Source organism: Oryctolagus cuniculus, chromosome 1 (assembly GCF_051225735.1).
Source record: "Oryctolagus cuniculus isolate XC-2025 breed Fujian yellow rabbit chromosome 1, ASM5122573v1, whole genome shotgun sequence".
Lineage (NCBI taxonomy): Eukaryota > Metazoa > Chordata > Mammalia > Lagomorpha > Leporidae > Oryctolagus > Oryctolagus cuniculus.
In genome coordinates this window covers 234,064,819-234,509,002 of record NC_142867.1, presented here as the reverse complement: position 1 = coordinate 234,509,002, position 444,184 = coordinate 234,064,819, and the positions used below count along the sequence as shown (strand labels likewise).

At 58.7% G+C, this 444,184-nt stretch overlaps 8 protein-coding genes, 4 long non-coding RNA genes and 2 other non-coding genes across 76 annotated transcripts; 5 read left to right on the top strand and 9 right to left on the bottom strand.

The window, feature by feature from the left end:
• The first annotated feature begins 69,397 nt into the window (after positions 1–69,397).
• RAPGEF1 (Rap guanine nucleotide exchange factor 1) lies at positions 69,398–207,176 on the top strand. Of its 13 annotated transcripts, XM_051835417.3 has the most exons (27): positions 69,420–69,691; positions 143,991–144,130; positions 144,593–144,706; positions 151,510–151,688; positions 156,186–156,342; positions 165,148–165,236; positions 166,753–166,902; positions 167,269–167,389; positions 167,730–167,913; positions 169,541–170,026; positions 174,710–174,915; positions 176,839–176,994; positions 186,908–187,165; positions 187,911–187,991; positions 189,504–189,592; positions 192,960–193,071; positions 194,495–194,570; positions 198,385–198,469; positions 200,067–200,159; positions 200,875–201,060; positions 201,714–201,798; positions 201,876–201,970; positions 203,109–203,187; positions 203,296–203,397; positions 204,387–204,484; positions 205,086–205,214; positions 205,474–207,176. In XM_051835417.3, exons 1-27 carry the CDS (start codon positions 69,631–69,633, stop codon positions 205,622–205,624), a joined length of 3,762 nt encoding a protein of 1,253 aa, XP_051691377.3. In that variant the 5' UTR covers positions 69,420–69,630; the 3' UTR covers positions 205,625–207,176. The 13 variants fall into 13 exon arrangements, with proteins under 13 accessions (XP_089177963.1, XP_089177962.1, XP_051691377.3 ...); XM_089321858.1 differs by lacking the exons at positions 69,420–69,691; positions 176,839–176,994; positions 186,908–187,165; positions 187,911–187,991 and adding an exon at positions 93,549–94,001; XM_089321820.1 differs by lacking the exons at positions 200,067–200,159; positions 200,875–201,060; positions 201,714–201,798; ... (4 more) ...; positions 205,086–205,214; positions 205,474–207,176 and having other exon boundaries at positions 176,836–176,994; positions 198,385–198,731.
• A 6,693-nt stretch (positions 207,177–213,869) lies between these two features.
• On the bottom strand, positions 213,870–221,323 carry PRRT1B (proline rich transmembrane protein 1B). Its single transcript, XM_008249062.5, has 4 exons — positions 220,860–221,323; positions 216,941–217,401; positions 216,166–216,309; positions 213,870–214,926 (listed from the first exon to the last, which is right to left on the bottom strand). The coding sequence occupies exons 1-4, from the start codon at positions 220,867–220,869 to the stop codon at positions 214,777–214,779; spliced, it is 765 nt and encodes a 254-aa protein (XP_008247284.4). The 5' UTR covers positions 220,870–221,323; the 3' UTR covers positions 213,870–214,776.
• A 5,404-nt stretch (positions 221,324–226,727) lies between these two features.
• On the top strand, positions 226,728–231,088 carry UCK1 (uridine-cytidine kinase 1). Its single transcript, XM_051835397.3, has 7 exons — positions 226,728–226,934; positions 227,071–227,230; positions 227,731–227,827; positions 228,257–228,399; positions 228,892–228,986; positions 229,431–229,479; positions 230,067–231,088. The coding sequence occupies exons 1-7, from the start codon at positions 226,827–226,829 to the stop codon at positions 230,243–230,245; spliced, it is 831 nt and encodes a 276-aa protein (XP_051691357.1). The 5' UTR covers positions 226,728–226,826; the 3' UTR covers positions 230,246–231,088.
• Positions 231,089–249,551, bottom strand: POMT1 (protein O-mannosyltransferase 1). Of its 27 annotated transcripts, none has more exons than XM_089321683.1 (22): positions 249,443–249,550; positions 247,827–247,977; positions 246,049–246,198; positions 245,818–245,924; positions 245,623–245,673; positions 244,750–244,914; positions 243,972–244,118; positions 242,915–243,026; positions 242,578–242,643; positions 242,357–242,492; positions 242,092–242,247; positions 238,885–239,015; positions 238,594–238,689; positions 237,601–237,693; positions 236,461–236,557; positions 235,444–235,536; positions 234,881–234,995; positions 234,672–234,769; positions 233,701–233,814; positions 233,007–233,133; positions 232,447–232,624; positions 231,089–231,699 (listed from the first exon to the last, which is right to left on the bottom strand). In XM_089321683.1, exons 1-22 carry the CDS (start codon positions 249,522–249,524, stop codon positions 231,525–231,527), a joined length of 2,640 nt encoding a protein of 879 aa, XP_089177809.1. In that variant the 5' UTR covers positions 249,525–249,550; the 3' UTR covers positions 231,089–231,524. The 27 variants fall into 27 exon arrangements, with proteins under 27 accessions (XP_089177809.1, XP_069914362.2, XP_089177816.1 ...); XM_070058261.2 differs by having other exon boundaries at positions 242,399–242,492; XM_089321690.1 differs by having other exon boundaries at positions 244,750–244,869.
• A 341-nt stretch (positions 249,552–249,892) lies between these two features.
• Positions 249,893–335,136, bottom strand: PRRC2B (proline rich coiled-coil 2B). Of its 18 annotated transcripts, none has more exons than XM_051835389.3 (32): positions 334,846–335,136; positions 307,175–307,344; positions 306,397–306,574; positions 303,229–303,331; positions 300,898–300,970; positions 295,988–296,131; positions 293,858–294,099; positions 293,273–293,394; positions 292,687–292,829; positions 287,543–287,633; positions 285,153–285,339; positions 281,071–281,368; positions 279,797–280,005; positions 276,782–276,977; positions 271,234–271,450; positions 268,565–270,640; positions 267,242–267,447; positions 266,750–266,895; positions 266,248–266,389; positions 263,923–264,005; positions 263,253–263,444; positions 262,913–263,110; positions 262,449–262,535; positions 261,368–261,472; positions 261,038–261,230; positions 260,224–260,321; positions 259,371–259,498; positions 258,758–258,998; positions 256,540–256,698; positions 255,979–256,070; positions 254,110–254,191; positions 249,893–252,924 (listed from the first exon to the last, which is right to left on the bottom strand). In XM_051835389.3, exons 2-32 carry the CDS (start codon positions 307,287–307,289, stop codon positions 252,793–252,795), a joined length of 6,678 nt encoding a protein of 2,225 aa, XP_051691349.3. In that variant the 5' UTR covers positions 307,290–307,344; positions 334,846–335,136; the 3' UTR covers positions 249,893–252,792. The 18 variants fall into 18 exon arrangements, with proteins under 18 accessions (XP_051691349.3, XP_051691345.3, XP_051691344.3 ...); XM_051835385.3 differs by having other exon boundaries at positions 285,153–285,345; positions 307,175–307,340; positions 334,846–335,094; XM_051835384.3 differs by having other exon boundaries at positions 285,153–285,345; positions 334,846–335,086.
• On the bottom strand, positions 257,619–257,687 carry LOC127485976 (small nucleolar RNA SNORD62). Its single transcript, XR_007912799.1, has one exon. It is a non-coding gene; the product is annotated as a small nucleolar RNA SNORD62 (small nucleolar RNA).
• Positions 260,568–260,653, bottom strand: LOC127485975 (small nucleolar RNA SNORD62). Its single transcript, XR_007912798.1, has one exon. It is a non-coding gene; the product is annotated as a small nucleolar RNA SNORD62 (small nucleolar RNA).
• LOC100356501 (serine protease inhibitor Kazal-type 2) lies at positions 320,510–321,133 on the top strand. The gene has a single exon (XM_008249060.5). It carries the CDS (start codon positions 320,598–320,600, stop codon positions 320,850–320,852), a length of 255 nt encoding a protein of 84 aa, XP_008247282.1. The 5' UTR covers positions 320,510–320,597; the 3' UTR covers positions 320,853–321,133.
• Positions 335,137–359,758: 24,622 nt separating the features above from the next.
• On the top strand, positions 359,759–362,784 carry LOC138845430 (uncharacterized). Of its 2 annotated transcripts, none has more exons than XR_011382664.2 (3): positions 359,759–360,001; positions 360,430–360,678; positions 362,519–362,784. It is a non-coding gene; the product is annotated as an uncharacterized LOC138845430 (long non-coding RNA). The 2 variants fall into 2 exon arrangements; XR_016226165.1 differs by having other exon boundaries at positions 359,776–360,131.
• Positions 362,785–363,083: 299 nt separating this feature from the next.
• LOC149128912 (uncharacterized) lies at positions 363,084–366,609 on the bottom strand. Its single transcript, XR_016226163.1, has 2 exons — positions 366,503–366,609; positions 363,084–363,350 (listed from the first exon to the last, which is right to left on the bottom strand). It is a non-coding gene; the product is annotated as an uncharacterized LOC149128912 (long non-coding RNA).
• A 2,199-nt stretch (positions 366,610–368,808) lies between these two features.
• On the bottom strand, positions 368,809–401,736 carry PLPP7 (phospholipid phosphatase 7 (inactive)). Of its 3 annotated transcripts, none has more exons than XM_051835355.3 (2): positions 400,720–401,434; positions 368,809–369,046 (listed from the first exon to the last, which is right to left on the bottom strand). In XM_051835355.3, the coding sequence occupies exons 1-2, from the start codon at positions 401,168–401,170 to the stop codon at positions 369,018–369,020; spliced, it is 480 nt and encodes a 159-aa protein (XP_051691315.1). In that variant the 5' UTR covers positions 401,171–401,434; the 3' UTR covers positions 368,809–369,017. The 3 variants fall into 3 exon arrangements, with proteins under 3 accessions (XP_051691315.1, XP_002721986.1, XP_069914332.1); XM_002721940.6 differs by lacking the exon at positions 368,809–369,046 and adding an exon at positions 387,044–388,051 and having other exon boundaries at positions 400,720–401,736; XM_070058231.2 differs by lacking the exon at positions 368,809–369,046 and adding an exon at positions 392,128–400,195 and having other exon boundaries at positions 400,720–401,521.
• Positions 401,737–410,449: 8,713 nt separating this feature from the next.
• FAM78A (family with sequence similarity 78 member A) lies at positions 410,450–424,005 on the top strand. Of its 4 annotated transcripts, XM_002721944.6 has the most exons (3): positions 410,450–411,001; positions 411,484–412,401; positions 421,349–424,005. In XM_002721944.6, exons 2-3 carry the CDS (start codon positions 412,064–412,066, stop codon positions 421,875–421,877), a joined length of 867 nt encoding a protein of 288 aa, XP_002721990.1. In that variant the 5' UTR covers positions 410,450–411,001; positions 411,484–412,063; the 3' UTR covers positions 421,878–424,005. The 4 variants fall into 4 exon arrangements, with proteins under 4 accessions (XP_002721990.1, XP_089177694.1, XP_089177697.1 ...); XM_089321568.1 differs by lacking the exon at positions 410,450–411,001 and having other exon boundaries at positions 411,106–412,401; XM_089321571.1 differs by lacking the exons at positions 410,450–411,001; positions 411,484–412,401 and adding an exon at positions 413,177–413,913.
• Positions 413,920–421,342, bottom strand: LOC149128911 (uncharacterized). Of its 2 annotated transcripts, XR_016226157.1 has the most exons (4): positions 419,107–421,342; positions 418,554–418,687; positions 416,704–416,746; positions 413,920–414,197 (listed from the first exon to the last, which is right to left on the bottom strand). It is a non-coding gene; the product is annotated as an uncharacterized LOC149128911 (long non-coding RNA). The 2 variants fall into 2 exon arrangements; XR_016226156.1 differs by lacking the exon at positions 413,920–414,197 and having other exon boundaries at positions 416,598–416,746.
• LOC149128910 (uncharacterized) lies at positions 423,710–429,082 on the bottom strand. Its single transcript, XR_016226158.1, has 4 exons — positions 428,441–429,082; positions 427,624–427,836; positions 427,272–427,469; positions 423,710–424,846 (listed from the first exon to the last, which is right to left on the bottom strand). It is a non-coding gene; the product is annotated as an uncharacterized LOC149128910 (long non-coding RNA).
• Between the last annotated feature and the right edge of the window lie 15,102 nt (positions 429,083–444,184).

Below are 444,184 nucleotides of genomic sequence, written 5' to 3'. Positions count from 1 at the left end.
CAAGTGCCCCAGGCTCCCCGCAGCCCCCGCACAGTCCCCACCCCCACAGCAGAGGAGCTGGAAGTCCAACTCCTCCCCAGAGGGTGGGGGCCATCTGACTCCCAGCCTTGAGTCTCTCCCCACTCCCAGCATCCTTTGCAAACGTGTGTGGCTCTGGAGGGCGGGTCTAGGACCCAGCAGGTCTGCACCCCAGGAACCCCGGGCCACCTACAGCCACAGGGAAGACGCAGCTGTCCCTGGCGAGGTCTCTTCCACACTTCCGGAGCTTTTACAAGGTGGGAGGCGGGCGCCAGGTGCCGTCCACGCCTCCCTCTCACGTCCCGTCGGGTCCTCACGGCAGCGCAGGAGGTGCAGCTGCCCACGGCCGGCCGGTGAGGTGGCTTCGCAAGCCTCCTCCTTTCCCAGGAGCCTGGGTCCTCCCCTGGCCGCCTCCCCCGACGGCACTCTCTCCGGCCATCCCCTGACAAGTCTGCCTCCACCCTGCCCCACTCAGAGGGCACAGGCGACAGCTTTCATCCCCACCCGGCCTCTGGGCCCGTGGTGGCCGGTGGCAGTGCCGACCGATCAATCCTCTGGTGACGAGAGGCTGCAGGAAGGGCCACGGGCAGGAGCCAGGAGCCGGGCTCTGAGCGGCGCTGCTGGGGGCTCCAGGCCCCTGGCCCAGCTGGGCTTGGCAGCTACCTGCCCCAGTGAGACAAGAAGGAATGGGCGAGGGACAGAAGGACCCGGGGAGGAGGGGGGAACCTGGCCGTAGCCTGAGCTTCCTGTCCTGCCCCCGCTGAGCCTCCTGCGAGCCCCTGGCCCTGGGGCCCCAATGCCTGCCCCCCGCAGGGTGGCCAGACCCCTCCAGTGACCGCTCAAGGCTCCCAGAGACAGAAGTGGCCCAGCAATGGGCGCCGGGTCCTGGGGGCGGAGCCAGGAGCAAGCCTGCTTCCCAGAGTCGTGGGCTAATGCTTAGGGGAGTAGCAGGGCCCCTGGAGGTGACTGGGTTGCCGTGAGCCCCCCTGGTGCAGCCCCACCAGTGAATCGTGGTGGCTTTGTCCAGACAGCCGTGAGGACAGCTGGGCCCTCCCACCCCACCGTGCCTGGCCTTGCCGCACACCGGCCGAATGGGCCTGTCTGATCGTCTCCTGTGAACCTCCCAAACTGTGAGCCTAGAGGGGACTTCTTCCTTCCAAGTAGCTCTCATCACAGCCAGGACGGGCGACTCGCAGGCCGGCAGGAGCCTGTGGCCGTCTTTGCCCGGCCACACTCACAAAAGGCACAAGCAGCAGCCAGGAGAGACGTGACGCCCGCAGTGACTCAGCAGCCCGGGCTCAGGGACGCTCTGCGCGCGGTGGTTCCAAGGTGCGAGACGCGGGCACGGACAGCAGGGAGGACCACGCCAGGGAATTCTGTGGGCCAGGGCTGCAGGGTCCCCGTCACTTCCCTGTGCCTTCCCTGGCCTCTCCCAACTGCAAGGGAGGCCGGGAAATGTCCAGCACTGCATCTGGGGACACAGAGAGACACGGGGCCGGTCCCCTATCCCCTGGCGTGTCGGCGCCATGGGCCTCGCGGCTCCCCCACTGGCCACGGCTGAGAAGCAGAGCCACGCACCCACAAAGGGAACCACCATGGGAGCGGGGCTGAAAAGACGCAGTGAGAAGCTTGGGGGGTGCATCTGGGGAGCATGGAGGAGGCAGAAGCCGGGCGCTGGCCAGAGCGCTGTGGGGAGTGGGGCAGGGTGGGGGCAGCAGCCCCTGGCTCCTGGCTTCGCACTGGCACAGCTCCGGCCATTGCGGCCATCTGGGGAGTGAACAAGCGGATGGAAGACCTCTCTCTCTCTGTCTCTGCCTCTCCAGCTCTGCCTTTCAAATAAATAAATCTTGAAAATAGATTTATTTAAATCTTGAAAATAGATTTATTTATTTACTTGAAAGGCAGAGTTAGGGAGAGACAAAGGTCTTCCATCCACTGGTTCACTCCCTAGATGGCCGCAACAACCAGGGCTGGGCCAGGCTGAAGCCAGGAGCCAGGGCTTCTTCCAGGTCTCCCACGTGGGCGCAGGGGCCCAAGCCCTTGGGCCGTCGTCCACTGCTTTCCCAGGCCGTTAGTAGGGAGCTGGATGGGAAGTGGAGCAGCTTGGACACGACCCGGCACCCAGATGGGATGCTGGTGCTGCAGGCTTCAGCCTAATTTTCTATGCCACAGCAGAACCATCACTCTTGACCTTGACCGGCAAGCTTTGGCAGAAAGCCTGCCGGCAGCGTTGGCGGCTGCGCAGGTCTCTGTGCATCTGCCTGGCTCCGCGTCCCTGTGCAGCAGCTGTAGACAGCAGGGAAACCCACGGCTGTGGCTGCGTGCCAATAAAACTTTATGGGCACAGAAATTGTAATGGCACCAGATTGTCACCCATCTGATGACACTGTAAAACCCCTCCCTAGCTCGTGGGCTGCACAGCTGCGGGCATGACTGCGCTGGCTTCGGCCTCGGTGCGTGAGGGCCACCGGGGCCTTGAGGTTTGGTCACCAAACACCCGCGGAGGCAGAGGCCACCGTCCACCACCAGAGCTGAGCAGGGCCCGTGTGCACGCGTGGTGAGAGGCAGGTGATGGGAGTCGGTCCTGGGGAGGGTGGCGGTGCCCTGGGCGCCAGGCGTGGGGACAGCGGCGGGGTGGGGCCCTCACGGCCGCCACCGCGGTTCCGTGGGCTGAGGCGGGCCCGTGAGCCCCAGAGCCTGCCCGTGCTTTCCTGCCCTGCTCCCCGGCTGCGGGAGTCCTCTCCGAGGGCTCCCCAGTGACTCCCGGGGCAGCAACGTGCGCTGGGAAGTTCTCCCCGTGAGCTTGTGTTTGAAAAATTATGACGTCAATAATACACGCTTGCTCTTCCAAGAAGCTAGAAATGACGAGTAATCAGAGAAGAGGTAAACTTTCTCGCCACCATAACGCCCAGGGGCGGGCACAGTTCCTCCTCTGGGGCGGAGCCTCCCAGATGGATCCGCACACGGATGTGCAGGGTTCTGTTCTTACAGAAGTGAGGGCGTCACATCACACAACATGCACGCACATGCATGTGAGTACATGCATGAACACATACAGCGTGCACACACATATGTACTCATACCCGTGCAACACACATCTTCACATACACACATAACACACGTGTGTGTACTCACACACACAGCACACCCACAGTCATCACACACGCACACCCTTGCAACACACATAACATACTCTATGCACACATGTATGCTCACACATACAATACACATGTGCACACAAAACGTATGCACTCACATGCACACATGGTGCACACGCAGTATGCACATACATGCCCACACAACATGCACGTGCTCGCATACACACAACACACATACATACCACACACGACATAACGCACATACATGCACAGCATGTACACACATGTACCATGCAACATGCATTGCTCACATGCATACACGGCACACACCATGCACGCATGCACACATACAACACACACACAGAAGGAGTTGAGAAATGCACACTTGTAATTCCATTTTCCTCAAAGTTCTTGCAGTGCCCTCATACACACACACACATGAATACAGTGCATACCAGTCAGCTCGACATGCATGCTTGCTTCTTGTCGGACAGCTGCCTGCTCCGCCCCAGACACGCCCCCGGCTGCCGCACAACCCCCACTGGCACAGAGGCTGCTCTCGGCGTTTCCGAGAACAGGAACAGGCGTGGGTCAGTATGGGTGTGGCCTGAATCGCAGTGCCCTCGGAAATCAAAGCTGGAATCCCAGCCCCGGTGGGGGACCCGGAAGAAGCTCCTGGCTCCCAGCTTCCTCCTGGCCCAGCCCTGGCCATTGTGGCCACTTGCAGAGTGAACCAGCAGATGGAAGGTCTCTGTCTGCCCCACTCTCTCTGTAATAAAGAGATAGAGTGACGGGTAATTCTTGAAATTTGTTGCAGTCCTGTATCCAAAGACACTGGCAGCACAGGGCTCTCCAGGGCATTGGTGGCTTCCCCCTGGTGAGCAGGGCAGACTGGGAGACGCCCCCACCACCCCTGGCATCACGAGACAGCCTCGGGCTGGTCGGGCCAGCCCACGAGAACGCCTACGCCAAAGTCGGAGCCGGGGTTTCCGCTGAATGTGTGACTCTCGTGCCCAAGCGGAGTCATCTGAAGCCAGGGCGCCTCTGAGCTCGGAGATAGGACCTTTGAGGACAAGGGCAGAGCGAGGCCATGGAAGGTGGGCGACTTCCCGGGCCGATGGCGTCTGATAAGAAAAGGCTCGTAGGACCCAGACTCCAGGGGCAGAGGGCTGGCAGCGTGAGGACCTCTGCAGCCAGGGCAGGAGGCCTCGGGAGAAACCAGCCCTGTCCCCACCTCGGGCTTGGGCTCGCAGCCTCCGGGACCAGGAGAAAATTAATTTGGGTCGCTTAAGTCCCCCAGTTTACTGGGTTTTGCTGTGACCACCTGGGCGTGCTGCCCCTTTGTATACATTTTCATTTTACCTTAGGCTCGTATCACAAAAATGAGTTCCCTGAAATGAAGGGTATGCACTTAAAAAAAAAAAAATCTTGCATTTTGAAATCATGATAGAATCAGGGGAGTTTGCAGAAATACGCAGAGAGGCATGGTGCCTGTAACCGGCTTCCGCCATGGTGACATTTTTCCTAACTGAGGCGCCAGGTAAAGGAGCGTCGGGATGGTGCTGCTGTCTCTGTCCTGTTTGTTTCTGGAGTAGGAAAACAGGGTGGCCTGAACTTGTATCCAGCAGTCTCGCTGAGTTCCCTTATCACTTCTGGTCACTTGTAGATTCTATGGGAGTTTCAACACACACAACTTTAGCATCGTGAGTAACGACAGCTCTGTTTCTCCTTGCAACCTTTTTTGTTTTCTCTTGCCTTACTGCGTGGGCTGGCATCGCATTATCCATACAGGGTGACATTCCCCGGGATGCTCAAGGAAGTCCCGGTTTCCTCGTTTCACTTCCAGGTCGGACGTGGGTTGTCCCCCAGCATGTTGCGAGATGGTGGCCACTTTGGCAGGTGACCAGAGACACTGAATTAAAGAGGTGAGAGGGCGCTCAGGGGAGCACTACAACGCCTCCCACTGGCTCCACCCAGCTCCACCATGGCGTGATGCCACCCTCACCAGAACTGAGCCAGTGCCAACACCAGGCCCTTGAGCCCCCCTAAATAAACCTATTTTCTCTATAAGTTGCCTGTGTCTGGTATTTTGCAATAGTGACAAAAGGCTGAATAACACAGGCAGAGTTTTCTTTAATTTACCAAATTTACTATTTGCTGTGGATTTGTAGTTAAGGTCATTATCAAATTAAGGAAATTTCCTTCTATTACTAGTTTTTTTTTTTTCCATGAATGGTTTTGAGCTGCAGCAAGTAAACTTTCTTCCTCTAGGGAGGGGATTGCTTGCTGTTTCTCCTTTTGACTGATCTTTGGATGTTAAACCAACCTTGCATTCCTGAAGTAAATCCTGCTTGGTTGTGATACTCTTTTATGTGGTTTGCTGATACTTTGTTAAAGACTTTTGCTTCTGTTTTCCTGCAAACATTCATGCTGTCCCTGGGTTGTAATCTACCTGTCAGACTTCACTGTTTCCATGGTGCCAGCCTCGAGGAGTGCCTTGGGAGCCCCTCTCTGCACTCTCCAGGAGATTGGCATGGGCAGGGCTATTTCTTCCTTAAATGTTCGGCAGGACTTCCCAGGGATGCCAGCTGGGCCTGGCGTTTTCTTCGTCAGATACGTTCTAATTTTGGACTCAATTTCTTTAATAGACACGCTCATTTCTCTTTTAAGTAAGTTGTGCTTCAAAAACCCTTGGTCTGTTTCGTGTACATCTTCAAATGAAGCTCCTGTCTTCCTCTCTGTAACATGTGATTCTGCATGATCACAGGAGGTCTCTGTGTCCAGACAAGGGGCACACACCGCAGACTAGAGGCACAAACCTGCCTGCCCCGCCTTCCGCAGTCACAGCTCTCGGCTGGTCCTGCTGTCGTCGGTGTCAGCTCCCCTGACCCCGCTGTGCTGTGAGTCCCCCAGGAATAGCTGGGTAGATGGAACTCACCGCCAGGCAGTGGGTTGAACAGGGGCCAGCATTCCAGGGCAGCCTCCCCCTGGCTGCTGATGGCCGTGGGGGGGTGGCTACAGTCACTTTGAAATGGAGCTTTCAATCCGTCGGCTCCAAAGCATCTAAGGGCTCCCCACGTCTGCCCAGCCGGAGAGCGCCATTGATAGATTAGTTTGAATGAAGATTAATCAATAATGTATGCTGATGTTTTTCCACCAGCAGCAGAGAGGCCTGTTTTGATGTGGCTTGACAGGGTCGGGCAAACCTTGGTTTAATTAAACCTGATACAGAAAATTAAAAGAAAAAAAAAAACATACCCACCAACCCACCGGCAATTGCTGACAGAACATGGCCTCCATCTGCGATCGATGGAGAGGGCCTGGGGGCGGCCGGGGTGGTGGAAGCAAAGTCCAGATTCAGCAGATGCCCGAGCGAGGCGCACTTATTGGCATCTTCTCATAACATGGCCTTTGGGAGGCCGGCCGGGTGCACACGGTGATGGATGGGTGTGCCGGCGGGAGCCAACGCCGTGTCTGGGAGCCAGCATCATTGAGGCCTCCCTTGGAGGAGCCGGAACGCTACGCCGACGTCCTCGGAGCGGTCATCGGAGGCAGGAGCGGCATGAGTGATCACCGCGTTCCCGGCAGAGGGGAGGCATCTCGGATCCAGGGGAGAAGGGCCGCCCGGGCGGGCTCTGCCTGGACTCTGCAGGGCCCAGCAGGCTCCGTCTCCCTCCCGTCATTCCTTGCGGCCAGCTGGTGTCCCCGCCACGACCCCACCCCTGGGCCTGCCTCATTTGGTGCTGGATCACCACCCTCCCCTCCGGGCTCCTGAGGGGTCAGAGGTCGCTGGACCCCCACTCGAGAGCCCCTTCCCCGTGCACGCATACCCGCGCCGTGGCAACCCCGTGCTGCCAGCCTCCCCATGGAGGCCCTTGCCCCAGCTTGAACGGAGCCTGGGATCTGGCTGCCGGGGAGACAGGGCTGGACGCCAGAGCCCTGGAGGCCCCGGTCGAGTGACAACGGCGGTCCCCCGGAGCACGTCACCCAGTGATGCCACAGCCGTCAGAGTTTGTGCAAAGCACTCTCGAAACCACAAAATCAATGAATGCCACGTTTCTCAGGACGTGGCCCCATCACTCCGTGACGTCACTGCAGTCCCCAGTCCTGCAGCCCAGTTATGTCCCCCCGACTCTGCCTCACTGACTCCCCATGATGGATCCCAGCGGCTCCACCGGCCAGGGCACACGCAGGTCCCAGGGCCAGCCCGCCCGTGTCTTCTATGTTCCCCAACCCCCTGTGGAGCCCTCCCCTGGCCCGATTCCCGAGTCTCCCCAGAGGTCCCACCTGGGCTCCCAGTGAGACCTGTCCCCTGCTCCTCTGCCTGGGTCTGGTCCACCCCAGATAGCGCGTAGACCTCGCCGGGGCTACCATGTCTGCACCTGCCGGATGCGCTGACACTCCCACGGGGCTCGCTCCTGCCCCAGATCTATCCACTGAGCCCCTTGAGGCCAGGGGGGCAGGACCCTGACACTCAGGCCAAACCCGAAGAGGGCGGGGAGGGGTCCCCACACCTCTGCACCTGCTAACAAGACCCCTCACTAAGAGTCTGCTCAGCAGCCACCGTGGTCCCCGTGGCCGAGGACAGCTGTCTCACGACGATGACTTCCTTCCCCGTGGCCGGCGCGACCTGGCTCGCCACCCTGGCGTTCCCACGCACAGTCTCTGCTCCCCCTCGTGGTGCTCTTGGCCCAGTTTCTCGGGGCCCAGAGGAAAGTGGCCTGTTCCCAGGGGTCCTCAGAGCTGTCAGCTCTGCCCTCCGTCGTCACTCAGGTCCTCTCCCTCCTCTAGATGAATCCTAACTCCTGCCTGGGCCACCAAGGTCTCTTGCTGGGTCGGGCTGCTCCCCTGAGCGAGGGCTCCTCAGTCCCACCCACTCAACAGATCTGATGGACCAGGCCACACCCGGCTCTGAGCGGAAGTGGGTAAACCCCTGGGGGCAGACATCGCTAATCCATCCCTGCACGCTCTCCTGACGATGGAGAGGAAGTGACGAGCCAGAGGCCAGCCCTTCCTGCCCATGCAAACCAGAGGACGCTGCAGGTGAACAGGGAGTGGCGGGGTGTCCCTCTGTCCCCTTCTTGGACTTGGACCCCGAGGGCTACCAGGCACGGGTAAAGGAGAGGAACCCGGGGCCCGGAGGTATCTGTCCAGGTCGTCCCGGGCGCCCCCCGTGCAGTCCCCGCCAAGCTGGGGGCGGCCTTGTGAGAGGATACCTGGCACCTTTGTGGGGCTGGTGGGCTGCTCCACCCCTCCACCTGCTCCCCTGTGACCTCAGTGGGCTGCAGAGACCCCTACCTGCCTGCGAGTCGGTGGAACCCACACCCAGGTGGGGAGATCCTGTAGCTGAAGCTACAGGGGTGGTTGGAGGCCGGTGGCCAGGTTGGGGGCAAGGGGTGGGGGACACGGGAGAGCTGGGGCAGGGGGCCGGCCTGGCCAGAGAGCACCCACTGCCCTCCCTGTCCCTGCCCCAGTGACTGGGGCACAAGATCTCAGGGCAGAGCAAAGCAGAACCTCCTCTTGGTGGCTCCGGGTGGCCATCTGCCCACGGCCAGCTCGCCTGGTGGCCTGGACAAGGTGGGGCCATCCCATCGGTGCCACCGGAAGCTTTGACGCTGTGGCTGATCCAAGGTGACCCCGCACGGCGAGTGAGGATGCCGGCACTGGCATCCATTATTCACTCTGAGTCTCCCAGGATGCACTCGGAACACGCTGGGGGTCGTTACCCCTCCCCTGACGTTTGAGACATTTGTCAGATCTGCACCCGGCAGAGAAACACAGAGCCGGGGCGGGGGGTCTCGCACCCTCGGGCCTTGGCGGCCGCGCAGCCCCCTCAATGGGACCTGAGCCTGCGTCCCCACGGAAAGAGCCGCGGGCCGGCTGCCGGGCCCTTTGATTCCCGCCTGACGAGGCGCTGACGGACGGATCTGGCGCCCGTGCATAATTCATGAGCCCCTGCAGCTGAGAATTCTGAGCAGGTCTTTTCCATGGCACAGAAGGAGGCGGCCGGAGAGATTGGGGCGCGTCTGTCCTGTGTGGACCTGCGGCACAGGAGAGGGGGCGCGTCTGTCCTGTGTGGACCTGCGGCACGGGAGAGGGGGCGCGTCTGTCCTGTGCGGACCTGCGGCAGGGGAGAGGGGGTGCCTCCATCTGCTGCTGCCCCCGTCTGATGCTCCTTGCAGAGAAGGGGGTGTCTTGGCTTGGGGAGGGTGCTCCCCTTCAAGGCACCCCCACTGCCCCTGCTCTGTGGTCTTCGAGCAGGGCTCCGGGTGCAGCCTGGGTGCAGCCTGCCGAGTGGCCAACGAGATGGGACCCCCTGTGGCTGCAGCCCTGCACCTACCACCTGCTGGGTGGCCCCGGCACGGCACTTGCTCTGCCTTAGCCCCTAACGACGTCGTGCAGGGAAAGGCACTTTCCTTCCACGGGCGTCCGTGCTGTGTCCCTCTCACCGCATGTGGGCTCTCCCAACACTTCACCCCAATACCCATCTTTTCTTTTTGTTTTTTAAAAAATTTATTTGGAAGGCAGAGATACAGAGAGAGAAGAGACAGAGAGATCTTCCACGCGCTGGCTCACTCCCCAGATGGCCACAATGGCAGGGCTGGGCCAGGCTGAAGCCAGGAGCCAGGAGCGTCTTCCGGATCTCCCGCGTGGGCGCAGGGGCCAAGGGCTTGGGCCATCTTCCGCTGCTTTCCCAGGCAGGGAGCTGGATCCGAACTGGAGCAGCCGGGACTCGAACCGGTGCCCATATAGGTTGCCAGTGCCGTAGACAACAGCTTGACCTGCTACTACGCTGCAGCGCCGGCCCCGTGTCTCCGTCCTTTCTCTGGCTCCCTGGGGGCGGCAGCTCCATTTCTTCGTCACAGGCTGGCCCTCGGGACTTTGTTCACAGTCAGGTTTGAAGCCCAGGCCATGAACCACACAAACCACTGTGAGAAGAGCTGGCATATCGTCGAAGGAGGCTTCTCACACTCAGCTCCGTGCGGGCCGGGGCGTGGGTTCCAAGTTCACATCCACCAGAACCACCTGGCGATTCGGAAGGATGGAGCTGGGGCTCCCCAGGGATTCAGGTCTGGGGTCTGGAGAGGCCAGGAGCCATGCGGTGCTGCTGACCCTGAACCCGGCTACCGGCCCCTGCCGGGGACCTCCCACGTGCGGTGTGGCTGGACGCATTCTTGCCAAACACTTTGTCCTTTGTCCACCTCGTCTCTGGGGGATGACAGTGATTTTTTTTTTAGATCCTCCCAGTGTTTCTTGTTGACACTGTTTTTTGAATTGTAGAAGTTATACCGATATAAAAGTTTCATTATTCTCTGAGCTTTTCTGTATTTAAATTGTTTCCAACATTAAAATACAATATATATCACATGCCAAAAAATGTGGAAAATAAAAAAAAACAGAAAGGAAGCCCCGCCCCACGATCCCTGCCCTGGGGCCATCAGCCAGGAGCCCTGTGTCTGCCCGCCAAGGACCATGGCCGTGGGAACAGAGGCGTCGCCCCATCTTGTTTAATGAATCCTTTGTTGCAGTGAACTGCACACAACGGAAGGTCGTAATGATTCCTCGGTGTCCAGTTCAGTGGGGTTGAGTGCATTCCTGTGGTTGTCTGACCATCACCACCATCCACCTCCAGGGAAGAGAGGGAGAGGGAGAGGCAGAGGGAGAGGGAGAGGGAGAGGGAGAGGGGGAGGGGGAGGGAGAGGGAGGGAGGGAGGGAGAGGGGGAGGGGGAGGGGGAGGGAGGGAGGGAGAGGGGGAGGGGAAGGGGAGGGGGAGGGAGGGAGGGAGGGAGAGGGGGAGGGGGAGGGAGGGAGGGAGAGAGAGAGAGAGAGAGACAGAGAGGATATTAGCGAGCTCTTCCAACCACTGGTTTGCCCCCCAAATGACTGAGAACAGCTCATAAGCATTGTTCACTGTTAGGAGTTTGTTATAAAGGAAAGGACCCGGGGAGAGCCAGGTGGAAGAATGCAGAGAGGACGACACCCTCCCAGCACCTGCAGTGGGACCCAGGCCAGCAGTGTCCGTCACGGTCTGGGAAATCATCCGGGCGTCCCCCGCAGCTCGTGTCAGAGGCCTGGTCCCCAGTGTCCCCAGCTAACAGCTGCAGTTGTGGCTGATGGCAAGGGATTGGACGATATAGGCTGTTAGGGTGGAGCCCGTTTGCCCTGGACAGACCTGTGGGAGAGAAGGAAGTCTCTGCCTCCTGGCTGGCCACGCCCTCCGCCCTCCACCGCCCGCCCCAGACTGTGAACCTCCAGAGTTCACAGCAGCGCAGGCATCACCGGTTCCAGTCCCGGCTGCTCCTCTTCCGATCCAGCTCTCTGCTGTGGCCTGGGAAAGCAGTGGAAGATGGCGCAAGTGCTTGGGCCCCTGCACTCATGTGGGAGACCTGGAAGAAGGTCCTGGCTCCTGGCTTCGGATCAGACCAGCTCTGCCTGTTGCAGCCATTTGGGGAATGAACCAGAATATGGAAGACCTCTCTCTCTATTTCTCTCTCTCTCTCTCTCTCTCTCTCTCTCTCTGCCTCTCTGTAACTTTGTCTTTCAAATAAATAATAAATAAATCTTAAAAAAAAAGTAATGGAAAAATGCCGACCACAGTTTCTGGAGCTCGCTAAGTGCTGGTAGGGACACGCAGTGGATCAGATCCCTGGGCGCGGCTCAACATCCAGTCAGCCCCTCCCCAGAGATTGGGGCCTGAACCCTCACTGGTTCCCCTGGAACCAGGCCTCTCCTGCAGCTGTCCAGGGGCCCAGCCACCAGCGTCTCATCAGCACCAAAGACACAGGTGTCACTCTAGAGAGTCCAAGGGCATCAGAAGCTTGGTGCAGAGCCCGAATCCCTAGCTCGTGTTATGGCACAGTTATACTTAAAGAAAAGTAGACAAGGGAGCCGGCGCTGTGGTGGAGTGGGCTAAACCTCCACCTGCGGCGCCAGCATCCCACGTGGGCGCAGGTTCATGTCCCAGCTGCCCCTCTTCCAACCCAGCTCTCTGCTGTGGCCTGGGAAAGCAGTGGAGGATGGCCCAAGCCCTTGGGCCTCTGCACCCACATGGGAGACCCGGAAGAAGCTCCTGGCTCCTGGCTCAGCCCTGGCCGTTGTGGCCATTTGAGGAGTGAACCAGCGACGGAAGACCCCTCTCTCTCCCCCTCTCTCCCTCTCTCTGCAACTCTGCTTCTCAAATAAAATCTTCAAATAATAATAATTTTAAGAAAGGAAAGTAGACTAAAACATTTGGCTGGGGGACAGGGCATGGCTCTGGCTTGCTGCACCCCACCAGGGCCTTCTTCCTTACTTGTCATTGGGAGCCCTGGGGGTGACTGCTGAGGCCTGGGGAAGTGCACCTGTTCCCAGCCGCCACCCGAGCCACGCCAGCAAGCCGGTCCGTACTGGGTTGCCAAAGGGTCAAAGTGCCCCCGTGTTCCACCAGCTGCCCAGAATAAGGCGTCCTCAACAGAATTCCTGCGTGGAAAGCTAGGGCCAAGGAGGGGGAGGGGTGAGAGGGAAACGCTCCCAATGAGACCCACCCCGGCTCAGGGTCCCGCTCCCAGACAAGGGGTCCAGGAGGAACCACAGGAAGGGGTTGGGCAGCCCCCGCCCCCGGCCCCCCGGGAGTCCCCAGCCTTCTCCGCGGAGCCAGCGCAGCCCGAGCCCAGCACGGATGGGTTAAGGCAGGAGCCGCAGGAGCCAGCTCGGCCTCGGGCTGACTGCGGGGCCTCAGGCCCCTTCGCTGCCCTCCCTGGCCCTCCCTGCCCATTTGCGGCACCGGACTAATGGCGCGTGCGGACGGGGCTGTTGCAGATGTCACCTGGAACACATACAAAGCGACACTTAGCTCGGAGCCTGGACAGCCCCGGGCACGCGGCACCTGGCCCTGCCCCCGATGCCATCACCACCCCCGTCCTCAGGCCCTGGCTCCTGCCGACGAGCGTGTGAGCCTGTCTGTCCTCAGACCCACAGGGGTCGTCCAGCAGGAGTAGAACTCCCCCGTCTGAGAGGGACTCACTGCCCCCGTGCCCAGGCACCACGTGGCATGGCATTCACCCCTTCTGCGCTGCACACACGACCACGGTCACCCCGGGGTGGCAGCCACAGCCGGGGGTGGGGGACAGGGCCCGCCAGCAGGTCCACAGGGGTGAACAGATGTCTGCGGCTTTGGGACACATAAGTGGCCAAGGTCACTCCAAGGCAGCTGGAGCTCGCGTCTCCTTTGGCTCCGAGGAAAACCGTGCGCGGGTTCCAAATGTCCCTTCCTCCCCCGCCGCCGCTGGCCGCAGGCCCCCGGGGTCTCTCCAAGCTAACAGAGACCAGCTCCCAACGACGCGGTCTGGAAAGCTCACGGACAGCTCCAGCACCCCGCCCGCTGCGGCCCCTCTCAGACCCAGGGCAGGCAGGTCTGGGGTTGCACCGCCAGGAGCCAGCTGCACGCTGGGCCCTCGAGCTTGCGGGGGCTGCCACGGCCACCAAGTCCCTGAGACCCCCAGGCCTCCCACTCGGGGATAAATGGGTCTGTAAGGCTGTCGGGGCAAAGCAAACCGACTTCCCATCAGCCCAGGGCCAGACATTGCTAATCCATCCCTGCCCACTGAGCCCTGCTGGGGCCTCTGAATCCTTCTTAGTCCAGAGCTCTGGGCAGCAGGCCAGCCGATGGGCCTTGGCTGGCGAAACGGTACCATCCTAGGGTGGTAAGCATCAGGGTGCTCAGTGAGGGTGAGTATAATCCAGGAAGGCTCCCTGGAGGAGGTGGGGGGGCACTCTGCTTCGGACATGGAGGAGTGTGGCAGTGGCCGCTGTTGACAAGGAACGGGGTCACTTCTCCTATCAGGAGGGTAGCAAACCCCAGAGGGAAACGGTGTTGAGGGGGGGAAGAGGAGGCTGGGGCCTCGCATGGGAAAAGATTTGTTCAGTAGTCGTGACAGTGTGACACCATCCACAGTGACGCGGGACCTCTCCATCCCTCGCACCTCCCGGCCGCGGCCAGGACACAGGCCTGCCCCCTCCCCCGCTCCCGTCCTCCGTCTCTGTGGCTCTTTCTCCTGTGGGCGGCAGAGCGGGCTCAGAGGTGCTCACCAGCCAGGTTCTGTCCTCGGGGCCCGCTCTGTGCCCTCTCTGCCTTGCGGGAGGAGATCCACTCCCCCACCAATTCCTGGCCGAGTGTCCCCGCTGCCCCCAGACCGGGGAACCAGGACTCCAGGAGCCCTGCAGAGCCCGGGCTGGCTTCCCAGGGTCCCTGCCCAAGAGAAGCTGCCCCTGGGTCGGTGCCAGGCGCCTGCCGAATGCCAGGTTGGCCAGGGCCACGGCTCCCGCAGGCGTGGAAAATTCCTAGGCTCCCCTGGCCTTGGCCTTGAGATGCTGGGTGTGCAGTGAGCCCCCAGCCGCGGCCCTCCAACCCCACCTGGCACGTGCCTGGCATGGCAGTGTTCTCGGCAGCCCGGCCAGGGGCACGTGGGGGCAGATGGGAGGGTGGGGGGAGGCAGCTCGGCTGGTGGAGAGGAAGAGGTTCAGGGATGCGGTGACCTTGGCCGAGAGTCCTGGGCCTCCCTCCGGGTGCTCCAACTACTCACAGGCCTAGCCAGCCCAAGGACAACCAAGTAGGCGTGTCCTCCAAGAAGTGGGGCGGAGTCTGGGACTGCCTGCCCCTCCCCAAGTGGGCCCTGGGCAGGAGAGATGGGCAGTGGGGAAGAGGCACTGTGGAAGGTGCTGCCCCGGCGACACTGGCAGGCCAGGCCCCACGCTGAAGGCTGCGGTCCCCAGTCCAGCCCACGCTGGTAGTAACCCCCTTTGCAAAGCGGTCAGGAGGCTGGGCCGGGGCCACGCAGCCAGGCAGGGGGCAGCCGTGGCTGCCTGTTCTCCCTCCTCCCATGTCCCCTGCTTTGTTGGAAGCTGGTCATCTTGCCACAAGCACCAGGACCCGAGATCCCACCTGGCCAGAGGCTCCTCCCACTGAGGGGGGAGGGGCGGGGCCCTTTCTGCAGGTCCAAGAGCAGCTTCTAGAAAAGCAGTGGGGGGCGGGGGGGGCAGGAAGCCTCCGAGGGACCCGGCGCAGCACAGGCCCGCGAGGGGCCGGCATCTTCTGCCGCAGGGCCGTGGTCCCCAGGTGCAGATGGCCGGGTTGTGTGTGACTGTTGGGTCTCACCAGGGTGTGGTAAGGGGGAGCCCTGGGTTCCCGGGGGACAACTTTGGGGCAGGCGCATGCAGCCTGGGGACCAGGGAAGACAGGGCGCCCCAAGGGCTGTGCAGGGCAAGGATATGGAGCGGCTGGAGGGGGGCAGAGGCGGCTTCTCGCGGAGCTCACCCGGCTGGAGCAGAGCCGTGGCCGCCCACCGTGCCTGCAGCCCGTGTCCTGAACGCCATCCAGGTCTCCGCAGGGCCTCGCCTGCCCTGCCAGCGCGGGCGGCTGCTGCGTGGACGGCTCCAGGACAGCCAGAGAAAGTCCCTCACTGCGACCCCGCTGGGGATGGGGGCACCCAGGCCTGGAGCATAACAGACCAGACGGGGCTGGGGGGGGCACCTGCTCCCGGAGGCAGCTCGTGCAGGGCCACTGGGAAGCAGGTGAGTGCGGGGTGTAGAAGCCCCACAAATCATTGCATCCACTGTTAGGGGGTCCGTCCCCGGCCGGCAGATGGCGTGGGCCCTGCGATCAGCACCCCGCCCCCCTTCAGGGTCACTCCCATTTGAGACGGGTTTCTTGCGCTCCTCCCTGACCCCAGCCTCCTGTGAGGCTCAGGAGACAGCGGGGACGGCGGGAGACCACAGCCCCACTCCAGCCGGGCTCCTAGTCGGGTGGCCCAGAAGTGGGTGTGGCTGGGAGGGAGCGGTCAGGGCAGGCTCAGGTGGACAAGGCTTTGCACCAACTCTTCCGGTGCCCCAAGGCCCTTCTTTCTGGGACCCCCACCCCCCACACCTCTCTGGGCAGGAGGCATCGTGGGGCCGGGGGAGCCCAATCCCAGCGGCAAAGGCGGTGCCCCCAGCCCACGCCGCCCCCAGCCCGTGTGGAACACACGTGCGACCAGGTCTGAAGACAACAGATGCCCACGCGTTCGTTCGCCCTGTGGTCATGTCACTCCGTCCTCAGGGGGTCCCAGGGCCCCACGGGGAGGCACCGGGCTCACACACCACAATGCACCAAGCACAGAAACCGAAGGCGGCAGCCCCCTCCCGGCGACCCCGGGACAGACGGCTGTCTTTTATTTAGCCGGCGGCCCTCTCCTGCCTCTCCGCCTCCTGACGCCGGCTCAGACGCCAGCCAGGCTCTGGAGTCGTTGTCAAGACAAGGCAGAAGGGCAGGCAAGAGGCCCCTCTCCCCGCAGAGCGAAACCGAACCGTCACTAAAGCGAGCGAGGAGCGGAGTCGTGCGGAGCCAGCTCGGGTTCCTGCGTTGGCCGGAGGCCCGGAACTGTCTGGCAGGGACGCGCGGACAGATGGCATCCTATATGCAGCCACTGACTCATTCAACTTAGAAAGAGAAGCACCCTTATTAGTCAGTGACTCGAAGGGCTGCCACTTCACGGGATGGCCTCTCGGGCCCGGCCAGCTGGGGAGACTCGTCCCCACAGCCCGCACCGCCGGGCCTTGCCTGGGCCTGCTGGAGGCTCCCATGTCGCTGGCGTCACCGCTGGGTGCCTGTCAGACTGGCTGTCTGTGCCTCAGAGCCACTGCCTCCTGGGGCCCAGGGACCCCCCGTGGGCGCACCAGCAGCCTGGCCAGCGCTGGAGGTTGTGGCCATCCTGTAAGCCTACCTTGGCCTGAGTGTGAGGTGCCCTCCCCAGGAGGGCGGAGTCTCACTGGGCCCCACCTCCCGGGGGGGGGTCCGTCCGCCCGGTCCTGTGGGTGCAGCTTGTCCACCATGGCAGGCCACCTCTCCTTCCCAGTCCTCCGTGGGCTCCACGACCACCCACAGGTCCGAGGCTCCCGCGGCCATGGTCAACAGGAGGATCTGCCATCCGGACAGCTTGAGAGGCGGGCGTTGCGAAGACGTCCTTCTCTGTCTCATCTCCGAGCCCTGGCCACGGCGTCCTAGCCTGCCAGACGGCACCTGCAGGATGCGCCTGCTCACCTGCCGCCGCCCCGGGCTGGGAGGAACAAGATTCCTTGGGTTTCGGGAACTTCCAGGGTATTTGCTTCCAAAGAACACGTGGAGGAGACCAAAAAGCAGCCACGGCACAATTGCACGCCAGAAACACCAGCTTCCCCCTCCCTTCCCCTCCTCTGAGACCCCCGAGCGACCTCACTGACGCCCCCCAGCGGTCATTCTCATCCCGTTCTAGAGACGAGCGAGGCGCAGCTCAGGGAGCTGGGCGGCTTGCAGAAGGCGACACAGCTGCCAAGCGCCTGGGCAGCATTCAAACTTGACCTTGAGCTTGTGGTTCCAGCCCTGGCAGGTTCCCTCTGAGGTTCCCTTCTGAGGACGCAGAGGGAGGTGAGCCCCACCCAGGGGCACCCACCGGTGGGGACTTCCCCGGCCTCGGGCTTTGGGGTCCTCCATGCAGCCCCTCCCAGAGCACACACGTTTCCCGATTTTGCTTTCTACGAAAAAGCTGCCTTTTGCAGGCAGAACCGGGGCTTCATCTCACGGTGAGGAGAGCTGGCTTACGGGCTCCTGGCTGCTCCTACGCCGCCTGCCTCTGGTCGGCCTCTGGAAGTTGCCAGGGGCGATGTCTGGCCTTTTCCACCACCACCACCACCCCCAACACCCCCAACTCAGTGTCTGTGCAGACACGGATGGAGCAGGTGGGATGCAGTCAGGCAGCAAGGGTCCCCAGTCCCGGCGTAAGTGCCACGTGCAGCGGGGCCACCCCGCCCCCAGCAACAGCCCCCTCTCCCGGCGGAGAGCTCAGCTTAGAAGCCCCCCTCCTTCTAAAGTTCTCAGTGGAGAGGGGTTCCAGGCTGGGGGCGGCAGGCCATGGCTCAACCCTCCCCACTGGGAAGACAGGAAAACTGGAGTCCAGTGCTCCCAGCCGGAGGTCCAGGCTGGGCAGGTGGGAGAACTGGGTAGTCCCTGTCCCCCAGGGGCTCACAGCCAGGCCGGGCCAGCGCCCCATCTCACGAGTTCCCTTTCCAAGCTCCTGCTCCCCGCCCCACCCCGATTCAGGTCAGTCGGGTTTCAGGCCACGCAGAGGGTCACCACTAACTCGATGCTAATGGCAGGCCTGTCAGTCTCCCCTAATCAAGCAATCAATGCACACCACAGGTGTGTCCTGTCCTGGCTGGCGACCCAGCGAGGTCAGTGGAGGGGGCGGGGGGGGGGGCGGAGAGGAGGAAGGAGAGAAAGGAAGGAGGAGGGAGCAGGCAGGGGGAGGGGGAAGGGCCGCGCCCAGGCTCCTGCCTCCCTCTAAGTTTGGCACAAGCTGCACTGCTCCCCCCCACCCGCCTCTCCACCCCAGGGAGAGCCGACTGCAAATTGAAATCACTGCTCCGGGAAAGAACCAGGGGAAAAGGGAGGAAAAAAAAAAAAAGCCGGCATCTTTTTAATCAACGCTCAGAGCCATAGCCGCTAATGAATTCGAGGTGGCTCAGAAGCCCAGGGCGAGTCCGGGTGGAGATGCCCAAGACCGCCTCCCTGCACTGCCCTGCGGCTCTCATTAGCGGGAAAGGGGCTCCAGGCCCCTCTGGGCCGGCTGGGCTGCCCCTGCAGCTCTGGGAACGGTGTCCAAGGTCACGGCCAGGGTTTAGGGGGTGCTCTTTTTTTTTAATTTTTATTTGAGAGATAGAGTTATAGACAGAGAGAGGGAGAGACAGAGAGGGAGGCCTTCCATCTGCTGGTTCACTCCCCAGATGGCTGCAACCCCCAGAGCTGAACCTATCCAGAGCCAGGAGCTTCCTCCGGGTCTCCCACATGGGTGCAGGGGCCCAAGGACTTGGGCCATCTTCTACTGCTTTTCCCAGGCCATTAGCAGGGAGCTGGATTGGAAGTGGAGCAGCCGGGACTCGAACCGGCACCCATATGGGATGCGGCACTGCAGGCAGAGGCTTAGCCCCCTACGCCACAGCGCCGGTCCCTTTGCGGGGTGCCCTTGAAAGAGGCCTGGAGGGCTCCGGGTCTGGTCCCTTCTCTGAACAGCCCTCCTCCGCTCCTGCTGGCCCCCAGCACGCTGAGTCCTCCCACTGCCCCGTGTGAACCACTAACAGTCATCATACCCATTTTACAGCTAAGAAAACCAGGGCTCAGGCACGATCCAAAAATCTGCCAACCCCTCACCCAGGCTGAGGTTGTGGGGGTGGGGAACATGACCTCTTGCCTCCCGGTCTCTTCCCAGGAGCCCCACAGCGGCTCTGGCTCAAGGTCCTGGTTCAGGCCTGGGTTCCGCGCCAGGTGCCCAGGCTCCTCTGCTCCCCTCCCCACTTGCTACTCTGCTTTTCCCCTCTTCTGGGCCAGCGCTGGCTTCAGATCGCACCCGCGGGGGGAGCTCCTTCTTTTCCCAAGGTCTGGCAGCCAGGCGAGCGCCGTGCCCCTCACCAGGGGTGCGGCTAGGAGCCTGCTGCCCGCCCGTGTGGGCCCAGCAGGCGTGAATGCGTGCGCTAGTCCGCCCTTGTCATGCCCACTCACCCCCTCAGCTGAGACCCAGAGGCGCTAACCTCCCGCGGACAGGCAGCGAACCAGACTCCGCCGTGCTCGGTTATCTCCAGTGCTGGCCGCGGTGCCGGGAGCCCTGCGGGAGCCGGGAAAAGCCTCCTCCTGCGCCTGCTCTCTGTGCCACCCCCGGAGCTGCCGGACCGGGAAGCAACATGCAAAGCCGGTGGGCGGAGGAGCAGGGCAGTGATGCTGGTTAAGGAACTCATGGCCTGGGCAGCTCCTTTTACAAGTTCCGCTGTGAGGTGCTCCCTGCAGTGGGAGGTGCAAGGCCACACCCACCACGGGGAAAACCTGGGTCTCCTTGGCTTCTCCGCTGTGCCTGCCTGGCCCTCTCCCACCCCATGCACACCCATGCACACCTGCACACGCATAAACACACACAAACACACGCCTGGCTGCACATATGCATGCATGTGCCTGTGTGGGTTCACACCTACATACACACACACATGTGCAGTCATGTGTGTGAATGTCTGCCCACATGCGTGTACTGCCCATGCACCCAAATACACACCTGTACACATGTGTGCGCACATGGGCGTCCACATATACAAAGCCAGAGCCTCCGCGATCTCAGGAAAAAACCCCACTTGGGGTAGCTTGAGTCAAACGGGGCGAGAGAGCTCCTGGCGCCCACGGGCAGGAAGGCCCCGGTGCACACGTGTGTGTACTGAGGGCCTTGTGGGAGGGGCAGGTGGCGAGACCCTGGAGCCACACCGTGCAAGATGACAGCCACTTAGCGCTGACGTTAATTACGTCCAATTTAAATTTATTTCAATTCAATAAAGCCTAATCGCCAGTCTCAAGTGCCTAGCAGCCCCACGTTTAATCCACGGCCGAGTGCCAGAGAGCTGTGGGTCCACAGGTCAGCCGGCCTCGCAGGAACGTGGGCCTCCTCTCCCCGGGCCTGCCTAGCTCTGCTGTGCTCCTCCAGCACGGGACCCCACGGCCACCGCTCCAGCGCCGCGTGGCGCCCCCTCAGCCCACCCACCACCTCGACCCCTCGCAGGTCCTCATCTCTCAGTCTGCAGGTGAGCTCTCTGTCGTGGGGTGCAGGCAGCTGCGTCGGTGTCGGGCTGTGCCCGGGAGGCCAGGGCCGGGGCAGGAGCAGGTCCCAGGAAGCGCTCCGGGGCCCAGAGCGTTGAGAACAAGAGCGGGCGACACGGACAGACACTTGGCTGTTACGACGCCACTTGGGACACCTGCATCTCACTCCAGAGCGCCTGGGTTTGAGTCCCTGTCCCATTTCCGCGTCCAGCTTCCTGCTCACGCGTACCCCGGGAGGGGCCATGCCACCCGCTGGGGAGACCTGGGCTGAGTTCTGGGCTCCTGACTTTGGCCTGGCCCAGCCCCAGCTGTTGCAGGCATTTGGGGAGTGAATCAATGAATGGAAGAGTTTTCTCTGTCTCTGCCTCTGTCTCAGCTTTTCCAATAAACGTGAAAATAAGTAATTTTTAAAAGGAGCGAGCTCTGTGTGCGGGAGTCCCCGGAGGGCGGGAAGGCAGCTCTCTGCTGAGGATCCTGCTGCCCACAGCGACTCTCGCTCCCCAGCTCCCTGGGTCACGTTTCACAGCTGGGGAGGCGGAAGCCGAAGGGGGAAGAGACAAGCAACTCGGCTGGGATCGCAGCGCCAGCAATGCACCAGTCCCGGAGCTCAGGTTCCCCAAAGCCATCGGCCAGAGAGCGCGACTGCCTTCCCGAGACCAGCGGGCTGGCACCAGCACGGACGTGGTCCCGCTCTGGTTTCCTGCCTGCCATGCTGTGGGTGTGATCTCGCCGGGACCGTAGTTCAAGGTCCCCAGCCAGAGCTAAGGACTCACATCCCCTCTGCTGTTGTCTCCTCGGTGGTCCTGGAAGGCAGGCAGGGTCTAATGGGGGCGGGGGGGGGGGGCTGCAGCTCCAGCCCGGCCTGCGTCTGCACTTGCCACCACGTGACTGAGTGTCATTGCACTGTCACTCTGGACTCCACCAAGAGTGAGCTCGCTGGGATGTTAGCCACCGAAGCGAGCCGGGGCTCTCCCGTGATTCACCGAGGGGGGCTTCTCACTCTCGCACCTCTGGCATCACCATGAGAGCCCACAAGAGCCCCCCACCCGCACCCAGGGACAGCAAATGACAAGTCGCCCGGGGCACGCCCGCTGGCCGCCAGCTGGCCCCAGATGTGGGGCTGAGGCCTGCAAAGCTGCGGGACCCTGTCCCCCTCCACCAGCTGACTCCAGATGTGTGAGAAAGAAACGGTTATGGTTGTGTGCCACGGAGATCCCAGGGGTCGTTTGTTCTGCAGTGTTACCATAGCGATGGCTAACTAATACAGTCTGGTCCTCTCCCATTTTGAAGATGGAAAAAGTGAGGCTAGGAGATGCTGGCTAATTTGTTCAAGGCCTCACAGCAGGGCCCGGCTCTGCCCTGGTATCCCCTGACCACAGCGCACCCCACCAGGTTGCAAGCTCCCTGCAGGTCGAGCTTTGCCTAAAGATTTGACAGCTGCCGCCGGTGTCTGGCTGTGCACAGGTGCCAGTGTCCGCTAAGTAGGTGAAAAGATCCCACCGCTGAGCAGCACACGGGGGCTTAACTCCTGCAGCAGGGAGCGGAGGAAGCCGCTAAGCCAGCAGCCAGCACCCCTCCAGCCGCAGGAGCCCGGGGGCCGGGCAGACGCCAGGGACGCGTCACCACTCAATCATGCGCTTTGTTCTCCGGCAGGCCCAGGGGAGACGGGGCAGAATCAAAGGACGAGGCTCCTCACAAACCATGGGGCCTTTTGACGTGATGACAGCCCCTTTGGGCAAGAGGTAGGGGAGAGGATGCAGGGTGCGGCTCGCACCCTGGGCGGGGGTCTCAGAGCAGGTCGGCTGCTGCACGGCGCGGGCCAAGATGAGACGGAGAAACTGCCCAGGGGCGGCTCAGGGGAGAGTGCAGAGAGGCGTCAGCAGACTCCCTCTGGAAGCATCACCCCAACCTCGAGACCACAGGAGCTGCCCGGGGAGCCCCTGCTCTGCCCGGCGGGAGTCCCGGCAGCCGCTGAGAGAAGCAGCGCTCGCTCGCTGGATGGAGCTTCACACACGCACACGCACACACATGCACGCGCACACACGGGCACACAGAGCCGGGGGAGAATCGATTTTCACTTATCTCATTTCCCCACCACGCACCCGTGCTCCAGCAACCGTATCATTGCATCATGTCCCCACTCCTGTTCCTTGTCAGCATGAATCTATCGCTAATTGAAAAGCAGTGCAGAAGAGAGCAGGTGGGTGTGTGCACCGTCACCGCACAAAGCCAGCACAGGAAAGCCCTCCCGACGGGCCGGCTGACCGGGCGAAGCAGCCACCAAGCCAAGGATGTGGAAGCCTCACTAGCTCCCCAGAACTGCAGAGCCCCAGCCTCCCCACGACTGTCTCGCCTCTCCGGGAGTGCGTGCCATTTGCAGAACACACCAGGGTCTCTCTGAAAGCGTAGAAGCTGGTGCCACCTATTGGCTGTGCCCTGGGAATCAGACTGAGCCCTGGAGTACATTTCTGCTTCCCCAAACGCTTCTCTCACGGGTCGATTTGCAGGCGTGTGTTATATTTAAGAGGGTCTAATCCAGGATTCATTGCGACGCACGGGCCGTGGCGTACAGTGGGTATGGAGGAAGTGTAGAAATGCACGCAGCTCCTAAGTGATGAGAATGTTCTCAGAGGCAGGCGGAGGAGGCAGCCCTCTCTGCTTCGTCCCGGTAGAAACCCTCGTTGTCCCCAGCTCTTTGAGCCTCTGTGTTCTGGGGGCGTGGCTTCACCATAAGTTAGCAGTGGGGCTGGGCTGGCTGCGGGGTGTCTCTGTGAGGGGCCACTGCTAGGCGACAGATGGGCTGGGGAGCTAGGGATTAGGGTCAGACACTCCTTGGCTCAACCCCTGGCTCTCATGCATGTTTGGCTTTGGGTGAGTGGCTCAATCCCTCCGAGCCCCCACATGACGGTGGTGACAGCAGGACCTGCTTGGTGGGGTCCTTTCACGTCTTCAGTGACACAAAGCACGGGGAGCGCCTGCCTGCGTTAGTGCTCATTCTCAGTGTGGGGGTGTGGGCTGCAGCTGCTAACATCCCTGCGTGTTCAGACTGGGCTCTGCCCGGAGGCACTGGAGACAGCAGGAGCCAAGTCCCCTGGGAGGTCACAGCTGGGCAGAGAGAAGAAAGGTCCCAGGTGATATTTCAACAGAACCACTTACTAACCTCTGCTCCAAGTTCAGTAGGAGGTCAGGGGAGGGAGAGGCCACAGTGGGCTGATGTGGCCAGGAAAGGCTTCCTGGAGGAGGAGACACCGGAATGGGCCTTAAAGGATGGGTCGGATGATGGAGCGTGGGGAGATGCAAAAGGCCTGGGGCCGGGAGGAGCAGACAGTGCCCGGTGGCCAGCAAAGAGCTTCCAGACCAGACGTGGAGTGTGAGCACAGAGCACGAGATGGATTGGCGTGGGTGGGAGGGGCAGTGTTTTGCACCACGTGGAGACTACAGTGAAGTCTCCAGCACCCCCTCCCAGAGCCTGGCCCACCCGCCCCTCTGCTCCCCTTCACAATTCCTGGAGGAAGGCGGACAGCCTTCCACTGAGCCCAGGCACAAGCCGGACACGTGCGGGTCAGCACCACGGACAGCATCCAAAACGCCCTTCATTTCCGCGTGCCCCAGGAGCTGGTGAGCTCCCTCCCGCTGCACCCTCGCCAACCCCACCCTTGTCCTTGTTTGTTGTACCCCACGCTTCCAAGAGATCAGCTGGTGGCACCTGCCGCACGTTGAGTGGCCCGGCTGTGCCAGGCTCTGTGCTTTGTCCTCCAGGAACAGGGGCCACTGGGGGCCTCTCTGACACCAGCCAATGTGTGCCACCCTCCGGGGTCTCCTGGAACTCCTTGGGCTCCCTCTCCAGAGAAGCAAATCCGAAGATGTCAACTGGGCTCCTTGAAAGCCGGCCTGTGGCTGTCCAGTGCCCGGACAGCTGCTGCTGAGTGTACCACCATGGGGCAGACCCTTAGAGACCACGCCCTCCTTGCACAGCAGTGCTGGGGTAGGCCTGGAGTGTGAGACTGCAACCCCCAGGCCCTCAGCCTCCGACGGTCGCGTTGCATTGAGCTGCCTTTCTCACGTGCCCACAAACGGTTAGAGATCAGAAATGTCATGTTTCCTCTGAGAGCTTCCTTCCTGCCAGGGTCCTGGCCCCTCCCACCGATTCTGGGCCCGCAGTGCCCCTCCCCACCCGGGCGGGCTGGGAAGAGCTTCTGTCTGGGGGAACTGCCTGCTCCATGGTGGCCCGGCGGCACCAGCGCAGACTGTGTGACCCTCGCAGCGGCTGGTGAGCACAGGTCACAGAGAGAAAAGCGGCCTTAGAAATAATCCTTGCTGTGGGAGGCTGCCCGGCGAGCGCGCGGCGTCCTCAGAACTTTGAGGAGGGAATTATTAATCAGGAGGCTCGGTGCGGTCGCCAGCGGTGGGGCGGGCAGAGGAAAGTGGCAGGGTTTGGGGGAGGGGTTCTCTGTCCATGCTGGAAAGTTCTCTGTGAGTGCCAACAGTCTAAAGGCAGCCAGTGGGCAGAGGCGGGCCCCAGAACGCAGGAAGGCCCGACTGAGTGACAGGCGCGCAGCCCAGTAGGCATCAGCCTGTGCAGCCATGGGAAGCAGCGCCTGCCAGTGTGTGTTCACCGGGTCATTCGCTCCTGCACTCCCTCGGCAGTGGGGGCCCCCAGTGGGCCAGAGCCTGGGCCAGGTGCTCGGGCCGGGGCAGTAGCAACAGCGCCGCCATCACCTGCGTTCATGGGCTGCACTGCGAAGGGTCTGGAGTCGAGCCTGGGGACTTGGAGGCTCACAACCCCCTGAGTTCCTCCATCTCCCCAACCTCACATGGCCATGAGCAGTCACTGAGCCCAGGCACAGCGCTCTGCCCTGATGACAGAGCTTGGAGGGGACACAGGGTTGTGACAGTGCAGACAGAGGCAAAGGGACATTACTGTGACAGTACACAGGGGAAGGGGACACCATGGCTGTGGCAGAGGGAGAGGGACTTACCCAAGGTCCTGCAGACAGCAAAGGCGATCTGAGTTTCCCTGGCAGGTCAGTGGCCAGAGCCCCCGCCTCTGCCCCTCCGACCAACACTGCTGTCTCCGAGGAGCAGGGCTCACCGGGTTCACGGTCCCCCAGGGCACCTGGCGCAGCCTGGAGCAAGCACCTTCTGCCCTTCACAATCGTGCCCCTCTCCCTCCCTCTCAGCCACAGAAAATTTCAGGAAAGTGAGCAGATCTGAACGAAAACCACAATTCTTTGAAGACATGGGAAGAAGCCTCATGGCTGAGCATGTGGGCGTGGCTCCGGCCATCGGCACCCCATTCCTGGTACCTTGGGGCCCCACCTGCGGCCTCCCCGTCCTGTCCTCGGGGCTACCTCTCTGTTTCAGATCTGCAGGGCTGGGCAGGGACACAGGGTAAGGGACCGGAAGAGAGAGCGCAGGGCTGCAATGTGGCCGTGCAGTGACCTTCCGCAAGGGTCTTGTCCCGAGTCTTGCTCGCCCCCGCTGTAAACACGGTGGCCAGGCCAGCTGCCCCGTGGGAGCCCCCAGCTCTGGATGTCTGGGAAGGGCCTCCTGGTGCCGAAAGGGGCAGCCCCAGGCCGGGGGGGCCCCTCCTCCTGCCAGGCTTCCCAAAGGCCCACCAGCCCCAGCGTCCACCCTGCACTGAGCCACAACGCACAGGCGGTGGCCTTCGAAGCAGCAGATGTGCGAGTGGCCCCCGCAGCTGTGTCCACCTGGAACCTCAGAAGGTGACTCGTGTGCCATTAGGCTCTTTGCAGACATGGACAAGGGAAGGACCCCACGATGACATCATCATCCACCCCAGGCTGGGGCGGGGCGGGGCGGGGCAGGCCTTGGGTTCAGTGATATCTTCAAGGAGACTGAAAAGGAGGAACAGGAATTTGGCACAGTGGTTAAGACACTGCTTAGGGTGCCAACAACCCACATAGGAGGGCCTGGGTTCAAGCCCCGGCTCCTCCACTTCCCATCCAGCTTTCGCGCTGGGAGGCAGCCGGTGACGGCTCAGGTTCCTGGGTCTCTGCCACCCACACCGGAAACTCAGACTGAGCTCTGGGCTCCCAGCTTCGGGCCGGCCCAGCCTTGACTCTTTCAGGCATCTGGGGAGTGAACCCCTAGATAGAACTCTGTCTGTCTGTCAGCCTGTCTGTCTCTGTCCCCTTCCCTCTCTCTATGTCTCTGCTTTTCAAATAAATAAGTCAATTTCTGAAAAGGAGGAGACAGACCCACCAGGGAGAAGGTGGTGTGGGAACAAAGGCAGAGATGGGGTGATGCAGAGGTCTACTACAGGCAGGGCCGGCGCTGTGGCGTAGCGCGTAAAGACTCTGCCTGCAGCGCCAGCATCCCCTGTGGGCGCTGGTTCAAGTCCCGGCTGCTCCACTTCCGATCCATCTCTCTGCTGTGGCCTGGGAGAGCAGTGGAAGATGCCCGAGTGCCTGGGCCCCTACACCCATATGAGAGACCCGGAGGAAGCTCCTGGCTCCTGGCTTCGGATCGGCCCAGCTCCAGCTGTTTTGACCATTTGGGGAGTGAGTCAGCGGATGGAAGACTCTCTCTCTCTCTCTCTCTCTCTCTCTCTCTCTCTCTCTCCCTCTCTCTGTAACTCTGCCTCTCAAATAAATAAATAAATAAGTCTTTAAATTAGGGAAATAAGTTCAACTACAGACGCCGCCTGGAGCTGGGAGGAGGCCCGGAACCCGTTCTCTCGGCGCCTGCTGGGGGTCCAGCTCTGTGATGCCTCGAGCGTGGAGAATCAGCGTCTGTTGCTTTGAGTCACCCCGTGTGTGGTCCTTTGTCCCAGCAGCCCTGCAACACATTGGATCGGAGGCCTGAAACTGAAGGGTGTGTGGGAGCTGGCAGCAGAGAGCATTCTGGGCAGGGCGACAGCTGTGCAAAGGCCCTGAGGCAGCAGAGGAGCTGAGGGACGAGGGGGTCAGAGGGCCGGTGCCCTGGGGGTGGAGGAGGAGAGACCAGATGTGTCTCAGGAGTTGGGCCAGGGAAGACCCCGCGGGAGCCCGGCTGCTTGGGAGTCCCACAGATCTCAGCCCCACGGGAGCGAGCCCCTCTGGCCTCTGACCCCGCACCCTGAGAGATGCCAGATGTCATCAGTTGGCGGGCTTTGTTGTGCGTGCGTTTGGGGTGCTCACTGCCTGCCGGGACAGCGCGGCTCACCCTCCTTGTCCCTGCGTCCGTCCTGGGTCCTTTGTTACACAACCATCCCCTCAAGCTCCTGTCACACACACACACACACACACAGATACGCGCGCGTGAGCGCGTGTTTCGAATTCCTGTCCCCCACGCTCTGCGTCTTAACCGGCGACTTTCTCTCCTTTGGTCGCCCTCAGACTGAATTAAAATAGCATTGCCAGGGAGCTTGGCAGCTGCGCCCAAGGAATCCCGGGTCTCCGGTGACTTCATTAGCGCCAGCGCCTTGAGCCCCGCACCCGCGCCCACGCCCGGCTGCTCTCCCGGCCCGTCCCCTGCCCCCCACGGAGGGGGCCTCATTAGCTGGGAGATGGGAACCACTTAGCTGGTCCATTAGCGCGCGCCATTCATCTCAGCCTCTCTTTCTGCTCTGCCCTTTCCCCCGTCTCTCTGCCTCTCACTCATTAGCCAGAGGTGCCTCGCACAACCACTCACTCGCCCGTGCACCGTCTCCCCCCGCCCCTTCCCTTCCCATCTCCCCCCTCCCCCACCCCTTCCCTTCCCTGTCCCTCCTCCCCCCCCCCCATCACCCTCAGGATCCTCCTTCGGCGACTGCAGGACGCTCCCCTGACAGGCTGCGGACTTGCAAAGTGGGCATCACACGCCCCCGTGGTAGTATCAGCCACGGCTGACTATATCAGCCCCTGGTCCGCTCTCCTCTGCTGTCAGCCCCCTGGTCGACTCTCCTCTGCTGTCCAGGCTCCTGCCTGCACACCTGCCCCAGGACACTTGCACTGCAGTGTTCCTGCCCAGGGCCTACTGCCAGGGGCTCCCAGGTATCCTGTTTCCCGGGGGAGCTCTCTGGGTACCTTGGACTTCACAGCAGCACGGCAAGGGGGTGCAGAGGCGACCAGCTGACCCCAGGCGCCCTGCCTCCCTCTGCCCTCCCTCTGGGGAACTCAGCACCTGCCCCAGGGCCACCACCCTGCTCCTTCCACCTCGGAATCTCTCTCTTCCTGGTAATCCTAAAACAGAGGCTGCAGAGCCGCGGACAGGATGTCACAGACTCCCGAGTGTGGGGAGGAGGCCATTGTCACACAGGTGGCGACAGCCAGAGGCCCTCACGGGATGCTGGTGTTTCGGAAAACAGGCAGACAGAGCTGGAGGCTGGAGGGGGCCAACGGGGACTCCCGCCCCCGGGCTCTGCCTCCAGCTGGGTTGAATTGAGCCTCTATTTATTGAGGGTGTTTCCCCAGGCCAGGCCCTGTGCGAGTTGCAAGGGGCAAGGGGCTCTCTTCCTATTTTTTTTTTTTTTGTTTTTGTTTTTTAAGATTTATTTGTTTATTTGAAAGGCAGATTTACACAGAGAGGGAGATACAGAAATCTTCCATCTGCTGGTTCACTCCCCAGATGGCGCAACGGCTGGGGCTGCGCCGATCTGAAGCCAGGAGCCTGGAGCTTCCTCCAGGTCTCCCACGTGGGTGCAGGGGCCCAAGCACTTGGGCCATCTTCTACTGCTTTCCCAGGCCACACCAGGGAGCTGGATTGGAAGTGGAGCAGCCGAGATTTGAACCGGCGCCCACTGGGAGAACTGGCAGGCATTGCAGGTGGCAGCTTTACCCGCTATGCCACAGCAGGGGCTTCTTGGTGAGCAAAACGCTGAGCGTGAGCTCACGGGCAGACGGAGATGACAAGGGCGGATGGAGGGAAACCTCCTGCCGGGAGCCTTGGTCCCCCAACACTGAGTGGCCTCTGCTGTCGGGGAGCTGGGTGCTGAGTTCAGGAGGGGGGGTCCAACTATCTCCTCTTCCCCAGGGAGCTCCAGAGGGACTCACGGGCACCACGTCCCCCACCAGGGGCCCAGCCGGCCCTGACATCACTGCCAAGGGGGGCGGCGTGTCTGCACCAGGAGGGCCCAGGCTGGCGTCTCTCCTGCCGCTCACCCGCTGTGGGAGGATTGCTTCGCTTCCCAGGGCCATAGCGCTGTCCTCTGTACGATGGGAATAATAACAGTGCCCGACCCACCCCCAGCCGCCGCCTGCACCGTGCTGGGGTGAAGATGAGCTGAAATGGTTTAGGGCCCGGCTCACCACACAGGTTCCCGGAGAGAGACCCAGCACGTGGCGCCGGGGCTGGGGGGGGGGGCTGCCTGTGGCCTGGGGGAGGAGCGGGCATTCTCACCGCAGCTCCAGCACCGAGCAGACACCGCTGGCTCTGCTGCTTTGCAAGGTTGGGAAGTTTCCAGGGAGAGCCGGTGGAGACGGCAAGGCTGAGCATGGCGGCCAGGTGCTGCCGAGGCGCTGAGTCCAAGGGGTGCCACTCACGCAGAGCTGAGGTGAAGGGAGACCCCTGGGGGCTGCCAGGCAGCACCCCTGCCTGGGCCTGGACCAGCAGGGCCCTGGGGCCACCGTGAGGCACATGACGGCCCCTGTGCTCCCGAGCAGAAAGGAGGTGGGCGATCCACGGCCAGGGAACCCGCTCGTGGCTCTGCAAGACCAGGTAAACCGCGTGCCGAGTCACCACCACGGTCCGCGGCGCAGAGCGGAGCCAGGACCCTGGGTCCAGCACACACTCGTGCCTTCTGGAACATTTGCTTGTCAGGAACGCGGGCGGCCGGACCTCAAGAAGTGGCAGCCGAGGGCGAGTGCCCACCCATCCATCCACCCATCCATCCACTCACTCACACATCCATCCACCCACCCATCCATCCACCCATCCACCCATCCACCCACCCATCCATCCATCCATCCACCCATCATCCATCCATCCACCCATCCATCCATCCACCCATCCACCCATCCACCCATCCACCCACCCATCCATCCATCCACCCATCCATCCATCCACCCATCCACCCATCCATCCATCCACCCATCCATCCATCCATCCATCCACCCATCCACCCATCCACCCATCCACCCATCCACCCACCCATCCATCCATCCACCCATCCACCCATCCACCCATCCACCCATCCATCCACCCACCCATCCACCCATCCACCCATCCACCCATCCATCCACCCACCCATCCATCCATCCATCCACTCACTCACCCATCCATCCACCCACCCATCCATCCTTCCACCCACCCACCCATCCATCCACCCATCCATCCACTCACTCACCCATCCATCCACCCATCCATCCTTCCATCCATCCACCCATCCATCCATCCATCCACCCACCCACCCATCCACCCACCCATCCACCCATCCATCCATCCATCCATCCACTCACTCACCCACCCATCCATCCACCCATCCACCCATCCATCCTTCCACCCACCCACCCATCCATCCATCCCCTCACTCACCCAGCGGAGGCTGATGGAGGAGTCCCTCTGCTCCAGGTGCTGGGGACCAGCAGGGACAAGGACGCCGGCCTGGCCTGGGCGCCGGGCTCACTTCCAGAGGCAGGCAGCCGTGAGCCGAGAACAGAAAGCGCCAGCAGGGAGAGGAAGGCAGGGCGGCAGGCGTTGCGGTTGGAGGAGGGGGCCAGTGTGACCCCTCTGAGGAGCGAGGGCCCAGTGGCGGCATCAGGCGCGTGTCCGGGGCTGTGGTCCCAGATCGCCACGAACACGGCTCAAGAACCGGAAGTTCGCACCCGGGACCCTCTGCTCCAGGCCTCTTCCCGCCCGGGTGGCTCCCGGCACTGGGAGGGGCGGCTTCTCTCCACGTCTGCCTCCGCCCCTGGCTGGCCTGCCCACGCGTCTGTGTCCCTTGTCCCCTCTTTCGTCGTAAGAACACTGGTTGTTGGATTTGGGGTCCACTCTTGCCCAAGAAGACCTCGTCTTTTTCCCTTTTTAATGCTGTTGTTTGTTTGAGAGGCAGATGGAGTAAGAGAGGGAGCGTTCCAGTCTTCTCGCCCCCTCCCCAAACGCCCATGATGGCCGGGGCCGGGCTGGGGCCAGAGCCAGCCAGGGACTCAGTCCGGATCTCCCCAGTGAGTGACGGGGACTCGGCCACTGCAGCCGTCACCGCGGCCTCCTGGGCTTTGCGTTGGCAGGAAGCTGGAGTCAGGAGGCCAGGCCACTGGGGTGGGAGGAGGACACCTCCACCACTAAGCTAAGCGCCCACTCCCCACACAGCAGCAAAGACCCCACTTCCAAACGAGGCCCCATCCACGGGGGCGGGCTTAGGCCTGGAACTCGGCTCTGGGGGCCACAGTTCAACCTGCAGCACCGGCATTTTCTTTCTTTTGTTTTTTTAAAGATTTGTTTATTTACTTATTTGAAAGTCAGAGTTGAGAGAGAGAAAGAGAGAGAGAGGTCTTCTATCTACTGCTTCACTCTCCAAATGGCCGCAACAGCCTGGTCCAGGCCAGGCTAAAGCCAGGAGCCACTTCCAGGTCTCCCACGTGGGTGCAGGGGCCCAATTACTTGGGCCATCCTCTGCTGTTTTCCCAGGCCATCAGCAGGGAGCTGGACCGGAAGTGGAGCAGCCAGGACTCAAACTGGTGCCCATGTGAGATGCTGGTGCCACGGACAGCCGAGCTAGCCACCATGCCACGATGCCAGCCCCTGGATTTTCTCGAGTGTGGGCTCAGCCCAAGTCTGTCCCTGAGGGAGCTGAGCGCCCTGAGCCCCTGGCCACCGCCCAGCCACAAGGGAATGGTGAGGATGAGGACCATGGCCCGAGGCCCTCCCACGGCCAGGCCTGTGGGAAACTCCCCGTTCCGTGGGCTCGGCATTCATGGTCATCCAGAGTGGCCGGGAGGGAGGGGTTAACCCTGTGCCCTACAACACCAGCTCCTGGGTGGGCTTACGGAAGTCACCCCCGTTAGGCCTGGGCACGACCTTAATTACACCTCAATTATCGTGTGTACAGGCGAGGGTGTGCGTGTGCGTAGTGACCCCAACAGACCCCACCCCTCCCAGGAGTCCCTCCCACAGCCCCGCGCTGAACCCCGGGCTTCTTTGTCACTCTTCCCACACCTGCCCTATGGGACACACCTGTCTGGGCGCTCTGCATCCCTGGCCCGAAGGGCGCCCCTTGTGGCCACGGTGTGTGCTGCGTGTTCTCCACCCCGGCTCCCAAGACCTCTGAACGGACAAATGAGATCATGGCTACACCTTTGTAGCTACAGTCTGGGGCGGTGCTTCGTCTGAACTCCGTTCCCACATCCCCTCTGTCTGCATCTCTGTTCAATCTATATAATCCCTAGACTCGATTTCTAATGTGTCCGTGTCGCTGTCTCTGTAAAGTGTCCTGAGCTCCCAAGAGCTAAGCACCACCCACTCAGGGTCCCTGTGGGGTGACCCCCGCCAGCCGGCCCATTCCCACTGTGTGCGTGCCTCTCAAGGAGCACAGAGCACCTGGCGGTGAGGGGAGGTCACAGCCCAGACTCTGAGCTCAGACAGACCTGCTGTGTGACCTGGGCACGTCACTGTCCTGCTCCAGGCCTCAGTTCATTCTTCTGTGAGATGGGCTGACATGAGTGCCTGCCCCCAGGGGAGGTTTTGTGTGTGCGAAGCCCTGGGCCTGGTGCTTAAGGGAGACCTGCCAGCCCCGCGGACCCTGTGTGCCCCTGGAGGTTTTGCAAGTTGGGGGAGGGGTCTTCAAGCCTCAGCATCCGTCCCGACTCCCCCTGCACCCTGCACCCAGGCAGAGGCCAGGGGCCTCCCAGCAGCAAAGAGCAGGGTGAGCTCAGAGGCGGGAGGGGATCCAGGGCGGATTGATCGGAGGGCAGGAGCCGGAGCTTTGACAAGAAGCGGCCAGTGCAGAGCGCGGTCCTGGGCGAAGGGGAGGCCCTGCCCGGGGGCACCCAGGCCAGCTCTCTCTCCCAGCACAGGCGGCAACCTGGAGCCCTCAGCCTGGCCCCAGCATCCCGGCCGCCTGGCACTGAGGAGGGCCACAGAGGTGCTGTCCTCGGGCCTCTGGGCCCCACCCTCAAGGTCAAGGCTGTGACCTTGAGGAAGGCACTAAACTTCTCCAGGGCTCAGCTCCTCCCTGGGAAAGGGCCCGCCCCTCCCCCAGCACCGAGCCCCTGAGCAGCATCCTGGGGGTCTTCTCGCCCCTCTGACTCCCAGCACCCCCCCTCCACGCACCTCTCCCTGCCTGCCTGAGACCGACACGGAAGACACTAGAAATTCCAGGAGCAGCCAAAGAAGCGTGACAACCACCTGAATCCCACCACCCCGAGACCCCTGCCGGTGAGACTGACACGCAGGCCTTCCGTCCACAGGCCCCGTGAATCTGACGTAACTGGGACCACGAACCCCCAGGCCTGGACCCGGCGTCGTCCACACAGTAGCACAGTGGGCGTCTACGTTAATAAACCACACCCCGGGGGGCTGGCATTCAGTCTGTGGTGGAGAGGCAAGTTGGGTGCTGGCATTATGGCGTAGCAGGTTAAGCCGTCACCTGCAGGGCCGGCATCCCATGTGGGCACCGACTCAGGTCCCGGCTGCTCCACTTCCGATCCAGCTCCCTGCTAAGGCACCTAGGAAAGCAGTGGAAGATGGTCCAAGTGCTTGGGCCCCTGCACCCACGTGGGAGACCTGAGTGGAGACCCTGGCTCCTGGCTTCCACCTAGCCCAGCCCTGGGCGTTGCAGCCTGTTGGGGAGTGAAGCAGTAGATGGAAGACTCTCTCTCTCTCTCTCTCTCTCTCTCTCTCTCTCTCTCTAACTCTGCCTTTCAAATAAATAAACTAAATCTTTTTTTGTATTTTTTTTTTTGATAGGCAGAGTTAGACAGTGAGAGAGAGAGAGAGAGAGAGAGAGAGACAAAGGTCTTCCTTCCGTTGGTTCACTCCCCAAATGGCCACTACAGCCAGAGCTGTGCCGATCCGAAGCCAGGAGCCAGGTGCTTCTCCTGGTCTCCCATGGGGTGCAGGGCCCAAGCACTTGGGCCATCCTCCACTGCACTCCCGGGCCACAGCAGAGAGCTGGCCTGGAAGAGGGGCAACCGGGACAGAATCCGGTGCCCCAACTGGGACTAGAACCTGGTGTGCCGGCGCCGCAGGCGGAGGATTAGCCTAGTGAGCCACGGCGCTTGCTATAAATCTTTAAAAAAGAAAAAAAGAAGCGAAAAAGGGAGTTGGGCCGCTCACAGCCCATGTCGAGTGCCCGGGTTCCACAAGGTGCGCCCCAGGAGGCAGCAGGTGGGGGCTCACACACCTGGGGTCCTGGCACCCACCTGGGAGGTCGGGGCTGGGGTCCTGGCGGCTGGTTTCAGCCTGACCCAGCCCTGGCTGTTGCAGACATTCGGGAAAGGAGCCAGCAGATGGGAGCTCTGTTTCCCCTCTTCTCAAAGTAAACATACACGTATATTGCACGTGGCTGCTTGTTGGCTGTGAGACATCCACTGTGTGATGGATTCTAACTGGACCAATAAACCCCCAGGTGGGGCAGAGGGCCCGAGTGGTGTTTCTCCCACGAGGAGCAGGTGGCCCCGGCAGGCAGAGCCCGGCTCCTCTGAAATGCTCCTGGTGGCCGCTGCCTACGGTGCAGGGGGCAGCGACACCCCTTCTCCGAGTGGCTTAAGGGTCAGGCAATCCTTCCCAAGGTCAAGTCCGAATCTGCCTCCCGCGAGCTGCCCCACACTGGTGTTAATCGCGCAGACCGTCCACCCCTTGGCTCCCGTCTGCTCGTCTTCATCCGGCTGGTTTCCATCCCCTGGTTCAAGAGAACGGTGCCTCTCGGGGACTGCGAGGGGAACGTGAGATTCAAGATCTAGAAACCAAGAGCCTTGGCTTCGGGGCGGCCACTCCGGCCTGGGTTCAAATCCCAGCTCACTGTCTCCTGGCTCAAAGGCGCTGGACGTCTCTGAGCCTCAGTCTCCTCGTCTGTGAAATAGGTTTGATGACAGTGCCGGCTTCGTGGGGCTGCCGCCATGAGAGTCCCTTGGTGGAGGGTCAGCCCCTGGAACGCGGGCGGAAGGGCACTGCGGAGTGCAGGGAGCTGTCAGAAGCAGCGAGCAGGAGGGAGGAGCAGCGCGGGGAGGAGGGAGAGCTAAAGACTTAGAGTGCGATCAATACATTATTTAGCAGCAAGAATGCAAATGAGGAGAAATTAATGAAGGCGAGCCCTCCGCCTCCCCAGCTCCGCTCCGCGCGATTGCTGACAAATTCTCCAGAAAATATCAAAACAGCCTCCGGCTGGAACCCGCCACTGGGCTGCGCCGTTATCTATTATTGATGCAAACCTTGACAAGTTCTCCTTTTGAGGAAGGCGAGCGCACGAGAAATCTGCTAATCTGTGCTTAAAGGGGAAGACTCGCTCCCCGTCCCCAGGGCCGGCGGCCGCTGGAGCCCTTCTGCCTGCTCTGCTGTGCGGTGCAGCCGGAGGAACCGTATCCCAGCCACAAAGGGGGGGCAATCCTGGAGACAGCAATGAGGCGAGGGGCTCGTGTTTCTCATCTACTTCCCCCACCTGGGGCGTGCCTCAGTTTCCCCCTGGGTGCACGTTCCAAGGCCACCTTGGCTTGGGCAAGGCGGGAGTCCTGGTCTCTGCAGGGCAGGGACACGCCCCCGGGCAGCACCAGGAGGCTGGGTGCTCGCTGCTGCGGCACACCCGGCCCCTGGCACGTCCGGCACCCAAAGTGCACCCCAACCAGTGTGAGTGTGGGTGAGGATGAGGTGTGGGTCCTCCTGACGCACGCCCACTCGGGCAGGAGGTGCGGATCACAGGGGGGCTGAGCGCGGGGAGAGCAGGTGGGAGTGGCCGGGAATCTCTACACCTGCCACTCAATTCTGCTGGGAACTTACAGCTGCTCCCAGAACAGTTTATGGTGGCTTTGGGCGTGGTGGTTAAGACCCCCGTGGGACTCCTGCGTCTCGTATCAGAGGGCCTGGGTTCCGGCACCTGGTTCCAACTTGCTGCTAATGTAAAGCCTGGGAGGCGGCAGGTGACAATGGCTCAAGCAGCTGGGTCCCCGCTCTCTCTGTGGGAGTCGTGGTTGAGTCCTCACCTCCAGACTTTGGCCTGGCCCGACCCTGGGCATTGCAGGCAATCGGGAGTAAGCCAATAGTGGAAGACTTTCTCTCTCTCTCTCTCTCTCTCTCTCTCTCTCTTTCTCTCTCTCTCTCTTTCTCTCTTTCTCTCTCTCTCTCCCTCTCTCCCTCTCCCTCTTCCCCCTTCCTCCCTCCCTCCCTCTCTCTCTCTCCCTCTCCCTCTTCCCCCTCCCTCCCTCCCTCTCTCCCTCTCTCTCTCTCTCCCCCCTCCCTTCTCCCCTCTCCCCCTCCCCTCTTTCCCCTCTCCTCTCTCCTCTCTCTCCTCTCATTTCAAATTTTCAAAAACTTGGTTTAAAAAGTCTATTAAAATTAAGCAGCCCCCTGCGGGAGACATCTCAGGGTTGCACCGGTTCCTGCACCTGACCAGGGGTCAGCTCCCCGGGACTGTTACCCTCACGTGCGGCTCCTTCCTGAGAAGCGGGGGGGGGGGGTTGTTGTTTTCTTTCAGGCTGTTTCCTCCCCTGCTGACAGCTGGGGAGGGTGAGAGGGGCCCCGGGGAGACCCGGGCTCTGCAGAGGGCGTGACTAGACAAGAGGCCACCCACCAGGGAGCAGGGCGGAGGGCGTGTGGCAAGAAGCTGTGAGAACTGAAGCGGCAGGGCCCCCAGGGCTGCTTGGTGTAGGGAACAACGGCCTTCTGGGATCAGACAGTACGAAAGTCGGACTTACTTACGTTTAAGGTAATTACGGGAAGCACTCCAGAGACATGGCCTGTTTCAGGAATGCAAGATCCCCAATGCAAAGACAGAGAATCTGAGAGCACAGAACCCCACTCACAGGCTTCACCCCAAAGCAGGCAGCCCAGCTCATGCAAATAAGAGAAACAGGAGGGGTGGGCGATAGGGAGTGGTGGGGACTGTGGCAAACTGGAGGTCATAGTAGTCCCACTCTGAAAAAGGCAGCTGCTCCTGAGCGCCATCTGTCTGCAGAGGAGGAACTGGGCCCACTGTGGTCCAATTCTCCCACTTGCTGAGAAAAAGGTGCAAACTGAATTTTTTTTAAAGATTTATTTATTTATTTGAAAGTCAGAGTTACACAGAGAGAGGAGAGGCAGAGCGAGGTCTTTGATCTGCTGGTTCACTCCCCAGTTGACCGCAATGGCTGGAGCTGCACCAATCGGAAGCCAGGAGCCAGGAGCCTCTTCCGGGTCTCCCATGCGGGTGCAGGGGCCCAAGCACTTGGGCCATCCTCCACTGCTTTCCCAGGCCACAGCAGAGAGCTGGATCAGAAATGGAGCAGCCGGGTCTCAAACCGGCGCCCATATGGGATGCAGCACTGCAGGTGGTGGCTTTACCTGCTACGCCACAGCGCCGGCCCCAGGCTCGGTCCTTATGGTGAGCTAGGTGTGCCCTGCACCCTCTGTGCCTCGTGCAACCACAAGGGCTCCAGGTGGCTGGTGCCCTTCCCCCCTGGTCGGTGAGGAAATGGGGTTTAGAGGCACGAGGCAGTGTCCCAGCGCCGGGCTGGGGGCTCTCCTGTGAAGGCAGGGGGATCCACGGCAGGACCCTATGAAACGGAAGTAAAGGCAAGGCGGCAAATGCAGAGAGGTCCGCCCTCTGCCCCTACTGCTGCTGTAACAGAGAGGCGGCAGCTGGGGGCTTCAGTCAACGCAAATGTGAGACCAGAAGCCCCCAGGGCAAGGTATGGAGAGGGGCCTCACATTCTCCAGCTTCTAGAACCCCCTGCATTCCTCCGCCCCCACGGACCCTCAGGAGAAGCTCAAACCAGCTGGGGCAGGGGGGTGGGCACCCCAGATCTGAGCTGTGTTATCAGCTTTGTCTCCCACCAGCCCAGAGGGGGTTGCTCCCCTAGGAGTGTTGTAATGGCCGCCCTGGGTCGGAGGCCTCCCCTTGCTAGGGAGGCTCCGAGAACTTCCGGGACCCGGGCCCCCAGCTGCCTTCCGGCATCTCATCGGCTAACTCTCGAATTCGAGACCCACTGCTCAAGCACCACCTCTGGGCCAGGCCCCGGGCGGGAGAGAGGCAGACGGAGCCCATGTCCTTGTCGCACAGCTGGTGTGGCAGAAGAGATGGGTAACAAGCACACAACCACGCCAGGGTGGGCGGGAAAAGTGCCCCTGGGACAAGGGAGAGGCCTCACGCGGTGTGTGTCCCAGACAGCTGGAGGCGGTTCCTGGAAGGGACGGGGACCAGGGAGTGAGCCAGGCAGGAAGCAGAGGAGGAGGGGACATCCACTTGCGTCATGGCCCAGCCTTGGCCTCCGATTCCTTCTTGTTCGAGGCTGTGAGGGGCTGACTCCTCCCTTAGTTTTGGGCTCTGTCCAGTTTTGGGGGTCCATCTCTTTTCCCATAGTCTGGCCACGGCTACTACTTTTCCCAGGGGAAGGGGCCTGGCTCTTGGAGGGTCAGCCCCACGGTTCCACGGCTGCACTGATGCCCGGTGGGTGGGGGGCAGGGGCAGGGGCGGAGCGCAAGATTCATCAGGAACCCAGGCCTGAAATGGAGAGGGGGGGGGGGGGGGGTCCTGGGAGCTGTCCATGGTCCTGCACGGCACAGGCCCTGGCGGACGGGGGAGAGTGGTCCTGGGCCACCCATCTCAAAGGCCAGGGGTCTCCATGTGCACACGGGCAGCATGGATGGGATGGGCTCGCAAGCCTCCGCTGCGCCACCTCATCAGCGCTCCCAGGTTCTAAAAGGGCCCTTGTGCGTCTCGGGCTGGACTTGCTGGCACTCCAAGGACGAGGGTCAGCACCAAAGCCTATCGGGCACAGAGTGGATGTGCCACAAGAAGACTGGCACAGAGAGCCTGCGAGGCGGCTTCAGGGAGTGCAGGCTATGCCGACATTCTCAAATGATGCCCGCAGTGAGGCTGGCACGGGCCCAGTGGCTGAGGCCCAAGGCTGCAGGCACCCCCGCAGCCGTATGCCATCTTGCTGCTCCACAGGGAACTGTGGGCACTCTCTGACCTTGTCCAGGGATGGGAGGGAGCGGAGGCCAGCTTGGGATCCCAGGGCTGGCACCTTCCTGGATGCTGACTGGGCTCTCACACTGGGCACTGCTTGCTCTCAGTCCAGAAGGCTGGGTAGGGCAGCCTTCAGGAATGGCTTGCCTGAATCTAACAGCCTTGGGCTCTGGTCCTGCTCTCTCTCTCTCTCTCTCTCTCTCTGGCTCTCACTACCCAGTGACCTTGGGAAATTGACACAACGTCTAAGAGCCTTGATTTTCTCACCTGCACCAGGAGAACACCTGCTTTCTGGGGTCATTATGATAAGGGAGACCACAGGACCCAGTGGGATGGATACAGCAGCTCAACTATGTGACTGACGAATTAGTCCCCCACTACCCACCCACTCAGCAGCCTTGGAGAGCCCCTTTCTCTGGGAAGTTGGGGAGACAGTGTCCTCGTGGCCCCCTGAGCCCTTCCAAGCTCACAGTCTATGACCTACATGAGCTGGTACCCCCCTTCCCATCTCTTTCCAGCACCAGACTGTGGCTTTCTGGAAGGCCAGGGACACTGCCCCTGGTTGCAGCAAACAGGAAGTTCCCCTAAGGACTGAGCCGCAGAGGTGAGCAGAGCTGCAGGCAAGGCAGGTGAGTGGGGCTGAGCAGGGTAAGGGAGGATGGAAGCCCCACAGCCCCAGGTCAGAGGTTGTCTGTGCCTCAAGGTCGAGGACAGAGCTCAGCTCTCAATGAGCCAGGAAAGCTCCCTGGATTTAAGAGCTTAGGTGGAGTTTAATTAAAGAACCTCGTTACTTTTGAAAAAAATCCCTCTCCCTGCATTGATCCTCCTTTGAAAGGTGGTTTGCTCCAACCAAGCATCAGGGGAAGGGGCAGGGAGACAGAGGGAAAGGGGGGGGGGCAGGCAGGAGGAAAGGGGGTGATAAACGGGCTGCAACGTGACAGCCATGGACAAGAGGCCTCGCTTCCCGGTTCTCTGGCCCAGCCCTGCCATCCCAGAGAGGTTTGTCACAATGATACAGGGCCAGGGACCTCCTCAGCCTGCTGCAGACCCCACCGGCTGGCTGTCTTCTCCTGGCTGCCATTCTGTGGACCCCCAGTCCCAGGAGGAGCCGGGGCGGCTGGAGTGACACAGCAAACAGCGCAAGCCCCAGGCAAGGAGCTCGGGGCAGCCGGAGCTCTCTTGCCGAGTCCCCTGAGACATCAGAATCCGTGGAGTGCTGGCTCAGCAAGGCTGGGCAGCAGCAACGTGCTTGCTCTCCCCTGCTCTGTGGCGGGGTGTAGCTCCCAGTTACAGCCTCCGCCCACCTCCTCCCTGGGCACCCCTTCCCCTATAGTCCCCCGGCCCCCCCTGGGGCCCCCAGGCTCTGGGGGCAACCATTTAACCCTCTGTGTCTCGGAGCGAGGAGCTGTCTCTAAGACAGTGGCTTTTGTAAAACAGTGGGGAAAGGCAGAGACGCACCAGGAGGGGCCGTTCAGGTGAAGAGCAGGCCCCTGTGGGCAGGGGGACACTGTAGGCTACCGGGGTGTCCCCCACAACCCAGCAGCTGCAGGTAGCTGGGCCTCCAGATGGGGCAGAATCCCGGGTCTCAGAACTGGCCCCTCCCTTCACCACCTCCCTGGGAGGGGCCTCCCCATTCCTTCTGTATTCTCAAAGTCACGGGAAAAAAGTGAGCAGTCACCAGTCAGCCCCAAGGAAATCCTCGGTCCCTTCTCGGTCCCCTTCCAGGTACCTGAGGGAGGCAGTCGGATTGGTCCTGCTTGGGTCTCGTGCCTGCCCCATCCAATCACAGTCTGAACACCTGGCTGAGAACCCAATCCGAGAGTGAGGAAAGAAGGGGGTTCCCAAGGCCCGGGGTCCTTCATCCTCAGCCAGGAAGTCACTCCCATGAGCACCCCCATAAAGTGAACTGTGCCCGTGCTCTGGGAGTGTGGAAGAGCTGAGTAGGGGCAGGGACGGTGGCTTAACCCACTCAGCACCTTGGACAGAGTCACACCATATTTGAAAATCAGAGTTACGGAGAGACAGAGGGAGAGGGAGAGGGAGAGGGAGAGGGAGAGGGAGAGGGAGAGACAGAGGGAGAGGGAGAGACAGAGGGAGAGGGAGAGGGAGAGGGAGAGGGAGAGGGAGAGGGAGAGGGAGAGGGAGAGGGAGAGGGAGAGGGAGAGGGAGAGGGAGAGGGAGAGGGAGAGGGAGAGGGAGAGGGAGAGGGAGAGGGAGAGGGAGAGGGAGAGGTCTTCCATCTATTGGTTCACTCTTCAAGTGGTCACAGCAGCCAGATTTGAGCAAGGTTAAAACCAGGAGCCAGGAACTCCATGCAGTTCTCCCACATGGGTGGCAGGCCATTGTCTGCTGCCCTCCCAGGCACATTAGCAGGGAGCTGGATCAGAAGAAGAGCGACTTAACCAGCTGCACCACAACGCTGGCATATACCCTCCCCGTTTCTAATCTACCAGAGGGAGTGACGCCACCTGCCATGAGGTGCTACCATCCTCACAGTGGCATGGAGGGCACTGACTGGCCAATGGAGGCCCCATATCCTCAGACACTTAGGCCAGGCTTTCTCCACCGCCCCACACCTGCCAGGAGCTGGTGCTTCTCCCAGCTGTCCATCCAAAGCAGGGGTGATGCGGGCATTCATGTACACAGGCATTCTACAATGTAGGCTTTATTATTGCCTGGGTTTGGTGAAGCCGACAGACAAGAGGTGTCTGCCATCAAAGATGATCTGTCACACCCGAGAGGAGGGGCAGCCACACCGTGCTGGGCCACAGGGGAAGGAGGCAGAGGGAGCAAGGGAGAGATGTGGACAGAGCTCTCTGGGGGGTTCCTGCAGGAAGGAGTGGGTTGAGGCAGGGTGGGCACATCGAGGATATCAGCTCATCTGAGCCATTTCAGCAGCTCTCAGGTACGCGAGCTGTCTGTCCCTGCTTCTCTGGTGCCAGCCCCGGGCTGATTAGGGCACAGGGAGAGTGGCCCGGAGTCTGTGAGCCCAGGGAGAGATCAGGCCCTTAGCTGGGGGTGCAGGGCAAGGCAGCTCACGGAGGTGGCTTCACACAGCCTGGCCAGGGACAGCCTGGGCTGGGGCCTCAGGCTTGGGGTGGGCACCAGCCCCTCTGATTCACAGCATGGAGACCTGAGTGAAAGACCAAAGCCTTTCAAACCCGGGAATCCACATTCTGTCAACTTTTTCCTGTTTCATCTTCTGCAGTCCAGAGAGGTAGAGACACACCCAAGGCTGCACAGTGGATCGTGCTCAGCACAGCAGAGCCCAGCGCTCCACAGCCTGACACCTGCCTTTCCCTGTCCCCCACCGGTGCCCTTGGACCTTGCCGTGGAGCAGGGGGAGCCGGGCCTTCACAGCCCCTCACCCCCGCCTCCTGCTTGCTGCTGGTCTTGGGAATATTGATTGCATCCCCTGCCGGCACGCCTATTCGTCGGTCACGCTTTTGTTTGGAACAGTCCTCTCTCGAGGCAGCCTGGGGTCACCTTTGCATACTGGCCGCCCTGCCGGTGGTGGGGGGTCTCCTGGCTATAGAGAAAGGCAGGGAAGAAAGGCAGGACCCTGGAGAGACCCCAACCGATGGGGCAACAGTGTCCCCGCTGGCTTCCAGGCAGCAGTGGGAGGAGAGGCAGGAAGGGTCTTTGTGCAGCGGTGGCTCTGTAGGACAGAGGGGCTGACACCATCCCAGAGGGTTGAGCGGCAGCCCGGACAGAGCTCACTGAGGCCACCAAAGCCTCAGCACCTGCCAGACTGGAGCGGGGACCAGGCACAGGGCAGCGGCTGGCGGCGGAGTGTGCTCCCAGGCCTGTGCACCCACAGCCCCGTGCAGACTGCAGGCTCTGGGCTGAGGCGGCCTGAGCTGAGTCCGTGTGAGCTCCACCACCTCTGGAATGCATCTGGAAAGGGTGAAACTGTGCTTCCTCCAGGCTCTAGGATGGAGGCAGGAGACCACGGGTGCCCTGACGCGTTGTAAGGGCCTGATGATTCAGGCAGTTACGTAACATCTCGGCGGGGGCTGGCATTGGGCGTGCACGTTAAGTCACCACCTACTACACGAGCATCCCGTGTTAGAGCACAGCGGATAAAGCCTCTGTCTGTAGTGCCGGCATCCCATGTGGGCGCCGGTTCGAGTCCCGGCAGCTCCTCTTCTGATCCAGCTCCCTGCTAATGCACCTGGGAAGGCAGCAGAAGAGGGCCCAAGTGCTCAGGCCCCCGCCACCCACACAGGAGACCCGAATGGAGTTCCTGGCTTCGGCCTGACCCAGCCCTGGTTGTTGCAGCCATTTGGGGAATGAACCAGCCGATGGAAGACCTCTCTCTCTCTCTCTCTCTCTCTCCCCAAATTGCTCTACCTTTCAAATAAATAAATAGATCTTTTTAAAATAAAGTAACATCTGGGGTGGGCACTTGGCACAGTGGTTAAGACAGTGCTTGGGATGCCTGGGTCATGACCCAGCTCTGCCTCCCAATTCCAGCTTCCTGCCAGTGCACACCTGGGCGGCAGCAGGCAGTGGTCTCGTGCTTGCCGCCCTGCCATGCACGTGGGATACGTGGACTGAGCTCCTGGCCCCAAGTTCCAGCCTGGCCTAGCCCTTGCTACTGTGGGCATTTGAGGGATAATTAACACATTAACACATGGCATTGATCTCTCTCTTCTCTCTCTCTCTCTCTCTCACTCCCGTCCCACCTTTCAAATAATTAATTATAACATTTCCAATCTTATTTTCTGTTACTCTTTTTTAAAAGATTTATTTATTTATTTGAAAGAGTTACAGAAAGAGGTAGAGACAGCGAGAGAGAGGTCTTCCATCCACTGGTTCACTCCCCAAATGGCCACCACAGCCAGAGCTCACTGATCCAAAGCCAGGAGCCAGGAGCTTCTTCCGGGTCTCCCACGTGGGTGCAGGGGCCCAAGGGCCATCTTCCACTGCTTTCCCAGGCCATAGCAGAGAGCTGGATCGGAAGAGGAGCAGTCAGGACTCGAACCGGCGCCCGTATGGGATGCCGGCACCACAGACAGAGGCTTTACCCGCTGCGCCACAGCACCAGCCCCCTTTCCTGTTACTCGTGCTTGCGCTCTACACCCCAGCCAGATTTCCTCTCTGCTTCTGAAAGCTTCCATGCCCTCTCACGCCAGCTTGTGCCTCTGCTGTGCAGTTCCCTCCTGCTCCTTCGCGCCTGGCTGTATCTTATCCAGCTTCTAGGTCTCAATTTCATGTCACCTCCTCCAGGAAGCTCTCCCAGGCCAGGCTGCATGCCCTGTGGCCCCTGTGCGTTGTGCATCCCAGCACTCCTCCAGGCGGGGCCTCTCTGTTTAATTGTCCTGAGCTCCCTGGGGTTGGGGCCTGCATCTGTCTTGTGCATCCTGAGTCTCCAGTACCCAGTGCCTGAATGAATGAAGTTGCACCTGACAAATGAGTGAAGCTGGCCAGGGGCAGGTCCGTCCCAGGCGTCAGGGGTTATTGCTACCACACAGGCACAGACAGGGGATGAGACTAGGAGCCCAAAAGTCCTTTGCACCTGGGCAATGATGACTTCTCTGCTTGGAGTGTCCAGGGAAGGCAAGGCTCCCACAGGGCTCCAGCAGCTGCATGGTGTATAAGAAAGACCGGGTCTCCCATCCCAACTCACCCACTTCCTCCTCCAAGCCTGCTGGGCTCCTCTTTGATAAAAAATGCATAACACAGATGACTTTTCAGAGAATTAACTGTGATGCGCTAGTACCCAGCATAGGCGCTGGCACGGAGCAGGTGATCAATTTTTTAAAAGCAACAAATGTTAATTTTTAAGAAGAGACTATAAATCAAAAGCATGTTTTACATTTTCTCCCTGATTTTTTTTAGCCAATCCCCCACGCACAGTTCATAATTCCTTCCCTGTGACACGATGCTCAAAATAATGCTTTCAATTTATAATTTATTGGATTCTGCCCCCTGAGACAGACATCTTCAAGTTTGGATCTAAAGAATACAATCAACAAAATTAATTTTTGAATCTAGGAAAATCTAACTTTGGAGCCTGGTCTCAAGGGCTTGAGTTAACAGGAAGATACCTGGGCCTTCCAGGCTCTGTGGGGGCTTTGTATGTCACATCGCTCCCCCGGGCTGCGCAGGGCAGGGGAAGGTACCTTATCCCACCCCCCTAACTTTGGGGCCACGGTGCCCAACAGGGAGAGGGGTACTTGTAGCGATCACACTGGGATGCCAGCCCTAAGCCAGGGCAGTCCCCCGAGGGGCCCCGTCCTGCTGGCTGTCATCACCAAGGGCTCACAGCCCCCTTCCCATGGGGCCCACCTGGCCTCAGAATCTCTCCCAGGCTGCCAGCCTCACTCCAGCTTCCTGACCAGCTATGCCGGAAGCCCCTGCGCTCAGCACTTTGTCCGTTCTGCTCTCGGCCCAGAGCCACGCGTGGCCCCCGTGGGTGCCCAGGACGTGCGTGTTGAGGGAATGGAGTTGGGGTGCGTGTAGAAGCTCCTACCAGGCCCACTGCAGACCGTGATGAGTGTCGCTCAGCAGCTGTCACCACCTCCAGTACCCTCTCTGCTCCGCTCTGGGCTTCCCGACTTCTGCTTTCAATATGAAAATGGGTTCTACAAACCACTTGACAGGGGCTGGTGCAGTGGCGCAGTAGGCTAAGCCTCCGCCCGCAGTGCCGGCATCCCAGCTGCTCCGCTTCCGATCCAGCTCCCTGCTAATGCACTTGGAAAGCAGTGGAAGGTGGGCTCCTGCATCCCCGTAGAAGATCCAGAAGAAGCTCCCAGCTCTTGGCTTCTGCTCAGTCAAGCTCTAGCCATTGTGGTCATTTGGGGAGTGAACCAGCAAATGGAAGACCTTTCTCTTTGTGTAACTCTGCCTTTCAAATAAATAAAATAAATCTTAAAAAAAAAAAGCCCAGTTGATACATGAAACTTATTCCCTTTATATAATTTTTTAAAAAAAATTGAAAGCAAAGGGGCCAGTGCTTTTACTGCAGGTAGAGATTTATTTATTTATTTGAAAGTCAGAGTTACGTAGAGAGAGGTCTTCCATCGCCGGTTCATTCCTCAAGGCCACAATGGTCAGAGCTGCGCCAATCCAAAGCCAGGAGCCAGAAGCTTCTTCCACATCTTCCACATGGGTGCAGGAGCCCAAGCACTTGGGCCATCCTCTACTGCTTTCCCAGGCCATAGCAGAGAGCTGGATTGGAAGTGGAGCAGCCGGGACCCGAACCGTGCCCATATGGAATGCTGGCACTGAAGGCATCGGCTTTACCCGCTACGCCACAGTGCCGGCCCCAAATTGCAATCTTAACAGTAACCCAGGTGCAGCCTATCTGTTTCAAGCTTGAGCGATCATGCCAGGGAGTTTCTGTGCTCTGCTGTTTCTGTGCTGTTTCAGGTCACGGTTTCAGCCCAGAGTCTCACGTGCTTTCTCAAGATGGAGTCTCGGGTGCCCTAAAATGTCAAGTGTTACTTCCTCAGGAGCTGGACCGCGTCCTTCCGAACATCCCGACGAGGGAGTCTGGAGCCCCAGGACCTCGGAATGTGGCCGCGTTTGGAGACACAGTCTTAGCAGAAGGGCGTAAGCTTAGAAGAGGCTGTTATGGCGGCTCCAGCCCAGTGTGACCGGTGTCCCCTGAAAGAGAGAAGATGCAGATGCAGACCCACACAGAGGGGAGGCAGTGGAGGGCACGGGGGAGGAGTGGGGGGTGCGGGGGAGGCAGTGGGGGTGTGGGGGAGGCAGTGGGGGGTGTGGGGGAGGCAGTGGGAGGTGCGGAAAGCAATGGGGTGCACGGGGGAGGCATTGGGGGGGCGTGGGGGAGACGGCACCTGTGGCTGCCGGAGAGGCCCAGAGCAGGTCCTTCCCTCCCAGCCCTGCCAACATCTCCTCCAGGACTGTGCGAAGCCCGTCTCCGCCGTGTGAGGACCCAGGCAGACGGAGCAGCCACCGCCACGAGAGGTTGGCTCGCAGCTTCTGGGGTTTGCGTCGATGACGTCCTCGGAGGCGTGCTCATTCCCGACCTGGCTCCCTCGCTACGTCCGCTCCTGTGACTCGCGAAGCCACAGCTGTGGCTGCTGGGTCAGTTGTTTTTCTTTTGTTAAAGCTAAAAGCCGGAGAAACCCAAGTGTCCATCCCTGGCTGAACGGATGGCTCCTTGTTTCCCATCTTCCTCTCCTGCCTGGAAGGGGCAGGGCCTTTGTTTACAGCTGTAGCCAACGCTCCCAGGAATCAGAGCCTGGCACACAGTAGGTGCTAAATAATGCTGTTGGTGGGGGGGCCGGCGCTGTGGCACAGTAGGTCAAGCCTCTGCAGGGGCGGAATCCCATATGGGTGCTGGTTCGTGTCCTGGCTGCTCCTCTTCTGATCCAGTTTCCTGCTAATGGTCTGGGAAAGCAGTGGAAGATGGCCCAAGTCCTTGGGCCCCTGTATTCTCCTGGGAGACCCCGAAGAAGCTCCTGGCTCCTGGCTTCGGATTGGTTCAACTCCGGCCGTTGTGGCCATTTGGGGCATGAACCAGCAGATGGAGGACCTCTCTCTGTGTCTCTCCCTCTCTGTCTGTAGCTCTGCCTCTCAAATCAAAAAATAAAACTCTTTAGAAAATAAGGCCGATGGAATAGGTCACTTAAAGGTCCTTGCTGTGGAGAGGCCCCTCCTTGGCCCTCCTCTTCCTCCCTGGCCCGCAGCCTCCGTGGCCACCCTCGATGTGACCAGGACACCACCCTTCCCCTGGGGAGGGCTCCGCCCCTTCCTGCCTGCCATCACTCCCGCTCTGCCCCTTTCCCCTGGGGAGGGCTCCGCCCCTTCCCGCCTGCCATCACTCCCGCTCTGCCCCTTTCCCCTGGGGAGGGCTCCGCCCCTTCCTGCCTGCCATCACTCCCGCTCTGCCCCTGTGGTCTGGCTGCTCAGGGAGACTCCTCGGCTGAAGCTCTCATGCACTCAACACTCACTGGGCCTCTGGTGTGGGCACCACGCTGGATGCTGGGAATACTGTGGGCTGGGCACACATGGCGCTCAGTGAGACCAGCAGAAGGCTCGTAAGAGAACTACCCGTGGGACGGGCACTGGGGCATAGCGGGTAAAGCCACAGCCTGCAGTGCCAGCATCCCATATGGGTGCCAGTTAGAGACCCAGCTGCTCCACTTCCAATCCAGCTCTCTGCTATGGCCTGGGAAAGCAGAAGAAGATGGCCCAAGTCCTTGAGCCCCTGCACTCATCTGGGAGGCCCCAAAGAAGCTCCTGGTTCCTGGCTTTGAATCAGCCCAGCTCTGGCTGTTGCAGCCAACTGGGGAGTGAACCAGCGGATGGCAAATTTCTCTCTCTCTCTCTCTCTCTCTCTCTGCCTCTGCTTCTCTATAACTCTGCCTTTCCAATAAATAAATAAACCTTTTTTAAACAGAGAGAGAGAGAGAGAATTACCTGCTGAGATTGTGATCATTGTCTCCAAAGGAAAAGGGGTTGGGGCTGGGTCCTGGCTTCCACTAGGAGATCTTGCGACGACCACCAGGGAGAGACAGGGCTGAGGGGGAGCTGAGTGGTTGTGGAACTGGGGGCAAGAGGTTGGCCAAGTGGGAAGGGGGTTGCATGTTGCAGGGGGAACATTGAGGGGCAAGAGGTTGGTGAGTTCAGATTTGAGTGGCGGCTGTATGGCCAGAGAGTCCTGGGTGCAGCCCTGAAGGGACGCTCTGGGTTGTTTTTGAAGCGCAGAGAGAGAGAGAGAATACTTCCATCCACTGACTTGATCCCTAAATGCTTGAAACAGCCAGGGTGGGGCCAGGTTGAAGCCAGGAGCCATGAACTCCATCTGGGTCTCCCACGTGGGTGGCAGGGGCCCAAGTACTTGAGCCATCACTGGGTGCCCCCCAGGGTGGGCACTAGCAGGAAGCAGGAATTGGGAGTGTAGTTGGGACTCAAACAGGCACTCGGATGTGGGATGTGGGTGCCCCAGCAGGGTTATGACTGCACCCACTGCCCACGGCCCAGGTGTGGCCTTGCGGCTCCGGGCTTTATCCTGCCCCCTCCTCTTCTGCCGTTGGGCCTCTCAGAGCAGCGCTGGGAGCCGGGCTGACTCGCCCTCAGCTGTGCTTTGTCTTGCTTGTCGAGAGCTGGAGTTAGAGGCAGACGCTTTGTTTTCCTCCACTGAAACCTCACCAAATAGATCTTTCTTTTCCTTTTAACATTCTAATAAATAAAAGCAAACTACTGGGCGCGTGACCGACTACAGAGTCTGTTCAAATGGATAAATAATGCTTGCCTGTGCCTTCCAGAACCTGGCCTCGAGAAAGTCAGCTGTGGCCGCGGAGTAATCTGGCCCTCCCCAGCCAGCACGGCCGGAGGTTTGACTTTGTCATAACAAAATGCAAAGAGGGAGGCCAGCATTGTGGCACACAGGTTAAGCCACCATTGGCAAAGCCAGCATCCCATATGGGAGCCTGTTTGAATCCTGGCTGCTCCACTTCCATTCCAGCTCGCTGCTAATGTGCCTGGGAGAGCAGCAGATGGCCCAAGTGCTTTGGCCCCTGCTGCCCATATGGGAGCCCCAAATGAAACTCCTGGCTCCCAGCTTCTGGCTGGCCCCAGCCCTGGCCACTGTGCCCATTTGGGGGCTAAACCAGCAGATGAAAGATCTCTCTCTCTCTCTCTCTCTCTCCCTCTCTCTCTCTTTCTCTCTAACTCTGCCTTTCAAATAAACAAATAAACCAACAAAAACAAAACCCAGGCTGTCCTCACAAGCCAGGATGTGGTTCTTGAGCCACAGCAGTCTGCTACGCCCTCATCTATCACCACATTAAACCTTCTCTTCCCTTTCCCCTCAGACCCTGGGCTGGCGGCTCTGACTCAGCACCACGGACAGGGACCGAGCTTTCGGAAGGCTCCGAAACACTGGGAGGAGCTGGATTGATTGATTATTGATTGGCTGACGCTGACTGATTGATTATCCCATTTGTATGCAGAGGAAGGGAAGCCGTGGTGGTGAAGGTGCTGGGTCTTCCAGCAGCTGGGGACACCAGCGCAGGTCCCTGTGTTAAGGTCTGGCTCGCCTTCGGAGCTGGGCTGTGGAGCAGACTGGGAGAGAGTTTATTCCCGGCCCCGGTGCTTTGCCCCACACTGCTTGGTTCCCCAGCAGAAGAGCTGCTTCAGATACATGGGGGTCAATACTCCTCCCTTCTGATGCACCTTGAAAACTGCATAAAACAGGGACTTTATTAAGATAAAATGGATTGATGTCTGCTTTCAAAAGAGGGAAGCTGGGAGCTCAGAGCAGAAGACGATGAGAAAGGGCACCTTTGTTCCTTTGGCTCTTTCTCCCGTCACAGAGCAGCTCTAGCCTCTCACATTTGTTAATGACAAATTCACTTCCGCCTGACCCTGGCGACCTGGCCCTGGGACACCCCGTGGTCTTCCAGTAGCTGCTTTCTTTGAGAAATATCACAGATCTGATCTCAGAAGCAGCAGAGAGATCATGTTAAAGGGTGGTCGCGTGCAAAGTCCCAGAGGGAGCGGTCTGGGCGTAGCAGGGAAGGCGCCAACGCAGAAGAAACAAGCCAGCAGCCAGCAGGGTCGTAAAACAGTGGCAGAAGCAGGTGCGAGGGAGAATGAACAGTCCATCTGGGAGCGCCAAGATGGGGCTGGGGGCTGGGGAGCACCTGAAACTGGAGGGAGATGGGATTAAAAAAAGAAGAAAAATGCACCCAGTAGGAAAAAAGCAAATTGAACGCACTATCTAAAAATATAAATAGGTTCAAGAAAGGGTTTCATAAAATATTTAGGACAAGGAGGGGCCTTGGGAACTATCTAGTCTGGTGGTTTTAAACTTTTTTTTATTGCTGTTAATTTTAGCATCGTAACTGTTTTTAGGATAACCTTGCACAGTCCATGGAGCTGCTGTAGCAGGCACCCCCACCCCCACCCCACTGCCCTTCTGACGCCCACGACCCCCGGGGCCCCTCCAAGGGGCATTGATTGAAAACCACCAATTGTCTCCTGGCCCTCATACCCAGAAGGAGCAGCAGAAGTTGAGGGACACAGAAGGAGCTGACCCTGGGCTCACCAGACCTGGGGAGACAGCCACAAGCGAGGGGGTACATCAGAAAGTTCGCAGAGAGGTGACCATTTGGAGCAGAGATTAGAATGCCACTGGGGATGCCCCACCCTGCATGAGTGTCTGTGTACCAATCCCAGCTCCGCTTTCTGCTCGTGTGCACCTTGTGGGCAGGGTTCGGGGGCAGGTGGTCAAGTTGCTCCTTGGTGTAACTCACACCCCGCATCAGCGTGCAGCTCCTCCACTTCTAATGCACCTTCCTGCTGACGCATCCTGGGAGCTGGCAGATAACAGCTCACGTGTTTGAGCCCCTGCCATCCACGTGGGGGACCCAGATAGTGTTCCTGGCTCCTGGCTTCAGCCTCGCCAAGCTCTGGTTGTTGCGGGCATTTGGGGAGTGAATCAAATGATGGAAGATCCCTGTTCTTCTCTCTCTGACTTTCAAATAAAAATTTTTTTTAAAATTTCATGGAAAACAGAATTAAAAGATTGTTATTTAGTGTAAAAATTTTGAAATCCAGGGGCCGGCACTGTGGCGTAGTGGGTAAAGCCACAGCCTGTGGAGCCGATATCCCATATGGGCTCCAGTTTAAGTCTTGGCTGCTCCACTTCCGATCCAGCTCTCTGCTGTGGCCTGGGGAAGCAGCAGAAGATGGTCCAAGTCCTTGGGCCCCTGCACCTGACATGGGAGACCCAGAAGAAGCTCCTGGCTCCTGGCTTCGAATTGACCCACCATCAGCTGTTGCGGCTATTTGGGGAGTGAACCAGCAGATGGAAGACCTTTCTCTCTCTCTCTGCCGCTCTGTAACTCTGACTTCCAAATAAATAAATCTCTAAAAAAATTTTTTTGAATCAATGCATAGTTTTTTTTTATTTTACACATTTTCGCAAACTTTATTTTGAAGATTTATTTATTTATTTTGAAAGTCAGAGTTAGAGAGAGAGGTCTTTCATCTGCTAGTTCACACCCCAGATGGCTACAATGGCCAGCACTAGTCCAGGCTGAAGCTGGGAGCCAGAGGCTTCTTCTGGGTCTCCCACACAGGTGGAGGTGCTCAAGTACTTGGGCCATCTTCCACTGCTTTCCCAGGCCATTAGCAGAGAGCTGGATCGGAAGTAGAGCAGCCGGGACTCGAACCAGAACTCCTATAGGAAGCAGATGTCACAGGCAGTGGCTTTACTCACTATGCCACAACACAGGCCCCTCCATGAGCTTTTTGAAGACCCCTTGGGGGTCCACACTGGCTGATGCAAGGTGCACCAGCACAATAGGAGTCATCATGGTGCCTGCGGGAGTGAGGTGCAGGCTGAAGGCGGGAGCGAGGAGCAGTGCCTGGGAACACGCAGGGGCGTGGGCAATGAGATCACTGACATTAGCGTTCTCTGTGGCTCTTCAGAAGGTGGCCATGAGGGTTGAACGAGAGAAAACTTGGGAGTGGTGTGCAGCATAGACACATAGGCACTCAATAGATTGTGGTTACTGTCACTACTCTTTTATCTTAAGATGTATTTATTTTTACTTGAAAGGCAGAGTTACAGAGAGGCAGTTAGAGAGAGAAAGTCTTCCATCTGTTGGTTCACTCCCCAAATGTCCATAATGACCAGAGCTGGGCCAATCTGAAGCCAGAATCCAGGAGTTTCTTCCAGGCTTACATGCAGGTGCAGGGGCCCAAGCACCTGGGCCATCTTCTACTGCTTTCCCAGGCCATAGCAGAGGGCTGGATCAGAAGTGGAGCAACCAGGACTAGAACCCGTGCCCATATGGGATTCCGGCCCTGCAGGCGATGGCTTTACCCGCTACACCACCGCACTGGCCCCTATTGTCACTACTACTGTTATTATTACTAATCCTGTTACTAGCACTGAGGCACCAAGTGGAGCACTGTAATTATTGCCATTGTACAGGTGCAACAACTGAGGCATGGAGAGGTGGAATGCAAATCCCCAAAGCCAGTGAGTGGCAGAGGCCAGGTGGTCTCTGGACAGCCTCCCTGGGCTCAGCTCACTGCAGCAGGCTCCGAGGTGGGGGTACCGGGGCTCTGGACAAGTAAGCTGCAAGGCCAGCGACGTCACCCTCTGCAACTTTCCCAGTGACTGCCCAGAGGGAGCTGGGTGGGACGGTCCTTCTGTGGGACTGTGCCGCCCTCTAGTGGCCATGCCAGCAGGACAGTGGCCGGCAGCCAGGCCTGTCCAGAGGGAGCTCTCGCCCTAGACTCCAAGCCCGAAGCAGCGCTGAGGAGATTCAGCGTGGCCCAGGGATGTGTGGGAAGGATGGCACGATGATTTCCGCATCCAGAGCAGGTGCAGGCACTGCCAGAGCTGCCGGCAGGCTTCCCCGGGCAGTAACTAGAAACTGGCGCCACACAGCGGCTGGGTCGGGGGCACACGGAATGCCTCTGCTCGGGTGGCAGGTGCGTGCGACTGTGGGTGTGTGTCTCCGTGTGCTGGGACCACGTGGAGGCGGCATAAACAGCTGAGAAAGAAAACAAGAAGGCAGAATCCTAGCACCTGCACATCAGAAGCGGCACTTACATGGGGGCCGGGGAGATACCGGGACTCTTTCCAGGTGTGAGTTTTACAGCCACCTACGCCGTCCCTGTGCAGGAAACAGGCGAGAGTCTGCCTTCGTGCAGCTTCTCTGGGAAAACACGTGGCGGCCCCTGCTGCAGTGGACGCTCAGACTTCTCTGTGGCCTTGGCGCCCCTTCTAATACATGTTCGCCTTCCCGCTCCGAAAGCAGACGTTTCCAGTTCCTCAGGGTGGGCATCCTGGTGACCACCTCCCTTTGGGACAGGCAGCTCCTTGCAGTCTGCTCAGCTGACCCCACCAGCCCCACACCTGCCCGGACTGCACAGGTGCACCACAGTGGTCTGGCTCAACCTCCTGGACCTCGAGTCTGCTTGCTCTAAACCCAGAAACTGACTCCCACCAGAAACCTGCTCGGGAAATGCCAATAAGAGACTGGCCCATGGTGCTCGCTCTCTCTCGCTCTCTCTCTCGCTCTCGCTCTCTCGATCTCCCTCTCTGTCATCTCTCTCTGCCCACAAAAGTGGCATAGTGAACTGGTAGGGTGTGCCTCTGGCAATTCCATTTTGTTCTTTAAGTGGAGAGCACCTCTTGCATGACTGGGGGAGATACAAGATGGAAATCAAGACTTCATTACTGGGGCTGGCACAGTGGCAGAGCAGGTAAAGCCGCCGCCTGCAGTGCCGGCATCCCATATGGACACCTGTTTGAGTCCCGGCTGCTCCACTTCCAATCCAGCTCTCTTCTGTGGCCTGGGAAAGCAGTAGAAGATGGCCCAAGTGCCTGGGCCCCTGCACCCGTGTGGGAGACCAGAAGAAGCTCCTAGCTCCTGGCTTCAGATCAGCACAGCTCCAACCATTGCAGCTAATTGGAGAATGAACCAGCAGATGGAAGACCTCTCTCTAACTCTGACTTTCAAATAAATAAATAAATCTTTTTTAAAAAAAATACTTTATTACTTACAGGGCGAGGGAGCAAGCAGAACACCTGGAGTCCATACACACGAGGTCAGACAGCACAGGCAGAGAGAGGGAGGGAGAGACCCCCGGGTCTGCACCTTGTTGGTGCTATGTGAGCAGGTTTCCCACAGGAGTCGATAGGTGGGTTTAGAGCCAGCAGGTTCTGGTTTTCCAGGAGGCCACACAGAGCTGAGCAGGGTCACGGGTGCATCCATGCGTCCAGGCGGGGTCAGCAGGCCCCCTGAGCAGGCTGCATTGACCTGCCTGTCCCATAGAGAGGTGTCCACCAGGAGGCAGACATCTGAAGGCCCACTCTAGGGGACTGGAGAGAGCTGGAGGACTGCAAGCTGTCGAGGGTGTGTGCACTGTTTGTGTGTGAGAAAGTCCAACTTTTGTTTCAAATGCACATTGAGGCCGTATAAGGCTATACAGATTCACTGCACCTGCTAAAGCTAAGTGCACGTGTCCCCTAAGACCCAACAACTTCCTACGTGGGGCAGCTGCAAGTCTGGAAGCACACACGCTTACATCCCTCCGAGACAGGCACCAGTGTCTCCATGGCTGCTTTGTTAGGGACTGGCTGAGCACAGAGAGAACCGGCCATCAGCAGCCGAATGGGTGAATGAAGCATGGGAGTCCCAGACGTGTGCAGTGACAGCCCAAGCAGCCCTCGCAGACGTGATGTCCTCTAAAGACAGCAACCCAAGCTTCCTATTTGTTTGACGGGCAAAACAGGCTAAACAAAATGTGGGGTAGGAGACATCAGACTATGGTTGCCTCCAGTGGAACAGGGTGGGGGTGGGGGTTCTGACTGGGAGAGACTCAAGGAAGAGTTGGGGGGGGCAGGGAATGTTCTGGACTTTGGTTTGACTGGCAGTTCTGTAGGTGTAAAAACCTATCCAGCTGTATACTTAAGAAAATTCTGTTTGGGGCTGGCGCCGTGGTTCACTAGGTTAATCATCCGCCTGCAGCACCGGCATCCCATATGGGCGCCGGTTCTAGTCCCGGTTGCTCCTCTTCCAGTCCAGCTCTCTGCTGTGGCCCAGGAAGGCCGTGGAGGATGGCCCAAGTGCTTGGGCCCTGCACCCACGTGGGAGACCAGGAGGAAGCACCTGGTTCCTGGTGCTTTGGATCAGCACAACCCTGGCCACTGCGCCATTTGGAGAGTGAACCAATGGTAGGAAGACCTCTCTCTCTCTCTCTCTCTCTCTCTCTCTCTCTCACTGTCTGTAACTCTACCTGTCAAATAAATAAATAAATAGGTTTAAAAAAAAAGAATATTGTGGGTCCATTAAACCTTCAAAAATGATCTAGAAATAGGGCGCTGTGGGTTAAGCCACCTCCTGCGATGCAGGCATCCCACATTATAGCACTGGGTCAAGTTCCTGCGGTTTCACCTCCCATCCAGCTTCCTGCTAATGCACCTGGGAAAACAGCAGAAGACAGTCCTAGTGCTTGGGCCCTGCCATGCGTGTGGGAGACCCGGATGGAGCTCCCGGCTTCTGTCTGGCCCAGTGTTTAGGGAGTGAGTCAGCACAAGCTCTCTCTCTCTCTCTGTGTCACTCTGCCTTTCAAAAAATCAAATAAATATTTTTTTAAGCTGCAGAATGGGGATGTGGCTCCCCCCACCTTTTTTTTTTTTTTTGCTTATCTGTATTTTTTATATTTTTTATACAACAAATGTGTTCTAGCTTTTATAATAAGAACAAAGCATAAAAGCTATTTTAATTAAAGGGAGAAAAGCTGTGAGTGCAGATTCTGGTTTGTGGATTCTGCAGAAAAGCGCGGAAGTTATTGGAGGTGGGGGGAAGGGTGAGGGACTTTGAGCCTTTTTCGCCGAATCTGCCTCTGTCCGCCTCGCCTATCTAGGAGGTAGCAGCCTTTTTATCGATGCAAATGCAGAAACCCAGCACGCCTTCATAAATCATCAGACTGCACCCTGCCTTAATTGCTTACTCAACTCAATGCTCTACCTACTCCCCCTCCCTCTGCTTCACACCAACTCAGAGACAGGTGCCACTATCAATCACAGGCGGAGGATGAGGCCAGTGAAGCGAGGCACGGTGCACGCCACGCGACTAGCAAGTGCCTGGCTCAGAGGTGACAGTGGCTCCGATGGCCTCAGGAGGGAGTCGGGGCTCCACCCCAGGTCCCAGCCTTCGTCTGGACAAATTGCAAATTCCTCCCTTTCCTAGAGAAGTACTTGGCCCCTGCCTTACAAGCCCGGTCACTGCTACTATTATCTATTCTCTTTTCACACCCAGGTTTCAGAGCATTTACGTGCCTGGCCCCAGACCACCCAGCCATAGTGACAGCTCAGGGAGTCGCAGCCAGGCGTCTCGGTCCAGAGCAGAGCTCCCCACCCCTGAGCTTGGGCCCGAGCTGGACACGGCAGATTGTGAAAATCGACTTTCTCCTCTCCGGGAAGCAAGACGTCGCAGCGCTTATTTTACAGAACTGTAAAGTGAGCACAGAAAGGATTTTAAGAAGGCTTCTGTGAGAATCGAAGTTGGAACGGTTGATCTTTTTAAGTGTAGGGGCTGGGAACACAGGCTCTGCCCAGGAATTTGGCAAACAAAAAAGGCATGCCTTCGTTTCTTCTGGCTCCTGGGATTGGGGCAATGCAGAGACGAAATTAACCCAGGATTCTTACTGGCTGCGCCTTTTATTAATTTCAAGTGTCCAATAGCAGGGAGAGAAGGGATTGGGAAGAAAGTATAAATTGATACAATCTTCCTAGAGGACAAGAGGGTAACAGGTGTCAACATTTCACTTGTGGGCGATCCCTCACCCAGAAGTTTCACTTCTAGCAAAGGGATGCAGAAGCATGCTCACAGTACAGGGGAAAATTAGGAACGATCCAAACAGCCAACAACATAAAACTCAGCCCCATAAAGTACGGCACGTCCACGTGGTGGAATACTGCGCAGGTTTTGGAAATAAACATGCAAGATGGGCGTTTGTCCTAGCAGCTAAGACATCTGCAGCCCACATCGGAGCGCCTTGAGTCCAGTCCTGACTCCTGCTCCTCACTTTACTTTCCTACTAACACAGATCCCGGAAGGCAGCAGTGATGGCTCAAGTGACGGGATCGCTGCCACCCACTTAGAAGACCTGGATAGAATTCTCAGCTCCCGACTTTGGCCCCAGCCCAGCCCCAGTCCAGCCCCAGCCCAGCCCCAGCATTGGCCTTTAGGGAGTGAATCAGTGGGTAAATGGAGAGTGCTTTGTATATTTGTGTTTGCCTGCCTGTCTCTCAAACAAACAAAAATGGAGATCCAGAAACTGACAACAGTGGTTGCTCTCAGAGAGGATGGGAAATTTACATCTAAATACTTCAGTGATTTTTCAAAAGAATGTTTTATTTCGAAGACATTGTAGATTCCCATGCAGTTTAAGATCTTCTAGGGAGAGATCCCCAGCACCCCATATCCAAGAGTAACACCTTGCAAGATTGTAGCACAATATTTCAAATAGGATACTGACGTTGATACAATCAAGATACAAACGGTCCCTCGCTATCAATTCCATCCTTGCTGGGTTCTCTCTATAGCCACACCAACTTTCCCACTTCTCTCACACCCTCTTTTTAATTCTGTATTTATCCAAGAGGTAGAGAGACAGACGACAGTGTGCTCTCATCTGCCCGTTCACCCCCCAAATGCTCACATTTGCCTGGGCTGTGGCAGGAGGCAGGAACTCAATCCAGATCTCCCAATTACGTGAGCCATCGCTGCTGCTCCCAGTGTCTGAATTAGCATGTGGCTGGTCTTAGAAGCCGAAGCTCAAAATCGCATCTAGGCACTCTGACATGGGATGCAGGCATCTTGACCGGGGTCCTGGCTCCTGCCCTTGGCCATGGCCCTTGACCCTCAGCTCCGTAGTCTGCCAGACCCTTCTGGGTCCCCTCCCTCATCCAGATGTTAAGCCAGGGAAACTGGAGGGGGCACCTCGCTGGTGTCCATCCTCAGGATTACTGACCTTCACTGAAACTCATGGTTCAGTGTGCTTTTCTCTGGCTGTCTCAGGGATGGGGGGGTGTGGTCACTGCTAGTCCATTTTTATCTCCCCCATGTTTTTTATTTTTAATTTTTATGATTCACTCCCCAAATGGCCACAACAACCAGGTCTGGGTCAAGCTCAGCCAGGAGCCAGCAGCTCCATCCGGTTTCCCATGTAGGAGGCAGGGATCCAAGCCCTTGGGTCACCCTCTGCTGTCTTCCCAGGCACATTAGCAGGGAGCTGGCCTGGAAGCAAAGCAGCTGGAACTCAAACCAGTGCTCCCACATGGGATGCTGGTGTGGCAAGCAACTTACCCTTTGCACCACATTGCTCCCCTACCGGTGCTTTTTAAAGATTGAGGACTCGCTGTGTGCCGTGCACTATGCAGAGTGATCATGGACATCATTGTATTGAGCCCAGATCACTCTGATCGATGCACGAGGCTCACAGCCCCGTGTCAGCATCCTCATTGTGCAGATAGAACACCAGCAGGGGGCAGATGCTGATTCACAGATGAGTCTCCGGAGGCACTAATTGGGCTGAGGGCTAAGTGTGCTAGCAAGGACCTGGGCCAGTACTTGAACCTGATTCTTTCTCCAAGGGCCTTAAACACTAAACTCTGTAACCTTACCCAGTGCATGAATGACCAAGCAGAACTGTTACAGACCTTTCTCCGCTGCCCAGGTTACTGCATTCCTCATCTAAAACAATCGCACAGAAATAGCCTGCCCACCAGAAATGCTACAGCAAACGAACATCGTACGGTAAATGCACATTGACCCAAACTCACTGCACTTTTATTTATTTTTATTTTTTTAAAGTCTCACTTATTTATTTGAAAGGCAGAGTTACAGAGAGGGAGAGAGGCAGAGGTAGTGGCAGAGAGAGAGAGCCATCTTCCATCCATTAGTTCATTCCACACATGGGTACAACGGCTGGAGTTTGGTCAGACAGAGCCAGAAGCCAGGAGTCTCATGTGGGTCTCCCACATGGGTAGCAGGGGCCTAAGGACTTGCACCACTTTCCACTGCTTTTCTAGGTGCGTTAGTAGGGAGCTGGATGGGAAGTAGAGCAGCTGGGACTTGAACCAGTGCCATATATGGGATATATAACCAGTGCTATATGGGATGCCAATGCTGCAGGCAGAGGCTTAACCTGCTATACCTCAGTACTGGCCACACTTTTTTAAGATTTATTTACTTGAAAGGCAGAGTTACAGAGAGGCTGAGGGAGGTGGGACGGTCTTACATCTACTGGTTCACTCCCAATGGCTGGAGCTGCACCGATCTGAAACCAGGAGGCAGGAGCTCCTTCCGGGTCTCCCACATGGGTGCAGGGGCCTAAGGACTTGGGCATCCTCCACTGCTTTCCCAGCCGGTCCCATTTTTGTTTATAATCAAAACATTGCCTACAACCTATGCGCCCACCAAAAAGTGCTTAAATACATTTTAGCATATCCATACACTGGAAGACTTTACAACTGTAAAAAAAAAAATCCAGTAGATGTCTATGTACTCATATTGTTATGAAAAAGGTTCTCTCTCTCTCTCTCTCTCTCTCTGTGTGTGTGTGTTTATGTGTGTGTGTGTGTGCGTGTGTAGAGCACATTAGACTGGACAGGGGAATTACCATATCAAATTCATTTCGCGCTGACGGCCCAGCCCCATGCCAATCCATGGGAAGGGGTGTGGCCTGCTCCAGCCCATCTCTCGGGAACCAGCCACCTTCCACCCTCAACCCAGCACTGAAGCAGGAGAGGAGAGAGAGCAGATTGAGTGCTGGATTCTCTCCTGGGCTGGGCATCATTTCTCTCCACATCCCTTCCTCCAGAGTGGAGCACCCAGCATACGCAGTGGCGAGGGCAGGCTGGGGGAAGGGCTTGGGGGAGCCCTCGGCCAGCCTGCTGCCCACTGGCATTTACATAAAGCACCACGGTGTGTGCAAGGGGACGCCTGTGGCAGGGGACGATCTGGAAGGGCGTGCATAAAGCTGCTCATTGTCGCGAGGGAGAGTGGGACTTGCTCACTTTCTTTGTCGGTCGTGTTTTATTCTTTAAGCGACGAGCACCCATTTTCTTTAAGATCGAACAACTCACAGGTTTGTGAAAGGGCCCAGCGTGCTGGGTGCTCACTAAGGGGCAGAGGAGAGGCACGGCCAGGGAGTCTGTGCCTTTTGCTAAGGGCAGTTGACCCAGTTTCTTGCATCATCTCCCGTTCTTCAAGCCCTCTGCAGAGTTCGTGGGCTTGTTTAAGGAAGTGAGCGCCCAGGCCTCTCACACTGGCAGGCTTCAGCTGCGGGCCCAATAAACCCATTCCCCACGCACTCCCATTTCTTTCTCTTTCTTTGGTGGTAAAATACAGGTGACAATAACATTTACCGTCTCAACTACCGCTCAGTGGGCAGTACAGTGCCACCAGCTGCATCCGCCACGCTCCCCACAGCCTGTGAAACGGGAGCTCTGCTCCCGGTTCTGCATGGCCAGCCCCTGGCGCCCACCCTTCCGCTTTCTGTCCATGACTCTGACTCCCCCAAAGTCCTCCCCTAAGGGGGGCCCTGCACACTGTCCCTCACCGCTGGCTTTGTCATTCACTCAGCACAGACTCCTCAAGGTCCCTTCGTATTGTAGCAGGTGTCAGAATTTCCTTCAGTTTTTTTAAAGGCTGAATAATGCTCTATTACATGTAGAGATGACTCTGGACAATTTGGGGCTGGGAGTGTGGCACGTGACAACACCAGCATCCCATAATAGGAACGTGGGGTCAATGTTCCAGCTGCTCCATTTCTGACCCAGCTCCCTCCTGACGTGCCTGGGATGGCAGCAGAAGATGGCCCAAGTGCATGGGGCCCCGCTGTCCATGTAGGAGACCAAGATGAAGTTCTTGGCTTCTGTCTTTGGACCTGGCTCAGACCTGGCCGTTGCAGCCATTTGGGGAGTGAACAAGTGAATGGAAGATCTCTTTATCTCCCTGTCTCTGTCTCTCTCTGTTACTCTGCCTTTCAAACAAAGAAACAAATAAATAAATCTTTTTAAAAAGAAAATTTGTAGACAATGGAATTAAGAGGTAAATTTATTTTGGTGCAAAAATTTTGAAACCCATGCATAATTTTTTTTTATGATCTGCATTTTGCACACTTTTTGAAATACCCCCCACACACACACCCACACCATCTACACCACATTTTGCTTGTCTTTCCCTATCGGTGGACACTTGGGTGGTTTCTGTGTTTTAGATGTTATAAGTCCTTTTGAGTATATATTCAAAAGTGGAATTGCTGGATTGCTGGATCATATAGCCATTCTGGTCTTAATTTTCTTAAAATACATTATTAGTTTTTGAGGAATCACCATCCTGTTTTGTGCAGGGGCTGCACCAAGAGGGTACAAGGGTTCTGATTTCTGTACATGCTTGTTTTTTTTTTTTTTTTTAATTTGACAGATAGAGTTAGACATTGAGAGAGAGAGAGACAGAGAGAAAGGTCTTCCTGCCATTGGTTCACCCCCCAAATGGCCACTATGGCCAGAACTATGCCGATCCGAAGCCAGGAGCCAGGTGCCTCTTCCTGGTCTCCAACGCAGGTGCAGGCGCCCAAGCACTTGGGCCATCCTCCACTGCACTCCCAGGCCACAGCAGAGAGCTGGACTGGAAGAGCAGCAACTGGGACTAGAACCTGGTGGCCATATGGGATGCTGGTGCCGCAGGTGGAGGATTAGCCAAGTGAGCCACGGCGCCGGCCCCAGCTGTGCCTGCTTGTCAACCACTGGGATCTTGCTAGTAACAGTCACCCAAGGGTATAAAGTGGGAACTCATTTAGCTTTGATTTGTATTACCTAATAATTAGGGGTGTTAACCAACTTGGGTTTTGTTTATTTTATTTGATGGGTTGGGGGAGAGAGAGGTCTTCCTTCCATCCACTGGTTCACTCCCCAATTGGCAGCAGCAGCTCCGGCCAAAGCCAGGAGCCTGGAACTCCACCCGGGTCTCCCACGTGGCTGACAGGGACCCCACCACTTGAGCCATCGCTTGCTGCCTCCCAGGTGCACCTTAGCAGGAAGCTGGAGGCTCAGACCCAGGCACTCCAGCGTGGGGTGTGGGCATCCCACCTGGTAATTTAACCCCTGCCAAACGCTGATTCTGTGATGTTAAGCGTCTTTCCATTCATGTGCTTGTCGGCCATTCATGTATCTTCCTCAGAGAAATGTCTGCTCAGGTCTTTGGCCTCCTCCACTTGCGATGTTTTTGTTTTTGTTTTTGTCCTTTGGAGTTTTAGGAGTTGTCTCTATGTTCTGGATATCAATTCCTTATCAGATACTTGACTCGAAAATATTTTCTTCTGTTCTGTGACTCGATTTCTTAATCTGCTAGCAGTATTTCTTATTGCGCCAAAGCTGTAAAGTTTGCATAAGGTCCAGTTTGTTTATTTTTTTTTTTTTATTTTGCTGCCTGGGCCTTTGGTGTCATGCCCAAGAAATCATGGCCAAATCCAAGTCCAGGAAGCTTTGGCCATGTGTTTTCCCCTAAGAACGGGAGGTTTAGGACATAGCTCCATTGGGAGTAAATTTTTGTGTGTTAGGTCAGGGTCCAGCTTCTGTGTTTTGCCATGAGTATCCAGTTATCTCAGCACCATTGGTTGAAGAGACGGTCTTTTTTAAAATGACATATAATTTTTTTCTAAAAGAATTATTTATTTATTTCAAAGGCAGAGTTACAGAGAGAGGGAGAGAGAGAGAGATCCATCCTCTGGTTCACTCCCCAAATGGCCCAGAACTGGGCCAGGCTGATGCTAGGAGCAGAAGCTTCCTCTGGATCTCCCACGTGGGTCGCAGGGGCCAAAGTACTCCACCTGCTGCTTTCCCAGGTGTATTAGCAGGGAGATGGCTTGGAAGTGGAGCAGCCAGGATTTACACTGGCACTCATATGGGATGCTGGCATTGCAGGTGGTGGTTTAACGTGCTACGACACAACGCCAATCTCTATACAGAAATTTTTGATGGCTTTTTTTTTCTGTTTCTACAAAGAACATCACTGGATTTTGATAGAGATTGCACTGAGTCTGAAGATCAAGTGGGTAGCACTGACTTCCTAACAATGTTAAATCCCCCAATGTGGGAAGATTTTCCTTTTAGTCCCGTCTTCCTCAGTTACCTTTGGAAAGACTTTGTAGTTTCCAGTGGCTAGTGTTAGTCCTGTGTGCTTTGTTCTTTTTAGTGCTGCTGTAAATAGAATGATTTTCTTCATTTCTTCTTTGAGTTCCAACAACCCCAACACCTCGAGTGTTGCTTAATCGGCATTTACATACGAAAAGTCTTGCCCTCATTCCGTAACCTGGTTGGGTGAGTCCCAGCCTCTCCCTGGGGGCAGCTGAGGGGCAGTGCTCCAAGGAGGCTATTAGGAAACTCCGGGAGGAATTTTAGGAATTCCACACCCAGGAAGCCCTGCACCAGGGCGGAGAGAGGAGAAGGGGAAGGCACACACCCACATCCATAAAGACTCCAGCCAGAGTGCAGAGCGGGAAGATGTGTCTGCTTCATCCCAAGAGAGAGGCCAGGGAACTGACCTGCTGCCCCCCAGTTAGTGGTGGCCCGATGCCCCAAGCCTTTGGGAGGAGGTCTGGGGCCATCTCCCCACTTTCCCGAGCGCTGCCACCAGATGGGCAGTCAGCTGTTTGCAGGTCGGGCACGGCTTGTGGGAACAAAACCTCACTGTAGACGAACTCGCCGGTTTCATCGGCAGTCGCTAAAACGCAGCCTCCTCTGTTTGGACTTCCTGTTGCTCCAGGTTGAAAGGACCATCTGCACACCCAGACAGCATGGTGGGCCCCTCCCCCTGGAATGTCCATCACTGCCGGTCGCCTGGAGTTCCGGAGGGAGGGGGGACTGGAGCTTTCTCGCCCCGACCCCCTGGACGCTCCTGGAGACCAGGAAGCCGGTCTTGTTCATCTGTGGCTCTCAGAGGCAGTGCATGGAGACGCTTTTGGGCTAAGAACTTGTGGCACGGTGGTTCTAACATGGTGTGCTTTTCAATGGCTTCTTCCTGCCATCATTATTGAGTTTCTGTCTCAAACACGTGACCAAAGGCTCCCCGATCGAGACCCACCCTCCTAGAATTGCTGTGAGTGTTGCAGCGGTGACAGAGTGGGGACAGCCAAAGGCAGAGCTCACCACCCTGACTGCTACTTGCGACAGGTCCACCTCCGCCTCTGAGCTCCGTGAACACGCAATGAAGCCATCAACACACAGAGTCCCCAGGGAACTGAAGGCATTCTCTGGGAGTCAGACAGGTTCAAGCGAACTGACCCCCAACAACCTGAGCTGGTCTCTCTGAATTCATCCTGGTCTCTGAATTCCTGTTGCCCAAATGGCTGAGTGTTGTCGGCAAACGCCAACAAGCAGCACTCTGCTGGGGAAGAAGCCTTCAGAACTCGGCTCTGTGAGCAGGCTCCCGGCCACCTGTTTCCTCCACTCTGAAGTCTGGCAAGCTGCCGGATGGGTCACCTGGTTCATCGTTCCTGGGATGTTGGGAGAAGGCCCGGCAGCCCTCCTGCAGGTGTTAGCACGAGTCCATCCTGAGGCTGGACTGGATGCTGCTGCAGTGTGCGAGCCAGACCTGGCCGCTTGGATCAAGGAGGCGTTTCCTTTCCTGTGTCTTATGATGTTTTGTCATCTAAGAATCGATCGTGTGGCGTAAAGCCCCGGCCTGAAGTACCAACATCCCATATGGGTGCCGGTTCTAATCCCAGCTGCTCCACTTCCTATCCAGCTCTCTGCTATGGCCTGGGAAAGCAGCAGAAGATGGCACAAGTGCTTGGGCCCCTGCACCCACGTGGAGACCCGGAAGAAGCTCCCGGCTTTTGATTGGCTCCGCTCCTGCTGTTGCGGCCATCTGGGGAGTGAACCAGCAGATGGAAGACCTCTCTCTCTCTGTCTCTACCTCTCTCTTTCAAATAAATAAAATAAATCTAAAAAAGAATTGATCATGAGGCTGGGGAAAGATGACCCTTTCCAGGCCTGGCTGATTCTTAGGGATAACAAGGGGAAGACAGCTTTCCTAGGCAAAGCACCCAGCCCCAAGTCCACACCACGCAGGGCCCCGGCAAAGGGAGACTTCCCTGGGCTCTGGAGCGGGAACGCTCGACCTGGCCAGCCCTGAGCTCTTTCCCCTGCCTTCCCTCTCCCAGGGGAGGCCCAAAGTCGGGAAATGCTGATCCAAACCTGGTGCTCACCCTGCGGCCCTACCCGGCGCAGCAGGCCCCCTGCTCTCGGGAAGTACGCGCAATGAGTCTTCTCCGTTCTAGCCGGCAGGAGCAGTGTGGGGGGGCTCCATGGCGGGAGGAGCGAGGCTGCACCACTGGCTTGCTTCCTTGCCCTATGAGTGCTTGGCTATGGCCACACACACCTTGGATGAGTAACCTACGTTGAATAAGCTCCAGGACCCGATTTGCAATAATGTCCACTGGCAGAGTTGTTTGCACAGCCCTTGTCACGGGACAGGTCAGGATTTATCACACGTATTTGGTTTTGTTTGGTCCAGCTTTCTACCTTGCACCTGCGGTTTTGGACTTGGAGTACTGGCCTGTCTCAGCCATTTGGACTTGGAGTACTGGCCCGTCTGTCTCAGCCTCGAAGCCTGGCAGGGTTGGGGGCAGCACTGGGAGTGTGGGAGAGGTGGGGCCTGGGGCAGGGGTCAGCTTTGTCTGGCCATGCGGTTGTGCAGAGACCTGGCTCAGAGCAGCCATTCATCAGCTCAAAGGCAGAAATGAATTAGTCCATCTCGGCTTTGCCTTTGATCCCTAGCGGGCTGGAACTGGCAAAGTGACAGTTCTGGAAACATGGCTGCTTCTGAAGGGTTAAGCCTCCGCCTGCAGTGCCGGCATCCCATATGGACGCTGGTTCCAGTCCCGGCTGCTCCACTTCCGATCCAGCTCTCTGCTGTGGCCTGGGAAAGCAGTGGAAGATGGCCCAGGTGCTTGATCCCCTGCATCCATGTAGGAGATCCAGAAGAAGCTCCTGGCTCCTGGCTTTGGATCAGTGCAGCTCCAGCTGTTGTGGCCATTTGGGGAGTGAACCAGCAGATGGTAAATAAATAAATCCTAAAAAAAATCTGCCACCTGCATCGCCACATATCAGATGACTGGTTCGAATCTTGTCTGCTCTGCTTCCAAGCCAGCTCCCTATTAATGTGCCTGGGAAAGCAGCAGATGATGGTACAACAGTTAGGAGCTCCTGGCTCCGGGCTTCAGCCTGGCCCAGCCCTGGCTGTTGCAGCTATTTGGGGAGAGAACCAGCTGATGGAAGATCAACTTCTCTCTGTCACTTTGCCTTTCAAATACATAAAATAAATCTTTAAAAACATTTAATTTAAATGTATTCATTTAATTTCTTTGAAAGACAGGGAGGTCGTCTATCTGCTGGTTCACTCCCCAAATGCACATAACAGCCAGGGCTGGGCAGAGCGTGGGGAACTCAATCCAGGTCTCTCGTATGGGTGGCCAGGACTTAAGAACCGGAGGCACCACCTGCCACCTTCCAGGGTTCAGCTTAGCAAGAAGCTGGGATTGGGAGTGGAACTGGGACTTGAGCCCTCCTGCCTGGGGTGCAGGCGTCCCAAACGGCAGCCTAACTGAAATGCCTGCCCCAGGTTCTTTGATTGTTTAATGAGGGTTTTTTTTAAGTTATATTTATTTATGGGGCCATAATCCTCTTCCTGTGGTGCCGGCATCCCATATGGGCGCCGGTTCTAGTCCCGGCTGCTCCTCTTCTGATCCAGCTCTCTGCTATGACCTGGGAAAGCAGTAGAAGATGGTCCAGGTCCTTGGGCCCCTGCACCCATGTGGGAGACCTGGAAGAAGCTTCTGGCTCCTGGCTTTGGATTGGTGCAGCTCCGGCCACTGCAGCCATTTTGGGAGTGAACCAGAGGAAGGAAGACCTTTCTCTCTGTCTCTCCCTCTCACTGTCTGTAACTCTACCTCTCAAATAAATAAATTTTTTTAAAAAGTTATATTTATTTGAAAGAGTTACAGAGAAAGGGGGAGAAAGAGAGAGAGAGAAAGAGAGATCTTTCATCTGCTGATTCACTCCCCAAATGGTCACAACAGCTGGAGCTGTGCTGATCCAAAGCCAGGAGCCAGGAGCTTCTTCCAGGTCTCTCACGCGGGTGCAGGGCCCCGAGACTTGGGCCATCTTCTACTGCTTTCCCAGGCCACAGCAGAGAGCTGGATCGGAAGAGGAGCAGCTGGGACAGGAACCAGCGCCCGTATGGTGCTCTACCCACCATGCCACAGTGCCAGCCACTGATTCTTTAATGAGTTTTAGTGAAGTAACTGTCACATTAGGAAAGGCCCAGAGCTGAGCCCCAGGGTCCCCGTGGAGGGGTGGATGCAGCAGGGCAGGTGGCATTGCTGTGTCCCTGAGGGGACTGTGCTCAGGCCTTGGGATGGAGGCTGCAGGCTGCAGAGGATGCCCGGGCCCGAGTAGGGTCAGGCCCTTGGCACGGGTTTGGCCCAGCACAGGACTCTGAGTCCCAGGTGAGGTCATTCCCTGCTGTGAGATCCCTGGGCTGGTAGAAGGGCTGTGGGGTCACTCCCAGGCCTCGGTGTGGATGACCCAGTGAAGTTTGTGTCCCTGGGTGTGCATGGGGAGGGGGCATCGGGCAGGTTGCCAGCCGGGAAAGGATGTCGAGCCTGGTTAGGGCCAGTTTTCCAGGCTTTGGCGCTGACAGCCTGGTTCACCGAGGGTGCTGAGTCCTGCATGACGGACGTGGGGGCTGGCTGTGTCCCGGGCCAGTATGGAGCCCTGTGGCTCACGGGAGTGGGCTCCTGAGACTCTGAGCAGTGCAAGGCTCTCAGTCCCGGATTGGGGGGTGTCAGTCCCATGCCTTGGGGTGGAAACTCTGGGCTGGGTCGGGGTGCTTATGGAAGGCTCGGGACAGGTTCCCAGCGCTGAGGTCTGGGTGGGGTCAGCCTGAGGCCTTGGCCTGGTCACTGATGGGACTGAAGCACGGGGTCCGTCGGGACACCCCTGGCCGGCAGGGGGCGCTGCGTCTCGGCCGGGACGCTCCGGGCGGCTCCGGGCCGGCAGGGGGCGCTGTGCCGCCGGCGGCGCGGCGGGCTCCCGGCAGGGGGCGCTGCAGCCGCGGCCGGGGCCCGGCGGGCGGCGGCGGCGGCGCTGCGGCCGGCTCGCTAGCCCGGGAGCGGCGGCGGGCGCGCAGGAGGCGGAGCGGCGGCGGCCCGGGCGGGCTGGAGCGCGGTCGCCGAGCGCACGGGCCGCGACCGCGCGGGGCCCGCCATGCCGGCGCGGGACTGAGGCGCGGCGAGCCAGGGCCGAGGCGAGCGGCGGGCGCGCCGGCCTGTCGCTCTGCGGCGGCCCGGCCGGGGCCCGATGAGCGGCGGCCTCGGCCTCCGGCGCAGCCCGGAAATGTCCGGCAAGATCGAGAAAGCAGGTGAGGCGGCGCGGGCGAGGCGCGGCCGCGCGTCCCCCTCCGCGGCCCTGCAGCCCGGCGGGGCGCGGAGCTGCCGCCCAGGCCTCGCCGCGCGCCGGGGCGGCCGTGCGGGCAGGGGCAGGGCCATCTTGAGCCGCGGGGCCTGGGCGCGCCGAGCGGGCGCTGCGGGCGGCGGGGCCTCCGCCGCGGCCCCCACGCCGCCCGGGAACTCCCGAGAGCCCGGGGGCCGGGGCGGCCGCGGAGCCCGCCGCGCGCCCTGCGCGGGGCCGGGGCGGGACGGAGCCCGAGGCGGCCGCTCCGGGTGCTGCCCGGCGGGCGGGCGGGCGGGCGGGCTGTGCCGGGGCGTTTTGCAGGGCGCAGCCGGGCTGTGCCCCTGCGAGCGGGGCCTGCGCGGCGGGGCTGGCTGCAGACCGCGGCTCTTTGTGCGCGCCCAAGTCCTGGGTTTTGCCCGTGCTGGGGCTCGATTCGCGTCGTGCCTCGGCGGCCCGGGCCTCCCTGGGGTCCGGGAGCACGCCCCGGGGTCGTGAGCCGGCTGCCGGCTTAGCTCGGCGGCGGCGTTAGCCGGGGTCTGGGGCACCGATTTCGGAAGCTGCGCCCGGGGCTGAGGCCGCCCAGCTCCGCGGTGCAGCCGGGAGGCCAGGTAACTTTTGCACCCTGCTGTTTTAATGAAGCACGGAAGGGCAGTCCCCGTGGCCGGTTGTGGCGGTTTGACGGTGCATCCGACTCCGCGCCCCTATTGCTTGTTCTTTATTAAGAGGGAAGATGGCCCCAGTTTTACAGGCTTTGGGGGGGGTGCTGATTGGGCTCCTGCAGCCCACCCTGCAAGGGGGCAGCAGGCTGGCACTGACCCCGGCCCTGCATCTGGGCGCCTTCCTCGCGGGGCAGGGCGCCCATTCTGGGGCGCTCTCTTCCCCGCCGCCAGCCGCAGGGTCTTGGCGGAGTCCACGAGCCACCTCCCTGCACATGTGCTGCGCCAGAAATATCTCGGGCTCATCTGTGCGGCTTTGCTCCTTCGTGGCTGCTCGGAATGCGGCCACTATTGGGGGACCTGAATGACGCACAGACACAAATAACCGGAGCCGGGTTGTTCGCAAAGACTGGGCTAGCACGAGAGTCAGAGAGCAGGCTGGACCGGCCCGCTGTCCCTCGGGAGAGCAGGCTGGACCGGGCCGCTGCACCGTAAGCGCAGGTCCCCGGGAGGCGAGCCTTCCCCGGCCGATTCTCCTGCCCCGCGGCCGGTGTGCATCGGCACAGGCCCTCTGCTGGGGGCTGCGGTAGATGCAGAACCTAGCAGGTGGCCTGGGAGTGGGTGGGGGCTGGACCTGGGCTGCCGCAGTGGGCCGTGGTGGGCACAGGTGAAGAGGGCTCTGAAGGGGCGGTGTTTGTGGGAGGCCCGGAAGAGGGGGTGGGGGACATCCAGGGTGGAGGTGGAGAGGGAGAGGGAAAAGAGCTGAGCCCTAGGGGCTGGGGCTGGGGGAAGACAGGTCGGAGGGAGAGGCTGGGTGGGGGCGTTCTGAGGTTGGCAAGGCCCGAGTTGGCATCGCCTGGATGGCGGGTGTCCCAGCCAGCCCCCCCCCCCCCACCGCAGGAAGCTTCGCTGCTGCCCTGTGCACCTGCTGAGGGAACCGGAACACCCCTGGGACGAGGGCCCCCCTTCCTGGTGGCGCCTCCTGGTGCCTGTAGACGCAACCCATGTTGTATTCTGATGAGATTTCCCGCTAGAGTTTTCTTTTTCCTTTGTTTTAGATTTATGTATCTATTTTGAAAGTCAGAGTTACAGAGAGAGGGAGAGGCAGCGAGATCTTCCATCCGCTTGTTCACTCCCCAGATGGCCGCAGCGGCCAGGGCTGGGCCAGGCTGACGCCAAGAGCTTTCCTATGGGTCTTTCACGTGGGTGGCCAGCACTTGGCCAGACACTTGGGCCGTCTTCCGCTGCTTTCCCCAGGCCATTCGCGGGGAGCTGGATTGGAAGTGGGGCAGCTGGGAACCGGCGTCCATGTGGGATGCCGGTGTTGCCGGCAGCGGCTTTACCCGCAGCGCCACAGCGCCCCCTGCCACAGCGCCCCCCCCCCCCAGGGTTTTCCAGACAGACGCATCTGGTGAATCACCTGCGAGTGTTTGGGCCAGCGGAGGTTCGCCGTGCCAGCGACCCCTCTCAGCCGGCCTGCACGCAGCCAGCGGTTGGTGCTGGAGGTTGTAGTTTTTGGATGACTTGAAGAGCTGAAGGGGCGCGTGCATGTGTGTGTATGGTCTCTCTCTGACAATAGGAGGACCCGCGCCCTGACTTCTTGGGTTTTCGGGCTGTCTGGGCCAGCTCCGTCACACCCTCGCACAGCCCCGAGGCCCTTGTCCATTCTGCCACCACCGCCTGTGGCCTCCTGGGCAGGTCTTTGTGGGCATTCACCTGTGCCTGGCTGTGGAGGGGGCCCTGCTGTCCCAGGCACCCCTGGGCTCCCAGATCGAGACGTTGTGGGCCGCAGAGGGGCCGCTTGCTGGACCGGTTGTGGCCCGTTGATGTGGGCGTGGTGGAGGAGGGTTGGTCTGGAGTAGAGGGGCCTTTGGTGGCCATGTTCGGGCTCCCAGAGGTAATGACGAGGTAGGGGTAGAAGAGTGAGCTGGGCTGGGGTGCTCTGTGGGGGAGGGGCTCGTTCAGAACTCACATCCCCGCGGGAGGGACGTGGAGGACCCAGAGGCCGCCTTGGGGGACACACGGCCCTGGTTCTGGTCGTGCCGGAGGTCCCGGTGGTTTTGTTTCCTCTGTAGAGTGAGGCAGCCTGAGCTTTGGCGTTTCTAGAGTGCAGGCGCAGGCTGGGCCCATCCATCCATCGTGTCGGATCCCCACAGGTGAATCGGTGGTGGGTGCCGCCAGCACTGCCCTGCCTGCCCAGTCGCCGACTCCCACGGCCACTGGGACAGCGTGCGTTGGAGTTTGTGTTGCGTCCGCTCCGTGGGTTTGTTTGCTTCTGCTCTGGGCTCCGACATCCTCGCCCCATGGCATGGTCCTGTCTCCGAGCACTGTGGGGCACCTGCGGGTGCCCTCCAGCGCTCTGGGGGTCCGGGGAGATGGCAGAGGAGGTGACGGGTGGGGCTGGGGCGGTGGACTTCCGCAGCAGGCAGGAGGGGGAATGGTGCTGTTGGGCTCAGCCAGAGGTGGCGGCCGTGCAGGGGACCTGCACGCGGGGCTCTGTGCTGGAGGGAAGAAGGTGCTTCCGGTTTGCCGCCTGCACCTGTCAGTTTCAGTTGTCCGCTCATCAGGTGGTTTATCAGACTCCTCCTGAGGCCTGGAGATGTTGGAGTAGGTCCCTGCCTCCTAGGTTTTACCCTCTAGCTGGGAAAGGTGATAAACAGAGGAGAAAAAAAATTACACTTTTTTTTTTAAGTCTTTCTCCTCTCTGTGCGCCTGCACACCGCAGTCTTTCTAGAAGTGAGCTCACTCACCGTGCGGCCAGGGTGCCGGCTCTGCAGCCTCAGGAAGCTTCTTGCCATTTTGTATCTTAGAGTAGATTGAAAAATGTTGTCAGGTGGGGCTGTGCATTTTTATGGCCCAAGAGTTCTTTTTCGATTGGCCGTGAGGGTATTTTGATCAATTTTTTTAAAAAGAGATTGATTGATTTATTTATTTATTTATTTGAAAGGCAGAGTTACAGAGAGGCAGAGGCAGAGAGAGAGACAGAGAGGTCTTCCATCTGCTGGTTCACTCCCCAAATGGCCGCAACAGCCGGAGCTGCGCCCATCTGAAGCCAGGAGCCAGGAGCTTCTTCCTGGTCTCCCACACGGGTGCAGGGGCCCAAGGACTTGGGCCATCTTCCACTGCTTTCCCAGGCCACAGCAGAGAGCTGGATCGGAAGTGGAGCAGCCGGGACTGGAACCAGCGTCCATATGGGATGCCAGCACTGCAGGCAGCGGCTTTACCGCTACACCACAGCGTGGGCCCCTTTGATCAATCGTAAACCCCAATTTAGCATTTCCTCCCCCACCCCGCCCCAGCAGAATGTGCTCAGTCAGCCAGCACAGCATGTGGCAAGGCCTGCGCCCCCCCCCCCCCCCCCCGCCTCTTGCCTGCCTCTCTGACACTCGTGAGCCCCCTTGGGCTGGTCCCCCCGAGGTCACAGGTGTGGAGCACGTCTGCTGTTTCCTACGGTTTCCAGGTCACAGTCACGGCTGCCTCGCCTACTTCCTCCTCAGGACAGGCCGAGGGCAGGGTGGAGCATCCCTGCTCTGCACCTGGGGGCGCTGCGGCCGGGGAGACTCCGGCACTTGTGCAAGACCGCAGCCCTGGGGAAGTGAAATGGGGAACTGACCCCTGTGTGCCTTCATGGAGCCGTGTGTTGGTGGAGAGCCGGTCGCTCTCTGTCTTACTGTGGTTCACGCTTCCGAATTTCTCTTCCGAGCGGCGGGGACGTCTGCCGCTTGTGAAGGCGGCCCACGGCGGCCCGTTGGCTGCATATGGTGCTCAGTGTACTCTGTCACTAATACCGTTCTCGGCACTGCAGGCAGGTGACGCACAGCACTGCTGTGGGCCTGAATGGTTGGTTTTTTCCCCCTTCTTCAAGTTCTTTTAAAAAGCCCAGCACAGCAACGCAGTGTTTCCTGGTCTCCTGCGCAGCTGTTGGCCGAGGCAGTTTGAATGAGATTCTTTGTGGCCGGGAGACCTGATAGGAGGCCCATAAAGATGACTCACCTATGAGCTTGCAGGAAAATCACTTCCCAAATTAGCCGGGACTGCAGCTCGCCTCACATGCCGGGCTGGCTGGGTCCCACCGCGCGCGGACTGCGTGTGCTGCCTGTTGCCATAATAAGATGACACACTGGCAACACCGTGCCCGCACAGGGAGGCCGCCCTGCCGCTGGCAGAGGTGCCCCTGGCTCGTCACCCGGCTCGCCCTGAAGGCTGTCTTCCGAGTGAGTGAGTAAACCCAGTTGGTGACCTCAGGGATGTGTCATCCAGAAGCTTGTCATCCTGCTCCTGGTCATTTGTTTGGACTATCTGAGGCCTGGTGCCGTGTCCTGGGTGATTCTTTCCCTCGTTGGCATCTCATTTTCTCCATCAGTGTCAGGAAGGGGGTGGCCTTCCCACTTGCTTGCTGCTTGTTTTCTAAGGAACAGACCATTGGATAACTGCTCCTGGGGAAGCCCTGTGAGTCCTGCCCTCCCTGGGGCTCCTCCTGGGACCCTCACCGAGCAGTATGCAACGCACTTGCTGGGCGCCCACAGGGCAGATGGGAAACTCCGTGGAAGGGAGGCTAGTGATCATCCCACTGAAAAATCCAAACCCCGGTTCCTTTTCTGCTAGTTCACACTCAACAGATAAAGTCTTAAGTAGGCCTTAGCTCCGTGCTCCGTGCAGGAGTGGGCTGCTGGCTTGCCATCACCGTGCCCGGCACACGGTGGGTACTCAGTCAGTGTTTACTGAGGATGAATGAGTTTAGTCAGCGTTCTTACAGAAGGAACTTAGGCTTCCGATTCCGAGTCTCTGTGTAGCTCCGTCTGGTTTTATTTATTTATTTTTTTTTTTTTTATATTTTTGACAGGCAGAGTGGACAGTGAGAGAGAGAGACAGAGAGAAAGGTCTTCCTTTGCCGTTGGTTCACCCTCCAATGGCCGCCGTGGCCGGCGCGTTGCGGCCGGCGCACCGCGCTGATCCGATGGCAGGAGCCAGGAGCCAGGTGCCTCTCCTGGTCTCCCATGGGGTGCAGGGCCCAAGCACCTGGGCCATCCTCCACTGCACTCCCTGGCCACAGCAGAGAGCTGGCCTGGAAGAGGGGCAACTGGGACAGAATCCGGCGCCCCGACCGGGACTAGAACCCGGTGTGCCGGCGCCGCTAGGCGGAGGATTAGCCTAGTGAGCCGCGGCGCCGGCCTCCGTCTGGTTTTAAATGGCCAGTTAGGTGGATCGGTGGGACCAGTGCTCTGTTCAGGAGCGTGCGGATAGACGGGAGTTCTGTGGTCCATGTTTGCAGTCCTCTGAAAATGGAAGATGAGGCTCGGAGCAAATCCCCGGGCCCGGGAGAGGCGGGGCCACCACGCGCCCTGACCCCACACCTGTCCGCCAGCAGCCATTCCGAGCTTCCGTGTGTAGTCCGCTCTTGGTTCTGTGGCTTGCACAGGAACAAAGCACTCTTGGGCGGTGCTCGTTCTGTGCGGAGCGGTTGTAATTTTGCCTCACGTTTGCACACCAAGGCGCATGCCAGCTCTGCCCAGCCGGCGCCCATAATGAGCCCCGTAATAGGAGTCCCTGTCCTTTTTATTTATTTTTTTCACTTGACTCTCAGTGTTCTTGTGCCCTTCCCGGCACCAGCAGCTCTCTGTTCACTGACGGTTGTGCATGCGTGCCGTGCCGTCTCCCAGGCTGCGGGCCGTTGGCCGTCGGCGTTCCTCTGGCTCCCCTTTGGTTTTTGTCAAGGGGCACGGGGCCTCTCTTGCTGCTTTCTCCCCGGCGAGCCGAGATGCAGTGGAGAGACTTGCTGAAGGGTGTTAGCAGTCCGGCATCTGACGGTCCCAGTTCGTCTTTCTCACCCTGTTTTCTTCCAGGCTGAGAGTTAAGACACAAACGACATTGCCTGGAGCAGAGTGCTGAGCTGTAGTCGGGACCACCGCTTCCTAACGCTGTTCCTACCGGAAACAGCTCGGACCTCCCGCTCGGGACCACCGCTTCCTAACGCTGTTCCTAACCAGAAACAGCTCTGACCTCCCGCTCGGGACCACCGCTTCCTAACGCTGGTGCTGCTGCGGCTGGCGCACTGTGCTGATCCGAAGCCAGGAGCCAGGTGCCTCTCCTGGTCTCCCATGGGGTGCAGGGCCCAAGCACCTGGGCCATCCTCCACTGCACTCCTGGGCCACAGCAGAGAGCTGGCCTGGAAGAGGGGCAACTGGGACAGAATCCGGCGCCCCAACTGGGCTAGAACCCGGTGTGCCGGCGCCGCAGGCGGAGGATTAGGCTATTGAGCCACGGCGCCGGCCTATTTTCCATTATCTTTTAATTTACTTTTATCTACTTGTAAGGCAGAGGGGGCCAGCATTGGGCGTACCAGGTAAAGCCACCAACTGTGATGCTGGCATCCCATGCGAGTGCCGATTCCAGTCCCAGCTGCTCCACTTCCAGTTCACCTCCCTGCTGATGCACCTGGGAAAGCAGCGGAGGAGGACCCAGATTCCTGGACCCCTGCGCCCATGTGGGAGACCTTGAAGAAGCTCCTGGCCTCAGTCTGGCCCAGCCCTGGCTGTTGTGGCCATTTGGGATGTGAACCATTCAATGGAAGTGTGCTCTCTCTCTTTGAAAACAAAAGAGAGAGAGAGAGAGAGAGATGCCTACAATAGCCAGGCCTGGGCCAGGCTGAAGCCAGGAGCACAGAACTCCAACTGGACCTCCCGCCTGACAGAGCCATCACCCACCACCTCCCAGGGGGCATTAGCATTCTTCGATGCACACTCTAATACGGGATGCGGGCATCCCGAGTGGCTGTCTGACCTGCTGCCCCACAGTGCGTGCCCCTGCCTGGAATGGAGCCGTGGAGCACAGCACAGGGTGTGGGCCTCCCTGGGCTCATTTCGGGCATTTGCTTCATGTTAAATTTACACCATTGGACCTGATGGCTGTGGCTCCCAGCTGGAGTAGGAGTGTGACGCTAGTAATATTTGGGAGAGGGAAGAGTGAGCGAGGATGTGGAACGAGAAGAGAGGACAGTTGAAGTCCAGGGGAATGCGATGGCCCTGAATGGCCACTAAGCTGACCACAGACAAGCAGACGGACAAGCCCCTTGTGGGGAACACTGGCGGCATTTATTTGCTGGTTGTGGATAATCACTGGTGTCTGCCCTCCTTCAAGTGGCTGAGTAAGTAGACAGTCGATTGTGCTCGAGCCGTGGACTTGGCTACTCCAACCCTTCTTTCACTCATACATAAAAATAATAGGAGCTGGCATTCGGTCGGCACCGGCCACGTGCGGTACCAGGCTCAGGCCCGGCTGTTTCACACGGGTGGGCTTGCTTAATCCTCGCGCAGGAGAAAGGCGCCTGGCTGTTCTCGTGCCACAGACACAGCCGTTCTTTGAGACCCGGGCTAGCTGAGATCTGCAGTTCACGGCGGAGTCGGGCAGAGGTGGGGCTGAAGGCCACGTGACTTCATTTTCGTTGGTTCTGATGACTATTCTCTGTGCTGTTGTGACTTGGGAAAAAGGAGCCTCCACGTTGCCAGGGACCCCTCTCCACGGGGCCGGCTGCTCTTACAAGGCCGCCCAATAGTGTTAGGGAATCTTGGCTGTCCTGCTTGAGCTCACAGAAGGGGAGAGTGGTGGGGACACCAGGAAGCATTGCTTCCTGCTGGGTGACCTTATGCAAATTCCCTCATCTCCCGTGTCTTCTGTTACAGCCCGGCACGGTGGACAAGCCCGCCTCAGAGGCCTGGCACTGATTCTCTGTGAGTTGGAGACTTGGCCTATTGAGAGCTTTGTTGGTTGAAAACAAAATTATATATGAGAGAGAGAGAGAGAGCACGTGTTCATGTTCCCATTTATCCACTGGTTCACTCCCAGACGCCCACACAGGCTGAAGCCAGCAGCCAGGAACTGAATCCAGGTCTCCCATGTGGGTGACAGGGACCCAAGCCTGTCACCTCCCAGGGTGTGCATCAGCAGGAAGCTGGAATCAGAATCAGGAGTGGAGCCAGGACTTAAACCCAGGCATGCTGACGTGAGATGCCGGTGTCCCACGTGGTGTCCTCACCCCCCAAACCCCCACCGGCAGTGGGTTTAGTAGCACTGACTGTTGCCTGGTGCTTCATTCATCCTCAAAATCAAACTCAAATAATCCTTTGTAGCTTTCAAAGCACTTTGATGGATACGAGTTCTGTTGTCCTAAGTTTCGTGGATCGGCGTGCTTCTTCATGAAGTGTTTATACTGCATCTTCCCAGCTGAGGGAGAGGGCAGCTAGCTCTTTCTGAGTACTTCCTGGGTGCCAGGCACGGTGCTAGGAGCTTTGCCTTCAGATACGGGGGCGGGGTAATTCATCCTGTTCTTGTGGAGAGAGAAACGGTGGGGACCGAGCTCATCTGCCAGCCGAGGGAAAGGGGGCAGTGAGAGGGGAAGTGACCGGAACTCGGCCTGCGCCCTTCTCCCCCTCCTCCGCTGCCCGCGCCCCAGGGGCTGACGTGGACACACCACCCCTCCCTGGGGTTCCCCTGGGGCTTTCCAGCCTCTCGTGGGACTGATAGAGTCACCCCACATCTGCCTACAGATTGATGAAGCAGCCTCTGGTTCTCAGTCACAGAAGTGGCTTTAAAAGCAGATTTGCGAGGGAAAATCTGCCTTGGTGACCGTTTCATGGATGCACAGGAGTGGGAAGTGGTCTTTAGGAGTCAGAGGAGTTCCACCCACCCGCCCACCACTGAGTGTGTGAGTGCCAGGCAGCCAGGGTGGGGCTGGGCGGTGCTGGTGCTGCTGGGGGGTTGGCTTCACGCCCACGCCCACGCCCGCAGCAGAGGCAGCAGGACTCTGAGCTGGAGCAGGAGCCTCCCTCCTGGGTCCGGGCCCCCAGAACAAAGCAGCGACTGCAGGCATGGACCTGGGGTCCCAGGTGTGGTTTGGGGGTCCCAGTCGTGGCGCACCCTGCGCGAGTTTCCCCCTAAACCTCAGTCCTGCTCCGTCAAATGCAGGGAGTAGGAACAGCACCTGCTCTAGGGTGAGGAGGGGATTGAAGCATTTTAGCCGAGTCTCAACACCGAAGAAATGCTCAATTCCAGCAGCTTTTTTTTTTTTAAGATTTATTTTATTTTATTTGAAAGGCAAAGTTAAGAGAGGGAGAAATCTTCCACCTGCTGATTCACCCCTAGAAATGGCCACAACGACTGGGGCCGGGCCAGGCCGAAGCCAGGAGCTTCATTCTGGTCTCCCTGTGGATGCAGGGGCCCAGACACTTAGGCCAAAGCCACTAAACCACAACACTGGCCCTAGCTTTAATTTTTACCCAAGGTCCTTTTCTATTCTAAAATGTTCTTTTTTTTTTTTTTTTTTTTTTTAAATTTCAAAGACAGAGTTAGAGAAAGAGAGAGAAAAAGGTTTTCCATTCACTGGTTCACTCCCCAGATGGTTGCAATGGCTGGAGCTGAGCCGATCTGATGTCAGGAGCCAGGAGCTTCTTCTGGGTCTCCCAGGCAGGTGCAGGGACCCAAGGACTTGGACCATCTTCTGCTGCTTTCCCAGGCCACAGCAGAGAGCTGGATCGGAAGAGGAGCAGCCAGGACTTGAACCGGCACCCATGTGGGATGCTGGTGCAGCAGGCTGCGGCTTTGCCTGCTACAGCACAATGCCGGCCCCCATTTTTTTTTTTTTAAAGTTGTGGTTATGTGGCCAGAAAATTTAGACCCCAGCACGCACGGAAGAAAGGGCGGTCTCTGACTGTTGAGGGATTTCCTTTCAGAGTCTTGTTTCTGCATCATTTGAGAATGCTGAATGACAGGGAATTTTTAATTTTTTTATTATTTTTTAATTTTTTTTTTAACAGGCAGAGTGGACAGTGAGAGAGAGAGACAGAGAGAAAGGTCTTCCTTTGCCGTTGGTTCACCCTCCAATGGCCGCCGCGGCTGGCGCGCTGCGGCCGGCGCACCGCGCTGATCCGATGGCAGGAGCCAGGTGCTTCTCCTGGTCTCCCATGGGGTGCAGGGCCCAAGCACCTGGGCCATCCTCCACTGCCTTCCTGGCCACAGCAGAGGGCTGGCCTGGAAGAGGGGCAACCGGGACAGAATCCAGCGCCCCGACCGGGACTAGAACCCGGTGTGCTGGCGCTGCTAGACGGAGGATTAGCCTAGTGAGCCGCGGCACCGGCCAGGAATTTTTAGTTTTATAATTAAGTCATAAACCTGTGAAGAAGTCATTTATAGGAGGAGCAGGTGCCGTTTGATTTCAGCAGGTGGGCCAAGGAAAGTCCTGATTTTATTATTTCCTGTGTAGAATTGTGCCTGAGCTCAGGTGTGTGGAGTGTGTCGTAGCCACAGCAGGGAGTGTGATTTTACTCTGTCCCAGAGACACTGCTTTCTGGAAAGTTTCTCCCCATGGGGGTGTCTCGGGGGTAACGCGCCATCTCTGGCTCTGGCGGTGAAATGATTGCAATGAGCATCACTTTGTTCTGATCCTACAGCGGGGGCAGGCACTGTGGCTCTGGGCCCCCACTTGGGACACTACATCCCGTGTCACAGTGACGGTGTGTGTCCCGGCTACCCTGCTTCCTACCCAGCATGCATCCTGAGAGACAGCAGGGGGTGGTGCAAATGCCTGGGTCCCTGCCGCCCAAGTGGGAGACTGGAATGGAACCTGAGGACCCAGCACTGGCTGGGCATATGGGAGGTGAACCAATAGACGAAAGACCCCCCCCCCCCCGTGTGTGTGTGTGTGTGTGTGTGTGTGTGTGTGTGTGTGTGTTTCTTTCTTTCTCTGTAACTCTGCCTTTCCAAATAAATATAAAGAAACAAATGTTAACAAAAAGCACTGTAAGCCATTCAGGGCACTTAGGGACAAGTAGCAGAAGTTGTGTTGGGGCCACCAGCAGGGTGACCCCCCACCCTTTCTGTCTGCCGCCACCGGTTACCGTTGGTGGACAGGTTAAGCCCAGAACTGCCTGGCGCTGTCCACAGCCTTCCTTCGCATGGCTCTCCTGGGCCCTTCTGCCAGGAGACGGTGGGTGCGTGCAGTCTCCTTGCAGGTTTGCGTGCTGCTAGCACGAAGCCGGGTGGGTGCTGTTTGCAGACGCCAGAGCCCAGCAGCCCTGGGTGCTCTCCTTCCCCGCAGGGTCCTGGGGCCTCATTAGCATAACCACAGATTCGTGCTTCTGCCTCGGGAGCCCTGAGAAGGGAGACTCCTCTGGGCTCCTCACGAAGCCGCAGGCGCAGCTCAGAAGCAGGCTTCTCTGTGTGTTAGCTACCCTGAGTGTGCACGGTCTAGATGGAGTTCTTTGTTCGACAAGACAGGACTCGGGCTAGGGGGCCTGGACTCATTTAGTCCCACGTTGCCGGGGGCATGGCGGGGAGCACGGGTCGCTGTCACCAGGAACGTGTGGAACCGTGCAGCGACATAGAAGGAGTGGGCCTGGCCCTGCCACAGACCAACTGTGTCCTCTGGGGCCAGCCACAGCCCCTCCCGGGGCCTCCGGGTGCCCTGTGAGTTGAGGCCCTAGGCCTGGAGCAGTGGTCCCTGCGCTTTGTCGACATGAGGTTGGCCCAGGGCCTGCTGTCCCCAGGAAGAAGGCGGATTCTGCCAGCTGCAGTGGACCTGTGATGGCCAGGGTCCTGTTAGGTTACATCCAGTCGGATGGCTTTGGGGCTGTGTGTCCTGTCAAGTTCTGTGAGTGTTAACGTCTCCATCTGTGTAAGCACAGAACGACTCCTCCGTTGGCTTCCCTGTGCCGAGCCGTGACGGCCATGGCTCTGTTTCCGCCTGTGGGTGTGGGGGCCTGCCGTTTCTGCAACATCGTGAAGATGTAACTGTGTCTGCATAGCGAATGCTGATCGGCTGCTTTATCTCTTCAGGCAACCTTTGAGAGTCATAAGCTGTTGTTTTTATCAGAGCCTGTTCCTTTTCATGGCCGAGTAGTATTTTAGTACAGCCGTGGTGACTGTTTATATGAGAACTTGACCTTAGTTAACCAGGGCTGGTTCCTGGAAACAGGGTACAATAGCAACAGCAAACAACAACGAAACAAAACAGCAAAACCCAATTCTTCTTTTTCAAATACTTATTTATTTGAAAGTCAGAATTGGAGAGAGGATTTTCCATCCGCTGGTTCACTCCCTAAGTAGCTGCAATGGCTGAGGTTGGGCCAGGCCTAAGCCAGGAGACAGGCGCTTCTCTCACGAGTGTCGCAGGGGCCCACACACTTGAGTCACCTGCTGCTGCGTTTCCCAGGCACATTAGCAGGGAGCTGGATCCTAAGTGGAGCAGCCAGGGCTCGAGTTGGCGCCCATGTGGAATGCCAGCATTGTAGGCAACAGCTTAACTGGCTATGCCACAGCGCCAACCCCAGCAAAACCCAATTTGTAAAGATGGGCAAAGGACTTGGACAGACATTTCTCGAAAGAAGCTAGAAGGCCAGTAGCTACATGGAAATACGCTCAGCCACTAGTCACCAGGGCAGCACACGTCAGACACACAGGAGACACCACCTCTGCCCACGAGACCCAGTGCTTCCAAACACTGCAGCTGACAAGGGTTGTGCAGGAAGCCGTGTGCGCTCAGTCCTGGGGGAGTGTAAAACGGTGCGGCCACTGTGCAAGTGCACGCCAGTGCCACGCATGAAAATTAAAACTAATATTGGGGCCGGTGCTGTGGCATAGTGGGTAAAGCCACCACCTGCAGTGCCGGCATCCTATATGGGCACCGGTTCAAGTCCTGGCTGCTCTACTTCCGATCCAGCTCTCTGCTATGGCCAGGGAAAGCAGTGGAAGATGGCCCAAGTCCCTGGACCCCTGCACCGTGTGAGAGACCCGGAAGAAGCTCCTGGCTTCAGATAAGCCGGGCTCTGGGTGTTGAGGACATCTAGGGGGTGAACCAGCTGATAGAAGACCTCTCTCTCTCTCTCTCTGCCCCCCCCCCACCTCTCTGTAACTCTGCCTTTCAAATAAATAAATAAGTATTTAAAAAGAAAACTAATATTACCACTTGACCTGGCAGTTCCATTTCTGAGTGTCTGCTGAAAAGAAGTGAAAGCAACGTCCCGGAGCGTATCTGCCCTACACTGGCAGCAGCAGCATCGCGACAGCCGTAGGTGGAACCTGACGGTACGCCGATGGACGAGGAGGAAACGGAGGGCAGTCCTGGGCAGCTCTTGGTCAGGGGCTGTGCGGGAGCCAGCACAGCCGAAAACCGTGCATATTATTCAGCCTTAAAAAGGGAGGAGAAACTCTGCCGCCTGCCGCAGGGTGGGTGAGCTCTGGGGACGTTATGCTCAGTGAAGAAGCTGTCACAGGCAGTCTGCGGATTCTCCCTGTGAGCTCTCAGAGTTGTCCGAATCAGAGAGGCAGGAGGTAGGAAGGGGCGGGCCGGGGGCCGGGGGGCGGGGGTTACCGCCTAATGGGTCAGCGCTCCGGCTTGGCAAGGTGAGAAAGTTTTGGATGTGCACGGCGGTGATGGCAGCACGTGGTGTGTGTAGCTGTTACCACTGAGCTGCGCTTAGAGACGACCGAGGTGGTAAGTGTTGTGTTATGTGCATTTGGCCACAATTAAAAAATTTTCTGATACCAGATGCTTGTATTTACTTCTATAACCATATTATTTAAATATTGCAATAGGATGAGAAATATTAAAACGTTAACGAGCTGGCGTGTGAGCACTGTGTTTTACTAGGTGATATGCTAAGGTAAAAGTGACCTCCAGAGGAGCTAGAAATGCTGGCAGGACATCGTCCCGCGGCCTCCTGGGGTCCAGCGGCCCTGTAATCAGATGTGATTGTTGATCGGCCTATTGGGACAGGAAGCTCCTAAGCCGAGATGGATCCCAGATCTCATTGCCACAGACCTGCGCTTTTCAGCATGGTGGCTCCTTCAAGGACCTCACCAAGGAGCCACCCAGGGCTGCCCTCTGGCACGCGGCAGCTCCCGTATTCTGTCCATCGGAGCCAAGAGTGGCCGATGAACATCCCCGGGGTCTGAAGGTCCTGTTGAACCTGGCCCCTGGGGGGTGTGGTAGCCCGGCAGAGGGTCAGTGCCCAGTACATGCCGGCTGTCAAACCGCTCTCCGGCTCCCACCCAAGGACGTAGCCTGGGCCACCGTCCCATCATCGGCACCTACTGTCTGACTTGACAGCGCAGACCCCAGGCTATCGGCCGCATTCTTGAGAGAGTATTGCTGGCTTGGAGGAGGGGCAGATCCAGCGGAATTGGGCAAGGTTTCCTCTGGGGATTTTCTTGAACGGTGTCTCTGTGGGAGATTGCCACAGTAGTGTCTCTGGTCCCACAAGTATCAGTAACCTGTCCCTATTGAACGAGTGATAACCAATTATTGTGGGTTTTGTTTTTTTATACTAAGACATCAACACAAGTAATGCTTATTATTGATTTACTTACATTTCTCAAGAAATAAAAAGGAGAACACATTAGCAGGGTGGATTATGAAACAACACACCTTTGTTTCAGAAGTTTAACTGAGAAAGTATACAGCCGTCAAGTCGCTAAGAAAATGCCTTGTTGGGTGATTTTGTTATTGTGCCAGCATCACACAGTGAACTTACACGAACTGAAACGGCTGTGCCGTGATGTCACTAGGCCCTGTAGTAGTGCTGGGCGGGGCCACCCTGATGGACGCGATTGGAAGCCCATCACGATCTCAGATCCCGGAGCACCACAGGAGGCCTGCCCGACACAGTCCATGGCAGCAGGCAGGCAGGCAGCAGACGGCAGATGTCTGGGACGCTGAAGTCAGGGCTCCTGCCCCCCCAGAGCTCACCGCCGCCCCTGGATCCAGGCTCTCCCTCCAAGCAAGACGCAGCCCTTGAAGCCTTGCATTGAGGACTTGTGCTCACAGCCAGGTGTCTGGACCCGAGGAAAGTTACTTCCAGGCTCACTCTGCTCGTGTGGTGTCCAGCAGGTGGGGTGAAGGCCGCACTTCCCGGCTTGGGCCTGCTGTCCTGGCGTCATTCCTGGTAGCATCCCTCCCTCCCCCTCTCCGAAGAGTCCCAGTTTGGGTTGGAAAACACCGAGGAGTGATCGCTTACAACCGTTGAGTTCCACTGGTTTGTGTTGGAGAGAGTCCAGTTTCGCAGTGGGAGAATATTTCAGAAATAGGTCCCCCTGTTCCAACGCAGGTCCAAGCCCGTGGCATCCACGGGGAGGGCCAGTGGCATCTGGTTTGATTCCACTTTCTCCGTGGCATCTCCTGCGTCACGTGTGCCGGTCACTCAGGTTGTGAGAGCAACAGATCTAGGAGAGTCGGATCTCGGGAGCAGTCACAGGCAGGGATCTGGCCTAGCCGTTGGATGCTGCTGCAGACGTCGACTTCCCATTTCCTCGTGCGGCGTCCGGGCCCCGGCTGTGCTGCCAGGTCCAACTTCCGCTCATGCACCCTGGTAGACGGTGCTGGTGGATACATAACTGGGTTCCTGCCACCCATGCGGGAGTTTGCAGGGAGTTCATGGAGCCTGGCTCCAGCCTGCCCAGTCCCAGCTGGTGCAGGCAGAGGGGAGCTTGGTCTCCGTCTCTGTCCTTTTCTCTCTTCCTCAAATAAATACAATAAATTTAAACATTTTAAAAAGAAACAGTTGGGCTGGCATATGGCGCTGCAGGTTAAGCCATCTCCCACAACGCATCCCATATTGGAACACCAGTTCAGGTCCCAGTGGCTCCACTTCTGACCCAGCTCCCTGCTAATACACTTGGAAAAGTAGTAGGAGATGGCCCAAGTGCTTGCTCCCTGCCCTGGATGTGGGAGACCCAGATGCAGCTCCTGGCTCCGGGCTTTGGCCTGGTCCGTACCCGGCAGCTGCAGCCATCTGGAAAGTGAACCAGCAGGCGGGAGATCTCCCTGTTCTGTCTTTCCCTTCCTCTCTGTTACTCTGTTTTGCCTTTTTTTTTTTTTTTTTTTAAGATTTATTTATTTATTTGAAAGGCAGAATTACAGAGAGGCAGAGGCAGAGAGAAAGAGAGGTCTTCCATCTGCTGGTTCACTCCCAAAATGGCTGCAGTGGTTGGAGCAGGGCCGATCCAAAGCCAGGAGCCTGGAGCTTCTTCCGGGTCTTCCAGCCAGGTGCGGGGGCCCAAGGACTTGGGCCATCTTCTACTGCTTTCCCAGGCCACAGCAGAGAGCTGGATTGGAAGTGGAGCAACCGGGACTTGAACCAGCGCCCATATGGGATGCCGGAGCTGCAGACCAGAGCTTTAACCCGCTGAGCCACAGCGCCGGCCCCTCTGCTTTTCAAATAAATAAAATAACACAACAAAAAACTTCCATGTACTCATGCAAGAAGCAGTGCTACTTAGATTTCCTCTCCCCAGCAGCACTGAAGAAGGCCATGGTGACACCATTTTACAGATGAGAGACCGGGGAGCCTGGAGGGTTTCTGTGACTTGTCCAACTGGCATGTGGGAGACTGGGTGGAAGCCACCGCCAGTACTGAATAAACCCTTAGGAAACGGGGAAGTAGCCTGAAAGTATTCCAGAAAACACATTGCGGCCTAAAATCTATTCTAATAGCATAAACACGAATGAACAACAAGAAAGAGGCCACGTTGACACTTCTGCTGCTGGTGCGTGTTTTCTTTTTTTTGGGGGGGGGGGTGGGGTGGGGGTCAAAGTATCAGGAAAAATCAGCAGTGATATGGTTATCTCTGATAAGATAAAAGATGGTCAGGGGGGCAGTTATAAAGAAGCTTCGATGAATCTCCTATATGCATGTGGGACCTTGAGATGTTAGCTAATTAAATAGGATGACGCGTTCGTCATCATGATAAGGGAGACATTCAAAAATTAATCTTCCGGGACTTGAAGGTGAAAGTCTGAAATTCACATTGTGTTTAAGGCCACGCAGTCTGCTCGTGTGAAAGTGCGGCGTCCACACGCTTGTGTTTGTGTTTCCCTGTGTGTGAATGCCGTGTGGAAGGAGGCCTGCCTCCGGGCCCACCCTTTCCACGTGGAGCGTTCCCAGGGCCGAGAACTCCAGTCTCTGGGCAGCCTGGCCCCCTGGCTCTAAGCTGTCTAAACGCCGGTCATTCCCAGCGTGCGTTTGCCGGGTCTGAGTCTCCCCTGAAGCACAGACTTACCCATCAGTGTCCGCTTGACACCTCGGTCTCCTCGGGCTTCTTAACAAGACACCGTGGACCAAGTGGCTCCTAAACAGTGAGTGCTGACTTCTCGCCGTCCTGGCAGCCGGCACTGTCCGGTGAAGGCATCCTGCCTGGTTAAGGTGGCACCTTCCTGCTGGGTCCGCACGTGACAAGGGCACGAATCCCTCACCTTCGTGACCTCCTCCCCTGCCAAAGACCCCGCCTCGTGCTGCCCTCCACGTGGAGGCCGTGATCAGCGTGACGGGTGCATGCACGCGTGTTCAGGCCTGAGTGGTGCCTTCCAAGCTCTCAGACTTCGTGTCCCTGGAGCAGAGCTCTGGGCTCTCCCTTGCCCGCCGCGGCCCCCGCTGCAGGAAAGCGCCGTTTTTGACGCAGTGTTGGTCTGGGGTCATCCCTGACCGCTCTCTAAGTCCTCTCAGGTGTACTTCGAGTAAACCCCACCTGCCCCGCGGAAGCCGCTGCCTTCTCTCCCTGAACTGTCAAGGTTACCCTGTCGTCTTGGCTGCGGTTCTTGCCTCGCTAACGGGCATTCGTTCAGCAGCCGGAGTGTAAACCCCATCAGGTCAGTCCTGCCCAGAGCTGCCCAGTGGCCTCCGCCACACACGAATAAAATGCACAGTCCTTACCTCGGCCGGTGGCACCTGTACCCCCGGCCCTTAGCTCACTCCCAGCCTCATCTCTTTTTTTCTTTTTTTGAAGATTTTTATTTATTTGAAAGGCAGAGTTATAGAGAGGCAGAGAGTGAGAGATTGAGAGAGAGAGGTCTTCCATCCACTGGTTCACTCCCCAAATGTCCTCAATGCCCAGAGCCTGGCTTACCCGAAGCCAGGAGCCAGGAGCTTCTTCTAGGTCTCCCACGCAAGTGTAGGGGCCCAAGCACTTGGGTCATCTCCTGCTGCTTTCCCAGGAGCAGGGAGCTGGATTGGAAGTGGAACAGCCGGGTCCCAAACCAGTGGCCATGTGGGATGCCAGTGTTGCAGGTGGAGGTGTAACCCACTGTGCCACAGCGTCCTGCCCATTTTCTGGTCACTCTTTAAAACCAGTGCCTTGGCTGGCGCCGCGGCTCACTAGGCTAATCCTCCGCCTTGCGGCGCCGGCACCCCGGGTTCTAGTCCTGGTCGGGGCACTGGATTCTGTCCCGGTTGCTCCTCTTCCAGGCCAGCTCTCTGCTGTGGCCCGGGAGTGCAGTGGAGGATGGCCCAAGTGCTTGGGCCCTGCACCCCATGGGAGACCAGGAGGAAGCACCTGGCTCCTGGCTTCAGATCAGCGTAGTGCGCCGGCCGCAGCGGCCACTGGGGGTGAACCAACGGTAAAGGAAGACCTTTCTCTCTCTCTCTCTCTCTCTCTCTCACTGTCCACTCTGCCTGTCAAAACAAAACAAAACACCAATGCCTTTCTCTCAGTCCAGGGGGAATTGATAAAACTGGGGGAGTGGGCTTTCTCCCCTTGATGTACTGGGGGCTAACTCAGTTGCCGGCCCAGGCCCAGCTTTGACAAGAACTGTGGTGAGCAGCTTCCTCAGTGCGCTCTCGTGGGCTGTGGGCGCGCTGGGAGGTCCAGAGCCTTGGAGCGGCAGAGGGTTCAGTCGTGAGCCCCGTCCCCGGCAGCTCAGCCTCGGTCAGCCCAGGCGAGGTGCACTGGGCTGCTGTACCCTTTCTGCCGCGCGCCACTTGTGGGCCTGCCCGCGTACGGAGACAAGGCTGCCTTGTTAGGGATCCGGTGTCAGTTGTCAGTGGGGTTGGAGTTTGTTGTTGTTGACACATCCCCTGCAGACGGCAGGCGGCTGGCTGACAGTGGAAAAACACTGGGCGGGGACGCGGTGGTGGGCTCCTGACCCCTGGGACTCCCTGGGAAGTGTCTTCCTGCAGTGTCCTGGACTGGAGGTCCCCACTTCGTCGGGATGAGTTGGACTGCCTCCGTGCTTCTTGGCCTTCAGAATCTCTTACCTTTGTTGAAAGCCGTGGCAAAACAAACCCAGAGCTTCAGCCAGCAGCTCAGGAAGCCACAGTAGCCAGTGAGATAACGCCTGGCCCTTTTTTCTAATATTTATTTCTTTATTTGAAAGGCAGAGGCAGAGAGAGATGGATCTTCCATCTGCTGGCTCACTCCCCAAATGGCTGCAGCGGACAGGGCTGGGCCAGGCCGAAGCCAGGAGCCAGGCCCTCCGTCGAGCTCTCCCATGAGGGTGGCAGAGGCTCACGTACTTAGGCCATCTTCCTCTGCTTCCCAGGTGCATCACCAGGGAGCTGGGTCAGAAGCAGGATAGCTGGGACTCGAACCGGCACTCAAGCAGCAGCTTGACCTGCTGCGCCACGACACTGGCCCCAGGGCCTGGGCCTCTAAGGGCCTGTCCCATCCAGCCCCACCTGCCTGCCCCGTTCCTCTGCTTCCAGCTACACAGGGCCTCTGCACGTGCTGCCCCTCCACCCAGAATGCTCCTAGCCTTCTACGCGGTGGACGTCCCTAATTACATGAGGGGACCCTAAAGATGGGCCTCCCGTGCTCTGAGCTGCTCTGCGCCCACCATGCATCTCAGGCGTGCTCCCGAAGCTCCGCACCGGTGCTCCTGGGGGCAGCCGGGCCCCTCCAGCTGGGACACGGTGAGTGCCATCAGCGGGTGTGCGAGTGTGTCCTCGGAGAATCCCTGCCTTTCCTGTGACACACCTCACACGAGATGCCTCTGCCTTCGATGGTTTCCGCCAGGGCCGGGCCGGGCAGCCACTTCAAAGCAGCGTTCAGGGGACACAGAGAAGTGGCGCTCAGAGTCCGTGGCTCGGCGCTCAGCCGGGCCTGACCTCCAGGCTGCTTGTCCCTTTGTTGACGTCCTGGACGGCACTGGGACTCCCACTTGGAACATTCCCACAGTGCTTGGCGCTTCCTCGTATTGTTGTATTTTTCTCCAGGCGGGAAATGACCAACCTCAGGCTTTCTCCTAGCAGCCAAATTCCATGCACAAAGCTGCTTGCCGGCTCCTGGTACCCGCCCGGGCCCAGCCCCTGTCTCCGCGGCGCTGGGTGGGTGAGCGGCCTTCCTTCTCCACTCTTCTGGCACAGAGTGAGCCGGACCGAGGCTTCCCAGCATGCACCAGCACCTTGCGTATGGTGGCGGCTGTCCCTGAAATGCTGCAGATGTTAGCAGCCACAGTGTCACCAGGGGTCTGTGTCGCTTGCCACAGTCCAAGTGTTAGTCCTATGGAACAGATGTCGGTGAGTGGGATTTTTAATCCCAGCAAGGGAGTGAGTTGTTTACCAGAATGCTGCAGCCGCTCTTACTGTGGTGTGGGGGGAGTGCTGGGGTGGGAGCAGTTACTGTTTCTTCAGTGTATTGTATCCAAAGCTTGGAGGTTTATAGGAAAGAACAGTAAAAGCGGCAACAGTAGCTATTTATTGAGTGACCATTTGTGAACACTTTTTAAAAAATATTTATTTATTTGAAAGGCAAAGTTACAGACAGGCAGAGAGAGAGAGAGAGAGAGAGAAGGAGAGGTCTTCTATCTGCTGGTTCACTTGCCAAATGGCCGGAGCTGTGCCAATCTGAAGCCAGGAGCCAGGAGCTTCTTCCGGGTCTCCCATGTGGGTGCAGGGGCCCAAGGACTTGGGCCATCTTCCACTGCTTTCCCAGGCCACAGCAGAGAGCTGGATCGGAAGTGCAGCAGCCAGGTCTTGAACTGGGCTCATATGGGATGCTGGCGCTTCATGCCAGGGCGTTAACCCGCTGCGCCACAGCACCGGCCGGATGAGCAATTCTTAAGAGAAGGCCGTTCCATTTATCCTACCCCCACCTCAAGCGTCTGTGTTGGGAGTCCCTTTAGGGGCTGTGATTTTCCCCCCAGGAAGCTTATCAGCATCCTCATCTCAACACCATTCTCTGAAGGATTTCCAGTTCATTTTGAAAGTTCACTATGTCAGTAAATTCGTGTTTGGAACTTGAGATGTGTTTGCTTGTGGAAGTGCTGTTAGGGATGCATTGGCTCCCAGCTGAGAAGTGGCGGAGCCCGACTTGGGCCCAGGCCCAGGAACTGTGACCTGTCACTCTGAAACTGCCACCAGCAGGTTTCCTGATGTCAAGGACTTTACAGACAGTGGGGAAAAGAAGGACTCGATGCACCTGCACGGCCAGGAGGCTGCAGGGCGAGGGTAGGGGAAGGTGGATGGCAGTGGTCAGCCCTGCCCTCTGAGAGCCCATTCATGGGTTAGAAACCCGGGGTAACCCATTCTAGGGGCTGGGGGCAGTGGGCTGCAGAATTCTCCTATGTTGATTCCTTCATCTGTCTACCTGTTATTCAACAGAGGGTTATTAGGCAGCCATGTATGCCAGGTATTCCACCGTGCTGGGCAGCGCCTGGGAAAAGCAGTTGATAAGTTGTTTGCTAATTGTGTGTAAAGTAAAACTTCATGTAGAAGGAGGCAGTCTAGGCGGGCTCTTGAGCAAAGCCTTTTTGATCTGCCATGGTTTTGAAGATGCAGGAAGCTCTATATCTTGTGGAAGGAATGAGGTCATGTCATATCTGGCATTGAAAACTTGCCTGAAGAAAACTGTGACGGTATTTAGTGGGAGAGATACGTGAACTATCTTTGGAATTTATCAAAAGTGTGGAGGGAGGTTCTGGCTGGGGCAGAGGCAGGCCCTGCGTTTGAGTTGGCTGGGTTACCACCTGTTGGGTTCAGTGCGCTCCTGGGGTGCTGGGGGTTGGTCCCTTGTGTTTCTGCAGTGTGGTGTTGCAGTTTGATTTGGGGGGAGCTGAGGTTCATGCGTTTGCTCTTTCCTGTCTGATCACTGCGGAGGTGAGAACAGGCGTACTGTTTAGCCACGGGGGGAATTTCACTGACTTTATAAGAAGGATTTCTCTACTAGTAGATCAAAATATGCAGCTTGGCCCTTGCAGAGGTGTGGCTTTGGCTTCCCTCATTTTGCGCATGTTGGCCAGGTTATTCCTCCTCCTTCCGAGCAGGCAGGGCTGCTTCACGCTGGCCCACGCTCCAGAAGCTGTAGTAACGCTGAGTGCCTCTTAAACTCGGGCCTCTTGGTTCTGGTATCCTTTCGGGAATGCTGTCCTCAGATCTTATTCCAGTTCTCTGCTTGGCTCTGTCCACCTTTGTAGAGCAAATCTGACTGCAGCCAGGTATTTGCTCATGTAGTCTCACAGTCTAAGACGGTGCAGGGATGGAGACGGGGTGGTTCTCAAAGGCTTCCTGAGTGTCGGGCAGCCAGCTAGGGAGTCATCGTCATAGCTGAGGAGGTGCGGCTAGAATTGTGTCCGCTTAGCAGGAGGAAACGGACACTACTGTGCTTAACTGGCAAAGCCAAGTGGCAGAGCCAGGATCTGAACCTATGTGTTTGGATTCCGGAACCTATTCTTACCCATTATGCTACAGGGCATTAGAGAAGGAGAGGCAGAGAGACAGAGACGGAGATGGAGACGGAGACGGGGGGAGAGAGAGAGAGAGAGAGAGAGAGAGAGAGAGAGAGAGAGGGAGGGAGAGAAAGGTCTTCCATTCGCTGGTTCACACCCCAATTGGCTTCAGTGGCTGGAGCTGCACCAATCTGAAGCCAGGAGCCAAGAGCTTCCTCTAGGTCTCCCACGCAGGTGCAGGGGCCCAAGGACTTGGGCCATCTTCCACTGCTTTCCCAGGCCACAGCAGAGAGCTGGATTGGAAGTGGAGCAGCCGGGACTCGAACCAGTGCCCATATGGGATGCGGGCCGTGCAGGCGGCAGCTTTACCTGCTGTGCCCTGGCACTGGCCCTTGCGAGCTTTTCTGACCTCTAACAGTGGGACTGAAATAAATCTGTGTATCCACCTTGACATTTTCTTCCTTTCTGCCAAGGAGCCTAATGGTTTCTTGAGCTTGTTTTCTACCAGGAAGTCCACGTTCAAGATTTAGGTGGTGTAGCGCCTTCCTACTGCAAAACCGAATGGAATGGAAGAATGGAAGCTGCGGAGTCACTTGCATTTCGATGTTTTATTTGGGTTTCCCCTTGGGGTCACGGTATTGATGATATCGTCACGTGGTGCACACTGGTCTGAGAGTGGCGCCCTTAAATAGAAGGTGTGACGTAAGAGTCCGTTTTTTGAGGCACACCCAGCATTGGCCCACTCTGAATTCCAGCTTTTGGATCATCTCGCTCCCCCTGCTCTCCCAGGGGGAAACGGTACTGAACGTGCCTGGAAAGACAGTCCATTCTCTGAGGCCGCTGTGCCCGGTGAGTAATGAAGTGTCAGAGGAAGCCGGGGAGAGAGCTGCTTATTATAGACGAGCACCGGCCTGGCCGGCAGGGCGGTAACACACCTTCCTTCTGGTTTCCTCCCTGGGACTGAGAGAGTCTGAAAGGCGGGAGGCTAAGACCTTTTGGAGTGGAGTTCCTCTGGTCCACCTCCTGAGAGTCCAGCAGGACCGCCGCTGGGTGGTTTGGGATGGCCGAGAGATGAGTGCCCTTTCACGCCGGGGACCCAGCAGAAGCAGCTGGGCTCCACTCCGCTGGCGTTAGGATGGGCAATGCCATTGAGAAGCAGAAGCCCCTCAGACGGAGCCCTCTGTGCCCCTGGAAACAAGGTAAGACCGCCCTGCGTCCCACGTCTGGGAAGCACAGAGGCAGCCTCTGTCGGAGCCGTGGCTGCGTCCCAGGGCTGAGACCCCTTCCAGCGCGGTTTAAAGAGAGTCAGCAGGCAGCAGTTAGGGAGCGACGGGTTCACATCCTAGCGGACGGGCTGTGCTGGCTGAGGATTCGGTCCAGCTCCGGCTGTTCTGTTCGGTGCAGCATGTGTGTGTGGGCTGAGTTTTTTTCGGTTTTTAAGAAATATACCAAGTCAAAGTTTTGACATCCGGGATTTGAGTCTTGGGACATTTTTGGTTTACAGATGATTAATAACTGCTGTTAGACTCTTCCCAAGAGTCCAGAGTGCTGCTGTGAAAACAAAACAAAGCCTCCTGTTCATCCGTCCTGGCACCCTGACTTCAGGGCACCTACTCTGGTCTCTTGGGGCTGGTGTCGGTGGCAGCGCCGAGGAGGCGGGGGGAGGAGACCAGCGGGACTGCTGAGCTGCACCGGGGCCAGAGGACCCCTCGTTGCCCCCAGCAGTTCAGCTCTGCTGAGCGGCAGGCGGGCTTTAGTAAGCACGGGACTGGAGATGGCGCCTCTGGTACACAGTTTCACCAGGTCCTCCCTCTCCCTGCTGAAAAACATTGTTATGACTTGTAACAAAACGGTTGGCAACGGTATGAGTAGATATGTGTTTGAGAAAAGAAAAAGTAAACAGGAATAAGATGCCTTGCAGTGATAACGGACAGTAGTTGTCTGTAGGGTCTAATTGCAGGATTTATTTTTTGTTTATAAAATGGAAAAGGAGGTGGGGTGTTAATTGACTGTGGTGCCTCCCTTCTGACTTTCCCTGTTCTTCTGTCTGACGCATTAACTTTGAAAAAGACACTCCTTAATTGTCCTTGATCGATCCTGGTTTGAACAAGACAGCTATCAAAGATGCTGGGAAGGGTTTGGAAAATGTGACTGAACCTGTAGGAGATTTTCGTGGGGGACTGCATGTGTGATGATGGCATTGGGCTTTATAGGAGAATGCCACTGTGTAGAAGAGTTACACTGGTTCAGCAAAATAATAAAGATAAATAAACAGGGATCTCAGTGAAGCAAAATAGGATTAAGTGTAACAAGTGTTAAAACCCAGTGTTGGATGTGTGAGGTTCTCTACACTCTCCTGAATGTTTATGCATATACATATTTATTTATTTGAAAGGCAGGGTTACAGAGAGGCAGAGGCAGAGAGCAAGAAAGAGAGAGAGACAGAGACAGAGGGAGATCGATCTTCCGTCCACTGGTTCACTCCCCAGATGGCCGCAACAGCTGGAGCTGGGCTGATCCAAAACCAGGAGCCAGGGCCTTCTTCCGCGTCTCACACGCAAGTACAGGAGCCCAGGGACTTGGGCATCCTCCATTGCTTTCCCAGGCCACAGCAGAGAGCTGGATCAGAAGTGGAGCAGCCGGGACGTGAACTGGTGTTCATATGGGATGCCGGCACTGCAGACCGGGGATTTAACTCACGGCGCCCCAGCACCGGCCCCCTGAATATATTTTTATGTATTTAAAGTAGTATTAGAGATCCAGTTACTGACTGACGCCATGGTACATTTCTCCTTCAGAATGAGCCTGGGCACTAAGCAGACCTGGTGTGCACCAGGCAGCATGCGGCTCCCTGCTGGAGGCACTACTGCCACGTGGCTGGCTGCTCCAGGCACCTGGAAGAACACTGGCTTTGATCCTGTAACTCAGACGTGCCACTCTTTAGCAGTAATCTAATGCATTACTTTTGTATTGTCTCTGTTCTCCTTAGAAAAATGTGAAACTTGATAAAATTTTCATTGGAGGCTGCTGGGTGTACAAAGAAGACAGAACAAAGGCTGTATTTGGTAGCGTTGCGTTCAGTCATTTAGATGAGAGCTGTGGCAGGACTGCTGCGCCCAGGAGGGGCTCTCAGACCCCCAGTGAGGGCTGAAGAGCAGGTGTCCACCTCTTCCCGGGCCCTGCTTGTGCCCCGATCAGTCATCTGAGGACTGAAAGCTGGGTTTTGTGATTCGAGTCGCCTTACCCAGGAGCCACAGTAACCCGGGTGTGGAGGAGTCCTCTGCAGTTTAGCTGTTTGCTTTTGTCTTTAAGTTGTTTGTATTTTGAAAACATTTACAATATTTGGAATTGGATTTAAAGATTCCCAGGGACGCCGCTGGCCCTGACCCGATGTGTTTTCCATAGTCCACGTTCAACATGGTTGTGAAATCTTGGTGGAGGAATGACGGCTGCGGGCTGCAGGCGAGCACTGGGGTCGGGGTCCGCCTCAGGGGCAGGTGCGTGGGGAACCACGGCAGGCAGCTGGGACAGCCCTGGTGGCTCCTGACGCCCGCCTGGCTGGTCGCCCCGTGCCAGCAGGTGCTCTGAGAGAAGCAACTTCTGCACTGAGGAAGGCGAGGCACAGAATACACCCTGCAGGTGACCTCAGGTCGCTGTGGGAAGTGGCAGAACGGTAGTGTGAGAAGCGCGAACCTCTCCCCGGCTGTCACCCTGAAGGGCGTCTGTGCCGCTGGAGAAGCTCGGGGCCACGTTTAAGCAGTGCAGCCAGCGAGGGGGCCGACCTCATATTGTCGCTTACTGTCCTGGTTTCTTTTTTACGAAGAAATCGCTCTCAGGACCCAAAACATAAGAAAATGTTTTCATTGTTTTTATGAAAATGGGGGTTTTCTGTGGTTGATAAATGTGAGGAGAAGGTGGGAAGTGGGGGAAGGCAGTGTCACCCCATGATCCCCGTTCCGGCCAGCGTTCGTTAGCTCTCAGACTTGCCGTGTGACTTTGCACAAAGGAATTCTGTGGTCCCAGATGCTCCCCGCCCTCACCTACAGGGCCTTCACGCGACTGCGTCTCTCGTTGCTTATTTTTTTCAAATCCAGGGGGCAGTTTTAAAAGTGTATCTGTTTCCCATCTGATTGTAAACCAGCTCCATGCCGTCTGCCTGGCTCACTGTTTTGTCCTCAGCACTGGTGCAGTGTGTGGCACTTGTGGCCCCTGAGTGCTTCCTGGCCCACGGTGTCCTTGGGCCAGGGCAGAGAGCCTGGTGGTGCCAGGTGTGCGGCAGATGTGCAGTACGTGGTGGCTACGAGGCTGGTGGTTCCCTGGGGGGGTGGGACCTGGACATCTTCCTTCGTAGCCTTTTTCTGTCCAGAAGAGAGGCTTTGGAGAATGGAAGTGGCTACGCCGTCCTCTGCCTCGCAGCTATTCTGATCTACAGAGTCAAGTTATTGGTGATTATTCACGTTGCAAAAGACGGCTTTGCAGAAGCCCCAGCACCCTGCAAAGACTCCCTCTCGCAGACGCCCGAGGAAGCCCGGAGGTTCTGCGCTAAACTGAGCTTCTCTGAAATAGACGTGCGGTTCTGTCCTCCCAGAAGGCAGCTGGCTGGCTTCTTTTCTCAGAGATAATTTGAAGGACTGCTTACAGTGTTCATTTTGGATCTTGGGAGTACAACATGGGGAGAAATTTCCTTGGGAATTAAAAATTGCAGCAGTAATTGCAAATTAAAGTGTTATCTCCTTCAAATATCCCAGCAGCTCGGGGCCATACCAGCCTGGTAAATGGAAATGTTAATAATTTGCATGTTTGTACACAGTGTGGGCGTGAGCGAATGAAATTAACACCCTCAGTGGAGCGCTGACTATAAAAAGCCTCAGCCCACAGCAGGCCTGACTGCGGGGTTTGCGTCGCTGGCAGGGGATTGGCAGCCGAGGCGGGACTGGGGCCGAGGATCTGCATCGTTTCCACATGCCAGGGGTTCCTCCCTGACGGGGCAACTTTGGAAACGCCTGGATTCCAGCCAGCAAAGGCGTTTAGACTTGCCTCTGCAAGCTAGGTGGTGATGCCCATGGGCCGGGTGGTTAACACTGATGCCCGTGGCCAGGTGAGAGTGTGGATCCCGCATGCACCAGGCCTGTCCCTGATCGTGAAGATTAGTAGGAGTGCTCACTTCAGAGGACGGTTGTGAGAAATGAGATAATTCATGGAAGGGGGCAGTTAGCCCTTAGCATACGGTACGCATGGAATGAGTTAATGGTGCTTCTTGTTGTCATACAAGCCCTTAGCATACGGTACGCATGGAATGAGTTAATGGTGCTTCTTGTTGTCATACGTTGCATGGCAGGAAGAGCCCTGTGTTTGCAGGGTCCATGGGCATGATCGTGGGCCTGCCCCTGGCCCAGTCCCAGCCAGGTGTGTGAGTTTGGCTAATTCTTGACCCATTTTCCTTCTCTGGGTTGAAGGGGTCACCTGCCTATAGGCCAAGGTCCCTGTGAAGGCTGTGAGTCCGTGACCATCAGCACTGGTCACTGCTCTCCATCTCAGGACCTCGTTAGAAAGCGTCGGTTCAGCTAAGGAGGTCGCAGGACTGCTTTTCGTAACGTTGGTTTCTGAGAAAATGCTTGCTGTAGGCTCACCAGAACTGAATTACTCTTAGTTATCTGGGTAGCAGACTCGCCAGGAGAGCCCATCGTCCCACGCTGTATACTGTGCCGTTGGAACTTTCTGTCACAGTTTCATGGCGGTTGAAAGTGTGAACTCTGGAGCCCAGGGCCAGGGTGGAGCCCTTGTTTGCTTTCTGGTTGGCTGGCCTCAGACACATTTCGGAATTCATCCGTGACTGGCGCCCCCCCTCCCGGGCTGGGAGCATCCCGGGCTGGCATGGGCATCGAGGAAAGTGGACATGGAAGGTGGCCTCAGTAAGTGCCTACTTAGTGTTTGGTATTATTTTTAGGTCAAGTGCAGAGTAAATACATTTTACTTTGGTTGAAACGATGTTACAGGTTAAAGGAAAAATTGACAAAATGAGAAGAAGGACACGCACACGAGTGTGTAAGCCTACGGACCTGCTGCGGGGAGCGAGCCGTTTGGGTGGCGCTGGTTCTCCCCGGAGCTGCTGCTGTGTGCGCCCGTTCTGTGTGCGGTTGTGGTCTTGTGCAGATAGTGCTGTTTGTCTCCCTTGGATTTCATGCTCCTGTGTGGTCGTCATAGCTGCTGTAATGACCGTGGCATGCCACCGTGTCACTGTCACTGTCCCATAACTCACGCAGTCCTCCACCTGCTGGGGGTGGGGAAATTCTTTTCCCTTGTTTGCCGGTAAGGCTTCATTAACATAGCTTTGTGATTCCGTTGGATGATTTCCTTAGAATCTGTTCCCAATGTAAAGTCCCTGCTCCAGGAATATAGGAATAACTTTAAGCATCTTGCCATGTTTCCAGCAGGGAGGCACATGTTAACATTTTCATGCATGGTGCATGCATTTCCCAGTGAGTCCCAAGCTCATCAGCGCTGAATCTCGTTCTAGAAAGCGTAATTACGCTTGCTAATGCCAGAGCCGTGAGTTACCTGACGGCATGGGGCCCAGGGGAAGGGTGTGGGAAGTTCAAAACCGTGATCAATGCTCAGGATCCGTTTTTACTGTGAAATTCTGTTTCCCACAGCCTTCTGCCCTGGGCCCAACTGACCTTCTTCGAGTGCTGTTTCTTCCAGACGTGGGGCTTTATGTTAGGGAACTCATTCGCCATCGCAGCTTTTTGTCCTCTGCCTCACGCGGCGCAGCGACTGTTGAGTACTTCAATGTCTTCACATGACCGAGGCAGTGTGAGCCCGAGTGTTACTAACCTGGTTAGTGTCGTGCTCGCTGTGGGCAGCGTGCCTGGTGACCCAGCCCTGCCTCCAGCTGCTGCTATCCAAGGCTGCCTTGCCTGCGTGTGACAATGCCATCAGCTCCCTTGTTGTTAAAATAGAGGGGTTGCTACCAAACAGCTGGTTGTGAGGGCAGTTTGACTTAGCAGGTGTAGAGGTTCAGGGTATTAAAAAAAAAAAAGGAGCAGAATGGATGAAGATACAATACGCTGTACATATGTCTGCTTGGTCATCAGTAAGGTTCCAGGCAGTTTTTTATGTAATCATAAGGAAATTTAGGGTAGGGCAAGTTTTAAATGTAAAAGGTTCTTTAACATGCTTTTGTTTTTTAAAAATTTATTTATTTATTTGAGAGGCAGAGGTCCAGAGAGACAGAGGAAAGAGAGAGAGAGAGAGAGAGAGAGAATCTTTATCCATTGTTCACTCCCCAAATGGCCTCAGTGGCTGGAACTGTCCCGATCCAAAGCCAGGAGCCAGGAGCTTCTTCTGGGTCTCCCATGTGGGTGCAGGGGGCCAAGGACTTGGGCCATCTTTTACTGCTTTCCCAGGCTACAGCAGAGAGCTGGATCGGAAGAGGAACAGCCAGGACTGGAACCGGCGCCCATATGAGATGCCGGCACTGCAGGCGGTGGCTTTACGCACTGCGCCACAGTGCTGGCCCCTAACATGCTTTTAGAATTACAGACATCTTGAGCTGGAAGGGTAAACAATCTCCTAAAATGACTCCATAATTTTACTAATGAAGAAATTGAGGCTTGGCAGAGTGAGGTAGCCTGTCTGGTGTCCTGCAGCTAGTCTGTGGCTTCGGGTCTGTATGTTAGGATAGCAGTTACACAATGACATAATAGTGATGTATTTAGTACAATTTATGATATGTATTTTATATTTGCATGTTATAGAATATGCATTCAATACATTGTATGTATGTTATGTATTACCTATCATGTGCATTATGTAATACAATAATACGTGTGACGGTGATACAGTAGTAATCTGTTGGAATGTGGTGTTGCCTGATGAGATTCGGAGGCTTTGAGTATTTCCTCCTTCCCCAGTAAGCGGGACGCTACGCTGATGTTACCGTACAGCATTGCTGTGTGCCCGTCCTGGCATGAAAAGATCTGCGTGCATTACAGGCTCCATTGGTGAGCAGTTAACATGTAACTCAAGTCTCCCATAAATTGGATTTTTATTAAGCGAAAGAGAGAGACAGAGATGTAGGAAATGGAAGCCATCAGTGTAAAAGAATTTTTTCTCGTGAGAAGTGTGGGGTGTTGTTTTGGGTGTGGGCAAGAAAAGGGAAGGAAACCTGCTCTGTCATCAGATATCTCCAGATTTAGAACAATATCTGTCCCTGGCCATTGGCGCCAGCGTGTGCTTCACCCTGGGAGCATGTGTACAATGCATTGCCGTGTTTGGCTACTTCTTTTCCAGCTGCGTAGAGGTTGTCACCAGGATTTAAGCTAGTAGCAAGGGCCGGTGGCCACTTCCTGTTTGATTACCTCCTGAGTTACTTTCCGTGGAACGCAGGTGAAGCGCTTACTCTCAGAAATGCCCTGGTGACTGTTTCAGGCGACCTTTCACACCACACTGAGGAGTTTGCCCAGGTCAGAGGTCAGTAAGTTTCTTAAAGGGCCAGGTAGTGAATGTTCTAGGCTTTGCAGGGCTAAGAAGCAAAATCAAGACTACTATGTAGATACTTAAACCGGGTAAAGTAAAATCACTGACAGTGATGAAAGCAGCAGCCTGCGCAGCAGACAGGTGACAGATGGGAAGTGGGCTGTAGGTCGGGGTTGCCGGCTCCTGACTGACAGCCCTCTTTGGGTTGGGTGTTGTCAGTAGTCATCCTTAGTCTGGAAACCGGGTCTTCAGGAGTCCCAGAAGGCCAAAGAATCTTCTGATTTTTCCGGTCAGAAGAGACTTAAATATCATCCTCCCAGCTGCCTCTTTCTCTTTCTGTTTTAAAAAAGATTCATTTATATGAAAGGCAGAGTGACAGAGTGAGAGAGGGGGAAACCCCTGGAGCTTCCCTCCATCCACTGGTTCACTCCCCAAATGGCCTCAGTAGCCGGGGCTGAGCCAAACTGAAGCCGGAGCCAAGAGCTGCATTCGGGTCTCCCATGTGGTTGGCAGGGACTCAAGCATATGGGCCGTTACCTGCCGCCCCGCAGGTGCATCAGCAGGGGGTGGACCTGAAGCAGAGTGGCTGGGACTCTGACCAGCACCTGGTGTGGGATGCGAGTGCCCTGAGCGATGGTTTCACCCGTGAGCCGCATCCCCACCCCTCATTCTTGCAGTGGGGTTTGTGTAGCTGGACTTCCTGGTTTCTAGTCTGCCACACATACGCAGGCCTTCATCTGTTACACGCTTCTTCTCATCACTACAGTGGGGGAGAACAGGTGAGGGAGGGTTGAAGCCTCTGATGCAATTCACTGTACGAACTTTGAATATTTTCCCTTTACCATAAGCGGGACGCTGTGCTAAAAAAATTCCATTGCTGGCTGGCGCCACGGCTCAATAGGCTAATCCTCTGCCTGCGGCGCCAGAACCCCAGGTTCTAGTTCCGGTTGGGGCGCTGGTTCTGTCCCGGTTGCCCCTCTTCCAGGCCAGCTCTCTGCTGTGGCCAGGGAGTGCAGTGGAGGATGGCCCAAGTGCTTGGGCTCTGCACCCCATGGGAGACCAGGAGAAACACCTGGCTCCTGGCTTCGGATTGGCACGGTGCGCCGGCCGCAGCGGCCATTGGAGGGTGAACCAATGGCAAAAGGAAGACCTTTCTCTCTGTCTCTCTCTTACTGTCCACTCTGCCTGTCAAAAAAAAAAAAAAAAAAAAAAATCCATTGCTTCTGTGCTTGTTCACTCAGTGCGAGGTGGATGCAGTTATCGGAGGAGTCCTGTCAGGCGCTGTTCTAGGCGTATCTAAAGAAATGCAAACATTGCTGCTCTCTAGAGTCTGTGCAGAGACAACCAAACCACAGTCTGCTAGGTGGCAGCTGTCATAGTGAAGGCAGGGAAGGGGCAGGAGATGCGGGGCCGGGGAGGGGTCGTTGTACATGGGTGGGTGGGTGGCACGCGCTGCAGGTGTCTGGATGTGAGCAGGACAGGAGCTGCGCTGGGTACAGACTGAGTTAGGGACCTACTGGAGGGTGGCCACTGAGCCCCTGAGTATAAAAATTCAGATCCTGGAAGAGATGTATAGGCTTTTTTTGAGTCATTGACATAAAGATGATGTTTAAATGGAACTGGATGGATGGGTTTGCCAGGGAAGTGGGTGACAGACCAGGGACTGGGCCCAGCCTGGGGTCCTGCGGCAGGAAGAGGAAGAGATGGGGAAGAATTAGCGGAGACCAGAAAGACGTCCAGGGAGGCAGGAGAGGGGCCAGGCTCCCAGCAGCCAGAGGAGTGCTCCGGGGAGGAGGGAGAGGGGGGCGGTGAGGCAGGTGCTGCCGGGCTGAGGTCACAGGAGGACTGAGACCTGACATGGGAGCTGGCGGAGTTCCAGGGGAGTCTCAGGGTCACCGAGTGTCCGAGAAGAGTTAGCCTGGGGGGGGGGGGAGGTTCCCTGGGGGGTTTGCTCAAGGGGAGCAGAGACCCAAGGTGGCGGTTGTTGAGGGTGAAGTTACAGCAAGACTGAGAGCTGATGGGATTGATCCTGGAGCAGGGGAGTGGCTGGACAAGAGAGGCGTCCCGATCACCCTGGCGGCTTCGCTGAGCTGCGTTCCAGCAGTCAGATGCTGCCGACAGGTCACACCAGGATGTAGTGTGCTCACGCAGCCGCCAGGCCGTTAGTGTCTGCTCTGCAGTCGGCAGTTTAGGCTGGGCCACGGGGCTCCTGCTTGGCTGGGTTACTCACCTGGCGGCTGGCAGGCTTCCCGGAGAGTGGACGGCATGCAGGGCCTCCCGAGGCCTGGAACCAGCACAGGATCACCTCCAATCCACTTCATGAGTTAAAGCAAGTGACAGGCCGGCCCCGGTCCAAGACAGGAGAGGCAGTCCCTCTCCCTGGCCCCACCTCTCATCGGAGAGTGGTGAGCCGCTTTGCGGAGAGGACTGGATCCGAGGAGGGGAGAGCTTGGTGGTCGTTTTGCAAGCAGTCTGCCCAGCTCTCCCTGGAACAGAGCTGTGTGGTGGGTGGTTTTATCTTCATTTCACAGGGGAGAGCAGCGAGTGTCGGAGGGGGGACCCAGACCTGGTCTCTGACGTCGGTGTCCCCTTCTCCCTCCACCTTCCCCACAGCCCGGGGGCCACTCCCTCTCTCCTTGTCAGGCGTGGGAGCGATGCGCTCCGAGGTGATTATTATCTCATAATTAGAATGGACGGAGAGAGGCGATTATCTTGTTGTGGCCTGCGTGCTTACTGTGTGGGAACTGGACAGCTGTATTTATTAGAATCCCAGTGAGGTCCCAGTGGTGTGTTTAATTAGGGTTTTTATTGAGACAGATCCATGTCTCCGCTCTCAGCTGACCCCTCAGTGTCTGTCCTCTGATAGTCTGTCCACTTGTCCTGGGCCAGCTGCCTCCCCTGTCCGGCCTCCTGGCCTTCTGACTTGGGTGTCTGCCTTTTTCCTGGCCTGGTTTTCTGTTTGGCCCGGGAGCACCCTGCCTGTAGCCCAGGTTAACCTCCTCTGCCAGGTCCTCCTGCCTTTGGAGCCTGTCCGTCGTAGCCTCTGCGTCCTCGGTGAATTGGGCCTCAAGTGTCCCAAGGGCAGGAAATCTGAATCAGCATCCTTCCTCCTGAGAACACTTCTGCACTCTGCTGGGCCCCTCTGAGTGGCCTGGGGCGGGTTGTCTCCCCACATGTGCCAGAATCCCAGAAAAGTCAGTCCCCCGGGTCATTCAGGTCTGTTATGTCCACTTTGAAGTGCGTGGCCTAGGTATGGAGGCCATGGTGTGTCCTAGGTCCCTACAGGGTGCTGCCGGGGCTGCAGCCTTCTCTGTGGCCCCTGCTCTGGGTGTCAGCACCTCGTTGGTCCCTGCCATGGAGCAGCTGCCGGCCCCTTGACTCACTAGGAAAGCAGCGGGAGGGGCGCTGGTCCTCTGTCGACTCCGCACACCCAGAAAGCATGCCGTTGGGCTGGACAGCAAGGACCCCGGGGAATGTGTGTTTTAAAGCTCCCTGTAGGGAGAGGGAGTGGACCAGGGAGTGGCTAGGTTAATCAAGCATTTTGAGTCTCTGTGACCTTGCTCTTCTAAGGAGCCTGGGAGCTTTGCCCCTTCTTCAGGCTCCTGGGATGGCGTCACCGCAAGCTGAGTGTCGGGGAGGGCTAAGGGGGGCTGGCTGGCGAGCTCCCCGAGAGAAGCCTGTGCAGGCAGGCTGCTGTCTGCCACGGTTCCTGCCAGCTGGTGTTTCGGCATGAGATTCTGGATCCAGAGTTGGTCTTTGTTTTCCTGTTCATTCCAGTAAGAGTAAATGGTCCTAGTGCTTACTTTTTCGTGTAACCTTGGGGCAGTTACTTGATTTCTCTCAGCCTCAACTTACTTGTCTGTGAGATGAAGGCAGCTCACTAAACCCCCTCCTGAGAGGAGCGAGCGCGAGCGCAGGGCAGCGCTTGGCGTCGAGTGAGCGCTGTGATCATTATTGTGTAACGCTTGGTGTGCTTGTGTTATACCTCGTTGGCCAAAGGTTTTTCTTCTGCGCTTGCTCTGCACTTCAGGATTTGTCCTTGTAGTATTGGCTGAGTCATTCCTGCTGCGTGTGTATTCATCGGGCACCTACTGTGGGCAAGGCCTGGCCAACTGCTCCTCCTCTGCCCAGGCTGTGGTGAGCTGCTCATTTCTCGGTGGTGCTGATCGAGCGCTGAGAGCCGCGGCGTCCTGAGCACCTGCTTCTGTAGGGCGTCTCCCTGGGGTCATCCTGCCACGTCCGGGCTTGAGAGCACAGTGCGGTCACCTGTGATGTGCGCCCCGCAGCAGGGCTCGGGTCTTAGCTGTCACAGGTCACCTTCCGGCTCTGTCACTCCCATGAAGGCACTCAAAAGAAAGGAAATGTGTGTTTTCATGAGTTTTTGAGGCACCCTCCTTTTCTTTTTTAAAACCCTTTCAAAGTGTAAAGAATGCCGTGTTGGTTCTGGTTCGGGAGCAAGCCTCGGTCCGCGTGAGCGCGCTGGCAGGGGCCTCTGCGGTGACCAGCAGTCCCGCCCCCTGGTGCGGGAGCCTCAGCGTGGTCCCCTTCGGTGGGGAAGGGCGGTAGGCACGCTTCTGCCCTGTGTCTCTCTTGGGCCCTGTGCTCTGGAGAGAACAGACGCTTTCTGGCTACGCTGTGAGGAGCTGAGGCCTCTGGCCAGGGCGTGTGGTGACTGAATGGCTTCCCCGGTCATGGCAGGCCTCAGGTGACTGCAGCCACGGCTGACCTCTAGACTGAGGACGCGTCGTGAGCCACCTTGGGCCGGAAGCACTGGCTTCACGGTGAGGTGGGATCCTGCGCAGTGAAAGGCAGCAGTGAGGAGTTTTAGAGAACGCCTGCTCGTGCACAGTTTAATCTTTACTTTTTTTTTTCCAAATTCTATTCTATTAGAAAAAACTTACTATTTTTAGTTTAGTGGCTTTTTTTTTTTTTTTTTTTTTTTTGGACAGGCAGAGTAGACAGTGAGAGAGAGAGACAGAGAGAAAGGTCTTCCTTTTCCGTTGGTTCACCCCTCAATGGCCGCTGCAGCCAGCATACCTCACTGATCCGAAGGCAGGAGCCAGGTGCTTCTCCTGGTCTCCCATGCGGGTGCAGGGCCCAAGCACTTGGGCCATCCTCCACTGCACTCCCGGGCCACAGCAGAGAGCTGGCCTGGAAGAGGAGCAATTGGGACAGAATCTGGTGCCCCGACTGGGACTAGAACCTGGTGTGCTGGCGCTGCAGGTGGAGGATTAGCCTAGTGGGCCGTGACGCCGGCCCTATTTTTAGTTTTTAAAAAATATTTATGTATTTGAAAGGCAGAGGACACAGAGAAAGATTGATCTTCATCCACTGGTTCACTCCCCAAATGGCCACTACATCCAGAACTCAGCGAGGCCAAAGCCAGGAGCTGAAAGCTCCATCCGGGTTTATTGTGTGTTAACATCGGCCCAAGTACTTTGGCCATCTTCTGCTGCTTTGATTAGCAGGGAGCTGGGTGGGAAGTGGAATAGCTAGGACTCCAACTCCAACCGGCACTCCAGTGTGGGGTGCCGGCTTCACAGCAGCTGCTTAACCTGCTGTGCCAGGTGCTGGTGCTGGCCTCTTTATTTTTGAGAGGCAAGGAGACACTGAGAGACAGAGATCTATCAGCTGATTCGCTTCACAGGTAACTGCAGCAGCCAGGGCTGGGCCAGGCTGAAGCCAGGAGCTAAGAGCTCAACCCCGGATGGCAGGAACCCAAGTGCTTGAGCCATCACCGTTGCCTCCCACGCTGTGTGCTAGCAGGAAGCTAGAACTGGGAGTGGAGCTGGCACTTGAACCCAGGCATGTGGGGTTCCCTAGCAGACACCCACCTGTGTAATTGGTTCATTTGGGGTTTTATTTTTTTTTTAAAGATCTATTTATTAATTTGAAAGAGTTACAGAAAAGCAGAGACAGACACAGACACACAGACACACACACACACACACACACACACCTTCCATCCACTGGTTCACTCTCCCAGATGTCTACAACAGCCAGTGCTGGGCCGATCCAAAGCCAGGAGCCAGGGGCTTCTTCCCGGGCTCCCATGCAGGTGCAGGGGCACAAGTACTTGGGCCGTCTGCTGCTTTCCCAGGCACATTAGCAGGGAGCTGGATTGGAAGTGGAGCAGCCAGGACTCGAACCAGCTCCCATATGGGATGTTGGCACTGCAGGCGGCAGCTTTACCAGCTACTCCACAGTGCCAGCCCTTGGAGTTCTATCTTGGTTTTTGGGCCCTTTACTGGTAAGTGTGTGAGCCAGTTATACACGTTAGCACGTCTGTTCTAGGGTGGATGGGGGAGCACCTGGGCTACAGCTCTTCTGGATGAACCAGCATTGGTGGACACCACCCAGTCCCCCCAGTGACCCCCAGCGAGGTCAGGATGGGGTCAGGTGTCTGGTTTGATCCAGCCGCGTTTCCGGCTCCCCTCAGCTCTCACTGAAGTCCGCTGTGGCGCTCTGCTGCAGGACAGCGACGTGCCTGTGTGCCGTGGAGAGCTTTCGCGGTCACACCAGATAGCTCCAGATGGCTTTGCTCTTCTCCCAGTTTGCCCAGAGGTCCTTCTGTACTCAATGGCCCGTCCAAGGGCAGCCGGCCATTGACCTGTGTAGATGGCCTGCTTTGGAAACACGAGCTAGGCCAATTGGTCCTGGTTCAGGAATTTGAACCAGAACTTGGAGAGAAGTTCTGATCACTGGTGTGCATTTGAGCTAGACTCCTGCAGAGTTGGGGGCAGCCAGCCACAATGCGCTTCCAAGGAAAGGGAGGAGTAGCTCAAAGCAACACATTTCATGCATTTATTTAACAAGCTTAGATTTGGCCCCTTCTGTGTGCCAGGCCTACTCATTGAGGTTAGAGATCTCCTCACGGGGAAAATAGACAAGCTCTATCCATTAGTAAATTAGATGTACAGGAATTGTGCGAGAAGGTGGTAAGAGCTGTGGGAAGCTGGGAACAGGCAGCAGGAGTTTCAGGGACCCCGGGGACCAGGCTTGCACAGGGTGGAGGGCCGCAGCCTCTGTGAGAATGGGGCTCAGGTGCAGGAGTCCAGGGAGAGCAAGGGGCCGGCTTGGCTCAGCAGAGTGGGCGTCTCAGCCTGGAGGGCCGTTGCAAAGGCTGAGAGAAAGGCCAGTGACTGCAGTGTTGAGCAGAGCTGAGAACAGCAGAGTCAGGTTGCAGAGGCGCTGTCTGCTGTGTGAGTGAGAGGACCCCAGGAAGAGGCAAGGGAGCCGTTCCCGGGGGCAACAGGAGAGGTGCTGGGAGGTGAGCGTTAGAGCCAATAGAATTTCCTGATGATCGTGAAAGAAAAAGAATTAAGGAGGGGCCTGCGCTGTGGCGTAGTGGTCCAAGCCTGCACTCAAGGTGCCGGCATCCCATATGGGCGCCGGTTCGTGCCCAGCTCTCTGCTGCAGCCTGGGAGAGCAGTGGAAGATGGCCCAAGTGCTTGGACCGCTGCACCTGCATGGGAGATCCGGAGGAAGCGCCTGGCTCCTGGCTTCCGATCGACCCAGCTCCAGCCGTTGTGGCCTTTGGGGGAGTAAGTCTGTGGGTGGAAGACCTTTCTGTCTGTCTCCCTCTCTCCATCGGTGGCTCTTCCTCTAAAATAAATGAATAGAATATTTTTTAAAAATTTAGAATGACTGAGGTCGAGGAGTTTGGCTTGATCGTGTTCAGCTGATGAATTAGGTAGCCAGGTGGAAATACTGAGTGGACTGTTAGGTGTGTAAGCTCTGGAGCAGAGGTGTCCGCTGGGGCGTCTTGGCACACAGATCGCAGGTGAAGCTGGAGGGTGCCTAGCCTCCTGCAGACAGTCAGCTGCGACGGGAAATGCAGCCGGGCGCAGTGAGGCGGAGAAGTGGGGAAGCCTGGCTCTGAGTCCTCGGCCACCGCCTTCTGATCCCTGGGCCTGCGGCTCCCCCGACTCCCAGCAGACTCCTTGCGTTTGTATTTACCTTCCACCTGCCTTTCAAGACATTTATTTTAAAATTTATCTTGAAGGCAAGGAGACACATCTTCCATCCACTCGGTCCCTCCCCAACAGCTGGCCAGATCCAGGAGCCAGGGACTCCATCCAGGTCTTTATGTGAGTGACAAGGCCCCTAGGACCTGGGCTGTCACCCCTGCCTCCCAGCGTGCATGCATTTCAGCAGGAAGCTGGAGTGGGGAGTGGAGCCGAGCAGGACTCAAACCCAGGCCCCCTCATAAGGGCCGCTGAGGATGCTAAGCCAAAGCTCTCCTGCTCGCGTCACCTTCGCTGCTGCAGAGACCGGTTCACCCCCTGCAGCCCGGGGGCGCCTGTGGCGTTAGGCTTCATTCTCTGCCTGAACCTCGGTTGAGAAAGGCAGACACCAAAGCTCCCTGGATAGATGCATATTCACAGACTGACAGATGCTAGGAAAGATCAGAGCTGCGATCTGAGGAGTCAGAACCAACTAGATGAAGTGGGAGCACGCCCTTGGCGAGGGAGGAGAGCTGCTGCACTTTGGGGGGTCAGGAAACCGGAGGTGAAGGCCCTGAGGCCGCAGGGCAGTGTGGGCCAGCGGGCAGGGATGCTCTAGCTTTGCCGTGAGAGCGCTGACAAACCGGATAAACCCTGACGTGTTCTAAGGGATTCGTGTTTGTGGAAGAGATCGTTGAGACAGAGCCGATTTGCGCTTTGAAAAAACAAGATTGCTGTGGAGGCAAGAATGGAATCCGCAGGCTAGGTAGATGCCCGGGAGATGCTGAACCTGTGTGAGGGTGGTGGCGCTGGGACACATTCCCCAGGCATCTGTGAGTTAAGCCGGAAGCAGGCCTGGGGGGATAGAGGGGATCTGGGCTTGAGAGGGAGGCAGAGGTGACCCCCAGGTGTCTGCTCGTGTTCGTGGGTGCTCACACCCACAGAGACGGGAGCACGGGAGGAAAGCTGTTTGTGTTTATCCGGCCTGTGTATCAACAGTGCATTGGGATTCTTTTAGGGATGTTCCATCTTTTATTAGCCACGAGAGTCCAAACTGTTAGCTTCCGGTGTTTGCAGACTTGGAGCATCATATCGGTTCCTCCTGAAATTTTTATCTTGTGGAACTTGAGGACTTTTTTTTTTTTTTTTTTTTTTTAAGATTTATTTATTTGTTTGAAAGACAGAGTCACACAGATGTAGAAGCAGAGAGATGGAGGTCTTCCATCCGCTGGTTCACTCCCCAAATGGTCACAACAGCTAGAGCTGGGCTGATCCGAAGCCAGGAGCCAGGGGCTTCTTCCGGGTCTCCCATGCAGGTTCAGGGGCCCAAGCACTCGGGCCATCCTCTGCTGTTTTCCCAGGCCACAGCAGAGATCTGCATTGGAAGTGGAGCAACCAGGATTCAAATAGGAGCCTAAAAGGATGCGGGCACTGCAGGCGGCAGCCTCACCCGCTATCCCCAGCACTGGGATTTGAGGACTTTTAGAGGGAGTGACCTGAGGGGACAGTGCTCAGGCCTGGAGAGGCCTCCATGCCGCCTGGTGGGACATCTTCAGTGCATCTCTAGGTAGCTGTGTGCCTGAGGCAGCTGCACGTGTACTAACCCCACAGAGGGGTGAGAGACTCATTTTTATTGGTTTTTATGGACAATTGGGCTCCTAATGAGACTGTCTCTCGTTAGGAGGTCCCAGGAAGCCTCCATCCTGAGTGACTCCCATGATCACAGCTGCTGTGCCAAGTGTCCTCCTGTGGGTAACCGACACCGGCACCAGGCGGCCCTCAGGGTGTTGTCATCAGACTGCAGGGGGCTGTGTGACGGTGGGAATCTAGATCGATGCGTTAACTTCCTGTCTGTATGAAATTAATTGTTTTAAGACCTGTGGGTGGGAGATCCTGGGGTGCGTGGTATGGAGGGTGAGAAAATAGGGTACTTACTTGGCACGGAGTGTTTGTCTGCTGTGTGGAGACCGCCATCCCTGGCACCCACTCGGGGCTGGGCAAGTGCTCAGTCCTAAAGGGCTTACAGATGGACTGGGAGGCTGTCTCTGTCTCTTTTGCTTCTTACCATTAAAAAAAAAAACAAAGGAGTGTCTTACTCTTGAGAGGTTTAAGAATACCAGATGCAAAGGAGACACAATCAATGGAGAACACGTCAGCTGGGAGAGGCAAATAGAAGTCCTAATCAAGTTACTCACTTGACTGCTCAGAACAGTTATAGATTGATTTTTTATTTTTATTTTTTTTTTTAGAATTTATTTATTTCAAAGGCAGAGTTACAGAGAGGCAGAGGCAGAGAGAGAGAAAGGTCTTTCATCTGCTGGTTCTCTCCCCAGATTGCCACAATGGCCGGAGCTGTGCCAACCTAAAGCCAAGAGCCAGGAGTTTCTTCTAGGTCTCTCACATGGGTGCAGGGCCCCAAGGACCTGGGCCATCTTCTACTGCTTTCCCAGGCCATAGCAGAGAGCTGGATCGGAAGAGGAGCAGCCGGGACTTGAACTGGTGCCCATATAAGATGCCAGTGCTGCAGGTGGTGGCTTTAACCCACTGTGCTACAGCACCAGCCCCTGATGTTTTACTTTTTTAAAAAGATGTATTTATTTAAAAGTCAGAGAGAGAGAGAAAATGTTCACTCCTCAAATGGCCACAGTGGCTGGGGCTTGGCCAGGCTGAATGGGTGTAGGGGGCATCTTCTACTGCTTTCTCAGGTACATTAGCAAGGAGCTGGAGCAGAAATGGGGCAACCGGGACTTGAACCAGCACTCATATGGGATGTTGCCTTTGCAAGCAGTGGCTTTACCTGCTGTGCCACAACACTGACCCTTAGATTGATTTTGAAAGGCAGAGAGAGAGAGAGCGAGCAAGCACGCATGCACTCTTAAGTATGCATGTCCATCTGCTGTTTCACTGCCCAAATGGTTGTAACAGTGAGGTCTGGGGCCAGCGCTGTGGCATAGCGGCTAAGCCTCCGCCTGCAGTGCGGGCATCCCATAGGGGCGGCGGTTCATGTCCCGGCTGCTCCTCTTCTGATCCTGCTCTCTGCTGTGGCCTGGGAAAGCAGTAGAAGATGGCCCAAGTCCTTGGGCCCCTGCACCCACGTGGGAGACCCAGAAGAAGCACTGTGCTGGGCACTGGGGATATCGCAAAAAACCATAGAGGCAGGCCGGCGCTGCCTGGTGGAGGGGGGCTGTGAACCGTCCCGCCCCATGCAGAAGGACGTCTCAGCAGGAAGCTCCCACCCAGGACTTCATCCAGGAGGCCAAGGAAGGCCCCAGGCAGAAATAGTGGCTAAGCTGAGACAGCAAGCCTGTGGAGGATGGCGTGGGCAGTGTGCTGACCTGAGGGCAGAGTGGCCACACTGTGCGGGTGGCCAGGTGAGCAGTGGACACAGTAGATAAGGCAGTGACTGTGTGCCGTCAAACCATCCTGGGAAGCCCTGCTGAGACCATCCAGGCCAGTCGTCTCATCAACAGTGGAACTGAATGCCATTTCTTTAGAGCAGAGATCAAAATCCACAGGGCAAATCCAGTCCAAGTTGGCTGCCTGTATTTGTGAATAAAGTTTTATTGGAACACAGCTGAGTCCACATACATGATCTGTGCTGCTGTCTCACTGAGGCACCAGAGCGGAGCCTCGCAGCGTCCTGTAGGCCCACAAGACCCGACGTTGTGTATCTCGCCCTTTGAAGGAGACGCTTGCTGCCTTCTGCTCCAGAACAAGTGAAGCAGTCCTGTGCAGACCGTCCCCTGGGGGACCCCACGCCCAGGCACCTTGCGGGGACCCAGCCAAGCTGTGCGTGGGCTCCTGACCCACAGGAGCTGTGAGTGAGGAACGTGCACTAGGGCTGGTGCTGTGGCGTAGCAGGGTAAGCCGCTGCCTGTGACACCGGCATCCCACCTGCTGCCAGTTCAAGTCCCAGCTGTTCCAGTTCTGATCCAGTCCCCTGCTAATACACTTGAGAAAGCAGTGGAAGATGACTCAAGCGCTTGGGTCCCTGCGCCCAAGTAGGAAACCCGGAAGAACCTCCTGGCTTCGGACTGGCCCAGGCCTGGCCATTGCAGCCATTTGGGGAGTGAACCAGCAGATCTCTCTCCCTCTCTCTGTAACCTTTCAAGTGAATAAAATAAATCTTTTTTTTTTTTTTTAAGCAACTGTGCTTTTTTTAAAAAATTAAATTTTTTAAAATTAAAAAATTTTTTTAATTTTATAATTTTTATTTTGACAGGCAGAGTTAGACAGTGAGAGAGACAGAGAGAAAGGTCTTCCTTTTCCATTGGTTCACCCCCCAAGTGGCCACTGTAGCCAGTGCTGCACCAATCCAAAGCCAGGAGCCAGGTGCTTCCTCCTGGTCTCCCATGCAGGTGCAGGGCCCAAGCACTTGGGCCATCCTCCACTGCCCTCCCTGGCCACAGCAGAGAGCTGGCCTGGAAGAGGGGCAACCGGGACAGAATCCAGTGCCCCAACCGGGACTAGAACCCGGTGTGCTGGCGCCGCAGGTGAAGGATTAGCCTAGTGAGCCGCGGCGCTGGCCAAAAATTTATAATTTTTTAAAAAATATGTTGTTATGGTTTTATGCTATGGTTTTGGTTCTTTGCTATGCAGCAGTAGAAAACAAAAAACGTTCAAGAGTTTATACCATTTGTTACTGGTACCTGCTTTAACATTGCACAAGTCAGGCTGGCGCTGCGGCTCACTAGGCTAATCCTCCACCTAGCGGCCCCGGCACACCGGGTTCTAGTCCCGGTCGGGGCGCCGGATTCTGTCCCGGTTGCCCCTCTTCCAGGCCAGCTCTCTGCTGTGGCCAGGGAGTGCAGTGGAGGATGGCCCAAGTGCTTGGGCCCTGCACCCCATGGGAGACCAGGAGAAGCACCTGGCTGCTGCCATCGGATCAGCGCGGTGCGCCGGCTGCAGCAGCCATTGGAGGGTGAACCAACGGCAAAGGAAGACCTTTCTCTGTCTCTCACTCTCACTGTTCACTCTGCCTGTCAAAAAAAATAAAGAAAAAGAAAAAAAACACGTAAGTCCAGCTCACTTCCTGCAAACCCGCAGGTGTTTTTGCTCTCTGAAGCTGTGCAGTGTGTGAAGGAGCAGGTTTCCACTTGGGATGCCGGCCATTCCGTACTGGAGTGCTGACTCACGTCCCAGCCGCTCACTCTGATCCAGCTTCCTGGTAACGGCCGGGAAAGCAGCAGACACGTGTGGAACACCAGGATCGGGTTCCCGGCTCCGGCTCTGGCCTGGCCCTGACCTAGCTGTTGCGGCCATTTGGGAAGTGAACCACAAAATGGCCATCTCTCTGTCTCTCTATCTGTCTTTTTGTGTCTTTCTGCCTTTCAAATAAATCTATAAGTCTTGTTTTAAAGTTTTCCTTAAACTATTGGCTCACTTAACAAAATTGGAATATGAATGGTAACTTAAATGAAAATGTTGCATCAATGATAAAGTTAATGAGGTTGATTACTGTGGTGATAAAAAAAGATGTGTGTATTCTTGGGAACTACTCAATGGATATTTATTTATTTGAAAGACAATGTGACAGAAGCAGGGAGGGGGGGGAGAGAGGGAGAGGCAGAGAGAGAGAGAGAGAGAGATCTTCTATCCACTGGTTCCCTCCCCAAATGCACACAACAGTGTAACTAGGCCAGGCCAGAGCCAGGGGCCAGGAACCCCATCTGTGTCTCCCACGTGGATAGCAGCAGCCCAAGTGTTTGAGCCACCATCCTGCTTTCTGGGTGCATTGCCAGGGTGCTGACTCAGAAGCAGAGTAGCCAGGACTCAAAGCAGGCACTCAGTATGGAAAGCAGGTGGCTAAAGCAGTGGCTTACCCCACTGCACCATGTGCCTGCTACATTGTTTACAGGAACACAGCAACATATGAGGCTCTCAAATGGCTGAGCAGATAAAAAGCATGATGTGCATATGTGAGTGAATTATACACATACGTACCTCCTTATGTCTCCTGGACTTTAAGCGTTAGGTCAGAGAAGGTCCAGAAGGCTGGTGCCAGGCAAACAGGGCTGGCAGGTGGAGGACCCTCCCCTCCCCGTGTGGTCACGTGTGTTCTCAGGAACGTGCTTACCGTCTCATTTACTACTTGCAACAGGCCTTTGCGGTGGGGGCTACAGTTCCTTCTGGCTCCATTTTGCCAGTGAAGATGCTAAACTAATTGTCCATTTATAGAGCCGCTCCATGGGGGAGCCAGGCTCGACTGATGGCTGCTCAACAAGGCTCTGACCCTGCCTGCTGACCGCCGGCTTGCAGGCCTTCTCGGTTTAGAAGCTCTGACAGCACGTGGAACCTGCGTCAGTTCACCTTCGGTGGAACCATCTGGATCACCCCCTGGGAGCCCTTCAGCTCCGGCTCCGTCTGCCTGTCCACCAGGCAGTGCCCAAAGTCGCTCCTGGGATCATTCTGGCTGGACTGACGAGGTCTTCTGTAAGAGACGCACACTGGTGATGGTTCCCCAGCCATGGCGGAGGGCAGGGTGCCACATGCAGCTGGCCCAGTGTGTGTTCCCTGCGGGACTCCGGAGGCCAGGGCTGGTCCCAGTGCTGTTCTTCCTGAAGCAGCTCTGGCTCCAGGGAGGTGGCACCCGGGGACACGCATCACTCACCCTTCCTCCAGCCCCTGGGGCCGCACTTGTGACGACTTCTCGTCACCCTTCCCTCCGTGCTGGCTCCTGGCCCTGAGTCCTCCCGCTGGCCTGTTTAACCACTGCCCTTCTAAACCCACCCACTTTCGCTCATGCAAACAAGAAGAAATGGTGGAACCAAGCCTCCAGCCCCTCAGTGTAGACCTGGCTCCCGTTGGAATGTTTTGGTTATTTGAAGGTGTGGGGAGGAGGAAGTGGGCTGCCCGTGCCCCTGCCTCCCCATCGTGGGGGCTGACCTCCAGAGGCCCTGCTAGTGCCAGCCGTGCACACGGCCTCTGGGGCCAGTGTCCGCTGAGGCCCCAGAACCCAGCGTGGATGTGACTGTGTCTCATCTCACTTCTGCCCAAAATAGGTGGGGTGAAATGTGTTTCCCTCAAGTTGCTTCTGTGTCGAGATGGAGCTTCTGTGAACCACACGCTGGACTAGGTTGGCAGCTTAGGCTTCTTAAATAGCTGTTGATATGAAGTTACTAGCCTATTGATTTTTTCATAGAGCACAGCTATTAAATGGTGTTTGTGGAGCATTGTAGAGCTCGTCGAGCCAGTTAAAGACCCGGTTCACGGTCACTTTGTCTCCTTGGAATTCCTTCCAGAACGTCGTACTGGAAGTCTCCCTCTCCTGTTGAATTCATGCCGAGCTACCCATCCTGTTCCCTTCTCACCTTGGCCTCTCCAGGAAACTCGGAGCCGTGTGGCCACAGCTCTGTTGTAGCAGATCTTGTGCTCCAAGCTTTTCTTCTGTTTGCTTTTCGGCTGTTTTATTTGTTACGCGTTGAGTGCTGCCTAAACAAACACCTTCCGCCCTGCAGCTCTGCACATCAGCCCTGTGGTTGGCTTGGGCGCTGCTGAGCACGGCAGCCGTGGGTGTGTGCGCCCAGCAGAAGGGGGCCCCTCTAAGTGGGGCGCGCGGCCGCTCGCCCACCTGTGCCCTGGGGAGAACTCCCGCTGCTGGTAGCTTTGGTTGAGGAGAATTTGGCTTCTGTTCTGGAGTGAATCTTCGTGGGATCGGTGCAGACCAAGCCCCGGTTAGCAGCAGGCTCTGTGCGGCCGCTGAGCCGCCCTGTCTGCCCTCTGGGCCGAGTTTTGTTTTCCCTCCCTGTCTGCTTGGACCGGCAGATGCTCTGAGCAGCACCTTAGGCGTAAGAGAGGAGTCTAATTTTAGTCATGTTTTTAACATCGAGGCAGTCTGGTTGCGTCTTTCCTCCTAGGGCAGAGTGCTTTAACGTTTGTTTTTGCTGTTGCATTTCCTGTGTGTACCACCTACAGCACGGCGGCCTGCTAAAAATGTCACTTGGCGTACGCTGCTTTGTGCCTAGAATAGCATTCAAGACCTGTGAGCCCCGTGAGTCGCTGAAAGGGTTTTTAGGAGAAAAAAATGTCACCCGTGTTACCCTCTTCTCTGTTTCCTTCTGTAACTTCTCCTGTTCGTTTTAGGTGCTCTGATTGGGCAAAAAGCATTGATTCTTTCCATCAGTAGCAAGACAGTAGCACCCTGAGCTCCGCGCGTGCACAGCACCTTATTTTTGAGAGTATAGCAGGTCTTGGAAGACTTGGAAGCCGTGCCCCTTACCCAATAATCAAGGCCCACACACATCCATTGTGATTGGCGCTTAATTAGGCATACTGGGTTCAGTACAAGAGGGGAGGGGTAGGCAGCACGAGAGGTCAGCGTTCGTCGTAATGAATCCACTCCCACTCCTGCCCGGTGTAGACTGAGGCCTTTGTGATGCTTGTCACCCTGTGGTCCGGGGTTTGAGGTCTGTCTTTCTGTCTTCCGTGCTCCACAGCACTGGCGCTGTGTCCATCCCAGTGTGTCCACCCCAGGCGCCGCATGTTTGGGACTATGTGCCATGTCCACCCCAGGCGCCGCGTGTTTGGGACTATGTGCCATGTCCACCCCAGGCGCCGCATGTCTGGGGGTTGTGTGCCGTGTCTACCCCAGGCACTGCATGTTTGGGGCTGTGTGGCATGTCCACCCCAGGCGCCGCGTGTTTGGGACTATGTGCCATGTCCACCCCAGGCGCCGCGTGTCTGGGGGCTGTGTGCTGTGTCCACCCCAGGTGCCGCGTGTCTGGGTGCTGTGTGCTGTGTCCACCCCAGGTGCCGCGTGTCTGGGGGCTGGGTGCCGTGTCCACCCCAGGCGCCACGTGTTCGGGGGCTGTGTGCCGTGTCACCTCCTGCAATCATTGTCTGCAGCCTCTGTTTCTCTGATGAGGGAGGGAACAGGCAGCCGGCTGGAAGCCTACTTCCCCTGTAGGGAGTCCTCTTCAGACTGGAGACTTCCCGAACCTGAGCAGGTGAGAGTGGCCTGGGGGCCCCGCCCGCCCACCCAGCCAGCGCCAAGCAGGGACGGTTAGGAGGAAAGTTGTTGCTGAACCAGGTGTGGAGAGCTCAGATGTCTTTGTGCCTGGGGAGAGGCACTGAGGAAGCGGGCCAGGCCCAGCAGGTACACAGAGGCTGACTGCTGCTTCAAGTCAGGTCGGCTTCTGTGGGTGAGGGGTTGGGTTTAAAGCCAGCCCCTGCTCGCTGAGATTGCCTCAAAGACGCTGCCTGCGTCAGCCTTTAGAACTGGCCTCTGTGCCTGCTTTCGGTTCATTGCCCTCGGAAGTGAACGTGGAAGATAAGTGACAGGCAGCCTGGACTTCGGCCAAGTCCCGGGACGCACAGTTCTATGCTGCTATTTTTGTTTTCATGAAAAGTTAAAAAAAAAAAAAAAAACACTCAAGTCGCCCCCCTACACACACACAAAGAATACAGAAATATTATTATAAAGAAACTATGCTTCCATGCTTTCTCTGAGTTGGGGCACCAAAATTTTTTTTAAAGATTTATTTTATTTATTTGAAAGGCAGAGTTACAGAGAGGCAGAGGCAGAGAGAGAGAGAGAGGTCTCCATCCGCTGGTTCACTCCCCAGGTGGCTGCAATGGCCAGAGCTGTGCCAGTCTGAAGCCAGGAGCCAGGAGCTTCTTCCAGCACTGTGGCTTAGTAGGCTAAGCCTCCGCCTGTGGTACTGGAATCCCATATGGGCGCCAGTTCAAGTCCTGGCTCTTCCTCTTTCAATCCAGCTCTCTGCTGTGGCCTGGGAAACCAGTAGAAGATGGCCCAAGTCCTTGGGCCCCTGCACCCACGTGGAGACCCGGAAGAAGCTCCCGGCTTTTGATTGGCTCCGCTCCTGCTGTTGCGGCCATCTGGGGAGTGAACCAGCGGATGGAAGACCTCTCTCTCTGGCTGTCCCTCTCTCTGTCTGTAACTTTACCTCTTGAATAAATAAATAAAATCTTTTAAAAAAAGCCATTCTGGGTGGATCTTCACGCATCTCTCCAACCCCCAGGCATGTTTCTGAGTTGGTGCCGTAGTGCCGGGGCCACAGTGCTGGCAGCCACCAGCTGCGGAGCAGAAGCTGTCTTTGAGTGGGTGCAGTGAGGAGCACGCAGCAGGCCCAGGCTTCCTGGGAGAGAACAGCGCAACACGCTTCTCTGCATCGTTGCTCGTGCCCTGGGGAAGAAGCCCTTTGGAACTTTCTCCGCCACTCCTCCCCTCCCTGTCAGGAGGGAGCGTCTGTCACCCCTCAAAGGCTGGGCGGGTCCTGAGTTGGCAGGATCGTCTGTCACCCCTCAAAGGCTGGGCGGGTCCTGAGTTGGCAGGATCGTCTGTCACCCCTCAAAGGCTGGGCGGGTCCTGAGTTGGCAGGATCGCCATGCTTCCGTCCCCCTGGGGAGGACCTGTGCATCCGGCTGCTGGAGCCTTGGCGAACTCCTTTCTTCCCAGGGATTTTTTCTCTTGTTTAGAAAATGCAAGGTTCTTCCATCTTAGGTGTGAAGTGTGCCTAGCACCTTAGGACCACGGCGAAGGCTTTGAAGATGCGTTGCTTTCCAGGGAGGATACAGGTGAGTCACAGGTCGTGTCCGCGGTGGGATTAGGCCGCGACCTCCAGCGTCTGGGCCTGCTCCGGAGCAGAAGCTCCTCCCTGCTGGCTTGCCAATTTCGACATGTGAACATTTCAGCACCCCCCCCAGCACCCCCCCCCCCCAATTCTGACTTGGAAGTCGCTGTGCCAGCCCTATCTTCCCACGGGGGAAGCAAAGAGCGTTTGTCCAGGTTTGCTTTCATGTGTCTGCAGACGTGAGCACTCAGTTCTGTGTCTGCCCGCTGTGTTGTCCCTGTCCCATCTGGGGGTCACTGCCTCAGAGCAGTCCCTCGTGGGCAAAAAGTACATTTTCCCCCCAGCACAAAGTGGGTGTCAAAGAAACACTGCATACAAGCAGACGAGACACGGAACAGTCGTGCCGTGCTGTGAGCACTGGTCCGTCAGCCCCGGATGAAGCAGGCCTGTTGGCACAGGCACTCCGCGCACAGTGGGTCTTCAGAAATGCTAGCTGGCCTGCTGCTGCTCCGAGTTGTGGACTGCAAGTGCTTGGGCCGACTGCCCAGCTGGAATTTGGTGGCTGGGACTGCTGGTCACTCTCCGCCACCGCCGGCCTCCAGCACTTACAAGGGTGATTTCCCAGGTGGGAGGGGCTTGTCCCACGGACCCTTCAGATCAGAGAGGAGCCACAGGACCCGGCCGGCTGTCGCTGTGTCTGTGCTGGGCTCCGGGGGCTTGTCAGCCCTCTTCTCACAGGGGCTGCCTGTGGCCTTGCACTGGGCGTGGGCCTTCCTTAGCTCAGACCCTGGGCAGAAAGCTCAACCAGTGACTTTTCGCCATGAGGCCAGATGCCCCACACGTCCCCTGACCTGCAGTAGCACCTCTTTGTCCCCAAGAAGAGGGTCTTCCCCCTGCACTCCCCTGGGAGAAGAGAGACGCCTCTCAATATGGCTGTGACTGAAGTCATTTCATGAAACAAAGTCATTTGGGCTTACAGAATGCAGTGCCCTCTAATATTTTCCATTCTGCTTCCTGCTTCAATCAGTGAAACTGATTTTGGAACTTGCCAAAGGGCTGTGATGTGTAGAAAACGTCAGCAGTGGGAATAACCCACACATCTGTCCGCCCACGTAGCCGGGCCGTTCTGCAGGGACTCGCTGGTCCTGTGACTCAGGGGTGGGTGCCTGGTCTCACGCAGCTCCGGCCCCCGCCTGACCCTGCACAGCCTGGTAGACACAGCTCAGAGGTTCCCCTCACAAGCTCTCCCCGCGTCTCTTAGAGGGCAGCCCTGGATGTCCCCAGCACTTGACTCGCTCTGCCGTGAACTGCAGCCCTGGGTGTCGTCCTCACCAGCTAATGAGCCGCCTGCGGGCAGGGCTGGCCCTGCTGTCCAGCCTCAGCCCCGCAGCAGCTGCCCAGTGTCTGGCAGGGAGGGGCGTGGCAGGTTGTGCCCCGTGAGTGGGCAGGCCGCGGGTTGAGCCCTGCTTCCCGCACTGTTGGGTGGGAACGCGCTTTCCAATCAGCGGGCTGAGGAGACTGGGCCCCGTGCAGGTCTCTGCCTTGCGCGTCTGCGGGGGGCCTCAGACAGGCGCAGCGGCCTGCCTCCTGCGGGAGGGCACAGTCCTGGAGGGTAGATCTTCAGTCCCAGGACCTGGGTATCGCCGCTGCGGGATCCCACACCAGGGAGGCTCCTTCCTGGACGCTCTGAGGAGTCGGTGAGGCAGGTGAACTTCCTAACCGCACTGCCTGGGTGGGCTGGGTCTGGGGGGAGTTCTGAAGGCGAGGTCGTCCGGGGCAGTTAGAGCAGTGTTGTGTGGCCGAGTCCAGGATCCAGGGAAGGCAATGACTGCCGAGAGCGCGTCACTGGTGAGCCTCTGTCATCGGTCCAGGAGGCCTTGGTTCCCATCATAGCACACACGCAGGGGAGCGGGGAGGCCTTTGCAGCCGGGCCGTGGCACTCCGGGCCTCGCTGAAATGGGTGTTCTTCCTCAGCCGGCCCTTCCAGGCTGGGCCTCACCTGTAACCTTCCTGTCCTGGTGTAGCTCTGGCCTGAGTGGGCCCAGCGCAGGTGCTAGCGCGGGGCCCGGGCCTTTGATGTGCTGCTGCTGTGAGCCGTCTCAGTCTCGGACTTTTCCAGGACGGTGTGATTCACTTTTACGAGCAGGCTGGCCCGAGAGGCTTTGCTTCTGCTCTTGCGGTGACTTGCTTCCCTGGCGATCAAAGCGGTGAGCCGGCTGGCGAGCGGGCTGTTGGGCTTTCCAGGCGGAGCCGGAGGCCTGCGCCCGGGGTGCCATCTGGGTAGGGAAGAGGCTGGCGGTGCCCTGCATGTGGGGGTGCTGGCTTGTCCTAGGTGTAACGCTGGCCTGGAGGAAGTAAGGAGATCCCCCCAGGGGCAGAAGCAGACACGAGCTCTCCTTCCCTGGACTTGTGAACCGTCCTTGGGGTACTTACCATGTCTCCACTACCAAACCGGGAGGCTGCGTGACGGGTGTGTGAAGCAGAACGGGGTTCAAGCCCCCAGTGTCACTTAGTCCTCAGCCTCAGCTTTCCCATCTGAAGTGAAGACCAGGGCCTCTCTTGGACGGGCGCTGAGAGTTAAGTGAAACCAAGCCTGTGAGGTGCTGGGGGCTCAGTGTGCCAGAAACGGTCCTGCCCGTCACCGGGCGGCTGCCGTCCTCAGCTCCCCGCAGGCCCGGCTGGGTGTTAGTGGTGCTCGGGGCCACGTTTGGCTGGGAATGAAGTGGGTTGCATTTCAGGCTCTAAAGCAATGAGATTCCATCTTTGCCTACACTGGTGTGACTTTGGATCTTCACCGCAGAATTCCCAGGGCCCCTGGGAGGCCCTGCGGGGCAGTTTGGCATCTGTGGCTATGAGAGGAAGAGAGCAGGTGGGCATGGCCATCACCGGAGTGGGCCTTCGTTGCAGTCTCCGGACACTTAGCTAACCACGTCAGAGTTGTCTTGTGGGGAAGAGAGAAGACTGTGGAGGGTGAGTTAATGCTTCCTTAGCCATAACTGAAGAAGGAGGCTGGCCTGGCCTTTGGCAGGAGGCTTGGCTGCAGGCGGGGGGCTCCTGACCCTGCACTTTGCCAGGGGGCACCTAGGTGTTTCCGGAATTCGAGAGAGAACAATTGAGGACGCTGGATGGTGCTTCCCTGCGTGACGGTGCAGCCTGTCCCGAGTGACCGTCCCTTCCAACTCGCGGCACTGTGGCTCCCAGCGCCTTCTCTCGTTGCCCTGGAAATCAGTGAGTGAATTTGTGCTCACTGACCAATGAAAACATTTTTCCTCTGGAACCCAGAGGGTGGCCTGGCGGAGGGTGAGTCCTCAGGGTCCCTGCGGAGGGCCTTGCACAGCAGAGGGGCAGGGTCACGGCCACACCTCCTCACCACGAGCACCAGGCCCTCAGCTGTGCCTGCCATGGGTTCAGGCTGGCTTAGAGTGGCTCATGGCACGAGTTGGGCTGCTCTCAGCCTGTGTGAGTGGAAGGGGGTGGGTCTGACTGTGCTGGACCTCTCTCAGCCTGTGTGTGTGTGTGTGTGTGTGTGTGTGTGTGGAAGGGGGTGGGTCTGACTGTGCTGGGCTGCTCTCAGCCTGTGTGTGTGTGTGTGTGTGTGTGTGTGAGTGTGTAAGGGGGTGGGTCTGGCTGTGCTGGGCCTCTCTCAGCCTGTGTGTGTGTGAGTGTGTAAGGGGGTGTGTCTGACTGTGCTGGGCCTCTCTCAGCCTGTGTGTGTGTGTGTGGAAGGGAGTGGGTCTGACCGTGTTGGGCTGCTCTCAGCCTGTGTGTGTGTGTGTGTGTGTGTGTGTAAGGGGGTGTGTCTGACTGTGTTGGGCTGCTCTCAGCCTGTGTGTGTGTGTGTGTGTGTGTGGAAGGGAGTGGGTCTGGCTGTGCTGGGCCTCTCTCAGCCTGTGTGTGTGTGTGTGTGTGTAAGGGGGTGTGTCTGACTGTGCTGGGCCTCTCTCAGCCTGTGTTTGTGTGTGTGTGTGTGTGTGTAAGGGGTGGGTCTGACCGTGTTGGGCTGCTCTCAGCCTGTGTGTATGTGTGTGTGTGTGTGTAAGGGGGTGTGTCTGACCGTGCTGGGCTGCTCTCAGCCTGTGTGTGTGTGTGTGTGTGAGTGTGTAAGGGGGTGGGTCTGGCTGTGCTGGGCCTCTCTCAGCCTGTGTGTGTGTGTGTGTGTGTGTGTGAGTGTGTAAGGGGGTGTGTCTGGCTGTACTGGGCCTCTCTCAGCCTGTGTGTGTGTGTGAGTGTGTAAGGGGGTGTGTCTGACTGTGCTGGGCCTCTCTCAGCCTGTGTGTGTGTGTGTGGAAGGGAGTGGTTCTGACTGTGTTGGGCTGCTCTCAGCCTGTGTGTGTGTGTGTGTGTGTGTGTGTGTGTGTGAGGGGGTGTGTCTGACTGTGCTGGGCTGCTCTCAGCCTGTGTGTGTGTGTGAGTGTGTAAGGGGGTGGGTCTGGCTGTGCTGGGCCTCTCTCAGCCTGTGTGTGTGTGTGTGAGTGTGTAAGGGGGTGTGTCTGACTGTGCTGGGCCTCTCTCAGCCTGTGTGTGTGTGTGTGTGTGGAAGGGAGTGGGTCTGACCGTGTTGGGCTGCTCTCAGCCTGTGTGTGTGTGTGTGTGTGTGTGTGTGTAAGGGGGTGGGTCTGACTGTGTTGGGCTGCTCTCAGCCTGTGTGTGTGTGTGTGTGTGTGGAAGGGAGTGGGTCTGGCTGTGCTGGGCCTCTCTCAGCCTGTGTGTGTGTGTGTGTGTAAGGGGTGGGTCTGACCGTGTTGGGCTGCTCTCAGCCTGTGTGTATGTGTGTGTGTGTGTGTGTGTGTGTGTGAGTGAGTGGAAGGGAGTGGGTCTGTCTGTGCGGGGCCTCAGCCTGTGTGAGTGGAAGGGGCTGGGTCTGACCGTGTGAGTTTTGCCCGGGTCCTGCACCTATCCCTTGACTTGGTTTCCTCTTGTGTCACATGGAGATTAGCATGCTCCTTTCCGGTGTCCGTGTGGGGGTGGGGGTGGGGGTGGGGTGGGCTGGGGTAGCCCGTGAACTCCCCATGTGCAGCCTGGCCTCTACTGGGGAGTTTACAAATGGTAGCCACCGGTGCTGGCGCCATGGTGCACTGGGTTAATCCTCCGCCTGTGGTGCCAGCATCCCATATGTGTGCCGGTTCGAGTCCCAGCTGCTCCCCTTCCGATCCAGCTCTCTGCTGTGGCCTGGGAAAGCAGTAGAAGATGGTCCAAGTGCTTGGGCCCCTGCACCCATGTGGGAGACCCAGAAGAAGCTCCTGGCTCCTGGCTTCAGATCGGTGTAGCTTCGGCCATTACAGCCATTTAGGGAGTGAACCAGTGGACGGAAGACATTTCTCTCTGTCTTTCCCTCTCACTATCTATAACTCTACCTCTCAAATAAATAAATAAAAATCTTAAAAAAAATAATAACAAATTGTAGCCACCGATTTAACCACCTGATTGGGCTCCGAGAGGGAAGTGGCCCCGGCCCCAGCTCCCCTCTCATCCACACAAGATGCCTGTCTGTTCAGTGATGAATGTTTTATGAGAGACTGAGAAGGGCTCTTCATGTGGATTTATTTCTTCAGCACTGCCTCACGCCTGTTCACGCGTGATAAGTTCACTTGGTGGAGGCTGGAGCCTCTGAATTCTAAGAGATACGTAAGTTATTGGCATTTTCCTCTATTTTTAAAGTCTCCTGGATCTACAACATGTCCACTGAGCGGTGGCATTCACCCCAAGGAGAAGTCTACCTGGGAAACTTGGTGGCATCAGGTGGCGTTTGTTGAATGTTTCTCAGCCCCGGGACTGTGCTTGGTGACCTTTGACCTTATGTGGAGTACATATGACATCGTCAGAGCAGCTGGGAGCCGCGAGGGTGGTTATTCCCCCATTTTACAGGTGGGAACAGTGAGGCCCTGGGAAAGGCTCTCGTACTCAGTGTCAGATCTGCAGGGGAGGTGGGCTGGGAACGCGGTCATGGACTGTCACCAGCCAAAAACATGGAGGTCACTGTCACTGCTCTGGCCCACATCTCGGGCAGCAGCCCCTGACAGCAGGGCCATGGCCTGTACCGTGGTCCCCACCTCTCCAGGAAGTCAGTTTACGTCACTGGAAAGCGGTGCCGTCAGCTCTGCGTTCTGCCTGCAGACGTTGGGCGGTGCCATTTCTCTGTCCACCGTCTGACGTCGCCTGTCCCTGTCCTGGAGTGAGATTGTGCAGTTCCTCTGTGGGAATTGGTTATGGGAAGGCTTCCTGGCCTGCCGCTCAGGCGCTGCCGTTGCGTTCCGCAGCCGCTTACTTGCTGCCCTTTGGGGGAGAACGACCCGGAAGCAGTCGAATCCACGCCAGCCCCAGGCAGTCTTTCAGGAACTGACAGTCCTGGTTCTGGCTGCTCAGTGCGGAGGGCGAGGGCCTGTGCCGTCCAGCCCAGGAGCCCCAGAAGTGGCCGGCGTGAATGAGGCGCACTGCAGTGCTAGGGGCACACCAGACTAGGGTGAAAGAGAAGGGGGCCATTCTTCTAGTAACTGCGTGTTGGAAGGATAATGTTTCACGTAGACGGAGCTAATTACTGCTCTAAGATTATGTCATTTCTCCCTGGTGGGTGCTGGCCAGAGAGTCCACACCCTCCGGGGAGCTGGAAGAAGAGGCTGGAGAGTGCAGTTTTCTCGCACCAGCTCCCTGGGAGTGGCGTGACCATTCTGTTAGCCCCAGAAGCCCAGACCAGAGCACCCCAGCAAAGGAGCTCCTGGTGAGTCACCCGCGACTCGTGTTGGTGCCCCTGAGAGTTGCATTACAAACCTTATAAACCGCCCCAGCCACGTGTCTGATCACTACCACCCGCTGGTGTAAATTGAATGCTGCAGTTGTTAGTTACTACAGAATTGATTCATTGATCTTTTTGTCTGTGTTTGATAACAAGCAGTTATTTAATTTTTTTTAATTTTTTTTTTTTTGACAGAGTGGACAGTGAGAGAGAGAGAGAGAGAGAGAGAGAAAGGTCTTCCTTTGCCGTTGGTTCACTCTCCAATGGCTGCTGTGGCTGGCGCACTGCGGCCGGCACACTGCACTGATCCGATGGCAGGAGCCAGGTACTTATCCTGGTCTCCCATGGGGTGCAGGGCCCAAGCACTTGGGCCATCCTCCACTGCACTCCCTGGCCACAGCAGAGAGCTGGCCTGGAATTGGGGCAACCGGGACAGAATCCAGTGCCCTGTACGGGACTAGAACCCAGTGTGCTGGCGCCACTAGGTGGAGGATTAGCCTAGTGAGCCGCGGCGCCGGCTTATTTAATTTTTTTAAAGATGTATTTATTTATTTGAAAGGCAGACCTACAGAGAGAGAGAGGGAGAGAGAGAAATCTTTCATCTACTGGTTCACTCCCCTAATGGCCACAATGGCCAGGGCTGGGCCAGGCTGAGGCCAGGAGCCCAGATCGCCATCTGGGTCTCCCATGTGTGTGGCAGTGGCTCGCATACTTGAGCCATCTGCTACTGCTTTCCCAGGCGCATTAGCAAGGATCCAGATCAGAAGCGGAGCAGCCAGGACTCCAGCTGGCGCCCGTATGAGATGCTGGCGTTGCAGGTGGCGACTTAACCCACTGTGCCACACTGCTAGCCCCAGTCATTTGATTTCACTGTGTACCAGTTATTACACTAAGTGCCAGATTCCAGGATGAAGAAGCATTGATGCTTGTTGGGATTTCAAGGGCCCAGTAAGTTGAACCCTTTTTTCTCCCCAGAATTCAGAAAATTAGAAAAGAAGACAGTATAGACAGGGACCAAAGTGTTCTCTTTGTGATGTAGCCTTGCTTGAAGAATGAAGTTTTCTCTGCAGGCCAAGTGAGCTTCCCAAGGTCGAGTCCCACCCCTCCGCTGTGAGCACCCCACAGTGAGACGCTTCCCCCGCAGTCTCACCTCCTCTTCCCGTCCCTGCGTCCCAGAGGTGCAGACATGGGTGGATTTCCCTCCCTCCAGCTACTCCTGTATGCCTTTGTTGCTGTGGATTTGTTTCGAGAGGAGGAGCGTGGTGGGGGCAAGAGGTGCGGAGTCACCACACAGACCGTGGGAGCTGGTCTGCAGGCCAGAGGCAAGCAGCCCACAGACTCATTTATTTCATTTGGTACAGCAGCTTATATAGCTGAGGCAGCCAATCCGGTCAAGGGGCGGTCTATGTTGTAACCAATCACTGCCTGTTGCCAGGCAGGCTCCTTTGCCAGGTGGGTCCCGAAGCCATTTCCTGAGTAACTGATGCTCGCTTGCCAGCGCTATCTTGGCACGGCCTTCTCGTTCCACCACATCTCTCTGCTTCCCTAAATAGCAGAACTCCTTGAAAGACGTGGCTAGACTCTGGCCACAATTCCCTCCTGTTTGTTCTTTATTTCCTCCCAGCATTTCATTTTGAGAAAAATGCAAGCCTATAGAAAGCTGAAAGAATTTTTTAAAATTTATTTGAAAGAGTTACAGAGAAGCAGATGCAGAGAGATAGAGAGGTCGGTCTTCCCTCCACTGGTTCACTCCCCAGGTGGCTGCAATGGCCAGATCTATGCCAATCCAAAGCCAGGAGCCAGGAGCTTCTTCCGGGTCTCCCATGCAGATGCAGGGGCCCAAGGACTTGGGCCATCTTCCACTGCTTTCCCAGGCCATAGCAGAGAGCTGGATCAGAAGTGGAGCAGCCAGGACTCAAACCAGTGCCTATATGGGATGTCAGCTCTGCAGGCAGCGGCCTTACCCACTACGCCACAGCACCAGCCCCCAAAAGAATTTTACAAAACAAAAATTCATACACCACATCTAGACTCATCAGCTGTCAGACTGCCACATTTGCTTCCTCTCCCTTCTTCCCTCTCAGTGATGCACACTTTTTTTTTATTTTACCAAACCAAGGGAAAGTTGTAGACATTGTAACACTATGTCTCTTAAGAACAAGGACAGTTTCCGGCAGAAGTAGCTACAACTTCATTATCACATCTGAGATATGTAACATTAACGTAATAGTGGCTCTGTGATCAAATTCCCCTAATGATGTTGTTCTAGCTCGTGTGTGTATGTGTGCATCAGAGACAGAGAGACATGACAGACATCCACAGTCCAGTGAAGGGTCACACACTGCACTTGGTTGTTGTGTCTCTTTAATCTATATTTTGAATGTTATCAGAATTGGGAGCGTGTATGCCAGGTATTTTCTGCAGGCAGCGCCCTAAGTTGGATGTGTCTGTTCCCCGTTTACTAAGAGGACAAGGGCGCTGTGTGCTCTCGACACCTTGTCTGTCGCTGGTAGTGATTGGCTCCATCAGGTGGTTAAGGTGCTGTCTGCCAGCTGTCTCCAGCGCAGTGCACTTTCCCTCTGTAGCTGGCACACGCTGTGCCGGGCAAGTTGAGGCTGGACACACCCCTTCCCTGATGGCTTGGGTGTTCTGTTCCGGGCGGGCGTAAGCTGTTGACTTTTTCTCATTCTTCTAATTTGGCTACCATTCCCCACCCCCACCCCATGCTGTTTTGGTGCCTCTGCAGACCTGGCTGTTGCTGTCTTATTCAGTGTGCTACAGCCCATTATAATCATTCCTTTTGATGTTTGGATTGTTCCGAGCTTAGTCCGAGGGAGCTCTTTCACATCAGCTTCCACGTGGTGTACGTGTCTCCTCAGTCCTCGGACATTTCTCTTTATCACACACAAGATTCCCCAGAATCACCTTGTACTGTCCCTGCCTCCGTCTCCCCAGGGAAATCAGCCTGGGGTCATCCATTTCTTGGAGCCCTGGCTCCTTTTGATGGGAAGTGGCCTTTAGAGACCAAGATCAGGGCACTAAAGTGGCTCCCCCCACTGGAGAGTCACTGTTCTCTGTCCTTTCGGTGAGTGCATCACGTAGCGTGTCCACACGTGCACCACGTAGCATGTTTCAGTCAACAACAGATGCACACGTGGCAGCCTAAGATTCCATTGCCTCGTGACACTGTGGCCATCCTGTCTGTAAGTACACTCCACGGTGTTTGCAGAATGACGAAAGTGCCTGACATGTCTCAGAACTAAGTGACACATGATGTATATTTATATGTTAAAATCTTAACTTCACGCTGATATTTCCCACAGCAACTCAGTACCGAGGCTTCTTACTTCTTCCATGGCTCCACACTTTCATTTCTCTTCCGTCATAACAAGAACTGTGATTCCTGACACTGCAGGTGCAGGAGGGAGGAGAGACTGCAGGAGGAGCCTGTGTCTGAGGGCGCAGGAGGGAGGAGACACCGCAGGAAGAGCGTGTGTCTGTGGGTGCTCACTGTGGGTGCAGGAGGGAGGAGACACCACAGGTGCAGCATGTGTCTGTGGGGGAATGGATTTACTTAAGGTGCAAATATTCTGTTACTTTGACCCTTGATAAAATTGTGTGGTTTCTTGTTTAGAAGAACCTTAGACCTTTGTGTCTAGCCTGTTTCCACTTTTTATTGAAATATATATCATTTACCAGAGAAGCACATATATCCTAACCACAGGTTGCACAGTTTCACAAATTGAACACACTGAAGTAGCCAACTGCAGATCAAAGAGCAGGCCTTACCCACCACCCCAGAAGCCCACTCCCTCGCATCTCCCACAGTTCCCAGCCTGCTGAAGCATAGCCGCTCTCTTGGTTCCCAAAATAATAGGTGGGTTTCGCCTGTCTTCACATATGTGGTGTCACTCAAGATGCACTGTTTTGCGTCTGGCTTCTTTCTGCGTGTTTGTGTAGATGCACAGAATCCCTCCCATGGCTGCGTTGTAGTCTGTTACGGGAAGATGCCTCAGTTTACCCTTCTGCCATCAACTGGAATTTGAGTAGTGCTGCTTTAAATATCCGGGTGTGCGTCCCAGAGTGTGTGCCTAGGAGTGGAGTCACTGGGCTTGGGGGAGACGGCTCAGTGGTGACAGGTGGCTGTCAGTCCGCCTTGCTCTTAGTTCACAGCCCTTGGTATCTGCTATGTTTTTCTTTTTATCTGTTCAGGCTTGTATTTAGCAGTATCTCCTATGGTTTTAACTTATCGTCTCCTGGTGACAGACGGAGTTGAGCACCTTGTCATATATCCGTGGCCATTTAGATACCATCTCTTGATAAGTGTCTGAGTTTGAATCCGTTGTTAATCCTCACCAGTCAGATGTGAACCTCAGGCCAAGGCAAATCTGATTTCTTCCCCAGATGGTCGGTCCCAATGGCCCGGCCTCTTCCTTGCCACCTACCACTGTCACCGCTGCCCATAGCCTGCTGCTGCCGTGGTCCCCACAGGGCGAGTCCAGCTGCGCACTAGGGCGGGTTGGCGGCGTCTCCTCAAGCGTCTTCTCTCTGACCGCACGTCCCACCCTAGGGACGGGCATTTGGCTTGGCAGTTAATGCATCGGTTAGGGCACCTGCGTCCCATTCGCAGCCCCTGGGTTCGATTTCCCAGCTCCAGCTGCAGCTGCTGACCCCGGCTTCCTGCCTTCACACAGACCCTGGGAGGCAGCTCCGGTACTGCCCGCCTGCCACCTACAAGGCAGACCTGGACTGAACTGCAAGCTCCCCGCTGCAGGGCCCCGGCCGCGCGCTCTGTCCTTGCTCTGTCTCTGCCTCTCGATAGATAATGGCAGTTTGCAAATAAATGAATCTTTAAAGTTGCACTCTATGCCACACGCGCACACAGAGTGCGCATGAGGGCGTCACAGTGTGTTTGAAGAGCAAAAGGGGATGCCAGCCTCGTGTGCCCAAGCCTTCAGAAGGCCCGTGTGGATTCGAACACTTCACTGCAAAACGAGCTCGTCTTTTATTTTCAGCCCGTGAATTTCTGAAGACGCCCCCCGCCCCGCCTTGTTCCAGCAAAACATTGCTCCAGCACTGCTTACGTGAGAAAGCACCCCTCAGTGTGTTGCCAAGTGGAGGGAAAAAAAGTAAAACAAAATTTCCGTTCTCCCACATGTGGAGTGAGGAGGGATTTTCAGTTTCTGTGGTATGTGTGTTTTCAGTGCTTAGATCTTTTAACACAACTGTTTTGCCTTTGTTTCTGAAAAAGAAAAGACACACGGGAGGTTGCACCAGCACTGGCAGAGCTGTCGGAGACGCTGTGAGCAAGCGGTAGCACAAGCAGACTCCTCGTGTCACAAGAGCCTCTGGTATTGCGAGACTTCAAATACTGTCTTCCCTCGATTTGGACATGAATAGTTCTAGATTAAGTAAGACAGAAGCTCTTTTAACGTGGAAATGGTTAGAAAAAAATGAAACATCAGGTTGCTTCTGGCTCTCCTCGGCTGCGGCTATTTTTAGCATCTGCCTTATTAAGTGTTGGCAAAGACTGGCGTTGCGATCAGATAGCGACCGTGGCTGCGTGCGTCCAGCGTGTGCTGCATGCCAGGCCCCTGGCTCCGCGCTCCCCGTGCACGCGGGCTCACGATCGGTCCTCACGGCAGTGTGGGGAGGAGGTGGGCCTGTGGTCATTCTGGAACCACACATGAGGAACTGAGGCCAGGCGAGGTGAGACGTTTGTCCAAGGAAGTGGCTGAGCTCGAGTTAGAACGCACGTCGCAGAGCCCAGCCGCTCCTCCCCTCCAGCTGTCGTCCTCACACGCGTGTGCGTTACAGGAGCCGTTCCGGGCCAGCACAGGCCGGGCAATGAGCCACTGCCGGCCACACGGCCACGCGGTTTGTCAGGATTACCCTCCGCCCTCTTGGCTCCTCCTCCGAGTGCTGTGCACCGTGACCTTGGCTTTGTGTGCTTGGTGTTCAGGTGCCCCCGTCCCCGGCGGAGCTAAGCCCTGACAGAAACCACTGCTAAGTTGGGATCCCAGCTGCTTCTACAAGTGACGTTTGAAAGGAGGCCAGCCAGTGTGAGCATTTGTCAGCAGCACGCAGAGCTTGTGTTGGCTGGGGCAGGGCGGGCTGAGGATCTGAGAGTGAGCTACTGGCATCCGGCAGAGGGCTTTGGTGTGACTGTTTTGTTTGGGGTTGTGCTGGGATGTGACTCTGTAAACAGGCTGTGAGGTCCTGCCCACCCTCTCTCTCTGCCAGGGTAGGGATGAGCCCTGCCCCTCCCTCCCCCCCCCCCCCCAGGGTACAGAGGAGCCCGGCCCATCCTCTCCTCTCAGGTGGAGAAGGGCATTTATCTGACAGCCGGATCTGCAGCCTGGGGCTGCCCCAGAAGCTGGCTGCTGTTAGCAGCGTCACAGCCGTTTATATAGAAATTGTGAGCTCATGCGAGCTGCCCTTCCTGTGGAAGAAATGACGAGCAGATGAGTCACTGGGCGTCTCTGAGCCCCTCTGGTGTGACGGCCACCGAGCAGTGGTCCGGGGCGCTGCTTTCCCAGATTCCTTCCACTTGACCTCCCAGGTGGCTTTCATTGGCCACACCAGGACACAGCGGCGTGCGGCACTTGCACGTGAAGGGGTTCTGTTCCCTTTGGTTAGCCGTGGCCGACGCGGGTAGGGCTGGCTCTTAACCGCACTGTAGGTTGTAAAGGGCACAGCAGTGTCTGTAAGGTTAGAGATGGCACAGCTTGAGTATCCGTCACGGGAAGTGCTGGCACCAGTGTTTGAGCTTCCGCGTCGTGGAATATTTGTGTATACATGAGATATCTTGGAGCCGGCACCCGGTTCTAAACAGGAAGTTCATGTGTGTCTCACACGCAGCTTCAGCTGAAGGTAGTGCTGTCCAGTGTTTTTCGTGCGTCTGCATTCTGACTGTGACCCAAGGTCAGATGCAGAATTTGCCCCTTGGGGCTTCGTGGTGGCACTCCGGTCTCAGGTCGTTGAGCTCTCCGATTTCAGACCTTCTGGATGGAGGCTTGTGAGCCTGCACAGAATTCTCCTGTGTCCAGGAGCCACGCAGGAGACTCACGGCAGCATTGTTTGCGAAGGCAGCAGCACTGGAGGTAGCCCAGTGTCTGCTGACGGAACCCATGGGATTTCAGAGCGTTGATAACACATGTATGTAACGCATGTTGAATGTCAGAGCTCCAGTTGAGTCCATGGCAGGAGCCTGAGAACTTTTGTATGTTATCATTTGTGTAAAGGGCACCGCACAGTCTTTATGGTCACAGAAGTAAAGGGTGCAGAGCATGGAAGTCCGACTGTGACTCCTTCAGCTGCACGGGAGTGCATGGCGGCTGCGGTGGAGCCCGCCCTGCTTCTGTCTGGCAGCGGCCAGCCTTGTGCGGCTGTTCACATCACAGTGGAGGGAAAACCCAGCTCTTCGGTCCCACTAAGGCACGTGCAGGTACTTGGTATCCGCAGGGGCCGTCGTGTTAGTGTAGACAGGGACCATTTCCATTTGCAGAAAGCACTAGCGGATAGGCCAGATGGTGGATACGTAGATTCGATTCATCCTCTCTAACTTATAGCAACATATTTCCTTTTATTGTGCTTTGCAGATAATTGCATACTTTTTAACAAATTGAAGGTTTATAGCAGCCCTGCATCTAGCACATTAAAAAAAAATGATTTATTTGAAAGGCAGAAATACAGAGAGAGGAAAAAGAAAAGGTCTTCCGTCTGCTGGTTCACTCCCCAACTGGCCTCCACACCCAGGCTGAGCCAGGCTGCAGCCAGGAGCCAGGAGCCGCTTCCAGGTCTCCCACGTGGGTGCAGGGTCCCAAGCACTTGGGCCATCTTCCGCTGCTTTCCCAGGTGCATTAGCAGAGAGCTGGATCGGAAGTGGAGCATCTGGGTCTCAAGCCGGTGCCCACATGGTATGCAGCACTGCAGGCAGAGGCTTAAACTATGCCACGGTGCTGGCCATTGGGCAAGTCTTACCTGCACCATTTCCCCGACAGATCAGATGATTATTAGCATTTTTGGCAATTTTTTTAAATTAAGACCAGTGTATTTTTTAAAGGACATGATGGTGTGGCACATTTACTAGGCTACAGTGTAACGTAAGCAGCACTTGTATACCCTGGGAAACGGAACAATTCAGCGTTGCTTTCTTGCAGCACTCCCAAGGCATGCTTGTATGTGTTTGCATGTGCTCTCTTAAAATGTTTGTTTTAATTTTAGTGCTAGAAAGTGTGTAAGAAGACACACGTTTAACATCTGAAGTGTGACTTCCTAAATGTGAAAAATCAGGGAGGGACTGGATGGTGGCTGGCAAAGGCCACTGAGCCTGCAGGGTGAGGGAGCGTCTCTTGGCATTGCCCTCCGCCCCAGAAGATGGGTGGGAGAGTGTGTGTGCACGCGTGTGTCTGCATGCTACCTGGAGCTGTCGGCGGGATGACCCTCACAGCAGTGCTCCTGCGGAAGCCACCCCTCGCTCCTCAACACTCAAAGGCGCAGCGTGAGTGACCTTGACACCCCACCCCCCCCCCCCCCCCCCGTTCAAGGAAAGGCGACAGAGAGCCTCCAAGCCAAACTCTGTCCTCGATTTCCAGAGTTGAGACTGTTTGCTCTGCCTGACTTACCACTTCTTGTGCTGAAGCTGGCTGTCTCGTGGCTATTAAAACCCCGAGGGCAGCGGCTTATTGGTGGGCATCTCACTGCCTGTAGATGCTGACCTGAATCCCCAGCTGCGCTCCAGCACAGACGAGAACTGGGGGCTGCGGCTGGCAGAGCAGAGACGGGAGATAAAGCACTTCCTGGGTCATGCTCATCGCTGGGCCGTGATCAGCGCCAGCCCTGCCTGCGTTCACAGGAAGCCCAGACGGTTTTCTGGTGACCACCACACCGCCTCCCTTGCCTGTTCAGTCCCACCGTGGTCTGAACGGCAGGGCTGTGCGTCTGGCCGGCTCCTCCGCCTCATGCCTCCCTCCCCACAGCTCAGGCCGGCAAGTGGTGGAGAAGGTGGAAGTTGGCTCACCCAGCCTGTGGCTGAGAAGATCTTTGACCACCAAAGTAGCCCCGAGGAACTGCATGGACTTCCTGTTTGTGTCTGCTTTTCTGTCGCTGCTGTCAGCCCTCCTTGGCAGGGCGGAAGTAGCACAGATTAGTAAGCTGCTCTAACACCCCATCTAGCTCGGGACCTGCCGTGCCTCCTTGCGGCTCCTAGAGGCCAGCATCAGGAGGGGTGGGACAGGGGCAGCGCCAAGCTCAGCACAGAAGGAGCATTTAAACCAAAGAGGGCGTTGTTGGCCAGGCCTAGGCCCAGGTGGAGCTCACAGTTCAGGCCAACAGTGGAGCAGATCAGGCACAATATTAAATTAGATTGTTGGTGCTACGGGGTAACCTGGCCAACCTCTGTGAGCAGTTGGGAAATAAGAATTTGGTCCACCTTGCTACCATCCAAACTGTATAGCTATGGGGCTGGCGCTGTGGCACAGCGGGTTAAAGCCCTGGCCTGAAGCTCTGGCATCCCATATGGGCGCCAGTTCTAGTCCTGGCTGCTCCGCTTCCGATCCAGCTCTCTATGGCCTGGGAAAGCAGTAGAAGATGGCCCAAGTCCTTGGGCCCCTGCATCTACGTGGGTGGCTCAGAGGAAGCTCCTGGCTCCTGGCTTCGGATCGGCGCAGCTCCGGCCATTGTGGCCATCTGGGGAGTTAACCAGCGGATGGAAGACCTCTCTCTTTGTCTCTACCTCTCTCTGTAACTCTTTCAAATAAATAAAATACATCTTTAAAAACAAACAAACCAACTGTATAGCTCGCTCCCTGTGTTGAGCAGTACCGTGTGCCAGGCACTTGGATAAGTGCAGTGTCTCATTTGATCTACATCACGTCAGCTACCTCTAGAAAGATAAAATCATCAGCCCCATTTTCCAGACAAAGACACCGAAGACTTAGGTGGCATCTAAGTTTCTAACTCCAGTACACCTCCTTTTAGGTACCACTGAGTGACGCCTCTCGCCGTAATTTTGGAGAAGGAAGTGTACACTGTAAATGGAACCACCGTGCCTGGGGGGTGAGGGAGAAGAGGCAGGGCGGGGGAGCGGGAGAAGTCACCCTCCCAGTCAACCTGCTGCCAGTCCCAGGGGTGGCTGTGGACAAACAAGGAGCTGGGGCTGAGCCATGTGCAGCAAGTGAGCCAGGTGCACCGGCCGCCTGCGGGTGTGTGGCCATGTGGCGCGACTAAGAAGGCCTGGCCAGCACACGGCCGCACAGCAGTGTTTGGTGTGACTGCGTGTGAATGAGGGTCAGGGCTGGGCTTTCTGTTGGTGCAGGGTGCAGTGGGCACACGTTTCTCTGATCCTGCCAGGCCTCCTGAAGGTCTTGGACAAAGGAATTGAACCTTGGCCTTAGTAGGTCACATGCAGCAGCGGCGGACAGAGCTGGCCCCGTGTTGTAAAGTGCTTCGTCATTTTATTTGGAGAGGTTGGTTTTGTTGTTTTTAGTATTACTGAAAATATTAATGAGGGAAATGGGTTTTTTTTCTTGTTTTTATTTTTAAAATGACAAATATGTTTTCCATGGCATGGGATCGTGTTTTACTCCTTCATTTTTTCATCTATTCAAGTATTTTCTGTGAATTTCTGCTGCTGGCATCTGACCTAGCAGTAAGACGCCCGCACTGGGGCAGTGTTGTGTTGCAGCAGGTTAGGTCGCCGGGCGGGATGCCTCAATCCCCCATCAGGGGGTGTGGTGGGGTCCCAGCTACTCTGCTTGGAATCAGCTTCCCACCAGTGCACCTGGAAGGCAGCGGGTGATGTCCGAGCACTTGGTCACTGCCATGCACATGGGAGGCCTGGATGCAGTTCGTGACTCCTGACTTTGGCCCGGCCTGGCCCGGCCCTGGCTGTCGTGGGCATCTGGGGAGTGAACCAGCAGATGGAAGATCTTCGCTCTCCTCTGTCTCTCTCTCCTCCTTCCCTCTGCATTTTAAATAGATAGATCTTTAAAAAGAAGGAGAAGCCCATGTTCTAGCTTGGAGTTTCTAGGTTTAATTCCCAGCTTTGGCTCCAGCTCCCAGTCCAGCTTTCCAAAGCCACTGCAGAGCCTGGGACACAGTCATGATGCCTCAGATTAGTTCCTGCCGACCAATGGAAGCCCTGGATTGCATTCCTGGCTCCTGGCTTCCGCCTGGCCCAGCACCATTCCTAGCCAGCATTTAGGGAGTGAACCAGTAGACGGAAACTCTGTCTTGCCCTCCCACCCCACCCCACCGCCGCAAAGCCTGCTGCTTCTCAGGTAGATTGGGGGAGGGGACGCCTCTTTTCCCTGGGGTGTCTTTTGCTTGGTTGATTTGTTTGGCTAGTGGATGCATGTCAAACTGTTCTCTGGGTGAGGCACCCTGTTAGCACTGGGGGAGAGGCATGAGGAAGCAGGCACAGGCCTCAGGAAGCTTGTGTTCTTGGGAGGAAACCAGCTACTGGGATGGCTTCAGACGCTGGAAGGCGTTGTGGTGAGTGGTGAGGTGAGCAAAAACTTGCCCACTGGCTGCTGGGATTTTTTAAACCACTTTTTTGAGATATAATCCACACGTCATGTACCTCACTCACCTCTAAGGTGTTTTTTGTTTGTTTGTTTGTTTTTGGTAACTCACTGCTGAGCAGCTGTCAGCACATTCCACTTTAAGAGTACTCTTGTTCCCGATCAGGATAAGCCCGTGCAGTTCCGTGCCCCTCTCGGCCTGTCCCAGTCTTAGACAACAAGTAGTCTGCTTTCTGCCTGTAGGTCTGCCTGTTCTCTCTGCTTCGGACGAGCAGTCTTTCTGATCGACCTGTCGCTTGACAGGTTTCCAGGGCTTGTCCACCTTACAGCGTGTGCCAGTGCTCCAGTTCTTCTTTGCCAAACTGTACTCCACTGTGAGACGGGCCACATTTGATGGAGGCGCTCACAGGCGTTCGGACATTTGCGTTGCTTCCACCCAGCCGAGTCTTGTGGGTGCGTGTCTCTGTTTCCCTTGGGTACATCCCCAGAGTGGAATTCCTGGACTGTGGGAGGCACTGTCAGGTGTCTTCCAAAGCAGCTGCACCATGGCGCATTCTCACCAGTGATAAGAGTGAAGTGGTAACTTACTTCCTTTTTTTATTATTATTATTTATATATATATATTTATTTTTTGACAGGCAGAGTGGATAGTGAGAGAGAGAGACAGAGAGAAAGGTCTTCCTTTGCCGTTGGTTCACCCTCCAATGGCCGCCGCGGCCGGCGCGCTGCGGCCGGCGCACCGCGCTGATCCGATGGCAGGAGCCAGGTGCTTCTCCTGGTCTCCCATGGGGTGCAGGGCCCAAGCACTTGGGCCATCCTCCACTGCACTCCCTGGCCACAGCAGAGAGCTGGCCTGGGAGAGGGGCAACCGGGACAGAATCCGGCGCCCCGACCGGGACTAGAACCCGGTGTGCCGGCACCGCAAGGTGGAGGATTAGCCTAGTGAGCCGCAGCGCCGGCCAACTTACTTTCTAATGCATTTGTTGGCTTTGAAATATATATACTTATTTGCTTTCTTTCTACTTGGAAAGCAGAGAGAAAGAGATCTTTCGCCCCCTGATTTACTATGCAAATATGAGTAGGAGCCAAGGCTGGGCCAGGAATCTGGAACTCAGTTCATTCTCCCACGTGGGCGGCAGGAAGCCAAATACTTGAGCCGTCACCTTCTGCCTCCTGTGGTGAGCATCCAGGAGCTGGATGAGCAGTGAAGTGGGGCTGGCGCTGTGGCACAGTGGGTTAATCCTCTGCCAGCAGTGCCGGCATCCCATATGGGCGGCAGTTCTAGTCCTGGCTGCTCCTCTTCTGATCCAGCTCTCTGCTGTGGCCTGGAAAAGCAGTGGAAGATGGCTCAAGTCCTTGGGCCCCTGCACCCACGTGGGAGACCGGGAGGAAGCTCCTGGCTCCTGGCTCCTGGCTTCAGATTGGCCCAGCTGTGGCCGTTGCAACCATTTGGGGAGTGAACCAGCAGATGGAAGACCTCTCTCTCTCTGTCTCTCCTTCCCACTGTCTGTAACTCTACCTCTCAAGTAAGTAATAAACAAAATCTTTATTTAAAAAAAAAAAAAAAGGAGAGAGAAGTGAAGGAAGTGGGGCTGAAGCCCGGCAGGCACTCAGACACGAGGCGCGGGTGTGTGCGGCTGTCACTGACCTGCTGTGCCAAACCCTGAGCCTTCGCTGTGGTGTGGGTTTGTGTCTCCCTGATGGCTGGTGCTGCTGGCCATCTCCCATGTGCCTGTGGCCAGTTTGTCGTCTGGAGAAATGTCTGTCCAATCCTTTGCCTGTTTAAAGTTGGATGATTTTTTGTGTTAGATCGCAAGCGTTCTCTGTACTCCAGCGCGCGTCCTCTGTCGGCTCTCTGACCGCGTTTGTTCTCATCCTCTCCCTTCTTCGTGGTGGGTTTCGCCCGGAGTGTTGTATTCTGATGAAGCCCCATCAGTGCTACTTTCTTCTTTCGCCACCTGTGCTCTTGGTGTCGTCAAAGCGCGGCTGCGTTGTGGCGTAGCGTATTAAGCCACCACCTGCCACGCTGGCCCTTCTCAGAGCGGCAGTCCCAGCGGCTCCACTGCCAGTGCAGCTGCCTGCTAACGCACTTGGGAAGACAGCAGGTGACCCCAAAGCTTGGGTCCTTGCCCCCCAGGAACACCCTGGCTTCGTCTGTCCCAGCCCAGGCTGTTGCAGCCATCGGGGGAGTGAACCAGCAGGTGGAAAGTGTCTGTCTCTGTCACTCTTTTTTTCATATAAGTAAGTCTTAAAAAAAAAAAAAAAGAAAGAAAGAAAACATAGTCAAATCTGAAGTCCTCAAAATCTTCTGTGTTTTTTTTTTTTTTCAAACAGTTTCATAGTTTTAAAACCTGCATTTAGATGTTTGACAAATTTCGAGTTCATGTTTGTAAATGGTATGAGATGCATGTGGCTGTCCAGTTGTCATAGTGCCATATTTGAAAAGCTGTACTTACTTATTTGAAAGGTAGAGTTAGAGAGAGAGGGAGAGACAGAGACAGAGAGAGAGACCTTCCGTCTACTGATTTACTGCTCACAATGGCCTGGCTGAGCCAGGCTGAAGCCAGGAGCCCAAAGTTCTATCCCAGTCTCCCACATGCGAGGTGAGAGCCCAAGTAGTTGGGTCGTCTCTGCTTTCCCAGGCACATTAGCCGGAAGCTGCATCAGCAGTGGAGCACGCAGGGCTTGAGCTGGTGCTCGTGTGGGATGCTGGTGCTGCAGGCGCCGGCTCATCCCGCCGCACCACAGCATCCGCCGTCTGTTGAAACGATTGTCCTCCCCATTGGGCAGCCTCGGCACCCGTCTTGGAAGCCGTTGGCTGTAGATGCGTGGGTTGTGTCTGCACTCTCAGGCTGTTCCCTTGACCGCCATGTCTGTCCTGTGCCAGTGCCGTGCTGTCGTGGTTAGTGGGACTTCGCAGTAATAAGTTTTTTTAAAAAAAAGATTTTGGCCGGCGCCGCGGCTCACTAGGCTAATCCTCTGCCTAGCGGCGCCGGCACACCGGGTTCTAGTCCCGGTCGGGGCACCGGATTCTGTCCCGGTTGCCCCTCTTCCAGGCCAGCCCTCTGCTGTGGCCCGGGAGTGCAGTGGAGGATGGCCCAAGTGCTTGGGCCCTGCACCCCATGGGAGACCAGGAAAAGCACCTGGCTCCTGGCTCCTGCCATCGGATCAGCGCGGTGCGCCGGCCACATCGCGCTGGCCGCGGCGGCCATTGGAGGGTGAACCAACGGCAAAAGGAAGACCTTTCTCTCTGTCTCTCTCTCTCACTGTCCACTCTGCCTGTCAAAAAAATAAATAAATAAATAAATAAATAAAAAGATTTTATTTTATTTATTTGAAAGAGTTACAGAGAGAGGTAGAGACAGAGAGAGAGGTCTTCCATCCGCTGGTTCACTCCCCAGATGGCCGCAACGGCTGGAGCTGCGCCCATCCAAAGCCAGGAGCCAAGAGCTTCTTCCAGGTCTCCCAGGAGGGTGCAGGGACCCAAGGACTTGTTCCATCTTCTACTGCTTTCCCAGGCCACAGCAGAGAGCGGGATTGGTAGAGGAGCAGCCAGGACTAGAACCGGCGCCCATATGGGATGCTGGTGCTTCAGGCCAGGAGTAATAAGTTGTTTGTTTGTTTTTGTTTGTTTGTTTGTTTGTTTTGACAGGCAGAGTGGACAGTGAGAGAGAGAGAGACAGAGAGAAAGGTCTTCCTTTTTGCCATTGGTTCACCCTCCAGTGGCCGCTGCGGCTGGCGCGCTGCGGCCGATGCATCGTGCTGATCCAAAGCCAGGAGCCAGGTGCTTCTCCTGGTCTCCCATGGGGTGCAGGGCCCAAGCACTTGGGCCATCCTCCACTGCACTCCCTGGCCACAGCAGAGAGCTGGCCTGGAAGAGGGCCAACCGGGACAGAATCCGGTGCCCCGACCGGGACTAGAACCCGGTGTGCCGGCGCCTCAAGGTGGAGGATTAGCCTAGTGAGCCGCGGTGCCGGCCCTAGTAATAAGTTTCTAGACTGAGAAGTGTAAGTCCTCTGACTTTGTTTCTTAAAGATGCTTTAACTATTCTGGTCTCTTGTATTTTGAGATAATTGTAGGATTTTGTTGTCAATTTCTGGAAAAACAGCCACCTGGGATTCTCACAGGGATTCCTGACCAGTAGATGAGACTGGGGAGGGTTGCCACCCTAACAGTAGTAAGCCATTTGACCCATGAACACAGATTATTCATCCATTTGCTTAAATCATCTCCAATTTTCTTCAGCAATACTTAGTGGTTTTCAGTGTGTAACACTTCGTTTGTTAAAATTATGCCTAAATATATTCTTTTTGATGATAGTGTAAATGAAAACCTTTTAAGATTTCAGCATGTTCACTGCTACTATACAGGAGCACAACCTCGTTTGGCATGTTGGGCTTGTACTCTGTGACCTTGCTGAATTTGTGAGTACTGATAGCTTTAGCGGGTTGCTCAGGATTTTCCATATGTAACATCATGTCATCTACAAATCAAGGTAGTTTTACATCTCCCTTTCCTTTCTTTTTTTGTCCAACTGCCCCCTAAAGAACCTCCGTCACAAAATCAAATCGGCTGGTGAGGACAGACACCTAGTGTTGCTCCTGATCTGAGGGGGAAGTGCGTCATCTTCCACCCTGGTCTAGAGGGCTCTGAACGTCGTGCTTCTAGTCTCTGCTGCCAGCGGGGCCTCACCCCCATCACTTGTTGCTGCTGCTGTTCCCTAAACCAACAAACGAGGAGATTGATTTGAAAAGGGTCTTCCTTTCCAATTCTTTTTTTTGTTTGAACACTTTATTTATTTATTTAAAAGGCAGAGATATAGAGAGAAGGAGACAGACAAAGAGATCTTCCATCACTGGCTCACTCCCCCAGTAGCCACAAGAGTTGGGGCTGGTCAGGCCAGAGCCAGGAGCTTTCTCTGCATCTCCACACAGTGCAGGGGCCTAAGTACTTGGACCGTCTTCCACTGCTTTTGTTTTCTCTTTTTATTTATTCATTTGAAAGGCAGAATTACAGAGAAAGACAGAGAGAAAGATGTTCCATCCACTCGTTCACTCCCCAAATGACCAGAGCTGGGCTGATCTGAGGCCAGGAGCCAGAAGCTTCATCCATGAGGGTGCACCCTGCCATGTGGGTGCAGGGGCCCAAGTGCTTGGGCCATCTTCTACTGCTTTCCCAGGTCCATTAGCAGGGAGCTGGATTGACAGTGGAGCAGCTGGGACTCAAACCGGCGCCCGTATGGGATGCTGACACTGCAGGTAGAGGCTTAACCTTTTCCTTCGGTCCCATCCAATTTTTTTTTAAGATTATTTATTTATTTATTTGAGACACAGTTAGAGAGAGAGAGAGGAAGAGGCAGAGCTTTCCCATCGCTGATTCACTCCCCAGATGGCCACTAACACTAAGCCAGGCCGAAGCCAGCAGCCAGAAGCTTCATCCAGGTTTCTCACATGAGTGGCAGGGACGCAAACACTTGGGTCGTCTTCCACTTTCCCGGGCCACTAGCAGGAAGGTGGGTGGGAAGTGGAGCAACTGGGACTCAGAGCTGTGCCCATGGTGGGATGCCGGCATTGCGTGCGAAAGCTTTACCAGCTGTGCCACAGTGCCAGCCCCTCCTCTCCGATTCTTCCATCCTGCACTTTGTGATTCTACTTGGATTCTTCGTTCTTAGCCATTTCCGCTGGGCATTGGCAAGATCATCCTACAGACTGTGTAAGCGCACCTAGAAATATCTGCAAGTTCTTTTTCCGTACCCATCTTGACTGCTTTGGCTTCCACAATTCTGAATAACCTAACCGAGATGGGAATAGCAAGACCTGAAGCAGGGGTGCTTGATGGGCCCGTGTTTCCTTTCCTTTGGAATTGAGCAGCCAGGAAAAGGCTGGTTTGAGGACACTGCTCGTTTCCACGGACGGTCGGGGAACCGCCGCTTCTTCCCGCCCTGCCCACTAACCATCATCATCCTCTGTGTTTTCAGACTCCCAACGTTCTCACCTCTCTTCCTTCACCATGAAGCTGATGGACAAATTCCACTCGCCCAAAATCAAGAGAACGCCGTCCAAGAAGGGGAAGCCGGCCGAGGTGTCTGTGCGGATCCCGGAGAAGCCTGTGAACAAGGTACGTGGACACCGCCGGGGCGCAGGACGATCGCTGCTGCTTGTCCGGCCGTGGTCGCAGGCGAGGCCTGCGGTGAGAACAGTGAGGGTGCTGCGTGACGTCCTGTCCGCCAGTCAGGCTCAGCCGGCTGCCGTTCTCCTCTACCAGCCGTGGGCGTTGAAAACAGCTCGGCACACTGCTCGCCTGTGCTGCCTCCCGCCCCAGGGAGCCCCGCAGTGCCCAGGCACACACGCACGGAGACGTTTCTGACGTCCGAAGTGTCCGTCATTCTGGCGTAGGGTCCATGGGATGGAACGTGCAAACCCCTCAAAAGCCAGCCACAGGTGTCCTGGAGCACTAGTGACCTGCACAGGGCCAGTCCAGCCAGATCGTTCAAGCAGCTGTTGGTTTCCCTCAACCCCTCCCTTCAGCCTAAAATGGCCATGTGAAGCTCTGTAGGAATCCAGGTTTCCTCTCTTCCAGGAGGCAGCACACAGATTTCTACCAGAGGGCTACCCTAACCCCTTGGATCTGGAGCAGCAGGCAGTAGAATTTATGTCCACCAGTGCTGTGGCTTCCAGGTCTCAGAGGCAGAAGGTCAGTGTGACATTGAGAACGACGGGGTTTGCCTTGCCGTCTACTGTAGAATCTGGGTCCATGGTTTTGGGGATGGAGAAGAAGCTATTGCAATACTGTCGTGTTCAGTCGGGTGGTGACGGGGCCAACTCCTGCAGGAAAGAGCCAAGGGGCCTTGGATAAACCTGAGTCTACCCGAGCCCCCGTGGTCTTTGGAGCGAGCTCAGAACTCCGTGGCAAAGGCTTGGGATCCTTTCTGGGTTGGTTTGGGTGTGCTGCGTGGGTCCGGCGGGTTGCAGGGAAGTGGGCGAATCTCCTCTCTCAAGGGCAGCTGTTCCTCTCTTGAATCGCTGTGATGCTGAGTAGTTTAGAAAGGGGAAGGCTTCTGGAGCCACGGGGTGCTCCCTTAGCCGTCGCACGGGGCTCGTGGGCCTGGGCTGCTGTGGCCCCGTGCGCTCAGAGCCCGTGGCACCCTCTGTGGGCTGACGCCGAGTGAGCGTTTCCTTGGCTCCCGCTTACCTGGTCTTCACAGCAGCCCTGACAGTGAAAACTCGGGAGAGGGACCTGCCGAGTCTGTGGAGCTGAGTCAGCGTTCAGCCCAGGTCCCGGCGAAAAAGAGCTGAGGTCAAGATTCGACGCAGTCTGCCGAATTCTCACGGCGCTGTTTCTTCTCATAAAGAAAGCCAGTTTATTTCTTAACGTCTCGTAAATCTAAATATCAGCCCGACTCATTACTATCCATGAGAACAAAATCAGACTTAGCAAAGTGGAATAGAAACAAGCCTGTGGACAGCCCTTCGCCTCCGGAGGTTGTTCAGAGCATAGTTTATGGGAGCACTGTCGCGACGGCCGTCAGCTAACGCGGCTGCCGAAACACGGCCCTGTCGGTTAGGCAGAATTCTTGCATTTTGAAACGCACCTATTTTTTATTTTAATGTTGGCCAGCAGAACGTCTTAAAATTCTGGTTCGAAGTTGGGGAAACAAAGGTCTTAACTCAAAAAGCCTTTTGTTGGATCACAGTTTTTCCTAACCCATCTGTCAATAAAAGGAGGCCAGAGAGCAAGAGGGAGCTATCCCGTGTTTGCCGGGTTGATCCTGCGTTCTAGGTTGGAGATAAGGGGCGAAACAGAAGGTCAGGTCTGGGCCGCATTATTCTTTTTCATTACAGAGGTTGCTCCGTGGATAGCAACAGAACAAAGCTGTTAGTAGATGCTTACTCTGAACCGCCTGGACCAGGGCGAGGTGACAGCTTACACTCTCCTTGGAGTTGAACGTGAACCCTGATACAGAACTGTTCAGCCCCTCGGTTCTAGGTTTTTCCCCCTCTTTATTCATTATTCCAAGAGAAGTCATGCAGGAAAATTCAGTGCTGAAGTACCCCTCACTTTGTGGGGTGCCCGCACATAAATGCCAGGGTGGCCAGCAGGGGGCTCCAGCAGGGGCCGTGGTGTCTAGTGGGTGGGAGTCAGGGACGGCAAACATTCCGTGATACCCAGCACAACTACCCCAGCAGGAAGTATCCGCCCCCGATGTCAGTAGTTCCCGGGCTGAGAAAGCTTCCCGTGGCAGGGGACGTCCGTGGGATCCCCCCCCAAGGAAGAGTGTCACTGCCCTTCTGCGAGGCTGTGTGCTGTCATGTGCTTGGGACAGTGAGTACCACCTGTTGCTTGGCGGAGGTCCCCAGACAGACCTGGGAGTACCGGGTCTCTGCCACGGTTTTCATCTGGGAAACCTCATGGTGGGCCTGTCCTTCACGGCTCACGAGCTGCGTTACGTCACCGCTTGGCGAGCATTTGCATCTGCGTTCTCGTTTCACCCCAGGTCGTATGCTTGGCTCTCTCTGTTTGGTTACATGGAAAACCGAAGCACAGGTAGAGAGGGCACGTTCAGACTCACTGAGGCTCCTCCCAGGGCCCTGTCCTGGCGGCTTCACGCATGCCGTCTCGTTAACCCCTCACCACGCTGTGGGGAAGCTTTGCTTTTTGCCAGTCTGCAGACTCGGCTGGCCGTGGCCCCAGTTGCCTACTCGGAGTCCGTTCTCCCACTTGTACTCTGTTGTCTGCGCGGGCTGGGTCCACTCGGATGCAGTGCTGGTCTCAGGTCCTCCTGCACGGATTTAACAACTCCGCGAATGCTGGAGTGAAGTGAGTCTTCCTGCCTCTTCTTAACAAGCTTGGCCACGAGCTGCGAGGCTAACGTGGTAGAGAGGCACGCCACTGCGAGGGTGGCCACACTTAGTGCTGTTAGAAATGGCCTGGGAGGGCTGCTTCCCATCTCCGAGGGCGTCTGGACAGAGAGGGGGTCCTGGGGCTCTGAGTGGATTCTGAAAGGATTTCCCTTTCCCCTCTGAAGATTTTTTTTTTCTTTTAAGATTTATTATTTGAAAGTCAGAGTTAGAGAGAGTGAGAAATCTTCCGTCCACTGGTTCACTCCCCAGTTGCCTCAACAACTGGAGCTGGGCCAGTCCAGAGCCAGGAGCCAGGAGCCTCTTCTGGGTCTCCTCCATGGGTGCAGGGGCCCAAGGTCTAGGGCCACCTTCTGCTGCTGTCCAAGGTGCATTACAGGGAGTGGAGCCGCTGGGACTCCAGCTGGTGCCTATGTGGGATGCCTGTGATGCAGGTGACCGCTTAGCCCAGGAGGCCACAGCGCCGGCCCCTCCAGTCTCAGTTCTGTCGCTACATCTGTGTTACGCTGGGCTCGAGCTCCGCCACCTGCCACCAAGCCTCACTTTGTTCACTTGTGAGGTGCTAACAGTGTCTGCCTCCCGGGTGGTAGCCATGGGTGTGGAATGGGTAGCGTGGTGGGTGACCTCAGCTCCCAGTGAGTGGTGGCTGTGTTCCTGCCCCTCCTTCCCTTCCACACTCTTGTTTTCTGTGGCCGCCTTTGCTTTGTCGTCAGCAGCTGTAGTCTGATGTCGTGGGGGTGTCTTCTCATCATGTGAGCTTCTTCTTTTCGCTCTTTAATTACACAGGCAGGTGCTGGCCATCCACTCTGCACTTAAGGAGCCTGAAGTCCCCTGGTCCCCAAGCCCAGGCCTTCCCCAGGCACTGAGAGCTTTGAGTGTCCAGGCTTGGGCGGACCCGGCGACGGCGACTCCTCCCCCACCCTACGGTTTCGTGGCTGGGCAGCTCTAGCACCAGGCCCCTGCCCCGGGTCTAGCCAGCACTAGGTCAGTGCTGTGACTGCTGGCTGCATTTTTAACAGTGGAAGGGCTAGGGGCCTGCACAGCACTCAGAGACCATCAGCTGTGGGGTGGAATTTTCTGGAGGCTCACGGGGGCAGCCTGACCCCCCTGAGTGGTTGGCTGCTTCATTAAGAGCTCAGGGTAACCCGGCTTAAACGCTGAGGCGATCTTCCTGCACCGATGGAAGGACTCTCTTTTCACCTGACACGCCTGGCCCCTTTCAAATGCCTGCCACTCCGTCCCCTCTTACACACCTGCTGACGGTTCTGTTCCCTCCCAGGCTTCTCACAGCGCCACGGCATGGCCCTCCTCTTGCCAGGCTGACCCTGGCTTCAGCCGCACTCACTGCCCACAGCACGGAGCTTCCGGATTCCTGGGCTCCTCCGGCCGTGGGCGGGGACAGAGAGGCAGGGAGCCCTTGTGCCAGAGGTGGAGGAGCAGCTCCTGGCCTCTTGGAGACAGACAGTGAATAAGCAAATAGGTGGTGAGAGGAGAAAGATAAGGCCAGGCCAGAGGGGACCCAGAGACGGAGATGAGGCAGGAGCGCCCCTCCTCCCCAGGGAATCCCTCTCCTTGGATGGAGATGAGACAGGAGGGCCCCTCCTCCCCAGGGAATCCCTCTCCTTGGGTGGAGATGAGACAGGAGCGCCCCTCCTCCCCAGGGAATCCCTCTCCTTGGGTGGAGATGAGACAGGAGCGCCCCTCCTCCCCAGGGAATCCCTCTCCTTGGGTGGAGATGAGACAGGAGCGCCCCTCCTCCCCAGGGAATCCCTCTCCTTGGGTGGAGATGAGACAGGAGCGCCCCTCCCCCCCAGGGAATCCCTCTCCTTGGGTGGAGATGAGACAGGAGCGCCCCTCCCCCCCAGGGAATCCCTCTCCTTGGGTGGAGATGAGACAGGAGGGCCCCTCCTCCCCAGGGAATCCCTCTCCTTGGGTGGAGATGAGACAGGAGGGCCCCTCCTCCCCAGGGAATCCCTCTCCTTGGGTGGAGATGAGACAGGAGCGCCCCTCCCCCCCAGGGAATCCCTCTCCTTGGGTGGAGATGAGACAGGAGCGCCCCTCCCCCCCAGGGAATCCCTCTCCTTGGGTGGAGATGAGACAGGAGGGCCCCTCCTCCCCAGGGAATCCCTCTCCTTGGGTGGAGATGAGACAGGAGCGCCCCTCCTCCCCAGGGAATCCCTCTCCTTGGGTGGAGATGAGACAGGAGCGCCCCTCCCCCCCAGGGAATCCCTCTCCTTGGGTGGAGATGAGACAGGAGCGCCCCTCCCCCCCAGGGAATCCCTCTCCTTGGGTGGAGATGAGGCAGGAGCGCCCCTCCTCCCCAGGGAATCCCTCTCCTTGGGTGGAGATGAGACAGGAGGGCCCCTCCTCCCCAGGGAATCCCTCTCCTTGGATGGAGATGAGGCAGGAGCGCCCCTCCTCCCCAGGGAATCCCTCTCCTTGGGTGGAGATGAGGCAGGAGCGCCCCTCCTCCCCGGGGAATCCCTCTCCTTGGATGGAGATGAGGCAGGAGCGCCCCTCCTCCCCGGGGAATCCCTCTCCTTGGGTGGAGATGAGACAGGAGGGCCCCTCCTCCCCGGGGAATCCCTCTCCTTGGGTGGAGATGAGGCAGGAGCGCCCCTCCCCCCCAGGGAATCCCTCTCCTTGGGTGGAGATGAGGCAGGAGCGCCCCTCCTCCCCAGGGAATCCCTCTCCTTGGGTGGAGATGAGACAGGAGGGCCCCTCCTCCCCAGGGAATCCCTCTCCTTGGGTGGAGATGAGACAGGAGGGCCCCTCCCCCCCAGGGAATCCCTCTCCTTGGGTGGAGATGGGACAGGAGCGCCCCTCCCCCCCAGGGAATCCCTCTCCTTGGGTGGAGATGAGACAGGAGCGCCCCTCCCCCCCAGGGAATCCCTCCCCTTGGGTGGAGATGAGACAGGAGCGCCCCTCCTCCCCAGGGAATCCCTCTCCTTGGGTGGAGATGAGACAGGAGCGCCCCTCCTCCCCAGGGAATCCCTCTGCCTGGTGCATAGTCTGCCTTGGGGAGCAGCCACAGGGATAGTCCAGGTCTTGGAGAGTGGCTGACCATGGTTGATCACATTCCTGAATACACTTTCTTTTGATTCTCCTGTGGAATAAAAACCTCCACTATTGTAAATTTTTTTAAAATTTAAAATGACATTCCCCATCATTTTAGAAGAAAAGAACTATTGTTCATAATGACTTTTTATTAGAATCACATCTTTTTTGTGTATTCCTAGATTATATGTAACTGTCTTGAAGTCATCTTCTGGCCCTCCGTTGTTTTGGTTTAGCCTCTCTGAACTTCAGAGAGCCCACCAGTGGCAGTTCTCACACACGCACGCACACACATGCACACCTCTTTAATTCACACAACACCTGCAGTTGATCCTGTTTGAGTCGGCTGTCCATCTTTGGGTTTATTCCATAGATTTCACTTTTTCCTTTTTTTTAAAGATTTATTTATTTATTTGAAAAGTAGAGTTACTTACACACACACACACACACACACACAGAGGTCTTCCATCCACTGGTTCACTCCCCAGTTGGCCGCATTGGCCAAAGCTGAGCCAATCCAAAGCCAGGAGCCAGGAGCTTCTTCCGGGTCTACCACGCAGGTGCAGGGGCCCAAGGACTTGGGTCATCTGCTGCTGCTTTCCCAGGCCATAGCAGAGAGCTGGATGGGAAGTGGAGCAGCCGGGACTTGAACCAGCACCCATATGGGATGCTGGCGCTTCAGGTGGCAGCTTAATGCGCTTCGCCACAGTGCTGGCCCCGCCCATAGATTTCTCTTGCTTTACCTTCTTCCCCTGCTTGCCAGCTGGGACTTGGGTCTCTGAAATTAGGAGCAGAAGAGGGGGCGGTTGGAAGAGGGAGTAAAGAGGGTGTGGACACCTGTTGGCTGGAGCCTAAGGTCTCCACGCTGAGGAAGAAGAGCGTGGGTGGTGGTGTGGATGCTGGCAAGTGCAGGGTCCCTGTCTTCTCTTCCTCCTGGCTGGGCTTTCCTCAAAGCAGAGCCCCCCGGTGCTATGGGCATCGCTGCCTGAGCGGAAACGGGACTGTTGCCACCTGCTGCGCGTCCTCACCCGTTCACCCCGAGCGTCCCGCCCCTCTCACCAGGGCACTTCCAGATCCTTTGGGTATAGCTCATCATTGCACCCAGGGAGCTGCTGCGCCGGGATGGCCTTGTGGGAGTCGAAGGCGTCTTAGGGCCCTGGGTCTGCACCCTCACGCCCTGTGCAGCCGTCGCAGCCCCTCAGAGCTTTGAGAGAAAGGCCTGGGCTTCTGGAGACGTCTGCCCAGCTGTGGCCGAGACCCGGCCTAATCAGTCCTCCGCGCACTTCCTGGGGTTAGCAGTGCTGCCTCGGTGTGGGTTAGGAAGAGAAGTGGTTGTCAGGACCTCGGGGCCTGGGAAGGGAATCCGGGAATTTCTAAACACCCCTTTAGGCCCTCGGCCTTCAAGACGAGCCTCTGTCTCCCGATGGTGGTCCTTAGACAAACAGTCGGGCTCGGTTCCGGCAGCAAGAACCTTTTCCACTTGCATCAGCCTCAAGCTAGCTCACAGGAAACTGTATTTTGCTTTTTAAAAGTAGCTCTTTAATTTCTCTCCTCCCTCCTATGCGCAACACTCCCTTGCAGAATCTGAGCTGGCTGGAGGAGAAAGAGAAGGAGGTTGTCAGTGCCTTGCGCTACTTTAAGACCATTGTGGACAAAATGGCCATTGACAAGAAGGTCCTGGAGATGCTTCCGGGGTCGGCCAGCAAGGTGCTGGAGGCCATCCTGCCCCTGGTGCAGAGCGACCCGCGCATTCAGCACAGGTGAGTTGCTAGGTCCCGGCTGGGTGAGAGCAGGGGAAAGCCTGGGTGCCTCTTGTTGCGGGGGCACTAGGAGTCCAGCTGCCCCTCGACGTCAGCCCGAGCGGAGGTCGTCATGACTCCTGACCTGACGCTGAGGTGGGACGCTGCGGTCCTCACACGTTCTCCCAGTGCCCTTAGTCACTACCTCGTCACCACTGTGTGCCACGCCATCAGTCCTCCCCGGAGCTCAGAGCTCTCAGCTGCCAGGTGATCAGGCCAGAAGAAGCAGAGAGGACGCCTGCTGGAGCACGGGACGGGGAAAGACAGCCGTGCCACACCAGGGCCTCCGGAACGGTGAAGAAGGCAGTGCAGGGCGGGGAGCGGGAGTCGGGCTTTGTCCTGGCAGCTCTCACTGGGCAATGCTCTTACTGCTGGCGTGCGAACAGTGTGCCCCGTTGGTTATTAAGTATGAAAAGGAAAACAGCATGGAACAGACTCTTAGATGAAAGCCTAGCGGGAACCTGGTATTTGAGAGGCTGGCAGATAGTTAGTTTTTCTTCCACAGTACCTGTTCAGGAAAGTGCATCTGTTCCGATTCCCTGAGACGGCTTAACGTTTGTTTAGCCCTGTGAGCTCAAGCTCTATGAAGGGCTTTCAGAACTTGGCGGTGAGGTAGCTGTTCTAGGAGGTAAAGCAAGCTGTGTCTTTACTTCTGTGAAACTCTCTGCCCCCAGGGCGTGCACCCTGGAGTTTCAGCCGAGCCCCGGGGATTGGCCAGAAGCTCACTGGCACTGACCGGTGGTGGACAGAGCACTGGTGTGGCTCAGTCCTGCAGTGCCTTCCCTGGTCAGGCCAGAGCCCAGCTCGGCTCCTAGAAGGCCCCAGCACTGCTCTCTCTGGAGCAGACATGGCTGGTGTGCCACAGTCAGGTGCGCGGCTGGATTTTTTTTTTTTTTTTCAATAAAATATTCCCATGTACCTATTCTCTCTCTCTCTCTTTTTTTTGGGGGGGGGGGGATTTATTTAATTATTTATTTATTTGAGAGGCAGAGGTTGAGAGATAGAGAATCTTTCATCTGCTGGTTCACCCCCCAGATGGCCACAATGACCAGAGCTGCGCTGATCCAAAGCCAGGAGCCAGGACCTTTTTCTAGGCCAGGTCTCCCATGTGGGTGCAGGGGCCCATCTTCTACTGCTTTCCCAGGCCATAGCAGAGAGCTGGATCGGAAGTGGAGTAGCCGGGATTTGAACCGGCGCCCATATGGGATGCCGGCACTGCAAGCTGCGGCTTAACCCACTACGCCACAGCGCTGGCCCCTTTGTACCTAGTCTCATGTGATGGAGACAAAAGTAGAGAGTTAAAAGCTAGTTGAGAAAATAAGCTCCCCCACCATATGATAAAGAGCTGATTTAACAACATCGAGTGAATTTGAAGAAGGGAAGGTGGCCAGAGAGTTTTGAGTGGCCCGGCTGCACTTCCTGGAGTAGGAGTTACAGAAGCCTGGAGCTGAAGGAAAGCAGGAAGTGGACTGGCAGCGGGGCTGGGGCCGGGGCCGGGGCTGGGGAGGAAGGGAAGCAGAGGACTTGAGGCCCCCGGGCCTGGTGTTCTCGAGGAGGAGAGCGCAGAGTAGTGTGTGGCTGCCCCAGGGCGCTGGGAAAGGACGGTGGTGGCAAGAGGTCGGTCACCTGTCCACCCCAGTCGCTTGGGGACAGTCCAGGGTGGAGTCACCTTGGCTAACTGCTGTGGCTGGCGGCGCGTCGTCCCCCGAGCCGTTGCTTGCTGGAGTGTCAGCCACAGGACGACGGCTGGGGAAGGTGTTCTTACAGTTGACAGAAAGTATTTGTGATCTGTAACCATTTCCTGGAGGAGAAAAGGGAGGTTCCTGGGGGCGGCCGTAGGAACAGTCTAGCATTTTTTTTTTCAGGTACTCCTCTGGCTGAGACCGTTCGAAGGCGTTTCCTTCTGAGATTCTGTTAGGGCAGTGGCGATGGTTTTGTCAGTGTCCCTGCGGCACCGGAAGTCCATCCTGGGGCTCCTCTTGGATCCTTTCTGTGGTGTCCCGCCTCCCGCCCTGCATCGTCTGAGCTGGCCGGGTTCTCCCTCCTCTCCTGCCATCTGGGGCCTCGTGGGGAGGCTCCTGGCTACCCTCCCCTAGTTCCTAGGCCACTCTGGGACTGGCCTCCAACACGGGAGCTGCGTGGTCGGCACCCAGGGGCCTTGCCTTTGCTCTGCTAGAAAGAAGGCATCGCCTGGGCCCCGGCCCCCACCCCCTCTCCTCCCTTTCCTACGTCTCAGTCCCTCGACCCAAAAAGATTTTGCTTCCAAGCTGGTAATGTGAAGAGTGAGCACAACTGCCTCATGGGACTGTCCAGATCTAAGGCAGGTGGGAGTGAAGCGTTAAATAACAAAACCACTGGCCGGCGCCGCGGCTCACTAGGCTAATCCTCCGCCTAGCGGCGCCGGCACACCGGGTTCTAGTCCCGGTCGGGGCGCTGGATTCTGTCCTGGTTGCCCCTCTTCCAGGCCAGCTCTCTGCTGTGGCCAGGGAGTGCAGTGGAGGATGACCCAAGTGCTTGGGCCCTGCACCCCATGGGAGACCAGGAGAAGCACCTTGCTTCTGGCTTCGGATCAGCACGGTGCGCCGGCCGCAGCGGCCACTGGGGGGTGAACCAATGGAAAAGGAAGACCTTTCTCTCTGTCTCTCTCTCTACTGTCCACTCTGCCTGTCAATTTTTTAAAAAAATAACAAAACCATCACCACCCCAGTTTCCGCGTGATTATCGCCAGTACTTTAGCAGTGTGACACCTTGTGGAAGCCCCTACGCTGGGCACAGCCCTCTGGCAGCAGGCGGTTGAAGGAGGCCTCCCCAGGAAGCAGAGCGCGTCCTGCTGCAAGCGCTGTGCCAGGGGCTGAGGGCCCCTCCGGCGCACCCTCTGGCTCCCGCAGCTGATCCCTGGCTGCCTGGGGCCCCTGTGCCAGCTTCCCTCGAGCCCAGTGGCAGTGCTGGAGTTGGGTGTGCTGGCTGCTCTCCGGTTGGAACACGCCTGCAGGAGAATGCATCGACTGGAGAGAGGAGAGCCCTTGGGAGCACTGCTCCCTCCTCGCCTGACTCTGAAGGGCGGCTCGCTGGGGCCCGCTGGGTTCAGGTGTCTGTCTCGCAGGGCTCCGTGTTGAGAGCACATTTAGATCGCATCTTACAACGCAGGCAGTTTCCTGCAGGTGTGTCTAACGCGTCTTCCTGCCTCTTTTTTTCTCTCTCCCTGGGAGTGGACGAGGCAGCAACACAGATTTTCTTTTTGCTTTTCCTCTGTGACAGAACTCTTGAAATAGAAAACTAATTATTCCAAAACTCCTAAGGAAAATTATCCTTCTTTGTTTAAATATATGTAGCAGGAATAGAGGTGTTGTGGGTTTTTTTTGCTGGGTTTTTTTTTTTTTTTTTTTTTTTACAGGCAGAGTGGATAGTGAGAGAGAGACAGAGAGAAAGGTCTTCCTCTTGCCGTTGGTTCACCCTCCAATGGCCGCCACGGCGGGCGCGCTGCAGCCGGCGCACTGCGCTGATCCGAAGGCAGGAGCCAGGTGCTTCTCCTGGTCTCCCATGGGGTGCAGGGCCCAAGCACTTAGGTCATCCTCCACTGCACTCCCTGGCCACAGCAGAGAGCTGGCCTGGAAGAGGGGCAACTGGGACAGAATCCGGCGCTCCGACCGGGACTATAACCCGGTATGCTGGTGCCACAAGGGGGAGGATTAGCCTATTGAGCCGCGGCGCCGGCCAGGAATAGAGTTTTCGTTTTGGCTGCCACCCGAGGCACCCCCACGCACTCGGCTTCTGTTCTGTGCTGTTGGACCGGAAGCCGACACCTTGCCCCTAGCACACACGCACACACCCGCCCGCATCCCCACCACCGTTGCAGTCGTCCTGCCCCTGACTGCCCACTCGAAACAGTCATCATGAGTGCATCTCCCTGACACCGCGGCTGCGGTGAAGCCGAGCCTGTGCTAAGAGTGGTTCCCGTGAAGCACCGATGTGTTTTGGACTTGGGGCCCTTCCTCTGAAGGACCCTGCCTGTCGAAGCCCCGCAGACTCACGGGCTTCCTGTGATGCATCCAAGATGCGTTTTAGTCAAAATAAGAGGCACGTGACGTTTGCCCGAGTCCAGTGACTAACCCGTCGGGGGAGGGGAAGATGGAACATTCCTTGAGAAATGCTGTCAGAATCTGGGGGAGGGATGTGAAGTTTGGGAAGCCTCATTAACTACTGTGATGGAATCTTTGTGTAAACATTTTTAACAGATCAGAATATAAAGTTCCGCGATGTCTTCATTGGATGCAAAGAGGAAAGGTTGGGAGAGAAGTTTCATTTATTAGAAGGAGATGTGGTTTCACAAAATCAGACTGAGAAACTGCTTCTGTGCCCAGTGATGTCTTTTTTTTTTTTTTTAAGTGATGGTTGTGCTTAGTTTTCTGTGTGTGTGTGTTTTGTTTTAAAAAATAAAAAACCTTCTCTTCCTCCTAGCTCAGCCCTCTCCTCCTGCTACAGCCGAGTGTACCAGAGTCTCGCCAACCTCATCCGCTGGTCTGACCAGGTGATGCTGGAAGGCGTGAACTCAGAAGATAAAGAGACGGTGACGACCGTGAAGGGGGTCATCAAGGCTGTGCTGGACGGAGTGAAGGTACGGGGCGTGGGTTCCCGCAGTCCTGGTCAGGGACTCAGGGCGGCTGCCTGCCAGGCGCTGATCCCTCAAGAACTCGTCCGTGAACGCGATCCATGCAGTGAGCGTCCTGCCACGTCTCTGCCCGGCCGCCGCTGGCCTCTCTCAGGACCGGTGCCGTGGCGCTCAGCCTCCGCAGCGCTTGCCCAGAGCCAGAGGAGCAGCGCCGTCAGCCCCGCTGAGCTTGGAAGCCTCAGTGAGTGCTCCCGTGGCCCAGCTCCGACTAGCCAGACAAACAGGAGTGCAGGTGGTTCTTGCCTGGACTGCTAACGAAGCTCCCAGCTGTCAACTGCTACCTTTGCATGTTCTAGAAACTTCCAGGGTTCCTGTAGAAAAGCGGGGTTGAGACGAGTAAGAAATGAAACTCTGCGCTCACTTGCTGTCTGTGATGTGGTCTGCATCTTTGCTCTCCAGGCAAGTCAGAGACACAATTAGGAAATTAGGAGTCATGGTTAAGGTGGGAAACAGCGACCATGGGCGGTCTGGGCCCAGGGGACAGACGCCCGCTGAGAAGTGAGTCCTAGGGGATGAGGAGCAAGACAGGCTCTGGCCCACGAAACAGGTGGGACCCTGTCAGGAGGTAGGGCTGTGGGCCGCGGAAATGCTTCATGCAGTGCAAAGAGGCGGCCAGCCCTGGAGCCTGGCTCGGTCAGAACCCCAAGGTCACCATTTCCTGTTCTCTGAACTTGAACAGTGCACTCGGTGCTGTGTGCCTGAGTCGACTGTAGCACAGACGCAGTGACAGCACCGTGCGTGACTGCTGCAGGAGGATAACACTCTTGGCCCAAGGCCTACACACCCTGAGCTCCCCGGCCCTAGCCGCTGTTTGTTATTCATTGTGTGGTGCTGGATGCATGCCTTGTAAACACATCTGTTGGCTCGAAGAAACCATATCCCACTCCTTTAGCGGCCCTTCAATCCAAAATGACAGCTGAAGTACTTATCCCAGGCTAAAATTCCTTCCAATCAATCAGGCCCTCAGACTCCTAAAAACGGCCTCAGAAGCTGTGCAGAGTAGAATAAGAACCCCGAAGGTTTAAATTGCCAAGAGAAGGCTACGCAAGCCTTGCTTTGCGTCACAGAGTGCCCAGGAATGAGCGCTGTTAGCTGGAGGTCTTGGCCCCACATCCAGCGCCAGCGCAGTGGGAGCCGATGGCTCTGCTGGGGACGTGAGGTCATTTAGAGGGAGGCTGAACGGACGACGACATTAGTCTCCTCTGACAGCTCCCATGTTCTCATTCCAAGTTACTCGGTCCTCCGTTATCAGTTTTGGCTGTTAGGTTGGCCAGTGAGACTTACGGGTGTGGGTGGCTGTTGCTAAGACCCGGGTCTCTTTCCAGAATTTGGAACGCAGTCACATGCATCCTCCCATTCAGCCCTCGGCAGCTCCTCGAGGTCGGCGGGGCTGAGCGTGACCCAGCTCACACTCCGTCAGCACCGTCGCATGGTTCTGGCTCACCTGCCCTTGCTTTCCTGGCTGGACTTCTGGAAATGCTATTATTGAAAATTATTTTTTGGGTGACATCATTAAGGTTTCTGTCTACCAAACTGATTCTGGTGAGATACTCAAAACAAGTTAGAATGGCCGAAGCAGAGGAGCTGGGTTTCCGTGTGTAAAACCCTGTGATGCCCCCAGGTAGGTTTCCTTCATACGATCTCTAAAGTGCCATCGAATCCGTTGAAAGGCATGCCAGAAAGAAAAACGTATCTGGTGGCAGAGAGAGAGAGACAGAGAGACGGAAACTACTTGAACCAGAAAAGGCGTCGGCGTCTCTCAGTGAGGGACACCATGCGTCCAGTCTGCCTTCCTTTGTTCAGAAAGTACTCGTGAGCGCCCCCTCTGTGCGTGTCGGGGCGAGCAGGCCGCACATAAGCGCCCCCTCTGTGCGTGTCGGGGCGAGCAGGCCGCTCGTGAGCGCCCCCTCTGTGCCAAGCCTTGTGTCGGGGCGAGCAGGCCGCTCGTGAGCGCCCCCTCTGTGCCAAGCCTTGTGTCGGGACGAGCAGGCCGCTCGTGAGCGCCCCCTCTGTGCCGAGCCTCGTGTGTCGGGGCGAGCAGGCCACTCGTGAGCGCCCCCCTCTGTGCGTGTCGGGGCGAGCAGGCCGCTCGTGAGCGCCCCTCTGTGCGTGTCGGGGCGAGCAGGCCGCTCGTGAGCGCCCCTCTGTGCGTGTCGGGGCGAGCAGGCCGCACGTGAGCGCCCCCTCTGTGCGTGTCGGGGCGAGCAGGCCGCTCGTGAGCGCCCCCCTCTGTGCGTGTCGGGGCGAGCAGGCCGCTCGTGAGCTTGCAGCTCAGGGAGGAGGGGCCTCAAAGCGAACACAGCAGCAGTGCAGTCGAGCGCTGCAAAGTAAACGCTGCGCCAGGTGTTTCGAGCGTGTCCAGAGAGCCTGCCTGTTCCAGGGTGGCCAGAGACACTCCCCCAAGGAAGAGCCAGGCAGGAAGTGGGCTGTGCTATCGATGGCCTCGATCGATGCTGCCGTGTGCTGTCAAGGTCTAGTAGTAGTAGCGGCTAACACTCGCTGAATGGTTTCTATGCATCACTCCCACTTGGTGCCCCGGAGCCGTGCTCACAACAACCTGCAGGGGAGGCATGACCACTCTTCACAGGTGTGGAAACTGAGGCACAGGTAGACCAGTAGTCAGACCAGGAAGGTCGTGATTTGCACACAGCTCTGCTGGGCACCTCGGCCCCGTGCACTGATGTCACACACACACCCCCACCTCCCACGAGGAGTGTGGTTCTCGGGTCAGCCCAGCTGGTTCTCTGGCTTCCAGCCTCCCTCACCGTGCCCGTCCGCCCTGGGATACCTTATAAGCCCATGTCCGGGGAGAGAGAGCCGCCCTTGGCTGGGAGGGACGGCTGTGCCGAGCAGAAGTGCGCCCACGGGATGTCGTCACCTCTCAGAGGAGCCGAGTTGGCACGTTGCTTTAAGCTGACTCACCATCTCAAGCCGCTCATTCAGTTGTTACCGGGTTCTCTCTCTCTCTCTCTCTCTTTTTTTTTTTTTTAAGAAGGATTGAAAAAAGGTGTTTTAAAACAGGATTACTTTGGTTTTCTCCCTCGTTGGTAGCATTACTTCTCATTTAAACGCCCCGTAAGCAATGTCACCGTGGACAAGCTGCTTCTCTGAGGCTCAAAAAGGTTTGAAAATGTTGACCCTGAATATTTGAGGACGGATTAAGTAAGATTGTGTGTGTGTGTGTGTGTGTGTGTGTGTGTGTAAAATACCTGGAGAGCCTGGGCCAGCGTGTCTGCTGTGGAAATGTTAACTCCCAGCAGCTCACACCGGCCAGTCCTTGACGGTGATTATGGTTCTTCTCCAGGGAATCTTAAAACTCTGAGGTCAGATCTGAACCTGGTTGCTTTTCCACTGTGGGTCTCTGGCTCAGCCATAACAGTGACCCTCATAGGACCGAAGTCTGAGGGCTGGAAGGGCCCTCAGCGCTTGTTTCTCTAGGAACTACACCCAGCCCGGACCTGGCTGTTGGGAGACTGAGCCACACAAGGGTCCAGTTTGTCCTTTTAAAACCAGCACCCCACTTCTTCCCTCACTTCTAGTTGGATTTCAGTGTCTCCTGTCTCAGATAACTCCCTACGCTCGGGCTGTGCTTGGCCTTCTGGGAGTGTCAAAGCTTCCTTGCACGTCTCCCATATTCAGCCGAGCCTCTTCCCCCAGCCTCCAGCTACATGTGCACACACACACACACACACACACACACCAATTTTTTGGTAATTAAGGGAAAAGGCCTGGAACAGTTAAGAAGCCCATACACCCTATCGGAGTACCTGGGTTAAAGCCCAGATCTGGTTCCTGACTCCAGCTCCCTGCCAGTGCAGACCCTGGGAGGCAGCAAGTGATGGCTCAAGTAGTTTATTTTGCGAGGCAGACAGACAGACACACAGACAAGCTCTCATCCACTGGCTTACTCCCCAAATGCCCACACTGGCCAGGGCCAAAGCTAGGAATGAAATCTAGGTCACCCATGTGGGTGGCAGGAACCCAACTAACTGAACCATTATCACTGCATCCCGGGGTCTGCACTCACAGGAAGCTGGAGTCAGGAGCTAGAACCAGGCATCAAAGCCAAGTCCTCCAGTGTGGGGTGCAGGTGTCCTAACCACCAAACTAAACCCCTCTCCCCAAAAAGAGATCCCTTTACGTCTCCATCAAAACAAGTCCTGGCCTGCGCCATGGCTCACTAGGCTAATCCTCCGCCTTGTGGCGCCGGCACACCGGTTCTAGTCCCGGTTGGGGCGCCAGATTCTGTCCCGGTTGCCCCTCTTCCAGGCCAGCTCTCTGCTGTGGCCAGGGAGTGCAGTGGAGGATGGCCCAAGTGCTTGGGCCTTGCACCCCATGGGAGACCAGGAGAAGTACCTGGCTCCTGCCATCGGATCAGCGTGGTGGGCTGGCCGCGGCACGCCAGCCGCGGCGGCCATTGGAGGGTGAACCAACGGCAAAAGGAAGACCTTTCTCTCTGTCTCTCTCTCTCACTGTCCACTCTGCCTGTCAAAAAAAAAAAAAAAAAAAAAAAGTCGTGGTGGGGTTGGACAGCCCTGAGATTTCATTATGCGGTGTCAGTTACGGGGGCACCCCCGCCCCTGCACCATGTGTTTGTTGGCTTATACTCTGTGTGTTTGGTGAGCAGACTGTATCCGGGGCATCTGTGGAACTTGTCAGAAGGACTAACGGATAGAGGGGTCATGTCAGGTCCATGACACATGCTTCCCTGGGCTCTGGGACCTGCACCCCGGACACTCACAGAGCCGGAGAGGACGTGAGCAGCCGTGGAAGGCCGCGGGCTGAGGCGCTGAGCTCGGCAGGGCGACGTGGTTTCCCTTAGTGAAGCTGCAGGTCAGCTCCTGTGCTGTCGTGTCCCTGGGACCTCACGGTGCACATCTTAGGAAGCCGACGCCGCCCAGACACGGCGCAGGGCGCACTTCCCGGCAGGGCGTGGCTTCTCTCCCAGGCACAGGGCTCCATCGCAGCACCGAGGACAAAGCGTCAAGGGGGACAGCACAGCGATGCTTGCCCTGGACGGCGAAGCCCTTCTGTCACTAGGATTGTTTCAGGATCTGGAAGGTGAATATGGAAAGAAAGCGCATCCATTCTTAAAGATACTGTTCCAGATACCATTTTTGGCATTTGAAAGCTCATTTTCAGCATTCCGGGAGCTGGTCTGGTTGACAGTCACTGGCTGTAGACAGTCTAGAGCAGCCTCTCAGACTCTAAGCAGTTCCTCGCGGCGGTGAGAAGGCTCTGGCGTCTCTCAAGCAGCAGCGTTACAGGTGGTCCCTGCCCGTGAGCACAGTAGCCAGGTGTGTGCACGTTTCCAGGGCCCCCCTCCATCTGTGGTCGTTAGGGCGAGTTGAGACTAAAGGCCTTCTGTCTCCGCGGGCTCCAGCCGGCAGGCCGGTGCAAGGGCGGTTCTCGGAGTTCAGGGGCACGCTTGCGCATGTGCGCCTGTCGGTCCAGGATTCTTCTGCCATCATTCATTAGCTGCATTCGCAGCTGCCTCTCCAGCAAGATGACAGTCTAATTATAATTGCTCACGAATCAGTGAAGAATTGGTCGAGCTGTTCCCACGTCAGTGGCTGCGAGTGCCCAGACTTCTCTGTTCTTTGACCCCATTTGGAAAGAAGAGTGAACCTTGAAAGTGGGCTTCCACTTTCTGACGCCTGTGACCCTCGGAGGCCGTGGTGCTTCCAGGACGAGCTTCCTCTCCCTGCTTCATCCAGGCGATGGGGGGCGGGAGCCCTCTGACCGCTGTCTGCTCTGGTTACGTCTCTCATCCCTCCACCTTGTCCTGTCTGTAGTCAACAACCAGGCAGCCATTCCTTCCATAGGAAATTCTATGTGTTTATTTATCTTTATTTAAGAGACAGAGACAGACCTCCCATCTGCTACTCCACTCCACAGATACCTGCCAAAGCATGGGCTGGTCCAGGCAGGAGCCAGGCTCCATCCAGATCTCCCCCAAGAGTGGCAGGAGCCCAGCCATCTGGGCCGTCATCTGCTGTCTCCCAGACACGTTAGCAGGAAGCTGGATCAGAAGCACAGAGCAGCCTGGACTGAGTCCCAGGCACTGCAGTGTGGGAAAGCGCCATCGGACACAGCAGCTTAGCCTGCTGCACCACAACAGCTGCCCCTGTGTGTATGCCCTTACTGGAGGGGGGGGGTGTGTGTGTGCTTAATTATTTCAGAAATAACGCACACTTAAAAATTTAGAAAATGCAAAGAAAAAAACAAGAGGAGGGGTATTTCATAGCCTTCTGTTGTTTTTTATACTCTCAATTTGGTTTTGTTTCCAAAGCATACATTGTACTGTCTATAATGCACCCATATGGGGTGCCGGTGCGCAGGCAGCAGCTTCGTCCACTATGCCACAGCTCCGTCCCTGTGGCTCTGTTGTGAATAGCAGTATGGTGATCTGCTTGGGTGTCATGGCTGAAGTATTTACAATACTTAATATTATAGACTATTCCGTTTTGGGATATTGAATAGTCTAATCTCGTTTGCATTTGCTGTGATGGCTGTCCTTTGTGGCTTAAATTTTTAAAATTTGTCTTTCAAAGATTTATTTATTTATCTGAAAGAGTTATATAGAAAGAGACAGAGATCTTCCATGCACTGGCTCACTCCCCAGATGGCCACACGGCTGGTACTGGGCCAGGCTGAAGCCAGGAGCCAGGAGCTTCTTCCAGCTCTCCCACATGGGTGCAGAGGCCCAAGCACTTGGACCCCCCTCCACTGCTTTCCCAGGCACATTAGCGGGGAGCTGCATCAGAAGCGGAGCAGCCAGGACTCAAGCTAGCGCCCATATGGGATGCCAGTGCTGCATAGAGCAGCTTAACCCACTGTGCCGCGGCGCTGGCCACATATATTTTTTTTAATTTTTATTTATTTGTTTGAGAGACAGAGAGCCAAACAGAGGGAGGGTTTTCATCTGTTGGTTCGCACGCTGGTGCCCACAGCAGCCAGCTCATGGAGCTGGAAGCTGAGAACCCAGTCCAGGTCTCCTACACGAGTGGCAGGAACCAAGTTACAGGAGTCGTCACTCTGCCTCCCAGGGTGTACCCATCCAGGGCACACTCAGAGTGGGGAGGAGGTGGTGGTGCACCCATCCAGGGCACACCCAGTGGGGAGGAGGTGGTGGTGTACCCATCCAGGACACACTCAGAGTGGGGAGGAGGTGGTGGTGCACCCATCCAGGACACACCCAGTGGGGAGGAGGTGGTGGTGCACCCATCTAGGACACACTCAGAGTGGGGAGGAGGTGGTGGTGCACCCATCCAGGGTACACTCAGAGTGGGGAGGAGGTGGTGGTGCACCCATCCAGGGCACACTCAGAGTGGGGAGGAGGTGGTGGTGCATCCACACTCAGCAGTGGGGAGGAATGGACTGCTCATACACACGAGTGTGGCTTTTCCCACTGAGCAGAAGACGGACAAGACAGGCAGGTCTGTGGAGACGGAAATCCACTGAGTGGTTGTCAGGGACTGGGAGTGTGAGGGGTCTACAGGTGAGTGCTGAGTTTGCGTTGGGGTTGTTGAAAAGTCCTAAATAAACTAAAAACCGCTGAATTGTACACTTTGAATTGGTGAATTTTATGGCATTTGGATCGTATGTCCTTGAAGTTGAGACAAGATGGACAGAAACGTGTACGAACCACCCAGTTCCATTTACAGTGATTTCTGGAACAGACAAGAGTGATCTGGGGTGTCAGAAGTAACAGTGAGGCCCACGTCGGGGTGCAATGGTTAAGCCACCACCTGGGTCGCCGGCGCAGCGGTTGAGCCGCCGCTTGCATCGCCAGCATCCCATGTTGGAGTGCTGGTCAGAGGCTCAGCTGCTCTGTTTCTGGCCCATCTTCCTGCTGATGCACCTGGCAAGGCAGAAGTTGATGGCGCAAGTCCTTGAGTCCCTGCCATGCTTGTGGGAGACTCGGGGTGTTCTTGGCTCCTGGTTTCAGCCTGGCCATTGAGGAATGAACCAGCAGACAGAAAATCTGTCTCTCTCTCTCTCCTTGGTCTTGCTCTCACTCTGCTTTCCAAATAAATCGTGCAGAAGCAAAACCAAGTGGTTGGAGATTCGTGATCTGTATTTTTGAGTGGTGTTTACACACGTATATGCAGTTGTTAAAACTCATCAAGCTGGGGGGAAACGCATTCTAACTGGGAAAAAACATGGAGACTCTCGTCGCTTCCCTTTATTTGGTTCTGGTTTGATGATGCCTTTCTTCCTATTGTAATGTTTCTAAAATTATTCCTCTGCCGGGTGGTATGCCCTTCCCCCACTGCCCACTGACGGAGACGGCAGCCCAGTACCTGCAGGTCCCCTGCTGCTGCCCCACGGCCATGGCCAGCGCACACTGGGAAAGCACGCAGGGCTGCAGGTCGGGGGGTGGAAGGCGTTGTCGTGCGTGTAGCCAGCAGGCCCCAGAGAACTAGAAACGTCACCCTTTGCCCGCAGACGGGGAACCTGCCCTCCCAGGGACTTCACGTGTGCGATAGACTTGGCCATCTTGAGACAATGGTTTGCCATTTCCCCTTCCAACAGGAAGGTCCTTCATGCTTCTGAAACTCTGTGTTGTACTGCAGAGATATTTTTGGAGGGCAGGGGACGTTTGGGGAAGTCGTCTAGCTGACTTCAGACAGGTCACCCTTGAAGTCCCGGTGCGTGAGAAGCCTGCGGCAGACGGCAGGCCGCCTTCTAGCGGAAGCCCAGCGCAGACAGGAATTGCGCTCACCGCCTTTCTCTTGTTCGCTGCAGGAGCTGGTCAGACTGACCGTCGAGAAGCAGGGGCGGCTGTCTCCAACAAGCCCAGTGAAGGCCAGCTCCCCGGCCGGCAGACCTGACGGGTGAGTGCTGAGCAGACCCTCGTCCTGGTCCCAGCTGGGCAGAGCCTGCCCTCGACAGCGGGTAGGAGCTGGCGGGCAGCAGGAGCCCACCAGACGGGCTGGCGGGGCCACGTTCCCGTCTCTGTGCTGAGTTCAGAGCGCACACCGGCTACCTGACAGTCTGTATTCCTCACAAGCTCTGAAGTACTGCCTCAGCCATGTCTCGTGCGACATCCCACACGGCCATTCTGTCTGGCGTGTGTCCGTGTGGAGGCCCAGGTGCGGCTCCTGGCTTCAGCCTGACTGGCCCTGGGTCTGGAGAGTGAGCTAGCGGATAGGAGACTCTCTTTCTCTGTCTCTCCCCCTCTTTCTCTCTGTAACTCTGATTTTCAAAATAAATAGTAAGTATGGTGTGTGTGAGTGTGAGTGTGTGTGAGTGTGAGTGTGTGTGAGTGTGTGTCCAGTGACACACACGTGCCCTTCCTGAGTGGCCTCACTTCATGGTTACAGAGAACTCTGAGGGCCTGGATTTGGGCAGATTGCACTTGAAGGCACTTGGGGCCTTTTTTTTTTTTTTTTTTTAAGATGTATGTATTTATTTGAAAGGCAGAGAGAGAGAGTGAACTTCACCTGCTGGTTTACTTTCTGGATGACTGCAAAGGCTGGGGCTGGTCCAGACCAAAGCCAGGAGCCCTGAGCTCCAGCTGGGTCTCCTGTATGGGCAGCAAGGGCCCACGTACTCTGGCCGTGTTGCGCCATCTTCCACGGCGCATTAACAGGGAGCTGGATCAGAAGCAGAGCAGCTGGAACCCCGATGTGGGATGCCAGCATTGCATGCAACGGCTTAGCTCACTGCACCACAGTGCTGGCCCCACTTTTGATCTTTTAACATTGACTTTATCAAGAGCATAAGCCGAGGGCAACGTGGAATGTTTTAAAGCCTCGTACCAGTTTCTGCTCCAAGCCCCTGGTAAAAATGTAGAACCTTAATTTGGAGCATGTTAGGGAACCTTTAGATCATCTGGTCTAAGAACTCCTTTTCAGGTGAGGGTGGAGGTCATGGCCAAGCTCACGTGGCTGCCAGTGGTAAAGCCGTGAGAGGGTCCAGCATCGAGGCTCCAGCCTCCCATATCAGGGTGCTGGTTCGAGTCCCAGCTGCTCTGCTTCCCATCCAGCTCTCTGCGAATGCCCTGGGAGGCAGCAGTGACGGCCCAAGTGCTTGGGCCCTGCCATGCACACGGGAGACTGGGATGGAGCTCTGGGCCCCGGCCTCGGCTTGGAGTAGCTCCACCCAGTCAGCCATTTAGGAAGTGAGCCAGCAGGTGGAAGATTGATCCCCACCCCACCCCCCGACTGTCACTCTGCCTCTCAAATAAGTAAAATCTTAAAAAAAAAAAAAAAAAAGCCAGTGAAGTCTCCCCGGGCTGTGCCGGCCCCTGCTCCTCCCCTCCCTGGTCGTGTCCTCGCACTCTTACAAAACCTGCGTGCTCTGCTCCCGTCTGACCCCGGTGACCCTGAGTTCTCTCCAATTCTCCAGCCAGTCCGAGCTGCCCCTGACAGACCGAGAGATGGAGATTCTGAGCAAGACGAGTGGGGTGCCACAGCCAGGGGGGCTGCTCCCGGACACCGCAGACGAAGAGGTCGCGCCCCCCAAGCCCCCCTTACCCGGCATTCGGGTGGTTGATAGGTAACGGTCTTCCTGCTTGTCTAGGACCCTGTGTCTGTGATGTGATGGGGGGACGAGCGGGGCTCCGGCTCCTACGGCTTGGCCCTCAGGAGAGCACCTCTGCCTGCCCCAGGGCCCCGCCACACCCGCAAGCGCTCCTCGCTCCGGCCTCTGCGTGCACTGTGGCCCCAGCCCTGTGAAAGCTGGAGCGATGTATTCTAAGAGGAGGGAGAGGGTGGGGGTGATGTCTGTTCTTTTGGCGTTTATGGGCTGGATTTTGGCAGGCAGGGCGAGGGCTGGGGGGTCGAGGTATGGAAACTGGAGAGTTGGGTGTGGAAGCGCGGAACCCCGTTACCTGATGGTGTCCGTCATGTTCGTGTGTTGCAGTCCACCGGCGTTGCCACCCAAGAAAAGACAGTCAGCTCCGTCCCCAACCCGCGTGGCCGTGGTCGCCCCCATGAGTCGAGCCACCAGCGGTTCCAGTTTGCCTGTTGGAATTAATAGGCAGGTAATTCAGCCCTGTTCCCCACAGCGAGAGGCAAGCGGGTTTGGGATCAGAGGTTTGGCTCTTAGAGCCGGAAGAAACCTAGTGTCTTGGAGAGACTCTCTGTGGGAGGGGCGAGGCTTAGCATCTTCGTGGTCATGGCGGGGGTTCCCGTGTGGGGCTGGGGCCGTGCTGGGGAGGCTGGAGCCGAAGGGGCCTCACCTGAGGGCATCTCCCCAGCCACCCACCCCTGCTGGCCCCTCTGTCGTCTGAACGGTGACCACAGCTGGTGTCAGCTTGGCACTGTTTCCTTCTCTAAGTCTCGTCCCGAGAGTGACAGGCTTGTTCCGCTCTTCCACACCAGGATTTCGACGTTGACTGTTACGCACAGAGGCGACTTTCGGGAGGCAGCCACTCCTACGGCGGGGAGTCGCCCCGCCTCTCCCCCTGCGGCAGCATCGGCAAGCTCAGCAAGTCGGATGAGCAGCTGTCGTCCCTGGACAGGGACAGCGGGCAGTGCTCCCGGAACACAAGCTGTGAAACACTAGGTGAGCCCCGTCATCCTTGTGCCTCCTTCCCCGGGGCTGGGGCCCGAGTGCCGGATAGCGGCCATCGTGGCCTGCGGGACCTTGGTGCCCTACCTGCACGGTGAGAGCAGTACCTGTCCCTCAGGCTTGAAAGCGTGAGTGGAACGACGTGAACCACGTTGTGGAGACGCAGGTGGTAGCCGTCTCCACGGGCAGTGTCCGTGTGAAGCTGGACTCTGCCGCCTGTGCCCAGAGCCTTGACGAAGGGCAGCCCCGCGGGCCGTGCCGCCTGTGCCTCGTCAGCCGCTCCCGGTCTGTGGGGCGGCTCCAGGGCACACACAGCACAGAGCTGTCCGTGTCCCCTGAATGAGTGATTCTCGTTTCTCAAGCCGTATCCTAAGAACGTAATCAGATTTATAGCAAGGGCTTTGTCCAAGGACGTTGGTCTCAGCATCACCGGGAGCAATGATAGAAGGCAGATACCCTGAACATCATGGCAGGAGTCAGGCGAACCGTGATGCGTTCATTTGCTGGAGTAATCTCAGCACTATTAAAAATCATGCTATATTGATGAGGACAAAAAGCCCAAAACCATTCACATGCTGTTTTCTCAGCTGGGTTTAAAAAGTGGCAAGGGGTGCAGTGGGGTGGGTTCTAGAGGGGGACAAAAAGATATTTAAGAAAATAGATAAAGATAGGAACAGATTCTGGGATTCTGGGTGGTGTTTATTTTCTTGATAAAGTTTGCCATTTTTCTGTGGTAGTCATGTGTTTTTCTTTTGAAAGGGAGAAGGCTTTTTTTTATTTCATTTTTATTCTTTTTAATTTGAATGGCAGAGAGACAGACAGACAGATCTTCCATCTACTGGTTACTTCCCAAATGCCCGCAATAACTAAGGCCCAAAGCCAGGAGCCTGGAACTCAATCCAAGCTTCCGTGTAGGTGGCAGGGACCCAAACTATGACCTGCTTCCTTGCGAGGTGTCCATCACCTGGAATGGAGGGGACTCAAACCCAGGCCCTCTGATGCAGGACGATGACTTCCCAAGCAGCGCCAGCCACTGCACGTGCCCTTCCCCCGTGTTTGTCTTAAGTAAGAAATTAAAAAGGAAGGTGTGGGCTGGCGCCATGGCTCACTAGGCTAATACTCCGCCTTGCGGCGCCGGCACACCGGGTTCTAGTCCTGGTCGGGGCGCCGGATTCTGTCCCGGTTGCCCCTCTTCCAGGCCAGCCCTCTGCTGTGGCAGGAAGGCAGTGGAGGATGGCGCAAGGCCTTGGGCCCTGCACCCCATGGGAGACCAGGAGAAGCACCTGGCTCCTGCCATCAGATCAGTGCGGTGCACCAGCTGCAGTGGCCATTGGAGGGTGAACCAACGGCAAAGGAAGACCTTTCTCTCTGTCTCTCTTACTGTCCACTCTGCCTGTCAAAAAAAAAAAAGGAAGGTGCGAGGAACACTGCAGCAAGTGGCCATGCCCCCGTCTGTTTTGCTTTGCAGGCAGAAGGAAGAGGCTCAGAGAGCGTGAGAGCCTGTGTGTGTGGGCCGGAGGGCTCTCCTCGTCTCTCTGGGGAGACCGGGCAGGGCGGCCAGGGCGGGGGCCCGTCCCCAGGGCCATGCGCCTCACGGGTCTTGTTCCCTCTGTGATTGCAGATCATTACGATCCCGACTATGAATTCCTCCAGCAAGACCTCTCCAACGCGGACCAGATACCTCAGCAAGTGGCCTGTAACCTTAGCCCGCTGCCGGAGTCCTTGGGGGAGTCTGGGTCTCCGTTTCTTGGCCGTCCATTCCAGCTGCCTCTTGGCAGCTGTCCCCAGACGGAGGGGCAGCCGAGCGACATGCCGCCCGCCCTCCCCGAGAAGAAGCGCCGGAGCGCGGCCTCCCAGACCACGGACAGCTCCGGCTGCAGGGTGTCCTACGAGCGGCACCCCTCGCAGTACGACAACCTCTCCCAGGACGACCTGCAGCACCCAGCCCCGGGCCAGCCCGCCCCCTACACGCCCTTCGCTGCTATCCTCCCCTTCCAGCAAGGAGCGGCCTCAGCCCCTGTGGAATTTGTGGGTGATTTCACTGCTCCTGAATCCACGGGCGACCCAGAAAAGCCGCCGCCTCTGCCAGAGAAGAAAAACAAACACAGTAAGCATTTGCGGAGCCGGTGTCAGCAAGTGCGTGTGTAACCTAACGTAGGGCGCGTTTTCTGTAAGCCTCCGACCAAGCCTCACTGTCTCAGGACAGACAGGACCACAGGGACCTGGCCACTTTGGGGAGCCTGGTTCTGCCGTGGCCGGTGAATGTCGTCCAAGCTCAGTGGGTGCCGGCCTCTCTGGGCAGTGGGCAGTCTCTGTAAGACCTCAGGTCTCCACGGAGCCCTAGTGCTTCTCCCTTTAGGGGGCAGTCAGCTGACCTGCTGGCCTGCGCACACACGGCCCAGGGCACGAGCGTCGCGGTGGGCAGGCCAGTGGTGCAGTGACCCCTGCGGGAGGTGGGGTGGACATCCGAATCTGAACAGCCATCTGACCCGGGCTCGGCGTTCCTGCAGGGTGACTGGGGCTGGAGGCTGCCCAGCAGGAGTAGTGGGGACGCCTCTTGGACCAGACTCCTTAACAGATCATCTTATTAGGGACTAGGGGTAGAGCTGAAACTCTGCATAGTTGTGTTTGATTATTTTCCACCTGTAAGTTTGCTGTGTAACGACTGGAAGTTCCGTCTTCTGCCCGCTCCCCTGACTGCCCCCACCCTCTCCCCAGTTCACTAGTGCAGTTCCACCTTGTTTTTCCCTGGCAGACCCGCATCCTGGTGTGATGCTTGTGTGGCCACACCAGCCCCACCGCCCCCTGACCCCCGACCCCAGGGAGGCGTCCCACAGAGACCCTGTGTGAACTGGAAGCTGAGTTTATCCCATCAGAGCTGGCCCCGTTCTCAAAGAAGGGCCAACCTGGCTTGGGCAGACCCAGCAGAACCGTCCCCAGGGCCAGCGGGGCAGCCCAGTGGGGTGACCTCCCGGCTCCTTGGTGGGGCTGGCTGCGTGTGGGGTAGTGATGTCCTTCCCACCTGTCGTCTCAGCTTGCTCCTTAGAAACCAGGGTCCTGGTGGAGGGGTGCACACGGCCGTGCCAGGAGCATTTCTTCTGCGCGTCTCCCTCTGCCCAGGCAGGCATTCCAGCGCTGCCGCTGCCTCCCTCACCACCTCACCGGGGGCAGCGAGCCACTGTGAGCCCACCCCTTTCTTGTCTGAGGAGCTCATCAGCCTCAGACGCAGGGCAGAGCGGTCCCTGTGCCCACTGCACCAGACGCATGGTGCTGCCCGGGCTCTCAGAGCCTCACACCGGACCTGCAGAGGAGAGGATAGGGAGGTGTGGCCCTCGTTTTCCTTTGAATGGTCTCAAGTCTCTGGAAGCATGTCTCTGTTCCCTGAGGCCGCCACTGGAGGCCCACTCCGCTCAGCAGAGCTGCAGGTGTGGTGCGCTCGGAGCTGCTGCAGCCTCACGTGCCCTGTGGTAGGCGGACCTCCCAGCCGCCAGGCAGTGCCTGTCTTAGGTGAAGCTGGAGCGGGGGGCAGGACTGCATGTCCAGTGGAGCGGGAGGGCAGGACTGCATGTCCAGTGGAGCCAGGCCTGTGTCGATGCAGCGAGCTGCAGCTCCTCCCAGCAGAGGGGGAAGGAGGAGTCTCCTGCCTTGAGGCCCCTCCAGTGTGCAGGGGATAGACCGCTCTGTGCCCTGGGCTAGAGCCCCCCGACCTGAGGCATCCTGAGGTTCAAGTCCTGGTCCCGCCTCTGCTCTTCCCTCTGGGAAAGTCTCCCTGGAGAGTTCTCGAGTGTGACCCTGTGGGAAGCACCCCATGAAATTGCGTTCAGCAAAAGCACAGGATGGTCGCCGTCCCTTCAGTTGGCTAACACTGGACAGAGTCCATCCACGCAAGTCCCGATGTCACGGTGCATCCTTGCCTTTGGGTGCTCTGATGTCACCAGGCTCGCCGGCCCCTGCCGCCCAGGCAGCCCCATGAGCTTGTGCTGGGTGAGATTCCCGATCAGTGTGCTAACCCCCACCCCTCGCTGTCCCCACGGCCTGGGGCCCACCGGAGCCCTCCCAGCCGTGCAGTCTGCCCTGGCCTCAGCTGTTGCCCGTTGCCTTAGAAACGCACCACCCTGCCGTATTTCTAGGTAGGGGACGTCACTGCTGTTCCCGAGTGCCCAGTGAGCAGGCCCCCACAAGGACGTCCACCTCAGGAGCTCATGGAGACCTGAAGTCGTGGGACTGCCCGCCAGGCGGGAGTGGGGATGCTTCGTCTTCTCGAGGCACGTGGTGGGCGTTCAGGATCGCGCTCCCGGGCGCACACCCTCCTGAACGCGGTGTTGCTTGCGCACCACTAAGGCGCGTGGGGCCCAGCAGGAGCCGCAGAGGCAGCAACTTTTCCCTGCCTTTTATAGCCACGTTCCACTCAGCGCTTGTTGGGACCAATAAGAAATCCTTGTTCTTTTAAATAAAGCGAATGGTGCCAGCACGATGTAGCTGGAGGGAGCACATGTGCTGTAGACCTGCCCAGAAACGAGGTGGCTGCCCGTGACTGTCATGCTCGGCTCAGAGTGCCTGCCCCTCCCTGAGCTGCTGACCAGCCTGGGCGCCCAGTGGAGGCCGCAACTTCATGGCTCCATGCACCCCAGAGCCATCCTGGCCACTCTTGGCACTTGTGTCACTTGTGTCACTTGTGACGTGACCCCGGGAGGTGGCTGAGAGCTGCGTGTGCTGCGTGCTGATCTAGGGCCTTTTCCTCACAGCCCGCAGCAGCTTGTCAGCTGCTTCCAGGTCGTTTAGCTGGCACCTGTTCTAACCAGGTGTCGGGGGACACACCTTGTCCTCCTCGCATTGGCCCCTGCAGGAATGCAGGGAGTAGCTCAGCACCCAGGAGCCTCCCCGTGGTCAAGTGCAGACAGACGGGTGCAGATCTCAGGACACAGGCACCTGGGGCCTGACCTTGACCTTGACTCCTGCAGGCAGTGTCAGGGCAGGCTGCAGTCCACATGGGTGGATTGGAATTGGAGGAAAAACTTACGCTCCAAGCCAGCCCTCGCCACCCTGTAGGGACAGCAGGTAGCTGTGCACAGGTGGCTCCAAACCCCCTTCTCCCAGAATCCTCCAGCTCTGGAGCGCTGACCCCCGAGTCGGGAATGCAGGGCACGCTGATGCTCTCGTGTGACTTGGAGGGGTGCCTCCCAGGATGAGATGCTACAGCTGGGCTCTTGGCTCCCCGGCTTCTCACCTCCCAGGGGGCTGGAGTCCCTGCTGGAGCTGCTGCCTCTGCACGGGTCCGGGAGGCCGCAGGGCACAGACAGCTCCTCCACAAGGCAGTGGGGTCGGAGGGGTGAGGGGAGGCACTGGTGGAATTGAGGCCTCTCCCTCCGCCCACGATGGCCAGCATCTCTTCAGCTGGACAGGCCTGGACTTGGCTGCTGTTGTGTCCTGCATGTCCAGTAGGGGCTTCACGTGCGCCCAGGGCCCGCCTGGTGGAGCAGGTCACCAGGAAATGCGCTGCATTCGTCCGTTCACGCTCCACGCATTCCCGGCACCTGCTGCGTGCCAGGCACGAATGGTGTTACAGCACAAACGAGACAAACACAGTGCCTACCCTAACTCTGCAGGGGAAGGCCCTAACTCCTGTTGCATCCGTTTTCCGAATCCCCCCGTTCTCGACCGCGCCTCGCCAACCTCTCCCCCACACGTGATTTTTCCTGAACGGCCACAGCGGCCCTGCAGCCGTCTTCCCAGCAGTCGCTGAGCTCCAGCCACACCCTGGGTGGAGCCCTCGGCCCATTCCCAGGCTGCTGCCAATAAAGCCAGCTTGTCCTGTCTACACAGCCCCTTGGCACCGTGCAGGGGACTCTAAGCCTTCCTTCACTGTGCTGGGCCCACCCAGGCCCCCTTCCCGGCCTCAGGCCTTTGTGTCTCCTGTAGACTGCATGAAGAGTCCTGCCTGACCCTCACGTGGCTCCTCCACAGCCTAGGGTCCCCAGCCACTTCACCCTGTCCCACGCTGTGGGCTGGTCTGCTTGCTGTCTCTCTGAGGAGGATGTGGCCCGCAAGGCACAGGACCACGCTGTCCATGGTGCGGTGCCCACGCGTGGGTCAGTGCTGACGCGTACAGCAGGTGCTGAGTGAACGCTGGGTGAGCGTGGACAGTCCACAGGCAGCTCATCCAAACCGTGAGTGTAGGAAGAGCGAGGGAGGAAGCGAGGGTGAGGTTCATGGCTGATGGGGTGAGGGCGGCTCGGGAGGGGGCTCCAGGCCAAGATCAGCCGAGGGGCAGAAAACTCAGAGCCCCAGGCAGTGCGCCGTGCAGTTGTCTCAGGGCATCCAGGAAGCGGGAGGGCGCAGCTGGGGCCCCCACAGTGGCGGGGAGGGGGTGGCAGATTCGGCAGGAAATCCCCGGGGGCAGTCAGGGGCCCCCCATGTGCTCTCTTTAAACAATGGAATTTACTTACTGGAGTAGTTTGGGGTTCACAGCACCACTGCGTGGAAAGTACAGGAATTTCCCATACAGAAATTCCGCTCCCCCTTCACGCACAGCCGCCCCTGCTGTCAGCGCCTACACGTGCCAGGGCTGCGTAGCCTCTGCTAGCGTGGCTGGGTCTACGTCATCGTCTCCCAGAGTCCACAGGCCACACCAGGGTCCCCTCTGGCCGTGGACACACACAAGGACGCAGTGGCCCTGTAGGGCTGTCAGATCCGCGCCCCCGTGTGCTGTCGGCAGGGCCCCGGCTGCTGTGGGCAGAGGGCCAGGGGCTGGGCTTCCAGGACAGGATGCGAGGCGCCCTCTGTCCCGCAGTGCTGGCCTACATGCAGCTGCTGGAGGACTATTCCGAGCCGCAGCCCTCCGTGTTCTACCAGACGCCGCAGAATGAGCACATCTACCAGCAGAAGAACAGGCTGCTCATGGAGGTGTACGGCTTCAGCGACTCCTTCAGCTCGGCCAGCGACTCGCTGCAGGAGCTGGCCCCGCCGCCCGCACTGCCCCCGAAGCAGCGGCAGCTGGTAAGCGGCGCCCCCTCCCCGTGTCCCCAGCTTAACAGGTCTAGGGGCTGGAACGATCCTTCTGGGGTTAGGGTTGACCCCGTGCCGTCCGTGGCAGGGGCCCCGGCCTTGCTGATGGACGCGTCCCAGTCCACGTGGGCGCCCGTGTCCGCTTCCGTCTCCCGGCCTGGAGCTCTGGGGCCTTTCTTCTCGAGAGCAGCCCCTACTGCCGGACAGGCCCGCGCCCGGAGTGTCCGCTCGGGCCGCTAACAGTCTCTTGACTTCTTGTCTGTCTTCTCTGGCTCCAACGTGGACCTCCCAGAAAGGAGGGACTCAAAGCACAGGGCACGGTCTGTGTGCAGCCAGCTGCAGAGTTGCTTCCCAACAGTAGGCCTGCCTGTGCGGATGACTGACGTCGCGGCCCGGCCAGGGCTGGCCCCGTGAGAACGGCTCCGCTGAGCCGGGTGGCTTGACACACAGCCCCTTTGTGTTTCCGACGCGGCACCCTCCTCCTCGCAGACACCTCCTGGGTGGAGGAGTCCCGTGTGCAGCGTGGCCCAGGCAGGCTGCGAGGCCCTGGGCGCCTGCCTGTCACAGGCCTCCGGGTCTGTCTCTCTGCTTTACGGTTCACGGGTCGGTGGGCTCCTTTCCCCACCAGGAAGGGTGCCCTGGAGTGGAAGCCTGGCTTTTCCCAGAGCTGCGTGCGTTCTGCTCACGTGCTGCCTGTTTGATTGGTAGGACCGTCTTCTGTCCATCAGGAGACCACAGGAAGGTGCCACCCTGGCCTTTCTGGAAGGCAGCCGTCCACTAACCGGAGGACAGATGCCCCGGGTTCCCCGTGCCGTCTCGCCTGCAGCAGGCTCAGGCTGACCAGGCAGGAGTTTGGTCCCCTCCAGGGAACCACAGCCAGCCCTGTTGGAGGCAGCCTTGGGCCAGGTCCCACACGTGGGCATCAGGGTCGCTCTCCACCTGCCCTGCCCACCCTCGAGCTCGGAGAGTGACTCACATTGCTTCGACAGTGTTTCAAGGGGATCTTCGTGGAAATGCCAATGTCTGGCTGGAGGTTCATAGCCCAGAATGTTTGGTTAAAACCATTGCTGAGCCAGATTTCATGGCGAGATTGGTCCTTGGCAACCCATTGGCTGTCCTTGGCCATCTTATCATGGAGTCCACAAGTTTCTGAACATGAGGGGAGGGGTCCCCAGTGAGCATGTGGACGCAGGCCTGTTCCAGACAGGACAGGGCTGAGGGCAGCCCCTCCTGGGCACCTCCTGCAGAGGGACGGCAGGAGCTTCCTGTGGCTGCCCACGACCCTCCCCACAGCTCCTGGCAGCTCCTGGCAGCCCCACTGCACACGAACCAGGGCAGAGAGCCAGAGAAACGTAGCCCAAGGCCACAGCAGGCTGTGCCTGGAATGCAGACGTGGGAGGGGCAGTGAGGTCATCACCACGCAGCCTGTGGGAGGCGCCTTCCCAGGTGCTTTACCCAGGTCATTTCATTTCATCCAGCGCACCCTCCGTGGTCAGCGCCAGCGTTCTCCATGTCTTACAGACGGGAAACCCGAGGTGCAGAGATCCTGAAGCAAGGTCCAAGGCCAAACGGGGATCAGCGTCAGGGTCCAGATTCCATCAGAACTTGGCTGATGCGAGAGCGAGCACCCGGGTCTGCTCCCACTGAGGAGGAGCCCAGAGCAAGGGTCAGCCCCGGCTCCAGGCTCCTTGTCCTCCATGCACCGTAGTCGATGTGCGAGTTCACTCTAACTCTGCCGTAAGGAAGTGAAGAGGCGGGCTCCGTCTTGTTCACGCAGCCTTCAGCGGGCACTGGTGGTCCTGAGTCCCCAGCAGGGTTAGGTAGCGGCCTCTTGCGTCTTTGCTGACACGTGCCTTACCGTTCTCTGCTTCTCTCCCTCCTCCCTGCCTTCTCTCTCGTCCCTCTGCCCAGCAGGCCTCCTATGCTGCTTCTTCCTTCTCCTCTGTCTCCTACTGTATCCAGCAAACTCAAGTGGCCTTCGCCCCCGAGGACAGCAGTGCCACTCAGGGCCTCAGTGTGTCGGTCTCTAACTCCTTTCTCAGCCGGCACGGCAGCTTGCCTGTGCCCTCGGTGAGTCCAAACAAGCGACCCGTTCCTTGGTTTGCAGCTGTGCCTCCCGCACGTGCGCGCTGCCCGTCCCGGCCCGTGTCCTCGTGTGCCAGACAGGAAAGGACATGAAGGGCCGGATCCCCGGGGCCTAAGGGCTGTTACCGGCGGGCTGGGGTGGGGATTGCGAGTGGCTCCCACTCTGGCTCAGGTGGCAGAGATGTTTCCAGCCTTTTGCTTCTGATCTCCTGCTGGGTCTTGGCTCAGCCCTCTGGGTGTTCCACGTTTGCTAAGGAATATCCCTCGTGTTGGAAGCAAGGCCAAAGAGAGCAGGCTTTACCAAGTGCGTGAGAGTCCGCGCTGTAAGAGCCGTACCCGTTGTCTCCCGCTGCACCACAAGCCACCCCGGAGCTCAACGGCTTCAGATGTTCTTGATGAGGACACGGGTGGGGGGTGATCACGCTGCTCTGCCTGCAGAGTGGCTGGTGTGGCACAGGCTCACTGGCATCTCCTGCCCCCCCCCCTTCCCCTGCGGCAGGCTAGCCTGGGCTTGTGTGCAGGGCAGCTGACAGGGCTCCAAGGAAACAAATGGAAGCTCGCAAGACACCTTGCAGCCTAAGCTGTGATTCGGCCCAGTGGCACTTCCATCGCAGCCACTCAGTCAAGTCCAGCCCGGAGTCAGGGCCGGGGCAAGCTGACTGCACCTGCCGATGGGAGTCGGTGCTAAGCCACATTGCACGGGAGCCGAGGTCCCGGCGGGGGTGGCTGCGGCCGTTGCTGTAAAGAGTCTCCTACGGAAGTGAGGGGACAGTGGTGCATAAGGAGGCACAGTCTTTAAGCCATAAGAGTTCTGGACTCTAGTCTAGTTCAGCTTCTAATTCTGTACCAAGAATTGGACAAACAGCTTAGCCTTTCTGGGTTTCCTTCTGTCCTCTACAAATATAAAGGATGAGTTTGGACTGAGTGACTGTTGAAGACTTACCCAGGCTCAGGTTCCCGGTGTGGTGCTGCCTGGAGTCCGTCTGTGCCCTTGCCTCTCCCGAGGAACGCATTCTTCCCCGGGGTGCTGAGGCCCGGCTGGTCAGGGCCCTCGGCGCCCCAGACATGCAGGGAAGGCTGAACGCTGCCTCAGCCGCCCTGGCCACACGGCCTCCCTTGAACCTGGAGGGCACCTCTGGCAAGCTCCGTTCACAGTTATAGCAAAACTTGGCTCTTAGACAGTGCTAGCTCTTGGCTGGTTCCTGGGCCACCTCCCATGAATAGACACCGTGAGCTACCTGAGGGTTTCCACAGGGTACAGGGCTGCAAGTGAACTGGACTGTTGGCTCCAGAACTGAAGAAAACATGAGGACGTCTTAATGAAGACTGGGCCACGGTTTCCATCCCTGGGACGTAGGAGTCTCGAGACCCCTGCATCTGAGATGCTGCGGTCCCAGCTCCACGCAGGAGCCGAAGGGGAGGAGCCCAAGGTGCTTCCTTCTGTTATCGGAAAGCTCCCGGGAAGCCAGTAGCAGGGGCCCGGTGCTGGGGCGTTTGCCGTCGGAGGTGCTGAAACCCGGGGAGCGGCTTAGTGTCAGGCCAGCTTACTCCTCAGGTGTTCTCCGCCTGAATCCCAAGATGTGCCCAGACCCGGGGCTTCACATTAGTGCCAGAGTAGCCTCTATCCCCAGATTTCTTCATTCCACCGCCCCCGGGCCTGTGTCATCAGTCCAGCGTGGAGTTCTGAAGCCCACTTGGGAGTGCAGCAGCTGTCCAGTCTCGTGTGGTTCTTGTCACAGTGTCCAGTGTCCTGTTACTTCACTAAAAGCCTGAGTGTTAGGAACCTCTTGGCCAGGGGACTCCAGAGAGCAATAAGCCTGCCCGGGCGACTGAAGCTGGAGTACGTGCTGGGAGGTGTTTTGTCCTCTCCTCCCAGGGCTCCCAGGGCTCCAGGGGCTGCGGAAGTCGGTGGGCAGGGACCCGCGTGCTGGAGTGCATGCTGGGAGGTGTTCCGTCCTCTCCTCCCGGGGCTCCAGGGCTGCGGAAGTCGGTGGGCAGGGACCCGCGGTGCTGGAGTGCATGCCGGGAGGTGCCCTTGTCCTCTCCTCCTGGGGCTCCCAGGGCTCCGGGGGCTGCGGAAGTCGATGGACAGGGACCCGCGGTGCTGGTGATGGACGGGCCTGCAGTGCAGCAAGTGGGGCCTGAGAGCCACAGGCAGTGGGAACGCCAGTGGTCGGTGGGCTCAGACCGTGCCTCATGGGGCCGGAGCATAAGGTGTGCTTGGGGACAGTGACGTGTCTGGGAGACAGAGGAAAGGGAAAGCTCCAGGCAGGGGGCCCGCCCCAGGGATGGAGGCCAGTAACCCCAGCGTCCCTTCCGATGTGAGTTCCCAGAGATTGAGGTCGTGGGAGAGAGGGGGAGCCAGCCCCCGCACCTCCGCAGGCCCTCCCCTCCAGGAAGACTCGGCGCCCCCACCCACACACTGCCCTGGGTCCTGAGTTTCTCCCTGCGTGGCACAGCCCTCTGGGGCTCTGGCCACTGCCTGTGAGTGTGTCCCCACACCGGCTTCTCCTGGGCAGCGCCCCCCCATCTTGTCAGCCCTCAGTTCCATCTCTGGGGTTCTCTCTTGGGGGAGAGGCCCACAGACTTCCTGTGTACCCCGACTTGTGCCCTAAATCCCGGGAGACGAGCATGCAGACCTGGTGCGAGGTCTGGGGAGCGTCACCAGCAGTTCCGGGAAATGAGGGAGGGGTGGGGGCGCTGAGGAGTCCTCCAGGAACTGCCTCACCTTCCTCACCTTCCCTCCTAGAAACAGCCGTGTGGCTCTCCTCGGCGGCCTCCTGGGTTCCCGTGCCCGCCGGCCGGCCGCCATGCTGTCGAGGTGGCCCAGCCCACAGCCATCTGCCTCACAGACCCCTCCCTGGCTCTGAACTCCGCTGGTGTGGATCCCGAGAGTTTGGGTTTGGTCCATATTCACTGTGCCCTTGACCGAAATGTTATCGAAGTCTCTGGGCAGCCGTGAGGGCCGCCGGGGCCCTGCAGGTGTTTGCTGGCGTCAGAGCAGTCACCCTGCTCCACCCCCGTGATTCCCTTGTGCGTCCTTTCTCTGCTCGCTGCAAGCGATGAGCAAACGCTGACGTCGCCAGAGGCCCGTTTCGATGCTAGAATCTGTTGAAATATTTCCTTACCACCTTGGCTTTCAGAACGAGTCTGGACGAGCAAAAATGCTGGTAGATCAGGGCTTTGAGAAAGAGGCCCATGATAACGGTCGTTTGCTTTCATTTATGTTTTTAAATCTTCATGGTGAGAAAGTCAAGTGTGGCTCATGCGGAGGGACTCGGGGTGTGTGTGTGTGTGTGTGTGTGTGCGTGCGTGCACTGAATTTTGTGCATTTTTGTGGGGGTATAGGGCTATATTTCTTTTTTTAAAGATTTATTTATTTGAAAAAGTTACACATAGAGAGAAGGAGAGGCAGAGAGAGAGAGGGAGAGAGAGGTCTTCCATCCGCTGGTTCACTCCCCAGTTGGCCACAATGGCCAGAGCAGCACCAATCCGAAGCCAGGAGCCAGGAGCTTCTTTTGGGGTCTGCCAAGCGAGTACAGGGGCCCAAGGACTTGGGCCATCTTCTACTGCTCTCCCAGGCCATAGCAGAGAGCTGGATCAGAAGTGGAGCATTCAGGACTTGAACCGGTGCTACAGGGCGATATTTCAACATGTATATCCTGGCTTTTGGCACCTGCCAGCTCCTCTCCCAGTTCTTTGTACAGTATCTAGTGCCACCCCAGCGTGAGCACATCAGCTATGGACAGGGGTTTGTGGAGCAGCTGGCATCCCATTCTGGGCCAGGCACTCACATGGGGACATGCGCCGTCCACACAAGACCCAGGCTTCATGCCGACGCCTGGATCCCGCACCATGAAGCAGCCAGGGCTGCCCCCAAGGTGCACGGTGGGCTGCTTACACCCCACCCCACCCCCACCCAGTGTGTCTGCATCTTCTCTTTGCCCTCCCCCCCAACCACAGACCTCTAGAACTCGCCCATCAGCGTCACAGAGACCATGCTGGCTGGGCTGAAAGTCAGGAGCCGGGGGAAGATGGAGAAGGAGAAAGAATGGAGTGAGGGAGGAGAGTGGCCTTGGGGCAGTGAGGGCAGACCCAAGGGCCCTCAGGCTGCCTGGCCCAGGGCGCGTCTGTGCGTCCGTGGAAGAGAAGTTCCGCCACCCTGGCCTCTGTCCCTGTTTCTTCCTGATGTCAGAGCCAAATCACACTGAGAGATGAGAGGGAGGGAAGGTCCGGCAGAACCCGGGGCCTCCCTGGGGGCGTGTCCCAGAGGCCTGCCTCACTTCCCCGTGGCCCCCGCGTGGCCCCCTCGGTCGTCAGCATCCGTCGGGAGAGTTCCTTTCCAGGGAAAGTGAGGCCTCTGCGTGTGGCCACGTCCCACCCCCAGCCGGCTGATGCCACGCCACAAAGTCGCGTCCTCATGCTGGTCTACCTCTCTCCCACCGCCACCACCACCTTTCCCCATCCCAGTGTCTCACCCTGCCCCCTTCTGACTGGCATTCCAGCCTCTGTGGTCAGGTTCCCTCCCTCACCTCACCTCACCCCTGCAGATCCAGGCCAATGTCCCCACCATCTTGGGAGGCCTTTACTGGCCACTTCCACACACGGGCTCCTGGCCGCTCCCAGAAGCACTCACGTCTGTCTCCTGCCCCAGCCGTCCCGCACCTCCCCCCATCCATCCAGCAGGAAACGCAAGGCCCAGGGGCATGCAGTGCAGCAGGGTTGGTGCTTCCACCCTCCTGAAGACCCCAGGCAGCCTCAGGCCCGCGCCGCCTCCCCCGTGTGGAACCCAGACTCAAGCCCACTGCACCTGGGCCGAGCCCTGCGGGGGCTGGTGCGTGGCGATAGGCGCCCTTCCTGGTTTCTGCAGCTCCTCGTGTGCAGATCTCTGCCTCCCCTGCTCTGGACAGCAGCCAGCCTGCCGGGCGGGCGGCCTGGAGCTGGCTGTGACCAGGAGACCCTGCTGAGCCTTCTGGCCCGGGGCTTTCAGAAGCAGCTGCTGCTGACTCGTGCGTTCCCGCCCCTGCCTCGCCGCTTCCACGCTCTGGGTTCTCGTCCACCGGCTGGCCTGTGGGCTGTGCTCATAGACAGGCGTCAACCACGGGAACCTTAGTGTGGCACTGTGCTGCCGCTGTCCTGACCCCTACCAGGACCGCCCCTCCCGTGAGGGCGCCGCCCCCGCTGGCACGGCAGGGTCCCTGTCTGCTTGGCTGGGGCCCTCCTCGCTACCAGCGCTAGAGTATCCCACCGCGGTCTGGAGGCCAGGCTGCCTGCTGGAGCTGGAGCCGAGGTTAGACTCCAGATCTGCAGCTTGAAGGCTACACGTTAGGCTGACATCTGTGAATTGTTCAATGCCAAGTAAACAGGTGGAAACAGGAGTGCGGAGGCTGGACGGTGAGCGCCGGCGTTTGCCCTTCGTGTTCTGACACGCCAAGCTGCCGGCTCTCACCGGAGATCCACGCTACCCGAGAGCAGTGCGCTCCGGGCTGGGACGGGACAGGAACCATGTGTCAGTGTGCGAAGCCGCCCCGTAGGGAGCCGATGCCGTTCACGGCAGTGCTCACTGAATGTACAGGGCATCCTACGGTGTACTGGGGTTCCTGCCATCCTAATTAGCCATGAAGCCGTTGGCCAAAATGTAGTATTTTCAGATAAGTTCTTGTTTTAGGTTACTGAAGTACCTCCCATAAGAAGGAACCTAATTTCTTACCCCATCCATCTTTTTTTTTTTAAGATTTATTTATTTGAAAGGCAGAGAATCACAGAGACAGAAAGAGAGAGATCTTCCATCTGCTGGTTCACTCCCTAGCCGAAGCTGGGCCAATCTGAAGCCAGGAGCCTGGAGCTTCTTCTGGGACTCCCACGTGGGTGCAGGGGCCCATGGACTTGGGTCATCTTATACTGCTTTCCAAAGCCATAGCAGAGAGCTGGATCGGGAGTGGAGCAGGTGCGACTCGAACCGTCACCCATATGGGATGCCGGCACTACAGGCAGCGAGCGGCGGCTTTACCCGCTGCGCCGCAGTGCCGCCCCCGCCCCCCATTCTTAATGACCTAAAATTCTCCCAAGTAAATCATTTTTTGTTCTTTCGCATCCTTTGTTCTCAGGATTTTTCATTTGATGTCTAAAGATAAACTCCAGGGAGCAGGTTATCCCGGAAAGGGGAGGTGACCTGATGATGACGTTGCCCTACTTTGATAAGATGAATGCTGTCTTGTCAGTGACGCCAGATGCCCCACAGAAATGCCAGTCCTTGCCAGGAGCAGAGAGAAAGCCACCTGTGACGAATCTCAGGTTCCGTGCTGTGGCGCCGGCTTCAGAATTCCCTCCAGGGCTCTGGAAACTCAAGCTTGATGTTATGCAGGATCCAGTTCCAATGGAGCACAGGGTGCCGAAAAAGGGAGTGCCCTGGGGCACGAGGCGCCCATCCCTGGCTTTTGTAAACAGAGCTAACTGGGGGCCAGGAAAGCCCCAGGCCCCCCTGCGTTGGAGCAGAAAGGAGGTGTGCTGGCAGGACCCTTCCCGGTGTCCTGGGAGTAGTCACGGCCCTGTCCATCAGAACCAAATAAGCTGAGCTTCCCCCAGGAGACTTCTCCCCAGACAGCTTGACTTCTTTCCAAAATAAGTAAACTGGGCCTTGTGTTGTGACGCCACAGTCCCCTGTTGAAGGCAGAGGGCTTCAGACATGGGCATGTCCCTGTCCCCCGCGACTGGCACTGAGCCAGGTCCCCTGTGACACCCCACACCGTCACCCTCGAAGAGCGGCTGCTTTCAGTGAGTTTGCTCTCAGTAAGAGAGATTGGAACCCAGGACCCAGCTGTCCAGTAGCGGGTCCACGTTGCTGAGGGGCCTCGCCTGGGCCAGGGTGGTGTGGAAGGCCCCTCCCTCTGGCCAGCGCCTCTGCTTCCCAAAGCCTCCAGCACCACAGGGAGTCTGTCCAGTTGCATGATCACATTTCTCTGTCCTTGTGGCTCTCGCCCTCAACTGTGACGCACGGGCCCAGTCACCCTGGTCATCAGAGGAACTCCTGGGAGCAGCTTGAGGCCGAGGGTCCAGGGTTCTCAGTTAGCGACCTGCTCTCCGCCTCCTCGCCAAGGCAGCGCAGGGCCTGTCCCTAGCTGTGATGAGAGGGAGCGTCACTGGATTCAGGCGCCCGGCCAGCGCTGGGTGGCTTTGCCCTCTAGCGAGTTGCCCACAGCTAACATGCAAAGGCGCCAGCCTCCTCCTGGCTGCGGGTACTCCAGTGTTCTCAAAGGAACTGATTGCGGATTCCACCTCTCTCCTGCTGCGTCCTGGAATTCTCCACATGCCGCTCGGCTCTGGAGCTCCTCTGAGCAGGGGTGATGGGGCTGTGTCCTGCAGACCTGGAGGGTCCCGTGGGTAGGTCCTGTCTCGTGCCCAGAGGAGACCGAGGCCACCCCGCGCCGGGTGTTGCCAGCGGTGTGTTGTTAGAGGTGAACTGGTCTGAGTCGCTTCTTCATCCTTAGGATCGTGGCAGCATTCCGCACGGATTCAGCGAGACAGGCCGTCCGCACCCTGGGCCTGCTGGCCTTCGCATCTGGTCTGTGGCTTGGCTGGCACTGGGGCGGGCACCCCAGGTATTCTGCAGAAACGTGGGGGCTCCGGCAGGCGGCCCTGATGTCCTAAACTCCTCAGCCCAAGCCGTCCCACTCTGACTATAAATAAAAATTCCTGCCGCACAGCGAGCAGCGCCGGGCACAGCCAGATCCCAAAATAAACCCCAGGCCGCGTTGCTGCGTGCCGAGTGTGACGGCAGATGGCCTGCAAGGCTCTCTTAGGGGAGCAGATAGAGACCCGGACTTGTGGAAAGTGGGGTGATCCTGAGTTCTGACGCAGCCGTCAGCCCCTGCACTGTCCCCAAGGCACAGAATGCGCCTCAGGATGACTGGAGCCAGTTCCCTTGGTTTCCCCGCCCCTTCAAGGTGTTTGGCTCCTGTCCCAGGGACCGCATAGCCGGAATACCGGAGTGTGGGCCTGTGCCGTGCTGCGGAAGGCAGGCCCCTTTGTCCAACTCTCTCCTTTCTTCTGGGTGGCTGCCCCAGCCTCCTTCCCACTGCGGGCCAGGCAGTGGTTTAGGGACTTTAATTAGACACCATAGTCAGTTGCTGGGGGTATTGGGCCCCCGGCTTGCGTGTCAGGGCAGCAGAGGACATGGAGGGGAGCTTGTCACACCGAGAGCTCTCAGCACTGTCTCATTGGACAACCACAGAAACCCTGTTTTCACCCCCCACTTTGAAGATTGGCTAGGGCTTAAGAACTTACATCACTTACCCACAGCCCCACGGGTAGAAAGAGGCACCAGCCCCAGCCGTCCTCCAAGGGAAACCCGGGGGTCTGAGAGTCCTGAGCTCGCCAAATCTAAGCCCACCCGTTCAGAAGCCGTTGTGTGCGTGGGGCTCAGGTGTTCAGCCATCGCAGGGTGGGCTTTGTGCCAGTGGGCTTACCTAAACCAAGTGGCAACACACAGGCAGGAGGTGTCCGAGCCCTGGGAATGAGCATTGGACAGCTCTGGAGTCAGGGCTGAAGCCACTGCCTAGGAGTTTATGGGAATTCTGTCAGAGCAGCCCCCACCACAGACTCACCACCGCAAAGCCCTGGAAGGCCCAGAGCGGGGTCCCAGCATTGTCCTTGCCAGTTGCTGTGAGCCTGGGGTCCCGGGCTGCAGCCCTGCTCCTCCGGACAGGAGGGCGTAGGTGGAACCTGGGCCGCGCTGGTGCTCCGTGGATGCCACTTCCACTGACTGACAGCTGTGGCGGAAGGTCGGCCTCGAGGGTGTGGCCCAGGCGGGGAAATGAGGCATGTAAGAAGTGGCCCGGGGCAGGCGTTGGGGGTCTGCTGTAAACCTAGTCCCAGGGCGAGCCCCCGGCTGTGATCGGGACAGCCAGGAAGGGCCAGGGCTGTGGCGCAGTGGAGGGGGATTGCCTTGTTCCTGGGTCCTGGTAGCTCTTTGTGCAGGTTAAAGGGTTGCTTTGCAAAGCTGCTTAAGGACATAAGTTAGTTTGAAACTGTTTTTTCTCTTTCCTGTATGCGTGGGCTCTGAAAGTCTCGTCCACAGCAGGTGCAGAGAGCGAGAGGGAGCGGTTGCCATCTGGAGCCCTGCACAGGTGGCATGGCCCTGCCCCGTCCCCCGTGACCTTAGCAGCAGGCAGGCAGGCAGGCAGGCGGGCGATCCTCAGCCAGGAGGCCGGAGCCCTGGCCTGGGGATTGCTCAGTGGGCATTGGCGGTCACTTCTCAGCCTGGCGTCAGGCTTCCCTCTCTGTGAGAATCCCGAGAGTGCTGTTGCCAGAACACTGCGTTTCTGTGAGAAGCCAAGGGGGTACGGACAGGATGGTTTATCCACACTTTCGGCTAGTACAATCCTTCCAACCATCTTGAGGCTTGTGGTTTCTCTCCTAAAAGGATCTGCAGTAGATACGGCATTTACAAAGATTGCGGTGTTTGATTCTTACATGACAAAGCCAAAGAGATTCATCCAAAAGATTGAAAATGGATAAATGTGACCACAGTGTTGAGTCCAGCCGTAAGGTCCCTGAAAGGACAGAGGGCAGAGGCTGGGCTGTGTGGGGGCTGCTCCTGCCCACGGTGGCACCCGTGGGCGCCTGTGCCACGCACGGGATCTGCTGACCTCCAGGGGCACCCAGGGCCATTCTCCCTGGAGGCCCCTGTCCAGGAAGCAGCACCAGGTGGGGACACTGTGGAGGTCAGCCAGCCATGGTGGGGGTTGTCCTATCCCGAGTTAGACTCGCCGTGAACAGCCTGTCACTGCTGAGGCACCGTTAACCTAATCGCTTTTTCTCTTGTCTGTTCTCTTCCCGTATTCTCGTGCGTGCGTGCGTGCATGCGTGCGTGCGTGTGTGTGCCACTTGGATTCTGCAGTATAAATCTGTGTTTAGGTCCTACTCCCAGGACTTCGTGCCTCACCACCAAGCTTCCGTTCAGCCTTTCCTTCCGCCTACCTCCTCTTCCTCTCCACATTTCCCACCTGTCCACCAGTCTCAGAGCTCGGACTTAGCGGTGCCACCCGTGGCCAGTCCGCCTCCCAGCACCGTGGACGGGCCTCTCTCATCTTCCCAGGAGAGCAGCTTCCATGGGAACACTGTCTGCCTTCCTCCTGAAACCTCTTTCACTGACTGGGTGAGAACTCACATGCACCTGCACGTCTGCACGGTCCCAGAACGCGGTGTCGCTGCGCACGGAGGGCCCTGCCTGCCTGTCATGCCCGGGCAGCATGACTGGGCCGACCCTGAGGACCAGGCCCCCCAGACAGGAGCCCGAGCCTTGAGTGCAGAGTTCCAGCCAGCCAGAACTAGGGACCGCCTGGAAACAGCTACCAAAAGCAGGAGACAGAAAACACTGCCGGCCAGCCGGTGGTCTGCAGGGAAAAGCACAAAGCCTTCTGGAAGTGAGGAAGTGGCACAGTCCAGGCCGTGGCCTGTTGGGCTGCCTGTGATGTCCAGGGCAGAGGCCTGGCTTTCTGTCCTCTGAGACAGGCAGCAGTGCCTCAGATGGCAGGACGCGGGCGGCTAGGGAGCACTGCCCCGCCGCAGCCGGGCCGTCCGCGTGTGCGGCTGCTTGGCCCCCTCGTCACCCCCACCACCCTGCTGGGGCTCCTTTTCCAGGACAGGCTCCGTGATGCCCTGGAAACCCTGGGGAAGATTCACGGGAAACCTGGGCCCCGCTCTAGAGACAGGAGGTGGCACACGCAGCTTTGGCCTCTGGGCCTGGGGAGTCCCTTCCAAGTGCAGTGCCCCTGTCTTTGCCCTCCTGTAAAAGGGGGCGTCACGGTCAGGGCCAGCGCTGCTGGCTGCCGTCTCCGAGCCGTGAGTGCTGGCAGGAGGGCCCGGCCCATGTGTCTCTGCTCTCATCCTGTCTCCCTCAGAGTGGAAGCGCCAGTGAGGGCGAATATGTCAGTCTCTCTTCCTCTGGCCAGAGCAGCGAGGAGCTGGCTCCCTCTCGAGGAGTAAGTAACCTCGGGGCGGCCTCGTGCATGTGGCCTGGCCTGGCAGGGGTTGGGCCCCTGCTGTCCCGAGGCCACTTCCCTTGCACCTGCTTCTGTCTGGCTGAGACCCCCGTCCTGGTCACCAGCAGGCCAGGCCCCCTTGCTCCCGCTTCAGTACGCTCAGAATCCGAGCCGACAGGTTTTCTAGGCATCGCCAGGAGCAGCCCTGCGTGGGCCTTGGCCGCGTGCCCAGTGGCTCACCGTAGGACTTCTTTCTGCCCCGTCTGCTAGTGTGAGCTGCTCCTTCCTTGGATGGGCGACGCTTCTCCCGACACGGCCCCCTCACCCCGTCCCACCTCCTCCTCGGCACGCTGCCTCCCCTCACGTGGCCACTTCTAAGGAGGCAGTGAGTGTGGCGCTGAGCCTTGCCGGCAGGTGCACAGCCCCCTGGTGTGCCCGTCCCACACAAGGCACTGAGTACCGCAGTCCCATCCAGCAGTCAGCTTTCCAACAAAATACAAGAAGCTCAAGAGTTTCAGAAATAATTCCCCCGCGAGCCTGAGAGGCCGAGTTCCCCGAGGACTCGAGTCCTCCCCAGTGGTCAGCTCAAAGCCGGGCTCAACCCATAGAGAGCATGGCCACCCCCATTAGGATGGTCCTGCCGTGGCCCCCCGTGGGGCTTGACACCGCCACATGAGTCCCACAAGTCACAGAACAAAGGAAATGGAGTTGGACCCTGGGCGTGGGAGCTGAGCTGGCGTCCCCAGCTTGCCTGTGCCCTGCAGTGGCTTGCGCCCTGGCATCGTCTCATTCAGCCAGTGCATGGTGGAGTCTGTCCTGGCCTTCCCTGGCACTCTCCCTCTACCAGTGACCACTTGCAATGTTGGCTTTCTCTTTGCCATGGGGTGCTCTCCAAGGTGACCGTCCAGGTAGTCTCCCACCTTACTGCTCCATCGTGGGCTGGGGCAGACCAGGGAGGGACGTCAGAAAGCCATGCTGTCACGAGCAGCATGAGCCCAGAGCTGGGAGAAAGTGAGGGAGGCTGTTGGCAGGGGGCAGGGGGCCTTGGGGACTGTCCTGGGCCGAGCCTTTAGTCCTGCAGACTTCGGCTCGGACGTCAGAAGGGTTTTGCCGCTGGAGAGAGCCAGCCAGTGGTCTGGGCGCGTCTCAGGCAGGGCAGTGTCTGTGCAGTGGGCATGGTGGGCTTAGGAGAGGAGAGGTGTGCCGAGCCCTTGGCCAGCAGAGGGGCTGCTGTACAGTCCATGTTCTAGAAGAGGTGGTGCAGGGGGCTTCATCTGGGCTGGCCGCTGACAGATGTTCCAGTGAGTGGCACCTGTCCCTCTCTCGAGGCAGGGTGCTAGTCTCCAGGGGGCTGTGTCTCCATAAATGCCCGTGCTCATCGTGAACGGTCCCATCTCGGACTGCTCTCTAGGAACCTACGCTCCAGAGGCACTTGGCAGGTGGGAGAGTCGGGAAGACAGAGTGGCCCAGAACAGGCACCTGTGCAAACCCAACACTCGCTTCTCTTTGCAGGAGTCGCCAGCTGGGAAAGACGCCCATTCCAGGGATCCCGCGCTGGGCGGAGGCACACCTGGCAAGGAGAGCCGAGACGGCGGCGAGAGGTAGGAAGTGAGCGGCGTGTGCACTTGGGGGCCAGCCGGCGCACCGGGCCTGCAGATGCTCTCCCTGGTCCCCAGAATGATACGTGCCCAGGGTAAAAATGTAGGAAGTGTGGAAAACAGGAGACACCCCCCACAACCCCACCCCGCAGGGCCCTGGGACTGCCGCTCACCTGTGCAAGTCCTGCCCGTTCTCTGCTGACCCAGCCTCCTTGGCCCCAGCCCTTCAAGCTGAGGTACACCGGGGAGTGTAAAAGACCCACCCCTGCCACCTGTGGACCCTTCTAAATAGGCTGTGTTGCTGAACCCCTCGACGCTGGACCCCCAAATGCTTGACATGCCTCTCCCATGTGAAAGCCTCCTCGTGACAACATTATCTCGTGACAACATTATTCCACCTGAGAAAGCTGGGAGTCCCTCCTGGCACCCGACAGGCAAACCGGGGTCCCGTTCCCCAGCAGTCTCCCCACCACACCCTCATTCCCTGCAGCCAAGGGCAGTCCCGCGTGCGTCTTGCGTTTGGTTGTTGGTCTCTCACCTCCTGCGTTTCTCCAGATTAGCAGGAGCCAACCTGACCAGGCTTACAGACATGCAGTGCGCTTCCCCAGCAGGCACTTGCGAAATAGAATGTGTGGGATCCGCACACGGGCATCGCCTGGGCACCACCCTCGCTGTGGAATGTTCCACATGTCCCCTGCCTATGTCGGTCAAGGCTCTGCCACTTGTGAGGTCCTGAGTGGCTTCGCAGAGCTAATGCCTGTCATTGTCAGACGTCAGCGTGAACTGGTGAAGGGCAGCAAGTAGACAAAAAGACACGAGAGAGTGGGGGTGGGCCACTGGGGAGGGCTGCCTGCCCCCTCATGCCTCCTGCACCTCCAGGGCCTTGTGCCCCCCACCTCCCGCACCTCCAGGGCCCTGTGCCCCCCCCACCTCCTGCACCTGCAGGGCCCTGTGCCCCCCACCTCCTGCACCTCCACCTCCAGGGCCCTGTGCCCCCCCACCTCCTGCACCTCCACCTCCAGGGCTGTGTGACCCCCCCACCTCCTGCACCTCCACCTCCAGGGCTGTGTGACCCCCCCACCTCCTGCACCTCCAGGGCCCTGTGACCCCCCCACCTCCTACACCTCCGGGGCCCTGTGCCCACCCACCCACACCTCCAGGGCCGTGTGCTCTAAGTCTGATTCCTTCCCCAGGCTGAGGTTTCCAGGTGCTAGGTTTACTGGTTTAGCAGCAGCAGTATAGTTTTCAGAGCTCCAGCCAACCCTTGTGATGAGCAGACAGGTGGGGCCAGCGTTGTGACGCAGTGGGTTACACTACCACCTGTGACACCGGCATCCCGTGAGTGCTGGTTCAAGTCTCAGCTGCTGCACTTGCCACTCAGTTCTCTGCTAATGCGCCTGGGAACCCAGCAGGTGACTCAAGTGCTTGGGCCCCTGCCACGTGGGAGACCAGGAAGAAATTCCAGACTCCTGGCTTTGACCAGGCTCAGCCCTGGCCATTGTAGCCATTTGGGAAGTGAACCAGTGTGGTGGAATTCGAAGGCCATGCCAAGATGGCCACTGGCAACAGAGCCTGCCTGGCAACAGGCTGTGATTGGTTAGGGCACAGACCGCCCCTTGACTGGATTGGCTGCCTCGGCTATATAAGCTGCTGTACCAACTGAAATAAACGAGTCTGTGGGCTGCTTGCCTCAGGCCTGCTTTCACCCAGCTCCCGCGGTCTGTGTGGTGACTCCGCACCTCTTGCCCCCACCACGCTCCTCCTCTCAGAATGAATCCACCTCAACAAACCAGCAGGTGGAAAATCTGTCCTTTTCTCTTTGTAACTCTGCCTTTCAAATAAAAACAAAGAGGAAGGGTGAGCACAGGGACTGCTCAGATACGGGGCTGTGTCCCCTCCCCCAGAGGTCAGACCCCAGGCTGGACGGTGACGAGGCATGCTGAAGCCTGGCTCCGCTCAAGGTGCTCCTGGCCCACCCACTCCCTTACTGAGGAGCTTTTTGGTTTTTTAATGATTTTCTTTTATTTAAAGGCAGGGTTACATTGGCAGGGGGAGAGAGAGAGTGTGCATCTGCTGGTTCTCTCCCCAAGTGGCAGCAATGGCTGGAGCTGGGCCAGGCCAAGGCCAGCAGCCAGGAGCTGCTTCTGGGTCTCCCACGCGGCTACAGGGGCCCAAGGACTTTGGTCATCTTCCACTGCTTTCTCAGGCCAGTAGAGGGAGCTGGATCAGAAGTGGAACAGCCAGGTCTTGACCTGCCACCCATATGGGATGCCGGCACTACAGGCAGAGGCTTAACTGGCTACGCCACAGCGCTGGCCCTGACACAGTTTTGTTTTGTTTTTTCAAGATTGATTTATTTATTTGAAACTTAGAGTTACAAAGAGAAGAGAAGAGGCAGAGATCTTCCATCCGCTGGTTCACTCCCAAAGTAGCTGCAACAGCCGGGCTGGGCCAGGCTGAAGCCAGGAGCCAGAGCTTCCTCCGGGTCTCCCATGTGGGTGCAGGGGCCCCAGCACTTGGGCCGTCGCCCGCTGCCTTCCCAGGTGCATTAACAGGGAGCTAGATCGGAAGCAGAGCAGCCGGGACTTGAACCTGTGCCCATATGGGACGCCAGTGTTTCAAACAGCGGATTCATCCAGGCTCCAGGGCACATATTTCTGTGTCCCAGATACTTAGGGTTAAAAGTGTGACTTGTGTCCACGTGGCTGGCTCAGCACGGCTGCTGAGAACAAGAGCAAGATGGGAACGGGGCAAGTCGGTGTCTGCAGACCCAGCTGGAATGCCCTGAGCTGGCCTTGGACCTCTCGTGCCCTGCCGGAGATGTCCTCTCCCCTCTCCCCGTCCTACAGGTGTAACCGTCCGGCGCTTCAGGTCTCAGCCTGCCTGTCCCACCCCATGTCCTTGCTCATACCCCTTGTGTCCCCTCTGCCCCTCCCCCACCCCTGCCTCCGCCCCCCAGTGCTGCTTCTGCTCTGCTGAGACCCGGAGGACAGGCATCGGCCTGGCCCCCGCTTTGCCTCGGCACCAAGCGGAGGGTCCCTGGAAGAGACCCGGGGTGGGACCGAGGCCGGTGCTGTGTCTCCCGCACCCCTCTCCTTCAGTGTGTAGATGGTGGCCGGGACGAAGAGCGGCTGGGCCCTGCACTTAGTGAGCAGCTCGGCGCCAGCCCCTGCAGCTCCAGGTGGGGCGTGGGCCGCAGCTGGTCGGCAGCAGAGTGGGCAGTCCTGGCTCCGCCCACTGCTCCGGCCTCAGCTTGTCTGGGGCGGGCCGCTGGTCTGTGCCCGTCACAGCCAGCACTGCCTCGGCCTCTGGGTCTCTGGAGCCCAGGGGCCCGTTTGGCATTTGCAACACAAACTGCCTCTCCCTGCAGGGCCTCCCAGTCCCCAGACGGTCTAGAGACGGCCCAGTCGGAGGACGAGGTAGATGAGCTGTCCCTCATCGACCACAACGAAATTATGGCCAGGCTAACACTCAAGCAAGAGGTGAGCACTCCTGGGCCTGGGCTCTGCGTCTCGCCCCCCAAAGCAAGAGCAAGGGGGTTTGGGGGCACATGAGCTTGAGCACTCCAGGCCGCGGGGCCCAGAGGGAAGGAATTCCACAGGCATCCTGCCCCTTCTCCGATGTTCGTGGAAAGTGACTTGGGGTCACTGTGGACGCGTCACGTGGCACCACCACGCTCCCAGGGGCCGGGCTGGAGAGCTTGTTAGAGCCATCGGCACATCGGCTCTCGGCACGGAGTCTGCACGGGGGCCCTCATCACTGCTAGACATTTTCGTGTTGTTGATAAAACAGCCCCCTGTAGCTGCAGCCTGAGGGGCGCGCGGTGGCTCCCTGCGTCCTGGGCCCCACTTCCCCCTCCTGCCGTGCAGTTCTGGAAACAGAAACAGCTTGGCGAGCCAGCCTTGCCCCCCAGCTCAGGTGACCGAGCTTCTGGCTCCGGGTCGCGAAGGCAGATGCTGCCCCCGTGCCCTCCTGGGGCCAGGCCTGTAGGGGGCAAGCAGGGCTGGGGGAGACGTTTGGCCAGATCGGTTCTTAACCCTTGCCAAAAATCAGGCTGTAGGCATAACTGCCCCACCCAGAGTGGGAGACCCAGGCCGTGGTCAGGACTCCAGCACTGGGCGTGTGGGCGTGTGCAGGAGGCCCAGAGAGGGCGGGGGGGGGGGCGTGTGGGCGTGCGCAGGAGGCCCAGAGAGGGCGGGGGGCGTGTGGGCGTGCGCAGGAGGCCCAGAGAGGGCGGGGGGCGTGTGGGCATGCGCAGGAGGCCCAGAGAGGGCAGAGGCGTGTGGGCATGCGCAGGAGGCCCAGAGAGGGCGGGGGGGGGGCGTGTGGGCGTGCGCAGGAGGCGGGGAGCAGCCTTGCTGCGGTCGCCTGGAGGAGAGCAGAGCGCGCGCGTGTTGGAGCCCAGGCATTGGCCCTGGGCATCCACGCCCTACCCAGGGGCAGCTGTCTGGCTCCTGGCCAGGTGGCTGACTTGTTGCTGTGGCGTGGAAGTAAGACCCCGTCCCTCACTGGCCGGGCAGGGCTGGCCACACACAGAGTGAGCGCCTGCCACACTTCCTGCTCCTCGCACGAAGGCTCCACAGAGGAGCCGTGGCGTCACTCTGAGCGGCTTCTGCTGCCCCTGGGAAACCAGATTCAGATTCAGGACAGGCCGCCGCAGTGCCTGGCAGTGGTCCTGCCTCCCTCCTTGCCTCTGAGCCGGTGACACCGACCCCCTAACCCAGGTGCCCCGGGCCTGCTGATGTGTGGGCGGCTCCCTGCCCTCTGGGCAGGCCAGAGCGCGTACCGGGCATCCGCAGCCTGGTTCCAGCCTGCACACAGGGGAGCACGGGAAGGGGACTCGGGGTCCCGCGCCTGCCTGGTGCTCCCTGACCTCGATGGCCTCTTTTGCTGTCCTCACCGCAGGGTGACGACGGCCCAGACGTCCGTGGAGGATCTGGGGACATCTTGTTGGTCCACGCCACTGAGACAGACAGGAAAGGTATGGAGCCCCGCTCGGTTCTGCACGGCTGTTGGGCCGCTGGGCGGGAGCAGGGAGCCCACCCCCGGAGAGGCAGCGTGCCCACAGCCAGCGTGCCAGAGCGACCTCCCTCGGTGGGGGGCCGTGTGGAGGGCGAGGGGCGTGAGTCTCAGCAGATGATGGCTCGGGTGACGAGGCATCGGGCGGGAATACTGCGGTACCCCCGGGGGCGCCTGATCCCTTTCCTGACCTTTGAGCCGCTGTGTTATTCCCAATCCCTTAGCTTGGGTTTGAGTCCTGAGCTCGGAGAGAAATTGCCAAGGAAGCGTCTGTTCGTGCAGGAGTCTCCCGCTTTGCGCAGTGTGCCCTGCCGGGCTGAGCGTCCTCTGCGTGGAGCCAGGCTGCTGCCCCTCATGTCTGGAGAAGCAGGGGTACCCCATCCCTAAAGCACCCCGTCAGGCAGGCTCTGGAAGGGGGTGAGGAGGGCCGTGAGGGGCGGCCTGGAGGAAGGTGCCAGCGGCCAGGGTCGGACGCAGCCTCCCAGCTGCATGGTCTGCGCGCCTCTCCCCACACACACCTTCCTTTTACATCTTTAAAAGTTACGAGAAAGGCCGGCGCCGCGGCTCACTGGGCTAATCCTCCGCCTGCGGCGCCGGCACCCCGGGTTCTAGTCCCAGTCGGGGCGCTGGATTCTGTCCCGGTTGCCCCTCTTCAAGGCCAGCTCTCTGCTGTGGCTCGGGAGTGCAGTGGAGGATGGCCCAAGTGCTTGGGCCCTGCACCCCATGGGAGACCAGGAGAAGCACCTGGCTCCTGCCTTCGGATCGGTGCAGTGCACCGGCCATGCGGCCATTCAGGGGTTGAACCAACGGAAAGAAGACCTTTCTCTCTCTCTCTCTCTCTCTCTCTCACTCTCACTCTCACTCACTGTCTAACTCTGCCTGTCAAAAAAAGAAAGAAAGTTACAAGAAAGAGGATGTAGCAGCCGTGTCCAATTGTGGAGGGACTGAAAACACCCCAGCCTTGAAGCTGGAACCACCCGGGCCCACAGCCAGCCTGTCCCTGCTTTCCGGGGAATTTCTGAGTTAGGAGAAGCCGTAGGAAAGGTGTGGGGGGGGGAGACCCGGCCACGGCCCTCCCAGGCCCAGCACGGCTCTGGCTCGCTGGCAGTGTTTCTGTGGCCCTGCATCTCCTGCCGCCCGGAGCCCCAGCCCCCTGCCTCATGCTTTCATTGGCTCTGTGGCCATCGAGCGAGGCCCCGCGCGACTCTGTCCTCTGTTGACTGGCCTTGCTGAAGGGGTGAGCCGCGCCCAGTCCATGCTCAGCCGCAGGCAGTGCGCAGGGAGCGCCATCATCCCCTTGCGGGGCAGCGGAACCCCTCCACCCCGCCTGACACGCCGGAGCTCTGTCCTCCACTCATCCGGAAGTGAAGGGCGGGAGCCCCAGAGCTGGCCCTGGACGGGAGCTGCTGTCCTGCAGGTGCAGCTGGGGCCAGGCCAGGGCCACCCACAGGCGGGTGTCAAACGCTCTGGTCCCTACTGCGAGCTGTGTGCAGCTGCAGCCTCTGCCTGAGTTTAAGGCCTCGAGGCTTGAGTCCCTCGGAACCCACAGTGTTTGTAGCTGGGAGCAGAGCTGAGGCGGAGGCGTGCCAGCTTACCCAGCAAGCTCCCCGGGCTGGCGGAGGCCCCGAACCCCGAGAGGCCCTGTAGCTCAGACCTGTCTGGGACCCGGCTGCCCGGCAGGGCCCAGCCAGGGGGCAAACAGGCGGGTGCCCTCGTTATCACACGACGCTTCGCCGGGGCTTGTGAGACTGCTGGGCTCACCCCGTCCAGGTCTGTCGTGCAGCCTGCGACCTCACGTTGCGTAAGAGCTCTGGTTGGAGTCCCAGCTGCTCCACTTCTTTTTTTTTTTTTTTTTAATATTTATTTTATTTATTTGAAAGAGTTAGAGAAGGAGAAGCAGAGAGCGAGAGAGGTCTGCCATCCACTGGTTCACTCCCGTTAGCCACAAGAGCTAACGGAGCTGCGCTGATCCGAAGCCAGGAGCCAGGAATTTCTTCTTCCAGGTCTCCCACGCGGGTGCAGGGGCCCAAGGACTTGGGCCATCTTCCACTGCTCTCCCAGGCCACAGCAGAGAGCTGGATGGGAAGTGGAGCAGCTGGGACTCAAACCAGCGCCCAAATGGAATGCCGGCACTGCAGGTGGTGGTTTTCCCTGCTACGCCGCAATGCCGGCCCCTGCTCCACTTCTGATCCAGCTCCCTGTTAATGCAGCTGGGAAAGCAGCAGAGGATGGCCCGAGTGCTTGGGCCCCTGCACCCGTTTAGGAGAACCAGATGAAGCTCTTGGCTGCTGGCTTAGGCCTGGCCCAGCCCCAGACATTGTGGGCATTTGGGGAGATCTCTCTGTCTCTAACTATCTTTAAAAAAAAAAGAAAAGAAAGAAAAAGCAGAGGTGCTGAGACCCTACCAGCAAAGAGCCGTGTGGACACTGGGAGGGGTGGTGCCCCATTCACCTCGCCCAAGTCCTAGCACAGGAGAGGAGCCCCTGCCATCAGCAGGCCTGGGCGTGAGCCCTCCCACGCTGCCTCCTGCCAGCACTGCTTGTCTCCCGAGTGAGGCGACAGCGGTCCCTGCCCCCCTGAGCTTGCTCTGGGCATTGACGATGTGTGTCACAGTGAGCCTTGGACACGTCCTTTGAGGGCTGCCATGGCTCCTGGCAGCGACGACCCACAAAGGTACATGGACATGCATCCGTTCTTCCAGCAGTGGGCACGGTTTGGTGCTGGTCCCCTCCCTACTTCCTTGCCTTTTAGGGAAAAAAAATAAACAAAAATCTGAACTTGACATCTAGCTGGGTTGTGGGTCCAGAAACAAGCATGTGATAGATTTGGACCCGACCCGCACAGGCCCAGGTCGGACCAGACTTGGGATGTTTCCAGCCTCAGTTGGGTGGGAGTGAGGTGGGGTTCCCTGAGATGGCTCTGCCTGCAGATTCGGGGATGCGTGAGGGAATAGGGGCCTGGGGAGCCAAGTTCCTGTTCTGCATGTGAGCTCAGCCCACAGTGAGGAGCCCAGAGTGGGAGCTGGGTCAGCCCTCGCCCAGCTCCCGCACAGCACAGCTCCACGGTCTAGGAGCCCAGCAGCCTGTCTGTCCCAGCCAGTGTCCACTCCGCGGAGTGGGGGTACGGTGGGGGTGACTCCCAGCAGCAAGTAAGTGGGAGCTGCTGGGTTTCCGTGTGCACCAGAGGGAAGGCAGAGCGGCAGGCGGCACTGCCAGCCCGTGCCCTGGCTGGAGCTGGGCGAGGGCCTCCCTGGCCCCGGGGTGTGCCCACTGCATCCTGCCCCGGCGAGCCAGCCCGCGGGTCTTCTCCCGCTCTCCCTTAGGGCTTGAGACGTCAGATTCCCCAAAGCTCTGGCGCTGCCGTAAAAGTACCTGCTGTCTGTGCTTTAGTCCCAGGTCCCACGGACACGTTCGCACTGTTTCCTCTGCCCGTGACCCGTAAGACCCTTCCCTCGTGGAGGCTTGTGGCAGCTGGGAAGAACCTCCCAATGCTAGTCCAAGGGCACACACCCCCCCCCCCCAAGGGCGTGCAGCCAGTCTCTCCCTTGCCGGGCAGGCATCACTAATCAATCGCTGGGACCAGACAGCCTCCAGCCCAGTGCCGCCTGCCGTGGAATAAGGCGGCTGCTTTTCCTGGTTCTGATCCACCCTCTCCTTTGAGAGGCGGGCGGAGGGCAGATGATGGTGGGACCTACGGAGACTCCGCGTGGAGCCCCAGGCCCTCGGCCCCCGTGCGCCTCCCAGGCTTGCTCAGGGGCGTGTCTGCTCCCCCTGCAGACCTGGTGCTGTACTGCGAAGCCTTCCTGACCACCTACAGGACCTTCATCAGCCCCGAGGAGCTCATCAAGAAGCTGCAGTACCGATATCCTTCCCCAGGCGGGGAGCCGGTGGCCACACTGGCCAGTGGCAGGATTGAGTGGGGACTGGGGGGTCCCAGGGCCCAAGGTTCTCAGCCCACCCTCGTCTGTGTCCCGGCTTTGACCTTGGGGGGAGGGGACTGCGCTGTCAGCTGAACCTGCGGTTCTTCTGCAGGGAGCTGAGTGAGCGCGCCGACCTCAGCTGTGCTGCGGGGTCCCGAGCGAGGGCAGCGAGTGCCTGGTCTGCCCAGTTGCTGCCTGCCGCTTCTAGGCTGGGCCCCAGGGCATTGGGCGGGGGGGGGTACCAAGGTGGGCGGGGCTTGACCCAGCAGTGGACAGGCGGCCTCACCCACAGCTGGCATTGCCTCCTGTGCCCTGGACTGTATCTGCCTTCCGGGCCCATCCTCAGGAAATGTCACTTCCTGTAGTAATGGCCACGCAAGACCCCGGGGGCTTGGAAGGACCCCGTTACGTTGCCTCTTTGGCACATCCGGGCCTGCCTGTCCTGCTAGGCTCACTTGGAGCCCATGACCCACTGCTCCTGGGCCACCTCCCAGCCTCATGGCCCGTGACTGCCATCTGCTGGGCAGCGGCTGTCACTTGGGGCAGGAGGTCCTGAGCGCACTCCCTCCTTGTCCCGTGTGCCCTGAGCCGTCAGGACAGGCGTGGACAGCCCCTGTGTGCAGCTTGCCGGCCTGGCTGGGGAATGGCAGTCACACGGCTGTGTTGGACGGTGACCTCATCAAGCAGTGTGTTCACACGTGGGGTCTCATTCACCATAAACGTCCATATTTTTGTGTGTATGCTCCTAACTGCCGTATCACTTGGTGCCGTCCCGTCATTTCCTGCCACGTAGTTGAGGAAAAGTGAGGCACAGCCAGTGGCATAGCCAAGCCACATTCTCAGCCCTGCCTGCCTGGCCAGCTCGGTGTGTTCATGGGGACGCTGCAGTGTGGAGATCCCGGGCAAGGCTGTGAGCCAGGGGGCCTGTCCATCCTGGGCACCACGGCCTCTGGCACTGGAGAGCAGACAGGGCGGAGTCAGGGAGGGCCCTGGGGAGTTGGCGGCCTCCAGGGCAGACCTGCGTGCCAGCGGTGACTGGGGGGCTGCCTGCCATGGGGCCAGGAGCAGAGGCGGTCTGGACTGCTCGGGAAGCAGAACCCAGCCTAGTGTCGCACTGGCGAGAACTCGCAGGCAGCATCCAAGCCACTGCTGGGTGCAGAGCCCAGAGATGGGGACTCGCGGGAAGGATAGAGGGGCGCCTCGTTGCTCACCCACCGCCCAGGGCTTTGGTGTGGGGCCGCTATCCTCCCCCGAGGCGGAGGAAGGACGCTCTCGGTGTGTCAGTACCTTGCTGGGCACTGGGGCCGAGCCCAGCAGGCCAGCCCGGGCATGTGATGAGAGGTCGGTGGTTGGGGTCAGACAGGCCTGGACCCAACTCCAGCTCTGCAGCTCTGCCCCGCTGCACATAACCCAGGTCGTCCCTTCCAGAGGGCACTCGGTCCAGGGCCCCAGAGGGGGTGAGGACTCAGGAGCCAGCCCTCCCACTCAGGCCACACCCCCCTCCCGCTGTGTGCACAGCTTCTTTAACCTGTGCTCCACATACGAGAAGTTCTCTCCCTTCGCCGACACGTTCAAGAAGCGCGTGAGCAAGAACACGTTCTTCGTGCTGGTGCGAGTGGTGGATGAGCTCTGGTGAGTGCTGTGCCGGGGCCCGGCGGGGCGCAGCGTGGCAGAGGCGCAGAACGCGGTGGGGGTGCAGGCTCTCCTGCTGGGCGCGTGCACGCCCACAGCGCTGCCCCCTCTGGCTGGGACTTGCTCTCGCCCTTTGGGAGAGGGACGTGACCCACACGTGCCGGCTGCAGTATCCCCAGTCCTGGCCCAGGCCCTGGGGTTCCTCGTGGGGTCTCTCCTGGGGCCCCCCTCCCGCAGGCATCTTGGGACCGGTCCACAGTGGGCCCCTTTCAGCCTTGGCAGAGGTGGGGGCCGGGAGGTGGGGAGGGCGGCCTCGCCTACCTCCTCAGGGCTGTCACTCACTTAACAAGCACGGGTCCCTCTCCTGGGGGCGGAGATTGGTCCCTGCCTCCCCGTGTTGAGCTGCCACAGGGGAGAAGGCCTGGGGCAGCGGCTGGACAGCGGGGGAACAACCCCCGTGGGCGGCGCGGTGAGGAAGCTGGGCGCCCAGGGGCATTCTGTCCCGGCGGCCAGGAAGTCCTGCTGTCCCATTGCTGGGCGAGAGCCCAGGACAGGCCTTGTGGGGGTCTCTGTGCTGCGCCTGGCACTGCCGGGGACGCAGGCGGCCACCTCAGGGCCCTTGTCCTCGGCTCCGTCCCTGCGAGAAGGTTCCCAGCCGTGCGCTGGTCGCTGGCCGGGCCCCGCTGCTGCCTCTCACCTTGCCCTTGGGCCCTAGCCTGGTGGAGCTCACAGAAGAGATCCTGAAGCTCCTCATGGAGCTGGTCTTCCGCCTGGTGTGCAGCGGGGAGCTCAGCCTGGCCCGTGTGCTCCGGAAGAACATTCTGGACAAGGTGGACCAGAAGAAGCTGCTCAGGTGTGCCAACTCCGACCAGCCCCTGGCAGCCAGGGGCGTCGCGGCCAGGTGAGGAGCCCCACAGCCTCCCATCCCGGCGCTGCCCAGGTATGCTGGGCTCACGCCGTGGGCTGGGCTGGGCGTCATTCATGCCATGCGCGTCTTCGTTAGCGGCAGCTGGGGCGGCAGGGCGGGGGGGGGGGGGCCAGCAGGGCGGGGAAGTCTGGCACGGGCGTCCTGGCACCAACACGGCTGCCCTGTGCTGTCCTGAGCGTTCCTAGGGCGGCTCAACGGCGGCGACCTGGGGCTGGCCGAGGTCCGCAGCAGCTCGAGCTGTGGGTAACTCGGGGCTGGATCAGTTCGGCCTCCATTCGCATAGCACCGGCCACCTAGAGCTAGGGTCAGGCTGTGTCCCGAGCGTGTCTCTGCCCTTGGGCGCCTGGACCGACCATGAGCTTACAAGCAAAGCCCCGTCTCCTGGTCCTGGAAACTACAGGACGCACCCCGCAGATGCGGGAGAGAGGCAGACGGCGTTGTCCCAGGAGGAACTGCGGCCGGGGGCCCCGGGCAGCCCTGGCGCTGCCCTGCCCGCTGCGCGTGCTCCCGGCTCCCCGGCTCCCCGGCTGCGGCACGGCTCCTGCTCGGCCGCGCGGCCCGAGTCCTGCCCGGCCGCGCGGCCCGAGTCCTGCCCCGACCAGTCGTCCCGTGCCGCTGTCTTCCAGGCCAGGGACACTGCACGACTTCCACAGCCATGAGATAGCCGAGCAGCTCACGCTGCTGGACGCCGAGCTCTTCTACAAGATAGAGGTGCGTACGGCTCGGGGGCCGGGGCCAGGGGCGGGCAGGCCAGAGCCCCGGCCCTGCCTGACCTCTCCCTCCTGCAGATCCCCGAGGTCTTGCTCTGGGCCAAAGAGCAGAACGAGGAGAAGAGCCCCAACCTGACGCAGTTCACGGAGCACTTCAACAACATGTCCTACTGGTAGGGGCCGCGGGGCGGCGCCTGTTGTCCTTGGCACGGCGAGGGTCTGGCCTGTCGTTCCTCCGAGCTCCTGTGGGGATCCCTGGGTGTTAACAGTGAGCCCACAAGCCAGCGGGGACAGGTGGGGCCCTGCAGAACTGGAGGGCTGGTTGAGGAGGCACCAGAGGCTCAGCGGGAAGAGTGCCGGGATCCATTAGTAATGTCTGCCATGGAGGTGTGGGGACCAAGTTCGCACCCTGGGCTGGTCATTACCAGTCCCTCGGCCCCTGTACTGCTTAGGCTAGGCCAGCAGGGCCGAGGCTCATGCCGTGGCCTGGTGAGCCAGCACTCCTACTCCTACTGGGCTTTTCCCTCCAAAAGCAAGGAAGCCCAGCAGGCTGTGAGCGCTCCGACCGGCCACAGCCTCTGAGTGGCCACGCAGCCTCCTGCTGCCCGGCCCACACCCCCCGTCGCAGATGCCGCGAGGACTGCTTATTGGAGACAAATAGGACCGGTGTCCCCCCTTCTCTGCAAAGTGCACGCCGCAGTAGCAACCCCACGCTCAGCTCCGGGTTTGGCCCGATGAGACATGGTGGTTTCTGGGGCTGAGGAAAGGGGCACAGGGCCGCACGCCCACCTCCAGTGCCTGCCCCGTGCTGAGCACAGGAGGCTCAGGGCGCACCTCACAGGGCCTGGCCGGGCTCCTTCGGAACCATGGTCCTCAACTACACCGCGCGCGGTGCCATCTTCCCCGGCACCAGAGGCGGCACGGCCTGGCACTTCCACCACGTAGCCCTGTGGTGGCCCTGAGACCACGGGCAGCTGAGGCCAGCACGCGTCCCCCAGCACGCGTGGCGCAGCGAGCCTGGTTTTGGTTTTGTCTTTGGCTGCTGCTAAGATTCCGAGGGCTCGTTCCCTCATGAACCCTCGTGCCAGCTGGTCGTCCCGAGGAACTTCCCGGCCCCGGTGGGGCTCGGGGGGGCCCTTGGCAGGCGAGGCTCCGCCGGGGTCCCCCCACGCCTCCAGGTGCACTGTGGGGTCCCTGGGGGCCTGAGCCCAGCCAGCGGATGTCCGGGACACCGGAGGTCCTTGCTGTGTGCCCGGGGCGGCCCAGTGCCTGCAGGAACTGCTGGGCTCAGCCCCCCCCCCCCCCCCGCAGGGTGCGGTCGATCATCATGCTTCAGGAGAAGGCCCAGGACAGGGAGCGGCTGCTCTTGAAGTTCATCAAGATCATGAAGGTACCGTGGCCGGGCCCTCCTGCAGCAGCCATGGGCCCAGGCCTGGGCCGCGCCGGGCCGCACCGCCTGCCCGCGCCCGCCCTCACCCACCCACCCCCCTCCCCGCAGCACCTGCGGAAGCTGAACAACTTCAACTCCTACCTGGCCATCCTCTCCGCGCTGGACTCGGCACCCATCCGCAGGCTGGAGTGGCAGAAGCAGACGTCCGAGGTGGGTGGGCGCCAGTGGGCCCGGTGTGCGCCAGCGGTTTCCGTCCCTGTCTTCGGTCATCGGCCTCGGAGGCTTCGTGGCTGGATTGGGGGGGGGGGCGGCGGCATGTCACAGCACCTGCCGCCTGGTACCGCCAGTGCATGCCGGGGTCCCAGCCTCCCCAGCACTGCCCTGGGCCTTGTTGGGTAGGGTCTGCAGAGCAGGTGCTGACGGCGGAGGGCAGGATGCTGGGGGGAGGGAGGCCCCCTGGGTGTGTCACTCGTACCTGCCCAGGACGGCCAGGAGCTTCCTGGGGACGGAGTTCCTCCCACAGGGTGCAGAGGCCTGGGCAGCCCTGGAGCAGGCAGGAGTGGGGCCCCTCGGGTAGCTGGACACAGGCCGAGGCGTTCACATCGCTGGGGGAGGGCTCCGGCCTGGACTGTGAGGGCCTGCGGGCTGCGGACGAGCCGGACCCTGGTCCTCAAGGAGGCTGGGCTGGCCGGCACGCCTAAAGGGGAAGTCACGCAACAGCACTGTGTGGACAAGTGGGAAGTCACATGGGGGCTGCACAGACCCTGGAGGCCCTGGGGAGGCAGGGAAGGCTTCCTGGAGGAGCTGGCGTTTCAGGGAGAGGCGCCCAGCAGGGGCAGAAGCAGAGAAGCAGGAAGGGGAACGGCATACCAAGCCGTCGCCCGCGTGGTGTCTGCAGCCAGCCAGAAGCAGCTCGGCCCATGGGGGCAGCCAGGCAGGGCCCCGCTGCCCCTCCCTGTGTGCGGGAGGAGGGAGGGCGGGCTCCAAGCCGGGAGGCGCGGGTCAGCAAGCGTCCCGGAAGCCGGGACAGGAGCGTGTGTGCCTGCGGCTCGGCCAGGACCCTGAGGTCCCCGGCACCGGGGCTCGGGGGGCTGCTCCGTGAGAGGGGACCGGGCCCCTCCGCCGGGGGAGGGCTCAGGTCCGGGTGGCGCTGGCCGGTCGTGGGTCCCCGCCCTCGCTAACACACGCTGTCCTCGCAGGGCCTGGCTGAGTACTGCACGTTGATCGACAGCTCGTCCTCCTTCCGAGCCTACCGGGCCGCCCTCTCGGAGGTGGAGCCCCCCTGCATCCCCTACCTGTGAGTAGCGGCCTCCTCTGGGAGTCCTCACCGAACCTTGCACCTTGCAGCACAGCTGCCACAGGAGGGCAGGGCGCCAGTGAAGGCGCCCCTGCATGCGTCAGGCCTGGCGGCGCCCTAGAAGACCCTGAGGGCACTGGGAATCCCCAGGTGGGGGCCGCGGGAGGGGCAGCCGCGCTTGGTGGACTAGGGAGTCGGCGCTGAGCGGACGGTTGTGGGGTTGAGGGCCTGTGGCGGTGCAGGCGCGTCGGGAGGGGGCAGGGACCAGCGGTGGCCTGGGCTGAGTGTGTGGTCCCCCTCACCCACCTGCCGGCCTTCTGCCCCACCCGGCACTCACACACCCTCTCCTCGTCTGGCCCTCCGTCCTCCACGGTCACAGTCCCCCGTGGGCCTGCATGGGGTGGGGTGCGGATCACCTCGCCAGAGCGGCTTCCAGGGGGCCCGACAAGCGGTCCCAGACCCCGAGCCCTCGAGGCAGGGACGTGCTGGGGGGCAGACAGCCGCGTCCGAGCCGCTCCCGGGGTCCCCCGGGTTTGGGCGCTGCCTGGCGGGCAGTGGAGCCGCCCTCCCAGCATGCCCGGTTCCTCCCTCGCCCTCACAGGGGGCTGATTCTGCAGGACCTGACCTTCGTCCACCTGGGGAACCCGGACCACATCGACGGCAAGGTCAACTTCTCCAAACGCTGGCAGCAGTTCAACATCCTGGACAGCATGCGACGCTTCCAGCAGGCGTGAGTGCCGGGCTGGGCTCCCGGGCGGGCGGCAGGGGCCACCCAGGGCGGGCCGGGCTGGGCAGGCTGACCCCACACAGAGGGCAGGCGGAGCGAGCCCAGCTCGGGGCCCGCTCGCTCCCTGTGCCGCCGGCGCCGCACTGAGCAGTGCCCTCTGTGGTGGGGTGCGGGGGGGGGGGACGCAGAGGCACGGCGGGGTGCTGGGTGGGACGCCAGGATGCACCCCCCCCCCGACCTGACCCCCTCTCCACCCCCCCAGGCATTACGACATCCGGAGAAATGATGACATCATAAATTTCTTCAATGACTTCAGTGACCACCTGGCCGAGGAGGCCCTATGGGAACTCTCTCTGAAAATTAAACCCAGGAACCTCACGCGGAGGAAGACAGACCGGGAGGAGAAGACCTAGGGCAGGCACCGGGAGCCAGCAGAGCCCAGAGGACCTCGCACCTGCAGGCCTCAGAGCCACGGGCCTGGCCAGACCTCGGCCGGGCCGGGCCGGGCCGGGCCGGGCCGGGCCGGAGCTTCCTGCCTCCCCCGGGCAGAGCCGGCAGCGGGCGCGGTGCTGACGGGAGCGCGGGCCCCGGACTTGGTTGTGTTTTGCTTTCACTTCTTCCCCCCTTGCCCTCCCGCCCTCTGCCCTGCGGCCTGGGAGCAGCGCTGAGTCAGTGTCCACAGACCAGGAACGGCCCGTCCCCCCTCCCCCAAGCCCAGGGGTCCCCACGTGGCAAGTGAGGAAGGCCCGGGGAGCTCGGGGGGGGGGGGGGGGCCGCGCTCCGCTCAGGAGGTTAGGTCGGGCAGAGGCAGAGCAGCCCGGGGAGGCGCGGTGGTGAAGTCCGGCGGCCTGCAGCCGGCCCCACGTCCCGGGCTCCCTGCGGCACTGGGGACAGCAGGCCTGCTGCCTCTCGGGTCCCCGCCCCGGGCAGCCTGTGTCTTGGCTGGGAGCCCCATTGAGCTCCTAGGGCATCGGCTGACCTGCGGCGGGGCAGGGGCGGGGGCAGGGGCGGTCTTCTGCCCTGGGAGAGGCCAGCAGCTCCTTCTCTGCGCTTGCTCTGTGCCTTAAACACCATCTCCCGCCCTTCCAGCCTCTCCCCTCGCCCGCCGTGGCCGGGCTCCTGCAGCGCATCAGGCTGTCCCAGTGCTTCCCGGGACCCGCGCACAAGCCGGGGAGAGGCCGTGCTGCCGAGGCCGGCTCACTCCCCAGAGCAGGCGTCTTCCAGCCCGGGCTGCTGAGGGCGACAATCCGGGCCCGGCCCGCGGGCTCGCGTGGGACCCTCGGCGCGGCCATCGGGGGGCGCTGCCCCGCGTCAGACTGTGCTTCCTCCGCCCACCCCGTGAGCAGCGGGCCGGTAGATGTCCCAAGGCCGCGTCCTTCGAGTCCTTGCTGGCTGTTTGAGCCGCTCCTTTCCGGAAGAGCGCGGGGCCGTCCCCCGTGGCGTTCTGTTCGTCCTGTACATAGAGGGCAGGAGACCCGTGGGTGGCCACGAGGCGCCCCCTGCCGGCCCCGGCCGGCACCTGTCACTTTATTATTTAAAGCGTGTGCGTGTGGAGTCGCTGGCTTGTTAGCAGTTGTGTGTGGGGTTGGGTTTTCGTTTGCGCCCTCTTTGAAGTCCTTTCATTTCAGCTGTTGCTTGCTGCCGCCAGGCTCAGCCAGCGCCGCGCGTGCCGCTGGGATCCCCGGGGCCCGTGGTGGTCTGAGCAGAGGAGCCGGGCAGACGCGGCGAGGCCAGCGTGGGCTTTAACTTATTGGCCGGCAGGCTTGCTGCCTCCCGCCTGCCGGGGACAGACAGGAGCGGGGCGCTCTGCTGCGGTGTGAGAGCCAGGGAGGGCCAGTCCGCGCGCTCCCCAGTGTTACATTGTAATATAAACCCCAGCTCGTGTCTGTGGGCGGCCTCGCCCTGCCCTGCGACTCTTCAGACGTGTCACTTTTATATGAAAGGAAATAAACTGACAAAAGCCGCCGCCCGTGTGCTGTCAGCACGGCCCTGCTCTGGTGGGGGGGCTCTGGCCGACCCGGGCCCTGCCGGCAGGTTGCTTTCCTGAACTTCCCTCCTGGGTCCTGTGCACTAGACGTTCAAGTGGGCACCGCCATCCTGGGGTCAGCTGGGAAGGACACTCTAGGGGCCTGGAGCTCTGTCCCGCACCTGCGGTGTCTGCAGGCCCCGCCCCCTGCAGACCCCTCTGTCCAGAGGTGGGGCCACAGCTGCTCCGCATACACTCACCGCCCACCCCACAGGCCAGGTCCCCTGGGAGCCCCATTCCGGGCATGGGGGGTTGGGACAGAATCCTCTGGCATGCACCCCTCCCCACTCCTGATGGTGCAGGAACTCGGGGAGATGGGGACACCCCACTCACCCCACTGCAGGTGGCAGCCTCAGTACACCCCGTGAAGGGGGGACCGGTGGCCTGGGCTGGGCCTGCTGACCCGAGAGGGGCCCCGCTCAGTGAGCCCCCATCACCCCCGGCCATTCCCCGGGCATGGCTGCCCTCCACTCTCCATCACAGGCGGTGTCCCCTTCACCTGCTGTCTTCCAGTTTGATCAGTGACCACCATAAGGCCAGAGAGAAAGCAGTCCACCCCGCGTCCCCCTGCCCCCACCTCTGACCGAGGTGTGTACCTCGGGCTGCAGCTGCCCTGGAGGGCCAGGGGGTCCCCTGAGGCCACAGTCGTGGGCGCCAGGTCTCCGCCCAGGGCCTGGGGATCTGCGTGCTTGGCCATGCTGCACTCAGGGACAGCAGCACCAAGGGGCCTGGGCTCGAGGCCGGGCCCCCCTGGTGGAGGCGGGGTCCAGCACTCGCTCAGCCAGCCTGCTCCCGGTCACTCGCTCACTGGGGCACCTGACGTAGGACCCAGGGCTCCTGCCGGACCTGCGGCTGCCAGACCAGGCGGACGGCCTTGGGTGGGTTCTTCCGGCTTTGCCTGCTGAAAGCGAGTTATCAGCGCTTGTGCGTTAACCCTCGCAGCCAGGTCTATACAGCTGCACCCCTCGGGTGGGAAACCTCCCCAGGGAGTGGCACAGCCACGCCACGAATAGGGAGTGGTGTGCGTGACGTCAGGGAAGTCGGGGCCGGTCCTTCCGCCACCCGGTCCAGATGGGCCGAGGAGACGGGACAGCGACTCCCGACCCACTGTGTGGCCGCCCGGGCCAGACTCTGCCAGTTCAGGGTGACTGCAGGCCGGGGCACCTAGGAGGGCAGACGCAGGAGTTCCGAAGTGCCCTCGGCACCCCCACACCTGCCGCGCACACAAGTCAGGCAGAGCAGGGTCACCTCGCGAAGGGAACGGCCGCCACTCGCCCACCTGCCGGGCCAGACACAGCTCGTGCCCTCTCCTCCCAGGGCACACGGGCGACACTCCCCAGGCCCTTGCCTGAGATCCGAGGGCAAAGCCACATGTGCCACCGGGGCCGGACACTTCAGAGCCTTTGTGCCACCTGCCCGCTCCCTGCTGAGGTGCCGGGATCCCAACCGGAGGGAGCAGGCCCCCCAGCTTATACTTGGGCTGGTTAGGCCACTGAGGTGGACTTCACTGTTCTCTGGGCTGCCCTCGATGCCCCCCACGTTATAACCAACTGAAAGAAGCCGTATAATCACCCGGAAAATCACCAAACAGCCTTTGTTAAAAATGCAACACCCGGGGCCGGCGCTGTGGCGTAGCAGGTAAAGCCTGCGGTGCCAGCATCCCATATGGGCGCCGGTTCGAATCCCAGCTGCTCCGCTTCCAATCCAGCTCTCTGCTGTGGCCTGGGAAAGCAGTGGAAGATGGCCCAAGCCCTTGGGCCCCTGTCCCCGCGTGGGAGACCAGGAGGAAGCTCCTGGCTCCTGGCTTCAGATCAGCACAGCTCTGGCCGCTGCAGCCATCTGGGGAGTGAACCAGCAGATGGAAGACCTCTCTCTCTCTCTAGCTCTCCATCTCTCTGTGTGTAACTATGACTCAAATAAATAAATAAATCTTTAAAAAATCATGCAACACCCATTCACAAGGCCGATTAGGACGCCGCTAGGGGCGCTGCCTCCCACATGGGAGTGCCTGGGTCCGAGTCCCAGCTCTGCCTCAGATTCCCACTTCCGCTCACGCACACCCGGGAGGCAGCAGGCGAGGGCTGCAGCACGTGGCTCCCCACCACGCACATGGGGCTGGATTGAGAGCCAGGCCCCTGGCTCAGGCCTGGCCCAGCCCTGGTTAGTGCAGGCATGTTGGGGAGGGAGCCAGCAGATGGAAGCTCTCTGTCTGCCTTTAAATTCATTTTTTTTTTTTTTGACAGGCAGAGTGGACAGTGAGAGAGAGAGACAGAGAGAAAGGTCTTCCTTTGCCGTTGGTTCACCCTCCAATGGCCGCCGAGGGCGGCGTGCTGCAGCCGGCGCACCGCGCTGATCCGATGGCAGGAGTCAGGTACTTCTCCTGGTCTCCCATGGGGTGCAGGGCCCAAGCACCTGGGCCATCCTCCACTGCACTCCCTGGCCACAGCAGAGAGCTGGCCTGGAAGAGGGGCAACCGGGACAGAATCCGGCGCCCTGACCGGGACTAGAACCCGGTGTGCCGGCGCCGCAAGGCAGAGGATTAGCACTGGCCTAAATTCATTTATTTTTAAAAATTGCCAACTAGACACAGACACCTCCTCAGTGTGACAAAGACCCTTGTCCTACCCTGCGCGGGGAGGGGACTTGGTGCGGGACACTCAGCGCCACCTGTAGCGGGAAGCCAGGGCGCCCGCCATCGCCTGGCCCGCGCGCATGGGCTATGCTGCAGCTCCCGCCTGACACTAAGAAAGGGACAAGAGCCAGCCAGAACGCACGCCCCACAGGGTGGCTCGCGGGGCAATGGACGGAGACCAGAGAGCCCTCCGCACAACCAGCAAGCAACTAGAGCCTGCGGCTCTTCAGGGCCCCCACGGAGCTCATGCCTGGTGCCCGGACGGGTGAGGCCTTCGTAGGGAAAATGCCGAGACCACAAAGTCCTGTACACAGGAGCAGGTGCGCGGCCAGCCAGTCCTTTCTTCAACTGCCAGAAAACCTGCAAATTCCAGTTTGTTCCAAGACAGCCTCTCCTAACATCAAATTCCCAGTTTAATTTAATGCGTGTGGTGGTTTCTCCTACAATGTTGAAGAAAGAACTCGGCTGGGCACGCCAGGCCTGCCTGGAGCCCCCCACCCCGAGCCACGGGGGAGACCAGGGCGGGGGCTCCCCCCAGTGGAGACAGCAGGCAGAGCAGCACTTGTGCAAAAAGGGCATGTGTCAGGGGCCGAGCGTGGGGCCAGCAGGCCACGCCACCGCCCGTGGCACCCCGCGGACACGTGGCTTCCCTTCCGGCTCCCTGCTAATGCACCCAAGTGCTTGGACCCCCGCTGCCCACGTGGGAGACCTGGATGGCACTCCCGGCTCCTGGCTTTGGCCCGGCCCAGCCCTGGCTGTTGTGGCCACTTGGGGAGTGAACCATGGATGGAAGACCTCCCTCTCTCTCTGTCTCTCTGTAGCTGCCTTTCAAATACATAAAGCAATCTTTTAAAAAATAAAACGCCAGAGGCAAAAAGGCCCCGTAGCCCAGGACTCCACAGACGAAATGTCCGTGAAAACTGCAGAACGGGAGGCAGCCTTGCCGGTGCCCGGATGCAGCTTTGGGGGTGCTGCAGCCCGCCGAGGTGTGCGCAGCTCTGCGCATTTGCTGCGAGTCATGGAATCGCACGCGCAGAACGGGCGCCTTTTATGAATGCGCATCAGGCCTCAGTACGCTGGCTTGGAAACGGTTTTCCCAAATCAGGGCCAGTTGTCGTTGCAAAGCTCCTGGGGTCGTGCTCAGCCGATGCGATCGGTAGCAGAGACGCCGGGGGCCTCCTGGGAACGGGGCCTCCCGGAACGGGGCCCGGCCGGGGCGCTGCTGGCTCACCCTTCTTGCTCTAGCGCAGGGCTGCTGGACAACCGAGCGCAGATTCGGACACTCCAGGCGGATGGCCCCCAGGGACCACCCGGCTGTGGCCCTGCCGCCGTGGGCACCGTGCGCCCCCTGGTGGCCACTCTCGATCACTCCAGGAGGCCGTTCCACGCCAGCCCACGGGGCTCAGACACGAACCTGAGTGCACCACGGGGAAGCTCCAAAAACAGACGCCAGAGTCAGCGGCCAGGAAAGCTTCCAGAAGACGCGACGTCTTCCACAGGGCAGAAACGACGCTGGGGCCCGGAGGAGGCAGGATACTCGCAGCCCGACGGATGGAAGGAGCCACGGCCGCCTGAGCATCTGTCTGTCCAGAATGAACTCCGGGTCCCATAAGACCCGTGAACCTGAGGCGCAGCCGTGCCCAGGCAGGTGGCCGCCAGGGTGGCAGCGAGGGCGCCAACCTAGCCAAGGCCCCGCCAAGGACGTGGCGGATGGTGAGGCGACAGGGAGAGGTGTCAGCCACCTGCCGTGCTGGGCAGGGAAGCCACGGCCACAGGCACCGACGGGGGCTCAGCCCTGGGCGCAGCCACACAGCCAGACAGCGTGGGGACCAAGCCCTCTGGGGAACCACAGACAGCCACACCACACAGCACCTGCACCCTGTACTGGGTGGGTCTCAAAATCCACAGCCGTCCGGCCGGCGCCGCAGCTCAATAGGCTAATCCTCTGCCTAGCGGCGCCGGCACACCGGGTTCTAGTCCCGGTCGGGGCGCCGGATTCTGTCCCGGTTGCCCCTCTTCCAGGCCAGCCCTCTGCTGTGGCCAGGGAGTGCAGTGGAGGATGGCCCAGGTGCTTGGGCCCTGCACCCCATGGGAGACCAGGAGAAACACCTGGCTCCTGGCTCCTGCCATCGGATCAGCGCGGTGCGCCAGCCGCAGCGCGCCGGCCACGGCGGCCATTGGAGGGTGAACCAACGGCAAAGGAAGACCTTTCTCTCTGTCTCTCTCTCTCTCACTGTCCACTCTGCCTGTCAAAAAAAAAAATAATAATAAAAAAAAATAAAAATAAAAAAAATAAAAAAAAATCCACAGCCGTCACAGACAGCTAAAAGGTACCGAAGGGCACAGCCGGCGCTGTGGCACTGTGGGTAAAGCCGCCACCTGCAGGGTGCTGGTTCCAGTCCCAGCTGCTCCACTTCCGATCCAGCTCCCTGCTGTGGCCTGGGAAGGCAGTGGAGGATGCCCAAGCGCTCGGGCCCTGCACCCGTGTGGGAGACCCGGAGGAAGCTCCTGGCTCCTGGCTTCACTGTAGCCATCCGGGGAATCAGCAGACCGAAGCGTCTCTCCCTCTCTCTAACTCTGCCTTTCAATAAATGAATCTTACTAAAAATGTGCGCTGCAAATACAGGCCCCATAAAACGCACTAGCCTGCTGGGCTCCCGCCAGGAAGGCAAGCCGGACCTCCAGGCCAGCAAAGCAGCCGGCATCCCAAAGGGCAGGCACGAGATCCCACAACGGCTGAGTCTGTACACACCTAATAGATGACACGGCCTCCACATACGCACCGCACAGCAGGCAGAACAAGGAGAAATGGACAAATCACACGAAGAAGAGGAAGGGCAACGTGTGGTGCAGTGGGTTAAGTCGCCACTTGTGACACTGGTGTCCCACACCGAGGTGCTGGGTTCGAGTCCTGGCTGCTCCACTTCCAATCCAGCTCCCTGCTAATGCGTCTGGGAAAGCAGCAGAAGACGGCCCGAGTGCCTGGGCCCCTGCACCCGCGTGGGAGACCCGGATGGAGTTCCAGCTCCTGGCTTCAGCCTGGCCCAGTGCTGGCTGTTGTGGCCATTTGGGGAGTGAAGCAGCAGATGGAAAAATCTATCTCCTCTCCCTCTCCCTCCCTGCCTCTCCCTCTCTCCACCCCTCTCCCTCCCCCCTCCTCTCTCCCTCCCTCTCTCCATCTCTCTCTCTCCCTCCTTCCCTCTCTCCCTCCCTCCCTCTCCCCTCTCCCTCTTTCTCCTTCCCTCTCCCCCTCCCCCCTCCCTCTCCTCCCTCTCCCTCCCCCCTCCCTCCCCCCTCCCTCTCCCCTCTCTCTCCCAACCCCCCCCATCTCTTCCCTCTCTATAACTTTCAAATAAGTAAGTAAAGATTTTTAAAAAGAAAAAATGAAAGAAGCTGGAAACATGAGGTGTTTGGACGAGATGAGGCAGTGACCCAGAGACACCAGCAGCCGGTCACAGGAGCGAAAACGACAAGCCACGCCCACCCGACACAGGTGAGGTCACCACCGCTGGCCTCCTCTGGGACAGGAAGTGAAGGTCAACCCAAGTCACCCGGTAACAGAACAAGCTCGATCGTTTCTCAGCGGACACCGGGCCATCATACACCCAGTGTCCAGGCAGGCTCGCTAAAGAACGGGGCTGGCACCTCACATGGGCACCGGTTCCGGACCCGGTGGCTCCGCTTCCGATCCAGCTCTCTGCTGTGGCCTGGGAAAGCAGTGGAGGATGGCCCAAGTCCTTGGGCCCCTGCACCCCCATGGGAGACCTGGAGGAAGCTCCTGGCTTCAGATCGGCACAGCTCCAGCCACTGTGGCCATCTGGGGAGTGAACCAGCGGGTCTCACAGAACCAGACCGACCTCCCTCCCTCCATCCCTCCCTCCCTCCCTCCCTCCCTCCCTCTCTCTCTCTCTCTCGCTGCCTCTCTGTAACTCTGCCTTTCAAATAAATAAATAAATAAAAGAAAATACATCAGGGAAATGTTTTAAAAGACCTAAATAAATAAGAGAATTCACTGTGTTTATTGTAATGGTCCACAAATTAGTCCGGATATAAAACCACACCAGGCAAAAATCCTTAGCGTGTGTGAAAGCTGACAATAGATTCTAAAACTTAGCAGAGAGCCAAAGGACTTTAAATGGCCAGGACCCTCACAGACGCTGGTGGGCTTGATCCACCCAAGGTCGACTGCCCCCGAGGTTCACAAGGGAGTGGGGGCGGGGGCTCAGGTCAAAGTGAGCCATGGAATCCGCTCCAGGCAGGTGCACCTGTGCAAACCAGCCAGCGCCACGAGCTGGGCCGCGTGGTGAGCCGCGAGCGGGGCCGTGTCCGGTCAGCCACGGAGGGAGGGCGCGCGCCGTGGAGGCAGCATCCAGCTGATGTGCCCTTGCTTTCACCCACTGACACACCCAGGCTCACACAGGCAGCTGCCAGGGGGAGAGGGCGTGGCAGCCTGGGGCCGCAGCCCACACAGGGAGTCCTCGGGGCTCCTGACGCGGTTGCGGGCGTCCTGAGGGGGAGACCCAGGAGCGGATGGGCCCCGGGCCAAAGGCTCCACGCGATGGGCGTCCGAGAAACACATCCAATACCGCCCCCGCTGCACGGCACACATCCCAGGACGCGTGAGCCGACGGGGATGGAAGCTCCTGGCAAAGTCGCGCCAGCCCGGCTGGAGGTGGGGTTGGCAGTCGGACGGCCGCAAGGTCCCTCAGAACAGTGCCCGGGGGAGGGTGAAGGCCAGGGCCCCAGGGCCGCCTTGGGGGAGGCACCGAGGACACCTGGCTCAGGTGGGTGCCCCAGTCCCGCAGAGGTCTGAGCTCAGAGGCCACTGCCCAAAGCCACAGCAAAGCCGCCCTCTCCTGGCCCCTGGGTCCCCTCCGCAGGTGTCAGGGACGGAGGCGCGGCCGGGCTCAGGGCAGGTAGAGGGCCACCACCACGTAGATGACCCAGCTGGTGGACACGAAGAACCCAAACAGCAGGCTGAAGAGCACGAGGGCGCGGGCCTTCCGCGAAGCCGCCTCGGCCTGGCTCAGGTCGCCCCTGCCCAGGGCTGCGCGGGTCTGCAACAGGGCAGGGCGGGGTCAGCGGACACACAGGGCCCCTGCTCCCACCCCAGCCCGGCCCGGCCCACACCATGGGCCAGGCTCAGGCCACAGACCGGAAAACAAGCCCTGGGAAGTTCCGCGACTGCGCGTCACGGCCCCAGCCTCATCCCCTGCAATCCCTACAGCCCCCCCACCCCGAGGTTGGGGTCGCTGCGGCCCCCACTCTGAGGGGAAGGACAGCGGCTCCGAGAGGCCGAGTGACCAGCCTCCCAAGCCCCACCTCTCAGCCCTCCTAACAGCCATGGCCCCCGTCCCAGCCTGCTGATGGCCGTGCACAGGGGGGTGGCCAGCTGAGTGAGGCCGGGGGCCACCCAGTCAGCCCTGGGCACCGTGCTGAGCCAGCCTACTTCTGTCTGGCAGAATGGCGTCACTCTGGCTCACTGGGTCCCCAGGTCCAGGGCTGTGACCAACAACATCAAGAAAGACGATGGGAGGGTGATGGAGGAGTGGATGAGTGACAGGTGGCTGGATGGCTGGATGGACAGATGAGTGATGGATGGATGGGTGGGTGGGTGAATGAGTGACAGGTGGATGGGTGGGAGGATGAGTGACAGGTGGCTGGATGGCTGGATGGACAGATGAGTGATGGATGGATGGGTGGGTGGGTGAATGAGTGACAGGTGGATGGGTGGGAGGATGAGTGACAGGTGGCTGGATGGCTGGATGGACAGATGAGTGATGGATGGATGGGTGGGTGGGTGAATGAGTGACAGGTGGATGGGTGGGAGGATGAGTGACAGGTGGCTGGATGGCTGGATGGACAGATGAGTGATGGATGGATGGGTGGGTGGGTGAATGAGTGACAGGTGGATGGGTGGGAGGATGAGTGACAGGTGGATGGATGGGAGGATGATGGATGGATGGATAGATGGATGCATAGTTGAGTGATGGATGGATGGATGGGTGGGTAGATGGATGGATGACTGACAGGTGGATGAGTGACAGGTGGAGGAGCAAGCCCCGCCCTCTGTTAGACGGACATCCCCGAGGGCAGCCCCGAGGCCCCCAGGCTCAGGCTGTATCCTGAACCGGTTAGCTCAACTGTCAGAGCAGACCCGGCGGCACAGGCGGACACAGGAGAGGAGGGCGTCGCCGTCCGAGAGGGGCAAAGACCCCACGAACACCTGGGGCCCGCACTGGCCAGCGGCTCGGCGGCCTCCACGGGGGTCCTGGGTGGCCCCGGCAGCTGCCTACCTCGTAGGAGTACACGATGGCAATGCACCCGGTGAGCAGGCAGCAGAAGAGGGTCACCAGCACCGACTCCACCATGTAGTCCTTGGGCACAGGCCTGCGATCCACGGCCGCGGGGGCGGCCACGCCTGCCACAGGGCCATTGTACTGGGGGCGAAGCCACGCGGTCAGCGCAGTCGCTCAGGCTGCTCCCAACCCCCAGCCGCGGGCCTGTGGGTCACTGCAGGGACAGGGCAGGGCCTCCTCCTGCCTCTCCTCCCGGCGCCCCAGCCCTGGCCGCACTCAGGGGGTCCACTCTGCTCGTCTCCACCGCACCCCCAGGGGGGCTGCAGGCCTCCAGCGGGTGGTTTGGCCCAGCGGTTAAGATGCCCGGAGCTCACGTGGGAGTGCCCGGCTTCCTCGCCTGGCTCCGGCTCCTGACGCCGGCTTCCTGCTACTGCGCACCTGGGAGGCAGGGGGACGCCTCGGGGAGGGACCACGATGGGGTTCCCGCCTCGGGCTTCAGCTCTGCGGGTACTTGGAGGTCGAGCCAGCGGACTCTCCCGTTCCCATTCTCTCTCCCCCTCCCCCACCATACAAGTAAATAAAGTTTACAGACATAGCTAGGTCTCCTGCACCTGCACCCCGCCCCCGCGGGCCGCTCACCGTGGGTCCCCCCTCGTGGCCCGGGGATCCTGCCCTCTCCGCGCGCCCCACCTGCGGGGGCTTCCGCCCAGCCCTCCACCCTCCCCACCCCCGCCCAGCGCCCCGGCCCGGAGGCAGCGGGGTGCGCGCTCACCACGGGGAAGGGGAAGACGGCGCCGGCGGCTGCGGGCTGCGGGAAGAGCGGCTGCGGGGCGGGCGGCGGCGGGTACAAGGCGGCGGGCGCAGGCGCGGGCTGGAAGACCACCGGCACCTGCGGGAAGGGCGGGTACAGCAGGTGCACGGCCTTGGGGTCGGGCGGCGCGTACGGGGGGGGCTCGCCCACGAAGCCGATGTGCGGCGCCCCGCCGGCCGCCGCCTTGGGCCCGGCGCTGGCCTCTCCGGCGGCCGCAGCGCCCACCGCGGGGTCCTCCGGCGCCGGCTCGCTCCCCTCGGCCGCCGCGGCCGCCCCGTCGTCGCCGTGCGGGCTTCCGTCTTCCTCCAGCAGCTGCGGGCGGCGCGGCAGGCGCGGGAGCGCGGGGTGCTCGGGGCTCGGGGCGTCCGCGGGGCGCTCCGGGCTCGGGGGGTCCTCGGGGCCGCCCCCTTTGGTGTCCGGGCCTGGGGAGAAACGCGGCGGCTGTGAGGCCCCGGGGCCCAGGCGGGACCCCCGCCTCGCGCCCCGCACACACAGGCCCTCCGAACCCTGGCCCGCCTGGGCACCCAGCGCCCTCGTCTCCACCGCGGTCCTCATGGACCCTAATGGGAAGGGCAACGACGGCACCGGAAACCCGAGGCTGCCGTCGGGGGACTCCGCTCCGAGCCGCACCTATGGGGAAGCGGTTCCCGCCCCCCGCGCCCTGCTGCCCCCGTCTATTGGACCAGAAGAAAGAGCATTGGCCTAGGGCAGCCTCTGATTGGCTGTCCTGAGATAGGGCGCCCAGACAGGCTCAGCCAATCGGATTCTTGGCTTGGGGTTGGAGGCGGGAGGTTGGAGGGGGGCGGCGCTCAGGAACTGCCACTCCTGGCTGAGTGACAAGGAGCGGGGTGGCGGGTGCAGGGGAGTGGACAGGGGCGGTGGGCCCAGCAGCTTGAAGGGTCCTGGGCAGGACTCAGCGAACCCTGAAGCCCCTGCACCTCCTGGGAACCTCCTGACCGGCAAAGCTCCCGGGCGGCTCAGGCACGTGCCTGAGTAGGGTCCTGGGGAGGAGACCCCTGCCCTGAGTGGTCGCTCACGGCCCCACAGCAGGGTGGGCAAACCTCCAGCTAGCGTTCAATTAAAAACACAGAGAAAGATCAAAATTGGGCCCGGTGTTGTGGCAGAGCCGGTTAAGCAGCTGCCTTGTAACCCGGCATGCCGTATAGTGCCAGTTCGAATCCCAGCTGCTCCACTTCCAATCCAGAGCCCTGGTGGCGCACCTGGGAAAGCAGAAGAGGGTGGCCCAAGTGCATGGGCCCCTGCACCACGTGGGCGACCCGGAGGAAGCTCCCCAGCTGTTGCCACCATTTGGGGAAGAAACCACTGGATGGAAGACCTCTCTCTCTTACTTTTAAATAAATAAAAATAAATCTTTAAAAAAACAACAATCACCAGAGAGAAGCGAACAGGAGCTCACCATCACAGGCCCTACAGACACTAAAAGGAAAAGGAGAGAAAACGTGATAGCCCACACCAAGGAAGCCGCACACGGACTAGCAGCAGACCCCAGACGGCTAGGTTAAAACTGGTAGCCCACGTATAAGATCTCTCTCTGTGTGTGTCTCTCTGTAGCACTCTTCCTTTAAAATAAATGTTAAAAATAAGCCATTTTTGAAAACCCTAATGCTGTTTATAAGATCACTCAGTGGATGTGTGTCTCTCTGTATCGCTCTTCCTTTGCAATACATTCTAAAAATAAATAAGCAATTTATAAAAGTTAATATCCCATTTATAGCAGCACTAGAATAAATGGAAAACATCTAGGAATGAATCCAGTAAATAAATCCCAAGACAGCTACCCAGAAAAACGACAAAGCATGGGGTGGGTGGGGATGGGGGTGGGGTGGGCATAGCCCTGGATAAGCAGGGATCCGCCCTCAGGAGGAGACGCTCGGACAAGAAAAGGAAGTGAGTGCCAGGGGCTGGCACTCAGGCTGCCTGGACCCCGCATCCCAGGCCAGGGGGCCTTGTCCGGGTCTCAGCTCAGCTTCCTGCTGGTGCCCACCTGCTCAGTTCCTGTTGCCCCGTCTGGGGCTCTGGGTGCCGGGCTCTGGCCTGGCCCCGCCCTGGCTCCTGTGGCCACTTGGGGAGTGAGCCTGCAGGTGGAAGGTCCCTCTGTCACCCTGCTCTCTAAATAACCCATCTTGTAGGGGCAGGCAGTGTGGCACAGGCAGTGAGCTGGAACCGCTGGGGACACCCGCATCCACAGCAGAGCGCCGCTGTGGCGCTGTGTTCAAGTCCTGGTTACTCCACTGTCTTTTTGTTAAGATTTATTTTTTACTTATTTGCAAGTCAGAGTTAGAGAGAGAGAGAGGGAGAGAGAGAGGTCTTCCATCCACTGGTTCACTCCCTAAATGGCTGCAACAGCCAGGACTGGGCCGATCCAAAGCCAGGAGCCAGGAGCTTCCTCCAGGTCTCCCACGCGGGTGCAGGGGCCCAAGGACTTGGACCATCGTCTACTGCTTTCCCAGGCGCATTAGCAGGGAGCCGGGCCAGAAGTGGAGCAGCCGGCTCTCCAACCGGCACCCATGGGGGAGACCTGGAAGAAGTTCTCATCTCCTGGCTACAGCCCCAGCCGTTGTGGCCATCTGGGGAATGAACCAGCAGATGGAAGATCGCTCTCTCTCTCTCGATCTCTGTCTTTCAAATAAATATTAAATAATAATGTTTAAAAAAAAAAAAACTAAGTATGCAGCAACAAAAAGGACTGGACTGGACACACGGCTGAATCTCCAGCTCAGCTGTGGTGCACCCGGGAGACAGCAGGTAGGGCAGGTAGCTGGGCCCCTGCCGCCCACCAGAGAGACCCAGACGAGTTCCTGGTGCCTGGCTTCCCGCAGCCACGGGGGAGTGAACCAGAGAACGGGCGATCTCCACCTCCTCTCTTTGCCTCTCAAACAACAACAACAACAATAATAATAATAATAAAGTTTGTGGACAGTGGAACCCAAGGACTGGCACAAAAAGTGCGGGGTGCGGGCCTCACTCCTCCGTCATCCCGCATGTCCCCCGCAGCAGAGCTGTGACGTTGGGGCCACTCAAGCACCTTGGGGCGCCGGGACCCCCTGCCGCGGGTGGGCGAACCGAGGCTCCCGCAGGCGCGGAGCCTCAGCCGAGCCCCGGGCGCCGGCCCCCGCCCCCGCCCCTGAAACAAAAGCCGCAGCGCCCGGGTCCGCCAGGGCCAGCCCGGGCCGGGGTGGCGCGGAGATGGCACCGCGGGCCAAGAGTCTGGGGCGGGGCTGCGGGCGCCTGGGCCCGCGACACCTGAGCCCCCGGCGCCCGGCGGCTCCGCAGGAATTTAGGGCGCGACGCGGGGCGGCGGGGGGAGGGGGCGCCTCAAGGCCCGGGCCGGGGTGGGTGGGGTGCAGTCGGGGGTCGTTGGAATCAGGCCGGCGTGGGGTGGGGGTCTTTGGAGCCAGGCGGCGGAGGAGAGTGGGGAGGGCGCGGGGGTCGTCGAAGCAGGGGCGGGGGTCGTCGGAGTTGGGCCGGGCCTCCCCATCCGCTTCGGGAGCCGGACGCGGGCCGCGGCGGGTGCGCCCCCTCCCAACTCCCGGAGCCCCTTCCCCGCCAGCCAGGGGCCTGGGGCGGCGGGCGGCGGGCGGGCCTCGCTTCCCCGGGCTCGGGCGGGACCGTCGGGCGCGGCCCGGGCGCCCCGGCCCGGACGTCGCCGCGGGGGTCCCCCTCCCCCGGGTCCGGGCGCTGAGGACCCCGGCCTGGCTGTGAACAAAGCGCGCAGAGGCGACCGCTCCTCCCGGGCCCCGCCGCCGCGCCCCCCAGCCCCGGGCTCCCCGCGGCGGCCTGCGGTGGGGGGTCCCCAGCTCCGGGCAGGGGGCGTCGCCCGCGCTCGGGCTCCCCCGGGCCCCGGCCCCGCGGCGCTCACCTGGCTCCATGGCGCGTGCGGTCTGCGGGGCTGCGCGGCTCCCGCCGGCGCCTCCCGTCGGGCCCCGGCTCGGCTGCGCTGCGCTGCCGGCTCGGGTTTCCTGGCGCGGCCTGGCCGGTTAATAATTGACCGCGGTGTTTGCCCGCGGCGGTGTCCGTGCCTCGCGCCGGGACGGCCTTGCCCTAGACCCGGGCCGCGCCGGGAGCAGGGAGGGCAGGGGGCCCCGCGCGCGCCCCCGCGGAGAGACGGCAGGGAGCGGTGGGGAGTGGGGACTCTGCGGGGTCCTTTGTACCTTTGCTGCGAGAGAAGCCAGACACGTAGCCATTTATGTGAACTCTGCAGAGACGCAGAATGAGGCGTGCGGGAGCGGGCGGTGCAGCCTGGTGGTTAAGCCCTGCCCTCAGGCCCAGCCCCAGCGCCTGGCTCCGGACGAACCGGCCATGCAGCGGCTGAGTGCCTGCCACCCTTGTAGGACCCTGGATCCCACTCCGCCCCAGGCGCTTGGGTGACCAAGGAGATGAAGGTGTGTGTGTGCATATGTGTGCGTGTGCGCGTGTGCCCCTTCAAATCAAAATAAAATCAAGCAATGTGCCACCTCTGCTCTGCTCGCTGAAGCAGCCAGGCTGGGGGACTGGAAGCCGCTTGAAGCCGGTGACCCGGAGAGGCCGCTGGACCTGCCGCAGCTCACAGCCACGCCTGAACACTGGCCGCCGAGTTCCGGGGTGGGCAGCTCCCCTGCTGCGCTGCCTCAGCGGTCTAGGGCCTGAGTGTCAGGAGCGCACTTCACAACGCTTCTGGTAAAGAAAAAAAGAGTTTCTGGAAGCGGAATTCACAGACAACTTTATTTGGGGGCGAGAAATGTTGAAATTCGTGCCTCTGCCTTGGGAAGGTCTTCAAAAAGCAGATTCCAAAATGCTCTTTAAAAGGATTTATTTGAAGGGGAAAGGAAGGGGCAGCACTGTGACACAGCAGGTTAAAGCCCCGGCCTGCAGTGCCAGCATCCCATGTGGGCACCGGTTCAAGACCCGGCTGCTCTACTTCCGATCCAGCTCTCTGCGATGGCCTGGGAAAGCAGTGGAGGATGGCCCAAGTCCTCGTTCCCCTGCACCTGCGTGGGAGACCTGGCAAAAACTGCTGGCTCCTGGCTCTGGATCAGCGCAGCTCCAGCCGTTGTAGCCAACTGGGGAGTGAACCAGCGGATGGGAAGACCTCTCTTTCTGCCTCTCTTTCTCTGTGTAATTATGACTTTCAAATAAATCTTTATTTATTAATATTCAAATAAATAAAAAGGGAGGAGTGGGAGGGAGAGAAAGAGAGGGAGATCTTCCATCCACTGGTTCATCCCCAAATGGCTGGGGTTGGTCCATGCTGAAGCCAGGAGCCTGGAACTCCATCCAGGTCTCCCACGTGGGTGCAGGGGCCCAAGCCCTTGGGCCGTCTTCTGCTGCTTTCCCAGGCGCATTAGCAGGGAGCTGGATCAGAAGTGGAGCAGCCGGGACGAGAAGCAGCATCTACATGGGATGGTGGCTCTGCAGGCTGGGACTTTAACCCTCTGCACCACAGTGCCCGCCCCGAGTAGGCCGTTTTTAAATTTTTGTTTATTTATTTTCATCCAATTGAAAGGCAGAGTGACAGAAATAGCGAGGGGAAGAGAGAGAAATCTTCACTCAAAATGCCAGCAACAGCCAGAGTCGGGCCAGTCTGCAGCCAGGAACAGGCGGTCGGGGCCCAGGAAGCTGGGCCATGATCTGGATCGGAGGTGAGTGGGGAGTCGGGCCGGCTCTGACACTGGCTGCTGGCGTCCTGGGCCGTCTGTGCAGGAGGAGGCAGCCTTGGGGCGGTGCAGCCAGGTGCAGGGGGGCAGGGAGGTGAACCTGTCAGCAGCTCACAGAAGCCCCAGGGAAGCTAGTCCCACCCACCGAGTCTGTGGATGAGAAAATGAAATCTCCCAGGAGCTGGAAGCCCAGGACTGTTCCCCCAAGGGGCACGGGCTCACCTTCCACCTCCCCACGTGGTCCAGAAATGTGCACCCTGCGAGGCAGCGGGTTCCTGCCACCCGCCTGGGAGACCCTCACTGAGCTGTGGGCTCCTGGCCTTGATGTGGCCCAGCCCTGGCTGTTGTGGGCATTTGGGAAAGAACCAGCAGATGGAAGATTCTCTCTCTCTGCCTTTTTTTTTTTTTTTTTTTTACAGGCAGAGTTAGACAGTGAGAGAGACAGACAGAGAGAAAGGAGAGAGAAAGGTCTTCCTTTTTCCTTTGGTTCACCCCCCAAGTGGCCGCTACAGCCAGCGCGCTGCACCGATCGGAAGCCAGGAGCCAGGTGCTTCGTCCTGGTCTCCCATGCGGGTGCAGGGCCCAAGCACTTGGGCCATCCTCCACTGCACTCCCTGGCCACAGCAGAGAGCTGGCCTGGAAGAGGGGCAACCGGGACAGAATCCGGCGCCCCGACCAGGACTAGAACCTGGTGTGCCGGCGCCGCTAGGCGGAGGATTAGCCTAGTGAGCCGCAGTGCCGGCCTCTCTCTGCCTTTGACATAAAATACAAATGAAAGCGCACACACACACACACACACACACACAGGGAACAGTCCACCAGGAGCAAGTGTGCAAGACCGGGCACACGGGCTCAATCAGGAAACAGCTGAGGGCAGCTGGCTGGCTCCGGAGACGAGGGAAGAGGTGGAAGCCAGCTGGAGAGTGCAACGGCTGGAGTGGAGCTTGGGGGGGTGGGAAGGGGAGAAGGCGTGGCCCCGGGACCACCAGAAGGTGGGCCAGGAGCCCCCAGGGGCAGGTGACAGGGGTCACGTGGAGAGCGGATTTAAAGTCAGTCGTAGAAGGGGCACGCAGCCACAGTGCTCGGTCACCAGGTGACAGCGACTGGGAACAACGCAGGGACAGAGCTCTCACCCCCACGGGCAGTGTGCCCACGGTCCGGGGGCTCTCAGAAGCCACAACCAAGCAGATGAGGCCTCCGCTAGGGAAGCGGCCCACCCGCGGGAGGAGACCCAGCCCCAACCCCACCCACACTGCCAGGGTCCCCGCCATCCCACGCAGCCCGCCTGCCAGACCCAAACAGACAGTACAGAGTAACCTGCAGAAACAGAGGAGGCAGCAGAAGAAACCTCCATTTCTATTATACAAATTAATTCATTATTTGAAAAGCAGAGTGACAGAGAGAGAGAGAGATGGTTCTTCCATCCGCTGGTTCACTCCCCAAATGTCTACAGTGTTCGGGCTGGGTCAGGCTGAAGCCAGGAGCCAAGAGCTTCATCAGGGTCTCCCACGTGGGTGCAGGGGCCCAAGCACCTGGGTCATCCTCCACTGCTCTGCCAGGTGCATTAGCAGTGAGCCGCACAAACGTGCAGCAGCCAGGACTCTGACTGGTGCTCATGTGGGAGGTGGAGTCCAAAGTGGCAGCTTACCCCTAACTTTAAGACAAACTGTGTTTAAGATTAGGCCAGCACTGCGGTTCAATAGACTAATCCTCCTGTGGCGCCGGCACTCCAGGTTCTAGTCCCGGTCGGGGCGCCGGATTCTGTCCTGGTTGCTCCTCTTCCAGACCAGCTCTCTGCTGTGGCCCGGGAGTGCAGTGGAGGATGGCCCAAGTGCTTGGGCCCTGCACCCCATGGGAGACCAGGAGAAGCACCTGGCTCCTGGCTTCGGATCAGCATGGTGCGCCGGCTGCAGCGGCCACTTGGGGGGGGTGAACCAATGGAAAAGGAAGACCTTTCTCTCTGTCTCTCTCTCTCACTGTCCACTCTGCCTATCAAAAAAAAAAAAAAAAAAAAAAAAAGACAAACTGTCTTTAAGATTAAATAAGGGGAGGGGTGGCAGAGGATTAACCCACTGTGCCACAGCACCAACATCCGTACGGGCGCCGGTTCTGCTCCTGGCTACTCCTTTTCCGATCCAGCTCTCTGCTGTGGCCTGAGAAGCAGTAGAAGATGGCCCAAGTGCTTGAGCCTCTGTACCCACGTGGGAGACCCAGAGAAGCTCCTGGCTTCGGACCGGCTCAGCTCCGGCCGTTGTAGCTACTTGGGGAGTGAACCAGCAGATGGAAGATCTTTCTCTCTGTCTCTCCCTCTCACTGTCTGTCACTCTCTACTTCTAAAAGCCATCACCTGCAGTGCCTGCATCCCATATGGGCACCGGTTCGAGTCCCAGCTGCTCCACTTCCAATCCAGCTCTCTGCTATGGCCTGGGAAAGCAGCAGAAGATGGCCCAAGTCCTTGGGCCCCTGCACCCGCGTGAGAGACCTGGGAGAAGCTCCTGGCTCCTGGTTTCAGATCAGCCCAGCTCTGGCTGTTGCAACCATTTGGGGAGTGAACCAGCGAACGGGAGACCTCTCTCTCCCTCTGTAAGTCTGCCTTTCAAATAAACAAATAAGATCTTAAAATAAACAAGACATACACTGATAGATACATGCAGGTGTGTGTGTGTTGGAGAGAGAGCAAACCAGTTTGTCTGTCTCCTATTAGGGTGTCTCAGCGTCCAGCAAGGGGCCGCGAGGACCTTCCTCCTTCCGAACGCCTGGGTGCCATCTGTCCTGTTTTGTTTCGTTCCTAAAATTTGAAAGGCAGAGTGACAGGGAGAGAGGAAGAAGAGAGGGAGGAGATCTTCCATCCTCAGGTGCACTCCCCAAATGGCCACAAGCCCGCGGTTGGTCCAGGCCGAACTCAGAAGCCCCACCCAGCCCTCCCAAGTGGGTGGCAGGCGCCAGGGACTCGGGCGTCCTCTGCTGGCTGCCCAGGCCAGTAGCAGGGAAGCTGATGGGGAGTGGAGCAGCCGGGACTCACTTGGGGGCTCGGATTTGGGATGCGGCATCGCAGGCTGCGGCTCCATCCACGGCACCCCCACCTGCCCTGCTGCCTGCCATAGAACAGGGGGCTCACCTACTTCCACGATTTCGGGGGAGGCAGGCGTGCGGGCTCCCTGCACCTGCTGCTCAGCCATCTTGCCTGAAGCCGGTCTGCAGACACAGCCTCGGGCAGGCCATGTACCCTGTTTCTCAGCTTCTCCGTCAGGGACGGGGGGGCAGGGTGGGGTCCACGTTACAGGGACACTGGGGAGCTTCCGTGTGCGCGTGTGCACCGAGATTCAGGACCCAGGGACCGGACCGGACCGGCAAGGAGTGGAGCACAGGGCTGGGGCTTTCCCTGGGTGATCTGATTCTTTAAAAAATGAGTATTTGTTTACTCGAAAGGCAGAGTTCCAGAGGGAGGTGGAGAGCTAGAGAGAACGAGAGAGAGAGAGAGAGAGAGAACCAGAGAGAGAGGTCTTCCATCCCCAAATGGCCACAGCGGCCAGAGCTGGGTCAGCCCGCAGCCCGCAGCCCCGAGCCCAGGCAGGCCTCGCTCGAGGGCCAGGGCAGGCACTGCAGCCCCGGAGCGCGCGGCCGGCCCTTCCCTGAGTGGCTTTAGTCCCGGGTGGTTTTAGTTTTGTTTGCACAAAAGCATTCTTTACCACGAGCACGCGTTGCTTGTGTGATGAGAGAAAGACCAAACCAGCAATGCGTTAGTAAACTGGAATCCTACAAGCATCAGGCGCCGGCCCGGTGGGCTCGAGCCCCCGGCCCGCCGCTGCCGGCACAAGCCGGACCCTGAAACCCGCAGCGGAGAGCGCGGGCTGGGGCGGCCACCGGGTTCTGCGCCCGCGCGCGCCGGGCGGCGGGGGGCGCCGCGGGGAGGGCGAGGCGGGACCACGGCGTGGACTCGCCGGGCTCGGGAGCGTCCCGCACGCCCCCGGCCGCCCCGCCGAGGGCCGTCTCGACCCGCTGCGGGGAGGCGCGGGTCCGCGGCGGCCGTGCGCAACCACGCATGCGCAGCGCCGTGGGCCGCCGGGAACTCCAACTCCCGCCGTGCCCCGCGCGCCTCCCGGAAGTGGCCGCCCGGGTCGGCGGCGGCCTCGGCGAGCCGGTGGGTGTGGGGGGCGGCAGCGAGGGTCCGATGCGGAGACTCGGAGCCCGAAATGGCTTCGGCGGGAGGCGGCGACCGCGAGGGCGCCGTGCCGGACGCCGACCGCCCGCACCCGCGGCCCTTCCTGATCGGGGTGAGCGGCGGCACCGCGAGCGGGAAGGTAAGGCCGGCCGGGGGCCTCGCCGCTGAGCCGCCGCCCCGGCCGCCGAGGTGCCGCTCCCGGGCTGACCGGGCAGGGCCTGGCCGGGGCCGGGAGGAGGGGCTGCAGGCGGGGAACCGTGCTTGTGTGTCCGCAGTCGACTGTGTGCGAAAAGATCCTGGAGCTGCTGGGGCAGAACGAGGTGGACCACCGGCAGCGCAAGCTGGTCATCCTGAGTCAGGACCGGTTCTACAAGGTCCTGACGGCCGAGCAGAAGGCCAAGGCCTTGAAGGGGCAGTACAACTTCGACCACCCAGGTAGATCGGGGCCGCCGCCGGGGGACGCGCGACCTGCGGCCGGACCCGGGGACCCCGTGCGGGCTCGCGTGTGCCCCCGCCCCCCGCGGCCCCGGCTGCGGGGGTGAGGCCGGGGGCCTCGCTGAGCTCGGTTGGAAGCCACCGCCTCCCCTCTGCCCGCCCGCGCTGCTGCCCCGGGCCCCGTGCTCAGAGGCTTGGGGGGTGGGGAGCAGTGAGTGACCCCGCGCCCCGGCCCTGAAGGCAGGGGAGAGGGGGCAGGGAGACACCCGCCACTGGGGCAGGGTCCCGCCCTGGCCGGCCGGCCCGCGCTCCCAGGGTTCTCCCCGGGAAGAAAGCGGGGAGGCCTCGCCCCTCCTGGAGCTGGCTGCTTGCGGGTGGGACGGGCAGAGGGTCCCGGCGCCGCCTGGTGTGCTCCCAGGGGCGGCCTCTGGTCTGGGGTCCTCCAGCCCAGCACCGCGGTCCCTGCTCATCCCGCCTCTCGCTCCCTGGCCCGCCCGCAGACGCCTTTGACAACGACCTGATGCACAGGACTCTGAGGAGCATCGTGGAGGGTAGGACCGTGGAGGTCCCGACCTACGACTTCGTGACCCACTCGCGGTGAGCGCGGCCTCTGCCGTCTCTTCCCGGCTTCCAGGCCCCCGATGGCGTCTGCGCCCCCAACCCTGCCCCTGCTTTTTTTTTAAGATTTATTTATTTATGTGAAAGGCAGAGTGACAGGGAGAGACAGATTGTGCACCCACTGGTTCACCCCACAGATAGCTGCAAAATGGCCGGGGCCGGGCCAGGCCACAGCCAGGAGCCTGGAACTCCATCTGGGCCCCCTCGTGGGTGGGGGTCCACGCACTCGAGGCGTCTTCCGCTGCTTCCCCAGGCACGTCCAGCAGGGAGCTGGATCGGAAGCAGGGCAGCCGGCACCTGAACTGGCAGTCGCAGTGCCGGCCTAACGCACCGTGCCGCCGGGCTGGCCCCCCGTGTCCGTGCCAGGCGGAAGTGGACATGAGCAGGGCTGTCCCCCGTCCCCCACAGGCTGCCGGAGACCACGGTGGTCTACCCTGCCGACGTGGTCCTGTTTGAGGGCATCCTGGTGTTCTACAGCCAGGAGCTCCGGGACATGTTCCACCTGCGCCTCTTTGTCGACACGGACTCCGACGTCAGGCTGTCCCGGAGAGGTGAGCGCCTGGGCCGGCCGGGGCGTGGGGGTGACCGTGGGCGGCCTGTGTGCCCCGGGTGGAGGTGACCGGGTCCTGGTGGTGACCGTGGGCAGCCTGTGCACCCTGGGTAGAGCCGGCCGGGGCGTGGGGGTGACCGTGGGCGGCCTGTGTGCCCCGGGTGGAGGTGACCGGGTCCTGGTGGTGACCGTGGGCAGCCTGTGCACCCTGGGTAGAGCCGGCCGGGGCGTGGGGGTGACCGTGGGCGGCCTGTGTGCCCCGGGTGGAGGTGACCGGGTCCTGGTGGTGACCGTGGGCAGCCTGTGCACCCTGGGTAGAGCCGGCCTGGTCGTGGGGGTGACCTTGGGCAGCTTGTGTTCCTGGGGGTGACTGTGGATAGCCTGTGTGCCCTGGACGGAGCTGGCTGGATCGTGGGGGTGACCGTGGGTGGCCTGTGCGCCCTGGGCGGAGATGGCCGGTTGTGGGGTGACCGTGTGCCCCCGCCCCCCGCAGTTCTCCGGGACGTGCAGCGGGGGCGGGACCTGGAGCAGATCCTGACGCAGTACACCACCTTCGTGAAGCCAGCCTTCGAGGAGTTCTGCCTGCCGGTACGCACTCGGCTTCCTCGGACACCCCTGCCCCCTCGCGCCGCAGCCGCGGTGCCCAGGGCTGAGGGCCGAGTCACAGGCGACAGTGAGCGGCCACTCAGCGGCGTGCCCTCACCCTGGGCGGGCGTCTGACCTGTGAGTGTTCGCTGGCCTCGGCGCAAGTGCGGAAGCAGTGCCGTCTCCCCCTGAGCGTGGCCACGCTTGGGCTTCTGTGCTGGGCAGGGCGTCGCCTACGTGGCCCGGGAGTCTGCAGCCAGCACCCAGGGAACAGGCGAGCCTCTGGGATGGGAGAGGCGCCTCTCTCGGCTGCTCCGCTCCTGCGGCTCCTGCGGCTCCTGCGGCTCCTGCCCCGTCCGCTGACGGCCCGGCTTCTCAGGGTGCCCCCAGCACCTGCGCGCACCCTCGGGAGGAGAGCACTCACGGAAGCCTCCTTGTGTCTTGCAGACCAAGAAGTACGCGGACGTGATCATCCCGCGCGGGGTCGACAACATGGGTAAGCCGCCGGGCCTCCCGGTGCCGGGGCCTGGGACCTGGGGGCCTTCGGTGGTGCTGGCTTCAAACACGCCTCGCGCCCTTGCCGGCACACAGCGTCTCGCCAGCTCTGCGTGAACACGGCCAGCGAGGCGTGCACGCTCTGAGCGCTGTCTGTCTGCTGAGCCGAGGCTCCTGTGCCGCGGGGCGGGGCGGGGCGGGGCGAGGCTCCTGTGCCGTGGGGCGGGGCGGGGCGGGGCTCCTGTGCCGTGGGGCGGGGCGGGGCGGGGCGGGGCGAGGCTCCTGTGCCGTGGGGCGGGGCGGGGCGGGGCGAGGCTCCTGTGCCGTGGGGCGGGGCGGGGCGGGGCGAGGCTCCTGTGCCGTGGGGCGGGGCGGGGCGGGGCAGGACGAGGTGGGGCGGGGCTCCTGTGCCATGGGGCGGGGCGAGGCGGGGCTCCTGTGCCCTGGGGCGGGGCGGGGCTCCTGTGCTGTGGGGCGGGGCGGGGCGAGGCTCCTGTGCCGTGGGGTGGGGCGGGGCGGGGCGGGGCGTTGGCCCTGGGCTGGCCTCGCGGCCGTGGCCGACCCACTGCCGTCTGTCGCTTGCTGCAGTCGCCATCAACCTGATTGTGCAGCACATCCAGGACATTCTGAACGGTGACATCTGCAAGTGGCACCGAGGGGCCAATGGGAGGAGCTACAAGAGGACCTTTCCTGAGCCGGGAGACCACCCTGGGGTGCTGACCTCGGGCAAGCGCTCGCACCTGGAGTCCAGCAGCAGGCCTCACTGAGGGCTGGGGCGGACGCGTGCGGTCGGGGGGCCGGGCCTGGCACGCGCCTGCCCCCAGAGCGCAGCCACCGCCTCCTGTCCACGTGTTCCGGGGCGGTGCTGGGACCAAGGCCCTCCTCTGGCGAGCGGCGGCCGGCCGTGTCACTCGCACTCGGGGCCGGCGGCTGGGCGTTCCTGAGGTTTTCACCTGCGTCACGTCTGCAGGTCTGAAATCTCGGTCACGGTCACTGAGAACGCCACAGGGCTGTGCTTGCCCGCGGGCTGCCCTGAGGGGCTTCCGGAACCATCCGTCCCACACACAAACCCCGACGCCGGCATCTGCACGAGAACGCCGTCGGTTACGTGTTACACGGCTCCGTGCTTTGTTCCGTCTGCGGCGCGGGGCTGGCCGGGCCCTGTGAGCCGGCCTGGTGCCCCGAGGGCGCCCCACCTGCCTCGCCTGGGCGTCAGAGGCAGGGCCCTGGGGGCAAGCAGCTCCTGACCAGCATCCAGGTCACAAGGCTGGCTGTGCCGTGGCCAGGCCCAGGAGCCTGCGTGGAGCGGCCAGGCCTCGGCGTCTTCTGAGCCCGAGGCACTGTCTGGACAGGCCGTTCCCTGCAGAGCCCGGGCCCAGCCAGGCGTACTGACCACAGGGGTTCAAGGCCAAAGCCAGCCGGTCTCCCCCACGCCATCCCGAGCTCACAGCCCACAAAGGACCCTGTGTGTGGCGCCGTGCTGGCCTCTCGCGGTGCCGCAGGCGTGGCACCTGACACGGTTTTGCTCCGTGGCTGGTTTCTGACACTGTAACAGTTTGGTTAAGTTCATGCCCTTTTGGAGGGAGAATCAATAAATTTAATAACACCAATACGAATGGCAATTTGTCCTTTTTATTTATATAAAAATTGGCAAATTTGGGGCAAAGAAATGTACGGTGACCAAGCTTGACCACTGAAGATGGAGACGCCACCTGGGAGGATGCAGCCACACGGGGCCAAGGGCGCTCCGTGCGCCTCACGGCAGGGCTAGGAGTGCTGGGTCCCGCGGGTTCACGAGGCGGCTCCGGCCGACCGGGTCCCCTCCTTCCTGCTGCCTGGGGCGGTCCTTGGCCGCCAGCGTCAGAGGCTGTGGCGGGCCCGGTTCTTCATGGAGTGAACTTGGCTGAGGGTGCCCTGCCGACTGCAGGAGGAAGCAGGGCCGCGCAGGCTGCCAGCCCGGGCAGGCCGAGTGCTCAACGCTCCAGGTGAGCCCATCCTTGCTCGTCCCCACCCAGCACACCGGCTCTTTGCCACCACCTCGCTTTGCTAGTGTTTCCGGATCAGGATGTCCCAGCTGTCTTTCCAGCGGAGGGCCTGGAGTTCACCTGGGGAGAGCGACCGGTCTCCATAGGTCAGTGGGCGCAGTGTGCTGGACACGTGGCATGCGGACGAAAACCAGGCCACGACCAGGGCGCTGAACAGGCTCCTGTGCAGTGGGGACCTGCGGGTGTCAGGACAGAGGCAGCACACGGCGGGCTCGGCTCGGCCCTGCCAGGCAGGCCTGGCACCTGCCGCCCACGTGGCTGCCCACCACGGCCAGTGTGTTTATTGTGTGTTTATTTTTTATTTTTTGACAGAGTTAGTGAGAGAGTGAGTGTGAGAGAGAGAGAGAGAGAGAGGTCTTCCTTTTCCATTGGTTCACCCCCTAAATGACCGCTACAGCCGGAGCTGCGCTGGTCCAAAGCCAGGAGCCAGGTACTTCTCCCGGTCTCCCATGGGGTGCAGGGCCCAAGCACTTGGGCCATCCTCCACTGCACTCCCGGGCCACAGCAGAGAGCTGGACTGGAAGAGGGGCAACCGGGACAGAATCCGGCGCCCCGACCAGGACTAGAACCCGGTGTGCCGGCGCCGCAGGCGGAGGATTAGCCTAGTGAGCCGCGGCACTGGCCAGTGTGCTCTACAGCAGGTGTTGAGGCCCCTTGTTTATCTACATGTTTTCTGCCACCCAATCACATCCTGCCTGGGAGCCCTGGGCACGGCCCTCCGTGCTCCTGCTGTCACCAGGGCTTCCAGTCCATCCATCGGCACGGGCCTGAGCCCAGCCACGTCACATCCGGTTCCCCTGCCGCACCCGCCCGGGGGGTCCTCTGGGCCAGCGCCCACCCACTGTGGCCCTGCAGTGCCTCGTGGGTACGCCTTGTGTGCATCGCGGTACCCACGGCACCTGTGGCCCTGCCCAGTGCCCTACCTGCACAGGTGGTCCCGCACGTGCTGCAGGACCACCGGGGTCAGGAGGAGCTGGAAGCTGAGCGCGGGCAGGTAGTGGTAGAGGAAGAGCGTCTTCTCGGTCAGGAAGAAGGGCAGGTAGTTGACGGCCCAGCCCCCGACGCACAGAGCCCCGGCCAGCAGCCAGCGCAGCCACACGTCTGCGAGAGAGGACGCGGCTCGGAGAGCGCCCCCGTGGGGCCTCCCAGGCCTTCCCTCATGAGAACTCGCCAGCCCTGCTGGGGACCACGGGCTCCCTGCGATCTGGCCTTGGCCACCTGCTCTCAGTGGGGTCTGAGCTCCTCTGGGAGCCGTGGGGGCACTCGCAGGGCAGGGCAGGGCGGCCATTCAGCTCCCCGGCCGGCCCCGGGACGCTGGCCCCACCCGCCGGCCTGGGGCGCTTCCCGTTCTGTTTCCCTGGGGCTTGCAGTGGCTCTCTCAGCTGCACACAACCCGCCCCCGCCAAGCAGGGGGGACCAGGGAGGGTGCCCGTCGGGAGGAGGAAGCGTGCAGACGAGCTGCGGGGGGGGGGGGGGCGCTGACCCTCGGGGAGGTCGCGGATGTTCCGCCGCCGCCGCAGCAGGTACCAGAGGAAGAGCAGGGCGTAGAGCAGGGTGGCGAGCCCGGCCGACGTCCAGACCACGACGTTCCCCAGCAGGTGGATCTGGGCCTGCAGGCATGACGCGGGGACATGCTGCCGCCCTGCCCGGCTGCCAGCCCGGACATGCCCGCTGGGACGGGAGACGGGAGCAGGCAGCAGCCTTTCTGAGGGGCAGTGCTGCCCAGAGAGGGGAAGGGGCTGGGGTGGACGGGGCCTGCCCTCCCGGGCCTCGTCCTGTGGCTCGCTCAGTGACTTCCCCACCGGCCGCGGACAGGCGCACCGTGCGCGGCCTTCTGTTCTCCAAGAGGAAGCATCGGTCATGGAAAACCTCCGTGTGGACTTCCAACATTGCTGGTACTGAAGTAAGTTTCTCTGAATTCCGCTTGCCAGTAACTTTCTGAAGCGCCCCTCCACATAAACAAAGCCCTGGCACGCTCAGCCACGAGGTGCCAAACGCAGAGCAGGGGGCCAGGCCCTACACGCTCCCCCGCAACACCAGGCCGGCCGGCGCGCTGGGCCTCCGGCCTCGGCACCCGCGGGGGCACTGGCAGGGGCTCGGCCCTCGCCACCTCGTCACACAGGCCCCGGAGACGCTCCGCGCGGTTCCCGGGGGCCCACGGCTGGACGGCCACTTACGCTGGTGCGGGGGTGCAGCCAGTAGGCGATGTTGGTGTCCAGGGTGACCCAGTCCAGGGGGGAGGAGCTGTACTTGTGTTCCGAGTCGTCACTTCTCAGCGTCAGCATCCTCCACTGCAACAAAGCCCAGAGCTGGAGACCCGACGGGACCGGCGGGGACCGGCGGGGACAGGCGGGGACAGGCGGGGACTGGACGGGGACAGGTGGGGGCAGGGACAGGCGGGGACAGGTGGGGACCGGACGGGGACAGGCGGGGGCAGGGACAGGCGGGGACAGGAGGGCACAGGCGGGGACCGGACGGGGACAGGCGGGCACAGGCAGGGACCAGCAGGGACAGGAGGGGACCAGCGGGGACAGGAGGGGACAGGCGGGGACCGGACGGGGACAGGCAGGGACAGGCGGGGACAGGAGGGCACAGGCGGGGACCGGAGGGCACAGGCGGGGACAGGAGGGCACAGGTGGGGACCAGCGGGGACAGGCGGGCACAGGAGGGCACAGGCGGGGACCGGATGGGGACAGGTGGGCACAGGAGGGCACAGGCAGGGAAAGGTGGGCACAAGTGGGGACAGGTGGGGACCGGCGGGCACAGGCGGGGACAGGCAGGGACAGGTGGGGACCGGCGGGGACAGGCGGCCGCCCCCAGGGCAGTGTCAGGCCAGAACCAGCACTGCGCAGCGGGAGCCCCCAACCCTAACCCTGGCTGCAGCCGGGGGGCCCAGGGCTCGGCCACCCCTGCAGGACGAAAGACGGGACTCAGGGCTGCCCACGTGCCCCAGCCACAACAGGGTCACGCCATCACCCAGGTGTCCTGTCTGCGTGCCCGAAGCCAACAGCGCTGTCTGTGTCACTCTTGCGGGCCTCTGAGGTTCCGGGTTCCAGACTGCCAAGGTCAGGGCCCCGCAGACCGCAGCGCTGCCCCGGGCAGGAGCCGGCCCCGCCCCCAGCGCCAGGCCTCCCCGGCCGCACCTCACCTGCAGCTCCGAGAATCTGGCCATGAAGCTGAGGTTCCGGCTGATGTCGACCTGAGTCGGGGAGTGCAGCTCCACCTCCCTCTCCCTCTGCTCCTGGCCTGAGGAAAGAGGCGGACAGGCCCCACTCAGCCGGCCGGCCCACGGGGGAGCGGGGGAGCGGGGGAGCGGGCTGCTGGGCGGAGCCGGGGCCAGCCGGGGGCGGGACTCACTCCGGCCATAGCGGTGCTCCTCCACGTTCCACACCGTGCTCTCGCCCCGGGACACTCTCTCCCCGACCACCTCCAGCTGCCGGAACCCCCAGTCCGGGAGGTGCGCCCCGCTCAGCTGGCGACAGCAGGGACAGACAAGGGCTCCGCTCAGCCTGAGCTCAGCTGCCGGTCCCTGTGGCCAGCAGCTGTGCCCCTGCGTGCACCTCCCACTTCCTCCCACGTGAAATGGACAGGGCGTGACCTGGCCACAGCTCCCACCCAGCAAGAGCTGCGGCTGCCTTGAGCTCTGTGAACGGACTCCAAGCCTGCGGCTGCCCAGGCCACGCCCACAGCAGGGGCAGGCGTTGTGCACGGCGGTTAAGCCGCTGGCTGGGACGCCTGCACACCTGTTGGAGAGCCTGGATTCAGCTCCTGACTCCGCTCCCTGTTATCGCAGACCCTGGCAGGCGGCAGGTAACCGGCTGGGACCGGCCCCTCCCCGGGCTGATCTCGCTCCTGGCTTCGGTTGGCGTCAACCCAGGCGTGGCGGGAGTCAAGGGCACAGCAGGGGCGGCCGCGTTCACCTTTAAGACGGCAGACGTGTTCAGGTGCACGAAGCGGACCTCCGACAAGATGGTCTTCCAGATCTCCGTGTCAGAGTTCCTGTTCACGATGTCCTGCGGAGCAGAGCGAGTCGGGCACCCCCTCCTCCCCCGATTTCCTTAACGACAGAAATGAAGACCCGAGCCGGGGACCAGACCCCGGACAGGAGGGAAGCTGAGGGGTCGACCCTGGACGGGGCTGGGGTCCTAGGGGCGTTCTTCCTGACCCCACGACACTGCGTGTCCCCCAGGGACCCGTGAAGAAGGGGTGTGGTCCTCCCAAAGACTGCACACGGCTGCTTCCCAGAGCCTCCAGGCCTGATGTGCGTGGGCCTCTCTGCGGCTCAGCACAAAGGCCGTGGGCCCAGAGGCGCGGGCCCTGCAGCCGTGAGGAGCCCGCTTCCCAGCCGCGCAGAGCAGTGAGCGCCGGCCCAGCCGCAGGAACACTGCAGCCCGACGGGCCGGTCTCTCCCCGGGAGACCCTGACAAGGGCACTTGCTGACCCCCGGGGGCTGGGGGTGTGCAGCACCTGCTCTCCGGGGTGAATGGTGAGAAGACAGGGGCACCCTGGCCTGGCAGGGCCACACCGAGCGAGCACAAGCCAGCTACAACCTCTGAGCAGGCGCAGGCCCTCCGCCCAGGGGCTGCGAGGCCAGGCAGGACGCCAGCCTGCCTCTGGCCCTGACCCCAGCTTCCTACTCCAGAGCCCCTGGAAGGCAGCAGCTGATGCCTCCAGTGGCCGGGTCCCCGGCACCACGTGAGTTCCCAACTCCCAGCCTGGCCCGGCCCAGCCCTGCCGCTGCGGGCATCTGGGGAGTGAGCCAGCACACGGGGACTCGCTCTCTCCATCTCTGAGCTGAGTGATGAAAGGAGAAGAGCTGGGGCTGAGCCCTTCCTCCGACCAGGAAGCCACTCGGAGGAAGGGGCTGCCCCCCCCCCCCGGAGACATGGGCGGTGTGCTGGCCCCGCCCCGGCCTCAGCGTTCCCCGCAGCACGCACCAGCCTCCAGAGGTTCTGGGAGGGCATGGAGATGTTGTAGTCGATGTAGCAGGACACCTCCTGGGCGTGGGGGCTCAGCGGGGCCGCCACGTCGTGCCTGGAAAACAACGCAGACGCCGCACGCTCGCGTGGATCCCCCAGCTCTGCCTCGCGAGCCACTCCTCCAGGGCCGGGCCACGAGTCCATGCTGCAGGGGGCTCTCGGGAAGCAGCCGCCGGCCCCCGGCTGGGGTGTGCCACGCGGCATGGCTGTGGCACTGGCCGGCGCCCAGCAACAGACACTGGGAGACAAGGCTGTCCTGAGACCCAGCGCACACCTCCTCCGATCCCTCACTCAGCCACGGCTCACCACGCTCGGCGCCAGAGAGCAAGCCGGGCGCGCCACGGGGAGACAGAAAGGACGCGTTTCTCAGGGAGGCAACGTCTCAGCCGCCCCCGGGGGACCTGCGACTCTGGCAGGGGAGCAGTGCAGAGGGCCTGAGGGGCCACACTTGGTCATCTGGGGCCAACATGGCGGCCAGGCCAGGGTGACGGGGTGGCACACAGCAGGGTCACAGAGGGCTCGGGCGAGGAGCGGGTCCCTCAGGCTGAATGGGCTGTCGTATCTGTCGGGGGCGAGGTGGGGGCAGGAGGCGGCCTCTCTGGGGTCACTTCTGAAGGTGGACACGGCAGATGACAGGAAGGGAGGGAATACAGCCACGGGCACGCCGGGGACCGGGCTCTGCCAGCGAGAGCCGGGCCAGTGCAGCTGCCTGTGGAGACGGCGGAGCTATGCCGCAGCTGTGGGTGCGCACGGGGAAGCTGGAGCTGAGCCAGGAACCCGGAGCCACCAGGGCTCTCCCGGTGAGCGCCCCTGGGAAGCTGGGTGGAGGTGGGCGGGGCTTCCCAGCAGCAGCAGTCGGCAGCCGGGGAGAGGTGAGCGCAGGAGAAAGGGCCTCGAGGCGGGCCCAAGACGCCTTCGTGGCTGTTCAGCCGCAACCTTAAACCCTTCTCGGAGAGTGGCCGTGTGGCCTGGCGGCCCGGATGCTGCTCGGGACGCGCACGGCCCACGTCCGCGGGCTAGGATTTGGGTCCCGCTCGGCCGGATGCGGCGCTGCCTCTGCCCCCGCCCCCTCCCCACAGCCGGCCGTGCGGCACTCACGTGTTAAGGAAGCGGGTGGTCATGCCGTGGACCAGCTGCACGAGGTCTCCGTGGCGCACGGGTCTCGGGGGGCTGCTCACCACCAGCTGGTGCCTGGGAAGACGTGGCTCCGTCAGGGTGGCGCCGAGCTCAGCGCCCTCCACGGCAGCTCCGGGAGTTCGGAGACACACAGCCCTCAGCCTCCCGCTGCCACGCAGCTCGGGAGAGGCCGTGGAGCACGCCCGGCGCACACATCCTGCTGGACGCCCCGAGACCCGGGCCACTTTCCAGACTCCCAGGGATTCCAAGGGGCCTCTGTCCACCAGGGCTGCTCCCTGTCCGTGTACGAGCGCTACAGAGGTGCGCACACTGTGACTGCGGCCAAGGCGTCCTGCAGCCAGAGCGATGCGTCACTCACGACAGCACCCATTCTGCAGAACTGCACCGAGCACCCGTCACGGCCCAGGGCTGAGCGCACGCTGAGCCAGCCGGGCACCGTCCACGCGGTGAGTGGGAAGCAGACAGTGAGCAAGGGACCCGCGCAAATCAGCCACCGTGCAGCTACGGGTGGGGAGGGCGGTGCCGCGGAGAGGCTGGTGGGGGAAGCCCCAGGGGAGCTGTCACCCTTCTGAGAAGGGGCCGCTGGACAGCACAGGTGCCCGCCCTGATCTGCAGGTGCCGAGGGGCAGGTGCCCACTGGGCAGGCGCTCGAGTCTGGGGCCAGGGGATGCTCGGGGAGGGGTGAGACAAGAGAGTCCGCGGGGGCTGTAGATGCCGAAGGCAGGAGTGGGCGTGGTCGCCAGGCGGCAGGGAGGCCCCCACTGAGGCCTGGGCAGGGGTGCAGGGAGGGGCAGGAAGAAGCAAGTCTGGAGGGTGGCTGTGAGCCAAGGGGAGGCCAAGGGACCGGGCCCTCACCGGCCAAGAGCAGATCTTCCAGGCCGGGGGCCGAATGCGCCCAGGGAGGGAGAAGGGGGCGGCGCAGAGCGGCCAGGCTGGGCCCAGACCCGCGCTCACCTCCCGGGGTCCTTCACGATCCACCAGTTGTTGACGTCTTTGAAGGGGTAGCAGGTCACCTGCTGCTGGTGGGAGCTGCCTCGGCCGTTCTCGTAGCTGCGTGCAGAAGCCGGGGACGGTGTCTGCAAGGGGCCGGGGCCCGGCGCGGTACGCGGAGCAGGGGCAGAGCCCACGGGGCCACACTTGGAAATCTCCACCGCACGGGGGACCAGAGCCGGGGCCCAGTGTCCTGTGCTCTCACAACTCCCCCACAGAAAGGGAAAGCCACGGCCGGGCCGGCCCACTGCTTACATCATGGGGTAGGTGTTCTGGTGAGAGTGAAGCCAGCAGGGCAAGGGTTTGCCGGAGACGCTCCTCAGGGTGACCTGGGACCCGAAGGCCACCTCCAGCGGCTGGCCCTGGGTGATGCGCGCAAGTCCTCCCTGGACAGAGAGAGAGGCGGGCAGGTGAGAGGGAGGGGACCCGCGGGCCCGAGCCCGGGAGCCGCAGCTGTCACTAATACGTAGCTGCAGTGACCTGTCCACCGTGTGGTCGTGTCCCACGACAGCACAGGACAATGATCAGAGCTCCTTCTGAGGCCGGGCACCCGCCCATCCCAAGAACTTACAAACATCCAGTGTGACAGGGGCAACTGCCGTGTCTGCGCGAGTGAGGAAACCAGGATTGCTGGGGCACCGCACGGCAGAGGGCCTGGTTCAAGTCCTCGGTACCCCACCTTGGGGCACCGCACGGCAGAGGGCCTGGTTCAAGTCCTAGGTGCCCCACCTTGGGGCACCGCACGGCAGAGGGCCTGGTTCAAGTCCTAGGTACCCCACGTCTCCTGTCTGGCTTCCTGATAATGCTCCTGGGACAGCACAAGTCCTTGTGTTCCTGTCTCACACACACGAGACCTGGATGGAGGCCATGGCCCCTGGCCCCTGGCTCCTGGCTCCAGCCTGGCCCAGCCTTGGCTGCTGTGTGCACTCGGGGAGTGAGTCAGTGAGTGGAAGATCTCTCTTGTTTCTCCCTCTCTCTTTCTCTCTGTTGTGCTGCCTTTCAAATAAATACATTTGAGGGGGGGGGGGAGAGGTAGATGAGGAAAGCAAGTCTTGGTAAAGTTGAGTCTGCCCCCGACATGGAGTGGCCATCGGCAGGCCTGCGCTGGGGGCTCCCTTGGGACACGAGTTCCAGATTTTTGATTTGTTCAGATCTGGGAAGTGTGCACAGACTAAACTGCCACAAAACTCAAAACTGAACCACATCAGCCCCCCCAGAAGTGTTTTATTTGGGAGCATTGTGGATTTCAGGTTTCAGATCGGAGGAGCTCAACCTGGCTGCGTTTGCAAAAGTGAATACCAGTGAGTGAGCGTCAGGGTGGGCGTGAGCGAGCGTGAGTGTGGGTGTGAGTGAGCGTCAGGGTGAGCCTCAGGGTGGGCGTGAGTGAGCGTCAGGGTGAGCGTCAGGGTGGGCGTGAGTGAGCGTCAGGGTGGGCGTGAGCGTCAGGGTGAGCATCAGGGTGGGCGTGAGTGAGCGTCAGGGTGGGCGTGAGTGAGCGTCAGGGTGAGCATCAGGGTGGGCGTGAGTGAGCGTCAGGGTGGGCGTGAGCGAGCATCAGGGTGGGCGTGAGCGAGCGTGAGTGAGCGTCAGGGTGAGCCTCAGGGTGGGCGTGAGTGAGCGTCAGGGTGGGCGTGAGCGTCAGGGTGAGCATCAGGGTGGGCGTGAGTGAGCGTCAGGGTGGGCGTGAGCGTGCGTCAGGGTGAGCGTCAGGGTGGGCGTTGAGTGAGCGTCAGGGTGGGCGTGAGTGAGCGTCAGGGTGGGCGTGAGCGAGCATCAGGGTGGGCGTGAGTGAGCGTCAGGGTGAGCATCAGGGTGAGTGTGAGTGAGCGTCAGGGTGGGCGTGAGTGAGCGTCAGGGTGAGCGTCAGGGTGGGCGTGAGTGAGCGTCAGGGTGAGCGTCAGGGTGGGCGTGAGTGAGCGTCAGGGTGAGCGTCAGGGTGGGCATGAGTGAGCGTCAGGGTGAGTGTGAGTGAGCGTCAGGGTGGGCATGAGCGAGCATCAGGGTGAGCGTGAGCGAGCGTCAGGGTGGGCGTGAGTGAGCCTCAGGGTGGGTGTGAGTGAGTGTCAGGGCTGGGTGAGCATCAGGGTGGGTGTGAGTGTCAGGGTGGGCGTGAGTGAGCGTCAGGGTGAGTGTGAGTGAGCGTCAGGGTGGGCGTGTCAGAGTGAGTGTGAGTGAGCGTCAGGGTGAGCGTGAGTGTCAGGGTGAGTGTGAGTGAGCATCAGGGTGGGCGTGAGTGAGCATCAGGGTGAGTGTGAGCGTCAGGGTGAGTGTGAGCGTGAGTGAGCATCAGGGTGAGCGTGAGCATCAGGGTGAGTGTGTCAGGTGAGCGTCAGTGAGCGTCAGGGTGTGAGTGAGCGTCAGGGTGAATGTGAGTGAGCGTCAGGGTCTGAGTGAGCGTCAGGGTGGGCGTGAGTGAGCGTCAGGGTTAGTGTGAGCGTCAGGGTGAGTGTGTCAGGTGAGCGTCAGTGAGCGTCAGGGTGTGAGCGAGCGTCAGGGTGGGCGTGAGTGAGCGTCAGGGTTAGTGTGAGCGTCAGGGTGAGTGTGAGTGAGCGTCAGGGTGAGTGTGAGTGAGCGTCAGGGTGAGCGTGAGTGTCAGGGTTAGTGTGAGCGTCAGGGTGGGCGTGAGTGAGCGTCAGGGTGAGCGTGAATGAGCGTCAGGGTGAGCGTGAGCGTCAGGGTGAGTGTGAGCGTGAGTGAGCATCAGGGTGAACGTGAGCGTCAGGGTGAGTGTGTCAGGTGAGCATCAGTGAGCGTCAGGGTGTGAGTGAGCGTCAGGGTCTGAGTGAGCGTCAGGGTGGGCGTGAGTGAGCGTCAGGGTGGGCGTGAGTGAGCGTCAGGGTTAGTGTGAGCGTCAGGGTGGGCGTGAGTGAGCGTCAGGGTGAGCGTGAGTGAGCGTCAGGGTGAGCGTGAGCGTCAGGGTGAGTGTGTCAGGTGAGCGTCAGTGAGCGTCAGGGTGTGAGTGAACGTCAGGGTGAATGTGAGTGAGCGTCAGGGTGTGAGTGACCGTCAGGGTGAGTGTGAGTGAGCGTCAGGGTGAGTGTGAGCGTGAGCGTCAGGGTGAGTGGGGGTGAGCATCAGGGTGAGTGTGAGCGTGAGCGTCAGGGTGAGTGGGGGTGAGCATCAGGGTGAGTGTGAGCGTGCGTCAGGGTGAGTGTGAGCGTGAGTGAGCGTCAGGGTGGGCGTGAGTGAGCATCAGGGTGAATGTGAGTGAGCATCAGGGTGAGCGTGAGCGTGAGTGAGCGTCAGGGTGAGTGGGGGTGAGCGTCAGGGTGGGCGTCTCCCGTGAGGCCCCTGAATCCGTCCCGAGTCTGCAGGACTGTTCTTCCCAGTGCTCTCGTGTGTGCGAGCCCAGCCCTCGCTCGTTTGCCTGTGGTCAGCGCCCGAGGAGCAGCTCAGAGACATGTGGCTCCCTGCGCCTCGACGTGGCGCCTGCTCCGGCGGCTCCATGGTGCTGGGTCTCACCTCCAAGCTGGCCTGGAAGGCACTGGACATGATCTGGTCGTGGGGCCCGGAGCGGTAGAGCAGCAGCAAGTGGACGTAGAAGAACAGCAAGTACAGGACCACCGGGAGGACCAGCAAGGCCACGGCGCGGGCGAGCAGGTGACAGAACACACAGACCTGCCGGGAGAGCGCGGGGGTCCCTCCTCCTCCGGGAAAGGGTCCCCACTTCCCGACGTTGCAGCTTAGAAAACGTTAGGGACAGAAACCCCAGGAGGTGCCCTCTGACCCCCACAGGCCGGCCCGGCGCAGCGCTGACGTCAACACGCACATGGGACAGAGCCTTGTCGCCAATCAGCTGCCAGGCGTGCACGGCTGCGACGGCCAGCACCAGCAGGTACGTGAAAACACCCATGTACTTGACGCTGCAAGAGCCGCAGAGGTGAGGTTCAGAGGGGACGCGAAAACCCTGGCAGGCAGGAACCGCCCCAGACACGGGCTCCGACTCACCCCACGGCACACGAACACGCCACGCCAGTCAGTGTCAGCCAAAACCACCACGCCGGAGAGAACGGGCTGCAAGGGAAGCAGGGGATGAAGCAGACGACGCTGGGAGCGGTGGCGGCACCGTCCCCGAGGAAGGTCCCCTGGCTGGCTGACCCCACTGTCGCCAGGGACACCCTACTTGTCTAGGAGACTTCTCCAGTGGTGCTCGCCACGGGATGAGGATGCGTTCATGGCGCCAGCCCCCCAGCTACTAGGTGACTCCCGGCTGACCCCCAGCTCGGCAAACCGCCCACAATCTCTCCCTCCTTTACTGGGACGGAGCCTCCCGCCCTCCCCGTACCTGTGTTTCTGGGAGTTGGAGAACTTCAGGTAGGACAACACGGCCAACAGGTTAAAAAATATTAAAAGCGATTCCAAAAGCATGAGCCGGGACTGGGTGATCAGGGCGTTCTCTGGCACAGAGACAGCACGCGAGTGTCAGCTTCACGAAGCAAGACAGGTGCACAAAGATGGGGAAACACTCCCAAAATGGCCAGAGACACCCCCGGGGGCCCCAGAGGGATGGGGTCCAGGAACCCCACAGACACCAAAATCTGCAGACGTGAAGCCCTTGTATGAACTGGCGTGGGACATGCGTGTGAGCTGCACGCATCTTGGGAAGACACACGGCGCAGACGCTGCATGAGGTGTCCGCCCACGCTCACTGCGGACGCAGTGCTTGTCATTTTTTCAGATATTTTCGACCACGTGGGTGAGCTTGCGGCTGCAGGACCCATGGATACCGAGGGCCAAGAGTGCTGGGCGTGAAGGCGGGGCGGTCAGAAGTGGGGTGGCTGCAGGGCGCGGGCTCCAGGCCTGCCAGGGCAGCGACGCTTGGTGCAAACCGCGCCTAAGTGACAGCGACCGCGAACACGGGCGGGTCCCCTCCCTTTCTGAGCGTTCAAGGGCTCTGCAGGGCTGCTGCCGGTTCCAACACGTGACACAGGCACGGGGCCGTGTGGAACTGTCACTCAACAAGCAACACCACGTCTGACTCTGCCTCTGTCGTCCGTCCATCACCCTAAGCGGGAGGATGCTTCCTGAAGAGCGCCCAGGGGGCCCGGGGCAGGAGGGGAGGGGAAGTCAGTGGGCAGCAGGCTTGGCTGGGGATGGAGGTGCAGCCCCCCACCCCGTCTGCCACGGCCACAGCGCCACCGCTGCCAGTCAGACCACACAGTTAGCAACCCTAGGCCAAGGGGCTGGTGCGGACCCACAGTCAAGTCGGGGCGGACCAGACGCACCTCCTGCTCAGGCCCCCGACCCCGTCAGCTCACGGGGCCTCCCACGGCAGCGGTGCAGAGCCCGGGCGGGGTTCTCCTCTGCACAGCACCCAGCGCCCGCGGGAGCCCAGGTCTCACCGATGAGCATCAGCAGAGCGGCTCCCATGGCGGCGCAGTGCGAGAAGTGGAGCTCGGCCACGATCTGGTAGGCCAGGGGGACCGACAGGGCCCCGGCGAGTGCGGGCAGCAGGCGCAAGGACCACACGGGCACGTTGGGGCTGTATTCTGCAGAGGCAGCCACAGGGCAGAGCTGAGGGCGCCGCACACGCGCCGTCTCCCAGCCCACGGCTCATGGGCTCTGCAGGGCGAGTCCCAGAGCTGGGGCTGCCCCAGCAACCGGGGGTGGGGGGGCTCAAGATGGCACTGAGCTTCCCACGGCCAAGGAGCCCGCTCTCCCGAGCACAGGAATGAGATGCAGGATTCTGATTCAAAACTAATGTCGTGCCGGCGTCGTGGCTCACTCGGCTAATCCTCTGCCTTTGGCGCTGGCATCCCATGTGGGTGCCGGGTTCTAGTCCTGGTTGCCCCTCTTCCAGGCCAGCTCTCTGCTGTGGCCCGGGAGTGCAGTGCAGGATGGCCCAAGTGCTTGGGCCCTGCACCCCATGGGAGACCAGGAGGAAGCACCTGGCTCCTGGCTTCAGATTGGTGCAGCGCGCTGGCCGTAGTGGCCATTTGGGGGGGTGAGCCAACAGAAAAGGAAGACCTTTCTCTCTGTCTCTCTCTCTCTCACTATCTAACTCTGCCTGTCAAATTAAAAAGAAAAAAAGAAACTAATGTTAGACTTACTTAAGAATTTATCCCACCTGCTTCCAAGAACATTAAAGCAAAACACAAAATCTGCCCGTATAAGAGATACCTGGCGGGGCTGGCACAGTGGTGCAGTGGGTTAATCCTCTGTCTGCAGCGCCAGCACCCCATATGGGCGCTGGTTCTAGTCCTGGCTGCTCCTCTTCCGATCCAGCTCCCTGCATATGGCCTGGGAGAGCAGTGGAAGATGGCCCAAGTGCTTGGGCATCTGTACCTGCGTGGGAGACCAGGAAGAAGCTCCTGGCTCCTGGCTTTGTGTCGGCTCAGCTCTGGCAATTGTGGCCATTTGGGGAGTGCACCAGTGGATGGAAGGCCTTTCTTTCTGTCTCTGCCTCTCACTGTCTGTAACTCTCTCAAATAAATAAACAAATCTTAAAAAAAAAAAAAAAAAAAAAAAAAAAGAGATAACTGGGGCTGGCATTGTGGCTCAGCGGGTTAAGCCACCACCTGTAATGCCAGTGTCCCATATGGGCGCCAGTTCGAGTCCCGTCTGCTCCTTGCTAAGTGCCTGGGAAAGAACAGGAAGCTGGCCCACGTACTTGGGCCTCTGCACCACCTGGGGGACCCAGATGGAGTGCTAGGCTCCTGCCTTTGGCCTGGCACAGCAGTGGCGTTGCAGCCTTTTGGGGAGTGAACCAACGAATGGAAGATCTCTCTCTCGGTCTCTTCCTCTCTCTGTAACTGACTTTCAAATAACTAGATATTAAAAAAAAAAAAAAAAAAAAAAGGATATCCATGATCAGATGCCACACGATCCAGGCACGAAAGTGGGGTGAATAATCACCCACCCGGATTCCAGGGCTGTGGCCAGAACTTTCCCCGGCTGACCCCCGCCACCCTGGACTGACAGTGGGCTGCACGCAGCCCTCGCTCTCTGTTCTAACACTCGCACTTGAAGAGGGAAATGAAAATGACCGGTTACCTGCGCCAATTCTGTTCCACATAAAGTTTCCATCAAATCCTCCCATGTAACCTGGGAGGGAAGAGGGACCCGTCACTCCCTGCAGCGCCACGCAGGCAACGAGGCGCCGGGACACAGCCGCGGATTCCGCCGCCGCTGCCTTCCTCCCGGCAAGCGCTGAGTGTGCCCAGGCCCTGCTGGGCGGCGGCCGCCTACCTCCCAGCGCCAGCAGCATATGGCCAAACGGTGGTCCGCTGTCATCCAGGAAGAAGACGCGTTTCATGTAGAAAGAGATGTACTGCCCGTAATACACTTCGTCAAAACTGCAGGACAGACAGAAACACACACACGCTGCACCCAGCACGGAGGCGCCAGCGTGAACACGGGCTGAGCCGTGCGCCTGCAGTGTCGTCCACCCACAGGTACAGCCTGGCGCCCGGCACTCACTCGCTGGACCACACAGATTCTCTCTCTCTCGGGTCCTCCATCCAGGAGTGCCCGGCCAGCCAACCGACTGAAAGACCCCCCGGGCCCCGCGGGGGCCCCGGCCGGAGATCGAGGTTCTGAGTGGAGTCAGGCCTGGTGGCCGGGTCAGAGCTGCAGTACATGAGGAAGACACACAGGGACCATCGCAGCGAGAGGACGAGACAGCCGTGCAAATCTGCTGACCCCAGGGAACCATGACACTACTGTGTGCACACCCGTTTTGCTTCTAAGAATACTCTTTAAAAAAATATTTATTAATTTGAAAGGCACAGCTACGGAGAGAGGGAGAGAGAGAGAGAGAGAGAGAGATCTTCTATCTGCTAGTTCACTCCCTAAATGGCCACAGCGGCCTGGGCTGGGCCCAGCCGAAGCCACGAGGCAGGAACTTTCCCCAAGTCTCCCGTGCACTGGGGCCATCTTCTGCTGCTTTCCCAGGGGCATTAGCAGGGAGTGAGAGGGAAGTGTGACCACTGGGGCTCCACCAGGTGCTCGGGGGGGATGCTGGCTGCCCACACGGCGGCTCAGCCTGCTGCACTGCAAAGCTGGCCTCAGGGGTCATCGTCTTCAAGGGCGGTGTGTGGCCCCGTGTGAACACGCCCGCAGCCAGATCAGAGAGCCTGGGAAGCCGTGGTGACGCCTCAGACCCCTGGGTCCACGTCACCACATGGGAGAGCTGGGTTCAGTTCCTGGATGCCCACTCCCGGCTTCAGCCCAGTGCAGCCCAGTGCAGCCCTGGCTGTTGGAAGCATCCGGGGAGTGACACCAGAGGTTAGGAACTTTCCATCCTCTCTCTCTACCTCTCAAATTAAAAAAAAAATTAAAGATTTATTTATTTATTTGAAAGGCAGAGTTACAGAGAGGCAAAGAGAGACAGGGGGAGAAAGAGAGAGAGAGAAAGAGAGGGAGGGAGGGAGGGAGAGAAGTCTTCCATCTGCTGGTTCACTCCCCAAATGGCTGCAACAGCCAGGACTGGGCAGATCCAAAGCCAGGAGCCTGGAGCTTCTCCCAGGTCTCCCACGTGGGTGCAGGGGCCCAAGGACTTGGGCCATCTTCTACTGCTTTCCCAGGCCACAGCAGAGAGCTGGATAGGAAGTGGAGCAGCCGGGACTCGAACCTGTGTCCATATGGAATGGGGCACTGCAGGCAGTGGCTTTACTCACTGCGCCACAGTGCCCCCCTCCCCCTTAAGACAGATTCATTTGAAAGGCAGAGTTATGGAGAGGCAGAGAGAGAGAGAGAGAGAGAGAATGTTCTTAAGACCCCTCATTTTAGAGGTAGATACCAGAGTATTTAAGAACACAATATAATGTCTAGGGTTCGTCCAAAGCCATCTATTGCGTGGAGGAGACTGGCTATGACTGGTAAATCGTGGAGGCTGGGTAAGGAATACGTTTTCGCCATTTTCCGTAATCGAGTTAAACAGCACAGAACACTACGTGAGCCAGGTCCCATCATGACAGAAAAGGCACGCCGTGACTGTGCTGTCCACACGTGTCACAGGAACACAGTGCGCGATGCACACGCGCAAGCACTACGCGTCACTGGAGTCACGCTCTGAGCACGCTCCCCTACCAGGACTCACGCCACGCGCATCAGTTCTCTTCCAGATCTGCACGTGGCCACCCGAGGCCAAGGGCCAGCATCTGCATCCTCAGAACACACGCCCTGCAGGCACAAGCCCGTCTCTCCTCCCACTGCCAGAAGCACCCTGCCCGGCAGCCCAGGCGGCGCTGGCTTACACCACGGCCCGCGGGTAGGCGAGCTGCCACAGCCGGCTCAGGAGCCCTGCTGCGGCCAGGGCCACGACGCTCAGGTTGACCTCAGCGGTCACCACGACGGGGCGCTTCAGAAACTCCAGCATCTCCTGGCTGAGCAGGTCGGGAGCAGGCCCTGGGGAAGAAGGGAGAGTCACCGCCACGCACCTCACAGGCAGGCGGTCGGGGTCGGGGAGGGGCTCAGGGCTCCTGCAGGTGCTGCCACCAGGGTTCAGGGTCAGGGTCTGGGAGGGGCTCAGTGCGTCTGCTGGTGCCACCACCAGGGTCAGGGTCAGGGTCAGGGTCAGGGTCTGGGAGGGGCTCAGGGCGTCGGCAGGTGCTGCCACCAGGGACCAGGGTCAGGGTCAGGGTCAGGGTCTGGGAGGGGCTCAGGGCGTCGGCAGGTGCTGCCACCAGGGACCAGGGTCAGGGTCAGGGTCTGGGAGGGGCTCAAGGCATCTGCACATGCTGCCACCAGGGACCAGGGCCAGGGCCAGGGTCAGGGGTCAGGGTCTGGGAGGGGCTCAGGGCGTCGGCAGGTGCTGCCACCAGGGGTCAGGATCAGGGTCAGGGCTCCTGCAGGTGCTGCCACCAGGGACCAGGGTCAGGGTCAGGGGTCAGGGTCTGGGAGGGGCTCAGTGCGTCTGCAGGTGCCACCACCAGGGTCAGGGTCAGGGAGGGTCTCAGGGCGTGGGCAGGTGCTGCCACCAGAGGTCAGGTTCAGGGTCTGGGAGGGGCTCAGTGCGTCTGCAGGTGCCACCACCAGGGTCAGGGTCAGGGGTCAGGGTCAGGGAGGGTCTCAGGGCGTGGGCAGGTGCTGCCACCAGGGTCAGGGTCAGGGTCTGGGAGGGGCTCAGGGCTCCTGCAGGTGCTGCCACCAGGGACCAGGGTCAGGGGTCAGGGTCAGGGAGGGTCTCAGGGCGTGGGCAGGTGCTGCCAACCAAGGCCTCCACAGACACTCGGGACGCCGGCGGGGACTCGGCGTCTCGGACCCACACTCACTTCAGCAAGTCCCTGCACGGACCTGGAGCAGCAAGACCTGCGCGGACCCTGACCCTAACCCCTGCGGGGCACGACCTGGAGCGAGACCGCCGCCAACGGACGGCGCGGCCGCCCCCGAGCCTCCTCCGGCCACATCGGCCTCGGACACTTGCTGCTGCCACCGCGGCCGCCTCCCCCTCCCCCTCCTCCCGCCCTGGGGGCCCCCTGCACCGAGACGCCCGCCCCGCGGGTCACCCCCACAGGCCGCACCTGCCTCCGACCGCCACCGTCCCCCGGGGCTTCCCCCGGCCCCGGGCGCCCCTCCACCCCCGCACCCCTTCCTTTCACTTCCCAGAGGCCCGGGTCCCGATGCTCGGTTCCCACACAGGCGTCGGCCCGGCCGCGCCCCCTGCCTGGAGGGACATGGCCGCCCCCGGCCCGCGCCGCGCTGACTGCCTCTTGGCCGGGCTGTCGTCCCCGGCGCTCGCAAACATACAAGCGTTTCTCCAGTTCCCGTAGAGTCGCTCCCCGCACCGGGACCACCTTGGAAGCGGACCGTTAGGCAACGGGCAGCTCGGAACTCTGCACCGCCCACCCGTCCCGCTCGACGCTCTACTCGCCGTGTCTGAGCCGCCTGGTGCGACGCGCGTGCGCAGTGGGCGAGGGCAGTGCGCGTGCGCAGGCGCGCGTGCGCATGCGCATATGGGTTGCGGCGGGGGGGTGGGGTGGGGAGAAGGAACTCATCCCCGGGGTATTGTGCTCGGTTTCAGTGCGCTCGCTCGGTGCGCCCGGTACCCCGCAGGGTCGCCGGGGTCCCGACGCCCATTGCAGCTTCCTGCCGGTGCGCACGGCCACGCAGGCGGGAGACCGGGGCCGGCGGCGCGGCTCGAGGGGTACGGGAGCAGGGCCTGCTTCGGGCCGGCTCGCTGCGAGTGCACTAGGAAGGCGGCGGTGTTCCCCGTGGGAGGCCCCGGCCTTGGCCTGTGCCACTTGGGGCCAGCGTCCGGCTGGCCACGCGCCGCCGCAGCCCCGCCCCCAGCTCTCTCCAAATGACCAAAGGACACGCGACCTGAGAAAGCATGTTTAGCTTTATTTTTTTTAACTTTTTTTTTTAAATTTAAATAAGGAGAATTCTTTCATATGGAAAGAGCTAGTACAATCACATATTTGAAAGGAGAAACAATAGGTACTGAACCGGAGGGAAGGGGCAGGGTGAGTGCCAGCGCCGCCTGGCGAGTCCTCAGTTCCAGTGCCCATCCAAGGCCAGAGTCCCCGGCCGCGGACGGGCGGGCTGCACAGCGCACCGCGAGCCATCGTCCGCCCTTTCAAATATCTGGTCTACGTGACAGACGAGAAAGGCCGAAATAAAGACAAAAGGAACGAAACCAAACACAACCTTCTCGAACAAAGCCACCCCGCACCCTTTACCGCGCAAGGCGCGAGCAGGGTCCCCCCTGGACGAGGCGGCCAGTGGCGCACGCAGAGCCCGGGGGCGGCCGCAGCCCTGCCTCCTCACAGGCCCCCCAGGGCAGGCCTGCTCTGCAGGGGAGAGGGGCGACCCGACCCTGCGGGGAGGGAACCGGGGGCGAGGCGGCCGCTCACCACCCCACAGCCAGCACCCCGGGACCCCTAGAAGTGGGCTTTTCCTCACTGTGTCATAAAGTCATCCTGTCCCCCCCCCCCCCCCAGGAACCTACACCCAGACCCCACGTCTGGAGACGGTCACGGGAACAGGGAGGGGCGGGATGAGGAGCAGCAGACCACACGCAGAGCGGGTCCAGGGCCTCCCCTGTCCCCACCGAGGCCCGCGTGCACCTGTGCTCCCAGGGGCTTGAAATCAAAGCGAGACCCTCCATTCCTTTGCCCACCACCGTGAGCTCGGCCCTCCAACCCCACGGAGGGACGAAGGGAGCTATTGCACCTTCAAACGTCTCCACACTGAAAACTGCGCTCCGTCCGACCGTGGGGAGGGAGGGGGCCGGCGGGAGGCCGGAGGCTGCCTTCTGCTCCCGCGGTCTCTCCAAAACCTCCCAGCGGGGCAGCCTGGACCCTACATGCGACCTCCGGGCCTTTCCGGCAGAGTAACTGAGACGGCAGATAAACAGAGCGGTGACACGTGGACTTCTCCTCACCTACACCTACGACATCAATACATATAAATAAATTCTAGTGTTCTGTTTTTATTTGGGTGTTCGGGGAGGAAGGAGAACACAGGGCAGAGAAAGGGCTGGAGCGGGCGACCTCTTTATTTTGTCTCCAACAGGAAGTGCTGTCTTTCCAGTGGCCGGTGCACCCGAGGGCACGTCTCCGAACAGCGTCCAGGACGGTTCTGGGTTTCCTCCTTTGACAGACGTCGGCGCCGGCCTCAGGGCTGAGTGGGTCTGGCTGTGTTCTCACGGGCACAGGCGGAGGTGGACGCGCGTGGCTGCCGCTGACCCAGGCTCATCCAGGATGGCTTGGCAATGCGGTGCGGAGGGGGCGGGGCAGACGACTCACCACACAGGGACAGCGACCAGACACTTGAAGGAGAGCCCTTGCAGAGGGGCAGAATGACGAGGGGCAGAGACAAGCGAGGGAGTCTGGGGGTGGGGCCGGGGGGGAGCTGCTCAGCCCACAGGAGACAGCAGCCCATCGGGCCCTTCCTGCCCACACGGCCCCCACTCCACTTGCTGGAACCAGTGAGGAGCCACGGGAAGCCATGTGAGCAGTTGCAGATTCTACAAAAACCTTCGAGGCCAGAGCCCGGGCTGCTGTCACACACGCAGGTGACAGCAGGGCCCGCTGCCCGCTGCCCGCGCTCGAGCCAGGCCTTTCAGAACTGCTGGTGGCCAGAGGTGGCAGCTCCTCGAGGTGGGAGTTCAGAGACCCGAAAGCGCAGCTTCCCCTTCACTGTCCTTGTGAGGGCAGAATCTGGGTGACTGCTGCTGCCCAGGGGAGCCACGGCCGGGAGCGCAGGCTGCAGCGGCTCCCACACTTCGGGAGAGCTGGCTCCGCAGCCAGAGGACGCCGTCCCTTCTCGGAGGCTGCCGGGATGCGTTGGAAGTGTGGTGGGCCCTGCCCAGCTACGTGCCAATGGAGGATGAGTGGGACGGACAGACGCTTGAGCTTAGCTTAGGCCTGCTGCCTGCCCTGCACACGTGGCCCCAGAGATGTTCACAGGGGCTCGCCACCACGCGGCGGCAGTGACGGGCTGCGTGAGGGCTGCAGGTTCAGGGACCCAGAGGAGCAGAGGCTCGGGGGAAGGAGGCGAGTGTGACAGCACAGCGGCCGGAGGCAGAGTGCACGTCCTGGCCAGCCTGGGACCCGGCCGCGACTCTGGCTCCACGATTCGTCTCCGGTGCCCGCCATCAGGCGGCAGCCTATCCGCTGGCTTCCTGGAGGAGCCGAGGACAAGTTCTGTGCCAGTCTGATCATGCTGAAACGTCCTTCTCAGGTCAGGGGCCGGAGCCGGCTCACCTCACCAGGGGCTCCCGTTCCTGTCCTACCCGGCAGAGGGGCAGGGCTGCGGGACAGAGTGCAGGGACACCACGGGGGGGGGGGGGGGGAGGGGGGCGAGGAGCGTAGAAAAGTTCAGCTGTACAGGCGGAGCTGGCGTGGTCTTCCTCTCCTCTCCTCTGTAAAAACCATCACTGCTTTTAAAACAAAAAGCCTCCAGCTGAAGTGACCCTGCGGCCTGGAGACTGCGCGGCGCCCTGGCTGCGCGGAGCAGGACGGAGGGGCGGGCGGGCGGCACTGCACGGAAGGCGACGCACTCCACGGTCACGCGGGTAGGAGGACATGGGAACGAGGGAGTCGTTTGCTTTTTTTTCGTATCAAAGCAAGCAGGTCAATGCCGTTTATCCACGGGTACAAGCTGGCTGACGACGGAGCTTTCCGAGCGGAGGACCGGAGGGTCCAGGGACGCTCCCGAGCGTGGGCTGTCGCGGCGGTGGCGGCGCTGTCCTCGGAGGCGAGCGGCCGCTGGGCGCCTTCAGGCCTTGCTCTCCTCCACCTTGACAGCCCGGGGCTTGATGGCTCCAGTTCGCTTCACGTGTGAGGCAGCCGAGGGCGCCTCCTGCAGCGTCACAGCTCCCAGGCTGGGCTTTTCATCCACTCGTTTTGCCTTTGGACAGACGGAGGGGGACAAAGAAAGTGACCCTCACGCAGAAATACATCTGAAGACACAGCTCCCCCCACTCCCGCCCTGCTCCTGAGTCGCAGAGGAAAGCGACCCCGAGTAGCGGGTGCCTGGCTGAAGGACCACACCCCAAAGGCACTTAGGGCCCTAGCGCACTCTGGCTGGGACGCTCTGCTCCCTGCCCACAGGCGTCCGGAGGCAGGAAGAGCCGGGCCCTCTGCAAATTCAGCAATGCACACTCCAGGCTGGAACATTTCTGGCCCCACGGCTGACTGGAAGAACCTCTCATGTCAGTGCACCCCACGCCCTACGGGCAAGAAAGCCCCTTCAAGTATCTGAGCATGCCCCACGGGCCCTGGGGCCCAGCTGCCTGCCCGGCAGGCTCAGCTCTCCCAGATCCCTGACCACGACTCGCCACACTCCCACCTTGGAAAAACCTTCCCCAGGACCCTCACTTGACCGTGGGACTTCCAGTCTGGGTTCCACGTCTGCACAGCAGGGTGTCACAAAGGGACCAGTTGCAGTTCTGACCATGACATGTGGCCTGAACTCTGGGAGAAAGCTCTAGAAGCCATTCTGTATGACTCAAGTGGTGAGCCCCAGGGGAACCACGTGCGGAAGAGTGAAAGGAGAGCAATGGCGCCCCCACAGCCAGACTGCTGACAGTTCTTAACAGAGGCCTGGGGGGCCCGAGCGCCAGGCCCGGCACCCACTCCTGAGGAGCCATGAGGGGCGCAGCGCGGCAGAAGACCCTGAGGAAACCTCCAGACCACACCACGCGCACGCCTGCTGCCCTGAGAGCCCACCCAGCCACGACACACACAGGACCCGGCACTCACGAGAGCTAGCACGCGCAACTCCCCGCGGGCGTCCAGAGCCCCCCACAGGCCTAAGCGCATCTCCCCAGGTGCCGGCACAGCCCCGGAATGCCCGGCACAACACCTCTGGCGGCACCTCCTCGGAGGACTCAGCACCCTCCCTTCTCTGCAGGACAAGGAAGGATCCAGAAGCCCGGCAGGCTGCCCAGCTCCCCGCCCCCGCTCCAGCTGCTAGGGCGCGTTGCTCCCTGTACACAGAGGAGCACTCCAATAGGCGGGCCAGCCCTTCTCCTCGGTGCTCGAGGCGGGCCTAAGGGTCCAGGGCTGGAAGGTCTGGAAAGCCATCTTCTACCTGTTGAACGTAGTGTCCCTGTACAGAGCCCATGTTAACTGCTGATCCACAGGGCTTCCCACTGGGGCTAGCAGAGCTAGGCCTGAAAAAACCAAAGGCAGGGGTTGAGAATACACGACGTGTCACCACAGAAACGGAGTCAAACCCTGGCCGGAGCCACTCGCTGGGATGGACACCACCAGACACAGGAGAGCCGAGTGCAGATGGGTAGAGGGCGCTCACCACCATCCGCCCTGGCGCCCTCGAGACACGGCTCTAGGAGCTGCATCCAGGAGAGAAGAGGCCCAGGGCCTGGGAAGGCCAGGCAGACAGCGACCGCCTCAGGGTCGGAGGGGCTGGAGCAACGTGATGGGATGCAGCCCCGGCCCTGAGCCGCCCTGTGTCCGGGCTCTTCCGGAGGAAGGCGGGAAAACAAGTGTGTCCTGTTCCTCGCCAGCGTGTTCCACTCAGGGGCGTGAGCGAGCCGCCAGCGTGCTGACCAAGCGTGACAAGTGCTGAGTGACAGCTCTGGAGGGCTCCCGGCTGCGGGGCTGCCTGTGCTGGGGGCACGGCCCCTCTCTGGTGAGCGGTCACAGATGCGGCGTCCCCTACAGGGCACAGCTCAGCTGCCGTTTCCAGAGAACTCTGGGAAACACTGTTCCGCAAGGTTATACCGATGCCCCCATCCCCACCTCCTCCCAAACACCATCAGAGCCAGTTTCCAGGCGTCAGTCTTAGTACTGGAAGGGGCGTGGCTCCAGGAAACATCAAGGACACCAGCCCCTGCAGACGTGCAGTCCCGTACACGGCACGGCACGCTGCCTGCGGCGCGCCTGCGCACAGCCTCTGCTCTGAGGCCTCGCTCTGCTCTCCATGAACAAAGCTGCTGCCGGCCCTACAGACGGACAGACAACTCTTACGACCTGAGCGTCTCTGTTCTAGACGCTGCCTCCCTGAAGGCGGCCCTGTGGCCAGACGCTGACGGGACCTGCCTGTGACCGCAGGGGAGACACATCTGTCCCTGCTGTGTGTGGCTGTCCACCTGTCTTTTTACCGTTCTGTTATTTTGGCCAAGGTGAAAGAGAATGGCGGGAAAACAAAAATGCTAACAGACCAACAAAAGCAAACGATGCCAGGAAAGAAGAGGAGGCGGACCGAAGTCCCTTTCTCTGGAAACGAAGCTGCACGTGTAAGCGATGTGACAGGAGTCTCAGGCCCAGATGCAGAGAGCAGCAGGGCAGAGCGGCCAAGGCACCAGGACGTGAAGAACGGGCTCAATCCAGGAAGCACCTGCACGTTTTTGGGGTAACCTCACGGCGCCGCCACGTTAGTGTCGGTGTCTCCCAGGGTGCTGCAGACCCCACTCGTTTAAGGGGGTGGGGCGGGGTCACCACACAGCCAGGGCACACTGGCTCCCCTTCCCACATGGCAAAGAAGCCAGAGGAAGCACAGCCCCGTGCCCACCTCCAGGGCTGCCTCCAAACTCAGCTAAGGGGCCCTGGGCCAGGCCCTGGAGCTGGTGACAGACGGAGGGTGCCAGTGCCAGTGTACAAGGTGGCAAGGACGGCCCCACAAGCCTGGTGACACCAAGCCCCCTGGCAGGGGCCAGAGCATGGAGGAGCCCGTTCCCTCCCCCTTGCCAGGATATGGCCGTGCTGGTCGGGAAGTCCTGTCAGGAGTCAGGTGGTCCTGACATCCACTGAAACATGAGCCGTTCCTTTTCCTGGCTTCCAGGAAGCCCCCTCGATGCATCTCATCACTCCCCATGGTCACCCGGGAAACGTGCATGTCCCAGCGCTCAGGCCTCACAGTAACAAAAGGAGCAGAGACCACCTTCTCTGGGCCCAGGTCACAGGTACCGCACACACTCAGCCCAGGGCCTGTGTTTACCTGTAGGCCTGCGGCGACGGCACGGAGCTTCCTGTGGGAACATTCTGTTTACTGTCGGCAAAGTGGAAGCCTTTCAGGTCCATCTGAGAGGACTGGAGAGACCAAGAAGGAAGATGGCGTCACAGCGGCCCTGGGCAGAGCGGTCAGGCCCAGCCCCTCCCCTCCAGGACCAGAGGGAGATGGCGTCACAGCGGCCCTGGGCAGAGCGGTCAGGCCCAGCCCCTCCCCTCCAGGACCAGAGGGAGATGGCGTCACGGCGGCCCTGGGCAGAGCGGTCAGGCCCAGCCCCCCGCTCCAGGACCAGAGGGAGATGGCGTCACGGCGGCCCTGGGCAGAGCTGTCAGGGCCCAGCCCCTCCCCTCCAGGACCAGAGGGCTTTCTTCTTTCTGTTAGTGAAGCAGAGGACTGGAGCGTCACCGTGCGCACAGGGGACTGGGAGCTGGTGCGGAATTGGCCCCGGGAGCATTCCACCAGCATCTCCAGGACCTGCGTGCCTGACGGCCTCACCCAGGCCCAAGCCCCCTCCTCTCCTGCCCGGCAGGTGGAGGGGGTCATCTTTACCTCTCTGCTGGTGTTCAGGACCGGCGGCTGGGACCCAGGTGGAGGAATCCTCCGGGGAGCCCCGACAGACAGGCTCTGCCCGGGTGGCAGCTGGATGGACTGCGGCAGGATCAGCGGCTGCTGCCCGGAGCCATACCGTGGGAGCGGCATGGTCAGCTGCTGGACAACAGGACAGTCAGGAGGAGGACACACGTGGGAGGAAGTTTCAAACATGCATCCAAGAGAGCCACACGTTCCATCTCAAAAGCACGAGAGCAGGCCTGAACTCAGGCAGCACAATGAGTGGCAGGAGTGGCTGTCCTTCCTGGAGCGCAGTGAGCGGAGAACGAACGGAAGACCAAGCCGCTCGCTGCACAGGAGCTGATGGTCTGAGCAGCACTGCCCGCAGCCAGCACGTGCTCGCTGCGTGCACACGACGGCTGCGGAAGCCAGGGACACTACTGGACCCGACAGATGTCAGCGTGACACGTGCTCAACTCAGCCGTAGGCAAGGGGAGGACACAGCAGGGACGTCAGAAAGCCTTAAGTCTCACGTGGACTTCCAGTATCTCTGCCTTAAGGAGCAATGGCCGGGGCCAGCACTGGGGTGTAGTTGATAAAGCCACCACCTGCAGTGCCGACATCCCATGTGGGCGCCTGTTCGAGCCCTGGCTGCTCCACTTCCCACCCAGCTCTCTGCTGTGGCCTGGGAAAGCAGTGGAAGATGGCCCAGGTCCTTGGGCCCTGCATCCATGTGGAAGACCGGAAGAAGCTCCTGGCTCCTGGCTTTGGATGGGCCTAGCTTCAGCCATTGCAGCCATTTGAGGAGTGAATCAGTGGACGGAAGACCTCTCTCTGTCTCTCTTTTTCTCTGCCTCTCTGTAACTCTGCCTTTCCAATAAATAAATAAGTCTTAAAAAAAAAAGAGTGCTGCAGCCAAGCCGAGCCCGCAGAGCAGAAGCCACACGAGGCCTGTTGCTTGCACCTCTGTGCGGCAAGAAAGCGCAGACCGCTTCCTCCTGCGCCTCAGAACGGCGACAGAACAGGTGAGCACTGCTCCAGTTCAGAACAGGAAGATGGGGGGCGGGGGCCACTTTTCGTCTCTTCATCTCCCTGCCGCTGAGTCCGCCGGGGAGGGTCAGAGGGTCTACTGGAATCCCATTCCGAGACTGTTGGACCAGACTCAGGAAAACGCCATGCTCCTCCGTGCAGGCCCAGGGCGAGAGAGGACAGGCTGCCACGCGCTCTCGAAAGGCCCACCCTGGCTGCTGTACTGCACAGACGGACAAGGAGGGACAGAACACTGTGACCGGGATGGGGGGATGACAAGTGCCTGGATGTATGGTCGTTTTTAAAGGTGGAGCTGACAGGATCTGGAAGACCGGGGAGGAGGGACCTAGATCAGACAACCAGAGCGCAGCAGGAAGGACGTCTTTCAGCCACAGTCTCAGGTGCCAGGAGACACGAAAGCAGAGATGCTGAAGTCCACTGAGACTTAGGCCTAAGCAGTAGGACCAGGCGGAAGACAGGACTCCACAGGGGATCAGCCCGTGAACGGGACCCAGAACCACAGGGTCAGCGAGTGGCTACCAGTACCACCCTGGAAACCGAGTGAGGGATCGGATTCCAAGGTCAATCGCTGCGGCTGAGCCGCACAGCGCCCCTCACGAGGACTGCACTGCGCAGCAGCTACCGCTGACCAGAGCAAGCGAGACCTGCAGGGGTGCCAGGCGGTCAGAGGGTTTTGGAGGTGGGTCACTGGAAGGATCTGGAAAACTCAAAGGTGACAACTGCACAGAACCCTTCAACTTCAGATGTGGAAGAGGCAGAGCTAGCTGGTAATGACCTTGTCCAGACGGACCTGGGAGGGCAAGGTCCACGGCACACAGACCCGGGGTCAACTACTCAGACACCAAGACCACCGAAAACTAGGTCGGGAACACGTGGAGACTAAGCCAAGAGCCAGATAAGGAAGGAAGACTGCAAATCCAATGCTGGATTTAGTCATGTGGCACCTGGAGCAAATGGGGGGTTAGTCAGACATGGTCTGCAACATGAATTCAAAGCTGAGCTTCAGGCGAAAGCCAGGTGTTAGGAGTGGAGCATGATGGGACTATGCAGAAGGGGCCAAGGGTTAGCACCCAGAGGAGGCAAATAGGCAGGTAACCCAGCCCTACAAGAGCAGGTGAGGAGAGGACCAAGTCACCAAGGAAGGCGAGCTCGTGTTCTGATTCCTGACCTGCGGGAGCTGCGAGTCCAGCATCTGTGAGGCGCCCAGGCCGGCAGCCTGGCCGAGCTGGCCCTCGTAGACCAGGGCTTGGTTTCCACTCATGGGCTGATAGGGTGAGCCAGACTGCGGCTTCACCATCTCCAAGGGCTGCATGCCGGGGAACGCCGAGTACGGAGGCTTCAAGGCTGTACCCCCAGACAGGATCATGGTGCTGGGTGGTGACAGGCTGGGGTGCATATACACCTGAGACCTGCAAAAGCCAGACAGACGTCAGAATCAGATGGTAACATGCGCAGGTCATAGGATCTCTGGCCCCACCCCCAGAGCCTGAAAATCTGCATTCATAATAAGCTCTTAGATGGTGCTGCTGCCGCAGGAACTTTGGGCTAACTAATCCAACAAAGCTAGGTTGTAAGAGGCCCAAGACAGACACACTGGAGGAAGAGCCCAAAGGCGGGAGTGCAGAGTGACAGAGGGTGGGCCGGAGGCAGGATGACACAGGACGCTCACAGGCGCAGGCCCACAAGCCCTAGTAGATGGCACTCCCCCACCTCGCCACAGGGCCCAGGAACACCAGGAGCGAAGCCCTGGCTGCCCGTACCAGGCCCCCACAGGAGCTCACCTGAAGGGCTGTAAGGAGCTGAAGATCTCCTGGGACTGGGACACGGGGAGCCCACCCCTCAGTCCGAGCTGAGCCTGGGCCTGCAGAGACGTGTGGAGGGAGATGGGGATCTGCTGGGCAGCGGCAGCCTGCAAGGAGTCGGGCAGGTCACGCGGTGTCCCCAGGCAGCTGGCCCTCCCACCTCCCGGCCGCCTCCAGGGGGCAGCACCAAATACAGGTTCCAATACATCCTTCCTGGGGCTTCCCTTGCTCTTGGGATAAAGCCGTCAGCAAAACACTGCCAGCAACCCCAAACCATGGATATTCCCAGCCTGGAATTCTGTACAGCAGCAAGCATGAGCCCCACCACACAGGTCAACACAGGAAACAGGCAGAGTGACTGAGCACGTGCGGCCCGAGTCACGAAGCCGAGACCCAGCTGGGAATATGCTTTACAGGACGGCAGGACAGGTCACACCCTCTGCCCTGGCCTTGACTCTGCACCTGGAGCAGATTCGGTCTGCTATGGGCACGCCAGGGTGGCAGGACACTTGGGAGGGCAGCACCAGGTCCAGGAAGACCTGCTCACTTCTCAAGCTGTCTCTTGCTAACGCATCCAAGCCCGCGCCTCTTTCTTCTTCGGATCACCAAAGAAAACTGTCTCAGCTAATTTTGCAGCTAGCGTCCAGGAGGGAAACTGGGCAAGGCGAGGCACGTGGGCTGGAGCATTTCCTCAGTGCCTCTTTCTTGTATCTGGTTTACAAAGTCAACACACGGCTTCTGGCTGCCTTGAGAGGACAGGAGACAGGTGAGCGAGAAGCCACTGCACCTGTCGGCCCTGCCCCTCCCCCAGCCGCCGAGCTTGCAGCCTCACCTGTTGGTAACTCTGCTGCTGTGGCATTGTCTGAGGGACCAGCCGGGGCTGACTTGCAAACACGTGGCCATCCAGGTACAGTGGTGGGAGGTGGCTGCCTGGAAACACAAGTGGGGGAGTGGGAGCAGGTGACATCTTGTGTTGTGGGTGTCCCATCCACTCTTCCCAAGACGGAACGTGCGAGTGTGCCTGTGCCAGTCTGCTGGCTTCTGCAGCACACGCACCTCGGACAGCCCGGGGGCCACAGCATCAGGCCCAAGAGCAGGGTGTGGGCCCCGGCCTGCCAGTCCCACCTGCCCCAGCCTGTCAGGAGGGGTATTTGATGTAACTGAGGGGTGCCGTGGTCTCTCAGTCACTGTCCTCTTCATCTCCCTGCTATTGAGTCCACAGTGGAGGGTCAGAAGGATCTATTGGAAGCACATCATTGAGACTTTGGCAGCTGGGCCCTCAAAATCCCCACGCTCGCCCTTGGGCACCAACCCAGGACAGGCAGCAGCAGCTCGCCCTGAGCTCATATAACCAGCACTTTCCAGGGAAGCCTTCCACGGAGCTTCACCATCACCATCACCATCACCATCACCCTCAGTTTACTTTCTGGAGGAAGAGGCCGAGCTGCTTTCTGGCATGGAGGTGCGCCTTGCCTGGGCCACTCAGGGGAGAGAAGTAAGTGTGTGGAGGCTGTGACCATGACCCCTACTTCTATACACTCAGGTCAAGGCAGAGGTAGGGCTCAGGACTGCGCACCCAAGGTTTTTCTGGATAATGGACGGAGAAGGCTCCTGTGGCCTGAGTGGGGATCGGGGGACGACAATACCTGGTATAGAAGCAGAAGGTGCAACAGAGGCCACAGGCATGGGTGGCATGGACACTCCACCGAAGGAGCTGTAGCTGACCCCACTGGAGGCACCCACGGAGGACGGAGGCTGGATGCCCGAGCCAGCCCCCCCCGGAGAGCTCTGCTCCGGCAAGCTGGGGGAGTTTTCCCAGGCCTTGCGCGCAGACTCCATCTTTGGAAGGAAGCGGGTGACGATAATCACTACCGGGGATGGCATGGACAGTACACATGCCGGCGACAGCATGAAGGGGGCTCCCTCCTCCAGTCTCCACCCGGCTGAGGCCCTGGCACAGCTCAGGGCTGTGTTACCTTCAGAGTGAGGTCGGCGGTGGGGAAGGACATCGGGGAGAGGCCGATGGCCCTCGGGACGTGCTGCTCCCGCCGGAGGATGGGGATACTCTGTGTTAACCCTGCCTGGAGGGGGAAAGAAGCCGTGGGACACACCCGGAGCGGAGGACAGACGCAGCTGGTCCACATACGTCCTGCTTCGACCACGCGCGCCCAAGACCCACAAGCTGGAGCCCGTGTCCTGTAGACAGTGGCTTTTGTCCCTTTCCGGGCTAGAGCCAGCACGACGCCCACCCGTCCCCATGCCCTCCAGACAGGGGCAGTCATGTCCCAGCAACCGGCTCCCAGCACAGCGGCCACTGCACAGGCCTGCAGATACCCTGGGGTACAGAGAGGGAACGCTGTGGCTGTCATGCAGCCCCCAGGAGACAGAAAAGGGCCTCTGATGACAGAGACCGAAAAGGAAACAGCCAGGTTATCTTCCTGCAGCCCTCTGCCGGGTATACTACATGATTCTGAGTCACACAGTCCACACCCGCGTGACCACGGCACCTTTTCTGTCCCACATCTAGATTCTCTGTAGCAGCATCCCTTCCTGAAATCCTCTGGGGGCTGCTGCCCCGAGACCCTCACTCACCCGCAGGTCGACTGAGCACCAAGCAGTGAGGACAGAGCAGTGAATGCCACCGTGACAGCCGAGCTGGGGCCACAAGAGCTGTACCTCTCTGCTCCTGAGTGCACGGTGGAGCTGCAGACTGTGAGGACCCTCGAGGAGCAAAGAGGCCTCCCGAGGAGGCGTCGTCTACGCTCGCTGGACAGGACAGAGACCTGTTTCATCAGTCACGGCTGAACTGGTGCAACGGAACACTGCGGGCTCCAAGAAAGCCCTACAGGCCAGACCTCAAGACCGACACCATCCCCACTGGGAGGATTACAAGACTTGGCTGCGGAACCTGTAAAGCAGCCTGGGGGGAGAGGGGGAGGACACGCAGCAGGCTAGAGGCGGAATCCCCACTCCTGACTCCGAAGCTCGCCCTGTCTCGTTGTCTCCCAGGGACCGCCAGCAGGACAAGCAGAGCTGGCAGAGGAAGCACAGACTTACGCTACTGGCCAAGGCATCCTGAAGCTTGACAACTGGATTCCCCGCAGGGCCAGAGGCAGAACCAGGCGGCAGGCTGAAATCGGAGTCCTGGAAGAGAGGCACAGAGCCACTGACACCCCGTGGCTCACTCTCCCCCAGCACACACCACTGTGATCCCACGGTCACAACGACTCAAAACCCACCAAACAGCATTCACCCGAAACAGCCACAGGACTACCGCACCTGAGAAAGGAGCCGCCTGACCTCCCTTCCCGGCCCGCCGTGGGTGGCCTGCGAGCCTGACTGGCACCAGGAAGGCCCGCGAGGCGCTCCAGCGGCACCTGCCCCATCCCTGACTGCAGGCCAACGCGCTCGCCCTTCTATCAGCTCAGTCCCCATCTCCTGCTCTTTCTTGGAGACAACCCTGACAAAAGCCCTGCCTTTCCAAGCATCAGATGAAAGAGAGAAACAAATCAAAGCCTCACTTTTGGATTGACTCCAAATTCAATGGGCGGCACAGGCAGCACGGAGTCCACGTGAATCTCTACCCCATTAACAGGCGGGACGACGGCCCCTTGCAGCCGCTCGGCCCCCTCCGAGCCCTTTCTGTTTTTCAGAGAACGCTCATTGCCGATGGGTCCTGGTCTGTGCTCCTTGCTCTGTCCTGAGCCTTGTTCTGAATCCTTGATGGAAAAGCAGAGGCTGAGACACACGCACTGGAAGAGCCCCAACCTGGAGCTTCCAAGTGCCCTGGAATCAGGGCAGACAAGATGATGGCCCCTTCCGCCCAGGCCCTGGCCACCGTGAAGGAAACTTCCAGGTTACCTTTTGCTCAGACTGCTTCTGAGCCTGCTCCTTGTGGCTGTCGGCCTTGGGTTCCGCCAGGCCGGGCCCGCTCATCTCCTCTGGTTTCAGAGTCCCATACGGGGAGCTGCGCTGTGAGGAGGTCGCAGATGACTCCCGAGACTCGGCACTCAAGTCAACGCCACTATCTCCCTGGCTGCTCTTAAAACCCTGCTGTGCAGAGCACAAAATGGGTTAGAGCCCTGAGCCCCGAACTCCATGACACGCTCCTCCAGAAAGCAAGACTGAGCCTAAGACTGAGATCCATCACCCCCCAACCACCTGCCCTGCTTGGGTCCCCGCTACCAACGGTGCCTGACAACACACGTATGGCTGGACGCACCAACCCTGCTCAAGCTCCTAGCACGAGACGGTCATGAGCCCTAGACCGAGACTGCCAAACTCCTTCCACTCGTGACCCAAGCCAGACTGAGTGACCACCAAGATCAAGCTCAGAAGAGGCCCTCAATCCCACTCCCTACCCGGAGTGTGTTTCTCCCTTGCTCTTCCTTTTCTTTCTCCCTCTCATAGGCACTTCACGTTAGACTCGAAATCAAGGTTGAAGACAGCCAACGGGCCAGGGCTTGGCAATGGCCTCTGGCCCAGGCTCAGTGGGCTGAGAAGGCAGTGCGTGGATGGCGAGCACACTCACCTCGGCGGCGCCGGGCTCGCTGCTGCTGAACGCGGTGACGGCCTTCCTCCAGGAGTCACTGGCTGCAGCCTGCACGGGGAGCGCTGCCGGGGGAAGGCGCCCGTCATAAACACGGCGCAGCACGGCCCCCATGCCACCCTGCCCTGCCCTCGGCAGGTGACACGCACGACACACGGCACCCACAGCGTCACCGAACTCCCCAACACACAGATTCCACTCGCTGTGCCTCAGTGTCTCATCACTGAGCTGTCAGTCCACACAGCAGCAGTTCTGCCTTCACCTCGCCCGGTTCGCTAGCACTCCTCCTGCTGGCTGATGCTTGTGTCACTTAAATCGGGGCGGGGGGGAGGGGAGGCGTTTTTTCTGCTATGCCGTCTGGATATTTATAGCGTGATTTATGGGTCATACAAAATTATCAACTTAAAAACCGGCCTGCTATAGATATTACTTATTTATATGACCCATGGGCCAGACATTCCCTACCCTTGACTTAAAATTAACTATTTCTTTTTTTTTAAATATTTAATTATTTATTTGAAAGAGTTACACACACAGAGAGAAGCAGACACAGAGAGAGAGGTCTTCCATCTGCTGGCTCACTCCCCGATTGGCCGCAATGGTCAGAGCTGAGCTGATCCGAAGCCAAGAACCAGAAGCCTCCTCCGGGTCTCCCACGTGGGTGCAGGGGCCCAAGGACTTAGGCCATCCTCCACTGCCTTCCCAGTCCACAGCAAAGAGCTGGATGGGAAGTGGAGCAGCCAGGCCTTGAACAGGCACCCATGTGGGATGCCAGCACTGCAGGAGGCGGCCCCAACCGCTAGGCCATAGCCAACGGCCCCCAAATCAAGCCTTTCTAAAGCCGCGTGCTTCTTGAAGACCCAGGTATGTACTGCTTAGACCTTTAGCTTACTGGCCCCTTCTGACAAAAACCATGGTCTCGAGCCCAGAGAAAAGCATCTGCACACAACCCCCATGGGCTATTTTGAAAACACCCAGAGCAGGCCAGGGGCCGGCTGCGCAGTCACACACACCCCCAGCCAACCCCGCGGGCGGGAACTCAGGGAACCCACCCCACTCAGACTCCACAGCAGGTACTGCCACCAGCGCTTTATCAACCACTGCGGCACCTCCGTTCAGTGGCGACTGTGCACTGCCTACTGCTCTTGAAAGTGCAGGAACTGCGGTTTCACCAGGAATGCGAGGACGGCCTCTATCGCGACAGTAAGAAGCCAGGCCCAGAACCCAGTGGCTTTGGTATTTGTCACATGGGCCAGGGGTGCAGTCATGTGACACTTGGCTGTTCTGCATAAAATGAGCCACAAATAAATGATCTTTCCGAATTCCCGGGGAGGTGCCGGATGGCTTCCGTTCACCTTCCTACCCTCAGGGCTCACAGTACAGGGCATTCAAGAAGAGTCAGCTCTATTACAAGGACTTTGTGTTTTATAACAAGTTACCAGAAAGCCAGCTTTGGATATGAGAAAATTTTGAAAAGCAGAGTTTCTGAGAGAGGGGAAGACGGGTCTTCCACCTGCTGGTTCACTCCCTAGGCAGTGGTAAAGGTCAGGGCTGGGCCAGGCCACAGCCAGGAGTCCGGAGCTCCCTCGGGGCCTCCGCATGGGTGCCGGGCCCAAGCACTGGGCCATCTCCACTGCTTTCCCAGGCCACAGCAGGGAGGTGGTTTGGTAGTGGAGCAGCAGGGGCTCAAACCAGTGCCCATACGGGATGCCGGTGTTGTAGGTGGAGGCTTAGCTGGCAGCCACCCGGGACCCTGAAGATTTGTTTTTAATGTAAGGGTCCCTTACTCTGGTCTCAGGCTTGCACTTCCAAAACAATGTTTTGGGAGGCTGTCTCACAGACTGTCCTTCCTGTCCTTGGTCCCCCGCCCAGCCGTCCTTGCTGTTCCATAAGAAAGGAGAACGGATGACAGAGGGGGCAAAGAGAGTGCGTCCAGCTCGCTGAGACATTCCAGCTGTGGGCTCACCCTTTTCCAGGGCACCGCGCACACACTGGATGCTCTGCTCCTCCAACTTCAGGGAAGTAAAATGTCGCATCTGTTCGGAGCTGAAGCAGCCAACAGTGCTAGGAAGCATTCAACACTCGAGCTGCACCAGGGAACGCAGGCCCGGGAATGCTCTGGAAGCCCACGATGGAGTTCTGGATCGCTGGCCCCTGCCATCGTAGCCATTTGGGGAATGAACCAGTGGACGAACACCTGTGCCTCCCCCTCTGCCGATCACTCTGCCTTTCAAATCAATCAAACCCACCCACCCACCCAGCCATTCCTAAGCAAAGGCCCCGGGGGCTGAGCCCAGCGGCTCTCACCTTGGCTGCTGCTCTCCCAGATCTCGGTGCCCAGGCTGCTGCCGGGCATGGTCACGTCACCTTGCTCGCGGCACAAGCTGTTCTGCTTCTTAGCAAACCGAGGAGGAATGCGGGAGGGAAGGCCTCGACCTTTGACAGGCACCTAAGGGGGAAAAGGCGCTGCAGCCCGCCTGAGCTCGGAGAAGTCCCAGCACCCAAACCGCAGCCCGGCATGCCTGATGTGTCGGGGCACCACCACGGGGCGACTGGGAGCACAGGCTGCTGACCTGCGTGCCGCTGGAGCCGAGGCCACTGACTGGGTCTGAAGGCCGCCCTTCAGCCGCCACTACCCGACCCAAGTCACCCTGCCCGAGAGTCGGCCAGCTCCCCCCGCACAGGAGAGACTGACAGCAGACGCCGGGAGGTGATGCAGGCCTAACAAACGCTCTTTCTCCCTCTCTTCTGCCTCGGGCTTTCCTCAGACCCTCCACCCCTCAGCCCCCCTCGCCTTGCACCACCTCACCTGCACGGCTTGCTCCTTCTTCCTCCTCTCTTCCTCCAGCAGGCGGCGCTGTTTCTTGGTCAGGACTTCAATGAAGCCTTCACCCACCACAGAGCCGACCTCACTTTCCTCCCCAGGGCTGGACCCACAATTTTCCATGATGGCAGCTGAACCAAGATGTCACAGGAAGAGAGTTTGCGCTCAGCAGAAAGCAAGAACTGCCCAACACAGCAGGTGCCCGAGAGCCAGGGACAGGCTCAGCGCAGGCAGCAGCTGCGCACGCTCTCGGGACAGAGGTCTGAGCACCAGGGAAGACGACAGCGGACCTGCATCCCAGCTCTGCTCCTAAGCAGCAGGGAGGTGACGGGGAACCAGCAAGGTCTGAGCAGGCGCTAGGGCAGCTCTCAGAAGCTAGTGCTTCCTGAAAGGCCAAACCCAGCACCCCGAGACTGCGGGGGCATCGGCTCTGCTGGGGTTCTCCCCTCCACAAGGAGGGGTGGGCGCCACACTCACTTCCATAGCTCAGGTCAAACTGCTTCCGAGCCTCCCCCTGCTCACTGGCCCTCTGGACAGCCAGGGTAGCCTCCTTCTCCGCCTTCTTACTGGTGGCTTCAGGACTAGCAGAGTTGGCACGGGTGGCCCGTTCCAGGGCGTAGGGTGAGTGGCCACTCCCACTGTTGCAGCCACTAAGGCCTCCTGGCAAGGCCTCATCTGGGGACCTAAAAAGAAAAAAGAGGCTCCTGTGAACTCAGAAACAACCCAAGTCCGGGAAGGAAGGAGAAACTACATACGCACGTGGCCCACACAGACACAGCAGCTGACCTGGGTCCAGTCCCCTCCCCAGCTCTCATCAGGCAGGACTGGCCGGCCAGTATGGCCGTGCACCAACACATGCGGCCAGCGGCCACCCACGCACTGCTGAGCACGGTTCTCCCTGCCATGGGGACAGTGGCGCTTCCTCCAACCCCCTCCCAGGCCTCGGTGCTTCTGTTCTCTCTACGGCAGAAGGGAAAGGGATGACCCTTCTGCTCTCATCCAGGACAGCTGGCCAGCACGGAGCCAGGGCTCCAATGGCTTTGTCTTTAGGGGACCACCACCCCGGCTTCTGTGCCCTGAACTCTGAGGAGGGCAGAACTCTGAGCACCCTCCTAGGATGCCCCGAGGGCAGTGAAGGCCTTGGCGCCCCCTTGTCCGAGGCTCCTAGTATACACGTCAGTGAGCCCTTCGCCCGATACGGGCAGCCTGTGGACAGCGAGCCCGACCAGGCACAGACCAGTCACCAACTCCACAGAAGGGACACTCACGGGCCTGAGGCAGCCCAAGCCCCACTGCCCCTGCTGGGCCTGCTGGGTGACAGCCGTCCGTCTTCCCTGTACCGCGCTGCCGCTCCGCCCTGTCAAACAGCACTGCCAGGCGCCAGCCACCCCCTCCGGCTCGTGCAGCCAGGAGGCCAGCCGCGAGCAGCCGGCACACTGCCTGGCAGCAGCTCAGGCACAGAGGAAGCTGGTGGACTGACCGGTGCTTGCCAGGCTCCACACCAGGCGAGGCCCTACGCAGCAGCAGCCCTCAACGGCCCCTGCGACACACACGGAGGCTGAACTCTCGGGACGGCAGCTGCAGAGGATCCCTGGGGGTGGGGGACTCTACTGTCAGTTTTAGTCTGTCAAGCCACAACAAAAACACACCACGAGAGGCAGACAAGCGATGCAAGAGCGAGTGATGAGACTCTCACACACGACGGTCCGGCAGGCGCCTGACACGCGGCGGGCAAGCATGCATGGGGTCAGTGCTGCTGAGCAACGGGGACAACAGAGGGCCGAGGAGCTCTCGCGTTACCTTTTAGCTTTCACAGGTGTCCCGCTCTGCTGGCTCTCGTAGCGGGGGGACGCTTCACCACCACTTGGCCTAGCAGGCTTCTCCCCACACCCTCCCGGCTCCAGCTTGCGGCTCTGCCTGTCCCCCTGGGGCCTCTGGCTGGAGAAGCTGCGCTTGGCCATCTCCTTCTTCTCCCCCAAGCCGGCCCCGCATAGGCCTCCATCCCCTAGGGGCGCAGGTCCAGCCCCGCGGCCTTCGCGGCGCTCACGGCGCTCGCTGAAGTCGCTGCTCTCGGAGGCCGTCTCCCACTCCTCGTTGCCATGATCAGAGGAGTTCTGGTAGGAGAGCTCGGGGGACCTGCGGCCCCCGGCACCACTCTGGTCCCCAGGACAGAGCTTGGATCTGCCCGGCCACTGCCCTGGCAGCAGATGGGGCTCCTCTTCTGGGCCCCACAGGCCCAAGGACTCTCGCTCCTGCCGGAGGCGCCGGAAGCGAGGCGGCTTGTCCTGGCGTGGAGGGCGCCTCCTCCGGAAAGGCCGGATCTCGGCGTTTTCGCAGTCAGCTGCGTGGTCGTCTTGGAAGAAGGACGACCTCTTGTCGTCCAAGCGGCCGTCCTCCAAGGCCCTGCTACCAAACACGTCGGCGTGTCTGTAGGAGTCGGGGACGTAGTCTCTGTCAGAGGCACGCCGGGCGCCACCTGCGTCGGAGCCGTACTCCTGCCAGGAGCAGCCCGCGCTTCGGCTCTGCCAGTGGGCAGGCTCTTTGGAGAGGAAGGTCCTCCGCCCGTAGCCGCAATTGCTGAGCCGGGGTGGGAGGGCGCGCCCGAAGGCCCGAGGGCCCCGGCTCTTGGCATCTAGCGCCCCCTGGTCCTCGCAGTAGGTCTTGTTGGAGCGCCAGGAGTCTCTCTTCAAGGCGCTCTCCTCCCGCTCTGGCAGCAGACCCTCGTTCCCGGCCTCGGAGCCTCTCTGCCGACGTCGCTTGGGCAGCTCTTCGTACTCGGAGCCCTCGCTGTGCGTCTCGCTGGCGATCCTTCGCCGGGGTTTGGCTCGGGGGCACTCTTCTGGCTGAGTGAAGTCCCGCAGGCCGCGGCCCCGGCCGCCTCGCTGGCTGCTGCCGTAGATGCCGCGCGCCCCCAGGACCCCCCCGCCACAAACACTGCCTCCACTTCCGCCAGTGGGCCGACCACGGAAAGTGAACTCTCTGAATCCACGGCCCCGGCTCCGGGCCTGCCCTCTGCCCCCAAAGGCTTGCTCCTCGTCAATGAAGATCCAGTTGTTCCGCTTTGTTGGGGGGACATCGCTGGGCTCACGCGAGGGTCTGGCCTCCCACGCCTTGTCGGGCTTCTCGTCATCTTCCAATTTACTGGCCTCATGGCCAAGACCTGGACGGGGAGAGCCCTTGGCCTCCACAGTGGAGGGGGAGGCGTTGGCCAGGGAGGGGTCGTTCTCCTCCTCCTCGTCCTTCTCCCCCTGGGGAAGCGGCTCCTTGGCCTTGGCCAGCCGGGCGCTGTCCTCGCCGGGGCCCTGCCTGAGCTTCTGCAGCTCCTTCTCCTTCTCCTTCTCCTCCACCTTGAGGGCTTTCAGGACAGGTTTCTTGATGGGGCCCGACCTCCGGGTCCGGCCTGGCTGCTCCTGCTGCTGGCTGCTGGCGCCCCGAGGCTCGGGGGCCCACTCAGGCTCCGAGGACGGCGGCTTGCCGGGGCTCCCTTCCTTCTCCCAGGAGGAGACGCTGCAGGACGACGCCTCCTGGGTGGCCTCCTGGTCAGCAGCGCTGGCTGTGTCAGCGGCCTTTGGCTGGTGACCAACGTCCCAACTGCCGTACTCGGGCTTTTTCTCAGCAGGGGCAAAGTCGGGCTGCAGCGGGGAGCGCCTGAGGTTTTGGGCGTGACCCGCAGGAGCACCCGCTTCCTGAACATTGTCTTGGGGTGGAAACAAAAGCTCCTGGCCTATTCTTTGAGAGGAGACACAGCTGTCAAAGTCTGCTTGGGCCTTCTTGTCAAAAGCACTCAAGTATTCCTCCGCTCTCTCCTCAAGGAGAGTGCGCGGGGCACTTACGCCCCCTGACCTTCCGGGTGAGGCACAGTAAGAGCTTTCCTTCCTGAAAAGGAACCAGAAACACCAGTCAACGGGGTGGAGCGTGGTTCCTGCTTCCATGCTCAACACAGAGCTTAGTTTTAAAAAGAAAAAAGAAAAAAGAAAAAAAAAAAAAAACTAAAAAACAAAAACCAAAAACCACAAGCACCAACACTTGCTCTATCTTTCAACACGTCTCAGAGCTGCCGGGCCATGGCGGTGGTGACCTTGTAGTCCGTGAGCGTGGAGAAGGCAGCGGCCACCAGGTGGGCTCAGCGGGCCGCCCTGGAGACAGAGGGGCGAGCAGTCCCCTGGTGCAGAGTGCGCTGGAGCCTGGCAGAGGCGGTGAGAGTCGGGCGCTCGGGCCGGCTTCGTTGACTTCCACAGGAACCAGCAAGCCCCACCTGCCCGCACTGCAGCAGCCCCCAGCAGTCTCCGTCCCACCATCAGAAGGAGCCCCCCACACCAAGCAGCCAAGCAGTGCTCCCCACACTCCTACCCCAGGGGCACACGAGTCTGCCAAAGGAGCCCGGCTGCCCCGCGGGGCGTCTCCCAGGACAGCGCCCCTGCCCGGGGCCTCGCCGGCCTGCGCTGCTCCTGCAGCTGAAGGCATCTCACCTGACGTGCAGGTCCACAGCCAAAGCGTCACTCGGCTTTGGGTGGGGGAGTGGGTAGCCCTTGCTCTGCAAGGCCATGTAGCCCTCTGGGCTCCACACAGGGGCTGGGTCCATGGGAGTCACTTTTCTTTCCTGGAGCGAGGGCACACAGTTCTGCTCCTCGGAGCGACAGCCAGTCCCACTCAGGGAATCTTGCGGCATCATAGGTTTCATCAGTCCTGAAGAAAGCAAAGAACTCATCTACATTATCCCATTCAGAAAGCCCTGCGCAGGCCCAGAGCAAACAAAGAGCCAACTGTCACGCGCACACAGCACACGCACCGCATCAGCACAGGCTCTTTGTCTTTCCTGACCCAAGAAGCTTCGAAGGCACACTTGTTCAAAGACCCAGAGTCCACTCTGGGCTCCCAGATGAGGAACCTCTGTGTTGAATGTCACATAAAACTTGACAACAAAAGCTGGACATTTCCTGTTAGAGTCTGTCAATGCTGGCCAGAAGGCTGGCCAGGGCTGGTCAATCAGCAAGGAGAATTTCTGTGCAGGGAGACACACTACCTCCCAGAGAACTTCGAAGGAACAATGAGGTAGCATGTATTTGACTCAAGATCCCTGCAAGATTTAGAAACAGACTTTGGGACTTTCTCCCCTTGTATTTCTACCCCCAAGACTGATAGCAGCACTCCGCACCTTTGTGTGGGTGAACTGAGGAGACGGTAAAACAAGGCCAAAAACAAGGTTGTTCTTTTTTGTTTGTTTTTAGAGATTTATTTATTTTGAAAGGTAGAGTTAGATAGGCAGAGGGAGAGAGAGGGATGTCTTCCATCCACTGATTCACTTCCCCAGATGGCCGCCAACGGCCAGAACTGGACCAATCCGAAGCCAGGAGCCTCTTCCGGGTCTCCCACATGGGTGCAGGGGCCCCAGGACTTGGGCCATCTTCCACTGCTTTCCCAGGCCATAGCAGAGAGCTGGATTGAAAGTGGAGCAGCCGGGACTAGAACTGGCAGCCTTATGGGATGCCAGCACTGCAGGCGGTGGTGGCTTTACCCACTACATCAGAACACCAGCCCTGGCTGTTCTTTCTTTGAGCCGGGATAATCCAGCTGGGATAATGGTTTGCACCAGGCCAGGGGACTGAAGCTTTCCTTTAGCATGGGACTTTTTGTTCAGAGGCTACTGATGCACACGCAAACACAAAGCCAATCTGCTGGAAGTGGTGGTGGACAGCCCTTCTGCAGCCCTGGATTACTTACCATTATTAAGCATTTTACAAACTATATGCCTCTCCTCGTTTCTGGTAGTATGATTGACCTTGAAAAGCCCTCCTACCACAAAAATGCTGGACAAAAGCATCAGACTCTGTGTTTATCTGCAAGCGGCAGGACACAGAGGTCCCCCTCCGCTGGGAGACTCCCCAGACGGCGGAACGGCCAGGCTGAAGCCAGGAGTCCGAGGTTTCACCTGGGTCTCCCAGAGGAAGACAGGAATGAAGCAGAGAGCTTTCTCTCTCCTTCTCTTTGTAACTCTTCCTTTCAAATAAATAAATCTTTTATTTTAAAGATTTACTTACTTATTTGAAAGTCAGAGTTACACAGAGGGAGGAGAGGCAGAGAGAGAGAGAGAGGTCATCCACCCGCTGGTTCACTCCCCAGTTGGCCACAACGGCTGGAGCTGCGCCGATCCGATGCCAGGAGCCAGGAGCTTCTTCCGTGTCTCCCACGTAGGTGCAGGGGCCCAAGGACTTGGACCATCTTCCAATGCTTTCCCAGGATTGGAAGAAGAGCAGCCAGGACTAGAATCAGTGCCCATATGGGATGCCAGTGCTTCAGGCCAGGGCGTTAACCCACTGTGCCACAGCGCCGGCCCCTCAAATAAAACAAAAAGACCTCCTAAAGTAGGGTCAGCATCATTGATGCAGTGGGTTAACTTTGGCATCCTATGTGAGTGCATATTCAAGTCCTGGCTGCTCCACTTCCAATCCAGCCCCCTGCTAATGTGCCTGGGAAAGCAGTGGAAGATGGTCAAATTAGCTAGGTCCCTGCCAATCACATGGGAGACCCAGACAGGAGTTCCTGGCTACTGGCTTCAGCCTGATCCACCACGGGCCATTGGAGCCATTTGGGGACTGAACTAACAGATGGAAGACCTCTTTGTCTCTGTCAGTCTGCCTTTTCAAAAAACAGGACACGGTAAGGGCCACACCCTTAAAAGGTGTATCACAAAAATGTGTTTTTTGTTATTGTTAAAAGATTTATTTATTTATCTGAACGTCAGAGTAACAGGGGCAGGGAGGGATCTTCCATCACTGGGTTATTCCCCAGGTGACTGCAATGGCCAGGGCTGGGCCAGGGCAAAGTCCGAGCCAGGAGCTTCTTTTCTCTCTCCTCTCTGGGTAGCAGGGTCCCAGGCCCTCGGGCCATCTTCCACTGCTTTCCCAGGCCAGCAGCAGGGAGCTGCATCAGAAGTGGAGCAGCCGGGACATGAACTGGCACCCAAATGGGATGCGGCACGGCAGGCAGCAGCTTTACCTGCTATGCCAACACTGGCCCCCAAATCTGTGCCCTTTGGTACAGGGTACTGATTAGGAAATTTTTCTGTCTTAGCTAGGGTCAAGGTCACAAAGAAAAGAAAAGGGGAGGGGGATTCAAAACCACATGCTTGGTTTCACAGTGACTTGGAGGAGAGCACAGTTCAGATTCCTACCTCCCAGAATGGCCCAGGAACCTCTCAAATTAATACAAAAGGTGGTTCTAGGCTGGCAATAAAGAGGCAGGGGTTGTAGTGCAGCAGGTTAGGTTGCCACTCAACTTCTGACCCAGCTCCATGACAATGCATGTGGGAAGGCAGAAGATGATGGCCCAAGGACCCAAGTCCCTGCCGCCCATGTGGGCGACTGAGACGGAGTTCCTGGAGTTGGCCTGGCCTAGCTCTAGCTGTTGTGATCATCTGGAGGAGTGAACCAGAGGAAGGAAGATCAATCTTTTTAAGACTTATTTGTTCATTTGAAAGGCAGAGTGACACAAAAAGAAAACATATCAAACTCCCAGGGAATACATATGCCCTCAAATCATATCATACGGGATCCCCACAGAAAAAACTACTGAGACTGAACGTGCAACCCAGCATGAGCAGACAATTGTGGGGAGTGGTCCCCTGAGAGCTCTGTGAGACCCTCCCCAGCAAGGACAGATAACAGAGCAATCGTTCACTGCTGGACGGTTATGCCCACTGGGACTAGAAGCCTAAAATAAGAAACTGAAAACGCAAGAGAAACACAAGACAACACAGTGGAGGAACAAATGCTGGTAATTAAAAACACAGTCACTAAAATTAAATCTCGTAGACAATAAAATGATTAGAGCAGGTGTTTGGTGTGGCAGTTACGAAGCCACTTTGATGCCTGAATCCCATATCGGAGTGCCTGGGTTTCGATCCTGGCTCTGTTCTCAATTTCAGCTTCCTACTAATGTGTGCCCTGGGGGGCTGCAAGTCCGTCCCTGCTAGCCACTCAGGAGACCCGGATGGAGCTCCCAGCCCCTGGCTTTGGCCTGGCTCAATTCCAGCTGTCATTGCTGCAGAATGGGGCTCTCTCTGATCACCTGCTTGTCTCTGTCTTTCAAATACACAGAATACACGTTTCAAAAAGTAGAAATAGTTGGAGTGTTGGAGAGAACAGGACTAGGAATTAGTTCTCCGGCAACTTCATCGAGTAGAATGCACGCCTGCTTCTGTCCCCCAACAGCGAAACTGAACAAGACAAATCAAGGCCAAAGATTTACTATCTGACCATTTAAATCCTAGCCTTGCCGGCGCCGCGGCTCACTAGGCTAATCCTCCCGCCTTGCAGCGCCGGCACACCAGGTTCTAGTCCTGGTCGGGGCGCCGGATTCTGTCCCGGTTGCCCCTCTTCCAGGCCAGCTCTCTGCTGTGGCCCGGGAGTGCAGTGGAGGATGGCCCAAGTGTTTGGGCCCTGCACCCCATGGGAGACCAGGATAAGTACCTGGCTCCTGTCATCGGATCAGCGCGGTGCGCCGGCTGCAGTGCACTGGCCACGGTGGCCATTGGAGGGTGAACCAACAGCAAAGGAAGACCTTTCTCTCTGTCTCTCTCTCTCACTGTCCACTCTGCCTGTCAAAAAATTAAAAAATAAATAAATAAAAATAAATAAATCCTAGCCTTTAGCAGACAGACTGTATACTTGACCACAAAGTAACTATGTTAGAAATTAATCCATAAATATAAGCTTATAAACCAGAAATTAATGACTGAAGACATGAGAAAAAGAACAGAATAATTTCAAAGGAAATAGAGAATAAATGGGCAAAAAAGCAGAAATTAATGAAATAAAATGCAAGTTAAGACAAAAAAAGAAGAAACACAAACAAATACTTTTTTTTTTTTTTTGGACAGGCAGAGTGGACAGTGAGAGAGAGAGACAGAGAGAAAGGTCTTCCTTTGCCATTGGTTCACCCTCCAATGGCCGCCACGGCCGGTGCACTGCGGCTGGCGCACCGCACTGATCCAAAGGCAGAAGCCAGGTGGTTCTCCTGGTCTCCCATGGGGTGCAGGGCCCAAGGACTTGGGCCATCCTCCACTGCGCTCCCTGGCCACAGCAGAGAGTTGGCCTGGAAGAGGGGCAACCGGGCAGAATCCGGTGCCCCGACCGGGACTAAAACCTTGTGTGCCGGTGCCGCAAGGCGGAGGATTAGCTTAGTGAGCCGCGGCTCCAGCACAAACAAATTTTTTTTTTTTTTTTTTTTTTTTTGACAGGCAGAGTGGACAGTGAGAGAGAGAGAGAGAGAGAAAGGTCTTCCTTTACCGTTGGTTCACCCTCCAATGGCCGCCGCAGCCGGCGCACCGTGCTAATCCGATGGCAGGAGCCAGGAGCCAGGTGCTTTTCCTGGTCTCCCATGGGGTGCAGGGCCCAAGCACCTGGGCCATCCTCCACTGCACTCCCTGGCCACAGCAGAGGGCTGGCCTGGAAGAGGGGCAACCGGGACAGAATCCGGCGCCCCGACCGGGACTAGAACCCGGTGTGCCGGCGCCGCTAGGCAGAGGATTAGGCTAGTGAGCTGTTGCGCCGGCCTATAAACAAATACTTTTTAAAAGGCATTGGGAACCTTGGGAAAAGCTAGTCAATGGGAAAAAATAATCAAAAAGAAGGCATGAGGAATGAACAGAGGGGGGCTGGCATTTGGCCGGCATCCATATGGGCGCCCGTTCAAGTGCCAGCTGCTCCACTTCAGGAGGATGACCCAAGCACCCGGGCCCCTGCCGTCCACGTGGGACACCCACATGAAGCTCCTGGCTCCTGGCTTTAACCTGGCCCAGGCCTGGCCACTGCAGCCACCTGAGGAGTGAACCAGTGAATGGAAGATTTCTCTCTCTAACTCGGACTTTAAATAAAAGACCAGACTGGACTCCAGGTGGGTACACCCTTAACCACTACCTACACTATCTCAGACTGGACTCCAGGTGGGTACACCCTTAACCACTACCTACACTGTCTCGGACGCTGCAGGTGTGGCCCAGCAGCCCACGAGGCTCACCTGAAGGATGTAAGGCTGAGGGGTAGAAGTCCACGGGGGTCCGAGTGGGTGGGATCCGTGGGTCCATGTAGGAAGGCACCATCATCCACCTGGGATCGAAGCCCAGCATGTGAGGGTGGTGCGGGTAGAAGGTGCGCTGCGGGTGGGCAGGCGGGGGGTACACAGGCTGCCAGTGCTGCATCTTGTACAGCTGCTCCTGGTCAGGAGAAAACGAGCTGGTTAGACGGGGGCAGAGCACAGCACCCGAGTGCTACAAGGGGAGACCCCACTGTGTTCTAGCCCGCCATCGGGCTGGGCTCCCTCCCGCAGCTCGACGGAAGAGCACCCCATTACCACCCAAGCACCCAAGCAGACCTGTGCTACACGAGCAGGCTAGGTTTCCCTTTCAGCCAAGCACTCTCCTGGGACTGTCGGCACGCTGGCCGCCTCTCCTGCTCCACAGCCACCACCTCAATGGGGGCAATCGTTTTCACACACCCACGCCAGGCGCTGGCCCAGATTCAGAAGTCCTTGCTCTCCACCCAGCAGCCTGGAACCTGGGCGGCCACACGTGACCCACACCAGCCTGGAACCTGGGCGGCCACACGCGACCCACAACAGCCTGGAACCTGGGCGGCCACACGCGACCCACACCAGCCTGGAACCTGGGCGGCCACATGCGACCCACAACACCAGCCTGGAACCTGGGCGGCCACACACGACCCACAACACCAGCCTGGAACCTGGGAGGCCACACGTGACCCACAACACCAGCCTGGAACCTGGACGGCCACACGCGACCCACACCAGCCTGGAACCTGGGCGGCCACACGCGACCCACACCAGCCTGGAACCTGGACGGCCACACGCGACCCACACCAGCCTGGAACCTGGACGGCCACACGCGACCCACAACAGCCTGGAACCTGGGCAGCCACACGCGACCCACAACAGCCTGGAACCTGGGCGGCCACACGCGACCCACAACACCAGCCTGGAACCTGGGCAGCCACACGCGACCCACAGGGTCCTCCCAAAGCCTGCCCGAGCTGCCACTCTGGTTTCAGCTCCCATAACTGCCCTTTGCTCACAACAGCCCTGCCTGCCCACATCAGGCTTGGGGAGACCATAATCTCTGTGATGCCCTTCTTCCCTCTATCCCTAAACCAAAGTTTCCAGCTTAAAAAAATGCCCCTCTGCCAGCCTTCATAAACCCCTCACGAGGCCGGGTCCACCAACAGTTTATTACCTTCTGCTGCCGGTCTCCTGACTAACTGTAAGAGACCGTGCGTGTCCAGTTCACTGTGGTAGCCTTGTCCCAACACCACCGCTGCAAGGCAGCATGTCTGCTACACAAATGGACAGGCACAAAGATCAGACCTGCACCACCCCAGGAGCTACGTGAGTGCTGAGCCAGGCCGCCAGCCCAGGAGGGCTTCCACTGTGCCAGCAGAGGCCTGGCAGCCTGAGGCTGCCCTGGGCTGGCGTCCTCGCGGACACTCACAGCACCGTTTCGGAGTTCCTCAGTCAGACCACTGAGCTACTCTCTCCCAGGCCACACAGGAGGCTGCTGGCTTCGACCCAACAGCACCTCCTCCTGGCTAGGCTCCAGGCCCTGGGAACTCAACCAGAGGAGCCACCATGGCGTTTGTTGACTTCCTCTTATGCCCAAGGAAGGGTTCCCTCATCACTGCCTCCCCGACCCCTACGAAGAGTTCCCTAGAGCAACTGTCACTGCCGCACTTGGCATGGTAACTTCAAAGATCTCCCCATCCACAATCCTGCTCCGAGCCAGCAAGTTACTGCACAGTACTCACTCACAGTACAGCGCTGCAGAAGGAGGGCAGCCCCTCAACACCCTCTAGGAGCCCAGGGGAGGGGAGGGGAGGGTTTGGAGGAGAGTAAACAAGACAGCTGGAAAAGGCTTAAACCTTCCCTGTTTCTCCAGGACACACACACTGCAGAACATTTTCAATTACTGATAGTAGCAATCTACCACACTGCTAGCTGCAGGGCCAGCCAGGCGCGAGGCTCCTGCTACTCCAAGGTGAGCAAACGCCACTGAGGGCCGCCAGCTGGGCGGGATCTGCAGCCTGTCACCCCTTCTGCAGGGCACAAACGCAAAACACCAACGATGGGGGGGCAGAGGAACCAACTTTCACGTGGCACTGCACAAAGCCCTCTTCACCAAGGGCAGATCCACAGCTGCAGCAGCACACGCCTGACGCTCCAGGCCCATGCACGGCACATGCCTGACGCTCTAGGCCCACGCACAGCACACGCCTGACGCTCCAGGCCCACGCACAGCACACGCCTGACGCTCCAGGCCCACGCACGGCACACACCTGACGCTCTAGACCCATGCACGGCTAGTTACGTCACCAGCATGAGCTGCTGACACAAAGCCCGCACAGCTGTGTCCGAACCCAAAGCTGACATGCCTCTTTCTCACGGCTCCTCTTAATCCTGCTCTGAACAAACAACTACTTTTCCAGCTAAACTAACAGAGCTCAGGGCATACACCATTATCTTCCTGGGTAGACCAACACACCGAAGAGCTCTGTCCGTTCCCAGGGTCTCTGTTACTTGCCGAAATAAATAACGGCCGGGGCTGATCTTCCAAAGGAACCACATTTTGAGAACAACGCCAGACTTCCCTTTTGGTGACTTTTAGGTTTTGTTTGTTAATGTTTGCTTTCATCTACTTGAAAGGCAGAATAAGAGACACCGAGAGAGAGAGACAAGAGTGGTGTTCCATCCACAGGTTCACTCCCAGGTGCCTGCAACACAGAGGTGGCAGGGACCCAGGAATCTGAGCCGTCATCTGCTGCCTGCCAGGACGCACTGGCAGGAAGCTGGATGAGACGCAGAGGAGCCAGGATTTTGAACCGTGACAAGATGCTGACGTCCAAAGCAGCAGTTTAACCGGCTACGCCACAACAGCTGCCCCTGGTTTCGTCTTTGAGCTGGAGAGAGAATGTGAGCTCAGGAGCCAGGTCCGTCTGTGACAACGCTCTAAGTGTCTCGGCCGCCTACCTGCTGCGTCTGCTGCTGCTGACGCTGGAAGCGGGGAGGAAGGGTCTTCTGGTACTTGCTGAACTCCGGTGCAGGGGACCCAGCCTCCCTGGCCTCCTCTTCGCTGCTGCTGCTGCTGCTGCTGCTGCTCTGAGCCACCGCCGGGGAGGCTGTGGGTGCCTCCTCTGAGAACGCGGGGGGCGCCTCCTGCACAGGGAATTCTGGGGAGCCTAGAGAACAAGCAAGCAGAGAAACGTGCTGTAGGGAGCTCCCACGCTCAGCCCAGCCAACGCTGAGCAGCAGGTGGCCGTGTCCTCAATGGCAGACTGGTGCGTCCACTGAACCCAGCGCTGTGCTCAGCGTGACCCGGGCACCAGTTCACTGGTTTCCCATCAAACTCTGAAGAGGCATCACCCACTGTCACTGTAGAGATGAGAAAAGTAAGGGTTGGGAGGTCAGGTGAACTGCTCGGGTCAGTCAGTGGCAGAGCTGGGAAGAAGTTTTATCTAAAGGGACTCTGGTGAACCAGAGTAGCCCTGAACTCACTGGCAGGCCATGTATCCACTACTCCACGCACAAACGCGACAGCTCCAGGACCACGTGATCTGGCCCACTTAGTCTCTGCATGCCTGCTTTCTCCTCTGTGAGTGCAATCCAAGCCACGCCTGCCCCACAGGTCTTTGGAAATCTCCTTTGCCTAGCACTGCTAAGTGTCTCTCACAGCCGCCTGCTGTGTCCGTTTCAGAACCACACACTCTAACAGGCAGAAGGGCTTCATTCCACGTCAAAGGTCGTGCTGGCATTTGCATCTCTGCTTAGCAACTGTCGTAACGGCACAGTGGTGACGATAAAATCAGCCTGCTGCTATCTGTCTGCCAGAAACTGTAACATGCTTCATGTATGTTGTTGGAAAATAGAAGCAAAAGATTAATTTTAGTGAAAAGATTTCTTAAGTTCATGCAGTTTTTCACATATGCATTTTCATAAGTTTCTTGAAGATCCTCATACGCACAGATTTCAAAAATTTTTGCAGCAAATACTTTTCATTCCATCTTCCACAGACTTCTTGCAGACACCTACTATTCATCCCACCTCACTGACCAAGAAACAGGATCCAGAGAGGTAAGACCCGCAGCACAGCCAGCCAAGGAAGCTGGAGCAGGGTCACAGCTCAGGCACCGGACCCAGGTCTGAACCCTTAGTGACCGATGGCTCCAAATGTCACCTGCTTGTGAGCCGCAGGAACAGTGACCACAGTGCAGGGACCCCAGACGGCGACAGGAGGGCCCACTCACCTTTGCGGCCGGCAGGGCCGTTCTCCTGTGGGGACACCTTCTCAGCGCCCGGAGATCGGGGAACTTCCTTCTCCACCTGCTTCTGGGCCTGCTTACACTTCTGGTCCAGCTGTTTGAGTTTGGCCGCACAGGCGGCCAGCCGCTCCTCCCGGGCGCGGCGCTCCTCCTCCTCCCGGCGCTTTCGGGCTCGTTCCACAGCCTCAGACATCTCTGACTGGACGAACTTCTGCCGTGGGGGTGGCTTGTCCTCCTTGTCCTCAGCAGACTGTTGCCGGAACACACTGCCCATGGAGGACTTCTGCCGAGAGAACCAAGTCTCTGATGAATGGGTGGATCACAAATCCAGGAGCCAGGGCCACTCCCTCTGGGATTCACTCTTCTGCCCAAGACCCCGCAGAGCCTCCACGAGACAGCACAATCAGGCGGCAGGCAGACTTTTTTTTTTTTTTTTTTAAGATATTTTAATTTATTTGAAAGGCAGAGTTACAGAGAGAAATGGAAAAAGAGAGAGAGAGCTTCCATTCGCTGTTCACTCCCCAAACGGCTGCCAACAGCCAGGGCTGGGTCAGGCCGAAGCCAGAAGCTTTTTCTAGGTCTCCCAATATGGGTGCAACAGCCCAAACAGCTGTGCCATCTTCAGTTGTTTTCTCAGGCCATAAGCAGGAGTTGGATCGTAAGAGGAGCAGCCGTGACTTGAACCAGTGCCCATATGAGATGCCAGCATCGCAGGCAGAGGCTAAGTCTGCTATGCCACAGCACCGGCCTCTGAACTGGGTTTTAATCCTGATCTGTCCTCACTATACTCGGAAAGAGGTTTGGCAGATACCGATTTTCTACACTGCATCTTTAAAATGCAGCTAACAAAGAAGTCCTTGGGACTATGAAGGTGAAAAGAAATCATACGTGCAAAGCTCTCGGCGCTGTGCCTGACAAGCAGGAACAGTAAGTGGATGCCCCTCACCACTATCTGACACAAGAGATCAGGGCACTGGGGCGGGCAATGAAGCCACGGTCTGCAGCGCCAGCATCCTATATGGACTCGGGATGGAGTCCTGACTACTCCACTTACAATCCACGTCCCTGCTAGTGCGCCTGGGAAAGAGAGCCCGAGTGCTGGGGCCCCTACTCCCACGTGAGAGATCCAGAAGAAGCTCCTGGTTCCCGGCTTTGGTCCGGCCCAGCCCTGGCTGTTGCAGCCATTTGGAAAATGAAATCAGCAGATGGAAGATCTCTCTATCTCTCCCTCTCTCTTTAACTCTGCTTTTCAAATAAATAGATCTTAAAAAAGAAAAAGAGAGAGAGAGATCAGGGCCCCAGTGGGTGACAAAGCAAACCATCTCACTCCTCCTCCCATGACAACACATAAACCCTTGGGAATGAAGAATCCCAGGAAAATGAAATCCACCGTAAGACACACAAGTGCAGCTTCAGAGCAAACGCACAGAAACGCTAAGCAGCAGGCATTATGGGACACTGGGGCAAGCCACCGCGTAGGGCACTTATCGGATGGAGTCCCTGGGATGGAACCCGACTCTGGTTCCGATACAGCCTCCTGTTAATGAACGTGGCAGGAGGCAGACTACGGCCCAAATATGTGGGAAACCTGCCACTTCTTGGCTGCTGGGTGTGGCCTGGCCCAGCCCTGGGTGTCACAGGCATCTGGGGAGTCAACAACAGTGGAATATCTATCTGTCTCACCACCTTTCAAATAAAATGGAATATCTATCTGTCTCACCACCTTTCAAATAACATGGAATATCTATCTGTCTCACCACCTTTCAAATAAAAAACCTATTTTTGAAAAAAGATGTATTTATTTATTTGAAAGACAAAGCTGCACAGAGAGAAGCAGAAATAGAGAGAGGTCTCCCATCTGCTGGTTCCCTCCCCAGATGGCTGCAATGACAAGAGCTTCCTCTGGGTCTCCCACATGGGTGCAGAGGCCCTGGCACTTCAGCCATCTTCTGCTGCTTTCTCAGGCACATGAGCAGGGAGCTGGATGGGACTGGAGCACATCAGCAGGGAGCTGGATGGGACTGGAGTAGCCAGGACTCGAACAGATGCCCACATGGGATACCGGCCCCCTAAATAAAACCTTACAATCCCTATTTTGGGGACTGGCATCACCGTGTAGCACGTAAAGCCATCGCCTACATCCCAAATGGGTACCTGTTCGATTCCCCAGCTACCGCACTTCCAATCCAGCTCCCTGTTAATGGCCCCAGTGCTTGGGACCCTGCACCCCCATGGGAGACCTGGACAAAGCTCCTGGCTACGGGTTTCAGCCTGGCTCACCCTGACCATTATGGCCCCAGGGGAGCAAACCAGCAGGTGGAAGAGCTGTCTCTCCCTCTATCCCTGTAACTCTTTCAAATAAATCAATAAATCTTTTTTTTTTCTTTTTTGACAGGCAGAGTGGACAGTGAGAGAGAGAGAGAGAGAGAAAGGTCTTTCTTTGCCGTTGGTTCACCCTCCAACACTGTGCTGATCAGCACTGCGCTGATCTGATGGCAGGAGCCAGGTACTTCTCCTGGTCTCCCATGGGGTGCAGGGCCCAAGCACCTGGGCCATCCTCCACTGCACTCCCTGGCCACAGCAGAGAGCTGGCCTGGAAGAGGGGCAACTGGGACAGAATCTGGCGCCCCAACCGGGACTAGAACCTGGTGTGCCAGCGCCGCAAGGCAGAGGATTAGCCTAGTGAGCCGTGGCGCCGGCCAATAAATAAATCTTAAAATAGCTAAAAAAAAAAAAGCCCCCAATCTACACTTTGGGCATCTTGAGCTTCTCTCAGAGTGTTGCTGTGAAGCCTTGACAACACCCAATGGACCAGTGTACCTGATCCCCAGCCACTGAAATGCCAACGAGGTCTAAAGATCCAAGAAACACAAGGGGGCCGGTGCTGTGGTGTAGCGGGCAGGGCGCTACCCACAGTGCGGGCATCCCCTGTGAGTGCCGTTTCAGCAAAAGATCACCCAAGTGCCATCTTTCCAAAGGGAAATCTGGATGGAGGTCCAGGCTCCTGGCTTCGGCCTGGCCCAGCCACAGCCACTGTGGCCATGTGGACTGAACCCATGGATGGAAGATCTCCCTAACTCTGTTTTAAGTAAATTAAAAAAAAAAAAAAAAAAAAAAAAAAAAAAAAAAAAAAAGACATGTTTGGAAAAGGCAGCGAGGAAGTGCTCAAAAAAAACAAAAAAACAACAAAACAACAAAAAAAAAACGCAGATCAGTAAAAAGGACACCTATGCCAGCGGGAAGAAGCTCCCAAAGGACAGACGATCTGAGTAACAGACTGTAAGCCACTGAGACAGGAAACAAACACACTGAACGCTGGTGCACAGTGGCATTCCCAATGTCTCAGTGTTTCTCCCCACTCAATTCCCATCCATTACGAATGGGCACAGGGTAACTCTACATTGATCAAAGCACGCATTGTCTGAGGTGAACAGCAGAGTTCCAGACGTGGGGGATACAGCAAGGAGGGCCAGCTACCACCCGAGAGATTCCCGCCAATGATCAAACCTTGGACCTAACGAGGAAGCACTGGACAAACCCAGTTTGGGGCCGTTCTACTTGCTGTAACCTTCAAAAGCATCGAAGTCATGAGAGCTAAGGCAAGGCTGAGGAAGTGCGCTGAGGAAGAGGACCAGGGAGCCTGGGCAGCCACAGGAAATGCGTGAGGGACGTCCACAGGACGACCTGCAGAAGCTGGCTAGCGTCTGAGGATCAGAAACGCCACTTCCCGGTTTGGTTGTGATTGCCTAGAGGACTGCCATTGTCTGGGCAGGAAACAGACATCAAAGTGCCTTGTAGCAACAGGACTGGGTCTTTTTATTTGGCTCAGAAAGAGATTCTTTGTATGACACTTCCAACATTTGTGTAACTATAAGGTCAATGCCAGATTTTTTTTAAATTGGTAATTAAAACACCCACCCAGGACTTTCCAAACTCAGCCATGAACGTACTGAATGCATGGGACAGTCAAGCAGGGAATTCTGGGAATTCCGGTCCACAGGAGTCTGAAGGGGGTGTGTGCCGTCTCAGCGCATCAGCCGCGCACAGAGCCGCCGGGCCCGCAGTACCTGGTAGTCGGGGCCTGCGGCCCAGCCGTGGAGCTTTCTGGAAGGCGGCTGTGGTTCTGGCAGCTTCCGGACGACTCGGGCCGCGAGCGCTGCTTCGCCCCAGTCCTTCCCTTCTTCTTGGGTGCGCTTGGCATCAGCACTGTCCGCAGAGCTCACTGACAACTGCCGCTGTCTCCTAGGGTCCCAGCTGTTCCTAGGATGCACCACGTTCAGCGTCAACTCTCCCCACTCACTCCCAGCAAGTATGGCCTCACCGGGAGTTGCCGAGTCGGCTGTCCATGTGCCAGAGACCTTCACGTGTGAACCTCAAAATCCATCACAAGCACTCATCAAATCACTCTTACACACCAATCTCTAGGTGGCACACAGCGCAGTCGTCATTCCACTGACCACTAAACGGTCCTCACTACCCCATTTTTAAGAGCTGGTAACTGAATCTCAGAGGCGAGGGGGAGCCAATCTCACGGGGAGGACCTAACACTGGAGCCAGGACGCCCAGACGAACGCCCTTCTTATACTCTAGCTGCTTTGTGCTTTGGATAAATCAAGTGCTTAACTAACACTCTGCCAGACCCAGATGTGCGCAGTCAACGAGTGTAAGAGCAGAGACGGGTGGGGACAGGGCGGGCTCCTGTGTGGCCTGTGTACACCACGCACATGCACACGTGCAGAGGGAGAGTTCGAGACGGAAAGTGACTTCCACCCGGACTCTGAGAAGTGGAGACCACTCAAGTCTGACCCATGAGAGAACGCCTGTGTTCGTGAGAGACACCTACGGTGCAGTATGCAGGATGGGCCAGAGAGCAGGGTGAAAAAGGAGACAAACCGGATAAGCTCCGGCGGTTCAGAAGAGGCACAGAGACAACAACCAAGTGGGGATGGGGTCAGAGGGTCGCGGGGAGGAGAGGGGCCGAGCGCACAGAAGGAAATGAACACAGCAGAGGTGGTTGGGAGCTTCCGGTGTGAGTCTGCATGGCGGATGGCTGCAACCCGTTCAGAGGACACTGAAAAACGAGCAAGATTCCCGCGGACGCAGCCTGGGTGCTCTGAATTTTGGCCGTCTTGCTCAGAGCCCGCGGCGAAGCTGGGTCTAAAGCCCACACCTCGGCAGGCAGCGGCATAGCAGTTAAGCTGCCGCACTGCACCAGAGGACCTGGTCTGAGTTCCAGCCACCTTCCTGCTAACGCGCACCCTGCGAGGCAGCAAGTGATGACCCCAGTGCGTGGGTTCCTGCCACTCCAGGGGGAGACCCAGATGGAATGCTGGCTTCTGGGCTTTAGGCTGGCCCAGTCCTGGCTTTTGTGGGCATTTGGGGGTTTTGAATAAGCAGATAAAAGATTTTTCTCTTTCACAGTGTACCAGTGCTCAAGCATGTTCATTATACCTGATCTTTGCCTTGAATTTAAACTCTCAATCAGGTCTCCTGCCAAGCTTACTGTGCCGGAAAGGACCACAGAAATATGCCCCAACTGCATTCCAAGTGTTGGCTGAGACCAAACAGCTTGGAGATGATTACAGAATCCTCTCACTCACTCTTCTGTATCATCAGAGAAAGCGTGGCAGGTGCTGACCACAACAGCTCCCGGGCTTCAGGAGCTTTGACGTGAAGGATGGAATAGGAAGGACAAAGCCTTGCAGACCTGTGTGAACACTCAGTGACGAGAAAACAGAAGGAAAAGTGTGTGTAGTACAGCGACACTAAACCACACACACCACGAGGCACAAAGGAAACGCAGAGAGCAGAGCGCAAAGGAAGCTGGCAGTTCCACTCAGGACACCAAGGGGAGCAGGCACACTGCCGGTCCTCCAAGGACGCGAATTACAGCAACCCTATGAATGCTTTTTAAATGGGAGCCAATGCAACAACATTGTGGTAAAAACTAGAGGGAGCAGAACCCGAGTAATCTTGTCCAAAGAAATGATCCAGAAAAGAGAAGCTCACCGTGGTTAAAGAAGTCTGAGAAACCTGGCAGACGCCCTGCTGCCTGCTCCTCACCCCCTAATCCACTGCAACACCTCAGGGTGCTGAGCAATCCCCAGGCAAAGAAAGAAGCTGAAGCCAGGGCGGTTTTCCAGACTTGCTTGGCCACAAAAGCCTGTGGCCTGGCATCCACAAATGGGCCAGGCAAGCAGTGGCCTGAGTAACACCCTTGGGGACGGCACGGTGGTGAGGAAGCTTCCTAACACAAAGCATGGCTCCACTTGCCCAACAGCTGGCCTCAACTGCTCTCCCTCCTTATCTGCAAGACAGAAACAGTGGCTGCCCCTGCAAGGCTGCCATGGGACCCATGGGACTCGGGCACGCTCCTGGGAGACCAGCACCGGGAAACGTGGATGTGCTGCTACCTTCAGTGACCGGGAGATGGTGCCAGCAGGAGAGGGAGTCTCACCATTTCGGCCTGCCATCCTTCACAACCTCCTCCTCCTCTTCATCATCACTGAACTTGAGTTTCTCAGAGTAGTCCACTTCTTCATGAAGGCCTGCGACAGCAGGAGGATCCAGGAACAAGGAGAAAAAAACGAGAATGTCAGTGGTGCGCAGGGCACCCCGAGAGAGCGCCGGCTTCAGCAGGAGCACCCCACACCCACTGAGAGCTGGTCACACCCAGCTGCATCTGCCCCACAGGCCCTGCAGCTGAAAGCGAAGCAGCACTGTCACACTAACCCTCCCATGATACTCGATTTCCCTCTGACGTGTACGTCCAGGCACAGGAGAGTGAGCAAAGCAGGCTCGGGGAACCGACAAGAGGCCACCCTTACAATGCGGAAACCAACAGGGAGACCGCGAGCTGCTGGTTCTGCCCTGAGCGTCCCCCAACGCTGAGTGGTATGGGTGGCAGAAAGTATCCATTACCGCTCAGCAGGCAAACAAAACGCGACAGACCCACACCACGCGGTATTACGCAGCCACAACACAGAGTGAATGTGGACACGGGCTACCGCACGAGGCACCGGAGAGCACGCAGCCAGACATGGATTCATATGTATTCACATACTGTGTGATTCCATTCATAAGAAATGCCCAGAATATGCAAATACAGAGACAGAAAATAGTCATCAGAGGGCTGGGAAGAAAGAGAACTGGGGGACCAGCGCTATGGCACAGTAGGTTCATCCTCCGCCTGTGGTGTCAGCATCCCGTATGGGCGCCGGTTCTAGTCCCAGCTGCTCCACTTCCAATCCAGCTCTCTGCTGTGGCCTGGGAAAGCAGTGGAAGATGGCCCAAGTCCTTGGGCCCCTGCACCAGCGTGGGAGACCAGGAGGAAGCTCCTGGCTCCTGGCTTTGGATCGGCTCAGCTCTCTGGCCATTGCGGCCATTTGCAAAGTGAACCAACGGAAGGAAGACCTTTCTCTCTGTCCCTCTCTCTCACTGTCTGTACCTCCAGCTCTCAAATAAATAAATTAAATCTTAAAAAGAGAGAGAGAGAGAGCGAGCGCGCGCGAGCTGGCAGTGTCTGCCACCAGATACTGGCTCTTTTTGGGGTAATGGGAATGATCTGGGGTTGGGAAGTGTTGGTGGCTATACACTCTTGTGAATATACTGAAAATCGGCGAACTTGAAGAGGCTGAATTTCATGTTATATGTAAATGTTACATGAAATCTCCTTTAAAAAAATATTAACAAAGATGTAAGTCAGGGACCAGTGCTCTGGCGCAGCGGGTTAACGCCCTGGCCTGAAGCGCCAGCATCCCATATGGGCGCCGGTTCGAGTCCCGGCTGCTCCTCTTCTGATGCAGCTCTCTGCATGGCCTGGGAAAGCAGTGGGAGGTGGCCCGCGTCCCTGGACCCCTGCTCCCACGTGGGAGACCCAGAAGAAGCTCCTGGCTTCAGATCAGCACAGCTCCAACCATTGCGGCCATTTGCGGAGTGAACCAGCGGATGAAGACCTCTCTTTCTGTGTCTACCTCTCTGTAACTCTTTCAAATAAATAAAACAAATCTTTAAAAAAAAAAAAAAAGATGTAAGTCAATTGAAAGGTGGAGTTAGAACAGATGAAAAACCACGTTGAAGCCATATGCTGCCTGCTATAAAGTCCTTTGGAATACTAATACAAATGAGTTGATAGGAAGATTAACAGAAAAACAAACCATGAAAACAATTAACAAAGTCAGAGACATTGTATTAATACAGGACAAAATACTTTTTTTTTTTTTTTTAATTTGAGAAGCAGAGAGACAAAGGAAGAGACAAAATGACAAAGAACCAGACACACCCTGTCCCTACAGCTCCCGACGACTTGCTGGTTCCCCCGAACGCCACAGTCGCCAGTGCTGAGCCTGAAGCCAGGGACTCACTCGCATCTCCCATCGTCTGCTGCCCGACAGCCAGCATGAGCAGGAAGCGGGAATGGAGAGCACAGCACAGCCAGGACTAGGACCCCAAGTACTAAAGCACGGAACACACACATCCCAGGTGACATCTTCTGCTAGGCCAAATGTGCCCCACACTTAAAAATTCTCCAGGGGCCGGGGCTGTGGGGCAGCAGGCTAACGCCCTGGCCTGAAGCGCCAGCATCCTATATGGGCGCCGGTTCAAATCCTGGCTGCTCCTCTTCCAATCCAGCTCTCTGCTATGGCCTGGGAAAGCAGCAGAAGATGGGGAGTGAACCAGTGGATTGAAGATCTCTCTCTCTGTGTAAGCCTGCCTTTCAAATAAATAAATAAATCTTTAAAACACCACCACCACCACAGGGTTCAAAAAAAAAAAAAAAAAAAAGGAATGCACAGGGCTGGCACTGTGGTGTAGCAGGTAAAGGTGCTGCCTGTGACGCCGGCATCCCATACGGGCAGAGGTTCAAGTCTGGCTGGTCCAGTTCTGATCCAGCTCCCTGCTGCTATGTCTGGGAAAGCAGAGGAGGATGGCCCAGGTCCTGGCTTCAGACTGGCCCAGCTGCGGCCACGGCAGCCACCTGGGGAGTGAACCAGCAGGTGGATAATCTGTCTCTCCCTCTCTCTATAACTGTGCCTTTCAAATAAGTAAATAAAATCTTTTTAAGGGCCAGTGCCGCGGCTCACTAGGCTAATCCTCCGCCTGCGGCACCGGCACACCAGGTTCTAGTCCTGGTCGGGGCGTCGGATTCTGTCCCGGTCGCTCCTCTTCCAGGCCAGCTCTCTACTGTGGCCCGGGAGTGCAGTGGAGGATGGTCCAAGTACTTGGGCCCTGCACCCGCATGGGAGACCAGGAGGAAGCACCTGGCTCCTGGCTTCAGATCAGCACGGTGCGCCGGCCATAGCGTGCTGGCTGCAGCGGCCATTAGGGGGTGAACCAACAGAAAAGGAAGACCTTTCTCTCTGTCTGTCTCTCACTGTCCACTCTGCCTGTCCAAGAAAAAAAAAAACACGCAAGGAATTCGATGGGAAAACATCTTCGTGAAACCTTAAAGTTACAAAGGACGGGGCCGCCGCATGGGCCCCGGTTCAAGTCCTGGCTGCTCCACTTCAGATCCAGCTCCCTGCTAATGCACCTGGGAAAGCAGAGGAAGACGGCCCAAGTGTTTGGGCCTCTGCATCCACATGGGAGACCTGGAGAAGCTCTCAGCTCCCAACTGGTCCAGCTCTAGTCATTGCAGCCATTTGGGGAGTGAAGCAGATGATGGAAGATCAATCTCTCTCTGTCTCTCTCTGTCCCACTCTCACTCTCTGTAACTCTGCCATTCAAATAAATAAATCTTTAAAACAAATTTTAAAGGACTTGCTTCCTACAGACTGGAAAAGAAACAGAGAGGACAGGGAACACCACACCAGTCACTAGGAAAATGCAGCCCGAGAGCAGCACCGGACACCACCAGACCCACCAGAACAGCTACGGTTAGACAAGTGGGAAACTCGGGCGATGCCAAGCAACCAGATCCACACACGCTGCTGGTGAGGTCAGACGGGACAGCCATCTCTGCAGACAGAACAGTTCTGAGTGTAATCACAGACCTCCCCTGGGACCCAAATATTTTATTCCCAGCTATCTACCCAAGAGAAGCGAAAGTGTTACTCATAATGGATTTTTGAATGCATAAGCCAACTGTAGGATATGGGCACAATGGAATTATCTTAGCAGCTAAGCAATCACCAACACACACACAGACACACACCACTGACGAATACCAAACGCGTCGACAAGTGTGGGAGTTTGGTGCAGTCCAAAGTTGAGACGTGCTTGGGATGCCCACATCCATGTAGGAGTGTGTGGACCAGACACCAGCACCCGTTTCCCAGCCTGTTTCCTGCTAATGTGCACCCCAGGAAAACAGCCCAAGCACTTGGGGCCCCGCTATCCACATGGGAGATCCAGAGGGAAGGTCTCTGCCTTTCAGATCACAACAACAACGAAAGTTTTCAAAAATTCTAACTGTGGAAAGTGCATGGTGTCAGTTCACTGGAAGCTCTGTGGCAAAAGTAATCAGGAGAAGCAGACGCCTGGACAGAGCGGAGGAAGACGACCGACGGCAAGAGAGGCAGACGCCTGGACAGAGCGGAGGAAGAAGACCGACGGCAAGAGAGGCAGACGCCTGGACAGAGCGGAGGAAGAACACCGACGGCAAGAGAGGCAGACGCCTGGACAGAGCGGAGGAAGAACACCGACGGCAAGAGGCCGAGAGGACTCTGGTGTGGCAAGGGAAATGCTCTTTGACGTGGGTGTTGTTACAAAGGGTACCCACTTGTCACAATTATACAAGTAAGATGGGTGCTTGGGACCGTCACTGTGGCACAGTGGGTTAAGCTGTCACCTGCAACACTGACATTCCTTTCAAGCACTGGTTCAAGTCCTGGCTGCTCCACTTCCCATCCAGCTCCCTGCTAACACTGCACGTGGGAAAGCAGCAGCACAGGGCCCACCCAGGTGGGAGACCCGGAGGAAGCTCTGGGCTCCTGGCCCAGCCCTAGCTGTTGCAGCCATCTGGGGAGTGATGCAGAACCATCTCTCTCTGGCTCTTCCCCTCTCTAACTCTGTGTGTCAAAGAAAATAAATGTATTAAAAGATTTATTTATTTATTTGAAAGAGTTCCAGAGAGAGGGAGGGAGAGACAGAAATAAAGTGAAAACTTCCACCTGCAGGCTCACTCCCCAGGAGCTTCACCCAGGTCTCCCACTTGAGTATTTGAGCCGTCTTCCGCTGCTTTCCCAGGCCATTACCAGGGGACTTTACGGGAAGTGGAGCAGCTGGGACCCGAACCGGTGCCCATACGGGATGCTGGTGCTGCAGGCAGAGGCTGTCGATGTCACAGTGCCAGCCCCATAAAACAGTGTGCCTTTCAATGGAGTTGGAATTTATCTGAAAACTAAAATTACTGCATAAAAAAAATAAGCAGGTTGGGGGACAGACAGAGAGCTGGAACAGATGAAGTAAGGATACCAAAGTCTGCCACTGCTCTAAGACCAAAGCAAGGCACAGCTCACGTCAAAGGCCCCACCAGTCTGAACGCACATGAGGATCTACCGTCTTCCTGCCTGCTGTGCCTCATGAAAACACAGCGTCATGCCCCAGGGCTTGCGCCCGGCAGGCACTCAGGCTTCCACGCTGCCCTCCGGCGATGCCCACCTGCCCAGCCGTCGTCAGCGTCAGTGTCCAAGTCATCGAGGCCCTTCAGGTTCTCAGCATTGATGATGGTGGGCCGAGGCGCCCGCTCCACCAGCTGCCGAAGGGGACGGATCGGGCGAGTCACCCCCAGTCTGTTGTCTTTTCTGAAGAGAAAGAGAAGTGGTGATGATGGACTCACGCTCAGAGAAGCAAAATCAAACACTTTTCCAAAAGTCAGTTCTACACCACAATGGTTCTTATTTGACGTACTATTTCTAGCATTTCCTTTGAAAAGAGATATAAAGAACAAACACACCCCAGAGAGGAGTCCCACGGCATCCTGTAATCCTGGCTCACTGCTAATGCCTAGGTTAGCAGCAACACACACACGCCAAAAGCTCTACCCTGCCAGGAGTGTGGAAACATAATCCAATCTCTCACCCACCCGCAAATCCCAGCCACCCGACACGCTCTGGGTGTCTGGATGGGTTTTGAGTCCCCTGTGGTCCCCAGAAGACGAAGTCTTTTCATGCATCAGCCCATCGTCTGACCAGCATCACCACCAGGAGTCAGCCCTCCACAGGCCACGGTGACACAATAACCTTACCCATCTTGGTCATTCATCTGGAACTGTCTAAAAGGAACACGGGGTTCCAGGCGGAGCTGAGGAAGGGGGAAAGAGCCTCGTTCCACTGTACCCTGGTTCTCGGATGACTGTGGCGAACACATCTGAAACATAACACCAATGAACAGGATTTCCTGGTACTGGCCCAGACCCCAAGTTCCGTCTAAATCAGAGTTTGTCTCAGAAAGTGGAAAATGGGAAAAAGAAACAGGAAAGTCTTGGGGCTTCCTGATGAACCCTACCACCAAATCCCCCAATTTCTTTCCTTCTGTCAGGATGTCAATTTGGGGCTTACGTCAGGGACTACCTGCCTCTCATTTTCCTAAAGAACCAAGGCTAAAGTAATATCCACATCACCAGGGGAAGAAGCCAGAGACTCTTAAGATTGGAAAGGGGGAGGGGGGGAGAAAATGCAAAACTACTGGAAACCTCCAAAGTAGGGCTCTCAGGGCCAAGAGTGAACTTGGGAGGGAGAGCCCGCGGTGGACATTCAACCACTGGAACTAGGTTCTGCTGGCAGTGAACAATCCAACCTCATGGGAAAAGATGCACACTCTGAAGACTTACAAAAGCAGGAAGCATGTCATGGTATGTAGGTGGGTGGTATACATTTCCCATGAACTGTGAAGCCCCTTTGCGGACAGGCTGAGCCGGGCGGAGAGAGGGGTCCTTAGAATCGCTGGTACATGCCGAGGAGGGGGCTCCGTCTCCCGCACTCGAGTTCCTGCTGCCCAGCTCAGTTGGGGAGGCGCCCAGAGACGTGGCAGAAATTATGTTTCGCCCACCGCCCTCCCTCCAGCTTGTCACATCTGGAAATCGAAAGGGGCAACAGGGGAGAGGAAAGAGGAGGGGAGGGAGGGGTCGCATGAGGTTCTGAAGGTCAAGGGACCCCCCTCATTCACCAAAACACAAAAAAACAGAAATAAAACTAAGAAAAATAAAAAACAGGAAAAAAATAAAAGTAAAGGACTGTCCAGTCTGTTAGGGAAGGCGGGGACACCTTGCCGATGAGAATGACCTTGCTGGGGAAATCTGACTGCAGGAGAAATGTGAAACGAGATCCACTCAGAAAGGAGGCACGGGAATTAAGACACGCTCTCCCTTCACGGAAATCACAGCTCCCAGATCTCCCAGATAAGTGACACAGAGCTAGAGAAGCAGCCTCGGGCCATCCCTCAACACGCAGTGACCAGCAGGCCTCACAGCAGAGTCTCCCAGCAGGCTGCTCTCACCCCTGCGGGGTGGGGGCTAAACCCGAGGACAACCTGACCACCTTGGCAGGACGATCACACCTCTCCTTCCTTCTCTGCAGGGGACACTTGCAGACCCCAGTGGATATCTGAATCCCCGGAGAGTGCCCAACTCTCTATGCCATGTCTGTTCCTATACGTACACACCTCTGACACAGTTTAATTTCCAAGTTAGGCACAGTGAGAGACTGTTAATCAAACAAAATGACCATAGCAGCATACCACAAAAATCACGTGAACGTGGCCTCTCCCATGAAGCTCCTGACCGTGTAGCAGGACTTCCAGATGCCACTGGCCATGGGTAATGGACAACATGGCAAGAAACACTACAGCTGAGGCGAGAACAATGGAACTCAGAGAAGCCCAGGACCTCTTCTGCAGCCAGACTTGGTCAACAACTGAAACACACGGGGTCCCTGAGCTGTGCGACCAGGCAGGGACGGAGCCCTAACACTGGTCTGCCCCCCAGCTCTCCAACCACAGCAGCACGGAACCTGGGGCAGCCCAAGGCCACCCCTCTGCAGCCTGTGTCCTCATCTTCTCAAATGAGGACACCAGAACAGATCCTGGAGGTTTCTTCTCGCTTAAGTTTTTATAGTCCTACAAGGCAAGTCACCTTAGTTAATTCCAGAAAAATGCAATTCTGTCCTAGAGGCAATGTGACTGTCCGTTTGAAGCAAACAGCCCTGTCACAGGAGAACATTTAATTGACCAGTTCTGACTGAGTGGCTGCATCTTCAACAGTAAAGGCCCTGGGGATTAATCAGGACAAGCAAACAAAAGACCCTGCAGATGAAGCACCTGAGAACAGGATCCGCTCCTGGATCCCCGGTGAGAACAGGCGGAAACCCTCTCTCCTGACCATCACCTTAGCCGGGACCCACCAAGGCTCCGAGGAAAACGCACCCGCAGTCCAGCATGCTGCACAACCCTGCCCCTCCTGGCCAGACACCAGCAAGGGGACAGCAGAGGCCAGTGTTGGGCCGGCAACAGAACCATCCCCAGGGGAACATGTTAAAAATATCGATGCTAATTTGGCTGTGTGAGGGGATGGGGAGAAAACCTGACTTTTAAACAAATGCCCCATGCGATCCAACAGAACTCTGCTAAGGCAACACTGGCTCAGAAAACAAGCTCCTGAACCATCCATCCATCGCTCTCCATTCTTCCTTGCCTCAACCGCCCAGCAGAGCTAAAGTGGCAACTGGACGACAGATGGGAAGGGGACAGGCCTGCTCCGACCAAGGGGCAGGCAAGGCAGACGTGAGCCTCAGGCAGCCGAGGACGCGTGTCCAACAGATGCCCGGATCAGGCACAGGGCCAAGAGCCAGGCTTCCCAGCTGGAAGCCTGGAGACCCCGGCATGTCGGCACCTTGAAGGGAGAGGACAGACAGAGGGGGCAGCTGCCAGTCCAGCAGGCGCCAGAGAAGAGGCCGGGGTCACTTACTCTGGGGGCGGAGGCTTGGTCCTGGCCCATACGACAGATCTAAGACGCCCTTTTCTTTGCCAGCCTTGTCCTGCCCTCCAGCTGCTTTCAGCGTCGGAAATTCCTCGGGAGAGAAGGATAACAGTCGGCTTGAGCCCCTTAAACCTGTCAAGAGAGCCAGAGACGAGGAGCAAGTGAGAGCGGCCCAGAGCTGCTGGCTATCCCGGCTCTGCAGTCGGAGGCCGGGCTGCCTGGCAGCTCTAGGTGACAGCAGGGGCTGGCCGGCTACAAAGGGCGGGACGCCACAGCCGCTCCAGCTCACTCCTCCCTCCGTGCTGAAGTGTCAGAGGTCCCGCAACTGCGCTGGGCAGCACCCAGCAGTCTGCACGCAGCTGAGCGCGGCCGCTGCTCTCACACAGGGCTGAGGGTCGCACGAGCCCTCACCCTAGATTCGCAGGCAGGAGCGCCCTCATTCGTCGTCCTGCCTCTGCCCGCTCCAGTTTGTCACTTCCCACAAAGTTCCGGCAACCCTAGAAGGCCCAACGTCTCACTCTCCTGACACTGGGAATGGCTTCTTCCTCGGTTGTTCGTTCATTCTCAGTATTACGAACTTCATGCAGGAAAAGCCTTTAGTCCTCCTGTCCCTTCACGTACAGCACCGGCGCCGCAGGCTCCGGAACTCTCGTTTGGATGCTCCATGCCAAGGCCGAGTGGCGCCCTTCCTTTCATCTGGAGCACACAGCCAGGCAGCAGCGGCATCGATCAGGGCGCCCCGCTGCGGCACCCCGTTTCCAGCACAGTTCAGCCCAAACTGTCCCCAGGCAGTAACTCGGCACCGCCGCCTCACAGACGGCACCAGGAAGCCAGGGCTGGGGCTGCCAGACACATCCGGCCACAGTCCCCTGCCGCCCTGCTCAGCGGGGAGGACCAGGGTCCCATCATGGTCACCGACAGTTAACCCCGAAGAGGACCTCCACCATGTCACAGAGGAACTGCTGCCTGGGAAAAGACTGTCAGTGTATTCTGTGCCTTGTTCAGCCTCAACAGTCGTGAAGGTGCTGCTGTGACACGATTAAACTCACCCTCCGCCGGTTAAAAGGACGAAGGGCAGAACTCAAAACCTCACACCGGAACACGAGTGTCCCAAAGGCTCCACTGCCTTCTAATGCACACCCAGCAGCGTGCTCGGCTGGGAAAACTGAGGCAGTAAAGCAGGTCACGGGGGGGGGGGGGGGGGGGGGCGCTCCAGGAGCCGCAGCAGAGCCCCCAGCCCCGGCCCCTGCCCCGCCACACACTCCCATCCTCCTAGGTGTTTCCGGGCAGGTGATTCAAGTTAACCACTCCAAGAGACCACCTGCTGTGTGGGGACAGGCTATCAGTTCAGGAAATTCCTTCTGAATTCTGAATCTCATACACACTTGTGGGCAATGTGCCCAGACCGCCACGCCCTGACATCGGCCAGCACAAGACAGGAGGCTGCTGGAAGCCAAGTCCTTACTCCGGCCGCACCTGGGCCCTGCCAGGCTGTTCTCGGGCCTCCTGAGCGCCGCCTGCCTCACTCATTTGCTGAAGATTCGGGCTGCACAGCTACTTTCCAATTCAGTTTGCTTCTGACAGACAGTACAGCCACATGGTCAAAAGGAAAAAGCCAGGCTCAGCAGGGTGCAGCGGGCTAGGATGCTGCTTGTAATGCCAGCCTGCCACAAAAGGGGCGGAGCACTGCTTGAGTCCCTGCTGCTCCACTTGGATCCAGCTCCCTGCTCATCTGTCTATGAGAGCAGCAGCAGGTGGCCCAAGCACTTGGACTCTGCCACCCACACGGGAGACCTAACCACCGGCACCAGCCTCGCCCAGCCCCAGCTACTGCAGACATTTGGGAGTGAACCAGCAGAGAAAAGATCTCTCTCTCCTTCAAATAAAAATTTTTTTAAAAAAGTGGAGTGCCATGGAAAGTTATAAAAGGCATAAATCCTCTCTGTTACCCACCGCAAGTTTTCTGTCTCCTTCTAGAGATTCACAGCACTTAGTATGGGTAACCCACTATGCAGATCATCCTGCGTGTTCTCACATACTGGAGATCTTGTCACCTCAGTAGAAAACTTTATTTTTCTTCATATTTAAATTGTGTCTCACTAAAGCACCATGATCTCTTGCTGTTACAGTGTTGTAGTGAGGCATCTCACACACAGCCAAGCGTAACTTACAGACACATCCTCTCCTCCCACTGAAACTCTGGGGTATTTTGGTAGGCAGCACCAAACTGTCTTCCACAAGGGTGATGTCAATTCACAATAGGGGCCAGCGCTCTGGCACAGGGGGTTAAAGCCCCAGCCTGCAGCGCTGGCATCCCATATGGGTGCCAGTTCAAGTCCTGGCTACTCCTTTTCTGATCCAGCTCTCTTGCTATGGCCTGGGAAACCAGTAGAGAATGGCCCAATTCCTTGGGCCCCTGTATCTACATGGGAGGCCCTTAGGAGGCTGCTGGCTCCTGGCTTCGGATCAGATCAACTATGGCCATTGTAGTCATTTGGGGAGTGAACCAACAGAATGGAAGATCTCTCTCTCTCTCTGCCTCTACCTCTCTCTCTAATTCTTTCAAATAAATAAAATAAATCTTTAAAAAAAAGTTCTAAATAAAAATTCTTTTTTTACAAAAGATTTATTTCTTTGAAAGTCAGAACTACACAGAGAGAAAAGAAGAGGCAGAGAAAGAGAGAGAGAGAGAGAGAGAGAGAGGTCTTCTATCCACTGGTTCACTTCTCAGATGGCCATAACAGCCAGAACTGTGCCTATCTGAAGCCAGGAGCCAGGAGCCTCCTCCAGGTCTCCTGTGCAGGTGTAGGGATCCAAGGACTTGGGTCATCCTCTACTGCCTTCCCAGACCATTAGCAGAGAGCTGGATAGGAAATGGAGTAGCCAGGACCAAACCGGCACCCATATGGGATGCTGGCACTGCAGTCAACGGCCTCACCCGCTATGCCACAGCACTGGCCCCATAAATAAAAATTCTTAATTGTATTCACTTAAAAAAACCTCTACCCTGGTAGAAAGTCAAAGGCCCACACTACAGGTCTAGGGAGCCCTCTTCACACGGCACTCAGAGTCCCTGAGGGACCTGCATGTGCATCGCAGCCCCCCCTTGCTCTACAGACCTTACCATGGAGTGGGTCACCCTGAGCTGTCTGCTCACAAGCATCTGAACATGACGTTGGGAGGCCGGCACAGTGGCATAGTGGGTAAAAGCTGCCGCCTGCAGCACCGGCATCCCGTATGGGTGCCAGTTAGAGTCCCGCGTGCTCCTCTTCTGATCCAGCTCTCTGCTGTGGCCTGGGAAAGCAGTAGAATATGGCCCAAGTGCTTGGGCCCCAGCACCCACGTGGGAGACCCGGAAGTTCCTGGCTCCTGGCTCTGGATCCTGGCAGCTCCAGCCACTGCGGCCATTTGAGGAGTGAACCAGCGGATGGAAGACCTCTCTCTCTGTCTCTGTCTCTGTCAGTAACCCTGCCTTTCAAATAATAAGTAAATCTTAAAAAAAAAAAAAAAAAAAAAAAGATGCAGGGCCAGCGCTGCGGCTCAATAGGCTAATCCTCCGCTTTGCGGCGCCAGCACACCTGGTTCTAGTCCCAGTCGGGGCGCCGGATTCTGTCCCGGGAGTGCAGAGGAGGATGGCCCAAGTGCTTGGGCCCTGCACCCCATGGGAGACCAGGAGAAGCACCTGGCTCCTGCCATCGGATCAGCGCGGTGCGCCGGCCACAGCGGCCATTGGAGGGTGAACCAACGGCAAAGGAAGACCTTTCTCTCTGTCTCTCACTGTCCACTCTGCCTGTCAAAAGAACAAAAACACCAAAAAACAAAAACAAAAACAATTAAATAAATAAATAAAAAGATGCTGGGGTGATGAAATCCACCTGGCCCATGGACTGATCTGTCTGTCATCTCCCACCTGGAGACAGAGGCATGAGCCCTCAGCCACAGCGACTGCCACTGAAAATGGCACTTTCTGCTAGGCATGGCCATCTAGAGGTCAGTCTTCTAATGGAGCGTCAAAGATCCAGCCTAGCGAAGCCCTGGCTGTTGGGGATAACGGGAGGGTGGGGGTCGGAGGGGACCCACCAGGGCAAGAAGCGGAGAATGGCAGCCAACGCCCCTCTACAGAAGGGCGAGCAACTGAGAGTCTCCCCCGCTCATCACTCTGATACGATCACTCCCACCAGCGTGATCCCCTGACAGTGGGCCTGGTTCAGCCTGCACAGGGCTGGAAATGTCTGAGCGAATGCTGAAAACTCAGGAGTTCACATGGAAAAATCTGGAGTTTTGGTTCTCTTAAGAAAATGCTTGCGGACCCTGAACCTGCATGGTTGAGGGCTCTGGTCCCTGGAGAGGGCACCTGGCTGCCCTCCTGCATGGGGCTCACAGGACCATTTCAGCTCTCTGTTCTGGGCCCGTCATTTCAACCTTTAATCCCCAAAACTCCAACACTTCTCCCTTTTGTCTTTCTCCCTCCCTTTCTCCTCCTGCACTGCTCTGCACAGGACACCTCGTCTTCTGAGCATGTCCTCTTCAGGCAGGAGGCCACGCACCTGCTCAACATGCTGGTGCATAGGTCCAAAAGCAAGCGGCCCAACCCCCAGGGTGAAGCTAAAGCCACACCACACTGTCCTCCCTGTGGGCCAGGGGGGGAGGGAGGGAGTAGCTGGGTGTCGGCAACCACTGAGCAGGTGCAACACCCTCGGGCAGCGCAGCCTCCTCTGAGCACCGTCGTCAGCAGTGACACGCAGTGAAATGCAGGGGTGACGGCCTTCTGCACAAGCCGCAGCCCTGCACTCTGGCACAGGCAAGAGCCCCAGGGAACATGGCCCTCTCTGGTGACTGACAAAGCTGTGGGTGCCAGAACCGCTCAGAGAGGCATTCACCCACCCCCACACACTCACCACCTTCGGGTCCTGCTGGCTTTCCATTCAGCTGTGCCCATGACTTTGGTCCACCTGGCACTGAATTTGTGTTCTGGAAGAAGGAAGAAAGTAGAGAGCCAGTTCAGTGAGTCCACTATTCAGTACCTGAGTGCGTAAGAACAATGTGTGGGGGCAGCAGCTTCCACTCGAGCCCTGTCCGGATCTCAACAGCTTTCACAGTGTCTCACGGCACCCACTCGGTGCTGCAGTCCCAGGGACTGGAACTGCCAGACCCACCTTCTGGATGAGGACAAGGAGGAAGTGACTCTCAAAACCATGGCGCTAGTTCTACAGCAAGACGAGGACTCAGACCCACGCTGCCTTCGTGCTGTGCCCCGGAACGCTCCACCAGGTGTCACCAACGCCCACAGAGAGCACTCAGTCTTGCTCCAGAGACACAAACTACTCCAGCACGAGTCTCAAAACCTGTGCCGCTGCTACCAGGGGAACGCAAACACGCCTGCTGTCTCCACACGGGCCAGCCGCTGCACCCTCTGACTGCATCACTCAACAAGGCAGGCCTCCTCCACTCACCTGGCCTTGCCTGTGCCAGCCCTCGGCCCCGCTGTTTACCCTCTGCTGTCTCACCACACCCCGGGAAGGGACCAGTCACACGCCAACGATGGCTCAGCCAGGGGTGACCGACAGACACTCAGCTAGAGTGGCACGACCCAGACCTGCTCCCAGCTCACTGAGTGTCCAAAAGCCCCCTGGAGTCCGCAACCACTGAGCTCACTTGCATGATCTGCAACAGACTCAACGGGCTTCCCTCCCCACCAGGAAGAGGCGCAGAGAACAAACCAAGCGCAGCGTGACTCTCCGCCGGCTGGGCTGCCACTCCCCTTGCTCAGCAAGCTCCCCTTGCACACACGCCCCATCACAGGGGCGCTCTGTGACGCCCACCGGTGTCCCTACCCACACACGCCACAGGGGCTGCAGTCCTCACTGGGCCGCTCTCGCTCCCCTTCCTCACACAATGCACCACACAGCCTCCACCTGCACCTTCAGGCACTAAACTGGGGAGAAGCCCGTAGGGCCGAGAGTGGGTTGTGAAGATCCCTGCCAAGTCCACGCCAAGAGCAGAAGCTCAGCATCACCTGAGGAGCAAGCCCTGGTCTCTGCATCCCCTCCACAGTGAAGGGGGACCAGCAGCCACGAAGATGAGCGCTGGATGTGCCTGGTGCTGTGGGCCGACCAGCTCCTCCCCCGCACCGCAGCCTAGGCCCTCGGCGACTCTTCGGAAGAGATGCCCAGGCCCTTACACAGTGTCTCCAACAGTGGGCTCGGCAAACTCCTGTCCGTCGACACCCCAGAGGCAAGTCTGCTGACTGCCAGGGCTGAAAAACCTTGGGGCCACATGCTGGGAACTGACACAAACTCAGCCCTCCCCCGACCGGCCATCAGGCCCAGGTGTGAACGCATCCAGGACGTCGTAGGAGCAAGAGTCTCTGCTCCTTTTTTTCAATTTCAAAAGCACAGTTCAGTGTTGGCTGCAGAAAGGGTGACGGACAGACAGACTTCCCACATACGGTCACAGAGAAGGGAACAGCGTTCCCAGACTTGATGTTGCCCGGAGAGCAACACAAAACCAAAACACAGTAGTTCCAGCTGTTGTTAGGAGAGCTGGCGAATGCTAGAAATCCATGCTGACACATCTTTTTGTCTCTAAAAGATTCCTAGATTTCTCATCTAGATTTCTAGCATCAGCTAAGTCCATCCTGCGGATCTACATAAATGCAGTGAGGTGCCAACGGACAAGCAGATCAGGAGCCCCTGCTTAGTTAATTAAGCCACAGCTTTCTGTTTGAAAAGCATTTTCAACATGCGACAAATCAAGGTATTTCCCAATGTGGCAAACAGACACGCGCCCTTAGAGACATTCAGCTAAGAAAGGTTTCCTTCGACAAGCCAATCCGGGGTGCTGTCCGCGGAGCCCGGAAGAAGCCCTGCAGCAAGGCAATGGGACTGGGCTTTGCCGGCGTGCTGCCTCCTGACCCCTGCGGCCTGCCACTCTTGCGGTCCCAGGTCACTTCCACGGAGCTCACCAGGGAAACCCCAAGGAAGCTGCCAGTCAGCCTGAGTGACGTCACTCACGGCCAATCAGCAGGAGTCCCAGTGGGTGCCCACGTCCTAACCCATACCTGGGGTCTTTCTCTGAAAGCTGCGCATTAAGGTTTTCATCAGTGGCCATGGCAATTTCCCACGCCCCTTGTCTAAAGTCACTCACTGGGTCAGTCTGCCTCTGGGAGAAACGGGTCAAATAAAGAGCACATTTCTCAGAGACGACACCCATCGGCCCCCAGCACCTACCTCCGGACTGATTGACTGAGTCGGTTTCTGCAAACTGGAGACAGATTTCTGCAAACCCGGCTGCGGCTGCGACTCCGGCGGCTGAGAGGCTGTCGCACTGGAACTGGACAGAGGCAGGACACACAGTGGGACGAGGGCAGCACAGGCGAGCTGAAAGGACCCCTCTGTCCCCCCGAGTTACTGGGAGCAAGGTCTCCCAACGGCCTATGCTGGCAAAGACCCACGAGAAACTGAGCCGCGTCTGCTCCACCCACTGACGGTTCACAAGACAGGGCGTCCCTCTGCCTTGCTGTGGAGCCTCTGGAGAGCTTGCTGGAAACAATGGAGGAGACGGAGGGTTGGGAGTGGGGAAGGCGAGTCACAGGAGCCCCAACCCCTGACCAGGATTCCTATCTGCTTTGAGACAAAAGCAAATTTTTCTACCTTCTCGTGGCTAACAAAGAAGTACAAGCTCATAGTAAAAATAATTTTTTTTAATTGAGAAGTCAGAGAGAAGCTGTGAGCTCCCATCTGCTGGTTACTCTCCAGATGCCTATAATGGATTCTGCTGGGCAGTGCCAGAGCTGGGCACACCACCTGGGGCTCCCATGTGGGCAGAAAGAACCCAACTACTGGAGCAATCGCTGCTGCCTCCCAGGTTGTGCCCAAGCAGGAAGCTGGAGTCAGCCACACGGAGCGGGAGCCAGGAACTGAATCCAGGCAGCCTGATGGGGGGTGCGGGCAGTTGAACCACTAGGCCAAAGACCCGCCCTGAAAAGAAGTTTCTAAATATATAATAACTCAGAATTTTTCACAATCTGATCCTCTAGAGGGAGGGCTTCATACACCCCATATGGACTTGTGCAACTTTTTACTTTAATATATTTGAACATCGTTTCCTACTATCCACCTCTTTCTTTTAATGATGACATAGAAATGGATGGGCCATAATCTGGCCAGTCTCCAATGTGGGTATTTTCCCTAGGAAGAGATAAGACTGCAATAGGCATTTCTGTATGCGCACATCTTTACACACCTTTACACACTGTAAGATCTTAGAAACAGAACTGCTGGATACAGAGATGCTTTCAGTTTAAGACATATTGCCAGGGGCTGGCACTGTGGCGTAGTGGGTTAAAGCCTTGGTCTGCAGTGCCAGTATACCATACAGGTGCCAGTTTGAATGCTAGCTGCTCCACTTCCGATCCAGCTCTCTGCTGTGGCCTGGGAAAACAGCAGAAGACGGCCCAAGTGCTTGGGCCCCTGCACCCACGTGGGAGACCCAGAAGAAGCACCAGGCTCCTGGCTTTGGATCAACACAGCTCTGGCCACTGCAGCCATTTGGGGAGTGAACCAGTGGATGGAAGACCTCTTTGTCTCTGTCTCTGCCTCTCATTAACTCTGCCTTTCAAATTAAAAAAAAAAAAAAAAAAAAAAAAAAGTTGCCACACTGCCAGCTAACACAGCCATGCCCACAAGCAATCTTCTGCAAGGGCAACAGGAGAGGACTCTGAATGACGGCCTTGTCTGACACAGCGGCTTCCCAGTCACTCTTTCTATTCAACTTTCCACTCAACGAGATGCCAGGAAGGCAGCAACCCACTTGGCAAGAACCCAGCCAACGTCAGTGGCTTTATCTGTAAGCCGAAGCCAAATCCTACACAGACACTCTTCCAAGGCTTGCACTGGCCCTCCTCTCACGTCAGCGTCTACTAAAACGGCAGCTTCCAGGCAGCGGCATTGTGTTCCCCAAGCCCAAGCACTGAACCCTCCCTGCTGCCAGCCACCCCCACACACACTCCACCAGCTCCCTTACGCCCCTCGGGAGGCTGCGGCCCAGGCACAGCAGAGAGCCACCTGGGGCCTGCTGCCGTCTCCAGCATGCCTCTTCACCAGCTCCTGTGGGCGCGTTTTAATGACGGCCCTTACTGGAGCCTCCCAACACTTTCCACACCAGTGCTGGGAGAGACTGGAGAAAGGAGGCGCGATGCTCTGCCTCTCCTCTCAGAACTTCCAACAGCAGCCGCACGCCAGCGCGCTCCTGCTGTGAGGTGTACCACTGGCACGGAATGACGACCACGGCTGCCCCTGCCACACCCTTCCTCTGGGCCAGGCCCTGCATGAAGTACTGGACCTGTGTTAGCACTCCTCACAACCAGCCCTGGAGCCAGGTGCCATTCCCACACCCAAGGGTGGCCTCAGAGGCTCAGAATGAAAAGGACTCCCAGGTACACCCAGCTGGAGATCACACAAACGTCAATGTGACTGTGATTCCTAAGCTAGCTTAAATACAGACAGGGACCTACTCCAGTCACTACGACTTTATAACCATGTGGCTGGATCAGTCACTCTCTCTCTACGTTCTGTCTGAAATAACTGCAGGGGACAATTTTACAGAAGTGGCTCTGGCCATTCCCACCACAAGCTGGAATGTGAAGGACACTGGCTGGTGGGCTGCACTCGGGGTCCCACCCGCTGTCTGATTCCCTGCACTGGCAGGGAGAGCACGAGACACACAGGGTGAGTGGTGCAAGGCACCTGAGTTTTGCCTTTGTTCCCCACTGGCAAGCCCACAGCAGGTTTCTGCTGCCTGCCCTGGCAAGGTCGTCCCTCCCTCCCAGGACGAATTCGCCTCCCTGGCTGAACAGTCAGAGAGGTGCACCCGGGTCATGTGCCCTGCACACAGCTGTTCTGACTCTCTAAGGACAACTCTGCGCCAGACCCCCGGCCTCCTAAGGCCTCCTGAGAGCGGTGCTGGAGGGGTGAGCCTGCCGGGAGGTGGTACACGAGACCCCAGACAACGGGGACCACGTGTTCTCCCTGCAGCAGCCTCCTCGGTCTGGGAAGCTGCTGTGCCCACAGGGACACCCACCGCTGGGAGGGGACGACCTAAGCGCTAGCCCTGTCCCCAGAGGCTCTCACAGGAACCGGCTCCGAGTCATTGCATAAGCTCCCCTTAGGGACAGGCCTTTCCTAATAAGGCACCGAGGGACACTGACCCCTGGGGACAGGGCTGCTCACAGAAACGAAGCTGCGTGGGCTCCAGAGGCCAGGGAAACTGAAGTGAGGAAGCAAGAGGCACACAAGGCCACACAGAGAGAAGGAGCCCCACGCGGACTTCCTGGGTCTCCAGCCGGGGCTGCCGCCCAGCACCGCCCCGGCCTCGCTCTGCGCCTCCCCTGTGCTTACCTCTTTGGGTCTTGCTGGTCCTGCTTGTTTGCCCATCCCGTCCCGTCCTTGGGTACTATAACGATGTTGGGGTCGTTTCCTTTATTCTCCGACTTCAAGCTTGGCAGGTTTGCAGGTGGTGGCATGCGCCGGGCCGTGGCAACTTTCCCGAGACTCTGTAAGCCATGTCTAGGAATAACTGCAGGGAAAGGGCGGGACAGACAGCACACAGGAAAGCTGCAGCCCCGAGCGGCCCCGCAGTCAGCTGCGCTTTCAGACTGGGGCGAGGGCGGAGCTCAGCAAACAAGCGGGGCAGACGCAGGGGCACACCAGCGGCCTGCAGCCACCTCAGGAGCTCCTCCTGAGGATCCCAGAGACAGAGGTGGCTCAGCACGGAGCTGGGCCCAGAAACCTCACCCCACACGGCAACCATCTCTGGGCAAGTCCTCAGTACGGCAGGACTGTGCCTACACCCAGGCCGGGCCTGAGCAGGGCACCTTGGCCATCCGTGGGCTGCAGACTGGATCAACATGAACCTTCCCCACCAAGTTTTAGAATATCAGAACCAGGAAACCGGAAACAGTTAATGCTAATGCAAATGAAGTTCCCTTCCAGCCACCAGACCAACCCACTGCAGCAGGATCAGACCACCAACAGGAGGCAGAGGGTGCCTCTACTTCCCAAGCCACCAGTGGACCCCACGCCCAGAGACAGGGCTGCACTTTGGGCGCGTGGGAGGCTTTGGTTCGGGAGTTTCTCATCAAGGGAAAGCGAGGAGTGGCTTCAGCCTGCGTCTTACCTGAGGATCTGACCGCGTCTACTGATTTCCCTTTATACTTATCAAACAGGCTGAGAGTCGAATACTTGCTTTTCCCATCCTTGCCCTTGGTTATTTGCCCCAAACGATCGGACATTGCGATGAAATGTCATCTAGTAAGGAAATTTTTCTCGGCACCGCTCCCAATCTGCCTTTGAAATAGGGAGAAAAAAAAAAGTGTCAGTCACCGGAACCTGCGATCCAGCAGACGGATCCAGCAGACTTCAGGGATCACGGCTGGCCTGGAGATCTGAAGACAGCTCTGGACTCACCCTTAGGAAGCGCCCTCACCGCCCACAGGCAGTTGACTTACAGGTAAGAAGTGCCTGCAGACACCCCAAAAGCGCTCCATCGGCCGGGCCACCCCCGAGCTCACACTTGTTACTGGTTCTTGCTCTGTCTGAACCGGCAGCATCCATGGCACACCAAGAGCCTGCAGCGGAGGCTCTCCCACACTCAGCCCTCTCTCCAACCCAAGGGCAGCTCTTCAAGGTGAGACAGCAATGCTCGCCCCTGTAGAACATCTGTGTGCCATCAGAAACAGAACAGCCAGGACAGGGAGAGAGACACGGCACACTGAGGCCCAGGCTGCTCATCTCAAAGGAGAACAAAGACAAATCAAAGGCCGGCAACCCAAGTAAGCAAACCACTCGGCACAGCTGGGTGCAGGCGCTCCTCACACAGCGGAAACGGCAGCCAAAGAGAAGCATCTGCATGGGCCTCTCTTCCCCCATCTGCCAACAGCCATCAGCTACAGGCCAGCCATCCAAGAGTGCAGAAAGCGGCCGTGGGCCGCAAAGCCTTTCTCCTGAGGGTCCCCTGCTGGCACCACCGCCAGGTCTCTGTGCCCCACAGAGAGTCCTGGCAAACATGCGGATAGAGATGCAGGCAGGGTCACGTCATATATGAGTCCTATACTCTGTGGTGGCTGCAAGCACCCGGTTCCTAAGGGTGCAACCCACAGCAAGCCTGCCACCATGGTATTAATCAGAAAAGTTTGCACAAAGCCCTCCATCTTGCCAAGGAACACGCTGGACGCCATGCTGGGGCTCTAGGAGTCCTGAATCCTTAGTGGGCTGTGAAGATGCCTTGTCAAATTCTTTCAGGTCACCCTCATGGATGCATTCCACAAAGCTATCAGAAGAAATCCTGACACCCAGTGAACCCCCAAACCAGTCCACGAGAAGAACAAGTTCACCACACTGCAAGTTCTGGTCGTGCGGCCTGGTGAAGGTGTGTCACCTTCCAGCTGCACCACTGCCGCTAAGACAAGCAAAGTTTGCAGAATCCATAGCCAACAACCTAGACACTTGTGCCGGCTAAAGCCAGTCTGCGATCGTGGAGGTGTCCGGCCAGATTACGAGTTCCCCGCAGTGAGGCCTGAAGACTGCCTGATGGAGCTACTCTGTCTTCATCTTACTGGGGAAGTTAACACATCAGTGCTTAAGACAAGCTACGTGGTACAGCAGGTGTGAGAGAGGAAAAAGATCTGCCTAGGCAACAAAAGCAGCCCCCCAAGTCACCCCCAGTGAAACAGAGCCAGCACCCAGGGCTGACAAGAGGGTGCCCACCTGTGCACCTGCCCGTACGGACACCCGAGAATCCCCCTCTCCCCACCACGTGCTGACCTGCAGGCATCACGTGTCCAGCAGCACTGTCCTCATCACTCACTCGCTTGCTCTCAATGTAAACACTGCATGCCCCCCGGGGCCAGGGAGTACTGAGAGTTTCACTGCCTTTCACCCTACACCCAACTTCAACTAGAGGTTCCAAACGTGATTAAGAAACAAAAACAAACCAAAAAACCAAGCAAGTGACTACTACTCCCCATCACCAGAATTTATGTAAGGAAAAGATTAGGCATGTTAATTACATATTCTTAGCGACTGTAAAAACATCCAACTAATCAAAGGCACTTGGTGGTAGGTGCCACAGTAAGTTCCCACTTCACCACTCTGCACTTAAGTCACCCAGGCCAGGAGAGGCAGCCAGTGTGCTAAGAGGATGGCAGACCCAAAGGCGGCTCCTGAAATGAAACGCTGTATTACAATCCAAGACACCTGGGAGTGTCACCTCCTTATGCCAAGAAGGATTCTGTGGAGGTCACCAAGTGAAGGGTCTTGGGGGGAGATATTACCCAAGCACGAGGGTCCTTGCAAGAGAGGCAGGAGGGTCAGGACCTTGGGACCACAGACGTAGAGGCTGGAGAACGACTGAAGACAGAGGAAGGGTGAGCCAAAGAATGCACGCAGCTTCCAGAAGGAACGCAGTCTTGCTAACAATTTCATTTTAGCTCCATTAAGACTCATTTCCAGGGGCCGGCATGGTGGCATAGCCAGTAAAGCCACTGCCTGCAGTGCCGGCATCCCATATGGGCACAGGTTCAAGTCCTGGCTGCTCCACTTACAATCCTGCTCTCTGCTGTGGCCTGGGAAAGCAGTAGAAGATGGACCAAGTTCTTGGGCCCCTGCTCCCAGGTGGGAGACCCAGAAGACGCTCCCAGCTACTGGCTTCAGACTGGCACAGCTCCAGCCATTGCGGCCATCTGGGGCGTTAGCCCTGCGGATAGAAATCCTCCCTCCCTCCTTCCCCCTCTCTCTCTCTCTCTGGAACTCTTTCAATAAAATAAATAAATCTTAAAAAAAAAAAAAAAGGACTCATTTTCAGATTTCTGAGCCCTAGAGCTCTAAGAATAAATTCAAGTTGCTTTAAGCTACTAAATGTGTGATAATTTGCTACCTGAGCAACAGGAAACTCATACACTCCTTTACTAAGATATTCTACTGGACACTACCATGTGCTACACAAAACTGGACCAGGACACGCAGGACAAGCTGGACATGACCCTATCCCACATGGGCCCCGCCGTGGCCACAGAGCTAATTAAGAAGCATATTCCAGAATCTCTCACTTCTGCATCATGCTGAAAATGCTAAACAGCAGCCACACCCCTGAGCATGGCGTTCCCCTGAGGGTAAAGACACACATTTCTGAGCAGAACCAGTGTGTCCCTGCCCTGTCCTAAGGCCTCTACACAGCTGCACACAGAGACACCTCCATTCACTCAAATTCATAACTAAACACCAATCGAATAAAAGGCAACCATCAACCATTTAAGAAATCAGGCATGTTAAGATTCAATGTGGGGGGCTGGTGCTGTGGCATAACAGGTAAAGCTGCCGCCTACAGTGCCAGCATCCATATGGGCACTGGTTCATATCCCGGCTGCTCCTCTTCCAATCCAGCTCTCTGCTGTGGCCTGGGAAAACAGCAGAAGATGGCCCAAGTGCTTGGGCCCCTGCACCCACATGGGAGACCCAGGAGAAGCTCCTAGCTGGCTTCGGATCAGCCCAGCTCTGGCTGTTTCAGCCATTTGGGGAGTGAACCAGCAGATGGAAGACCTCTCTGTTTGTAACTCTGCCTCTCAAGAAAATAAATACATCTTAAAAAAAAAAAAAAGATTCACCATGGGGGTTGGTGTTGTGGCATAGCAGATAAAGCCACCACCTGTGGTGCCAGCATCCCAAATGGGTGCTGGTTTAAGTCTCAGCTGCTCCACTTCCAATCCAGCTCCCTGCTAACGCACTTGGGAAAAGCAGTGAAAAGACAGCCCAAGTGCTAGGGCCCTGCCACCCACATGGGAGACCACAGGAAGCTCCTGGCTCCCAGCTTCGGCCAGGCCTGGTGCTGGCCACTGCAGCCATTTGGGGAGTGAACCAACAGGCAGAAGATCTCTCTCTCCCCCCAACTCTTTCAAATAGATAAATAAATCCTTAAAAAAAAAATTCAAGGCGGAAAGGCTGGCACTGCGGCGCGCTGGGCTAAGCCACGGCTTTCCGTGCTGGCATCCCCTATCAGGGTGCTGGTTCAAGTCCAGCTGCTCTGCTTCCAGTCCAGCCTCCTCTAAGGCACTTGGAAAGGCAGCAGATAACGGCCCAAGTGTTTGGAGGTTCCTGCCCCCCACATGGGAGGTTCAGATGGAACTCCTGGGTTCTGGCTTCAGCCTGGCCCACACGTGGCTGTTACGGCCATTTGGAGAGTGAGCCAACAGATGGGAGATATTTCTTTCTCTACTACTCTGCCTTTCACATATCAATGTAGAATTTAAAAAATTATGAAATTTGACCAGAAAACACTTTTTTTCCATAAATATTGCTAGAAAGTCTTAAAGTCTGTTAGCTCACTGACACAAAAACAGGTCCTTCTTCGATTCTGCCCTGACCGTGCCTGTGGACAGAGGCTAGAGCGGACACAAACAGGTGGTCTCCGTGTGTCCCCCTGATGCAGCCCATCTTCTCTGAGTCACCCATTCCCACCCCAGCACCCCAGGGAAAACAGAAAAGACAGTGCACAGACAGGAGTCACTCCCACTCCTGGGGATTTACACTTGGGCCAAGCGACATTAGTCAGTCTACAACTATTACTGGAACTGTGCATTCCCAGTAAACGCAACCATTCCACAAACACTACAGGGCACCTGCCACATTCTGGCGAGCAGAGCCTAGGCGGTGCTGGAACAAGGAGCGCCCCGGACTAGACCTGCACGAGGCCTGCACCCACACCGCTTCTCAAGCGGCTCCCTTCCAACGGAGCTTCACACCTGCTGAGCACAGCACTGACCTCAGTTTCCCCATTGACTGACTGAGAGTCTGGACAAGAACTCACCAGCATCGGCCATTTCTAAACATCAAGCATGTAAATAACCCACCGCATCTGGGATTTGATTCTGATACACACCTGGGGTGCTAACAGGCGATCACCTGCGTCCCTATGCTATGGAAACGACCCCTGGGGCAGGGCCTACCACCTGCTCACTTCACTCTCCACAGACAAAGGCTGCGGACGGTTCTTTCAGGCTGACGTTCCCTTAGAGCAGGGGCAGCAAATCAGTCGGCCTGGCAGGGGAAACGCAGGTGTCCCGCACGGCCCTCAAAGCCTGCTGGACCGACTCTATGAGCTTCCACAAAAGACGTTTACGGACACCCACATACAGCACGGCTCCGAGATAAAACACATCATCATCTGGATGTCTCTCCACTGAAGTGCTGCCACACTGGGGCCTGGCTCGACCACACCCAGCTGGCTCCCTGCTTGCCAGCTGGTTTTCATAAGCGTCAGACCAGGAGGCCTTTAACCAACTTCCAAACATCTACTGAGTTTCTATTTATCAGCACACACTCCAAACTCAAGCAGCCGTGATCCCATGGTAGGAAGAATACCATGCGTTTTTGTCAGGAAGTCGGCTGAGGCTTCTGTGGGTTGGAGGTCACAGGATCTCTCCAGATTCGTGAGACGAGAACTGGCTGGAACCGGCCCCAAGTCCTTGCAGGTAAGTGGGGACCAAGTCCTGCTTAGGGCCACCTGCTGTCTCCTCTCCATTTGGTGAACACAGAATTATTTTCATTCCCAAACAAAATCTGATCTGGAATGTCCGTTTTTACTCCCCAGAAAGCAGGCACGAGCTGGGCCCTCCTGCCCGCCTCCTGCCCCACCACGGCGACCCTCCCTCTGCTGCAGCGGCCGCCTGAGGGCCACCTGGGCCCAGAGGCACTCTGAGGAATCCTGCCTGAAAATAAACATTGCCCAAAGGCAGTGGAGAAAAGGGCCAAAAATGCACGTGAAGGCAGCTCTGAGGAATGAGTAAGTGAATTCACGGACTGACAGCAAATCCAGACCTGCATGCTTGGGCAACCGAAGGTCCAGGCTTGGCTGGAACAGCAGCTACACAAGATCTGCCAACAAAGCACCCACCATCCGAGCCCCGCCAACGGCTAACCAGGTCCCTCTCTGCGCACCAGAGGGAAAGTCTCCCTGCACTCGTAGTTTATGAAAAGCCATTTCCGGATAACAGGATTAATTTCACCCACACGTGGGCAGCAGCCAGCGTCAGGTGCCCGAGCAGGCGATCTGCGGCAGCCTGGAACACACTGGGAACCCTAACAGCTGCACGCCCAGGCTGATGGCCTCGGCACTGCTGAGGCTGGGCATCCTGCTAAGCACTCACAGCCCTGACGCCGCACAACCACCCCTTCTGGGAGAGACTACTGTGTCAGCCTGCTTGGCAGAGAACGTTCAAGTTCAACCAGCACAGGAAAGTAACTCGTCCAAGGTCACAAGGCTGCCAGGTGCTGGAGCCAGGCCTGCAGATTAAATGCCCGGGGAACCTGGGACGCCACTGCCGACAGGAAAGACGGGGCGATCCGTTCTGCTGTCAGTCAACCCAGGCTCAACAGCTGCGTTCTGGCCTGCACAGACGGTGGTACTGGACAAAAACTCCAAGACAAGCACATTATGCCACGCCTCCAGCAACCAGAGTTCCAGCCAAAGCAAATCCACTTTCATGCTTTTTTTTACAGTCTCCCTGAGTCTAGTAACAGTGGATCAAAATCGCCTTCTGCTTCCTTTAGTCCTCACCCTGGGACAGCTGGGGCACTCAACAGGTGCTCTTCCTGCAGTCACTGATGAGGAGGACCCACTGTGCGCCCCGCACGCTCTCACAGCACAGGGCCTGGGCAAGACGTATGACGAATTCAGCGTGAGTGCTGTGGTCGTGGACACAAGCAGACGTCCAGGGGTGGGCAGGAAGGGTGGACAGCGGCCTGCACAAAAGGATTAAGACCCCACTACTACACAGAGCACCCCCAAAGCCATGATCACAAAAAATGGAAACTGATAGCGGGCTGGACCAACACTTACGGGCCAGGCACGGATGCCCAATTCATCAGCACGAAACCCAGGGACATGACTGACAAGGCCTATCCTTCCCCAACACGTCCACGTCGGGCCAAAAGAACCTCACACGGGAAGGCTGCACCATCACTTCCATTACTCAAATGTTTACAGTGCGTGTGCCAGACACCCCTGAACTGTGCTGCCTCTGAACTCCAGGAGCAAGGAGTCTGCTTGTTCTGTAAAAGGCCGCACAGTAAATACACATGGCTTCCCTGGCCAGCAGTGTGCTGCAACTGCCCCACACCATCAGTGCAGCATGAGGGAACCGCAGATGGTGTACAGGGGCACGGCTTGCTTCCTGTAACTTGATCGACAAAAGCAGGAGGCAGGCCAGAACTGGGTCGCTGGCCCAGAGGCTAAGAGTAAGCAAATGAACACAGAGCAGCAAGACAGATCCAACAGAGTGCCACCCACGTGGGGCGGGGCCGTCTAGCTGGGCTCACTCAACCGCGCGGCCCTCCACATCTCTAGCTCTCACGGGCTCCCAGCCCAGAGGTCAGAAAGGCAGGGGCAGCTCTCAGGAGGCCGGAGCACCCACACCCTGCCCTCGGATCGGAGGCTGGCCCATCGGGAAGCTGCAGTCTGGCCGGTCGCGGCACAGTCCACTCATTCACCTGCAGGACACAGCAGACTGCCAAGGAAACACTGCTTGAGAATACTCTCCCAAGGAGCAGCCGAGGGGTAGCGAAGTGGGGCTTCTGCCACGTGACCACCCAGCGTCCACTAGAGGGGGCAGCGGCTACCACCAGAACGGGGTGGTCCCGGCCCTGAGGAGACAGCCCCGTTAGGAAGCCACAGAAACCACAAACAAGGACTTGGGGCCGGTTCCGGCCAGTTCTCGTCTCACCTCGCTCTCCTGCTCTTGACCTGCATGCCCCTCTGCCTCACTGACTCCGCTCCGGCCTGCCAGGCCCATGGCTTGTTCAGCAATCACACACCCTGGACTGAGTCCACAGCCCCAGCGTCCAGACGACACCTGGAGGACAAACACAGCGGCCCTACACCGGCACCAACCCCCACCCGCCCGTCTCCTCTCTGAAACCGGGTGTGTATTTCACCTCCGGCCCGCAGCACTGTGACAGAACTGCTCATTCGCACTTCTCGGGCATGCGTGTAAGCAGAAAACGAGACAAACACCTTCTCTGATCCAGCGCTCAGCCTCGGCAGGCTGTCTCCAAGGCTCCTCTCCCTGCCCTGCCACAGTGCTCGTCTCTCTGGACTCCTCTTCATCAGCAAAGCCTCCAGTCCACTGACAGGGCCGCTGGGGTGCTGGGCAGACCCGGCACTGTGCCCCAGGAGCTTGCCCCACGTGCGTGTCGCCCTCAAATTCACAGCTGCTCCAGGCCTATGGGTGGACCCTTTACTAACTCTCAGGAGACAGACACACACACTCTGGTTCTCGGCAAACCTGGAGACTACATTTTAAACAACACTCAGCTGCCCCAGTTCCAGGCTTTCCTAAGCCAGGGCTCTAGGTGCATCCACCCAGATCCAACGCCATCACACACTGCGTGCAGAGGCTCACTGGTTACCTGTAACACTCTTCAGGACAAAAGGATGTGACTATGCCTGACAGGGGAAAGCCACAAAGCCCCAGACCAGCTCCCAGGTACATCTCTAGACCTCCCCTCACCAGAACAAGCCCCACGCACTCCGGTGCTGCCACGCTGCAGCACTGATTATCTGCCTCCTGCTATTCCATTTTCATTTCCTATTCAAAGGAGTCTGGCAAGAAAGGTCATAAAACATTGCGTATGAATTCTAAACAGATTTGCTGTTTGTTTAAGAAAATTATGAAAATAACTTTAAAGACAGCTTAGAGACGGCAGCTGCTGGAGCGCAGGCATGCAGAGGAAGCCATCCCAGGCACCCGCAGCTGTCCCTGGCCAGCTCAGGGGCGACTCTGTTTACAACACCCCAAAGCCCTTCCCAACAGAATGACGTCACCTGCAGCAGGCCGGAATCCGGGCAGAGAGGGAGGAAGAAGGAGGCCAGCCTGGCCCCAGAGAAAGCATGGCTCCCTGCCTTCCCAACATGACATTCGCTCAGTTTCCTACCAACGCGGTTCCCCGTGCAGCAGGTGGCACAGTACCCTCGCGGGGCCCACGCCTCACACAGGCAGTGGCTCCCTCTGCACACACAACGCCCAGAGCTAAAGGAGCCCAGGAGGCCTGAGGCTACCCCACCCTACTGTGTCCTCACCTAGAAGCTAACCAAAGCTACATCAACACCTAACACAGTTCCAGGAAGCCAGCCGACAGGGAAGGCGAAGCCACCCAGCCACTGCTGCCTTGCCGGCCCCTCCTCAAGGTCTGGGGGAAAGGACGGAGGACTTCACCGCACAGCTGGAAGGAGGCGGGGACAAGCGACCAGGAGCCCCACCGGCCATTTCTTCTGGGCCTCCCCACTGCAGCAGCTGCAGATGTCCTGACGCACAAAGCCAGGCCACGTCCCCTCATGTGCGCAACAGCGCTCGGGCCTGAGTGTGACTAAACAGGCTGTGTCACCACGCACGCACACAAACTCTGGTCCTTCCAGTGCACAGAAACACAGTGAGAATGGAGGGGTTCTTGGTTCCCCAAGGCAAGAAGGACCACAGGCACGTGGGGCTCACCCTCCGGAACCCCCTCAAACGAAGTAAACAATAAAGAGAACCCAGAAGACAGGGACGACCCTGGCAGACACGGCTGTAACACGTTCAGCAGGCTGAAACGCAAGTGCGGGTGCAGTGGGGAGAACACCCATCCTCCTCGGATGAAAGAGGAACAAAGGGGGAGACGGGACTGCCGCGAGGCCACGCATGCGACGCCAGAACCCCATGTCCCGTTCCCCTCCCCCACGGGACACAGCAGACCAGACAGGCCAGGCTGAGATCAGAGGGAAGGGGTGAGGAGAGAAGCCAGAGGGAGTGGAGAACTACAGAAGCCTTGGGCCTCTCTGCTGACACCACACAGCAGGGTGGCCTCCAAGCTGACAGGGTTCCTTTCCAAGGCATCTGCTCTGAAAAAACCTACACTTGGGGCGCCTATACGGAAGAGCTCCTACCTACTTGCCCACCCAATCTCCAATCACACAGGCATCTGAGATGGCAACTAAAAGGCAGAGACCAAATAAATAGGCAACCTACAGGAAACAGACAATGCCAGAAACCAAAGACAAAAAGATACGTAATATAAAACTAACATCCTCAGGGCTGGCACTGTGGCCTAGTAGGCTAAGCCTCCACTACAGCGCTGGCATCCCAAAAGAGTGCCAGTTCAAGTCCTGGCTGCTCCTCTTCTGATCCAGCTCTCTGCTGTGGCCTGGGAAAGCAGTGGAAGATGACCCAAGTCCTTGGGCCTCTGCACCTGCATGGGAGGCCCGGAAGAAGTCCCTGGCCCCTGGCTTCAGATCAAGCCAGCTCCAGCCGCTGCAGCCATTTGGGGAGCAAACCAGCGGACAAAAGACCTTTCTCTCTCTCTCTCTGTAACTCTGCCTCAAATAAATAAATAAGATCTCTTCAAAAATTTTTTAGAAAAACTAACATCCTCAGAAAATTAAGATAAGATACTACACCCATAAAACTAAAACAGGATTTTTTTTTCCTCAAGGGACAATAAAAAAGCAAGAAAAAACTCTAGGAATTAAATAGTGATAGTCCAAATCCCTTAATTTCAGGCTAATCACAAGAAAAACATCAAACAAATCCCAAGTAAGGGGCATTCCTCAAATACCTAACCAGCAATGCTCATAACTGTCAAGATCATCAAAAACACCGGCAGTCCACCGACCGCCAGTCTCCCGGCAAAGTCCGGACCTTGGTTAATAACAAGGCACCAATGTGGTTCATCAGTTGTGCTGTCATTTATAGGAGGAAAGATGTGGGCGTGAGCACACACTCCAACTCCAGCTTTTCCGTAAATTGCCCTAAAGTTACAAAACCCAACAGAAGAGGTAGAAGGCAAAGTTAAGCAACCTCTGAAAAAGTAACCCCCTAATTAAAGGATTCATCTAGGAGTCCAGATCTGCTTAGTTCTAGAAGCAAGGGTGGGGCGGAGGGGGCGCCGGTGAGGAACTATCAAATGAAACATCTCCAGGGCTGAAGTACCCCAGAGTGCAAAAGCCCACCAAGTAAAAGAACACAAGGCACAACACAAAATTTCAGAACATCAGGGATAAAGCTAAGAACTGTAAGCTTCTAAGCTACTCTCTCCCACCCCCCCTAAAAAACACAGGTCCCAGGGACAAGCGATCAGAACTGCAGGGGGTTCTTAGGAGCAACATGGGTGACTTCTCATCGCTGCCCTCCCTGGAAAATGCTTTTCGATCTAGAATGCAATCGACACTCCGCTGACCAAGTCAAGGGTGGGCACAGCGTAAGACTCAAACATTCACCTTCTCAGAAGGTGCCCAGGGCTGTGCTAACAGCACAGGACGGCAAACGTCTCAGGGGCCAGTCCCGTCTGTCCACCCAGCAGTTCTTTCTCCCTCGTCCCTGGGCAGCCTGAGAGCCTGAGCGAAGCTGGCACAGACCCACACCCAGCTACAGGAAGACGGGCCAGGTCCAAGAGAAGCCCACCCCCCTTAGAGTGACTGGTTCAGAATGGATATGTAACCCATCTGGACAAACATCAATGGCCCAACCAACCCCAAGCGTGCCCACTTCTGGACTTCAACTTACTCGTCTTGGATGCCCTCACTGATGAAGCCGTCTCAGAGTCTGGCCCAAATCATCCAGCTGAGCACACAGGATCAGAAGTAAGGGCTCCGCACAGAGGCAGGTCTCAGCATGAGCAGCACAGGAAGCTGGGACAGCGGCTGTGCCGTGGGCGCAAGAGCAAGGGGGACAGAGGGCTCCAGGACAGACAGGGCCGTTAACCAGCATGCCACAGGAGGGTCAGCTGCTCCTTCTTGAGCGTTATAAAGAGCGAAGACATGAGCTTTAATGGACTTCTACTTACCCATCTTCTCTGTCGGCTAGTACTTTCCCTACCCTATTCAAAGAATCCTGCTTCCTCTAAAATAATATTCCCCTAAGTTTTCTTCTAGAAGCTTTATATTCTACCTTCCCTTTGGTGTTTAGAATCCAGCTTTCTCCAGCACCTTCTGTGGGAAGGCCAGCTCTCCCCTTTGTCGCGCGGCACCTCTGTCATAAACTATGTGCAGTGTAACTCGGCCCACCCGCCTCCACCGCACCCACTGCACGGCCCTAACTGTGGCGCTTACCCAGCCTCGATGTGTGGTTAGATCCCTCCTTCAGCTTTGTTCATCCTTCAAGAACGCCTTGACTATTCTCAGCCCTTTGCACGTTCATATCAATTTCAGAACTGGCTGGTCGATTTGTAAACGAAACAAAGAGAGAGCCTGCTGGGATGTTGACTGGACTGACATGGAATCTGGACATCAGTCTGGAGAGCAGTGGATCTTCACAATGCCAAGAGCCGGCGAGAGAGCAGCGCAAAGACCGCTCACACGTGGCAAGGGGCGTGTCGAGCGGCACAGGCACTGGAACACACGGCCCTACCCCGGGACCTGCCGACTGCTTCCTGGGCATTTACTCGTACCCAACACACACACACACACACACACTGCATCCAGGACACGTATGGTGAGACTAACGGTAGCACTATTTGTGGGAACTACATGGAAACCAGCTAGAGTAGATCACTACTAGGATGCATGAACAGATTCACACAACTAACCTTCGCGACAATGAGAGAAAGTTATGCAGCCGCACGGATGAAGCTCAGAAATACAACGAAGAAGAGATTTATGAGGGTCGGGGAGGGGTCCAACCCACCCTGAGACTGTAACTGACCAGACCTACAGAGAGACAGTGCAGTTTTTAAATGAGAAAACCATCAGAAATACAAAACATGAGAAAAAACAGATCTCTGCACCTCGGCAGAGCCACCGGGTGAGTCGACCCACAGAGATGGAACCAAGAGATGCAAGCAGACGTGCTCACAAGTGACTCCAGACACAGTTCAAGTCCTCAAGAGCGAACACCTCCACAGCAAAAGGAGAAACAAAAATGACCAACCACTGGAAATCTTACAATTCACTTTTAAAAACTTTGAATCAGAGAGGAATTCAAAAACACAGCTGCAGAATACTAAAGAAAATATGACAAAAAACTTTGAAAACAGAGATAAATTTGTGCTTAAAGGAAACCTGATAACTTAAAGTTTTAAATTCCTCGTAGAAAAAAAAAGCAAATTAAGCATTTTTAAGAAGTCATAAAAAAGATAAATCAAATGTGAAGGAAAACAGAGACAGTGGGGGACGGCACTGTGGCGCAGCGGGTTAACGCCCTCGCCTGAAGTGCTAGCATCCCATATGGGCACCAGTTCTAGTCCCAGCTGCTCCACTTCTGATCCAGCTCTCTGCTGTGGCCTGGGAAAGCAGTAGAGGATGGCCCAAGTGCTTGGGCCCCTGCACCCATGTGGGAGACCCAGAAGAAGCTCCTGGCTCCAGATCAGCACAGCTCTGGCCGCTGTGGCCATCTGGAAAGTGAACCATCAGATGGAAGACTCTCTCTCTCTGTCTCTACCTCTCTGTAACTCTGTCTTTCAAATAAATGAAAGAAAAAGAAAGGAAGGAAGGACCGCCCCGCCCCCAGCCCCGAGCTGCCGGTGCGCGTGGCGCGGTCCGCGGGGTCCGCGCAGTCCCGGCGGCCCACGACGTGGGGAGGATGGCGCTCGCGGAGCTGCGCTTGGTGCTGCTGCTCTTGGCCGGGGCCCTGGCAGCCTCTGCGGACTCTCAGTTCGGGCAGCCTTCAGAGTATAGAACACCGAACTGCGCTCAGTATAAGTTACCAGGCTGCCCCAGGGACTTCAACCCCGTGTGTGGAAGCGACATGTCCACTTACCCCAACGAATGCACCCTGTGCATGAAAATCAGGGAGGACGGCCATGATATCAAAATCATCCGAAGTGAACCGTGCTGAGGGCCGTGTCCAGAAGAGAAGGGGGAGGCACCACCTTCCCTGCCCACCAGATGGACTTCAATCCCCCACCTCCCCCTTTGAGATTGTTAACCCACGTGTTCTGAGAGGAGACGTGGGCGAGAGCCATGTGTAGTGATGGAGAACTAAAAAAAGATCCTTTGCCCCTGTAGTTGAACTTATTACCTAGCTGACCCATGCGTTGCTTTCTTTCCTTGTAATAAAATCACCATCGAATTCAGGGGAAAAAAAAAAAAAAAGAAAGAAAGAAAGAAAGAAAGAAAGGAAGGAAGGCAGGCAGGCAGGCAGGCAGGCAGGCAGGCAATGAAGAAAAAGCCAAAAGCAGTTTAAACTAATGCTTGAATAAATCCGAATTTAAAAACTGGAGTCCTCTGAAACAAGAAATAAAACATAACTAAACCACTGAAAGAAAGGTGTTAGTTCTCCCATTTTATGTGCAAGAAATCATGGCTCGGGGCTGGAAGAGTGGTGCAGTGGGTCACTGGCATCCTGTATGTGCACCGGCTCAAATGGCCGCTGCTCCACTTCAGATCCAGCTCCCTGCGAATGTGCCTGAGAAAGCAGCAGCAGATGGCCCAAGTGCTTGGGCCCCTGTGCCCACGTGGGAGACCCAGATGGAGCTCCTGGCCTCAGCCCAGTCCAGCCCCGGCCACTGTAGACATTTGGAGAGTGAACCAGTGAATTAATAGATGAAGATCCCTCTCTGTGTCTCTAACTCTGTCTTATAAAAATTAACAACAACAACAAAAAAAAGGCAAAGAAAGGAAAATAAATCATGGCTCAGCAAGGTTAAATGACTGGGGGCAGGCCGGCACCGCAACTCACTAGGCTAATCCTCCGCCTTGCGGCACCGGCACACCAGGTTCTAGTCCCGGTCGGGGCGCCGGATTCTGTCCCGGTTGCCCCTCTTCCAGGCCAGCTCTCTGCTGTGGCCCGGGAGTGCAGTGGAGGATGGCCCAAGTGCTTGGGCCCCGCACCCCATGGGAGACCAGGAGAAGCACCTGGCTACTGGCTTCGGATTAGCACGGTGCGCCGGCTGCAGAGCACCGGCCGCGGTGGCCATTGGAGGGTGAACCAACGGCAAAGGAAGACCTTTCTCTCTGTCTCTGTCTCTCTCTCTCACTGTCCATTCTGCCTGTCAAAAAAGAAAAAAAAAAATGACTGGGGGCCGGCACTATGGCACAGCAGGTTAACGCCCTGGCCGGCATCCCATATGGGCACTGGTTCTAGTCCCGGCTGCTCCTCTTCTGATCCAGCTCTCTGCTGTAGCCTGGGAAAGCAGTAGAAGATGGCCAAAGTCCTTGGGCCCCTGCACCCATGTGGGAGACCCCGAAGAAGCTCCTGGCTTCAGATCAGCGCAGCTCTGGCCGTTGTGGCCACCTGGGGAGTGAATCAGCAGATGGAAGGCCTCTCTCTCTCTGTCTTTACCTCTCTCTGTAACTCTTTCAGATAAACAAAATAAATATCTTAAAAAAAAAAAAAAAAAAAGGGGCCGGCGCCGCGGCTCACTAGGCTAATCCTCCGCCTTACGGCGCCGGCACACCGGGTTCTAGTCCCGGTTGGGCCACCGGATTCTGTCCCGGTTGCCTCTCTTCCAGGCCAGCTCTCTGCTGTGGCCAGGCAGTGCAGTGGAGGATGGCCCAGGTGCTTGGGCCCTGCACCCCACGGGAGACCAGGAAAAGCACCTGGCTCCTGGCTCCTGCCATCGGATCAGCGCGGTGCGCTGGCCGCAGCGCGCTGGCCACGGCGGCCATTGGAGCGTAAACCAACGGCAAAGGAAGACCTTTCTCTCTGTCTCTCTCTCTCTCACTGTCCACTCTGCCTGTCTAAAAATAAAAAAAAAATTTAAAAATTAAAAAAAAAAAGGTTAAGTGACTGGATGACTGGAGTCAGAGAGCTGAAAACCCTGAACTTGAACCCAATTCAAGCAGGCATCAGGTCCAGTTGGGAAGTGTGGGACATTCAAGGGGCACTATGAACACAAGGTCTGCTCCTGGGACTACGAGGTCTGCTCTGTGGGTCCCAGGCAATGCCCACAAATGCCCAGGCTCTGCCAGTGCCCCCAGGGCCTGTGGTGAACGTGAAGGTCTGGGTGGGGTCTGAGCCGGCACTGGCACCGCAGTCGGTAAAACCCACACCCCCCGGATCCACCTCACAAGCACACACGCCCAGGCTGAAGCCTGAGGACTGACTAGAACCCCACCTGCATTCTGCAGTTACTGGCCTCCTCCCCTTCTGAATATGCAGTTATGGGGGGGGGGGCAGATTTCACTTCACTACCCAGTGAGGGATGGGCACTGGAAAGAAGTGCCATACACAGGCCTCCTACTCCAGCCTTAAATTCAACACAGACATGCACAGCTCTATTTCAGTTTCTCCTTCCCTTACCACCTCCAAATAATAGTAAAATAGCAAGCGAGAAGTACTTTACAAATGCCAACAAAATAAATCTGCATTCTTTACTGCAGGATCTGACTTGGCAGAGAACAGAAACTGCAGGTGGCATTTATACTGGATTGTTCCTCCCAACCAGATGAACAGATCCCAAGAGCCACAGATACACCACCAAGGCCTGCCTTCAATGCACCAGCCTGGCCCCAGCACCAGGAGCCACGCACTCTGCGTGGATACACCTGAGCCCCTGCCAGGAAAGAACCAACAGCGCACAGCTGTCCAGTCCCTGCCCAGACCACTCCCCTCAGCTATGCCAGTTCTTAAATTTAGGTGACACCTGGGTAACCATTGCCTTGGGAACTCGTACATGTTACTAATACAGTCAGCACGATCAATTCAATGTGCAAGACCAATCAATCCAACTCCAAGGTAACCACTGCTAAGCTGGCAGGACCCTGCCCGGCCTTTCCCTCGGCAGCACTGTGGTCTGCTGAGGACTCTGCACTGTGCTGGGACTCCGAGTGGACCTCTCTCACACAATGGTCATCCTTCTCAGAACACGCACGGCTGCTCCGATCTTTCTAAGGCCTATCAGCAGTCCCCCACGCGGGGGTAGCTTACCTACCCACTGCCCCGGGGATGGACGTGTACATTATGACAGGCAGTGCTACAACCAGCACTCTAGTACTTGCATCTTCATTACACTTGGGCCGGTATTTCTATACCATCTGACATTTCTAAAGGAACTGTTTGTGTGCAAGGAACTGGAAGGGCAGAAAGGTGAGGAGGGAGAACTGTAACCGCTTCCCCAGGCCCCAGACACGCCACAGGGACGCAGAACAGCCGCCTACTCAAAACACACCGCTCTGGAACCACCACTCCCACAGGGCAGCCCCAAAGGATGTTCCTTCGCAACAAGCAACCCAACCTGTTAGCCAGGTGACTGAAATCTACCACAGCCACAGAAGAGCCTCCTAACCAACGCTGAAGCTTACTGCCTCCCCTCCATGCAGACCAGGAGGTGAAGGACAGGCCAAGGTCACACCGTGTTTTCCCTTGCTCCACTACCTCCTCTCAGAACTGAGCCCCATGCCCTGGGGTGTGTGTTCAACAGTGCAGCCCCCACAACCCACCTTCTCTTTAAGAAAAATAAATCCAAAGACACTGAAGGTGGGGAGAGGGGCTGAGAGGGCTATGTGCGGTTACATGATCTCCAACAACCCACACACTATTTCTATTCCAAGCCTCAGACACTACAGAAACCCAGCAACGACAGGCCCTGGGGAACTGAGCAGACAAGATCGGGTCTGAAAGAACAAAGAGTGAACCCTGAAATACTGGCCAGATGTTCCCTAGGGGCATTCACAGGTTTTCAGCAAGGTGGAAAGAGGAACGTTTGTCCTCACTGCAAACACACTAACTATTCACGGATTATTCACAATGAACACACACGCTACAAGATCTCCGTAAGAAGTCTGTCCTCACAGCCCTCCTGCCCTGCCCCACAGGCCTAGCACCGGCACACCACAGGGCACACAGCCCACTCGGCCCAGCCCCCACCCTCCCCACAACACCGAATAAAGCTTGACCTTCTCTGAGCCAGCACCACTGAGTGTGGTCAGCACCACGGTGGACCCACCCGGGATAGGCACACAGCACAGCACAGCAAGGAGGCTGCCAGATGATGCCGGGGAGCCTCCGCCTGCTCGCCTGAGCCCACCATGAAACACTCACCTCCTCTCGCTTCAGGCCTGGAATTCCTACATGGCTAAAACATCCCCATCAGCTGGGGAACAGAATGGTCTCCCCAGCAGCAGGGAGGGGACGACCTTCACCCTCTACTGTGCACCTGGGGAGTGCTGGGATTCTCGAAACAAGCCTGTACTGTTACTGTTATGTTGTTGGTAGTCTTGGTAGGCTGAGCAATGCAGAAATCAACCCCTTACACCACTCCTGACTTGATGAGGTCCTTGGCATTGGGCTAAACGCACCCCAGAAATCTGTCCATATCCAGCCCATCCTTACTGTCCCAATCCTCCAGCGGCGAGGTGTGGGTGGTGGAAAGCACAGAACCCACACGACCTTAACTTAGCTGCCTTCACTCCTTCCGAGACACTTACCTCACGCTCTTCAAGATCAGGACGGACTCGGCAAAGTGCAGCAGGAGCAGTCAGTGCCCAGACGCCCCATTAGCTGGAAAACACTTCTGCAGTGGTGTTTAACTGGGGCGAGAGATGGACACAAAGAGCTCCCAGGCGCCCGCACCGCGAGAAGGCCCCTGTGGTTAAGGCATCTGAGCTCCCGGAGCTGAGGGCACAAGCCACCTGCTCTAGGTCTAAGTCTCCAGCATGTAGCACAGAGCCTGGCACGCAATTAGAAGCCCAACATCTAGTAAATAAACAAGCCCCAAGTGTATAACCCACCAGCTCCAAACCCCCAGGCCCTTGTGGTGCCAAAGCCAGCAGCCATTAATAGTTACTGTTTCTCGAGAGCCTGCTTCCTGCACCAGGCACCTTATAAACAACACTCCAACACAGGGACCTCTGAATCCTCTCCCCTGTTCTATGAAGGTGCTGCTAACCCTTTGTGCACACACAGAATAAAGACTGGAGACAAAAAAAAACTAGCCCTCAGTCACCAGGCTCAGAAGTGGTAGAATCTGGATTTGAAGGCAGTCGACCCCAAAGCTAGGGCCTGCGCTGTGGGGTGCTGCATTGTGCATCCAGTACCCGCCAAAGAGAGCTGCTGTCCACCAGGGGGAGGGGCAGAGGGGCAAGGTGGTCCTGCCTCCCCTCGTGAGCTCCCAGCTAACAACAGCAACCCAGAGGGCCCTGGGTGTGCAGTGCACTTCCTGCCGTGCCTCCTCTGGGCACTCATCTTGCCAGAGCACAAGTCCTTCCAACCGCGTCTGATGAACACCACTCGGGCCCTTCACCTTCTCCCTAAGTGGGAGAGGGAAAAGCTGGAGCCCAGAGGCCAAGTGGCTGAACAGGAAACTGAGCGACTGCACATTGGCTATTATCAGACACGAGACGAGCAGCCCCCAAGTAAATCCGGATACACCAGAAAGAAATGCTAGCAGTGTCAACGCTCAGGGCCTTGCGGGGAGGGAGAGCTCACGCCGTAGGCTCCGGTGTGTGAGCACACAGGCCGCGAGGAAACAGCTGCCTCCACTCCACTGCAGTTGACAGGGAAACTCAGACGCGGCTACCTGTGAGCCTGTCTGCAGTGGCCCTCCAGTCCCCACGGCGTCTTCGCCTGAGAAGCTGCCCGCAGACACCTCTGTGCTGGAGACCCCGGTGATCAGAGCTACGTTTCCCTGACGGTGCCACGCGATCACAGCCTGAGCCCCTACAATGACTACAGCGATCCTGAAGCAGTGACTGCGTTGACTGGGAAACGTGCAGATTCAAAATGACCCAAAAAGGGTATTTCATTTAGATGGTCCCCAACTCAGAAACACTCCAGCGCCATGGTCTTTGAGGCCAGGATTCCACACGGGCAATGTTCACGTCCCAGCGACTCCACGTCCAATCCAGCTCCCTGCTACTAGCCTGGGAAAAGCAGCAGCAGATGACCCAAGTGCCTGGGGCCCTGCCATCCTCTTGGGAAACCCAGTTGAAGCTCCTGGCTCCTGGCTCTGGCCTGGCTCAGCCCTGGCTGTTGCCACCCATTTGGGGTTTACCAGATAGAAGACCCCTCTCTCTGTGTCTCTCCAACTCTTTCAATTAAAAAACCTTAGGGGAAGAAAAAAAAAAAAAAAACAACCATGCTCTAACACTATTATGTACAAATTGATACAAAGGTTTTTGAAGAATTTAGTAGAACTCTCACCAAAATGTTATTCAACTAAAGAGTTCATGTTGCGGAAACAATCTCATACATGATTATGTACAAACTGTTTTTCAACAGAAATTGGGCACAACTGGACCAAAATTAGGTAATACCACAGAATTACCAATAACCTAAATGTTCACCAGTTAGGATAAATCCATTATACCCACAAACGACTCTCTGCATTGCTAAAACAGATGACGCCATCCATCTGTAACGTGCTGTCACAGAACACGCCAAGACATTTCATCATGTGACAGGGTCACACTGCCTAAGAATACAAATACGTGGAGAATGTGTCTTTTCTGGAAGGAATCACAAAAACCTTAGCCTCCTTACAGAGGGACTGGGGATGAGCCTGTATCTTTATACAGCCCTCCATCGCTGTAGCATAGCGGGTTAAGCCACCACCTGCAGTGCTGGCATCCCAGTGTCCTGGCCGCTCCACTTCCGATCCACTCCCTGGGAAGGCAGCAGAGGATGGCCCACATGCTGGGCCCCCGCACCAACGTGGGAAACCTGGATGAAGCTCCTGGCTTCAGCCTGGCCCGGCCCTGACCACTGCAGCCATTTGGGGAATAACTAACAGATAGAAGATCTCTCTCTCTCCCTCTCTGTAACTCTGCCTTTTAAATAAAATAATCTTTACCCACCCCCCCAAATCACCAACTGGGAATAATTGGCCCCATGGGAGCTATTTTTGTTTTCTTCTTTATACACTTGCATATTTTCAAGCCCTAATAAACACTATGGAAAATGCTTATGATATGTTTGGAAACGCAATCCTCATTTTTGTTTTTTAAAACACCTACCTACATGAAGCCGTATTTACGTGTGCGCTCAAGAGCCTGGAAGGATAAACACACTGAACCATAAACAGTGGTTACTGCCTGAGAAGGCGGAGAGAAGAGAGCTTTCATTTTCCTTTGGATGCTTGCTTTCCTTTTCTTTTTATGAGTATACATATTTTTACACTTACATTTTCATCAAGGGGAAAAACCCAGAAAATTCCACGCTATGCTTTGGAACAAGTCCTGCTCTCCCCAGCTTTCTCAACACTCAGCCCGTTCAGTCCCAGGCCGGCCCCTCCCAGACAGGCCCCTGTTTTCTGTCCCGCCTGGAACAGAGCTGTTCTTTAAGCTCTGAACGGTATGTAAACAGCACCTGCCGAAAAAAGCTCTGCAAGACACAAAGGAACCATGCAAAGAGCTCTGGAGATGACCTCCTTTTTCCAGTAGCTCCTGCGGCGATCCAGCCCGTGGCTCTGGACAAAGACAGGATCCCGAAGCACTTGGGGACAGTCAGCTCAGGCCTCCCGGAGCCACAGCCACCATCTGCCCTCCTCTCCCGCCCGACAGCACTTGCATAATGCTCACATTCAAGGGGCCTCTGCACTCTGGAAAGCACACCGACCCGCGAGCTGTCTTCAGGGGCCATGTGTTCCTGATTTCAACACAGAAACACGTGTTTAATATGCCAGGGCTCAGCTTACTACTTTCAAGAGACGCTACATTTTCCAGGACGCCTTCCCCGGCCACGCACCCCTAGCCTGAGGTGGGCCTGCCTGCTCAGCGGGCTCCTGGGAGTCCCTCTTCCATAGCAGAGCTGAGCCTGCACACACTGCTACCAGGAGTGTCCTGTGTTAGACCCAGCACACACTGAGGACTCTGCCTCCTGGCGCACTCACTCCCTCCCCAGGGGAAAGGACAGTTCACAAATAAAAGTCACTGACAGAAGACTGGGTAAACAAAATGTGAAATGTAAATATGGTGGGCACTATCTATCCTTAAGAAGGAAGGAGGTGGGGCCAGCGCTGTGGCACGGCATCCCACTATGGGTGCCAGTTCAAGTCCAGGCTGCTCCACTTCCAATCCAGCTCCCTGCTAATGGCCTGGGAAAAGCAGCAGAGGATGGCCCAAGTGCTTGGGCCTCGGCCACTCAGAAGAAACTCCTGGCCTCTGGCTTCCATTTGGCCCAGCCTCAGCCATTGCAGCCATCTGGGGCGTGAACCAGCACCTCTGTTTCTTCCTCTCTGTCACTCTTTCAGATTAAAAAAAAAGAAGAAAATGAAGGAGGAAGAGGGGAGGGTGTTGAGGCACAGCGGTTAAACCACGCTTGAGAGCGCCAGCTGAGTCCCAGCTGCTCCACGTATGATCCACTTCCTGCTAATGTATGTCTTAAGTACATGGGAAACCCAGATGGAGTCCCTGGCTCCAGGTTTTGGCCTGCCAAACCCCAGCTGTTGTGGTCATTTGGGAGTGAACCAGTGGATGGACAATCTCTCTCTATTGCTCTTTCAAATAAATCAGTAAGTCTTCAAAAGCCTATATTTGATCTCACTGTCACTGTATTTTAAATAGACCTATCTTAAAAAAAATAAAGGAAATTTTGAAACATGCCACAATGTGGATGTACCTTGGAAACAAAATGCTAAATTAAATAAATCAGACAAAATGACAAATGTGTGACCCCACATATGTGAGGGCCCAGAGTAGCAGAATTCAGAGACAGAGAGTAGAACGGGGGCTGCGGGGGTGGGCAGGGGCGGGGAGCTGGTGTTCCATGGGAATGGGAAGATGAGAAGGCTCTGGAGAGACAGTGACGATGGCTGCACACACTGCCGAGCTCCCGGCTCGACACTGTACTTCAAAATAGTACATCGCGTTATGCATATTTTATCACAATAAAAAAATATTTTAAAAAGCTGTATTTATGGAGCTGGCATTGTAGCACAGCAAGATAAGCTGCCACACCTGACACAGGCATCCCAAATGAGCAACCGTTCACGTCCCAGCTGCTCCACTTCCAATCCACCTCCCTGCTCACGTGCCTGGGAAAGCAGCAGCAAAGGCGGCCCCGCAGCCCACACGGGATACTCAGAACACCAGGCTCCGGGCTTCAGCCTGCTCACGCCCCAGCTGTTGTGGCCATTTGGGGTGTAAACCGACAGATGAAAGGTCTCCCAACTTCTCTCTCTTTTTAAAGATTTATATATTTATTTGAGAGGCACAGTTACGGAGAGAGGAAGAGGCAGAGAGGTCTTCCACTCACTGATTCACTCCCTAAATGGCCACAACGGCCACAGCTGGCTGATCTGAAGCCAGGAGCCAGCAGCTTCTTCTGGGTCTCCAACATGGGTGCAGGGCCCAAGCACTTGGGCCATCTTTCAGTTTTCCCAGGCCACAGCAGGGAGCTGGGTCTGAAGTGAAGCAGCTGGGACTCAAACTGGCCCCCATATGAGATGCCAGTGCCACAGGCAGAGGCTTGACCTACTGCACCACAGTGCCGGCCCCCTCTGTGACTTTCAAATAAAAAAAAACTTTTTTTAAAGTTGTATTTAAGGGCCAGCTCCCTGCTTATGGCCTGGGAAAGCAGTGGAAGATGGCCCAAGTGCTTGGGCCCCTGCACCCAGGTGGGAGACCCGGAAGAAGCTCCTGGCTCCTGGCTTCAGATCAGCTCAGCTCTGGCTCCTGCAGCATCTGGGAAGTGAACCAGCGACGGAAGACCTCAACAGGGTTGGGGAAGAATCATGGCTGACACTAGGGTTGGGGGTCCCGAAGCCTCCCTAAGAAGGGGCTTGCCTTCTCCATACTGCACCACAGGCCCTAAGCAGTGCCAGCAGAGTGCACACACCTCTATGTGCCAGGAACAGCAAGTGTTTTTAAGAGACTTGTCCAGACTTGCCCCAGTAAATGGAGGACTCTAAGCCACACTCATCAAAGGAACCAAGACACCCAGACCTGGCAGCTCATGAAGAAGCTGCCTTGGGCTCAAGACGGGAAGATGACAAGGACTCAAGGAGAAAATGGATACGGTGTGTAAGAGACCTCAACAAGGAGCCCCGGAAACTCCACTGTGGGGAGATAACCCCAACAGGACGCCCTGGGGTTTTGTCCGTAAGAGAGACAAGAGGGCTGACAACCTAAAGGTCCAGTAGCAGAGGATGAACAAACCACGGCATAGCCACATCCACTGCAATGTGCAACCGTAGAAAAATCACGTTTCCAGCCACTGGGGAAACACCACAATGTTAAGAGGGGAAAGCAAACCATCAACTGGTCTATACAGCATTGTTCCAACTCTGAAGGCAAACATATCGGAACTGTCATTATCTCTAGATGGAGAGATTATTGTATTTTTACTTACTTTTCCAATTTTTTTTCCAGGGAAAACATCCCTTTTGTCAACAAGGGGAAACGTACTTAAAGGGTCTTGCACTCCGGCCGGCAAATAATGGTGCTGCAAGATGAGAATGACACAGGCTGCGAGCCCGGCGTACGCAGCACCGGCAGGGGAGGCTCGTGGTTTCGTGGACGGGAGCAAGAGAACGTGGAAGGCCACCAGCAACTTGAGACAGACTGCATTTTGCCCCAGATGCCTCCCGCGTACACACAGCCTTACAAACCAGCGTCGGTGCCAGCACCCCACCAGCACCCCACCAGCACCCGGGCCCTCATCTCAGGCAGGGGCTGTCTCGTGGGTCACACGGAAAATCAACAAGCACAGCGGAGAACAAAGCTCAGCCCAGACTGCTGGCTCAAGTCACCAAGGCAAACCTCTCTCCCGGGCAGAGTTTTCCCATGGGCCATCCACAGGGACACACAGTGACACCACCCACACCGAGTCCAGGTCTGCAGGCGTGCACGGAGGACGCCCACGGAGGACGCCTAACAGCTGGTGCCAGGCAACTTCACCAAGAGCCTCACCACCTCCTGTCCCTCTCTCATCTCCATCCTCACAGGCTGTGCCAACTAAGGTTCCTGAGGCTGAACAAGTCCCAGAAAGAATTCTAAATTGTAGTGAAAAACCAAAAATGTGAGATTCAGATCACAAAGCCCAACAGACGTCTCTGCCCTATTTAGTATCTGCCTGCCCATAACGAGATACATACATTGATGGCGGAGCACCTCAGCATCCACTTTAGAAACCCGTGCACTGGCCCACCTGGCCTGCTCTGGTCTGAAATAGAAACAAGCAATCGTATGCGGCAGAATAATGAGACACAAAACCAGCACACAGCCATTAGCAACATGAGTCAGTACTTTGTGCAAAGAAAAAAGAAAAGAAAAAACCACACACACTTGAAAGTACAATAAAATAATCCTTTGGGGAAAAAAGGGGAACTGAAATTCAAAAGGGGCTGGGGAGGAGCTAACAGGCCAACCAGAGGCCTAGCAAAAAAGTCCCTCAGCCAAGCCCAAAGCAGAGCTGGGCAGAACCGGTTCTGACCTGCCATTCCTGAAATTCCACTCTCCCAAGAATGTCTGGTCCCTCTTCCCTAGGCTTTCCTCTCACCCAAGTGGCCCACTGGGGCCTGGGGGATTCAGGGCACGGTAGGCCATGGCAGGCCCCCACAACAGCGGGGACAGGGGCCACGCGGTCAGCAGTGGGCAACTACAATCCACAGGTATGCAGGCACCGGGGGAGGGGCAGCCCGCTGTCTCCCTCCCTATCCAGCCAGCTAACACAGCAGTCAGTCAGAGGGGAAGCGAAGGGATAACAGGAGGCCCGGAGAGCGGGCCACAGAAGTTAGACAAAAAAACAGACTGTGGGAAAGCCAAAGTGAACCAAACAAGCTCTTCCCCCAGGCTGCAAACTAGCCCGTGTCCAGCGCTGTTTACCAACACGCTGACCAAGAGGGAACCTGGATCTCAGCCCTCACGGTGGCCACGCCGGGCTCAGCCTCCGCCCAACAGGCAGCAGACACCCAGATTCTGGCTGAATTCCCCAACCCTTCTGAGCCATTCTGGTGTTCCCAGGCGGTAGCACATACAACCACGACACCAAAACACTAGCTGGCCACACAATGTGGAGCGGGGAGGTCACAGTTCCACCTGCCCTGGAGGACACGGCCAGGGACCCAACAAAAACAAGGTAGCTGTCCATCCCCGTCCTGCGGTCCTGTGGGCTGAAGCACCTTGTTACAAATCCTACCGCGAAGCTCCCAAGAGCCTCCAGACACCCAGGTAGGCCCAAATACTCCCATCTCACAGATGCGGGCGCTAAGGCTCAGAGACTCCCGTGAGAGAACCGGCGAGGACCAGACCCCGGCTCGGGTTCCAAAAGACACGCTTGCCTGTCCAAGCAGAGGCTCCCCCACAGAACCGTCACCCCAGGGAAAACCAGTTACCCCAGAAAGGCTGGGCCTCCTCGGGCCTCTGCGCGTCGTCCTGGGGGATCTCTGGCCCTGCCTTAAACCCAGCTCCAGGACTGGACTTTGAAGGGACCAGGACCCCAGGTCCAAAGACAGGGACCCATGACCACACCCCCAGGTCTACCAAGCGCTCAGCTCCAAACGCTGCTTTGCCTGGCCCGGAAAAAGGGCCCGGTGCTGTTTTGTGCCCTGGACTCCTTCCTCCCTGCCCGAGCCTTAGGCCAGCAGCCGTGGCGTCCACAGCAGGCTTGGCGCCGTGGGTGGCACCCCAGTGGCTAGCATCTGTCCTGGGACCTCAGCAGCTACGCAAACAGTCGTACAAGGAACACCACCCAGCAGAGCAGCGGCTGTGTGCCCAGGCCTTCTGCCACTCTCCCAGCCAGACAAGGTGGAGGGCACGGCGCCCCTACCTTTCTCCATAACACAGCCCCAGCGCCCGGAGCGGGACTGCTCCCGCAGAGCCCGGGGCCTCCCCGGCGTCCCCTGACACCAGGCGCTGTGCACAGACATGGCTGACCGGCTGCAGCTGGAGAGGAAGAACCCCCACCCGTGCTAGGACTTCAGAGGTGGTGACAGAACCCGAACCGGATGATAATGCAGAACGCACCACCAAATGCACAACAAACCTGACAGAGGAGCAAAAAAAAAAAAACCCAAAAACTAGAAATAAAAAACAGACCTGGAACCCAAAGGCTTGAAAGGTTTCTCTCAGGCAGCCATTTAGCAAATGACACGCTCCAGAGAGCCTCCCCGCCCCCCTTCTCCCGCTCGCTGCAAGCTGCCGGCCGCCAGGAAAACACCCCCTCTCCTCGCCTCCAGGTGGGCTGCGACCCCCGCCCCCGCCCCCGCCCCCGCCCCGTGATATTCAGAGAGAGGAAGGAGGGAAAAATCCCTTCCCATCTCACGTAGGCCAGCCCCTCCGGAGAGGCCCACCGCCTGCAACAGTGCTGGGCTTTTTTTTTTTTTTTAAACTAAGGTGGGGGGGGAGAGCAGAAAAAAAAAAAAAAAGCCATCTGGCGGGCCCCGAGCAGCGACATCCTGTTTATTAAACGTTTTTAGCCAGAGAGCATTCAGTGTTTTTTTCAAAATAACCCTGTGGTGCCCGCCTGCGAGCCCAGGCCGCCGTCCGGGGCGGCCCCTGACCCCGCCACCCCGGCTCGCAGGCCCCCGACCCCCAACTCGGGCGGCGCGCGGCGGCCCCCGGCCCCTCCCCCGGCCTGCGGCGCGACCCTCGGCGTTTTTGGGAAAGTGAGCGAGGTGGGGGTGGGCTGGGGGCGCAGAGCCGGGACGCCGTCCCCGCTCCGAGGGCGACCCCGGGAAGGGCGACCCCGGGGGGCGCCCGGGGCCTCGCGCGACGCCCGGGGACCCGCCCGCCCGCGGCCGCGCGGCGCCCCCCACCACAATGGCGAGCGCCGGGGCCCCGGCCGCCCCCGGGCCGCGGCCCCTCGGCGCTCGCGGACAAAGCGCGGCCCTCAGCCGCCGCCGCCGAGACAAAGCGCGGCCGGGCCGCGGCGCCTCCATCTTAGCGCCGCCGCCGCCGGCCCGCCGCCCCCGGCCCGCGGCCGCCCGCGCCGCCCCGCGCCCCCGGCCCACCTGGTCTGGTTCCGCGGGCGCGACGGGGCAGGGCGATGGCGGTCGGGGCGGCGGTCGGGCGCGGGCGCGGCGGGATGGCGGCGGATTGCGCGGCGGCGGCGGCGCGGCTGTCGCTCGCTCGCTCGCTCCCGGGCGCGCTCGTCGCTCGCTCTCTCGCTCGCTCTCTCGCTCGCTCTCTCTCGCTCGTCGCTGGCGCCTCGGAGCCCGTGTCTCGCCGCTCGCCTCCGCTCGCGCTCGGCTCCCCGCCCCCCGCTGCCGCCGCCCCCGCCTCCTCGGCCGCCTCCTCCCGCCGCCGCCGCCGCCGCCGCCGCCCGCAGCTCGGCCCGCGCAGCGCCCCCTGCCGCGCCGCCCGCGAGCGGCAGCCTGGGGAGGCGGTGCGGGGCGCTGCGGGGCGGGTGGGGGCAGGGCCCGGGGGGAGGAGGAGGAGGAGGAGGAGGAGGAGGAAGGGGGTTGGGGGGAGGGGCCGGAGCCCGCCCCCGCCGGTGCGGGAGGCGTGCGGTCTGTGCTGCGTGCCCGCCGGTGCGGGAGGCGGAGAAGCGGGGTGGTGACACCGCGGGGTTACCTTCTCTCTTCTCGGATGCGGGGTATGGGAGGCCGGCTCTCCCGGGTGTGGGGGGGCATGGAAAACAAAAGGCCTGCGCTGGGCTCCTCTGCTGCTTCTAGACAGTTCTTAGCAGGTACAAAAGAAAATTTAAAAGTGAAGACCAAAAAAGAAAGCTGGGGCCTGGCGCCAGCTCTCCCCCCGCCTCCGTCTTCGGGGCGTTTGCCCCCGGGAGCTGAGAGTCGGCGGATGCGGGTGAAGGGCATGTGTCCCCGTGGATCCCAGGCCTGGGGTTGGGTGCCACACAGCCGGGCCCCCAACGTTACCCCCTCTCTAAACGTCGAATTCGCATTGCTTCCTGGGGCAGAGCTTCTAGTAGCTGTGATAACGGACCCCCAGTCCTAATCCATGGTCCTGTGAACGCGTCACCTTAGGTGGCACAGGGGACTTTGCAGATGTGACTAAATTGAGGACTTGGGCTGGGGACTAAATCCCAGGTTAGCTGGGCCCCTGGAATCCCAAGATGGAGGCAGGTGGGTCAGACTCAGAGCAGATGAGTCTGATGAATAAGTTGTCATTTTTTTTTTTTTTTTGACAGGTAGAGTTATAGACAAAGAGAGAGACAGAGAGAAAGGTCTTCCTTTTCCGTTGGCTCACTCCCCCATTGGCCGCCACAGCCAGCGCTGTGCCGATCCGAAGCCAGAAGCCAGGTGCCTCCTCCCGGTCTCCCATGCGGGTGCAGGGCCCAAGCACTTGGGCCATCCTCCACTGCACTCCCGGGCCACAGCAGAGAGCTGGCCTGGAAGAGGAGCAGCTGGGACTAGAATCCAGCGCCCATATGGGATGCCGGCGCTGCAGACGGAGGATTAACCAAGTGAACCACGGCGCCGGCCCCAGAAGTTGTCATTTTTTAAAAAAAGTATTTTATTTACTTGAAAGACACAGCAACAGAGAGAGAGAGAGAGAGAGAGAGAGAGAGAGGTCTTCCATTCTCTGGTTCACTCCCTCAAATGGCTACAGCAGCCAGGGCTGGGCCAGGCCGAAGCCAGGAACCAGGGACTCTGTCCGGGTCACCACCGGCTGCCTTCCAGGAGCACCAGCAGGAAGCAGGAGCAGAAGTGGAACCAGGCCTCCCGCGGGCACTCGGACACGGGATGCAGGCGTACCAAGCGGTGGCCCAACCTGTTGTGTCACAACGCCCACCCCAGAAGCGGTCATTTTGATTAATGAAATGGTGGTGCAGGACCTCACACCAAAGAATGCAGGCAGCCTCTGGAAGCTGGAGATGGCCGGGAATGGACTCTCCCCTGGCCTCCCCCTGCCCGCACAACAGGGCCGCAGAAGGAAACCAGCGCCTCTGGCCCATTCGTCCACTTCTGCGCCCCAGAACTGAGAAAGCTGTGCCGTAGATGCTATGTTACGGCAGCAACAGGAGTCTGGTTAAGACAAGGAGACTCTCTGTGGGCAGCACAGCTAGGGAAAGGTTAAATGGTGGGGAGGAGGGGTCAGGGGACAGGTGGTCACCTCCAGCTCTCTTCCTGCCTCTGGGGCCAGGGTGAGGACGATGCAGAGATGCCGGTGAAATGCTGGGCGGCACAGAGGGAAGCCACAGAGGGAAGCCACGGAGGACCTCCCGCCTGGGCGCCTCGTGCCAGGCTCTGGGGCTGGGCGCCGAACCAGGCAGATGCGGTGCGTTTCGAGCAAGAAAACGAACGCAAATGCATATCCCAAGGTTTTAGTCCTGGGGTGGCTTCCAGCCAGCGGAGTCAGTCTCCTGGGTGCCTCAGGGTTTGCACCTGTGAAAGCTGGGTGTGGACAGCTGTTGGGTTCCCTCCTCAGTGTGGGAGCTCAAGCCAAGAAGAGAGCTGGGCACACAGCAAGCACTCGCTACATGGTGATCGGAAGCCTGGCAGACTGAGGTTAAACTTGGCTTCTGACCTCAGCAGTCCACAGCTGGCAAAGCAGCCAGGTAAGCACCCTGGGTAAAGCCCACACCCCTCCGCTCACTGAGTGGTGACAAAGCAGTAAACACCATGTTAGAAAAGAAAGCTCGTGCAGTGTGTCTAACGCCTTCACTTTAAAGCCAAGAAGACAGCCTCAGGAGCTTAAACAGCCTGGTCAAGGTCACAGATTCTAGCTAAACCCCAAGTCTTCTAGACATCCAATAAAATATAGCATGAGCCGCATTTGTTGTCTATTTTTTATTAACTGAAAGCAGAGAGAGAGAGTCAGAGTTTCCACCCACTAGTCCACTCCCCCAAAGTCTACCATGGCTGGGGCTGAGGCAGGCCAAAACTGGAAGCCAAAGACTCGACCTAGGTTTCTCATGTGGGTGGCAGGGTCCCAAGTGCTTGAGCCACTACCTGCTGCCTCCCAGGGTCTTCCAGTCACAAGAAACTGGAGTCAGGAGCCAGCCAGAGCCAGACACTCTGGTATGGGTATAGACAAACAGCTACCTACATGGCTCATTTTAAATGCCATAGTGACCACATTAAAAAAGAGAAAAAACTAATGTTAATAATGCAGCTAACTGGCCGGCGCCACGGCTCACTTGGCTAATCCTCCGCCTGCGGCACCGGCACCCCAGATTCTAGTCCCGGTTGGGGCGCTGGATTCTGTCCTGGTTGCTCCTCTTCCAGGCCAGCTCTCTGCTGTGGCCCGGGAAGGCAGTGGAGGATGGCCCAAGTGCTTGGGCCCTGCACTCACATGGGAGACCAGGAGAAGCACCTGGCTTCAAATCAGCACAGCGCGCCGGCCATAGCGGCCATTCTGGGGGTGAACCAACGGAAAAGGAAGACCTTTCTCTCTGTCTCTCTGTCTCTCTCTCACTAACTCTGCCTGTCAAAAAAAATTTTTTTTAAATAAATAAATAATGCAGCTAGCCCTCTGTATCTGCAGGCTCGGTATCCGTGGATTCAATCCACTGCAGATGGAAAATATTTGAACAGAAAATTGCATCCAGGGCAGGGCAGGCCTGTGGTGCAGCAGGGATACCCACATCCCATATCAGAGTGCTGGTTTGAGTCGTGGCTGCTCTGCGTCCAATCCAGCTCCACTGGCATCCTGGGAGGCAGCCAATCCTGGTTCAGGTGTTCGGGCCCCTGCCACCTGCAGGGACACCTGGATGGAGTTCCAGGCCTCTGGCCCAGCCCTAACTCTTGGGCGAATTTGGAGAGTGGACTAGCAGGTGGAAGATCTCTGTTTGTGTCTCTCGCTGTCACTCTCTCAAGTAGCTGAAAAATAAACGTTTAAAAACAAATTGTGGGGCCAGTGTCGTGGCTCACTTGGTTAATCCTCCACTTGTGGCACCAACATTCCAAATGGGCGCCAGGTTCTAGTCCCAGCTGCTCCTCTTCCAGTCCAGCTCTCTGCTGTGGCCCGGGAGGGCAGTGGAGGATGGCCCAAGTGCTTGGGCCCCTGCACCCTCATGGGAGACCAGGAGGAAGTACCTGACTCCTGGCTTCAGATTGGCGCAGCTCAGGCCGTGGCGGCCATTTGAGGGGTGAACCAACAGAGGGAGGACTTTTCTCTCTGTCTCTCTCACTGCTAACTCTGTCAAATTAAAAAAAAATTGTGTCAAGGCTGGCACTGTGGCACAGCGGGTTAATGCCCTGGCCTTCAGTGCCGGCATCCCATATGAGTGGCCAGTTTGCATCCCAGCTGCTCCACATCCCATCCAGCTCTCTGCTATGGCCTGGGAAAGCAGTAGAAGATGGTCCAAGTGCTTGGGCCCTGCACCCGCATGGGAGACCTGGAGGAGACTCCTGGCTCCTGGCTTCAGATCAGCGCAGCTCTGGCCGTTGCAGCCATCTGGGAAGTGAACCAGTGGATGGAAGCCCTCTCTCTCTGTCTCTGCCTCTCTATATATAACTCTGTCTTTCAAATAAATAAAATAAAAAATCTTTAAAAAAATCGTGTCTGTACTGATCATGTAGATTTCCCCCACCCCAGTCATTGTTTTCTAAACGATAGAGTATAACAGCTATTTACATAACATTTACATTGTACTAGATATCTAAGTATATAATATGTATGTATTAGGGAGAGTTTATTTGAGGTATATGGGAAGAAGTGCATAGATCCCATGCAAATACCATGTCATTTTTTATATCAGGGGTTTAGCATCCTTGAATTTTGGCATCCACAGGGAGTCCCAGAACCAGTGCACTCCCAGATACAGAATGGTGACTGAATGTTTTACCTAATCCACTACATCAAAGAAAAAAAAATTTTTTTTTGACAGGCAGAGTGGACAGTGACAGAGAGAGAAAGGTCTTCCTTTGCCGTTGGTTCACCCTCCAATGACCGCCGCAGCCAGCGTGCTGCGGCTGGCGCACCACGCTGATCCGATGGCAGGAGCCAGGTGCTTCCCCTGGTCTCCCATGGGGTGCAGGGCCCAAGCACTTGGGCCATCCTCCACTGCCCTCCCGGGCCACAGCAGAGAGCTGGCCTGGAAGAGGGGCAACCAGGACAGAATCCGGCGCCCTGACCGGGACTAGAACCCGGTGTGCCGGCGCCGCAAGGCAGAGGATTAGCCTAGTGAGCCACGGCGCCGGCCCGGGAAAATTATCATTTCCAGAGCCGGTGCTGTGGTGCACTGCATTCACTGGCGTCCGACATGGACACTGATCCGAGTCCCAGCTGCTCTGCTTCCAACCCAGCTCCCTGCTGACCTGGGAAGGCAGTGGAAGTTGACCCAAGTCCTTTGGGCCCTGCACCCATGTGGAAGACCAGGTTGAAACTCCTGACTCCTGGCAGAGGTAGGAAGAAGGAGAGAGCAGGGCTTGGGGCTAGGCCAGGGCTCCTGCGGTCACTCAGCCCCCGGAGGCTGCCCGCCACAGAGGGAGGACCTGCAAAGCAGTGTCGTATCATCAGAGTTACTGAGAGGGGCACAGCAGCTGATCAGAGCTGCAATCGCGGACGGAGCCAAGCAGGGGGAGGCTGAGGAGCGTGGGCTCGTTCTTGTTTTTATTTTCCTTTCTTAAAATAAGATTAATTTACTTATTTTGAAAGGCAGAGTTATAGAGAGAGAGGGAGAGGCGAAATGAGGCATCTTCCATCCACTGGTTGGCTCCCCAAATGGCCACAGTGGCCGGGGGCTGGGCCAGACTGAAGCCAGGAGCCAGGAGCTTCATCTGGGTCTCCCACGGGGGTGCAGGGGTCCAAGCACTTGGGACGTCCCTGGTTGCTGCTTTCCCAGATGCATCAACAGGGAGCTGGCTCGGAACTGGAGCCGCCAGGACTTGAACCAGTGCCCGCTGGGATGCCCACATCTCAGACAGCAGCTTAACCCACTGCACCACGGCACCGGCTCCTGTTCTTCCTTTTGAAAATTAAGAAACTTGGGGTGGTTGTTGTGACAGAGGTTGAAGGCATGGTTTGGGGTGCCCGCATCCTGTATTAGTCTCTGGTGCAGCCCCAGGCACTCTATCCGTAGCCCAGCTAAGGCACCCTGGAGGCAGCAGATGATGCCAAATGCCTGGATCCCTGTCACCCACGTAGGAGACCTGGATCGAGTTCCTGGCTCCTGGCTCCGGCCTGGCCCGGCCTTGGCTGTTACAGGCACGTGGGGAGTGAATCAGTGGATAGAAGATCTCCTCCCACCCTCTTCACTCTGCCTTTCAAATATATAAATCTTTTTAAAAAGTAGGAAATTGGGGCCATGGCATAGTAGGCTAAGCCTCTGCCTGCAGCACTGGCGTCCCATATGGGCACCGGTTCAAGTCCCAGCTGCTCCACTTCTGATCCAGCTCTCTGCTATGGCCTGGGAAAGCAGTGGAAGATGCCCAAGTGCTTGGGCCCCTGTACCCACGTGGGAGACCTGGAAAAAGTTCCCGGGCTTCAGATCAGCCCAGCTCCGACTGTTGTGGCCATTTGAGGAGTGAACCAATGGATGGAAGACCTTTCTCTCTGTCGTTCCCTCTCTGTCTGTAACTCTACCTCTCAAATAAATAAAATATTTATTAAAAAATTAGGAAATTTACAATGCTGCATGTGTGGAGATAACTCTTAACAGCTCTCAAAACTGAGCCAAAGGGAGGATTTCAACCACTCCTCATTGTCTATTAGCAATTTTATATGTACAGTATATGTATATAATTTTATTTTCCCCAGAAATGTGGTCCCTGTCTTTGGCTACATTAAAATGTAACATTTTCACATGATACTTAAAATGTTCTTTATCTGTGACATTTTTTTAAAGATTTATTTATTTATTTGAAAGAGTTACAGAGAGAGAGGAGAGGCAGAGAGAGAGAGAGAGGGAGAGGGAGAGAGGTGTTCCATCCAATGGTTCACTCTCCAGATGGTTGCAATGACTGAAGCTGCACCGATCCGAAGCCAGGAGCCAGGAGTTTCTTCCGGGTCTCCCACGTGGGTGCAGGGACCCAAGGACTTGGGCCATCTTCTACTGCTTTTCCAGGCCAAAGCAGAGAGCTGGATGGGAAGAGGAGCAGCCGGGACTCGAAGCAGCGCCCATATGGGATGCCGGCGCTTTGGGCCAGAGTAGCCCACTGTGCCATAGCGCCAGCCCCCTATCTGTGACTTTTTAAAAAAACTTATTTTATGTATTTGAAAGACTGAGTGACAGAGAAAAAGGAAGAGACACAGAGAGAGAGACAGAGAGGTCTTGTATCCTCTGGTTTACTCCTCAGGTGGCTGCAATGGCCAGGGCTGGGCCAGGCTGAAGACAGGAGGTTAGAATTCCATCCAGGTCTCCCATGTGGAAGTCAGGGGCCCGAGCACTTGGGCCATCTTCCTCTGCCTTCCCAGGCAGGTTAGCAGGGAGCTGGACTGGAAGTGGAGCAGCCGGGGAATGACTGGCGTTGCAAGTGGAGATCAACCCCCTGCACCACAACACCAGCTCTGGTAACTGTCTTTTTGAAACACGTCTTGGCCAGACATGGTCTCCTTTGCATAAATTTCAGGTGGAGAATGCAAAGCCATGTCAACAGTCAGAGGCAGGTCTTCCTATTTTTTTTTTTAAGATTGTATTTATTTATTTGAGAGGTAGAGTTACAGACAGTGGCAGGGAGAGACAGAGAGAAAGGTTTTCCCTCCACTGGTTCACTCCCCAGATGGCCACAATGGCCGGAGCTGCACCGATCCGAAGCCAGGAGCCAGGAGCTTCTTCCAGGTCTCCTACATGGATGCAGGGGCCCAAGTGCTGCCCCCACCACCACCACCATGTCCTCCTCGTTCTCTTCACTTTGTGGCTCAGCTCCTAGGCACCTCCCCTGTGAGGAGGGCTCATGGGTCGCCCCGTCCAGCCCACCCCATTCCTCCCTGCATCATAGCCTGACTTGAGCGTGGGCCTCCTCTCATTATATACCTGTGTCCACTATGAGACCACACATCACTGAAATGCTCATGGTTTGAGTTCCCCAGCACACACCTTGCAACCTACAGTGGGTATTTAGAGGTTACTGAACAAAGAAGACAAAAACCAAAGTGAGAGAAAGAGAAGAGGAGAGGAGAGGAGAGGAGAGGAGAGGAGAGGAGAGGAGAGGAGAGGAGAGGAGAGGAGAGGAGAGGAGAGGAGAGGAGAGGAGAGGAGAGGAGAATCTTCCATCAGTTGCTTCAAGACCCAGCAGAACAAGGTGATTCGGGCCAGCACTGTGGCTCAGCGGGTTAAAGCCCCAGCCTGCAGCACCTGCATCCCATATGTGTGCCGGTTGGAGTCCTGGCTGCTTCACATCCGGGTTCCCAAGTCCAAGTTCTGGCAGCCCTGTGAGTTTGGCCTCCAGTGAGGGTCTACCCATCCTGGCCAAAGCACATGTGGGGGAAGTTATCACACCTCCACCCAGGAAGGTGGGAGAGAGACCCATTGTTTTAATAACAATTCTCTTGGGAAAACTAACCAGGATCCCTTGCAAATTCCCTTAATCCCTTCTTAGGGCATATCCCCAATTGACCTGAGGCCCTCCCCCAGCAGGCTCCACCCCACAATGGTCCACGCCATCTCCCCAACATCACCACCACAGGAACCAGGCATCCCCCGTGTGAACACTTGGGGACAGTCAAACCATAGCCAGACCATAGCACAAGAGAAGCAAAAAGAGTGTCCAGGGCTGGCATATGGCCTAGCAGTAAAGACACCTGCATCCCATATTTCCCCCCTCTTCATAGCATCAACATAAGATTTCAGGGATTAGCAGCAGGTGCTGTGACACCGAGAGTTAAGCTGCTGCTTTGGGCACTTGGATACTTGGGTACTTGGATACTTGGGTACTTGGATACTTGGGTACTTGGAGGCCTGGCTGCCTCCACTTCTCATGCAGCTTCCTGCTCATGTGCACCCTGAGAGACAGCAGATGGTGACCGGAGTCCCTGGGTCCCTGACACTCAAGTATGAGACCCAGACAGCTCCTGGCTCCTGGCTTGGGCGTGGCCCAGCCCTAGCTAGCACAGGCACCTGGGGAGTGAATCAGCAAGCAGATGGAAGATACTTCTCTGTCTTTCCTTCCCTCTCTGTGTTTCTCTGCCTTTCAAATAGATAAAAATTAATAAAGGCTGGCACTCCAGCTCACTAGGCTAATCCTCTGCCTGTGGCGCCGGCACACCGGGTTCTAGTCCCGGTCGGGGCGCCGGATTCTGTCCCGGTTGCCCCTCTTCCAGGCCAGCTCTCTGCTGTGGCCTGGGAGTGCAGTGGAGGATGGCCCAAGTGCTTGGGCCCTGCACCCCATGGGAGACCAGGAGAAGCACCTGGCTCCTGGCTTCAGATCGGCACAGTGCACCAGCCATAGAGGCCATTTAGGGGGCGAACCAACAGAAAGGAAGACCTTTCTCTCTGTCTCTCTCTCACTAACTCTGCCTGTCAAAAAAAAAAAAAAATGAATAAATAAGAAATTTTAAAAGATTTTGGGGACTAAACTCCATATGAGTGCAGGGGGACAAGCACTAAAACCAATGCAGATCTCTCCTTCTCCGAGGTCCTCTACCTGGCCCCTCTCTCTACAGCAGAGCAGCGTGCAATGGCCTTGGGCTCCAAGCAGAGAAAGCGGAAGCGGTGGGCCTCTTGGGGGTCCTCCAGCAGGGCTCTGTCAGTCAAAGGAAATCCCGGGATTGGCTCAGACTCCGGGGGCGGAAACAGAGGGGGCAGCATCTGGATAGAGGAAAGGGAAGATTTGGGGGCGCCTCGTCAAAACCTCCTGGTTGGGAGGCAGTTTGGGCTGGAGATGAAGGTGCCGCGTGCCGTCTGCAGCGCCTGGGTTTGATTCCTGACCCCGGCTTCCTGCCGATGCTGACCTGTACAGTAGCAGCGATGGCTCCAATACTGGGTTCCGGCCACCCATGGAGGAGACCTGGATTGAGTTTCTGGGAGCCAGAAACTTCAGCCTCTCCCCCCTCCCCCGCCCCGGCTGTTGCATACATTTGGAGAGTGAATGAGTACAGGGGCATTCTCATGCCCTCTCCCTCTGTCTCTCAAACAATTTTTTTTTTAAATGTAAAGTCAGAAAACAAACCCATGCGCATGCCGCCTAAGAAGATGTTCCATCTGACGGCAAAACGCCCGAGGTAGAGACCGTCCATGCAGGCAAGGCCCTGCAGAGTGCTGAGGGCTGGCAGCCGAGAAGGGGGAGACCCTCAAGGGCGTCCCCAGTGGACACAAAGCGAGAGTAGGACTTGTGATTTAGCGAGTCCTCTGGCCTGCCAGGCCTGGGCCCGAGATGCCCCGGGGCCCAATGGTGGAAATCAGCGCTTTCTCTGGCGCCAAGACTGCAGGAGGACACCAGGGCTCACGTCCACTCTCACTTGCAGTGCAACCCAGGAAGGCAGGGCCTTCTACCCGTGTGTGGTGGAATGAGAAGGTGAGAAGGTCATGCCAACATGGCCGCTGGCATCAGAAACTGCCTGGCAACAGGCCGTGATTGGATGGATTTGGAAACTGCCTGGCAACAGGCTGTGATTGGTTAGGGCATAGACTGCCCCTTGACCAGATTGGCTGCCTTGGCTATATAAGCAGCTGTAGCAAATGAAATAAATGAGTCTGCTGGCTGTTCCTCTCAGGTCCTGCGGTCTCTTGCCCCCTCAGAAACGAATCCACAGCAACACTCGTGCTGTTATCATGAATTCCTGGATGCTTGGTCGGGCCTGCTTCCATATTCCCAACACCTGTTCTCTGCAGAGCAATGGCACCAAGGGGAGATGGGACAAGCCCAGGCTTTCAGTTTGGAGAGTGTAGCCACCTTCCCTCCAGGAGGAGAAGGAATAATATTGCAGGGGAAATAGATTCCAGCTACCAAAACTGAGGGAGCCTTCTTGGTGCAGGCCTTGAAGCAAAAATGGAGCTTAAATCAGTGAGACCAGGGAAGAACATTCCAGACGGAGGCACCAGCTTGAACAACAAACCTGGAGATGGGAGGGTGTGGGCATGGGGAGGGAGCTGTGGGCTGGCCGGTGGCCATTGGGAATGTGGCCACATCCATGGGAATGTGCATTCCAGTAGGAACGGGAGCCTGCAGCTAAAAATACGACACGGTGCATCAGGAGCACGGAGCCCTGCACAGACCTGGGCGCTCACAGCAGACAGGGCAGCATCTGCTGCTCCGGGGCGCGGTGGCACGGAGGCCTGGGACGCCTCGTTTCCATAACGTGCCCAGCGCCCACCAGGCCATGGCAGATGGGGAGAGAGGCAGGGGAGGAATGCAGTTAGCAGGGAACAGAAGATGAGCGGGGCTCCGATCTACACCTTGGAGGCCTGGGCTGACAAAAATAAGCCCAGCATTTTGGAGGGGTTGAGTTTGGGTAAGGAGGGGGAAAAGAATGCAGAAGCAGCCTTCCAGGGAGGCTCCCAAATCCAGGACAAGGAACACCAGGAAGGCATCCTTCCGCTGCCTTCCCGAATCCTGCCCCTGCTTCCCGCTGGGCCACTTTGGACTCTCAGGGAGACTTTCCCTCCAGTGGATAGAGCCGATGGTGAGGAGGGGTGGACAGGATGAAGGGAGGGTGGGGAAGGGGCACTGAGGAATCAAGTCTTGCCCTCTGAAACCCCTGGAGAAATTCCATGTCTTAAATCAAATTTGATAACAAGAAAACGAAACAACAATCCCTAGAACAGGAAAATATGTGTGTGAACCATCTGTCTGATAAGGGCCTAGAAACCGAATGTATAGAGAGCTCTCAGTGCCCAACAACAGAAGGCAACCAACCCCATGAAAAACGGACACAGGACTTGAACGGCCATTTCTCAAAAGAAGATATACAAATGGCCAATGAGCACATGAAAAGATGCTGCAGACCCGCCCATGAGAAAAACACAATTCAGATCTGCAATGAGAGACAAGGTCGCACCCACCGGAAAGGCCATCAGGAAGAAAGTGGGGAAGTACAAGTGTTGGCAGAGCCGTGGAGTCGTTGGAGCACTCACACGTTGCTGGTGGGATGTAAAATAGCGTAGCTGCTGCAGGAAACAACTTCCTGTCTTCCTAACAAGTTAAACGAGAGCCTGGTGCAGCGGGTTAACACCCCGGCCTGAAGTGCCGGCATCCCTTATGGGCGCCGGTTCTAGGCCCGGCTGCTCCTCTTCCGATCCCGCTCTCTGCTATGGCCTGGGAAAGCAATGGAAGACGGCCCAAGTCCTTGGGCCCCTGCACCTGTGTGGGAGACCCGGAGGAGGCTCCTGGCTCCTGGCTTTGGATCAGCGCAGCTCCGGCCATTGTGGCCATCTGGGGAGTGAACCAGCTGATGGAAGACCTCTCTGTCTCTCTCTCTCTCTCTCTGCCTCTCCTTCTCTCTGTGTGTAACTCTGACTTTCAAAAAAATAAAAGAAATCTTAAAAAAAAAAAAAAAAACAAGTTAAACAGAGAATTATCATATGTCCCGCAACTCTGCTCCTAGACAGACACCTCCAAAGAACTGGAAACAGATGTCCAAACGAAAACCTATACAAGAATGTTCACAGCAGAATTACTAACAAGAAGGTGAGAGCAACCAAACTGATAGGTGGAGCCACAGACTTTGACGGGACCGTGATGAAATATTAGTCACCAAAAGGAACGGAGGAGCTGCCGTTGTGACAGGGAGAGCCACTGCCTGCGGTGCCGGCTTCCTGGACAGATGCAGGTTTGTGTCCCGGCTGCTCCGCTTCCAATCCAGCTCCCTGCTGATGGCCTGGGAAAAGCGGAAGATGGGCCAAGTGCTTGGGCCCCTGCACCCACAAGGGAGACCGGATGGAGCTCCTGGTAGGAGCTCATTGCCGACGTCTGGGGAGTGAACTAACCAATGGATGGTCTCTCTCTCTCCCCTCTCTGTGGCTCTGACTTTCAAATAAATAAATAAATATTTAAAAAAAATTTTTTAAAGGAATGGAAAATGGGTCCATGCTCCAACATGGATGAACCTTAAAAATGTTCCACTAAGGGAAAGAAGGCAAACACAGAGACCACATGTGTGTGGCCCCGTTTATATGAGCCTTATGAGTAGGCAAATCCAGAGAGACAGAAAGCAAATGAGTGCTTGCCAGGGGCTGCGTGCAGAGGGGGACGGGCAGTGACTGCCTAGTTGGCATGAGGTTTCCTTTCGGGATAAAGAAGCGATTCTGGAATCAGATAGAAGTAATGATTGTGGAGCCAGCGCTGTGGCATAGCAGGTAAAGCTGCCACCTGCAGTGCCGGCATCCCATTTGGGCGCTGGTTCAAGTCCCGGCTGCTCCACTTCTGATCCAGCTCTCTGCTGTGGCCTGGAAAGGCAGTAGAAGATGGCCCAAGTCCTTGGGCCCCTGCAGTCATGTGGAAGACTCGGAAGAGGCTCCAGGCTCCTGGCTCCTGGCTTAGGATCGGCCCAGTTCTGACCACTGCATCCAACTGGGGAGTGAACCATCGGATGAAAGACCTCTCTCTCTCTCTCTCTGCCTCTTCTTTTCTTTCTAATGGTTGTGACTGGGCTAGGTGTCACCAAAGAGCACGCTTCAGATTGGTCAAATGGAACATTTTATGCTAGATTTTACCACACACAATTAAAAATAACCCTGTTAGAAACAGCACTTCTGCCATGTCTTGGTCAGCTACGTCATCACCAATGTTTATCCCTGCATGTGTGTGTGACTGAGACCTCCAGGTGACTTTTTTTTTTTAAAAGATTTATTTATTTATTTATTTGAAAGTCAGAGTGAGAGAGAGAGAAGGAGAGGCAGAGAGAGACAGAGACAGAGACAGGTCTTCCATCCGCTGGTTCACTCCCCAATTGGCAGCAACAGCCAGAGCTGCGCCGATCTGAAGTCAGGAGCCAGGAGCCAGGAGCTTCCTCCGGATCTCCCACACAGGTGCAGGGGCCCAAAGGCTTGGGCCATCTTCTACTGCTTTCCCAGGCCATAGCAGAGAGCTGGATCGGAAGAGGAGCAGCCGGGACTAGAACCGGCAGCCATATGGGATGCCCGCATGGTAGGCGGCGGCTTTCCCCACTCTACCACAGCGTCAGCTCATCCAGGTGGCACTTTAAGGAAGACACACGCTGTGTTCATTTCCAACAGACTCACTGGCCGGAGTCTAAGGGCAGCTGGGCTGCGTCAGGTCCCGGGGCAGCGCCTGAGGGGCCTCCTGGGAAAAGAACCCCCAGTGCTGTCAGGGTTGGGATTTCTGCTGAGTGGCGGGTGCCAGGCAGCCCTGAGAACTCACCTGAAGAAAGGACGAGACCACTTCGATAAACCAGAGCTCTGGGTCTGACGGGAGGTGGCTTTGGACGTGTGTGGGGAGCAACTCGGACTAGACTAAGTTACTAGAATTAAGACTTATTCTATGCATCTGCTCTCCCACAATATGGCGCTGAGAAGGGAGTAAACAGCTTCTACGCAGCTGCCTCTCGCCAACTTGAGTGATAACCTGCAGGAGCTGATCCTGCTCCTGATTGGAGGAGAGCAGCGTACTCGGCGTGTGGGTAGCAGAGTTGGGATTGGTGGAAGAGGACTATAAAGGAGGAGAGAGACAACATGCACCAGGAACATCTAAGAGGAACATCCGAGCAGCCCGAGAGAGCCGGCCGGTGGTGTGCCACTCCCCCGCGGAAGTTGGGAAAGTGGCAGGGGGAACCGCCCTTCCACGGAGGTGGGAGGGACGGCAGCCAACCCGGGAAGGACCAGCAGCAAACCCGGGAAGGGCCGAGCAGACAAAAGAACAGCGCAGGGTCCTGTGTCGTTCCTCCGCGAAGAGGGGGAGCGACAGACGTGGACTGGCAGCTCCCACACGTTCCCGTGTGGGCCTGACATGGGCACGGGTGACATTATCACTCATGGGACTCCCATGCGGTGCAGGGGCCCAAACACTTGGGCCATCTTCCACTGCTTTCCCAGGCCATGGCAGAGAGCTGGACCGGAAGTGGAGCAGCCAGGACTCCAACCGGCGCCCATATGGGATGCTGGCAGTACAGCACTAGCCACTAAGTCAACAGTTCCAACTCTTGCTGGGGGCCTGGCATTGTGGCGTGGAGGGTTAAGCTGCAGCTTGTGACACCAGCACCCCACAGGAGCGCCAGTTCAAGTCCCAGCTGCTCCACTTCCGATCCAGCCCCCCGCTACTGCACCTGGGAAAGCAGCAGAAGATGGCCCAAGCACTCCCATGTGGGATTCCTGGATGGAGCTCCTGGCTTCTGGTTTTGCCCTGACCCAGCCCTGGTTGTTGTAGCCACTTGGGGAGTGAACCGGCAGATAGAAGATTTCTGTCTCTCTCTTTCTGTAACTCTGCCTTTCAAATAAATAAATAAATCTTAAAACAACAACAACAACAACTTTTGTTGTTAGAACTGCTTCCCGCCGGCGCCGCGGCTCACTTGGCTAATCCTCCACCTGCGGCGCTGGTACCCTGGGTTCTAGTCCCGGCTGTGGTGCCAGATTCTGTCCCGGTTGCTCCTCTTCCAGTCCAGCTCTCTGCTGTGGCCCGGGAGTGCAGTGGAGGATGGCCCAAGTGCTTGGGCCCTGCACCTGCATGGGAGACCAGGAAAAGCACCTGGCTCCTGGCTTCGGATCGGTGAAGCGCACTGGCCATAGCAGCCATTTAGGGGTGAACCAATGGAAGGAAGACCTTTCTCTCTGTCTCTCTCTCTCACTGTCTAACTCTGCCTGTCAAAAAACAAAACAAAACAAAACAAAACACCTAAAAAAAAAAAAAAAGAACTGCTTTCCACTCTCAAGAGAACCCAGAGAGATGACTTTGGTTCTCTTTTTACATTTTCCAAGCTAGAAATTAAAGCCGAGAACAAATTTAAATATTTATTATTTATTTTAATTCAAAATATCAATGAGCTTATTACACAGGAACATAAATATCATGGTTTGTAAAAAATGTTCCGAAACATCTTTTGTTAATTGAGAAAATTGTCATTGTTTAAATTGTTGTAAATCTGTTTAATGTCCGGCCTAATAGAAAACAGCTGGGTTCTCACAGCTACTTTTGAATGCAATCTATTGTGCTCTGTTGCCTCAGTTGGAGTCTATGAAGGAGATGCAACCTCACATGAATAGGCTGTGGGAAACAGGAGGGGAGTCTCATAGCCTGTCCAGATAACCATGAATATCACCATCACACATTTTTAAAGAATTATTTTATTTATTTGAAAGTCAGAGTTACACACAGAGAGAAGGAGAGGCAGAGAGAGAGAAAGAGAAAGGTCTTCCATTTGCTGGTTCACTCCCCAAATGACTGTACTGGCCAGAGCTGAGCTGATCCGAAGCCAGGGGCCAGGAGCTTCTTCCAGGTCTCCCACGTGGGTGCAGGGGCCCAAGGACTTGGGCCATCTTCTACTGCTTTCCCAGGCCATAGCAGAGAGCTGGATCGGAAGAGGAGCAGCCGGGACTCGAACCAGCACCCATATGGGATGCTGGCGCATCAGGCCAGGGCGTTAACCTGCTATGCCACAGTGCCAGCCCCCAGCCACCATCACATTTTAAAATGCTTATTTATTTTCATCTACTTGAAAGGCAGAGTGAGAATGAGAGAGGGAGAGAGAAAGATCTTCCACCACATGCTGGTTTACTCCCCAAATGCCTACAACGTTCAAGCCAAAGTCAGAAGCCAAGAACTCCAACTGGGTCTCTCACATGTGTGGCAGGGACCCAAGTACTTGGGCCGTCACCTGCTGTCTCCAGGGTAAGTTACAGGAAGCTGAACTCAAGTGGAGAAGCAGGGACTTGAACTGGCGCTCTGGTGTGGGGTGCAAGCATCAGAAGCAGCTACTTAACCCACTGTGCCATAGTGACCACCCTCTGAGTATAATTTGCTGAATTGGCGGGAAAATATGATACATCATTTCTTAGTAGCAATGTTGAATCTGAATCCATAACAGTGAACTTTTCTTACTCTGTTATGTTAAATTCATTTTTAAAAAATATTTTGCCAGGCAGAGTTAGACAGTGAGAGAGAAAGAGACAGAGACAGTTATAGACAGTGAGAGAGAGACAGAGAGGTCCTCCCTCCGTTGGTTCACTCCCCTAATGGCCGCCATGGCTGGCGCTGTGCCGATCCGAAGCCAGGAGGCGGGTGCTTCCTCCTGGTCTCCCATGCAGGTGCAGGGACCCAAGCACTTGAGCCACGGCGCAGCCCAATTCATTTTTTTTTTTTTTTAAAGATTTTATTTATTTTAGAGGCAGAGTTACAGACCGAGAGAGGGAGACAGAGAGAGAAAGGACTTCCATCCCTCGGTTCACTCCCCAAATGGTCACAAGAGCAAGAGCTGGGCCGATCTGAAGCAGGAGCCAGGAGCTTATTCCAGGTTTCCCACGTGGGTGCAGGGCCCAAGCATTTGGGTCATCTTTCACTGCTTTCCCAGGCCACAGCAGAGAGCTGGATTGAAACTGGAGCAGCTGGGACATGAACTGGGATCCATATGGGTTGTGGGTGCCACAGGCAGAGGATTAGCCTACCATACCACAGCACTGGGCCTTAAATTCATTTTTCTTTTACTTCCAATGTGTCTTTTACTCACACATGATTTTATAACATCATATGATTTGGTGGCCGGCGCTGTGGCTCACTAGGCTAATCTTCCACCTTGCGGCGCCGGCACACTGGGTTCTAGTCCCGGTCGGGGGGCCGGATTCTGTCCCGGTTGCCCCTCTTCCAGGCCAGCTCTCTGCTGTGGCCTGGGAGTGCAGTGGAGGATGGCCCAAGTGCTTGGGCCCTGCACCCCATGGGAGACCAGGAGAAGCACCTGGCTCCTGCCAGCGGATAGGTGTGGTGCGCCGGCCGCAGTTGCCATTGGAGGGTGAACCAACGGCAAAGGAAGACCTTTCTCTCTGTCTCTCTCTCTCACTGTCCACTCTGCCTGTCACACACACACAAAAAAATATCACATGATTTGGACACTATTGATTCATTGAGCCAAGCAGATCTTCCAGATGTTGAAACATTTAACATCCTAATACTTAAATGTCGCACTTGTTAATACCACCACCACTCTCAGAAAAGTCTTTAATTACTGGGGAAATGGTCAAGTTCACAGTGGCTGACACGAGTTTTCCAAAATTCTAACTTTTACTAGAAATTTCTAACTTCAATCCTGGCAACAAACACTGACTGCTGCTTTCCTCAATACTTTCCTCTACTCACGTTTGAAAGAAATTTCTGCTTTAGGGCCCTCTCTGGATAACGCAGTTGACTGTTGGCAAAAATGGTGGTCTAGGGGCTGGCCTTATGGCACAGTAGGTGCTGCTTGTCGCACCAACGTCCCACATTAGAAGCCCAGGTCAAGTCCCAGCTGCTCTGCTTCTAATCCAGCTCCCTCTTAATGCACCTGCGAAAGCAGCAGATGATGGCCCACGTGCTTCAGCCTCTGTCACCCACATGGGAGGCCCAGATGGAGTTCCTGGGTCCTGGCTTCAGCCTGGGCGAGCTCCAGCTATGTGGCTATTTGGGGAGTGGACCAGTGACCAGTGGATGGATGATGTGTGTATGTGTGTGTGCCCTCACTCTGTGTCACTCTATCAAATGAATAATAAATAAGTGAATCTTTAAAATAGTGGCCCATGAACAAAACACTAGTTCCATCACACAAGTGCTTTTCTTGGGTACAACCATTGTCCAGCAGTCCCTCAGTATCACAGGTGAGTGGCAAGACCCCTGCCCCCCCATACACCAGATTCCAAGGGTGCTCAAGTGCCCGATAGAAAATGGCCTAGTGTGGCTGGTGCCGCGGCTCAGTAGGCTAATCCTCTGTCTTGCGGCGCGGGCACACTGGGTTCTAGTCCCAGTCGGGGCACCGGTTTCTGTCCCAGTTGCCCCTCTTCCAGGCCAGCTCTCTGCTGTGGCCAGGGAGTGCAGTGGAGGATGGCCCAGGTGCTTGGGCCCTGTACCCGCGTGGGAAACCAGGAGGAAGCACCTGGCTCCTGGCTCCTGCCATCGGATCAGTGCGGTGCGCCGGCTGCAGCACACCGGCTGCAGCAGCCATTGGAGGGTGAACCAACGGCAAAGGAAGACCTTTCTCTCTGTCTCTCACTCTCACTGTCCACTCTGCCTGTCAAAAAAAAAAAAAAAAAAGGCCTAGTGCTTGCAGATTCTGTTCACAGCCTCCCGATACTTCCAATCGTTTCCAGGTTACATACAGTACAGAACACAGCGCAAATGCTAAAGAGCTGTGACACTGCATTATTTAGGGAACAATGACAAGAAAAAAGATGCAATATTTTTTCCAAGAGTTTTGATCTGCAGTTGGTTGAATCCATCGTCATGGGACCCGAAGACTTAGAGGCCAGAGCGCACGTCCCCACGGACCACAGTGCACAAGGTACGCAAAGTCTGTGTCCCCAAGGGTGCAGATTCAGCAGTTATTTTTCCAGCCTCACCAGTGACATGCCTGTGTAACACTGACTTCTCTGTTCTGCAACGAAGAACACAACGATGACCAGCACGGTTTGGTGAGCCAGCCTCGGCTCAAGCAAACGAACTCGCTGTTCTTTTTTTTTTTTTAATTTATTATTTTATTTATTTGAAGGATAGAATTACAGAGAGGAGAGGGAGAGACAGAGACAAAGAGGTCTTCCACTTGCTGGTTCACTCCCCACATGGCCACAAGCCTGGGCCAGGCCCCAGACAGGAGCTAGAAACTCATTCGGGTCTCTCCTATGCGTGGCAGATGCCCCAGTAATTGAACCAAATTCTGCTGCTTTCCGAGGCGCATCATCGGGGAGCTGGATGGGAAGTGGAGCAGCCAGGACTGGAGCTGGCACTCCAGGACAGGATGTCTTTTTTTTTTTTTTTTAAGATTTATTTATTTATCAAAAGGCAGAGTTACACAGAGAGAGGAGAGGCAGAGAGAGAGAAAGAGGGGTCTTCCATCTGATGGTTCACTCCCCAGATGGCTGCAACAGCCAGAGCTGGGCCGATCCGAAGCCAGGAGCCAGGAGCTTCTTCCGGGTCTCCCACGTGGGAGCAGGAGCCCAAGGACTTGGGCCATCTTCCACTGCTTTCCCAGGCCATAGCAGAGAGCTGGATCAGAAGTGGAGCAGCTGGGACTAGAACCGGCGCCCATATGGGATGGCTTTAACCTGCTGCGCCACAGCACCGGCCCCCAAAGGACAGGATGTATGTGTTGCAAGTGGCAGTGCATCACTATGCCAGCCCCTAAATATTGTCTTTGCACTTTTGAATAATGACTTTCTTTCTTTTTTTATTTTTTGACAGGCAGAGTGGACAGTGAGAGAGAGAGACAGAGAGAAAGGTCTTCCTTTGCCGTTGGTTCACCCTCCAATGGCCGCTGCGGCCGGCGCACCGCGCTGATCCGCTGGCAGGAGCCAGGTGCTTCTCCTGGTCTCCCATGGGGTGCAGGGCCCAAGGACTTGGGCCATCCTCCACTGCCCTCCCAGGCCACAGCAGAGAGCTGGCCTGGAAGAGGGGCAACCGGGACAGAATCCGGCGCCCCGACCGGGACTAGAACCGGGTATGCCGGCGCGGCAAGGCGGAGGATTAGCCTAGTGAGCCGCGGCGCCGGCTTGAATAATGACTTTCACTTTCCATGCTTACTGCACACCAGGTATGGTGCTAATGACTTCATAGACTTTCAAATAAATAGATAAATCTTAAAAAAAAAAGTGTATCCAATGGTAAAATTTTTAGTCTAGGCTCAGATGCAGACAAAAAGAAAATGACAATTAAAAGGAAATTTTGCCAAGTGCTGACGACTAAGCTGTGCACGTGAAGCCTTCATTGACTTCTCCATCACCAGTGCAGGTTCCTCTGGCCACTCTCCTGGGCCTGTAGGTTCCCAGCCAATGGCAAGGCTGGTCTGAGGCAGGCTTGTTTTTTTAATAATAATAAAAAAAAAGTTACGTGAGAGGCAGAGAGGGAGAAGGAGAGCTCCCACTCACTGTCTTACTCCCCAAACGGCCACATGACAGCTGGGTTGGGCCATGCCAAAGGCAGGAGCCCGAAACTCCACCCAGGTCCCCCACGTTGGTGGCAGGCCCCCAATTCCTTGAGCTGTCACCTGTGCAGTAGCAGGAAGCGGGAGTCGGGAGACAGAGCTGGGACTAGGATGTCAGTATTCCACCACGGAATGCTGGTGCCTCAGCTGGCACCGTCTCCCTGTAGGCGAACCGCCCAGGCCTCAGCTCAGGTGCAAGTGTTACGGAGCCCGAGACGAGGGCCAGGTTCTGCTGTGACACAGCTCGGCATCCCAGAGGGGGAATGACAGGCCAGCAGGGCTCAGGTGTGCAACCTGAATGCAGCAGAGTAATGAGACAAGTGGGCTTCCCAGGGCTGCATTCCCACAGGTCAAAGGCCACAGCTGCAAACGTTCTCCCAGCGCTGCAGGCGGCTGTGCCGGGAGCTCAGGCCTCCCCAGCCCTGAGAAGATGCTCCTGAGGTTGCTGTCCTTTGTCTTTGTCTTTGAGATTTTTTTTTTTTATTTGAAAGGCACAGAAAGAGAAAGAGATAGAAATCTTCCATCCACAGCTTCACTCCTGAAATGGCCACAAACGCTAGGGCTGGCCAGGCCTAGCCAGGAGCCAGGAGCTTCTTCTGGGTCTCCCACGCGGGTGCAGGGCCCAAGCACTTGGGCCGTCCTCTGCTGCTTTCCCGGGTGCATTAGCAGAGAGCTGGATTGGAAGTGGAGCAGCCGGGACATGACCCAGTGCCCATGTGGGATGCCGGCATTGCAGGTGGCGGCTTTACCTGCTACGCTACAACACCAGGGCCCGATCTCTCATTTTTCTTGGAGGAGGCACTAACCAGTGAAACACCAGCTGTCCGTCTTGCCGGGTCTTCACGACGCCTCAGGCAGATCTCCTCGGGATGCGATCTGGCCCCCACTTGCCTCTGCAGCCTCACCTCTCACCGCCTCCCTGTCCACACTCACAGCTTTCTCTCGCTTCCCAGACGTGGTACCTGCTGTTCCCTCTGCATGGAACAAACTCTTGCCATTCCCACACAGCCTCCTCTGCATGGGTGAGCCCTTCTCAACCCTCAGGACCTAGCTTGGATATCCTCTTTAGAGAGCCTGTCCTGGGATGCCCATTCCACCTTGCAGTTGGGCACCTGCATCGCAGATTGGAAGGGCTGAGTTTGCCTTCCTGCTCTGCTTCCGATTCCAGCTTCCTGAGAGGCAGCCGTGATGACTAAAGTAGCTGGGCCCCGTCACTCATGGGGGAACCATGAGCTGAGTTCCAGGCTTCCGGCTTTGGCCTGGTCCAGGCATAGGTCTTGAGAGCATTTGGAGAGTGAGCCAGCAGGGGGAAGACAGCTCTCTGACTTTTTTTAAAAAATATTTTATTTATTTATTTATTTGAGAGGTAGAGTTATAGACAGTGAGAAGGAGAGACAGAGAGAAAGGTCTTCCTTCCATTGGTTCACTCCCCAGATGGCCGCTACGGCCGGAGCTGCACCGATCCAAAGCCAGGAGCCAGGAACTTCTTCCAGGTCTCCCACCCAGGTGCAGGGGCCCAAGCACCTGGGCCATCCTCCACTGCTTTCCCGGGCCACAGCAGAGAGCTGGCCTGGAAGAGGGGTAACCAGGACAGAATCCGGCGCCCCGACCAGGACTAGAACCCGGTGTGCTGGCGCCGCTAAGCGGAGGATTAGCCTAGTGAGCCGCGGCGCCGGCCAACCCCACTAACTTTCAATAAACACATAACACAGCTTAAAAAAGTACAATTGTGGGGCCGGCGCCGCGGCTCACTAGGCTAATCCTCCGCCTAGCGGCGCCGGCACACCGGGTTCTAGTCCTGGTCGGGGCGCCGGATTCTGTCCCGGTTGCCCCTCTTCCAGGCCAGCTCTCTGCTGTGGCCAGGGAGTACAGTGGAGGATGGCCCAGGTGCTTGGGCCCTGCACCCCATGGGAGACCAGGAAAAGCACCTGGCTCCTGGCTCCTGCCATCGGATCAGCGCGGTGCGCCGGCCGCAGCGCGCCGGCCGCGGCGGCCATTGGAGGGTGAACCAACGGCAAAGGAAGACCTTTCTCTCTGTCTCTCTCTCTCACTGTCCACTCTGCCTGTCAAAAAAATAAAATTAAAAAAAAAAAAAAAAAGTACAATTGTGGAGGGATTAAAAAAAAACACAGTAATAACAGAAATGGGGGTGTATTAGTCAGGTTGGCTAATGGATGTGACAAACCACCTCAGCATTTCAGTGGTGACTCAATAAAAGTGAATTTTTCCCGTCTCTCCCACACAGCACTCCCAAGTGGGTTTTCCTGGTTGAGTTCCAAGTGGGGCTGCAGGGATTCTAGAACCTTCGTCTCCCGGTTCTCCTATCATGTGCAGCTGTGCAGTCGAGGAATCAGGGAGGGAGGCAGACAGGAGGTGTGCCGGTCACTTCCGCCCGTGTCCCGTGGCCGGAACCGCCTTGTGGCTCCAGCTCACAGCCTGGAGGCTTGGCATCGGGAAGAGAAGGGACCGCGGAGCCAGCGTCCGTCCCCGACACAGCTCTTGTTACTGAGAACCTGCCCTGTGTCGGTGCCACACCTGCTGTCATTTTGTCCTACACCAGCTCCCGTTTACAGGGCGGGAAGAAAGCTGAAGTCAACCGTATGAGGCGAGAGGACGCCCGGGAGCCATATCCTTCCTGCTTCAAAGTCTGGGGGCTCCCGCCTGCTCTGAGACCGTGGCTGCCCCCTCCCCCAGTGCACAAGTGCCCATTTGGGTTAGGCATTGATCTGAGAACCCTCGGACCAATTCATCCAGTACTCACAAAAGCCCAACGAGACAGCTGCTGTTAAACCCTTGACAATGAGTATCTTGGGACTGGCGTTGTGGCACAGTGGGTTAAGCTGTCACTCGCGGTGCCGGCATCCCATAACCCAGTGCCAATTTGAGTCCCTGCTGCTCTGCTTCCAATCCGGCCCTCTGCTCAGATGTCTGGGGAGGAAGGTGGCCCCTGCCTCTTACACGTGAGACCAGGGTGGAGCTCCTGGCTCCTGGCTCCTGGCCTACCCTGGCTGGTTTGGCCATTTGGGGAGTGAACCAGTGTTAGAACTCTCTCTCTCTTTCTCTCTCTCTCTCTCTCTCTCTCCCTTTCTCTGGGTCGTTTTGCCTTTCGAATAAATAAATAAATCTTAAAAAAATAAAGATGAGCGTTTTGTCCGTATTCTTAAGCAAAATCAGAGACGAAACTTTATTAATCCGTGTTGCAAAGTTTGGCCCTGGGACCCTTGCTTATCTGAGGTCACTCTAGTACACTGGTAAAATGAAATATTGCCTTTTTTTTAGAATACAAATATAAATGGAAGGTGTCACTTCCAGCGCTTGGATAGATCAGTGCAGAATGTTTAGGTTTTTGGTGTTTTTTTTTTTTTTTTTTTTTTTTTTTTTTTTTTTTTTTTTGACAGGCAGAGTGGACAGTGAGAGAGAGAGACAGAGAGAAAGGTCTTCCTTTGCCGTTGGTTCACCCTCCAATGGCCGCCGCGGCCGGCGCGCTGCGGCCAGCGCACCGCGCTGATCCGATGGCAGGAGCCAGGAGCCAGGTGCTTTTCCTGGTCTCCCATGGGGTGCAGGGCCCAGGCACCTGGGCCATCCTCCACTGCACTCCCTGGCCACAGCAGAGGGCTGGCCTGGAAGAGGGGCAACCGGGACAGAATCCGGCGCCCCAACCGGGACTAGAACCCGGTGTGCCGGCGCCGCAAGGTGGAGGATTAGCCTAGTGAGCCGCGGCGCCGGCCTGAATGTTTAGTTTTAATTCAACCAAATATCACAGCGTGGAAGAACCGTTTGCAACAATTCCTCCAATTAGACAAAACATAGATACCGCCTCTTTCACGCATGCCCAGAACCGCCACGACGAGGCGTGGAAGACAGGGCACGTGGCCACACCCCTTCTCTTTTCCCCGCCTTCCCTGATTCGTCCGCGGTTTGACGGTATCGCCTCGCGATTGGGCGAGGCGCGAGTAGTCGGCGGGACGCGATTGGGCAACGTCGTCGCCTCCCGCCCACGGCCAGCTCCGATTGGCCGAGGTGCTCAGAGGGTTCGAGCAGACGTTACGTCAGCGGGATGCGGCGGAGTCGCGGGGCCCTGGGCCTGGCCCCGGAGCCTGGGGTCCGGGTCCCAGGCCTCGCGGGGCGGGGCGCGCGGCGGTTGGGCAGGAACTAGGGCGGAGGAAGGGAACTTCAGCCGGACGCCCCCTTTGGATCCGGACCGGGCTGTCCGCGAGGTCCCTGAGGCGCAGGGGAGACCCGATTCACTCTCTGAGAGAACGTGGTTGGCAGGTGCACCTGCCGTCCTGAGGGAGCCCCCCGGGGACGCGCCCGAATGTCCGCAGTGGCCGTCCTGCTGGCGATGCTACGTGACGACCAAGCCCGCTGTGTCGCCTCGTGCGGAGCCTTGCCTTCAACGAGGGTGACGTCACCCCAGGGCCACGTCATAATGACCCCGGAAAATGAAGCCCCCGAGCCCCTCGCCCTCGTGATCGGGGCTCCGAGGGCCCACGCGGAGGGGCTCATGCATCCGGAGGGGCTCCCAGTGAGAGAGAAACGAGACCTCAACGCCGTGCTAGTGGGGGGCTGTCTTGAGAAGACCCCAGATGAGGCCATAGGGCCATTCCAGACCAGTTCCCTTATCCAAGGCGATCAAAACGGGTCGCTCGTCGGGCTACGACTACCCACGAATGACCCCGGGTTTGTTTCGCTTGTGTCAGGTAACCGGAGTGCACAGTGCCCCTCGGAACCAGCGAGAAGCATGCATGGGGACACGTGAATGATATTAAGGATTACCACGGGAACTGGCGCCCACGGCGGAGGTTAGCCGGCCGTGCCCCAGCGCCAGCCCCGCTACTGATGGGTACGGAACAGTACTCCAACGCACGGCTGCTGATCGAGTCAGGCAGTTACGTTTGCACCTCCTTATCTTTTCTTCGTGTTTGGAGCCCACCACGTCCTCTCTTCCGGTAATTTATGCAGAGTAATCAATGGTTGTGAACTATAATTCCTCCCCTCCCCCATGGAACACTAGAACTTACTCTGGCCAGCTGTGAAAGCAAACCCTTTGTGTTCTAAAGGTTTTGTCTAAAATAGCCATCTTAGTAAAATAAATAAAATCTTGGGGCCAGTGCTGTGGTTTAGCGGGTAAAGCTGCTGTCAGCATCTCATATGGACGCCGGTTCGAGTCCTAGCTGCTCCACTTCCGATCCCTCTCTCTGCTATTGTCTGGGAAAGCAGTGGAGGATGCCCAAGTCCTTGGGTCCCTGCACCCACGTGGGAGGCTGGGAAGAAGCTCCTGGCTCCTGGTTTCAGATAGGCCCAGCTCTGGCTGTTGGGAAGTGAACCAGTGGACAGAAGACCTCTCTGTCTCTCTGCCTCTGCTTCTCCTTCTCTCTCTGTGTAACTCTGACTTTCAAATAAATAAATTAAAAAATGAATTTCATAATTTACAGCAACATGGGTGAGACAGGGGATATTAAGCAGACTAAGCCAGGCACAGAGACCTACTGCATGTTCTCCCGTGTGAGGCCGTGTGTGAAGCGTGCATTTGGTGACACGTAAGTGCCCCACATGGAGTCCCAGCTCTGCCCCCGACCCGGCTTCCTGCTCATGCGCACCCCAGGGCAGCAGTGCTGGCTCAGAGCTGGCGTTCCTGCGCCCACACGGGGCCCCATGAGCTGTGGTCCCACAGCTGGCCCAGCTGGGAAGTCTCTCAGTGGATGCGAGATCGCCGTGTCTCTGCCTTTCAAATACATGAAAATAAACTTCAAAATATTTTTTAAAGTAGTCTCAAGGACGTGGAGAACAGGATAGAAGCTGTGGTTACCAAGCCTAGGAAGTGGGGGGTAGGGGTGGGGAGTGGGGAGAGGATGGTTAACGGTGCAGGGGTGCAGTCAGCAGGAATAATTTCCAGTGTTCTATAGCACAGTAGGTAACTGGTTGACAAAAACTATTTCAAAATAGGAGTAGGAAGGATTTTTTTTAAAGATCTGCTTTTTATTTGAAAGGTAGAGAGACAGAGAGAGAGGAGAGAGATCTTTCATCCCTGGTTCACTCCCCAGATGGCCACAACAGCTGCGGCTGTGTCAAGCTGAAGTCAGGCACCTGCACTATCTGGGCCTCCCACAGGGGCAGCAAGGGCCGGAGTACTTGGGCCATCTTCTGTCTCCCCAGGCACGTTAGCAGGGCGCTGGGTCCGAGGTGGGGCAGCCAGAGCTGGGACAGGCACTCCAGGATGGGATGCAGGCGTCGCCAGAGCCGGCTGAACCTGGTGCCCCACCCACCCCTAGAGAGGGCTTCGAATGTTCCCATCACAAAGAAGCGATAAAAGTCTGAGATGGCATGTGCCGATCACCCTGACCTGCTCACTACACATGGCACACGTGTGTGAAGATGTCACACTGCACTTCACAAATACGTATAATTAGTATGTGTCAATTAAAAAAATACATGTTAGACAATTGTGTCTTATTCTTTAGATTACTATCACCTTAATGGCATGCTGCCAGTGAGAAAGTCTTTTGCGGCCATGATGTACCTCTAACAAAATCTTTCTCAAATCTACTCTTCTCTGGCTCCCCACCACCACATGAGGGTGGTGTAGGTATTTGGGGAGTGAATCAGTGGTTACAAGATGTCTGTCTCAGCCTTTCAAATAAAATGAAAAATAGAAATTTAAAAAAGAAAGTTTCAAATAACAAAACAGAGGTTGGCTCTGTGGCATAACGGGGTTAAAGCCCCAGCCTGAAGAGCCGGCATCCCATATGGGCGCCAGTTTGAGTCCTGGCTCTTCCACTTCCCTTCCAGCTCTCTGCTGTGGCCTGGGAAAGCAGTGGAGGATGGCACAAGTGATTGGGCCGCTGCACCCACGTGGGAGACCTAGAAGAAGCTCCTGGCTCCTGGCTCCTGGCTCCAGGCTTCGGATCAGCTCAGCACTGGCCGCTGTGGTCATCTGGGGAGAGAACCCAGATGGAAGACCTCTCACTCTCCCTCTGGCTCTACCTCTCTCTGTAACTCTGTCTTTCAAATAAATAAAATAAATCTTTAAAAAAAAAAAAAAACAAATAACAAAACACTCAGAGTGAGTTTATGCCTCACACCACCAAACTTAAACCCTGACTGCTGCGCCCAGAACTCACATACGGTGCTGGCGGCCAGGAGCGCAGCCGCTCTGCACATCCGTCTGGCAGTTTCTTAAAATGCTAAACGCACACTCCCCATAGTGGAGCAGCCATCCCACTCCGGAGAAACGGAAGCTCACGTCCACGCTCAGCTTGTGCACAGATAATTACTGCAGCCGTGACCGTGTTACTGGAGAAATCGCAGGGTCCTTGTCTTCGCGCAAGAAAGAATTCAGGCGTGAGACAGAGAGTAGTGGGAGGCAAAATAGCAAGGTTTATTAGGGCAGGGACATCCGTAAGGATGGATGGGCACTTCTCCAGACGGATCCTGAGAGACTAGGTGGGGGGGGTGGGGTGGAGGTGACATGGTTGAGTGGAGAGATGACACCTGGCCAGACCAGGTGGGCGGCTCAGCAGAGAGGCAGAGGGCTGATCGTGCAGTCCGGTTGAGGCCGGGGGTTTTAAGGAGATGGGTCTCTGTGTTCACTCATCTCCTCCCGAAACAAAGGACTTTATGGCTGTAAATATTAAGAAGCTCCTGTCGCTCCCCCTCTTCGTGGAGGAACGACACTAAACCCTGCCTAGGCTTCATATCCGAGTCACGGCACCATTATGTCGCTCCCCGTCTTCGTGGAGGAACGACACAGGACCCTGCGCTGTTCTTTTGTCTGCTCGGCCCTCCCCGGGTTTGCTGCTGGTTCTTCCCGGGTTGGCTACCGACCCTTCCACCTCCGTGGAGGGGCGGTTCCCCCTGCCACTTTTCCCCACTTCCGTGGGGGAGCGGCACACCGCCGACTGGCTCTCTCGGGGGCTGCACAGGTGTTCCTCTTAGATGTTCCCCTTAGATGTTCCTGGTGCATGTTGTCTCTCTCCTCCTTTATAGTCCTCTTCCACCAATCCCAACTCTGCTACCCACACGCCGAGTATGCTGCTCTCCTCCAATCAGGAGCAGGTCCTGCTGTTGGTTGTACTGGAGGCAGCTGTGTAGAAGCTGTTTCCTCCTCTCCCAGCGCCATATTGTGGGAGAGCAGATGCATAGAATAAGTCTTAATTCCAGTAACTTAGTCTAGTCCGAGTTGCTCCCAGTTGCTCCCCACAGCTCCTATCTGAGTTTTCCCTTGAAGGTATCAGACAGGAGGAAGCCTAGCTGGGCCATCCTGGGTTCAGAGGAAGGGTGAGCAGGACCCCCTAGAGAATGGGGATCCGGAGCAGGGTGTTTGACATGCAGATACTGGGCTGCATCTGGGAGATTGTGGGAGACTGTCAGGCAGAAGGGGCGGGGACCCCACCTGGCAGGTTATCGGGTAGGAGGGGGCAGGGCAGGATGTGAACACTGGGCTGTCCCTGAAACATTATCAGGATGACTTTGAGATGCAGATGCATATGCTGGACATAGACGTCTTCTCTTTAGGCCTTTATGTCACACACACATAAGCTCATATCTGACTTCCTACCTAACAAGGTGACCCCAGGTCGCCTGATGGAGTCACTGGGCCCGTGTTGGAGGGAGGCAGGGGCCAGCCAGTGCTACTCTGAGGACAGAGGAGGGGCTGGGCTGAGGAGCCCTTGATGCACGCCACAGCACGTCTGCATCTCAGATAAGTGGGCTGCAGAGCAGAAGCCAGACCAAGAGTCCCCACTGCATAATTCAATTTGTGGAAAATTCTAGAAAGTGGAAACTAGACTCTCGCAACAGAAAAGTGGTTGCCTGCCGTGGGGAGTGAGAGGTGGGAAAGACGGACTGGGAGGGGGCACCAGGAAACCTGTGAGGCTGAGGGAGATGTGTTGTCTATGGCGATGGCTCCAGGTTGTACGTGTCAAATCTGTGTAGTTTGTTGGACGTCAGTTGTTGAGATGTGGATTTGTGCCTACACATTTCAAATGAAGAGCCTGGCCTTGAGCTAGACTGGCCTTGAGCTATTAGCTTACATAATACAAAGCCATCCCAAGTAGCACAACACATAAACAACAAATGTCCACACAGACCGCTGCGGTTTTTCCAACGCTGTTGAATTTAAAGTTGTATCATGCTCAAACCAGTATTTTTCAAAATTTCTTGAAACTTGAAGATAAATGTTTTGAAGCTGTTTTTTTTTTTTTTTCTTAATAGCAAAGGAGAAACAGTACCACTGAGAACCATTTGTTCTTGTGTGTGTGTGTGTTTTAAAGAGGCTAGGTAAAAACTGTAATAAGTAAAAACCAAACTGATCGGGAACTAACATGCATTTCTTCAACAGCAAATATTGGAAGGTCAGGAGGAGGCGGGGCTGAAGGAACAGGTGTTTGGACGAAGTGCACAGTCACATGGATGACACAAGGTATTTTTAGCAGGTCTCCGCTTACAGCAGAAAGAGCAAAGCACTATTTATTTGAGAGGCAGAGAGAGAGAGAGAGAGAGAGAGAGAGAGAGAGAGAGAGAGATTCCTACCCACTGGTTCGCTTCCCAAGTTTCTGCAACAGCCAGGGCTGAGCCTGGCAGAGCCAGGAGCTGGGCACTCCATCCACGTGAGCTGGGCACTCCATCCGTGTTTCCGCATGGGTGGCGGGCACTGACCCGCTGAGCCATCGTCGCGCCTCCCGAGGTCTGCATTAGCAGGAAGGTGGAGTTAGGCGCTGGAGCCTGAGTTCGAATCCAGGCACCGTGACACGGGACACGGGCATCTGGGCTGGCGTCTTAACTGCTAGGCTGGACTCGCGCCCCTTTGATATTTTGACTTTCCTGTTTGTTTACTGGGTATGACTGTCACAACTTTGTGTCAGCAGGAACAGTGGAGGGAGAGACCTGAGCCTTCTCCGAGCTGTGCAGCGAGAATCGCCGATCCATCCGCTTCAGCACACCGGAGCTCGCCACCCTCAGAGCAGGGCTCTTGCAGCTGGCAGCCCACGCGTTTCCTTGTGCCGGTGGACTGGTTTGGTGATTCCCGGGATGTGAGGCTTTCTCTGGTAGCCTGATGGGAGGGTCGGTGAGAATAACCTCTAAGAGTCTGTCCGTGGGAGAGACTGGTGCTGTGGCAGAGCAGGCTAAGCCACCACTTGTGGCACCGGCACCCCATATCGGAACGCTGGTCTGAGTCCCAGCTGCTCCGCTTCTGATCCAGCTCCCCGCTAATGTGCCGGGGGAGGCAGGGAAAGGTGGCCCGAGTACTTGGGTCCCTGCCACCCTCGTGGGAGACCTGCAGGAGCTCCTGGCTCCTGGCTTCGGCCTGGACCAGCCCTGGCTGTTTCAGCCATCTGGGAGTAAACAAGCAGATAGAGGATCTCTCTCTCTCTCTCTCTCTCTCTCTCTCTCTCTCTGCCTGTCAAGTAAATAAGCAAATAAATAAATCTCTTTTTTAAAGGAACAAAGGATTGTATCCGCAAACTTCAATAACTTGTCTACCCTGTTTAAGAATATTCCAAAGAATTTAAGTAGATTTTTGAAGCATTTGTTAATAACATAACACTTTGACGCCTTTTTAGTAAGAACTGTTAGTTGACGGCATGGAAGATAAAACCATTGTTCATTAAAATGAGGCACAAAATATCAATATCTGCTAACCCTACAGAGAGAAAGAGAGAGAGAGAGAGAGAGAGCACGCTGGATGTCATAGACTGAAGGATGGATCAACACGACACGTCCTAACAAATAGCCTGACATCACACACACACACAGCGGGTCCTAACAAACAACCTGACATCACACACACACAGCGGGTCCTGAGGAACAGCCTGACATCACACACAGCCGGGTCCGATCCCTCCAAGGCAGCAAGGTGCAACTCCCAGTGGCTATGAAGACTGAGGACAAGGACACACGTTCAGTCACGTCAGCCCAGGCTAGCACCCGGGCTCCACTGCACACTCGATGTAGCGCTCCAGGCCTCAGTGCGTACTAGGTACAGTGATAATCCAGCCGGGGAGTCGTCCTGGGACGCACAGCCATTCTCCCTGACCAGTTCAAAGGGGGAGAAGGAGAGAGACAGACATACAGAGGGGGAGCCTACAGGTTAAGACACCAGCAACCGCAGCAGTCCTTGTCCAGTGGTTTCCCACAGTCGAAACAGTAAACCCCGAACCCGACCTGCGGGCTCCCAAGGCACCACGCTGCTCAGAGGGCTGCCGCACTCAGTCTCACCTGCCTCCTCGGGGAGCCGAGCTCGGGGCCCTGACTCGTCGCCAAGCCCCTGGCCCCCAGGCTGTCTCTAAGCAGCGGACTGCTGCTCCTAGATCTGGAACCCTGGCCAGCTCCCACTACTGTGTCCAAACACAGACGCAGCTCCTACTGGTTTACCAGGTGCAAATCCAATAGGCCCCAAGAGCCCTCGGGCGTGCCCAAGCCCCGCTGGCCTCATCCTAGGAAGGACCCCCAGGTACCAGGAGGGTGGGTGTCTCCTGGACGTCCTTTCTTTGCCTTCTCTCTGCCCGCTGCTAAGCTCTGCCATGCCTGGGCTTTGCACCTAACGCCAGGACCTGGACTGGTGTGTAGGTTGGCGCTGGTGGCTGGGAGAGGTGGACGCATGCACAGAGGCCCCTCTTCTCCAAAATACAAGACTGGTTTCTCCCGTCCTGCGAACGCCAGCCATGACATGCTGGTGTTTGTAACTTTTCCCTTCCCCTGTCTCCCCTTAAAACAGCTTAAAGGGAACTCAGGGGAGACCAGAGGGGCAGGTGCCCAGGAGCGGGGAGAGCCTGGGCTGGGGAGGAAGGACATGGGAGGGAAGGGGGGGCCTCCCGCCACCTTCAGTAAGCCCCAGCAAGCAGCTGTGGGATGCTACACCTAGGCTGGTCAGAGGGGAGGCCCCAGGCTCTGGAGCCAGTCACGCACACCACCAGAGTGGCTGTCCCAGGGAAGGGACGTCCCCACTGGGGCCTGGAGGGGCATTGGGCCAGCCGGGCTTCAGGGAGCCTCATCTTGAAGCCAGGGCACTGCTAGGAGCCTCAGGTTTCCTGGAAAGCCAGAGGCAAGCACTAGCTTTGGCTCCCCACACCGGCATCGGCGCACCAAATCGGCCTGCGTATCTCGAAGGGAGGGCATCATGTCTAAGGGGACACAGTGGCCAGGGGACCTGCAGGTTGTGGTCTCAGTGTGCTGTAGGGGTAGTCGTCCATGTCTGTTTCTGTCTGTAGCACATGTCCTGTAGCATGTGAGGTGGCACAGAAATAAGGCTGCCACACGTGTGAGCTCAGCCCACTGGAGACAACTAGCAAAACACTGCATGCATCCACTATGCATGGGTCCACCTCCCTCCCTCCCATCCACCCACCCACCCACCCACCCATCCACCCACCCACTCACACACCCATCCATCCACCCACCCACCCACTCACACACCCATCCACCCACCCACCCACTCACACACCCATCCATCCACCCACCCACTCACACACCCATCCATCCACCCACCCACCCACTCACACACCCATCCATCCACCCACCCACTCACACACCCACCCACCCACCCACCCATCCACCCACTCACACACCCATCCATCCACCCACCCTCCCATCATCCACACACACACACACCCTCCCATCATCCATCCATCCATCCATCCATCCATCCACCTACCCTTCCTTCCACCATCTATTCTATAAATATTTACTGAACGCCAGCTATGTTCCAGGCACGGGGGCTCCAGCAGAGAACAAAACAGACAGAAATCCTCGTCCACACAGTTCTGACTCCCAGAAGGAGAGACTGGCAGGGAACAAAGGACAACTCAGTGCCCAGTGCTGGGCACGGTGGTGGAGGGGGGGTCAGGGACAGTGACCGGTGCTCAGGCCTCCCTCAGGCCTCTTGGAGTGACCCACATTTGAGCTGAGGCCTGCGGGAGGCCTGGGCTCAAACATGAAACACTGCGGGAGGAACAAGTAGAAAAGCTGCTAGGTTGGGGTTTTGAATTTTCAAAATTGAAGCTATTTTTTAATATATGGCAGAGGAAAGGAAATAAATATGTAAGAGAAAAAGGATATAAATAGAAAAGACAAAACTCTGCAGCATTTAAAAAATTTATTTATTTATTTGAAATGCAGAGTTATAGAGCGGCAGAGGGAGGGAGAGAGAGAAGGGGAGAGAGAGAGAGAGAGAGAGAGAGGTCTTTCATCCACTGGTTCTCTCCTTAAATGGCTGCAACAGCCAGTGCTGGGCTGATCTGAATCCAGGAGCCAGGAACAGGTGCAGGGGCCAAAGCACTTGGGCCATCTTCTACTGCCTTCCCAGGCCACAGCAGAGAGCTGGATCAGATGTGAAGGAGCCGGGACTTGAATTGGTGCCCATGTGGGATGCCGGTGGCTTTACCTGCTACATCACAGTGTTGGCCCCGGCTCTGCAGCTTTGAACTTGGGTGATACGCCTCGGTACTGACTCCTGATTTGGGGTGCACTTCCTGGCTTCAGTGCACTGGCAGGGCCCTGCACTGGGATTTGTATTGTACATGGCAGCCAGGGCTGCTGGGACAAATACGACAAGCGGGGTGCCTTAGGGCCACAGGGACATCTGAAGCTCCAAGGTCCAGAGTCAAGGCCGTGCGCCTCCACCCCCTGTGTCTGAGAGGCACTGCGGATGGCTCGTTCCGGACAGTCCTCCTGCTCCCGGCAGCTTCTGGATACTCGCGGATGCACCCCAGCCCCCTCCCCAACCTCTGCCTTTCACAGCCGTCTCTCCCTGTGTGCATCCCACCCCCTGCCCTCTGCACACATCTGTGTCTCCCCTCTTTATAAGAGCACCAGTCCTGCTGGATTAGGGCCCACTACGATGACCTCATTTCATTTCTTTATTTACACTTGTTGGTTTGAAAGGCAGAGAGTCACACGCACACAGACATAGACATATCCCATCCACTGGCTCACTCCCCCAAAGACCCGTAACAACCGGGGCTGAGCCAGGCTGAAGCCAGGAGCCTGGAACTCCATCCAGGTCTCCCGTGTGGGTCCTTGAGCCATCGCCTGCCGTCTGCCAGGGTGCACAGTAATGTACACTGGAATCACAAGTGGAACTGGGACTCCCGAGCCGTAGCTTCATCGCCCCCCCCCGTCTCCCCATCTCATTTCAACTCAGTTACCCCAGTAAAGCCCAAATGAGGCAGCTTTGTGAAGTCCTGGGGGCTAGGACCCCAGTGTGTCTCTTTGGGAGCCAGGGTTCAGCTCAGGAGAGAAGACAGGGGCGATGACCACACCAAACACCCAGGTCCTGGCTCTGCTCAGAGCTGCCACCCCCACCCACACAGATACCACGCGGAGGCTGAGGTGGGTGCCGGGGGCCAGGCTGGAGGCGGGGAGGGGGGCGGCGTCCCTGCACCTCACCCAACCCTGGGTGTCAGCTAGGCCACCTTCACAGGCAGCAGGTGGGGAAACCGAGGCCCAGGGGACGTGGCTGGCCTCGGACCGCAGAGGACACGAGGCTCAGGGCTGGTCCAGGATCAGGCTTCCTGACATCCGAGCCTCAACTCGGATGCCCCTTGCCCAGAGGCCTCCCTGACCCCTCAGCTCCCTGCTGCACACAGCAAGCTGCCTGCCCCTCCCCAAGTCCCCTGATGCCCGCCTCTCTTCATGCCGGGGCCTCTGCCTTCTTGCTCTCCCTGGAAGCATACAGGCCTTTGCTTGCCTCCTGCAGGACTTGGTCAACTCAGGCCTCCCTGGCCACTGAATCTGAAAGCATAAACTGGGGCCAGCGCCTGTGGTGCCAGCATCCCATAAGGGTGCTGGTTCGAGTCCTGGCTGCTCCACTTCCCATCCAGGTCTCTGCTATGGTCTGGGAAGGCAGTAGAAGATGGCCCAAGTCCTTGGGCCCCTGCACCCACGTGGGAGACGCAGAAGAAGCTCCTGGCTTCGGATTGGCGCAGCTCCAGCCATTGTGGCCATTTGGGAGTGACCCAGCGGATGGAAGACCTCTCTTTCTCTCGGCTTCTGCCTCTCTATAAATCCGCCTTTCAAATAAATAAATACATATTTAAAAAATAAAAATAAAAGCATAAACCCTCTCCTCTGCACAGCCCGTGCCCCCGGGAGCCGTTAAGGTCCCGCTTACAGACAAGTGCAGGTGGTTGAGGCTTGTCCAGGCGGGAGGGGGCAGGACTCAGGGCTGGGACGTGACGTGTGTCATTGGCACCAAAGGGAAGGAAGTGGCTCTTTCTCCTCGGTCCTACCAGGCTGCCAGGGCCGTGGAGCGCCTGCAATGACTACCTATGACCACCAGAGAGCGCTCTGGGACAGAACCGCAGGCGAGCAAGGACCAGGTCACCGGGTGAGACAGGCCCTGTCCTGTGACAGCCGCCTCACTGGGTCCTCACAGCAACACAAGGGGGCAGAGACTTCTAGGACCCCACCCCCGGCCACTTCACAGATCAAGAAACTAGGACTGCCTTGGGGAGCGATCTTCAGAGTGACCAAGTCAGAAAGCGGAGCCCGAGCTGTGGCCACCTGAGCGCCCCTCCCCTGCTTCGGGCCGGGCCCTTCCTCCTGGGTCCCTTGCAGCTCAGTGAGGCTTGCCCGGGCCTGTGCAGCGGTGGGGAGGGCTCGCCCCCGCGGGAATTGTCTGTGCTGGGGGCCGGGGCGGGGGGAGGAAGGCCCCAGGACCTGGCAGAGCCGGCTCTGGGCGCCGCCAGCGTTATTAATACCACGCTTGCATCACAAGACCTGCAGGCTGTGGGCAGATCCTGGCTCCCCGTGGCCCTGCTTCTGTCGGGCGCCCGGGGTCTGCTTGCCGTGTGGCTGCAGCAGACGGAAGAGGGGGTCCAGCACCCCATTCCAGGCTGCACGGACCCCCTGCGCCTACCTGTTCTGATGCGTGGGAGGGGCTGAGGAGCAAGGGCTGTTTTTCCGGAAGATGCTTTATCACGGCGCCTGCTCCGGGCCCTGGCTGCAGCCGCCACTGAGTGGGCTCCCCTGGGGGCAGGGCCTCTGGTCCCTGGCTGATGGGAAGGGTCCCTGGCGGGGGGCTGAGGGGTCTGAGTGAGGTGCCCAAGACAGTGGGGGAGTCCATAAGGAAGGAATTCAGGGGGACTCCTCAAAGGACCAGGCTCCCCAGCCCCCGGGCCTTTGCACGCCCTCCCCGCCCGGCTGCCCCGTGTGCTCCTTCAACAGCGGCAAGACCACCCCTCGACCGCTGACCCTCGGTGCCCGGGGGTGGGTGTCCGGTGTCCCCATTTCACAGAGGAGGACACTGAGGCCCACCAGGGAAAGGCCCCCACCGCTAACGGATAGAACCAGGCCTTGAACCCAGGACTGTCTGGTGCCTGAGACCTTCCTGAATTCAGGGTGTGCGGAAGGAGCTGGAGCGCCCCGGGAGCCCCTGGGGGTGTGGCTGCATCTCCCTCCCTCCTCCCCACGCCCTCAGCCACAGGCCCTGCCTGAGCCCTGATGGGTGCTGGCGGCCCTTTCCCGGTCAGTCCTGCCCTCCCAGTGTCCTTATCAGCCGGTCACAGGTGTCCCTGAGGCCTGTGACAGGCGCCTGCCCTGTCCCCAGCCCCCTTATCAGGGGACACATTCCAGCCGGCCTCCTCACCAGGAAGGGGATAAAGCCACTTCCCGCCCAGTGGGGGGTGGGGGCGGCAGGGGCTGGCCTCAGCAGCAGGCGTGGGGCTGGCTGGCTGCACTGGGTGGGGGTAGGGCTGACTCTCTGCTATGGGTCGAGGGAGAGACACATCTGCTTCTTTGGAATCCAACGTTTGTCCCCAGGAGCCAGGCAGTAGCCAGAGGCTGTGGGAGTCCCCCCCAGGATGGTCTCAGAGCGCCCTCCGGGCCCCGCCCGGGGTGCCTTGTGGCACATGTGTGTCCACGGCCGGCCCAGGCCCAGCCAGCACCTGGCACGTGGGACGGCTGGTGAGGGAGAGAATGACCCGAAACGCTCCAGGGGACGCCGAGTGCTTAGATTTTCTGATTCCATAGAAATCCCGTGGCTCCCATGTGTTTGGGCGGGGACCTGAGGGGCTGGGACCAGACTGACGGAGCTCAGGGCAGCCAGTCAGCCTGGCTAAGCCTCAGTGACATTGTCCTTGATGTACAGACACGGTCCACCCGTCAGCTCCCGAGGAGCGGGTGCCCTTGTTGACCCATTGTGGAGATAGACAAACTGAGGCTTAGTGGGGTGAGAGTCCCTCAGGGAAGAGCCCGTGACCCCAGGACGTGAGCTCCTTTGAAGGGGTTCAAACACTTCACCCCATTCATGAACAAGGAAGAACACCCCCAAAGGGGCGGGCACGTGCTGCCAGCATCCCGTATCGGCGCACCTGGGATTGGGTCCTGGCTGCTCCACTTCCGAAACAGCTCGCTGCTAGTGCGCCTGGGAAGGCAGCAGTGGCTGGCGCAAGTACCTGGGCCCCTGCACCTGCGTGGGAGACCCGGATGGAGTCCCTAGCTCCTGGTTTCAGGACCTTGGCTGTTGTAGGCATTCAGGGAGTAAACCAAGGAGTGGAAGATTCTCTCTCTCTCTCTCTCTCTCTCTCTCTCTCTCTCTCTCTCCTTTGCCTTTCGAATAAATCTTTTACAAAGAGGAAACACTTGTGCCGAAGGGGGCCTCCTGCTGATCGAGACCAAGCCGTGACCTTGCGGACAAAGATTAGCTCTCATGCATCATCGCGTCATCGAAGGCAAGTGGCTGCAGACAAGAACACCCACGGCCCGCAGATGCCGGGAGGTCTGATCCGCGTCCAGAGGTCAAGGTGGGACAGAACCGAGTGGACAGAAAGGGGAACGTGCAGAACTGGGCTTCTCCAGGGCAGACGCGTCCAGAAGCGACTGTCGGCTGGTCAGCAAGGCTGGCCCCGCGCAGCGGAAGAGGTGTCCGCAGTTTCTCTGAGAAGCATCAGAGACAGAGCCGCAGCGGCTGTGGCGGCCAGCGGGTCACTGTCCCTGGGACGTGGCCACCAGAGCTCACGGCCGATCGCGTGGAAGATGCGAAAGGACCCCGGGCCGGCCGGTGGCTGACGAGTAAGGACGAGTGACCGGGCTAAGCTGGTTCACAACCAGAAACAAGCAGTAGGAGCCCACCGTGGGCTTCCTCTGGGGGTCCAACAGGGCAGGGGGCCCGAGACACTGGACAGCTTACGCAGATCAGAGGGCGGAGGCAGATCAGAGGGCAGAAGCTGAAGTCCTGGCGTTGTTCGGGAGGGGCTGTGACTGTTCTACAGTGACAAGGAAGGGAACAGGGTGCATTCCAAGTCTCCAGAGACAGAAAAGGGACAAGGAAGAACGAGAGCAAGAAAGGAGAAAAAAGACACCAGAAAGGTAGAACAGTCAGAAAACCAGAACACAGGGGCCGGCGCCGGGGCGCAGCGGGTAAAGCCATCGCCTGCAGTGCCAGCATCCCATAGGGGCGCAGGTTCAAGTCCCGGCTGCTCCTCTTCCCATCCAGCTCTCTGCTGTGGCCTGGGAAAGCAGTAGAAGATGGCCCAGGTCCTTGGGCCCCTGCACCCATGTGGGAGACCCAGAGGAAGCTCCTGGCTCCTGGCTTTGGATTGGCACAGCTCTAGCCATTGTGGCCATCTGGGGAGTGAACCAGTGGATGGAAGACCTCTCTCCCTGTCTCTCTCTCTCTCTCTGTCTCTGCCTATCTGTAACTCTGCCTTTCAAATAAATAAATAAATCTTTTAAAAAATTTTTAAAGTTCAGGGAGAATGCTTATTATGAAAAAAAACTGCATGGATTTCAAAATTTTTTTGTATGCCCAAATAAACTTGTCTTTTCATTCCACTTTTCCAATAACTTGCTGAAGCACCTTTGTATGGGGAAGAATTTTTTTTAAGATTTATTTATTTGAAAGTCAGTTACAGCCGGCGCCATGGCTCAACAGGCTAATCCTCCGCCTAGCGGCGCCGGCACACCAGGTTCTAGTCTCAGTCGGGGTGCCGGATTCTGTCCCGGTTGCCCCTCTTCCAGGCCAGCTCTCTGCTGTGGCCAGGGAGTGCAGTGGAGGATGGCCCAGGTGCTTGGGCCCTGCACTCCATGGGAGACCAGGAGAAGCACCTGGCTCCTGGCTCCTGCCATTGGATCAGCGCGGTGCACCGGCCGCAGCGGCCATTAGAGGGTGAACCAACGGCAAAGGAAGACCTTTCTCTCTGTCTCTCTCTCTCACTGTCCACTCTGCCTGTCAAAAAAAAAAAAAAAAAAAAAAGAAAGAAAGAAAGAAAGAAAGTCAGTTACAGAGAGAGAGAGAGAGAGAGAGAGAGGTCTTCCATCTGCTGGTTCACTCCCCAATTGGCCACAGCAACCAGAGCTGCGCCGATCCGAAGCCAGGAGCCAGGAGCTTCCTCCGGGTCTCCCACGAGGGTGCAGGGGCCCAAGGACTTGGGCCATCCTCCACTGCTTTTGTATGGGGAGGAATTAAGCTGTAGCCAAAGACCTAGTCACCGAGACACCCAAGGATCAGGAGCCTGGCACAGCTGAGTGCCGATTGTAGAGATGCTGAAACTGATTCTCAGAGGGGCGAGGACACCGGCAGAGTCCAAAGCCAGCCTGGGGCTCGCCTGTGAGAGGAATCTCAGCTGAGTTAGGAGCGCAGTGCCCTAGCCGAGGGCAGGGCGCACCTTGCCTGCACCCTGGTCCCGGTGAGCTGGACTCCCCCAGAGGTGGAACCAGAGTGTTGGAGCCAGCTGAGGTCACAGTAGAAGGAGGGGAAGACGGAGCCGGCAGGTGCACCCGTGGAGCAAGGTGCGGCACAGCGGAGCTGGGGTAGGGGGAGGCCGGCTGAGAGCCGCTCACCAGGGAGCCCAGCCCCATCCCTCCCACCTCCTCCTACGGACTGGGCGGCTCCAGCCACGCCTCTCCTGCTGAGAGGCCTGGAGGTCAGGGTCAGCTCCGCCCTGCTGGAACCACCTGGGGAGCCCGCGCGCACCTGCACTTGGGTGGGAAGGGTTCCCCAGGAGCCCACCCTCAGGACCAAACGCAGCAGGGCCTCTGCGGGCGGGAGCGGGCTGTCCGGGGTTTCATTGCCGGGTCAGCTCTGCCCTGTGTGGCCCCCAAGAGGCCCTTCTGCCTCTGGGCAGCTGCAGGCTCACACAGGGGAGGGCCTGTCCACACCCAGGCAGGGCTGGGCCACTCCCAGCGGACAAACAGAAAGGGTCAGCAAATTTAGGGGATGCCACTCTGTTTTCCCACAATGCAAACTCCCACAGACTGGGTGGCTGAAATGAAAGGAATTGACTCGCTCACCCTCTGGAGACCGGAAGGCCAAGATCAAGGAACGGGCAGGGCTGCTTCGTCCCTCGGTCTCTCTCCTCGGCCACCTTCTCTGTGTTTTTGTCTGGGCAGGTGCATCCCTGCTGTGGGCGTGTCCAGGGGTCCCCCTCTCACAAGGACACCAGCCAGACTGGATTAGGACCCCCTGCTGGCCTGCCTCGCTATAACTGAGTCACGTCTGCCAAAGGCAGCCACGTCCAGGTTCTGGGAGTTAGGGCTTCAGTTCAGTCCACAGTTGTCTTTTGAGCACAGTAATTATAAAAGGCAAATGTGAAACGAGGCTATATAAGTTTTTACAACTAGGCTGACAATAGTTATGTAGATTTTTAAAAATATTTATTTATTTATTTAAAAGGCAGAGATACAGAGAGAGAGAGAGAGAGAGAGAGAGAGAGATCTTCCATCTGCTGGTTCACTTCCCAAACAGCCACAGTGGCCAGGGCTGGGCCAAGCCAAAGCCAGGAGCCAGGAGCTTCTTCTGGGCTTCCCATGTGGGTGCGGGGGCCCAAGCACTTGGGCCATCCTCCACTGCTTTTCCAAGCACATTAGCAGGAAGCTGGATTAGAAGTGGAGCAGCCAGGACTCAAACCAGCGCCCATATGGGATGCTGGTATCAGAGGCAAGGGTTTAAGCTTCTACACCACGCCACAGGGCCAGTGGTTATACAGATTTTTAAAAAGACTCTTGGGGGGGCCGGCGCCGCGGCTCACTAGGCTAATCCTCCGCCTTGCGGCACCGGCACACCGGGTTCTAGTCCCAGTCGGGGCACCAGATTCTGTCCCAGTTGCCCCTCTTCCAGGCCAGCTCTCTGCTGTGGCCAGGGAGTGCAGTGGAGGATGGCCCAAGTACTTGGGCCCTGCATCCCATGGGAGACCAGGATAAGTACCTGGCTCCTGCCATTGGATCAGCGCAGTGCGCCGGCCACAGTGCACTGGCCGTGGCGGCCATTGGAGGGTGAACCAACGGCAAAGGAAGACCTTTCTCTCTGTCTCTCTCTCTCACTGTCCACTCTGCCTGTCAAAAAAAAAATAATAAATAAATAAAAGGGAAATATTTATAGTAGGCAAATCCATAGAGACAGAAAGAAGATTAGTGAGTGTTAGGGGTGGGATGAATTGAACAGAGGTGGAGCTTACGTAACACTGTGGATGTATAAAACACTTCTAAAATTGTAGGGTAGGTAAATTTCTTTTTTAAACATTTATGTTCATTTTATTTGAAGGGAATGGAGAGAGAGAGAATCTCCCATCCACTTTTTTATTCCCCAATCGCCTACAATAGCCAAGAAAGAACCAAGCATAAGTGGAGAGCCCGGAACTCCATCAGAGCTCCCACGTGGGTGCTCTGGGCCCAAGTACTTGAGACATCACCCGCTGCCTAGCAGGGTGCGCACAGCAGGAAGCTGGATCCCAAGTGGAGCCGTCAGGACCCGAGCCAGGCGCTCCCCTGTGGAAGGCCGGCGGCCGGAGCAGCAACCCACAGCTGCCCACTCCTGTGATGTGAATTTCACCTCCATTTCCACAAAGCTGGGAGGTGCAGGCTGGCTTGTAGGCTCTCCCATCCAGGGACCTCCCGCTGGCTGCCGCAAGTCAAGATAAAGATGTTTGGTTGTTGATGCAGAAACATTAGCTAAAAAAGTAAGTTGCAGAACGCTGAGTGCGCCGGCTGTTTGGTCTTAACCTACGCTTTCACTCAGGCATGGAACACGGTCTGGAAGGAATAGCCAACAATATTTTTGCTTTTGGTTTCCTTGCATGGTCTAGTTTTTAAAACAGTGATAAAGCAGGCCTACGCAACACTAATCAGGGAAGTAGATCATTTCTTGAAGAAACTCGTCCAAGGCTCTGGAGAGGATCCTCGGACATCTGCTGGCCTGGGGCGCGGGGACAGGAAAGGGCAGTGGGGGGGGTGGCCGGGAGGGGTGGCGCACAAGTCCCATGGGGGTCAGCCCACCCCTTCCGTCTGCGACCCCCTCTCTCCAAGACCTTGCTGCTGTGGTCCCCGTGGCAACCCTCGGGCTGAAGGCTGAGCCGAGTGACAATTGCAGGAGCTGCTTGTCCCAACTCGTCTCCCAACCAAAGCCTGGTGCAGAGGCCAAGCCGACCCCCTGGGGGGGGGGGCTCAGATTGCATCTCTCCCCCCAGCTGGAGGCCCCTCCTCAAGGCCTGGCCCCAGGCCTCAGCTCACAGGGGAGCTGCCAGAGCCCACAGCTGGGCTGCTGGGGGAGGCGCTTTCTCAGGGTCTGAGCTGGAAACCTGGCCCTTTCCCACCAGCCAGCTCAGCCCTGGGGCCAGGGGATTACATGCGGTGACTGGGGGTGGGGGCCCTGGGCTGCACATTGGCCACCACGGACTGGCTGTGGTCTTGGGAAGTTACCCATGGCTTGTCCTAGGCTGGGCTCTGGGCACCCTGATGGCTCCATGAGGTTTTGTTTGTTTTCTTCTGTAATTAAAAATACATGTATTTGTTTGGAAGTCAGAATGACACAGAGAGGGAGAGGCACAGAGAGATCTTCCATCTGCTGGTTCACTCCCCAAGTGCCTGCAGCAGCCAGGGAGGAGCCAGGAGCCGCAGCCAGGAGCCAGGAAGCCATCCTGGGGCTCCCCCCTGGGAGGCAGACACCCAGTTCCTTCCGCCATCCCGTGCTGCCTCCCCAGGTGCACCTTAGCAGGCAGCTGTGATGAGCAGCAGAGCCCAGGCACTCTGACGTGGGACGCAGGCTTCCCCGGCAGTATCAGCAGCTGCGCTAATGCCCAGCCCCCAGCCCCGTGAGTTTCCTGTGTGTACATGCACGCGCGTCAGGGTTGTAGCACAGTAACTGTGCATGCTGGATAAATTAATGCTTTTTTTTTTTTTTTGACAGGCAGAGTGGACAGTGAGAGAGAGAGACAGAGAGAAAGGTCTTCCTTTGCCGTTGGGTCACCCTCCAATGGCCGCCGCGGCCTGTGTGGTGCGGCTGGCGCACCACGCTGATCCGAAGCCAGGAGCCAGGTGCTTCTCCTGGTCTCCCATGGGGTGTAGGGCCCAAGCACCTGGGCCATCCTCCACTGCCTTCCCGGGCCACAGCAGAGAGCTGGCCTGGAAGAGGGGCAACCTAGACAGAATCCGGCGCCCCGACCGGGACTAGAACCTTGTGTGCCGGCGCCGCAGGCGGAGGATTAGCCTAGTGAGCCGCGGCGCCGGCCAGTTAATAGCTTTTTAAAAAAATTTTTTTTAAAAGGTTTGTTTATTTATTTAAAAGGCAGAGCTACAGAGAGAGAGGAAGAGACAGAGAAAGAGATCTTCCACCTGCCGGTTCACTGCCCGGATGGCCACAATGGCCACGGCTGGACCAAGCCAAAGCCAGGTGCCAGGAGTTTCATCTGGGTCTCCCACGTGGGTGCACCTACTTTGCTTTCTGTCTCACACATGGATTGTTTCTTGCACAAAGACAAGAACACCACGACTTCTCTCTGGTGGCAGGTGCAGGGGCCCAAGCACTTAAGCCATTTTCCGCTGCTTTCCCAGGTGCATTAGCAGGGAGCTGGATCAGAAGTGGAGCAGCCAACACACAAACTGGCACCCATATAGGATGCTGGCACTGCAGGCAGTGGCTTAACCCACTGTGCCATAGTGCCAGCCCCAGTGTAAAGTTCTTTTATTATCAGAATGTTCCCAGTACTGCACGTTTGTGTTTATTTGTGAAAGCTGGCATGGATTCCAGGATTCATGTGAATTCCTACATGCGAGTGAACATGTGAGTGTGAGTGTGCACACTAGTGCAAGAGTGCACGTATCAGGATGCGTGGGAATGTAAGGGAGGCCTGCGCACCAGAGTGCAAGAACACATGTGTAAATGTGCCAGTGAGTGAATGGGAGCATGTATGTGTTTCCGCGTTTGCACCTGCACACGAGTGTGTGTGTGTGCGTGTGTGTGCACTCATGCAGGTTACAGAGCCCCAGAGCTGGGAGAAAGCTCTGAGATCTGCCTGTAATCACACATCCGAGATCATCTAATTAATCAATCGCCAGTGGGTCCGTGCACGACGGCGAGGAGGAGTCAGGGCGCCAGTCTGCCCGGCCACGTGTCCCTGCATGTGGGTTGCATAAGCAGCCACCAGATGTTCCGTCTCTCCCTGGAGCCAGATGGCGGCAGATCCGGGAGCTCCTGGGTTTCTCCAGCCCTGCTGTCCTCCACCCCTGCCCTTTCTGGATCTTCCCCAGGCAGGGGCGGGCTGGGCACAGGGGACTTGGTAGCAGGGAGGGGCTCAAGTTGAGGGGCAGTGCCTGTGCCGATGCTGGTTCCTCCCCAGCAGGCCCTGCACAGTGCTTGTCCCACACTGCTCAGAAGCCTGGCCCCAGGCAGGCCCTCTCCTCTCTGGATCTGCCCCGAACCCCCTGCCCCCCAAGAGTGTCCAGATCCCCATCCCAGCCTTGTCCTTGCTGTGGTGACCACCAGCTGACCGCTCGGTCCATGGGATCCCTTGCCCAGGGCTTCCACAGCCAATGACCACGGCCTGGGTGGCTTCACCCACACGATCTCGGGGTCTCGTGGTGCTGGAGGCACCGGCAGGGCTGGCTCTCCCGAGGCCTTTCTCCCTACCTTGTCTCTCTCGTGTCTTCACTGGTCACCCCTCCACGTGTGTCCAGACCTCTCCCTCTTACACGGGCCGCCGGCTGATGGGGTTAGGGCCTCCTGAAGGCCCTGTCTCCAAACACAGCCCCGTGCTGAGGCCCTGGGAGCTGTGCCTGCAGCAGGTGGATTTCTGGGGGGGGGGGTGCACCAATCAACACCCACAACTGCGCTTTCTCCCAGGGCCTCTCCCATCCGCAGCCCCGGCATCCCTGGGTGACGCCTGGCTTTTCCAGGGCTCCCGACTTCCTGCCCTTTATTTTGACAAATGAGAACTTCACGGGGCAGGGGGGTGCACAGCAGACTCTCAAATACTCAAAACGAGGTCACGGGTGAGACCCTCAGTCCCGGCCCCAGGGGCATGACAGGTGCGGGAGGGAAGAATCAGGCCACTGATGCCCTGTGTCTCTGCCCGTCTGTCCTCAGCACCCATGGCCTACAGCCAGTGGGGGCAGGGGCACAGGGCCAGGCTCACAAGTGCCCTGGGGACTTGGTGTGGCCTTGACACCCTCTGGTCTTCCCATCTGTGAAATGAGGCCACCTGACCTGGCTGAAAGACCCTGGAGACTTGAGTTTGCTGCTTGGCGGTTATTTTGGGAGCCAGGCCGCGAGTGATTGACAGCAGCAGCAGCTGGGGGTGGGACCAGCGCCGAGGGGAGCTCCCAGGCCGGGATCTGCGGCTGCCGTCACCGATGGCCGCCAAGCCGTGTGACTGAAGTCAGCGCCCGTGTATGCCCTTCCACCCTGCAAGTTGACGCCCCCACACCAGTCCCTGGGGTGCAACCTTCAGGGGTCTCCGGGAGAACCCACTTCCGGGCCTTTCCCAGTGACTAGAGGCTTCTGGCATTCCTTGGCTGCTGGCCCCTCTTCCTCCTGGAAGCCAGCTGTGCCGGCGGAGGCTTTGTCCCATCACTCTGCCCTCCTGTTTCATGCTGACGGGCTGGCCATGACTTCGGCTCACCTGGGCATCCAGGCTCACCTCCTTGTGTTGAGGCAGCCCCCTCCGCACCTGCAACCCCAGTCCCTCCGTGCCACGCACCTTTGTCTGCTCTGGCTGCCTCGCTCCTCACAGTCTGGAGCCTGGACGCCGGGGAAGCAGGGTGCCAGCAGGGCGGGCTCCGGCGAGGGCCCCTTCCGGTTGCAGGCTGCCGGCCTCCTGCTGCATGCTCCCGCGCAGTGAGGGCCGACGGGTCTCACCGGGGCCTCGCGGCCTCAGTCGGTCCCAAAGGCCCCAGCTCTACCACCTCGCCTTGGGGGGTGGGATCTCAGCCTGTGCACTCGATGGAGACCATCCGGTGCCCAGCACATGAGGATGGGGGCACATGTGGACTTCTGGGGGCATTATTCTGTGTGCCACAGCACCGCCACCTGCTTCCAAACCAGCAAACACGCAGCTGGGAGGTGGGTGAGACTCTGGGCGGGGCCTGAGCAGGGCGGGGCCCAGAGTCCCACCCACCTCCCAGCTGTGTGTTTGCTGGTTTGGAAGCTGGTTCCCGGTGCCAGGGTCCCCTTGGGGCTGGGGTGGGGACAAACCCCAGGGCGCTGTCTCCCTTGGGGACTGAACCCCACTGGCCAGGAACCGGCGCCCATCCCCAGCAGCCACTCCTGGGTGAGCAGGTGGAATTCCCGTCTCTAGGCTGAGCGAGCCGGAGAGGGACTGGCTGCCTGGGGTCCTCGCACGAGGGTCTCCCAGAAGAGCAGCGTGACCTGGGAGGGCACCCACGGGAGACCTGCCTGCCTCGGGGTTCCCAGTTCCCCCAGTGCCTGGCTGTCCACTCCCAGCGGTGACCCCGGGGTGGCTGTGGAAGTTTCGGGGAGCAGTGGCCCAGCCGGCTCATTCCCAGCAGCCCTGGCCTCTCAACCCCCTCTCTCTGGCCCTCATGGCTGTTCGCGGTGTGAGCCCCATTTTACAGAGGGAAAAACTGAGGCTCTGGGGGGTTCAGCGACTGGCCAGAGCCAGAATCTGAAGCCAGCTCAGCTGACTCCCTCGTGGACGCCCCCCTGCCTGGCCAGCTCCAGCCTGTCCCCCTCGGTCCAGCCATCACTTTCCAATGGCCACGGCTGGGGCTCAGAGAGACTTGGGTGATGTCCCCACACCCATGCAGCTGCAGACACCGGGCAGAGCTCTGGGGTTCATGCGGCGGGGGGACCCTGCCTGCCCCCCGAGGGCACTCAGGCCCCTCGTGGCCCACCATCTGGCCCTTCTGTGGCCTCTGATAGAACATCTGTGACTGGGTCATTTAGAAAGAATAGAGATTCATTTCTTACAACTCTGGGGGCTGGGGAACCCAAGCTGCGGGCGCCAGTGTTGGGCGTGGTGAGGGTCTTCTTGTTGTATGGGAACATGGCAGAAGGCGGAAGGGCAAGGCAGAGAGGACCCGCTACCGCCAACTTTGCTTTATAAGTTATTTATTTGACAGGTGTAGAGACAGTGAGAAAGACAGGGAGAATTCCATTTGTGGGTTCACACCCCAAATGCCCGCAATGGCTGGGGCTGGGCCAGGCCAAAGCTGGAAGCTGGGGGCTCCATTCAGGTCATGGGTGCCAGGGACCCACGTATTTGAACTGTTGCTGCTGCCTCCTGCAGGAAGCTGCCGTCAGAAGCCAGAGCTGGGATTCGAACCCAGGTTCCCCGGTGTGGGATGTGGGCATCGTAACCACAAGGCTGACACCCATTCCCCACACGCCTTTTTCACAACAGTCTTTATATGTGGGGGCAAAGACCTCGTGACCTAAAGCCCCTCCCCAAAGACGCCCCTCCCAACACTGCTGCTGCAGTGGAGTTGCCAACGTGTGGATGTTGTGGGGGACAAATTCGAGCCACTGCACTGGCCCCTGCGCAGGCCGACCTGACGCTGTCTCCGGCGTCCATGCGTCTGCTCGGACCCCTCAGCCAGCTCAGAGTTAAGGGCAGGGACCGCGTTCCCTGCTTCGGCCGGCGCTCCCCGGAGCCCATGGGCCCTGCTCGCAGACCAAGAGGTTTCCAGAAGCATGGGTCCCGCAGGTGGCTCCTGTTCCGAATTGTGGGAGGGGCCAGCAGAGGGTGGCCAGGAAGTGATGCTGGATGGACAGGACAAGAAAGAAGAAACGGGGTGGGGTGGGGGGCGGGAGAGAGCACGGGGCAGGTGCAGGACCAGCTCTAGCAGGCTCCGAAGACCCCGGCCTGGGGAGAAGGGCCACGGTGGGAGAGGGCATGGGCGGAGTGAGGAATTATGGGGGAGCCATCGCGTGTCGGGCTAGCTAGGGACCCAGCAGGCCATCCCCAACATGCGGTCCAGGATGGGACCTGCGAGTCTAGCCAAGGACAGCCTCAGCCAACCCAGGCAGCCACAGGGGCGGTGGGATTCTGTTGAAGAAAACAGAGGAGACAAGTCAGCCCAGGCCCTCCCTGTCCGCTCAGACGCCAGGCTTCCTCCCGAGGTTGGCGGGTGCCAGGGCTGAAATGCATCCATTCCCAAAGGCTCATGGTCCCCCCACGGAACAGCACCTGTGAGGGCTCTAGTGGGAGGTGCGGGGACCCGGGAGCACCTCCCTTAGGGGGCATTAATGCCCACCCCAAGGGACCGGGCTGCACACAGCAGGAATGTGTTTGTTGAAAAGTCCCTGGGGGCAGGGATGGGCCTTGTGGTACAGGGACTGCCTGGGGTGCCCGCGTCCCGTGTCTGGGTGCCTGGTTCAGTCCTGGCTGCTCAGCTCCTGACCCAGATTCCTGCTCATGCACCTTGCGAGGCCGTAGGTGATGGCTCAAGGACTTGGGCCCCTGCCACCCACGTGGGAGACCAGGATGCAGTCCTGGCTCCTGGCTTCAGCCTGGCCCAGCCCTGGCTGTTGTGTGCATTTGGGGAGTGAACCAGCGGATGGAAGATATCTCTCTGCGTCTCTCCGTCTCTGTCACTCTGCCTCTCAAATAAGTGCATCTTTAAAAGGGAAGAAAAGCCAGCTGAGCTTTCTTGGCTCAGCTCAGCGGCGTCCACCCTCGCCACGCGCTCTCTCTCACAGGCTCCTGTCCTGTGCGGCTGCACACCTTGGCAGAAGCTAGTGCCGGCACCGGGGTCTTGGAGCCCTGGAACTGTGGGTGGAACCAGCCTCTTTTCTCTATGGGGTACCCAGGCTCGGCTATTCTGTCACAGCCACAGAACACGGGCCAAGACGTGCGGGGGGTGGGGTGGGGGGCATCGGTCCTGTTCTCGGCTCTGAGCACCACGCCGCGGCTGCCACCCAGGCCTGCCTTCCAGCCCCGGGGCCGGCACATCCCACCTTAGCCCAGAGGATCTCTCTCTGCGAGCCTCTTGAAGTTTTCTCACCTGTGAAATGGGGACTCAAGTCTTTGTGACGAGCCGCCAGGGCTGCGGCACGAGCCAGGCCCCTGGGTGGGAAACTTCACTGATTCCCGAGAGCCTGGGAGCGAGAGCTGGGCTAGGAGGAGAAAAGCGAGCAGCAACACCCACTCGGCACGGCTCTTGCAGGAGCACGAGAGAGGCCGGCAGTGCCCTGATAAACAAAGGCAACGAATCAATAAATATACACACACAGCCCTCCTGCATCGCAACACCAAAATCCTTAACAACAGCTTCATCCGGCTTAACCCAGCGGCGATTTATATACCAGGGCTGCAGAATTAATTGGCTTCGCCACCAGAAACCAATCACTGTTAACTCACCATAAAAACAAACTAGAGCACTTTCGGCGCGGGGAAGTGCATTCCCTGTTGCCCGCCTGCCACGCAGGTGCACACGCCTGCGCACTGCCTCTCTCGTCCATCACCCGGCCTCCCGCGGCATCCACTGAGACATCAGAGGCTGAGAGAGATCAAGGCCACGGGACCACGCCTGGAGGGGTCAGGGCCCTCATCAGCCCCAAGCTGACAGCTGGTTCCTTCCATGCCACTAAGGCCAGCAACGCCAGGACCCAAACGACCCACACAGGTCATGGACCCGTTGCCAGTTCCCACATGGAGAGCACCCCGAGCCACACAAGCCCACGGGGGCAGATGGCTGTCACTGTCTTTGGCAGGTTGGGGCCCGGGGCTGGGAAAGGGGCCCTCAGACCTCCAGGAGGTGCCGGCACTGGCCTGAGCCAGCCTGAGACGCTGTCACCTCCCCACACCTCCCCTGGTGTCTTCCAGGTGGCACTGAGGGCTCCCTCCTCCTGACTACGTGTCAGGCTCCGTTGGGACTCCACCCCCCTACCAAGCCAAAGCCCCTGCTCATCCTAATGGCCCTGAGACTTCGGATCCTCCCGCAGAGGCAGGATCTCTGGGGACCCAGGTCCTGCTGGGGACGTGGGACTTCCTGGACAGACCGCAGAATTCCATCCGCGTCGCTGAGGGTGACAGATTCCAGAGGGCGTGCGAGGAGAGAACACAGACACTCCTGCTCAGCGTCTCGCTGAGGCACCACCCTTGAGCATCTTGGGAACGTGCGCAGGGCTGTCACAGACTGGAACCAGCCAGGGCTAAGACTGGTCGGCAGGGGTGTCCACCGTGGTGGCCCGGCCGGGTCCAGCTCTCTAGGCTGGGCGTGCAGGAGGCGCGAGGGAAGCTGGGAGCCCTGGCGGGTAAGGGGCCTGGGAAAGGCACCGTGCTGGAGGGACCCCTACAGGGAACTGGGCTGCCTCCCCGCCCTGTCCCCGCCACTGGGCAGGGAGAGCGGCGTCTGGGGCCGTGAGGAGACGCTGGTGTTTTCACGCCCAGTACCTACGAACGTGACCTTATTTGGAAATGAGGACTTTGCAGATGAAGATGAAAGTTAAGATGAGGTCGTGCAGGAGAGGGTGGCCGTCGGCCAAGGACACAGACACCGGCAGGCAGACAGCCCCAGACACCGGGCAAGGCCAGGTGACGATGAGCGGGTGTGGGGAGCGGGGGACGGGACGCGGCGGCAGGCTCTGTGCGCTGCCTCCTGCCTGTGCAAACGCCAACAAGTCACCGGCCCAGGCAGAGCCTCAGTTTCCCCATCTGAAGGGGGCCCGGGGTCGCCCCCACCGAAAGGGTGCTGGTGAGCCTCCGCGTGTGCTCCGAGCTGCAGACAGCCAGGGCAGCGGCTCTGTGTCTCCTGGCCCTCCGTCTGCCCAGGGCTCCCCTCCTCCCTCCCCGGCTCCCTCCACTCATTCTCCACTTAGACTCCGCCTCCCCGGGGCCCCTGTTTTGGCTTCTCAGGCATTGCCAGGCTTGCCTGGTCACTGCGCCACTCTCTTGGGGACAGGGACCAGGCCAGTTGGGACAAGGCGGCCAGGTCTAGGAAGGCCTGAAGCTGGAGTGAGGGGGGCTTTGCCTCCTAGGGGAAATCTCCATCAGCATCCCAGGGGGCTTCCCAACCGCTCACTGCCCAGGCCGGGCCCGCGGGCGGAAGCACAGCAGCCCCCACCCGCTGCCCCCTGACACCAGGGTGCTGCCCCCAGGCCGGCGGAGCAGCTGTATCCCGCCAGGAAGAGACCACAAGGGAGCGTCGTTTGCATACTGTCTGTATTGTCACGTGAAACGCACATCCATGACTGTTGTCTTGGAAACGACCTATTAGGTCACACGGAGTCCGGCCCCTGGGGGCCAAAGCTGTGCCGATGCCCACGGGCTGTGGCTGGTGCCTTCCGGGGGCCGTGGCACGGGCACCTGGTCTCCCCAGGCTCTGGGCCTGGCAGTGGGAGAGGCCAGCTCATGCGCCAGGCCTTCAGCTTCCCCAGGCAACAGCTCCCAAAATACACTCAAGGGAGCGGCAGTTCCTGGGGGGCGGGGGGGTTAATAGCTGCTCCTCTGGGAAAGGGTGCAGTGGTGGGGTACGTTTAGGAAACTCGGGGTCACACACGGCTCTGCAGCAGAGCCTTGCGGCCACAGGGCCCCTGATGGGAGTGACAGCCGTGACGGGCGTGGGCTGGGGAGGACAAGACGACACCGGGCTCCTGGAGCCACCTCGGCTCTCGCCTGCCGACTCTGGAGCAGTAGCTAAGCGGGCTGGGCCCGCGATGGGCCCCCGGCACCTGCAGAGGCGTGCCAGTCTCTGGGCAGGGGGCCTCCTGCCAGGAAGGGGCAGGTGCGTTGGGGCTGGAGGGGGAGGGGCTCCCTGCTCCCGCCCCTGCGCCGCGGCGGTGGCGGCCTCACCAGGCCGAGATGAGCATCTGGCAGGTGTTGGAGGACATCCAGACCAGCTCCACCAGGCGGAAGTGGAAGTAGCCGATGATGAAGCCAGAGATGACGTCGGTGACGTGGTGTCGGCCGATCATGATGCGCGACAGGCCCACGCAGAAGGCCCAGAGCACTAGCAGCACGCGCAGCGGCACGGCCAGCACCAGGTGGCTGAGGAAGAACTTGGACACCATGGCCGCGCGGCTGGCGTGGCCGGCGGGGAAGGCGTAGACGTCCATGGTGAGGTAGTCCAGCAGGCTGGGGCTCGTCTCGTAGGGCCCACGCCGCTTGATGAGCTTCTGCACGCCAGCCACCGTCATGATATCCAGGAGCAGTGCTGGGGGCGGGAGACAGAGCCCTCAGGGCGGCCGACCAGCCTCGCCCCCACCCCCACCCCCGGCCACCTCTGCTGCCCCCTCTCGGGGCCTGGCCTACACTGTGCCCTCCCGTCAAACGCCCTTCCCTGCCTTGGGTTTCGACAGCTTTCCTGGCCTCCTCCCTGTCTTCCTATTACCTCCCCCTCCCCCCACCCCCACCACGACACGCGGGCCCCAGGGACGCATGTGGGTCCTGGGAGGGTTTCGGTCCTGCTCCATGGGGGGTCCTGGGTGGGGTAGGGTTTCTCAAAGCCCCCCCCCCATGCACCAGGCCCCGCCCAGAGAGCCCACCACGATCAGCCCCAGGTTTGAAACAGCGGAAGTGGAATTCCGGCCTCACACCAGCAGTCAGGGATCGAGCGCCTGGCTCTGCTTCCCAAACCTTGCATTTCTCCCTGGAGAAAACACCGCCCACCCCTCCCCATTCCGCCCTCACTCCCCTTCCCCTCCCTCCAGCTCCCACTGTCTGTCTACACCGCTTGACCCATCTAAATCACAACATGTGGCCTTTCGTGGGCCGGCTCATCCATGTGGGAGCGTGGGTCAGCACGCCACTCCTCCGCGTGGCTGGATCTAGGGCAACCAGCTGCCGCGCCCCACCTGCGGACGCACGCCTGGGTGGTTCCCCTCTCTGGGCTACTATGAGTGATGCTCCAAGGATGCTCCCAGAAGCCCGGGGAGGGGCCGGCGCTGTGACGTGTCGGGTTAAGCCGGTGCCTGCAACGCCCCAATCCCATATGGTCGCCCGTTCGAGTCCTGGCTGCTCCACTTCTGCTCCAGCTCCCTGCTAATGCACCTGGGAAGGCAGCAGAGGAGGGCCCAAGTGCTTGGGCCCCTGCCACCCGCGTGGAGGGCTCGGATGAAGTTCCTGGCTTCTGCACGGCCCAGCCCTTGCCTCTGAGGCCCTCTAGGGAATAAATCAGTGGATAGAAGATCTCTCTCTCCCTGTCTCTCTGTAACTGTGACTTTCAAATGAGTAAGTAAATCTTTAAAAAAAAAAAAAGCCTCCGGGAAAATGCGTCATGAGAAGCCACTCTAGATTTGCACCAGCACCGACTTGTCTGCTACCTCCGTTTCCAGGACTCTCGGCACAGCCTCGTCTCAGTGTCTGCTGCCCGGTTTCCCGGTCTCGGGTGCCCCCTCCAGTGAATTGGTTGGGTCGTGGCGTCTCCCCACATGCAGCTTTCTGGGGACCCTCTAGACTGTCTCACAGCGGTCAGACTCTACCACCCCCACCTCACAGAGTACAAGACAAAGCCATGGAGCTTGGCACATTCAGACCTGCTGCCCCTTCTTCTGGAATGTTCTCCCTGTCCTTCAGGGCTCAGCTTCAATGTCACCCCTCAGGGAAGCCTCCCTGTGCTATGTGGCTGTGGAGGGACCGCTCTGCCTCTCTGTGCTGCAGGACGAAGGCACTGCCCCAGGGCCACCGTTTCACAGCAGCACCCAGCTAGCCAGTGCCGCGGGGGGAGAGGGGGTACAGGCAAACACCCTCCCCCATGCCCTCGGATCTGACACAGATGGGGAGGGAGGGCGGAGTCATCCACAGCCAGGCTGCGCCCTCAGGGCAGGTATGGTGCCAACCCTGTGACCTCTGTGACCCCAGTGAGGTCACAGCCCCCGCAGGCCCCTCCCCAGTGACAGTGAAGACAGCACCAGCAGGGCCGGTGGAGGCCACGTGACCCTGAGCAACTCATCTGGCTGTCCCCACCTCCCGGAGGTGGTAGGGTTGCTTCTCTCCTCTCTCCTGGCTTGGGCTCTGAACGCCGGCCTCTCCCTGGGCCTGCCCCTCCCTAGGGGCTGCCTGATGGCCTCCCTTCCTAGGACACACCTGGCCGGCAAGAGAGACAGCGGGCGCAGGAAGCAGTGGGTCCCACGGGGGAGCAAGACCCAAGGAGGGGGACCCTGGCTGGACACTTGCCTGGAAGCCCCACGGCTGTTTGCTCCCTGGGGCCCAGGCCTCCCCGATGTTGCCAGGGAGGGGTGTTGCGGGCCTTGTACTGCGGACCCACAGCCCCCCAGCGCCTGAGTTTGGAGCCACCTGGAGCCAGGGAGGTCAAGATCCCAGCAGGAGAGGGAGGCTGGCAGCCACCAGATCCACCTCCCCCGGCCCCCAGGCGGGTGGGAGCAGGAAGGGGTGGAAGCACTGGACCCCTGGAGCTTCTCCACCTAACAGAGCGGCCGGGGAGGCCACTCTCGGACCCACAAGCCTTCCCGGATGTTCTGAGCAGCAGGAGGAGGGGTTGAAACACACAGGTCCCAGAGTCACAGGTGGGGTTCAAGTCCCGGCTCATTAAGAACAAGTTCCGGGGCCGGCGCCGCGGCTCACTAGGCTAATCCTCCGCCTAGCGGCGCCGGCACACCGGGTTCTAGTCCCGGTCGGGGCGCCGGATTCTGTCCCGGTTGCCCCTCTTCCAGGCCAGCTCTCTGCTGTGGCCAGGGAGTGCAGTGGAGGATGGCCCAGGTGCTTGGGCCCTGCACCCCATGGGAGACCAGGAAAAGCACCTGGCTCCTGGCTCCTGCCATCGGATCAGCGCGGTGCGCCGGCCGCAGCGCGCTGGCCGCGGCGGCCATTGGAGGGTGAACCAACGGCAAAGGAAGACCTTTCTCTCTGTCTCTCTCTCACTGTCCACTCTGCCTGTCAAAAAACAAAAAAACAAAACAAAAACAACAAAAAAAAAAAGAACAAGTTCCGGGGCCGCACTGTGACGTAGCGGGTTAAGCCACCGCCATCAGCACCAGCATCCCCGTGGGCGCCAGTTCGAGTCCCGGCTGCTCCACTTCCGATCCAGCTCTCTGCTATGGTCTGGGAAAGCAGTGGAAGATGGCCCAAGTCCTTGGGACGCTGTGCCCGTGTGGGAGACCAGGAGGAAGCTCCTGGCTCCTGGCTTTGGTCTGGCCCAGCTCCAGGAATTGCGGCCATCTGGGGAGTGAACCAGTGGACGGAAGACCTCTCTCTGTCTCTCCCCACCCTCTATAACTCTACCTTTCAAATAAACAAACAAGTATAAAAAAAAAAAAAGAAATCAATGAAGAATGGGATGGGAGAGAGAGTAGGAGGTGGGACAGGAGGGGGGTGGGAGGGTGGGTATGGGGGAAGAACCACTATAATCCAAAAGCTGTACCTATGAAGCTTGTATTTATTAAATAACAGCTTTCTAAAAAACAAAGAAAGGACAAATTCCCTCTCCTCCTGGAGCCGAGGTCTGGTCTCCTGCACTGGGGCTGCCCCAGGGTGATGGCGCCAGTCAGGGGTGGGGGCGCAGAGCGCAGCCTGGGCTGGGAGTGGCCTCGTGAGCTGCAGCTGTTACTCCCCCCGCTTCCTCCCGCTGCCTTCTCACCTTTTAGATTTAAAGGCAGAGACAGAGAGGAGAGAGGAGAGAGGAGAGAGGAGAGAGAGGAGAGAGAGGAGAGAGAGGAGAGAGAGGAGAGAGAGAGAGAGAGAAGAGAGGAGAGAGCGAGCTCCCAGCCACTGGTCTACTCCCGAAGTGCCTGCAGTAGCTGGTGACCTGTGACACGTGACAGGGACCCAGTTCCTGGAGCCATGATGGCTGTCTCCCAGGGTCTACACTGGCAGGAGCCTGGAGCAGGGGACCCGGGCGTCCTGACACAGAGTCCCAACCACCAGGCCACACGCCCGTCCTCTTGACTCTTGAGGCCTGACCTGGCCCAGGTGTGCCCTGGACCCTGGAGCTGGCGCGGAGCCAGGCAGAGGCACCTGGGAAACAGTTTTCTTTTCTCTGAGTCTCACCAGGGTCAAGATGATCTGAGCTGGATTCTGAGACCTGCAGCACCCAAGGGAGAGGGAGAGCGGCCAGGGCCGGGCCAGGTTGGGGCCTTCCTGGTGTGGTGGGCAGGGGCTGCCCCGTGTCTGGGTGCTTAGGGGTTAATGTGGACCAGAGCAGGCCCCAGGGAGGCCAAAATAGGCCAGCAGGCATGGCGGGCCTGGGTCTCTGTCCCGTCCGTCCGCCCGTTCTCACCTGAGAACCAGCGGCGTGGCCCCTGGAGAGCTGCGGGAAGCAGGCGGTGAGGGCTGTGCTGGGCGTCCTGGGCCACGCCAGGCTCTGACTGGGCGGCCGAAGGCCAGGAGCACCGAGCTCCTGCCTCCCCACGTGCTCCAGCTCTCTGCCTGCGCCGTGAGGCTCCACGGGCCGAGAATGGAGCCCATTTGCCAACTTTTTAGCAGCAATGCCTTTTCCCCAACGAAAGCATGGACGCCCAGGCTGGGGCCGGCGCTGCGGCGTGGTAGGTTAAGCCGTCACCGGCAACCTGGCATCCCAGATGGGCGCCGGTGCAAGTCCCTGCCAATACACTTCTGACCCAGCTCCCTGCTATGGCCTGGGGAAGATGGCCCAAGTCCTTGGGCCCCTGCACCCACGAGGGAGACCCAGAAGATATTCCTGGCTCTTGATTGGCCCAGACCTGGCCGTTGCGGCCATCTGGGGAGTGAACCAGCGGATGGAAGACCTCTCTCTGTAACTCTGCCTTTCAAATAAATAAATTAAAAAAAAAAAAAAAACACTCCCAGGTGACTCAGACGGAACCGGCAGCTGCGGGGCCCTGGGAGGGTGTCTTGCCCCACACGTACGCCTCTGGGTGGCGGCTGCTGTGTCTGGCTGGCCGTACCTCCTGGGGCCATTGGGAAGGGGACACTCACCCCTTTCCTCCCCTTTCCCACCCAGGGGCATCAGGCCTGGCATGGCTGGCCAGCGGGCCCGGCCTGGCTTGTACCTACTTCTTTCTCTCCTTGGCTACGCCCGGTGCATGCTGGGCCCAGGGCGGGGGCCCAGCTGGCAGGGTCCCCTACAGCCAAGGGAGAGATGTGCAGTCAGCAAGTGGCTATCTGAGGAGACTTCCAGAAGCTCAAGGAAAAATGTGTATTATGGGAAAAAATGCGTGCATTTCAGACATTTTTGCAGCAACATAAACATCTCTTTCAGCTCCGTTTTTCCAAGAACTTTTTGAAGGGACCCCCACGGAGTGGGGGGCCGTGGGAATGGGGCGCCATGGCTGGGAGGGTGTGAGGGCTGTGACCAGAAGCGGCTGTGGCCACCACGCTGGCGCAGGGCAGCACGAGAGGCCCCCCAGAGCCGTCTCCCACCCCGGTCGTTCTCCGTGTAACTGTGACTGACAGTGCACGCCCTGGTGCCCTGAACAGAAGCCAACAGCGTCAGCCCTGAAGGTTTCCTGACCTGCACCCCCCTCCCGGGCTCAGACAGGGGCGGGGGAGACCCATGGTGGTGGGGGTCCCCCTGGCAGGAGAGCCGGCGGAAGCTGCACCGCCCCTGGCTTGCTGTGTGACCTGAGCAAGGTCAGGCACCTCTCTGGGCCTCCACATGCTGCGGTCAACGGGGGAGGTGACCACGCACTCAGAGACCAGGGCCAAGGTCACCTGCTGGGAACCACTGGGCCTTCCTTGGCAAGTCCCTCCCTCCGAGCCTCTCGCCACCTCCTTGGCACCACGGGGGTGGACGGGAGCCTGCCCCAAGCTCCGTGTGCAGCCAGTGCTCCCGAAATGGCACTGAGGGCCACAGCAGAGGACCACAGGGCTCGGCGCTGTCCCCTCACACCCTCCAGCCCTGGTGACCTCCGTCCTCAGCCCCTCTCCTGGAGCTGGGGTCTGAGAGGCTGGGGCCTTCCAGCTAGAAGCAAGGCTGCCCCCGGGAGCCCGGGCGTGGGCGTGGGCGTGGGGGTGGCAGGGGGATGGCGAGAGCCTGCCTCGGTGTCTCTCTCCTCCCCCATGACCCCTGGGGCCTGTGGCAGTCCAGGAGGCGGAGCCAGAAGACCCCAGGGTGGGCCAGCAGCCGGGGCTTCCTTAGTAGGAGCTGCCACCTGGGCAGAAGTGGAGCCAGGTCCTCCGGAGGCCCCTGGTCTGCGGTGGCTGTGATGGGGGACAGAGTGGGGGCTGGGGGAGGGCCACACAGCCGCAGGGCGGGGCGGGAGGGTGAAGGCTGCGGGCAGGGCCAGGGCCTCCCAGCTCCTCCCGGGCAGGTGCGGGGCGGGGGTGTGGGCCCAGGTCTCTGGCTGGCCTCACCGCTGATCCCTATCCCGGCTGTGGGATGCGGGCAGCGGCCGCCCCGCTGCAGGGGACGGCTGTCCCACCGGAAGGGCGTCTGGGCCCTGTGACTCAGCTATTCCGGGGGTGGGGCGCTCTCCTCAGGAGACGGCGCCGTGGCCCACGACTCCTGGTCAAGGATGTCCACGGCAGTGTTATTTATAACCCCGGAGAGCAGCAAACAACCGGTGCCCTTGAGCGGGAGGCAGACAGGGCCGGCGAGCACCGGGTGGCCGCTGCGGGCGCTGCGGCCCAGGCAGAGACGGCTGGCAGGGGCCCAGGCGGGCAGCGGGGGGGACCCGGCTGCTGGCCTGGTTTCAGTGGTGTCTGCGGCTCTGCACTTGCACTTTTTTCCTGCCACGGACACGCGTGGTGATGAACTGTAAATGACACGTACCGCGTGGCTCCGCTCCTGGGAGGGCCCGGGAGGGGCCAAATTCAGTGGGAAAGCAGCAGGGGGTGGGGCTGCAGGCGCTGGGCATGGGGAGAGGGTGCCTGGGCCGTGGAGAATAAATGTTTCTGGTGTTGGGCTGGTGGTGATGGCCATACCACGGCACGGACGTGAGTGCCCGTGTTACATGCATGTGACACACGTGTCCAGTTATCGTAAACATCAGTGCAGTGGTCCAGGACACAGCTGCTGGGGGCACTCAACGAGCCGGGGGTGGGGCTGAAGGCAGAACCTGCCAGTCGGGCAGTCACCCCTGCTGTGCTGGCCCACGCGTGTGTACCTGTGTGCGTGTCCCTGTACATGCCTGTGCAATGCTGGTGTGCCTGTGTCTGTGTGTGCGTGAGCGGGTGTACTGTGTATACGTGTGCATGACCCTGGGTGTACCTGTGTGCGTGTCCGTGTGCTTGCCTGTGCAATGCTGGTGTGCCTGTGTGTATATTTGCACAAGCGTGTGCATGAGTGGGTGCACTATGTATATGCGTGTGTGTCCCTGGGTACACGTGTGTGTCCTTGTACATGTACACGTGTGTGTGCATGTGTGTGCATGTGAGTGTGGACATGCCTGGCGTCCCTCCTGACCAGTCGGGCCTGCTTTCTGTGAGTCGCCCGGAGCCCTCCGACCCTCGGTGCGCAAAGAGCTGGCACGTGGGCCCTGGGCTGCCTCTCACTGTCCTGGCCTGAGTGACCGAGTGACCGCAGCACCACAGGCTCCCACGTTCCCAGCTGGAGAACCCTCACGCCAAAGCCGCCCTGCCTCGCTGTGAAGAGGCTGGGGTGCCAGGGCCTCGGGGCTCTACCGTCTCACACCCCACGGGGTGGCGCAGACAGCGAGGAGTGGCGGTGCACCAAGGCCGCCCTAGGAGGGCTGCGTGACCCAGAGAGCCCGCCCCTGAGAGACCCCAAGAACCAAAAGAGCGGTCATGAAGTACGTGTGCTCACCTGTGCCCACAGCTGCGCTGCCGGCTGTGAAGCCGCCACAGGCCGTCCGTAGGCGAGTGGGTGAGCAGGGGGGCGGGAGGGAAGGAGGGGCAATCACAGAGTGAAATCAGGGGCCGGCGCTGTGGCCTAGCAGGTAAAGCCGCTGCCTGCAGTGCTGGCATCCCATACGGGCACCGGTTCGAGTCCCGGCTGCCCCACTTCTGATCCAGGTTCCTGTTAATGCGCCTGGGAAGGCAGCAGCAGATGGGCCAAGTGTTTTGGCCCCTGGACCCACGTGGGAGACCCAGAGGAAGCTCCTGGCTCCTGCCTGTGGCCCGGCCCAGCCCTGACATTGCAGCCATCTGGGGAGTGAACAAGCGAATAGAAGATCTCTCTCTCTCTCTGCAACTTTAAATTTCATATACATAAATAGACCTTAAAAACAAACAACAGGGCCAGCACTGCAGCTCACTAGGCTAATCCTCCACCTTGCGGCGCCGGCACACGGGGTTCTAGTCCCGGTCGGGGCGCCGGATTCTGTCCCGGTTGCCCCTCTTCCAGGCCAGCTCTCTGCTGTGGCCCGGGAAGGCAGTAGAGGATGGCCCAAGTGCTTGGGCCCTGCACCCCATGGGAGACCAGGAGAAGCACCTGGCTCCTGGCTTTGGATCGGCGCAGCGCTGGCTGTGGCGGCCATTTGGGGGGGTGAACCAACGGAAAAGAAAGACCTTTCTCTCTGTCTCTCTCTCTCTGTCTAACTCTGCCTGTCAAAAAAAAAAAAAAAAATCCAAAGTGAACTGAGCTTCATACTGTAGGATTTCGTTATAGGAAGTCCCTTGAGCAGTCAAAACCACAGGCAGGAGGGTGGGCGCCAGGGGCTGGGGCTGGGGAAGGGAGCTGGTGTCCCTGGGGTCAGAGTTCCAGGCTGGGAAGGGACAGAGAGCCCTGAGCCGGAGGCAGTGAGGGCTAACCGCTGCACTCTCCTACCCGAGCTGGGTGAGCCGGGGGCCGGGGTGGGGCCGGGCAGAGAAAGCTGGTTCTGGTTCTCACACCCCTGCGGTCAAGGTTGGGCAAGCGAGACACAGCAGGGGAGAAGCAGAGAACAATCTAGAGCCCAGGGGTTCCCTCTGCAGAAGTGGCGCCAGGTGGGGGCTTAAGAGAGAGAGGGGCTCCTTCTTCAGGGTCTCCTTGGGAAGTCCAAGGTCGTTTCTGCTGGGAAACAAAGACAGAACACAGGGAGACGCCACCGCTCCCCCCCCACCCCGCATGGGAGGGTGCGGTGGAAAGCGTTGAAGCCCATAGGAGAGAGGGCTGATGGGGACCCTGGAGCACAGTGCCCGGGCCGGGTGCAGCCGTGCAGCTGCCGCCACGCCCCCTCCGGAGGATGGCCAGGGGGTGGGGAGGGGAGCGCCTGTCTGCTGAGGTTTGGGAGTTCTGTTTTTCAGGATGGAGAGAAGAGTTCTGGGCTTGGACGGCAGCGGCGGTGGCAGAGCGATGCAGACAGATGCACTGAGCGCCACCAGGCTGGGCACTGACAAGTTCTGAGCACAGGGGCCTGGCGGTTCAGACGCCATCCCAGAGTGCCGGGGGCCAAGTTCCAGCTCCACTCGGGATCCCTGCTTCCTGCCAAGGTGCACTGTGGGAGGTGGCCCGTGATGGGCTTGAAAGGCAGAGTGAGAGAGTGAGAGAGAGAGCGAGAGCGAGAAAGGGAGGTCTTGTATCTGTTGGTTCACTCCCCAAATGCCCACAACAGCCAGGACCGGGCCAGGCGGACGCCAGGCGTCTTGAACTCCGTCTGGGTCTCCCATGTGGGTGGCAGGGACCAAGCACTGGAGCCACCATCTGTGGCCCCCCAGGATGGATCAGCAGGGGGCTGGATGGGAGGTAGAGACCCCAGGGCGTGGACGGCCACTCCAACGCGTGATGCAGGCGTTGCAAGCCGTGGCTTTACCCGCTGCACCACAACACCCGTCCCAGACTTCTGAATAAAGGACGCGGGTCGTGTCAGGGAGGCACGAGGCCAATGGCCAGGCCTGTGAAGACATTGGGGGGGGGGGGGTAGTGCACGGGAACCGGCCTGATCACCTGTCCCCTGGGAGCCACAAGGCACAGGCTGCAGAGGGGATGGGGAAGGGGGTGGGGTCGTCTCCCAGGCGGCTAAGAGCTTGCAGGGGACCTGGTGGGAGGCCGGGCCTGGTGATCACAGAGGGGATGATTATAAAGATTTTAAAAAATGTATGTCAGAGGCAAAGAGACAGAGAGGGAGAGAGCTTCCGTCTGCGGATCCACGGCTCAGACGCCTGCAATGGCTGGGGAGGCCAAAGCCAGGAGCCTGGAGCTCAACCCAGCTCTCCCATGAGGGTGACAGGGGCTCAAGTACTTGATCATCAGCACCACCTCCCAGGGTGCCCTGTGACACGGAGCTGGAGTGAGGAGCAGAGCTGGGACTCGGACTCAGGGACTCTGATACAGGGCAAATGCCCATGCAGTGATAACCATTGCCACACCAACACTGGCTGGCGCCAGGATGTGCCGGGAACTACATGTAATTCTTCAATGACGTGTGCCAATGACCCATTTCACAGGTGAGGCGACCGAGGCTCAGACCAGCAAAATCATGGAGGGCTGGGACTTGCAGGCCGGGTCTGGCTGACTCTGTCATCTCTTGCCAGCTGCTAAGAGCCCTCTTGGCTCCCAGGTGTGCGGAGTCTGGGCAGCACATGGCCGGGGAGGGGCAGGAGTGAGGGACAGGCCTGCATGCCATCCAATGCCCACCGCCATAGCCCTGTAGTCCCATTGTGCAGAGCAGGAAACTGAGGCTCGGAGCGGCCCCTGGAGGAAGCCCTGTCTGACCCAGAACCCGTGCACCAGGGTTACTTGGTGCCCCAGGGCCTCCAAAGACTGGGGGAGAGCGGGAAGCCGCAGAGCGTGCATGGGAGTGGCCGAGTGGCCCACTTTCCTGGGTGGCCAGTGGGGAGCAGAGGCCTCTGGGTAGGCCGGGCCACAGCTGTGGGACCGCACTGCTGTCTCCTCCCAGTGGGCTGAGGGCCGGCTCCACCTCCCCACGGCGGCCTTGCCCGGCCAGACCCACCCTGCCCGCTCTGTGTGGCCAGTGGCCAGCGGCTGCTCTGTGCCAGGCCATCTCTCCTCGGGGTCTCAGCACCTGGACGCGCACTGGAAAACCTCCCCTTCCTCCTTCCACCAGGAGCGGAGAAAACGCGGGGCTGTGGTCGGGGGCGGGGTTCGAAATCAGGAGGCCTCGACTGGCCCCTGCACCGGGCGCTTACAGCTGTGTGGGTGGGCACGTGGTCGCCTGACCTTTCTTAGTCTCAGTTTACTCCTCTGTAAAATGGCCAAGTTAACGGTTACCTGGGCAGAAGGCTTTTTTGTAAATTACGATTATTATTCTGAGAGAGAGAGAGAGAGAGAGAGAGAGAGAGAGAATGTGTGTTCCCAGCCACTGGCTAACTCCCCAGACGTCCACAACAGCTCGGGCTGGGCCAGGCTAAAGCCAGGAGCCGGGGACCCAATCAGGTCTTCCCACCGGGTGCCAGGGACCCACGTACTTGAGCAGGAAGCTGGAGGCAGGAACCATGGCCAAGGATTGACCCAGGCACCCGGATGTGGGTGTGGGTGCACTAAGCCATGTCTCCCAGCAGGGTCTCACGCAATCCCATACAAGGTGCACCTAGGGGGGTCCCTAATGAAATCCAGTATGTGATGTTTTGAAAAGGTTTAAAATCAGTTCTCAAGAAGCAAGCATCTCCCACCTGTCCCTCCCTCTGTGGGGCGGAAGCCTCTGTGCCTACAGCGGCTGGCTTACGGAATGTTCCGGAAACCTCTTCCTAACAAGTCGGTGGCAAATGTTACGTGTCTGGGGCAGGGGAGGCTTTTTGGTACCACTGTGCATGGACACGAAGCAAATCAAAGCAGCGGGCACTGAGGGGCATTCTCTTGCATACTTCCTACGACGGGGAGCTCACTCCTCTCCAGAGACCAGCTCGGGAAGCACTCGCAAAGCTGCTTCGCTGCCCCCATCGTCACACTGGGGAGGAAGCTGGGAGCGGGCGGGGCTGGGACCAGGGCTAAGACATGGGCGGGGCTGACGATACGCCCCCCTTCTCCTCCCCGACACAGAGCAGTCTAACCCCCGACCCAGTCTTCCCTAGCCCGGCCCGGCCCCGGCTGCTTCCCCTGGTCTCCCCTCCCAAGCCCCAGGCTCAGCACTGGCAAGGCACAGAGGCCTGTAAATCAGGTGGACCTCTCTCAGGCTGCGCCGGGTGGCTCTGTGTGTAGGAGCCTCGGTTTCCTAATCTGTGAAATGGGTATGACAAGGGCACCAGCCTCCTGGGATAAAAGGATCAGGAATTCACGTGAGTAACTTAGCAGCAAGACAAGGACACCTCACTGGCAACAGACCCCCCTCTCCTGTACCCGGCACCCCACTGCGGCTCGCTCCCCGCTCTCCGTTATGCCTTCCTCTGCGACCCCAGCTCTCGTGACCCCACCCACACCCCTACTGGAGAGAGAGACCCTCTGCCTGGTTTCACCGCTCACCTGTCCCCCAAATGATGGCCACGCTGGGCAGCAGGAGGAGATGGAGGTGGGCCCGGCCAGGGTGCGGGAGCTGGGTGAGCCCAGCGGGGGCCGGGTGGGGCTGGATGGAGGGGGCAGGGGCCAGTGCTGCGTAGAAAGGAGCTGGTGGCAAAGACCTCGGAAAAACCAATCAGCGGTGGCCCCGCAGCGACCTTCTCCAGCGACAGCCCCGGGGGAGGGGCAGGTAAGGGCTGAGAGGGGGCCGGGGGTCCCAGACAGCAGCCCTGGGCCCGGTGGCAGAATTCCGGGGCAGCTCCAAGGGTCCCTGAACCAAGCAGCAGGTGCAGGGAGGGGCGCTCCTGGGACAGCCCGAGGAGCTCCAACACCCGGTCATGGGGGGTGGGTCAGAGACTGTTCTTCAAGGCCATCCTCAGAGGGTCCCGCCAGCCCTGCCATCCTTGAGGCCCCCACTCTGCGGGGACAGAGCTGGCCTGTGCGTCCCAGCTCCGGCTTCCAGGGCCCGAGGCCGGCCCGTTTCTGGGGCACCCTGCCCGCCTAACCTCATTACAGGGTTCCAGCCAATTTCCAAGGGCCCCACTGGTCCCGGCCAGGCCCAGGCCGGGTGGACTCCCTGCGGGGGAGGGGGAGGGCTGGCGGGTGGGCACACTCACCCAGGAGCAGGTTCATGAGCACCTCCTGGCCGGCCAGCGTGCTGCTCTTCACCAAGCACAGGATTGTACCGCCGATCCAGGGGATGCCGTGGCCCGTGATGCCGATGAGCTTGACCATGGAGCGGGCGCCGGCCCAGGACGCGGCCCGGCCGGCGCACACGCCCAGCCGCTTGGACATGCAGATGTCGATGGCCAGCAGCGAGTTGAGGGCGATGCCCCTGAAGGAGGGGTTCAGCTGCATGCAGTCCTCCTCCGGGAGTTGCTGTGACTGGCGCCGCTCGCGGCCACTGTCGCCGGCTGGTGGGGGCTGCGCCGAGGGTCCCGAGGGCTTCCTCCCGGAGCAGCGGGGCTCGGGGGCCCCCTTGGGGGGCTGGTTCAGGGACAGGAACTCGGCCCGGTTGAGCACGTTGCTGCGGTCCCGGGCTCGGGCCCGGCTCTGGGAAGCCGGCATGGTGACCTGGCCCAGGCTGAGCAGGCCGGGGCCAGCCGGGCTCCGAGGACGGGAGCTGCCCGCGCTGCCTGCCTCCCTGCCTCCCCGGCGGCGGCAGCTGTTAAATATAGAGCGCAGGCTTGCACATGGCTGTTTACCTCCGGCGGCCACCAGGCTCGGCGGACGTCAGGGCCAGCGGGGCAGCCAATCCGGCCCACCCGTGCAGGGTCCGCGCCAATGGAGCCGCCCGGGAGGCTGACGCGCCCACAGGCCGCTGGGGCCCGGGCTATTTATAGCTGCCAATGGCTCGGCCCAGGTTGAGAGGGCGCTGGGAAATGTAGTCCTGCCGCCGCTCTGCACCCCGCTGGGGCCTCAGCCTCCGGCCTGGGGAAGAGGTGGGCCTCCAGTCAACCCCCGTGCTTCCCAGCGCCCCTCGGAGCCCCGGGAACCCAGCCTGCTGCCCCACTGGCCCCCGGCAATGATGGACGTAGTCCCGTGGACCTGACCGTGGAGGCGTCTCCAGGCACCCGACCAGCTCAGGTCTTGGCAAACATCATCCTGGCTCCCTGGGCGGGCTGGCTCCTCCCTCTGTGGCAGCACCATACAGCCCGGGGGCCTGCCTTTTTTTTTTTTTTTTTTAACTGGTCTCCAGTGCTTCACACTCCAATCAAATGCAACCTGTGGGCTTTGCTTTCTGTTCGAGGGAGGGGTGATTGATCATTGATCTGCCGCTAATGGATCTGCCCTTGAAGGTTGCCTCCAGTACCGGGAGTTTCACCAAGGGTTGCCTGCAGGGGCTCACAGCAGCGGGCAGATCTGGCTCCATCACACACAGGACCGGCCGAGGGTACCAAGTGTGCACGTGTTGCAGGACTGGCCGAGGGTACCAAGTGTGCACGTGTTGCAGGCTCTGGGCGGGGTTTCCTGGAGAACTTGCCCCAGGGAGGAGCAGCAGGTGGCAGGCTGGGCAGGGATGCCTGCCCCGCGGGAGGATGTGGGGCCGGGTTGCAGTGGGGTGGGGGAGGAAGACAGACCACAGGGGCCCACTGAGGATTCAGGTGTGTGTGTGTGTGTGTTTTTTTTTTTTTAAGAATTATTTATTTTATTTGAAAGTCAGAGTTACTCAGAGGGAGAAGGAGACGCAGAGAGAGAGAGAGAGGTCACCATCCGCTGGTTCACTCCTCAATTGGCTGCAACAGCCAGAGCTGTGCCAATCTGAAACCAGGAGCCAGGAGCTTCTTCCAGGTCTCCCACGTGGGTGCAAGGGCCCAAGCACTTGGGCCATCTTCCACTGCTTGCCCAGGCCATGGCAGAGAGCTGGATCGGAAGTGGAGCAGCCAGGACTCAAACTGGTGCCCATATGGGATGCCGGCACTGCAGGTGGCTGCTTAACCCCCCACCCCACAGCGCTGGCCTGAGAATTTAGGATTCGAGCGTGGCCTCCTTGAGCTACCTGGTGAGCCTCGGGAACCCAGAGCACCCACAGTCCTCTTGGGCCTGGGGCGGGAGCTGCTCATTTAGACCAACCAGCAGTCACAGGTGGACAGCCTGCTCTCACGCCTGTGCGCCCCGACTGACGGAGGCATGAGGCCACCCTCGAGCCCCCAGGCCCAGCCCCCAGGGACTCAAGGACAGGAAGCTGCCTGGGTTGCAGCTGCCCTGGCTGCTCTCTGGCTGGGGGCTTGACCACCAGCCGGGCCTTGGTTTTGCAGCCTGCAAGGACGGGAGTCGTCCTCCGAGTGCTGTTGGGGGCTCTGTGCGGGGACAGGTGTAAAATGTTACGGACCAGCGCGAGGGAGTGGTTCTGTTGGATCCACGGTCTTAGACGCATCTTAGACCCCGCGGTCCGGCCCCCGCCACACCCTCGCCCAGAGCCCTGGAGCCCTCGGTCTGGAGTTCCTTACAAACACACAGGCTGGGGCCTGCTGGGCTGGACTGGTCCAGTTCCACCTCATTCTTCTTCCAGATAGTTCCATTCAGGCCACGTGGCCACACAGGGCGCCGTCCCAGGCTGCATCAAGGCGTGTGTGAACGCACGTCCCCAGGAGTGGACAGGGCTGCTGCTTACCCAATATTCCTGGGAGCCCATTTCACGGATGTGGAAGCCGAGGCCTGGAGGGGTGAGGAGGGGAGGTCCCAGCCCCAAGCAGTCCCTGGGGTGGGAACATCCGGGACCTGGGCGTGTTTGCTCAGCTGTCCACCGGGTCACCATGCCATGCTCGCTGGACGGGGCCCATCACCCGGCCTGGCCTCTGAGGGGTCTATTAATACCCAGGGGCTCGTGTCAGCGTTTCGGTGTGGCTGGAGATGCCGGCAGGTTCTGAGAGTCACGGCGGAGATGGCCGTGGGGTCCGGTTCAGCTCCAGCCCGGTGTGGGTGTTCAGACACAGGCTCTGGATGGGCGTTGGCCCGGCTCGAACCCTGGCTCAGCCACCTCCAGTTAAGCGATCACAGGCGAGTCCGACGTCTCCTGGCCTCAGTTTCCCCTTAGGGGCTGTGTGAAGGAATCATGCTGGGGGGCGGCTGCCCTGGCTTCCTCGGTGACCCCCAGACCTGCTCCCTGCTCTGTAAGGTGGGGAGGGGGCTGTGGGCCAGTTCATATTCGCGGGAGGCTGAGAAGCAGTGCCACGCTTCGGCCCGCGAGACCTTGCGAGCAATTCCCACAGGCGTCAGCGTCTCGTGTGCCAGGGGTCTGAATCATTCGTTCAATCGATGCTCTCACTGACCTCTAGTCAGGGAGACAGGACACACAGCCACGGAATAATTAGCCAGCTTATAGCACAGTGTAATTTTTACCAACATTCTTGCTTTACTATCAACATGTTACTGCTTACTGCAATAAATTCAATCAATACAGAGGACATAGGTGTGATTTAACCAGATATATATTTTATATATATATATAATATATATATGATTTGACCAATCTTATAATCCTATGAGGATTAACATGAAGTTTGGCATGTTATATATATATTTTTATTTGAGGGTAGAATTAGAGAGAGAGAGAGAGAGGTCTTCCATTTCCTGGTTCACTCCCCAAATTGCCTCAGTGGCCAGAGCTGTGCTGATATGAAGCCAGGAGCCAGGAGCCAAGAGCCAGGAGCTTCTTCCAGGTCTCCCACGCAGGTGCAGGGGCTCAAGGGCTTGGGCCATCTTCTACTGCTTTCCCAGGCCACAGCAAAGAGCTGGGTCAGAAGAGGAGCAGCCAGGACTTGAACCGGTGTCCATATGGGATGCAGGCAGAGGCTCAACCAAGCACGCCTCAGCACCAGCCCCCTGTAAAAGGATTCTTGTCCCTTTTCCAAATACTGAAATACGTTACATCAATCACTACTTAAATAAATCAGAAAACAGGTATTAACCCATAATTATGTATATCATGTATGTATGTGTATATATGTGTGTGTCCCTCCCAAATATGCGTCTAAATACACGAGCAAGGGAGCAGATGTTTTGCCCGGTGGCTAAGATGCCCGCATCCCATATCAGGGTACATGGGTTCAGTCCTGGCTCCAGCTTCCTGCCAGTGCAGACCTGGGGAAGCCGCTGTGACAACTCACGCGATAGATTCCTGCACCTTCCTGGGAGAACTGGACTGTGCTCTCGGCTGCTGGCTTCAGCCCTGGCCCGGTCCTGACTGGTGTGGGTCTTTAGGGAGTGAATCAGCAGATGGGTACTCTCTCGCTCTCAAATAAATACTTAGAAATAATAAATAATAGTATGATTACCTTACACATTCTTTAAAACACACACACACAACCTGCTCTTTTTGCTTAGCAGTACGAAGTTGGCCTTGTTTCTATGAAGACCTGTTATTTGTCCATGGCTGCCTGGTGTCATGCCCTGTGGATGTCATAACCTACACAAGCCACGCACTGAGGTTGTCACTGTCTGTGACTACTCGGGACAGCTCCGGGACGACTGTCCCCGGGCACTGAGCAGAAGCCAGGTCAGCAGTGAAAGTAGCAAGTGCTAAATAAAGCAGTGCCCTTGGGGGCCGACAGAAATGGACAGTCGTGTGTCTTCCTTAAATTGTCACCTGGAGGGGCTGACGCTGTGGTGTAGTGGGTAAAGCCGCCACCTGCAGTGCCAGCATCCCATATGGCGACAGCTCGGGTCCCAGCTTCTCCACTTCCGATCCAGCTCTCTGCTGTGGCCTGGGAGGGCAGTGGAGGATGGCCCAAGTGCTTGGGCCCCTGCACCCACATGGGAGACCCGGAAGAAGCTCCTGGCTCCTGGCTTTGGATCGGTGCAGCTCTGGCCATTGCTGCCATTTGGGAAGTGAACCAGTGGATGGAAGACCTTTCTCTCTGTCTCTGTCTCTGCCTCTGTCTGAAACTCTGCCTTCAAATAAATAAATAAATAAATATTTAAGAAAAAAAATAGCAGTGCCCTCGGACAGGCCTGTGAGGTCTGGTGGGCTAACCCGAGCCCCCGACGCAGGGTCCAGGCATGGGAAAGCACGAGGAGGGGTCAGGACGCTTGTGGTGGACAGGACAAGCCCCCCTGCCCATTTTAGAGGAAGAGGAATGGGCTCAGGGTGGTGACTTCATCCGTGAGGCCACGCAGCTGGCCAGGGCCAGAGCCGGGACTTGGGTTGGCTGGGCTCTCCAGCCAGAAGCTGACTTCTTAGCCCCATGTCACTCATTCATTCACTTAACCAGTCATTCATTCATTCATGGGCCACTTCCTGAGGCCCAGGGGTATGCCAGGCCGCGTGCCAGCAGCAGCAGGAAGCACGCAGGCGACTCTGCTGACCCCACCCCTGCAGACCACCACGCCTGCCCTGAGGCCTCACCCCAGCAGGTCCTGGATCCTTCTGTAACCTTCCCATTCCAGCCCTATGGGGCCACAGGGCAGTGATACGACACGTCAGGGCCCAGGGCTGGGCCCAGGGCTCAGGGTCAGGTGTCGGCCCACAGGCCCGGCTCCTAACCACTCAGCCACGCTGCCTCTCTTGCTGGAGAGCACGGCAGCTCCCTGGCAGCTTTGTGGAGCCAAGATCATTTGGGCAAGAGAGGTTTCTACGAATGCCAACCAACCTGTTTACCGTGAACTTGAACTTGACATGTGCTGTGTGCTAGTCTCCGAGCCCAGGACACGAGCGGGCATCACCTCCCTTAACTGTTACAGCAACATCAGAGATGGGCCTTGGGTCCCCTCTGTGTACACCAGACAATTGCAGCTCTGAGCCCCAGGGATTTGGGGCACCCTGCATTCAGGCTGCACCCACTTTTCTTGTTTTCTTCTTCCTGTTCTTTCAAGCCCATATCGCTTGGATATGCCATGAACTTCACCAATTGATTCTGTGGTTTTGATCTTTCCAGCAAAATGACACCCTCATGCCTGTCCCTGGACCAAAGCCCATTGGTTCACGGAGGGCACGGGCGACCAGGCAGTGCCCGGCACGCAGTAGACACGCAATAAATATTGCATGGCTGACGGGCGGACAGTGCAGCCAGTGCACCGGCCTGGGTGGCTGTTACTGGGGTCCGGACCCTGCAGGCCCGCGGGGGAGAAGCTGCAGTCGGGGAGGGGAGGGGGCTCCGCCGCAGCCTGGAGCCCCCTGGGGAGCAGGTGTCATCAGAGCCTTCCCTCCCCGCGCCTCTCGCAGGATCGCTTTCTCAGTTCGCATTTCTAAGGCGGCTCCCGGGTTATTTTGGTCGGGAAACCTGATCCTTCGCTGGGTTTATTTTAGCACCTTGGAGAACTCCCAGTGCCGCACCCGATCCTGGCCGCGCCCGCCTTGCCGTCGCCCGGCTCCGGCCTTCCGGGCGGTGGCGCGGGGCGCGGGGCGCGGGGCGCGGGGCGCGCGGGGCAGCTTCCAGGCGGCGGCGCCCGCGTCCTCGCACCGCTCGCGGGCGGATTTCTCACGCCCCAGGCGGCTGGCGCCGAGGGGCACCGGGCACAGGCGGCCTTGACGCTGGGGCGCCCGACGCGCGGCGCCAGGTCTGCGAGACTGGGCGAAGGGCGTCCGAGCGCGCGCCCCAGGGCAGGCGTGAGGCTGGGGGCTCTGAGACGCCTCCGGCGGGAAGGGGGCGCACGGAGGCCAGGGCTCCCCAGCTGAGATCTGGGAGGGCCGCTCCCGGGGCCGGACGCGGAAAAGTGGGGTGCCTCCTGTCCAACAGCTGGCCCCACGTGGACACCTAAGACACCCGCATCCACAGGCACCCCCACCCCTCATAAACACACACACATACCTGACACACACCTCTCTATTCTCACACCTGACACACACACCCCTGAGACACCTGCACTCACGGGCACCCCACCTGACACACTCCCACATAAACACACAGACCTCCACTCTCACACCTGACACACACAGTCACACCTGACACACCTGTACCCACGGGCACCCCCCACCTGACACACCCCCACACAGGCACACTCACACATGACATACACACATACAGCTGACACACAGACACACACACTCCCACACCCAACACACAGACACACTATCACACACTCACACCATCACACACACTCACACCATCACACACACACTCACACCATCACACACACACTCACACCATCACAGACACACTCACACCATCACACACACACCATCACACACACACTCACACCATCACACACACACTCACACCATCACAGACACACTCACACCATCACACACACACCATCACACACACATTCACACCATCACACACACTCACACCATCACACACACTCACACCATCACACAAGACACACTCTCACACCATCACACACACACCATCACACACACACCATCACACACACACTCACACCATCACACACACTCACACCATCACACACTCACACCATCACACACTCACACCATCACACTGACACCATCACACACACTCACACCATCACACACAGACACACTATCACACACACATTCACACCATCACACACACACCATCACACACACTCACACCATCACACACACACCATCACAGACACACTCACACCATCACACACACACTCACACCATCACACACACTCACACCATCACACAAGGCACACTCATACCATCACACACACACCATCACACACACAGCCAGACACACCCTGACCCACCCACACGCTCACATAAACACAATGCACTCGCACTTGTGTACACCCACACAACACACCTCATGCACAACTGCCGCGCACACCCGCACTCGCGCACAGCCGGACATCGCTGCCACTCCCTCCCGCACTGATAGCAATCGATGCGTGTAGCCTTTGAGGATCGATTTGTGCCTATTTATTATTTATGCTAATTCACACCTCCTTCGCTGTCCTGCAGGGACCCCTCCGTGCCCCCTTGGGCCCACACGGTGTGAGCGCTGCTGTCTGGCCCGGGGTGAGCTCCGTGCCGTCCTCCGTGGGCCTGGCCCAGTGGGCTGTCCAGGCATTGCTCTAGGACAACTGGAGGCCTCCCACAGCAGTTTTCTGCACTGCTCCAAGCATCCCGGCCATCCCCGGGCCAGGCCACTGCCCCTCAGTGGAGGAGGGGACCTCATGGAGCCCTGTCCCCCCGCCCCGGCAGAAGCGAGGCCCACTGGGGTTGCAGGATGCCCTGTACCTGGCCTCCTTCCTTGCCCCTCCATGCCCACGCCCCCAGCCACCTGCCCGGCCCTCCGCCCCGCCCACCTATAGCCTCGCTGTTGGCTTTTCTGTCTGGTCCCAAACAACTGGGGAGAGAATCCTGTCTCCCAGGGTTCCTGGTGTTTAACATTTCCACCTGCACAGCCTCCCCTGTGCACCCCCACCACCACCACGTGCCTCTTCCGGAGGGACCCTGGTGGTCAGCTCAGTCCCACCCTAGCAAGGTGGACTCTGGTGGAGCTGGCCAGATCTGGGCTGGGGTCCACGCCTCCAAGAAGTCACTGTTCCCTGCACCCTGGGTTTCTCTGTCTGCAGAGCCACCCCGCCTCGGCCACGGTCGGTGATAAAAGCAGACAATGCTGGCACCTGCTGTGTCGGGTGCTTTACCTGTGTCACTGCGAACCCAGGCCACGTGCACGTCCAGGGGGTGGCCCGGAGGGGAAGTACAGCTCAGTATCCGTGCACAGAGAGCCTTGACCCAGCAGGGCCTGCTCTGTCCCGGGCACTCGGGACAATCAGGGATGGGAGGGGATGCATACAAGATGGGCTTTGAGAGCCGCAGGGCAGGCTGTAGGGGGCCGGAGGGCATGAGTTCACAGCCCGGAAGGGTGACTGTGGGCTAAGAGGCCAGGGACGGTTTCTTCCCAGAAATCCCCTAAGGGGATTTCTAGCTGTGTGGGACCCTGTGTGCTGTGTGGGATTCTAGCATGTGGTAGCCATCAAGACACGAGGGCCAACGAGCCTGCCTCAGCCCGAGTCTGTGGGGTCAGGAGCGAGATACCCAGCAGAGGGCATGAAAAAGGACTGGCCTCTTGCGAGACCACAGCCATGGGTCCGGCCACGGTCAGGGTGAACAGTGGCTGGGGGAGAGGCACCCTCCGCCGCCCGCCCTGTGGCTGAGCCAGCACTGCTATGAGACGGTGGGCATAGCCTGACTGCCCACCCTCGAAGTGGCCAGGACCCCCAGCCCTCACCTAGTGTTGGGGTCCTAGGACTGCTGAGCCCCCGCCCTGCCCAGCCTGTGGGCAGGCTCCCAGGCTGGGGGTGGAGGGTGGGGGGCTGTCGGGTTTCCTGATGTCACAAACCACTTGGCCTTTCCCCTGGGAATAGTTGGCAAGGGAGGGGTGGGGCTTAAAACAGCCCCCGCTGCCGGCCAAGCTCAAAGCCCCTTACGGCCTCTGTAGGCAGACTGCGGGGACGCAGGCAGCAAGTCTTGGGGTCCCCGGGCGTCAGGCTCCTCCCCGTGAAACACACACACCCAAGGCCTCCCAGACAGAGCAGCGGATGGGGGGTGTGTGTGCGTGCACTGTTGAAACTTGGTCAGCTTCTCACACAGCTGGGGTCCACGAGGCTGACCACCTGTGGCAGCACCAGCACACTCTCCCCCCAAAGTCCTCTCTCCTGCCCCCCCCACCGCGGCCGCACCCCTCCCCACCCCGGACTGTTCCCACTCAGCCACGGACCCCTGCGGCCCTCCTCCGGCGCGCGCTCGGCGCGGGGGGTGGAGGGGCTCCGAGGTCAAAGGGCACGGGGAGCAGCCCACCTGCGCCCAAGGCAGGAGTGGAACTACACTACCCAGAATTCCCGCGGCGCGCCGAAAAGGAAATGTCGTTTGTGCAAGGAGAGGCTCGGCGCCCCCAGCAGCTGCAGAGCGGGCGCGAGCGGGGCGGGGGGAGAGGGAGTTCCTGGGGGAGGGCGGGCTGCGTGCGGGGAGCGAGGGCGGAGAGCCCGGCGGGCGGGGAGGAGGAGGCGGCGCCGGCCGCCGCCGCCTGCGGAGCTGCATCCCGCGGGGCGCGCGCGGGCGGGCGGCGGTCCCTGCGTGCGCCGGCTGCGCTCGGGCCGGCGGCTGCGGGCGGACGCGGGGGCCGGGCCGGCGCAGGGGCCGAGTTTCTGCAAAGTTTGACCCGGTTGCCTTTCCGATGCTGCAGCAGAGCGAGGCAGCGCGGGGCGCGCCAGGCGGCTGCGGCGCGGCGGCGGGGCTGAGCGGCGGCGGCGGCACGCTCGCAATGATCGTCAAATAAAGGGGGCGCGCGGGGTGGGGGCGAGAGAGCCCCAGCTCAGCCCTCCGCCCCCGGCCACCCCCTGCCCCTGTCCCCCCCACCCCGAAGCCGTCCCGAGCCAGGAGCGGGGTGGGGGCCGGGGGCGCCCACGCCCGTCTTCAGACCCCAGGAGCGCCCGGGGACACTGCTCCGGGAAGCGGGTGGGGGCGTCCCGAGGACGTGCCCGCGGCGGGGCCAGGGGCGCGCGGAGCGCTCCGAGGGGCAGGTGAGTCTGCGGCGCCGCCCGGGTGGGGGCGTGCGCGCCAAAGTTCCCCGGTGGCGGCGAGCGCGCCCGACGCGCGGGGACCCGGGGCGGCTCGCGGCGGGCGGAGGCGCCTCTCCCTCGGGGTGGGGGGGGGGACCCCGGCCGGGAAGGGGCACGCGCTCGCTCCGCCCGGACGGCGACTCCAGGTGGCGGGCACGGAAGGGGCGCGGGGCGCCGGCCACCGGGGGCTGGAGGCGGTGGCGCGGTCCGCCCAGTGCCCCCTCCCCGCCCCCGGGGCCGGGCGGGTGTCAGCGGAGATGTCACGGGCGGCGATTATTCGCTGGTGCGCGCGGCGGTGCGGCGGCCGCTGATGGGGCGGGCGGGGAGACCGCGCAGAGCTGCGCCCCGCGCACACGCGTCGCCGCCCCCGTGCACCCCCGCAGCAAAGTTCGGCTCAACTTCCCGGCGGGCCTTGACGCCCTATCCTTTCCACCTCCTCGCAGGTCCTCGGCAGCCGCGGCCCCCGAGCACCGCCCGGGGCGCCCGCACGGCGGCCGGCGGCGGGGGCGTCCGGCCCGCGCCCCTGCCCGCTCCCTCGAGTGGGCGCCGACGGGGACCCGCGCCGCTCGGGCGCCTCCTGGAAGCGGCGGGCAGGCGCTCGCCCCGGGCGCCTGGACCTCGGCCGGCTGAGCAGAGGCCGCTCCGGGCTTGACCGGGTGCCCGCGGGACGCGTGCGGAAGGCAGGGCAGGAAGTCGGTCCTCGGCGCGCGCCCGCGCTCGCCTCTTCCTCCGAAGGCTTGAGGGAGACTCCCGGAGCTGCCATCCCCGCGCGGGAGCCACGGAGCACCATGGTGGTCCCCTGAACTGCAGACTCTTCCTTTTTTAACCCAAGGAATATCGGTGATTTTTTTGTGTGTGTGCGTGTGTGCATTGCTCAGAGGAGCCCAGGGCTCGGAGATGCAGCAGAATCCGTATTTATAAGAGGCCGGCGGTCGCTATGCGCAGCCCCTCTGCTCGCTGAGTTGTCTGCCCTATGGAGAGCGGTCTTGGGATTTGAGACTGCACCGCCGCCGCCGCCCTTCGATGCCCGCTCCGCCTGGGACTGCTGGCCGTCCCCAGGCTGGTCGCCGACTGCTGGTCGGCGCGGTCCTGTGTGCCATGGGCTGTATCCAGAGCATTGGCGGCAAAGCCAGAGTCTTCCGCGAAGGGATCAGCGTGATCGACGTGAAGGCCTCCATCGACCCCATCCCCACCAGCATCGACGAGTCGTCCAGCGTGGTTCTGCGCTACCGCACGCCCCACTTCCGGGCCTCGGCCCAGGTGGTCATGCCACCCATCCCCAAGAGGGAGACCTGGGTCGTGGGCTGGATTCAGGCGTGCAGCCACATGGAGTTCTACAACCAGTACGGGGAGCAGGGCATGTGAGTACACTCGGGGGCCGCCCCGGGGTCGGGGAGGGGGATTAGAGCCGGGGGCCTGGTTTCGGTGACTCCCCCCCACTGTTGGGCCCCCGCTGGGGTCCTGGCTCTGGAACCTGCCCGGCCACTGCTTCGGCCCCCAGGGCACCCAGCGAGGTGTTCCTCCCTTGTGTCCGCCTGGAGTGGCAGTCAGGGGTCGCCAGAGAGGCCGCCGCTCTGCCCCCAGGCACACGTGGCAAGCACTCCAGCCGGCCGGACTGGGCTTGGTGGCGGCCGGCCGGGCCGGCCCTGCCTCTGCGTGCGAATTTCTCGGATGCACCCTGGGGCTCCCGGTGGTGGCGGGTGTGTGTGCTGTGCCGCTGGGGAGCGCCCTGTTTTGAAAGCCGGTTTGCTTTGCAGCCGGGGCTCGTGTCTCCCAGGCAGTGTCCAGTGCCCCTGGGGTGGGATCCTAGCCCAGTGCAGCTAAGCAGAGCGCACTGCTCTCTGACGGGCTCCTAGGACAATGCCCGTCCCCGCCCCGGGTGGCCTCACTTCCCGGTTTTGCAGACGAGGAAGAGAGGAGACTCCACGGCAGTTGGAAGTGACCGCTGATGTAAGAACATCCTGGCCACGTGTGAATGAGAGGGCAGCGGTGACTGCAGGGTCTCCGCTTACTGACTGAGGTCCCGGGGCACCTAGCACTGGACACTGGTGGTGGGCACGCAGAGCACTGCCGCCGGCGCCCCAACCCCCCCTCCATGTCTGCCCCCCCTTCTCTGCACTGCCAGAGCTGCTGGAATCCGGTTCAGGTGCAGGGTGGGGGAGGGGAGGGGCGCTCCCCTTTCCAGGAAGGGAAAGGTGATTGTCATTCTGGGGGGCCCTTGCCCACGCCGCCTGAGGCCCTCCAGCCTCCTGGGCTGTGCGAGGCATCAAGGCAGCTGCCCGGAGACCAGAGCTTCCCCCGGGGTCTTCCGCTCAGCTGAATGTCTCTCCCATAAGGGAAGCCAGAGGCCCCGGCTGCACTTGGGAAGACCCGAGTGCCAGAGTGCGTGGGGCGGCTCGAGGCGGTGGCCCGGCCTGGGAGCCAGGGGCCCGAGGCGACCTCCCCCTCCTGGGCCAGCCCTCCATTCCTGGTGAGAAGAGCCTCGTGTATACTTAGACTCTGTGGTTCGGCAGCCCTGGGCGGGAGGCCAGGCTCTGCCACTTCCCAGGGCGTGACCCTAGGCAGGTTCCTCAGGGCTCTGGGAGCGGGGGCTAGCCGAGTCCCTTCCGGGCGGCTTCCCGGGAGAGCAGCTGCAGCGCCTGACCCGCGGGCAGCGCCACGCCAGGTTCCCAGGGGGAAACCTGAGGCAGGCAGATCTTGGCCTTGATGGGGTAGTCGTGGTGGTGCTGGCCGGGAGCGAGCCGGCGGCGCGTGGTGGCTGCAGCGACACGGTTTGGACAGGAGTCAGCTGCTCCGTGAGACTTTGCAAGAGGCTGGAGGCCGTTTCCTGGTCATTTGCTCTGACACCCCCGTTCGTCCTCCTGATGCGTGCGGTGGGTCCCCGACTCCACGCGGGTGGGACCAGCCCTGGGAAGGGTCAGGGGAGCAGCTCTGGGACGATGGCCCCGGGGCAGCAGGGCCAGAATGACTCACGGGTCCTGGCACGTGGGCCTTGGCCAGGCGGCTTTGCTATCTGGGAGCGGGGAAGAGGCCGTCGAGAGGCCTTAGCGAGTGGACAGGCGCAGCAGGAGCGTCCTGGGGCTGGAACACAGTGGCAGAAGCTGCTCACGGTCCTCGACCATGGTCGCCTGAGGAACACAGTGGCCCTGGCCGTGCCCTGCAAATGAGAGGGGTCGTTTGGAAGGCCTGGATGAAGTCTTGCACCCAGCTTCTTGCTGCATTGTAGAGAATCGTTTAGACGGGTTTAAAGGAGCCGCCCCGACCACCGCACCGGCCAGGTCTTAGGCTCTGCACTGGGGCCCGGGCGGCACCCCTGGGCTCTGTGTGTGCGGTGCAGGGACACGCCCCCCCCCCAACCCCCAGGCTGTGATGACCAGATGTCTCCAGGCGGAGCCCCGCGGCCCCTGGGAGGGACCCCTGTTTAAAAACTGCTGGATTTGACCTGAACAGTGGGGGTCAATCCCAGACACTGGGCGCTAGTGGCGCAGGGAGTGGGCAGCCAGGTGGCCGGGGTGAGGGTGGGTCTTCTCTGCAATGCGCTAGCATTCAGAACCTTAATATCACATACTTAACCGCAACCCATAATGCCCCAGACGCTCCCCCGCTTGCATTAATCTCTAAGCTAGGAGGACTTGTCAGTCCACCACTCGTGAGATGGGAACACTTAGCGACCCTGCTTCCCCCTGCCAGTTGGACGCCGACCTGCGTGGGGAGGGAGGGGAGATGGCCAGCTGCCCCCTGTGCCGGTGTGGCAGGGCTTTGTGTGGTTCGGGTCTGCTTTAGAAGCTACCCCAGCACGCGCCACATCCTGCCAGCGCCGCGGAGTCTCCTCCGTGACAAGTCACAGTCCCTCGCCTGTGTGGGAGACACTTGGCTTTGTCCCTGCTGTGCCCTTCTCTGAGCCCCCAGAGAGCCTGGCCCACAGCCAAGGCCAATGCCAAGGCCAGGGCTCTGCCAGACTTTGGTGGTGGGGGGAGGAGCCACGGAGCAGCTCTCTGGGTTGACAGGGCTGCCTCCCTGCACCCTCATCAGCTGGCGCTTCAGCTCCCCGAGCCTCGCTGTTCCTGTCTCTAGAATGGGAATGCCAGCTCCTGCCTCCTGGGGCTGCTGATGTGTGAGGGGTGCCTGGTGGCCACTCGTTATCCATTACTCCCTGTGCTGGGCTGCAGAGTCAGCGAAAGACGGCCTGCTCGGGCCCTTGTGTAGGGCAGAGCCTGGGGTGGTGACACCCCTGACGGTCTTCCCCGTGGACCTCTACTGCGTCGGGGTCAGGAGAGGCTGCCCCTCCCAGCCCGTGGCTCCCCCACCCCCTGCTCAGCGCCAGCAGATCCAGGGGACAGGCCCTGGAGGAATGTCCCTGGGACCACGTGGCCGCTTCCGGCAGCCGGGGCCTGAGCTCTGGGCTCCGCGCTGAACAATTGAGGACGAGGCTTCCTCTCTCTGACCGGAAGGCGGCTTCCCCCTCTGCCAGGGGTGAGGGAGGATGTGGGGGGGCGGAGCAGCGCTGCCCAAAGAGGACTCCCTTGACTGCTCCCGCCGCCGAGCCATCCCGGCGGCCTCTCGGGGCGTGTGAGGAGGCACCCAGCAGCCATGGTCATGGGGGAATGACAGTAAATACAGAGCCAGGTCCCGGCGTTCAGGGGAGGGCGGGTGGTGGGAGAGAAACTAGGTGCTCAGGTGGGGAGCCCGGCTGTCCGTTACAGCTCCAGGGCCGCGTGCCCTTCCAGTCTCTGCTTCCCCGCTCTCTTACAGAAGCTGGGCGCCCCCAGCCCAGGGCCCGGCTCATCGGGCATCCGAGAAATAATCTCTGGACCAATGAGGTGCCGCACAGGGGTCTGCGTGGAGATACCCGGGGGCGGGCGTACGCCCCAGGGGCTGCGTGGAGATACCCGGGACGGGCGTTCACTCCGGTGCCACTCAGAGTTGCCAAAAGGCTGGGACGACTCACGCGCCCCTCTAAGGGGGAAGTGAGGGACGCGCTGTGTGCCCGCATTGCCGCCAGTGACGAAGTGTGGCAGGAGGGGAGGGGATGAAATCGCATTGCTGTGTTAAAAAAGAAAAGGCTGAAAACGGGCTGTGGGGTAGGAGCCTGTTTTTGGTCGGTGCAAACAAACACTGGGCACGCGGAGCATGTCCTGGTCCTGTGCGGGTCTTCCGAGACTCGCCTGGAAGGCAGGGAGGGCCGGCCATCCGGCCTCATGCCCTGGCGGGTGGCCTGCGGCTGCAAACTCAGATTGCACCGGCCGTTGGTCTCTTCCCGCCGGATAGACCCAGAGCCGTGGCCTGGGCGAGGTGGCGGCGGCGGTGGTGAGGGGGGGAGGGTGGGCTCTGCCGGAAGCAGCGGGCTTTGCTGCTGAGGGGGACGTTCCCTGGGGAGACAGAAGCTCTGGCTCCTCCCCCTGGGGCTGGGGGAGCAGGGTGGGTGCCTGGGCGAAGGAAGGGGCGGCCCAGAGACCGAGACGTGAAGCAGGAGTCAGGAAACCGTGGGAGGGGCTCGTGGGCCGCGGTCTCTGTCAAATGGTGAAACTTCTGCAAAACGCTTACCAGACGGTAGGGTCTGTACAGTTGGGGACCCGCTGGGAGGACCCCTAAGCTCCTGCCTGGGCCGTGGGAGGGGCCCGGAACCAGGGCAGGGCAGGAGAGCGGGGGCTGCAAGTCCTTACCTGCACAGGTGTTGGGCTTGTGCCACTGCTGGGAGGTGAAATCCTATTTGGGAGAAATCGTTTAAAATTAAGGTTAAGTTATATCTTAAAGCAACGCATCGGCCAGCGCCGCGGCTCACTTGGCTAATCCTCCCGCTGCGGCGCCGGCACCCTGGGTCCTAGTCCCGGTCGGGGAACCAGTTCTGTCCTGGTTGCTCCTCTTCCAGGCCAGCTCTCTGCTGTGGCCTGGGAAGGCAGTGGAGGATGGCCCAAGTGCTTGGGCCCTGCACCCCATGGGAGACCAGGAGGAAGCACCTGGCTCCTGGCTTCGGATCAGGCGCGGTGCACCGGCCGTAACGGCCATTTGGGGGGTAAACCAATCCAAAAAAAAAAAAAAAAAAAAAAACCAACGCATCTACGCCTATCTATTAGATACGTTCCTCTATGTCTCCAGCATAGCCTGTCTGCTACGGCAAAGGTGTTTCTTAGGAGGGGCTAAATCAGGTTGAGTTAAACACAAGTGATTAATTTTTAAGGAAAAGCATTAAATGACTAAGAAAATATAGAAGACGTGTAGCAGGGGACCCACGTGAAGGAAGGGGCGTGGTGTCGGTGACCTGAACCTTCAAACAGAGGGGACTTGGATTTCCCAGCTTGTTAGAGCTCAGAACTGCAACCCCGTGGCCTGGGCATTTGCGGTCAGAGACAGCCCAGGACTGGAGAGGGCCTCACTAGTGCTGGGGGAGAGAGCCCAGCGCTACACGCCTGGGGGGTGGGGGGCACGTGACTGACAGGGCCCTCATTGGGGCTGCAGGTCCCAGAACCGTGGGGAAAGGTGCAATCCTGGCAGCGAGCCCTAAGGGTATGGAGGTGGTGGTGGCACCTGCCCCCAGAGCCTCCGAGGGCCTCCTTGATGGGCCAGCCTTGGTGGGCTGGCAGCTGTGCTTGGAGCCCTGAGCTGAGACCACCCCACAGGGAGACCCCCGCCCACTCTGCCGGGGGGACCCTGCCCACCAGCAAGGCCGGTCTGTAAGACCTTCAGCCTCTGTGTGTGTGTGTGTGTGTGTGTGTGTGTGTGTGTTTTGTCCAGGGTTCTGTAACAGGTCTGTGGGTGAGAGCTGGCCTGGGCCTTTTTTTTGGTCCTTGGCTGGCTTGCTTCCTGCTTGTGTGAGCCTGAACCAGACCGCTGACTTTCCTAAGTCTGAAGTGCACCCACGGCCTGTCCCTGGCATTGCGGCTGTGCCGGCCCTTCCTGGGAGTGGCCGCTCCGCAGGGTGAGCAGAGGCGCTGGCACTGAGTGGCCTGCCTGCCCCGGGCTGTTAGACCCCGTGGGGCCAGCCCGTTTCTGATAGCCCTCCGTGGGGGCCCCAGGCACCTACCGGGCCTGGCTCTGGACACGCAGCGATGGCGAGACAGGCGTGGCCCTGGCCGTCTCCGCCCTCATGGACGTTGGGGGAGGAGACTGCTCACAAGGGTGGTGGAATCACCGTGGCCCCCGTGCGTGTGCCAGAAAGCAGCGAGACCTGGGGCCAGGGTGCTGGTGTCAGGGGCACCTGGCCTGGTGCAGGGTCAGGGGCTCTAGTGCCGAGTGGTGAGCTGCTCCTGGCTGGGGCAGGCCTTGGGGTGGGGGATGGGGTGCCGGGCCCACTGGAGGAACCGAGAGTGAGGGTGTGTGTGCTCATGCGTGTGTATGTGTGCTGTCAGCTCCATCCGGCTCTGAGGGCACTGGGGACTCATGGGAAGTCTACTAGGGTTGGAGCAATGCAGTCGGGTTTGCATTTACATTTTTTTTTAAAGTTATTTACTTAAAAGGCAGAGTTAGAGGCAGAGAGAGAGAGAAACAGATATTTTCCATCTGCTGGGTCACTCACCAAATGGCTGCAATGGCCAGAGCTGGGCCAATCCGTAGCCAGGAGCCAGGAGCTTCTTCTGGGTCTCCCACGTGGGTGCAGGGGCCCAAGCACTTGGGTCATCTTCCACTGCTATCCCAGGCCACAGCAGAGAGCTGGATCGGAAGTCAAGCAGTTTGGACTTGAACCGGTGCCCATATGGGATGCTGGCCTTGCAGGCAGTGGTTTAACCTGCTAAGCCACGACACCAGCCCCATTGTTTTAAATTTTTAAATTTTTTAAGACTTATCAAGAGGCAGAGAGAAAGAGGCAGAGAGGGAGAGAGAGGAAGAATCCCATCACTGGTTCACGCACCGGATGCCCACAGCTGCCACGGCTGGGCCAGCCAGAGCCAGGAATCAAACCCGGGCGCCCCACCATGGGACACGGGGGCTTTAGCGCCCAGGCCGACTGCCTGCCCCCAGATTTGTGTTTTCAAGAGATCATGGGGGACCTGGGAAGGAGGCTGGGAGACTGGGGAGGGGTAGGGGGCGCAGCGTGTGCGGCAGCACCCGTGCCAGGCCCGGAGGCTCACCTCACCCATGTTGAGATAGTCTCTGAGCAAGCGTCCTCGTGTCCAGCTTTCGCGTGAGGTCTGCTAACTCCTTCTCCAGTGTGGCCTTGGAGAGCCACAGAGGCCAGTGCCGGGAGCTGCCCTGGGGAGCAGAGAACTCAGGGTCTGCCCGGAAGCTCAAGGTCACTCCAGAACCTCAAGGTCATCCCAGAACAACTGAAAGGAGAACTTACAGAGGAAGCAGGCGCGGTGTGGCGTCCATTGCTTTAGGAGCGTGTTGGAGATGGGCTCACAGGCTGCCAGTCACCGAGGCACGCCTCTGCCCACCGGCCCTTCTTCAGTGGTCTCCAGGAGCTCCCGTTCATTGTTGCCGACCTTGGAGTCTCCCGATTTCACCGTCACAGGAACCTGGCCGGCGGAGGTGGGCAGGAGTAACCACAAGCCACGGTCCGGGCAGTGGGGGCTCAGAGAGGCTGTGGCTTGATCCCAGAGCGAGCGGCCGGGCCTGAGCTTGGATGCTGGGCTCCAGTGTCCTTGACCACTGTCCCTGCCATGTCCCCCGTCGGGAGACCCCCGCTGGCCTGGTGATGACGTGGAAATGCGGCGTGGCCCAGGTCCTGAGTAATGCCCCATGAGACACCGCTGTCTGCCAGCTCATGCCGGTGGGGTGACCAGGCCGGGGCTGGGTCAGACGGGGCAGCCCGACTGCCCTGCACGAGGCCTTCTGCAGGGCCAGAGCGAAGCGCCTGGTTCCTGAGAGAGTCGACATGGGACCAGCTCCGCCGGGGTTGCTGGCACAGTGCACGCTGGGGCCTACAGTGGTCAGCAGGTGCATGCAGTGGTCCTTCGCCACTGCTGTGGGCCCCAGGCCGGAGGGACAGGTGGGTCCTTCCGACCCGTGGGGTCTTCTGAGCTGCTGCCAGGTTCCCTTGGAGCCAGCGGTGCTTGGGGCCAGGCAGGAGGTGGCCCACCAGGCAGGCGTGTGCCCGTCTACGGATTGAACAGGAAAACACAGCATGGTCACGTTCCTCATCACTCTTCCTGTGGCGGCTGCAGTTTTGCAAACTGCTACCGTTGAGTGACACATTTTAGTAGAGACATATGCTTTTTAAAAAACAAAAAACAACTTAGGGTAGCGCACAGCTGGCACGCGGCTTGCCGCCCGAAGCCGTCGTGCGGCCCAGTTCCGCACGCTGGCATTGCCGGGCAGCCATCACCCCACCGGCCCCCACCCGGCTCCGGTGGTCTTTCAGCTCCCCAGACTGAAGCCCGGCACCCAGCCAAGGACGGCCGCGCTCTGTCCCCGCCGCCCCTGCTCCCCGTCACTCATCCTCTGTGGTGTCTCAGCAAGCATGGCCTGCGTGGGTGCCTCGGCACAGTGGAATGTGGTCACCTGTGTGTGACCGGCGGGGGGCTGGGGTCAGACGGCACAAGGCCTTCAGCTCCTTGGACATGGAAGGGGGCAGGGCCGGTGTCCTGTGGACACTGGGAGCAGAGCCGTGGACGGGAGTGCAGGTTGTAAAGCAGCTTGTTCGGGAGTGCGCCCCCCACCCCTCCGAGTGCACGCTGGAGTGTGGACCCAAGGAGTCCCTGGCCGGCCGCGTTCTGGGGGTGCAGCTGGGAGCAGGACAGACCCAGTCAGGCCCCCGGGGCCCCTGGACTTGGCTGGACTCCTCTGGAGAAAGTGGCCTTGGCCCCGCCCTCTGCCCTGCTTGCTTGGTTTGTCTGGAGGTGGGGTCCACGGGTCCCTAGAGGGGACAGGCCTCCTGGCCTCTTCCGTCTGCAGGTTGCTGCGGCGATGGAGACCAGGTCAGGTAACTGCTTGTGCTCTGCCCTGGACGGGCGAGTTGCTGCTCACGGTCCTCGTAGGGACCAGGATTATACGTGGGAAGCGTCTGGGGTCCCGGGGACGGGGGTTTGCGCAGGCCGAATGTCACCAAGGTGTTCCCAAGTTAAACTTTCTGTAGCCTGGCCGCCCATTCCACCCCAGGAAGGCCAAGCCCTCTGGGCCCCGACAGGGTGGGAGCCAGGCCTGGCCAGATAGGGTCCTGGGGCACCCCCCCCCAAGGAGGCGCTGGTTAGGGACGGAGCTGGGGCGGGTAGGGGGCAGGACGAGGCCATCCTCGCCATGTGCTCCCTGTGTGACTCTCCCAGGGGCTAAGCCCCATGGACAAGGGACCGCGGCTGCCTTGTATGCCACGGGGACACGGAACGGCTGCCCCGAGTGGCTGCCCGAGTGACCTGTGGCCTTCCTCGCCCTCAGGTCCAGCTGGGAACTGCCCGATCTGCAGGAGGGCAAGATCGAGGCCATCAGCGACTCGGACGGGGTGAACTACCCCTGGTACGGCAACACCACGGAGACGTGCACCATTGTGGGCCCCACGAAGAGAGACTCCAAGTTCATTATCAGCATGAACGACAACTTCTACCCCAGCGTCACGTGGGCCGTGCCCGTGAGCGAGAGCAACGTGGCCAAGCTGACCAGCATCTACCGGGACCAGAGCTTCACCACGTGGCTGGTGGCCACCAACACGTCCACCAACGACATGATCATCCTGCAGACGCTGCATTGGCGAATGCAGCTAAGCATTGAGGTGAACCCCACCCGGCCCCTGGGCCAGCGCGCCCGGCTGCGGGAGCCCATCGCCCAGGACCAGCCCAAGATCCTGAGCAAGAATGAGCCCATCCCGCCCAGCGCCCTGGTCAAGCCGAACGCCAACGACGCTCAGGTCCTCATGTGGCGGCCCAAGTACGGGCAGCCGCTGGTGGTCATCCCGCCCAAGCACCGGTAGCGGCCGGGGCAGCCGCTCGCTTCGACTCACCGGTAATAATACTGCTCAGAACGAACCCACGCACCCTGTGGTCATTCAGCAAAGTACAACCTCTCTACCTTCAGTGGGCAGACCCCACCGTGCCAACGCCCGCCAGCGGCACGGGGCAGCCCCGCGTTCGGCCCACGGGGTCTCCCCCGACCCCCGTCCCTTCTTCCCTCTCCTTTTCTCATGATCTCCGTCGCCCACTTGCAACAGATTCCCCGAAACACTGCTTTTTCAGTTTTCTTTCTTTTAACTTTTCTTTGTGAGGTTGGGGGGTGCGGGGTGGGGGGAGGAGTCGCTTCCCCCGGGAATGTGGCTCAGGCCCAGGATCAGAGGCTGATCCGTGCCGTGGGTGGTTTGCCGGGAGTGGCGGGACCTCCCCTCGCCGCCCCGTGTCCTCTGACACGCGGCCTTATGTAGATTTGCTTTGCCAAACTTTTGCCTTAAGCTGAATTTAAAGGGAAAAAAAAAAAAAAAACAAAAAAAACGGAGAAAGCTAGCAGGATCTCTTCTCCTGCTGGTGGTTGGGGGCGGGGCTGGGGACGCGCCCCACCCGAGCCCCTCCTCCCGGCTCTCTCTCGGGAGAGATGCAGACGTCAAACCAGCTGCTCCTTCTGTGGTTTCCCAGGCTGTCCGCCCCTCCCCCCGAGGTTCCCTCCCCGGTCAGGTGGAGGAGGCGTGTTTGCTCTGGAGGGCAGGTGTGCCCGTGGTCTCTCCTCTCATCCCAGCAGCCTTAACTTGCCTTGGGTGGCTCTCCGGGGGAGAGGGAGGGTCCCGTGAGCTGGAAGCTGTGCCCGAGGGATTTTCAGGACAGCCCGGGTCGGAGAGGTGGGGGCTGGCTGTGCTTCCCTCGCTGCGTCCCCAGCCTCGAGCCCCGGGGGCTCCAGCAGTCCACGCTGGCTGCCCTGGAGCCCACACAGGGCTCCCAGCCGATTCTCAGGGATGCCGCTCGCGGGCTGTCTGGCCCCGCGCGGCACAGGGAGTGGGGGTTGGGGACACAAAGCCCCCAGGTCCAGGGCTTGGAGGGCTCAGTGGTGGCGGGGGAGGGGGCTGGGCTGGCACAGTGGGGGCCGAGGACGGCCCTCTGGCGCCCGGGGCCTGGGCCTGAGCCACGCGGAGGTGTGTGTCGGCAGGGCACGGGCTGCTGGAGACACCTGGCTGCAGCCACATTGCTTCAAGCTTGCCAAACCCACAGCTCCCTCCCCACGGTCCCGCATCGAAAGTGATAGCAAGCACAGAAAACTGTCAGGTCGGAAAAACAGCCCCCTTCCTGCTGCACAGAGCCACTTGCCCGAGCCGACCCCTTGCTCTCCTCGCGCATGGGGTGGCGTGATTATTCCAGGGGTGCTCGGCCACCAGGCAGCCTCTGAGCCCAGGCCGTGCCACCAGGCTGCAGCTGAGCCGAATCGCACTGGTGTGGTGCTGCCGGCCGGTGCGGTGCTAGGGAGCCCCATGTCGGGCTGGGACCTCCCCGTGGGGCTGCAGGGGCCCCTTGGGGTGCGCGAAGACCGTGCCGCCAGGAGAGGCTGCACGCCGAGGGGGTGCCCGTGGGGCCCCAGCTCCGTGTCCAGGACTGGACATGGCCTCTTGATGGGAGGGGCCTTCTCTACACTCAGGTCTTGTGCTAAGGAGACAGCCCGGGTGGGGTGGGGTGCGAGCGGGGCAGAGGCCCCCAGCCCCTTTGCATTTTCTGAGTGGGGGGCAGCAGCCCCTCCCCTGCATGCCCGCCCCTGCCCACCTTGCTCCCTGACTCACTTTCTCCTGGGGGTCCTTTCTCTTTAGCCTCGCCGCCGACACCGCAGGTTGGGGCTGGGGAGACCCTGGAGGGCGGCAGGTCCCACCCGGGCCGCGCGGCGCCGCCGGGGTCTCGTCGCTCAGCTCTCGCTGGTGCAGCGCAGGCCCCAGGCTTCCTGGGCTGTGAGTGCCCTCGGCCCCAGCGTGGACACGCGCTCCCTTCTCCCAGCAATAAGAGCCATCTTTGTCCTGGAGAGTACTGTGACAACAACCAATGCACTTGCCCGGAGGCACAGACTCCTGAAGACAATGTAAAGTGAATTTTTTTTTCTAAAAAACACAAAGAGAAATAAAATGTAATTTTAAAGTAGACTTGGCTGGGATCTGGATGCTTCTGGGGCGGGGTTTCGTTTTGGGGGGCACGTGCTGAGCCACTGAGGCTAGGACTCTGGTGTGGAGGGCCTGCAGGGCAGGGGAGGCCGCCTGGGCAGCTCAGGGGTCTCAGTGCCCGGCCGAGCATGGTGGAGGGCGGCAGGCTTGGGGGTCGAGCCAGGACTTGGAGGCAGCGTGGCCTTGGGCAGACGTTAGGGTGACTGGTGTCTCCACTGGGCCCAACTTGATCACCCCAAGACCCACAAACCTGCCTGCCTGTGGCAAACAGCCAGGACGAGGTCGGTCGGGAAGTGGTGGTGGTGGGAGGGTCTAGGCCCGCCCTTGCCCTCGCCAGTGGCCAATGTGGGGCTGGGGCTCTGGCCATGGATTCCCTCCGCCCTGGGTGGGGGCCCAGGGCTGCTGTGCAGATCTTGGATCCGCAGGTGGACCACGGGTTCAAGGCCGTCTGCGAGGACTTGGCGCAGGACGCTTGTACGGAATGGGGATCCTCCACGTGGCTCTCTCCTGGCTGGTGTGGGGCGCACACGTGGCTGTTCCACTCCGCGCAGCTCCCCAGGGCATGCTGGGAGCGCAGAAGCCAAGCACCCGCTCGGGGGGCCGGCGCCGTGCGTGGGTTAGGCCGCCGCTTGTGCCCACTGAGCCAGTTTGTGTAGCGGCTGCCTCCCATCCAGCTCCCTGCTGAGGTGCTGGGAAGCTGCAGAGAGTGGGCTGCGTGGGAGACCGGAGTTCCTGGCTCCGGCCTCAGCCTGGTCTGGCTCCGGCTGTTGCAGCTATCTTGGGAGTGACCCAGTGGACGGCTCACTTGCTCTTAGATAAACCTAAAAAACACAAAAAGCCGCCCCCTGAGGAGGAGGCAGAGCCGCCAGCCTCGGCACCGCACTCAACCTGAGCGGATGACGGTGGAGCACACATTTGGCGCCCAGTACTTACTGGTTATTACTCCTAAGGGGCCCCCATGCCTTTGCTTCCCCACACCCTGGGTCCCCACGGCAGGAAACGCCTTCCCCGCATCCGGAAGTCGGGGTGCAGTGAGTTATCTGGGCCCCGCAGCGGCAGAGCTCACTGCCAGGTCGGCTGCAGCCCAGGCTCAGCCCTCCGGGGCCGCGGGGGCCTGGGGCCGCTCTGAGAGGAGCCCCCCCTCCCCCTGCTGTTGGGGGCTGGGCTCTCACTGCAGCGCCCGCCCGCATCCTGCCTCCTGTGTCTGGGATGCTCGCAGGAAGCTGCGTAACGGCTCTGCCGGCTGCTCTCCTCCCACACGGCTTCTGGGCGGTGCTGGGCACTGTTGTGGTTTAGCTTTCGGTTGTGGAGTCAGCTGTGACCTCTGCCCACAAGAGACCGTAGGAAGTGTGTGCATGCGTGTGTGCACACAGAACAAGGGTGCAGGTGTGTGCATGCACAAACATGGGTGTGTGTGTGCACAGAGCACACGGGGTGAGGACACAGCACAGGGTGTGGACACAGAGCGCGGGGTGTGCACAGAGCACGGGGTGTGCACAGAGCACACGGGGTGAGGACACAGCACAGGGTGTGGACACAGAGCGCGGGGTATGCACAGACACGGGTGTGCGCAGAGCACAGGGTATGCACAGACCACGGGGTGTGAACACAGAGCACAGGGTGTGCACAGAGCACGGTGTGGACAGAGCACAGGGTGTGAACACAGAGCATGGGGTGTGTGGACACAGAGCACAAGGTGTGGACATAGAGCATAGGGTGTGCACAGACCATGGGGTGTGAACACAGAGCACAGGGTGTGACAGAGCATGGGGTGTGTGGACACAGAGCACAGGGTGTGGACAGAGCACAGGGTGTGGACAGAGCACAGGGTGTGAACACAGAGCATGGGGTGTGTGGACACAGAGCATGGGGTGTGGACACAGCACGGGGTGTGCACACAGAGCATGGGGCGCAGTTGTGCAGAGAAGTGGGGTGCAGCATAACCAGCAGTAGGGGAACACTGAGCTGGCCCACCCAGGACAAGCCAGAGGACGTCGGGATGGAGCTTTGTGCTGCCGTGCGTGTGTGTCTGGGAGAGCCGTCTGGGGAGGGGAGCGCGACGGCGGCCGCTAGCAGAGGAGTGAATCCAGTGCCTTCCGTCTGTAGTGGCAGCCGCGCAGCCTCCAGCGGAGAGCAGGTCAATTTAGTTCAGACTGGACGGGAGACACAGACAGCAGACTGCGCCCAGCCGCCGCAGGCCCCCGTGCCAGACACGGGCCCGGGGGTGCCAGCTCTCCGGACGGGGCCCACGATGCCTGCGAGGAGCAGCTGCTGGTCACCCCACACGCAGCTGCCTGCCACCTCCTAAGTCCCCCGCGGGAGACCCATACAAGCCCTGGGCTGGAGCCATTTGAAAGGGGACGTAGACTCGGTAGGCTGGGCCGTGACAGGTGACTTTCCTGCGGCCATCGGTCACGTCTCTGCTGCCTTGCCCTGTCTGGCCCACGGAAGGGACCCACGGCCTCCCAACGGTCCCCCGGCGAGGAAGCTGCCGAGCGCCGCTGGTTTCAGACGGCCGCCCCTGCGCCCACTTCTGTCTCTGCCCTTGCTGCTACGCTCCGGCTCTCCCGCGGTGCCGAGTGTGAATTCCGCTGGCGAGGGGCCATGGAAACCGTGAACAGCGAGACAAATGCGTTTAGGGAAAGAGCAACCCTCAAAACTGACTTCCGTCCCAGCGGAGGGCAGCCCGGCTCCTGTCCGGGCAGGGCCCGCCCACCGGCCCACCCAGATGGCAGGGCTGGGAATGGGAGACAGGATTGGCCTCCAGCGGCCTGTGCCCTGGCTCGTGGTTTGTGGTGGCCTGGCTGAAGGGTGGCCTGGCTGAAGGGTGGCCTGGCTGGGTGTCTCTGCGGTCAGATGGGCGCTATTCCTGGCTGCCACTTGCCTTGCTGAGTGAGGTTGGGCGGTGGGGGGGTGGGGGGAGGGTCTCCTGGCCTCGTGAGCTCCCCAAGCCAGAGACGCACACCCCTGGCCTGCCCCTGGTGTCCAGCCCAGCGGCGCTGTGGCACTTTGGCTCAGTGTTAAACCTCCAATGCCCCCCTGCCCGCCCCCGACGATCCTCATCACGGGGTGGGGGTTTCACTGTAGCCCAGAGACTCCTCCTCTTAGCCCGGGCTGACTTCCCACTAGGGCCCGCCCACTGACACTCTCGCATCCTCACTGGGCGCTAGTGGTCAGACAGCGGGGTCACCATCCCCCTCCTGCGGCTTACTGGGATGGAATTCCCAGACCGCACGGCTCACTCACGTCACACGTGCACTTCTGGGACTTTTGGGGTCTTCGTGGATGGATGCGGTGGTCTTAGCCCCTTCGGGCTGCTGGGGTGGCTCAGAGACACACAGACAGACTTCTCACAGTTCCGAAGGCCTGAAGTCCAAGGTCAGGGCCAATTTGCTTCTCGGGTCGTAGGTGGAGCCTTCTCCTGGCTTTCTCTCTCTCGGGCCTCTTTTTTGTTAAAAAAAAAAAAAAGTATTTACTTATTTGAGAAGCAGAGAGAGAGAGAGAGAGAGAGAGAGAAGTCTCCCTCTTTGATTCAGTCTCCAAATGCCCGAGATGGCCAGGGCTGGGCCGGGGTTGAATCCAGGAGCTGCAAACTCACTCCAGGTGGGTGGCAGAGACCAGAACACGGCTGCCTCTCGGGGGTGCCAGCGGCAGGAAGCTCCAGTCACACAGCAGGAAGGGACCCAGGCACTCCGGTCCGGGACGGCTGGTCTCACCGGCGGCCTGACCACCAGGCTAGATGCCGGCCCTCAGAGGTTGACTTTGATGCAGAGACACTTTGGAATCTGCACACAAGGGAGCCTCAGACAGCCTGTGGAGAATATGCAGAAAAAGTATACATGAATTTTAAAACTTGTGGATCAAACTTGCCCTTTAAAAAACATGTGTTTCCGGCCGGCGCCGCGGCTCACTAGGCTAATCCTCCGCCTTGCGGCGCCGGCACACCGGGTTCTAGTCCCGGTCGGGGCGCTGGATTCTGTCCCGGTTGCCCCTCTTCCAGGCCAGCTCTCTGCTGTGGCCAGGGAGTGCAGTGGAGGATGGCCCAAGTGCTTGGGCCCTGCACCCCATGGGAGACCAGGAGAAGTACCTGGCTCCTGCCATCGGATCAGCGTGGTGCACCGACCGCAGCGGCCATTGGAGGGTGAACCAACGGCAAAGGAAGACCTTTCTCTCTGTCTCTCTCTCTCACTGTCCACTCTGCCTGTCAAAAAATAATAAAAATTAAAAAAAAAAAAAACATGTGTTTCCATCAATTTGGAAGGCAACGCGACACAGAGAGAGACAGAGACAGAGAGATCTTCCATCCATTGGCTCATTCCCCAAATGCCCACAACCACTAGGGCTGGGCGAGGCCAAAGCCAGGAGTCTGGAATATCCCAACCAGGCTCTCCTTGGGGTGTCAGGGGCCCACACACCTGAGCCATCCACTGCCTCCCACAATGCATTAGCAGGGATCTGGATCAGAAGCAGAGCAGCCGAGGCTGGAACCAGCACTCCAGTGTGAGACAGGCATCGTCCGCGGCGACTTAACCCGCGGAGCCGCAACACCTGTCCTAGACGTGCCTCTTAACTCCCTGCTTCCAGTGTGTCTTCATCTTGGTCCGTTTCTCCATTGCTCCGAGTATAATAACATTATAAAGAGAAGAGGCTTGTTCGGCTCATAGTCCTGGAGGCCGACGGTGCAGTGGGCACGGCGCTGGCTCTGGTGAGGGCTTCCTGGAACCTGTCAAACCCCGGGGAACGGCAGACGGCACGTGGCAGGAGCGCATGCACGCACGAGAGAGCACGGGCGAGACAGGAAGCCAGCGTGAGGGGAGGGCTTCCACTCCAAGCTGGCTCCGGGACCCGGAATTCGTGCAGGGAGCAGTGGCCCCAGTGGCTCAACCACATCGCAGCAGGCGCAGCACCTCGCGGCGTCACCAGCCTGGGGACCAGGATTCCAGCACAGGAACCTCTCGGGGACACGCTCAAATCACACCCAAACCACGGCAACCACTGTTGTTGGCCGCCGTCCTCCAAGGCCCATGTGGGTGGGGGTGCTGGGGCCGGAGCTCAGCCACCGGCACCCCCAAGCCCCGCCACATCCTTTGCTGCAGGCTCTGGACAGTGACGCCTGCCTCCCGGGACTGCCGTGAGCTTGTCTACCGAGGGCTCAGCCCGGAGCTGCGCCTCACTGGCCCCTGCAGACAAAGCCTTTGGTGCTGCTCATTATTCTGTCTTTATTCCACTTTTAATCGTGATTAAATACACGCAAAGTCTGTGTACAGTCCCGTCGTGTTGGGACGTGCATTCACGCTGTCACGTGACCCTCTCCGGGACTTTCTCAGTGTGCAGTTCTGGAACTCAGCACTCCTGACACTGCCCTTCCCCACCCTCAGCTCTGGGCAACCACCAGCCCACTTCACTCCCGTGGGTCTTGATGCCTTCTCCAAGCAGAATCCCAGGGCGTCCGTCTCACAGAGCGGAACGCCCTCTGCGTCCGGCCTCCGTGTAGAGGCGGCAGGATCTTTGTCTTGTTTGAGGAAGGCGCTCTGTCTGAAGCTGGAAGTCCTGATAGCCCAAGGGCATCCTCGTCCCCCAGCCCGGCCGCGGCTGGATGGGAGAGGGATGCTAAGAGCACTATGCAAGGAAGGGAGCATGTGAGGGTGGGGGAAGAGGTGTGTGCAAAGGAGGGAAGGGTGGGGAGCGCCTTGCTAAGTGCCACGGTGAACCTGAGTTCAGGGTGACCTTGAAGAACGTCTTAAGCCCAGGGTGCAAACTTGGGCTTCTCAGATCCTTTTACGTGAACATGGTCTGTCACAGGATGCACACAGTCTGTCACAGGATGCACACGGTCTGTCCCTGTGGGACCTGGCGGGGACCCAGGGCTGCAGCCAGAGTGCTCCCACCTGGCCGCCAGCTGACGTCATCGTGGGATAGTGGCAGGGGCACCTGCCCTGATTTGCAGCCGTCCCTCGGTTTAAGGCTGCAGATCTGGCCGTGAGCAATGGAAAATGAGCTCCCTTTGGGACTTCTCGCCTCCCGACAGTGAGGCGTTCTGCACCGCGGGGCCTCTGGGCGTAGGCCTGGCGGCCGAGCACCTGTCAGCAGATTCTCACCGCAGTGCAGTGGACCCAGCGGTTAGCACAGCGCCGAGGACGCTGCTCCGTGCAGGGCGAGAGCAGTTCCTGCAAACAGCCTGCCGCTTCCTGTGCAGGTGAGCGAGAGAGGCCAGCCCGGCTGCTGCACTGTCTGACTGCGCCAGGCAGATTCTGCCTTGTTGGCCAATTGCACACCCCCCGACACTGACGGAAGGGATGTGCAGCTGTCCCGACGCGCTGAGGAGCCTACGGGGACTTGGGGCGACAGAAACGGCCGTGGAATGGCCAGCAGCCCAGGAGCAGCTGAGTGTGTGCTCCGTCTTCCTTCCCTGGGGGACTTGGACACCCACGAGGGAACCTCCACCTCCTCCTTGGCTGGTCGGGGTCCTGCAATCCGGGCCAGTGGGCCCCAAAGCCTGCATCCAAGAGAAAACTCCTTCGGGGACCAGTTTCACCCCGCCCTTGGCAACCCCCAGCACAGGGCCTGGCTCTGGCTGCTGCTTCTTGGGGAGGTAGAAACAGCAGATTCAGGCCCACAGGTGCACCTGGGATGGCACAGTGGCTCCTCGCATAGCATGTCTGGCCTTCTCACCTGGAATCTGAACACTCTGATTAGAATTCTAAGACTGATTTATTTGGAAGGCAGAGTGACAGACAGGGAGGGAAAGAGAGAACTTCCTTTCGCTGGTTTATTCCTCAAAGGCCACAGCTGTTGGGACTGGGCCAGGCCAAAGCCAGGAGCCAGGAACTCCATCCAGGTTGCCCCTGTGGGTGGCAGGAAGTCAGGCACTTGAGCCATTGTCTGCTGTTTGCCAGGTACCTCAGCGGGGAGCTGGGCAGGAGGTGGAGCAGCCGGGACTCAACCGGCGCTCTGATAGGGGATGCGGTTAACTTGCTGTGTCACAATGTCTGTCCCAGGATTCTCTTTGTTAAAGAGAAGGGAGAAGGAGAAGTAGTGCTCCTGAAACTTTTTGAAAACAGCCTTATTCAGGTGTAACTGACAAACCATATGCCGAGGGAACCGAGTGCTGGGTTTTGGCACGCGCGCACCTGCAGCCGCCGTCACGGGCCAGACAGGAAACACCCCTCCCCCCAGCTTCCACCTGCTCTCCATCCCCAGGCAAACACAGATCTGCTTTCTGTCACGAGGGCGACTTTGTGTTTTCTAGATTTTTATACTGAACGGAGCCGTCCAGTGTGCACTTTTTCTTCCTCTTCTGGCCTCTTTCACGGGGCACCAGCATGTGGGAGCCACTCATGCGGGCGGGTTTGTCGTCCCTTTTCACGTGGGCGACAGGCGGGTTGTCTCAGGCTGCAGCGACCAATCCCTTGCTGCAAACGCGGGTCCAAGTCTTGGTGGGCGCACTCGGATGCTTTCAGTTCTCTGGGCTGAATTCCTAGGAGTGGGATGGCTGGATGGCCGGGTGGGTGTGGCTTAACTTTTTATTTATTTATTTGAGAGGCAGAGTTACAGACAGTGAGAGGGAGAGACAGAGAGAGAGGTCTTCCTTCCGCTGGTTCACTCCCCAAAATGGCCACTACGGCCAGAGCTGTGCCAATCTGAAGCCAGGAGCCAGGAGCTTCTTTCTGGTCTCCCATGGGGTGCAGGGGCCCAGGTACTTGGGCCATCTTCTACTGCTTTCCCAGGCCACAGCGGAGAGCTGGATCGGAAGTAGAGCAGCCTGGACGGGAACTGGTGCCGATACGGGATGCCGGCACTGCTGGCGGCAGCTTTACCTGCTACACCAGAGCGCCGGCCCCCCAGGAATTGAAGTTTTAAAATTTAAAAAATGTAATTATTTATTCAAGAAAGAGCCCCCTTCCTCTGGTTCATTACCCAAAGCCTGCAATAGCTAGGGCTGGGGCCAGGCTGAGCCCAGGAATCGGGAACCAAGCCAAGTCTTCCATGGGGGTGGCAGGGAACCTCCGACTTGGGCCACTGCCTGCTGCCCCCGGAACGTGCACTAGCGGGAAGCTGGAGTCGCAGGGGCGCAGGGCGCCAGGACCCGACCCAGGCCCCCGGGACACCTACAGTGCGTGGATGTCTAGTTGTCCCAGCAGCACTGTGGAAAAGCCTATCCCTTCTCCGGTGCACGGCCCTTTCAGCGCTGTTGACGATCAAGGGCCCGCATACGTGTGCGTCCAGTTATTTCTGTTTATCCCAACTGATCTTCTGTGCACTGAGATGCACTTTATCTGACAAAAATATCGCCACCCCAGCTTTTCTAAAAAAATGTTTATGTTGTCATATCTTCTCCCATCTGTTTCTTTTTACCTTATATTTCTTTTTCTAATATTTTAAATTCTTTTTATTTCATCTGAAGGGCCGAGAACAGAGAGATAAAGATCTTCCATGTGCTGCTTCACGCCGCAGTCGCATGCAGCAGCCAGGGCTCAATCCGGGTTCCCCGCAGGGGCGGCGGGGACCCCTTTACCTGTGCCATCAGCTGCTGCACCCCAGGGTGCCCATCGGCTGGAAGTCGGAACCAGAAAGAGCCGGGCGTCCGCAGAGACATCCTGGTGCTGCGTCCAGTGCCCACCCCTCTGCCTCGTTCTTCTGCCATCCGAGTACCGACCAGGCCCGACCCTGCTTAGCTTCCACGAGGAGACGGGACCGGGCGCGTTCGGGTGGTGTGGCCGTAGACTACGAAAGCACAGCGTTCGGGGCTTCGGTTCCAGACCATCTTGCCTTGTGACCGCTGAATCGGCGGGGGCTGAACCGTCATCCTGCTGTTTTCCCTGTGTCCTGCGCGGTCTCCCTTTCCTCCCCCCTTCTCTCCTGCTTTCTCTCGAGTTAGAGCCAGGATTCCGTCCCGTTCCCCTGGATGGGCCTGGCCGTGTGGTGCCACAGTGGCTGCCTGCGGTCGAGCGCAGGCCTCACCCACGCGCAGTGGGTCTTCCCCACGCTGTGGAGGAAACTGGCAGCCGTGCCCGCCCACTCCTCTCTCGGCCCCACCCCGTGCACTGTTCCACGCATTCCTGCACGTCTCAAGTCCGCAGTACCTTGGTACCGTTGTTTGCTTTAGGTCATTGGTTGTCTTCCGAAGGGATTTAGAAGACACGCCCAGATCTGACGCTTGCTCACCTAAGTTCTCCTCTGTGATGTCTCCCTCGCCGCCCCTCTTTCCCAGGGACCCTGAGTGTGGGCCTTGGCCCTCCTGGAGCCGTACCCGACCGCCGATGCTCTGCCCCGCACCTCCCCGTCTTCTCTCTGTTCCTACTGCTAGGACTTCAAGTTCACTCCCCTGCCCCTCTGCGGTGCCTACCACCCGGCTGACCCCTTCCAAGACATTCGTGGCTCAGACTTCCAGTTCCCACCCCTAGAAGCCCAGCGGGGCCTTGTGGTCTCGCCCGTGCCTCTGGCTAGCCTGCTTACTCCTTTAGCTTCTTAAACACACAACACAGCTCCGATACTTCTATCATTTCTAGATCCGCGTCCACTGGCTTCTCACTAGCGACTGCATTTCTCTGCTTCTTCCCAAGCCTGCTAAGCTTTGGTTGTGTGTTAGACATTGTGAAACTTACTGGGGTACTGGGTATTTTTGTATTCCCGTAAATTTCTCGAAGCCTTGCTCTGGGATCTTACTGGGATATAGCTGGATTCATGCGGTCTTGCTTGAAGCTTGGGGAGATCTCCGTGGCTTTCTGGGAAGAACCATTACCCTCCCATCACTAAGGCAAAGTTGCCTGAGTCCTGTGTCCAGGGCTGAGTGAGTGTGACAGCTTCCTCCTTGGCTGGTGGGAAGAGGCCGTGTTCTCAGTGCTGGCATTCTGCGGGGCTCGTCTGTGAGCGGTGTTGTTTCTCTCTCCGGACTTGGGGCTTCCGGCCACGCGTGTGCTGGCCAGCTCCTTGCTGAACGCTCGGTGGGACCCTCTGAAAATGTCCAGGGCTCCTTCCCTGCCGGGCTCCTCTGCTCTCCGATGTCTGCCCCGGGAGCTTGGCACACTGCTGGGCTCCACCTGGGCTCTCCTTCCCGGCACAGTGGAAATGTCTCCAGGTAGGGACCAGGACAATTTCGGGGCCACCTCGTTTGCTTCTTGAATGTCAGGGATTCCTCTCCCTCATTGCCCCATGTCGGTTGTCTTAAAAATGGCCTGGATTTCCAGCTGCTTCTGAAGAGAGGGTAAATCCAGTTCCTACTTGTTCCTTTTATTAAAGACAGAAAAACATATCTCACTTGGGAACAGAAGAGTTTATGCGTCAGGGCTACCCACTCCCACCGTTCCTAGAGGAAAAAGAAGTAACCAAGACTTAGTGGAATCAATTGATTTTTTTAAAAAAAGATTTATTTATTTGAGAGGCAGAGATACAGAGAGAGAGAGAGGGAGAGACAGGGAGAAAGGTCTTAGATCCACTGGCTTACTCCCCAAATGGCCGGAGTTGGGACCATCCAAAATCAGGAGTCAGGAGCTTCTTCTGGGTCTCCCACGTATATGTAGGGGCCCGAGCACTTGGGTCATCTTCTACTGCTTTCCCAGGTCATAGCAGGGCTGGATCAGAAGAGGAGCAGCCGGGACTGCCCATATGGGATGCTGGGGTGGTGGGTGGGTGGGTGGGGGAGGGCTTAGCCTACTCTGTAACAGCATCGGCTCCAACCAATTGATTTTAAAACAAAAGTATCGCAGAGTTTCACAAGATCACATGAGGGAAATGAAAAGCCAATGGCAAGTCTACAATCCATTAATGCATCCACTGGCAGCCAGTGCAAACCGTGGCAACCAAGGTGGTACTGACGCTCGCCGGAACAACCGTGCCTACCCCGCCCCTGGCAAGAATCCTGGCTCTCCTGACGGACACTGGCAAAGGGGAAGCCATGCGCAGTCCCAGGAGTTGCAGAACAGGGACTTGGAGTCCTCTGTAGACCCCCCGCCTGCCTTCAGTTTGTGAACAGCGACCACCGTAAGTTTTCCGGACTCGGTGGCCGGTCCCTTTCATGTGCAGGAGTCTCGGGAATTCTGTGCGGAGAACTTTTAGGTGCAGAGGCTCCCCTGGGGTCTGTGGCCCAGAGGCTGGGGACCTGGTCCACCGGGAAGCAGCGCTGACCCCCGGAGATGAGCCACAGGTGAAGACGCACAGCACGGTTTGGCTTCTTCTCCAGCTCTCTGGCCTCTGTTACATAAGCGCCGGCAGAAACCCCAGGAGTCACGGTGCGCAGCACCGATCAAAGCTTACCGTCGGCGACGGTCACATCAGGCACTGCACTGCGAGCACCTTGAACCTTCTCCTGGTGCTTGACGGGAGTGAGCCGCACGGCAAAGTGAGCGTCCTAGGATTAAGCATCTCGTTCTTTTAGGTAAGAACGACTTCAGAAATCCAGGCAAGTCGCTCTCGTGCCTTGATCGGTAGAGCTGGGGCCTTCTCGCCCCGGGTTCTCCCACGCAGGTGCTGGGATATGAAACTCCTGCTCTCTGGAAACAGGTCCCGGGGGCCTGCGACTCCATGTCCGACGCGGTGAGCCGACACCATCGATCAAAGCTCACCTCCCCCGGAAACCCACTCTGTATCGGCAGCTCCGATCTCAGGCCCGCGCCTTTTGGGACCTCACGGTGACGTGGATCGTCGGCAGGTGGCATCTCACCCCCACGGGCGCTGCCCCACTGGGAGGCGTTGTGCGGAGACAGCCACAGAGATGCCACGGCACAGTTAGGGACTTTGTCGGTGGTCAACAGTGCGAGGCGGCAGGCGGGGCCCGGCTGGCTTGCCCCCTGGAGCTGCAGGCAGCGTCGTCCTAGGATCCCCAACAGCCGGGGAGGCACTGTGCGTTCCTCAGACCGCAGGGGGCTGCGTGCCGCCCAGCGCCCCACAAGCCGACTCCCAGTCACTGAGCTTCCTGGCACGGCTAAATATACGTGAAATCAAAGTATTTCCCAGCACAATTTCACCATGCATGTTTTCTCTGTTTTTAATTTTAAAGATTTGTTTATTTGAAAGGCAGAGCAACGGGGGGGGGGGGGGCTCACTTTTCAAATGGCTGCAATAGGCAGGTCTGGGTTAGGCTCTAGCCAGGAGCCGGGAACCCCCACCAGGTCTCCCACGTGGGTGCAGGAGCCCAGGCACTGGGGCCGTCTTCCACTGCTCTCCCAGGTGCGCCAGCAGGGAGCTGGAGCGGAAGCAGGCGGCCCGGACTGAAACGGGCGCTCGGACATGGGATGCCAACACAAGCAGCGCAGGCCGACCCAGCGTGCATATCGCAGTGCTCTTAGCTCTCACCTCTGGGCAGCAAGTGGCTCAGGGCTAACGAGACCCATCTTGGCTCTCTGACTGCAGCCGCGTGCTAGCTACAGGGCGACGGCTCAGGAACGCAGAGCTCAGCGCTCTGCTTCTGCATTGTCAATGCCTGACACAGCTGGGAAGTGACGTGGGCCTGGGCACACCCACCGTCTTAACCAGTGGGCTCTACTGTCGGCCTGGGCCGGCGTCTCCGGGCCTGGATTCCACCCTGTACTGAAGGAGAGGACGGAATAGGATCTGTTTCAGTCCTAACCTCTGGGCCTCTTTGGGTTCCCTCACGGGCCAGCTTTGCTGAACGCCCCTCTCTGGACACACATCTTGCGGCCGGCAATACACTCGGAGAATAAGAGGAGGAGTCCGGGCCCGCCCCCGGCCCGCCGGCCGCGCGTGCTGTGCTCACGGTGGACTGGCAGGGGAGCCGCACGCAGGGAGCGCACAGCCCATCCGTCCAAGGTCCTGGATGCTGACCACCGGTCCCACCCTCTGTGAAGCTGACAAGCACACAGCAGCGTCTGAGGCCACTTGGCTGGACTGTCTCGGGGGTGTTTATTCCTGTTTCCAGAGCGGCTAGGACGAAGGAAGAGGGAAGACCAGAGCCAGCGGTCAGCCGGGCTGGAAGGACCCCAGCTCCAGCGTGGGCGAGTGGGGAGGAGGCCCAGGGCTGACCGCGGCTCAGAGGTGCACCTGCTGCTTCGTGATAAACAGGGGAGCCTGGCTCCTGGCAGCCAGCGCTGGCCCCGGCCCTGGGCCTGAGTGGCCGTGGGAGGGGCTCAGGCTGCAGAGTCAAATCACCAGAGAACTTGTAACGTAATTACCGCGGCCTCATTTCCCTGCTGGGAGCAAGTCTGTGTTCCCCAAAACAAAGGAATGAAAACCATTTAAAAGCAAATAGCTCGAGATGGGAGACTGCTGACAGCTGGTGACAATGAAGCTGCTCTATCAGCTCCGAGCTCCTTTTAATTTTTACTTTTTAAAAGATGTATTTACTTGAAAGGCAGAGAGAGAGAGAGAGAGAGAAATTCTATCCGCTGGTTTACTTCCTAACTGGCCACAACGGCCAGGTCTGGGCCAGGCTGAAGCCAGGAGCTCCATCCGGGTCTCCCGCCTGGGTGCTGGGCCCCCTGCACCAGGGCCGTCCTCTGCCGCCTTCCCAGGCGCATCAGCAGGGAGCCAGATCAGAAGCAGAGTAGCTGGGACTCGAACCGGCACTCGGATACAGGATGCCGGTGCTGCAAGAGGTGGCTTAACCTGCTGCACTAGAACCCGGCCCCTGGGAGCCCCTCTGTCAGCTGCAGCCCGCGACGCAGAATCCGGCAGGCTGACCCCTTCGGCCCCCTGCCCCGCAGCCCCTCTGTGGCTGCAGGGGGCTTCGGGGGGCTGTGAGTGTGCCTCTGCCCGTCTCTCCCGCTGGGACAGAACCCTTAGACGAGACGCAGACACAGGTACAGGTGAGCCTTTGCGGGCCGGCCCTGCGCCCTCCTGGGCCAGGACGAGGCTGGGGGCTCTTTGGGGGTCTCCACGCCCCACCTGCAGCGAGTGCTGACGGTCAGCACTGAGGCTGGGTGGAGGTTGCGTGGGCGTGTGGACGGGCGCCTGTACAGGTCTGGCGGCTCATGTGAAGCCAGGGACGCCACAGCGAGCGCTGCAGCGGCTCAGGCCTGGGCACGCCCTGCCCTGGGGGGCACACCGCATCTGCCTCAGTTTACATGGGGCAGCAGTAACCACTGTTCCTGCGCTGAGTCCCAGGAGAGCCTCTGACCCGGGTCTTTCTGCGTCCGGCCTGTGCCCCTCACCACGGCCTGGCTGGCCTGGTCCGAGCCAGAGGGTCCCGGCGCCGTCAGCCCCACCCTTGAATCTGCTGCTCCACGCCCCTCCCCCTCCTCTCCCGCTGGGCTTCCTCCTGGGAAGTCCTTCTAGAGGCTGAGGCCATGGCTCCTGCTCCCACGGAGCTGACAGGTGACAGAACATCAATGACACAAATCACTGCGGCTGCGCCAGGTGCCTAGGGGCCGGCGCTGTGGCGCAGTGGGTTAGGCTGCTGCCTGCAACACTGACATCCCACAGGAGCGCCGGTTCGAGTCCCGGCTGCTCCACTTCCGATCCGGCTCCCTGCTGCGCCTGGGAAAGCAGCAGCCGATGGCCCGAGAGCTGCGGTCCCTGCACCCACGTGGGAGACCCGGATGGAGCTCCAGGCTCCTGGCTTTGGCCTGACCCAGCCCTGAGTGTTGTGGCCATTTGAGGAGTGAACGAGTGGATGGAAGATCTAACTCTACCACTCACATAAATGTTTCAAAAATAATTAGGCCGTGTGCCGTGGACCGGCAGACGGTAGGGCGGGGGCCACACAGGAGCTGACGGCTGAGCAGAGCAAGTGGCCCTGAGGACTCTGGGGGTGGGGTGGGGGTGGGGCTGAGACCTGCGGGAGGAGCGGCAGGGCTGCAGGGAGCATGGGGAGAATGGGCAGAGAAAACGCAGGCGAGTTCTGAGAGCCAGGGCGAGTGGGGCCAGCGGGCCAGGGAGGAAGGGCCTGTGCCGCGTTGAGGGAGGGAGAGCCCCCCACCCCACCCCGCCGAGGGCAAGGCAGCTCCAGGCTCAGACAGCAATGCTGCATCCTCGGAGGCCGAGACCAGCCTGGCCGGCCCGAGAAGAGCTTTGGCACCTGCCACGTGCTGCCTCAGGCCCTGCCGTCCCCCTCCCGCCCAGCAGCGTGGAGCAGCCCAGGAGGCGGCCCGGCGAGAGAAGACCAAGTCGGCTCCTGCCGCGCTGCCAGGGGCCCCTGCCTCCCACCTCCCCGCCCAGATTCTTCCTCTGCAGCTGGTAACCCAGGCCCGAAAACAATGCGGAGAATCTCCGGCCGGAGCCGTGTGGTTTGGACAACTTCTATTTATAAGAAGAGAGGGGCTGAACAACGGAGCAACTGCCACCGGGTGGGCACGCGGCCCGACCTCCGGCGGACTCTGCAGAGCTGAGCCAGACCCCGGAGGAGACCCAGGGCGGGCGGGTGAGACAGCTGCAGGCGTGGGGCCAGCTGCTTCCCCAGGGCCTGTGTCCTTCAAGGGGTCGCTCCGCAAGCCCCCGCCTACCTGGGTTTGTGCCAACTGGAGTCCAACAGGCTCAGCTTCCGCCCTGACCACCCCTCCTGATGGTCACGGAGCCGCGGCCCTCTTGCGATGCCACTGTCCTGTGTGGGCGCGGGTTCGAGTCCCAGCTGCTACGCTTCCGGTCCAGCTCCCTGCTAACATGCCTGGGAGAGCAGCAGCGGATGGTCCGAGTGCCTGGGCCTCTGCCCCTCACACTAGAGACCCAGATGGAGTTCCAAGGCCTTGGCTCCCGCCTGGTCCACCTCCTGGCCATCTGGGGAGTGGAAGATCTTTCTGTGCCTTCCTCTCTCTGTAACTCTGCTTTTCAAATAAATAAATACATAAGAAAGCTACCAGCAGCAGGGTGGGGGGAGGCCCGGTCACCCAGTCCCCCAGTCACCACGTGCTTGCTGTGGTGGGAGTCGAGGTCAGCTCACTCACGGGAGGCTGGGGCAGGGGTGAGGAGGGGCTCGGCAGTGTCCCCAGCACGCCCGGAATAAAGTCGGGGGCTTCCTCTGAAATGAAAGGCATCCTGAGGAGATCGGGGACCCCCCGTGGCCAGGCTGGGTCCAGCAGGAGCGGGGGCAGCGCGGCCTGGTCCTGGCGCTGACTCCGTGACTGGTGGGCCCGTGCGACCTGGGCAGGTCGCTTCCTCTCCCGGCTCCACTTTCTCAGCGGACAGACGCGCAGCTGCCGTAGTTAGCCTGACGATGCTGGGGCGGTGCTTAGGCCAGACAGGACCTGGCACATCCGAGCCATACAACGCATGGTAACTTCGGTTATAATCAAATGGGGGGGGGCAGTGTGTCAGACACACAACTTGCAGGAAGTGAACTATGCTCTGCCCAAAACATGAACAGGCGGCAGCTCCCCGGACGCGTCCCAGAAGTGACGGCGCCGAAGAGACAGACCAGCAGCGAGCACAGAGGAGGGAGAGCCTGGTCTCACACAGCGCCAAACCGCCTCCTGCTTCCCTACGGCAGGGGCCCAGGCCCTGGGGCCATCTCCCGCCGCTCTTCCCAGGCCACAGCAGAGCTGGATCAGAAGTGGAGCAGCCGGGACTCACACCGGTGCCCAGATGGGAGGCTGGCTTCACAGGTGGCGGCTTTACCTGCTGCGCCGGCCCCAGTAAGTAAATCTCAAAACAAAACAGAAAGCCCAGCTATGAATAGCAGTCACGGAGATGATGAGGCAGGCAGAGGAAGACAGATCGAGGGGCAGCCTCCGAGGACCCTGCGGTCCTCTTCTTCTGTTTTTGTTTTTGTTTTTTTTTTTTTTTTTTTTTTAAGATTTATTTATTTATTTGAAAGAGTTACACAGAGAGAGGAGAGGAGAGGAGAGGCAGAGAGAGAGAGAGAAAGAGAGAGAGAGAGAGGTCTTCCATCTGCTGGTTCACTCCCCAGATGGCCGCAACGGCCGGAGCTGTGCCGATCCGAAGCCAGGAGCCAGGAGCTTCTCCAGGTCTCCCACGCCGGTGCAGGGGCCCAAGGACTTGGGCATCTTCCACTGCTTTCCCAGGCCACAGCAGAGAGCTGGATCGGAAGTCGAGCAGCCGGGACTCAAACCGGCGCCCATATGGGATGCCAGCACTGCAGGCCAGGGCACTAAGTGGCTGCGCCACAGCACAGGCCCCAAGGTCCTCTTCTTTTTTTTTTTTGACAGGCAGAGTGGACAGTGAGAGAGAGAGACAGACAGAAAGGTCTTCCTTTGCCGTTGGTTCACCCTCCAATGGCCGCCGCGGCCAGCACCGCGCTGATCCGATGGCAGGAGCCAGGTGCTTCTCCTGGTCTCCCATGGGGTGCAGGGCCCAAGCACTTGGGCCATCCTCCACTGCACTCCCTGGCCACAGCAGAGAGCTGGCCTGGAAGAGGGGCAACCAGGACAGAATCCGGCGCCCCAACCGGGACTAGAACCCGGTGTGCCGGCGCCGCAAGGTGGAGGATTAGCCTATTGAGCCGTGGCGCTGGCCCTCTTCTTAATTCTAACAAATGACTGAGACAAGGCCAGAGAGCAAGGGGCAGTGGCTGCCCCCACATGGGCAGTGGGCACAGAGGACACTGCCTTCTGTCGGCGGTAGGGTTCACAGAGGAGGGGAAGGTGACGCTGGCCTGCTCGTGCTGTCACGTTCTCAGAGCAGCGGGCCAGACAGCAGCTCAAACTTGTCTTTCACGAACAGTTTCAGAGGCCCTTCCTCTGGTTCACCCGGGAGCCGGGTGCTAGTTTTCCGACGCTCCCTGCGTGGGGAGTGGTCAAAGTTCCTGCCACAGATGAAAGGGCTTCTCAGAGCGTGGCCTACAGACCTCCTGCACCGGAACCTGCTCCCTGTCACGACACAGGTTCAAGGCCCAAGCCCGCCTGCCAAGTCAGAACCTCAAATCAAAGTCTGCAGTGTCCAGGCAACAGGCCGAGTGTCCGGTGAGATGCCTGGCGGCCGGGCGGGAGGTGCCTCCCACCCCCACGCACACAAAGTCCACGCGGGAGTCCACCTACCGCACAGCGGAGGGCGTCCCCACTGAGGGCTGCCCTGGTCCCAGCCGCCCTCCATGTCCCATCTCCCCAGTGCGCACCACCACGCTGCCGGGCGGGACACCCAGGCCAACGTCCCAGGACGCTGGAGACCAAGTGCTTTGATCTGGCCACAGAGCCCGGGCAGGCTGGGGCTAAGTCAACCACCACGGCCAGGCCCTGTCTGTCATGCTGGGGACTTGACCTAGAAACTTCTCTGGGAGCCCCAGGACACGCAAGCCAGCCCTCGGGGGGCACCAGCTCAGCCTCACCAGCACACAAGGGGGCTTGTGCCCCTGGCCAGGTGGGGAGCAGGGCTCACCAGCATTGCTGCGCACTCACGGCCCTGCCTGAGAAACCCACCTGCAGCCTGTCACCGTGCTGCCTTCTGGTGACATTTATGTCTGGAAAAGCCAAGCAAAACACGCCCTGGCTCACTGAGTGTGCCTGCCCCCTTCTCCCTACCGTTCCTGAGCTACACATCAAACTCGCGGTGCCCGCGCCCGCCCGGTGCAAGTCTGGGAGTGCCGGTGGGGGCCCCGCCTGGGCCTGGGGGCTGCTGTGGCCTTTTTCACTGGACGTGACGTCCTTGCTCTCTCACCGGGGCTCTCAGCAGTGCTGCCCAAGGCCACTTGGGAGCTCAGGTCCCGGCCCCTTCTCCCCGGAACCACGCTGCATTCCCAGCCCGCCATCCTGCCAGCTTGGGCTCCAGGCTGGCTGAGCGGAGCGGAGCCGACCCTGCCACCTGCTGCTGTAACAGACCCCGAAAAGGAGCTCAGAGTGGCTCAGACACCAGCTGCACATTCCTCTGGTGCTGCCGCCCGACAGCGTGTCAAGGTGTTATCTGGCCGAGCACAGCTGACAGGGCCTTATGGGGAGATGTCACATGCCACCTCGATGGAGGATTAACACAGAGAATTTGGGGTCAAGGGTTTCGGCCAGACCAGCTTCTATTTATAAAAAGGAGCCTCTGGGGGAACCGGAAGGCCAGGAGCAAACTGGCCCGGCCGGGGACTGGTGCACATCGGCCCGCCCAGGGCTGCACTGGATCTTGGCGTCTCCCGTCTCACGGTTCCCCTAAAACTGCGTTCTGTCAGGGGGTTTTCTCATCAAACTGGAACCCGTCTCAAGGCGACCCTGTATGCCAACTAACGAGGCCACGCAGGAGACTAGCCGGAGAGGCTGCGAGCCGCATGGGGGACAGTGCCCGCTTCCTGGCTGTCAGGCCTCAGGTGAGGAGGGCAGAGCAGGGCGACAGGCTCTTCAACTCCACAAGGACCAGAGGGGGTCCGTCCAAGGCCCCGTGGATGGTCGGTCCCTCCTCTCGTGGACTGCAGACGGCAGGTGACAGCCACCCACGGACACTGTGGCTCTAGTTCCAGTTCTTGGCTCTGCTGCAGCTGGTGCAAGGGGGCGCTCCCGTAACCCAGCACCGAACACGACCATCTGCCGTCCGCGGAAGCAGCACCTCCGGGACGGAGGCTGAATCTGTACTTCACCAAGAAGTCCTGGGGGGGGGGGGGTGTCGCATGGGGACCAGCAGACCCGCCTGCAGCACCGGGGAGGGGTCGCTGTGGCCCACCGCCCCAAACAAGCCGACAGAACCAGGGCTCTACTAGCCCTCACAGGCAAACCGGAATCACATGCCAGGCTTTCACTCCGCCAGTTCATCTGTGCTAGAAACGTTTTCCAGCACGCAGAGCCCAGGGCGAGGACATCCGGTCTGTGAAACCCTCTGGCCTGGCCCTGTCAAGGCAACTGCAGGCTGGGACTCGGAACTCATTAGATCTACAGCAGGCCAGTCTCCACGCCGGTCATTCCTATGGCCTGTGGACGATGTTACAAATATCCAAACGGCCCTTGGCAGAAAAGGTTCCCCACCCTGCGCCTCCACCCTTTACAGCCCTCCCCTGCCAGTAGCTCAGGCCAAGCGTAGTCATGGTCTGGGGCTGAAAGGTAACAAATTCTCACTCAGACCCACTTTGATGTGAAGAGGTCCTTGTTTTGTTTGTCAGCAACTGTCTAGTATGAAAAATAGAATATCCCCAGGCCTGAAGAATACTGTACTACCGAGAAGTACTTCAGTAAACTAAATTAGGAGCGCTAGGCCAGGCTGGCGAACACCTGTCCAGTTCTTGCACCTTCTTGCTGGCGCCATCCTAACTCCTGGGTCTGCCCCAGGGCTGAGCAGACGGTGGGCTGGGCTGGCTTCCCACGTCCCTGTCCTACGTGGATACGGAGGCTGCCCGCCCTCTGCGCAGG

Bases quoted from the DNA above. Each gene is read 5' to 3' on its own strand.
- RAPGEF1 (XM_051835417.3), top strand. From the start codon at position 69,631: ATGAGCGGCGGCCTCGGCCTCCGGCGCAGCCCGGAAATGTCCGGCAAG. The intron at 201,061-201,713 runs GTGAGGAGCCCC...GCTGTCTTCCAG, and splicing joins GCCAGGGGCGTCGCGGCCAG to GCCAGGGACACTGCACGACT. The intron at 205,215-205,473 runs GTGAGTGCCGGG...CCACCCCCCCAG, and splicing joins ATGCGACGCTTCCAGCAGGC to GCATTACGACATCCGGAGAA.
- PLPP7 (XM_002721940.6), bottom strand. From the start codon at position 401,170: ATGCCGGCTTCCCAGAGCCGGGCCCGAGCCCGGGACCGCAGCAACGTG. The intron at 388,052-400,719 runs GTGAGTGTGCCC...TCCCGCCCCCAG, and splicing joins GCTCATGAACCTGCTCCTGG to CACTGCTCCTGGATATCATG.
- FAM78A (XM_002721944.6), top strand. From the start codon at position 412,064: ATGCCCGCTCCGCCTGGGACTGCTGGCCGTCCCCAGGCTGGTCGCCGA. The intron at 412,402-421,348 runs GTGAGTACACTC...CCTCGCCCTCAG, and splicing joins CAGTACGGGGAGCAGGGCAT to GTCCAGCTGGGAACTGCCCG.
- PRRT1B (XM_008249062.5), bottom strand. The intron at 216,310-216,940 runs GTGAGCGCGCAC...CTTCGCCCCCAG, and splicing joins CCGTCTTCCCCTTCCCCGTG to TACAATGGCCCTGTGGCAGG. The intron at 214,927-216,165 runs GTAGGCAGCTGC...GCCCTGTTGCAG, and splicing joins CCATCGTGTACTCCTACGAG to ACCCGCGCAGCCCTGGGCAG.
- PRRC2B (XM_051835385.3), bottom strand. From the start codon at position 307,289: ATGTCCGATCGTTTGGGGCAAATAACCAAGGGCAAGGATGGGAAAAGC. The intron at 306,575-307,174 runs GTAAGACGCAGG...CTTTCCCTGCAG, and splicing joins AGACGCGGTCAGATCCTCAG to TTATTCCTAGACATGGCTTA. The intron at 261,231-261,367 runs GTAACACAGCCC...TTCCTTCCAAAG, and splicing joins CCGCCGACCTCACTCTGAAG to ATGGAGTCTGCGCGCAAGGC.
- LOC100356501 (XM_008249060.5), top strand. From the start codon at position 320,598: ATGGCGCTCGCGGAGCTGCGCTTGGTGCTGCTGCTCTTGGCCGGGGCC.
- UCK1 (XM_051835397.3), top strand. From the start codon at position 226,827: ATGGCTTCGGCGGGAGGCGGCGACCGCGAGGGCGCCGTGCCGGACGCC. The intron at 226,935-227,070 runs GTAAGGCCGGCC...GTGTGTCCGCAG, and splicing joins GCGGCACCGCGAGCGGGAAG to TCGACTGTGTGCGAAAAGAT. The intron at 227,231-227,730 runs GTAGATCGGGGC...GCCCGCCCGCAG, and splicing joins GTACAACTTCGACCACCCAG to ACGCCTTTGACAACGACCTG.
- POMT1 (XM_089321683.1), bottom strand. From the start codon at position 249,524: ATGCGCATGCGCACGCGCGCCTGCGCACGCGCACTGCCCTCGCCCACT. The intron at 245,674-245,817 runs GTAGGCGGCCGC...CTTCCCTCCCAG, and splicing joins TATGCTGCTGGCGCTGGGAG to GTTACATGGGAGGATTTGAT. The intron at 235,537-236,460 runs GTGCGTGCTGCG...TCTGCTCCGCAG, and splicing joins CCCAGAACCTCTGGAGGCTG to GACATCGTGAACAGGAACTC.